Below are 576,716 nucleotides of genomic sequence, written 5' to 3'. Positions count from 1 at the left end.
CCAGGACCTTGGAACTGACTCTGTGGCCAAGAAAGGAAAAAGAGTCTATATAGACAATAAGTATTAACAGAGTTAATTACTGGAAGGATGGAAAATTGGGTCATACCAGCATGTAGCATTTTAAAGGCCTAATTGAAGAGAGTTCTATACAAAACTTATTCTTTTTTTTCAAACTTTTTTACTGAAGTATAGTTGATTTACAATGCTGTGTTAATTTCTGCTGTACAGCAAAGTGATTCAGTTGTACATGTATATATATATTCTTCTTTATATTCTTTTCCATTATGGTTTATCACAGGATACAAAACTTATTCTTATAGTGTTGAAAACATACTTACTGGATGAAATAAAGCATTCACAACCTACAAGTGGGTGGATTTACATCAGTTTTCAAACTCAGGCCTTACACAGGCACAAAGACTATATTTTCCTTTACAAGGAAAATATTTTCTGCTTACAACAGAATCAGAATACACCTGACTCAAGAATTTTGTACAGCTTTGTGATGGAATAGGCAGTACAGCAAATGTTATTTGGATGCTTAAGACATCTCAGCGGTTTTTGAAACTGCAAGGAGAAATTGGGACAGTTCTTGAAAGTCTGGGGTATACAATCTCTATAACCATGGAAATTACAAAGTTAGAGGTCAAGGTAAGGAGAAGGAAAAAGAAAAAAAGGAAATGAGTCAGACAAACTGCCTAGGAAAATGATATTATTTTAAATAGAAAGCTTTGGAACATCAAGATTCAGGTATAGAAAGTCTTCTAATATACTGAAAATCTGTGGCCATGTGAAAATTACAATTAGCCAAATCAATTAGCAAAATATCACATGTACCACGAATGGGCAGGGGGATTTTTATGAAGCATTTGCCTAGTTAGGCAAATTCACTAAAGTAAGGCTGTGTCATCTAGAGAAGAAAAGAAAATGGCTAATGACAGAAAATGTAAATTAGCTAAAACAAGGCATAAAATGGAATTAGCACATGCCCAAACCAACACACCTTCTCCCCCTGCTTTTCTTCCCTGCAAAAAAATAAACAAATAGAGAAATAAATGCTTTAAGAAAGGTGCCTTAGCAGGCTTGCCTGTGTGTGTGAGCAGCCTGAGAGCTATTGGCCATCAATGTCATTTCAGTCATGCTGCCAATATATGTTTTTTCAAACCTCTCACTGATTGGAAGTGTTTTCTAATTTCAGTCGCCAGTTAGTCTGCTCATTCAGGCATCCTCCTTCCATACGTGAATTCTTCCTTATTACAAGGTCACTTTCACCTTACAGCTCTGCCTTCTATTTGGCTGTGAAATATCCAGGTGTTCTGGATTATTAAAACACACATAGCTTACCCTGCTTGAGAAAGATTATATTCATTTTTCATAGGGTTTTACATCTCATAATAAGCTACTTGTGTGATGATCCATTTTCATTTTTAATTAGGATGTCCTCTGAATTCCCTTTTGGCTCCTCCAGACCAAAAAAAAAAAAAAAAAAAAAAAAATTAATCAAGAAATATCTCTGTGAACTCAGAAACAAAATGCAATTCTTGCAGAGGCGTTACCGAATCAAGAAAATCTGGAATGAGTTGTTTGGTGTTATCATAATCAAAGCCAAACTCTCACTCTACATGTAAAACATGCCTGATAAGCCTTATTACATAAAGTTAAAATAGTGCTTTTAAGAACGAAAATGGATCCTGAATCTGGTTATGGGTATCTAGTATCATCTTCACAGGGAGTCTTTTATCAACGAGTGATTATGATAAGTGCTGTCTTGGAAGGGAGCAAATCCTGAGAAGTAATTGGATTTGCTAAATCCAGACTGGCTTTGGCTTTGGTTCTGGCACCTGCAACAAAAAAGGACAGCTGTTCTGGACACCCACCAAGTAAATACTATTAAGCTCATTAACACAAACCTTTTGGCTATTATCAAGGGAAGTATCAGTTTAATCCATTATACCTCTTCTGTCAAGGGACTCACTCGGTCTTGCCCTGCTACTTAGAGAGGTTGTAGGGTGCGATTTGGCAAGCCAACAAAATCTTTTCCATCTTTAACAGCTATGAGTTTTATTTATGATCCAAATGAAATGGCATGATAATGATAATAATAATAATACCTCAGATGGGTAAACACCTCAATCCTAAGGAGCTCAGAGAGCTCTACTGATACTTATCTAATTAATCCTCACCACATGCTTGGTGAGCAAGCATGTGGCATTATCTCTGGTTTACAAATGAAGAAAATGGGACAAAAGTGACTAGCCTAGTATCACTAAGTAAGCTTAGTGGAGAAAATAGTATAACCAAGACCTTATTTCCAATGCAATCCTATGATTAAAATAGCAATTGTTATAATTCTAAGACTTCTGGTAAGAAGTATATATGTAACTGTGAAATATTACTACCTGGTAATTGCATGAGATTGCTCAGGGAGCATTAATCAATTAGAGTCAACTAATAGACAAGATAATGGGGAATGTGGAAGTATTATATCCTCAGATGACCTATAAATTCATTTTCATCCACAGAGGTTGAACACTATTTCTAGACCAACTTCCAACTGAATTCAAAGGGAGAATTGGGGCAATCTTTTGAACATTATTCCAAAAGAAGTGAAGAAAATATGGAATGAATAGAAAATAGACATACTTCTGTAACAGAAAATGTAGTATCTAGCATAGGGCTAGCAGCTGATTCATCCTTTAGAAGAGTAGTTTTAGTTTTGGTACTCAGAATTCCTGGAGTCCCTGGACCATCCATTTCAGGTACATTTCAATCATAGAATAAGACTCTTAATAAGATAATTATTAGTTAAATGTTGATCATTTTTGTATGCTATCACCATGCAAATACTGTTTGGGATGCTACCTGAATGTCACTTCTGAGCCCCTAACAATTATTAAGTGGGGGACAAGTGACATGCAATTTCATAAAGACATAACTAAGTCCCAAAAAGGAGTTCAATTAATACCTTACTTCCTATCTCCTCTATTCCTTTTAAAAACTGAAATTTTGCACAAATGAATGTGATCTTAGGAGAACAAAGATGATGACATTTATCCCCAGATAAATGATGACATGTATCTTCCTCTACGGCCATTAGAGCATCAGTGAAGCTCCTCATGCCTTCTCCTGTCCCAAGTAAGTGTCCAGAAAATGTAACTGCTTTCTACATCTGACCTCCAGAGGAGGCTGGTAAACTGGATAACTATTTTTTAAAAGTCACTACAATGAATGCATAGAAAAGCACCACAGACATAGGAAGGAGAAAGAACACCTGAGAAAGTGAATGAGGGATGTTTGTGTTTTGTTTTGTTTCAAATCACTATTAATGGACAACTCTTTCAGAAATGGTCTTTGAAAAACCAAAGGCAAAAATGTTTGAATGGCAGGCAATGAGAGCTCCATACCTAAACTCAATGCAGAATGTTCAAGCTGTGGTATGCATACTTATTTTATCAATATGCCATATGCAAGCAATTCCAAATGCAAACTTCAAAACATTTGCGTTTTACTAATGAAGTACTTGAAAAATACACAATTTTCACATTTATATTGAACTTAAAAATATGAACTGTTTTCATGAAAGAATGTTCAACATCATTAATCATTAGAAAAATGCATATCAAAACTGCAATAAGATATCATCTCACACTGGTCAGAATGACCATCATCAAAAAATCTAGAAACAATAAATGCTGGAGAGGGTGTGGAGAAAAAGGAACATTCTTGCACTGTTGGTGGGAATGTAAATGGATACAGCCACTATGGAGAACAGTGTGGAGGTTCCTTAAAAAACTAAAAATAGAACTACCATATGACCCAGCAATCCCACTACTGGGCATATACCCTGAGAAAACCATGATTCAAAAATAGTCATGTGCCAAAATTTCATTGCAGCTCTATTTACAATAGCCAGCACATGGAAGCAACCAAAGTGTCCATCAACAGATGAATGGATAAAGAAGATATGGCACATATATACAATGGAATATTACTCAACCATAAAAAGAAACAAAATTGAGTTATTTGTAGTGAGGTGGATGGACCTAGAGTCTGTCACACAGAGTGAAGTAAGTCAGAAAGAGAAAAACAAATACCGTATGCTAACACATATATATGGAATCTAAAAAAAAAAATTAAGAAGTCATGAAGAACCTAGGGGCAAGACGGGAATAAAGACACAGATGTACTAGAGAATGGACTTGAGGATACGGGGAGGGGGAAGGGTAAGCTGTGACAAAGTGAGAGAGTGGCATGGACATATATACACTAGCAAACGTAAAATAGATAGCTAGTGGGAAGCAGCCACATAGCACAGGGAGATCAGCTCGGGGCTGTGTGACCACCTAGAGGGGTGGGATAGGGAGGGTGCAAGGTAGGGAGATGCAAGAGGGAAGAGATATGGGGACATATGTATATGTATAACTGATTCACTTTGTTATATAGCAGAAACTAACACACCATTGTAAAGCAGTTACACTCCAATAAAGATGTTTATAAAGAATATGAACTGTTTTTAACTAGAAATAGATGGTCAGCTTTTACATAGTTATAGAACTATTATATAGAACCACTAAATATTATCATTATAATTTAAATAGAAATATTAACAACTGAACACATGTCTGCAGAAGTTTGATGTGTAAATAATGAGTGACTGAACACAGAATTTGTTCAACTGTTAATATTCCTGTGTAAATTATAATAATACATGTGAAGCCCTCAAGTATAAGAGGTAGAAGAGGATTCAATTTTAATAGACTCCTGAGTGTTGACAATGTACCCAAGAGAAATATCAGAACCAAACCATTATAAGCCTTTTTTAATGTGACATTGATGTGGATTTTTGTCCTGTGCATTTTTTAAACATTATGTAGATAGTATCCTAACAAAATACCATAGACAAGGTGACCCAAACAAAAGAAATATATCTTCTCATAGTTTAGAGGCTGGACATCCAAGATTCGGGTGCTAGCAGGGTCAGTTTCTGGTGAAAGCTCTCTTCCTGGCTTGTAGATTTTTTGCCCTCTCACTGTGTCCTAATGTGGTGAGGAGAGAGTGAGAAAGGTTTCTGGTGTCTCTTCCTATAAAGGCTTCATCTAAAACTAATTATGTTCCAAAGGCCCCATCTCCAAAACCATCACATTGGGGGATAGGGCTTCAATGTATGAATTTAGGGGGAAAACAATCCAGTCCATAGCAGAGACCTGAATGATATCAGTAAGTGAAGATCAGGTAGAGGAGATATATTTCAGGTGGAGAGCATCGTAAGCATAAATGCTCTGGAACAAGAACCAGTTTGGACTGTTTGAGGAACAGGAAAGTCAGTATAACTAAAACAGAATGAGCAAATGAGAGATGGTAGAAATGAAGTTAGAGAGACAGACAGGAGCCAGATCATATGAGACATCACAAGAGCCATGAGGAATTTAGAGATTATTCTGAATATAATGTAAAGACATAGAAAAGTTTCGAGGAAGAAAATTATTTGATCTAATATATGTTTAGAAGAAAATCACTCCTGCTGCTACATGGAGGACTGAGTGAAGTGACGAAAATGAAAGCATCCTAGACTGGAGGCTCTTTGAAAAGTCTAAGTGGAAACTAATGGTGTTAGTTTAATAGTGGTGGAAATGGTAAGAGGTGGTGGGACTCTTGAAGGTAGAACCAGCAGGACTAGCTGATAGATTGGATGTCTAAAGTAAAAAGAAAAAGAGAAAGAGAGAAAGATTGGGGAACGAAGACTTACTCCAAAGTTTTGGCCTCATCAAGTACATGAATAATATACTGAGATTGATTAGACAAGGAGAGGAGAAGTGATGCAGTGAAAATTAAGAGTTCATTTTCACATGTAAAGCTTGAGATGCCTACTAGACATCCAGGTTAAGGCTGGATGTAGGAAAGACCAAAGAAAAAGTTCAGAATGGACATATGATTTGGAAGTCATCAGGAGAGATGTGGTATTTAAAGCCATGGAACTGAATGACATCACCTAGTAGAGAGTCTGGAGAAAGAAGAGACCGATAGCTGAACTCTGGCATTGCACGTTTATAGACTAGCAGCAGAACGAATAGACACCGAGGAGACTGAGGAAAGGCTGGCAGAGTTGTAGAAAGAAAACCCAGGAGAGTGCAGCTCTGTGTATTCAATAGAAGAAAGGTACTCGACCATGTCACACTCGGCTGAGACTTTAAGTAGCACAAGGACAGAAAATGGATCACTGACTTGACCAGATGGAGGTTGACTATTATATCCATTTTTAGTGGAGTTTCAGTAGAGACAAAAGACTAGTTAGAGTGGGTTAAAGAGAGAATTGGAGATGAAAAAATGAAGAAAGCAAGTAGAGATAATTCTTTCAGAGTTCTGCTTTAAAAGAGATCAGAGAAGTGTGGTAGCAGTTGAAGAAGGACAATGCATCAAGGGAGGATTTCCTTAATGCAAGATAATCGCAAGTTTGTGCTGATAAGAATTATTCAGGAGAGGAAAAACTGATTAAGGCAGGAGAGAGGGGGAGAATACCGGAGCAGAGACCGTTGAGTAGGCAGGAGCTGATGAAATGCTGTGCCTAGGCAGAGAGGTTGCCCACATGCAATAGAAGATATAATTCCTTGACCCCAGCATGAGGAAAGTCAAGGTATGTGTTCATATCCAGGTATGTTTTGGAAATTTGTTGGAGGAGATATGGGTTAGTTCTCTTCTGAGTAAAAGAAGAGGAGATGGAATTCGAGGTTTGAAGAGAGAGCGAGTGTGAGGTCATTATCACAGTGAATGAGAGTAAAATTTTATTTTATGATATAATAAAAGTGCATTTCTCTTATTTAATTCCCATTTGCAACATTGTATGGGTAATTATTTCAAATACTGTCATTTGTAATAAAGCCCACATTTCCAGGAAATACAACCTTGGGGTTATTCAAATAAGTGGAGTATTCCCTTCTCACAAAACTAATAATACTACACTAATGAAATTTTGCTAACAAAGTCCACCAAGTTGCTCATTATCTCCTACTGAGAGACATTATTATACCTAATACCCTCATTTTTTTATTAAGTAACTAAAACTAAAACCCTATTAAATCATATTTAGTTTCTATTTTGAGTTAAGAAAGTTCTAATTTTTCAAGCAAAAAACAATTCTTTCATAGAAAATAAGTTGGCAATAAAAAATCTCAATACGGTGAAAAACAACTTCTCACTCTGTCCTAATACAGCAAGGAGGGGGAGAGAAAGCAAGTTCCCTTTTGTCTCTTCTTGTCACTGTATTTTCTGGAAAACACATTCAACATGAATGTCAGGGAAAAAAATACCCAGGGCAGAATTCCCTGAAAGTGTTAATAAAAGATTCAGATATACACATGAAAAGTTTAATTTACGTTTTAAAAGTTACTACTTTATTATTATAATACTAGAACTTTATAAACACAAACCAAAATAAATTCAACACAGAATATTTCATAGATGTAGTTATTCTGTATAAAATACTATATTATAATCTCATTTATTTAGAAACTGTCATCTGTGGTTCTACTTTGAGTCATCTCATATACATATTAGTGTTTGTCCTCTTCCTACAATCACCATGGAAGTATTTCAACTGGGAAATATCTGTTCAACTCTCTAGATTACATGCACACCCAGAATGTGCAAAATCTAGGTTAATCCACACATTCAATTAGGACTCTTAAGCATAGATAGTTGCAATTGTTCAGGTTTCCTGGGGAGTAGACTCTGAGACAGGGTTTGCTAGGGAGTGCCCTAGATATTAACATCTGCAGGGGAAGGAAAGGAAGAGGGAGAGGTTAGGCTGCAGTACATTCTCAACAAGGGCCTCAGCTGAAACCATGAGAGTTCTGAAGCTAAGATGTCCCTTGGAAGTTGCCCCCAGCTGGGGAGAGGGATGAGGACTTAGCTCCCCTAAAATAACCAGATGTTGGGTATAAGTGTCCCTGTGAAGGGGCATCATTTGAACAGGGCAGCTCTCTTTAGCGGAGGACCATTCCCAGCAGAGATCTATCAGAGAGCAGAACTCCCAGAAGCTGGAGGAAAAATCCTTCAGTCCTGAAGGGGGATCAGGGTACACTATATGGTCCCCTACAAGATCAAAGATAATCTTTGTAAAACTGAGAAACTATAGTTATAAATGACCATTTCAAGGATTCCTTTTGAAAGCAGAGAGTAAAAAAAAAAAAAATTAATTCTCCCTACAGCTATAATATGCTTCTCTGGGATGGGTGTTAGCAGAGGATTTCTTCAGCCTGAATATGTGCTGACCTCAAAGAGTCCAGAGAGGTCCTGATCAGCGGCTCAGAGCTGAGAAGTCTCATATGCACAAGATTCCCTATGATCATGTGAAAGAACTTGGAAAGAACATAACAGGCACGACCTTTTATCTTTGAGGACTGGCATCCAACTGGCAACTATTAGACTGCAGGCTAATAGTTCTGCTGGACTCAGCAAGATTCAATAACCTGGTGTTTCCCCTCCCCCTAGGAATAGGGAGCAATGAGGATTATAGGGTAGAACTCCTCTGTTGAGGGTCTGGAGAATGTAGAGAATAGTAATAGTGATGGTCACAGTAACAACAGTTGTAGCAGTAGAGGTAGTAAAACCACTTATCAAGTAACAAATACTTTCTATGTTCCAGGCATCGTATTAGGGACCCTAACTGAATTACAAAAAATGAAATAATTTCCAAGACTCTCTGCTAATAAAGAACCGAACCATGATTTGGATATCTGTCCATATAACTCCAAATATTCTTTTTACTACACAAATTAAGGTCTAGAGAAAAAAAAGTTTACAATCTCAAGTGCTTACGGAAGTCACAGAAATAATAATGGGTGAAGTAGACTGCACATAACTGGCAATGTGTATATTGTATGAGTAACGGAAGCTTTGGTGAATCAGAGAAAGGGGACAATTAATACTCAGTTCTGGTCAAATGTTACCACGTGGGAATGTGAGCCCAATGTCGTCAAATGTACAAACTTTTTAAGAAAAACAAAAAATCTATAGTGTTATGTGAATTTACTTAATGTCTTTAGTGTTGGCTTAATTTTTTAAATAAATAAATAATACCTTTAAGTCAAACAAAACATATCTGAAATAAGATTCAGCTACTTCTGAATTAGAAAGAGCTTGTTCTTCGAGGTGTCAATCTATTCTTGATTGGCTTGGTAGAATTATAATCCTAAAGCAAGAACCTTGCATATCTACTTGTATCCACACGATGGAAGGAGGAAAAGGAAAAAAGGGCAAACAGAGAGCTTCAAAGGAAAACCTGGAGTAAAAGCAAAACCACTGATGAGATCTCAGTGGGTAGCCAACTTTACTAGTCAAGAAGCATTGACATGAATGAAGTTCACATTTAGCAGAAAATACCAGTTCACCGGCAGTGAGATTGAAGCATAATTAATACTGGCTGCAATATGGGGTGTTGGAAGATTTTTTTAATCTATCATAAAAGGATATTGCCCATGAAAAAGAAGAGAGCTTCAAGAGTAGTAGATCAGTCCACGTGAGGATATGGCTGATTTGGATATAGTCCTAGAAATTGGTAGTAAGAACTGACAACTGATTGTTGCCCTCCGAATTAAAACAATCAATCAGGCTGAGAAGATCCTGGAGCAGCTGTCACTTGGAAAGTTCATTGAACGACGTGACGTGGGGCAAATCCTGGGCTTTGAACCCAGATGAATACGAGCTGGTCATAGTCAACTTGCAGGGTAGCTAGACATGGGAAACTAATGGGTGAAAAGCTCCTTGAATGGAGCCTGAACACTGGCTAGCGCTCGGCCAGAATTCATAAGTAGTGAAAAATGGGGTACATGTGGGAAAGAATGGAGCTACAAAAAAAATAAAAAATTTTTAAAAATAAAAGTAACCTGGGAGAGGGGGAAGATGGTGGAAGAGTAAGACGCGGAGATCACCTTCCTCCCCACAGATACATCAGAAATACATCTACACGTGGAACAACTCCTACAGAACACCCACTGAACTCTGGCAGAAGACCTCAGACCTCCCAAAAGGCAAGAAACTCCCCATGTACCTGGGTAGGGCAAAAGAAAAAAGAATAAACAGAGACAAATGAATAGGGACGGGACCTGCACCAGTGGGAGGGAGCCGTGAAGGAGGAAAGGTTCCCACACACTAGAAGCCCCTTCACCGGCGGCGACTGCGGGTGGCGGGGGGAAGCTTCAGGGCCACGTTAGAGAGTGCAGCAACAGGGGTGCGGAGGGCAAAGCAGAGAGATTCACACACAGAGGATTGGTGCCAAACAGCACTCACCAGCCCGAGAGGCTTGTCTGCTCAACAGCTGGGACGGGCGGGGACTGGGAGCTGAGGCTGGGGCTTCGGTTGGATTGCAGGGAGAGGACTGGCGGCATGAACACAGCCTGAAGGGGACTACTGCGCCACAGCTAGCCGGGAGGGAGTCCGGGAAAAAGTCTGGACCTGCCGAAGAGGCAAGAGACTTTTTCTTTCCTCTTTGTTTCCTGGTGCGGGAGGAGAGAGGATTAAGAGGCTGCTTAAAGGAGCTCCAGAGACGGCCACGATCCGCGGCTATCAGCACGGACACCAGAGACGGGCATGAGACACTAAGGCCGCTGCTGCAGCCACCAAAAAGCCTGTGAGCAAGCACAGGTCACTATCCACACCTCCCCTCCCGGGAGCCTGTGCAGCCCACCACTGCCAGGGTCCCGGGATCCAGGGACAACTTCCCCAGGAGAGCGCATGGAACGCCTCAGGCAGGTGCAACGTCACGCCAGCCTCTGCCGCAGCAGGCTTGCCCAGCACTCCCTACCCCTCCCTCCACGTGGCCTGAGTGAGCCAGAGCCCCTGAATCAGCTGCTTCTTTAACCCCGTCCTGTCTGAGCGAAGAGCAGACACCCTCCAGTGACCTACACACAGAGGCGGGGCCAAATCCAAAGCTGAACCCCGGGAGCTGTGCAAACAAAGAAGAGAAAGGGAAATTTCTCCCAGCAGCCTCAGAAGCAGCGGATTAAAGCTCCACAATCAACATGATGTACCTATATCTGTGGAATACCTGAATAGACAACAAATCATCCCAAATTGAGGAGGTGGACTTTGGAAACAAGATATATTATTTTTTCCCCTTTTCCTCTTTTTATGAGTGTGTATGTGTATGCTTCTGTGTGAGATTTTCTCTGTATACCTTTGCTTTCACCATTTCTCCTAGGGTTCTGTCCATCTGTTTTTTTGTTTAACTTAAAAATAATTTTTTTCTTAATAATTATTTTATATTTTCATAATTTTATTTTCTTTTATCTTACCTTATTTTATTTTCTTTTATACTCTTTCTTTCTTTCTACTTTTTCTCCCTTTTATTCTGAGCCATGTGGATGAAAGGCTCTTGGTGCTGCAGCCAGGAGTCAGTGCTGTGCCTCTGACGTGGGAGAACCAACTTCAGGACACAGGTCCACAAGAGACCTCCCAGCTCCACATAATATCAAACAGTGAAAATCTCCCAGAGAACTCCATCTCAACACCAAGACCCAGCTTCACTCAACGACAAGCAAGCTACAGTGCTGGACACCATATGCCAAACAACTAGCAAGACAGGAACACAACCCCACCCATAAGCAGAGAGGCTACCTAAAATAATAATGCCACAGACACCCCAAAACACACCACCAGACGTGGACCTGCCCACCAGTAAGACAAGATCCTGCCTCATCCACCAGAACACAGGCACTAGTCCCTGCAACCAGGAAGCCTACACAACCCACTGAACCAACTCCAGCCACTGGGGACAGACATGAAAAGCAATGGGAACTATGAACATGCAGCCTGCAAAAAGGAGACCCCAAACACAGTAAGATAAGCAAAATGAGAAGACAGAAAAACACATAGCAGATGAAGGAGCAAGGTAAAAACCCACCAGACCTAACAAATGAAGAGGAAATAGGCAGTCTACCTGAAAAAGAATTCAGAAAAATGATAGTAAAGATGATCCAAAATCTTGGAAATACAATAGAGAAAATGCAAGAAACATTTAACAAGGACCTAGAAAAACTAAAGAGGAAACAAGCAACGATGAGCAACACAATAAATGAACTTAAAAATATTCTAGAAGGGATCAATAGCAGAATAACTGAGGCAGAAGAATGGATAAGTGATCTGGAAGATAAAATAGTGGAAATAACTACTACAGAGCAGAAGAAAGAAAAAAGAATGAAAAGAACTGAGGACACTCTCAGAGACCTCTGGGACAACATTAAATGCACCAACATTCGAATTATAGGGGTTCAAGAAGAAGAAGAGAAAAAGAAAGCGTCTGAGAAAATATTTGAAGTGATTATAGTTGAAAACTTCCCTAATATGGGAAAGGAAATAGTTAATCAAGTCCAGGAAGCACAGAGAATCGCATACAGGATAAACCCAAGGATGAACACACCAAGACACATAATAATCAAACTGTCAAAAATTAAATAAAAAGAAAACATATTAAAAGCAGCAAGGGAAAAACAACAAATAACACACAAGGGAATCCCCATAAGGTTAACATCCGATCATTCAGCAGAAACTCTGCAAGCCAGAAAGGAGTGGCAGGACATATTTAAAGTGATGAAGGAGAAAAACCTACAACCACGATTACTCTACCCAGTAAGGATCTCATTCACATTTGATGTAGAAATTAAAACCTTTACAGACAAGCAAAAGCTGAGAGAGTTCAGCACCACCAAACCAGCTTTACAACAAATGCTAAAGGAACTTCACTAGGCAAGAAACACAAGAGAAGGAAAAGACCTACAATAACAAAGCCAAAACAATTAAGAAAATGGGAATAGGAACATACATATTGATAATTACCTTAAATGTAAATGGATTAAATGCTCCCACCAAAAGACACAGACTGGCTGAATGGATACAAAAACAAGACCCATATATATGCTGTCTACAAGAGACCCACTTCAGACCTGGGGACACATACAGACTGAAAGTGAGGGGATGGAAAAAGATATTCCATGCAAATGGAAATCAGAAGAAAGCTGGAGTAGCAATTCTCATATCAGACAAAATAGACTTTAAAATAAAGACTATTACAAGAGACAAAGAAGAACACTACATAATGATCAAGGGATAGATCCATGAAGAAGATATAACAATTGTAAATATTTATGCACCCAACATAGGACCACCTCAATACATAAGGCAAATACTAACAGCCATAAAAGGAGAAATCAACAGTAATACATTCATAGTAGGTGACTTTAACACCCCACTTTCACCAATGGACACATCATCCAAAATGAAAATAAATAAGGAAACTCAAGCTTTAAATGATACATTAAACAAGATGGACTTAATTGATATTTATAGGACATTCCATCCAAAACCAGCAGAATAAACATTTTTCTCAAGTGCTCATGGAACATTCTCCAGGATACATCATATGTTGGGTCACAAATCAAGCCTTGGTAAATTTAAGAAAATTGAAATTGTATCAAGTATCTTTTCCAACCGCAATGCTATCAGACTAGATATCAATTACAGGAAAATATCTGTAAAACATACAAATACATGGAGGCTAAATAATACACTACTTAATGAAGTGATCACTGAAGAAATCAAGGAGGAAATCAAAAAAATACCTAAAAAAAACTGAAAATGGAGACATGACAACACAAAACCTATCTGATGCAGCAAAAGCAGTTCTAAGAGGGAAGTTTAGAGCAATATAATCGTACCTTAAGAAACAGGAATCTCAAATAAACAACCTATCCTTGCACCTAAAGCAATTAGAGAAAGAAAAACAAAAACCCCCAAAGTTAGCAGAAGGAAAGATATCATAAAGATTAGATCAGAAATAAATGAAAAAGAAATGAAGGAAACAATAGCAAAGATCAATAAAACTAAAAGCTTGTTCTTTGAGAAGATAAACAAAATTAATAAACCATTAGCCAGATTCATCAAGAAAAAAAGGAAGAAGACTCAAATCAACAGAATTAGAAATGAAAAAGGAGACGTAGCAACTGACACTGCAGAAATACAAAAGATTATTAGAACTTACTCCAAGCAACTCTATACCAATAAAATGGACAACTTGGAAGAAATGGACAAATTCTTAGAAATGCACAATCTGCCAAGACTGAACCAGGAAGAAATAGAAAATATAAACAGACCAATCACAAGCACTGAAATTGATACCTGTGATAAAAATCTTCCAACAAACAAAAGCCCAGGACCAGATGGCTTCACAGGCGATTTCTGTCAAACATTTAGAGGAGAGCTAACACCTATCCTTCTCAAACTCTTCCAAAATATGGCAGAGGGAGGAACACTCCCAAACTCATTCTATGAGGCCACCATCACCTTGATACCAAAACCAGAAAAAGATGTCACAAAGAAAGAAAACTACAGGCCAATATCACTGATGAACATAGATGCAAAAATCCTCAACAAAATACTAGCAAACAGAATCCAACAGCACATTAAAAGGATCATACACCATGAGCAAGTGGGGTTTACTTCAGGAATGCAAGAATTCTTCAATATACGCAAATCAATCAATGTGATACACCATATTAACAAATTGAAGGAGAAAAAGCATATGATCATCTCAATAGACTCAGAGAAAGCTTTTGACAAAATCAACAACCATTTATGATAAAATCCCTGCAGAAAGTAGGCATAGAGGGAACTTTCCTCAACATAATAAAGTCAGTATATGACAAACTCACAGCCAACATAGTTCTCAATGGTGAAAAACTCAAACCATTTCCACTAAGATTAGGAACAAGACAAGGTTGCCCACTTTCACCATTCTTATTCAACCTAGTTTTGGAAGTTTTAGCCACAGCAATCAGAGAAGAAAAATAAATAAAATGAATCCAAATCAGAAAAGAAGTAAGGCTGTCAATGTTTGCAGATGACATGATACTATACAGAGAGAATCCTAAGATGCTACCAGAAAACTACTAGAGCTAATCAATGAATTTGGTAAAGTAGCAGGACACAAAATTAATGCACAGAAATCTCTGGCATTCCTATACACTAATGATGAAAAATCTGAAAATGAAATTAAGAAAACACTCTCATTTACCACTGCAACAAAAAGAATAAAATATCTAGGAATAAACCTACCTAAGGAGACAAAAGACCTGTATGAAGAAAATTATAGGACACTGATGAAAGAAATTAAAGATGATACAAATAGATAGAGAGTTATAGCATGTTCTTGGATTGGAAGAATCCACATTGTGAAAATGACTCTACTACCCAAAGCAATCTACAGATTCAATGCAATCCCTATCAAATTACCACTGGCATTTTTCACAGAACTAGAACAAAGAATGTCACAATTTGTATGGAAACACAAAAGACCCCGAATAGCCAAAGCAATCTTGAGAACGAGAAATGGAGCTGGAGGAATTAGGCTCCCTGACTTCAGACTCTACTACAAGGCTACAGTAATCAAGACAATATGGTACTGGCACAAAAACAGAAATATAGATCAATGGAACAGGATAGAGAGCCCAGAGATAAACCCACACACATATGGTCACCTTATCTTTGATAAAGGAGGTAAGAATATACACTGTGAAAAGACAGTCTATTCAATAAGTGGTGCTGGGAAAACTGGACAGGTAATTGTAAAAGTATGATATTAGAACACTCCCTAACACCATACACAAAAATAAACTCAAAATGGATTAAAGACCTAAATGTAAGGCCAGAAACTATCATACTCTTAGAGGAAAGCAGAGGCAGAACACTCTATGATGTAAATCACAGCAAGATCCTTTTTGATCCACCTTCTAGAGAAATGGAAATAAAAACAAAAATAAACAAATGGGATCTAATGAAGCTTAAAAGCTTTTGCATAGCAAAGGAAACCATAAACAAGAGGAAAAGACAACCACCAGAATGGGAGAATATCTTTGCAAATGAAGCAACTGACAAAGGATTAATCTCCAAAATTTACAAGCAGCTCATGCAGCTCAATAACAAATAAACAAACAACCCAATCCAAAAATGGGCAGAAGACCTAAATAGACCTTTCTCCAAAGAAGATATACAGATTGCCAACAAACACATGAAAGAATGCTCAACATCATTAATCATTAGAGAAATGCATATCAAAACTACAATGAGATATCATCTCACACTGGTCAGAATGGCCATCATCAAAAAATCTACAAACAATAAATGCTGGAGAGGGTGTGGAGAAAAGGGAACACTCTTGCACTGCTGGTGGGAATGTAAATTGATACAGCCACTATGGAGAACAGTGTGGAGGTTCCTTTAAAAACTACAAATAGAACTACCATATGACCCAGCAATCCCACTACTGGGCATATACATTGAGAAAACCGTAATTCAAAAAGCATCATGTACCAAAATGTTCATTGCAGCTCTATTTACAATAGCCAGGACATGGAAACAACCTAAGTGTCCATCAACAGATGAATGGATAAAGAAGATGTGGCACATATATACAATGGAATATTACTTAGCCATAAAAAGAAACAAAATTGAGTTATTTGTAGTGAGGTGGATGGACCTAGAGTCTGTCCTACAGAGTGAAGGAAGTCAGAAAGAGAAAAACAAATACCGTATGGTAACACATATATATGGGATCTAAGAAAAAAAAAAAAAAAGCTCATGAAGAACCTAGGGATAAGACAGGACTAAAGACACAAACATACTACAGAATGGACTTGAGGATATGCGTAGGGGGAAGGGTAAGCTGTGACAAAGTGAGAGAGTGGCATGGACATATATACACTACCAAATGTAAAATAGATAGCTAGTGGGAAGCAGCCACATGGAACAGGGAGATCAGCTCGGTGCTTTGTGACCACCTAGAGGGGTGGGATAGGGAGGGTGGGATGGAGGGAGACGCAAGAGGTCAGAGATATGGGAACATATGTATATGTATAACTGATTCACTTAGTTATAAAGCAGAAACTAACACACCATTGTAAAGCAATTATACTCCAAAAAATGTTAAAAAAAATATCTAATCCAGTTTACAGCAAATAGAAGAACAAGTTAAATAACACCAGGAGGAAACCACCAGCCAAATCCAGAATGTAGGATATTCTACTGGATCAATGACTCATTTCTCTCCCTTCTCAGGGAATGGCATAAAAAAACGGGGAAGGGGGAAAAACCATTACAGAATAAAAGAGATTTAAGAGTTCTTTCAATATAAATAAATAAATGTAACCTGAAGAGATTTTTTTTTTTTTTTTTTTTTTTTTTTTGCGGTATGCGGGCCTCTCACTGTTGTGGCCTCTCCCGTTGCGGAGCACAGGCTCCGGACGCACAGGCTCAGCGGCCATGGCTCACGGGCTTAGTTGCTCCGCGGCATGTGGGATCTTCCCGGACCAGGGCACGAACCCGTGTCTCCTGCATCGGCAGGCGGATTCTCAACCACTGCGCCACCAGGGAAGCCCAACCTGAAGAGATTTTTTAAAAATAATAATTATTATCTGTTAACCACCCTCTGCTACATCTGTTGGACACTTCCAGAAAAAATGAGACAAGAAACAGATACATTTTAGGTCCACACGATGGTCAAGAGTTAGGGTTTTTGCCCCAGCAGTAGGAGGCCATAACCATTCTGGTTACATTATTGAGACACGAGGAATTTGGGCTTAGTGAGGTTGAAAAATTGAAAGAACTGAAAACACAGATGACCAGCTTCACATATTGATAATATTGTCTAGGGACAGTACAAATCAAACAATCCCCTCCAATAGCCCTACTCCGTAGATCAAAAAGTACATTTATCACTAGGAACATTTCATCATTTTTAAGAAGCTCTACCTCTAAAAGATATACTGACATATACTGGAGATATTCAACCCTAGACTGAATATGAGGACACCTGGATTCTAGACCTAGTGATCACTCATTAGTCATGCGACCTTGAGCAACTAACTTAATTGCTTGATTCTTAGCATCTTTTTCTGTAAAACTGAAGATACTTACACCTCCTTATCTTTCTCACACAGTTTCTTGTTTTGTTTTGTTTTGTTTCGGTATGCGGGCCTCTCACTGTTGTGGCCTCTCGCGTTGCGGAGCACAGGCTCCGGACGCGCTGGCTCAGCGGCCATGGCTCACGGGCCCAGCCGCTCCGCGGCATTTGGGATCTTCCCGGACCGGGGCACGAACCCATGTCCCCGGCGTCGGCAGGGGGATTCTCAACCACTGCACCACCAGGGAAGCCCATCTTACACAGTTTTTAATGAGGATTTTGTTAAACGATAAATTCAAATACCTCAGGAAACTATAAAATTCTGTTACCAGTATGTCATTCTAACAGTTACATTCCAATAAAATCAATTTTTTGATACTGTCACTCATACTCCATACCTTCAAGGACTGTCTATTGTCTAGAGAAAAAAAGCATCTTGAACAGACCTATTCACAGTTTTGGCTCCAACAATTCACTTCTGAATTCTCCATGCTAGCAAACAAATCCTATATTGTTCTGACCTAGTGCTTTTACTTGATCTATACTCTTGACTCCAGAAAAAAATATATATATATATCTTTCAAGAAACACTCAATTCCGGTTTGACTGCCTTCTTAGATGAACCTAGTTCATAATGATCTCCCTTCATGTGAACTCCAGCATTCCTTACTATTGATAACATTAATTTGGTAATTAATAGTTTTCTAGTTTTTTATTGTTTTTCTAGTACTGTTGTGCACTTTTATCTCATATGTAATTAAGATCTTCCCCTTCTTGTGTTTATCTTCCCAAGTAGACTACCCATAAATAGAAGATACAGAGAGTATGCCTTTGACATATTTGCATTTCCTTTATCTCAGGGTGAGAGAAGGCTCTCTTAAACAGGTGTATCAATTTCACTGCTGCTGCTGCAATCACGACACTGCTGTAAATCTGCCCTGAGTTGCAAGGACTCCCAGCTTCACAGTCACCACCGTCTCCTGCTGAGCTTGGCCTCCCAAGGGCAAAAATCAGTCTCAGTAACATTCTCACTTGGGTTTATTCCAGGACTGATTTCACTCATGGTGGCTCTGCTTGGGTGGTAGCCCTCTGCACACAGTTAAGTTTACAGGATTACACGTGATCATTGAACTTGCTCGCATCACTATGCCCCTGCTTCCACCCTCCAGGGAGGCGCTCTCAAGGCAGGAAGTCTGCCCTGAGCCACAAATATTGCCATAAAATTCAACTTTTCTTGCCACCTCTTCCAATCTGGTTGACCCAGATGGTTGTCAGGAAGCAATCACTTATTGCCCTCTTTTTTCGGCTCCATGACTAGGAAGAGTAGAGCAGAGACAAGTGGGCAGCTAAGGTTTTTAATAAGACTAAGCAGGTGAAGACTCCAGCCCGTGTGCTCTGGACACTTACTTCCTTATATCCAGTCTTTCTAGCCGTGTGATATCCAGTACCATCACCCACTAGCCAAGTGTTGCCATTAAACACTTGAAATGTGGCTAGTGCAACCAAAAGACTGAACTTTCCATTTTATTTAATTTTAATTCATTTATATTTATAAACTGAAGCAGGGTAAAATAGGTTTTAGTTAAACACAACTTTATTGGTTTGCCAGGACTACTCTTTACATTATCTGTTGAAAATTTAGCACTGAAATCAAAGTATGTCGTAAGTATACAACACACACTGGATTGAAGACAGTAATGAGGGGAAAAATGTAAAATAGCTCTTTGACTATACGTTGAAATGATATTTCGACATGGTGGAATATGTAAAATATATTATTAAAATTAATTTCCTCTTTTTAACTTTTTTAATGTAGCTACTGGAAAATTTTAAATTAGATATGTGGCTTGCATTATACTCCTATTGGACAGAGCTGTTCTAGCTCATCACCTAGTATATTGTAAAGTGTTAAATAATAGCTAAGAATATCATATACATTATTTCATTTCATGTTCACCACAGATTCTTGAAGTATTATCCATTTTATAGCTGATGAAACTGAGGTATAGCAGGATTAAATGACTTGCCCAGTATCCACAGCTCATAAGTGATAGAGCTGGGATTCATCCTTAGATCTGACTCCCACCGGAGCCCATGTTGAATAACAGATTGATTGGGATATTTACCTCCCTTGAATTATAAAAGTATTGATTAAATATGCTCAAAAGTTTATTTTTTGAATATGGCCTAAATCACCTAGCCAATTACAAACATTGGGAAAATTCAGACAGAAGTTGGGTAAATTCAGTCTCAGTTGTTTCCAAAACAGAATCCAAATTGGACCAGCCAAGAATATGTTAATGGCAAAACAATGAGAAACAACTGACAGGGTCACAGCAATCAAAACTCAAATTAGGCGTAAGTTTAAATATTTCCCAAAGCACTGTGTCACAAACATGTACCAAAACAATGAGTAAAAATGATTCATTTCTCACAGTTTCCTCATTTCATTCCTGAAGGAATTTTTCCAAGCAATTCAACCTTGGCCAATTGGCCTTCATCAAAATAACAGAGAGAATACTGGGATATTTGTTGAAGGTGAAGAATTGCTCCACAAGAGGCTAATTATTTGAAACTTGAATTTATACTCACTGCACATTAATTTCTGCACCTTACCAGGCTCTCAACTGTCTTTAGAAAATAATAGTGATGAGACTAGCTGTAGAGTTTAGTGTCACTGGAGGTGCTGATTCTCCAGGTTTGTTTCCTGAGTAAATAATATAATAGTGTCCAAAACTCTTTATCTGAGCTCTGTGAGTTATTGGTCAGCACTAACAAGCTCAAAGAAACCCCTCTGAACTTAACTCTTTCCCAGCTACAAATACACACACACACACACACACACACACACACACACACACACACACATTTGTGTGTATACCATTACATATATATGTTCCTTTGCTTGAATGTGTTGTACTTTATATTAGGATCAAAATATTTCCATGGAATGAATCAAATGTACCTTTTGAAATCAGGTTTAATGTCACTTTATAAGGTGAGACCGGAATCTTTTTGTCAGTGCTAGCGCTCTCCAGAATTGTAAAATAGAAGGAAGGAGGGCTCCTAACTTGTTAGAATGCATTAAAATCGATTTTTCTCCTGAAATCTGGAGTATAGAAACCCACATATATATCTATCTGGTCTGTGCCTTTTCCAAAAAGGCCATGTGTTTAACTAGTTGTCAATTAAAGTATAAGTCAAACATATAATAGTTAAGATGCATTCCTTCACAAGAGTTATTTACATTTTGATAAGAAGCTCTTCAAGCCTGAAAAGATTCATGACACTTGGGAATGAATATGTAACAATATAAATTTCACAGACAGGTATTGGGGAAAAAATAAGGAAACAGATCTACTTCCTCAAATGTTGCCATTTTGCCTGCTACCTACTTACAATACCAGTCTTGCTCTTATGTGTACCACTTAGTTGGAAATTATCATGTACATTTTACCCTGCAACCAATTTTCCCTCCCATTTTTCCTTCTTTCCTTCCTTTGACAAATATTTATGGAGAATGCCAAATATTTATTACCTATACCAGACCCAGCTAAGTACACACCTTTCAGACATGGGTTTAGGTGGTGTGTATCAGCATAAAGGAGTAGACAGAGATGGCTAAGTTTAAGCCCTTTGAAAATAATGGCAGAGATAGAAAAATAGACACCCAAAGCTCTCCTCTCTGAGAGTTTCCCAAATACCACTGACCTAAAGCTGAAAACTTTCAGCTCTCTTTGAAGGCACTGCTGCTTGTTTTGCTCCTGCAGCTTTCTCCAGCTGCTGTCACATCTGTCTGAGATCACAGTAGGCTTGGCTGCTTTAATACCTTGGTATCTGTTAACTCCTGCTGGAATGGGGCACCTCATCTCCTCTATCAGCCCTGATCATCATCATTGCCATCCAGGTTGACCTCGGTCCCAGCCAGTGGCTCTTATGTGGACTCCCTGTTAGAGGCACACCTCAGGCAGCAGACAGTCACATACTACTCCCCACCGCTTGTGGGAAGGGGTGATGAGCCACTAAGCTCAGTCATATTTTATCAAAGCCTTTGATCTCCGGTTTGATCTTTGCCAAGATCTATGACACAAACAGGTCTCTGCTCACATGGCAACTGGTGCTTACTAAATTCCCCTTTTTACTTTGAGCATCCTGACGCCTATATATTAATATGTATAATAATATATCTAACAAAATCAAAGATCAGAGTAAAAATAGGCACTCTGTAATCAATAACATTTTTTCATTCACCTTATTGGCTCGTTCCAGAGCCAATAATTCCAATAATGCCACACTTTTGCAAGGCTTTCCTTATACCTGCCTGAAGGGCATAATTAGATCATTTTCTGTCAGTGCCTCTTTGGCTTGGAATAGGTACATTTTAGAGGAACTACGAGGTAAAATAACTATGTGTGTTGCATATTAACTTTATTAGATAAACATTTAATATGCTGAACTTGTATCATGAGTAATTGAAATATACTTCAGCAAGAAATGACAAAAAATAGTCTTGTTTTTCTTGTATTTTGAATGGCCCTTAACAAGACTGGCTCTGCATAAAGGAGAATTTGAAATGATTATGAGGAAGAGAATTCTGAAAGCTTGGAAAAAGTGAAAGAAACCAGACATGTTGGATGGGATGAGAAAAACAAACTCACTCAGAGCTTGACCACCGGACGTGGGCAAGGATTGTGAACTTGACTCTTGTGGGAATGGGAAGCCCATGTAAGATTTAAGAGTAAGAATGGAAATGCCAGAACTGCAAAAAGGATCAATTTGAACAGAGGCAGTAGGCAGAAATTGAACAGGTGGACTGCTTATGGGCAAAGTGTTTCAGTGATGAGAATCATTCAGGTAAAGGCAAGAGCAGCAGTGGAGGGAGACAAAAAAAGCTGCAAATATAAAGTGAAGCAGCAAGATTTGGCAATAGATTCAACAAGTAAAGGGCAGAGATATATAAAGCTCTCCCTGAGGTTTCGGGTTTGATGTCAGAGAGAAAGACTGAAACGTGAAGCTGCTGCCTCCTGTGAAGTACCATTAAGGAGATAATTACAGTGGGAAGGGCATGTGCAAGAGGAAAAATAATAACATCTTACCCTGGTTCCAAACATCAGCCAGCTTGACCATCACCAGGACTTAATAGACCAGAGGCACTAAATTCAAGAAATCTACAGTTTGAAATACACGAGAAAAACGTGACCAAAGTATGATTAAAACAAATCAAACAGGCATATCAGGCAATGGCACCAGGCAAGAAATTAAGATAAAGATTTGGCCAATGTTTGACCCAGATTTTCACTTTTTATTCTGCAGTAACATATGAGCCATAAACAGAAACAGGAAGGCATGCAGCATGCCCTTATAAATAGGACTCCTCTACAAGTTGGGTAACCTGGGATTTAGTGTCACTTGAGGACCTCCTGGCTTCTTTGACATCACCTCACCTGTTTGTTTTTTTATTTCTTTTTTTCTAAAGGCTGTTGCTTCTCAACCTTTTTTCCTAACTCTTCCCTGTGCTCAAAATCTTAATTTTGCAGATCCTTGGAATTTAGACTTCAGCCCTCTTCTCTCTCTGTTCTCCCTCCACAAGAGATCTTATCCTGTCCCATGGCTTCAAATACCATCAGTATGCAGATAATTCCCAATTTCTTCTATCTCTAGTGCTGACCTCCCCATTCAACTCCAGTTTCGTAATCCAACAGCCCAATAGCCCACCAGACATTTCTATGAAGATAGCCTACAGGCACCTCATAGTTCATGTGTCCAGAACAGAATTCTTGATTTCTCCTGCAATCCATCTAGTCTTTCCCCTGTGTATCCATCTCAGTTTACCAGCATTGCCATCAACCTAGAACACTGATCAAATAACGAAGAAGCAATCTTGATTCCTTTGCTTCATCCTTGATATTCAAAATAAATCCTATAACCATACTCTTCTCTCAGACTCACATCTACTACTATAGCTCACAATGTCATTACCTTTCACATAACTAAAATAGCCTCCTAAAGTGACCCTCCTTCTGTCGGAATGATCTTTCAAAAATATACATCAGATATTATCAGTCTCATGTCATGTACACATATATGCTATGTATAGTAGGCAATAATTATAAGTATAAATATAAATATATTTCCACAGAACTTAGAATAAAAACCAAACTCCTCACCAAGACCTGAAAGCCTTCTGTGATCTAGCCCCTCCCATCTCTTCAGCTTCATCTAGTTTACTCCCTTCACTCCAGAGACTGTTGGAGGAGTTCATCAAGAGGATGTGATGGCTTCTGGTTGACGGTTGACCCTCAAGCTGGACCTGGGAAATCAGAGGCTCCTTGCCACCCCGACCCCGTCCTTGCAATGTATGTTCTGCCCACCATTCCCACAGTGGGAGCTGTTCCAAGGACGCAGCTTGAAGGGAATAATGTGTAGTTGTAACCATCTGGACAATATACATAGCTGAACCCAATTAAGGGCTCTATATAAACCTTTGAGACTCTGGCGGATGTGGAAATCTACTGGTCTTGCTGCGACCCAAGTTCCCTGCTTATTAAACCTGCCCCCTACCAGTCGGGAACATTCTGCCTCTTTCTTTGGTCTCTCCTTGCCCTCCATGTACAGGGGTCTGTTTGCAAACTAAGTGACACAGGCCTTCATTCTGTGTTTCCTGCATGCCAAACCTGTCTTTACACTTGTTGCTCTGCTTAAAAAGTCTGCCTCATATCTTTGTAAGCCTGGCTTCTCCTTTACATTCAGGTCACAGTTGAATGTCACCTTGTCAAATAGAGTTTCTTAAACACCAACTTTAAAGTGGCCAATCCTCAATCACAATCTGTCACATCCCACTGTTTCCTCATCTTCTTGGCTCTCATCACTACTGAAAGCATCTTGTTTCCTTAGTTATTTATTTTCTCTCTCTTTACTCTTGAATGTGCACTCCCCGAGAGGAGAGTGCTCACGCTTTATATATCCTCAGCACCTAGAAGAATGTTTGGCACATGGGAAATACCTAAAAAACATCTGTTACTTAATCAGTCTGGGCCTCAGTTTCCTCATTTGGAAAAAAAAAGGCATTATTTATTTATGACCCTCAAATTTCATTCCAGCTGTATCATTTATTTTAAATAAAGTTGAGTACCTAATGGGAAAAGTTTAATAGATGAACCCCCAGGTTAACACAGGAGACATTTAATAAGTGTTTGCTAAATAAATAAAATTATTTCCAAGCTGCTCCTTTGTATGTATGCAAATAGGCACTAGGGCCTCTGACATACTGCTCCTCCGTGTGCAAAAGGGAGGCTTGATTTGTCTCCCATTAATCTAATCTCTTCTAATTCTCCAGAGTAAATATTCCCTCAGGCAAAATCTCACAAACACCAGTGAGAGCTGACATCCAGCTGTTAGTTACCAGTAGTACCGTATTTGTTGGTTACAGGCAGCATCTTTTCCGACTGGTTGATCTCCATGCCATATGGTTGTTAAATATTTTGACGTTCACACATCTCACTGTTCTCCAACCCAAGGCTTTATTTAAGCATGTAAATTCCCAGTACATTTAAATAAGGGTCTCAGTGAAGGACTTTCAGTTAATGCTGTATTTGGCAACAATGGACACTAAGCCAATTTACTATTCTAAACCAAGGACTAGAAAGAATGCATGCAGAGTATTGGCCATATTTGTTTATAGGATACATGTGACCTAATAAAATCAGTAAGTAGTCTCTCCTAAAAGTTGTTGTTTGATTCCTCATTGATTGAAGTTTGAGGGCTTTCTTTTTCCTTCTGTTTTGTATTTCTCTAAATTGAATTTTGATGAGCCTGTTCTGCATCCTAGAAATACTTTCCCCTGTTATTACACACTCAGTGATATAACGTGTATTTGTAGGAGTCACAGATGAGAGGCATTTGAGAAAGTGATTTAAAGATGTTATTGCTCCCATTTGTTTATGAGTTTACTGAAGAAAGCCTGGCATCATATGGATTTCTGCCATATCAAGAATTACTTTGTTTTTAAAAAGTTCAAATGATGTAGCTGCATAATAGACCTTTTTTGTGATCTTTCCTCAGTCCCTTTGAAAAATATTGGAAATAAATAAAATCTAATTAGAACAAAAAGACCGAGCAATACTTAGGCTCAGCTTTTCAGTACAGCAATGTCAGCTTTATAATTATTTTAAAGTATCAGAACAATTTGTCTTCAGGTCATTACAATAACTTAACCATTAACTAGTGTTCATCGGCCACTTTCCACCTCTCTAAAATCTCATCATATGGAAAGATTCTGTTTTATAATGAAATTTCTACTTAAATATCAGGATTCATTAAAATAAAACAGAAAATGGATATATAATAAAATAATAGAATCTGGCCAATTTTTTAATGAAGCTAATGTTTTAAGTTCTCAATACTCTCTTTTTATTCAAGCCCAGAAAAATATTAAAAAATATTATCAAAACGACTTACAAATCCTGGTTTCTTTTTGATGTTATTTCCTGGTGAACAACAGAAATGTAAGGTATCACCTTCCACTGTAATTATCTGTCAGTATTTTATCACACATGGTAGATGATGAGTTTTTCAAGAAAAGGGCTTGTGCTCTATGTCCCCAGGGGTTCACAGTAACTTGCACATGACAGGCACTCAATTTGAATGGACACATGAATTTCACAGTACACTTCTTTTGCTTGGGCAAGCAAAAATCAATGAGGTTGCTTTAATTTTTTTTTCCCACCTACGACATTCAAGAAACATTGACCATAGAAACTCACTTCCCTAATGGGTATTCCTATTCATATTTCTGGAATAGTTGCTGTTATAGGCAGCAATAATTTTAGAAATGTCAAAAACAAATTACAGCAGGCCAAACACTGGGATACAGGTGAGATCCATCAGTTCACAGTTTAGTTTGAAAAACTTTCCCGAGTTTAAAAAAAAAGTGACCTATTAGGAAGCCCCAAATTGACCAATTTTCCTAGTATTTTTGTAGTTTAAGTTAGCATCAAAGTAGTCTTCTCACAACCTCTTCAAACAAGTGTCAACTCCCTAGCTCCATTACAGACCCAAGGGGGTTCCACAATCGTGAAACATCAACAGAAGCTATCCGAAATGCTCATTTTATAATGTTAAGTGAATAAAACAGTATACATTCTAAATAGAATATACAGGGACTCCCCTAGTGGCACAGTGGTTAAGAATCCTTCTGCTAATGCAGGGGACACAGGTTCGAGCCCTGGTCTGGGAAGATCCCACATGCCATGGAGCATCTAAGTCCATGAGCCACAACTACTGAGCCTACGTGCCACAACTACTGAAGCCTATGCATCTAGAGCCCGTGCTCTGCAACAAGAGAAGCCACTGCAATGAGAAGCCTACGCACCACAACAAAGAGTAGGCCCTGCTCGCTGCAACTAGAAAAAGCCCACGCGTAGCAACGAAGACCCAATGCAGCCAAAAATAAATAAATAAATTTTTAATAAATAAATAAATAGATTATATAATATGAATGCAGTTTGTAAAACAAAACTGTCATGCATTTATACATATAGAAGACAGATGGGAGACACATACACATATATTAATAATTGTTATCTCTAGGTGGAAAAAATATCAGTAATTTTCATTTTCTTCTTTACTTTTTATTTTTTCAACAAATATATTTGTAAATTTTGTAAATTTTTAGATTATTTATAAATAAACATATATTCCTTTTGTAAAACTTTAAATGCATGCACAAATCATCAATAATATGATATCCAGGTTTTTTTAGATGTATATACATGTGTGTATTTGCATAGTATATACAATAAATGTGAAGAAAATTATCCAAAAAAAGTCAATGTTCTAGACTCTTTTCTAAGCACTTTAACATAAATCTCAGCCACACAATAACATACATATATCCAGTCTACATCATAAATTTATCACTATTTTTAACCTTTTTACAGATGAGAAAACTGATGACCTTGCCCAAGTTCATACCACAGGGTAATGACAAAATCCAACTGGAACTCTCTCAAAATCCTTCCCTGCCTTCTTTCTAGTATCTCATTCCCCTACATTGTTGGATGCCTATCAATAGGATAAAATGAAGACCCAAAGTTAGAATCAAAGAGAAGCTTCACCTGGCATTTTACCTACTGCTTATTTTAACAGTTTGCTAGAGGCTCTCCCTCAAGGATTTTGACCTTTCTGATTTACTACTTACTACTTTACTCCTCCCCCCAAATTTGAACTGCATCATAATCCATACAGTCAAGTAGTTATAGGGTATTAATTTATTTAGTAAAAGTAAGTTTAAATGAAAGTAACTTATTTAATAAAATCTTGAATTCATTGAGTCACTAACTTGAATTCCTTATAAGTTAACAAATAACGCCTACCCAATTCTACTACTGGTTGCCTCTTTCTTCTACTTCCACCTCTAAGAAATCTTTCATTAAATGTTTATTTAATCTCTGTGAAATTATAATTCTTCCCTTCCGTCTGAGCCACAAGTTTATCCCTATCTTGACATCAAAACTCTACACTTCACAACCTCTCAAATTCTATCTCATTATTTCCCTGAATGTTTCCCAATAAATGTCTTGGTTTTGAATCTCCCTTTGCCATTATAAGAAAGAGAAACATTCAAGAGAGATTCTGTTCTTTCTCATACTTTCTCTATTAAGTATCATGTTATCCTTCTTTTAAGGTACTTTCTGGTTCTTCTAAATATTTCTAGTACTATTTCTCTAAATTAGTTTTTATTTTCTTTTTATCATTAACTTCGTTCTCCTTCCCCATGCACAGTCTAAAATTTGTAATCTCTAGGATGATGTCACTCTTTACCATTTCTCTGCCCACCAGCACACACCCACCCACATTCCCACAGCAGTTTGCTTGCACCAGTTACTAAAGGCTACTGCTCTGATTCTCATGGAATGGGCTGGCTCTCAGAATAACTTGGGGACAATTTCAAAACTGCAGAACCATCCATCTACCATCATTTCTCAAATATCATCTAATATTAACTTCAGTTCATAAAAAAGTGAAAAAAAAATCCCATAAACATAATAAGGGATAAACTAAGCACTATTTTAAAGAACTATTCTCAGCGTATTAGTACTCTTTCTTTACGTTTCTGATATCTATGTCAATTTAAGTTACCCTGCATTTTCTTTAGGATTCCAAGAGTAGTGAATCAGATTCACCAACTAATTTAGGCCAAACTGGCTTAGAAATGCTTTTTTTTTTAATTGTAGAAAATCAAAGACAAGAAGTAACTACTTTCACTTCACAAATGTTAAAGAGAAATGTGAAAACAAACAAACACAAGAAGATAGAACCAAAAACCCATCTTGGGAAGCAGGAATAAAGAAGGAATGAATAAAAAGTATAGCATTGTCTCCTAAAGTCTTAAGGATTACAGTGAGGGTAGGGGGCAGAGAAAGGAGAAAAAAAATTTTTTAAGGAATGAAGTAATATATTCCAAAGGGTAAGGAAATGAGCAGACTATAAGAAATATTAAGAGGGCTTAAAATTTAAAAAGCTGAGGGAATTTCCAAAGGCTTTTAAATAACTTAGAGAAGGAAATATGCTTTAAATTACATCTTCAATGCAAACTTTGAAGAAAAGATGTTTTTTATAGCAACTCTCCATAAATTTAGGACACAAATATATATCTACATCTGTAAAAATACAGTGGATTAAAAATTAAATAGCACATGGAACTATCATTATAGAGTGGATTTTAAAGTTTTATTTGGTTTAATCAAGGAAATTTGAATTTAAAACTACAATGAGGTACCACTAGACACCTATGTGAAAAGTTAAAATTCAAAAGACAAATAATACCAAAGGTTGGCAAAGATGTAGAGTAACTAGAATTCTCATACAACACTAGAGAGAATTCAAAATAGTACACCCACTTGGAAAACAGTTTGGCAGTTTCTTATAAAGTTACCATAAAGCCCAATAATCCCACTCCTAGAAATAAAAACTTATGTCCACACAAAGACTTGTATATGAATATTCATAGCAGTTTTATTCATAATATTTATTTCATTTCTGCCCCAAGTGGATACCCAAAGTTAGAATTAGACTCCAGAGGTTTTAAAGGTTTAGTGCTCCACAAGACTGCCCTCACTTCAGACACAAGATGCAAGTTTGGGGGCTTATAACAAGCTGGCTGTAAATTCAGAGGTTCCCATGACCTCCTCAGGTGCTCTAATTCATGAGAACAGCTCATGGAATCCATGGAAAGTGCTTTGCTTATGAGTCAGTTTTATTATAAAGGATACAATTTAGGAATATTTAAACATAAGAGATACTTATGGCAAGGTCTAGGAGGGTTCAGGACAGGGAGCTTCCATGCCTCCTGCCTGTGGAGTCAGGGGCCATCACTGTCCCAGCACATCAATGTGTTCACCAAATAGGAAGCTATACCAAACCTCATGGCCAGAGTTTTATCAAAATTTCATTATGTTGGCATGACTGATTAAATATTGGCCACAAGACTGAACTCAATCTCTGGCTCCCCTTCCATCCTTGAAGGATAGGAGCTAAAACATCCAACCCACTGATCACGTGCTAGTCCTTTCTGGTGACCAGTCCCCACCCTGATGCTATCCTGGGTCCCCCCCAACATGAGTTGCCTCATTAACGTAACAAAGACATTCTTATCACATAAGAAATTCCAGGATTTTTAAATCTCTGTTCCAGAAGCTGTGGACAAAGGCCATATATATTCCATCATACCACAATACCTAAAACACTAAATCAATCAGGGAATTGCCCATCAATCAGGGAATGGATGAACTAAATCATGGTATATCCACATGATACAGTATTTCTGAGCAATAAAGAAAAAACTACTGATAAATGCAACAATAGGATGAACCTCAAAAGCGATAATGTTAAGATGAAACCTAGACATAGACTATATACCCTATGATTCTATTAATATAAAATTCTAGAAAATAAAGAACTGTAGAACTATAGTGATGGGCGTATGTGTGTGGAGGGGGCAGGGTTGGAAAGGTATGGGATTTAGTGTAAAAAAGAAGGATGTAATTTTGCAGAGAGATAGAAATATTCTTATCTAGATTGTAGTTGTATTATATTTGTCAAGACTCATCAAACTCTACACTTGTTATGAGCAAATTTATTGGGTATAAATTTTACCTAAATAAAGCTGATATTCATTTTTTTAATTTATTGATTTAGAAGATGCTATCCAGCCTCATAGACTAGAAAATAAACATTTTTGATCCTCTTTTCTGAAAAGAAGTAAAAGCCTAAATTTTACTAACCTAAATCAACATCAATAAAGATGAGAATTTACTTGTTTTTAAGTATAAATAGATTAGAAAATATGAACAGCACAGTATTGATTATGCACAAAGAAAAGTGTACTTTGCACAACATACCCAAGCAACACATAATGACTCAGTAGTTAAATATGGCAAAGTAGCAAAATAAAATTAGACTTTATTTAAATGCATTAATTACCATATGTCATGATAAGATTTACATGAATAGAAATAAGCAATAAAAATCAGTGAAAATAAAAACATATGTCTCATAGGAAAAAAACTTGACATGGGTCTTGGCAATGATTTTTTGGATATGACACCTAAAGCACAAGCAACAAAGTCAAAAATAAACAAGGAGGACTACATCAAACTAAAAAGCTTCTGCATAGCAAAAGAAATGATTAACAAAATGAAAAGACGAGCCATGGAATAGGAAAAACTATTTTCAAGGCATACATCTGATAAGGGCTTAATATCCAAAATATATAAAGAAGTCATACAACTCAATAATGAAAGAACAAATAGTCCAATTAAAAAATTGGCAAAGGACCTGAACAGACATTTTCTGAAGATGACATACAAATGACCAATAGGTACATGAAAAGGTGTTCAACATACCTAATAATTAGGGAAATACAAATCAAAACCACAAGGAGATATCACTTCATGCCTATTAGAATGGCTATCATAAAAAAGACAAGAGATAACAAATGCTGGCAAGGATGCGGGGAAAGGGAACCCTTGTTCACTTGGTAGGATTGTAAGTTGGTGAAACCACTAAGGAAAACAATATGGATGTTCCTCAAAAAATTAAAAATAGAACTACCATATGATCCAGCAATTCTACTTCTGGGTGTATATCTAAAGGAAATGAAAACACTATGATGAAGAGATACCTGTACCACCATGTTCATAGCATCATTATTTACAATAGTCAAGACATGGAAACAACCTAACTGTGCATCAATAAATGAATGGATAAAGAAGTTGTGGTGTATATATACAATGCAATGTTATTCAGCCATTTAAAAAAACAAGGATATCTTACCATTTGTGACTACATGGATGGATCTTGAGGGCACTATGTTAAGTGAAATGTCAGACAAAGACAAATATTGTATCATCCCACAATATGTGGGATCTTAAAAAAAAAAAACTCATAGAAAAAGAGATAGATTTGTGATTATCAGAGGTAGAAGAATTGGGGCGGAGGGGAAACTGGATGAAGGTGGTCAAAAGGTACAAACTTCCTGTTATAAGATAAGTAAGTACTAGTGATAGATAATATACAACATGACAGCTATAATTAACACTGCTATTAGTATATATGAAATTTGTTGAGAGTGGATCCTAAGAGTTATCATTAAAAGGAAAAAAAATGATTTTTGTATCTGTATGAGATGATGAATGTTAACTAAACTTACTGTGATAATTATTTCACAATATTTGTAAGTCGGATCATTATGTTGTACAACTTAAATTTATACATTCTGTGTGTCAATTATATCTCAATAAAACTGGAAAATTTTAAATTAAAAGAACATACTAGCACTTGTGTTTGTTTTTGTTTAATTTGTGGACAAAGACTTCTAGATAGGTGCAAAAATAAATCCTCTTTTGCAACACAGAACTCATTATTCAGTATGAGTTTTGATACAGATAAAAAGGAACATGATACCTAAAAGAGAATCAAGTGATGGAGGTGTATTGATAAACATAAAGACTGCTTCCAGGACTATAGAGCTGATAATTTCATTCATATTTTAAGCTTTTAAATTATCAGCTGTATTGATTTAGTACTCTAATTTTAGTGTTGACATGAAACAAAGATGGCTTCTTTTTTTAGGCTTTTATCTTGAACACAGTGTCTGGATTTTAAAAAGGATGTCAAATTCAGAACTAGGCAGATCCATCTCCTAACCCTAAACATGTCTTAAGGTAAATCGCTTGAGGAAATTGGATCCCAAAGATTACAGGCGGGGAGTTTTGAAGTGTGTCCATATTCCGCTGGGGATCAAAGAAGCCTAACCAAAAGAATTGTGTTTATTACATTACAGGTTGCCTGGTTACTAAGGGAGGGGAAGCTGCCTTCAGAATCTTACATGAGCATCTCTGAAGATGGAACCTTACCTTTATATTTGTTATACAGGTCTGACTCACATGACAACTTCTTTTTGAAAGGGCTATTTTATCTTGAAGATTATTAGTTTGGAGGAGCTAAGGTGACTGGCAGTAGAAAGAATCAGAACATGTGAAATTCCTCAAAAATTTATTGACAAATAATTTTGCCTATGTTACACATAATAAAAAAAAACATATATCTCTGATGATGATGAAGTGTTTGTTTTGTTTTGTTTACTAGTTTTGTTATTGCTTTGTGATATAAAATTTATTTGGAGCAAGTGAAGAAATACTTTATTATCACTGATCAGTTTTGTTAAGCCCAGCAGTCACATAGGCATCTCTAAAGCACATAAAAATAAATCTTTGGTCTACTCATATTTAAATGTTATTAAGGTGAGAGTGATGGGAGATTGCTAATTGCCCCCAACAAGAAGAGCTGTGAACACTCTTTGTTCAATTTCAAGCACCTCATTACTAGATATTTGCAGACTTCTAATAAAAAGCAGTCAGAAGGGCTAAAGGCTAAAGTGATTCATTCATATGAAAAGGTCAAAAGAACATCAAGGAAGGCACACAATTAATCCTCATTAATCTGGTCTCAGGTTATTTGAAATCAGGGTTTTGTGGAAGTCAGGGAAAACCTGGACTTTGACATAGTCTATGCATGAATGAGTTTGCATTAATGATGATCAAGGGTTACTGAGTATCGTAACCCTTGGATATGGAAAAACAACAAGCAAAAAACAAGATGGATAGTTTTTAAAAGGCATGATAGTCCATTCTGGATAATTTGGGGACAGAATAATAAATTAGTTGTGTCTTGTTATGTTTATTCCTCAATTTTATACATACCAAAAAAAAAAAAAAAACCCTGTATTTTAATCACTTCACTCAGGGATGATTTTATGTCTAAAACACTGGTTAATGCTAAACACATTCAAAATCAGCTAATGTATAAAGCAGAATGCTAAGATTTACATTTACAGTAAGAAGATTTGCAAAATAATTGAAATATATCTCATAAATGTTTGAGAAACTATCTGATAAGGGGTTAATATCCAAAATATATACAGAACTCATACAACTCAACAGCAAAAAAACAAATAATCCAATACAAACATGGGCAAAGGACCTGAATAAACCTTTCACCAAAGACAGGCAAATGGCCAGCAGGTACTTGAAAAGGTGCTCAAAGTTACTAATCATTATGAAAATGCAAATCAAAACCACAGTGAGATACAACCTCACACCTTTTAGGATAACTAGTACCTAAAAAACAAAGGAAAGCAAGCACTGGCCAGAATGTGAAGAAAAGGAAACCCTTGTATACTGTTGGCGCAAATATAAACTGACGTAGCTACTATGAAAAACAATATGCATGTCCCCCAAAAAAATTAAAAATAGAATTACCATTTGATCCAGTAATCCTACTTCTGGGTATATATCCTGAATTGAAATCAGTATCTGTACTCCCATGTTCGTTGAAGAATTATTCAAAACAGTGAAGACGTGAAAAAAAAACAAAAGGTCCATCAACAGACACATGAACAAAGAAAATCTGAAGTATACCTATAATGAAATATTATTCATTCTTAAAAAAGAAGGACATTCTGCCATTTGCAATAACTTGTATGGATGTAAGGGATATTATGCTAAGTGAAATAAGCCAGACACAAAAAGATACATACTGTATGATCTCACTTGTAGGTGGAACCTAAAATAGTCAAACACATAGAAGCAGAGAGTAGAATGGTGGTGCCAACAACTGGGAGGAGTGGGAAATGAGGAGAGGTTGATCAAAGTGTACAAAGTTTCAGTTATGCAAAATAAGTTCTGAAGTTTTACTGGACAACATAGGGCCTATGACTAATAATATTGTATTGTATACGTAGAATTTGCTAGAAGGGTAGATCTTATGTTAACTGCTCTTACTACAAAAGGAAAAAAAAAAGGGGGGACAGGAAGACACTCTGGAGGTGATGGATAAGTTTATGGCATTGATAGTGATGATGATTTCAAGGGTATATACTTATCTCCAAACACATCGAGTTGTATACATTCAATATCTACAGTTTTTTGTATGTCAATTATACCTCAGTAGGGCTTCCCTGGTGGCGCAGTGGTTGAGAGTCCTCCTGCCGATGCAGGGGACATGGGTTCGTGCCCCGGTCCGGGAAGATCCCACATGCCGCGGAGCGGCTGGGCCCGTGAGCCATGGCCGCTGGGCCTGCGTGTCCGGAGCCTGTGCTCCGCAGCAGGAGAGGCCACAGCGGTGAGAGGCCCGCGTACCGCAAAAAAAAAAAAAATTATACCTCAATAAAGTAGTTAAAACTAAAATAAATTAAATAAGAAGAAGAAAACTGAATTCATAATCAGATGACTGCTTGGTGAAGATACACTTAGAACAAAGGTAGGATTGTATTTCATTAAAGTCAGGAAAATTTGACCCAAATTTTAAAGAGAGGTTACAATTAGTTCCCTTCATTAAGCACTGATTCTTATTACCTTTACCTTTAGTTACAGTCACTTTCTCACCTTCACCCTAGATATCGATCGAGATGCATAATTAACTTGCAGGTCACATCACCACCTATTCAAATTATATATTGAGGATAAAGAAAATATGGTGTATATATATATATATATATATATACACACAATATATATTGTATATATATACAATGGACTATTTCTCAGCCATAAAAAAGAACGAAATAATGCCCTTTGTAGCAACATGGAAGGACCTAGAGATTGCCATACTGAGTGAAGTAAGTTAGACAAAGAAAAATACCATATGATATCGCTTATATGTGGAATCTAAAAAAAAAAAATGGTAAAAACGAACCAATTTACAAAACAGAAATAGAGTTACAGATGTAGAAAACACTTATAGTTACCAAGGGGGAAGGGTGGGGAGGGATAAATAGGGAGATTGGGATTGACATACACACACTACTATATATAAAATAAATAACTAATAAGAACCTACTGCAGGAGACCTTCAAGGTGGTGGAAGAGGAAGACATGGAGATCACCTTCCTCCACACAAATACATCAGAAATACACCTACATGTGAAAATGCTCCTATAGAACACCCAGTGAACACTGGCAGAAGACCTCAGACTTCCCAAAAGGCAAGAAACTCCCTACGTACCTGGGTAGGGCAAAAGAAAAACAGATACCAAAGAATAGGGATGGGACCTGCACGTCCCATCACAGGGAGCTGTGAAGGAGGAAAGGTTCCCACACACTAGGAAGCCCCTTCACTGGTGGAGACTGCAGGGGGCGGAGGGGGAAGCTTCGGAGCCGCGGAGGAGAGTGCAGCAACAGGGGTGTGGAGGGCAAAGCGGAGAGATTCCGCACAGAGGATCGGTGCCGACCAGCACTCACCAGCCTGAGAGGCTTGTCTGCTCACCCGCCAGGACGGTCGAGGGCTGGGAGCTGAGGCTCGGGCTTCGGAGGTCGGATGCAGGGAGAGCACTGGTTGCGTGAACACAACCTGAAGGGGGCTAGTGCACCACAGCTAGCCGGGAGGGAGTCCGGGAAACGGTCTGGAGCTGCCGAAGAGACAAGAGACTTTTTCTTTCCTCTTTGTTTCCTCGTGCGCAAGGAGAGGGGATTCAGAGCGCTGCTTAAAGGAGCTCCAGAGACCGGCGCAAGCTGCGTCTATCAGTGCAGACACCAGAGATGGGCGTGAGATGCTAAGGCTGCTGCTGCAGCCACCAAGAAGCCTGTGTGCAAGCACAGGTCACTATCCACACCTCCCCTCCCAGGAGCCTGTGCAGCCCGCCACTACCAGGGTCCCGTGATCCAGGGACAACTTCCCCAGAAGAACACACCGCGCACCTCAGGCTGGTGCAACCTCACACTGGCCTCTGCTGCCACAGGCTCGCCTAGCATCCGTACCCCTCCCTTCCCTCGGCCTGAGTGAGCCAGAGCCCCCGAATCAGCTGCTCTTTTAACCCCTCCTGTCTGGGCGAAGAACAGATGCCCTGAGGCTACTTACACGCAGAGGCTGAGCCAAATCCAAAGCTGAACCCCAGGAGCTGTGCGAACAAAGAAGAGAAAGGGAAATCTCTCCCAGCAGCTTCAGGAACAGCGGATTAAACCTCCACAATCGACTTGATGTACCCTGCATCTGTGGAATACCTGAATAGACAACGAATCATCCCAAAATTGAGGGGGTGGACTTTGGGAGCAACGATATACATATTTTTTTCCTTTTTCTCTTTTTCTGGGTGTGTATGTGTATGCTTCTTTCTGTGATTTTGTCTGTATAGCTTTGCTTTTACCATTTGTCCTAGGGTTCTGTCTGTCCATTTCTTTTTTTTTTTTTTAGCCTTTTTTTAAAATATAATTTTTAGTGCTTGGTATCACTGGTGGATTTCTTTTTGGTTTGATTGCTCTCTTCCGTTTTTCTTTTTTTTTCTTATTTTCTTATTTTAATAAATAATTTTATATTTTATTTTAATAACTTTATTTTATTTTATTTTTCTTTCTTTCTTTTGTCTAAATTTTCTTCTGAGCGGTGTGGCTGACAGGGTCTTGGTGCTCCGGACAGGGTTCAGGCTTGTGCCTCTGACGTGGGAGAACCATGTTCAGGACATTGGTCCAACAGAGAGCTCCTAGCTCCGTGTAATATCAAATGGCAAAAGTTCTCCCAGAGATCTCCATTGCAATGCAAAGACCCAGCTCCCCTCAATGACCAGCAAATTACAGTGCTAGACAAACTATCCAAACAACTAGAAAGACGGGAACACAACCCCACCCATTAGCAGAGAGGCTGCCTAAAATCAAAATAAGGTCACAGACACCCCAAAACACAGAACTGGACACGGTCCTGCTCACTAGAAAGACAATATCCAGCTTTATCCACCAGAACACAGGCAGTAGTCCCCTCCACCAGGAAGCCTACACAACCCACTGAACCAACCTTAGCCAATGGGGGCAGACACCAAAAACAGCAGGAACTAAGAACCTGTAGACTGCGAAAAGGAGACCCCAAACAGAGTAAGTTAAGCAAAATGAAGGATAAAGCAGATGAAGGATCAAGGTAAAAACCCACCAGACCAAACAAATGAAGAGGAAGTAGGCAGTATACCTGGAAAAGAATTCAGAGTAATGATAGTAAAGATGATACAAAATCTTGGAAATAGAATGGAGAAAATACAAGAAATGTTTAACAAGGACCTAGAAGAACTAAAGAGCAAACAAACAATGATGAACAACACAGTAAATGAAATTTAAAATTCTCTAGGGCTTCCATCGTGGTGCAGTGGTTGAGAGTCTGCCTGCAGATGCAGGGGACAACATGGATTCGTGCCCCAGGCAGGGAGGATCCCACACGCCGTGGAGCGGCTAGGCCCGTGAGCCATGGCCGTTGAGCCTGCGCGTCCGGAGCCTGTGCTCCACAACGGGAGAGGCCACAGCAGCGAGAGGCCCACATACTGCAAAAAAAAAAAAAAATTCTCTAGAAGGAATCAATAGCAGAATAACTGAGGCAGAAAAAGAGACAAATGATCTGGAAGATAAAATAGTGGAAATAACTACTGAAGAGCAGAATAAAGAAAAAAGAATGAAAAGAATTGAGGACAGTCTCAGAGACTTCTGGGACAACATTAAGTGCACCAACATTCGAATGATAGAAGTCCCAGAAGAAGAAGAGAACAAGAAAGGGACTGAGAAAATATTTGAAGAGATTATAGTTGAAAACTTCTCTAATATGGGAAGGGAAATAGTTAATCAAGTCCAGGAAGCACAGAGAGTCTCATACAGGATAAATCCAAGGGGAAACATGCCACAAAACATATTAATCAAACTATCAAAAATTAAATACAAAGAAAAAAAATTAAAGGCAGCAAGGGGAAAACAATAAATAACATGCAAGGGAATCTCCAGAAGGTTAACAGCTGATCTATCAGCAGAAACTCTACAAGCCAGAAAGGAGGGGCAGGACATATTTAAAGTGATGAAAAGGAAAAAGCTACAGCCAAGATTGCTCTACCCAGATTCTACCCTCAGATTCGAGAGAGAAATTAAAACATTTACAGACAATCAAGAGCTAAGAGAATTCAGCACCACCAAACCAACTTTACAACAAATGCTAAAGAAACTTGTCTAGGCAGGAAACACAAGAGAAGGAAAAGACCTACAATAACAAATCCAAAACAATTAAGAAAATGGTAATCGGAACATACATATTGATAATTACCTTAAATATAAATGGATTAAATGCTCCAACCAAAAGACACAGACTGGCTGAATGGATACAAAAACAAGACCCATATATAAGCTGTCTACAAGAGACCCACTTCAGACTTAGGGACATAAACAGACTGGAAGTGAGGGGATGGAAGAAGATATTCCATGCAAATGGAAATCAAAAGAAAGCTGGTGGGCTTCCCTGGTAGCACAGTAGTTGAGAGTCTGCCTGCCTATGCATGGGACATGGGTTTATGCCCCAGTCCAGGAAGATCCCACATGCCACGGAGCAACTGGGCCCATGAGCCATGGCTGCTGGGCCTGCATGTCTGGAGCCTGTGCTCTGCAGCAGGAGAAGCCACAGCGGTGAGAGGCCCGCGTACTTCAAAAAAAAAAAAAAAAAAGAAAGCTGGAGCAGCAATTCTCATATTAGACAAAATAGACTTTAAAATAAAGACATGATGAACAACACAATAAATGAAATTAAAAATTCTCTAGGGCTTCCATGGTGGTGCAGTGGTTGAGAGTCTGCCTGCGGATGCAGGGGACAACATGGGTTCGTGCCCCAATCAAGGAGGATCCCACACACCGTGGAGTGGCTAGGCCCGTGAGCCATGGCTGTTGAGACAAAGAAGGACACGATATAATGATCAAGGGATCAATACAAGAAGAAGATAATAACAATTGTAAATATGTATGCACCCAACACAGGAGCACCTCAATACATAAGACAAATGCTAACAGCCATAAAAGGGGAAATTGAAACAAACACAATCATAGTAGGGGACTTTAACACCCCACTTTAACCAACAGACAGATCATCCAAAATGAAAATAAATAGGGAAACACAAGTTTTAAATGATACATTAAATAAGATAGACTTAATTGATATTTATAGGACATTCCATCCAAAAACAACAGAATACACATTTTTCTCAAGTGCTCATGGAACATTCTCCAGGATAGATAATATCTTGGTTCACAAATCAAGCCTTGGTAAATTTAAGAAAACTGAAATCGTACCAAGTGTCTTTTCCAACCACAATGCTATGAGACTAGATATCAATAACAGGAAAAAAATTGAAAAAAATACAAACATATGGAGGCTAAATAATACACTACTTAATAACCAAGAGGTCACTGAGGAAATCAAAGAAGAAATAAAAAAAAATACCTAGAAACAAATGACAATAAAACCACGATGACCCAAAACCTATGGGATGCAGCAATAGGAGTTGTAAGAGGGAACTTTATGGCAATACAATCCTACCTCAAGAAACAAGAAACATCTCAAATAAACAACCTAACCTTACACCTAAAGCAATTACAGAAAGCAGAACAAAAAAACCCGAAAGTTAGCAAAGGAAAGAAATCATAAATATCAGCTCAGAAATAAATGAAAGAGAAATGAAGGAAACAATAGCAAAGATCCATAAAACTAAAATCTGGTTCTTTGAGAAGATAAACAGAACTGATACACCATTAGGCAGACTCATCAAGAAAAAAAGGGAGAAGACTCAAATCAATAGAATTACAAATGAAAAAGGAGAAGTAACAATTGACACTGCAGAAATACAACGGACCACAAGAGATAACTAAAAGCAACTATATGCCAATAAAATGGACAACCTGGAAGAAATGGACAAATTTTTAGAAAGCACAAGCTTCTGAGACTGAACCAGGAAGAAATAGAAAATATAAACAGAACAATCACAAGCACTGATATTGAGACTGTGATTTAAAATCTTCCAACAAAAAAAAGTCCAGGACCAGATGACTTCACAGGCGAATTCTATCAAACATTTAGAGAAGAGTTAACACACATCCTTCTCCAAATCCTCCAAAATATACCAGAGGGAGGTACACTCCCAAAATCATTCTACGAGGCCACCATCATCCTGATACTGAAACGAGACAAAGATGTTACAAAGAAAGAAAACTACAGGTCAATATCACTGATGAACATAGATGCAAAAATCCTCAACAAAATACTAGCAAACAGAATCCAACAGCACATTAAAAGGATCATACACCATGATCAAGTGGGGTTTATCCCAGGAATTCAAGGATTCTTCAATATACGCAAATCAATCAATGTGATAAACCATATTCACAAATTGAAAGAGAAAAACCATACGATCATCTCAATAGATACAATAGATACAGAAAAAGATTTCAACAAAATTCAACATTTTTATGGTAAAAACCCTCCAGAATGTAGGCATAGAGGGAACTTACCTCAACATAATAAAGGCTATATATGACAAGCCCAGAGCCAACATCATTCTCAATGGTGAAAAACTGAAACCATTTCCACTAAGATAAGGAACAAGACAAGGTTGCCCACTATCACCACTATTATTCAGCTTAGTTTTGGAAGTTTTAGCCACAGCAATCAGAAAAGAAAAAGAAATAAAAGGAATCTAAATCAGAAAAGAAGAAATAAAGCTGTCACTGTTTGCAGATGACATGATACAGAGAGAATCCTAAAGATGCTACCAGAAAACTACTAGAGCTAATCAATGAATTTGGTAAAGTAGCATGATACATAATTAATGCACAGAAACCTCTTGCATTCCTATACACTAATGATGAAAAATCTGAAAGAGAAATTAAGGAAACACTCCCATTTACCACTGCAACAAAAAAACTAAAATACCTAGGAATAAACCTACCTAAGGAGACAAAAGACCTGTATGCAGAAAATTATAAGACACTGATGAAAGAAATTAAACATGATACAAAGAGATGGAGAGATATGCCATATTCTTAGATTGGAAGAATCAACATTGTGAAAAAGACTATACTACCCAAGGCAATCTGATTCAGTGCAATCCCTACCAAATTACCACTGGCATTTTTCATAGAACTAGAGCAAAAAAATGTCACAATTTGTATGGAAACACAAACGACCCCAAATAGCCAAAGAATTCTTGGGAAAGAAAAATGGACCTGGAGGAATGAGGCTCCCTGGCTTCAGACTATACTACAAAGCTACAGTAATCAAGACAGTATGGTACTGGCACAAAAACAGAAACATAGATCAATGGAACAGGATAGAAAGCCCAGCAATAAGTCCATGCACATATGGTCACCTTATTTTTGATAAAGGAAGCAAGAATATACAATGCGTAAAAGACAGCCTCTTCAATAATTGCTGCTGGGAAAACTGAACAGCTACATGTAAAAGAATGAAATTAGAAATCTCTCTAAGGCCAAATGCAAAAATAAACTTCAAATAGATTAAAGACCTAAATGTAAGGCTAGACACCATAAAACTCTCAGAGGAAAACAAGCAGAACACTCTACGACATGAATCACAGCAAGATTCTTTTTGACCCACCTCCTAGAGAAATGGAAATAAAAACAAAAATAAACAAATGGGATCTAATGAATCTTAAAAGGTTTTGCACAGCAAAGGAAACCATAAACAAGAGGAAAAGACAACCCCCAGAATGGGAGAAAATATTTGCAAATGAAGCAACTGACAAAGGATTAATCTCCAAAATATACAAGTAGCTCATGCAGCTCAATATGAAAAAAACAAACAACCCAGTCCAAAAATGGGCAGAAGACTTAAATAGACATTTCTCCAAAGAAGATATACAGATTGCCAGCAAACAAATGAAAGAATGCTCAACATCACTAATCATTAGAGAAATGCAAATCAAAACTACAATGAGGTATCACCTCACACCAGTCAGAATGGCCATCATCAAAAAATCTACAAACAATAAATGCTGGAGAGGGTGTGGAGAAAAGGGAACCCTCTTGCACCTTTGGTGGCCACTATGGAGAACAGTATGGAGGTTCCTTAAAAAACTAAAAATAGAACTACCATACAACCCAGCAATCCCACTACTGGGCATATACCCTCAGAAAACCATAATTCAAAAACAGTCATGTACCACAATGTTCATTGCAGTTCTATTTACAATAGCCAGGACATGGAAGCCACCTAAGTGTCCATCGACAGATGAATGGATAAAGAAGATGTGGCACATATATACAATGGAATATTACTCAGCCATAAAAAGAAATGAAACCGAGTTATTTGTAATGAGGTGGATAGACCTGGAGTCTGTCATACAGAGTGAAGTAAGTCAGAAGGAGAAAAACAAATACCATATGCTAACACATATATATGGAATCTAAGAAAAACAAATGTCATGAAGAGATTAGTGGTAGGACGGGAATAAAACACAGACCTACTAGAGCATGGACTTGAGGATATGGGGAGGGGGAAGGGTAAGCAGTGACGATGTGAGAGAGTGGCAGGGACATATACACACTACCAAATGTAAATTAGATAGCTAGTGGGAAGCTGCCGCATAGCACAGGGAGTTCATCTCTGTGCTTTGTGACCACCTAGAGGGGTGGGATACGGAGGGTGGGAGGGAGGGTGATGCAAGAGGGAAGAGATATGGGAACATATGTATATGTATAACTGATTCATTTTGTTGTAAAGGAGAAACTAACACACTATTGTAAAACAGTTATACTCAAATAAAGATGTTAAAAAAAAGAAAAGAAAAGTGCCATAAAAAGATATGCCAGTATCACTCATGAACTTAGATGCAAAAAAAACCACCTAAATAAAATTTTAGCAAATCAAATTCAACAATACATGAAAAATATACCTCATGACCAAGTTTTATCCCAGGAAAGCAAAGTTGGTTTAATATTCAAATATCAAGTAATTAATAAACAAAAAAAGAAAACTATGATTGTCTCAAGAAATGCAGGAAAAAAAACTGATAAAATCCAACATGTATTCCTGATTGAAATAACAGATTTTTCAGCAAACTAGGAATAAAAAAAGAACTTCTTCAACCAGAGAATTCAAACCCCTACAGCTAGTATCACACTTAATGGTGAAAGATTGAAAGCTTTCTGAGATAAAAAAAGACAAGAATGTTTACTTTCACCACTTTCTTTCAACATTGTACTGGAGGTTCTAGCTAGTGTAGTAAGTCAAGAAAAAGAAAGAAAAGGTGCATACAGTTAGAAATGAAGTAAAACTGTCTTCAGAAATGACATATTTACATAGAAAATCCAAAGGAATCTCTACAAAAATGCTAATAAAGCTAGTAAATGCAAGGTTGCAGGATATAAGATGAAAAAAGTCTATTGTATTCCAATATATTAGTTATAAAAAATAAAAAATGCCACTTACAATAGCTATCCAAATATATGAATCTGACAAAATTATAAAAGCCCTGTATATTAAAAACTTCAAAATATTCCTGAGAGAATTAAAGAAGACAGACTTACATGTCAAAATATATCATGTTCATGGGTCAGAAGACTCAGTATCGTAAGACATCAATTTTATCTGTAGATTCAGCACAAACCCAATCAAATTCCAACAGGTTTTGTAGAAAAAAATTGCAGAAAAAAACTGATTCTACAATTAACATAGAAAAGCAAAGGACCCAGAATGGCCAAAACAATTTTGAAAATGAAGAATAAAGTTGAAGGACTTAGTGCTATCTGATTTCAAGAGTTATTACGAGCCTCAGTCATCATGACAGTGGGTACTAGCATCAAGATAGATGACTAGATCAAGGAAAAGAATAGAGAAATCAGAAACAGACCCACATATAACAGGCACAACATATTTTTGGAAAAGTTGTAAAGGAAATTTACCAGAAAAAGGGTAGCCTGAAATTCTCGTACATTGTTGGTGGGGATATAAAATGGCGCAAATACTTGGAAAATGTCTTGCAGTTTCTTAAAAAAAAATAAATATACACTTACATATGACCCAGTCATTCCACTCCTAGTTATTTACTCAAGAGAAATGACAACATATGTCCATACAAAGTCTTACACACAGATGTTCACAGCAATTTTATTTGTGACAGCCTCAAACTGGAAATAACCCAAATGTCCACCAATAGGTGAACAAATTGAGCTACATCCATAGTGTGTCAGCAATTTAAAAAAATGAGCCATTAACATGTCCAACAATATGGACATACCTAATGCGTGACAGAAACCAGACAAAACAGTTTATGCTTTCTGATTTCATTTACGTAACGTTCTAAAAAATGCAAACTAATCTATAGTGACAGGAAGCAGATCAGTGTTTGCCTGGGGATTGGGATGAGGGTAGTGCAGGACAGAAGGATTTATAAACAGACAGGAAGAAACTTTTTGAGGTGATAAATATGTTCATTATCTTGATGGTTGTAATGGTTTCATGAATATATAGAGATGTCAAAACTAATCAAATACTTAAATATGTATATGTTAATTTTATGTCAATTACACTTCAATAAAGGTGTTAAAGTGGAAAAAAAAAAAAAAAGAAAAAAAAACTAAAAATAAAACTACCATACAACCCAGCCATCCCACTACTGGGCATATACCCTGAGAAAACCATAATTCAAAAACAGTCATGTACCACAATGTTCATTGCAGTTCTATTTACAATAGCCAGGACATGGAAGCAACCTAAGTGTCCATCGACAGATGAATGGATAAAGAAGGTGTGGCACATATATACAATGGAATATTACTCAGCCATAAAAAGAAATGAAACTGAGTTATTTGTAGTTAGGTGGATGGACCTAGAGTCTGTCATACAGAGTGAAGTAAGTCAGAAAGAGAAAAACAAATACCATATGCTAACACATATATATGGAATCTAAAAAAATGTATATGGTTCTGAAGAATGTAGGGGCAGGACAGGAATAAAGACACAGATGTAGAGAATGGACCTGAGGACATGGGGAGGGAGAAGGGTGAGCTGGGATGAAGTGAGAGAGCAGCATGGACTGATAAATACTACCAAATGTAAAATAGATAGCTAGTGGGAAGCAGCCGCATAGCACAGGGAGATCACCTCAGTGCTTTTGACCACCTAAAAGGGTGGGATAGGGAGGGTGGGAAGGAGACCCAAGAGGGAGAAGATATGGGGATATATGTATACATATAGCTGATGCACTTTGTTATACAGCAGAAACTAACACAACACTGTAAAGCAAGTATACTCCAATAAAGATGCTAAAAAAAAAAAGAACCTACTGTACAGCACAGGGAACTCTACTCAATATTCTATAATGACCTATATGGGAATAGAATCTAAAAAAGTGTGAATATATGTATAACTAATTCACTTTGCTGTACAGTAGACATGAACACAACATTGTAAATCAACTATACTGCAATAAAAATTAATTTTAAAAAATTATACACTGAGTAATAGTATGCTTTAAGTAATAAAGTGTTCCTAGTTAAAACATGATCACCAATGATTTGATGGTATTATGCACTGTGTTCTATTGTGTCGCTACATAGAGACTCAATTGAGACTTTAAAGTAGTAATCACTTAATTTCTAAGAAGGAATAATAAGACCGGATATATTTTGTTTTTTATGAGACAATATTCCTGTTTTACTTTTGTATTGAGGAATTAAGTAATTTAGTCTTTCAACTCTACTACATGTAAAATACTATGCTAGACACTGGGGATTTTATAGTAAACATGAAGAAGTAGTCCTTGCCTGCGCAGAGCACTCTGCACCTAACAGTGTGCTGAGATAAGCTGCATTTTTTTTCCAAGTATCTCTATGAGGTTCATCTAACGAGTGGATTTCTCTAAATACCTGGTTTAAATCATGTGGTCAGTTAGACATGTAAGTCTCATAAAGTCAGTGAGAATTCCCAAGGAAACTGGAATTGTATAATGTGATGTTTTACGTGAGTGTTTAAAGAACATATAAATTAATAATCCACTTGATTATTTTCTTGCTATATGGGAGAATAATTGCCCATTGATTGTGTAATGCCAGTAGCAGAGAATTATTTGAAATGGATATTAGTTCTTTACCGTGACTTGAACCCAAATATTTTGATGAGAATACTACTATGAAATTATAATAAAAGTCAATAGGGAAATAAAAATTCATATTTAATTCTACTTTGCAAATCTCTCAAATACATAGCTAATATAAGAAACACATTACAAATATAGTCAATGATTTTTTTTATAAAAGGAAAGAGAAAGAAAAGCAAAAATTTAAATTATATAATGGAAGAGAAAAGAAAAGACTAACATGATTATAAATAGCTAGGGCAAAGAAATGTGATTTTAATTCACTTTCACTAACATTTACTGAGATCCCCAAGGTGCAAGGCACTGTGCTAGGTTGGCAAATAATATCAACATAAAAAATAGCTGTGCTCCCACGATTGCACGATTTTGTGGGGATTTATTTTCTTCTCATTCTAATTTCTCTAACTCAGGATGCATATCTGAGTACCTGATTCTAAATGAGTATTTGGCCCTCCTCACATATTACTGGATTGTTTGAGAGTTAATGAGAGGTTTAAGAGGAGAAATTAAAACATTCACAAGAGTCCTCCTTGGGTCGGACCCCCTTGCATAGTGATTGAGATTTTTTGTTGCATTTTCATGGCAGTAATTCTCAGGGCTGTTTGTGAATTTGTTTCATCAAGTAAGAAGAATCTCATTGTACCACCCACCAAGTTCGCACTTGCTAATCACTGTTAATTGCCGAAAACTGAGATCAGCAGACTGTTCACTGAGTACTGCGATGGGTACTTAACTTATTGGCACTGAGGTTTCCTGTGTGCCCATTTCCACTAATGGACCATTTGTCCTGAAAATTGGAAATCCCAGCATCAATCACATAAATCACACTCAGTAGGCAGACGTGTTTACCTTCCTCTTCACCTTCAAAAGGAGGACAATAAGGACAGGGGCTTACATCTGGCCAGAAAGCAGGCAGCCTATGTGGAGAGCCAAAGTCCTTCACTCCACCAGTAAAGCTCAAGAAAAAGAAACTCCCAGAGCAGCAAACCTTTCTGAAACAGGATGATAAGAGGCAGAATCTGTCACCGCCATCATTTTGCTTTCAGGCTCCCTGTCAAGATGCCACAGCAGTACAGGAAAAATCAAAGGATGCCTCCAGAGATTACTCAAGTGGCAGGACTTCTTCATATCCGCCTCAAAAGCTGCTTCCTTTTAAGAAGCTACTAGCATTGTGAATCTGGAGACAAAAATCATGGTGATTAGAGACTAACAATTGATAGCAAATGGTCCTGATGCACAAGGAGTAAGGAAACTATGCATTCCATCACCAATCACGGTGCCATACATCTTCCTTCAGAGGTCAGAAAGGGTACAACTGAACCTGTGTTTCATGTGATGTACGTTTCCCTACAGTTGTGGTATATGTGTCTAACACTGACACATCTTAAAGAGGGGAATCTCCCTGGGGTTTGTTAGATCTCTTGCATATAGTGAACAGTAAACCTTACCCCCTAAAATCCCAAGCCACCCTACTTTCATCTCCCATGATTACTATTCATCATTAAAACTTCTTATTTCAAGATGTTAAAGAAAAATTATTCTATTTTTGTAAACCCAAACTCAAGCCAATCTGAGTGGGGCTTCTTTTCTTTCTGGCTGGCTGATTGCTAAAGAGAAAATTATTGTGACATGTTAAAACCATAAGGAAGACTTTATTCAAGACTATCTGTGATTGATGTCAAGACTATCACAACAGGGAAAGAGACTGTGCTCAACTCTGAATTCAACAGAGAGAGAGAGCTGGGGATTTATAGCCAATGAGCAGAATGAGGGGTGTCAGTGGATGGAAAATTACCAGGAGGAGACATCAAAGGTAGGGAGATTCTTGCTAAAGGGAGGCCGGGATAATCATGTATCAAGGGTAGGGGGATTCTCACTAAACTGACTTAATAGGATTGTTGCAAAAACTGGACTCAGCAGACTGAAGAGAGGGCCCAATGGCAGGCCCTGGTCCAAAAGTGGGCTCAGAGTAATCTGCCTAAAGTTTGGTCAAAAAGAGAGTCTTTGTCAAGAGGAGGCAGTGACCCTATAACAGGTCACCATGTGTCTAGATGTTATAAAGTGTAAAAGCATATTCCTTAGATGTAATTCCATTATTGGAGTTTCCTACATCAATAAGCCAGCCAGAAAGAAAAGAAGCCCCACTCAGACTGTCTTGAGTTTGGGTTTATAAAAATAGATTATCTGTTTTTATAGGGTATATTTTTATATGGCTTTTCCTTTCCCTCCCTAATTCACCCCCTTTTTTTTTTTTTTTTTTTTTTTTTTTTTTTGCGGTATGCGGGCCTCTCACTGTTGTGGCCTCTCCCGCTGCGGAGCACAGGCTCCGGACGCACAGGCTCAGCGGCCATGGCTCACGGGCTTAGTCGCTCCGCGGCATGTGGGATCTTCCCGGACCAGGGCACGAACCCGCGTCTCCTGCATCGGCAGGCGGACTCTCAACCACTGCGCCACCAGGGAAGCCCCCCCCTTTGATCTATGCAGATATTTCTCTCTCCCTCCAACTCTTGCAACTACCCCATCCATAATTCAGCCAGTCCCTGTTCCTAGCTTCCCGGATTTTTGGTGCCTTTATTTCATCACCTAAACATCTCCATCTGCATCTATCTTGCCCCAGTCATTCAGGTTTGATTTAATATCAATTTTTAAAGGTTCCCGGATCCAAAAATTTATTGTAATTTGGCCCTGGAATATTATTGTCCCTTCTTGAATTTTGTTCCTTGCTCTTATTCTACCTAATGTAGATGTTTTCTAAACTCTCAATCTACATATCCCTTCTCCAAGGTAAACGCCACCGAAATCATCTCTAGGGTGTAGTTATTCTATTTCCTTGATTCAAGACAGCCATGAGCTTTGAAACTATGGGTACCCTAGCCTGGTCACAGGGTTATAGAAAAGAAAAAAGATTTCTTTGTGAGGGTCTAGAATCTACAAAATTCTTACAGAGAATAGACCCTGTAAGAGTTTTTGCATTCTCTTTTTTAGGCCTCAGATTTATAAATTATCAGTTTGTGGCATATTATCTTCAATAATTAATTAATTTCCTTATATTTTTTAATAATTTCATCTCCACAACCCCAATATCCCACCCTATTCTTTTTCCCACTCTAAGTACCTGAATTTGAGTATTAAATTTACCCAAGTGGTATTGTACTATATATCTAACTCTGCTCACTTTTTCCACAAAATATTATGCACAATGTATCAATCCATACTGATATCTGTACATCTTGTTCATCCTTTTTAACTGATATGTTATTCTATGTTTTGCATATATAACAACATTGTCTAATTGAACATTAATTGGACATTTCCATTATTTCGAAGTCTTTACTATTACAAATAGCGCTTTGATATACACCCTTATCTAGGCTTATTTGGGTACCTTGCCGAGAGTTTCTCTAAGACACATAACCAAGAAGCAGTACTGCTGGGTAGTAGATTACGCATACTTGATTCCATTAAATACTCAACTTGGTCTCCTGAGTGGTTGCTCCAATATTCTTCTTTCTAATAGTGAATGAGTGTTTCTATATCTTCATATCCTCACTAGCACTGGACACTGTCTGAATTTTTAAGTTTTACTCTTCTGATGAGTACACAAAATCATGTCTCATTTTAATTTTTAATTCTATGATTACTAAAAAAATATATAAGCACTTCTCCATATAATTATTAGCCATTCAAGGTTTCTCCCTGTGAATTGTCCATTCATACCCTTTATTCACTTCTACACTGGGTCGCCTGACAATTTCTTCCTGATTTGCAGGGATTCTTTACACTTTTAAGTTTTAATCCTCATTTATTTACATATTTTAAAAACATACTCTTCCAGTTTCTTTTTAATGTTTATATATGGTACCATTGTTAAACAGAAGTCTTTAATGCTACTGTAATCAAATCTATTAATTTTCTTCTATTTGTGATAAATCCATTTGTTGCTTGTTTAAGAAATCTCCAGATTCAAGGTCGAATGATATTCTTCTGAATTTTGTTCTAATAGTTGTATAACATCTCCTTTAATGTTTTGGTCTTTAACCAATTTTGATTTTCATTTTTTTATAGGTGCAAGAATGAAGTCCATTTCTCAATAGCATTTATTAAATAATTCTTTTCCACTTAGAAGCCACGACTACTGTGCATGTGTGAATATATACATATATATAAACATTTCATATATACTCACATCTGATTATTTGATTGTCTAGTAAAACAATACCTTATTATCTGGTAAGATAAGTCCCCTCTCTTTACTTTTACCCTTGTCTTAGCTATTCATTGACATTTAGTCCTCCATAAATTTTAGTATTACTTTGTTCATATCTCAAAAATATCACATTGGAATTTTGAATAGAATTTCATTATGTTTATAGATTAATTTGGGAAGAACTGACATCTTTACAATGTTAAGCTTTCTTGTTCAAGAACGTGTAACTTCCTTTTTCTCCAAATAGAGATAAGAAATAATGCTCTACTTCCACCTCCAAAACTCCTTGGATAATGACAAAATGGTCTAGTTAGCTTTTACATAGGTGCTGGATACTTGAATAAAGATTTATGTGGAGGATATTAAGACCTATCTCAGTTTGTTTTCTCTTTTATAGATCAATGATAGTTAAAATAGATGGTGTGACACTGGGATATAAAGAACTTGTACCAAAAAGTTCTTACTTCATCAAAAAAGACTTCTAGAGGAAAAAAAATCAGCATGATCATTGGAGATGATTTCTAGACTCTCCTTTAACACTAAATATGATAATTTGATTGAAGTTTTCTAATTTTATAAAAATTTGAAATGTCAGAAGTTTTGCTATAATTTACATAATCTTTAGTGCATAAAAGCTGTTCCTATTAATTTTTAAAATTTCTTAAAGTGCTTTGATTCTTTATGGGTTATTATTTTAAACAATGTTTTTCCTGTTTCACATATCAATATTTTCATTAAGTAAGTCATCTTTATGGAAGGGGAAAGCAGAGAAAAGACATACGTTAGAGTTGAGAAAGTACTTTATCATTTCTGTGTCCCAATGGCACAGGGAAGCCAGTTGGAAAAATACTAGATTGGCTGATAAATTGTAGAACCCAGAAAATCAGCAAGCTCCATTTTATGTAATTAAGCACATCATTCTAATAAGCATTTCCTGGAGAAACACTTTAAAGGGAAAGGAAGTTTATCTTCAAGATATCTTCTTCATCTATAACCTTCTGAATTCCTTTTTCCTTCCTTTTTTTCTTTTTTTTAAATTAAAACTTCAGTTTTAATATGAGTATTTCATGAGCAATAACAACAAAAAGTTAAAGTTTTCAGGACATTTCAAATAAAGGCAAACATTTCAACAAACTAGTGTTTGGACAACACTTCCCATATTCCCAAGAAATGGTACAACTGACAGAGTAAATCAAGACCTTTCACAAAAAGTTAAACTTTTCAGGACATTTCAAATAAAGGCAAACATTTCAACAAACTAGTCTTTGGACAACACTTCCCATATTCCCAAGAAATGGTACAACTGACAGAGTAAATCAAGACCTTTTTCCTTCCTCTTAAACAGTTTGAGTAGTTGATATTTTTCTTCTCAATCCAAACTTCTTTGTTTAGATGTCTGTTCCATTATAGTCTTCTATTGGGGACAATTGGAGTCAACACATGACACGATGTTTACCACCAAAGTAAGTGAGGGAAGAAAAACCAATAAAACAGTTAATGGTGTATGTATTTCAAAACTGTGTAAGAGTAAAGAAAGTGCAAGACGTTCTTTAAATGCTCCTTAGTACGCTTCTCGAGCCAACTCTGATTGCCTGTAAATTTACCTATGGAACTTTTTCAACTATAAAAATAATTCTATAAAAATCATGTATAGAATTATTCTTGTTAAACAATATGGCTGGAGTGAAACTATGGAGTTTTAAAACTCCGTAGATGATAGTGACATGAAACTGCTAATCATGGTTTGTGAAGGGATCTTATGTGCCATTCTCCATGCAGCCCAACTACACATCCAATTCTTGAATTAATCAATAACACCCTATCAAGGTGTCCAGCAAATTATCAATCCCCCTTAATGACAGTGAACATGATTCCAGAGCAACCTATTCCAACTTTAGACAGTTCAGCATACAAGAAATTCCTCCAAAATCAGTCTCATGACGATTTCCAGAAATTGGTCCCACATGAAGCTATTTAAAACAAGTCCAATTCACTACACACAAGATACTTTTTCAAAGTTTTCAGGTAGATTCTCTCCTGAAACACCCTTCCCCAGGCCCAAAACCTTCATCTCTTCAACGTTTTCCTGTGTGGAAACGTTTCCAATCCCTCTCTCCAGTTCTGTTCTTGCCCTCTGACCATGTTGCAATTAGTCTATATCTGCTCTTAAAAGGTATCCCTAGAACAGATGAATTCTTTCATGTGAAATCGTCTCAGAACCCAGGAGATCAAAACTAGTTTTCTCTCAATATAGATACTATGCTTTAATGGATGTATTTTAATATTTAATTTGTACTATTCTTTGTGGCCTCCATATCACACAAACAGTTCATGTTTAACTTGAGTAAACTAAAATTCTTAAATTGATAATCCACTTTCCAGAGGTTTATACTTGCAGCCAACTTTTTGCCAAAGAGAAGGACATTCCATTTATCACTAGAAATATCTATCCTTTTAGACTTTATTATTACCACATCACCATTTTGGACTTTGCTTCCTTTGTCATTTGTAGTCACTCTTCCTCTCTGCTTCTGCACAGTCTCTGTGTGCATTCACCTCACCGAGGAAAGTACTCAAGAGGACCAAGACAAGGATTGGACTCTCATAACAACAGGAACTGTTCTCCAGGCTGACGTGGGTTCATTGGTTGAGCAGTGCTGATTGGTATCCTTTGAGTATATTTCTTCCACTAGCAGTTAATTTCTTTAGTTGTACTAGATTCCAGTGCATATGTCTCCATTAGTTTCAAATGGATATAACAAGAATTTCTCTCCAGACATTTCAGTCCATTCTAAGCCCACTATACTATCCTAATAATCCTTTCTGTGTTGTAGAAAAAACAAATGAGGCCAGTGAGGTCTAACCTGGCCCCATTAACCTACAATGGGCTCTGGTAAATGCTGTTTCCCACTCACAGTGTAACAAACCATCCCTTTAATAATCTCTTCTAAAATCATGCTCAAATTTGATGATACAAATCTACCCCTGTCTACATCAGGCATACCAAGGCTCACCCCATGCTTTTTGTAGAGTTCACTATATTTGATTATAATTATTCATATGTCTGCCACTGAAGGCAAGAGCTATATCTAAGGATGGTGCCTGGCATGTGGCATATGAAGTATTGGTTGAATAATAAGTGAAAGCCTTTGCTTATTTTAATAAATTAAAATTAGAGGCACTGAAAAGATTTTAGACAATGGGTGTGGTGGACAGACTCTAAGGTGGTCCTCATGATTTCTGCCTTCTGATATATACACCTATGATTATTCTCCTTCTCCAAAGTGTGAGCAGGACCTGTGCCTTGCTTCTATCCAATTGAATACAGAAAAGGCGACAGGATGTATTTGTTTACAAGTACACAAATACATTACATAAAATTGTAATGCCCATCTTGTGGGGAGACTCTTTCTTCCTTGATGGTTGTGAGGAAGTAAGAAGCCAGGTGGAGAAGACCCACATGGCAAGGAACTGAGGGCAGATCCAGACCAATAGTCAGAAAGAAACTGAGGTCCCCAGTCCAACAACCACAAAGAGCTAAATGCTGCCAACACCACGTGAGCTTGGAGGCAAATCACTCCCCAGTCAAGCCTCAAATGAGGTCAAACCAGTTGACCCCTTGATGTAAGTGTCAGAGATGACTCAGCTAGCCATGCCTGGACTTCTGACACCCAGAAACTATATATCCGAATCATTCAGGAAGTTTTATAAATATAGACATATTCCAACCTCAAACTTCAGAATATTTTGAAAAGACCTCCCAGGTGATTCTGATGTTTATCCCTGGTTGCAAACCTTTGACCTAAATGAGCAATAAATTTTAATATAAAAATTAAAAATAAAATTTTGTAAGAGTAGATTTTTTCTTCTTGTCACAGAACTAATCATTGGCAGAGTCAGGAGTTACTTTACCCCTTTCACACTAATACTTTTATCCATACCCTAAACAAGGGTTTCTCCCATGTCCTCAGATATGCAAAGGGTCTCATGCCTAAAAAGAAAGTGACTTTTCCACATCCTCCCTTTATTTCTATTCTATTCATCTTTTTCAAATTAAACATAGTCCTGTCTCTGCCATTTTACCACTTACTTACTCTCATGCATAATGACTTTAAACCTCACTAAATCCAATCACTAGATACCCATAACCTCATATAATCCACAAGATAGCATGCCCACCCTACTCTTTTCCCTATTATGGAGGCACAGCCCTAAGTAGGGACTTAGGATAATAAAGTAAGGACAGAGGCAAAGATAAGGAACAAAGATGACTGCCCTATACCTACGTTGGCTTTGGCTAGTTCAGACCTTCTCAATTCAACTAATAGGATGCCACTGAAGGAGGCAGAAATGTCCATCAATCCCTGTATTTACTTAATAGATGACTTCACAACCTAAGCCCCTTGCCTTCCAGTGAGTAGAGAAGATTTTGTTTTACCTTCTTAGACTTACCAAAGAATAAGTGGGCCAGTGGCTATCTGGGTGTCATTCATCCAGTCCTAAGAAACTATAAATACTATAAAAGAAAGTCTGGTGGGAGACTCTGGGCCAGGGACAAGTAATCTGGAAATCTCTTTCCCAACAGGCCAGGCCTCTTACTTTCCTGTCTAGAAGCATTCCTGTGGTCTGAGGCCTGTAGCAATGAGAGGTGAGGGATGGTTCAGACACACCTGGCCATCCACTGAACCCATGCAATGATAGAAAATTGGTACATTTTCTTCCTTTGGCTAAAAAAGTAATAAACCTCTTCTTATAAGTGACAAGTGGTATATATTGTTAATTTTGGTTTTGGTAATACCACATGAATTAGAAGGAAAGAAGTAAATCAAATATAAGATTATAATCCGATCTCTCCACAGCCAGGCAGAAGCCAGGAGAGAAAACACTGCCTAGTGAATACGATGCTCTAAATGAATAGAAAGGGCAGAAGAGGAACTTATTCCAGCGATGTCCAAGGAGAGTGTTCAAGGTATGATTCATTTCCAACCAATTGTGCATTCAGGTTTTGCTTTTCCCCAAAGACTCTGTGAGTTGTGTTTAAGCATGCTTACCAGTATTCCACTAACAGACACGTCTCCAAGTTTTTGCTATTTTGCTCACATTTATCCTAAGAATCTCGGTCTCCTAGGGTCATCTGTGACCTCTTGGTGTTGATTCCAGAACCACCTTTCGTATTTGAGATTATACATTTTGAGTGTATCTAGGTCATCCCTGCTTATTGTATAATATACTTGCCTCTGGCATGCACCCTCCTTTCTTGTAAAACAATCTTTTCTGTACCTTCTCTTAGGTCCCTTTTGCATGCTCCCCATTTTTAAACACATTTATGCCTCACATGTTAACTCCTTCTCACCACCTCGACTCATACCTTTCAATGAGCACTCTGTGAAAGTCGCTTTCTCATGCTGAAGTAAGAGGCTCAGAAGTGAGAGAGTGTAATGGACATATATACACTACCAAATGTAAAATAGATAGCTAGTGGGAAGCAGCCGCATAGCCCAGGGAGATCAGCTCGGTGGTTTGTAACCACCTAGAGGGGTGGGATAGGGAGGGTGGGAGGGAGGGAGACGCAAGAGGGAAGAGATACGGGAACATATGTATATGTATAACTGATTCACTTTGTTGTAAAGCAGAAACTAACACACCATCGTAAAACAGTTATACTCCAATAAAGATGATAAAAAAAAAATAAGAAGTCACACTGAGAAAAGTTTCTGTTGTATCAGCGTCTGTGGCTACAGTGATGCGTTCTTCACCTAATCCATCTATTACCTGTTCTCTCAGCTACCCCGAAAGTGATAAGCTGTTCTATTAACAAACAGGGCAGCCTACGTCCTCCTGGCTATTTTCAAACTGAACTATATTCCCATTAATTAAATTGTGCTCCTTTGATTGGAGAACCAGAGCTTGAACTTGCGGCTACCTTCTAAACTTCTAATCAATCTTTCCCTTTAAATCCAGCTGATCTCAAAAAAAGTTTTCCCCTCAGGCCTCTGGATTCTTTCTCTCCCAAATCCATTTTGGTTGCTCTCTTTGTCTCAAGGCTTATATGTACCCCAAAGTTTTGATGGGACCCAAGTGTGTCTCTAAAAGAATCCTTGCAATGCAATATCATCTTTTCCCAGATATTTCTGATTTTTTCCTTCATATAGTCATTTGGAAAGATTTCTAACTCTTCTATCTCTCCATTTTTACTGAGAAGGGAAAACTGCTGCTGGCAGCTTAAAAATTAATAATTTCATATTAAAAACAGTCATATATAACCATATGCAATATATTTTAGAACAGTTTACCAGATTAAATATATAAAAATAATCTCCCAATAGGTAAAAGTAAATAATATAAGATTTCTATTTTAAATTAGGTTACTTAACAAGTCAAAGCTTTCTGGTCCAAGACCATAGTGATGAACACTTGATCTTCTAGCCTGTCCATTTACCCAGATTCTGCTGACAAAACAGGCATGCAGTGAGAATAAGAGGGAACAAGAGAGTTTGCACCCCCTGGTTCTCCTTCTCTATCCTTCAGGTAATCCCAAGAGTCACATCATTGATAGTACTTCCATCTCAGTAAGGCTGTTCCTGCTCCGTGAACATGGCATACACAGAAAAAGTTAGAGATCTGCACCTAAGAGCAAAACAGATCCAATTATGTACCAGCGAGTTTAATGTCTTTCCACTAAACTTCAGACTGTAAAGATCCAGGGAATGCGTTTATTTATTTATACCATGCCTCCCTCCAAATAGGATTTGAGGCAGCTCATTGAGCATATTAATAATGCTTATCCTCCAGAACCTATTTACTGTGTTGTGCTGCAGTAGATATCATTAAACCTGCTTGTTCTCTGAAAATCTGACATTTTGTAAGGTTGTTCATGGAAATTTCTGAAATTCAGAAGGGATTGAGGTCTGACTTCCCATACTCCCACAGGATTTTGAGTGTGGGAGGGAAAGAACTCAGATGTTGGTGTGGATCCACCATGGGAGGAGAAGGTAAGGCTAACACTTAAGGATTCTAGGATCTCAGACAAGTGTTGATGCAGAGAGATCAGTGCCCACAGGAGGTCCCCATCTGTGAATGGGACTTTGGGAATTTTTGAAGGCTCCCATTCCTGACACAAGAGGATGGTGTTTGTTCATCAGGTTATTAAAATTTTTTCTTGATATTTGAGATTAGGGCACTATGGAGTTGAAAATCTTCTGCTGTTTAGAAATTAATGTTTCTCATGTTTCTGGATGGAACTCAGGTCAAGAGAGAAAAAGCATTGACTGACAGTTCACTCAGTATCTGGTAATGTGCTAGGCATTTTACATATAACATTTCAACTGATCACTGTAAGAAATCTGCTAGATTGGTGCTATTGTTTCCCCTTTTGTGATGAGAAAATTGATAGTGAGAGAGGGAGCTGTTTTGTCCAAGGAGAGGCAGCTGGTAAGTGGACGATGCCAGAAGTGGAGCTTGGATCTATTTATGACCTGCAGATGTCTAACCTTTATGCTAGGGGACTGATACCCACACTTAGCATACAGAGCTAAGCATAGCATATAGTAGACACAAGGCTAATGTCTGCTTGCAAGAATGACACAAATAGAAAACAATTCGTTCAGCAGTGCCTACTATGTGCCAGATACTATGAATCAACACAGGATAAATTCTACATTAAAACTGCAATTCAAATGTAAATCAGCTTTAATCTATGAAAATGAAATTAGGCCAGCAGGGAGGCCATAAATGAGCCTATTAGAACACATCCCATAAGAGGAAGAGCAGACAGGAAAAATGAGGCAAGGAGACACTGAGATAATGTAATTTCAAAATTGGCTCTTGTTCTCCTGAAATACTTTTAAGATTTTACTGCAAAATTACACAGTCATCAGGATTATGCCATTTTTAAGACTTTCTCACTTGGGTCAGTGAATAAATAATAACACACATTTAAAAATGTATGACTATTCATTAAACCATTGACCACTTCCAGCCTATTGAGTACATAAGTATTTTTAAAATTACTTTAATACCTATTTACCCAAAAGATCAGAAAAGTTCCTTTGGTACATGATGTGCATTTTAAGAGCTGCCTGCATAAGGAGTTATCTTATCTGAATCAGAGTTTGCTGCCAACTACATAACATGCATTTTAAAGAACAACCTAATTATGTGCTTACCCAAGAGAACAAAGTTAATACTGAGGGTTAATAATTATTACCTTCCTTTACTACCTTTTCTTCTTTTCTGTCAAATAAAATGAAGGGAAAAATGTTTATATCTGCCCTCTTGTCTATCTTATCTCAACAACTGGTATCTCAGTACCTTTCTCATCCCCACTTCAAAGAGACTGAGATGGAGAGAGAGTGAGAAAAGGTGGGAAGAGAGGGAGAAGAAAAAAGTTAAAAAAAGAAAACTATATATAATTAAAATTAAATGCCTAGTTTATAGCAAATGTGGAATATCAAAAATCCATTCTCTAATGTATATTTTCTCTCTTTCTGTCTAATAACAATTTAATCTAGGCACTCCTTAATTCCAATATTTTCTGGTCTCCTCTGTTTACTTTACTTGTATAAAAATATGATTACCTTGCCCCTTTCTTCTTGACCACACATAATGATATAGGTCTCTTTCTCCACTCACACGAAAACATAAAGGTCCTCTGTTACCTAATCACTGAGTCTGTTTCCACAAGCATGATGTAGGGATATCGCAGCAGAAAACCCATTCCCGTTCACACAAACACAAACCAAAGAGCTATATTTCAACAGACAAACTAATTCATTCAATTCTCCACTCACTGTCCTCATTTTGCCACACTGTCAGCAGTGATATCACCCCACCTGTGAGGGGTACCTGAGAGACCAAGAGAACAGCCTTGACACCTTCTCCAGAGGCAGCTTTCTCCCTTAATTTCTGGTGTTGTACAACTACCCAGTTAGTTCTAAAGAACACACCCAAAATGGAAACATCACTTCATATTTAAATATTAGATGTCAGCTGGTTTGTCGAGGGTGGGTTGTACGTCTGTGAGCACAGATGGCTGCTGTATACACTCCTCCTAAATTGTTATTCCCATCACTCCCAACTGCGATAGCAGACTTACTGTGGGATTTATTTTATTTTTAAAAATACATTTTATGTTTTTTAACATATTTATTGGTGTATAATTGCTTTACAGTGTTGTGTTAGTTTCTTCTGTGAATCAGCTATACATATACATATATCCCCATATCTCCTCCTTCTTGTGTCTCCATCCCACCCTCCCTATCCCACCCCTCTAGGTGGTCACAAAGCACAGAGGTGATCTCCCTGTGCCATGAGGCTGCTTCCCACTAGCTATCTATTTTACATTTGGTAGTGTATATATGTCCATGCCACTCTCTCACTTCGTCCCAGCTTACCCTTCCCCCTCCTCGTGTCCTTAAGTCCATTCTCTACATCTATGTCTTTATTCCTGCCCTGCCCTTAGGTTCTTCAGACACCCTTTTTTTTTTTTTTTTTAGATTCCATATATATGTGTTAGCATACGGTATTTGTTTTTCTCTTCCTGACTTACTTCACTCTGTATGACAGACTCTAGGTCCATCCATCTCACTACAAATAACTCAATTTCATTTCTTTTTATGTCTGAGTAATATTCCATTGTATATATGTGCCACATCTCCTTTATCCATTCATCTGTCGGTGGACACTTTGCTTCCTGTTTACCACTACTCCCCCACTGATAAATCAATTATATCCATCTACAAAAAGAAACTACAGAAACCTTTCACAGCTTCTATTTGAGTACTAAGAATTATCTGCCTTCTATTCTAGTTATATTTATTTCATTCAGTCTAAAGAAATGAATTCAGGTTTGTTAAGGATAGCTAAAATGACCAAAGTCAAGTTGTTGTTTTTTAAATCCATTGCAATAATTGATCATTTATTCTTTCTTTTTGTTTTTTAATCATTATCTCATACCTGAAGAATACCTCAGAGATTTAAAAGTTAGTGGGAATTTCTTAAATACACTTGGTAATTTTATAGAGAAGGAAAGAAGTTTTAAAAGAGGGTAAGTGGACTATAATGAAAGCAAAGTTTATTTCATATCAGCACAGTAATTAAAATATAACTAATATTTAAAGAAATGATTCTAATACCAAAAAGGTATATCTAAACACCCAGGAAATTATACTAAGTACTGAATGATTCAACTTAGTGTACTATACTTCTTACTCTCCAGTTGACAAGATTAATACATATAATTGGAAATAATTTGTAAACATTAAATCATTATTTTTTTGTGGGTATGGATACAGATATAAAGCAAAGAACTAAATAAAATTTTAAAATAAGGGCAACCATCATAAATCTAAACCAATAATGTTCTGACTCAACCACCTCTTGTGATACAGATTGGTTTGTTTTAGACACATCACTCTCTATAAGTAATAAACTCTACTTGAGTGTCAGGTTCATTTTCTCATTTTATAACAGTTCTAAGATACAGACTAAATGTTAGAACAAACTAGAAGGAGACAAAGTCTCCAGGCTGTTTGATGTGTTTATTATTTTTATAAGCCTCTGAGAAATATACCAATACCTGTTGGTTCACGAGCATGCTCTCCTTTTGTTCTAATAATTTTTAAAATAAATTTTGCATTTTTACCAAATTTACCAAAGGTTGGTCACAATTAGATTCAGTTTGACAAAACAAAACACACCTAAATCTAATTGAGTGAATTTTCTCTCGGTCCCCAATTGGTATTGGGGAAATCTGTCTTTTAATTCTCTTTAAACATATTTTTCCACATTCTTTTCTTTGACAGTTTTCTTCTTAAAGTTGTGCTACCTGCAGTACAACCAGATCCATCCCTCAGGCATGATAAGATGTTCTGTCTTTGCAGAACTGAAAAAGGATGGCTCAAAAGGGTAACCAGACTTGTTAGAAAAGGTAAGGCTCCACCAAACTTTGTTTCTAAACTGTGTGTGTATGTGTGGTGTGTGTATAAAGAAAGAGAGGAAGGAGAGAGAACATGGATGTTCACGATTGTCTGTAGGAACTGCCCCCCTTTTTTTTACTCCAAGTTGGGTTGCCAGATTCAGCAAATAAAACTATAGCACTACCAGTTAAATTTAAATTTCAGATAAACAATAAATATTCTTTGTAAGTATGTCCCATGCAGTATTTGGCATACACTTTATACTAAAAAACATTCTTTTTTGTTTATCTAAACTTGAAATATAACTGACCCTCTTATATTTTATCTGGCAACTCAACCACCAGGGTTCTCCTTAATGTAATATTAAACTGATTTTATTATAAAAAGTATCTTGGGGTGACCTCAAGCTATATACTCCCCTAAAATTGGCCCAGGTTTATCAAGTTTTTTTCCCTTTAACTGAAAAAAATTTTTAAACAATGAAGGCAACCTTGAGATGCAAGATTGATGTCAGATGCAGAAACAGAACCACAGTGAGTGTTTAAAGCACAAAGTGTCCTTCATCCAGTTTCCCTCTCCTTTTCTAGCAGATTGATCCAAAAGAAAGGCCTTTAAGCCTCTCTCTTTCTTGCTTTCCTGGAATCCTACATTTTGATTTACCTATAGTGTTTTTGAGTGAATCTATTACATTATACACATGAAACTCATCATTATCAGGGTCAGCTTTACCTCTTAAATCCCTCCACCCTACCCTAGTTACAATATAATTGTCTTGGGCATTCCCTCTGCATACTTTCAGAACCACATCAGACAATGTTATGATTTTTGCTTCAATTGTCAATCACAATTTAGAAAACTCAAGAAGAGAAAACTGACCATATTTACCCATATTTTTTGCTCTTTGCATTTTTCTTTTTTCCTTCCTAATATTTTGGTATTCCATTTTTTATCACTTCCTTTCCTTTCCAAAGTTCCTTTATTCAAACTTTATTTCAAACTTCCTTCAGCCATTCTTCTAGGGTAGGTCTGCTGGTGGCAAATTTTTTTGTTTTCCTTCATCTGAGAATATCTTGATTTCCCCTTCAGTGCTGAAGGATATAGAATACTGGGTTGACAGTTCTTTGCTTTGAAATATGTGCTACGTACTCCTGGCCTCCATGGTTTCTGATGAGAAATCCACTGTCATTCAAATTATTTTTCCCTAGAGGTAAGGTATCATCATTTCTCTCTCACTGCTTTCAAGATTTTTCCTTTGTCTTTAGTTTTCAGGAATTTGTTTATGATGATTTTGACCTGTATTTCTTTGGGTTTATTTTGTCTGGGATTTGCTCAGCTTCTGAAATCTGTAGGTTTATTGCCAAATGTGGGAAATTTTCAGCCATTATTTTTTCGAATAACTTTTCAGCCCCATATCATTCTCTTCTCCTTCTAAAACTCCAATGACACAAATGTTCAATCCTTTGCTATAGTTCCCCAGGTCCCCGAGGCTCTGTGCATTTTTTCTCTGATATTCAGATTGGATCATTTCTATTTTTCTATCTTCAAGTTCACTGAGTATCATTACCACCCCCCAAAGGAATGAAAGTCCCAGCCCCCTTCAGCCTTCTCTGACACCACTCTGGTAGAGAGGAGGGGCACCCATTACAATCCAGCAAAAATGAAAGTCTGGCATCTACACTCAGCCTTTGCTTAGTGGCAGGGTGGGACCAGTTATTCTGTGGTGTTTAGCTGAAATAGTGCCATTGTTATCCAAAAGTTTCCTGCCTTGCTAGGCTGGTCTTTGAGCAGGAGAGCACAGGATTTGGGGTCAATCCTGCTTTTGCTTGTTTGCCCCCACAGGTGTTTCTGGGCTTCTGGCTTCTTCAAGTCCAAGTTTTGAATCTGTAAGGCTAAAAGAAAATCCAGGGGACTCACCATTCTGTTGTTCCTCAGATGCTGAGATCCTAGCCAGTCTGCCTTCTTCTGTGCATCTTTCAGAGTTTCCTTGTTTGAGAGAGAGAAAGAAAAAAATCTAGAATTAACTGTATTTAACAGGAGGAATAGGGAAATGTACATTGCATCTAGTCCATCTTGTGTCAAAACCAAGAGCCAGTCAGTCATTACTAATTAAACAGCATTTTAATTCCTAGTTCTTTCCTTTCTCTACTCTAAATGGCAGCTTTCCCAAACTTTAGCATTCTCATTAAACCCTTCTTGCCACCCAATAACTCATTATTTTCTCAGAGGGTATACTATCTTCTATTTAACTAAGGGAATTAAGAGAATGAGACATGAACTCATTCAATTTCTCATTCTCCATCTACAAATTATCTATATTTACACCCATCTTTACCTACTTACCTTCAGTCTTAGAAGTATCTCTCTTTCTATGTGTGCTTTAGCTCTCATCCCAGCCCATCTTTTGAAACCATGTTCTATCAAATGTCCCTCATTTTCTTAAACTGTTAAACTCCCACTTTTTTGTCTCTATTATCCTGCATACAAACATCCCCCTAGCAAAAACAAAAAAAGATCCTACCTCTCCTCTAGCTGTATCCTTACTAATCACCATCTTTTTTTTACAGCCAAGAGTAGTCAACAGTATTGACTCCCCTTCTTCTTCCATGACTCTTTGCTAAGCATAGACTCAGAGAGGTAGTGGAGAGCCCATGCACCCTTCGTGGGCCAAAATAACATTCCTAAATTTCAATGTAATGTTACAATATAAACACCAATCAAAGCATTGTATTTTGTCAGAAACAAGATAGAACTTCCAAAAGATATGAAATTTACTATATGAAATTATAAATTTTATTTCATATTCTATTTATTTTGCAACTGGAAAACCACACATTATTTTCATCTAGACAAAATAAAAAAGAAAGACTTCCATAACCATCTAATGTAAAGACCTATAATTATTACATCTACCTTTTGTGAGCTTCATCTTGTAAACTTCTTTATCATGCCTGTCTATTCTTCAATCCACTCCATTCTCACATCAGCCCGCACCACCTCCACTGAAACTACTCTCAGTTATGGTCATCGTCTCTTCTTCTTCCTACATGAAAGGAACACCTTCCAGCTCTTAGCTTATACTCACTGAAGTCACATGACTGAACATTGTATTTCCCCATTCATTAAATCCTCTTCTCCACTGGAATATTACAAAGATACTCCTTCCTGTTCATTCTCCTACCGATTCAACACCTCTTCTCAGTCATGAATGCCCACTCTCTAAATATGTGTTCGTCTTCACATTCTGTATATTTCCCTGGACAAGGCCCTCAATACTATGGTTTCAACTGCCACTTACAAGCTGACAACTTCCAAGTGTTTATCTCCAATCCAAAACTCACTCTTGAGTTCCTTCCACCTGTATGTTCCCTAGATTCAAACAAATCAAAAAGCAAGTTCATCCTCTTTAAATCTGCTCTTCCCCCTTTATTTTGTCTTTCAGAAATGACATCTACTTAGTCACTAAAGTCAGGAACACTCAGCAGTGTGCCATAATAGATTAAGGACGTCTTGCTTATAATGATATTTGTCTTATTATAATTTGTGTGCTAATTTTTATTTCTCACATGATATAGTGAGTTTATTGTTGATTTCCTAAAAATGGCATCCAATAAAGTTTTGGTGAGTTAATAAAGAAAATTTGAATTTATCTAGGAAAACCCTGGTAACCACAAAAGTCTTCCTTTGAGATTAAGTAGATTATGCTCACTCTGCAGGGATTTCTATCTATGTATCCACTGCTGCATGCCAGCATCTGAAACTACTTGGCACATGACAGGTGCTTGATAAACATTTGTTGAATGAAAGAATAAAAGAGTTTTTTGATAGAGACTATATTTTCCACATTTTTCATAAGTCTAAGGCTACAATATTGTCCTAATTACATTAGGTATTCATTATCTATTACTACATAATAGATAATGAATCTATTATGTAGTAATTTGGGCTAATCTATTATTAGCCCAAAAACTTAGTGACTCAAAACAACATTTGTTATCTCACAGATTCTGTGGTTCAGGAATCTGAGTGATGGTTAGCTGGGTTCTCTGGCTCTGGGTACCACACAAGGCTGCATCTTAAGGCTCAACAAACAACCTTTTCACCCACCTTCAGAGGAAGCAAGTGAGAAAGCAGGAGAGAGTGCCAGCAAGATGAAGGTCACAGTCTGTAGTAGTTTAATAACAAGTGACAGCCATCACTTTTGCCACATTCTATTCAAGAAGAGAGTCACTAGGTCCAACCACATTCAAGGGGGAGGGGAGTTCATGACGACATGAACACCAGGGAGGGAGGGTAGGGGAGTGTACATTGGCAGCTATGTCACGAGCTGCCTACCACATCATTCATAAATACTCTCCTGGGTAACAAGAAGCCATTGTGGGCAGAACACTGGGGCTTATGGCCACAACTAAAACTACACTTATTAAAATATCCCAGCCATGTGAGGAAACAGACACCTCCTTCCACCATTATTAGTAAGCAAACATAATTTTTCCCTAGGGACATAGAAGAAGCCTTTCTTCTTTCTTATCTACACTCAAAAATGTCTTCAAAATGAGATTAGATTAAGTTGCAAGCATATTTTAAAACCCTGTAGTTCACATCCAGACTTTCCCCTTCTCTCCTCTATACAGACCGATCACCTACATAAAATGCAATGGAATGCTAGACTCCCTTGTCAATTTGGTCAGTCTGAGTTTGAGCCGGATTCAAAGCTGAGGACCAGAAGTAAATGCAAAGGTCAATATCTGTCTGGCACAACTTTCCTCACACAAATGACCTATTGACTAACTCATAGGTAAATTGCCATCAATAGTTTCAAATTCCACCTCAAAGGACATTAAATCTATTCATTTCTGTCTTGCTTAGTATCCACAGTAGATGAAAAAGGATTTAGAAACTTGATTAGATGAATGGTTATTGGTTGTAGGAATCAATTCTATTATTTGTTTGGTAGAATTTGGACAACACATTAAGTTTAGAAATTAATAGAATCATGTGTGGGAATTTGGAGTGTTCAGAGGATTCTTTTGGTTATGGATGGTTAAAACTGCTTGGTTAAAAGATTTCATAGGCTCCCATATATAGCTTCTAAAGCAAAAGCTGATTCTCTGTACAGTTAGCACCAACTGTTCATTGTTTTCCATTCATACTCCAAAATCAAAACCTTGCCAGAAAATGAGAACAAAAAAGATTTTGAGCTCTTATTGGAAGACAGTGAATTTGAGATGGCTGATTGTGAGTTAATTGCCTCTGAACATTTCTGAAAATGCTGCTTGTGCAATTTCTTACTGCTAAAAGGATCCCTAATACTGACAACAGGAATTGTTTCAAGCAAGATCATGCAATTTAGATTTGCATCCTTTTCTCTAGACCTGTAAGTAAATAATTCTCTTTTGCATAGTTCTTGGGGTAAAATTTATGTATTAGTGGCCTTGAATTTGAGGACCCACAAAATGGTGGAAGGGACTGGGAACTAAAGGGCAATGATTCTTATATCAAAGAAACCCTGAAGGAAGTGAGGAAAGACAGGTACATGCCTCAAACTCCAAAACTGGGAAAAAGGGCAAGTACATTAAGACTGAAAGGCTATGACTTGACAACAACCTAGTATGGTAGCCTTGTAATGGGAAGGACTCTGGTCTGTGAATTGTAATCCTACCTCTACCTCCATCCTGTTGTGTGATCTTGGGGCTAAGCTTTATAATCTGTAAAATGAGAGTATTGAAATGCTTGATCTTTAAGGGCCAAATTCTAGCTGTGAATTTCTCTACTGTGACCCAGAGAGGAGATGCAACCAAATCGTCAAGTAGATAAATTTCTGGCCTACAACTCCCTATCAAATTACATTTCCTTCCTCTTGCACATTTCCCCCAAAATTCTTTCCAACCTCCAGATCTTATCCTGGGTGAACATTTTTACTCCTCAGGCAGTCAAACCGTCTGGTAATTAATGCTACATAGTTGACTAGTAATAAAGATGTTAGCTGATACTGGCTGAATGAATGTCCCTTCCCACAAGTAATAGCACTTTAAACATAAATGGATTCTCAAAGACTAAAACATCATGACCCAAAAGGTTGAAATTATACTGATGAACTGAGGAGTAAAGTTATTTTTTGAGCATATGTAATCATCTACCCTTCTTACTCATAAAGCTGTCCTAACTGATTTATCTAGAGTGAGAAGTTAAAGGTAGAAAGGATTGGAAAAAGTGCCGTATTAGCACAACTTTGAAAGCAGACAAACTTAGAGTTAAATCCCTGCTTTCCTTTTTGCTAGCTGTTTGACTTTGAGAAACCTACTAATCCATCTGATACTAGGTTTTCTCATCTGTAAAACTGGATTAATAATGCTTACGTCCAGGAATTATTTTAAAGAATGAAGAAGACAACATATCTGGCATATAGTACCTGTGTAACAACTGCTAACTATCATGATTATTTCCTTGTCTCTGAGAACGTAGTGATGAACTCCATTTTAAAAAGCAAATGGTATTATTTTCACTTCCATATGGAAACCCACAAAAAGCTTTGTTGTTTTATAAAATGAATATACCTTATAAGATCTCTGACTATAAAATAATGACACTGGCTCAGCATAAGTAAATCAGTATGATTATTTTATATTTACTTTTAAATAATGGATTGTTTGAATACTGCTTTACCTTGTGAAATCAAACCTTTCTACCTTCAATGAATAATCTGTAGTCCCTCATTAATGATGGATAATTTCCCTAAGTCTTCGAAATTATCTGTCCTGTTTGGATAATCTTTAAATGATGGAAATCAATTTAATTGAAATGGAAAAAGACTGACCCCATGCTATGAATCAAATAAGTATAAATGAGAAACTCATCCAAAACAGAAGCTCCCTGGATCTGCACACTTCATTAGCCCTTGGACACTGGCTACTCAATATTACTATTGTATCATCACCATTTAAATCCCTTTAGGTTTTATTATCTATAGCTTTTGCCTTTAAAGACAAAGTATTGAGGAACTATGGGGCAATGAGCTGGGGGAGAGTTCTCCCCACTAACAGGGGCCAAGAGGAAGCCTCACACAGTGAGACCTGCATATTCAAAGTAAAATTGTCCTCTTTCCCTCTCCAGCTTTTCATCTGCAGAGTTCAGAGGGATTCCCAAGTGCTAGAAATAAGCCCATCCCATGGTCCTTTACACCCTCCTTGCCTGGTGTCAGGTGAAAATGCCAAAACTTTGCAACTCCAGGTAAGACTGCCATCCTTTTATCTTGCCTCAACACTGATGGTCCAGGCTAGCCTTGGGACCATCAGGACTAATTTCATAATGCCTTTTATTACTGTGCATGTCTTCATCACAGGAAACCCAGGACACCCTGCTCATCCTTCTTCCCTGAACTTTTGTCTTATTTTCCCTGAGAAAAATAAAACAATCAGATGACTTTGACAAGTTTTACTACTATAAATACAAGTAGTTACTACTACTATTTACTACTATACCCACCCCACTATGCAACTCTTCTTTCTCTGTCATTCCTCTGAATTAACTGCCCTCCTTCCTAGCTAAGGTTAACTCCTCTACTTTGCAATAGACAACATTAACTCTTGCCTGCTTCAATACTGGTCCAGCTGGATTCTTCTCTCTCTTGCATATTAAGTTAATTTTTCCCGTGCCTCTCTTCCATCATCACACAGGCCTGGTATTATTTCTCCCATAAAAAATGAACAACAACTGTCTTTTGATTTCACCTCCCCTGCCAACTACAGACCACTTTCCCTCCCTCACATTAGAGTAAACACCTAGAAAGAAGTCCCTGTGTCTCCAATTTTTCTCTATTTTCTTTTAAATTCATTCCAATAAGATTTTTGCCTCCATGACTCCACGAAAAGTCCTCTTACTCTTATCTTTGTCAACAATGACTTCATCATCATTAAATCCAAGAGTCAATTTTCAGCCCTCATCCTACTTAACGTATCGGGAGCATTCGACACATTTGAGCATTTGCTCCTCCTAGACATGGTTTCTAAAACTTCACACTCCCCTTTCTCATGACTCACCAGCTACTTCTTACAGTGTGTGTGCTAGTTACCCACAGCTCACCAACCTCAATAATGGAGTAACACAGGACTTGGTCCCTGAGCCTCATCTATTTTCCTGCTATACCCATTCCTTGGTGATTTCATCCAAGGCTTTAAATACTGTCTCTAGGCTGATGCCTCCCAAATTTAATCTCTAGCCAGGGCCTTACCTCTCAACTTCAAACTACCACTCAACATCTCCACATGCATGTCTAATAGGCATCTCAAGGGTAGAATGAGCCAACTGAACTCCCAGGTTGGCCTTTCTTCCCAAACCTCTACCACAGTCTTTCTTAGTGAAGAAGAGCTTCATTTTTCCAAGTTGCTCAGGCCAAAAACCTCAGAGTCTGTCTTGATTCTTCTCTCTTTTACACATGTACACACTTACATGCCATCCCTTCCAGCACCAAATACTACCAACTCTATCTTCAAAATTCCAGAGTCCAACCATGTTTCACCACCTCCACCACTACTATTCTGGCCCAGGCCACCATTACCTCCTGCCTAGATTATTGCAATGGCCTCTGAAGGGGTCTCTCTGCTTCTTCTGTGAATTCTCAACACTGTAGCCACAGGAATTCTAGGAAAATTTATAAGTCAGATCATATTACCCTTCTGCTCAAAAGTCTCTAATAGCTCAGATCAAGAGCCAATGTTTTCACAATGGCCTTCAAGGTCCTGTAAAGTGTAGCTCTTTGCTAACTCTCATCTCCTATAATCTGACTCCCCTTTGTTCCTACCCTGATGGGCATCTTGTTCCTCCTCAGACTTTTCCAGGTGCACTTTCACATCGGGGTGTTTGCATTTGCTTCCCTCATGGCCAGCATGCTCTTCCCCCATATACCCACGTGACTCACTCCTTCATCTCTTTATGTATAGTCTTTGTTCAGGTGTGCTGTTCTCAAAAAGGTTTCACCTGATCATCATATTTAAAAATAGAAACCCCAACTCTGACCCTCTGTCTTCATTCACTGCTTTGTTCTTTTCTTTTGCACTTTCACCATATAACATGCTATGTATTTTACTTATATTTTACTTATATTTTACTTATATCCTTTCTTAACTGTCCATCCCTACTAGGATGAAAGCTGCATAAGAGCAAGTACTTTTAGTTTCATTTTATTCTCTGCTATCTCAGGTGCCTAAAGCAAAACAATTTTAAAAATTGAGAAATTCATAGATGTTCAGGAAATAAAAAATGTAGTCAATTAAAGTACTGTTATAATAATAATAATAATAATAATAATAGCAAACAGGTGTAATGCTTACTATAGGTCTTTACATATGTCTGTCCATTCATATAATTAACTCGTTTCACTTCCAAAACAAATCTATGAATGGATAATATTTTTGTCCACATATAGAGATGAAGAAATTGAGGCCCAAAGAGGTGAAGAAGCTCCCTCAAGATTATACCAAGAACATGTGGGGAATCCGAATTTGAACCTGGAATTTATACTTTTCTAAGTTCTGCTTCCTCTGTTAAAATTGGGAAAATTAGGTCTTCCTTTCAGGGTTGTTGTGAGAATTATAAATAATATATACAAAGTATAAACACAATAGCACAGTGTCTAACTCTGGCATGTCAGTACATGGAAGCAATAATCATGCAGCCATTGCTGAACATACAGAATAAAATTTGGTACAAGGAATCTGAAAATGCCTTTCTAAATGGAAGTGCTATGTTATTCAATCTCTCAATTTGTGTTTTGATTTGCAGTGCCATATTTAAAAGAGTCTTTCAAAATCACACACATGAAAATTAGTCTTTCCTGTCTGTGGAAAAAAAAATGGGGGTTTTGTTTTTGTTTTGTTATTTTAGCTTAGCAGCTGTATTATGCAAGCCTGCATCAATGTACACACAGTCTGACAATGCAGGCATATTTGTTTTTCAAGTCAAAAAGGAAGAGTTTATAAACCATTCCGTATTCATTTTATTTGTCCAAGACTCTAATCTGCTCTTGATTTAAGCTTGCAGAGCTGCAGTAGGAAGAAATCTTTAAACCCCAGACCTGCTGATTGGCATGAGCTCTATTCTGGCACCACAGAGGAGCCAGAAACAAGGCTCCATACAGGGATTCTGACATGAAGTGGGTAGATTGATATTCCTATTTGTGTTCCAATGCCCCCCAAATACCTTCACAGCATGTGCAACAGAATGGGGGCTCTACTGAATTTGTATTCTGGAAAACAAACTAAAAGGTCAACATGCATGTACATTTATAATTGAATTGGCATTTGCTAATCAATGAGGGCAGGTGTTTCTTCCTTTGTAGCAACTTCTCAAACTTTTCTGGGGAGAACGTGCAGTCAGTCTTAGAAAGTTCTTTATACTTCAATATTTTCAGTACACTTAGGACAAAAAGTGGTCAAACTAATAGTATATTGACTTTTAATTTCAATACCAAGACTAAATGCAGTATCAAAGTAGTACATTCTTTTTTCATATTCATCAAAGGGGAAAAAATATACTATGGTATAATTAAAGTAGAAAGTATCAAAAAAAAAAAGATTTGTTTGAAAACTACATTACAGCATACATTTCTCAGATTGGCAAATATTCTTTACTTGGAAACTATGGGCAGAGCATGTCAATTTCCCAAGGAACAAGAATTGTCAACTACCTTTATCAAAATAGAGATAGTACCTTTATATGAGTCTTCTTCTAGTGAGAATAGGTAAAGTGGTCCTCCCTTCCTAACTTCCAATCCTAGAGACTTGAAATTTAATGGCATTTTGTCCTAGGTTAATTGGTTTTTAAAATATTTGTTTGCATGACTCAGAGATATCTAGAAAAATACATTAATAATGAAAGCATCATTTTTGGAATATAAAATCAGAATTTCTTAATATACCTCCATTTGGTTTATCAGGGTATGTTGTCTGATAGGACCTTTCTCCAGAATTCATATCCTTCATATAAGGTGACTCCTGCACAGACAGAGTGGTGGAAATGCTGGACCAGAAGCTTCTCTGCCTCATTTAGCTCCACTGTATTTGCTGTGGTCATTACACCTTCTGTCTTCTCACCCACTCTCTTAACCCTTTACAATTTCACCTCTAGAGATTATTTTGCATAGGTTATACTTCTAATTTTCTGAGTCCTAACAACATAGAATTCCTTAACGTCATTAATCACATAATCCAACCCACACTCCTACTTCTAGGAACATCTGATCATCTCTATGATTTATGGCTTCTTGCAAAGCTTAATCACTGAAGCCAGCAGTTCCTCACCTGACCTCAGCCCCCTGCTCATTTGTTTATTCTTCCTCAGATAGTACCTGGTTTCTACTACTTCACATATGGAACTCAATAAATATCAGTTGGATTAAATTGGGTTTATCCTTTTCCTTATTATTATTTCAGTAACTTTGGATTGTAAATGAGCTTCTGGGTTTTAGGTGGATTTTAGTTTCAGATATGAGTGGCTTGGGAATTAGTTGATGGAGTAAATTAGCAGCAAATTTGAGTTAGTGGGGAAAAAACTAGAATAGGTGAATAGGAGGTAAAGATTAAAAGGTGAGAGGAAAATCACCCCATTAAGACAAAGCTGAGACCGAGGTGAGTCTGCGAAAAGATTTATAACTCATGCAAGTAAAATAATAATAAACTTAAAAGTTTAGCTTGCACATATGTGTAAAATGTGAACTACAGTCGATAAAGGTGTTGAGCAGGGCGATGTGAAGAGACTGTGGGCAAAAGATCAGTTGAAAAAGGGGATTGTTGAGGTAATCGCTGCAGTTAGCATATGTTATCCAGGCATGATTACACACTGTCATTAAGGAGAAATGAGAAGTTAAAAAATTTCTTACCCAATAGAACGTCTTTGTTTATTGACAAAATTGGTTTGTTGTTTCAAATGAGGAGTTAATATTCAGAGCATTATAGCTGATATTTTTATATGATAATGTATCAATAGATATTGATTGTCTTCATCCTATATTTGTACTGATTTGTTTTGGAAAATGGAAAAACTAGTCATGCCATCTCTTAGATTGACCCAAAAAATTCAAGACAACAACAAAAAATCTTCCTGGGAATTTGTGCAAAGAAAATTTAAATGGAAGTTAGAGAATTATTTGCGTACCTTATTTTGACAATCCCATTGACAGGCAGGTTTGTACAGCTTATTAAAACACAGGCTTTGGTGTCAAACTAACCTGGATCCCAACCAGTGCTCACTATTCCCTAGCTGTGCACCTTTGGGAGAGTCATAGCACCTCTCTGGGCCTCAACTTTCTCATCTGTAAATAACCCCTATGCCACAGGATTGTTTTGGAAATTAATTGATGTGGTAAATGTAAGATAGCTGCTACATAAATTGAATTATTTATGACAACGACAGTGATGGCAACAATATCATATTTTAAGAATATATGAATTTTAAGTCTGTATAACCAGCAGGCCGCAGACTTTGTCTTCTAGGCAGTGCAAATGGAAATTCCCCAAAATGAGGGCAGTGCAGGGTTTGGTATATAAGCATTCGAGTAGTGCCCTACTCAAAGGCACCACCTCCCCTATATCTTAGACTTCTGTTAATTTAAATGAGTGTGTGAGAGCAGAAGTAGAGATCGTGAGTTTTCCAGACAGGTCTGGGGAAGTGGAATAGAAGCTTTCATCCATAAACACTAGCCCTTAAAACTGTGCACACTTGAGATCTCACACATATACACCTACACATACACATGTGTGTGTGAATTTGTGCATGCATACACATATAAACATGCACATGGCTGAGCCCTGGCTAGCCCTCACCTGCTCTGAGGTCTCAGAACCCAATTTTTAACCTCCAAAGGGGGCCTGGGAAGGGGATCAAGAATGTGTGCAGTGTTAGTGGCACGTACCCCAACGTCACAGGGGTGTGAGTGGACACGAGAGCAGTGTGTGCACAGCCGGCATTGCTGCCACATAAGGCCTCCTCAGGTTGTACAATCATAGAAAGAAATTTGACTTAAGCAAGTTAATCTCTTCTAATTCAACAAAGGTATTAAAAGGGCAAGTGGTGGCCCTAGTCCCGAGGCCAGACCTGGAAATATGACACAACACAAAAAGAAAGAATCAGGAGAACGTACGACCAGAGATGCAGGCAAATCAGGCACCAGCTCGCAAAATGGTCTCAGACCAGCAGGACTATGGAAAGCAGAAAGCGAAGAGCAGGGAAGGGATCCTTGGGTACCTCTGAAGAAGGTCATATCCTGCTGCCACTTTCCCTGGCTGCCTCTGTTCAAATCCCTGTTCAGCCACTTACTACATGGTGACTATAAACAAGTTATTTCAACAGCACGTGCTTCCATTTTCTCATCTGCAAAATGGAGATCAAGAGTCTACATTTGTCATAAGGTTTGCATATGTGTGATATGTGTGTGTTAAATTAATACATGCAAAGCAGCACATAGAAATAATCATTCAGTAAAGGCTATTATCATCAGTATCATTTGTATTATTATTCATAAACTTGTTGGCAAATTCTCAGAACCAAGGATTGCTTTGCACCAAAGCCAGTCCTCCTCCCTGGCCATATCCATGCCATGAGAAATTTGTAAAAGCACCACCACATCCCTCCCAAATCTGTATGTTCCAGAGGATCTTCAAGCAGGACCAGAGAGCAGTGGAGAGGAACAGAGCCTGACACAATGGCCCCCACCAAAAAAACTTCCTGATCTTTTTCATCTCCTCCATTTTCCAAGTCAGCAGGCAGAGGACAGTATCCAAAACCATGAAGCTGCTCATCTAGGACCTTGGCCAGGTGCACAAAAGTGAGCACACAGTGTGCAATTAATCATGGAGAGTTATGCAGAGTTGAACACAGTACTATGAACTGTCAATTATGTGTTAATATCAGAACATATTGAGGAAATTGTCCAGAGAACCTAATGTTTTCATTAAAACACGATGCAAAACAGTCTCTAAATTCTGCTTCTGGAGCAAAATAGTTTCCTGTAGTATCATGATAAAAAATGGTTAAAAAGAAGTAAAGGCTTTATTAAGATGCAAATCAGGGAGCATAAATGCATCCCAAACTAAACATTGTTTCTTATTTAGGTGATCTGGATCAACCATAAATAACACATGAAGCTTCTAGAACTCCTCCAGGTCATAATGAACCTAATGTAGAAGCACAAGATTATGATGCATAAACAAGCTTACCAGGACAAATGTGATGCACATCATAGCCAAGCCCCCATGGCATCAAAAATAATGATGAATCACCACATATGTGAACAGGGCATTGCAGCGGCTGTCAGAGCAGCATGGTGTATAGATACAAGCCACAGAGTAATTCTGTTTAAGTACAGTCACTGGGCCCACTGTGCACCTAGGAATTGTGGCAGGCACCTCAGATAACATCTTTAATGACTATTCATATGAAGATAGGATGATTAATGATATCTTTTCTCATTTTTTAAAGTACAAAATATGAAGCCAGTCCTACATAAATTCCCCTACCTTGCAGACTGAGCAACAATCTCTCACTATAATATATTCCTATAAATCATGCAGGATTGCATGGGAGAAACAGCATAGCTCTGCCTTTAATTCTGTTTCTCTCTCTGTGTGTGTATGTGTGTGTGACAGAGAGAGAGAGAGAGAGAAAGAGAAAGAGAGAGGGAAATGGAGTACCATCTACCTTAAAAAGTCCTTTTAACTAAAAGTGACTGGTGCCATGTATTCAATGATATATTTTGTTTCTTTAGAAATAAATGGAGTATTCATAGGCTAGCACAATGTCCAACACAGAGTACTTGTTCAATAAACATTTGTAGAAGAAAAGGAGAAAGAGAATTAAAGGACAAAGAAGAATAAAGTACGAAAGAAGAAATGGGAAAGAAAAATGATCAGAAATGTTTTCAAATCACTCTGACCCGCAGAAATGCCAACTCCATGTATGTTTTACATGGAGCAAAAGTACAAAGAGTATTGATGGAAAGGCTGTAGCTATTACCACACAGTTCCCTGGTGAGATATATGAAGTGCTAGTAGGTCTGCTAACTGGGCTGTGGCAGAGCTAGAACTGAATTCCAGGTACCCTAGCTCCTAAATACTTAGGTGAAAATTTATATGTTATACGCTATCCAACCCTTTTTCAAGAGCCTCTCACCAGGTTGATGTGGTTTCAGAAGGCAAGACACCAAATATCAATGCTAATTGTTTCCATTAGGCAGTCACATTGAGTTGGTTTCAAATCTAAAAAACAACTGAACAATTTCTGCCTCTTCAATTGATTTCCACAGTCTTTTCTCTTGTAATTTTGGTAACTTTCTGAATTCACAGACTTCAGTCTCTTGGGTAGTTCCATACTTCTGTTAGATACTTTACTAATCTACTACTCAGCCTTACATCCTTCTCAGCTTCATTGTTCACTGCTAGCCATAATGTTATCCCCAGTCAGAAAGTCTTTTTAATATGTTGAAATTTTAGGGTGACTGATATGGGTTATAGAGTTGTGGACTAAAGTGGATATAGAAAAAAATTAATGTCACAAGTCATTTGCATCCATTATTCTAATGGATTTTAAAACAATGAAGTTATTTTTTATCAAGGCGTATTGAAAATGCATACAGTTTAGAAGCCATTTGATTTCCACATACTCTACGTTTTAACATTTAACAATGTGACAGTCTCAAAATGGCACATTGTCACAGTTGAAGATCACTTTAGAAATTCTGAACTACTAAATTAAATGTGGGGTAGGCCACATACAATTATCTTCGGAATTGTAGGGCAGTGCTGGTTCTCAAGGACTTAGATGACAGTATCATGATCATATGACCCATAAAACTGTTCTTTACGCATATTACTTTTCTTAAAGTCTAAACTTCTCATGAAATGTATTTTCAAACCAAAAGGCTTACCTCTGAGGCTAGACTGATTTAAAAGAATTTTTTCGAATTCCTTAGTATTTAGCCATCTTCATGATTCAATTTCTTTATTTTCATATGTCTGTATATCCCCTGAAAGTGAGATTAGGCAGAATACTTCATTCTTCATGGGTTCGTGAAAGGGAATTTCTCCAGGGTCATTGAAAAGGGGAGAAAATAAGTTCTTCTAGGAAGCAGGACTAAGTGATACTAGGAAACTCAATAAAGGAAAGATCAAAATAGAGAATAATCGAGAAAAATAAAGGTAGGAATAAAAATGACCAAAGTAAAAGATTGAATTTGAAAATAATAAAGTTAAAATGAGTGAGTGTTAGTATGTTTTAAAATATATATGCAGATGTGAATTCGAAATACAGAGTACAAATAAATATATGGAAAAGATTATGAGAACAAAACACTGCTGAGCTATCAGTTGTATAATTACTGTGAGCCACATTGAAAATGTCCCACCCAACCCCTATGCATTACAACATTTGCAGTGGATCTGTCCCTCCCTTGAAGCTACTGATACCAACGTCGCGCACAAATTTGAGAAGCCAGGATATTTGATCTTTGGCAAACTGATGACTAGTTGATTCTCTCACATATAATTCCTATATTTCTAAGCCAACTTTCTAAAATAAGGCCTTCCATCTACTTATATTCCCCATGCACCATTCTAAATCTGACAGGCACTTATTATCTATAATGCACTCTTTCACTACTCCTTTTCAATCCCATCTACTGTGTACCCTGGAACTTGCATTCCATGATTAACAAACTTTCCAAAATCTTTCACCTTTTTAGTAAAATTTCCTTTTATGACATGTTTTAATTTAAATTTTTGTACACCACTTGAAGTAGGCATTATTAATGCTCATCAACATTGCTTTTTTTAAATTGAAGTTTAGTTGATTTACAGCATTGTGTTAGTTTCAGTTATACAGCAAAGTGATTCAGTGATTTTCAGATTCTTTTTCCTTATAGGTTATTACAAGATATTGGATAGAGTTCCCTGTGCTGTACAGTAGGTCCTTGCTTGTTATCTATTTTATATATAGTAGTGTGTGGATGCTAATCCCAGACTCCTAATTTATCCCTCCCTCCCACAACCTTTGCTCTTTGGTAACCATAAGTTTGTTTTCTATGTCTGTGGGTCTATTTCTGTATTATATGTAAGTTCATTTGTATCACTTTATTAGATTCCACATATAAATGATATCATATATTTGTCTTTCTCTGTCTGACTTACTTCACTTAGTATGATAATCTCTAGGTCCATCCACATTACTGTATATGGCACTATTTCATTCTTTTTTATGGCTGAGTAATATTCCACTGTACATATATACCACATCTTCTTTATCCCTTTCTCCGTAGATGGACATTTAGATTGCTTCCATGTCTTGACTCTTGTAAATAGTGCTGCAACGAACATTGGGGTGCATGTATCCTTTCCAACCATGTTTTTCCCTAGATACATGCCCAGGAGTGGGATTGCTGGATCATATGGTAACTCTATTTTTAGTTTTTTAAGGAACCTCCATACTGTTCTCCATAGTGGCTGTACCAATTTACATTCCCACCAACAGTGTAGGAGGGTTCCATTTTTTCCACACCCTCTCCAGCATTTATTGTTTGTAGATCTTTTGATCATAGCCATTCTGACTGGTATGAGGTGATATCTTCTAGTTTTGATTTGCATTTCTCTAGTAATTAGCAAAGCTGAGCATCTTTCCATCTGCCTTTTGGCCATCTGTATCTCTTTTTTGGAGAAATGTCTGTTTAGATCTTCTGTCCATTTTTTGACTGGGTGGTTTGGGTTATTTTTATATTGAACTGTTGAGCCGTTTGTACATTTTGGAGATTAATCCCTTGTCAGTCACATGATTTGCAAATATCTTCTCCCATTCTATAGGTTGTCTTTTTGTTTGTTTATGCTTTCCTTTGCTGTGCAAACACTTTTGTTTAATTATGTCCCATTTGTTATTTTTGTTTTTCTTTCCATTACTTTAGGAAATGGATCCAAAAAGATATTTATGCTATTTATGTCAAAGAGTGTTCTGCTTATGTTTTCCTATAGGTGTTTTATGGCATCTTATTTTATATTTAGGTCTTTAATCCATTTTGAGTTTATTTTTGTGTATGGTATTAGAAAAAGTGCTAATTTCATTCTTTTACATGTAGCTGTCCAGTTTTCCCAGAACCACTTATAAGATATACTGTGCTCTTTGATTCAAAGAATCAATATTGTCAAAATGACTATATTACCCAAGGCAATCTACAGATTCAACACAATCCCTATCAAATTACCAATGAAGTAGAACAAATTTTTTTTTTAATTTGTATGGGAACACAAAAGATCCCAAATAGCCAAAGCAATCTTAAGAAAGAAAAACAGAGCCAGAAGAATCAGCTCCCTGAATTCAGACTATACTACAATGTTACAGTAATCAAAACACTATGGTATTGGCACAAAAACAGAAATATAGTTCAATGGAATAGGATAGAAAGCCCAGAAATAAACCCACACACCTATGGTCAATTAATCTACAACAAAGGAGATCAAATTATACAATGGAGAACATTTCTTATTTTCTTTGTCTTCCTGAATTTAAATGTCTTGCTACCCCCTTGAAGTTAGGTATGACCATATAACTTTCATGGCCCAATGAAATATGAGTGGGAGGGACATTGCATCATTTTGGAGAAGTATTTAAAAGCCAGTATGTGATTTTCTATGCTATTTTCATTTACTTGTGGAAAACTTACCTTGCTATGCAGGTGACATAATATGAAATATGCAGGAATACTGAGCCACCCCATAAAGGAAAGCTGTCCTAGAGAGTCTCTCCACCCTACAGTGACGTTTATGTAATAAAAATTTGTTATGTAAACCCCTGGGAACTAGATGCTGTTTATTTCAGCAGCAAATGCTAGCCTATTCTGACTAATATACTCCTGATTAGTAACATCTCTTATTGAGTGCTCTCATGAGTAACATGTTTATTTATTCATTCATATATGCCTCAGAATCTGGATCCCAGGTCTATCTTCTTCTCTCCTCTCCTCATAGATCATTACTCATTTAAGGAGCATGGCATTTGATGATACAACCACTTGAACTTCATCTTCTCTTACAGGGCCTACAATCAACCTGAATGCTTTTCATGTTCATTCATATGATCAGTTCACCAACCTATCAAATCAGTTATTTCACTAACTCACTTCAGTGATCTCAACACCACTTCACCCCACATTTCATAAGCATACATGCATATTTTCATCATCTGACTCAGTTTCTCCTCTGAAATAATGGATTCATTCATCTCACTTTCTGAAAACAGCCTCCTATCCTCCAAGTTGATTCATTTAATCATGCCCTGCTATACCAACCTCATCAGAACCCCGAGGATACAGTCCCTTTTATTTTAATCTAATTTTATCCTAATTATTATTGATCCCATTGTTTTGATCCTTAGTAATCCTAATCCTAATGATTTTGCCCCTTTGGTCATTATTCTCAGTCCTTTCTTCATTTTCCTATCCTTTCCTAAATCAAACAAAACCTTACTTTGAATAATCAGAAATGTCTGCCTTCTCTGCCTCTTCACCTTATAAATACCTACAACTAGTTAGACTGATCCAACTACAAATTTGTGCTCGCCAAGACCAACTGGATCTTCCTACACTCCCTGGAAATACTAAGAGTTCTTCTCAATTCTCTCTCTCATTTTCACAAAAGTCCCCCTTTGTCCCGAAATCTCAATTTGAGTCATTCATGACTTTTCATCATAAAAATAAAAAGGGAACCCCTTTGAATTCCCAACCTTAAGACCTACAAAACTATGTGCATTAATAATCATCCTTTTTGGGGAGGACATTCAAGATGGCAGAGGAATAAAACATGGAGATCACCTTCCTCCCCACAAATACATCAAAAATACATCTGCATGTGGAACAACTCCTACAGAACACCTACTGAATGCTGGCAGAAGATTTCAGACTTCCCAAAAGGCAAGAAACTCCCCATGTACTTGGGTAGGGCAAAACAAGAAACAGAGACAAAAGAATAGGGACAGGACCTGCACCTTTGGGAGAGAGCTGTGAAGGAGGAAATGTTTCCACACACTAGGAAGCCCCTTCACTGGCGGAGACTGGGGGTGGAGAGGGGGAAGCATCGGAGCCACAAAGCAGAGCACAGCAACAGTGGTACAGAGGGCAAAGTGGAGAGATTCCTGCACAAAGGATTGGTGCCGACCAGCACTTACCAGCCCGAGAGGCTTATCTGCTCATCCACTGAGGCAGGTGGGGGATGGGAGCTGAGGCTCAGGCTTTGGAGCTCAGATCCCAGGGAGAGGATTGGGGTTGGCTGTGTGAACATAGCCTGAAGGGGGCAAGTGTGCCACAGCTAGCCAGGAGGGAGTCCAGGAAAAAGTCTAGAACTGTCAAAGAGGCAAGAGATCATTGTTTCGGGGGTGCACAAAGAGATGGGATTCAGAGCACGGCCTAAACAAGCTCCAGAGACAGACGTGAGCCACAGCTATCAGCGCGGACACAAGAGACGGACATGAAATGTTAAGGCTGCTGCTGCAGCCACCAAGAAGCATGTGTGCAAGCACAGGTCACTATCCACACCTCCCTTCCCAGGAGCCTGTGCAGTCTGCCACTGCCAGGGTCCCATGATCCAGGGACAACTTCCCCGAGAGAACGCACAGCTTGTCTCAGGCTGGTGCAACATCACACCGGCCTCTGCTGCTGCAGGCTCTCCCCGCATCCATACCCCTCCCTCCCCCCGGCCTCAGTGAACCAGAGCCCCCGAATCAGCTGCTCTTTTAACCCCTCCTGTCTGGGTGAAGAACAGACGCGCTGAGGTGACCTACATGCAGAGGTGGGGCCAAATCCAAAGCTGAACCCCAGGAGCTGTGTGAACAAGGAAGAGAAAGGGAAATTTCTCCCAGCACCTCAGGAGCAGCAGATTTGATTTCCATAATCAACTTGATGTACCCTGCATCTGTGGAATACCTGAATAGAGAACAAATGATCCCAAAATTGAGGCAGTGGATCTTGGGAGCAATTGTAGACATGGGATATGCTTTCTGGTTTTATGATTATCTTACTTTAGTATTTAGAGCTTATTATCATGCATAGATTGGTTTATTGATTTAGTTGTTCTCTTCCTTTATATATATATATTTGTTCCTTTTTCTCTTTTTCTGAGCGTGTATAGGTATGCTTCATTGTGTGATTTTTGTTTGTATAGCTTTGCTTTTAACATTTGTCCTAGGGTTCTGCCTGTCCTTTTGTTTTTTTGTGAGTGTGCTTTTAAAAAATTTTTTTAACATCTTTATTGGAGTATAACTGTTTTACAATGGTGTGTTAGTTTCTGCTTTACAACAAAGCGAATCAGTTATACATATACATATGTTACCATATCTCTTCCCTCTTGTATCTCCCTCCCTCCCAGTCCTTTTGTTTTTTTGTATAGTTTTTAGCACTTGTTATCATTGATAGATTTGTTTATTGGTTTGGTTGCTCTCTTCTTTCTTTCTTTTTTTTTAAATTAATTTTTATTTTTTAATTTTTCATTTTAATAACTTTATTTACATTATTTTATTTTTTTCTTTCTTTTTGTTTTTCCTCACTTTTCTTCCTCATTGTGTGGCTTACAGGGTTTTGGTGCTCCAGCCCCATGTCAGGCCTGAGCCTCTTAGGTGGGAGAGACGAATTCAGGACATTTGGACAACCAGAAACCTCCTGGCTCCATGTAACATTAAACAGCAAAAGCTCTCCTAGAGATCTCCATCTCAACATTAAGACCCAGCTCCACTCAACAACCAAAAAACTACAGTGCTGGACACCCCATAGCAAACAACAAGCAAGACAAGAACACAACCCCACCCATTATCAGAGAGGCTGCCTAAAATCATAATAAGTTAAAAGACAGTCTAAAACACAACACCAGACACAGTCCTGGCCAACAGAAAGCCAAGATCCAGCCTCCTCCACCAGAACACAGGCACCAGTCCCCTCCACCAGGAAGCATACACAAGCCACTGAGCCAACCTAACCCACTGAGGGCAGACACCAAAAACAACAGGAACTATGAACCTGCAGCCTGTGAAAAGAAAACCCCAAACAGAGTAAGTTAAGCAAAATGAGAAGACAAAGAAATACGCAGTAGATGAAGGAGCAAGGTAAAAACACACCAGACCAAACACTTTCAGAGGAAATAAGCAGTCTACCAGAAAAAGAACTCAGAGTAATCCTAATGAAGATGATCCAAAATATTGGAAATAGAATGGAGAAAATACAAGAAACGTTTGACAAGGATCTAGAAGAACTAAAGAGCAAACAGACAATGATAACACAAAAACTGTAATTAAAAATTCTCTAGAAGGAATCAATAGCAGAATAACTGAGGCAGAAGAATGGATAAGTGACCTAGAAGATAAAATAGTGGAAATAAATGCCCCAGAACAGAATAAAGAAAAAAGAATCAAAAGACTTGAGGACAGTCTCAGAGACCTTGGGGACATTAAATGCATGAACATTAAAATTATAGGGGTCCCAGAGAAGAAGAGAAAAAGAAAGGAATTGAGAAAATATTTGAAGAGATTAAACTTGAAAACTTCCCTAATATGGGAAAGGAAATAGTTAATCAAATCCAGTAAGTACAGAGTCCCATAAATGATAAATCCAAGGAGAAACACACCAAGACACAAAACAATCAAACTATCAAAAATTAAATACAAAGAAAAAAAATTAAAAGAAGCAAGGGAAAAACAACAAACAACTTACAAGGGAATCCCCATAAGGTTAACAGCTGATTTCTCAGCAGAAACTCAGCAAGCCAGAAGGGAGTGGCAGGACATATTTAAAGTGATGAAAGGGAAAAAACTACAACAAAGATTACTCTACCTGGCAAGGATCTCATGCAATTTGACGGAGAAATTAAAATCATGACAGACAAGCAAGAGCTAAGAGAATTCAGCACCACCAAACCACATTTACAACAAATGCTAGAGAAACTTCTCTAGGCAGGAAACACAGGAGAAGGAAAAGACCTACAATAACAAACACAAAACAATTAAGAAAATGGAAATAGGAACATACGTATCAATAATCACCTTAAATGTAAATGGATTAAATACTCTGACAAAAAGAAATAGACTGGCTGAATGCATACAAAAACAAGATCCATATATATGCTGTCTACAAGAGACCCACTTCAGATCTAGGGACACACACAGACTGAAAGTGAGGGAATGGAAAAAGGTATTCCATGAAAATGGAAATCAGAAGAAAGCTGGAGTAGCAATCTCATAACAGACAAAATAGACTTCAAAGTAAAGACTATTACAAGAGACAAATAAGGACACTACATGATGATCAAGGGATCGATCCATGAAGAAGATATAACAATTGTAAATATTTATGCACCCAACATAGGACCACCTCAATACATAAGGCAAATGCTAACAGCCATAAAAGGGGAAATCGATAGTAACACAATCATAGTAGGAGACTTTAACCACACTTTCACCAATGCACAGATCATCCAAAATGAAAATAAATAAGGAAACACAAGCTTTAAGTGATACATTAAACAAGATAGACTTAATTGATATTTATAGGATATTCCATCAAGAAACAACAGAATACACTTTCTTCTCAAGTTCTTATGGAACATTCTCCAGTATAGATCATATCTTGGGTCACAAATCAAATCTTGGTAAATTTAAGAAAATTGAAATTATATCAAGTATATTTTCCAAAAACAAAGTTATGAGATTAGATATCAATCATATGAAAAAATCTGTAAAAATAATACAAACACATGGAGTCTAAAAAATACACTACTAAAAAAACAAGAGATCACTGAAAAAAATCAAAGAGGAAATCAAAAACTACCTACAAACAAATAACAATGAAAACCCAATGACCCAAAATCTATGTGATGCAGCAAAAGCAGTTCTAAGAGGGAAGTTTATAGCAGTATAATCCTACCTCAAGAAACAAGAAACAATTCAAATGAACAGGCTAACATTACATCTAAATTACAGAAGGAAGAACAAAAAAATCCCAAAGTTAGCAGAAGGAAAGATATCATAAAGATCAGATCAGAAACAAATGAAAAAGAAATGAAGTAAACGATAACAAAGATCCATAAAACTAGAAGCTGGTTCATTCAGAAGAAAAACAAAATTGATAAACCATTAGCCAAACTCATCCAAAAAAAATGGAGAAGACTCAAATCAATAGAAATAGAAATGAAAAAGGAGAAGTAACAACTGACACTGCAGAAATACAAAGGATCATGAGAGATTACTACAAGCAACTCTATGCCAATAAAATGGACAACCTGGAAGAAATGGACAAATTCTTAGAAAAGCACAACCTTCTGAGACTGAACCAGGAAGAGACAGAAATTATAAACAGACCAATTACAAGCACTGAAATTGAGACTGTGATTAAAAACCTTCCAACAAACAAAAGCCCAGGACCAGATGGCTTCACAGGCAAATTCTATCAAACATTTAGAGAAGAGCTAACACCTATCCTTCTCAAACTCTTCCAAAATATGGCAGAGGGAGGAACACTCCCAAACTCTTTCTACAAGGCCACCATCGCCCTGATACCAAAACCAAACAAAGATGACACAAAGAAATAAAACTATAGGGCAATATCACTGATGAACATAGATGCCAAAATCCTCAACAAAATACTAGCAAAGAGAATCCAACAGCACATTAAAGGGATCCATACACCATGTTCAAGTGGGGTTGATCCCAGGAATGCAAGGATTCTTCAATATATGCAAATCAGTCAATGTGATCAAACAATCACAAACTGAAGGAGAAAAACCATATGATCATCTCAGTAGATGCAGAAACAGCATTTGACAAAATTCAACATGGATTTATGTTAAAAAAAATCCTCCAGAAAGTAGGCATACAGGGAACTTACCTCAACATAATAAAGGCCATATATGACAAACCTACAACCAACATCATTCTCAATGGTGGGAAACTGAAACCATTTCCACTAAGATAAGGAACAAGACAAGGTTGTCCACTCTCACCACTATTTTTCAACATAGTTTTGGAAGTTTTAGCCACAGCAATCAGAAAAGAAAAAGAAATAAAAAGGAATCTAAATCAGAAAAGAAGAAGTAAAACTGTCACTGTTTGCAGATGACATGATACTATACATAGAGAATCCTAAAGATGCTACCAGAAAACTACTAGAGCTAATCAATGAATTTGGTAAAGTAGCACGATACAAAATTAATGCACAGAAACCTCTTGCATTCCTATTCACTAATGATGAAAAATCTGAAAGAGAAATTAAGGAAACACTCCCATTTACCATTGCAACAAAGGAAAAAAATACCTAGGAATAAACCTACCTAAGAAGACAAAAGACCTGTATGCAGAAAACTATAAGACACTGATGAAAGAAATTAAAAGTGATACAAACAGATGGAGAGATATACCATGTTCTTGGATTGGAAGAATGAACATTGTGAAAAGGACTATACTACCCAAAGCAGTCCTCAGTTTCAATGCAATCCCTATCAAACTACCAATGGCATTTCTCACAGAACTAGAACAAAAAATTTCACAATTTGTATGGAAACACAAAAAGTCCCGAATAGCCAAAGCATTCTTGGAAAAGAAAAACAGAGCCGGAGGACTCAGGTTCCCTGACCTCAGACTATATTACAAAGCTACAGTAATCAAGACAGTATGGTACTGGCACAAAAACAGAAATATAGATCAATGAAACAGGATAGAAAGCCCAGAGATAAACCCAGACACATATGGTCACCTAATCTTTGATAAAGTAGGCAAGAATATACAGTGGAGAAAAGACAGCCTCTTCAATAAGTGGTGCTGTGAAAACTGGACAGCTACAAGTAAAAGAATGATATTAGAACACTCCCTAAAATAATACACAAAAATAAACTCAAAATGGATTAAAGACTTTAATGGAAGGCCAGACACTTTAAAACTCTTTGAAGAAAACATAGGTAGAACACTCTATGACATACATCACAGCAAGATCCTTTTTGACCCATCTCCTAGAGAAATGGAAATTAAAACAAAAATAAACAAATGGGACCTAATGAAACTTAAAATCTTTTGCACAGCAAAGGAAACCATAAACAAGATGAAAATCCAACCCTCAGAATGGGAGAAAATGTTTGCAAATGAAGCAATTGACAAAGGATTAATCTCCAAAATATACAAGCAGCTCATGCAGCTCAATATCACAAAAACAAACAACCCAGTCCAAAAATGGGCAGAAGACCTAAATAGACATTTCTCCAAAGAAGATATACAGATTGCCAACAAACACATGAAAGATTGCTCACCATCACTAATCATTAGAGAAATGCACATCAAAACTACAATGAGATATCACCTCACACAAGTCAGAATGGCCATCACCAACAAATCTACAAACAGTAAATCATGGAGAGGGTGTGGAGAAAATGGAACCCCCCTGCACTGTTGGTGGTAATGTAAATTGATACAGCTACTATGGAGAATAGCATGGAGGTTCCTTAGAAAACTAAATTAGGACTACCATACAACCCAGCGATCCCACTACTAGGCATATACCCTGAGAAAACCATAATTCAAAAAGAGTCATGTACTATGATGTTCACTGCAGATCTATTTACTATAGCCAGGACATGGAAGCAACCTAAGTGTCCATCGATAGGTGAATGGATACAGAAGGTGTGGCACATATATACAATGGAGTATTACTTAGCCATAAAGAGAAATGAAATTGAGTTATTTGTAGTGAGGTGAATGGACCTAGAGTCTGTCATACAGAGTGAAGTAAGTCAGAAAGAGAAACACAAATACCATATGCTAACACATATATATGGAATTTTTTTTAAAAAAGGGTTCTGAATAACCTAGGGGTAAGATAAGAATAAAGACACAGACGTACAGAATGGACTTGAGGACACAGGGAGGGTGAAGGGTAAGCTGGGACAAAGTGATAGAGTGGCATGGACATATATGCACTACCAAATGTAAAATAGATAGCTAGTGGGAAGTAGCTGCATAGCCCAGGGAGATCAGCTTGGTGCTTTGTGACCACCTAGAGGGGTGGGATAGGGAGGGTGGGAGGGAGACACAAGAGGAAAGCGGTATGGGGATATATGTACACATATAGCTGATTCACTTTTTATACAGCAGAAACTAACACACCATTGTAAATCAATTATACTCCAATAAAGATGTTTTAAAAAAATCATCCTTTTCTTTATCATGTACTCTGTTGATTTTCTCTACTCCTCCCTCTGTCTCCCAACACTTCCTTTTCTAACTCCTTCTTATTAGTATTTTACTATGACCATGATTCTTTCCAATTTTATAATTACTCAACCACTAAAATTATCCCTCTTAATTCTACCTGAAATACTTTCATCAATTACTTACATGCTGCTAAATAAATGCAACAAACCTCATAATATAACCATATTTTTATACAGGTGGGTATTTTCTTCTTTTTTAAAAAAATTTTATTGGAGTATAGTTGATTTACAATGTTGTGTTAGTTTCTGCTCTACAGCAAAGTGAATCAGTTATATATATACATATATTCACTCTTTTTTAGATTCTATTCCCATATAGGCCATTACAGAGTACTGAGTAGAGTTTCCTGTGCTATACAGAAGGTTCTTATTAGTAAACTATTTTTTATATAGTAGTGTGTATATGTCAATCCCAATCTCCCAATTTATCCCTCCCCCCCTTATCCCCTGGTAACCATAAGTTTGTTGTCTACATCTGTGACTCTACTTCTGTTTTGTAAATAAGTTCATTTGTACTAGTTTTTTTTTTTTTTAGATTCCACATATAAGTGATGTCATATGATACTTGTGTTTCTGTGTACTTCATTCAGTACAACAATCTCTCAGTCCATCCATGTTGCTGCAAATGGCATTATTTTGTTCTTTTTTAGGCCTAAGTAGTATTCCATTTTATATATATACTGAGTAGTATTCCACATCTTCTTTATCCATTCCTCTGTTGATGGACACTTAGGTTGCTTCCATGTCTTGGTTGTTTTAAATGTGCTGCAATGAATATTGGGGTGCATGTGTCTTTTTGAGTTATGGTTTTCTCTGGGTATATGCCCAGGAGTGACACTGGGTTGTATGTTGGCTTCAGTTGCCCCCATGCTTTCTTGATTTTCCCTTAATATTCCTATCTGGTTATCTCAGTCTAATTTACAGAATCTTCTTCTACCTCCAGGTCCTTGTCCATATACATTTAGGTTTCATCCTCAGTGTGAAATCTCTTAATCCCTACTCTTCTTAATCCTGGGTGATCACATATACATTTATTACCTCTACTATCTACAAAGATTATATATTAATGATTTACAGATATTTATCTAGAGAACAAACCTCTAAGTTCCTTTTGTTTACTACATGTCTCAATGTAGTTGTCTCATAAGAATCTCATACAATCTAAACAAACTAAAATTTTGGAATAAACCAAAGTGACCCAAGAAACAGGAAATAGAGCACATAGGCACAAGGAATTTCCTGGTTAATGGTTATGGAAGCACACAGGGTGAATCAATGCAACAGACATAGAGGTCAAGTATTCCCAATTGAAATGTGAGGATAGAGGCCCAGGAAAGATGTCTCCAAGATGAGAAGCTGGCAAAATATCTACTATGTTTAGAGAAATTTAAAAGAGGTCTCTGTAAATAGAGTGGAGATTAACTAGCAATAGATATATAGAAAATGAAACAAATTAAAACATTAGATATTAATTCCATTAGACCTTAGATATTAACATTAACTCCAAGAAAAGCAAAAAATTAGCAAAAAAAAAGAAACATAATCATAGAACACTTCTTGAGTCACTCGTGAACAATCAAATAATGTGATATAACAATACTGAAAAAATAAGAAGAGGTATAAAGTTGAATTGAAAAAATAAGGAATAGCAATATAAACAAAGGTATTTATCAGAATAGTCAATTTAAAAGATATGAACCTGTTCATCTCAAGACAGTAGAAGTCAGGAGAGGAGAGAATGAGGCAGATGGCTGCTATTATATTAAATATTGCCTACTAGAACCAACAAAGACCTACTGTACAGCACAGAGAACTCTGTTCAATATTCTGTCATGACCGAAATGGGAAAAGAATTTGAAAAAGAATAGATAGATATATATGTATAACTGAATCACTTTTCTGTACACCTGAAACTAACACATTGTTAAACTATACTCCAATATAAGATAAAAGTTTAAAAAAATATATTAGCCTATGAGTATTATTTTATTTTTTAAATGATGTACATGTACTATTTGATAAAAATTTAAAACATTAAAAGTTTTATAATATATGTCTTGCTTTTGTCTAAATGCAGGAGGTTTGAGGTACAAATTATCGTCTAGGTAGAAAAAGTAAATAAAATACCACAAAAAGAGTAGATGAGTTGATAAATAGAAGATGTAGCACATTGGTGCATGTAAAATGAGAGAGTATTTGGTTGGTTAGTTGGGTAGTCAGGGAAACTAGGAGACAAGAAACAGAATAAAGTCTACATAGGAAGTGGTTGCTAAGCTCCTTGAAAGTGAGTAACATGTATAATTTGCTTTATATACAGTATGTAGTTTAAATTATTATGGAAAGAAATACTTCAGCAAAATACATGAAAAGTAGATGAAAGCACATTTAGAGCAAACTTTAATAATGGTGCTGAAACCCCTGTGATGGTAAATGAAAAGTTATTTTCTGAATATGTTTTAAAAATGTTGGGGTGGAGAATAACCTAGGGATGACATATAAAATACAGAATGCCCAGTTACATTTTATTTTCAGATAAACAACAGATTTTATGGGTTCCCCAATACTGCATGAAACGTATAATTAAAAAATTTTTCATTGTTTATCTAAAATTCAAATTTAACTGAGCATCCTATATTTTTATTTGCTAATTCTGGCAACCCAAGGATAACCAATTGTTAAAGACTTAAAAGGTAAATAATACAAATACAGACATTCTGGTTAAAAGTAGAAAATTATAATAGCTAAACTTTTAAAACTAATTTAAGAACCTGAAAATGAAGAGCAGGGTAAGGAGTGTTCTGAAAGGAAAACCCTGACATAAGAGATCCCCTTACCCTTGGTGAATACCAAAAAAGTGTGTTTTTGTATAATTATGATGTTAGCTTTTCTAACTGTATGAACATCATCATAAGGCTACTCTCCTGTTCCATATTCAAAGGAATCAATCATCTTCCTGATGGACACATCTAAATTTCTAGCCAAGAGCAACTAAAACAGGGAGATATTCATGAGTTCCAGGCAAATTAAACTCTAAAGCAGGTTGTCAAACTATGGCCCACTGACCTGTTCTTGTAAATAAAGTTTTATTAGAACACAGCCATGCCCATTCGTTTACACATTGTCCATGGCTGCTTTTACACTACAAAGGCAGAGCTGAGTAGGTGTCACAAAGACCTTAAGACCCACAAAGCTAAAAAAAATTTACTATCTGATACTTTACAGAAAAAATTTGCCAACTGTTACTCTAAAGGCTACCTTGACCAGCAAGGAAACAGCAGAATCAGGCAAAGAGAAGCTCTGAACAGGCCTACAACCTACAACCAAACCTTCCCTTCGATAGCAAAAATTTCAATGAGGTCTAGTTGGATTGAGGAGACATCAGAGTTAGACGGAGTTAAGCAGTGAATATTAAAAATATTTATAGATTTTATTATTTTATTTTAAGTCACCTTTATTTTTTAAATTTTTATTGAAATATAGTTGATTTACAGTGTTGTCTTAGTTTCGGGTGTACAGCAAAGTGATTCAGTTATACAAATAAATACATTCTTTTTTTACATTCTCTTCCATTATAGCTTATTACAAGATATTGAGTAGAGTCCCCTGTGTTATACAGTAGGTCCTTGTTGGTTATCTATTTTATATATAGTAGTGTATATATTTTAATCCCAAACTCCTAATTTATTTTTGATCATCTTTCTACAAAAGAGATTTTCTCTTATTTTTAGTATCTACTTAACATCTAATTTTAAATTATTAGATTTTATTAAAAGTGTAATCAACTAGGTCATATGCATTCTCTTCAGATCTTTAATTGGGCTTGTTTGGCAAAGAACCTCCTTGTTGAGTTTATACTCAAGATACTTTCACCTGGCAGTAGTGGCTGACACAGAGATATAGGTACAGTAAGTCTCCTACATACAAACAAGTTCCATTTAGAGAGTGCGTTCGTAAGTCCAATTTGTACTTAAGTTCAACAAAGTTAGCCTAGATACCCAACTAACACAATCAGCTATATAGTACTGTACTGTAATAGGTTTATAATACTTTTCACACAAATAATACATAAAAAACAAACGAAAAATAAAGAAAACACTATTAATCTTACAGTACAGTACCTTGAAAAGTACAGTAGTACAGTATGATAGCTGATGCTTCTTAACAGTACCAGCTACATCATCGCTGCTTTTATGCTTCCTTCCAGACATCCTGGACTTGAAATAAAGATATTGTACTACTGTACTCTATACAATACTGTACAGTAAAGTACACAAAAGCACAGCCACTTGTAGAGGATGCATGCACATGACAATGTACATCAGACACGTGAACTAACTTATGTGATTAGACATGTGAATGCACGTTTGCATCTTTGAAAGTTCGCAACTAGAGACTTTCCACAGTGGGTAAGACTCTGCGCTCCCAATGCAGGGGACCCAGGTTTGATCTCTGGTCGGGGAACTAGATCCCACATGCATGCTGCAACCGAGTCCACATGCCGCAACAAAGATCTCGTGTGCCATAACTAAGATCCGGGGCAGCCAAAATAAATAAATATTTTGAAAAAAAGAAAGTTCGCAACTTGAAAGTTCATATGCAGGAGACTTACTGTATTTGGTCTTAGAATGAAAATAAGAGATAAAGTTTATTGGCATTAACTTTGTAAGTTCAATGTATTTCAATAACAGTGTCATTTTATACCAGAATTATAATTTATATTTTGTTTTTAACTTTTTAGTCAATTTGAGGTACTGTAAAAATGTAACCTTAGAAGTGAAAATTATAAAACTGCTTATAGGATGAAAGTTACTCATTTTCTCAAAAACAAGAAGTTGAAGAAAGTCTGTTCACTGAAATGTCATAAGTAACAAAATCTGTTTTCTACCAAGTCACACAGATGTAGATGCTTTTTAAAAAAATAATTCTATACAATAAAAATAGACTTGTTTTTCTTCCATACATTTACCATGACTTATTCTCTCATTAAAATATGAAATATACCAAAGGAGAGAACCTGTTAGGTTTTAAATTAACTTCTTTAAGATAAATAGTTTAATCGCTTAAAATTATTTTATGGAAACAAAAATTGTTTTGAAAGAAAATATGGCTTTGTCTTTTCCCCTTGAGGTAAGATAAATATAATTATCAAAAAGCACACTGATACGAAAAGTTTAAGTGTTTCACATAAATTCTTTTTTTAAATGCTAACAATTTTTACTTGTTTGAAAAGTTTTCTTGAGATATAATTAACAAACACATAATTCATCCATTTAAAGTTTTTAATTCAGTGTTTTTTACTATAGTCACAGCATCATACAACCATCATCACAACCTAATTTTATAACATTTTTGTCCCTCCTGAAAAAAAAAAAAAAAAGCCTATCATATCCTCATTCATTTCCACCCACTCCACCCCCAAGCTTAAGCAACCACGAATCTAATCTCAACCTCCATAGATTTGCATATTCTGGATATTTCATAGGAATGGGGTCATACAATATGTGGTATTTTGTGACTGTCTTTTTTTACTTAGCATGTTTTCAGGTTTCATCCATTTTGCAGCATGTATCAGTACTTGATTTCTCTTTATTGCTGAATAATATTCCAGTGTATGGTTATATCACATTTTATTTTTCCTTTCATCAGTGAATGAATGGACATCTGCATTGTTTCTACTTTTTGGCTACTATGGATAATACTGCTCTGAAATTCATGTACAGGTTTTTTATGTGAACATATGTTTTCATTTATTTTGGGTCCATAATTTTTAAAAAAAAAAGAATTGCTAGGTCATACAGGAACCCTGTGCTTAATTTTTTTTCTCTCTCAGTAAGTCTTTTTTTTAACATCTTTATTGGAGTATAATTGCTTTACAATGGTGTGTTAGTTTCTGCTTTATAACAAAGTGAATCAGCTATACATATACATATATCCCCATAACTCCTCCCTCTTGCATCTCCCTCCCACCCTCCCTATCCCACCCCTCTAGGTGGTCACAAAGCACCAAGCTGATCTCCCTGGGCTATGCAGCTACTTCCCACTAGCTATCTATTTTACATTTGGTAGTGCATATATGTCCATGCCACTCTCTCACTTCATCTCAGCTTACCCTTCCCCCTCCCTGTGTCCACAAGTCCATTCACTACTTCTGCGTCTTTATTCCTGTCCTGCCCCTAGGTTCTTCAGAAACAATTTTTATTTTTTAGATTCCATATATATGTGTTAGCATATGGTATTTGCTTTTCTCTTTCTGACTTACTTCACTCTGTATAACAGACTCTAGGTCCATCCACCTCACTACGAATAACTGAATTTCATTTCTTTTTATGGCTGAGTAATATTTCATTGTATATATGTGCCACATCTTCTTTATCCATTCATCTGTCGATGGACACTTAGGTTGTGTCCATGTCCTGGCTATTGTAAATGGAGCTGCAATGGATATTGTGGTACATGACTCTTTTTGAATTACGGTTTTCTCAGGCTATATGCCTAGTAGTGGGATTGCTGGGTGGTATGGTAGCTCTATTTTTAGTTTTTTAAGGAACCTCCATGCTGTTCTCCATAGAGGCTCTATCATTTTACATTCCCATCAACAGTGCAAGAGGGTTCCCTTTTCTCCACACCCTCTCCAGCATGTGCTTAATATTTTGAGGAAATGCCAGACTTTTCCAAAGAGCTACACCATTTTATATTTCCACTACCAACACATGAGGGTTCTGGTTTCTCCACATTCTCACCAATACTTGCAGCTGTCCTTTTTATTATAGTCATCTATTAATTATGATGTCTCCTCTCATTGGAGTTTTAATTTGCGTTTCTCTAGTGACTAATGTTACTGAGCATCCCTTCAAGTGTTACTGGCCATGAATCTTGTTTGCAGAAATGACTATTCAGATCCTATATCCATTTTTTAATTGGGTTACTGAGTCTTTTTACTATTGAATTATGAGAGTTCTATATATACTGGATACAAGTCCCTTATCACATACATGACTTGCAGAAATTTTCTCTCATTCCATAGATTATCTTTCCACTCTCTTGATGGCATTATTTTCAGCACAAAAGTTTTAAATTTTGATGTAGTCCAGCTTACCTGTTTTTTCCTTTGTCATTTGTGCTTTTAGTGTTATATTTAAGAAACCATTGCCTAACCCAAGGTCATGAAGATTTACTTCTTCAATTTATTCTAAGAGTTTTATAGTTCTAATTTGTACATTTAGGTCTACAATCCATTTTGTGTTATTTTTGTGTATGGTATGAAACAGCGGTCCAACTTCATTCCTCTGCATGTGGAAACCCAGTTTCCCAGAACTATTTGCTGAAAATTATTCTTCCTATGATTGAATTGTAGTAGCAACCTTGCCAAAAATCAGTTGACTATAAATCTAAGAGTTTATTTCTGGACTCCCAATTCTATTCCATTGATCCATATCTCTAACCATATCCCAGTACCACATTGTCTTGATTATTGTAGTTTTGTAGTAAGTTTTAAAATCATGAAGTATTAATGCTCTAGTACTCCTTTACAAAATTGTTTTGGCTGTTTGGGCTTTCTTGCATTTTCATAAGAATATCAGGATCAGGTTAGAGTAGATCTCCTCCCTTGGAGCAGCAGCTAGGTGGACAAAGGGAGAACCAGTCATCTCCATGTGCCTACAACTGGAGTCGTGAGGGATGAGAAATGGCAGCCTGTCTCTCCACGGGTGAAACTTTAGCCCAAGCTGGGAGTTGGAGGGAAAGGGATCCCTGGTCTTTCTGACTGTGCACAGCTGGGATACAGCTTCTCAACACAGGGCTGGGGTGTAGGTGGGCAGCAGTGTCAGGGAACAAGACATGGCTTCAATGCCACAACTCTGTTCTTACTGAAAGGTAGTAGATTTTTTTGAATGAATTTTTTCCAGTCTCTGTATGCCTTAAACAAACCTTAAATGTTTCATTTTTTATCATGTTCATCAGTTAAATTGTTGTTTGCTAAGGAAAGAGACTACCAAGCTCTTCACTTTGCCATTCCAGAAGTCCCTGCACTCTGTGCGTAAACTTTAAAAATTCTACCTGATGATTATAACATCACTTTGAGTTGAGGAGTAGCAGATATTATTTCCATTTTTCAAATAAGGTAAAAGAGTTTAAATGTAGAAATGAAAACTGTACACCAGGAAATAAAACATATGTGTCACAACCAACTGGTTTCATCAGTCCAAGCTGCCTCTGTGGTGGAATAAGTCTGGAGAAAAAGTTCAATGAATTTAATTTACCTTCTAGAATACCTTTGATACTGTGATCCCATGTTTTTATTCTATTATGACAATGTTCAAGAACTTTGCAAAGACAGCCAGAGTTAGCCAGGTAGCAATTTTGTCAAATGTTGGCAAGGTATACTACTTCACTATATTTAGTAGGACTCCTCCTTAACAGAAAACATGACAAAACAAAATAGACTAAATTGAAAATGTAGTTAAATTTTCCAATGTTTTTTTTCTTTTGGTTACATGTTAAACAGTTTAAAGAAAGCAACAATATATTTAGTGAAAGTGCTATAAATGAGTGAATGCTTAATAAATGCTATGGTTACTTGTGAAAAAAAGAAAAGAAAGCAACAACATAAAACCACAGATGTATATAGACAGCTAAACTCATAGGGCAAACGGCTACTTGGACAAAAACTATAGGGTCAGTCCAAGATAAAATTGTGATCTAGGAATTTTTTTTCTTCAGTGCCCTTTTCCCTCTGCACTGGTAACAATTTCATTTTCCCAACCACAAGTGTCTGACAGATTTGCATTCTTCTCCACCATCTTAAAACCCACTTCATGGCCATTTGATCTTACCATGGTATCCATTCAAGTTGTCTGCCTCTTTACTTAGGCTTGAGTGAAAGATTACAGTTTTACCCGTGTAATTTTGGGAATCCTCAAGAGAAACAGAAAGAGATTTTGGCATGCACTGAGACTGTCTTCCTTCACACCGTGGAACCACTCACATATGTGTAGTTTTCCACTCTACTCACACATAAGGATTGCTTTACAAGAAAGATACCATTTCTGCTTGTATAACTGAATCATTGGCCTGAACTTACAGCTTCAATCCCTCTTATCAGTCATTGTGACAGCACTTCACAGCAATACAACAGGAGAGATTGAAGAGAAAGACAACTGGTCTGCCTACCAGTCAGATGTGATTACAGCTCTGAACATCATTGTTTAGACTACAAGGCAGTGTGTATCATCTCTATCACAATGTAAGATCAGATGAGCTATTTGCCGTTCTTCATTATCTGGGGGAAAGCCCAGAAGAGAACACATAGTGCCAGCCATATTATGTGTCACCTCCCCTCCACTGAAAAGTAAAATTGGAGGATAGAATGAAAATTAACCAGCTCAGGGTTTCAGAACTCCACTTTATTCTGCAACTAAACATCAAAGACCTATCACATTTCTATTTTAATTTCTGTTTTAGCTCTGTGAATATAAGATCCATCTAAGAATACAGGGGAAAGGACACTAACAATACCTTTAAATTTGTTTCCATCTTCAGCCAAGTTCAGTATTAGATTGGAAATTTTGACATAAATAAGAAGCTGTCTTCTCTTAGTTTGAATCTTCCAGAGAGAGAATAAAGAAATGCTAACAGGATCCTGTTTGAAACCTACCTGCCTGATTATGTAAAAGTCCCAGAAAGGAGAAGATAGAGCTAGTGATAGACACAGAGACGACATCATCTGAGTCAACCCTATTACCCATCTACCCAGGAGTCTACACTCTTTCACCAACAGAGGTGTTATAAGAAAGCATGGTGGTCTTTTAGAGCTCAAAAAGTCTTTTTATCATTAAAATTCTAAATATATATTTTAATGTCATGCGGGATAATTAGTTGACCATACAATGTACATCTACCTGGCTTATAAAATTATATTGACAATAGAAAATAATCCATCCATTAAAAAAGAGGGAAATCTGTAATTTGCAACCCTTGAGGGCATTATGCTAAAATAAGCCTGACAAAGAAGGACAAATATCATATGATCTCACTTATATGTGGAACAAAAAAGAAAAAGAAGAACAAGTTCATACATACACAGAACAGATTGGTGGTTTAGCAGAGGTGGTGGATGGAGGGTGGGTGAAATGCATGGTGAAGGGACTCAAAAGGCAGAAACTTCCAGTTATAAATAAGTCTAGGGATATAATGTACATATAATGTATGGCATGACAACTATAGTTAATAATACTCTATTGCATATTTGAAAGTTGCTAAGAGAGTAAATCTTTTATTTTTTTAATGAAGTATAGTATCCATGGTAGTTTGTATCTCTTAATCCCATATCCCTATCTTGCCCCTCTTCCTTTCTCTCTCCCCACCAGTAACCACTAGTTTGTTCTCTATCTGTCAGTTTGTTTCGGTTTTGTTATACACACTCATTTATTTATTTTTTGGATTCCACATATAAGTGATAACATACAGTATTTTTCTTTCTCTGTCTGACTTATTTCACTAAGCATGATACTCTCCAGGTCCATCCACATTGCTGCAAATGGATTTCATTCTTTTTATGGCTGAGTAATATTCCATAATTTCTAATATCCATAATTTCTTTATTAATTCATCTGTTCATGGACACTTACATTACTGCCATTTCTTAGTTACTGCAAATAATACTGCTGTGAACATTGAAGTGCATGTATCTTTTCAAATTAGTGTTACCATTGTGTCTGTATATACACCCAGGAGTGGAATTGCCTGATTATATGGTAGTTCTATTTTTAGTTGTTTTGAGAAACCTCCATACTGTTTTCCATAATGATGGCACCAATTTACATTCCTACAAATAGTGTACAAGGGTTCCCTTTTCTCCATATCCTTGCCAGAATTTGTTATTTGCAGACTTTTTGATAATAGGCATTCTGACAAGTGTGAGGTGATATTTCACTGTGTTTTTGATTTGCACTTCTCTAATGATTTGTGATGTTGAGCATCCTTTCATGTGCCTGTTAACCATATGTATGTCTTTGGAAAAATGTCTAGTGATGTCTTCTGCCCATTTTTTGTTTGGGCTGTTTGTTTTCTGATATTGAGTTGTACAAATTGTTTATATATGTTAGATATTAACCCCATGCCAGTAATATCATTTGCAAATATTTTCTCCCATTCAGTAGGTTACCTTTTCATTTTGTCCATATTTTCCTTTGCTTTGCAAAAGGTTTTAAGTCCCATTTGTTTATTTTTGGTTTTATTTCTTTTGCCTCAGGAGACTGATCCAAGAAGATATTGCTACAAGTTATGTCAAAGGGTATTGTTCCTATGTTCTCTTCTATGAGTCTTATGGTTTTAGGTCTTACATTTAGGTCTTTAAACCATTTTGAGTTCATTTTTATATATGGTGTAAAGAAATGTTCTAATCTCATTCTTTTATATGTAGCTGTCCGGTTTTCCAAGCACTACTTATTTAAGACACTATCATTTCCTGCCACTTTTGTCATAGATTAATTAGCCATAGGTATGTGGTGTTTTTTCTGGGCTCTCTATCCTATTCCATTGATTTATGTGTCTGTTTTAGTGTTAGTACCATACTGTTTTGATTAGTGTAGCTTTGTAGTATAGTCTGAAGTCAGGGAGTGTGATACCTCCAGCTTTGTTCTTTTTTCTCAAGATTTCTTGGGCAATTTTGTGTCATTTGTGTTTCCATACAAACTTTAAAATTATTTGTGCTGGGACTTCCCTGGTTAAGACTCCACACTTTCACCGCAGGGGTTACAGGTTCAGTCCCTGAGGGAACTAAGATCCTGCATGCCGCATGGTGCAGCCAAAAAAATAATTATAATAAATAAATAAATTTTAAAATTTTTTTGTCTTATTCTGTGAAAAATGTCCTGAATATTTTGATAGGGAGTGCATTAAATCTGTAGATTGCTTTAGGTAATATGGACATTTTAACAATATCAGTTCTACTAAGAACACAGGATACCTTTCCATTTCTTTGTATCATCTTTACTTTCCTTCATCAACATTTTATAGTTTTCAGAGTATAGGACTTTAACCTCCTTGGTTAAGTTTATTTTTAGGTATTTCATTCTCTTTATGCACTTGTGAACAGGATTGTTTTCCTGTCTTCTCTAACAGTTCATTATTCAAGTATAGAAAAGCAACAGATTTCTGTATTCTTCAACTTTACATCTGATCAATTAGCTAACATAATCCAACTTAAATTTTTTTAATGTTTTAATTTTTTTTTAGAAAAGCTATCCAAATCTAACAATTATATCATTAAATCTTTTGCTTAGTAATCAATAAAATATTGACTAGAAAGTGTGGATATTCATCTTAATCTTACATCAGAAAATTAGGCATTTTGAATATATCTTTATCACACATTAGATATTTGAGCAACTATTCTGAAGTACAATGGGAAGCAGAGGGAAATGATTACCTTTTAACTATTAAATAGAAGTTTCTTAAAGTGTACTTCATGTTATGTGTGAATTAAAATGTTTAACATATATTATGATTTTGCACATGCTCAGTTTTTAATCTATGGATTTTCTGTCAAAACAGTAAACCCTCTTTCTGTATATTTCTAAAATGCTTCCTAATTATTATAGTTCTGCCCCCATTCTGACTACTGTTTTAAAATTAAAGTGGTTACAGCTCAAAAGTTAAACTTTTAAAACTTTAAGTATATAGTATCTCTTGGAGAGAAGAACTGTAATTATAGAGCTGATAGGATTTGGGAAAATTTAGTGATACTCAGTCCAGCTTAAAAATAAAGTTGCTGGGGAGGAGAGAAGATGGTGGAAGAGTAAGAGGTGGAGATCACCTTCCTCCCCACAGATACATCAGAAATACATCTACACATGGAACTGCTCCTATAGAACACCCACTGAATGCTGGCAGAAGACCTCAGACCTCCCAAAAGGCAAAAAACTCCCCACATACTTGGGTAGGGCAAAAGAAAAAAGAATAAACAGAGACAAAAGAATAGGGACAGGACCTGCACCAGTGAGAGGGAGCTGTGAAGGAGGAAAGGTTCCCACACACTAGAAGCCCCTTCATGGGCGGAGACTGCGGGTGGCAGAGGGCGAAGCTTCAGAGCCACGGAGGAGAGCACAGCAACAGGGGTGCGGAGGGCAAAGCGGAGAAATTCCTGCACAGAGTATCGGTGCCGACCAGCACTCATCAGCCCGAGAGGCTTGTTTCCTCACCAGCCGGGACCGGTGGGAGCTGGGAGCTGAGGCTCTGGTTTCAGAGGTCGGATCTCAAGGAGAGAACTGGGGTTGGCTGCGGGAACACAGCCTGAAGGGGCTAGTGCACCACAGCTGGCTGGGATGGAGTCCAGGAAAGTCTGGACCTGCCTAAGAGGCAAGAGACTTTTTCTTCCCTCTTTGCTTCCTGGTGCGAAAGGAGAGGGGATTAAGCACGTTGCTTAAAGGAGCTCCAGAGATGGGCGCAGAGCTGCCAAAGAGACAAGAGACTTTTTCTTGCCTCTTTGTTTCCTGGTGCGCAAGGAGAGGGGAGTAAGCGCGCCACTTAATGGAGCTCCAGAAACAGGCATGAGCCGTGACTATCAGCTCGGACTCCAGAGATGAGTATGAGACGTTAAGGCTGCTGCTGCTGCGACCAAGAATCCTGTGTGCGAGCACAGGTCACTCTCCACACCTCCCCTCCCAGGAGCCTGTGCAGCGCCCCAATGCCAACGTCCCGGGATCCAGGGACAACTTCCCCGGGAGAACGCATGGCGCGCCTCAAGCTGGTGCAACTTCACACAGGCGTCTGCCGCCACAGGCTTGCCCTGCACTCCGTGCCCCTCCCTCCCCCCCCGGCCTGAGGGAGCCAGAGCCTCCGAATCAGCTGCCCCTTTAACCCCATCCTGTCTGAGCGAAGAGCAGTCGCCCTCAGGCGACCTACACGCACAGGCGGGGCCAAATCCAAAACTGAACTCCAGGAGCTGTGCAAACAGAGAAGAGAAAGGGAAATCTATCCCAGCAGCCTCAGAAGCAGTGGATTAAAGGCCCACAATCAACTTGCTGTACCCTGCATCTGTGGAATACCTGAACAGACAATGAATCATCCCAAATTGAAGAGGTGGACTTTGGGAGCAAGATATATTATTTTTTTCCCCTTTTTCTTTTTTTGTGAGTGTGTATGTGTATGCTTCTGTGTGAGATTCTGTCTGTATAGATTTGTTTTCACCATTTATCCTAGGGTTCTGACTGTCCCTGTTTTTCTTTTTTATTTACCTTTAAAAATTTTTCTTCTTAATAATTATTTTTAATAACTTTATTTTATTTTATCCTACTTGATTTTATCCTCTTTCTTTTCCTTGCTTCCTTCCTTCCTTCCTTCCTTCCTTCCTTCCTTCCTTCCTTCCATTTTATCTCCCTTTTATTCTGAGCCATGTGGATTAAAGGATCTTGGTGCTCCAGCCAGGTGACAGGGCTGTGTCTCTGAGGTGGGAGAACCAACCTCAGGACACTGCTCCACAAGAGACCTCCCAGCTCCATGTAATATCACATGGCAAAAATCTCCCAGAGATCTCCATCTCAACACCAAGACCCAGCATCACTCAAGGACAAGCAAGCTACAGTGCTGGACACCCTATGCCAAACAACTAGCAAGACAGGACCATAGCCCCATCCATTAGCAGAGAGGCTGCCTAAAATCAAGGCAACAGACACCCCAAAACACACCACCTGACGTGGACCTACCCACAAGAAAGACAAGATCCAGGCTCATCCACCAGAACACAGGCATTAGTCCCTGCAACCAGGAAGCCTACACAACCCACTGAACCAAATTAGCCACTGGGGACAGACACCAAAAACAGAGGGAACTATGAACATGCAGCCTGCAAAACAGAGACCCTAAACACAGTAAGATAAGCAAAATGAGAAGACAGAAAAACACACAGCAGATGAAGGAGCAAGGTAAAACCCCACCAGACCTAACAAATGAAGAGGAAATAGGCAGTCTACCTGAAAAAGAATTCAGAATTATGATACTAAAGATAATCCAAAATCTTGGAAATAGAATAGACAAAATGCAAGAAACATTTAACAAGGACCTAGAAGAACTAAAGAGAAAGCAAGCAACGATGAGCGACACAATAAATGAAATGAAAAATACTCTAGATGGGATCAATAGCAGAATAACTAAGGCAGAAGAATGAATTAGTGACCTGGATGATAAAATAGTGGAAATAACTACTGCAGAGCAGAATAAAGAAAAAAGAATGAAAATAACTGAGGACAGTCTCAGACACCTCTGGGACAACATTAAATGCACCAACATTTGAATTATAGGGGTCCCAGAAGAAGAAGAGAAAAAGAAAGGGTCTGAGAAAATATTTGAAGTGATTATAGTTGAAAACTTCCCTAATATGGGAAAGGAAATAGTTAATCAAGTCCAGGAAGCACAGAGAGTCCCATACAGGATAAATCCAAGGAGAAACACGCCAAGACACATATTAATCAAATTATCAAAAACTAAATCCAAAGAAAACATATTAAAAACAGCAAGGGCAAAACAACAAATAACACACAAGGGAATCCCGATAAGCTTAACAGCTGATCTTTCAGCAGAAACTCTGCAAGCCAGAAGGGAGTGGAAGGACATATTTAAAGTGATGAAGGAGAAAAACCTACAACCAAGATTACTCTACCCAGCAAGGATCTCTTTCAGATTTGATGGAGAAATTAAAACCTTTAAAGACAAGCAAAAGCTGAGAGAGTTCAGCACCACCAAACTAGCTTTACAACAAATGCTAAAGGAATTTCTCTACGCAAGAAACACAAGAGAAGGAAAAGACCTACAAGAACAAACTTAACAATTAAGTAAATGGTAATAGGAACATACATATCGATAATTACCTTAAGTGTAAATGGATTAAATGCTCCCACCAAAAGACACAGACTGGCTGAATGGATACAAAAACAACACCCATATATGCTGTCTACAAGAGACCCACTTCAGACCTAGGGACACATACATACTGAAAGTGAGGGGATGGAAAAAGATATTCCATTCAAATGGAAATCAGAAGAAAGCTGGAGTAGCAATTCTCATATCAGACAAAATAGACTTTAAAATAAAAACTATTACAAGAGACAAAGAAGGACACCACATAATGATCAAGGGATCGATCGATAAAGAAGATATAACAATTGTAAGTATTTATGCACCCAACATAGGAGCACCTCAATACATAAGGCAAATACTAACAGCCATAAAAGGGGAAATCGACAGCAACACAATCATAGTAGGGGACTTTAACACCCCACTGTCACCAATGGACAGATCATCCAAAATGAAAATAAATAAGGAAACACAAGCTTTAAATGATACATTACACAAGATGGACATAACTGATATTTACAGGACATTCAATCCCAAAACAACAGAATACACATTTTTCTCAAGTGCTCATGGAACATTCTCCAGGATAGATCATACCTTGGGTCACAAATCTAGCCATGGTATATTTAAGAAAACTGAAATCGTATCAAGTATCTTTTCTGACCACAACACAATGAGACTAGATACCAATTACAGGAAAAGATCTGTAAAAAATACAAACACATGGAGGCTAAACAGTACACTACTTAATAACGAAGTGATCACTGAAGAAATCAAAAAGGAAACCAAAAAGTACTTAGAAACAAATGACAATGGAGACACGATGAACCAAAACCTATGGGATGCAACAAAAGCAGTTCTAAGAGGGAAGTGTATACCAGTACAATCCTACCTTAAGAAACAGGAAACGTCTCAAATAAACAACCTAACTTGGCACCTAAAGCAATTAGAGAAAGAAGAACAAAAACAACTAAATTTAGCAGAAGGAAAGAAATCATAAAGATAAGATCAGAAATAAATGAAAAAGAAATTAAGGAAATGATAACAAAAATCAATAAAACTAAAAGCTGGTTCTTTGAGAAGATAAACAAAATTGATAAACCATTAGCCAGACTCAGCAAAAAAAAAAGGGCAAAGACTCAAATCAACAGAATTAGAAATGAAAAGGGAGAGGTAACAACTGACACTGCAGAAATACAAAGGATCATGAGAGATTACTACAAGCAACTCTATGCCAATAAAATGGACAACCTGGAAGAAATGGACAAATTCTTAGAAATACACACCTGCCGAGACTGAAGCAGGAGGAAATAGAAAATATGAACAGACCAATCACAAGCACTGAAATTGAAACTGTGATTAAAAATCTTGCAACAAACAAAAGCCCAGGACCAGATGGCTTCACAGGCGAATTCTATCAAACATTTAGAGAAGAGCTAACACCTATCCTTCTCAAACTCTTCCAAAGACAGCAGAGGGAGGAACACTGCCAAACTCATTCTATGAGGCCACCATCATCCTGATACCAAAACTAGACAAAGACGGCACAAAGAAAGAAAACTATAGACCAATATCACTGATGAACATACAAGCAAAAATCCTCAACAAAATACTAGCAAATCCGACAGCACATTAAGAGGATCATACACAATGATCAAGTGGGGTTTATTCCAGGAATGGAAGGATTCTTCAATATATGCAAATCAATCAATGTGATACACCATATCAACAAACTGAAGGAGAAAAACCATATGATCATCTCCATAGATGCATAAAAAGCTTTTGACAAAATCAACAATCATTTATGATAAAATCCCTGCAGAAAGTAGGCATAGAGGGAACTTTCCTCAACATAATAAAGGCCATATATGACAAAACCTACAGCCAGCATCATTCTCAATGGTGAAAAACTGAAACCATTTCCACTAAAATCAGGAACAAGACAAGGTTGCTCACTCTCACCACTCTTATTCAACATAGTTTTGGAAGTTCTAGCCACAGCAATCAGAGAAGAAAAAGAAATAAAAGGAATCCGAATCATAAAAGAAGAAGTAAAGCTGTCACTGATTGCAGATGACATGATACTATACATACAGAATACTAAGGATTCTACCAGAAAACTACTAGAGCTAATCAATGAACTTGGTAAAGCAGCAAGATACAAAATTAATGCACAGAAAACTCTGGCATTCTTCTACACTAATGATGAAAAATCTGAGAGTGAAAGTAAGAAAACACTCCCATTTACCATTGCAACAAAAAGAATAAAATATCTAGGAATGAACCTACCTAAGGAGGCAAAAGACCTGTATACAGAAAATTATAAGACTCTGATGAAAGAAATTAAAGATGATACAAATAGATGGAGACATATACCATGTTCTTGGATTGGAAGAATCGACATTGTGAAAATGACTATACTACCCAAAGCAATCTACAGATTCAATGCAATCCCTATCAAATTACCACTGGCATTTTTCACAGAACTAGAACAAAATATTTCACAATTTGTATGGAAACACAAAAGACCCCAAAGAGCCAAAGCAATCTTGAGAATGAAAAATGGAGCTGGAGGAATGAGGCTCCCCGACTTCAGACTATACTACAAAGCTCCAGTAATCAAGACAGTATGGTACTGGCACAAAAACAGAAATATACATCAGTGGAACAGGATAGAAAGCCCAGAGATAAACCCACACACATATGGTCACCTTATCTTTGATAAAGGAGGCAAGAATATACAGTGGAGAAAAGACAGCCTCTTCAATAAGTGGTGCTGGGAAAACTGGAGAGGTACATGTAAAAGTGTGAAATTAGAACACTCCCTAACACCATACACAAAAATAAACACAAAATGGGTTAATGACCTACATGTAAGGCCAGACACTATCAAACTCTTAGAGGAAAATATAGGCAGAACACTCTATGACATAAATCACAGCAAGATTCTTTTTGACCCATATCCTAGAGAAATGGAAATAAAAACAAAAATAAACAAATGGGACCTAATGAAACTAAAAGCTTTTGCATAGCAAAGGAAACCATAAACAAGAGCAAAAGACAACCCTCAGAATGGAAGAAAATAGTTGCAAATGAAGCAACTGACAAAGGATTAATCTCCAAAATTTATAAGCAAATCATGCAGCTCAATAACAAAAAAACAAACAACCCAATCCAAAAATGGGCAGAAGACCTAAATAGACATTTCTCCAAAGAAGATATACAGATTGCCAACAAACACATGAAAGAATTCTCAACATCATTAATCATTAGAGAAATGCAAATCAAAACTACGAGATATCATCTCACACTGGTCAGAATGGCCATTATCAAAAAATCTAGAAACAATAAATGCTGGAGAGGGTGTGGAGAAAAGGGAACACTCTTGCCCTGCTGGTGGGAATGTAAATTGATACAGCCACTATGGAGAAAAGTATGGAGGTTCCTTAAAAAACTACAAATAGAACTACCATGTGACCCAGCAATCCCATTACTGTGCATATACCCTGAGAAAACCATAATTCAAAAGGAGTCATGTGGCTTCCCTGGTGGCACAGTGGTTAAGAGTCCACCTGCCAGTACAGGGGACACAGGTTCATGCCCCGGTCCAGGAAGATCCCACATGCCGTGGAGTGGCTAGGCCCGTGAGCCACAGCTACTGAGCCTGCACGTCTGGAGCCTGCTCTCCGCTACAGGAGAGGCCACGACAGTGAGCGGCCTGCGCACTGCGATGAAGAGTTGCCCCCGCTCGCCACAACTGGAGAAAGCCCACGCACAGAAACAAAGACCCAATGCAGCCAAAAATAAATAAATAAATAAAAATTTAAAAAAAAAAAAAAAAAAAAAAAAAGGAGTCATGTACCAAAATGTTCATTGCAGCTCTATTTACAATAGCCAGGACACGGAAGCAACCTAAGTGTCCATCAACAGATGAATGGATAAAGAAGATGTGGCTCATATATACAATGGAATATTACTCAGCCATAAAAAGAAACGAAATTGACTTATTTGTAGTGAGACTGTTGGACCCTGAGTATGTCATACAGAGTGAAGTAAGTCAGAAGGAGAAAAACAAATACCATATGCTAACACATATATATGGAGTCTAAGGAAAAAAATGTCATGAGGAGCCTCGGGGTAGGACAGGAATAAAACACAGACCTACTAGAGCATCGACTTGAGGATATGGGGAGGGGGAAGTGTAAGCTGTGACGAAGTGAGAGAGAGGCATGGACATATATACACTACCAAACGTAGGGTGAATAGCTAGTGGGAAGCAGCCACATGGCACAAGGAGATCAGCTTGGTGGTTTGTGACCACCTAGAGGGGTGGAATAGGGAGGGTGGGAGGGAGGCAGATGCAAGAGGGAAGAGATATGGGAACATATGTATATGTATAACTGATTCACTTTGTTGTAAAGCAGAAACTAACACACCATCATAAAGCAATTATACTCCAATAAAGATGTTAAAAAAATTAAAAAATTAAAAAATAAAGTTGCTGTCCTGTCCTTCATTACAGCTTACATCGCTGACAGCACACATAATTAAAGCTATAGAGAGCAAAATCACCAGCTGTTCTCAATCAGTGAAACTTGACAAGCACAAAGATAATGCTAAGATTTCTTTTTTATTCCCAAGGACTGACTCTACCTACAGTCCCCTTTATTTCTGTGTCACTCTTAACAGCAGATATAAATATAGAACAAACATGAATCAATAGAAGAGACTGGGGAGAGATAGAACAATTTAGGAAATTTTTTGATGTGTTATGGTTCACACACATGCAATCATCCAACAAGCATGGTGTCCTCCATGGCTCTGAGCTGCTGGCACTTGTTTCAGTCTTCTAGTTGTCCCCATGGTTTCTCTGTCTCATTTCCCTCCCATAATCTGAATGTCAGTTCAGATGCCAGAAAGGGTAGGGTTAAGAATTCAACATCTGTTTCCTACTAAATTGATTTCACAGAAATCTTTTGTCGGGCTTCCCTGGGTCCAGTTGTTGAGAGTCCACCTGCCGATTCAGGAGACGCAGGTTCATGCCCCGGTCTGGGAAGATCCCACATGCCACGGAGCGGCTGGGCCCGTGAGCCACGGCCGCTGAGCCTGCGCGTCCGGAGCCTGTGCTCCGCAACAGGAGAGGCTACAGCAGTGAGAGGCCCGTGTATCGCAAAAAAATAAAAAATAAAAAAATATCTTTTGTCAGTTGCCTACTCTCTGGCCTTGCTAGTAAAAGGTGGATACAAGGGAGAAGATTGGTACAATAGGAAGAAGCTATTTTCAATTTCTGTCATCATTGTTAAATAAGCTTTTTCCCAGAATGTCCTAGAGGGTCATTTGAACCAAATCCTCTTCTGCTGGCATGTTTCTGACTCACTAGCTTTACCTCCCGTATGCCAGGGATATGCCATCTTTAAGGGAATTAAAAAGAGTTATCACCATGAATTCAGACTGTATTGTTACTATTCAACTTATATAATATGTATGTTTGAAACCACTATGAATATTGTAATTTTTCTGAGACTGGTTTCAGCTGGCTGTATGATGCCTTCGCAGTCCCTTGGAAGCAAGGCAGAAATCACCAGGGTGATTCTGCTGCCAGCTCTTAAGCTCAGAAGTGGGCAATTGGCTAGTGCTTACTTTAGAAAGCCTGGCAGGTCCACTGGGTTTACTCACCACTGTGTACCTCTTATGAGTCTCACACTAGTGAGCTAGATTATTATTAAAAGCCCTAAATATAATTAATTCACATCATGCCACCTTGCACCTTTTGGACTAACCATTCCTTCTAAATACACACTACAGAAACCCTGAATACACCATGATATTGCAATCAGACTTATGATAGGAACTGAAATTATGCCAATTTTTTTCATTTTTTAGAAATATGCAAGGTTAAAGACATTTTTCCTGATTAGTAGATGATACAAATCCAAACCTTTCCCTCTACGTATCAATTCCAAGAATGAATTTTTTGGTTCACTTTGGTTTATTTTATTGTGTTTTTGTTTTTGGTGGATAAAAGGAGTGAAGATTGGACTTTTAGACTTGGGTCTTTCACTTCCTTATGTAACCCTGCATTAGTTACTGATTGTATTTTCATTTTTTTTCTGTAAGATGGAAATAACAATCTCTGTCCTACCTATCACATAGAAAATAAAATTGTAAGTGAGAGATAAATGTAAGTTATTTGCATTGAATTAAAATATATGTGAATGAACATGTGTTTATAAAATATGCATTTTTATTGATTCATGCTCCAAATTTCCAATGCCAGGTGGTTTGGGAAATAGTGCAGGTAGAAATCACGAACCTCCCTGTGATGATTAATTTTATGTGTCAACTTGGCTGGACCATGGTGTCCAGATATTTCATCAAACATTATTTCTGTGAAAGTATTTTTTGGATGAGATTAACATTTATATCAGTGGACTCTGAGTAAAGAAATTGCTCTTTATAGTGTGGGTGGGCTCCATCTAATCAACTAAAGTCCTGAAGAGAACAAAGACTGACCTCCCTGAAAAAGGAAGGAATTCTACCAGTAGATGGCTTTCAGACTTCAACTGCAGCATCAGCTGTTCCCTGGGTGTCCTGCCTGTTGGCCTACCCTGCAGATTTTGGAGTTGCCAGCCTCCATAATCATGGAGCCAATTTCTTACAATAACACACACACATACACGCACGCACACACACACACACATCCTGTTGGTTCTGTTTCTCTGGAGAACCCTATCTGATACACCCCCTCAAATCTATATAGGGTCATATGACTAACCCTAGCCAATTGGACATAAAGAAAGTGAAGTGTGTCACTTACGCAAAGAGGTATTTAATTATCTGGTGTGCTTCCTCCACTTTCTCGTCTCCTGTGACAAATTTGGAAGCCACATGTGGAAGCTGGCCACATATGGTACACAAGATGGATGAAGCCTGAAGAATCTCCAACAAGGAATGTCTATATTGGATTTTGTGTGCATGAGAAACAATTACTGTGTTAGTCAACTGAGATTTGGGGATTGTTTGCTACAGCAGCTGGAACTTGTTATCCTGACTAATAGAGGTATATTTTATTGCATTCAAATTGGACAAAAAGGGGCAAGTTCTGCATTATTTGTAGCACGAAAGAAAAAAGCAGCTCCTGACACCTGGAAATTCTCGTGAACACTTTTTCACTGAAAACTCAACATTAGACAGAGCTCTCGCTGGCCATGATATCAAGAAGAAACAAGACTACTGCATAATCAGGTCTGAGCACAGAGAAAAATGTAAACATTGTCCAAATCAGAAAAATCATCAAACATCTCCCTGTCTTGAGTAAATGCTGCTATAGCTTAACCCTCATTCTAATCTTCCTTCCTTCCAGATAAGATTTACTAATATACCTAATCATAGAATTTTCCGGTTTCCTGACAGCATCCAATCCAGAATGAAGCTTCAGAACAAAGATTTATGATTCCTGAAATCTTCCCCCAAATCACCTGACACCAAAATTCTATTTTAAATTCTATTCTATTTAACTGATACCAAAATTCTATTTTCCAGTTTTGCTCTGAACCACATAGTGAGACTCTATAATCTCAGCAACAATATTATATCTGGATTAAATCATTATCTTAAAAAAATTGTTCTTCTGAATTTTTGGCTTGGAACCTGTCCAGATATTTATCAAAAGTTTGTAACTTTAATATTCAATCTTCATTTATTGAAAAGTCTGTAACAGGATATGTAGAAAATTAGGGTTTGTATTTTGACAAGCCAATTTTTAAATTTATTTTTCTTTAAGAAGACTGAGACAGTACTACTCTCCAGGAAACTGAATTGTCAAACTTGGAATTAGAAGTTATGGGGGGATGTTAAAAAGATCTGAAAAATATTGAATTTGGGCTCTAGTTAAACTTACACTAATGCTTATCTCAAAATCATTGTTCTTAACGTTTTTGAGGTTTTGTATGCAAATTTATTTTCAACATCTGGAAAGTGTGTATGTGTGTGTGTGTATATATCTATATATCTGGAACGAGTATATATGTATATTTCATTTTTCTTCTAAAAAAGACTTTATTCTTATAAACTGTATCCTCAAACTCTAGTGTGACTAGAAACTACCTGGCAAGCTTTTAAATAATTGGCTTCAGGAAAACTGGAAATCTTTTTGGTTAAAGATAAAATTGGATCTGCAGCTCAACATGAAGCACCAGGATAAACTTCAAAAAGATCACATATTTAAAGTAAAAAAAAATTAAATTTTATATGAACTAGAAGAGGACATGGATGAATGCATTTTCAACCTGTAATCAGAGAAAACTTCCTATCTCAAAATCCAGTAGCAATTCAAGAAAAAAAATGAACAATTGATTAATAATTTAGAAGTATTCTGCACAGCAGAAACACTGTAAACAAAGTACAAATGTACATTAAAACTTGGAGAAATTATTTATAACTGATATCACAGGGGGGAAAGATCAGCATAATGGATATTAAAAAGAGCTCCTAAAATTCCCAGATAAAAAGACCAAAAACCCAGTGCATGTATGGGCAAAGGATATGAACAGGTAGTTCACAGAACAAGAACTTAAAATGACCCTTAAAGATAAGAAAAAATGGCCAACCTCACTTAATAAGAGAAATTCAAACTAAAACTCACCTATCAGACTGGCAAAATCTAAAAGTTTGAAAATAAAATCTATTAGGGAAAATGTTAAGAATAGGAACTTTCATAAATTTTTATGGGAATGCAAATGAGAACAACCATTAAGGTAACAGTTTGTCAATATATAGAAAAAATGTGGAATTAATAAGTGAAAACAACAAGGTTGCAGGATAAAAGGTTAATATACAAAAGTCAATCACTTTTGTATATAGCAACAATAAACAAGTTGAACATGAAATTAAAAACAATATCATTTACATTAGCATCCCAAAAATGAAATACTTAGCTATAAATCTAACAAAATATGTACAAGATCTATATGAGGAAAACTACAAAACTCTGATGAATGAAATCAAAGAAGAATTAAATAAATGGAGACATATGTCATGTTCATGGATAGGAAGACTCAATATTATCAAAATGTCACTTCTTCTCACCTTGATCTATATATTCAGTACAATCCCAATCAAAATCCCAGGAAGTAGGGCCTCCCTGGTGGCGCAGTGGTTGAGAGTCCGCCTGCCGATGCAGGGGACACAGGTTCATGCCCTGGTCCAGGAGGATCCCACATGCTGCGGAGCAGCTAGGGCCATGAGCCATGGTCACTGAGCCTGTGTCCAGAGCCTGTGCTCCGCAATGGGAGAGGCCACAACAGTGAGAGGCCCGTGTACCCCACACACACACACACACACACACAAATCCCAGGAAGCTATTTTGTAGATATCAACAAATGTATTCTTAAGTTTAAATGGAGAGGAAAACAGCTCAAAATAGCCAACACAATATTGAAGGAGAACAAAGTTGGAGGACTGACACTACCCAACTTCAAGATTACAATAAAGCTACAGTAATCAAGACAGTATTGTATTGGTGAAAGAACAGACAAATACACCAGTGGAATAGGATAGAGAGCCTAGAAATAGACCCACATAAATACAATCAGATTATATTTGACAAAGGAGCAAAGGCATCCAATGAAGAAGATAGTCTTTTCAACAAATAGTGCTAGAACAACTGGACATGCACATGCCAAAACTAAAAATAGAATCTAGACACAGAATTTACACTCTTACAAAAATTAACTCAAAAAGGATCACAGAGCTAAATGTAAAATGCAAAACTACAAAGTTCCTAAAAGACAACATAAGAGGAAATCTAGATGACCCTGCGTTTGATAATGACTTTTAGATGTAATATCAAAGGCTTGATCCATGAAGGAAATAATTGATAAGCTGGACTTTATTAAAATTAAAGGCTTTCTGCTCTGCAAAATATACTGTCAAGAGAATAGAAAAACAAGCCAGAGATTGAGAGCAAATGTTTGCAAAAGACACATCTGATAAAAGACTGCTACCCCAAATATGCAAAGAACACTTAAAACTCAAAAATAAGAAAACAACACAATTTTAAAATAGGCCTAAGACCTTAACAACACCTCACCAAAGAAGCAAATGAACACATGAAAAGATGCTCCACATAATATATCATTAGGGAAATACAAATTTAAAAAACCATGAGATATCACAGCACACCTATTAGAATGACCAAAATCCAGAATACTGACAACACCAAATGCTGGGAAAATGAGAAGCAGCCGTAACTTTCATTCATTGCTGATGGCAATGCAAAGTGCTACAGCCACTTTGGAAGACAGTTTGGCAGTTTCTTACAAAATAAACATACTCATACCATCCAGAAATCTCACGCTTTGGTATTTACTCAAAGGATTTGGAAGATTATGTGCAGACAAAAATCTGCATACAAATATTTATAGCACCTTTATTTATAATTGCCAAATTTGGAAGCAACCAAGATATTCTTCAGCATGTGAATGAATAAATAAATTGTGATATGTAGCCAGATGGTAGAATATTATTCAGCACTAAAAATTGGGATGTTAAGCCATGAAACAACATGGAGGAAATTTAAATGTGTATCACTAGATGAAAGAAGCCAATCTGAAATGTATGGACTCTGTATGATTCCAATCAAATAACATTCTGGAAAAGGCAAAACTATAGATACAGCAAAAAGTTCAGTGGTTGACAGGGGGTGGTGGGTGGGGGATGAATAGGCAGAGCACAGAAGATTATTAGGGCAGTGAAAACACTCTGTATGATACTATAGTAATGGCTACATGTCCTTAAACATTTGTCCAAACCCACAGAATGTACAACACCAAGATTGAACCTTAACATAAACTATGGGCTTTGAGTAATAATAATGTGTCAATATAGGTTCATAAATAATAACAAATGTACCACTCTGGTAGGGGATGTTGATAATGGTGTAGGGTATAGATGTGTGGGGGCAGGGAGTATATGGGAAATCTCTGTATCTTCTGCTCAACATTGCTGTGAACCTAAAACTACTCAAAAACTAAATTTTATTAAATAGTTACCTCAAAAATGCTTTGCCACTTCGTGTTTCTACCTCCAGGAATTTATTTCAAATAAACACTGGGAAAAGTATGAAATATTTATGAACAACATTATTTATCAATAGTATGCTCTGCAATAAAAACAAGAATCAAATAGATTCTTGCATATGTATATGACATCTCCAAGATACAGTAAGTGAAGAAAGCAGAGTATGTATATTATGATTCCTCTTATGTGAGTATGTTTATATACTTTATTTATAAAAATAAAACAAAAAATTTAAATTAAAATATGGTTACACATTGAGATAGAGAGGGAACAGAAAAGAGGGCCTAGGATTTTTCTGAATATACCTCATCAAAAAGTTTTGATTTTAGGTGATGTAATTGTTTTATATGTTCCAAATAAGATAAAAATTTATTACTAAGAATTGAAAACAAGCTGAAGTAAATGAACCTAACCATATATCACACTGGTGACATCACCACAAGAGAAAACAACTCGTTTCAAGTGACTTTACAATACAATATTTTGATTTTAAATTCTTATATGGATTATATTTTAAGAGAAAAAAGAGCAAAAAATATAATTAAACTTGATTCAATAGTCTTAATGCTAGTAGAAATATTAGTACTATCATTCTGAGAATATTTCACATGCATTGTAGGATATAGCAAGTAATAATTCTATAAAATTTGATGGAGAACATGGGTATAAAGTTTCAGTTTTACAAGATAAAAAATGTTCTGGAGATGGATAATGGTGACGGTAGCAGTTGTGAATATATTTGACACCACTGAACTGTATAGTTAAAAATTGTTAAAATGGTAAATTTTATGTTTATCTTACCACAATAAAAAATGGGAGGAAAAGGTAAAAAAAAATTTTGATGGGAAACATAATTTTCAGCAAAAGAGAAAAGAAATTCAAGTATAAAATAAAATACAGTGAAGAAATTTCTTGTAATTTTACAATTAAACTGGTAATATCTATATAAAAAGTAACATTTTCCTTTTAAAAATAAATCTTTTCCAGCTTTTTCTCCTGAAAAGTCTTGGGAGCATGACATCCCAATCAAATGAGAACCTCTAGTGTCAAACTGTAGTATCTAAATACCATTTCCACTAAAAAGAACCAGAGTTCCTTGGAAGAAAGGCTGAATCCAGATTTGAAACATGATATATTCAAGATTAACTTGGAATATATTATTGTTCCAGAAAGCAAAAAATCTATCAAAGAGTAATGGAGTCTTATCAAAAGAACCCAGAATTCAGACAAAAAGAGCTTCCACTATCCAAAGATGGGACAATTTGAGCATCAATAAGACATTACAAAAAGTAATCACTGTAATCCACTGAAGCACATTTGACATATTTTTAAAAGCACGACTTCATGCATATACATTTCTATTCATATAAAGTTCAAAACTAATCTGTGGTATATGGAGATGGGGTTGATAGGAGAACTGAAGACACATAACAAATAAAGATAATGTGTGGCCCTTTTTTTATCTTAATTTTAACAAACCAGCAAAAAACATATTTTTTAGACTAAGGAAAATTTTGATATAGATGGGCTATTAAATGAATTATTAATTTTGTTAGATATAATAACATCATGGGTTACGTAAAAGGATGACCATTTTTTCAGGAATTCATATTGATGTATGTCATGATAAAATGACATCATTCCTGGCATTTTTTTTTTAATAGATCTTTATTGGAGTATAATTGCTTCACAATACTGTGTTAGTTTCTGTTGTACAACAAAGCAAATCAGCCATATGCATACACATGTCCCCATATCCCCTCCCTCTTGAGCCTCCCTCCCATCCTCCCTAAATTTTTTCAGCAATAACAAAGAGATACAGATAAAGCTAGAGTAGCAAAATATTGCTCATCCTGAGTCTTAATGGCATATATGAAGGTCCATTATAATACTCTCTCTACTTTAGTATATGTTTAAAATGTTCCTAATGTAAAACTTTTTTAAAATTTAAATGAAGATGGCATAAGAGACTCAATAATACTGCTAGCCAGGGGGATTCCCTGGTGGCGCAGTGGTTGAGACTCCGCCTGCCGATGCAGGGGACACAGGTTCATGCCCCGGTCCGGGAAGATCCCACATGCCGCGGAGCGGCTGGGCCCGTGAGCCATGGTGCTGAGCCTGCGCTCTGTAACTGGAGAGGCCACAACCGTGAGAGGCCCGCGTACCGGAAAAAAAAAAAAAAAAAAAAAAGAAAGAAAGAAAAATATTCCTAGCCAAAAGGGAGGGAGGAAGAATGAAAGAGAAAGGAACGGGGGAGAGAGAGAGGGAGAAAGGCATTGCCTGCAGGGAGTTTGAGATTCTGGTACAATAGGTCAGAGATCAGGCAGGAGTGTTCACCTTTTTTAATAAACACTCCCAGGTGCTTCTGATACAGGTGGTCCTATTCATAGTTTCATATATTTATCATATTTTGAGAAACACTAACCTAGATTTAGGCTTAGTGTGGACTGAATGAATTGTCAGTGGTGCAATGGGAAGAAGGCAGAATTTAGTCAAGAGGCTTTAAAACTCAAATCTAAGCTCAGTCACTTACTGGCTTTATATATTGGCCAATGCATTTCACCTTTATCCATAAAATGGAGATAACAATACATACCATGCCAGATTACTGTGAGGATTAAATGAGATAAGTATATAGACCTTTTCTAACCTAGAAAGAGTTACCCAAAAAATGAGTTGATTAAATCCTTTAGAATCTCCATTAATGGGTGTAAGCATACACATGAATACATTCATGGACCCAGGTGCAAAATTAAATCAATTTGTAAACTGAGGATAATGGTGGCCAATAACAGAGAAATTCTTTATTCAGATATACATAAACAAAATTAATTAGGGACAAAACACCTCTCTATCAGTGTCAAATTCCAAATTAGAGCTTTTGTTATTGTTGTTTTATTTTGGTTTATGTTCTTTTAGTTAAGCTTAGAATTCCACCTGATGAAATAAATTACAGTACAAGAGACTTCCCTTTGTAAACCTTACCATATACATTATACTAATATTCAGTAAGTTTGTACAAAACTAAGCCATACCTGTACAATACCTGTACGCAGAACTCAGAATGGAATCTTGGGAGCCATGAATGAGGCCAGAATGGCCCAAATTCTACAGAGTATGGAGATAAAGATGATCCAAAGGCAATGTCCAGGGGATAAAACAAAGCCAAAGTAGGCCACGAAACTGGGTCATTCATCTCAAGAGGTTAGGCAAAGAAGCAGAATCTATGCAAGAAAGAGCAAAAGGCAAGGCCAGGAACACAAAACAGAACAAAGTGTTTAAAATAAAAAGAGAGCAACAGAGTCTGGAGTTGCGTACATGCACGAAGCCTGCAATTCTGGTTATGATTGGGGAAGAATCTCTCGAGAGTGTGGCTAAAATGGCTCAGAAAAATCAAGAAAAAGAAAAATGTATTTTTACTTCAACAGAATATTCAGTATTCAAATTAGCTAGTTCTTTATCCGAGGACAGAATTAAGCCTATATCTGAACATCCAGTTTGGTTTTGTTGTTGTTTTTTAATGAGTTCCTACTACTTCCATTATATAGTTTTAGTGACTGAGGCTAAATAAACTAGTCCAAGGACAACCCCCATCTGAGAAAAACTGCAGTCTCATTCAGGAGATGATCAATTAATAAAACCAAGGATAATGGTGTGCATATAAGGTGAGTGTAAGGCTAGCACTCCACAAAGGATCAGGTGTGAGAAGTGTCATAGTACTTCACTTTTTCTCAGTTACATAAATCTACTCTGAGCCCACAAGTGCCTGTATGATAGGACATGAAAATATCATTAATGTGGGGAGGAACCATCTCTTCTCATAATCACACAAAAATTGAGAGTCTTCTACAACCCAAGATATTTCAAGAAAGGGTCCTTAGGTCTGCAGCCCACACTGGTCACCACTGACATGTGCAATGAACAATCCTGAAAGAGGCCTTATTCATGTGCCATCATGGGTTCTGGGTAAAACTTGTACAAGGAGACCGTTCTGCTTCCCTGGGTATAGAGCACAAACATTTGCTACTGAGCTCCAGTTTATGCTCCATGGAGCCCCATAGGAGAAAAAACTACTCACTATTGAAGGAACCTGAAAGTTTCCTTCTAAGTCATGGCTAAAACTCTAAAAGTCTCTCTTCTCTCCAACTTCATTCACTTCTGCCTCTCTTGATATTTGGACCCAATTCTCCTTTGACCCAGTCCTGCTTCAGAGGCTCCATGCTTTTGACAACCTAAGTGAAGGTATCTTCTGGGGACCTGACAAATTTTCCTTCCAAACCTGAAACACCGTTGCTACTAGCAGAACCCTAAGTCAAAGAATTTAAAGGCCTGCCTACATCCTTGGGATAAAGAAGGCACAATATCTACAGCAAGAAGCATGAAGCCCAAATCAGTACCTCGATGCACATAATTTAACTAAATGACACAGCACTGAATGCATCCTGAGAAAGCAACACTGTATAAGTGGCAAGATCACCACCGAGTGTGAAATTTTCACACACAGATTTGGATCCCAGCTCAGCATTTTGACCTAGAGCAAATCACTCATTCTTTCTTACCCTTGGCCTTTTCCACTGTGAAGTGGGAATGATGATACTTGTTTTCACCACATCATGGAGTAGTTTTGAGGATCCAATAAGAGAAGGTATGTGAGGATATTCTGTCAACTGGAAAGCATGTAAGCAAATGTAGAGGTTTGGACACTATAGAAATAAAATGAAATAAAAATTCAGTGTGTGCTAAACTTGCCACAGAAAACTTCATGGAGGAAATGGAGCTAAGTTCAATGTTTTCAGAGTGATAGAATTTAGACAGAAAAAAAAGAAAATATTTGGGGAAGAAATGCAAAGGCAACATTGACCAAAATCTGACTCAAGGGCAGGCCAATCACCAACCTATAAAGGGCCTTTTTACCTACCACCACTAACTGGCCTAAACAGGAAAGTTTCTGTCTGCAGAGGGATGCAGGTGTGAACCATAAGCCTCCAGGGAATGGGGGATCTGGGCAGCCCAGTGTAGCACCTACCCGCAGCACACATCTAGTGAGAGACATTTTTGAACCTAGAACTCTGGTATCCTGAACGCTAAGAAATGCTCTGTTTTCAGGTGTGTGTGTGTATGTGTACGCGTGCACACATGCATGTTTTAAGGCATTGACTCAGCATCAGTAATCAGTAACTAAGAACACTTTTTTCCTCCATTAGGAAAAGAATGAAAAAAAAAAGAAATTTCATTTTACCAAAACAATACATAAGCATTCTTTAAATTTCTATTACCTATATATTCTTTACCAATAATAAAAAGTAATAGAAATAATATCAATAATATAAAAACAGAAGAAAACAATTTTGACAGTACTAGTATAACAGTAAGTGAAGAGAGGAAATGTGTGATTTCTTTCCTTCTCTCAGGATTTTCATAAATCCAGAGAGGTGAAGGTTGGCATCAGCTTGCTGTCTGATTGCCATAAGAGAGTAAGAGGCATGAAAGATTTTTGCTGTTGTTTTCACAGCCTGTTCTCTAACTTGCTACTTATTTGCTTTACACGAAAGCATCAACAGCTTATGCATCAACTTAAGACTACTGTTTGTTCCATTTTAATAAAAAATAAATATCATCCAGCAGTCTGACTCTCTTTGCCAAGACAGATAAAGCCCAGAAATCAGCTTTCATCAGGAAAATGTTACTCAAATCTTCTTCACGTTGGCTCATTCATTAGGCATCTGTCATGATGTGTTCCTGGCATGTTCCTCTGTCTTATAAAACTAAAAGGATGACTGGTGGTCACTTAAGCAGTTGGGGGATGGGGGATATGTCATTGGGTAAAGGCCACACTAAAATTTTAGGGAAGAAACTATTGTCGAAGTTACCACTTCAACATTTGTGAAGATATCTTTAGTTAACAGAATATGAGCAGCAGATTTGCATTAAGGCATAACTGTATTTACTCTCTGTGGGGCTGCCTTATTTGAGATGGTTTAGTAAGTGAAAAAGTAAGCCAATAGTCTAAGAAGAAAGCTCTGAATTGTGGGAATAGAACACTGGAACATTCTCACTGATTAGCTAAAAAATCCCACAGATATTACCTATCATTGTTTTCCACTATATAAAATATCTGAGGCCTTATTTTAGTCTAGACGTACATCACAATTAATACACACTAAATTTTGCTCTACTATATTATGTAAGCCTCAATTCCGATAAGCCTCCACATACGCTACCTGTTAGTCCCTTCTAAAAAATGATCTTTCTTGAATCTGGGGCAGAAGAAAGGAATTCAAGTAAATAAGCAAAGGGAGTAAAATGGTGTGTTGACAATTTTCAGGACATTTTTCATTCTGAAGATATTTTTAACTCAGCAATTTGACAGCTGGCACCTATACACACCTATGCACATATACATATGAATATACTTATATGTACATGCAACTTGCATCTCCTCCCTTTTGAGTTAATAGCAAAGCAAACTTGCTCCATAGAGTAAGGAAATCAGCAAGCAACTTAAGCTTCATGTATTGAGATTCTTAATAGGAAATCAAGAAGAGCAGGCATCAATAAATGATTTGGGGAGACCATTAGTACTTAAAATCAAGAAACTGCACTAGAAAGTTTATTGTAGATTGTCTTTTACAAGTCATCATTTTACAGATGCAGAAATGAGACCAAATGGAATTGTGACTTGTCTTGGGCCATTTGCCTATTTAATTGCTACAGCAGAACAAGAACCCAGGTTTTCTGACTCCCCATCACACTAAAACCATCCGCCCATGGGTTAGGTAGGCAGTGGTTCTAACACCCTGGCTCCACTCCAGACTAGAAGCTGTTTATCCTTCCAGCCCCTCCTAATAGGAAAGTCCTTGCTGAGTCCCTAAATTTAAGTAGGCCAAGTATTTAGATGGTTACAGAGCACTAGCTCTAGAAAATGATATCTTTTACGTGACTATGGAAAACAATATACCTACAAATGATAAGATACTTCCTACCTCTAATCACAATATTACTGTCACAACATATATCAAAATATATTTAGATATTTTAAGGTATCTGATATTTAAAGATTACCTCATTACAAGAAGATTAATAAAATATGATCTCTACATAGTGCTTCACAATTTACAAGTTATTTCACATACATTATCTTATGAAAATATCCAATGTGGAATTTCACTCCTATTCATCCTTTAGTTATTAGTTTAGAAGCTGCTGCATCTGGGTAGCCCTCCCTAATCTCTATAGACCAAATCAGGCGGCTCTGCCATGTGATTCTCTAGCAGTTAGCTTCCGTGTCTAACTATGTCATCTCCATCTGAGTTCTCTGGGGACAGAAACTGTTTCTATCTCACTCACCAGTGTACACTCAAAACCTAGGAGAGTGCCTGGCATACATTAAATCCTAAATAACTATTTCTTAATGAAGAGAATAAATGAACAAAAGAAATATTCTGACAATTGTGGAGTGAAGGAAAAAAAGAAATTTGAAATGTCAGTTTACTAGAGAAGCAGCTATATAGGCTGAGGGTCAGGTCCTCTATGTAGGTCTGTCTTTCCTCCATTTCTGCACCAACACATTTTCTAAAACCTCCATACATTACCATAATGCCTTCTGTGCTACAACTCTAACAGGGCAATGAGAACGGAGCAGGAATGTTGATGTCTTTTTTTCACATCTGGTCTACCTAAAAAATATGTTTAAGTCAGAAACTGCCTGAAAGCTTTCTTTCTTGCTAGGTACTGTTGCTATTCAATAGGAACACAGTTTGTTTTGGGAACCTTTCATATAATAGCCATATACATTAGCTCTCCTTATCAAGCACACAGAATACACTAGAAGAAAGATGGTAGAGATTATCTCCTTCGCACGACTTTGTAAACTTCCCATAAGGGCTTGAAGGTCTGGAAAGTGACAGATAGGGGATTTTATCTTTCACAAAATAATCACAAACGTAGTTAAATCAACTGCACTCTGGAGGTCCATACTAATTTGTAATGGGAAGTAAAAGTCACATGGCTCTGGTCAGAATGCAGCTTTTTCAGTCCCAGGATAGCTGATCAATAAAATAATTTTGGCACCACTTAGGCTGGAATAAAATGGCTAACAGAAATGTGCACAATAACTAACATCCAAATTTCTACATCAAATAAATGACACTATTTTCTCCACTTCTCTCCCTCTTCCACTTCATCCCTCTCCCTATTTAAGCCCCCCTAGGAATCGTTTGTCATCCCTGAAAAGCCCACATGGCTGACTTTAAAAATATATGTTTATAAAATACTCATACAACGCTCTGCCTCTTAGACTCCCTTGAAATAAAGCAGCCATAATCTCTGTGAGAGTTGCCACCATTAAGGCTGATCATAAAAGCTGGTAAAGAGGGAGAGATGCTGATTTACCATTCATTACTATGCTCATATATCCTCTTTCTAATAAAATTCAGGAAAATTATTACTTTCTGAAAGCTTAGCACTTCAACATTTGTATTTTGAACCTCCTCTACTGTAAGATTTCAATGTTCCCTCATGCTATATTTTTCTTCCTAAAGAACTGCCAATGTAAGTGTGCCACACTTGAGCTTCATGGCATATTGAGTTGAAAGAGCAGACATCCTACATCTATTGTGGAAAATTTGGTGCTTAGGGAGCAATGAAGTGAGCTATAACTCAGACTTAGAGATAAATGCTGTTTGAGACTCTAGTTCCATTTATGGATATAATATAATTTGAAAAGCTTAGATATCTTTCCCATAAGAATTTTTACTCCCGAGATTTAGTTAAAATAGTGGTGCCACAATGTTTGATATGAATAATACCCTATTTGTAATTTTTCCTTTAAGCTTTATCTAACACATTAATATAAATGAAGTCAAATAGCACTAAAAGTACACAGCAATAAGGTGTAGCAAATGCTGAAATGATTGGCATATATATATATCTGAATAAGATGTAGGACTCCAAGAATATATGGTATGAATTTGATTTAGCTTGATGCTTTATATGTTACTATGACTTAACTCAAAATTATATTATAGAAACACTGAGTTTTTAAATGAGCTTTTGAACTAGCCATATTACCAATAGTGAAACTGTATCCCCTCCAGAAAACCAGAGAGTTTTTCAATATAAAGTGATCACTCCCTCCACACACACACATTGAATCATGCATACACACTCCCACCTTAAACATTAAAAAAATTAAAAAAGGCAAAGGTCCAAACTAGGACATTGGTTCATACTACTTCAATACAATCATACCCCTCCAAAAACTACAAAGTCATAGTGTCAATTCCACAATGTTTATTTTTTCCCTGAATAAATGCATATTGAGTACTTATTAGGTAGAAGTCACTTTGCTAGACGTTACAGATAAAATGAAGAATGAAACTGAAACAGTGTATTTTATTTCTAAGCATAGAAATTTAGATGAGAGAGTAAAAAGCAAAGTACTTGAGATTGTGTTAAGTGTCAGAGAGAAAAATATAGTATTATAAGATAGAGTGCATTGTCATACTCAGAGGTATGTAGTCTAACTTTATATAAATATTGCTTGTGCCATTTGTCTCCCCAATAAATTCACCACCACTGTTCCTTCCTAGAGATTGAAACAGTTAGTATTAAGTTATTCTAGTAAATGTTTACACTCAACTCTGCCTAAAATACTTGGGGAAGGGAACTGGAAAGGAAAATTAAAGAGTTACGAAACAAGAATCAGAAGCCAAGATTGTGAGCTCTTTGTGGGAAATGGGAGTGAGTCTTGAGTTTTGTCAGACACATAGCAGATAAGCTGGATGCATGGGTGGGTGGATGGATGTACAGACAGATGGAAAGATGGAGAAGTAACTCAGAAAAGTCAAGAAAGGGTCCTTAATTTCAACACTAACAACAAATATTTAATGAGTGCCCATGGTGATACAGGTACAGATTTAGAGCTTAAGGACACATAATACTATTGGTAATGATTAACATTTATTGAGCACTTACTAAGTGCCGAGCACTGTGATGAGAATTTTATATACATTACCTTGCTTAATGTTCACAAAAAATTAATGTGGTAGTTATTGTTATTATTATTCTCACTTTGCAGATGAGCAATTATAAAGAATTTTTTAAATTTCCTTGCCCAAGGTCACAGTTAACAATTAAGTGTTCTAGGATTAATGTCTGGGCATTCTCACTCCATTCTCCTACATCTGATTTTGATAGATTGTCCTATTTAGATAGATCAGCTAACAATCTATTGAGGGAGAGGTTTCTAGATAAATACGTTGGTAAAATAAACATCATGAGACATTATAAATGAAGTATATGTTGTCTCAAAGTAAATATCACATCTAATAAAAATCTGTAGCCCAAAGACTCAACAACCACACTCAGCAACACATTCCAGGGCCTGCAAAGCACTTCCTTTGAAACAATTTACTCTGCTAATTTCTATTACTATTTCAACTGAACTGCTTTATTCCTTTCTTCTTCATTGAAAATCCAGAGTTAATTCTTCCTTTCTCTGTTTTTGGAGTACTTTAAACATATTTTAAATTATTATTATTTATTTAGAGATCTACTTCCCCCAATGAAAACAATTCCCTGCAGGTAAGGACTCTCCATACTTGGTCCCTAACCTCAATGCCTAGAATTGGTGTGTAGCAAATAGCCAATAAATGTTCATTCAGTAAACTATAAGATATCTAGTTGGCCACACAGATGTAACACAACAGTATGACCTCAATTTAAATGCAGTAATTGTAACTCAATTCTAGATTAAATGACTTCTTAATGCATGAAGACTTTAGAAATGACAGGCTTTCCGGCATTATTTTACTGCAGTTTCAGATGGATGACTTCTGTACCATAATAAGTGAAGAGAATGCTAGAGCAGATAAAACCACTAATATTTGCTCAAACATTACGCATCTATGTGTAAGGAGCCAGACTAAAAACAACAAATACATGCCACATGTGCCACACACTCCTCGTCTACCCTTCAGGAGACACTGCTAATCCATCGCGACATTTATTTCTTCTGAGCCTGGGCTGAATGGTAGCATCCTCTTCAGCATGACATTTAGCAGAGTCACTGCCAACTGACAAGAGCTTCGCTATACTTAACACTCACTTGTCATGCTTGACCTGACCAAGTCACATAGTTTTCCCGTCTAACATTTTGTCATTTAGTACCTTCTTCTTTCAGTGAGGAAGGAAAGCATATGTGCATCTCAGGGAAATACTAGATAATCAAGGTTCCAGATTTTATTTGAGCCAGCTGGGCCCCAAGAGCCAGTTTATAGACTACTGTTGATCTGCAATTGATTTTTCACCACTTCGTGAGAGAGCAAAAGAAAAGAAGAGAAGAGAAAAATAGTCCACATACTAATCTGACTGGCTGCATTAGAATCACCTAGGGAGCTTTTTGAGTATATAGATCACAAGTCTTAAATCAACATTTCTAGGGATTAAGTCTAGAAACTGTGTGAATATATACATGTATATTATAAGGTACACTCAGGTTCAGGTACTGCTGAATGTGTCTGTAGGTATATTTTCAGCTGAATATTTTTGGAACAGGATACTTTATTCTAAAACTATGTCATTTTTATCATTCTTGAGTTTTTTGTCTTTCATTTATGAAATAATGGAAATAGTAAATAGTAGTAGCAAGGGTTTTTTGTGTTACTTTATTTAATGCTGTACTAGGCAAAATAGAGTTGGAACTCCTATAGAAGGCTCCATTTTCTGAAATTTTGTTTATCTTTTAAACCCAAGACTCTGAAAGCCATAGGCCTAGTGGTACCCACCTTTCAGATTAGACAAGTCTGCACATTCAGGGTAAAATGGTGAGTGGAATAAGACTGCCAGAAATCTATTTTTATTCAGAACTGAAAAAACTCCTGAGAGATAACTCAGCCCAAAAGGGAAAAAAATGACAAGAGGACAAGCTTGGCTAAGCAGCAAATCCTTCCAGAAAATGGAGGGGGATGCTTGCAAGTGTTTGTCATACGTCTGGCCCTGGCACAGGTCTTTAAGTCTAGGTGCTGTGCAGTGGCGCTATGAGAGCAAAGGAAAAGGGGGCGGGTTATAACATAAGAAACAAGGGGCTTCCCTGGTGGCGCAGTGGTTGAGAGTCTGCCTGCCAGTGCAGGGGACACGGGTTCGAGCCCTGGTCTGGGAGGATCCCACATGCCGCCGTGCAACTGGGCCCGCGAGCCCCAACTACTGAGCCTTTGCGTCTGGAGCCTGTGCTCCGCAACAAGAGAGGCCGCGATACTGAGAGGCCCGCGCACCGCAACGAAGAGTGGCTCCCGCTCGCCGCCACTGGAGAGAGCCCTTGCGCAGAAACGAAGACCCAACTCAGACAAAAATTAATTAATTATTTTTTTTAAAAAAAGAAATAAGAACCAAGCTCTTCGTTGAAACCCCCCAAAAAGGGCTTTCCTGGTGGTGCAGTGGTTGAGAGTCCGCCTGCCGATGCAGGGGACATGGGTTCGTGCCCAGGTCCGGGAAGATCCCACATGCCGCGGAGCGGCTGGGCCCATGAGCCATGGCCACTGAGCCTGCGCGTCCGGAGCCTGCACTCCGCAACGGGAGAGGCCACAGCAGTGAGAGGCCTGCGACCGCAAAAACAAAAACAAAAAACCCCCGAAAGATATTGAGGTTTGGAAACACCTTTAAGAATGTAGCACATAAAGGCGGCAGAGGCATTCCCGGCACTATTCCATGTGCCACTGGGTAGCTTGGGTGTCTCAGAGCCTTCAGCATACCTGCGGCAGTGGCAGCTTGATGGGAAGCAGAGAAGAAGCTGCCATGAGCAAGGAGTAACCACAGAGCTTGGCCAAATAGGGGAGCAGAGCCCAGAGTGGAGATCAGCAGTGTTTGAGAGGCATCAGTCTGAGGCATGGCAGCAGTGCCCAGCAGCAGCAGTGACCCCTCGCAAACAGTGTGGCACCCAGCAGTCAAATCCACCGTGAAGCGGTGCTCGGGGCACACCATATGGTTCTCTGCGAGCACTTATGAGAGACCTTTGTATGGGGGCTCAGGGTCAGCATTAGTAGGCTCTGACAAGAGCCCAAGAGGTTTTGACACATAATATGACTGCTACCCTATTTCAAGTCCCAGTATAGCCTGGATCACCCCATTTCAAGTCCCACTGTAGTCTAGTCCACAGAGCTAGCAGCCTCTGAAATAAGAATGCAAGACACATTAGCACTCCCTCACAATCCTCTAGGTTCTGAATTTCTCTTTTGGCCACATACACAAAGGGTCAAACTGTTCAGGGAAATGAGAAATGACCCTAGCACAGAACACATCAAAACTAATTCAAGCCATCACCCAAATGGCTTGAGGGAAGATTTTTTTCACAACTACTAAATTTACACTAGAAATAAATAGGGGTGGCTGCCCATCCCACAGTAATTCTCCATCCCACAGTAATTCTCCAACCAGCATATGTGTATTATCCCAATTAGTCTACCAGAAAGAGACCTCACTCCCCTGGCCAAAGCAATGGGCTGATCTAACCTCCTCCCTTGGCTGTAGCAATTGGTGCAAGAATCAAATTAGCATCCTTTCCGAGTTATTTTTCAAACAGAAGCTAAGAGAGATTACTCTGTTTTTACTGTTTTGTTTTTTCCTGATTGAGTACCCATGCCACCAGAAAAAAGTTCATCTGCAGTAGAAATAAGTGAGGTTTATACAGAAAGAAGCAGAGCAGAGGGATGGAGAGGGAAGTGTACAATGGTATTCAAGGCCCTAGTTTCCATCTCTGAGGTCCTTAGAACTACTGTGGCTCTTGTAGCAAGTCATTTGACTGCATTAACTATTCTTAGTGCGTGAATAAATTCATAGTTTGAGTTGGGTTTCTGTCAGTTGAAAACAAAAGAATCCAGTACCTGTGAAGATGTTTTCAGCTGCAAGTAAGAAAAATTTACTAATAATATCCTAAGCTTTAAGAATATTGATAATTTATAAGTCTAGAAGTGGTTCCATTTTCAAAAATGCCATCGACAAAGACAAAGTCTCTTTTTCTCCCACTCTGTCCCTCCCAGAGTATAAAATTTGCCTTGGCCTTGTAGCCTCATGGTCATAAGATGGCTGCCACACCACCAGACATCATATCCTCATGTCTCAACATCCAAAGCAGGAAAAGAGAGAAGGGTACGAATGAGCCCTGTTACTTAAGGAGGAAAATATTTACCTCAGCAAATTTCCTCTTACATCTCATTGGCTAGAAATGCTAGCACTATTACCAGCTTACACCTCACAATTTGTCCCCATGACTGGGTACTTTGCTAACAGCATTCTGTTAGCAAGAAAGAAAGGGAAAATTAATGTTGGAGTGAGCAACAAATAGAGTCTTTCCCAAATCTACAGGGATTTGAGGTTCAGGGAGTATAATTGTGGTCATATTTCAGCTTGGATTCTTGAGTGATTATTGTGAAGAAGGAGAAGGAGAAGAAGAAGAAGGGGGAGGGGGAGGAGGAAAAAAGAAGAAAGAAGAAGATGACTTTTAACTCTGAACCAGGCCTTATTCTAAAAAATGTACATAATTCTTAGTTCTCTGCAACCTTACAGCATTCAATGAGATAGATGTTATTACTACCATCATATTAGACATGAGGAAAGAGGCATCTAGGAACTAAGTAACTCACACAAAGCTGCATAGCTAGAAAGTATGGTGTCAAGAATTGAACTCAAAAGTCAAACCCTGGAGATGAAGATCTGTTATACTATATTGCACCAGACTGGCTCTCTTCAAAATCAAATGAGATAACAGTAATGAGAAAATATGCAGTTTTGTGCACATGAAAAATATTTTTGTTAAAGTATTATTTCTCCTTAGACTGACCTTGAACTTATAGATGCTGTATTTCCAAAAAGATTACATTAATTCCAAAATGTAAATCATTCCCACTAACCTCCTTTCTGGTCCTTTCTATGCACACAAATGACAGGGTATAGAGTTAGAAAATCCTTTGTAAGGGGAAATACAAAACAATTCAATTAATAATTTCAATTTCATTTGGCATTAAAGGTGTTTCAAAAATAGATATCTTTATCTCAATGAAAGCAAGACTATTTAATGAAAAGAAATCCCTCGGAAGACTGAGAACTCAATGGCACTAAATTAGTCAATGGATTTAAAATTACAAAGACTTAAAGCCCAGAGAAGATTTTTATAGTGTCTTTTATCCAGTGACTTTGGATAGTTTGCCTTGGGAGAAAGACAAAATTCATTCTAAAGAAGTGTGAGAAGCTAAAACTCAAAAAAAAGTACTCTCACAACTGTAAAAAGACAGATGACATTGAACAGTGTAATATCATTTTCCAAGCAGACTGCATTAAAAACAGAGGGGAACAAAGTAAATTTATATTAAACCAGTTTAAAAGTTCAGTAAACTAAATTTATTAAAATTTAGGAACCTAACTTTCTGTTCTTATTCTTAATGATTTCAACTGTTAGTCATACAGGCAAACTTTTTAAAAAAAACAAGTATAATTCTTGTCTCAACAGTTTCCCTTTAATTAACTCTCTGGTCTAATGTCAGCCAATTGTTTTCAAACGGTGATTAACTTCTGCTCCACTGTGTGAACAGTGACCAAGCTGTGTCTCTATAGCAGCTGCCATTTCATACCTGAAGAGGCAAAGGAGATGACTGCCTGCTGGAGTGGTATAATAACTGGGGAACACAGAAATGAAAATGCCCTTGAAATCTTCAATAGATAACGTTAATAGCTACTACTCAGCCACATAGATGACTTGTTCCCTTTATCTCTAGTAGAAAAGAGAACAGGATTATCAATATAATCCTATAAATAATATAAATTAAATTAATTGGAAACCTAGTATTAAACAACCAAGGTTACTCAAGCCACTCACTTTATACAACAAATAATTCAGCTCAGTTCAGTTTTTTCAGAATTAGGCAGAGAAAAGAAGTTTGCTTTAAGTATCAATTTATTCATTCATATTAAACACCTTCATTCATCTAAGCACTGAACTAGGACCAGTGATAGAAATGAGGTAGTCCTAGACCTTGACATCAAATTAGCCATAGAATCCGCCACAGCTCAAGAAACTAGAAATTTACCTCTCCCCTAAAAATGATACAAAATTTTGCCCTGCATTCAAGAATTTGAGCATTCCATTGATCATGCATATGATTTTTTTCTCAGTTTTTCTTGGGTATAAAAAAATGACATTTTCATACACCCATAAGATTTCAGAAAAGTTTTTAAATCACTGAAATCATCTCCCTAACATTGTTAGCAGAAAACCCCAAAACAACATATCTTCACTGATTCTTCTAATACCTTGGTTCTACTCAACACTAAAATATACAGATGTTGAATTCATCCACCAATGAATCACCTGGTTGTCAATGTGACATTATTATCTGGTAGCCAAATGCTTGGCATCCAATCACCAAAGTATTTGAATGACTGATCTACTCCTAATTGTCATCTCAAAATTTTAAAGTAGAAACTGAATATCAAGAAATTCTTTTAACTCAAATCTCTTATGCTTTAACTTCATCACCTTCTTTCTTCTTGTTTTGTTGTGATGCAGAGAGAATAATGCTTATAATTTTCCATGTCCCGGTCTTGAGAAAAAAACAGTGGTTCTATTGATTAACACTGGTAATGTTTGGAAATTTATGCTAGATAATAACTCTACCATTATTGAGATCAATTATATTTATTCAACAATTATTCAATAGCTATATGGACCAGATACTATATTACATACATGGGATGAAATGATGAGACACAGCCTTACTCTCTTGAAACTTCTAGTCTTCTAGGAGAGACAGAAACATAATCATGCAGACATATGTAGAACTGTGACAAATGATTTTACATAGGAAGTACCCACTGTTGTAAAAGCCTAAGGTAATTTTGAAGGCAATAAGAGAAGGCTTTCTTAGGTAAATGAACCTCAAGCTGAGAAAGAAAGAGGAATTGGTAGAAGAGAAAAAGTGTCCTAATCAGAGGTAAGAGCATATGCAAAGGCCCTGTGGCAAGAGAAAGCATGGATATAAGGCAGCAGTTCTCAGTGTGGTCAGAAACCTCTATGAAAATACTCAAAGGTATCTTCATAATAATATAAGATGTTACTTTCATTTTCCACTACAGTTCTCTCATGGATGTGCTGTGAAGTTTTCCAGTGGCAACATGATGTGTGATATTGCAACAGATTTAATGCAGGAGCAGATAAGAATCTAGTAGTCTTGGGGCTTCCCTGGTGGCGCAGTGGTTGAGAATCCGCCTGCCGATGCAGGGGACATGGGTTCGTGCCCTGGTCTGGGAAGATCCCACATGCCGTGGAGTGGCTGGGCCCGTGAGCCACGGCCGCTGAGCCTGCGTGTCCGGAGCCTGTGCTCCGCAACGGAGAGGCCACAACAGTGAGAGGACCACGTACCACAAAAAAAAAAAAAAAAAAAAGAAGAATCTAGTAGTCTTTTTAAGCCAGATACTAAAGAATTCTGCAGAAATGGAAAACAAAGCTACTTTTCATACTAGTTTTTTAAAATCTGGAACAATATAGTTAATTTTTATTAAACAACAATTAACATGAAATAGCCCATTAATGTTTATTTTTAATGAACTAATAAGTTACCACTCTTAACATTTTTTAGTTTTTATTTCTAATTATGGTAAACATCAATAAATACAACACACACAAAAAAAAACCTCATTGTCATCCTCAATAAATTTAAGATAATAAAGGGAAGGGGTCCTGAGGCCAAAAACGTTTGAAACCTGCTTATATGAAGAATGGATGGTGTGGCTGAAGCAGAGAGAATGAGAAAGAAGATACCAGAGTACTGCTTCCTCTTTTTCTGACACCCCCTCCTCAACAATATCCCACTTATTTCCTTTCAATTTAGGGAAAATAACTAACCTTGTCTGTCAAAATTACACAGATATGCATATACACACATGTGCATGAATGTGTGTGTGCATGTCTATGTATGAAATGAGGAAGACTAACAGTAGTTGTTTGGTTCCTGGAATCAGGGCTGGCCATATACTTTGCAGAGCCCAGTGCAAACTGAAAATGTGGAGCCCCTTATTCAGAAAGCAGAAAAGAAGTGCTGTTAAAGGTACTAAAATATTTTATTTTCCTTTCTTCAGTGATGTCTCTGTCACACACACACACACATCTGGTGTTTGTTATTTGCTATGTAATGTTATTCTAAGAAAAATTAAAATTTTAAATCATTAAAATGAATTTTACTGTGCATTTTTATACTGTGCAGTGTTGGTTTGAAATGCACACATAATATGTGGAGTCACCAAAATGACACAACGTATTTCACAGCTCATACATGCATTAGTTTTCCTTTCCACCTGAATAGCAGAAATGTCACCACTATTTTTATTTCAATTCTTGATACACACACATTCTACCAATACTCTTAATTTTAGTTTATTGATGAGTAAGGAAAGACTGAAAGTGAAACTGTAGGGTACCCTCTTTCCCTTTTCTTCTGTGGCATCACTTAGAGCACAAGTATTTAGCTAATACAGGGAAATACCACGAGTAAGAAATGATAAGCTGTTTGGCCATCTGTGTTTCTTAGAAACTCTGCTGGCTTTTTTCTGTGTTTGAAGCAAATTCTGGTTCAAATGGAAAGTGTGGTATCTTCACTTAGTGTGGTACACTACGTAATGACACCCCCCACCCACAAAGATGTCCACCTCCTAATCACCAAACCTGTGAATATGTTACTGCACATGGCAAAAGGGACTTTGTAGATGTGATTTAATTAAGGATCTTGTGATGGCGAGATTATCCAGGTAAACCCAAGGTAATCCTTAAAAGAGGAAGAAAGAAGGACCAGAGAGTCAGGTAAAGCAATGTGACAATGAGAGCAGAGAAAAACACTGGAAAATGCTATCTTTCCAGTATTTCCATGGGATGCAGCCATGAGGCAAAGAATGCAGGCAGTCTCTAGAAGCTAGAAAAAAGTCTTTGACTTTAGCCTCAGACTTCTGACTTTCATATCTGTAAGAAAATTTGTATTGTTCAAGCCACTAAGTTGGTGGTATTCTATTACAGCAGCAATAGGAAATTAACATTCTAAATTGCTGAGAGACTCACTCTGTCTTTCAAAATCCCACATATGGTGGTCCACCAGAATTCTATGCTCATCACAAAAGCAAAATGCAAACGGGGCTGTAAGGAATGGCAGACAGGCATATTGTGTGTATCTCCTCTGCTCATGCACATCCTGTGGTCCCACTGGACTTCACTTACAAAACACAGGTTCAAATATAAAATTAAGAATTTTAAGACAGTGACAAGAGAAAATGAAACCAAGCATGGTGCCCTTTGAGCACAAGGTCCAGTGCAAATGCACAGGTTGCTCACCTGCCAGTGTTGCTTAGAAGGAATAATCTCCAAAAGTAAAACCAGTTGGTGGGAGTTGAGAAAAATACAGTGTTAATTGCAGTAATTGCCAGTACTCAAATCTGTTGTTGTTTTTTTAAATTCAAATTTTAGATTCTTCTTAGAATAAAATAGACTCTACTCCACTTACAATGTTATTTCTGAGTTGCAGAAATTCTCTCTCCATGTTTCTCTCTGTTTTATCAATTTTTTCTCCTGCATTTCCCCCATTCAATCTTGGCTGACAAAATCAGACAGACAGAAAGCACTAGGATGCTTTTTTCTTACATCTGGAGCACAAACCTTAGCAGCAGATAGTACTGCTCAAGGTCTGTCAAATCAAATTGGGTTTTTATAATACAGCTTTCCAAGCCCTGCTCCATTATTCTTTCAAACACGTACATACATGCACAGAATTTCCAGGTCTGAAGTCCAGAAAAATGTACTTTTTAAAGCTCTGTAATTGATCCTGACTGTTGTTGATGTTGAGAAACACTGAGAAACTCCATCATTTCAATGTTTCAGATAACCAAGATTTGGAAGTAGGAAAGAGGTCAAGATCAGTAGCTTTCAGAAGCCACCAACAGCCACCCAAATAGACAGTGAAGCCAACATAAGCCACATACAAGGTGGCTGCGAAGGTCTCAGTATTTTTTCTTCATAAGAAATTGAATGTTCTGAACCTATGGATGTCAGCAGGGAAGAGTTGGGGGGAGGGATAGATTGGGAGTTTGGGACTGACATGTTCACACTGCTATATTTAAAATAGATAACCAACAAGGACCTACAGTCTAGCACAGGGAATGCTGCTCAGTATTCTGTAATAAACTAAATGGGAAAAGAATTTGGAAAAGAATAGATATGTGTATATGTATAATTGAATCACTTTGCTGTACACCTGAAACTAACACATCATTGTTAATCAACTGTGCTCTAATATAAAATAAAAATTTAAAAAAAAAAGAAACTAAATGTTCAGGTGCAAAGGGATGAAGGTGGTTTTTAAAAATTAACAAAATCTAAGGAAAAGGGTAAAATATCTTTGAAGACTCAGAGTGAACAAAACCCTAAACCTTGTTTAGTTGAAGAACCAAAAGAAAAGTTTCAGAAAACTTTGTGTCATCTTTAGTATAATGCAATAAAACGTGGCCAACAAGCCCAGGGAATCAAAGGAAAAATATACAATAAAGTGAAAGGACAGCTAAATGAGGAGACACAAAGAAAACAAAATAAGATGTAAATGGAGATAAATAAAATCAAAAGATGTTTCAAAGAAACCAAAATTATAATAGCCAAACCAAAAAATCTGCATAATACTTTTTAAAGTGCTTAAATAACAATGAAGAAATAAAATGAAAATGATGTGAGGAAACATTTGATGTAGAGATAAAGAATTAGAATCAAACCAACAATTATGAGTATTTTCAAGAAACAAGAATATAGGTAATCAAAGAAAAAACAAGACAATTGAAAAAATAAGGCAAACCAAGAAAAAATAAAAAGACACCATTTTTTAGAACTATTCAGACAATTTTTTTAAAGTAGCACAATCAAGGAAAAACCTCTATGAAAAGGCAGAGAAAACGAAAATGATTAACCACTAAGGAATAAAAACCAGGACTCTGACATCTCTAAAATTACATAACAGAAAAATAAAGAAGCAATATATATATATAATTTTCAGACAAATCGAACTGTAACCTAATAATTAGGCCTAAAAATGTCATTTATTTTTTAAAACATCAGAGAGACTCTCAGATGTACAAGAACTCATAAACAAAACTTCTCCCCTTCTTGAAAATTTCCTAAAGATATTAAAACTGAGTTAAAGAGAGATCTTCAAGATGGTGGAGGAGTAAGACATGGAGATCACCTTCCTCCCCACAAATATATCAGAAATACAACTACATGTGGAACAACTTCTTCAGAACACCTACTGAATGCTGGCAGAAGACCTCAGACTCCCCAAAAGGCAAGAAACTCCCCATGTACCTTGGTAGGGCAAAAGAAAAAAGAAAACCAGAGACAAAACAGTAGGGATGGGACCTGCACCTCTGGGAGAGAGCTGTGAAGGAGGAAAGGTTTCCACACACTAGGAAGCCTCTTCACTGGTGAAGACGAAGGGAGGCGAGGGCAGAGGGGAAGCTTCAGAGCCACGGAGGAGAGCACAGCAACAGGGGTGCAGAGGGCAAAGCAGAGAGATTCCCGCACAGAGGATTGGTGCCAACCAGCACTCACCAGCCTGAGAAGCTTGTCTGCTCACCCGCCGGGATGGGCGGGGACTGGGAGCTGAGGCTTGGGCTTTGGTTGGATACCACAGAGAGGACTGGGGTTGGCTGCGTGAACACAGCCTGAAGGGGCTAGTGCACCACAGCTAGCCAGGAGGGAGTTTGGAAAAATGTCTGGACCTGCCTAAGAGGCAAGATACCACTATTGCAAGGTGCGCAAGTAGAGGGGATTCAGAGCACCACCTAAATGAGCTCCAGAGATGGGCACAAGCCACAGCTATCAGAGACAGGCATGAAACACTACGACTGCTGCTGCAGCCAACAAGAAGCCTGTGTGTGAGCACAGGTCACTCTCCACACCTTCCATCCTAGGAGGCTGTGCAGCCCGCCACTGCCAGGGTCCCATGATCCAGGGACAACTTTCCCGGGAGAACGCATGGCGTGTCTCAGGCTGGTGCAATGTCACACTGGCCTCTGATGCCACAGGCTCACCCCCCATCTGTACCCCTCCCACCCCTGGCCTGAGTGAGCCAGAGCACCTGAATCAGCTGCTCCTTTAACCCCGTCCTGTCTGAGCTAAGAACAGACGCCCTCAGGTGACCTACACACAGAGGCGGGGCCAAATCCAAAGCTGAACCCCAGGAGCTGTGCGAACAAAGAAGAGAAAGGGAAATCTCTCCCAGCAGCCTCAGGAGCAGTGGATTAAATCTCCAAAATCAACCTGATGCACCCTGCATCTCTGGAATACCTGAATAGACAACAAATCATCCCAAAATAGAGGCGGTGGATTTGGGGAGCAACTGTAGTCTTGGAGTTTGCTTTCTACATCTAATTTGTTTCTGATCTTATGTTTATCTTAGTTTAGTAGAGTTTAGAGTTTATTATCATTGGTAGATTTGTTTATTGATTTGGTTGTTCTGTTGCTTTCTTTCTTATATATATATATATATATATATATATATATATATATATATATATATATATACATTTTTTCCTTTTTCTCTTTTTGTGAGTGTGTTTCTGTATGCTTCTTTCTGTGATTTTCTCTGTATAACTGTGTTTTACAATTTGTCCTCGGGTTCTGTCTCTCCCCCTTTTTTTTTTTTTGTATAGGTTTTAGCGTGTATTATCACTGGTGGATTTGTACTTCAGTTTGGCTGCTCTCTTCCTTCTTTCCTTCTTTTTTTGTTACTTTTTAATTTTTTTATTTTTATTTTTAATAACTTTATTTTATTTTTTCTTTCATTCTTTCTTTTTTTCTCCCTTTTCTTCTAAGCCGTGCGGCTCACAGGGTCTTTGGGCTCCAGCCAGGTGTCAGTCCTGGGCCTCTGAGGTGGGAGAGGTGAGTTCAGGACATGGGTCCACCAGAGAGCTCCCAGCTCCATGTAATATCAAATGACGAAAGCTCTCCCAGATATCTCCATCTCAATGCTAAGACTAAGCTCCACTCAACGACCAGCAAGCTACTGTGCTGGACAACCTATGTCAAAAATTAGCAAGACAGGAACACAACCCCACCCATTAGCAGAGAGGCTGCCTAAAATCATAATAAGGTCACAGACATCCAAAAATACACCACCAGATCTGGTCCTGCCCAACAGAAATACAAGATCCAACCTCATCCACAAGAACACAGGCACCAGTCCCCTCCACCAGAAGGCCTACACAACCCACTGAACCAACGTTAGCCACTGCGGGAAGACACCAAAAACAACGGGAACTACAAACCTGCAGCCTGCAAAAAGGAGACCCTAAACACAGTAAGTTAAGCGAAATGAGAAGACAGAGAAACACACAGCAGATGGAGGAGCAAGGTAAAAACCCACCAGACCTAACAAATGAAGAGGAAACAGGCAGTCTCCCTGAAAAAGAATTAAGACAGGCAGGACATATTTAAAGTGAGGAAAGGGAAGAACCTACAATCAAGATTACTCTACCCAGCTAGGATCTCATTCTGATTTGATGGAGAAACTAAAATCTTTACAGACAAGCAAGAGTCAAGAGAATTCAACACCACCAAACCAGTTTTACAACCAATGCTAAAGGAACTTCTCTAGGCAGGAAATACAAAGAAGGAAAAGACCTACAATAATCAAACCCAAAACAATTAAGAAAATGGTAATAGCAACATACATATCAATAACTACCTTAAATGTAAATGGATTAAATGCTCCAAATAAAAGACATAGACTGGCTAAATGTAAACAAAAACAAGACCTGTATATGCTGTCTACAAAAGACCCACTTCAGACCTAGGGGCACATACAGACTAAAAGTGAGGGGATGGAAAAAGATATTCCATGGAAATGGAAATCAAAATAAAGCTGGAGTAGCAACTCTCACATCAGACAAAAGAGACTTTAAAATAAGGACTATTACAAGAGAAAAAGAAGGACACACATAATGATCAAGGGATCAATCCAAAAATAAGATAATAACAATTTAAAATATTTATGCACCCAACATAGGAGCACCTCAATACATAAGGCAAATGCTAACAGCCATAAAAGGCGAAATCGTCAGTAACACAATCAAAGTAGGGGACTTTAACACCCCACTTTCACCAATGGACATATCATCCAAAATGAAAATAAATAAGGAAACACAAGCTTTAAATGATACATTAAACAAGATGGATTTAATTGATATTTATAGGACATTCAACCAAAAATAACAGAATACAGTTTCTTCTCAAGTGCTCATGGAACATTCTCCAGGATAGATCATATATTGAGTCACAAATCAAGCCTTGTTAAATTTAGGAAAATTGAAATTGTGTCAGTGTCTTTTCCAACCACAATGCTATGAGACTAGATATCAATTAAAGAAAACAAATATGTAAAAAATACAAATACATGGAGGCTAAACAATACATTACTAAATAACCAAGAGATCACTGAAGAAATCAAAGAGGACATTAAAAAAATACCTAGAAACAAATGACAATGAAAACATGATGACCCAAAACCTATGGGATGCAGCAAAAGCAGTTCTAAGAGGGAAGTTTAGAGCAATACAATCCTACCTCAAGAAACAAGAAACATCTCAAATAAACAACCTAACCTTACACCTGGAGCAATTAGAGAAAGAAGAAAAAACTCCCAAAGTGAGCAAAAGGTAGGAAATCATAAAGATCAGATTATAAATAAATGAAAAACAAATGAAGGAAACAACAGAAAAGATCCATAAAACTAAAATGATGTTTTTCGAGAAGATAAACAAAATTGATACACCATTAGCCAGACTCATCAAGAAAAAAAGGGAGAAGACTCAAATCAATAGAATTAGAAATGAAAAAGGAGAAGTAAAAACTGACACTGCAGAAATATAAAGGATCATGAGATCACTACAAGCAACTCTATGCCAATGAAATGGAAAACCTGGAAAAAATGGCAGATTCTTAGAAAAGCACAACCTTCTGAGACTGAACCAGGAAGAAATAGAAAATATGAACAGACCAATCACAAGCACTCAAATTGAGACTGTGATTAAAAATCTTCCAACAAACAAAAGCCCAGGACCAGGTGGCTTCACAGGTGAATTGTTTCAAACATTTAGAGAACAGCTAACACCTATCCTTCTCAAACTCTTCCAAAGTATAGCAGAGGGAGGAACACTCCCCAATGCATTAACGAGGCCACCATCACCTTGATACCAACACCAGACAAAGATGTCACAGAGAAAGAAAACTACAGGCCAATATCACTTATGAACATAGATGCAAAAATTCTCAGCAAAACACTAGCAAACAGCATCGAACAGCACATTTAAAGGATCATATACCATGATCAAGTGGGGTTTATCCCAGGAATGCAGGATTCCTCTATATACGCAAATCAATCAATGTGATAAAACATATTAACAAATTGAAGGAGAAAAACCATATGAACATCTCAATAGATGCAGAAAAAGCTTCTGACAAATTTCAACATCCATTTATGATAAAAACCCTCCATAAAGTAGTCATAGAGGGAACTTTCCTCAACATAATAAAGGCCATATATGAAAAACCCACAGCCAACATCATCCTCAATGGTGAAAAACTGAAACCATTTCCACTAAAATCAGGAACAAGACAAGGTTGCCCACTCTCACCGCTATTATTCAACATAGTTTTGCCACTAAAATCAGGAACAAGACAAGGTTGCCCACTCTCAGCCTATATTATTCAACATAGTTTTGGAAGTTTTAGCCATGGCAATCAGAGAAGAAAAAGAAATAAAAGGAATCCAAATCGGAAAAGAAGAAATAAAGCTGTCACTGTTTGCAAATGACATGATACTATACATAGAGAATCCTAAAGATGCTACCAGAAAACTACTAGAGCTAATCAATGAATTTGGTAAAGTAGCAGAATACAAAATTAATGCACAGAAAGTTCTTGCATTCCTATACACTAATGATGAAAAATCTGAAAGTGAAATTAAGAAAACACTCCCATTTACCATTGTAACAAAAAGAATAAAATATCTAGGAATAAACCTACCTAAGGAGACAAAAGACCTGTATGCAGAAAATTATAAGCCACTGATGAAAGAAATTACAGATGATACAAATAGATGGAGAGATATACCATGTTCTTGGATTGGAAGAATCAACATTGTGAAAATGACTCTACTATCCAAAGCAATCTACAGATTCAATGTAATCCTTATCAAACTACCACTGGCATTTTTTACAGAACTAGAACAAAAAATTTCACAATTTGTATGGAAACAAAAATGACCCCAAAGAGCCAAAGCAATCTTGAGAAAGAAAAACGGAGCTGGAGGAATGAGGCTCCCTGACTTCAGACTATACTACAAAGCTCCAGTAATCAAGACAGCATGGTACTGGCACAAAAACAGAAATATATATCATGGAACAGGATAGAAAGCCCAGTGATAAACCCACACACATATGGTCACCTTATCTTTGATAAAGGAGGCAAGAATTTGCAGTGGAGAAAAGACAGTCTCTTCAATAAGTGATGCTGGGAAAACTGGACAGCTACATGTAAAAGAATGACATTAGAACACTCCCTAATACAATACACAAAAATAAACTCCAAATGGATTAAAGACCTAAATGGAAGGCCAGACACTATCAAACTCTTAGAGGAATATATAGGCAGAACACTCTATGACACACATCACAGCAAGATCCTTTTTGACCCACCTCCTAGAGAAATGGAAATAAAAACAAAAATAAACAAATGGGACCTAATGAAACTTAAAAGCTTTTGCACAGCAAAAGAAAACATAAACAAGACCAAAAGACAACCCTCAGAATTGGAGAAAATATTTGCAAATGAAGCAACTGACAAAGGATTGATCTCCAAAATTTACAAGCAGCTCATGCAGCTCAATATCAGAAAAACAAACAACCCAATCCAAAAATGGGCAGAAGACCTAAATAGACATTTCTCCAAAGAAGATATACATTTTGCCAACAAACACATGAAAGAATGCTCAACATCATTAATCATTAGAGAAATGCAAATCAAAACTACAATGAGATATCATCTCACAGTGGTCAGAATGGCCATCATCAAAAAATCTACAATCAATAAATGTTGGAGAGGGTGTGGAGAAAAGGCAACCCTCTTGCATTGTTGGTGGGAATGTAGATTGATACAGCCACTATGGAGAACAGTATGGAGTGTCCTTAAAAAACTAAAAATAGAACTACCATATTACCCAGCAATCCAACTACTGGGCATATACCCTGAGAAAACCATAATTCAAAAAGAGTCATGTGCCAAAATGTTCATTGCAGTTCTATTGACAATAGCCAGGACATGGAAGCAACCTAAGTGTCCATCAACAGATGAATGGAAAAAGAAGATGTGGCACATATATACAATGGAATATTACTCAGCCATTAAAAGGAACGAAATTTAGTTATACCGTATGCTAGCACACATATATGGAATTTTTTTAAAAAAGAAAAAAAGTTCTGAAGAACCTAGGGGTAAGACAGGAATAAAGACACAGACCTACTAGAGAATGTACTTGAGGATACAGAGAGGGGGAAGGGTAAGCTGTGACAAAGTAAGAGAGTGGCATGGACATATATACACTACCAAATGTAAAATAGATAGCTAGTAGGAAGCAGCCACATAGCCCAGGGAGATCAGCTCAGTGCTTTGCGACCACCTAGAGGGGTGGGAGGGAGATGCAAGAGGGAGGAGATATGGGGATATATGTATATGTATAGGTGATTCACTTTGTTATACAGCAGAAACTAACACACCATTGTAAAGCAATTATACTCCAATAAAGATGTTTAAAAAAAAAGAAGGTATAACTGAGATTTATAACTTCCTTCCTCAACTACATATTCTATTTTCCCTCTGCCCTCAAGCAGATCTTAGCTAGTATTTGTTTTATACCTTGTGAGGATGTGCAAACCTTCAATCTTGAGGGGTCTTAGCCATGAATAGTCTTGCCAGTACTGGGTTGCAACAATCTTTCATTAACTCTTCTATTTGGCAGCAGAGCATTGGAGACACTGCTGAGGATGCCCTGGGTTCCACACGTATTTCTTCTTGCCTTCACAGTGTAGCAAAACTCATGGTGGGCAGGATCAGTCACCAAGCTAACACAGCAGCCTTTTTTTTTTTTTTTTTTTTGCCTGTTGGTTCAGTGGCATGAGAGTCCAAAATGGCCAGGAGACCGTCTCTACCTTCAGATTCAATTGACCCATTTTTTTGTGTTCCTTAGTGGAAGCATGCATCCATACTAAGACCTCTAAACCATCAGAGTTCAAGGTTTCTAGGACATTTACTCAGTGCAAAATGCCCAGGCATTTTGGCTTTGGTCAGATACAATCTGTTTCAAGATGTGAATCTCAAATCACAGGGTGACTTGTCTCTCATGATCTGGCATTCAGTCTCCATAAAGGCCAAGTATTAAGCCAGGAACTGCTTTGCAGAAGGAAGACAGTTATTTGCAAGACAAAAAAAGGGGGAGTGTGATAATTAGTTTGGCTAACTTGGGGAGTAACAGAGTCCAGTTATTCAATCAAACACTAGGCTTTGCTGTGTAGGTATTTTGTAGATGTGGTTAACCTCCACAATCAGTGGACTTTAAAAAGATTATCCTTGATAATGTGGGTGGGCCTCATACAATCGGTCAAAAACCCTTTAGAGCAAAACTGAGGTTTCCTTCCATGAAGTTTTCTTCAGGATTGCAGCATTAGCTCCTATCTGAGAGTTTCCAGACTCAGTTTTCCTACAAACTTCAGACTTTCCAGCTCCAACAATCAATTAAGCCAACTCCTTGAATTAAATCTATCTATCTGTATCTATCCATCCATTCTACTGGTTCTGTTTCAGCCGGGAGGAAGGGAGAACCCTGGCTCATACAAAAGCCATGACTGTCTTCAAAATCCTGGGGGACTGCAATAAACTCTCTACACAGAATCCTCTTCTGCAATTTAGGACCCTTGGATTCATAAATCCCAAGGTTAAGTAAAAGGGATCTTGGGAGAACTGATTGCATTATAGCCTACAACAACTGAGGAACTCTTCTTGCTTTGGACCACACTCAAAACTGGCAATCTAGTGGGATTATTGGGTCATAGCAGAGGACCAAAATATGGTATATATTGCCTCTAAAATCTAAGAAAAGCCTATCAAGCATTTTGTGTGTGTGTGTGCATGTGTGTGTGCATGTGTGTTTTAGGAATTACAAAATCTATCAACTTGGCTTTAGCTTTAAATGGGGTATCTTGACTTGCCCCATACCACTGGATTCCCAAAAGCTTCACTCAAGTGGCAGACCCCTAAATGTACATGGAGTTTATCTTCCATCCTCTGGCAAACCTAAGTCTTATAAAGGTATGTAGGGTGATACTAATCAAAGTGTGGTCCACATATCTGTGCTGGTCTGTAACCTGTTACTGGTCCACAATGAGTACAGAAATTGAGAGTAGGTACTTAGAAATATTTATGGAAATTTTATAGAATGTAATAAAATAATTGGATTTGTATTTTCACACCTTTTTAATTTAATTTTTCTAGTAATATATTTTTATTGTATTTTATAAAAGTATTCATCTGAATGGATTGGAAATAATTTTTAAAATGGTCCATCATCCTTAATTATTTGATAAACACTGATCTAGGACACCGGCTACTTTCTCCTCATCAGATTCTATCAGTTCAATGTTATCCATATGGTAGACCAATATGATAAAACTATCAAATGCCCTATGGAGTAGATTGTGACAGAGAGTGGGAGAGATGACCTAGCCCTGAAATTAGAAGTATATACAACTCTGTTCTTGTCAGGTTAAGAGCAAACAGTTTCTGATGCCTCTTGTTTGGGGAGAAAGGGAGAAAAAGTATTCAGCATAATTACAGCTTCATGCCAACGACTGTGTTGATTTGCTATAGCACAGAAACTAATTAGAATCACCACTTGATTAAAATAATTGGGTTTTACTCTCTAAAACCAATCCATATCCATTCTATCTCTGGTGGTAGCACCAATCTCTGTGATTCTCTCCCTTAGTTATAGAGTACTGCTTTTGATTTACTACTTTGAAAAGTAGGGGCAGGTCCAATAGTCTTTACCTGGCTTTTAATACCAAAAGAGCCCTTATTCATTTTATCACCTGATCCTCAATAAGACCTATTTTAACCTGAGGACCATAGTGTTTCCTAGATCTCGGGATTATCAATATTTTAGAGTCACTAATCAATAATCCTTAAAATAACTAGTTTTTTTCTCCACTGTTCAAGTGTCAGGAAAATGGCAAATCACTTGGGAAAAGCTAGGAAAAAGATTTATTGAACATACTAACAAAAGCATTGCAAGGACTTTTTCAAAAGGAACCATGAGTCAAGAAGTTGTAGGTGGGAGAACTCTCTCCATTCTGAGATTTGAATAGGGGTCCTTGTCTCTACATCATGTCAACTCAAGCCAGTTTTCATTCACCAGAAGTAAAGGCTTTATTTTAGTTGTGTTAGTTATAAAAATAAACAGGACCCTAACAGCTTGCCCATTTGATTTAATGTGGAAACCTTGATCAGTTAGTCCCCACAAAGCTCCCAGCCAGTCAAACCATTCCGATAATTATCCTTACTCTGCTTCATATTGAATTGGCTGAATTGTGCCCACCTCCCCAAAATGTTTATGTTGAAGCCCTAACTCCAAGTACCTCAGAATGTGACTGTACTTGGAGATAGGGCCTTTAAGAGGTTATTAAGTTAAAATGAGGCCATTAAGTTGGGCCCTAAACAATCTGACTGGTGTTCTTAAAAGAAGAGGAAATTTGGATACACACAGAGACACCAGGGATACACATTAACAATTCTGCATCCAATTCCAATGTGTGGGGTTTTCCCCCAGCACCACCAAGCAATTCTCCAACACCAGATGGGTGCCCAAAATTCAACTGAGTTATGACACTATCTACCCAGAGATAGCAATGGATTCTACAGTTTAAGTGCTTGGTTCTCCAAGACTGCCCCTCCTCACACACACACACACACACACACACACACACACACACACACACACACAAACTTCAGACACTGTTCAGAAGTTTAGGTTGTCACCTGTGTTCTGACTAACCAGCTATATAGATCAGAGGTTCCAACAACCCCCTGCTAGGGTTCAATTAATTTACTAGATTGACTCACAGAATTCAAAAACATTTTACTTACTAGCTTACCAGTTTAGTATAAAAGGATATAATTCAGGAATAGCCAGTTGGAAGAGATGAATAGGGCAAGGTAAGTGGGAGGGTCACAGAGATTCCACACTCTGTGAGCACAGCACTCTCCCAAGCCTCCACACATTCAACAGCTTAGAAGCTCTCCAAACTCCATTCTTTGGGGTTTTTATGGAGACTTTAATACATAGGCATTAAATCATTGGCCATTGACAATTAATTCAACCTCTAGCTATTCTCCTTCTCCGGGAGGTTGGGGGTGTTGGACTAAAAGTTCCAACCCTCCAATCAACCAACCCTCCAAACAACCCTCCGGTTGTTTCCCCCGGCAGCCAGTCTCCATCCTTAGATGCTTTCCAAAATTCGCTGCATTATCATAAACTCAGGTGTGGCTGAAAGTGATTTTTTATGAATATCAAGATACATTTATCACTCTTATCACTTAGGAAATTCCAAGGGTTTTAGGAATGAAGACCAAATATATATTTCTTATTATCAATCACAGTATTACACATATGCACAAAGGAAAGGCCCTGTGAGGACACAGTGAGAAGGTGGTCATTTGCAAGCTGAGGAGAGAGGCCTCAGGAGAAATAAAACAAGCTGACACCTTGATCTTAGACTTTCAGCCTCCAGAACTTTGAGAAAGTAAATTTCTGTTGTTTAAACCTCCTAGTTTGAAGTATCTTATCACAGCTCTAGCAAACTAATGCATCCTCTACTGCACTTTTTAAGAATGCTGCTGCTTCCTTCACTAATGTATTTCTCAAAGCCTTTGTGAAGGAAACTTCCTCTGAGTTCTTTCAGAAGACACAGGAGGAAGAAATGAGTAACATATGATAAAATATACAGTTGACCCTTGAACAACACAGGTATTAGGGGTGCCAACCCCCCAAACAGTCAAAAATCTGAGTATAACTTATAATCACCCTTCCATATCTGCGGTTCTCCCATATGCACGGATTCAACCAGCTATGGATCATGTAGTACTGTGGTATTTACTATTGAAAAAATCCTTGCATAAGTGGACCCACACAGTTCAAAAGCATGTTGTTCAAGGGTAGACTGTATTTCAGCACTCTCATCACCCGAAGTCTTTGCATTCCTTTCTCCACAGAATATTTGGCAAGTTAACTTTATTTGATGTTGACTGGCACTGAGTTCAGGTTTTAGCCAATCAACCAAGTAAAAGATAAATGTTAACTTGTTCGAGGTTAAGTCCATGCAGCAGAATGGCCTCCTATAAAGTATCACAGAAAACATCCATGGTCAAGCACAGAAGGCTATCAATACTAAGTTGGCACTTAAGACCATTGCCTTACCCCATCATAATGTTGCAGTTGTGAGGCTTGAACCCCAATGGCTTGATCACATCATCAGAGAAGCTAGTGATCCTCTACACCTGAATGCTCAAGTAGCAGGTGATGGCCACTCAAATTGTTAAAACAATTCCTATCTCCTTGAGCTGGCATACTGAATACAGAACCTCTTATAAGTCTACCCATATCCTTAAATTTAGCCCAATATAAAGATCTATTTTCTCCTCTCTGGTCTAGCACAGTTAGAATCCATGCTTATACAGGTTCTCCAGGTTTCTGCTGACAGTCAACCATTTTTTTCACGTATAAGCCTTTTCCTCTGGATCAGATGTTGTAATGCTCCTGAGATATGCTGAAATTGACTGATGTCAAGGTGATGAGAGATGGTAGGGATGCTGTATGGGGAGAGTTGACATGGCTTTTCAAGGTAATTGCCTCATGAGAGATCGTTAGTTGTCCATTGAATACAGGACCAGTCCCAGAGGTAGGAAGGACAGGCTGCAACTGCATCTTATGGTAAAAGGGAGACTCAGAGGAGTTTGGGTGCTCAGACTACTCGGATTCATTCAAGCCCACTCAAATATCCCCCATCCCAATTCTTAATGTCCCAGTCTGCCCCAATCATCATCCAAAGACTGACCCCAAAAAAAGAAGGCTTGGTAAGGCTGTGAATTCAACTTTTGCTATAATTAAGCAACTCATAAGATCAGATTGCAGTTTTATCGGCCTGCAACTTTACGAAATTTTTCTAGAGTCACAGAAAGTTCCCGATCACAGCCCTACCACCCCACAGCCTTTGCATTTCTTATTCCTATTATAGGAGTCTCTAGTGGAAGCCCCTCAGTCTTCCAGAGCCTATATTCCATGGGCATTTTATCCCTGGGGGCCCAAGGTGAGAAATTCAGTAACTCTTGCCACTGTATGCTACTTACTATCAGGATCCAATTATCTGGTAATACCATAAATATCACTGCCTTTAAATCCAACCAAGTCAGATAACCAACCCAAACTCCCATCAGTCAAAATTTGGTCCAAGAAACAGACTTAGTATTTTTAACAGATTGGAACTTAATATAGGGGATCAGCTGTTTACAAAGCTCTAATAAAAGTTGGCATATCAGGAGTCAGGGTGACACCACTGGAAATTTGGACGTTAGGAACACAGTGCTGAAGCTCCAACCAAGAGTCAAGAAATTGCCACCACCACTTCCAAAACTTTCTCTTGACATCCACAAAGCTATGACTAGACTCTGAAACACTGATCCAGGGACTGTAGCTGCCTTCCTACACTCGCATCTGCATGACCTTGCTTGCCAGCTAAATCGGCACCAGGAATATGACCTCTGCCTGACTTCCACCTTCCAAATCTCTCGAGTACATGCTACTATCAGAACATAATTTTATTCCATCACCACAGCTGCAATAGATTCTTGGAAATGTATTTTTAACTTTCCAACCTGTGTAATATAGGAAGGCACATAAGAGCATGAGACCTGAGTCTCAATTGACTAAATCCAGCAAAAATTCAACCACTTAATTCTCCTGGTCATCTAGAAGTTCTCTTCAATATAGCAGGAAATTTGCTGCCTTCTCCAGAGCATCAGCTTATCCAGATCTACCCCTACAAGTACAACAGTCTCAGATCTGAGGGTTTCTTATAAGTTAAGCGGTCACTGTTTTGGGCTTTTAAAATTGTTTCTCAGGTTTTCAAACATCTCTTTCCCAGCCTACTTACAAGAGCCTCTTTTGAAAAAAAAGAGTACAGTCAACCCTTCACTGGCTCACAAAGTTACTTTGTATGCTAGGTTGCAAGCCTGGACTTGAGTACTAGTACATACTCTGTGTATTATAGAAAAAAAAAAAAAGAATTAGAAAGAGGCTGTATTCCTTTCCTAGGGCTGCCACAACTAAGTACCACAAAATGCATGCCTTAAAACAACAGAAATGTATTCTCTCTCAGTTCTGGAAGTCCAAAAAATCTGGATGCCAGCGGTGTCATGCTAATCTCTGAGACACTGAGTGGAATCAGTCTTTGCCTTTTGCTAGCTTCTGGTGGCCACCACTCCTTGGCATCCATTGGCTCAAAGCTTCATCACTCCAATCTCTGCTTCTGTCATCGCATGACACTCTCCCCCATAAGCCAGCGATTCTCCTCTTCTCGTAAGAGCCTACCCTAATCAGTATGAGCTCATCTTAAATTAATTACACCTTCAAAGACCCTATTTTCAAATAAGGTCACATCCACAGGTGTCAAGGGTTAGCAGACACAGTTCAACACATACAGAGACAAAATGTAAGTCTCACAAAAAGTCAGAATAATCAGCAGCATGACTGTTCCCTGAGAATTTCGAGAAAAATGGCAGGTGACGGTATGTCATACCTTCAAGTATGATCATGGGCTTCAGTAGTCTACATTAATATATGCAATTAAACAAATAAAAAACACAGGTGTAAAAGATGCCAAAATTGTAAATTGAATTAAAGAGAGATCAGTCCTAAGGAAAAAAAAAAAATCCTTACCTCAATGATATAACCCTTCTCCCAGCACTAATTTTATCCAAAATAAATATAAAAATTCCTCTAAAAAGAGACTGATTAATTGTGTAAATATGGACATCTGAAACTTTTTTAATTGTTAAATTTTTGTACACATATTTTTTATAATTTCCTATCTTCCCAATCTAACTTTCATTTTGACCTACTTACAAAGGTACAAAGTCTGTGATTCCATGTATTCACTCAACAAATATTTATTGACCACCTACTATGTGACAAGTGTTGGATGCTGGGGATACAAGTTTAAGTAAAGCATGGTCTCTTCTCTCAAGATACCTTGTGGCAGTCTAGGAAGAAGAATAACTGAGTCAATACACAATTAGAGGGTCATATTATAGATGTAGATGTTAAGTACAGGGTGATATCAGATCAAGAGAATAGCTAAATAACCCAAGCTGGAGGTGAGGTAGTCAGGAAAATCTTTGCACCCAGAGGAAGCAATTCTAGAACTAAATTATAAAGAGTGCAAAAGAGTCGGCAAAGGAAACAGTATATGCAGATACAAATTGTGAGCGACAACTCAGCACATTCTGTGAACTGCAAGAAGCTCAGTATGACCAGATTTAAATGAGAAGTGTGGATGGCAGGGGGTAGAGGGAGGGCAGAGTAGTTATTGCTAAAACAAGGTCTAAATTATGAAAAACCTCCATGACTAGGGCAATGAAGAATGTGGTAAACTTAACCAGTGTTCACCAATATTCATTCTCCTCTCCTCTGAGCACATGAAAGAACATACTTCCACACCTTGGAGTTAAAGGGAAGGAGGAGGTGCCTATATGAATAGCTCTTACCAATGGGCTGTGACAGAGTGATTTATGTCACTTCTGGCACAAAGCACAGAAAAGCAGCCTGGCACTTTATATGCTCTCTACTCTTGCTGCAGTGACCAGCAGCATCTAGATGGCTGGGGCTGGGTTAGCCTGGATCCTTGAGCAACTGTAAAGCAGAGCATCGATCCTATCCTCCTGAACCATAGGGGACATGCAGAATGAAGACTTAAACCTTTGCTTTGTAAAGCCATTGAGATCTGCAGTTAATTTGCTGCCACAGCATAACCTAGCATTAACCTAAGTGAGGATGCAACTGCAAGAAAATTTCATCAGGAAAATCACTTAATAAGACTTGTATTTTAGAAAGATCACGTTGGCTATGAGGTAAAATTTAGACTAGTGGGGCCAAGATTGGATACAGGGAGACAAATTAAAGACTATTCCAATAATTCAGAGTTAATGGATACTGTCTCCCACGTTAGCCTAATTTACCTCTTTCCAACTAAACCTTAGGACACCAAGCATTGGGTAATCCCAGGCCACAGCATGATAGATAAGGCTTCCATGGGCTCAGCCCTCCTCCAGCTTCACTGCATGTAGAGATTCCCTGCCAAACTCTTGTACTCAGGCAGAGTCTAAGATTAGTAAAAGAGCCTGGTTATGATAACAAAACCTGTGCTAGTAGAAACAATGCATATGACAACTTGCCCTAAATTACTCTGAAAATCCCTTCTTTTGTGCAGCACTTACTCTGAACATGCAGCATTCTGAAATTCAGAACAGAAGAACCAGAGGGAAGAAAGCCCTCAGGTACCATTCACTGTCTGCCTATCCATAAATTGTTCAAAAATCTGGCCAAGATCTCCCTGAGCAACACATGAAACATAAAGAAGTTACTAAGATGAAGGTTCCGTAGAAGCCAATATAAATGATCAATATGTTTGGGTGTTTGGTGTTAACAAATAATAATAGTGCACCATGGTGACACCCCACACAGTTACTGAACCAGCTGGAAACAGCCATATATGGAGATAACTCTAGTCTGGGATTTAGTCCTCCAGGCTACTAGGCTAGTCTGATGGTGAGACCCTTAGTAACCTTGAGCAAGCCACCCACCTTCAATGTGTCATTTCCTTTTGCTAGCATAACAATGAGATTACTTTTCCCCTCGAGAGCTCACCTGAGAGGTTGTAATTTATTAAGAATTTCAAATCTCTTTCATACACAAAGCCTGAAGTTCAAAGCAGTTTTGTATATGCCTAGACAGGGAGCCATAAATGCATTTGGTCTATACCAAGGGATTACTATGCCATGTGTTACTGTTGAGAAATGAAGGACTTGTATTAAAAAATGCATAATTTAATCAAGAGAAAACCACTAATCAGTAGGAAATATGCAACCTTGATGTTATGGGATTTTTTTTAATGTTCATGTTATTAGAGATGCCACAATTTCTTACGAATCTATTGCAATGAAAATTAATGGAAGGGAGAAGTTTTGAAAGATAAAATGTGATCAAACCATGAGGTCCTCAGGAGAGTCTGACCCTCCTCAGAGGCAAATGCAGAGAAGTAAAGGCAGCATGACAGCCACCAAGGCTGATTTTTCAGTTTCTTTTTCCAGTTGAAAATGACAGATTTGCAAGCTAAGTTGTGCACTCCTTCAGAGTTCAATAAACAATGTGGTAATTCTACTGAACCAGGTATACACAGCAGCAGATTATAAAGGCCATCTATAATACAGCCTCGGCTTGTCATGCACTCTCTGACTCATGTGTTGAGCTGGCAAAATCCCTGAAAATTCTAAGTGATCTTCTCAGGCCTTCCCATCGGTCAATAATTAGGTACAATCTTCCAAACAAGACTTTATGAGATGCAGCAGGGAGTCCTGTTTGAATCTTAGTCATGAACAAGCACATTTGACAATTTCATTAGAATTTCACTGGCGGGAAAATTGTTTAGACGTTTAGGGCTGGGGCAAGTGGGTGTGTTTGGGGGGTGGGGGCTTTCTCTTTTTATCGTGTTTTGCTGAGAGAAAATGCAGAATAATGGAAAAGGCAGAAAATAGGAAGAACAAAGTGGTGTCTCACTAGTTCTCAGCTGGAACCGTCCAGGCAGCCACTGCGATTTGGAGCCCAGGGAAGTGGGATTGGAGGAATATGACATTGGCAGCTCTCAGGCAGGTTTGATTTGAGGAGAGGGGAGCACAGTTCAGATCATAGCAACTCTATTTTTGAAGAACATAATTTTAAAGCTGTAAATTTGAAAAGCCTACTTACCACAATAACTCTATTAAAGTGTTTTTGTGGGCAGCAGTGGTGACAATAGTTGTGTGACCTTTCATTAGCTGCATGTGCAGAGCTCCTCTAACTTCTAACTCATTGCCGATTTAGTCTCCCCAAGGGAGGATCAGGATCACTGGCTCTGGAACATTTAGTTTTCCTTTATGTGACTCAATAAGCGCTTATTGAGCACCTGCAGTGTGTAAGTTCCAGGCACTTAGAAAACAGCTAAGAACGAGCTGCAACACAACCCTTCAAACTCAGAAGCTATTCTTCATCACTAAAGCTTTTAAAAAAGAAAACCTGTCTGGGAGAATGAAAAAGAGTGATGGGAGTAGATGGGCAAAAGAAGTTATGAGGAATCTAAAAAAAAAAAAAACAACTGAACTTATTTACAAAATAGAAATAGACCACAGATATAAAAAGCAGACTTATGGTTACCAAAGGGGAAAGGGAAGAGGAAGAATAACTTAGGAATTTGGGAGTAACATATGCATTTGGGAGTACTGTATATAAAATAGATAAACAACAAGGACCTACTGTACAGCACAGGGAACTATATTCAATATTTTGTAACAACATATATGGGAAAAGAATCTGAAAAACATTATATCTGTACATGTAACTGAATCACTTTGCTATACCCCTGAAACCAACACAACACTAAATCAACTATACTTCAATAAAAATTTTTAATTTTTAAAAATAAAAATAAATTAAGTGTATGCACCCTGCCAGGAGGGATGAAAAAAAGAGAGGATAACAGGTGGGTGCTTGATAGAAAAGTGGGGGTCTTAAGTGGAAAAAATGACTCATTTTCACAGTTCGCTATTTGCTAATCCCAATATTAAACAATTCATCTTAAATGTTGTTATCAATCCTTGCTTTAAAAAGTGGTGAAAATAATATATAGGGTACCTTACTTTTTAAAAAATCTCTGAGCTACCAAGGTTAAAGTAGAGCCGGGCATCTCAGTGGTCAAGTGGGTCTTCCGTGCATTGGTTCACAGGGCCATACTCTTCGTAAAGCTACCAAGGGACTTCATAGGTGTGGCTCATACATTTTGCCTTCTACCTTTCTACTATGGATACTTATGAAGGAGATTTTAGTTAACTGTGCAGGTTTGTTGGCAGAAGCAGAAATTATTCTAAGAAGCATGATTCTATTGTCACTTGATAATATTTCTAACTCCAAGGCACAAGTTCCTAGAATTATATTGTCTCTGTGGTCTCAGCGCATTCCAACTCTTCTGACAGAGGTAGGACTGTATATCTCAGGCCTAGATTCCAGAATTAGGAAAACAATTGACTTTCTCCACCTAAGTGCATGGTAAATGAGACAATGCTAATGACTATTTAATGATTTCGTTAATGTATTACACTGGCAATGTATAACTCTGGAAGAAACTGTTATAATGTTTTTGCCTATTCTGCAATTTTCAAACTGGTAATAGAAAAAAAATTATCTTATCATATTCCAGATAACAAATTTTCATACTTCCTTTTCATTTTAAATCTTTGTGTATTTATGTTTTATTTTCCCAATATTAAGGTCATGGAGCGTAGGAGTAAAGACTCATAGCGCAGAACTATGCACATACTAGCTGCATCAAAACATGATTTACTCTTGGCTAATCAAAGAAAACATAACTTATATTGTTTAAACCTAACATAGAACATGGTAATCTTTTTTCAATTTAAGAAGTAGGTCAGTATCTGTTGCAATTTATTCTTTGTTTTTAAAATACTTTTTCAATTCCCACCAAGGCTATTTTATCATTTCTCATGGTATTTTATGCTTTATGAAGAACTTTCCCACAGTAATTCTAGGGAGCAGAAATTAGTCCTATTTTATAGATGAATTTCCTAGGACCTAGAAATGATAAATACCATGTCTGAGATAACACAACAATGAAGTAGTAGAAATGGACCTGAATCCAATGTAACTAAATCCTAAAACGTTTGTCCTGAACTCCCTTCCTCCTCCCCCTCCTTCCTTCCTTCCTCCCACTCTTTCTTTCTTCCCTACTATTGCTTAGGATGGAACACATTTATAAGATGTAAGGACTTAACCTCATTTTTCCTTTAATATCTTATCAGAAAATTAGAAGGAAAGAACATAAAAAATAAAGGAGGGGAGGGGAGAAGAGAGGATGACAGGGAAGGAAACTCTGGCTACTGTCCTTCTCTTTACAGTAAAATTCCTTGAAACAGTTCTCTGTACTATTTTCAATCCTTTCCTTCCTTTCTCTCCTCTTCTCTATCACCAAGTATCTCCCCCATCATGCCACTGATACTGCTCTCAGTAAAGCCAGAAAGATGCTCCACATGAACAGTTCTCAGACCTCTCAGCAGCACTGAACACTGTTGCTCATCCTCTCTGCTTTAAAACACTTTCCTCACTCCACTTCTAAGCCACCAGCTTTCCCTGGTTTCCCTCTTTCTTCTAGGGATGCTTTCCCTCAATTCTCTTCAGTACTTTCTCATCATTTCCCCAACTTTCAAATTTTGAATTTCCAGAAAAACCATGGTTCTGGGTATTGGTTCAAGATGGTGGAGTAAAGGAACTCACTCCCATTTGAGAGAGCACTGGAATCACAATTAACTGCTGAACAATCATTGACAGGAAGACACTGGAACTCACCAAACAAGATACCCCACATCCAAAGACAAAGGAGAAGCCACAATGAGATGGTAGGAGGGGCACAATCACAATAAAATCAAATCCCTTAACCACTGGGTGGGTGACTCACAAACAGGAGAACAATTATATCACAGAAGTCCACCCATTGGAGTGAAGGTCCTGAGCCACACGACAGGCTTCCCCACCTGGCGGTCCAGCAAGGGGAGGAGGAATTCCCAGAGAATCACACTTTGAAGGCTAGAAGGATTTGATTGCAAGACTTCAACAGGACTGGGGGAAACAGAGACTCCACTCGTGGAGGGCACACACAAAGTAGTGTGTGTATGAGGACCCAGGGGAAGGAGCAGTGACCCCCTAGGAGACTGAACCAGACCAACCGCTAATGTTGGAGAGTCTCCTGCAGAGGTGGGGAGGTGGCTGTGGCTCACTGCAGGATTGGGGGGTGGGGGTGGGAAGGACACTGGTAACAGAAGTTCTGGGAAGTACTCCTTGACATGAGCCCTCCTAGAGTCCACCATTAGCCCCACCAAAGAGCTTGTAGGCACCAGTGCTGGATCACCTCAGGCCAAACAACCAACACAGAGGGAACTCATCCCCACCCACCCACAGACAAGCACATTAAAGTTTTACTGAGCTCTGCCCACCAGAGCAACACCCAGCTCAACCCACCACCAGTCCCTCCCATCAGAAAGCTTACATAAGTCTCTTATATAGCCTTATCCACCAGAGCAGACAGCAGAGCAAGAAGAACTACAATCCTGCAGCCTGTGGCACAAAAACCACATTCACAGAAAGATAGACAAAATGAAAACACAGAGGACTATATACCAGAAGATTGAACAAGATAAAACCTCAGAAAAACAACTAAATGAAGTGGAGAGAGCAACTTTCCAGAAAAAGAATTCAGAATAATGATGGTGAAGATGATCCAGGACCTAGGGAAAAAAATGGAGGCAACGATCAAGAAGATGCAAGAAATGATTAACAAAGAACTAGAAGAATTAAAGAACAAACAAAAAGAAATGAACAATACAATAACTGAAATGAAAAATACACTAGAAGGAATCAATAGAAGAATAACTGAGGCAGAAGAACAGATAAGTGACCTGGAAGACAGAATGGTGGAATTCACAGAATTGCAGAAAACAGAAAAATGAACAGAACAGAAAAAAGAACAGGAAAAAGAAGAACAGAACAGAAAAAAATGAATGAAAAGAAATGAGGACACCCTAAGACACCTCTGGGACAACACTAAACAGACCAACATTCGCATTCTAGACGTCCCAGAAGGAGAAGAAAGAGAGAAACAACCTGAGAAAACATTTGAAGAGATTATAGTCAAAAACTTCCCTAACAAGGAAAAGGAAATAGCCACCAAAGTCCAGGAAGTGCAGAGAGTCCCAGGCAGGACAAACCCAAGGAGAAACACACCGAGACACATAGTAATCAAATTAACAAAAATTAAAGGCAAAAAAATATTATTAAAAGCAACAAGGGGGGCTTCCCTGGTGGCGCAGTGGTTGAGAATCCGCCTGCCGATGCAGGAGACACGGGTTCGTGCCCTGGTCCGGGAAGATCCCACATGCCGCGGAGCAACTAAGCCCGTGAGCCATGGCCGCTGAGCCTGTGCGTCCGGAGCCTGTGCTCCGCAACGGGAGAGGCCACAACAGTGAGAGGCCCGCATACCGCAAAAAAAAAAAAAAAAAAAAGCAACAAGGGGAAAATGACAAATAACATACAAGGGAGCTCCCATGAGGTTAAAAACTGATTTCTAAGCAGAAACTCTACAAATCAGAAGAGTGGCATGACATATTTAAAGTGACGAAAGGGGAGAATGTACAACCTAGATTACTCTACTCTACAAGGATCTCATTCAGAGTCAATAGAGAAATCCAAAGCTTTACAGAAAAGCAAAAGCTAAGAGAATTCAGCACCACCAACACCAAACCAGTTCTACAACAAATGCTAAAGGAACTTCTCTAAGTGGGAAACACAAGAGAAGAAAAGGACCTACAAAATCAAATGCAAAACAATTAAGAAAATAGTAATAGGAACATACATATTGATAATTACCTTAAATGTGAATGGATTAAATGCTCCAACCAAAAGACACAGGCTCACAGAATGGATACAAAAACAAGAGCAATATATATGCTGTCTACAAGAGACCCATTTCAGACCTAGGGACACATACAGACTGAAAGGGAGGGAATGCAAGAAGATATTCCATGCAAATGGAAATCAAAAGAAAGCTGGAGTAGCAATACTCATATCAGATAAAAGAGACTTTAAAATAAAGAATATTACAAGAGACAAGGAAGGACACTATATAAAAATCAAGGGATCAATCCAAGAAGATATAACAATTATAAATCTATATGCACCCAAAATAGGAGCACCTCAATACATAAGGCAAATGCTAACAGCTATAAAAGAGGAAATCGACAGTAACACAATAATAGTGGGGGACTTTAAAACCTCACTTACACCAATGGACAGATCAACCAGACAGAAAATTAATATGGAAACACAAGCTTTAAATGACACAACAGATCAGACAGATTTAATTGATATTTATAGGACAGTCCATCCAAAAACAACAGATTACACTTTCTTCTCAAGTGCACATTGAAGATTCTCCAGGATAGATCATATCTTGGGTCACAAATCAAGTCTTGGTAAATTTAAGAAAATTGAAATCATATCAAGCATCTTTTCCAACCACAACGCTATGACATTAGAAATCAATTATGGGGAAGAAAAATGTAAAAAACACAAACACAAGGAGGCTAAACAATGTATTACTAAATAACTAAGAGATTACTGAAGAAATCAAAGGGAAATCAAAAAATACCTAGGGACAGATGACAACGAAAACATGACAATCCAAAACCTATGGGATGCAGCAAAAGCTGTTCTAAGAGGGAAGTTTATAGCAATAAAATCCTACCTCAAGAAACAACAAACAACTCAAATAAACAATCTAACCTTACACCTAAAGGAACTAGAGAAAGAAGAACAAACAAAACCCAAAGTTAGTAGAAGGAAAGAAATCATAAAGATCAGAACAGAAATAAATGAAATAGAAACAAAGAAAAAATAGCAAAGATCAATAAAACTAAAAGCTGGTTCTTTGAGAAGATAAACAAAATTGATAAACCATTAGCCAGACTCATCAAGAAAAAGAGGGAGAGGACTCAAATCAATAAAATTAGAAATGAAAAAGGAGAGGTGACAGCTGACACTGCAGAAATACAAAGCATCATAAGACACTACTACAAGCAACTCTATGCCAATTAAATGGACAAACTGACTGGAAGAAATGGACAAATTCTTAGAAAGGTATAAACTTCCAAGCCTGAACCAGGAAGAAATAGAAAATATGAACAAACCAATAACAAGTAATGAAATTGAAACTGTGATTAAAAATCTTCCAACAAACAAAATTCCAGGACCAGATGGCTTCACAGGTGAATTCTATCAAATATTGAGAGAAGAGCTAACACCCATCCCTCTCAAACTCTTCTAAAAAACTGCAGAGGAAGGAACACTCCCAAACTCATTCTACAATGCCACCATCACCCCGATACCAAAACCAGACAAATACTACAAAAAAAGAAAATTACAGACCACTATCACTGGTGAATATAGATGTAAAAGTCCTCAACAAAATACTATCAAACAGAATCAGACAACATATTAAAAGGATCATACACCATGCATGATCAAGTGGGATTTATCCCAGGGTTGCAAAGATTCTTCAATATATGGAAATCAACCAATGTGATACACCATACTAACAAACTGAAGAATTAAAAAACATATGATCATCTCAATAGATTCAGAAAAAGCTTTTGACAAAATTAAACACCCATTTATGATTAAAAAAAAAAAAACAACTCTCCAGAAAGTGGGCATACAGGGAAACTTCCTCAATATAGTAAAGACCATATATGACAAACCCACAGCAAACATTGTTCTCCATGGTGAAAACTGAAAACATTTCCTCTAAGATCAGGAACAAGACAAGGATGTCCACTCTGGCCACTATTATTCAACAAAGTTTTGGAAGTTCTAGCCACTGCAATCAGAGAAGAAAAAGAAATAAAATGAATACAAATTGGAAAAGAAGAAGTAAAAGAGTCACTGTTTGCAGATGACATGATACTATACATAGAAAATACTAAAGATGCTACCAGAAAACTACTAGACTTAATCAATGAATTTAGTAAAGTTTCAGGATACAAAAGTAAGGCACAGAAATCTCTTGCATTCCTATACACTAAAAATGAAAGATCAGAAAGAGAAATGAAGGAAACAATCCCATTCACCATTGCAACAAAATAATAAAATACCTAGGAATAAACCTACCTAAGGAGGTAAAAGACCTGTACTCAGAAAACTATAAGACACTGATGAAAGAAATCTAAGATGACATAAACAGATGGAGAGAAATACCATGTTCTTGGATTGGAAGAATCAATATTGTGAAAATGACTATACTACCCAAAGCAATCTACAGATTCAATGCAATACCTATCAAACTATCAATGGCATTTTTTACAGAACTAGAATAAAAAATCTTAAAATTTGTATGGAGACACAAAAGACCCTGAATGGCCAAAACAGTCTTGAGGAAAAAAATGGAGCTGGAGGAACCAGACTCCCTGACTTCAGACTATACTACAAAGCCACAGTAATCAAGACAATATGGTACTAGCATAAAAACAGAAATATAGATCAATGGAACGGGATAGAAAGCCCAGTGATAAACCCATGCACCTATGGTCAACTAATCTACGACAAAGGAGGTAAGGATACACAATGGAGAAAAGACAGTTTCTTCAATAAGTGGTGCTGGGAAAAATGGACAGCTACATGTAAAACAATGAAATTAGAACACTCCCTAACACCATACACAAAAATAAACTCAAAATGGATTAAAGACCTAAATGTAAGACCGGACACCATAAAACTCTTAGAGGAAAACATGGGAAGAACACTTTTTGACATAAATCACAGCAAGATCTTTTTTGACCCACCTTCTAGGATAATTGAAATAAAACCAATAATAAACAAATGAGACCTAATGAAACTTAAAAGCTTTTGCACAGCAAAGTAAACTATAAACAAGACGAAGAAAAAACCCTCAGAATGGGAGAAAATATTTGCAAATGTATCAACAGACAAAGGGTTAATCTCCAAAATATACAAACAGCTCATGTAACTCAATATTAAGAAAACAAACAACCCAATCAAAATATGGGCAGAAGACCTAAATAGACATTTCTCCAAAGAAGACGTACAGATTGCCAACAAACACATGAAAGAATGCTCAACATCATTAATCATTAGAGAAATTCAAATCAAAACTACAATGAGGGGCTTCCCTGGTGGCGCAGTGGTTGAGAATCCATCTGCCGATGCAGGGCATGCGGGTTCGTGCCCGGGTCTGGGAAGATCCCACATTCTGTGGAGCAGCTGGGTCCGTGAGCCGTGGCCGTTGAGCCTGTGCGTCCGGAGCCTGTGCTCCACAACGGGAGAGGCCACAACAGTGAGAGACCCATGTACCACAAAAAAAAAAAAAAAAGAAAGAAAGAAAAAAAAACTAAAATGAGGTATCACCTCACACCGGTTAGAATGGGCATCATCAGACAATCTACAAACAACATATGTTGAAGAGGGTGGGGAGAGAAGGGAACCCTCTTGCACTGTTGGTGGAAATGTAAATTGATACAGCCACTATGGAGAACAGAACGGATGTTCCTTAAAAAACTAAAAATAGAATTACCGTATGACCCAGCAATTCCACCTGTGCTTATACCCAGAGAAAACCATAATTCAAAGAGACACATGCACCCCAATGTTCATTGCAGTACTATTTACAATAGCCAAGACATGGAAGCAACCTAAGTGTCCATCGACAGATGAATGGATAAAGATGTGGCACATATATACAATGGAATATTACTCAGCCATAAAAAGGAACAAAATTGGGTCATTTTTAGAGACGTGGATGGACCTAGAGACTGTCATAAGGAGTGACGTAAGTCAGAAAGAGAAAAATTAATATCGTATATTAACACATATATGTGGAACCTAGAAAAATGGTACAGATGAACTGGTTTGCAGGGCAGAAATAGAGACACAGATGTAGAGAACAAATGTATGGACACCAAGGGGGGAAAGCAGTGGGGGGGGTGCTGAACTGGGAGATTGAGATTGACATGTATACACTAATATGTATAAAAGAGATAATAAAACCTGCTGTATAAAAAATAAAGTTCAAAAACTAAATTTGGAATTTCCAGTGGCTTAGTTTTTGCTTTTCTATCTTATAATTTCATCTGATCTCATGTCTTTTAATGCCATCTATGTGCTAGTAACTACCAAATCTCAGTCTCCATCCAGGACTTCTCCTCCCCTGAACACTAGTCTAGTGTACCCAAATGCCTATTTGGTATCTCCACTTGGATGTCTAACAGACATCTCAAAGTTAACATGCCCCAAACTAAACTTTTACTATTTCCAACCAAAATCTGCTCACCCCACAATTTTCCCCATCTCAATATCAGTACAAAAGCCTTGGAGTCATCCTTGACTTCTCTCTTCCTCTCACACCACACACAAAATCCACTAGCAAACCTTGCTAGCTCTATTTTCAAAATAGATCCAGAATCCAAATAATTCTTAAAACCACCTCTGCTGCCATGCTGGTCCATGCCACCATCACATCTTGCTTAGATGGTTGACACAGCCTCCTAACTAGAATTCCTGCTATTGCCCTTGCCCCTCTTCCATCTACTGTCAAAACAGCAGCCAAAGGGATCATTTAAAATATGTCAGTTCATGTCACTCATCTGCTCAAAACCCTCAAGCAACTTCCCATCTCACTTAGAGGAAAGTCTAAAGTCCTTACACAGACTTCAAGGCCACACACAACCCAGCCCCCCAGCCCTTCTCTGGCCTCATCTGCCTACATTCCACCTTCCTTACACTGGACTATTTTTTCCTATCCCTCAAAGAAACCAGGCACTTTCCTACCTCAGGGTATTTGCCCTTGCTGGTCACTCTTCCTAAAATGATCTTCCCACAGAAATCTGCATAACTTGCTTCCTCACCTAATCAGATTTTTCCTCAAATGCCATCTTCTTACTGAGGGCTTCCTGAGCACTCTCTCTGAAATTTACAACCATACACACGTGCGTCCTCCTCCAGTTTCGTTTTCTCCATAATGCTTGTCACTATCTAACATACTATATATGTTCAACTTATCTTGTTTAAGATCTCTCCGTTTCAAATATTTCAAATGCAGAGATTTTTGTCTGTTTTGCTCACTGCTATATATCTAGCAGTAAAAGTAATAGCAGACACCTAGTAAATACTATAGAAGTAGACAGTAAGGGAAGAGGAACATAAGGAGGGAAGGAAGGAAGGAAGAAACAAAGGGCAGAAAAGATTGCAAGGATCACTAAAGCACAAGTTCCCCTCTCAGAGTGAAAACAGCAACTAGCTCCTTCTTCACATTTAAATCATGGGTGACTTAAGCCCACCCCAGGAACTTCCTGGTGGTCCAGTAGTTAAGACTCCGCATTTCCAATGCAGGCGGCTGGGGTTCAATCCCTGGTCTGGGAACTAGATCCTGCATGCTGCAACTAAGAACGGGAGCAGCCAAATAAATAAATATTTTTTTTAAAAAGCCTACCCCATTGCTTCCCAAGTAGATCTAGATAAATAGAAACCATTGACCTCTAAAGAACAAGTGGCATCCTCTTAACTAAATGCACATTTTAAATGCCCATATGAACCAATTAAAATATGAAGTGGTTCCAAAAACTTTTATCTTAGACAACAAACTAGGAACAGAAGCCAATGCCCAAGCTGCCCCTTGACCTCACGCCGTGTTAAGCTCGATGCTGGCTCTAGATAAATGTTAAATTGCAGCTATACCTCTTTTATTTCCCCAAACTAGGTTTTGATTTATCTTACTGCAGGTCTTGAGCATCTGGAATTTTCCCAAATGAACTGAAATTCCTCCATCAGTAAAACTACTGCTGCTCATTACCTGTGTTAATTTCATCTCTTTCACTGCATTAGATAACCTCATCTGTTGCAATTCCAGCTGTGAGGAGGGAGAAGAACAACAGCCTGAGCAGACCTAACACAGAGACACTGGGTTAGCAATAGTTCCCTCATAGGGAAAAAGGAAACGTGTAACTAGAAGTGGATATGGCTAGACTCACCTAGCCGGAAAAACGTTGTCTTAGTGTTAATCACTCAGATTTTAAATGTTCAGAGTTCATTATTTTAAAAGTTCATTTTTATACAATATCATAATGTCCAGTATAATTTACTGATAAATTCATTTTTATAAATATATTTATTATATAATACCATATCTTATAAAAGCAGATGCTGCATCCAACTGCCTATGACCTAATTCCCAAAAGAAAGGTGCCAGACTCACGCACAAATTTTCAAATATGGGTTCGCAGAACTTTAAGGAAGTGGCAGGCATAATATGTCAAATGGCAGGTGCTCAAGAAATGTTAGTTGCCTATCTGCCCTTCAAGGGAACAGCCAAGCCTGGTCGAGCTCATTTGTACTCCCTCGACAAAGTTTCTCAGCAATTGCCTTGTTAAGAGAAGCCACACCTGGTGTTACAGCCCTGCCCCCTGCTGCCTTCTGACGGCCTTCCTGAGGCTCTGGGGAGCTGCTAAAGCATTTTCTTGCTCTTAGAATAGAATGATAAACCAGGTTGTAGTGATTCAGAATGATACTTCAGCAAGCTCAATTAACATCTGGTAGGCAAGAATATGGTTTCTTTCCAATTTGCCCTTCTCTAAAGGGGAGGGCTGGGCATGGAAAGGAAGTAAAGGCTCTTGCAAGCTTTGCCCCTTCTCTTAGAACAGAATCTCTTTCTCTTTCTCTCTTTCTTTTTCTCTTTCTCTCCCTCCCCTCCCCTACCGCCCTCTCTCTGTATCTCCCTCCTTTGGCACCAAGGAGCAAAGCAGACCCTAATGATGTTTAAAAATGATCAATTCTTTACCACTAATATTTTCATAAGTGAGGCCACAAAGACACTCAGACAAAAACAAGAAGTATGCTAATGTGTCTTCAGTATGGGGTTGCCAGATAACATACAGGATGCCCAGATGAGTTTGAATTTAAATAAATAACACATCTTTTTTAGTATGTGTCCCAAATATTGCATGGTACATATTTATACCCCCAAAAGTATTCATTTTTATGAAATTCACATTTAACCTGGCATCTTCTACTTTGATATGCTAAATCTGGCAATCATACTTCCTTTCCTCCTCTTCCCTCATCCCCCCAGCTTCTTCCCCTGAAAACTGGTTTGGGGTGGGGGGACCACCCATTCCAGCCAGCTGGGGATAGCAGTCCAGGAAGGCTTCCCAGAGGAGATGAGACCAAAGGAAGTCAGGAAGAATAAGCATTATACCAAAAAAAGCTGTGAAAGGGAAAGGGGAGGAAAGGAGATTTCCAAGAAAAGGGAGTGGTATGACCAAAGGCACAGAAGCATAAAACTCCATGCATGTTATAGACATTACAAACTGCAATGTTACTGGAGTATGAAATACAGGACGGAGAGTAATGGTGATGAGAATTACAGAATAAGTATGAGTAGATCATGGCCAGTGTGCCAAGATCAAGGGCCTGTTGTTACAGAGCTCTTGAAATGTTTTAAGCAGGAGATTGATGTGATCCAATTTGCTTTTTAAATAAATTCCTTTTGACATCATGTGAAAACTACTTGTGAGGAGGATAGAACTGAAGGCAGAATTACTTCTCAAGTAACTATGATAGGCTGGAGATGATGAGAGACTGAACTGGAGTTGTGTGAGAGGGATGGACAGTTGGGAGACACTTGGTAAAGATTGATGAGGAAAAAAAACAATAGAGGATCTGATGACTGATTGAATATGATGGTTGAGGAAGAGGAGAGATCCAGGACCACCATATGGGTTCTCCTTGGATAACAAGACTGGTAGTCAAATTCCAAACATAATGGGGGCAGGTTAGGAAGGGAAGTGGAGAATCAGTTACGAGTTCAGTTGGAAAAAGATAACGTTGAAGCGTTTATGGGACATCAATAAGAAAATATCCAGTAATTATTTCAACACATAAATCTGAGATTCAGGATGGCAAGGTTAGGGAAAAAGATGTGGTTCACATTAGAACAAAAGTTTATATTTATCAGTTAAGGTTATGTTTGCCCAGATATAATGTAGTTTTAACAGAATAAAAATCAGTTTGTCTAGATCCAGAGGTGTGGCGTCCAGGGCTGATATAAGCTGTCTCAGGTCTCAAGAGGCTCCCAGTGTTCTGCATCACCATCCTCAGTGCATGGCTTCCATCCTCAAGGTCATGACCTCGTCCAGTGAGACTCCGCAAGCTCTGTCCACCATGCCTGCATGATCGAAGGCAGGGAGGGCAGGAGAGGGCATTTTCCAGCACCGTTTAGGAGCCTCCCCTGGAATCTCACACACCACTTCTGTCTGCGACTCCTTAGCTAGATATCAGACACATGGCCCCACCTAGGTGTGATAGAAGTTAGGAAATGTAATCTTTTAGCTGAGTCCATTAACCCTCTGTATAAAATCAGGGTTCTGAGACCAAGGAAGAAGGATGAGTGGATGCTGATTCAATAAAGAGTAATCTCTGTCACATGGCAAGAATGACTAAGATTAAGGAAGAAAAAGAGTAAAAATATAGTAGGTCAAGAAAGACCCCGGGGGAATGACTTAAAGGACAGGCAAAGGAAAGAGACTGAGATAGGAAAATAGAGGGCGGGGAAGAACGCAGGTTAGGAAGTACCTTTCCCACAGTTTTCCAAATAACAACTATTAACCCTTCTACAGTAGAATCCGTACTGCATCTACAAGATTTAAACTGATGTTTCTGAGGGGTTTTTTTAATTGATTATTCACATTCCCAGGAACAGTTTTATATTACAAATTTGCTTATGCCTGATGTCTATGGTCATTTAGCTTCTTCTAAATAGGCACCTTTGGAAACCACATTAGCTCCTTCAAGCCAGCAGAATACACTGAGTAGCATGCTTCCTTGATCTTCACTTTCAAATGCTGAAAAACTTTAACTCTATGACTCATCCAAAAGTGTCGGTTTAATGAGAACAGTAACAGTAACAAACAGTAGATGTCAAGTTGGAATGCTTAGCACAGACCAGAAACAGTTTTACTGATATCTCTCAATAAAACTGTTCATTATTGAAAGTTGTCTTTAAAGCAAAATTCTGATATTGAAACCATATATTTCTCATTCCCTTGTGATTCCTATGGAAAAAATCAGCCCCAGACGTATAAAACAGAACAGTCTGGCTTCCCTGGTGGCGCAGTGGTCGAGAGTCCACCTGCCGATGCAGGAGACGCGGGTCCATAACCCGGTCCGGGAGGATCCCACATGCCACAGAGCGGCTGGGCCCGTGAGCCATGGCCGCTGAGCCTGCGCGTCCGGAGCCTGTGCTCCGCAACGCGAGAGGCCACAACAGTGAGAGGCCCGCGTACAGTCAAAAATAAATAAATAAATAAAATAAAAATAATTCCATCCCACAAGACTGCCTCCCTCCCCCAATCACAAGTCCAGGTTGTCACCTGTGCTTCTGACCAATGTGTTATATACATCAGACATTCCCACAAGCTCCACCTTGGCTTCAATTAATTTGCTAGAGTGGCTCACAAAACTCAGGAAAGCAGATTACTCGCTCTTTACCAGTTTATTATAAAGGGATATGATAATGGATATAGATAAACACCCAAATGGAAGAGATGTGTAGAGCAAATTATATGGGAGTTCCCTTGCCCTCTCCAGGCACACCACCCTCCCAGAACCTCCACCTGTTCACCAACTTGGAAGCTCGCCAAACCTTTTGAGATTTTTATGGAGGCTTCAGCATGTAGGCATGATCAATTGTTAACTCCATTTCCAGTCCCTTCCCCCTCTCTGGAGAATAGAAGACAGGGGCTGAAAATTCCAGGCTTCTCCTAATGGCTTGGACTTTATGGTGATGACTCGGGAAATTCCAAAGGATTTAGGAACTCTGTATCAGGAACCAGAGTCAAAGACCAAATATTAGAACAAAAGTTGCTCCTAGTGTTCTTATAACATACGGAATTAAAAGGGCTTTTAGGGACTCTGTGTCAGGAACAGGGGGCACAGGCCAATATATATATTTTTCCATTATCTCACAAGGTGTATGCAAAAGCATTAATAAATAAAGTGCTGATTAAGACTGTCTCAGGTAACAGAGAGCCCATTATTCTTTAGTTTTCACATTTAGGTATTGTTATGCAATTAGGGATCTCAGAAAACTAGCTCTAGAAACTTATATCATCCAAAGTTTTTTCTGAAATTACGTACATGATGGATTTTAACTTTAATTTATCCTCTTAGATAAAAATATACAACATGGTTCTTTCCTTTTCCCTTCCGTTCCCCATTAGATTGTCTTTTGGTGTTTGATTACAACACTGTTGCACAAACCACCCCTCCAGGTGATTTACCAACCTGATTTTTTATTCAGAGGCAGATTAGAAATATAATAGTAACAAGTACAATATTCTCCAAACTGACCTTATCTCTAATTTCAGGACTAATAAGACCATTCACGCACATTAGATTACTTTCAGACATCTTGCCTTTATGATGATTCCAAAGTTATAGGTTTAATACCTGTGCCATAGTCATTGTTATAATCCATGGTAAGTATAAGTTTCCTATTGCTGCTGTAACAGATTACCACAAACTTAATAGCTTAAAACAACTGTATTTTAAAGTTCTACGGTCAGAGCTTGAAGTAATAGGTTTAGTGGATATCTTAGTCCACTTGAGCTGCTATAACAAAATACCACAGATAGGGTAGTTTACCAATGAAGAAAATTTATTTCTCACAGTTCTGGAGATTGGAAGCCAAAGTCTGGGGCCCTCTTCTGGGTTGCAGACTTCTCATTGTATCCTCACATGGTGAAGGGTCTAGGGAGCTCTGTGGGGTCTCTTTGATAAGGCACTAACCCCATTCATAAGGGCTTCATTCTCATGACCTAATCATCTCCGAAAGGTCCTACCTCTTGTTACCATCATATTGGGCATCAGGATTTCAACATATGAATTCTGTGGGGACACAAACATTCAGACCACAGAAGTAGGCTCAAATCAAGAGGTCAGCAAGGCTACATTCTTTTTGAAAGCTATAGGGGAAAATCCATTTCCTTGGCTTTTCCAGCTTCTAGAGGTTGCCTCCATTCCTTAGTTCATGGCCATCTTATTTATCTTCAAATCCAGAGGTGTAGCATCTTCAAATCTCTCTCTAACTCTAACCCTCACTCTCCTGCCTCTTTATTTCACTTGTGATTGTACTCTTATGATTATTTGGGCCAACCTAGATCACCCAGGATAATCTCTCCATCTCAAAATCCTTAACTTAATCACATCAGCACAATTCCTTTCACCACATAAACTAACATATCCACAGTTCTGGGGACTGAAATATGACTTATTTTGGAGATCATCATTCTACCGATCACAATAACAAGGAAAATTGGTGAGACAATCTTAGCAGATCATCTACACTATTTAAGAAAGAAATCAGACTACTTTGGGCAAGTTTGTATCATTATGTTCTTTAGAAATGGTAATGCTTCCTATATTCCCAGTCACTTCAAATAGTTAACCATCTTCTACAAAAGTCTTAACTTATTCCCAAAGCAATAACATGAAACATAGAGAGAACATGTCTTTACATGGTTCTTAAAATGTACGGCCTTAACCCAGCACACCTTAACTTCTGTTTTTCAAAAGTCAAAGGCATGACTAAAATCATTGCTCTGCCATATAATCAAAGGTCTTAGGACAGAAACTAAAGTCTTTTATTGTGATTCTATGCATTGTCCACAGAACTGGGAAGTAACCTCTACATAAGAAAAGTATCAGAGTTACAAAGAACAAAGATTATCTGCTTTACTTCCCACACTCAGGCAGGTAAGAGAATCTATTCTGGCCTTAAAGTTCCCCAGAGGTTTCTAATCTTTCTGAAATGAACACTAAGGGAGTGTGTGTGTGTGTGTGTGTGTGTGTGTGTGTGTGTGTGTGTAGTTAGTTTGTTTAAAAGATCTCCAGAGGAGAAAAAATAATTTACCTCAGTAACCTTTCAAATAGGAAATTGTTTTGATTTTCCTTACGCTGACTAATCTCTATGTGGCTGTCAGAGGATACTATTTAAGCAGAAGGCAAGAAAAAGAGGTCAGAAACCCATTTTGCTCTTGCTCAGAATAGCAATAGAAAAAGAGGAGAAAATACTAGGACAGTTTTTACCAGTCTCTTCTTCCTGATACAGAAAATTTCAGCTTAAGGCAGAATGAATTTTAGTCCTTTTACCAATTTCATTCATGCCCAAAAGTATTTTAACAAAATCTTGAAAAATGTACACATATGTTCAATGAAGTAGACATAGACATAAGTATAACTCTTATTCTTAATGGCATAGACATAACTCTTACCCTAAATGTCTATATTCTTAGAATCAGAGATAAGGTGTATGTATGGCTGAGATTGGGACACTGGACTCCTAAAACAGGTTTCATTACCTACTATCTATATGACCTTGGGCAAAGGACTTGACCTTTCTTGACTTTGTTTCCTCGTATGTAAAACATAGATAATAACAGTACCTATCTCACAGGGTTGTTGTGAAGTGCTTAGTGCAATGCCCGGTACCTACTAATAGCACAATAAATGTTAGCCATTATCATAATCTAAAAGTTATGCCAGAATTGGAAAGAGATATATCCCAAATAAACATCCATCTGAACCCCCAAACTCAGTCTTAGGATATGAAAAAAGTTAAGGACATGCATATGAATCAGTGGGTAATTAGTCAAATTTTTGTTCAAGTCTTATTTTGGCATTGCTGGGCCACCTCTCTTCAATTTATTCTTCTCATTGAGAAATCTGCTGAGAAGAACTTTTATCAAATATTTCATTGCTTTTATGCCATGAGTAGAAGAAATTCATAAGGCATAAAATAACTGAGAGCTGCTTTGTTTTTCCTAAGGAATTAACCCTTAAACATCTTAGGATTGCAAAACAACCACCAACCCCTGGGCATTGTTTGATTCCAGAAAATCAAGCAAAAACAGCATTTTATTGACTTACACTCTGGTGTGGTCTCAGAACAAAATTAATTTCCAAATGCAACAAAATTGTAGGAAAGAGGTCAGGCATATGGAAGATCAATAAATATTCCTGAAGGACAGAAAAGAGGCAGAGAGAGAGGAAGGTACAGGGAGAGAGAGAGAAGGAGGGAGGAAGGAAGGAAAGGAGAGTTGACTCCTGTTCTCTAGAGACAGAGGATGACTCATGGCCAATCATGGCCCTTCTTGCTCATTCACACTCCACCTTTTCCAGCCTCGCCCTTCCCACTCACACACACACACACACACACACACACACACAATCCAATCCAGAGTCTAGTCTTAAATTCATGGGTTCCTCCAGAAATTAATCTTGGATGTATGACTCATGCCCACACAAGCCATTCAAGTTTCTACGTTTGAACTTGAATTGCTCTGCCAAAATTAACTTCCTCTGTAACAAAGATCTAAATCTATCTCTCCAGCAAGCAGTCCCTGACTTAGCAATGGCCCATTCACACAAATGGCTGTCATCACTCTTGTCCTATGCTCTATTTTACTGGAACATAAAAAGCAGTCCAGAAAACACTTATGTGCTCATAGAGAACCTATTGGTTTGGAAGAAAGCGTGGAAAGAAGTTATAAAAAGGTAGAGGCAGTTTTAGTGACTCTCACCCTGGGAACAAACAGATTCCCAAGTAAAATTAATCTGGCCTAGCCAGTCCTCTTCTGCCTGATATCATTATTAAACCTGCCTGCATATGCATCATCTCACCTTGTTCTTTTGCCTAAAAGTCTATAAATTAGATATTAATTTGGGTTATTAAGCATTCTCCTTAGCAATGCAAATGCTTCCCAAAAAGTTAATAAGCTTTCAACCGTGAACATACTCATTTTGAATTAACTCAATCAGATTGAATTCCTCCTATTTCCTGGAAAGCATTTAAATTAAAGAGTTTTGCAAAGACACCAATTCAAAAAGATACATGTGTCCCAATATTCAGAGCAGCATTACTTACAATTGTCAAGCTATGGAAGCAAACTAAGTGTCCATCAACAAATGAATGAATAAAGAAGATGTGGTGTGTGTGTGTGTGTGTGTGTGTGTGTGTGTGTGTATACACACACACATACACACAATGGAACATTATTCAGCCATAATAACAGAATGAGATTTTGCCACTTGCAACATCATGGATGGACCTGGGGGGTATTTTGCTAAGTGAAATAAGTCGGACAGAGAAAGACAATTACTCTATGTTATCACTTATATGTGAAATATAAAATATAAAACAAATATAACAAAACAGACACACATATAGAGAACAAACTAGTGGTTACCAGTGGGGAAAGGGAAAGGGGGAGGGCAAGATAGGGGTAGAGTATTAGGAGGTACAAACTACTATGTATAAAATGGATAAGCTACAAAGATATATTGTACAGCACAGGAAAAATGGCTAATATTTTATAGTAACTTTACATGGAGTATAATCTATAAAAATATTGAATCACTGTGTCACATACCTGAAACTAATCTACAATTGTAAATCAACTATACTTCAATAAAAAGATTTTTTTTAGAAAAAAGTTTTGATTCTGGAGAAAATCTGAAGGTAATTCAGGGGTACTGAGAATATATTTTCATTTATTTATCTGTTTATTCATTCATTCAGACGTACTGAATGCTTCCAGGCACTAGGCCCTGTTCCAGGCACTGGAGCCCTTAGTGGCTAAGGGTGGCCATGCTGGTGGGGGGTGGGTGGCGTTGGTGTGCCACAATGCAGGGCTTCAGACAGAATGAGGACAACAGAGTCTGTAATGGGAACTCCTGAGAGGTCAAAAAAAATGTTAAATTGAGGTAAGGGACGGAAATGGAAGGGTGACCAACAAATTTTATCTATTTGAAAAGTTTGTCTCACCATGGAAAGAGAGAAAAATACTTTGTCCTTTCTTCCTTGAATAACCCAGTTTCCAGGACACAAAACATAACAGAAATTGTGTAAGATTTAGCCATCTTCTGGTCTTATGATAAAAATTCCTTCTGAGTGGGAAAGAGACTTACTATTAACTTTAAACCCTTTTAAGGTGTTTTAAGACTTGACCTACTTCCATTGAAAACAACCGTACAGTTACACTACTCCAGAACGATGATGATGATCATGAGTTCCTTTCTGATACCAGTATTGATGATAACCTCAGAAATTACTAAAGAATACAAGGCTGAATCTTGAATGCTAAACACTGGAGGGTCCTATTTGTGTTGCATTACACTTGCTGTTAAGTTGTTTTCCTTATTGATTCATTCTCATGTATCATTTGTGCCCTCCACGCACCTGTCTCTAGCTTGCTTCCTACCCTAATTTGCTGCTCTACTCCAGACAGTCTAACCTCTGTGAATTGTGTATGAAACAGGAATAAATGGGAAGTCTGAGAAATTCTCCTGCAAGAAAAGTACATGAGTTTTAATGAATGAACTTTGTGACATTTATTTTAATGTTCAAATATTTTCTTACATCATTTCTCTTTGTTCTGGGCAACTGAGGATGTCAGATAAATGACCTCCAGTTAGAAAGTACCATGTTGCAATTTACCATCATGAAATCCAAAGGGAAGCTCATAGTGGAAGAACTGATTCATTTGAGCAGTGATCAAGATATATTTTGTGTTATTAAAAAAAAAATTCTTACCTGCCTTTGCTGTATTCAACTGCTTTCGCTGTATTCCCATTCTCCCATTAATAAGTGACAACTGATCGTTAGGAACAGGCAACATCAGTGAAGTCAAAGGACAAAAGCCAGTCTTCGACTCATAGGTTAAAAAAAGGCCAATACACAACTCATATTATCTTTGAGGTGTACAGAGAGAGTTTCTCTTTCCAAAATATATTTCTTATCTAATTGCCAATTCTTTGTGTGTTTTCTTTGTTGGTTTTTTTTTGAACTCTTCGAAGATTTTTTTTTTTAACATCTTTATTTGAGTATAACTGTTTTACAATAGTGTGTTAGTTTCTCCTTTACAACAAAGTGAATCAGTTATACATATACATATGTTCCCATATCTCTTCCCTCTTGTGTCACCCTCCCTATCCCACCCCTCTAGGTGGTCACAAAGCACAGAGGTGATCTCCCTGTGCTAAGCGGCAGCTTCCCACTAGCTATCTAATTTACATTTGGTAGTGTGTATATGTCCCTGCCACTCTCTCACTTCATCACAGCTTACCCTTTCCCCTCCCCATATCCTCAAGTCGATGCTCTAGTAGGTCTGTGTTTTATTCCCATCCTACCACTAATCTCTTCATGACATTTTTTTTTTTTTAGATTCCATATATATGTGTTAGCATATGGTATTTGTTTTTCTCCTTCTGACTTACTTCACTCTGTATGACAGACTCCAGGTCTATCCACCTCATTACAAATAACTCAGTTTCATTTCTTTTTATGGCTGAGTAATATTCCATTGTATATATGTGCCACATCTTCTTTATCCATTCATCTGTTGATGGACACTTAGGTTGCTTCCATGTCCTGGCTATCGTATATAGAGCTGCAATAAACATTTTGGTACATGACTCTTTTTGAATTATGGTTTCCTCAGGGTATATGCCCAGTAGTGGGATTGCTGGGTCATATGGTAGTTCTATTTGTAGTTTTTTAAGGAACCTCCATACTGTTCTCCATAGTGGCTGTATCATTTTACATTCCTACCAGCAGTGCAAGAGTGTTCCCTTTTCTCCACACCCTCTCCAGCATTTATTGTTTCTAGAGTTTTTGATGATGGCCAATCTGACCGGTGTGAGATGATATCTCATTGTAGTTTTGATTTGCGTTTCTCTAATGATTAATGATGTTGAGCATTCTTTCATGTGTTTGTTGGCAATCTGTATATCTTCTTTGGAGAAATGTCTATTTAGTTCTTCTGCCCATTTTTGGATTGGGTTGTTTGTTTTTTTGTTATTGAGCTGCATGAGTTGCTTATAAATTTTGGAGATTAATCCTTTGTCAGTTGCTTCATTTGCAAATATTTTCTCCCAATTTGAGGGTTGTCTTTTGGTCTTGTTTATGGTATCCTTTGCTGTGTAAAAGCTTTTAAGTTTCATTAGATCCCATTTGTTTATTTTTGTTTTTATTTCCATTTCTCTAGGAGATGGGTCAAAAAGGATCTTGCTGTGATTTATGTCATAGAGTGTTCTGCCTATGTTTTCCTCTAAGAGTTTGATAGTGTCTGGCCTTACATTTAGGTCTTTAACCCATTTTGAGTTTATTTTTGTGTGTGGTGTTAGGGAGTGTTCTAATTTCATACTTCTACAGGTAGCTGTCCAGTTTTCCCAGCACCACTTATTGAAGAGGCTGTCTTTTCTCCACTGTGTATCCTTCCCTCCTTTATCAAACATAAGGTGACCATATGTGTGTGGGTTTATCTCTGGGCTTTCTATCCTGTTCCACTGATGTATATTTCTGTTTTTGTGCCAGTACCATACTGTCTTGATTACTGTGGCCTTGTAGTATAGTCTGAAGTGAGGGAGCCTGATTCCTCCAGCTCCATTTTTCATTCTCAAAATTGCTTTGGCTATTCGGGGTCTTTTGTGTTTCCATACAAATTGTGACATTCTTTGTTCTAGTTCTGTAAAAAATGCCAGTGGTAATTTGATAGGGATTGCATTGAATCTGTAGATTGCTTTGGGTCATAGAGTCATTTTCACAATGTTGATTCTTCCAATCCAAGAACATGGTATATTTCTCCACCTATTTGTATCATCTTTAATTTCTTTCATCAGTGTCTTATAGTTTTCTGCATACAAGTCTTTTGTCTCCTTAGGTAGGTTTATTCCTAGATATTTTATTCTTTTTGTTGCAATGGTAAATGGGAGTGTTTTCTTAATTTCACTTTCAGATTTTTCATCATTAGTGTATAAGAATGCCAGAGATTTCTGTGCATTCATTTTGTATCCTGCTACTTTACCAAATTCATTGATTAGTTCTAGTAGTTTTCTGGTAGCATCCTTAGTATTCTCTATGTATACTATCATGTCATCTGCAAACAGTGACAGCTTTACTTCTTCTTTTCCTATTTGGATTCTTTTATTTCTTTATTTTCTCTGATTGCTGTGGCTAGAACTTCCAAAACTATGTTGAATAAGAGTGGTGATAGTGGGCAACCTTGTCTTGTTCCTGATCTTAGTGGAAATGGTTTCAGTTTTTCACCATTGAGAACAATGCTGGCTGTGGGTCTGTCATATATGGCCTTTATTATATTGAGGAAAGTTCCCTCTATGCCTGCTTTCTGCAGGGTTTTTATCATAAATGGGTATTGAATTTTGTCAAAAGCTTTCTCTGCATCTATTGAGATGATCATATGCTTTTTCTCCTTCAGTTTGTTGATATGGTGTATCACGTTGATTGATTTGCGTATAGTGAAGAATCCTTGCATTCCTGTAATAAACCCCACTTGATCATGGTGTATGATCCTTTTAATGTGCTGTTGGATTCTGTTTGCTATTTTGTCGATTCTTTGTTAAAGCTCTGTCTGTCTTAAAGTTTCTTACTTCTTGTTATTAGGCAAATGTTCCTGGGATCCTTTTGTTTTCCATATTAAAAAGTACAATAATCCCCCTTAGCAGTTTCCTTAGCAATGCAAATGCTTCCCTAAAGGCAATGGGCTTTCAGTCTCGAACAGATTCATTTTGAATTAGCTCAATCAGATTGCTTTCCTCCTAACTCCTGGAAAGCACTTGAATTAAAAAGATATTTGAGGGCTTCCCTGGTGGCACAGTGGTTGAGAATCCGCCTACCGATGCAGGGGACATGGGTTCATGCTCCGGTCTGGAAAGATCCCACATGCCGCGGAGCAGCTAGGCCCGTGAGCCATGGCTGCTGAGCCTGCTCGTCCGGAGCCTGTGCTCCACAACGGGAGAGGCCACAACGGTGAGAGACCCGCGTACCACAAAAAAAAAAAAAAAAAAAAAAAAAAGAGAGATATTTGAATCTGGAAGATATATATATTTCAATTTATACATGAACCCTCCCTCCTGTGTGGAAAGACTGTAAACTATCTCTCCAAATCCTTCTCCCCTTCTTACACAGAAATAAAATTGTAGCAACCATGTGACTGGCTAGATAGACTATATTTCCTACTTCCCTTGCAGTTAGGTGTGACAGCAGGAAACAGAGGGCAGAAGTGATATGTTTCTTCCTGGCCAGTGTCTTCAGACAGCCGGAAGACCTTCTCCACACTCTCCCCTTCCTTCCGAAAGCAAACAGGACACGGTGGAGACCCAGCATGCACAAGACGATGCCCTGGGAGATGAAGTTCACAAGATCAAAGAAACTTGGATCCTGAGTGTCCTTGTGAAGCAAAGCTGCCTAGCAAACTAGCTGCTCTCAAGTGTTCCATGGGAATGAAACAAATGATTATTTTGTTTGAGCTATTGTATTTGAAGGTCTTTTTGTTGGAGCAGTTTAGTTTTATTCTAACAAATACATCTAGAAGCAGCTACATTGTTTAATTCTCCCTCTCCTATTGCTTCAACTTTACCCTGACTCCTTCCCCCCTCCCAGGATTTATAGTGTAAAGCATTTTTACATGCTAAGAATACTTAATATTAAAAAAATAACCATCTCTCAACTCTATATCCTCTAACATCTCCCACTCTATCTTTCTTCTTTCTGTCTTTGCCAGACCTCTTCAAAATATTGTTTAAACTGTCTTGTCTTCCTCCATTTTTATTGAAGCATATTATCTGACTCTGACTCTACCACCATCTTCAGGCTAAATCTTTATTATGTCATTTGTATGGCCATCCCTACCTCTTCAACTCACTTAGAGCTCACATTCTGTGACATTCATTACCCTCATTCCTCTGCTTTCCTGGCTACTTCTTCCCAGGCTCCTGGTAGATTCTGATCCCCCTCCCTCTCCTTACATGTTAGGATAACTCACTCAGGATTGTGTCCCAGGCCCTCCTCTTTTGCCATTCTTCACTTCATACTCCCCCTACTTGATTTCCCCCCTCTGGTAGCTCTCAAATGGGTAGCACCAGTCCAGATTGCTCTCCTGAACTTCTAGCCCTTCAGGCAATTGTCAACCAACCTCTGAATGTCCCAATGGTCCTTCAATTCCAGTATGTCTGAACTCAAACTCCTTATCTCCCTGTCCCAGTGAATCACCACAAGTTGAATCTCCCAATTATTTTTTGACTGTTTACTTCTCTCCATCTCTAATAAGACTATCTTAGTTCAGACAGTACATTAGAGTGATTTAAAAGACCGTCTGAGTTCAAATCTCAGTTACACTACTAACTAACTAAGTAACTGTGTGACACTGGGAATATTTCTAAACCTCTCTGTACCTCAGTTTCCTCTTGTGTAGTATGGGGACAAAAATAGTATCTGCCATATGATCCTAGGATTAAATGAGTTATTATATATATATAAAGTACTTAGAACAGTGTCTATCACATGTAACTGCTACTTAAGTGTTAGCTATCATTATCTCTTATTATAATAACCTCCTAATTTCATCTTTCTCAACAATTTTTTCTCCCACTCCAACACTAACTTTAAGATCCAATTTCTGAGAATTTCCTGGTGGTCTAGCTGTTAGGATTCGGTGCTTTCATTGCCGTGGGCTGGGTTCAATCCTTGATTAGGGAACTGAGATCCGACAAGCTGCATGGCGTGGCCAAAAAAAAAGATTCAATTTCTTCTTAATCTTTGACTGACTTCCCATTGCCTTAGGATAAGATCCTAAGGGTAATTCCTTAGGGTAATTCCTTGACATGACTTAAAAGGCCCCTCATAATCTGACCCTACTGGCCTCTCTAGCTTCCCCCATCCTGTCCTACCCCCACACTCTGTGCTGTTACCATTTTGGCCCCATTCAGGTTCCTACAACCCCTGGTACTTTCCAAGGCATGACAATTAACACTAAGTGCAGTCCACTTGTCTTCTCTCTGTTCCTCATCTCATTTAACCAGGAATTGAATGCAGATCTGAATTGTTTAATTAAGAAATGCCTCTGCTTGTGCCCTGTTGTATTTTGTATTTAACAGAATTGATTCCCAACAGCTACCCTATTGGTCCTTTTGTGTATATGTGCCACGTAGAATCCTTGCCCTCTGCATTTAGAAATTTTTCTTATGCTGTGATATTCTCTAAGGATATCACTTGCATTTTGAGTGCTGGATCTTGGATGCTTGGCTCTTATATTCTGCATTTCAAACAAAAGATCACTTCCTATTTTACATTTAGAAACAATTCCAAGGATACAGTACCCTTGCTTTAGCAGGCTCTGGGATAACCATTATCCTACCCTGATTGGTCTTAGGATATTGTGTGTATATGTGGCAGGTGGAAGAGATATTTGAGCCACGAAGCCCAAATGATTATCCCCCTCTCTCAGCTCCAAAGTATATAGAAAACTCTGGGGTCAAATTTCTAAGAGTAAATGCCCTCTTCAGTCTTTCCTCATCCCTGAGCTGCCTGGGAATGGGTTTGGTCAGGCTGTTTAAGAGCCACATTCTCCTTCCCTCTTCCACACTGTAGGCTACTCATCATGCCTTTGTGGAGTCACCTGCTCTTTGGTGTCTGTGTTCCCTTGTAATCCCCTTCTCTGCCACTGACTGCGCCTAATACTTTGAGTTTCGGTTCCAAAGATACAACATTTCCATAACGTTCATTTGAAGTAATATTTGTATGCAGCTTTAAAGTTTTCAGATAAAGCTCTTCCATATGCTTTATCTCATTTAATATAAAAGGCTGCATGGCATTGCAGCATGCTGTGGAACCCTGAGTTCATAATCCCTGCTCAGCCATTTACTGGCTGTGTGACCTTGGCTGAACCCAGGCTAGGTTGAAAGCAGTAGCTAAACCCTCTATTTCAGTTCATACCCCATAACTAAGACAGCCTTGGCTTCATATCAGAGTTTGTAGAAGAGATTAGGTTCAAGAATCCTAATACTTGAAAGGCTCAAAATCAGAAGTTATCTATGACTCTCCCCTCTCCCCACCTTCCCATACCAATTACGAAGTCTGAGTGACTCTTCTATTTTTATGCTGCTTTTATCTCCCCTTCACAAGTCTCCCTATGTCTCCCATTCCGTCTTCCCAATTCAACTTCTCACCGCCAAGAGAGTGAGGGTTATGAAAAAGTATGAGACACCTTGCAGTCTTGTAATTCATTTGAGAAGATGGCGTTGTGCATTCATGGGAAAACAAACTGTGTGAGGCAATAAATATAAACAAGAAGGGCAATGGAAAATCAGAGGAGAGAAATCACATCCAGCTCAGGCTGTCAGGGAATATGTAAGGGAGGACATGATTGATCTGAGCCCTGCTTTCATTCATTCATTCATTCATAAATGTTGATCCAACAAATGCTTATTGAGCACCCACTTTGGTACTAGGAATACATCTTCACTTTTCAATGCAAATCAAATACAATACTTCATGTATGCAGTAAGTTTTTAAGATCCTTGAGACTGAAAATTTCATTACAAATAAAAGTCACTACCTATATTAAGGACACCAGTAAAATTGTTAAACAACCACAGTATTATTTACAAATCTAAAACTAGTAAGCATGATGTAAGAGAAAGAAAACTGCCACAGAGGCCAAAGGTGGCCAGTGCAGCTGACCTTGAGACTAAGGCCAGGGAGGATGTACCCCATTATTTAGGTCATTATATTTGCTTCAGTCTCATTTGTTAATTAAAGAGTCACTCCTCATTTCCCTCCTCAACTTATTTTATAACCAAGAAATCAAAGCTGAATGGAGGCTGACTGACATCAGCAGCTCCCTCTGGTTCATTAGTCCTGGGTGTCCACAGTCTGTTCTTATTGGCTGGTTTCAGGGCCATATCAGCTATTAAATATTTTGCAGATCACACTTGTATAGAGACATGAGTTAAAATACTAAGACATACTAAGACAGTGAATATCAAAAGAACATTCTGGCCTTCACCAAAACTGGGAATTTGTCTCCTGTTCTCCATGCCAGATGGGCCTCCTCACTGTTCCTTCTCTTGCTCTGTAAAATCAAGTTCTCTGCTCCTCTCCCTCCCCCCACCAAAGACAGTCACAGACAAAATTCTGAAGCTCAGTCAGATAAGGATAAACACTTGGTAACAATTAATGTCTCACAACTTCCAGGTGTCCTGTGTTTTAGGCAGGGAAAGAGCTCTCCCAAAACAATAGCTATAGTAAACTATTTATTGAATAAATGCTTACTGAATGAAGAGATCTACTGAAAGAACAATAAATCAACATCCTATAGGAGAATCTTCCGGGCAAGTAGCAGGTCTTTCCAGTGTCTGAAAATTATACACATAAGAGCTGCCTATTCAATCTACATTAAAAGCCAATTTTAACCAAAATCCCTTCTCATAGACTCTGGGAGGATGTGCCAAAATGAAATAATAATAATAATAATAATGTAGGGCCAATTTCCTTCACATATTCTCTAGCTGTGAAACTACACTTGTAAAACATAGCATAAAAGGAAGGTTTCACCTCTCTGACTCTCCAGAATAGCCATGGATTTGTTTCCTGTATTCTTTGTTGTTCCAGGTTCTAAATCCAATTCAAATACTGTTTGAGCCTCGTCTGCCAGAAATGAATTTAATGGCAGTCTCTTCAGTTTGACTCACAAACAAGAACAAAACGAGGCCAGTGCAGCTAATGTTGCATCAGGAACATAAGCTGTAGCAGGAACCCCATGAGCTCACTTCAGGGTGGGGCAGAAGGAGAGGGGAGGCTGATCGTGGAGGCCATGGACTGGGATCTTGGCTTGAATCTTGGCTGGTACAAACGGAATGGGCCACGGCGGTGACAGAGACTCCAATTTCCTATTTGCAAGGGCAGACTGCTCTCCAGAGGAAAGCTTAAGCAATTTTGCAGCTCCTTGGGCTCCTTCTGAAGTCCCATAGTGGTACCCAAGACACCCACCCATTGTAAAATGTCACCCCACCCCTGCCATCATTCTTAATCTCCCAGCCCTGCTTAACATTTCTTGGTGAGTACTCCTCATCTCTTATCTGTTCATTGTCTACCTCCTCCCATCAAAGTGTAAACTCCATAAGAACAGAAAACATTTAGTTCACTGCTGTAGAGCCAATGCTTGAAACATAGTAGATACTTTGATAAGTGTTTTTTAGTTGAGATGAACAGGAAGCACATTACCTATGGCACTGATACAGTGCCTTGTATTCTTGGGTAAGATCTCTCTTTTCATCAAAAATAAAGCAATCTCTTTTCCACTACCACCAAAGAATTTGACTTTGCTTAGCTAGCCCACTACTACTTTTTTAAAATTTTTATTGAAGTATAGTTGGTCTACAATGTTGTGTTAATTTCAGGTGCACAGCAAAGTGATTCAAATGTGTAAATATATATATATATATATATATATATATATATATACACATGGATGTATATATAGATATATAGAGAGATGTATATATAGATAGATACACACACACACATTCTTTTTTAGATCCTTTTCCATTACAGGTTACCACAAGATACTGAATATAGTTCCCTGTGCTATACAGTAGGCCCTTGTTGGTTATCTACTTTATATATAGTAGTGTGTATCTGTTAATCCCAAACTCTTTATACACTTCTTGGGAAAAGCTTTGAAGAAGGAGACTTTGCTCAGGAGCCTATCTTTACTCATTAGGCCACCTCCCCACTTACCTGTACCCTGGAATCAGATTTTCTCTTTGCTTTTTATACATATTTTGTTTCTTTCCCCACATTCATCTCCTTTCAAGACTACAGAGCAAAAGAAAAGGTAGAGGAAAGAGGGTAACTTAAATCAGAAATGGTGCTACTTGACTCTACCCATCAAGCCTGCCCTGTTAACCTCTGTGGTACCAAGATGGTGTGATTTTGTGACAGAATCAGACACCATCCATTCCATTCTCCATTATCACACCTAGATTGAATTAATTAAATTGTTACAGGGAAAGATGTCTCCAGAAGTTTGGATGTCTGATCTCTGGACTTATTTCAGATGTCCTCAAAGAGCTTTGATTTCTTTACCTCTAAAATGAAAGCATTGTTCTACCAGTAGTTCTCGGAGGGGCCATCCAGCTCTAACATATATGAGGGTTACCTGTATGGAAGTGGCACCGGAAAGTCAAAAACCAGCCTCAACGGAGTGGTGGGAGGCTTAATACTATGTTCGGGATGTCATAATGGGATCTGTTTGAAAATAATCTATCAGATTTTCAGTTTAAACTCACACTCTCTACCTAAGTCAATGTCATCCTAGAGCTAATTGGTGAACCTTGATAAAGTCTGGGCAGTAAGATCTTCAAAAATATTATTTCAATGGAATCATTTTATATGGTAACTTTGAAAATGTCAACAGCAGGGGCCAAATGGAGGTGCTCAGGAGGTCCACACATTTGCCATTTCAAAGGCTTAGCTGTCAGTGGAGGGGTGGGGGGCAGCCTGCTGCGCTCCACAATCTGTACAAATGTTTCCAGAAATATTTAGCAAATAATAGGGCTCCCCCTGGGGCCGTGTGTTCAAAGGCACCACATTGAGCCACCGACCATGAAAGATGAGGATGCCAATGCTGAGAGTGCTCTGGATTTCAGATTGGGTACCTGCTTCCTCTATAGGACTTCTAAACACACAGAGGCAGGGGAAACTGCAGAAGCCCGTCTTAAAGGGAAAGTGCTTCATGCTTGTCAGAAGAAAATAACGTCATGGTCAATGTCTGAGTAATATTCAATAGCCTTCCACCATGTAGCACATCTGTGAAACAGTCTGACAATTTGAGAATTAAGGGCCAGAATTCACTGCTTGCCAGACTAACACCCATCAATTTGAAAAGCTCTGAAATCCTTCTTGACTTTACGCAAGAAAACTGGTTATGGTTAAAGTGACAGTGGTCTTTATTCTCCTGCATTTTATATCTAAAGACATTAGCTTTTCACTCTGAATTTGACCAGAAATTCAAAAGCAAACAGATAAAATTAAGACATAATAATTTCAATTAATTTTATGAGAGGAGAGATAGCATATGGTGTTTATCCACCTTAAATTCTCTAAAGAGTTAAACACATGGGGTTTCCCTGGTGGCACAGTGGTTGAGAGTCCGCCTGCCAATGCAGGGGACACAGGTTCGTGCCCCGGTCCGGGAAGATCCCACATGCCGCGGAGCAGCTGGGCCCATGAGCCATGGTCGCTAAGCCTGCCCGTCCCGAGCCTTTGCTCCACAACGGGAGAGGCCACAGCAGTGAGAGGCCCCACGTACCACAAAAAAACCCAAAACAAACAAACAAAAAAAAAAGAGTGAAACACATAAAAATACTATTGAACTTTATAAGTAATAATAATGAAAACATGCATTAATTCATACATGTTCCACGTACTTTTTGGTAACATACAATGTTCTAGTCAAGCAATGTCCAAGTTTTGAGGACTAAATGTCTGAGATCAAATTTCCTGTCATCAAGAAGCTTGTAAACTAGTGCAGGAGAAAGGCATGTACCCAAAAAGTAGTAAACAATGCAGTAAATACCATAGAGGTAAAAAAAACAAGTGTATGGTTGGAGCCAGAGGAAGGAGTCGCCTTCCAACACTGCAGGAAGACAGTGGAGGTGTGCGATAGCTTCACTACACCTGTTGAAACCCACACCTAAAAGATCAGTGAAGGTAAATATTCCTGTTCAACCTTAGACAGCAACAGCGAAAGAAAGGATTTTTGTTGTGAAAACTCTTCAAACGTTTTTGTTTTCAGTTCCATATTTTTGGAGGTGAAGTTCCTTATTTTGCTCCCCTCTCCGAGGAAACCTTGTATACCACTTTTTAGTCATCTTTTAAAAGAAAGCCTTTCGAAATACGAGTGTTTTATCTGAAAAAGTCTCTCATGCGCTTTTGCTTTTTACTGACCTCTAGTGGGCATGTGTTGCTATGGCATTGAAAACAAAAACAATTATACCTAGGATCATAATCCTCCGAATGGTGTTCAATGAATTCCATCACCTATCTTCCCCTCTTCTGCCTGCATACTTACTTTTTCCACTCCCTTTTTATGTAACTGTCAGCACAAACTTGGATCCAGTGCAAGGTTGTGATGTACAAAATACCCCTCCACACATGGAAGTACATATAAGAAACCTTTTCCACATAGTGCTGATTTCAAAATTATCTTACACGAGACAGTGGACCTTAATGGCAATTACAGAGCAGGGAGTCCCATGGGTTTTCAGCCAGAAACTGTAAAAAAATTCTTTCTTTTGATACATCTTCCTTCCCAAACAACTAATTTGCCTACCCATCCTTATCTTGCCCGAAAGAAAATTACATTCAATCCAAGTTTCAGCTCAAGAGTTTATTGCCAAACAGAAAAAAATGCTCCTTGTGATTTGTGAGGCAATAGAAAGGGGAAAACTCCCTCATCTATACCAACCAGACAGCAACCCCTTTGTTCCTCTGTACCATTTCTCCTGAACTGCTTTCCATAAAGAAGAAATAAACTTGATCTAGTAAGGCGTTAATAGATTTGATTAGATTTGTATGGCAAATGGCTGGGTCATTGTGTCAGCTAGGGTATTCTAAATGTTAATGCACAGGCTGCTCGCCACTCAACAGATTGGAAACTGAGACAAGACTATGATAAACACTTCAGTCTCACAACTTCGCACCATAATACTTGGAACCTGAAAATAGATAGGACCCTTAAAATAATGGTAATTAATACAATACTTTTTTAAACTGGAGGGAAAAAAAAAAAGGAGTATACGTAGGAATCACAGGACTCAGGTCAACCAAAGGGTAGAATAATAAATCTACGGTGATAAGACTGGGACCACTTCCTGTAGGACCAATGGGTTCCAGGTAACATCAAGCCCCCTAGTTCATATCTGCCATGTGAAAGAAGGCTCTAATTTTGAAATAGCATGTATCAAATTCTGTAAGTCTCTCTCTCTCTCTCTCTCTCTCTCTCTCTCTCTCTCTCTCTCTCACTCCCTCTCTGCATGTGTATATACATATGACCTTCCTCCTGTTTGGCTGGTACTTTAAGCATAGTTTAGTCTAGCCTATTGGGTAATCCCAAAGTGGTCCCAGCCTAGAATGTAGTTTCCCCTCAGCAGTCTAATTACAACTGAATAAGTCCTTAACATAGCAAAGAAGGGCTGCATTGTGGGTACATAAGAAATTAAATCAAAATTTAGGAGAGTTTTGCCCCGGGGATTTTGCCATTCAACAAAACAGCTGACAGCAAACTTTTGTCCATCTGAGGTCAAGCATAGTTCTGTTCCCGCCTTTGGAGATGTAACAACAGATAAATATAAAGTACAGATAAATGTTCCCAAATAGATATCAGATAACCTTTATATGGGTATAACATTTTTAGTGCATTATTTAAAAATCCACTGTAGTTACAGCAATTTTGATCTGTGGTAGGAAGAATTGCATTTTAACTAAGGTTATTAGCAAATTAAACCGGAGAAAGCCTTTGTAAAGATGTTAGGTCCCAGAGATACTCACCCTTTGAAAGATCATTGAGTAATTATGGCTCATTATGTTGAAAGGAAGGCCATTTGGTGAATGGCTTAGAAGGAAAGAGACCCCTCTGGCTGATTTGGGGAGATCAGCTCCGTGCTTTGTGACCACCTAGAGGGGTGGGATAGGGAGGGTGGGAGATGCAAGAGGGAAGAGATATGGGGATATAGGTATATGTAGAGCTGATTCACTTTGTTATACAGCAGAAACTAATACACCATTGTAAAGCAATTATACTCCAATAAAGATGTTAAAAAAAATTATGTGAATCTAAAGTCCTTCAAAAGAGGTCAAGAGATTCTTAATCCATTTGCTTCTCTTTTGGCTTTGGAGGCGAAGAATATAGCGTATTCTCTTCAACCTCCAAAGACCCTCCTATTATATTTTGTTATATCAACATTTATGCTCAATGCAGATAACCCAAGTCTTCTCTCAGGGCCACTGTTGGATTACCCAATAGCTAAACTAGGAATAGGCTTAAAGTCCAAGCAAAGCAAGAGCACCAATGGGAGACAGAGAGAGAGATTTTTATGAATTCACATAGAATATGTGATATTTCAAAATAAGGACCAAGAGAGTTATCATGGGGAAAAAACAGAACTTTGTTGAACATCCTTACACATCATCATTATTATCATTATTATTATTATTATTATGAGCAGCAGCAGTACAGCATAATAGTTAAGAGCATGAACTCTAGAGTCAGTCTACCTAGGATTGTGTCCCAGCTCTACCATGAACTATAGAATGGGCATAAAAATAGTGCCTACATCATAGTTTTGCTATGAGAAGTGAATGAATTAATGTATGAAGAGCACTTAGCAGAGTGTTTGACTCTCAATAAATGCTGTGCAAGTTTGCTATTACTATTATTCTGCAGTTCGTATATTGTTTTTTAATTTCAGTACAAAAGGGTGGGGAGGGGGCATAGCCTCAAAACCTTGCTTTGCTCAGAGCTTCTAAAGTCAGACACTGCCTTGCCCAGGGTAATGACAGATTCTGACCCTACATATAGTGAACATTTCCATGAAATCCATTGAGATTAAAGGAAAAATTCTTAAAATCACAAAGATTTTTCAGCTCTAATGTGTCTAACCTGACCCAAGGGGAAAGTCATACACTTTAATAGGACAATAATTAATATTTATAGTACAAAAACAGAGCAGCTTCACCCTGAACCTTATTTAGGGGTATCTGCTGGAATCTCTATCAAAAACTGTGTTTCTGGTACTTAACAGTGGACAAATCATAGGCCACCTAAGGACAGTGAAATGGCTCCCTCTTATGAACAGACTTTTTAAATCCTGTGCCCAAGGGGCTATTTCCACTGCTTCTTGCTATGGAATTATTTAGGAGAAAGAAACCTGGCCCCTGGGGAACTATTTCCTCTTGGGTAATTAACCAATACAGAGATGATTGGAGACCATCAGGTGTGGATTTACTCTTGGCCTATGGCCAGACCAGGTGAAATTTAAAGTGAGCCTCTCCACAGTTCCCTTGTTGGTGTTGAACACAAATGGAATTGGGGATATCAAAGCCAGCACTGCCTTCCGAGACTTGACATCAATAATTTAAGGCTAGAAATTCACTCTTGCTTTGTGATAACAGTGAGCAGAACAACTGTTCTGCCCAACGATGCCCCAAAAAGCCCTTAAAGACCTTTTTTCCTCTGTCTCAGCTACCCCTGCTTGAGAATAAATCTATCCTTCCATCAGTTTTATCCAATTTCTGCCCTGAAGACTCATTCAAAACAAGCCTATTCCCTCTTTCCTCTTCAAATAAAGATACCTATCCTTAGAGAGACACCCCTAATCCTTTTGGCCATTTCTGACATAGCTTGTGGTTGAGTCCTTCAGTCAGCTCTGGCTCACTCTCTTTGGAACAAGTTCTAATGTGTCTGTGTTTTTCTAAAAGTATGATCCTGTGATCAGAAGGTGACACTCTAAGGATAAGTAAAGGGAAACACTCTACTCTCATTATATGTCATAGATTTCTAAAAACCCCGACCTTCCTTGAATTGACATTTTTTAAACCATTTACATGTAAAGTTTAACTGTTGATTAAAATTCCAAGATCCTTTTAGAAATTCCGATGCTCCTGTCCTCAATGCTGATGTTTTCAGTAATTATGGGGATTTCTTTAATCCAGTTTCTGAAAGCCCAAATTCTAGAAACCAGTTTTGAAAACCCAGATTACTTCCATGACATTCTGAACCTCAGTTTCATCTTAAAGTAGGATTATACTCTCTCCTTTCAGAGGTGTATTAATTTGTTAGGGCTGCCATAACAAAGTACCACAGACTGGATGGCTTAAACAACAGAAACTAATTTTCTCACAGTTCTGAAGACCAGAAGTCCAAGATCAAGGTGCTGACAGTGTTGGTTTCTTTTGAGGCCTCTCTCCGTGGCTTGTAGATAGTCATCGTCTCCCTGTGTCTTCACATGGTCATCCCTCTGAGTATGTCTGTGTCCTTATCTCCTCTTCTCATAAGGACACCAGTTACATTGGATTAGATCCCACTCTAATGGCCTCATTTAACCTTAATTACTTCTTTAAAGACCTTATCTCCAAATACAGTCACATTCTGAGAAACTCGGCATTAGAACGTCAACATATAAATTTGAGGTGGGGGAGAGACAACTCAGCCAATGACAAAGGTGATTGTGTAATGAAAGGAAATAGGGCTGGAGTCGCATGGAGTGAGTCCTCCATAAATGCTTGTCAACTGCCTGAATCAGATGATGGACCTCCTTCCCCTTCCCTTGATAACTCTTCCCTAAGTTGTTTTGTTTCTTGTTGTTGTTGTTTTAGGGTAGGGGTCAAATCCGAATTATTCTTAAATCCCCACAAAGAAGTTCCACAGACTCATACAAATAGTTGATCAAGAAGTCCCTCATAAATGGAACTGAAATAAATTTAATTGCATCAACTAAATGTTCTCCTTGCCAAAGGAAACTAAGAGCCATTACAAAGACCCCATTCCTATCCATATTCCAATTCTTTTTTGCTTCCATTACATTTATTTTCCATTTTTTCCTCTTTCACTGCCCCTACTGCTGTTCCTCCTTGTCATGTCCTACAACAGAGCAAACTTATCAAACATCTCCCCATTTTCTAATCTCTTTGTAGCTGTTGCTTTTCTCCTTCCCCATGCACTTTCCAGGATGTTGAGTTGCTCTGTGTTGATGATCAGTGGCTAATCATTTTTATCAGAAATAAAGGAACCCATAATTGCCTCTTATAATATCACTGGCATAATCCTGACACTAACACATCACAATGAACAGGAGGCCCATTAATAAACATGCAGTGCTGTGAAGAATTTCACTGATCTCTCTCCAGGTCATTAAATCTATACATGTTTGATGGGTAATAAAGGAGAAATGTGGAATGATAATGGCAGCTGTAGGAGGTTGCAGCTCTCCTATTCTGCCTTAACCACAAGAAAAGACAGGAAATGATCCATGTATTTTTTTAAAACATGTATATATTCTACTCATTATTACTAATTTCGAATGCTTATGCATATTTCACAGGTAACTGGTTCATAAATAAAACTCAGGCTGAGATTTCAGCATTAAATTCTTTCAACCTGAAGTAGGAACATGGAATCCAGGTTGATTAAACAAGAAGGAGTGCTGTGCTCTAACGAAAAGTTTTTGTGTTGGGGCGACTTGTAGGGCAGGTACTAATCAAAACCCATTTAGGTTTGTCACTTTTTATGGTATAAATAAAGGATGTTGCCCTACGTTGATAAGCAAAGTCAGATCCTAATTCCAGAACAAATCATCAAGCCAATAAAGATAAAACAGCCTTACATGTTTATTCTTTAAAGCTACAAATCAAAGGAATAATTCATATCATATAAGACAGGTCAAAATTACTTTAGACATTCTATTTCTATTTTTTAATCTCACAGATAAAGTCAAACGTAGACCATATATCATAAAAGAGAATGTTTAAAATACCTAATATTAAAAATCAGCAAATTCTATCATATCCTACAGTGGGGGCTAGCATTGAACCAAGACAGACAAAAACACTGCAGTAAACCTTTGGCCAATTGAACAGTCAATGTTTGTGATTCATATACCCTTCAGCAATCACAGAATTACATGATTTACAGTAATTTTTAGTTTTGCTGAGCCTGAATTTGAATCACATCTCTCCCCACCCTTCCCCTACCACAAGTCTAATAGGATGAAATAAATCACAGAACTGGTAAATTTACCTGGCCACTTGACATTTTTCAGCACTGATGTTCTTTTTCTCTTCTCCCACTTATAGCAACTCTCACAAAATAATTCTTTTCAAAACGATGACGACTTGTTGGGAGATAGGGGAGTGTGGCTTATATCAGATCTGACCCTGAAGAGAAAACCAAATGATAAGGGTAACAATGGAGTGTTGAGAAAAATGTAACGCTTGCCAGTAAATTGCAATTTTGATGGACTACGCTTAATCTGAGTAAAGTCTGAATTTGGTTGAAGATTGACATGAATGTGCTCACGCTGACCTTTATTTCAAATCCAAAAAGATGAAACCTGAAACTATTTGAGTGAAAGCTTGAGTGGGAACAAAGGTGATTTACCCAAGTTAGAGAGAACAGTGGCGGTTTCCTCTGAAGCCAGATCTCCTGGATTTGTTCCAAGATCCATTACTTTTTTATTGAGAGGGCTATCATAATACTGTGAGCACAGCTCCTGTGCCTCTGCCTGTGGCTTTCTCTGGCCATCAGAGCATTCTCAGCCAAAAAATGCCAGAGAGGTAACATGCTCAGGAGCAACTGTCACCTAATGAAGGACAGAATATCATGGGTAACTATACTAGCTGCTTTCCCCTCAGTGGGACGATTCTAGGTGTGCTCCAGTTTCCTAAAAAGTTCCCTGCAGGACTAAAACCTGGTTGTGCCCAAAATAGTAACCTGCTCATGAATACAATCTTGTTTGGCTTTCCTCCTTTCCCTGTCTCATTTCTCTGGTCCCTCACCATATTTCCTAAGATCTCCCCCAAAATAAAATACATACTCCCAGATCCTTGTCTTGGGATCTGCTTTTGGAGCAAATCTAAACTGAAGTACATAAGTTTCCCAGCTTTGGGAAATCCCATATTCTCTTTCTCCCCCACAGCACAATACTTGCAGTGAAAGGCTCTTGGTCAATCCCAAGGTTCTATTTTTCTCAGAGGCTGAACTTTACATTCACTCTCATCTATGTGGCTAAATCACAAGTCCATACCTCTAGTTCAAAGGTATCTTTTCAGGGAGTCTAAACAGAACCTAACCAAAGGTTGGCATACAATTTAGTTTTTATTGCCTCCTCTTCAAAAATTAGGCATCTACAAATGGTTATCAAAAAGCCCCATCCTTTCTCTTTCTATGTCTTATCAGTAGAATAATGATGGATGTGAATTGGGGTAACATAATAAATGGGTGTTTGGCCACTGTGTATGTATTTTTAAGGTAAGCACTGGTCCTAATGGTTTATCTCTCTAAACCTAAAAACAATGTTTGTGTCTCTAAAACAGGGGTACTAGCAGTACCCACCTGAAAGAATTGATCTGAGGGTTGAAGAACTGATGTGGTCATTTATGGTTGATATTGGCAATGTCTATCAAATTGAAGGCTCTCAAAAGATGCTATGTCATTAATATTATTATAAGGGAGAAATCAGGTTTGAGAGGATTGTTAAACCACTTCAGTTATTTTTATTACATTTTTTGTTAAGAATTGCCACACTACTGATTCTACATATTTCTGTAGTTATCAGTTGTAATATTTCTCTTCCACTTCTAATTTTATTTGAGTATTATTTTTCTTAGCCTAGCTAAAGGTTTGTCAGCTTTATCTTTTTGGACAACTAGCCCTTAGTTTTATTGATTCTTTCTACTGGTATTCCGGTCTCTATTTCATTTATTCCTGCTCCTATTTTTATTATTTCCTTCCTTCTGCTAACTTTGGGCTTAGTTTGTTCTTATTTTTTTACATCCTTGAGGTGTAAACTTAGGTTGTTTATTTGAGATCTTTCTAATTTCTTAGTATATATGTTCATTCCTAAAAACTTTCCTCTCAGAACAGCTTTCGCTGCATCCCACAATATTTGATGTGTTGTATTTTCATTTGTTTTGAAATAATTTATTTCCCTTCTGATTTCTTCTTTGACCCAATGATTGTTTAGAAGTGTGTTGTTTAGTTTTTATGTATTTGTAGACTTTCTCACTTTCCTCTTGTTGATTTCTAGTTTCATAGCATTGTGGTGAGAAAAGATAGTTGGTATGATTTCAATCTTCTTAAATTTGCTAAGATTTGCTTTTTGGCCTATCATAGGATCTATGCTGGAGAGTATTCCATGTGCACTTGAAAAGAATGTGTATTCTGTGGATGTTGACTGGAATATGTCCATTAAGTCTATTTGTCCTAAAGTGTGGTTCAATTGCAATGCTTCCTTGTTGATTTTCTGTCTAGACGATCTATCCATTGCTGACAGTGGAGTACTGAAGTCCCCTAAACTTACTGTACTGTTGTCTATTTATCTTTTAGAATCTTTTATTAATTGTTTACTATATCTTGGTGCTTGGGTATTGAAAGCATACATATTTATGATTGTTATATCTTCTTGATGTATTGACCCCTTTATCATTATATAATAACCTTTTGGGTCTCTTATTACCCTGCTTGGCTTGAAGTCTATTTTGTCTAATATAAGTATGGCTATGCCCTCCCTCTTTTTGTTTTCATTTGGTTGGAATATCATCTTCCATCCCTTCACTTTGAGCCTACGTCTATCTTTAGACCTGAAATGAGTCTTCTATGGGAGACATATAGTTGGGTCTTGTTTTCTTAATCTATCCAGCCACTCTGCAACTTTTGATTGGTGAGTTCAATTCATTAACATTTAGCATGATTATTGATACATAAGATTTACTACTGCCATTTTATCTTTTGTCTTACTTTGCCTTCCATTGTTTTGTTTTCCTTCTGTTTCTGTCATCCTTTGTAAGTTGGTGGTTTTCCATAGTGATTTGCTCAGTGTTTCCTTTTTTTATGTTTTGTGTCACTGCTCTAGGTTTTTGCTTTGTAGTTACCATGAGGTTTACATAAAACATCTTGTGAATGAAAAGTGTTGCCTGCCATATCAGTAAACAAATGATGTTGCTGCCATCAAGGCACTACAGCCGCCCCTGTTGTTAGCCCTGACAGCACTCAGGATGGAGACAGACAGGCTGCCCACTGCCAAGGCCTCAGCCACTGCAGCTGCCTCCAGCGTTGCACCCTGAGGGGACTCAGGATGGGAAAGAACAGGAAACTGGCTCTAGACAGCTAAGGTGCATATTGAAGGAATGATTTCAATGAGCCCAGACTCCTGCATCTTCCCATACACAGAAAAGCACTAAATTCCTTAACTTGAGATGTCCAGCTTTCTTTAATTAACAGTAATCTTTTGATGTTCTGACTACCTAGTTTTTGTTGCAAAACTCCTATATTTCCTGGATCCTCTCTTACCTTTTTGGAGCAGTCCCTCACAGCTACCTGAGAGGCTGCCTCCTGCACTTGAAGTTCTCAGAAAGTCCACCAAATAAAACATAATCCTCAACTTTTAGGTTGTGCATTTTTTTTCAGCTGAAAATCTCATAGATAAAATAGACCTTTTTCTGCTTTTAGCAATTTCTCTTCATTCACCTATAAAGGTTCCATCCTTTTACTCTTCCCCTTTTATATTTCTGATGTCACAAATTATCTTTTTATGCTGTAATTTTGTTACCAAGTTGTGGTAGCTACTGTTATTTTTAATGCTCTTTTCCCTTAACTTTTTTTGCTATATTAAGAGTTTAATATACTCTTCATAAAAAGTTACAGTATTCTGACTGATGACTTATTACCTTAATTAGAGTTTTGTGTACTTTCATCTTTTCATTTCAGCTTGAAGAACTCCTTTCAACGTTTCTTGTAAGCAAGACTAGTGGTGGTAAACTCCCTCAGCTTTTGTTTGTCTGGGAAAGCTTTATTTCTCCTTCATCTCTCCTTCATATCTTCATATCATATCTGAAGGATAACTTGGCTGGATATAGTATTCTTAGCTGGCAGTTTTTATCTTTCAATATTTTAAACATGTCATTCCACTTTTTCCTGGCTTGTAGAGTTTTTGCTGAGGAATCTGCTGATAGACTTTGTAGATTACTGCCTTTTTTCCCCTGGAAGTCTTTAAAATTCTTTATTATTGACCTTCAGTAGTTTTAATATAATGTGTGTTGGAGAAGGTCTTTTTGCATTGAGATAATAAGTCATTCTATTAGCTTTGTGGACTTGTATATACAGTTTCCTTCCCCAGGTTTAGAAAGTTCTCAGCTATTATTTCTCTAAATATGCTCTCTACTCCCTTCTAACCCTCTTCTCCTTCTGGGATACCCATTATTCTTATGTTGACTTTTCTACTGGAGTCAGATTCTTCTCATAGGGTTTCTTCATATTTAAAAAAATCTTAGTTCTCTTATTCCACCTGAATCATTTCTATATTTCAAGTTCACGAATTCTCTCTTCCATATGATCTGCTCTGTTTCCAGTGCATTCTAATGTATTCTTCATCTCATTTATTGAGTTCTTCAGCTTCAGAATTTCTGTTTGGTTCTTTCTTAGAATTTTAATCTCTTTGGTAGAGTAATCCTCCTGTTCATTAATTTTATTCCTGAGATCATTGTATTTCCGTTCTGAGTTTTCTTGTAGCTCATTGGATTTCTTCATAACAGCTGTTTTAAATTCTTAATCAGTTAGATCACAATACTCCATGTCTTTGGGTTTGGTTGCTGGAAAACGGTCATTTTCTTTTAGTGATACTGTATTACCATGATTTTTTATAGTGTTTGATAAAAAGTGCCTCTACTGCTGCAGTTGAAGTAGCAAACACCTCTCTTATTTAGGCAAAGATTTGTTTACTTTGATTCTAACAATTCAACCAGTTGGTACTTAGGAGACTTCCTTCTGTTTTTCAGAAGGTGGTGCTATAATCAAGTATTTGGTTCTTCTAGGAAAGGTGACTTACTGCTAAGGTTGGGAGCATGCACATAAAAAAAGTGTAGCAGCAGAGCAGGGGTAGGTGTGTACTTAGCACTTGGGGCTTCGGTTATGCCCATGGCATAGTAGGGGTCTCCTCAAGTTGGAGGATCCCGAAGGTCCGTGGATGGTCCTCTTACCTCCAGAGGCAAACAGCAAGAGACATTTATCTTCAGTTCTCCTTGTCTGCCTATTTCCCTTTTTTTTTTCCCCTCCCACAGTCAGTGAGGTCTCTCCTCAGAGAGAGCAACTGGTCCCTCCATCTGCAGCACACATGGCCAGGCAGACCCCCACTCACCACCTTCACCCTCCAACTCCTCTGCCAGGAAAGTCCTGCTGCTTCACTGCCACACCAGCCATAGCTTTCTCTGTCATCACCGCCTCTGCCGCACTAATTCCCCTGACACTTTCCTGGCTCTGCCACCACCTCCACAGTCCAATCCATCCACTTTCAGGTGCACAGATGGATGAATCTCTAGGATGTCTTGATATGCTGTGCAGAGGCACTGTTTTTTTTTTTTTTTTCAGTTATGGATGCATAATCAGTTGTAATCAAAGGGGAGAGAAAAAATACTCACACCAACATAATGCTGACATCACTCTTCAAGACAGGTTCCTTCACACTGCAATGTTTCTAAAATCTGGATAGAATCATATATATAATGTGTATAATTTATATGTTTAAATGTCTTTTGTTTTCCTGAAAATCTTGTTTTAAATTGATGGTGCATCTGATTATCAATAGCATCTTAAAACTGAGCATTAAAAATATTTTAATGTAAAAAATACCCTCAAAATGAGTATTATAGTACATGCTATTAGTGCTGTTGACCAGGGAGCCCAAGAAAGTTTTGCAATATATCACTGACAAATATGAAGTTTCTACTATTCTTGAGGTATGATTGTGTCACTGACATCACAGCTCCATGTGTGCTGACTGATGTTTTAAACCAAAAAATTCACACTTCTAGAAACAGACATGATGCGGAATATTAGCCTGTATCTACACATAAATTTCAATAACTGCATTATTTTATAACCCATTTGTGGGAAGATGTTTATTTGGCATGTAAGCAGAAGCTCATGTTTCAGTGAATCTAGTGTCTGCAATCTCCCTGTCAATAGCATATAATAAGGTTAAGATTTTTTCCTTTAATATGTTGAAAATTTTTTATAAGCTATCACTGTTTACACCTGATTTATTTGTTAACTGGTGAGGGCCTTGGGTAAATTAAATTACTTAAAAAACAAAGTACATGTGTAATCAGCTAGACTGACAAAACTGAAGGATCTATACTTACTTTGGAAAACATTAAAGAAGGATAATACTTCATCATGTAATCACACCCACATATTCTCAAAAATAAACAATGTGTGAACAGTTGTTCTATTCCAAATGTGCCTATAGATCAACAAACCTCCTATTGTTTATTAAAAGTTGTTTCCATTTCTTCCATGTGTTTAAACTATGTTTTTTAAAAGTTGTTTCTATTTGTCTTATGTGTTTAAACTATGTTTACAGTTGGAAGAATTGTCCCTAAAAAAAAAAGACTGAACAAGACAACTAACTCTTTGTAGCTCTCAGCTTCCTTGACTTTGAATATAAAGTTCTTTACAGTGCATAAGTCTTATGAACAGGTAGTAAGGAAAAGTGGTGAGTTCCTTGGGGAAAGGAAAACAGTTAGATATGGAAAGTGCTAGAAATAGGGTAAGAATGGTCTAACTGAACAAACTCCAGTCATAGGAAAATCAAGGGAAGTATCACTACCTTATTACAAGGAGAGTTTCTAAGAAAACTCAGAAGGATCACTAAGGAAATTGACCAAATTCTGCTTCTGCAATTATGGTTAATCTCTAAAAATGAGCAGTCAAACTGATGTGACAACTTTTGACCTTTCTCCATCCAAATACACGCTAATAGCTTTTAACACCAAAGTAAAATCAGAACCAAATTGCCTGAGTTTGAATTCTGACTATGCCACTTTCTAGCTGTGTGACCTTAGGAGACTTACTCTGCTTTTCTCTGCCTCAGTTTCTTTATTTGTAAAATTGATACAAGTATATTATATATCTCATAAGGTTGAAATTGATTAAATAAATCAACATATATTAATGCTTTCACTGGTGCTTGACACATTCAAAGCAATTAGGTTTTCTATTGTTCAATGTATAGATGTTTTATTCATATATATATATATATATATATATATATATATATATAGCATGGTCATATCTTGTAGTATCAATCTAATTGTATTTTGGGCATTTCCGTACCCCTTTCTTTTCTTACCTGAAGCCAAGGGGCTGCTTTTCCTCATCAAACACACTAAAGAGATTCAAGAAAGCACTTAGTACAAGTGCCAGAGGAGAATTCTATATCGCATATAAAGTACCTCCAAAGGACTAGCTAAGACTGGGCAGTAGAGAAAAGGAGGAGAGTGTTTCAAAGAGGAAATGAAGGAGAGACCAGAGGGATGAAAAGTCCAAAGTAGGAAGAAGACCAAGAACCTTCATCACAGATCAACAAACAGCAAAGAGGGACAGCCTCTGAAAACAGGCTGTTTTCCATCATGGACAACCCCTTTATTGTTCCATGAGGTCCCTATCATGGACCCCACACTTTAGAGGACCCCTCTCTGGCTCTCTTTCAGCTGTGCATCCCTCAGCAAGGAAGGCAACTATGAACACAATGGGAAAAAGCCCACATGGAGCCTGGACACCTTCCCTTTTTTATAACATGTTCCAGAGACCTCATTGTCCCTAAGCTGCTTGCAGGACCTATACCCACATCTTCCTTGGGTACTGCCACTGGTATGGTCAGTCCTAGACAAAAGGGGTGGCCACAGGGAAGGTGCTGGAATGGATATGCTCAGAGCCTGGATTTGTGGGCTAAGGTGTCAATAGAAGTGTACATGAAGCTCCTCACAATGCAGGATGGAGCTGGGAGTGGGGAGAGAACGTGAGGTCAGCTGCAGACCAAGGCTTGGGGATATATCTTCTCAGGCTGCACAGTATTCTGGTGTGGAACTCCAGTATGTGGGAATTCTAAATTAGAATCTGGCCTTCCAAGTCATGTTGAAGGTATATTTGTCAAGGTAATATGGTAGATGAATGGATAAAGAATATATATATATAATATATATATATAATAGTTGCAGACTCCTTTTTTAAGGAGTCTTAAACTCATTTCTTAAAAAAGAAAGAAGAGGAGACTACCTTCAACATGGTGGAGAGTAACATGTGGAGATCACCTTCCTCCCCACAAATATCAGAAATACACCTACATGTGCAACAACTCCTACAGAACACCTACTGGATGCTGGCAGAAGATCTCAGATCTCCCAAAAGGCAAGAAACTTCCCATGTACCTGGGTAGCTCAAAAGAAAAAAGACAAAACAGAGACAAAAGAATGGGGATGGGACCTGCACCACTGGTAGGGAGCTGTGAAGGAGGAAAAAATTCCACACACTAGAAGTCCCTACAGTGGCGGAGATGGGGGGTGGTGGGGTGGAAGCTTCAGAGCCACGGAGGAGAGCACAGCAACAGGGGTGCGGAGGGCAAAGCGGAGAAATTCCCGCACAGAGTATCGGTGCCGACCAGCACTCATCAGCCCGAGAGGCTTGTTTCCTCACCAGCCGGGACCGGTGGGAGCTGGGAGCTGAGGCTCTGGTTTTGGAGGTCGGATCTCAAGGAGAGAACTGGGGTTGGCTGCGGGAACACAGCCTGAAGGGGCTAGTGCACCACAGCTGGCTGGGAGGGAGTCCAGGAAAGTCTGGACCTGCCTAAGAGGCAAGAGACCATTGGTTCCAGTGTGCAAGGAGAGAGGATTCAGAGAGCTGCCTAAACAAGCTCCAAAGAAGGGCACGAGCTGTGGCTATCAGAGACAGGCGTGAAACACTAAGACTGTTGCTGCAGCCACCAAGAAGTCTGTGTGCAAGCACAGGTCACTATCCACACCTCCCCACTGGAAGCCTGTGCAGCCCACCACTGCCAGGATCCCGTGATCCAGGGACAATTTCCCCAGGAGAACACATGGTGCACCACAGGCTGTTGCAACATCATGCTGGCCTCTGCCACCACAGGCTTGCCTCGCATTCCGTACCCCTCCCTCTCCCCAGCCTGAATGAGCCAGAGCCCCCTAATCAGCTGCTACTTTAACCCCGTACTGTCTGGGAGGGAAAAGAAGCCCTCAGGTGACCTACACACAGAGGCGGGGCCAAATCCAAAGCTGAACCCCAAGAGCTGTGCAAACAAAGAAGAGAAAGGGAAATTTCTCCATGTAGCCTCAGGATCAGCGGATTAAAACCCCACAATCAACCTGATGTACCCTGCATCTCTGGAATACCTGAATACACAACAAATCATCCCAAAACTGAGGCGGTGAACTTTGGGAGCAACGATATATATATTTTTTCCTTTTTCTCTTTTTGTGAGTGTGTACACTCACAAAAAGAGTGTATGCTTCTTTGTGTGATTTTGTCTATAAACTTTGCTTTTACCATTTGTCCTAGGGTTCTATTTATCTGTTTTTTTGGTTTTTGGGCTTTGGGTTTTTTAGTATAGATTTCAGCACTTGTTATCATTGGTGGATTTGTGTTCTGGTTTGGTTGCTCTCTTCTTTCTTTTTTTCTCTTTTTTTATTACTTTTTTATTTTTAATAATTCTTTTAATTTTTATTTTAATAACTTCATTTTCTTGCTTGCTTGCTTGCTTTTTTTCTTTTCTCCCATTTCTTCTGATCCGTGGCTGACAGAATCTTGGTGCTCTGGCCAGTGTCAGGCCTGTGCCTCTCAGGTGGGAGAGCGGAGATCAGGACATTGGTCCACCAGAGACCTCCCAGTTCCACATAATATCAAACAGTGAAAGCTCTCCCAGAGATCCCCTTCTCAATGCTAAGACCCAGCTCCACTCAACGACCAGCAAGCTACAGTGCTGGACACCCTATACCAAACAACTAGCAAGACAGGAACACAACCCCACCCATTAGCAGAGAGGCTGCCTAAAATCATAATAAGTTCACAGACACCCCAAAACACACCACTGGACGTGGTCCTGCCCACCAAAAAGACAAGATCCAGCTTTATCCACCACAACACAGGGACCAGTCCCCTCCACTAGGAAGCATACACAACCCACTGAACCAACCCTAGCCACTGGGCGCACACGCCAAAAACAACAGGAACTATGAACCTGCAGCCTGCAAAAAGGAGACCCCAAACACAGTAAGTTAAGCAAAATGAGAAGACAGTGAAACACACAGTAGATGAAGGAGCAAGGTTAAAAACCTATTAGACCAAACAAATGAAGAAGAAATAGACAGTCTAGCTGAAAAAGGATTCAGAGTAATGATAGTAAAGATGATCCAAAATCTTGGAAATAGAACAGAGAAAATAAAAGAAACGTTTAACAAGGACCTAGAAAAACTAAAGAGCAAACAAACAATGATGAGCAAAACAATAAATGAAATTTAAAATTCTCTAGAAGGAATCAGTAGCAGAATAACTGAGGCAGAAGAATGGATAAGTGACCTGGAAGATAAAATAGTGGAAATAACTGCTGAAGAGCAGAATAAAGAGAAAAGAATGAAAATAATTGAGGACAGTTTCAGGGACCTCTGGGACAACATTAAATGTAGCAACATTCGAATTATAGGGGTCCCAGAAAAAGAAGAGAAAAAGAAAGGGACTGAGAAAATATTTGAAGAGATTACAGTTGAAAACTTCCCTAATATGGGAAAGGAAATAGTTAATCAAGTCCAGGAAGCACAGAGAGTCTCAAACAGAATAAATCCAAGGAGAAACACGCCAAGGCACATATTAATCAAACTATCAAAAATTAAATACAAAGAAAAAATATTAAAAGCAGCAAGGGGAAAACAACAAACAACATACAAGGGAATCTCCCTAAGGTTAACAGCTGATCTATCAGCAGAAACTCTGCAAGCCAGAAGGAAGTGGCAGGACATATTTAAAATGATGAAAGGGAAAAAGCTACAGCCAAGATTACTCTACCCAGCAAGAATCTCATTCAGATTTGACAGAGAAACTAAAACCTTTACAGACAAGCAAAAGCTAAGAGAATTCAGCACCACCACACCAGCTTTACAACAAATGCTAAAAGAACTTGCCTAGGCAGGAAACACAAGAGAAGGAAAAGACCTACAATAATAAACCCAAAACAATTAAGAAAATGGTAATAGCAACACACATATCGATAACTACCTTAAAAGTAAATGGATTAAATGCTCCAACCAAAAGACATAGACTGGCTGAGGGGATACAAAAACAACACCTGTATATACGCTGTCTACAAGAGACCCACTTCAGACCTAGGGACACATACAGAATGAAACTGAGGAGATGGAAAAAGATATTCCATGCAAATGGAAATCAAAAGAAAACTGGAGTAGCAATTCTCATAACAGACAAAACAGACTTTAAAATAAAGACTACAGCTTCCCTGGTGGCGCAGTGGTTGAGAGTCTGCCTGCCAATGCAGGGGACACGGGTTCATGCCCCGGTCCCGGGAGATCTCACATGCCGTGGAGCGGTGGGGCCCGTGAACCATGGCCGCTGAGCCTGCGCGTCCAGAGCCTGTGCAACACAATGGGAAAGGCCACAGCAGTGAGAGGCCCGTGTACCGCAAAATAAATAAATAAATAAATAAAGACTATTACAAGAGACAAAGAAGGACACTACAGAATGAGGAAGGGATCAATCCAAGAAGATATAACAATTATAAATATTTATGCACCCAACATAGGAGCACCTCAATACATAAGGCAAATGATAACAGCCATAAAAGGGGAAAACAACAGTAACACAATAATAGTAGCAGACTTTAACACGCCACTTTCACCAATGGACAGATCATCCAAAATGAAAACAAATAAGGAAGCAAAAGCTTTAAATGATACATTAAACAAGATGGACTTAATTGATATTTATAGGACATTCCATCCCCAAACAACAGAATACACTTTCTTCTCAAGTGCTCATGGAATATACTCCAGGACAGATCATATCTTGGGTCACAAATTAAGCCTTGGTAAATTTAAGAAAACTTAAATCATATCAAGTATCTTTTCCAACCACAACGCTATGAAAATAGATATCAATTACACGAAAAAATCTGTAAAAAATACAAACACATGGAGGCTTAACAATACACAACTTAATAACCAAGAGATCACTGAAGAAATCAAACAGGAAATCAAAAGATACCTATAAACAAATGACAATGAAAACACAACACCCAAAACCTATGGGTTGCAGCAAAAGCAGTTCCAAGATGGAAGTTTACAGTAATACACTCCTACCTCAGGAAACAAGAAACATCTCAAATAAACAACCTAACCTTATATCTAAAGCAATTAGAGAAAGAAGAACAAAAAAACCCCAAAGTTAGCAGAAGGAAAGAAATAATAAATATCAGATCAGAAATAAATGAAAAACAAATGAAGGCAAAGATCCATAAAGCTAAAAGCTGGTTCCTTGAGAAGATAAATAAAATTGATAAACCATTAGCCAGACTCAGCAAAAAAAAAGGGCGAAGACTCAAATCAACAGAATTAGAAATGAAAAAGGAGAGGTAACAACTGACACTGCAGAAATACAAAGGATCATGAGAGATTACTACAAGCAACTCTATGCCAATAAAATGGACAACCTGGAAAAAATGGACAAATTCTTAGAAATGCACAAGCTGCCGAGACTGAACCAGGAAGAAATAGAAAATATGAACAGACCAATCACAAGCACTGAAATTGAAACTGTGATTAAAAATCTTCCAACAAATAAAAGCCCAGGACCAGATGGCTTCACAGGCGAATTCTATCAAACATTTAGAGAAGAGCTAATACCTAACCTTCTCAAACTCTTCCAAAATATAGCAGAGGGAGGAACACTCCCAAACTCATTCTATGAGGCCACCATCACCCTGATACCAAAACCAGACAAAGACATCACAAAGAAAGAAAACTACAGGCCAATATCACTGATGAACATAGATGCAAAAATCTTCAACAAAATACTAGCAAACAGAATTCAACAGCACATTAAAAGGATCATACACCATGATCAAGTGGGGTTTGTTCCAGGAATGCAAGGATTCTTCAATATACGCAAATCAATCAATGTGATACACCATATCAACAAACTGAAGGAGAAAAAGCATATGATCATCTCAATAGATGCAGAGAAAGCTTTTGACAAAATTCAACACCGATTTATGATAAAAACCCTCCAGAAAGTAGGCATAGAGGGAACTTTCCTCAACATAATAAAGGCCATATATGACAAACCCACAGCCAGCATTGTTCTGAACGGTGAAAAACTGAAACCATTTCCACTAAGATCAGGAACAAGACAAGGTTGCCCACTATCACCACTCTTATTCAACCTAGTTTTGGAAGTACTAGCCACAGCAATCAGAGAAAAAAAAGAAATAAAAGGAATCCAAATCGTAAAAGAAGAAGTAAAGCTGTCATTGTTTGCAGATGACATGATACTATACATAGAGAATCCTAAGGAGGCTACCAGAAAACTACTAGAGCTAATCAATGAATTTGGTAAAGTAGCAGGGTACAAAATGAATGCACAGAAACATCTGGCATTCTTATACACTAATGATGAAAAATCTGAAAGTGAAATTAAGAAAACACTCCCATTTACCATTGCAACAAAAAGAATAAAATATCTAGGAAAAAAACCTACCTAAGGAGACAAAAGACTTGTATGCAGAAAACTATAAGACACTGATGAAAGAAATTAAAGATGATACAGATAGGTGGAGAAATATACCATGTTCTTGGATTGGAAGAATCAACATTGTGAAAATGACTGTACTACCCAAAGCAATCTACAGATTCAATGCAATCCCTATCAAATTACCACTGGCATTTTTTACAGAACTAGAACAAAAAATTTCACAATTTCTGTGGAAACACAAAAGACCCCGAATAGCCAAAGCAATCTTGAGAACGAAAAACGGAGGTAGAGGAATCAGGCTCCCCGACTACAGACTATAATACAAGTCTACAGTAATCAAGACAGTATGGTACTGGCACAAAAACAGAAATATAGATCAATGGAACAGGAGAGAAAGCCCAGAGATAAACCCACACACATATGGTCACCTTATCTTTGATAAAGGAGGGAAGGATACACAGTGGAGAAAAGACAGCCTCTTCAATAAGTGGTGCTGGGAAAACTGGACAGCTACCTGTAGAAGTACGAAATTAGAACACTCCCTAACACCACACACAAAAATAAACTCAAAATGGGTTAAAGACCTAAATGTAAGGCCAGACACTATCAAACTCTTAGAGGAAAACATAGGCAGAACACTCTATGACATAAATCACAGCAAGATCCTTTTTGACCCATCTCCTAGAGAAATGGAAGTAAAAACAAAAATAAATGGGATCTAATGAAACTTAAAAGCTTTTGCACAGTAAAGGATACCATAAACAAGACCAAAAGACAACCCTCAGAATGGGAGAAAATATTTGCAAATGAAGCAACTGACAAAGGATTAATATCCAAAATTTATAAGCAACTCATGCAGCTCAATAACAAAAAACAAACAACCCAATCCAAAAATGGGCAGAAGAACTAAATAGACATTTCTCCAAAGAAGATATACAGATTGCCAACAAACACATGAAAGAATGCTCAACATCATTAATCATTAGAGAAATGCAAATCAAAACTACAATAAGATATCATCTCACACCAGTCAGATTGGCCATCATCAAAAACTCTAGAAACAATAAATGCTGGAGAGGGGGTGGAGAAAAGGGATCACTCTTGCACTGCTGGTGGGAATGTAAATTGATACAGCCACTATGGAGAACAGTATGGAGGTTCCTTAAAAAACTAACAATAGAACTACCATACGACCCTGCTATCCCACTTCTAGGCATATACCCTGAGAAAACCATAATTCAAAAAGTCATGTACCAAAATGTTTATTGCAGCTCTATTTATGATAGCCAGGACATGGAAGCAACCTAAGTGTCCATCAACAGATGAATGGATAAAGAAGATGTGGCACATATATACAATGGAATATTACTCGCCATAAAAAGAAATGAAACTGAGTTATTTGTAATGAGGTGGATAGACCTGGAGTCTGTCATACAGAGTGAAGTAAGTCAGAAGGAGAAAAACAAATACCGTATGCTAACACATATATATGGAATCGAAGAAAAAAAAATGTCATGAAGAGATTAGTGGTAGGATGGGAATAAAACACAGACCTACTAGAGCATGGACTTGAGGATATGGGGAGGGGGAAGGGTGGGCTGTGATGAAATGAGAGAGTGGCAGGGACATATACACACTACCAAATGTAAATTAGATAGCTAGTGGGAAGCTGCTGCATAGCACAGGGAGATCACCTCTGTGCTTTGTGACCACCTAGAGGGGTGGGATAGGGAGGGTGGGAGGGAGGGTGACAAAAGAGGGAAGAGTTATGGGAACATATGTATATGTATAACTGATTCACTTTGTTGTAAAGGAGAAACTAACACACTATCGTAAAACAGTTATACTCAAATAAAGATGTTAAAAAAAAAAAAATTCAACACCCATTTATGACAAAAACTCTCCAGAAAGTAGGCATAGAGGGAACTTACCTCAACATAATAAAGGCCATATATGACAAACCCACAGCCATAATCATTCTCAGTGGTGTAAAACTCAAACCATTTCCACTAAGATCAGGAACAAGACAAGTTTTCCCACTCTCACCACTATTATTCAACATCGTTTTGGAAGTTTTAGCCATAGCAATTGGAGAAGAAAAAGAAATAAAAGGAATCCAAATCGTAAAAGAAGAAGTAAAGCTATCACTGTTCGCAGATGACATGATACTATACATAGAGGATCCTAAAGATGCTACCAGAAAACTGCTGGAGCTAATCAATGAATTTGGTAAAGTAGCAGGATACAAAATTAATGCACAGAAATCTCTGGCATTCCTATATGCTAATGATGAAAACTCTGAAATAGAAATAAAGGAAACACTCCAACAAAAAGAATAAAATACCTAGGAATAAACCTACCTAAGGGACAAAAGACCTGTATGCAGAAAACTATAAGACACTGATGAAAGAAATTAAAGATGATACAAACAGTTGGAGAGATATACCATGTTCTTGGATTGGAAGAATCAACATTGTGAAAATGACTGTACTACCCAAAGCAATCTACAGATTCAATGCAATCCCTATCAAATTACCACTGGCATTTTTTACAGAACTAGAACAAAAAATTTCACAATTTCTGTGGAAACACAAAAGACCCCGAATAGCCAAAGCAATCTTAAGAAAGAAAAACGGAGCTGGAGGAATTAGGCTCCCTGACTTCAGACTATACTACAAAGCTACAGTAATCAAGACAGTATATTACTGGCACAAAAACAGAAATATAGATCAGTGGAACAGGACTGAAAGCTCAGAGATAAACCCATGGACATATGGTCACCTTATTTTTGATAAAGGAGGCAAGAATATACAGTGGAGAAAAGACAGCCTCTTCAATAAGTGGTGCTGGGAAAACTGGACAGCTATGTGTAAAAGAATGAAATTAGAACACTCCCTAACACCATACACAAAAATAAACTCAAAATGGATTACAGACCTAAATGTAAGGCCAGACACTATAAAACTCTTAGAGGAAAACTTAGGCAGAAAACATAGGCAGAATATATGACATAAATCACAGCAAGATCCTTTTTCACCCACCTCTTAGAGAAATGGAAAAACAAAAATAAACAAATGGATGTCATAAAACTTAAAAGTTTTTGCACAGAAAAGGAAACGATAAACAAGACAAAAAGACAACCCTCAGAATGGGAGAAAACATTTGCAAATGAAGCAACTTACAAAGGATTAATCCCCCAAAATTACAAGCAGCTCATGGAGCTCAATATCAAAAAAAAAAAACAACCCAATGTAAAAATGGGCAGAAGACCTAAATAGACATTTCTCCAAAGAAGATATACATTTTGCCAACAAACACATGAAAGAATGTTCAACATCACTAATCATTAGAGAAATGCAAATCAAAACTACAATGAGATATCACCTCACACCGGTCAGAATGGCCATCATCAAAAAATCTACAATCAACAAATGCTGGAGAGGGTGTGGAGAAAAGGGAACACTCTTGCATTTTTGGTGGGAATGTAAATTGATACAGTCACTATGGAGAACAGTATGGAGGGTCCTTAAAAAACTAAAAATAGATCTACCATACTACCCAGCAATCCCACTACTGGGCATATACCCTGCAAAAACTATAATTCAAAAAGAGCCATGTACCACAATGTTCATTGCAGCTCTATTTAAAATAGCCAGGACGTTGAAGCAACCTAAGTGTCTATCAACAGATGAATGGATAAAGAAGATGTGGCACATATATACAGTGGAATATTACTCAGCCATACAAAGAAACGAAATTGAGTTATTTGTAGTGAGGTGGATGGACCTAGAGTCTGTTGTACAGAGTGAAGTAACTCAGAAAGAGAAAAAAAAATATCATATGCTAACACATATATATGGAATCTAAAAAAAAATGGTTATGAAAACCTAGGGGCAGGACAGGAATAAAGACACAGACATTGAGAATGGACTTGAGGACATGGGGAGGGGGAATGGTAAGCTGGGACGAAGTGAGAGAGTGGCTTGACTTATATATACTACCAAATGTAAAATAAATAGCTAGTGGGAAGTAGCTGCATAGCACAGGGACATCAACTTGATGCTTTATGACCCCCTATAGGGGTGGGGTAGGAAGGGTGGGAGGCAGACACAAGACGGAGGAGATATGGGGATATATGTATAGCTGATTCAATTTGTTATAAAGTAGAAACTAGCACACCACTGTAAAGCAATTATACTCCAATAAAGATGTTAAAAAAAAAAAAAGACACACCCCCAGATGGAAAATGAAGTTAATTCAGGTCCTGATATGGGGAACAGGAAGCAATGTTATGGACCATATATAATAATAGAGCTACAAAAGAAGACGGATAGCAGTGACTTGGATGATGAGAGCCCTCAGCTCTTTAGAGGGTCACGGAATGAACCCAGGTGCTTCTGGAGACCTTCTCGGCTCTGTGGTTAAATCTGAAAGCAACAATAGTAATTCACCCTTAAGCACTGGTTACATGCCTGGCAGTACTAAGAATTTTCTTGCACAGCTTGTTTAATCCCCAGAATTACCTACCCTAATAAAGTTATTATCCTCACTTTGCAGATGAGGAAACTGCTTAGAGGTTATAGAATGGGTGGGTCAGAAATGGTAAGTGTCTGGGCTGGGCAAAGAAGACAGGTCTGGTTTGCACTAAAGTGCCTACTCTCAACCATTCCTAACACAGAAGGACATGTGCCCATGAAAACATCAACTTTGGCAACAGCCTTCTGAGTCATCTTTCCCTGTGTTCCCACTGGACAGATAAGAACACTGAATTCCACAACTAGAGCATGACTTGGCCAGGTGTACAGTGATGGCGGCCCATCCCGCACTATTTCCATCACCCCACAACAAGGTCAGCAGGTCAGAGGGAGTGTAAAACCCACTCATGAGTTCCCATTGCACTTAGGGTAAAATCAGACCTCAGAACTGAAAGCTACATAATTCCCTGTCCCTGTAATAAAAAATACTAAGTCTGGGCAGACTTTCCTGTCCATGTTTAAGCAATACTGAGCTTCAATCAGCAAAGATAACTTAGCTACTTGTTCTAAAAAAGACCCACTACTGGAAGAGAAATCTGAACCGATTGAAACAGACTAGGTATGAAGATGGACAGCATGACTCACTTTAGGACCCTCTCTTTACTGTGTTCACAAATCTGAGGCACAAACAATTCCATGTCGTAGACCCTGCTTAATCCCAACTAATTCTCTGCCTGGTAAAACCAGCCTTAAAATCAGCAAGCCCAGACCCTAAAATTCTATAAATAGTCTCCCCTGACCTTCATCTTCTGAGACATCGTTAAAACTCTGTCAAGGTTGTGTTCTCGTTTATTGCAGTAGATCTAGTAAACTTAGCTTTGCTTGAAAAAAAAAGAAAGAAAACTTGCCATTTGTGACAACATGGATGAAACTTGAGGGCATTATTCTAAGTGAAATAAACCAGACTCAGAAAGGCAAATACTGTAGGATCTCACCTGCATGTGGAATCTAAAAAAGCCAAATTCTTAGAAGCAGAGAGTAGATTGGTGCTTGCCAGGGGCTGGGGTAGCAGAAATGGGGAGATGTTAGTCAAAGGGTACAAACTTCCAGTTATGAGAGGATTAAGCTCTGGGAATCTAATGCACAGCATGGTGACTATAGTCAACAATATTGTATCGTATACTTGAAAGTTACTATGAGAGTAGATCTTAAATATTCTCATCATAAGAACAACAAAATGGTAATTATGTGAGTTGAAGAATGTGTTAACTATATTATTGTAGTAAATATTTCACAATATATACATGTATCAAATCACATTGTACACCTTAAATTTACACAATATGTCAATAAAGCTGGAAAAAAGATAATATGATAGAATATATTTTATTTATCCTTTTGCCAAGTAATTTAAAACTTTTAAATATTTAGACTTATAGTATATGGGCCTCCATGTGTATTGTTGCTCTGGATCCCAAAAATTTAATTAGGGTCATGCCTCATGAGTAGGGGGGAGATGGCCATGCCATTGTCACATGCACATTTACAATTAACTATAGGATTTCTGCAACCTAATCAAAGGGGTCATATCACTAGACTTGAAGCCCCAAAAGGCAAATATCATATCTGTTTTACTCATTGCTATATACCAAGGGTTAGCAAAATATATCTCACAGGCCAAATCCAGCCTGCTGCCTGTTTTTGTACAGTCCATGAGCTAAAAGGTTTTTACATTTTTAAATGGTTGGGAAAAAAATCAAAAGGATAATATTTCATGGCAACTAGAAATGACATGAAATTCAATTTTTAGTGTCCATAAATAAAGTTTATAAGCCACGCTGATTTATTTATGTATCATGCATGGCTGCTATCATGGTATAATGCCAGAGTTGAGCAATTATAACCAGAGATCTTATGACTCACTGCCTAATATTTGTTCCCTGGCCCTTCACAGACAAAGTTGCAGACTCCTACTACATACCCAGTACTTTTTAGAATATCTGGTACATAAGGTGTTCAATAAATGTTTGTTAAAAGAATAAATTAAAGGATGAATGAATGTCATCTAGTAACAATTCATCTGAATCACTGTCAGATGTCATAACTGTAGCCCCTTCTCAGAGGGAAGGGCTGCAATTCACACAGAGTAGAATTAAATGTCATAACCACATGTTATAAGCAATATAGATTTTGAAATAAAAATTTGATTGAAAAAGTTGTTTGGTGTACTTGGAAATACAGAAAGTGTCTCCAAGATGCCTCACAGTGTAGTAAAACTTTGATAAGTTTACCAAGGTCCGGTGCTCAGTGACTTCATGAAGGCTGAGGTTCAAACTTGGTTGATCCTAAACGGAACCAGAGAGAACCATCTGTCTCAGGAACAGGATCCAGGGGGCAGGAGTCACATTTGTTAATTTATCTCATAAAATACAACTGTGATTGCCGCCAGAATCCTATCATATTCTCCCTCTAAGGAAGACCTACCTGGAAGAACAAATTATGAACGTGGTATTAGCTGGTTCGATGGATTAGTGGTATCAGACTGGACTGCCTGTTGTACTTGTCTCCACAGAGTTGGAGGTGATTCCACATGACCCAAGCCTCCTTTTCTGTGGTCAATGCTCAGGTGAAGATCACCAGCCCTTGCTGATGGATATTCCCCTTGTCTATGCTTCCACAGCTGACCTACTTCCCCTTATGTGTGGCACGTTCTTCATTACATACATGCGCTCATTCCATCACACTGCAATCAATTCTAGGAGGGCTGGGACTCATTTTGACTTAAGTTGACTTTGCTTATTTCTACTATAATTTATTATATATGTGTTGGTTTTATAAATTAACATGAGGTAGGAAATATTATTTTCCAAGTTCCAAAAGAGGAATGAGAGACAGAAAAATCTCTCTACACTATACTGTCAAGTAGGTATGTAACACACACACACAGTAAGTGTGTATTTTCTACATATGACACATTTACCACATGTATACACATAGAACAAAAACTTGCTAATTTTAATTGCTCTAATATACACCTAAAAGAATATTCGTTGCATTTGGCACTGAGGTTCTCAAATGATTTACACTGGATTTATATAAAGTTGCAACAACTAACTTTCAAAAGGAAAACATATTGAAGCTACCATAAATGGTGTGCTAACAATTATAAAAAGGCATAAATGGTTTTATAAGTAGCAAATTGCAATTAGAACACTAAATGATGATAAACTCATTGTGGGAGAAGACAAGGCATTTAAGCAATTACTTAAGTGCAGTGATGAGCTAAGTGTAGCTCCATATTTAAAAGCAGCCCACATGAAAAATAATTTTAAATAACTTCAGCTAAAATTCTCCCAGTGCTTTCTACGTGCCACACAAATTATGTGCATTGCCTTTTATTTAATTTCACAGCTCTATGATATAACTACCATTTTCTTTATTTTTCCTGGTAAGAAAACTGAGGCAGTATTGTGAAAAGATTATACTTCAAGTGCTTGATTCAGACTATTTCAGTTTAAATTATGGCTCTACCACTTATAACTGTATCATCTTAAGTAAGTTATTATCCTCTCTGTACTCTAAGTTTCTCATTGGTAAAATGAGATAATATTTGTAGCTGGCTCAGAATGTTGTCGTTAAAGATAAAATTAGATAAAAAGATAAAATGGAGAAATAGTTAGTAGAACATCTGGCACATAACACCTCCATGAGAGATGCTTGATATTATTAGAAAAGTTAGATAACATCATGAGATCACAAAACCTGCAAGTTAGAGGAATAAGACTAGGACCTGGGTCCATTTCATTCAAAACCCATGCTCTTAACCTCTTAACTCTAAGGCATTTGTTTACTTAACAACTAATCAGGTTACATTAAATGATTCTAAGACCCCTGAAAGTCTATTCCTCTTCTTCAAAGATCTCAAGATGGTTTTCAGGTTTTTTCCCCACCTCCTCCTCCCGCCAATAAATGTCTGTTAGAGAGGAAGGAAAGTGACAAGGACATTCGTTTTCTATGGGTAGAGCAGACACTGCAAAAGGTAACCCGGCTTGAGGTGCCTGACTGCATCCTGCCCTAGAGAGTGATTGGCCTTGCAGCTAAGGGGGTCTTCCCAACAGGCGATTATCAGAGGGTACCAATGCAGGTAGAGCCAGAGCTGAAGGGGAGCTGCCACAGCGACAATCAGGAGTCAAGAGGGGACCACAACACAGCACTGGTTGATTGAAAAATATTTTGCCCCTTTTCTGTAATTTTTCTCCCCACCTCCACACCAACCCCCAGTACTCTCCCAACCCCACACACCACCGAAGGGGCAAAGTGACAGACTGAGCTGGGGGAGGGGGCAGTGGCAGGAAGCAAAACAGATCATGCTCCCTGCCTCAACGCACATACCACCAGAGGTCAGGCCAGGGCTGGGAGAGGGAAAGGGTGAGTCAGACGAGAGAGTGGATTTCTAACTTAGTCTGGCTGGCTACTTTTATACCTTAGAGTAGCTGGAAAGTTATGGAGCGGGAAAGGGAGAATCAACCATCCAGAGGAAGGCACTAACTAAAGAAAAACAAAACTGTTTCTTGCTTGTACCCCACCAAATTCAGGCAGTTTCATTAACTGATGGGATAATTATATAGTTTTATAAAATTATCAGTGTGTTTATTTGCTTAACGTTCATATCTCTCACTAGACTACAAGTTCTACAGGGGCAGGGGTTAGTCCCCCAGTAGCAGCCCAGCACTGACACACAGTACGCCTCTCATCAATACTTTTTGAAGAAATAAATGAATCTACAGACGTTAACTCAACTGAATTTTCATTTTAAAATTCTTGATAACTCAGAATAACCCCCCAAAATGTGCTTTGTTGCATTCACATACAAAAGATACCCTAATGATCAGATTAATCACTTAAAAAATTAGACTTTGAGGCATGAAAAAATTTTTGAAAAAAAAAAGAGAGAAAAAGGAGAGAGAACCTTCTGCCGGAAGATTCCTTTCCTCTGGGAATGTTATTTTAAGTATAAGTTTGCTATTCCTTGGAAGAAGAGGACTGTGGAAAAATAGCATAGGATCAATCTGATAGGGAAGAAAAGCCTCCAAAAAGTAGCTCTTGCTTGTTCCAGAGAAAAGGCAGATGGGGTGGGAGGTGGAGGAAGTTACTTTTTCCTGTACTTTCCTCTTCTCATTATAATGTCTCTCAAGGTGACTTCATCCCAGAGTGATCAAAGTCCCTGAAATTTCAAGAACAGGCAGGCCTTCTTTTACAAGCAACAGTAAAAAATTTTGAGCAGCTAAGCATGTTACTAGGGAATTAATGATAAATCTGTACAGATTGATATTCCCATGAGATAAAAGGAAAGAGAAAATATTAAAAAACCGATGCTTTCGGCGAATGAAAAACTAATGGAGTGTTTATCTCTCCCAGGAGGGAGGAACGCAGCACTTGCTTTTATTCCCAAGACTGAAGTCTGCCACGTGGGCTAAAGGACAGGGTGCTGGTCTCCAGCATGTGATGCTAGGAGAGCAGTAACACTGACCTAACCAAAAAGCACGTGCCGAGGAAAGAGGCCAACAGGCTTAGGTTAGAATGACAGTTAAACCACTCATTAGCTGTGTGACCTCAGTCAAGTAACTTAGTGTCGTTGAGCCTTAGTCTTTGCAAGAGAAAATGGGGATAATAATACCTACTTCCTTATGTGAGGAGAACAAAACAGGAGCTTCTGCATACTGGCTAGGATCTAGTAAGTACTCAGGAAATTCTTAATTCTTTTCCCATGATGTACATTTTTCTACTTAATTTAATTTTCATCCAAATGAGCCTCTTTACTCCACACAAACTACCTACTAACTCACATACCACTCTATTTTAATAACAATTCAAGGTCTATAACCTCAGGATATCTTCCTTATCCAAGTTTATCATATCAGGTTCGATAGACCTCAGTTCCTTAAAAGTGTTGATCATGATTCTTTAGATTTCATCTCCTTCTACCAACCCTCAATCCCCACTGCCATTAGTCACCAGTAGATTATAAGAGCTGTGAAGCCTATATTTCTATATTTTTCTCACCATTGTACCCCACTATCCAACACAGAATTGAATACTTTGTAGGTACTCAGTAGATATCTGTTACCTGAATGAATGGATGTAAGATATATTCATCAAGACAAGCTAACTGTGGTATCAAACACCCTCAACATCCCAGTCTCTTAGGCCAATAAATGTGTATCTTTCATATATCCACAGTTGAATGTGGGTCAGCATGGTACTGTGCTCTGAAGATACTGGGATCTTTTCATCTAGCATTTTTACTTCCTCCAGGGCCTCTAAATCCACCTCTGAATATTCTATATCCAACCAGTAATTAAAGAAAGAGGAGTCCAATAAGAATTTCCAAGAAGATTACAGGGACCAGGTCAAGGAGTGATATTCATCATGTCCCTTCACATTCTGTTGGCCAGAACTCAGGCATATGGGCCCATCTCCCTGTAGAGAAAGCTAGAAAATGTAATAAAACTGTGTTCCCAGAAGGAAGAGGGGGACTCTAGCCAGTCTCTCTCACTTAACAAGTCAGTCCATATCTGTTGAGTGACTAAGTGACCAGCATTAAGAACTGGGAAGACAGTTGTCATCCAGCAATAACAGCCAAGGTTTGGGAACAAGATTCTAAGAGGGAGAGAAGCTGGGGAGGAAAGGAAACAAACAGGGTAGAAGAAACCAAAATCCAAAATAAGGCACCAGAACTAAAAATCAAGGCAAAAGTTCTACAACTCCAAAGACAACGGCCGACATCATAGCTTAATATATAAAATATCAACATCAAACCAATGGCAGCAAAGGTAGCTGTCCAAGTTATACCTGCTTCAAGTCCATCATATTCCAGAAACTGAAATAATATTGCAGGCTAGGTTTCATGTGAGATCAGTGTGCCTCAGTGTGCAGAATTAGGAATTTAGAAGCAGGGACTGTCAGTAATACAAACAACCAAAGCCATAAAAGCTGCTATTGACTGTCTACAAGCCTATTCACTAGCTATGACTGGGAAATATGGATCCTCCAGAAGCTTAAGTTCCTGGATTCCTTATTCCCTGCAGACCAAGGGACAGGTTCCAGAAAGATCATGCTTTTCTGGAAGGAAAAGGCCTTATCTTAATCAGTTTGAGTTGCTATAACAAGATACCATAGACTATGTGGCTTAAACAACAAACATCTCTTTCTCACAGTTCTGGAGGCTGGAAGTGTGAGATCAGCATGGCAGCATGTCTGGGTTCTGGTGCAAACACTCTTCCTTGTTACAGAAGGCCATTTTCTTGCTGTGTCCTCCCTCACATGGTGGAGAACAGAGAGAGAAGCAAGCTCTCTCATGTCTCTTCCTATAAAGGCACTAATCCCAACAGCAGGGCTCCACCCTCATATTACCTCCCACAGCCCCACCTCCAAATAACATCACATTGAGGGTTAGGCTTCAATACATGAATTCTGAGGGGCACACAAACATTCAGCCCATAGCAGGCCTTACCCTGGAGGACGGGTGACAGATGCCCTGCATTTACCCAGGAGGCAGAGGCCTGCATCTCCAGCTGTCACCTTGATGAGGCCCCCTTGTCTGAACAAGAACAGGTCCAGCACTTCCTATGCAATTGCCCTGCAGCCCTGCCCTTGACAGGACAATGAGAAGATCATTCTCCTTTCTCACTTTCAGGTTTCCCTTTTCAGCACATTTCCTCCCTGCCAAGCACAGTAATTAGCGGGCTTAATTGTAACTTTGTTTTGATTATTAGCCTCAAAGCTGACTTGACAGTTATTGAGACAGTGGAGAGGGTTCTGGATTTATTTAGTGTTCAGATCCCTCCACTCTCTGGGATTCCTCTCTCTGTCAGAAGCAAAACTTCAAGTTCGAAACTGTCTATGTTAAAAAATGCTTTATGTGTCTAATTAACTATTTGTCACTTTGAGGTAAGTACAAAGATAAAATCTTACCATCTTGTGTTAAGGGGATGGATGTGTATCTTTATAGTACCATGGACCAGGAAACTCAAGAATCAATTTCTAGAATCGGGAACAATGACAAAATTATCTAATATATTAATTTGTGCTGTGACACATTACTCATGATTTAACCTTCCAAATGGTTTTTCAAAATCTTACAGCAGCCCCAATGAAGTTTTCTTAGGTCTCTACCTCCAGAAATCAATGTGAAAACAGATGCTGGTAGTATTTAGCCCAGCAGAGCAGAGTGGAGAGTCACAAGAAGATTTGTGGGAAGAGAGTCCAACCAAAAGATTGAAAACCTGAATTCGGATCTTATTCTTGCCACTAACTGGCTGATTAGGACTCTCAGACATCCAACTGAAATGAGCTTAAGTGAAATAGGGAATACTAGCTCCTATAACTGAAAAGTCCACGGATTGGTCCTTAGACCCAGCTAAATCAAGGAGGTCGAATCATGTTGCCAAAGCTCTGTGTCTCTTCTGTACTTAGCCTCTCTTTACTTTCTATAGTGGCTCTATTCTGCAGACAATGTGTTTGAGGTAGCTAAGGAGACAGCCAATGGCAGCTCCACGTGGACCAAGCCCTACAATTCTCAGTCCCATTAGAAGAGTGTGCTTCTCTCTTTGAACATCCATTAGCAAATCTTTACATTAGTCTCTATCTCATTTGGGTCATGGGCCCACCCCTGTACCAATCACTGTAGCAAAGGGATAAAATAATCAGAGTCCTGCTTAATGTACAAAAACAGAATGTACAAAAACAGAATTCCTCATGTTGGAGATATTCACTCTTGTGATAAGTATTTCATTTGGTTACTAAGATTTGTTTGCTAATATTATATATAGATATTATATTTAGAGGTCTTAGCATCTTATTCATCATTATGATTGTCCTTCCATTAGTTTCTTTTTTGGAGCTCTGCCTGTCTGATTTTATTTTCAGGTTATACCAGTCTCATAAAATAAATTGGGAAGCTTTCCATATTTCTATGTGAAAAAGTTTATGTAACATGGGGATTGCTTGATCTGTGAAGTTTTGGTGAAATGCATCTATAAAAAGTGTTTGTTCCTGATGCCTTTTCAGATGTAGATATTTTATTACTTCTAAAAATTTTTCTAGGATAAATTTTCTATTCAGCTTTTCCATTTCTTGAATTAAGCTTGTAGGTTTAAATTTTCCTAAAAAATAATCCATTTCATCCAGGTTTTCAGAGTATTAACCAAGTTTTATGGAAATTTTCTTGTAAATCACTTCTCATTTGTAGTCATTTTCTTATTTCTAACATAATGTCTTTTTTCTTTTTTGCTTATAATTGTCTTTTTTTGTTCAAATTTATTGTTGTGTCTTTTTAAGGGATCAGCTTTTAGTTTTATTGATAAAGTATGTTTTATTTGTGGTTTATTCCATCATTACTTTTTGTTTTTAATCTTTTTTTTTTTTTTTTTTTTTGGTACGCGGGCCTCTCACTGTTGTGACCTCTCCCGTTGCGGAGCACAGGCTCCAAATGCACAGGTTCAGCGGCCATGGCTCACGGGCCCAGCCGCTCCGCAGCATGTGGGATCTTCCCGGAGTGGGGCACGAACCCTTGTCTCCTGCATCGGCAGGCGGACTCTCAACCACTGTGCCACCAGGGAAGCCCTCATCTTAATTAAGTTCTAAGTTACATTTTCTTTGGGGTTACTTTGATTTTTTATAACTTTAATCTTTTAAAATTTTGTTTTATTATTTACTTTAATTTTTATTTCTAAATATATGCATTAGGATAATAACTATTCCCCTAAAAAAACTGCTTTGTATTCTACCATTTTTTTTTTTTTTCATTAAACAGTCCTGCAGGCTGTGTCTTATACCCCTTCCTATGGTAAGACAGAGGGAGGATCAAAACACAGTGATAGAATTTTCATAACCACATGCAATAGGGAAATGTGGTCCAAGAAATGAAAGATCAGATGCTATTATCAGATACAAAGGGAGGATAGGATTCACAGACAAAAACACCATTAATTTGCACCATCACTTATTTAAACCAATAACTTATTCTATCTGAAAAATAGGCATAAGAATGTCTCTATTCACTTGACATGGAAGTGTAAAGATAAAGCAGCAAAAAATGGCGCAAAAAAAGAACTTTAGGGCTTCCCTGGTGGAGCCGTGGTTGAGAGTCCGCCTGCCGATGCAGGGGACGTGGGTTCGTGCCCCGGTCCGGGAAGATCCCACATGCCGCGGAGCGGCTGGGCCCGTGAGCCATGGCTGCTGAGCCTGCGCGTCCGGGGCCTGTGCTCTGCAACGGGAGAGGCCACAGTGGTGAGAGGCTCGTGTACCCCCCACCACCCCACAAAAAAAAGAAAAAAGAACTTTAGGGAGAAAATATTTGTTAGATGCTTTAAGAAAATAAATTACACCACTGGTACACTTTTATTGATAGTATAAATTTGCACCAACGCTTTGGAAAACAATTTGGCATTGTCTTGTAAAACTGAGTATTCATAAACCCTACAACCCAGGAATTGCACTTCTAAGTGGCAGAGACAGAGGTGATCACAAACATTCCATCTGCTCCCCTGTGGTTCTCACCCTTCCTCTCTAGCATTAGGTTTGGTCATATGGCTACTTCAGGTAAAGGAAATGTGTCCACTGTATCCCTCTTCCCCTCCTAGGAGGTGATGGAGTCTCAAGTTCTCGAAGACACAGCTAATGATGCTGTAGCCTCAGTTAGCTTCGGTCCCTGAGACTCCCCCACCAAGAAATCAACCTGTGTTGTATGAAGTCATCTATGTCTAGGGGTTAATTTGTTATCACAGCATAATCTGCTTATCCTGTCTGATGCAATCTTCAAAAGAAACATTCGCACATGTACAGGATGATCATAGCAGTTACAGTTCATAACAGTAAAAATGTTTATGTAACTCAAATGCCTGCTGACAAATATGATGGATTAAAAAAACAGTGTATTTACACAATAAAATATTACACAGCAGTAAAACACATCGCTACAAGCAACACTGTGCATAAATTTTAACAACATAATGTTAAGTGAAAAAAGCAACTCCTAGGAGACTACGTATTCAGTTTGGTGCCCTCTCATTTGAGTTTAAAAATAAGCAAAGAAAAATATATTATCTAGGCATATAGATAATTGTTTTTAAGCAAGAATATGATCACAAAAATCAGCATGGTGCTTACTTGGGGAGGCGAGTCAGGAGATGGAAGAGGGAAGACCACACAGGTAAATATGGTTATTGGTAACTGCAATGGACTGAATATTTGTGTCCCCCCCAAAATTCATATTGCTTTGGTTTGCTTGGACTCTAGGAGGATGAAGATGGTATCTGAAGAATGAGACTCAGAGCCACAGAATCTTGTCAAGGGAACTAATTCCTCCAACCTTCAGTTTGCAAACTTGACTCCTCTCTATAGAAGGGGCAGCCATTGGCAAGATTGGGAAGCTGTTGGAATCTGTCTTTGGCTAATCCATCTCCTAAACTTATGCCCTTTTCCCTTATACTGACCCTCTCAACCTCTTACTTTAAGATGCCCTTCATCTTCATATTCTCCCCAGTCTCTCATCTGCCAAAACACGGTTTTAATAAGCCTGAACTCTTTTTATCTGTAATGTATTCCACTCCTCTCCACTCTCTAAACACTCTCCCAGGGCAATCTCAACAAAAATAGCTTCAACAGCCCCTATACGCTGATATATTCCAAATTTACACAATTCTCTCCTGAACAACAGAATGGTAACTTGGCTCATTTGTCATCTCCATTTGGTGTCTGAAAGACACCTTTAAGTCAAAATATACAATATTCATCTTTAACTTTCCCCCCAAATGTTTTCATCCTTCTCCTCTTTAGTTAATGCTACCACTAGTTACCCAGTTTCCAGAATCATGGATCTGAGGTTAATCCTAGACAATTTCCTATCTTTAGATGCCTCAGACAATGTTGTTACCTTTCTCATGGGACACCAGCAGCAGTGGCCAGGGCAAAAATGAATGTCTAGAGAAGACATGTGGATTTCAAGACTATTCTTAAAGACATGTGAATCACCACCAGGAGTCCCCACAAATAGCCAGGAGGGATTTTAAGGAGACCAGGCTCTACATTATCAGGGAGAGCTATGAACCAGAGAAATTTAAGTTACTTAATTTTACCCATAGGCTGGTAAGCCCTAGAAATATTCAAATTACATCATTTGATGTCTGTTTCTTCCACTACATTGTAAATCTCTAGAAATTATGGATTGTGTTTTATTAATCTTAAATTTTTCAGTGCCTTTCATGGTATGCAAAATATTGTAGATACTTGACACTATTTACTATTTAAATGAATAAATCAGTATAACCTGTAACTTTGTCAGAGCTATTTACATTTGTGTGACTGAGGAAATGTGGTGGCATGATGAGCCTTCCTCTGTGTCTCAGATCACAGAAGGAGCCCATACATCAGAACCATCCCAATGAGAGCAGCTTTCAGAGCAGGGCTTCCTGATTGCATGTCAGCAAGTCAGCCTGCCTTATACTTAACCTGTTTTCTAGCTCCACAAAAATAAGAAAAAATCAGCAGATAAAGGAAGGGGAGAGGTGAGAGTTCAGGAACAAATCACTCACTACATTTTGGAAACATTTGCCTCAGAGCATTTGGCAGTGTGATTCATAACAATTTTGTCTTTTTTTTTTTTTTAAAGCATCAACAAATACTATCATAAAAAGAAGCACAATACTTTCACAGAATGTAAATGAAGTGAAATAAACAGGATGTTATTTCTGCTAGCATCAATATTCACTGGTCTGGTTAAACTTTATAGAAATCATGATGAATGGATGCCTGCTTATGGTCAGGGGAGAGTGGTGTATTTTTTGTAAGCTATCCATTGGAAACTGATTATTTTCCCTCTTCTATAATTTTAGTGTTGTTTTTTAAAGCATGTTCATTTATTTACCTTGTGGGATTCCACAATTTTGTCAGGTCATTTCCTTTGTTATAAGAACCAATGTCAGATGTTCATTGTGGTGACACTTGTAAAGCCACCCAGTGGAACACAATGAGGCCTGCAGTCAATAAATAAATAATGTTGACCTGAAAAGAATACTGAAAGCACAACTTCTCCCCACGAGTCACTACTGACTGTTAACAGCTCTACAAATGCCATGAAAAGAACACTGTGCCCATGGCAACCCAGCAGTTGAACTCGGATGGTAAGGTGTCTTTTATTTTTCGATCTTGGAAGAGGGGCGCATGTGGGTTCACACGCCTCCCATAGTTCATAATAACTTCTAAATCTGGCATTTCCTGATAATGCAACAAGCTTATAAAACAGCTTTCATCCAAGACCTTAAAAAGGCCTAAAATCAAGCAAGTATTGTCAGCATTTGAAAGATAAGAAAACCCCCAAAGAGTATGCAATTTGCCCAAGGTCAGACAGAAACTTACTAAAGCAAAAATACAGCTCAAGGTAACCAACTCCCTGTCTGTTGTTCTAATTAGACAATCCTCTCCTGGGTTGGGCTTGAAGCTCTGCCTTAGGTTCTCAAAAACCTCCCATGGATCACTAAGTCCAGGGAATGTTCCCCAAGAGCAGCTGTGGTTAATTGAACATCTTGCAACTTGCAAGTTTGTTATTAGTCTCATTAATTAGTTTAAAGCATTTCTCACAAAACAAATTCTCAAAACACATGAAAATTAAGGAGTCCCCTCCCCTTGTTTTATAATCTCATTAAGACGTTAAAAAAATAATTGAAATGAGTGTATGACATCTTTACATACAACTCAATAGAAGATAAAGCCACCGGTTGTATTGAGTTAGGGTAACTGCAAAGAGGCTATCCACAAATACTCCCTTCATGATGCAGAGTGTTCTGAACTAAGTAGCACAAAGTTAATAGGAGTAAATTGCTTAAAACAGGCAAAGCACTCAAAAATACTAAGTGATAATGTCTAAGACATTTTTCCTTTCATCTCTGTGCTGCTGCATTTGGTATTCCCTAAATCGTGACCATCTTTCTCATCTCTCCGTCAACATGTTAACTCCCAAAAGACACAACTTACATATCACCTCTTTCCTGAATGCTTGTCTGCCCTCTCCATATTCTGTCTCATGCCTCCAGACTAAAATATAGCTCTCCTCTCTGCTCCCATGACCCTCTTGGCTTCTCTTCCTGTGCTTAAATGACCTGTCTTGTGCACTAGACTGAGCTCCAAGAAAGCAGGAAAAGTGTTTCCATTAGTAAAGATGGGAGAGAAGCCAGGGATTATTTCTCATCTCCTGTGATCTAGCTTGAGACCCAGAAAAGTTTAGGAAAATTGTCCAAAACTGGAAAAAGGGATTTCAGCTTCAACGTATAAAGAGCTTAGAAGTTGTCATTCTTATTACCCTTACAACAAGGAAAAAGCTAAACAAACTGAAAATCAATGACTTTTCTTGAACCCATCTGAGAGCTGAGGTTGCAGGGAAAACTGCCAATCCAGAGTCTGGAGAGACAGGTCAATCCAGAGAGTACAGCTAAAATCTGCTTACCTGGAGTAGAAGCCGCCAGAGCCATAAGCTGGAGGGAACAGTTAAAGGGCAATTTTGATGAATTGTTGGAGGCTGAGTGTGGACTAGTGTGGTTGTGATAAACTCCTGGGAGCTGCAGTCTTAAAGGACCCTCACACTTCTGTGGGTTTTATCTCTGGGAACCTGCCAGGTTCTCATGGTGAAGAGCCAAGAAAAGACCCTCTTTGGCTTTAGCAGGGACAAGAGGAAAGTAACTGGAACCGTTGTGAAATACCCAGAGCATTCTCTATAACAAAGACCTAATTTCTAGGGAAAAGGACTTTTCCAGAGCCTATCCCACCTGGGGATGGGCTTTTCCCTGACTCCAACCCCCTCCAGCCTTATATCACATAAGGAGTAAAAGTAAAACTGAAAAACACTTCTGACAATGATAGCCAAGTCCCATGAAAAGACTAAAATTTAACTTTAAGATTGTAAAACACTTTCCTTGCCTGTACCTTACCACCCCACCGACAGAGCGTCAGGAAAATGGCAATGGATTACAGCTGTAAAGGCTGTGAGGTGAAAACTCTGTGTAAGGAGTTCTTAGGGAAGACCAAAGACAACAGGAGATGGTAAAACAAGGATTCAAGGAATCTGAACCTCCCCCAGGCAATCTATGATCTGCTTTCTTTTTTGTTAAAGATTCAATTTTATTTATTTTTGGGTCTTCGTTGCTGCACACAGTCTTTCTCTAGTTGTGGCGAGCAGGGGCTACTCTTCGTTGTGGTGTGCAGCCTTCTCATTACAGTGGCTTCTCTTGTTGCAGAGCACGGGCTCTAGGCACGCTGGCTTCAGTAGTTATGGCACACCGGCTCTAGAGCTCAGGCTCAGTAGTCATGACTTAGTTACTCCGCTGCATGTGGAATCTTCCTGGACCAGGGATTGAACCCGTGTCCCCTGCATTGGCAGGTGGATTCTTATCCACTGCACCACCAGGGAAGTCCCTGTGATCTGCCTTCAATCACTATAGATTAGTTTGCTTTTTCTGTAACGTCATGTAAATGGATTCATATAGCATATTCTTTTATGCCTGGCTTCTTTCACTCAGCATAATTATTTTGAGAATTATCCACATTGTAGTATGTATCAACAGTTGATTCCTCTTTATTGTGATCATGGATTCCATTTGTGGATATTCCACAATTTGTTTATCTATTAACCTATTATTTGGCTATTTGGGTTGTTTCCAGCTTAGAGCTATTAAGAATAAAGCAGCTGTGAACATTCATGTAAAAGTCTTTTTGAACGTATACATTTTCATTTCTCTTATTTAAATTCTTAGTAGTAAAATAGATGGATTATACTACACATGTGTTTATTTAAGAAACTGAAACTGTTTTACAAATTATTTATACCACTTTTCATTTTTGTAAGCAACGTATGAAAGTTGATTTCATCCACATCCTCAGCAACATTTGGTTTTGTCAGTGTTTTTAATTTTAGCCATTTTAATAGGTGTATAGTGGTACCTCATGGTTTTAATTTGCATTTCCCTAATGACTAATAATGTTAAGCATCTTTTCTTGTGCTTTATTTACCACCATATATCTTCCTTACTCATGTATCTGTTCAACTCCTTTGCCTGTTTTACAAATGATATTTTTGTTTTCTAATTGCTTTCTAAGAGAGTTCTTTACATATTCTTGATACAAGTCCTTTATCAGACATATGATTTGCAAATATTTTCTCTCAGTCTGTGGCTTGTCTTTCATTATTTTAAAAGTGTCTTTCAAAGAGAAGTTTTAACTTTGATAAAGTCCAGTTGAGCAGTTTTGCCTTTTCTGAACCATGCTTTTGGTGTCATATTTAAGAAATTTTTGCCCAACTCAAGGTCATGAAAGTTTTCTCCTAGGAAAACTTTATAGTTGTAGATTTTGCATTTGGTTTTATGATCCATTTTAAGTTAATTTTTGTATATTATGATACAAGGTATGGTTTGAAGTTCTTTTTTGGGGTTTTTTTTGGTTTTGGGGGGACACATCCCTACCCTGTTATGCCAGCACCGCTTGTTGAAAAGGCTATCCTTTCTCTACTAAATTGTCTTTACACCTTTGTCAAAAATCAATTGTCCATATATGTGTGCCATATGTGTGCAGGTTTGTTTCTGGACTTGCTATTCTATTCCACTGATCTATTTGTCTGTCTTTGTGCCAGTACCATACTCTCTTGATTACTTAGCTTTACAGAATGTCCTGAAAACAGGTAATGTTAGTCCTTCAACTTTGTTTTCCTTACTTTTTTTTTTTAATTAATTAATTTATTTTTGGCTGCGTTTGGGTCTTCGTTGCTGCACGCCGGCTTTCTCTAGTTGCGGCGAGCGGGGGCTACTCTTCGTTGTGGTGAACAGGCTTTTCACTGCAGTGGCTTCTCTTGTTGCAGAGCACAGGCTCTAGGCGCATGGGCTTCAGTAGTTGTGGCACGTGGGCTCAGTAGTTGTGGCTCACAGGCTCTAGAGCACAGGCTCAGTAGTTGTGGCGCACGGGCTTAGTTGCTCCGTGGCATGTGGGATCTTCCCGGACCAGGGCTTGAACCTGTGTCCCCTGCACTGGCAGGTAGATTCTTAACCACTGCACCACCAGGGAAGCCCTGTTTTCCTTTTTAAAGTTTGATATACAACTTTGGCTATTCTAGGTCCTTTTCCTTTCTATATGAATTTAAAAATCAGATCATCAATGTCTATCAAAAAAAAATAAAATCTTGCTGAACTTTTATTGGGATTTCATTAAATCTGTAGATCAATTTTGGAAAAATTTATATCCTAACAATAGTGAGTCTTTCAACCCATAAAAATAATATATTTATTTAGGTCTTTAATTTGCAGATCTCAGTGTACAGATATCACATATCTTTTAACATATTTATTCCTAGGTATCTTATATTTTTGATGGTATTATAAATAGTATTGCTTACTTAATTTTAATTTCTAATTGTGGTCAAAGTATATAGGAATACAACTGATATTTCACCTTGCATATGAGGTAAAGTTACCTAATACTTCTACATTTGGGGGTTTTTTAGCTTTCATTAAATTTTTTACTCTCAGAAAAAATGAGAGTTTTACTTCCTTTTTGCCATTAGGATGCTTTTCTCCCCCTTGCTTTATTGCATTGGCTAGAACCTCTACTATAATGTTGAACAGAAGTGATGAGAGCACATTCCTTGTCTTTTTGCTGATCTTGCAGGGAAAAAATTCACTGTTATGTTTGATGTTAGATCTAAGTTTTTTGGTAGTGCCCTTTATCAGATTAAGGAAATTTTATTTATTCCTGTTTTAGTGAGTTAGCAGATATGTTAAATTTTATCAAATATTTTTTCTGCATCTATTGAGATAACCATATAGATTTACTTTTCAAATTTACTAGGTAATTTAATTGATTGATTCGGGGATGTTAAACCAACTTTGCATACTAGGATAAACTCACTTGATCATGCATATGCTTATGCTACATTTTTTGGATTTAACTTGTTTTGTTTAGAATTTTTGCATCTATGTTAATGAGGGATATTAGCCTATAGTTTTCTTTTCTTGTAATGTCCTTATCTTGTTTTGGTACCTAGTTATGATGACCTCATAGAATGAGTTAGGAAGTACTATCTTCTTTCCAATTTTCTGCATGAGCTTGTGTAAAATTAGTACTATTTCTTCCTTAGATGTTTTGTAGAATGCATCCATAGAAAAGTAGACAAATAAAAATAAAAATTACTCCAACTCTGTCACCCAGAGACAATCACTGTGCCTATGCCTGTGTAATATTTTGAGATTACACACTATACTATGTTAAAATAATGGAAAATTATAAGTTATCTAAATGTGCAACCATATAGAAATGATTCCATGAATGTGGTTCATCTATACAATGGAATATTATGCAGTCAATAAAAATATTGTTTAAAGTATTTTCAATTATATCTAAGTTTAGTTAATGGGATGGCATGGTGGGCTTTCGATTGTTGTTTTAGGGGACTTGTTTTTGTTTTGCTATTGTTGCTTTGTTTTTGTTTAATGAAACCATAACGATACAATCTAGTAAAATAGCCTTTTAATATACAACAGTGTTCTGCCTCCCCAGGATTGAGAATTCAATTTACCTTTGGATTAAATTTGGGGTTTTTTATGTTGAACATGACCTTTAGTTTCATAAATGTAAAGAAAGTATTCACTGAATAGCCTTGAAGAAAATTGTGACACTGTGACATTACCTGCATTCAGCTGTTTTTTACTTAGAATAATTTTTTTTTTTTGGTGGCTATGATTGAACCACAGCTGTCTCTATCTTTTTATTGTGTTTATACAAGGAGGAAAGGAAAAAGATTTATCTCTATATAGCTTCGGCTTATCTCTCTCTATGTATAACTCAGGTGTTGCAAATTGCTAGCTGTTTTTGTCAGGATGTGTACTGAACAGTTTCTTATGAGTGTTGTAGGATAAGAACCACAGGACTGCAGAAAAGACATATATGAATAATATTTTGTTTGTTTGTTTGTTTGCAGTACGCGAGCCTCTCACTGTTGTGGCCTCTCCCGTTGCAGAGTGCAGGCTCCAGACGCGCAGGCTCAGCGGCCATGGCTCACGGGCCCAGCCACTCCGCGGCATGTGGGATCTTCCCGGACCGGGGCACGAACCCGTATACCCTGCATCGGCAGGTGGATTCTCAACCACTGCGCCACCAGGGAAGCCCTATGAATAATATTTGATGCAACAAAAGCAGAAAGTAAAACTAAACTGGACTTTGGATGTCCTTTATGTAGTATTACTTAAGATTAAATCACCCCAGATTAGCTGATGTTTGATATTCTGTTCTAATGTAATTTTCCTACAGTAGTTTTCACACTGTTGTGGATGGGAATAGAGTCTCCTCTGGATGAAGTAGATATTCCCTCTCCAGTCATGCTGGGGAAATGCCACTTATGATGGAAAGTAAGAATTAGGAACTTAGCTCAGACTGAGACAAGTACCTGAACTTGAAGACACAGACGTTCTCAAAGTTGATGCCTGTCCAATGGAACACAGAGTGGGAGGCAGGGAGCAAGCCTCCTGCAGGACCTGAGGGTACACAAGCTTCCAGAGTAGCCTTAGTCAGCAGCCATTGTACATTAGCCCCTGTGTTAGACTAATTATTCCATGATATTATTATTAATTCATGATATTCAGCAAAATCTTGCTCCAGGAAGCAGCTGGGTTTACACTGTGAGAAAGGAAGGGAAAGGCCTGGGAGTGAAAAACAAAAGGAAGAGTGGTGCCTGCCTCCTAGAGGCCTGAGCTGAGGGAGCATCAGCAGAAACTAACAGAAGAAAGGAGTGCCCAGAAGAGCACAGAGGCCGTGACATGCTGGGTACAGGTTACTGGAGGGGAAGATGAGGAGCCTGTTACCAAACGTATGTGGGAAAGTAATGGGTAAATCCTTAGAGTGTTGGTGGCTTGAAGAGAAAGAAACAAAGTGTGAGATCTTTTGTGGGGGAGAACAGAAAAGAGAATTTAGTTGGGTAACATAGTTGTGTTTAAATCCTGGCTCTGCCACATACTAGCTGAGTGACCTAGGGCAAGTAGTTTAGCCTCTCTGTCCCTTAGTTTCCTCATCTGTAAAATGGGTATAGTAGTAACACTACCATAAATGGATTGTTCTGAGGAGGACGTGAATTAACACACATAAAGGGCTCACCGTAGCATTTATCTATGGAAATACATTCATGATATATTCAATGAAAAATGTCACAAAATACTATGTTTATTTTAATTACATTGTCAATATATGTAGATATGTAAAGAGAAATTATAGAAAAATATACTCCAATATCTCTGGATTAGGAGATTACAGGCCCTTTTAATTTTTTCCTTTTCACATCTCTACTTCTGAAATTAGCTATAGTTAACTTTTATAATTAAAAAAATTTTAATACATAATAAAAGAGCAGTATAAAAATTCTGGAAAGTTGACTGATAAAAATCAGATTCTTCAATATGCCCCAAGAAATTAACTTTAAGTGTAAAATGCCCTAAGAACTCACAGAGGAGGAGTCTCCATTTGCTTGTTTACCAGTATGATGTTTAAAAGTTATAGTGCCTGCTGTTACCCAGCTATCCCTTTTAAAATGATTTCATCCTTGTCAGCAAAGGAGTCTGTGCTAAAATCACTCTCAGTGAATAGGCAGGGAATGGACAGGCCTTTAAAGATGGTCACCTGGTGACACAAAAGCAGATGTATGTTAACCTCACCTTGAAACACTGGATAACACGGACCACTTAGTATTGGACAAAAAATAGAGGTACTCTTTATACACTAACTGCCTAAATTTTCACAACAATCATATGGAAGGTACTACTATTGCCAAAATGTTCAGTAGGGCCCAGGAAGGTTAAATAACTTGCCTAAATCACACAGCCAGGAAAGGATCAAACCAGTATCCAAACAAAAGCCTGGGTATATGGAAGCAGGCACCCCAGCTGCTCTCAGACTTTCACCTATAGGAACTCAGAAGCACGTGTGCACACAGACTCAACACAGGAACTGAAAGAATCCTCAGCACACATTATAACCCATTATTCCCAAGGTTTTTCCAGCACTGACCTGCAGACTTCAGAATTCTATATTAGCTTACAATTTTGAAGCTAAATGGCAGAAGAAATACTGTCAATAAAAACAATGAAACACAAGAACAACAATCACCTTCCAATGCAAAACATCTAAAACCATATATTATGAGTTTAGGAGCTAAGTATTACAGCATACCTATTTTTCTTGTCCTTAAAAACAAGACAACAGGCCCAAAATGGAGTCACTTCTGCTAGGCCCCATGTCACCAGACCAAGACTTAATTTCATATTTGGCCTTCCCAGAAACAGAATCTTAAACTAGTCAGTCAAGAATCACATAATCAGGACTTCCCTGGTGGTGCAGTGGTTGAGAGTCCACCTGCCGATGCAGGAGACGCGGGTTCGTGCCCCGGTCCGGGAGGATCCCACATGTCGCAGAGCGGCTGGGCCCGTGAGCCATAGCAGCTGGGCCTGCGTGTCCAGAGCCTGTGCTCCGCAGTGGCAGAGGCCACCGCAGTGAGAGGCCCGCGTACCGAGAAAAAAAAAAAAAAAAAAAAAAGAATCACATAATCAGCACCAGTAGGTAATCTGCCTGATAAACCCCTACCATCCCCTAAAGGAAAGTGACTTTGCCATAACCAACCTTCTTTTTTGTTTAGTGTAACTTCCTCATTCCCACTCACTTCTGACTATAAAAGTCCGTCATTTTGTACAGCTCCTGGAAGCTCCTTTCTCTCTGCTAGATGGGATACTGCCCGATTCATGAATCATTACATAAAGCCAATAAGATCTTAAAAACGTACTCAGTTGAATTTTGTTTTTTAGCATTGTCATTATAGAATGTAGATGCCATTCATTCATTTGCTTATTTATTCCACAAATATTTCCAGTATGTCGTTATATTCCAGACACTGTGTGGTAAGCATTGAGAGTAGTCTCAATGGTTCACCTGGAAGTGACTTATTTAGTATTTCAAACTCCTCGGATCACCACCCACTGAGATTCGGCATTAACAGAAAGAGAACCACACCTGCATACACAAGCATCCTTCTGCAGGTATGTTAACATAGGCACGGGTTCTCTCATGTGCCCTAAACAAGGTATGGATTCTGTAGTTTATCTTGTTAACATTCATTAAAAGTTTATATCCATCTCTAGGAATTATGATGAAAGCAATTACACATATATTGATAGGGTTCTGGACATGTTACCCCCAAAATATGGCACCTTGGCATATTGAATATTTTAAGTGGAAGGAGTTTCAGAAAACAGCAGAAGCAAGAAGGTCACGTTGGCCTTCCCCCCACAGCCTTCTCTCCTGAAACAGGTCATATAACCCTCATGTGGGAGGTGCCATCCCTATACTCAGAGGAAAGGAGCATCCTTATCTCCAAAGACAAAGGGACACCAAGAAGAAATCGAACAAACAGACCTTGCCAAGTTTCCCCCAGTTCGCTGCACTTGCCCCATACTCTGACCCATTGCATGTCTACACGAGGGCCTGCTTTTCATCAAACCTTGCATAAATACTCAGGTGTGTTTCTTAGGGTCTTCATTTACTTAACAAAGGCTTCCAAGCCACATAAAACTTATATAAATCTGTACACTTTTCTCCTATTAATGTCTTTGTTGGTTTAATTTTCAGACCCAGCAAGGGAGCCTAAGAAGATCCAGAAAAAATTTTTCCTCCCCTACTATATACAAATGAAGGGGATTGCATGGAAAGACACTGATATCCAGCTGGTATCTGTGTAACTGAGGGCCTATTTATCTCCAATAATTTTTTTTAAAAAGGTCTGTGAAAATTACCATGCTCCGTGAATGGTAAATCCAAGTCCGATTTTACACATTGAGGGCACTTTGTTTTGAGGGTGATGGTGCCTTTCTCTGTCTTCAAATGCAGGGGAAACTCCCTTTGAGCACAGCCTGCATCCTTTATTGTGGAGGGCCCACTTTGTAATGGTGTCATTATCTTGCTGAGTCCCAAGAGAAAGTGTTCCTTCTTTCCTGCATTAAAGTGCCTGCTCCTTGACTCAGTTATTAAAATGAGGGAGCAAATAGCTCCTAGTTCTAATTTTCCTTATCAGCCTCCACAGAGCCCATCTCAGGCTGTCTGTGAAGTGTTAGAATGCAATTGTGTGCTTGAATAAAAAGGAGAAACTGAATTAGAGCCTCTTAAGACCATTATATTGTCTTATTTAGTGACACTGTTTGCCTCGCCATTACTAAGCAATGAGCTAAATGTTCTTTCTGAGTAATAATAATGATACCACATTTAAATAGCAATTTCCTCTTTGCAAAGCACTTTCACATGTTATCTCTTTTGATCCATGCAACAACGCTGGAGCAGATCAGGCTGGTGTTCTAATCATCAATGTACAAAGGAGGGGACTGAATTGGGGTTAAGTTATAGCAGTTGAGCCCAGAATTAGAGCAGAGCTCGTCTCTCCTTTGTTGGGTGCCACAGATGGCCTCCCCAGCTCATCAGAAACTCAACACTGAGCCTCCCTGACACCTCTGGGTAGAAGCCCCCGGCCCTAACTTAAATGATTAGTCCTTGAGAGGACAGAACGAGGCAAATCAGAAGCACTTCATATCAGTGGGCAAAACATATTTGTTATTAATCCATACATTATGGAGGACAAGCCATTTTTAAGGGGCTTAAGTTTTTTGGGTTTTTGCGGTACTCAGGCCTCTCACTGCCGTGGCCTCTCCCGTTGCGGAGCACAGGCTCCGGATGCGCAGGCTCAGCGGCCATGGCTCACGGGCCCAGCCGCTCCACGCCATGTGGGATCCTCCCGGACCGGGGCATGAACCCGTGTCCCCTGAATCGGCAGGCGGACTCTCAACCACTGCACCACCAGGGAAGCCCGGTGTTTAAATTTTTGAACAGCTACTTTAACTATGTGTATTTATGTGAATATTTTCATAATCTGTTTAGATATTCTGTCATATATCAAGAAAGGTCCACATTTTATAGAACATTTCAATGTTGTCACAAGTGATCTTTGATTGCAAATGGCTCTAGCAGGTACATACGTTTCTTTTAGAAATAAACATGATCCTGGAAATATTTGTGCAAACCAATTTTATGACAAACTAAACTTTATGAGGAGTTTTTCTTATTTTACACAGTTCCTCTAAGATGTTATTTTATGACACAAATAATTTCTACTTGGGCTTCCCTGGTGGCGCAGTGGTCGAGAATCTGCCTGCTAATGCAGGGGACACGGTTTGAGCCCTGGTCTGGGAGTCCCACATGCTGCGGAGCAACTGGGCCCATGAGCCACAACTACTGAGCCTGCGCGTCTGGAGCCGCAACAAGAGAGGCCGTGATAGTGAGAGGCCCATGCACTGCGATGAAGAGTGGCCCCCACTTGCCACAACTAGAGAAAGCCTTCGCACAGAAACTAAGACCCAACACAGCAAAAATAAATAAATTAATTAATTCCTACCCCCAACATCTTCTAAAAAAAAAACAAAACAAAACAAAACCCTTAACTTAATCATACCTCCAAAGTCCCTTTAAAAAATTAATAAATAATAATAATAATTTCTACTTGACTAACTTCACAGATCAATTTGCATTGTAAGTATAAGGTTATTTTCAAGCAGAATGCACATATATGACATTTAGATATTTCAGCTGTTTCATTTAAATTAGCTATAGCATGTGCTGAGCGCCTCCTGTGTGCCAGGACTCTCTAGAGATTGGGAATTCAAAGACAAAAATACAAATCCTTATGCTCAGGCTGCCCACAACCCTAGGTGGGAAAGAAACTAACTAGGAAGATGTTCTTATTCCCCATTTGATGGTTTGCAAATCCCCAGCAATTTCTAAAAATATTTGTGTCATTACCAAAAATGGGTCACGTCATTATATAAGGATAGCATCTTATCTAGAAAGAGAAGCTTTGGCAAAGATCGAGATGGTAATATTTCGGTTGGGGGTTGAAAGGCCAAGGCAGAGAGTAAGAGGGGAAGGGAAGGGAAGCAAGGGAAGATGTGATATGATTGATCACGCACCACCATGTGGCTCTCCCTTCACAGGGAGCCAGCAAGTTGTCCAACAGGTGTTAAGAGATCAACTGAAGCATATTTATGATTTTAAGAGTTTAAAGTTTTAAGAGTTTATCTGAGCAAAAATTGACTCAAATTGGGCAGCACCAAACTGGAAGTGGTTAGGAGTGTCCCATTGATAAGAGCTAGAGGAAAGACTTTTACAGAGAAGAAGTGGAAGGAAAACAAGGAAATTATTTCCTTGGCTATGTCACAAGCAGTTGTATTATTTGGGAAAATTTAGTTGGTTGTTTGTGATTGGTTGTCTTTAGGTTTTGATTTCTTAACCTGGAGGCATTGCAGGCTAAGGTTCTGGGTTGCTTACATGGGCTGCTAAGGTATCAGTCTAATGGCCTCCTTGTTCAATTAATTTAACACAAGCATGTACTCTATATGGGAACTTCTCTAGAAAGGCTATAAGAAGGAGCTAATCCACAGAGTGGTTCCTGGAAGAGAGAAAGGAAAGAGAGTTTATGTGCCAGGTTCCCATTTTTTAATTGATCAAGGTTCACCCCCATGGAAATCTAGATTGTGCAAATCAGTCCCTTTTGTTCACTAAGGAAACCAGTTACCACTCCCAGGGGCTCATATTGCATTCACTTTCAAGCATGGAGGGAACCTGGTGAGGTGAGGGTGAGGGAGCCACCGAAAGAAGGGGGGGGAAGGGAAGGAGGAAGAAAGGAAGGAAGGAAAGGAGAGACTTTGAGAATCATATTTACCTTTGATCCCAATTTAGCATCCCTTCTCATTTCTATGTTTCAGACTCAATACATAAAATAATTACATGAATTTCCCCGCAGAACATGCTAGTTGGAGATTATAGGTGAGACTGCTTTTTTATATGGTCTTAAAGAATCATGTTTCTCTCCTCAGAACACTTTCCAGTTTATGGTCATTAGCATTATTTATTAATATCTGTAGCTTCCACTAAATAGTAAATTTTTATAACAAGGATCATATCTGACTTTTATTTCCATTATACCTCCAGTAGCTGGCACTTAGTAGGAGCTCAGCAAATGAATGAATAAGTGAATGGAAGTGAATGGATGAGATGAGTGCTCCAGATTTAATCACTGAGTTGTAGGTACTCAGATACACCTTGGCTAGCTTCTCTGGTGATACTGTTATACAGGTGTGAAATGTATCTATTCTTTGTCATATTTTTTGAATAGTCTGTTTCAATAGTGTATAAACATTAAATGGTCTTGCTTTTTTCCCTTTGTGTGTTAAGTCCTCCTCTCCTTCTTTTCTGTTTCTAGCTCTTGGCATTTTCTAACGAGGGAAGGAACTCAAGGAAAATGGTGTCTTTTTATCTGGGGCTGCTGCTGTGGTCTCTGTAAGACATGAATGCCCTCTGGTGGCAGCTGTCTCAATGCTGGCTCTCGTGGGAAGTGAATGTGTGCGTGCTTTTTTATTTATTTTTGGTCAGTTGGGTGTGGGGGTTGTTCTTACTCTGCAGAGTTCCCTGAGTGGGAGGTCTGCTCCAGCTTAACTTCCCCACCTCCCATTTTGCTCCCACTTCTGGTGGTCCGCCCCTCAGGCTCTTGCTGCTACAGTCCCCTCTCCCGGCAACCAGACCTTTAGGCGGGCGAGGGGAAAGTATTGGCAAGACGGCTCAGGCCAAGCTACCTCTAGTGTATCCACTTGTCAAGGAGGATTTCTTCACACCGTTATGGTGGTGTGGGCGTCAGGGATTCCTCTCCACGACAAGAAAGGGAAGGGAAGGAAGAGAAGAGGGAGAAGAAGAGAGAGAGGGGACGGGAGGGGAGGGGAGGAGAGGGCAGGAGAGGAGAGAAGAGGAGAGGAAAGGAGAGGACAGAAGGTAAGAGAAGGTATAAAACTGGATAAATATCAAAAGCAACCATTTCAGGGAACTAGACATCCTCACTCGAAGCTATCAGTCTTTCCTAATCCTCTCCTCCATCTGATTTTCTGGCCTTTGTCCTTTGCATTCAAATCACTGCCAGGTGATTAGATGCCTAAAGCTAATCTAATTCCTGTGGTGGCGGTATTGATAAGTACGGATGGTATAATGGTTTAGGCTATCCAGATAACACATTTGCAATTTACTGGGTTCTTCAAAGCCTTGTCTGTAAGGAAGAGGGGAAAATGATCATTTTGAGCACTATTGCAAATCATTGAGGGAGATATTTTAGATGAGAACGGAAATGATTCTTTCAGTTCTTCCTAAATTGTATCATTTATCTAAGCTGCTGCCTCCTCTCCCTAAAAGCCTTGCAATCTGTATTTGTAAAGTTAACGAGATTTTTAATAATTTTATAAGATTTTTATGACACATTTTGAAGTAATTGCAGACCTCCTGATGTCCCATAAAACCAGGGGTTGACATTCTCTGCACTAAATAATCAGATAGTTTGTGGAAAGCTTATACATTAAGGTACTTCCAAAATGAGACCAAATACCAAAATTCTTCCTCCAGAGCCTTGGTTCTAAACCTTAAATTATTCTGATCTGCTTTCACAGGAGCTACACGTGGTGACAACTGAGTATAATCGCTAGAAATACTATAAATTAGTTGGTGTGTTATATCTTTTTCTTTGCTAAAGTTAAACTTTCATCGTTAGTTGGAAACTGAGTTGTTTAGGTTGCAGGTTCAGAGCGCCACCTGCTGGTATAATATGTAAACTCATGCACCTTTCCTTGATAGCTAATACAGGTCTCCCTCGTATTTTGATAGTTTGCTTTTCAGAAAAGACAAATATCATATATCACTTGTATGTGGAATCTTAAAAATTGATACAAATGAACTTATTTACAAAACATAAATAGACTCACAGACATAGAAAACAAACTTATGGGTACCAAAGGGGAAGGGGGAGAGGGATAAATTGGGAACTTGGGATTAACAGATACTACTATAGATATAATACATAAACAACAAGGACATGCTGTATAGCAGAAAGAACTATATTCAATATGTTGTAATAACATAATGGAAAAGAAGCTGAAAAGAATATAGATATATATGTATAACTGAATCACTTTGCTGTACACCTGAAACATTGTAAGTCAACTATACTTCAATTTTTTTAAATATCCCAAAAAAAGGAAAAAAGGAAGTTTGCTTTATACCACTCCGCCTTTATGAAAGACCTCCATTAGTACCTGTTGTTATTGGAAAGAAATCTGAAGAGGATTTTCACTTTCACGAAAGAAGGTAAAAAGCAAAAAAAGCGTTCAGTGTTTGTTTTGCAGTGAGCACTTACAGAGTCATCTCACACCCCTAGCTGGGAGAGCGGCACCTCCAAGTTCCCTCCTGGGAACTACACGCAGCAGCCCAGCATCAAGCCACCATAGCTTTGAACTGTATCTGTGAGCCTCTACGCTTTATCTGGGCTTATTTTGTGTGTCCGTTAGCAAGATGTGTGCTAACGTAACTGCTGCTTCACTTTATGCCATTTCACCTTAGAAAGATTTCACAGGAATGCTCTACTTTTCAATAGCAGGGAAACCTGTCCTCTGGTCAGATTTCTATTACCAAAAATCAAAACAATAAAATTTAATTTCAGAACGAAAGTAATTAACATACATAAAAATGTGTTCATCCTTTTCCTGAGATTATTCAAAATCTTCTAAGGAAAACAAAAATCACTGTACTCAAGAGCTAGAAAACATTGCTCTACCAACTTCTAGCCAGGGGACCATGTATGAGTTTTTAACGTCACTGAGCCTCCGGTTTCTAATCCATAAAATTTGGGTTACAAAAACTGCTTTGGATGAATTCCTCCTCCCGTTGCCAGACCCCCAGGTTGGGAAGCATGATGTGGGGCTAGAAGCCTTCACTGCAGTGAGTGGACTTCTGTGGTATGAGTGTTCTCCAGTTTGTGAGTCACCCACCCAGCAGTTATGGGATTTGATTTTGTTGTGATTGAGCCGCTCCTACCGTCTCATTAAGGCTTCTCCTTTGTCTTTGGATGTGGGGTATCTTTTTTGATGGAGAAACTGAAGCACAAAGAAATTAAGTAATCTGCTCAGGGTCACATAGCTAGAGATCTACAGAGCCAGATATCAAACCCAGGCAGGCTGACTGCAAAGCTGTTGCTTTTAACCACGACACAAGCTGCATCTGCTCTGGGAGGCTGAGGAAATGGAACTCAGAAGGAAGGAGGAATGCAAGAACCAGTGCTATCTCTTCTATAGACACTTACCCTGAAGATGCCTCACCTGGTGATTTCTATAATCCATGGTGCGAAGCTCCCAGCAGCCTGATGACATGATGGGCAGGAAGACACTCAATCAGGGCCAGGAGGCTTCCAGCCTAGAAGGGCACTTTGCCAGAATATATATACCTGGACCGAGAAAGGAAAACTGCATCTCACCTGGGAATTGGTCGTCTCTTCTTCCTCAGCAAGGTCAAGGAGTTAAGGAGCCAAAGGTGGAAAAGAAAGGAGCCCTGAGACAAGCCTGCCTTGCAGCTCCCAGAGTGGCCAGCTGGGACAACTGTTCAGCCTTGCCTGAACCATTCCCTCAACCAGCCTGCCCTACGCTGCCTTCTCTTCTCCACACTACAGAACTGTTCACCATCTCAGGCCACGCAGCATGGCTTGCAGGATTTTAGTTCCCCAACCAGAGATTGAACTTGAGCCCTCGATGGTGAAAGCGCAGAGTCCTAACCACTGGACCACCAGGGAATTCCCGATTGCAGTCTTAAAAGCCAGAGGATCCAGTGAAGCGATGCCCAGATTCCTGACCCACAGAAATTGCGACAAAATAAATGTTTGTTGTTTTAAGCCACTAAGTTCTGAAGTAATTTGCTATGCAGCAGCAGATAACAGATACAATCAAGAGGGTTCCTGAGTGGGGCAACATGGAGCTGAGGCCCCAGCCTGTCCAGCCTGGGCAGGTATTATGGGACAGATTCTTAGAAATGGAATTGCTCATTTAAATGGTATGAAAGGGACTTCCCTGGTGGCGCAGTGGTTAAGAATCTGCCTGCCAGTGCAGGAGACATGGGTTCGATCCCTGGTCCGGGAAGATCCCACATGCCATGAAGCAACTAAGCCTGTGCGCCATGATGACTGAGCCTGAGCTCTAGAGCCCACGTGCCACAACTACTGAAGCCTGTGCGTCTAGAGCCCGTGCTCTGCAACAAGAGAAGCCACCACAATGAGAAGCCCGTGCACCACAACGAAGAGTAGCTCCCGCTCACCTCAACTAGAGAAAGCCCGCATGCAGCAACAAATAAATAAATTTATTTTTTTAAAAAAACTGTTCTGGATAAAATAAGATACCACAGCATGCTGCGGAAGGAAGAAAACATGCTGAGAGTTGAGTGAATGCAGAATGAGGAATTTACTCACATTGATCCCAAGTCCTACAAGATGAGATTTGCAGTTTAGTGGAAAAATAAAAGAAGAAGGTACTGGTAAGAGAATAAAAGACATCATACAATGGATATACCCTGATGGGAAAAAAAACCTAAAACCTAGACTTGGGGAAAAAATGAAAAGGCAAGAAACTAGAGATCATAATGAAGTGAGAGACAAGGTAAACTGTAAATAGGGAAGTGAGAGGTCTTGAAGGATAGATGATGGTTAGTGATTCATCCCAGAGCATTCCAGAGGATGACAATGTCACAAATGTGAATAGAAGTAACTGTCACAAGATTACAGGTACCACAAGGCTGGGTGTTGGCTATATTGTCCAATGGATGTTGATGGCAGCAAGAAGACAAGATCATCAGCAGGAGTCAAAGTGCTTACAAAATAAAAGGGTGAGACCAATACAAGAAGGAGGAATAGAAAATAATATAGGCAGATTACATCAGTGCCAAAGCAGGTGGGATTTTTGCTTGAGAATGGCAATTTCCACAATCACTCTCACTCCATGTCTCTCTCTCTCAGTCTCTTTCCATATATATATATATATACACACACACACTCACATATATATATACTGTCAAAAAGTCTTCCTGTAGTTTTAAGCTTTAATAATTCCAAAATTATAAATACTAACAACTTCCAAAACACATCATTTGAGGGTTTAACTATTTAAATTTTATTCACTCTTATTAAGTTTTATGGCTTTTAAATATAAATTTCTCATTTTAATTTGCAGTTTCAGTCAACATTTGCCAGCTTCAATCAGAGGGACTGAATATATTTATTCAGCCAAGTTGATTAAGACCATCCGACCTACTAAGATTCACAAATGCCCCCAATAATGGCAGGGGCGACTTTGATTCCTACTTCATTGAAAAAATATTTGATACAGGAAGGCTGAGTCTTCTTTCCTTCTCAGTACGACTGAGTTCATTCAGCAACACATATTCACACTTTCACACATATACAAGTATGTACAGAGGCCAATTCAAGAGCCTTGACTGAACATGGGAAAGCTTCCAAGTTTGTTCCTGGAGGTGCACAAAACAGCTGGTCAACAATTAAGATGCAGCACCATTTCAATTTCAAAATATAAGGTTGTACTTCTGGGAAAATATTGTTAAATGTCCCAGGTAATAGCTTGGATTCCCTGGCTTTTAATTTGTCCTTTCTCCCTTGTAAAAAGAAGTCAATTATGTTAAAAACATATTTTAAGAAAATTATAGTCAATTTTACTATATATATGGTTTATGTTATATATTAGATTGTGTCAGTATATTGTTTATTATGTATTATGCTATGTATGAAACAAATTTTCTTATAGAAGTACAAAAACTGAGGCTATGCTATTTTTAGCTTCTGTTCAGGGGTGGGAGAGTAGAATAGCTAAAAGCAAGGACTCTGGACTCAGATTACCTGTGTTCAAAATGTGATTCTAGGGCTTCCCTGCTGGCGCAGTGGTTGAGAATCCGCCTGCCGATGCAGGGGACACGGGTTCGTGCCCCGGTCCGGGAAGATCCCACATTCCGCAGAGCAGCTGGGCCCGTGAGCCATGGCCGCTGAGCCTGTGCGTCCGGAGCCTGTGCTTTGCAACGGGGGAGGCCACAACAGTGAGAGGCCGTGTACCGAAAAAATGTGATTCTACTACTTATTAACGAGGTAATCTTTGGCTAGTTAACCACTTTGAGCCTCAGTTTCTTCTACTATAAAATGAGGATGGTAATAACACTCCTCATCTCATAGGTTCATGGGATGGATTTAAAGAGATAACTAACATAAAGAAAGTCATAGCAATACATCAGAATGTTGTCTTTTATTGTATAATTAGCTCAACATTCTTTCCATCACCCCTCCCTGCTTCCATCCTCCTTCTCCAGTAAGCCTAATAACCTGGCTTGGCTAAACAATCATTTGAAGTGGGAAGTAAACCTAACTTACTCTTGAATCTTCTTTTTCCAAATTCACTCAAGGAAAGGGTATTCCCTTTTCCCTAATCTCCTCTCCCTATATATGAATTTGGGGCCGGAATGTAAGACAATTAACTTCATTTGAATTTCAGGGAGATCTTAGCATATTTGAGCTCTGCGTCTACTCACTGTAATCGACTTTAAATGTTAGATTCTAACACCCTAACGTCAGATTCTTTTTAAACCAAAAAGAAATGTGGATTTATTCTTGGCAAGCCAAATCCTCATTCCTTGGTGCTCCCTGAACACAAATGAAATGGAGACTTTTTTAAAGGTTAAAATATTTTTGGAAACCGTACTATCATGCCTCCCTTTAACTAATTAACCCTTCCATTGAATTAATGACAGGGTTAATTAGCTCAAACGGTGATATCATTTAGTTTGGATAAAGAAAAAAGCTTCAGTGATTAGAATCATTCTTTTGCCATCTAGTGGTTTCATTCTCACACTGCAATGTGTTAAATAGATCTCTATAAAAGCTAGATGCATTGTTCATCTATATAATTACTGTATCTCCGCATGGTATTTAAAGCTGCCATTTAAAACTACTGGATGATTGATTGCATTTGGTCCTTTTTCTCAGCATGCAAGATACTCAAATGTTAAGACTCGATATCCTTCTGAAGGGGAGAATGTTTTCGTATACAGTTGGTAATAAATGAGACAAGGTGATGTGAGGAACAGCCGAGTTCACAAAGGATGGCTGAAACATACACAGTTCTATGGCCTTCTTACTAATAAGCTACATTCTCTGCAAGTGCATCATTCCTAGTTTTTATCAGGACAACTAAGGATATCCTTGAAAGACACAATCAACACAAATTAGACTAATTTGCAAAGTATTGTTGTTGTGTTATTGCTGTTGTTGTTGTTAACTTTCCATTCTCACATCGGGATGGCCACTTCCTTCACCTCCCTCACTTCATTCTACCTGCTGACAAGGTGAGAGCCTGGAATTTACCCTCCTCTGCAAAGAACTCTGCATTAACTAGGAAGACAAAGCCTCAGGGTATCAGTGGAAGGTCAAGAAAAACATTAAGTTCTCTAATTCCTGGTTCACTTTTATTACCACCACAGGCTTAAAACATCATCTTATTTACATAGCACATATAAAACAAAATTCTCCTGTTTCTAAGACTCCAGAGATAAGCTTTGAAGCTAAAATAGAGCCCACAGCTAAAACTAGCAAGTCTATAATTTCCAACTAAAACTCAAAATGAACATTGGACTACAGGCACATCCATCCTTAAATAATGCCTTGCTTTGACTCAGTGATAACATTATAAATGAATTCACTAGAAAAGACTTCCTAACCTGGATTAGTTAGCTACTAAACTAAATGGTTAGCTGAGTAATCTGTGTAAATTAGCTGCATAACAAACCACTCCAAAAGTGGCTCAAAACAAGAATTCTGCAGGTCAATAATTTGGGTCAGGCTCAGCTGGGTGATTTTTCTGGTCTTCATGGGTTCACATATGCATATGTGGTCATTTGCTGGGTTGGCTAGAAGGTGGCTGGTCCAGAATGGCCTAAGCTGGGACACTTTGTCTCTACTACCCATGATCTCTTGCCCTCCAGCAGGCTAGCCCAGGCTTATTCTCATGTGTTTGGGCAGGCTTCCAAGGCCTGTTAAGGCCGAAAATTGGAACTCACCTGCGAAGCATGTGAGGACTCTTGAGACCTAGGCTCAGATTTGGTGCAATGTCATTTCTGCTTCATTCTGTTGGCCAAAGCAAGTCACAAGGCCAGCAGACTCACATTGCAAAGGACATATAAACAAGAAGGCAAGGAGGATTTTGGTGGGGTTTTTTTTGCAATCTGCCATTTTTATACCCAGTATATATAATTACACCACCCTTATTTGAATACTTTCATATTTGTTCCCATCCAATTTAGAACCATGATGTAATGTATCAGATTCCCAATGTTACCAAGACACTAATAATATTTCTGTGGAAACTATTAAAGTCATCTTTACAAATTTTGTACACAATACCTATTTTAACCTGACCATATTGTATATTAACTCCATAAGTTGTAACTGGGAATTGATAATTAACTTCAATGCCACACATAAAATGTTAATGTGTTTCAGTGGGAAAAGTAGGGAACTAGGAATCGAATAAAATAGTTGTGTTTTGGTTCCACCTATGAACCCCTAAGATTGTGTCTCATGACAAAACCTAAGGACCGTGTTATTATCTGAATTCATAAACTCCACTAAATCAAAATTTAAAAAACTAATGAAGAGAGGAGAGGTAGAGATGGTGATGGAGAGGAAGAAGGCAAATGATTTTCTTGAAATATTCTTATTGGGAGGTAGCATGATAGAACAGAAAGAGCACTGGCTAGAGAAATAGAAAAGCTGGGTGCTGTTACCAGCTCTACCACTTATTTGTTGGTGACCTAGGGAAAGAATTTAATATCTGCAGGGCAGTGTTTGCTCATTTCTGTAAATTAAGGCAATGGATCTCAAAAATCCCTGCCAGCTGTTTCAAAAAACAGGAAAAAAAAAATGTGTGCTGACTGTGGAGGGTCCTGAGTTCATTATATAATTACTATGCCTAATTCCCATTTTTCCCCACCCTCCTACTCTCTCCACTTCCCACACATCCTGGAAAAAAATTTCCAAAAATATGTATGTATAAGAATGGCTTCAGGGCTTCCCTGGTGGCGCAGTGGTTGAGAGTCCGCCTGCCGATGCAGGGGACACGTGTTCAAGCCCTGGTCCGGAAAGATCCCACATGCTGCGTAGAGGCTAGGCCCGTGAGCCATGGCCGCTGAGCCTGCGCGTCCGGAGCCTGTGCTCCGCAACGCGAGAGGCCACAACAGTGAGAGGCCGGCGTACCGCAAAAAAAATGAAAAAAGAATGGCTTCAATCCAGTTGGGCTAAGAGTCGTTGCAATGTAAATGGGAGAATTCAATATGTTAACATTGGTAGTGAGTGAAACTTGTTTACAGTCAGATTACAGAGCAGATGAGTCAAGGCTGCCAACAGCAACAGTGTGACTGGGGGTGGAGAATGACGGTGACATGAAGGAAATAGAGGGTCTTCTCAGAAAATAGATGATCCAACAGAGAGTAAAAAACAAAGAAGGTGGATAAGACTTCTAGATAAACTCCTTGAATAGCTAGATAACCTCCTTGAATAGGGATTGGTGATTAGAAAACTTTTGAAAGCCAATTGCCAGAATAGGAAAACAGAGTATATCTCCAGGGAGCTGAACAGGGCTGTGTGCCAGAAAAGAGGTGATTCAGAGAGATTTCTAGGAATGAAGTTCCAGGAAAGAACCAATACTCAATTCAACTCAATAAATTCAACAAGGGTGTGTTAAGAGCCTACTTTATGCCAAGCAATATTCTTGCAGTAAAAGAAAATTTTAAACACGTATCCTTATCCTCATGGAGCATTTAGTAAGGACAGACCATAAGAAATACAAATTTAGGGCTTCCCTGGTGGCGCAGTGGTTGAGAGTCCGCCTGCCGATGCAGGAGACACGGGTTCGTGCCCTGGTCCGGGAAGATCCCACATGCCGCGGAGCAGCTAAGTCCGTGAGCCATGGCCGCTAGGCCTGCGCGTCCGGAGCCTGTGCTCCGCAACGGGAGAGGCCACAACAGTGAGAGGCCCGCATACCGCAAAAAAAAAAAAAAAAAAAGAAATACAAATTTAAAAATATACACATGAATTAGAAAAGTGCTAAGTGCTATGGGGATAAATAAAGCAGGAAAAGGCTTCTAGGGTGGGATTGAGTAGGTTGCAATTTTAAACAGGACAGTTAGGACTGGAAGGTTTCAAGAAGAAGGTGGCATTTGAACAAAGACTAGAGGGGGTTGGGGGTTCCTATGGGTGAACATCTAGGGAAAGGTGTTCAAAGTGAAAGAGGGGTGACGCGCGTGGTGTGGCCGGGCGCTGGGATCCGAGTCGTGCTGGCTGCGCGGCGGCAGCCGGAAAAACTACTCTGGCTCACTGTCTTATATCTAGCAATGGCATCATCTCCAGTCGCCTGGCAGGCAAGTTAAGGAACATGGACAGCAGACAGGATGAACAGGTCCGAGGGATCACTATGAAATCCAGTGCTATTTCACTACATTATGCAAAAGGTGAGAAGGAGTACCTGATTAATCTGATAGATTCTCCAGGACATGTGGATTTCTCCTCAGAAGTATCGACGGCTGTTCACATTTGTGACGGGTGCATCATTGTAGTGGATGCTGTGGAAGGGGTCTGTCCGCAGGCAGTGGATTGTAACATGGAAATATCTAACTGGTTAAAGAAGGTGGGAGAGAGGAGGAACTGAATGCCGATGACTCTGTGCCACTTGGGACATTTCACTGACCAACAGAAAGCTGGTTTTACATTTCACATTCGGTAGTGTTCTGGTCTATGATGGAGTTAAATCCCCCAAGTTTTGAAGGGATAGTAGAGAGAATGACTTTAAGGTGCCTTGACGTGTCTGTCATGTGCTCTTGGCGAGGGACTCAGCAAAAATGGGGGGGGATCTGGTTTGTCAGTCTACCCCACTCCCACCTACACATGCTGTATCTCTGCCTTCCTCCTCCCCTCTCTTACTCTTCCAGATCCTTAACCTAGATTTTCTTATCTTTCCCACCAAAGTTCAAAAAGTTCAGCCCTAAGGCCAGAGTGAACATATAACTCCAGTCGACATGAAACTCAGACTGGCTTTCTAAATTCAGTTTTAAAAATAATTTTTCTTTTGAAACCTTATGTGTTATCTTTAAAAATGTTGTCACCTTTGTTGTCACTACTTCTTAAGTGCCCTTATTTGTTTTAATGTTTTTTAAAAAGAGTAAAAAAAGGTTTAAATTGCAGGCGTACCTCTGAGATATTGCAGTTTTGGTTCTGAGCCACTGCAGTAAAATGAGTATCACAGTAAAGCGAGTCACATGAATATTTTTTGGTTTCCCAGTGCATATAAGTTATGTTTACAGTATACTGAAGTCTCTTAAGTATGCAATAGCATTACGTCTAAAAGACAAATGTACGTACCTTAATTTAAAAAATACTCTATTGCTAAAAAAAAAAAAAAAAAAGTGAAAGAGGAGGGAAGGGGGCAGGGCATAACCTTTGAAAGAATGACATAGCCCAAGGACAAAAACGGATTAGAGCCAAATGGGTCCAAGATGGCAGACAAGTCAACTTCCACTAGAACTTGAGCCTCTGTATACACTCATTATAACACATCAGCAAGCTAAATGACACACCCACAGGCACCATGACAGTTCCAAGGCCAACCATAAGGATCAAAAAGTGGGCACTGGCTCAATTCCTGGAAATCCCCACCCCTCCCCAAAATAGCTGGAATACTCCTCCCACTCATTAGCCTATGAAATTACCCACTCCAATAAAAACTGACAACCCCATACCCTGGTGCCTTTCTCACCTTCTGAGATGGCCCACACTCTGTCTGTGGAGTGTGTTTCTCTCTAGATAAATCCACTTCTTACCTATCACTTTGTCTCTCACTGAATTCTTTCTGTGATGAGACATCAAGAACCTGAGTTTCATTAAGTCCCGAAACCAGGTGTGTGATCTCAGTTGGAAGACCATGAGTTTTGGCCAGGTTCAAGTCCCGGCTGCGTGGGTTCGAGTCCCAGCCACGTGGGTTCAAATCCCATTCAAGGTTCTGGCCAGGTTCGAGTCCTGGCCCTGTGGGTTCAAGTCCCAATCTGGGTTTAGGCTGGGTTCAAGTCCCAACACTTGGGTTCAAGTCCCAATCTGATGTGCACGGTTTCAAAAGCAGACATGCCCCATGTATTCTAGGTCCTACAAAGAGGCCAGAGTAGCTGGAATGGGGTGAGCAGAGGGGAGAGATATAGGAGATAAAGCAAAGAGCTGGTGTGGGGCAATGTTGGAAGGTCACTGCAAGGACTTAAAGTTTAAGGAGCACCTGGGCATGGTTTGAGCAGAAGTTTGACTTGATTGCCATAGGGCTTTGGGCTCTGTATGGCCTGGTTGGTTACATAAACATATTTGTATATAAGAAGGGCAAACATAAAACAGAACTGAGATCTCCAAATCAGTTCATTCTTCATTCAATTAACGAATAACTATTGACTGATCAAACATAAGTTTAAACTCTAGGGATACAACTGTGAGTATAATGCAGACCTACTATAAGAACTAAGATTTAGTGGGAGAGAGAAATAAGAAAAGAGTCACACCTCAGATGTAACTTTCTTTATCCTTCTGTAAGTAAACCTAACTTGCTCATGGGCCTCCATTTCCATGCAACAGGAAAAAAATAAGTTACTTTTTCACTTGTACATTAAAAAACAAAAAACAGTTTTTCAATTTAGTTCAGTCTCTTCGGTTCTCCTTGGTTTGGGATCTTCCCCTCTCAGTGGGGTAAGCTTAAGTAACAGGAGAGAGGCAGCTCTTCTCATGTTGATCTGTTGTGTCCCAGAACCTCACCTTGGTCCTGCCTGTGAGCATCTCTCTTTCAGCCTTTTTTAGCTGCAGTGTCTGAGTGCTGGCTGTTCTCTCATCCCTGTCAAGATCAGTGGTACCCCCACCACTGATGACTTGGTTTTGCCCTGGCCCTCATGAATGGTGCTGGTTGTCTGTGACTTTCCCATGACCTCCAACTGGACCCCAGCTTTGGACTATTTACCTGCAAGCAAGTTAGTCCCAAACTTTCAGCCACATTCCACATATCCATAAAGGACATACAAACACATCTGCATTTACTTCATTCTATTCACAGGCTTCAGGGAATCAAAGAAGGTACACTTGAACAACCACTTCATATTGGAGAGAAGCTCTGCAAGACATCTCCACCCAGCCACTCTGTGGAAAGCCAAGCACAAAGTCACTCTGCTCTGCAATCCTCCAAACCTTCTGGCTTATCTATTTTACCAAACCAAGGTGCATACCCTAAGGTGGGGCAGGGAGTAGGCCCTACACCTGTTTCCATTCTTCAACCCTCCTCTCTCTCCCCAGCCCAGACTGCCACCCCAGCTGAAATAAGGGCACTTATCTCCCTCTGTGAGATCAATGCCCTGATATAGTCTGCATTCTCTCTACTCAATACCTTGGTCTCAGTATCCCTTTACACTTTTAAAAAAACTGAGGTCCCCAAAGAGTTTTACATGGGTTGTATCTATTAATATTTGATGTATTATAAATTAAAACAATTTTAAAATATTCATTTCCATAGGCAAAACATTCTCTGACATAAATTGTAGCAATATTTTCTTAGATCAGTCTCCCAAGGCAAAAGAAATAAAAGGATAATAACAAATTGGACCTAATCAAACTTAAAAGCTTTTGCACAGCAAAGGAAACCATTAGCAAAACAAAAAGACAACCTACAGAATGGGAGAAAATATTTGCAAACAATGCACCGACAAGGGCTTAATTTCCAAAATATGCAAACAGCTCATACAGCTCAATATCAAAAAAACAGACAATCCAATCAAAAAATGGGCAGAAGACCTAAACAGATATTTCTCCAAAGAAGACATACAGATGGCCAACAGGCACATGAAAAGATGCTCAACATCGATAGCTATTAGAGAAATGCAAATCAAAATCACAATGAGGTATCACCTCACACTGGTCAGAATGGCCATCATCAAAAAGTCTACAAATAATGAATGCTGGAGAGGGTGTGGAGAGAAAGGAACCCTCCTACACTGTTGGTGGGAATATAAATTGGTGTAGCCACTATGGAGAACAATATGGAGGTTTCTTAATAAATTTAAAAAAGAGTTACCACATGATCCAGTAATTCCACTCCTGGGCATACCTCTGGAAAAGACAAAAACTCTAATGTGAAAACATACATGTACCACAAGATTCACAGAAGCAGTACTTACAATAGCCAAGACATGGAAACAACCTAAGTGTCCATCAACAGATGAATGTACAAAGATGTGGTATATATATACAATGGAATATTACTCAGCCATTGAAATTTTGCCATCTGGAACAACATGGATAGACCTAGAGATTGTCATACTAAGTGAAGTAAGTCAGACAAAGAAAGACAATATTATATGATATCACTTCCTTAGGAGTACGGGATTAACAGATATGCACTACCATACATAAAATAGATAAGAAACAAGGATTTACTGTATAACACAGGGAACAATATTCAATATAATGGAAAATAATCTGAAAAAATATATATAAGTGAATCACTTTGTTGTACACCTGAAACTAACACAATATTGTAAATCAACTATATTTCAATTTAAAGAAAGACAATAAATAAAAATGTTTATTTCCAAATTATTTTTAAAGTAACAATAAACCCATTACACATTAACATAACATACATAACATATTTCATAAAGAAAAAAAACCTAAATGGACAAATTCTTAGAAATGCACAACCTTCCGAAAATGAACCAGGAAGAAATAGAAAATATGAACAGACCAATCATAAGCACTGAAATTGAAACTGTGATTAAAAATCTTCCAACAAACAAAAGCCCAGGACCAGATGACTTCACAGGCGAATTCTACCAAACATTTAGAGAACAGCTAACACACATCCTTCTCAAACTCTTCCAAAATAGAGTAGAGGGAGGAACACTCCCCAACTCATTCTACAAGGCCACCATCACACTGATACCAAAACCAGACAAAGATGTCACAAAGAAAGAAAACTACAGACCAATATCACTGATGAACATAGATGCAAAAATCCTCAACAAAATACTAGCAAACAGAATCCAACAGCACATTAAAAGGATCATACACCATGATCAAGTGGGGTTTACCCCAGGAATGCAAGGATTCTTCAATATATGCAAATCAAACAATGTGATACACCATATTAACAAATTGAAGGAGAAAAACCATATGATCATCTCAGCAGATGCAGAGAAATCTTTCGACAAATTTCAACACCGATTTAAGATAAAAACCCTCCAGAAAGTAGGCATAGAGGGAACTTTCCTCAACATAATAAAGCCCATATATGACAAACCCACAGCCAACATCATTCTCAACAGTGAAAAACTGAAACCATTTCCACGAAGATCAGGCACAAGACAAGGTTGCCAACTTTCACCATTATTATTCAACATAGTTTTGGAAGTCCTAGCCACAGCAATCAGAGAAGAAAAATAGATAAAAGGAATCCAAATAGGAAAAGAAGAAGTAAAACTGTCACTGTTTGCAGATGACATGATACATACATAGAGAATCCTAAACATGCTACCAGAAAACTACTAGAGCTAATCAATGAATTTGGTAAAGTAGCAGGATACAAAATTAATGCACAGAAATCTCTGGCATTCCTATACACTAATGATGAAAAATCTGCAAGTGAAATTAAGAAAATACTCCCATTTACCATTGCAACAAAAAGAATAAAATATCTAGCAATAAACCTACCTAAGGATACAAAAGACCTGTATGCAGAAAATTATAAGACACTGATGAAAGAATTAATGATACAAAAAGATGGAGAGATATACCATGTTCTTGGACTGGAAGAATCAACATTGTGAAAATGACTCTATTACCCAAAGCAATCTACAGATTCAGTGCAATCCCTATCAAACTACCAATGGCATTTTTCATAGAACTAGAACAAAACATTTCACAATTTGTATGGAAACACAAAAGACCTGAATAGCCAAAGCCATCTTGAGAAGGAAAAACGGAGCTGGAGGAATCAGGCTCCCTGACTTCAGACTATACTACAAAGCTACAGTAATCAAGACAGTATGGTACTGGCACAAAAACAGAAATATAGATCGATGGAACAGGATAGAAAGCCCAGTGATAAACCCATGCACATATGGACATATGGTTACCTTATCTTTGATAAAGGAGGCAAGAATATACAGTGGAGAAAAGACAACCTTTTCAATAAGTGGTGCTGGGAAAAGTGGACAGCTACATGTAAAAGAATGAAATTAGAACACTCCCTAACACCATACACAAAAGTAAACTCAAAATGTATCAAAGACCTAAATGTAAGGCCAGACACTACCAAACTCTTAGAGGAAAACATAGGCAGAACACTCTATGACATGAATCACAGCAAGATCCTTTTTGACCCACCTCCTAGAGAAATGGAAATGAAAACAAAAATAAACAAATGGGACCTAATGAAACTTAAAAGCTTTTGCACAGCAAAGGAAACCATAAACAAGACCAAAAGACAACCCTCAGAATGGGAGAAAATATTTGCAAATGAAGCAACTGACAAAGGATTAATCTCCAAAATATACAAGCAGCTCATGCAGCTCAATATCACAAAAACAAACAACCCAGTCCAAAAATGAGCAGAAGACCTAAATAGACATTTCTCCAAAGAAGATATACAGATTGCCGACAAACACATGAAAGAATGCTCAACATCACTAATCATTAGAGAAATGCAAATCAAAACTACAGTGAGGGGCTTCCCTGGTGGCGCAGTGGTTGAGAATCCGCCTGCTGATGCAGGGGACACGGGTTCGTGCCCTGGCCCGGGAAGATCCCACATGCCGCGGAGCCGCTGGGCCCGTGAGCCATGGCCGCTGAGCCTGAGCGTCCGGAGCCTGTGCTCCACAACGGGAGAGGCCACAACAGTGAGGCCCGCATACCACATAAAAAAAAAAAAAAAAAAAAAAAAAAAAAAAAAAAACTACAGTGAGATATCATCTCACACCGGTCAGAATGGCCATCATCAAAAAATCTACAAACAATAAATGCTGGAGACGGTGTGGAGAAAAGGCAACTCTCTTGCACTGTTGGTGGGAATGTAAATTGATACAGCCTCTATAGAGAACAGTATGGAGGTTCCTTAAAAAATTAAAAATAGAACTACCATATGACCCAGCAATCCCACTAATGGGCATATACCCTGCGAAAACCATAATTCAAAAAGAGTCATGTACCAAAATGTTCATTGCAGCTCTATGTACAATAGCCAGGACATGGAAGCAACCTAAGTGTCCACTGACAGATGAATGGATAAAGAAGATGTGGCACATATATACAATGGAATATTACTCAGCGATAAAAAGAAACAAAACTGAGTTATTTGTAGTGAGCTGGATGTACCTAGAGACTGTCATACAGAGTGAAGTAAGTCAGAAAGAGAAAAACAGATACCGTATGCTAACACATATATATGGAATCTAAAAAAAAAAAAAAAAAAAAGGTCCTGAAGAACGTAGGGGCAAGATGGGAATAAAGACACAGACCTACTAGAGAATGGACTTGAGGATACAGAGAGGGGGAAGGGTAAGCTGGGACGAAGTGAGAGAGTGGCATGGACATATATACACTACCAAACGTAAAATAGATAGCTAGTGGGAAGCAGCTGCACAGCACAGGGAGATCAGTTCAGTGCTTTGTGACCACCTAGAAGGGTGGGATAAGGAGTGTGCGGGGAGGGATACACAGAGTGAAAAGATATGGGAACATATGTATATGTATAACTGATTCACTTAGTTATAAAGCAGAAACTAACACACCATTGTAAAGCAAACATACTCCAATAAAGATGTTAAAAAAAAAAACCTAAATTTTTCAAAACAAAAAAATATTGGTAAAAAGAGTGGCATTGTTTCACATTTTTGCAAATCTCTTTCATGTCTCCTGAATAGATTTTTTAGTTCAGGCTGCTATAACAAAAATATTATAGAAAGGATGACTTACACCAGAAAGTTATTCCTCACAGTACTGGAAGCTGGGACGTCCAAGATTAAGGCACCAGTAAATTTGGGGTCGAGTGACCTAGTGTTGGTTTACAGATGGATGCCTGCCTGTTGTGTCCTCACATGGTAGGTGGCAGAAGAGAGAGAGAGAGAGAGACACTCCTGTCCCTTCTTTTAAGGGCACTAATCTCACTGTGAGGGCTCCACCTTCATAACTTAATTACCTCCCCAAAACTCCATCTTTGGGTTTAGAGTTTCAACATATGAATTTGCAGGGGACACGGCATGCAGTACCTCAGTGTGACTCCATTTGGCGATAGAGTCTTTAAAAAGGTAGTTAAGTTAAAATGAAGTCACTAAGGTAAGCTCTAATCCAATATAACTGGTATCCTCATAAAAAGAAAAAATTTGGACACAGACACACACAGAGTAAAGACCACATGAAGACACAAGGAGAAGACAGTCATCTACAAGCCAAGAAATCAACCCTGCCAACACATTGATCTTGGGCTTTTAGCCTCCAGAACCATGAGAAAATAAATTTATCTTGTTTAGGTCACCCAGTCTTGGTACTTGGTTACGACAGCCCTAGCAAACTAATACATTTATCATTCACTTCTTGTACATCACAGTGAAATCTAATCATATTCAGAATTTTCCCTTTCCTTTTTGTTTTTTATAAATCTGTTTTTACATTTGTTTTTATTTTTGGCTGCGTTGGGTCTTCGTTGCTGCGTGCAGGCTTTCTCTGATTGCCATGAGCAGGGGCTACTCTTTGTTGCAGTGTGCGGGCTTCTTATTGTGGTGGCTTCTCTTTGTTGCAGATCATGGGCTCTAGGTGCGTGGGCTTCAGTAATTGTGGCATGTGGGCTCAATAGTTTTAGCTTGTGGGCTCTAGAGCGCAGGCTCAGTAGTTGTGGTGCACAGGCTTAGTTGCTCCACGGCATGTGGGATCTTCCCAGACCAGGGATCAAACCCGTGTCCCCTGCACTGGCAGGTGGATTCTTAACCACTGTGCCATCAGGGAAGTCCTCTTTTTCCTTAAGATCAAGAAGAAGCGCATCATTGTCCACCAACTACTTTCTGTGAATAAGCATTGTGTGGATTATAATGTAAACACAATCTGCATATACAGCTGGTACTTCATTGAGCCCAATTTCATTTCCAAATCAAAGGGAAATTTTCTGTAAAGAAAAATCTAAACCTCTGCCTTTCAGGATACAAAACACTAGCTTTGACTATTTTTTCCCCCTCAGTCTTTGTTCACTAAGATTAAAAAAATTCTTAGGTCTAATATCATGCAAGGTCACCCTATTACATTACTTTGGGGGTTCAGAGAAAGGAGAGTTCACATCTGGCCAGGAATGGGGAGTTTTAGGCATGGCATTCAAATCAGGCCCCTAAAGGTGAGAAAGACAGGCAGAAATTAACAGGCAGTGTACTCTAGCTCAAAATATAAGATTAAGAAAATCAATGAAGGGACTTCCCTGGTGGAGCAGTGGTGAAGAATCCACCTCTCAAGGTAGAGGACATGGGTTCCATCCCTGGTCCGGGAGGATCCCACATGCCATGGAGCAGCTAGCCCGTGCACCACAACGGCTGAGCCTGCACTCTAGAGGCCCCGAGCCACAACTACTGAGCCCGCGTGCCTAGAGCCTGTGCTCCACAACCAGAGAAGCCACCGCATTCAGAAGCCGGCACACCGCAGTGAAGAGTAGCCCCTGTTCTCCACAACTAGAGAAAGCCCACATGTAGCAACAAAGATCCAACACAGCCAAAAATAAATAAATTAAATAAATAATTTTTTTTTTTTTAATCAATGAAATCTGGAAAGTTTAGTGTCTAAACCAATGAACGTGGGATTATCTCATTTCATTAAAGCATGTATATGTGTAGGGAGGTGGTGAGTAAAGGCTTAATAAAAAGTATTCTAGAAACCAGTCACTGAAGATTATTATAGACCTAAAGAATTTGGATATTAGCCCAAAAGGCAAGTACATTTCCAAAACCCACTTGGGTCATTTGTTAAAAATAGTTTCCTGAGCCCTATTCACAAATAAATAAATCAGAATCTCTGCCAAATAAGCCTCCAGAATGCACACTTGCAGCTAGCTCCCCATGTATTGTTTGCCACACTAAAATTTGAGAACCACTGCATAAGTGGTTGGAAACTATTAAACGGTCCTGAAAATTTTTGAGCAAGGGAATCACCAAATTATGTCTATACTTTAGGATGACTAATCTAATGACAAAACATGGTATACATATAATAAAGGAAATATTATAGACAAGGCAGAGAAGATAGGTTTAGGAGTCTGATGCAAGGAACAATGAAGACTGGGATAAGGGTAGATATAAAAGGCTCTATCTTGTCATATAAAACATAGGACAAAAGTAGAAATCTAGGATTTTATAACAATAATATCTAAGAGGATGAAAGAAAGGACGCATCTAGGAAGACTAAGGTTGTAAGCCTAAGTAGCTTAGGTACTTAGAGGTAAGGTAGTCATAAGGAAAATCTTGCTGGGCATTTAACCAGAAGTACATGATGGATTCAGACTGGGACATGTTGAATTTGAGATTCTGGTAGGACACCCAGAGCAAGATATCCAACGGTTGGTCTGAACTATAGACTGGAGTCCAAGAGTGAAGTAAGAGCTCAAAACACAGATTCAATATTTTTCTGGATAGAGATGATGGTTGAAGCAATGTGGGTGGGTAACACTTGGCTGTTGTCTAGCCAACACAGGCCCTAGGGGAAAGTCACACAGAATCAGTGAACTTAATGAGAATATAGAGGTTAGAAATTGAAATTGTATTACTAATGATATAGTTTCTTGCATTGTTAAGTTTATGATAGTTTATATTATGATCTGTAACTAAAATTACACCTCTGGGCCTTTTATATAGATTTATTTTAAAACTAAAACAGCCTTTAAAATGTAATTGTAATGAATACTATAATTTTCAGTGTAGAATCAAGTAGCATAACAGCCAAAGAAATGTGTGACTTTAGGCATATTGATCCTTACTATCTCCAGTATCTTCTGTGTTCATCTTTGCAATTTTTTTTCAGGAGTAGATTCTCAGTTTTCTTCATATGATGTCCATTGCTCATAAACTTTTTGAGTGTTTTCATCTTGACAGTCTATCTTACCTTCACTTGTTTGTGTGGCTGGTAGATTTTAAGTTCAAAAATCCTTTCATCTCAGACTTGGAAGGAATTCCCTTTGTCTTACACTTCCCAATATTGCTGATGAACTGTCTGAACCTGATTCTTGTTCTTTTGTAAGGATCTGTTTTTATTTCTCTCTGAAAGCTTTTAGGATTTCCTTTTTATCCTTAACAGTTCAGAAAGTGTTATCAAAATGTTCCTAGATGTTATTCAAAATTTCTTTCTCCTTAGCTCTTAGAGGATTCTTTCAATCTGAAGACTCTTCAGCTCAAGAAAATTGTCTTTATTGTTGTTTTTCTCCTTTCCACTGTCTGTTCCTTCCTTACGGAATTTCTATTAATGCTGTACTTTTTGAATCTATCTACTATGTCCCTTAACTTGTCAATCATACTTCTCATCTCCTTATTTTATTATTTATCTCTATCTTTCAAATTGCCAATTGCTTTTTCAACCATGTCCTTTCTAGGATTTATCACACCTACTGAATGTTTAAATTTCTAGTAACTGTCTTATCCTCTGATTCCTTTTTTTTTTTTTCACTGATAGCCATGCTTTGGTTTTATGGATCAAATTTCTTCTTTTGTGCTTCTAAAGAAACTAACTGGATTTTTTTTTTTTTTTACTTTTTAAAATATTTTCTTCTCTTATTTGAATTGTTTCTGTCTCTTCCAGGATGGTTGTTGTGTCAGTTCATCCTGATCTATCTTTTTCAGGCTATATATTTTTCCTCCTTGTATGAGTTTCTTCTGCAATTTGGTTCTTCTATCTCCCTAAAAATCCTTTCATTTGAAGAGGAGGGTGGGTTTCACATAAGGGCATGGCATTTGTCAATAGGCAGGCTTCTCTGTAGGGTGGATACCCTGGGAACCAACCCAGGCAGACAGCGCTGCCATTTGACAAAATAAGGACATAAAGTATTCTAGCATTTTATACCCATGGATGCAGCTGCCTGTCCTTTAAACTTTCCTCTGTATCTATATTTGAGGACCCGAGCTCTGTTCTACTTCTTTCTCAGGGTACAATACCCGAACCAGGAACCTGTTCAAGAATTTGCTCCATAATATTGATATACTGTACCTGGCATTTAATAGAAACAATGAAATTACCTTGCTGATTATTATTACTATTATTATTACCATGACAATTTTTAGAGTAGTTTTAGATTTACAGAAAAATGAAGTGGAAAATACAGAGAATTCCCATATGCCCCCTCCCCTCCTAATACCCAGCATTTCCTCTATTATTAACATCTTGCATTAGTGTGGTATTTTTGTTACCATTGATGAACCATTACCTTGCTTTCCTTTCTTTTTTATAAATTTATTTTATTTATTTATTTATTTTTGGCTGTGTTGAGTCTTCGCTGCTGCACACGGGCTTTCTCTAGTTGTGGTGAGCGGGGACTACTCTGTTGCAGTGCGTGGGCTTCTCATTGCGGTGGCTTCTCATTGCGGAGCATGGGCTCTAGGCATGTGGGCTTCAGTAGTTGCGGCATGCGGGCTCAGTAGTTGTAGTTCATGGGCTCTAGAGCACAGGCTCAGTAGTTGTTGCACATGGGCTTAGTTGCTCTGCAGAATGTAGGATCTTCCTGGACCAGGGATCAAACCCGTGTCCCCTGCATTGGCAGGCGGATTCTCAACCACTGCACCACCAGGGAAGCCCCAACCTTGCATTTTTTTATTGAGGTATAATTGACATATAACAATAATTAGTTTCAGGTGTACAATATAATGATTTGATATTTGTATATATTGCAAAATGATCTCCACGATAAGACTGGTAAACATCTCTGTCACCATACATAGTTACAATTTTCTTTTCTTGTGTTGAGAACTTTAAGATTTACTCTCTTAGAAACTTTCAAATGTGCAATACAGTATTATTAACTATAGTCACAATTCTGCACATTAGCTCCCCAGAACTTATTTATTTTATAACTGGAAGTTTTTACCTTTTGACCCCCTTCACCCATTTCACCCACCCCCACACCCCCCACCTCTGGCAACTACCAATCTATTCTCTGTATCTATGGGCTTTGTTTTTGTTTTAGATTTTTTTACATTTGTTTTTGATTCCACATATTAATTATTCCCTGCTTTGCATATAGGCATCATGTCTTCCCTGATTCAGACCTTTCAATACATAATGATTATATATATTATAATATATACATAGAGATTATATCTATATTATAATATATATTATGTATATTAGATTATATATTATATACATACATTCTTTAAAAATAATAGATAATATACTGAATTTATTTTGCTTTATTATAAATATAAATTTAGCATAAAATAATATTGATATTATAACAGTAATTAATAATGTGTCCTTGAGATTACACATTCTACTATCCTGTCTGCTCACAATAAAAGTCAGTAAATCATTAAGTCCTTTGGATCCAGGGGTCTGATAAGTGCCAACTTAAGCCAAGATAATGGGTCTAATAGGTCAATTTAAAGATAATTGTACTGAGAAAGTAGCTGTTGTGCACTTACTAGATGCCTAGGCATAAGATGGACATTATTGGAAGATACAAAGAATTGTAAAGAATCATCCTTATGTTGGCACATGTATGGGTTATTTTCCTAATCAAATGTAAGCTTCTTATAGGAGGTTACTGGGTCTTATATATCATTTGTATTTCACAGTTCTAAGCATTAGGCAATAAACCACTAAGCACCTGTTTGTACACAGTTTTCCATTAGAAATGGTATATTCTACCAGTCCTTAGAATGGCTTTCCTTAGTTGTGAATCAACTGCAAATAATCACAAAACATTTGAAGTTTAAACTAATTAGAACTACTAATTAGGAAAGAAAGTAAACTGAAAGAACATTTGGATTGCAATTTATAATGTGCAAAATTCAAATCAAAGTAAGTAGAAAAAAAGAATCTGTTACTTTTTTGACATTGTCTTGGCAATGACTTCTTGGATATGACACCAAAAGCATACATAATAAAAGCAAAAATAAACAAGTGGGACTACCTCAAACTAAAAATCTTCTGCATAGCAAAGAAAACAATCAACAGAATGAAAAGATAATCTACAGAATGGGAGAAAATATTTTCAAACCATATGCCTGATAAGAGGTTAAGATTCAAAATATATAAAGAACTCATACAACTTAATAGCAAAAAAGAACGGGGCGGGGGGCAAAGGACTTGAGAAGACAAATGGCCAACAAGTATATGAAGATGCTCAATGTCACTAATCATCAGGAAAATACAAATCAAAATCACAATGAACTATCACCTCTCACCTCTTAGAATGGCTGTTATCAAAAAACAAAAGACAACAAGTGTTGACAACAACGTGGAGAAATTGGAACCCTTGTACACTATTGGTAGGAATGTAAGATGGTGCAGCTGCTATGGAAAACGATATAAAGATTCCTCAAAAAATCAAAAATAGAACTACCATATGATCCAGCAATCCCACTTCTGTGTATATATCCTAAGGAAATGAGAGTAGGATCTTGAAGAAGAGATATCTGCACTCCTATGTTTCTTGAAGAATTATTTACAATAGTCAAGATATGGAAACAACTTAAAGGGCCACCAATGGATGAATGGATAAAGAAGTTATAGTATTCAGCCTTTTTTTTTTTAAGATTTAATTTTGCTTATTTTTGGCTGCATTGGGTCTTTGTTGCTGCACGCAGTCTTTCTCTAGTTGTGGTGAGCAGAGGCTACTCTTTGTTGTGGTGCGCAGGTTCCTCCTTGCAGTGGCTTCTCTTGTTGCAGAGCATAGGTTCTAGGAGCACAGCCTTCAGTAGTTGTGGCACGCGGGCTCTAGAGCATAGGTTCAGTAGCTGTGGTGCACGGGCTTAGTTGCTCCACGGCATGTAGAATCTTCCCAGAGCAGGGCTCGAACCTGTGTCCCCTGCATTGGCAAGCGGATTCTTAACCACTGTGCCACCAGGGAAGTCCCTATTCAGCCTTTAAAAAGAAGGAAATCCTGCCATATGCAACAACGCGAATGAACCTGGAAGACATTATGCTAAGTGAAATAGGCCAGTCACAAAAGGAAAAATACTGCATGATTCCACTCATATGAGGCATCTAAAATAATCAGGTTTATAGATTCAAAGAATGGGATGGTGGCTGCCAAGGTCTTAGGGGTGAGGGAAACAGGGAGTTGCTGTTCAATGGATATAAAGTTATGCAAGATAAACGTGTTCTAGAGATATAGTGCACAACATAATGTCTATAATTAACAATACTATATTATGCACTTAAAATTCTGTTAAGAGGGTAGATATCATCTTAAATGTTCTTACCACAAAAAAAAAAAAATGGGCATAGGAAACTTTTCGAGATGATGGATATTTTTATTATCTTAATTGTTGTGATGAATTAATGGGTATGCATGTATGTCCAAACTCATCAAACTGTATACATTGAATATGTGTAGTTTTTTGTATATCAATTACACCTCAATAAAGCTATTTAAAAAGTGAAAAAGAATTTGTTATTTTAAGAAACAAACTCTCCTTTTATCCAAATTAACCTGGAGGGTCCTATCAACCTATGGTGGTTTAAACTTAAGAGGCAAGGCACTGCAACACCTGATAAGTCATAGGTATTTTAAAGAGGCTCAGATTAATGAATTTATCTAATCTATTGTTATGTGGCAGAAAAAAATGCTGAGGAAAAAGAAAATAATAAATGTAAAAGGCTGTAAAGGATATAAAAGACAGAGCCAAAGGAGAATATATTTCGCATGGGTTGCCAATAGTAAAAGCAACATTAAGACAAAGGGGTTGAGAAAATAAAGTGAAAAATAAGGGTAAGTTGTTTTTACATTGCGAACTGTCCTAGAGAATGGTTTTATAAAACAGCAGTTGGCAGTTTTACAAAGTAAGCATAGTTATACCATACAACCCAGGCATCACATTCCTAGGTATTTGACCAACTGAGTTGAAAACTTATGTTCACACAAAACCTGCACACAAACGTTTATAGTAGCTTTATTCATAATTGCCAAAAATTGGCAGCATCCAAATGTCCTTCAGTATGTGAATGGATAAACAAACATGGATGCATCCATACAATGGAGTTTTGTTTACAAGTAAAAAAAATGTATCTATCAAGCCACAAAAAGGCATGTAGGAATCTTAAATGCCTATTGCTAAGTGAAATGAGCCAGTCTAAAAAGGTTACATACTATATGATTCCAACTACATGACATTCTGAAAAAAGGAAAACTATAGAGAACATAAAAATATCATTTTTTGCCAGGGGTTCAGGCAAAGGAGGAGGTGGTTAAACAGGTAAAACACAGGGAATTTTTAGGAAAGTGAGGCTATTCTGTATGATACTGTAATGGTAGGTACATGACACTACGCATTTATAAAAACCTATAGGAATTTATGGTACAAATAGTTAAATTGTACATATGCAAATTTTTACAGAATTATTTAGGTCAGAGTATCTCCGGATAGAATGCAGAATGTGACAAAACAATCTAACTATATTAGAAATGCATCAAACAACCTCGCTGAAGGGGGTGAGAAAGATATGGGTGCTGACCCAAGAATGAGTGGAGTCTATAAAACTAAAGGCGAAAGAAACGGTATATAAGCAGTGTACTCTAGCTGATTGTTTCCTATGAGGATATAAATTAACAACTCTGAAAATGCTATACGTGTTTACTGGAACTGAACAATTGGTGAGCACCAGGTTCCTCATTGTCCTAATGAGAGCTAATAGATAAGCAAAGGGAGAAGGCTAGAATGATCCATGTGGTAATGGTTTAGAGTTGGAGACATCAGTATGAACTCATCTTTAGCTTAATACAATACAAATGGTTATGTATAGAAATATTTGTAGACATGTGTATGTACACAGGTTAGTATACATACATATATTATACTGCTCTATAAGCTGAGAGGGCTTATAAGGAACAACATCTGGTAGTAATGAGTACATCTAGCACCCAGATTTTGTCTTCTACTACCATTCTCTAATAAGAGGAACCAGGGTTCCTTGGAGAAATGGCTAATACCAGGACTAGGACAATACAAGATGAGCCTGGAGCATCTTACAGTGCCAGAAAGTAATAAAGTGCTAAAAACAAACCAACAACAAAAAACCCCATAAAACAAAACTCACAAAGATGTCAAAGGGACACAGGAACAACCTGAAGGATCTCCAAGAGCTGAAGCTAGAGTAATTTGAGCAATGAAATAAAGTAGTATTTGGTTATAACCTAAAGTATAAAATAAATATCCATTGAGTCCATACAGATATATTTGAATAAATGAATAAACATGAGAGAAGGGACAAATCTCCCATGCAGAGGAATTCCAAGTAATTCATGTAGGTATTCCACCCTCAAGGAGGGGAGCATTAACTCCCCAGTTCTTAAGGAATTCCAAGTAATTTATGTAGGTATTCCACCCTCAAGGAGGAGAGCATTAACTCCCCACTTCTTAAGTATGGGCAGCCTAGTTACATCATTCCAGAGACTACAGTATGGAAAGGGAAAAAGGGAACTTAATCTCAGAGAAACATGACATATGCTACCTCAGCCTGGTGATTAGGTCAACATCAACAGTGGTAAGTCATGTTGATAGTATGACTTGAAATGATATGATGAAAATAGCATTTTACCTCTGTGTTCTTCCTCCCCCAAACCCATAACTTCAGTAAAACCATGAGAAAAATATCAGACAAACCTCAAGAGGCATTCTACAAAATGTCTTACTAGTACTCCTCAAAACTGTCAGGTTCATCAAAAACAAGGAAAGTCTGAGAAACTATCACTGTCATGAGGAGCTTTAAGAAAATCTTACAACTAAATGTAATGTGATACCCTAGAAGGGACCTTTGAAAACAAAAAGGACATTAGGTTAAAATTAAGGAAATCTGAATAAAATTTAGATATTCGTTAATAATAATGTATCAACATTGTTTTATTAATTGTTAACAAATACACCAAAATAATAAAGGAAACTCAGTGTGAAATAAGCACAGAGAACTCTCTGTACTATCTTCATAACTTTCCTGTAAACTGAAAACTTCTAAAATTTTAAAAGTTTATTGAAAAACAGTTAATAAGACTATTTCAAATTCCACTGGGCTGTAATACAAAGGGCTCACATTCTTCTCACATGGAAGTTTGATTCCTTACACTAAACAAAGAACTCTCAACTTTTGAGACACTGAAGGCAAAGGGAATATGGAATGGCTACTGTAAGAGGAAAGTAAAAAAATATCAGTCATATCCTAATCTCCAGTTGCAGAATCAAGGACAGAATATTTCTTCCTTAATGTATCATTCATGAATTTCATATTAACTGTCATCCCCTCTCTCTGCACTCTTTACCTTCAAAGAACATATATTTGATGCCCTGTTGGTAATTAACATAACCACTTAATCCTTGAATTGCAGAATATTAAGATAGGGTCATTTATAGCACTGAAGGAAGAATTGAGATCACCTAATTAGACTGTGTTCCTTTGGAGAGGAAGAGTGTACTTATATTATGAACAATTACATTGATTGGAATAATTGTGGAAGTTTACATCTAGGACGATGGATACACTTGCCTATTAGGCAGCCAAAAATTAGGTTGTAGTGCACATATATTTGAGTTTTAGCTATTTCCTTGATTTCCAAAAGCCCAAATAATTGTGGTCTCTCTGCCACTGGGTGTGGTCTTGGCAGTTTTGAGGATTCAATGGAAGCTTATGAGAGAGTTGAAGGTAAGATGGATGGAGTAGCAGCAATGGTGGCAGTGGTGGTGGGAGCAGTAGAAGCATCAATAGTGGAAGAGATTTTATTTAGCTCCATGCTTAGTCCAGGTATTATCCTTTATTGACCCTAGTTCACCAACTCTCTATTATTTCCAAGCACTATCATCTACCTACCCTTCTAATCAACTCCTCCTCTTCTTTATGAGTTTCCATTTCTTTTTTAATTATTTTTTATTTTTATTATTATTTTTTTGCCTGCGTTGGATCTTAGTTATGGCATGCGGGCTCTTCGTTGCCGCACACAGGCTTCTCTCTAGTTGTGGCACACAGGCTTCTCTCTAGTGTGGCACGTGGGTTTCCTCTTCTCTAGTTGTGGCGCATGGGCTCCAGAGCGCATGGGCTCTGTAGTTTGCGGCACACGGGCTTTCTAGTTGAGGTGCATGAGCTCAGTAGTTGTGGTGCACAGGCTAAGATGCCCTGTGGCATGCGGGATCTTAGTTCCCCCACCAGGGGTCAAACCTGTGACCCCTGCATTGGAAGGTGGATTCTTTACCACTAGACCACCAGCAAAGTCCCTCCATCTCTTTTAACAAAAAATATATTTTCTATGTTGTTGTAAAATAAATAAAGATGAATGATATATATATATGTATATTATATATACATCATATACACATGTATGAATATATATGGAAAAAAAGAATGCACAAGAAACATCAAGGAAAGTTATTTAGCTGCAATATGAGTTTCACATGTGAGTATATTGCATTTTTTTCTAAATCCTAAATACATGTGCTTGTTATATAGCAGATTCTTCTTCTTTTTCCCTTTATCCATCCAGTATCACTTGTCTGTCTGGATTGTGTGCCAGTGTTCCACAGCCCATCCGTGCCAGAAAGGCATTTGCAGAGATATAAGTTGTCAGCTCTGGGTGCCTCTAAGTATGTGCCTTTCCTCTAAAAATTCTATTTTCAGTTGATGGTATAGCACTTTCATCTTGTTTCCTTTCTGAATTAAAGGGGAAAAGAAGACCTCGATAATCTCAGTTGACGTAACCTGTGCTGCTTAACAAAGTAGTTCTCAGGAAAATTAATGATGCATCCAGCCATAGGCAAGCTATTTGGATTCCTCCTTTTCCTACAGTGATAAAATAAATGAACAATGGATGTTTTCTAAGCAGTAGCTGACAAATTTATTTGTTTGCAGAACACAGACTTTAAAACACTTACTCATGAGGTCCCATTTCCAACATTAGTATCCATATCAACATAGGTTGGCAAGGTTCAACTAAGTTTAATATTCAGAGGAGAAGGTTCATTCACACATCCATGATAGCTGTTAACACCAAGGAACTAGTTACAATCTTATGTCTAAAACTAGCATAATGTTCTCTCAAGTAAAGCACTGGTGGTAATGTCTTTCACAGACTGATCCAATAAAAATAGAAGAAAAAAAAGAAGTTAAAATCAAGAATCAGAATTCTTTTCTAATATTTCTTTCCTTTTCTTTCTCCTTTATGTTATAGTTAAGGTACTGCATTTTAAAATTATGTATATTATAGACTATATTATAAATTTTGTTTCAAGGTACTAAAGGAGCAAAACAAAATATTTGTTACGGAAAGGGGGCTTTCGGTCTTATACAGTTTTTTTTTCAGATTTACTGAGGTATAACTGACAAATAAAAATTGTATACATTTAAAATATACAATTTGATGTTTTGATAGACAATACATTGTGAAATGATCTCTGTAATTAACTAATAAACTCATCTATCATCTCATATAGTTACCATTATCTTTTTTGTGAGAACACTTAAAATCTACCAGCAAATTTCCAGTATATAATACAGTATTGTTAACTATAGTCACCATACTGTACATTATCTCTTTAGAAGGAAGGAGGAGGGATGGAGAGAGGCTGGGGGAGGGGAGGAGAAGTGACAGAGACTGTGTGTGCCTCACAAAGCCTAAAATATTTACCATCTGACCCTTTACAGAAAAAGTCTGCCTACACTGTCCTTGTTATAAAGTTTCTGATTTCCTTCAATAAAGCTGTTTCTAGACTACTTCCTTTACTCCTACTCAGCAGTTTCAATTTACAATCCTGGAATTTCTTGAAGCTATTTATTTTCATTAATTTGGTTCATATCATAAAAATTATGAGTAAGAATTGATAGAACACACTCTAACATCAGAGAGGTGATACTTTTACTAATGTAAAATTCTCTTAAAGAGAAGAAAAAGCTAAATGTTGATGAGATAAAGAACAGAACACATGTAAAAAATAACATCATTACCAGTCGCTCAAAAAAATGAAATGCTTACATGAAAATCTAACACAACACGTACAAGACTTGTATGCTGAACATACACAATGTTAATGAAATAAATTAAAAACATCTAAATAGATGGAGATACAGTGTTCATGGATTGAAAGACTCAACATAGTAAAGATGTCGTATTTCCCCCAAACGATGTAAGGTTTAACACAATTCTTATCAAAATCTCAGAAAAATTATTTGTTAATATAGACAAGTTTATTCTAAATATATATATTAAAAGGCAAAGGAACTAGAATAGCTAAAATCATTCTGAGAAAGAAGAACAAAATGGGAAGGGCCATTTTATCTGATTTCAAGACTTATTATGTAGATATATTAACAAAGACCATGTGGTAGTAACAGAGGGGTAGATACAATGGATCAATGACACAGAATAGAGAACCCAGATCCATACAAATATGCTGAACTGATCTTTGACAAAGGTGCAAAAGCAATCCAATGGAAGAAAGATAGCCCTTTCAAAAATGGTGCTGGAGCAACTGGATATCTATAGTCAAAAAAATGAATTTTGACCTAAACCTTAAATGTAAAATGTAAAACTAAAAAACTTTTAGAAGATAACATAGGAGAAAATCTTTTGGAGCTAAGGACTGGTCAAGAGTTTGCATGAGGAGTGACATTAGCATACAGTGTGATAAAATGGGAAGTTCCCACTCATAGTCCCTCTCAGCAACAATGTTTTGGCAGCCATCCATAGGAAAAAATAAGTGGCTTTGTAGGAGCTTTGAGATCTGGGTAGGAGATTATGAAACCCCAATGGAATCCAAGACCAAAGACGGCTGTCTTGCGAAGTCACACCCAGGTCCAGGTGATCGACTTGCTCACCATGGTCCTGGCTATAGGCAAAACTGCCCTGCCCCCTGAAGACCCAGCTACAGCCCTGTCTGGACTTGTTCCTGACACCAACCCATGCCCACCATAAAAGGCCCACCAATCTTGGTCCCAGCTGTGGACCCTGAAGCAAGTGGACACTGAAACAGTCAGTGACCACACTCCAGCACCTCTTAGCCACAATCCTGCCTATGGACCAAGTGGGAGACAAGAGTATCAATGCCCCAAGGCAGGCCCTCCAACACTGGTTCAAATGAAAATCCTGAAACAGCCCTGTAACCCAGCTCCAGCCTTTCTCAGCCACAGGATAAAAGAAATTGAGGAAGACACAAATAAATGGAAAGATATCCCTTGTTCATGGATTGGAAGAATGAATATTGTTAAGATGTCCATACTACCCAAAACTATCTACAGATTCAATGAAATCCCTCTCAAAATTTCAATGGCATTTTTCACAGAAATAGAAAAAAACGCTAAAATTCATATGAAACCATGAAAGTCCCCAAGTACCCAAAACAATCTGGAAAACGATGATCAAATCTGGAGGCATCATACTTCCTGATTTTAAACTGTCTTACAAAGCTATACTAATCAGAACAATACGGTATTGGCATAAAATAGACACATAATCCAATACAACAGAATAGAGAGCCATGCATATACACTAAACTAATCTTTAACAAGGACCCCAAAAATGCACAATGGGAAAAACATAGTCTGTTCAATAAAGGGTGTTGGGAAAGCTGGATATCCATATGCAGAAGAATGAAGTTGGAAGCTTATCTTACACTATATACAAACATTAACTCAAAATGAATTAAAGACAAGTGTAAGACCTAAAACTCTAAACTTTTAGAAGAAACATAGGGCAAAAGCTCCTTGAGATTGGTTTTAGTAATGATTTTTTTGGATTTGACAGCAAAAGCACAGGAAAAAAGAAAAAATAATTAAGCATGATTACACCAACCTAAAAAGCTTCTGGTGCTTCCCTGGTGGCGCAGTGGTTGAGAGTCCGCCTGCCGACGCAGGGGACACGGGTTCGTGCCCCGGTCCGGGAGGATCCCACATGCCACGGAGCGGGTAGTCCCGTGACCCATGGCTGCTGAGCCTGCGCATCCGGAGCCTGTGCTCCACAACAGGAGAGGCCACAACAGTGAGAGGCCCATGTACTGCAAAATAAATAAATAAATAAATAAAACCTTCTGTACCATAGAGGAAAAATTCAACAAAATAAAAAGGTAACCTATGGAAAGGGAAAAAATAAGTCTTATACTTGAAAAGAGATTTACATCCAAAATATATAAAGCACTCATACAATTCAATAGCAAAACAAAAAGGAAGAAAAGAAAATTTAAATTAAAAAATAACCCAATTAAAAATGAGCAAAGCACCACTATGGACATCTTTCCAAAGAAGACATACAAATGGCCAACAGATATATGAAAATGTTTTCAACATCACTAATCATTTGGAAAATGCAAATCAAAACCACAATGAGTTATTACCTCACATCTGTTAGGAGAGCTATTATCAAAATGATAAAAGATAACAAGTGTTGGCAAGGGTGTGGAGAAAAGGCAATCCTTGTGCACCATTGGCGGGAATGTGAAGAGGTACGGCCTTTATGGAAAGCAGAATGGAGAGTTCAAAAAATTAAAAATAGAACTACCATATGATCCAGTCATCCCTCCTCTGAGTATATATCCAAAGAAAATGAAATCAGGATCTCAAAGTGAAATCTGCACTCCAATGGTCATTGCAGCATATTTCCCAATAATCAAGATAAGAACCTAAGGATCCTTGCTGGATTAATGGACAAAAAAATTATAAATTGAGAAATAAATATATTTATGCATGTGTGTGTATGTGTGTGTGTATAATATATATACAGTGGAATATTATTCATTCATAAAAAAGAAGAAAATCCTGCTATCTGCAACAACATGAATGAACCTGGGGGATATTATGCTAAGAGAAATAAACCAGACACAGAAAGACAAATACTGTATGATCTCAGTTACATGTTGAATCTTTAAAAAAGAAAAAGTTAAATTCATAGAACTATAGAATGGTGGTTGCCAGGAGCTGGGGGTGGGGTAAAGAGGGAGATGATGGTCAAAGTGTTACAAACTGTCAATGAGTAAATTCTGGGGATCTAATGTATAGCATGGTGATTATAGCTAATCATATGGTATTGTATACTTGAAATTTGCTAAGAGAGTAGATCTTAAGTGTTCTCACCACATACACGCAAAATATTAACTGTGAGGTAATGGATGTGTTAATTAACTTAATTGTGGTAATTATTTCACAATGTATGCTTACATTAAATTAACATGTTGTATACCTTAAAAAATAAAATAGTTTGCTTGACACTGAAAGCATGATCTATAAAGAAAAAAATCCATAAATCAGACTTTATCAAGATTTAAAACTGTGCTCTTCAAAAGGCCCTGTTAAGATGATGAAAAAGCATGCCACAGATTAGGAGAAAATATTTGCAAACCATATATCCAGAAATGATTCATATCCAAAATATATTTTTTATTCTTTTCCAGTTTTATTGAGATATAATTGACATATAACATTGTGTTAGTTTTAGGTGGATATATTTTTTAAATAGTCAAAATTCAACATTAAAAAAAATCCAAATAGAAAATGGTCAAAAGAAGAGACATTTCACTGAAAAGGATACATGGGTGGCAAATAAGCATATGAAAAGATTTTCAACATCACTAGTAAAATGCAAAAAAGATTATGATGAGATATCCCTATTTATCTTTTAGAATAGCTGAAAAAAACTGACAATAGCAAATGCTGGTAAGGATGCAAAGAAATGGATATTTCATATGTTGATTGTGGGAACGTAAAACAGTACAAACCAATCTAGAGAACAGTTTAGCAGACTGACATGGTAGAAATACCATATGTATTTCTGTGCATTTACCCCAGAGAAATGAAAACCTACACTTACAGAACAACCTATACCCAATGTTCATATTATCTTTATTTGTGGTATATCCATACCAAGGAATACTACTAAGCAATAAAAAGAAATGAGCTAATGATATACACAACTTGAATGGATTTCAAGGGCATTATGCTGAGTAAGAAAAAGCCAAAGGGCATATACTATATGATTCCATTGATATAACAGTCTCTAAGTGACAAAATTGTAGAGATGGAGAATAAAGTAGTGGTTGCAGGAGGTTAAGATTAGGGGAGTGAAGGGAAGGGGAATCTATGTGATTATAAAGAGGCAGCATGCAGGAAAGCTTTGTGGTGATAGTTCTATATCTTGACTGCAGTGGTATTTACACAAATTTACACATGATAAAATGACATGCAACCACACACAAACACATTATACCCAGGCAAATTTCCTATTTTGGGCATTGTACTATAGTTACATAATATGTAACCATTGAGGGAAACTGGATGAAAGGTACACCCATTCATCAAGTAAATGGATAAAACTTGGAATACTACTTGACAATTAAAATGAACTATTACAAGCATCATGAAACTTCTGTGGGTGATTGCCATGATGGATGTCTATGGAATTTGCTCTCCCTCCCCAACTATAAACTAGCAAAATATAAAAAGGAACTATGTGCAGGGCTTGGAGAACACTGCAGGGCTGTGATTCTTGAAAGGCATAAGGTTAGCTCCAAAGTCACCTAGTTTTATGCGCTTTTCAAAACTGGATACAGGATAGAGTTCAAACAGAGCAGAAGTCTCACTGGGCAGAAAAAACAGATTATAATTTGGGGCTGTTGAGACAGCTGGAATTGTGGAGCAGGATATCAGAGAAGAGAAAACTGTATTGAAAACAGAGCTCCAGAAATACGCATGGGGTACCCAAGAGCAATGCTGTGCAACACAACTTTCTGCAATGATGGAAATATATATATCTGTGCTGTCCACTATGGTAGCCACCAGCACTGTGTGGCTATTGAACCATTGTAATGTGGCAAATGCAACTAAGGAACTAAATATTTTATTTTGTTTAAATTTAAATGTCTACAGCATGTGGTTTCTGGCTATTAGCTATCACAGACCCAGAATTTGGATGAGTAACTGGCTGCAAATGTGCAGAGAAAAATTCTGTGAGGCCTTTCTGTGCCTGGCTTATTTTACTTAGCATAATATAGTCCAGGTTCACCTATATTATCACAAATGGTAGGATCTTCTTTTTAAAGACTGAGTAATATTCTATTGTATATATTGTATAGGACATCTCTTTGTCAGAAGAGATCTGATTAATATGTCCATTCATTAAAAAATCTTTTCTAAATATTAGAGTCATTAATCAAAATAATTCAACAGAGAACTATGGTAAAAGGTACATCTATATTACTTTCCTTGGGCTATGGTAACAAAATAGTACAAACTAAGTGGCTTAAAACAAGAAAAATGTATTGTCTCACAATTCTGGAGGCTAACAGTCTGCAGTCAAAGTGTAGGCAGGGCCATTCCCTCTCTGAAACTTGTAGGTTTCACAGTAATGCTTCTGCTTATAACCCATCATTCTTAAAAGGAGAGTCAGTGTGAAAGATAATTAGAGAATAACTAAGGCCTTCTTCTTAATGTTACCAGATGCACTAAAAATATGTAGAAAACTAAGAGTTTCATGGGGGAAATAGTTAAATGTCAGAAACAAACTGCTAGCAGCTATTCCTAAAGTTATTTAAAATATCCTCATATGAACCAGAAAATCTTTATTCCATTTGTCAGAATTATAATTCAACAGCATGCTTTAAATTTTGTTCTTATTTTAAAAATCAATGCAAATGTATTACTTTTCATGTGAAACTTGCTAGGCCATTTTCCACTATATTCCTCAATGTCTCCAAAAGAAGTTACAGAGCTTGGTATATGAATAAATTTTTTTAATCATTAGAGAAACTGGTATACTTACTTTACCAAGTTAAGAGTTATATGACTGGATGTATTTCTATCTTTACTTAGACTGGCCAGAATTTTGCTCAGTCATCTGCAATGGCTTTTTTTTAAGTGAAGCATTTATTTTATTGATATAATTTACAGTCAAATGCATAAGTACAGTTCAATGAGTTTTTGACAAGTACATGTTACACCTAAGTAACCCACAAAATTTTTGCCACTCCTATTCTGTTCAAGTCTTTTCCTGTCAACCACACTTCCATCTCTTGGGCCACTATTCTATTTATCACTGTAGATAGGTTTTATTTGTTCTAGAACTTTATACATATGGACTCATAAAATCTTTCACTCAGCACAATGGCTAATATCCATGCACCATGATATGTCTATCAGTTGTTCATTCATGTTTTATTGCTGAATGGTATTCCATATGAACATATCACTTTATTTTCCTCTGGATGGACATTTGGGTTGTTTTCTGTTTTGAGCTATTATGAATAGCTGCTATGAATATTCTTGTCAAGTTTATACATGGACACATGCTTTTGTTTCTCTTGGGTTGATACCTATGATGGAATTTCTAGGTTAAAGTATATGGTTATTGTTATGATAAACTGCCAAACACTTTTCCAAGGTCATTTTATCATTTTACACTCCCACCAGCAAATTATGTGAATTGCATTTGCTTCACACCCTTGTTGACATTTGGTGTTGTCAGTTTTTAATTTTAGCCATTCCAAGTAGGTATGAAACATCTGTTTATGAAGATAAGCTTTATTTTATGGTTTGCTTATGTTTTATGTTATATGATCCATCTCGAATTAGTTTCTTTTGTATAGTGTCAAGTTGGGGTCAAGATCAATTTTTATCCTATATGGACATCCAATTGTCTTTATTAAAAGGACTCTGTGAGTCTTCTAATTTTGTTCAAGATTTTCAAGACTGTTTTGCCAATTGTATCGTAGGTTCTTTGAATTTGCATATAAATTTTAGAATTAGCTTCTCAATATCTACTATATAAATAGCCTGCTGGGATGTTGATTGGGATTGCATTGATCTTTAGGTCAATTTGGGAATTCTCATCTAAACCAGCATTATGTACACTTCAGTGAACATGATATATCTCTTCATTTATTTAGGTCTTATATTTTTCTTGGTCTTATAATTTCAAAATAGAGATGTTGTTCATCTTTTGTTAAATTTATTGGTAAGCACTGCATGGTTTTTGATGCTATGGTAAATTATATTATTTCTCTAATTTCTTTTTTTTTTTTTTTTTTTGTGGTATGCGGGCCTCTCACTGCTGTGGCCTCTCCCGTTGCGGAGCACAGGCTCCGGACGCACAGGCCTAGCAGCCATGGCTCACGGGCTTAGTTGCTCCGCGGCATGTGGGATCTTCCCGGACCAGGGCACGAACCCGTGACCCCTGCATCGGCAGGCGGATTCTCAACCACTGCGCCACCAGGGAAGCCCTCTAATTTCATTTTTTAAGGTATTTTTTTGCTGATATCTAGAAGTACAAGTGATTTTCATATATTTAACTTTTATGCTATGACCTTGCTAAATTCACTAGTTATCACTTTAAGATTGCTTAAGATTTTCTATGAATGTATTCTATATATACACCATCACACCTGTGAATACAGACATTTCGACTTTTCCTTTCAATCTTTATGCTTTATATTTCTTTTTCTTGACTTATTGTACTGTCTAGGACATAAAGCAAAGTATTGAATAGAAACAGTGAGAATAGCCATCCTGCTTTGTGGCCAATGTTAATGGCATTCATTTCCCCTTAAAGTACAATGTTGGCTGTAAACTTTTAAAAAATTCCTTTATTAGACTGAGGAAGTTCTTTGCATTTCTAGTTTGCTGAATTCTCTTTTTAAAATCAAGAATCTATTTATCTGTGTCTATTAAAATGATCATATGGTTTTCTCATTTATAATTCACCACTTGGTGAAGTACATTTTTTTCAAATTTTGATCTCCCTTGCATTTCTGGAATAAAGCCCATTTTGTCATGATGTACTATTCTATTTATATATTGCTGTATTCAATCTCTTGATATTTTAAGGATTTTTTGTGTATCTAGGTCCCTGAGGGAATATTTATCTGTGGTTTTCTTTTTTTATTACAACATTGTCAAGTGGTGGTATCAAGGTATACAGGTCTTATAAAATGAGTTAGAAACTATCCATTCTTTTGGTAATCTCTGGAAGAGTTTATAAAAGATTCATAGTATTTCCTTCTCAAACTGTAGAAAGACATACCAGTAACATCATCCAGGCCTGGAGTTTGCTTTATGGGAAGACTTTAAATTATGGTTTTAACTTCTTTAATAAGTATCATTCAGATTTCTTATCTCTTTAGTTTTGATAAATTTAGTTTTGAATTTGCCTATATTTAAATGTTCAACTTGATTTGCATTAAGTTTATAATATTTTCTCCTTCAACAATTTTGAGATTTGACATAAAACATGCTTAATACAAAAATGCTTAGTATAGTATCTGGAGCACAAATTATGCTATATAATTATTTTTCTTTTTTTCTTGTTCATTCTTGCTTTTATTAGTTTTGTTGTTCTTTCAAAATGATTAACTTTTGGTTTCACTTATTTTTCTCTATTTTCTTTTTCTTTCTAATATTTCACTGAATTTTGATCTGGTCTTTATAATTTACTTTGTGTTATTTGCATACTTTGGTGTTATTTGCTCTTCTTTAACTAGCTTCTTAAGCTGGATGCTTATTGTAAAATTTCTTCCTTTCTAATTCAACCATTTAAAGCTGCACCTTAATAAGTCATTTTTGTTTTTGCTTAATTTAAGCCATTTTCTAATGTCTTAAATTAAATAACCCATTGGTTATTTTGAAGTGTCTCATAAACTCCAACTATTTGAGAGTTCCCCAAATTTGTTTCTCTGTGTTGATTACTAATTCAGAGATTTGCTAAGTTTTTCCACAATTTTAGCCTTTGACAGCCATGTGGTTTCTACTGCAACTTCTCAGTTCTGCTGTTGAAACATGAAAGCAGCCATAGACAATAGGTAAAGGAATAAGTGTGGTTATGTTTCAATAAAACTTGATATACAAAATGCAGTGAGCTGGATTCAGCCTATAGGTGTTATTTGCCATCCCCTGACGTGGACACTTTGTACACTTCAATATTTTAACATTTATCTAGATTGTTTGATAATCCACAGTATGATCTTGGAGAATGTTCCATGTGTATTAGAAACAAATATGTTGTCTGTTGTTGGGTAGAATGTTCTGTATCTATTAGAAAGAGTTGATTGACTGTATTGTTTAAGTCTTCTATATTCTTACTGATATTCTGTGTAGTTTTTCTTTCCATTATTGACAGAAATATTGATAACTCATTCTGTTGAATATCTATTTCTTTTTTAAATTTGCCAATTTTGACTTCATGTATTTTGAGACTGTATTGTTAGGTTCATATTCATTTATTGTTGTTATATTTTATTGCTGTATTGACCCTTTTATCATTATGAAATATCACTTTGTAATATTTTCATATTAATGTCTATTTCTCTGATATTACTATAGCCACTTAAGCTGTCTTTTATTTACTGATTGTCTGGTACAGGCATACCTCAGAGATATGGTAGGTTCAGTTCCAGACCACCACAATGAAGTAAATTTACAATAAAGTGAGAATGTAAGTCACATGAATTTTTTGGTTTCCCAGTGCATATAAAAGTCATGTTTTCACCATACTATAGTATATTAAGTGTGCAATAGCATTATGTTTTTTAAAAACGTACATACCTTAGTTTAAAAACAACCCTGTTGGGAAAATAATGCTGATAGACTTACTCAACAAAAGATTGTCACGAATCTTCAATCTGTTAAAAAATGTAACATGCAAAGCACAGTAAAGTGAAGTGCAATAAAAAATGGTACACCAGTAGATCTTTTTCTGTCATGTTACATTCAACCTATTGTGTCTTTGAATTAAAAATGGCTCTTATACATACTTGGATCTTGAATTTTAAAAATCCAGTCTAACAATCTTTGCCTTTTGATTGGAGTGTTTAATCCATTCACATTTAATGTAAATATTGGTAAGACTGGATTCATATCTCCCATTTTCCTTTTTGTTTTCTATATATCTCATGGGGTTTTGTTGTTATTCCTTTATTCTTCTCTGCCTTATTTTGGGTTAGACAATCTTTTTAGTGTACCATTTTAAATATTCTGAATTTGTATCCTTTTTTTTTTCCTGTTACATCATTTTTTTAATTTTAAGAAATATTCCCAAAAAAATTATAATAAATAAATAATAAATAATAGGTCTATTCCAAGATTTCTTAATATCTTTTGTGACATCCCACTCAGAAGGCAGAAAACCACAAAGTTCTTCACTAAGAAATGGTGCAAAAGGCATGTAATATTGCATTACTGCACTGTCTAGAATACAAACTGAAGACAAGGAAACTCAATTCTTTCATTCCTCCCCAGATCACTTTTGCTGAAGAACTGCTCACTTAACATCCTAGGTGTTCTTGTGTTGAGATCTGCTCCTATTATCTTGGAGCAATGAGCCTTCTCAGGGAGCAAAATGAACATGCCATGCCTAGACCTGTCCTGTGGGAGAGCTGAAAGGACAAGCCCTGAGCATCACACATCAGTCCACTAGAGAAATCATGCACAAAACTATTTTTCTGCAAGATTCTCCAACTTAACAATTTTTAAAACAGCTACAATATAATTGAGATCACATGGGCACCGCACCTAGTAGAGCTATACACAAACATTCCCTGTTCACACACATTCAGCTTCAGAGCAACAACACCCTGGACAGTCAAAGGCACAATCACATTTTTAAAAATTAAGAATGAGAAGCACAACAGGCATATGCACAATGGCAGATAATCCTGTTCTTGGTAGGATACTTGAAGGAACCATAGCTATCCCAACAATCTGACATTTTACATTAGTAGTTTCCCATACAAAAGTTAAAAAAAAAAAAAACCCTACCAAAAAACAATCCAAACATTATTTCTTTTTTCTTTAATTAACCATAGTACTCTAAGTTTGGTTGGTGATATCATGAGACTTTCTAGCTAATGTCCTTGAGAAATTTTTCTAGTTGCAAGATGCCCCACTATGGAGTCATTAATTAGTAAGCTCAAAGCAAACCCTGAAATGGATATAGAAATTTGTGAAACAATCATATAGTTCCCAAAAATTGAAAAACAGGAGATTTAAGGCAGATGGTAACAGCAAAGAGAGCCAGTCAAGTATTAAAAGGCACTCTGGAAACGGTTCATAGTAAAACCTAATTTTCTATTGGTTTTCATCATATGGGTGAAACTATTCGTCAGTAGGCAATAGATGGGGTACAGCATGATTAGGCCTCACCAAGGCAATTCCCCTCTGATGTGGCCACAGAAGGAAAATGACTTCTAGTGCCACGTGGCTTGTACTCATCCACAGCAAGACAGACTAGTCCCTCAAACCGCTTGTGTACCTGGGAAAAGATAGTAACAGTACTTCCATAAAAGCTAAAGACTAACAGGAACCTACAAGCTCACTCTGGAAAGATGGGAAAATGTAATGGAAAAGGAGCACCATATGCTGATTTTTACTGGAGGAATTTATTAGTCATGTACACACTATAGGAAAATTACACTACCCCTAAGGTAATGCAGAAAAATTAAATTCATAAATATACATTTGAACTAGGCAAAAATATGGTACATTTTAAAAACAGAAAATACAAAAATAATTTCACTATGAAATATGCTTTGATTTGCATGTGACTGTACTTATTTCACATTAACCAGGTCCAACTGGTCTAATAAATCTCTATTACACATATTTTAGAATACCTATTTTTAAAAATATCAAAACATAAAATTTACATTTGTGCATCCATATATGTTATCCTCCTTAGTATCCTCACAGATCCAAGATGCTAAAAGATTAATAACATAATTAAAAAAAAAAAAAATCTCAAGCCACAGATTAACAAATATACTTCAAGTTTTCTGGATTACACTACTAAAAGCAACTTGTATTAATGTATACTGGATTTTCAGATATAAATACCAGTCAATGGTTGGTTGGTCATTACATGACAAGTATAATTATTCTTAGAACTGGGTCATAGTATACAGAATGCCTTAACTTTTCTTAGTTCAAACCCTGTAATTTGACCCTAAAATTCATAAGCATAACCCTTTCTGTGCTTTAAGCTGACACACTGACTTTGTAGTCTACACTTTGTAAGAGAGCAGGTAACTCTAGCACAGAAGAAACTATATAATGTGGCCTGGGGGATGATTTCAATGGCTCCATTCCATTTTTATCTTTCCAGACTGTTGCCTTCAGCCCTGCATTGAGGCCTTCTTGAATATCAGTTTCACCAACCATCACCCAGTCCCCAGGCTGTACTCCGAGATCACAGGAGTAATAAAATATGGAAGGTGCTGGTTTCTCCAATTTCTGCTCTCCATCTACAATAGCATCAAAATAGGACAGATAGGCACAAGCCTCAATCTCCCTCTGGGTCTTTCTCCATTTGTTAATAAAAGTAGGCAGACATCCTTTTTAAGTTCAGTAAACATGGCTTTGACATCTGCTAGTGTCATATGCTGTAAATATGTAGATTTCCACAGAAAATAACATCCTTCAGTCAGTTTCCTATTGGCTGCACCACCTTTGGTTTCCTGGATTGCTTCCTCCCAGTGTAAAGTCCTGAGGTCAGTAATGCATGTATTAGAAGGATGAAAACATTCCTTGCTGAGTTTAATTTGAACTTCATCACAGATGACTTCAGCCTCTTCTTTGAAATGGTATTTTGATTGTAAGAGCTTTATCACCTCCAACATGCCCTTCCAACTCACCCTGGGCATGTTGATGAGTATGTTGTCCAGGTCGAAGAAGACAGCCCACATCTGGCTCAGCCCCATGCCACTGCTGCCTGCATGGTGCACCAACTCCTGATTTTGTATCTTTTGAGTTATTACTTTAATGGCTGCTGTAGATATTTCTATATTCATGTTAAATTTATCCTAGTCTCTGTCAGGTCACTGCTAACTTCATTTTGGTAAAAATATAGCAACTTTGCATCTATGTAGCTTCATTTCTTTTCCCCTTTTAATCTGTACTATCATTGTTGTGTAGATTATAATATGCATATATTTGATTGTGTATTTATATATCCCAACAAGTTGGTATTACAATTATTGCTTTGAATTATCTTCTTTTCAATTAAGAGAAAACATATAACCAATCTTTTATATTTAATACTTTTGGTACTCTTCATTCCACCCTGGTGTATCTAACTTATCATCAGGTGTGTTTCTTTTCAGCCTTAAGAACTTCAGTATTTCTTACAGGTTAGGTCTATTAGCAACAAATTCTCTCAATTTTTTTTATACCTGAGAATATTTTCATTTTGACTTCATTTCTGAATGAATGTTCCACCTGATATACAATTCTGGGTTTAGTTTCTTTTGTTCCAGCACTTTGACTGTGTCATTCCATTATCTTCTATCCTCCATCATTTCTAATAAGAAGTCCATTGTTATATTATTTTTCCCTTCTATGTGATGAGTCATTTTCTCTGGCTCCTTTGAGTTGTCTTTTATCATTTTGACTATGTTGTTTCTAGTTATGGTGCTCTTTTTACCCTACTAGTGATTTGGTGATCTATTTGCATCTAAATGTTAATGTTTTTCATCAACTTTGGGAAGTTTGGAGCTATTGTTCAAAAATCTTGTCTCCTCTTTCTCTCCTCTCCTTCGCCAACTCCCTTTATACATGTTGGAATGCTTGTCATTGTATCACAGGTCTTTAGGGTTCTTCTGTTCAGTTTTTCAATCTTTTAAAATTCTTTGTATACTTTCTATTGATATATCTTCAAATAAATGATCTCTGCTACCTCAAATTTGCTGTTGAGTCCATCTAATAACTTTTAATTCAGTCATGCTTTTTAACTCTAGAATTCAAATTTGGTTTTTTATAGTCTATATTTCTCTATAGATTATATATATAATTTATATAAATTTTTTGTTGACTCATTTTTACCTTTAATTCTTTGAGCTTGTTTAATTCCTGATTGAAGTCTTTGGTAATCTAACATCTAGGCCCATACAGACTCAGTTTCCATTAGCTGCTGATTTTTTTCCCTCAGTACGTTTCACGCTTTTCTATTTCTTTGCATGTCTAATAAATTTTGGCTGTAAACTGGACATTTTGGGGAGCAACTCTAGACTGTGCTTTACATCTAAGGAGTGTTTTTTATTTTATCATCTTGCCCATACTCAAACTGTGGAATCTATTGGCCTGTGATGTGGAGCTACTGACTGTCTCTGCTCATTTTTTCAAATTCTTTATTTCAATTTTTATCCTGGCTCCCCAAGGGTAGCCTCTGTCTCTGAATAGCTAAATAGTCAGCTAATGATTTGGACAGACGTTAACATCACACACTTTAAGTCTATAAGCCTTCTACCCTCTGCTAACTGTTCTCTGTATATTCAACATTGCAGCCAGTTCTCAAGTCCCCCTTGGCTTTCACTTTTTGCCATGCTCTCTCAAGTCCACCCTGTGCATACATCATTTCTGAGTTAGACTGGGATGCCTGATGTACAGCATGTTTTGATATACTTAGTGAAATGATTACTACAGTCAAGCTAATTAGCATACCCATCTCCTCACACAGTTTTCCGTGTGTGTGTTGTATGTGGTGCAAGCACTTGAAATCTACTCTTAGCAAATTTCCATTATACAATAATTAACTATAGTCATCATGTTGTACATTAGGACTCTAGAACTTACTCATCCTACATAACTACAACTTTCTATCCTCTGAGCAACCATCTCCCCATTTCCTCCACCTCCTCGCCCCTGGTAACCACTGCTCTATTCTCTGCTTCTATGAATGTGATTTTAGACTTCATATATAACTGATATCATTTTCCAAAAAAGACATACAAAGGGCCAGCAGGTAAATGAAGATGCTCATCATCACTAATCATCAGGGAAATGCAAATCAAAACCACAATGGCTTATCACCTCAAATCTGTTAGAAAGGCTAGTATCAAAAGGGTAAAAGATAACTAGTGCTATAGAAGATGTGAAGAAATGGAAACTCTTTTACGCTGCTGGTGGAAATATAAAGTGGTACAGCCTTAATGGAAAACAGTATGGAAGTTCCTCAAATAATTAAAAATAGAACTACCGTATAATTCAGTAATCCCTCTTTTGCATATATATCCAAAGGAAATGAAATGAGTACCTAGAAGAGATATCTGCACTCCTATGTTCATTACAGCATAACTCACAAGAGCCAAGATAAGGAAAAATTCTTGAAGGAAATTAAAAGTGAACATATGAATGATAAGAAAGTGAAAGAGACTTATTGACATGGAAAAAGTTTTAGTGTTCTGGACGGACGATCACACCAGCCACAGCATCCTCCTAAGACAAAGCCTAGACCAGAGCAAGGCTCTAACACTCTTCAATTCTATGAAGGCTGAGAGAGGTAAGGAAGCTGCAGAAGTCTGAAGCCAGCAGAGGTTGATTCATGAAGTTTAAGGAAAGAAACTGCCACCATAACATAAAAGTGCAAGGTGAAGCAAGTACTGATGTAGAAGCTGCAGCAAGTTATCCAGAAGATCTAGCTAAGATAATTCATGAAGGTGGCTTCACTAAGCCAACAGGTTTTCAGTGCAGACAAAGGAGGCTTATATTGGGAAAAATGCCATCTAAGACTCATAGCTAGAGAGAAGTCAATGTCTAGCTTTAGTTTCAGAGGACAGGCTGACTCTCTTTAGGGGGAAAGACAGCTGGTGACTCTAAGTTGAAGCCAATGCTCATCTACCATTCCAAAAATCCTAGGGCCCTTAAGAATTATGCTAAATTTACTCTGCTTGTACTCTATATATAAATGGAACACAAAGCCTGGATGACAGCACATCTCTTTACAACATGGTTTTCTGAGTATTTTAAGCCCACTGTTGAGAACTACTGCTCAGAAAAAAATGATTCCTTTCAAAATATCACAGCTCACTGACAACGCACCTGGTCACCCAAGAGCTCTACTGGACATGCACAATGAGATTAATGTTGTTTTCATGCCTCCTAACACAAAATCCATTCTGAAGCCCATGGATCAAGGAGTAATTTTGACTTTCAAGTCTATTAGTTAAGAAATATAGTTCAGGAGGCTATAGTTGTCATAGATAGTGATTCCTCTGATGGATCTGAGGAAACTAATTCAAAAACCTTCTGGAAAGGATTCAACATTCTAGATGCCATTAAAAACATTCATGATTCGTGGGAAGAGGTCAAAATATCGACATGAACACAGGAGTCTAGAAGAAGTTGATTATAACCCTAACGGATGACTTTGAGTGGTTCAAGACTACAGTGGAGGAAGGAACTTAAGATGTGGTGGAAATAATAAGAGAACTAGAATCAGAAGTGGAGTCTGAAGATGTGACAATTGCTACAATACCCTAATAAAATTTTAACAGATCAGGTGTTGCTTCTTAAGGATGAACAAAGAAAGCTGTTTCTTGAAATGGAATTTATACCAGGTGAAAATGTTGGAATGACTGTAGAAATGACAAGACTGTTGAAACGATGACAAAAGATTTAGAATTTTATAGTTGATAAAGCAGCAGCAGGGTTTGAGAGGGCTGACTCCAATTTTGAAAGAAGTTCTATTGTACTTAAAATGCTATCAAACAGCACTGCATGCTACAGAGAAATCATTTGTGAAAGGAAGTCAATAGATGCAGCAACTGATCATTGTTGTTTTTTTTAACGGTGGCAGTATGGTTTATTAAGCTGTGCCTTAGTATAGGTGCTAGGGCTTGCCCATGGTGCTCTTAATGTACAAAGGCTGTACGTTCTGCCAATTTTTCTTGAGCAATAACACCAGGAAGTTAACAGCTAAGTGGATGTTGTACACAAGCTCATCATCTGTCATCTTCACATGGGCAACAGCCTCTGTCTGATACAGCACCTCCTTCATCTGGAACTTGATCATGGACTTCACCTCATCAACTTTGGCCACCATGTTCTCATTGGGGGTCAGCAAGGGAACTTGCCAGCTTTATTCAGGCCTGGGCCCAGGATTCATGGGATCGGCTTGAACACAGACTCTGGAGCCAAAAAGGCATCATACTTCTTGGCCATCTTCTTGACAAGTTTCTTATTCTTGTTGAGTTTCTTCAACACCTCAATGCCCATGTGGGAGATTATCCACAGCCTTGGCCTCATCACAATGATGCTGGTCCCCCAAAACACATATGGAGAACTTGGGGCAGAGTGGACTTAAGCCTGACGGTGCTGAGAGGGTTTGTCCTTCTGAGGTCATAGTTCTTCAGGCTGATCTTTAGCTCTACCATCTCCAAAACCTTCCGGCGCTTGCATTGGTTCCCGTGTAGGACTTTCCGCACTGCCTTGTACAGGGTGTTGCGAGAGATTTTGCTGCTCATGGTGCCTCACACCGCAATAACCAGAAAAAATCTATTGTCTTATTTTTTTTAATTGCCATAGCCATCCCAACCTTCGGCAACTTCCACCCTGATCAGTCAGCAGCCATCAACCTCAAGGCAAGACCCTCCACCAGCAAAAAGATTATGACTCACTGAAGATATCAATGATGGTTAGCATTTTTTAGCAATAAAGTATTTCTTAAATGAAGCCATATGCATTAATTTTTAGACATAAAGCTACTGCACACCTAACAGATGACAGTATAGTGTAAACGTAACTTTTATATGCACTGGGAAATCAAAAAATTCGTGACTCACTTATTGTAATATTCACTTTATTGTGGTGGTCTGGAATCAAACCCACAACCTCTCCAAGGTATGCCTGTATATCACTGGGAGCAGAGATTTTGGTGTTCCTTTCATGTTATTAAAATACTATGAATATGGGTATCACTACAGGCTACATGTATATTCATGGAAAAATTAGAAGATACATATGGAAGTTTGAAATGTTTATTGAAACAAGTATACAACACTGAATATTTTAAAACATTACAAATAATTACAACATCTCAACTACACAATGTGTTTTATATGTATGTATGTAAATATATATATATATACACACATCTTTAAACTTTGCTTCATCTTTCAACTTTTTATCTGTGTAAAAAGAAGAACACTTTCCTCATTCAGGAGATTTTTGATGTTGTAATAATTACCTAGAAATAAAGTGATAAGAAAATTAAAAATTATTTCCATAGGAATCATTTTTTGATTAAATATTTAGTCATCACTAAGACCTATTACAGTATACAGTGTCAAATTTTTTAAAAAATCAACTAACGTCAAATAACTCTTATTTAATTCCATAAACTGAAAAATTCAAGGACGATCTGTGATCCAGATAAAGCTTAAAACAATGTAAATTTCGCATCATTTTGATAATGAATGCAAAAACAAATTAGACAAGGGTGCAGATAGGAAAAAAAATCTCCCTCTGAACCCAATCATGTTTTGGGGTGTTTTTTTGTTTTTTATATTGAAGTATAGGTGATTTACAATGTTATATTAGTTTCAGGTATACAACAGTGATTCAATTATTTTTATAGATTATACTCCAATTAAAGTTATTATAAAATATTTTCTGTATTCCCTGTGCTATACATTACATCCTTGTATCTTATTTATTTTATACATTGTAGTTTGTACCTCTATTCCTCTTCCCCTATCTTGCCCCTTCCCCCTACCCTTCTCCCCACTGGTAACCACTAGTTTGCTCTCTGTATCTATGAGTCTGATTCTGTTTTGTTATATTCATTTGTTTGTGTTCACAACAGTGTTGGCACATACAAAGGACATATAAATATAGCTATTATTATTGTCTCCTTTCATTAGAATGTAAGCTCCATGAGGGCAGGGATTTTCTTATGTATCCCACACTCTTAGAGCAATGCTTGGTAGACCCTCAATCACATTTGTTGAATGAATGAATGAACGAACAAATTAAAATTCCTATCTCCAAAGACTTGTGCTCCAATAGCTGATGAAGCACACTATTCTGTATGTTTAAAATAACCAACTAAAAATTGTTTGACTACATAATGTCTTTGAGATAACATAGGGGAATAATTTTCTTTCTACTCTGGATACAACGTATCTTTGTTTTTATATTCAGCAATTAGCAACTCATTCAATTTTCATGTACCGAAACACTGATATACTTATCTAATAAAAAAATTAAAAGAAAATATGCACCAAACTTCTTTGGCATCAGTCACATCATGCTTCATTTTGACCACTGTGGCTTCCATTTTCATGGCGCTCATGAGCAACTATATAAGTATTCAACTATGCGAAAGAAAAGGTTTTTAATTATTCTTACCTGAAGGAACATAGAATGAATCCCCAGTTGTTATTACATAAGGTGTTTCGTGTAAGGTACATAAAAGGTCACCAAAATTAACATAAAAAATCTGTAAAATTAAAAATTAAAATTTCATTTCAAATTGTTAACACCACAACTACACTCCAAAGAAACTTAAAAGTAAATGTGGTAGGCAGAATAACGGCCCTCCAGAGATATCCATGCTCTAATCTCCAGAATTTGTTACGTCACATGGCAAAGGAGACCTCGAGATGGTGAGATTATCCTGGATTACCTAAATGGGCCCAATCTAATTACATAAACCTTACTTGAAAGTGGACAATTTTCCTACTGGAAGCAGACGAGAGATGAAGCAGAGAAGTCAGAGAAACTTGAAGCATGAAAAGGGCTTTCACTGTTGCTGGCACTGAAGATAAGAGAGCCATAAGCCAAGGAGTATAGACTATTTCTAGACACCCCAGCCAACAGCCAGTGAGGAAACAGAAACCTCAGCCCTACAACCACGTGAAAATGAATTCTGCCAACAACCTGAATGAATTTGAAACAGATTCATTCTAAAAGCCTTCAGAGAGGAATACAGATCTCACACCTTGATTCCAGCCTAGTGATACTCTAAACAGAGTACTCAGCCAAGTCCACCTGATTTCTAACCTACATAACTGTGAGATAATAAATGAGAGTTGTTTAAATTTGTGGTAATTTGTTAAAGCAGTAATAGAAAAGTAGTACAGGAAAACATTTCTTTTGTTCTTCCTTATTATTTACCAGTTTATGAAAATTCAGAACCATTGTAAAGAATATCACTTAGCTATACTAGAAAAATAGCTAGGTTTTATGTACACCTCTTTAAAGGTTATATGCTTGGTATATGTAACTTAATCTGACTGATGAATCAGAGAGAACAAAAAGCAAAAAAAAAAGTACATTTAAACAAGCATCAACATTAAGAAAGTAAGAGGATAAATATAATGCTCAGTCACACAGGCTTCCCTATTCAAACACATTAAATTTTACATTTTATATATAGACAGCACCTGGCAATGACCTATTTTTTTTTACAAATAAATACAAAATATAGGGCCTTCAAACTCTGAGATTCAAATTCTGAGATTCAGCCATCAAGAATATTTTGCCTCTGAGAATTATGCCTTCTCCTCCTTTTTTTCTTACCACTTTTGTAAAATGAGCCTAAAATACCAGAAAAACGAGAGCAGCTAGCACTTATCCAGCACTTACCCCATGCCAGCCACTGTTCTAAACACTTCATTTTTACTCATTTAATGTATGCATCTCACCAATGAGACGGTACTATTTTAATAGCTTTTCACAGATGAAGAAAATGAGGCACAGAGAAGTGTAACTTTCCAAGGTCACAATGTAAATGGAAGAGCTGGAATTTGAACTCAGGTACTTTGATTCCAGAATCCATGTTCTTAGCCACTATAATATACTCTCTCAATGGAAAAAAAGTTCTTAAAGTGGTTCTAAAGGTATTTTTATAATTTAATAAAAGAAATATATTTATTACATCCAAAAAAATTTGCCTAAAAAAAGGAACACACACACTACCCAGAAAGTCAAGCATGTATTTCTAGATGTTTTTTCCTTATCTATTCAGTTTGGCTCTCTATATACACCTCTCCCCATTTCTGAAAACATTTTACTAAGAATGCTTTTGAAATACACAAAAACAGAGTGATGAACTCCCACAAATAAATATTGAACCCTGATACCCTGCTCTTTTCAAAGTCTGATTCCCCAACTCCATATTATTTTGAAATAAATGCCCAGCATCATAAACCATCTGTAAATATTTCAATGTGTACTGCAAGACCAAAGTCCTTTTTTAAGACAGGACAACACTGTTGTCACACATAAAAGTAAATGAATATTTAGTGTTAAACGTCCAGTCAATATTCATATTTCCAGTTGTCTCTTCAATGTCTTACTTTTAAGGGTTTGTTTGAATTGGGATCCAAATAAGAGTCACATATGGTCAGTGCTTGATCTATCTTCTAAAGCACTCAATCTATTGAGTGGTTATCAATTTGGGGATGATTTTGTCCCTCAGGGGACAATTGGCAATATCTGGGAACATTTTTAATTCTCACAACTAGAGGGGTACTACTGGAATCTAGTGCGTAGAGGCCAGGGTTGCTTCTAAACCTCTTACAATGCACAGGCTAGCCTCCCTACAAGAATTATTGAGTCCAGAATGTCAATAGTGCCACGGTTGAGGACCCTGATCTCTATACATTCCACGTGGTTGTCTTTTTTATTCTTTGCACCTTATTTATTAAGGAAATCAAGCAGCAAAATTTGTTTTAAAAATCTTTACACAGCTGGGTTTTGCTTATTACAACGCCAGGCTGTCATCTGAAAAGTCTGCTATTCTTTATTTCCTGTAAATTGGTAGTTAGATCTAAGGACTTAACTTCAGGTGGTTGTGTGTGGGTTTGGTTTTGTTTCGTTTTAAAGAAGGTGGGGAAGGCAAGACTACTTCATAGACAGTGTTGTATTCTTCTATCAGGAGGCATATAATGTCTGGTTGTGTTCTTTTTAGATGTTAGTAGACAATGATGCTAGAACCAATAGTTTATTGGGTGTTGTAAAATGGTAATAGTCCATTCTAACATTCATTCTTCATTTATTAATTGGACTATTTAACTTCCCCTCATCTATTATTTGATTACCTAGTAGTACAGTTTATATGAGAAGAACAGAATAAATGTTTAATTATTTTCCTTTACTTACCATATTTGTCAAAGTGAGTTGGCTTCCTAGAATTCTCCGACAGTGATGAATTAAGTTTTTCTTTTTGTAGTAGCCTTACAAATTCATGGATTTAGATATAATTGATGTATAACAATCCAATGAAGTTATTCTTATTGATACTCAAGTTTTCACATCTTTGTCCAGAGAGAGCATCTTTAAGTTGGATCCTGAGACCTTATGACCCAATCCTAATGGTCTTTGATAGTCTGCTATCAGGTATGATAAATATTCCAAGCTCAGTCCCAGGCCTGGAATCAGACATTTCTCTAAGGAACTTTGGTTACTTTAAGTGTGTTGCTATCACTTTTTTGATTTTTTACCTCTGGAACAATTACTGTCTAGTTTTTCATATATTTCTACCTTTTGATCTATTTGGGTTTTTTCTCTCTTCTGGTTTTTGACTGGTCTTCCACATCACTTAACTTCAATATTTTCCATTTCTTTTTTTAAAATTAATTAATGAATTTATTTATTTATTTGGCTGCATCGGGTCTTAGTTGCAGCATGTGGGATCCTTCACTGCAGTGCGCAGGCTCTTAGTTGCAATGCGCGGGGCTTCTCTCTAGCTGTGGCACATGGGCTTAGTTGCCCCGCAGCACGTGGGATCTTAGTTCCCAACCAGTGATTGAACCTGCATCTGCTGCATTGGAATGCAGATTCTTAACCACTGGACCACCAGAGAAGTCCCAATATTTCCCATTTCTTAATACCCTTTTGTTTTCTAGGAGAGCTCCACAACAAAGTCCCATAGTTAATTTGTTCATTTTTCTGTGGTTTGAATTTAACAAATCTACCACCGCTACTTTCTCTCTTACTCATTATCTAGACCTGAGTTTGAAAGAAAGAGTTAATGGCTTATGCTGGTTCTCCATCTTGCCCTTTTGTTTCTCAAAAGCATATATTTAAAAGTGTGCTTTATTTTTTAAAAATGTAAAAATATTCCCCTTGTTATTAAAAAAACTTTTAAGTCTAGTTTTCACCATAAAAACTTAAAGGCAATATTTAGAAGAAACAAAATCAAACTATGATCACCTACTGACATGTCATTTTCTATAGTTCCTTCAAGGTTCTGTCATTTTCATTTTTAATTTCTACTCAGAAAAAAAAATAAAAAGAATTTTCTACTTTGCAGTTTCCTTAAATACTTATCCTAAAGGTATTCCTATATGGCTATTCTGCAAAGTAATATACTTAAATTAATATAAAAATGTTTAGTATAGCACCTGGAACATGTAAGTGCTATATAACTGATTATCATATATAATGGTTTATCTCATTACTAAGTCAAAATATAAATATAACCATTTTTTTCCTGCAGCACACATTTCAGTGGTTTCCAATTTTTGCAATTAATGTCTATGTTAAAATAAAGAGCTACATATGTTCATACACTTCCAAACATTTACTATTCAACATTCCTTTTTTAAAGGAATAAAGGCATTATAGCTTAATGGGTAACTACTGTTAGTTCAATGATGACATTTCATAATGCTTATTTTCATTATTAATTATTCCTTAATGATTACACAGGGATTATCTATTATTTTAGCTAGTTTAATATGTTATATTTACTCTTTTAATACCACCTGGAGATCTATGACATTTTAAGATTGGATTAAAGAATATTTTTAAATACTTTAGATCTGGATTCTACATACTATACTGATGTAGCAATAAATTATTCTTTTACTCTTATGTGTGTCTTTTCCTTTCCCTGCCTTGATTTGCCCTTCTTAGTTAATATAAACTGAAGGGTCCTGATGCTCTTTCTGTTTCTCCTTTTTTGGCTTACTTTCGTTTTATCAGTAAAAAGAACTGTTTTGAATCATGATTTCACAGGTTCCTGAAATGTTACTTACTGAAAGATGTACCTCAGATGTAACATTTTTTAAATGCTGGTATAATATTAAATATTCTTTAAATCTGGTGATTTTCAAAATCTTTCATTTTCAAATTCAAAATGCAAAAATCATCTGATATGAATACAATGTTATAGGGGTGTGTGTCTCCAATGAGAGACAGAGAGACAGACTCAGAGAAGAGAGACTCACCTTGAGTCTCATTATAACTTCAGCCAATAGTACTGCTATATACAGTAATATATTCTTTAATACTTATTGAAGCAACTAGCTCCCAGTCCTCAATCTGCTGTTACACTTAATCTCAATAATCCCCCCCCAGCTCTAAAATTCTAATGATTTGTTTGCAAACCTAGTTTCAAGGATTCTTTTAAGTAAAGACCATTGCCTAAACTTCTGAATCTCAAGCCTACACTGCTATGCACAGAACAAGTACTTTTAAACAGCCATTGGTTGACTGACTTTAAACAGATGAAAGAAACTAAAAAATTATCTGTGCACTATAGTAATCATATATCATTTCTGAGGAAATAGCATTTTTAACACTTCATCAAGTCTAACAAATCAGAGTTGTGCCAAGAGCAAAACATAAACATAAGGAAAAATACACTCACCAATGTGTCTAGGCCTACATGCTGCTTTCCCTTTTCTTGATGTGGTCCTAATATCAATTTTCCAGTAGAAAAAAACGGTGTGTCCAATGTTTTATATACTTTCAACTCACCATGTTCAACACAAAATTGGTATGTATCTCGTGGCCTTACAAGATCTAAGGGAAAAAAATTAATATAAGTACAAGGTAATAGCAATGACATTTCTCTGATACAGCATATACACACATATATAGACATAAACCTGCCTTAGAAAGATAGCTGTGATTAATATCACTGACTCTGGAGCTAGAATGCCACAGGTCAGATCCTATCTCTGTCTTACAAGCTGTGTGAACTTAGCCAAGTTGCTTATCCTCTCTATTTGTGCCTACATTTTCTTTTCTATAAAATGGGATAATAATACTTCATCTATGTGAGAGTTGTGAATATCAAATGACTTAAAGTGTGTAAAGTATTTAAAACACTGGCACAAAGTAAGCATTAGGTAAGTCTTGGCTATTAATAATAACAATGGTATTATTACTATTTTTCCCATAATAGCTCAGACAGAAAACAAAATCAGCTAAAAGAAAGGATTCCTATCTTTAAAAAGTTTAACATTGCCACAATACAAATGTATCATCATCATGTCAATAAATTCCTTTGTGCTTGCTTGACTGATTATTAAATAACAAGATTTTTATTTATTTATCAGGTAAAGCCTCTAAGTAAGTGGAGTTCTAATTGTAGCTCACAAATTACTATATCACTTTTAAATTTCCCTTTTACTTACAATGTTTTCCAGACCTATAATTAATACATTTTTCTATCATCAGCTTCTGACTGTACTCCCACAGACTACAGGATATAGAAAATACATAGGCTCAAGAAACAAAAAGTGATGAATTCTTGATAACACTCACTTTTTTAACCTGATACAGTATAGCAATGTTCTTAGTTAAGACACTTCACTAAACAAAATTCTCTGTGCTTCTACCTCTGTTTCCAAATAAATAATCTGGAATATAGAAATAACTTTGCTACTTAAGATATCAAATGGAACCTATGCCACAGTCAAAATTTTAAGTGTAAAAACTGCCTCTCTGGTTTTAGATGCCTGTCCTCTGACTTGGGATAAAGAGTCCCAAGTACTCACTGGTACAGTCATAACAGTTGTTAAAACATTTAAATATTTCCTGTATGTATACATTCCCTGGTTGGTAAATAGATGAGTGTCCCCTACTTAACCCCACCACTCTATAGCCCATCCCTTGGGACCTCCCATGTTGTCCTAGACACTAAATGTTTAATGCCTAGTAAGTATAGGAGGAGGCTTCTAGGACCCTGTACCAGCCTTAAGGTTCAGCGTGGCATCTGTTTGGTTGACTGATGCCCTTGTTAGTCATCTCCAGAAAGGTTTTATGCCCCGGATACAAATATTGGCATTTCACAGCACCAAAGACTGTCTAAATCCTGCCACAATCCCCATCTGGTCTCACAGTAAGAGTGTATCTGGGAGTCTGCCAGTTAACTTACTACAGTTCCCCATGAACAGCCCCTGTCCGCTTGTGTCCTCCTGGTCAAAGAAGGCCTGGACCCTATTGGTGGAGGCAACACTCCTGATGGTAGCACTTGTATCACAGAGGACAAATGCATGGTACTATATGTACCCTGGAGGTTGTCTGCCGTCAATTCCCCTAGTGTAGTCCTCATACAGGCTGCTTATTTGAATTAGACTCTCTACTAGACTTTGGCTCTGAAAGATCTGGGGAGAGAAAGGGAAAGCAGACAAGCCAGACTTCAAACAGTTTGTCCTTACTAGTTTTTAAATTAAGTATTCTCAATATCAACCCTGATCTTACCCATAAGAATAATCTCTCGTGATTCTGGGTCCTTTACCCTCGTTGGCTGCAAAGGATCTCCCAGAGGTACATTCAGATTTACCACGAATTTATTCTCTGCAAAAGAAATATCACTGAAATACTAACTACTTACTTCTTTTCCATCAAAAAAAATCTAGTATGAAATAGAGCTATGGACAAGTTGTAAAGCAAAATTGCCAGAGGCATATCTTTTTCCTGTTTATCAATGACCACTTTGATAAACAAAAATTCAAAAATCACAGTGATTGGGCTTCCCTGGTGGCGCAGTGGTTGAGAGTCTGCCTGCCGACGCAGGGGACACGGGTTCGTGCCCCGGTCCGGGAAGATCCCACATGCCGCGGAGCGGCTGAGCCCTGAGCCATGGCCGCTAGCCTGCGCGTCCGGAGCCTGTGCTCCGCAACGGGAGAGGCCACAGCAGTGAGGGGCCCGCGTACCACAAAAAAATAAATAAATTTAAAAAAAAAAAAAAAAATCACAGTGATTTACCACAGAAGGAAACATCCTAAACTTTATATTTTCTGACAACTTTTGAACTTTTGCATCATGAGGAAGTTAAATGGTGTTCTGCATATTCTCAAAGAGAGCTGAAGTATAAAATACACTTAAAAAAATTCTTTAAAATGTTTATTTTAACCATAATTTGAGCATAGAAAAGATAAGCTTCATTTGACAGGGCAATTTACTCAGGTGGAAATGTTTTACACTCTGCTATTAATGATTTTTTTTAAAGAATAAAATTAGTTAACTTTCAAAATCTGAAAAAAAAGTGGACATTAAAAAGATAATTTACCCTGAAGTAGTAGTATATCTGAAGCTTTTAGAGATATATTTCAAAATTTGCAAAGAGCTACTTCTCAAAACACTGTTATTTAAAATAAGGAATAAGTTCATACTTCTTTCATCATTATCAAGACAGATCCTTTTCCTATTAACTACTGTATTGACTCTTCCCAAGTTTCCTTTTGCTTTCCTTTTAGATGATACTTTGTCTGGGGACAGTATTCCACCAACCACAAATCCTCCTGAAATTTAACCAAAAAAAAAAAAAAAGGTAAATTATCATACCTGGCAAAGTGAAAATAATGAAACAAAACTCATTAAATTAATACAGCACATTTCCTTTCAAAGTACACATTAGTTTTACCACACTCTACAGTTAAAAATTCAAACAAAACAAATAGCAACCAATTTCACTTGTCTCTAACTATCCTAAATCTAGAAGCACTGATGGAACATGACTGAATGATCTCTGTTTCTTGAAATCAAGTCATCAGTGGAAGTGTAAAAAACAAAGAACACAAAGATCAGCAATGAACTATTTATAGTAATCCACATGTCAGTTTAGTCCTTTGACTCAGAAATATACATCAAAAGAAAGGAAATAACTTTAAGATAACACTCACTATACTTTCTTTCCAACCCTCTACAATTTTTGTAGAAAAATATAAGAAAATGGAATGAGAATAATGGGGAATACTTAATCTTTGATAGTTATAATTTTCTCATGTTCTGATCTAATGCTTCATTTTATACAATTAAAAACCTTGCTAAGTAGTATAAAAATAATAACACTCTATCAAGCCACATGCTCACCTCAAATTGCTACCAAAAAGAAAACAAATCAGCATCTCTACAGTAATCACAGAAATCTGGACTTGAATCTATTCGTCACATTTTTGGAGGATGATGATTAAATGAGGTAATGCATGTAAATACATAAGACAGTACTTGGCACGTAATGTACCTAAATAAATTGTAACAATTATCATTATTATTATTTTGAGACACCAAAGCATAAATTTTACCAGATGGCCTTCCTTGATAATCTATTCGCTCCCCTCGCCAGTATTCCAAAGGTTTTGATCGTGTTCTCATGGTCCTGCGAACATTTGGTGTGTTGGAGGGCAATACTGTAAAAAGACATCAGACAAAAAATGCACATATATGTTTAGTTGGATGATACTCTGCAGTGAAAAGATTGATATTACTTTCTAGAACACAAGTGCTTCCAGACAAAACACTAGAAAAACAAATTTTAAGACATATTTGTGCTATTAAAGAAATGCCAAGCTACTAGATTGGAAAAAATTTAAAAACATTTCACAGCTCATGATGTTAAAGGTACACCAGAATTCTCATATATTGTAGGTGGAAATGTAAACTGACTGATGACAATTTGACAATACCTATAATTGCAATACTGTTTAATGTAGAAATTTCATTTTTTAGAAAATGAGTTTGCAAAATATTCACAAAAATGAGCAAAGATATAGGTGTTAAGAACATTCATGGTAGTACTGTTCATAATAGAAACAGAAAAGAAAAAGCAAATTGAACACCACCTAAATGCTCCACATTAGGAAATTTATAAATCAGGGGTGGTTATGTATAAATGTGTTTGTGTGTATACACACATACCTACTCATTTTATCTGAACAATGCAAAGTTCTACATACTAAGTTTGTTGGCTACATAATCAACTTCCTATGTTCTTACTTACTTCTGATGTGCTGGCGTTGTCTAATTCTGAAAGTGGTTTAACAAAATCTCCCAGTCTAACTGTATTGTTTAAATTAAAATCTCCTTGCTTTTTCTTAGTTTTTTTCCTTTACACATTTTAGTTGCTAGGTTGTTTGGTACATAATAGTTTATGATTTTTCTATCTTCTTCATAAATTGCTAATTTTATAATTACAAGTCCTTCATCCTGTTCAGCACTTTTAACCTTAAATTTCAATTCACGTAATATTAAAAATAAACTTTCTTTCTGTTTATATTAGCCTACTTCTTTGATGATCTTCTATTTTAAAACCTGTTTTAAGTGTTTCTTATAAACACATAGGTAAGTTTGTTTTGTTTAACCAAATCTGATAGTCTCTATCTTACTAGAGGAATTCAATCCATTCACACTTATTTAGCATAACAAGTAATACACATCTATTTATTTCTTCCATTTTACTTTATATTTACAGGTTATTTTACATCAGTGATTCTTTTCTTTCCCTCATTCTCACTGGTTTGGTCAGAATACCATTTCTTCCCCCATACCCCAAACCTTGGTCATTTCAAAGTTTACTGTGCTTTTTCACTCTAATATTGGTTACCTTCCCATTCCTGACACTCAACAGTCATACTCATTTCTCCATCGTTATATTAAAAACTATATCCCCGGGCTTCCCTGGTGGCGCAGTGGTTGAGAGTCTGCCTGCCAATGCAGGGGACATGGGTTCGAGCCCTGGTCTGGGAAGACCCCCACATGCAGCGGAGCAACTAGGCCCGTGAACCACAACTACTGAGCCTGCACGTCTGGAGCCTGTGCTCCACAACAAGAGAGGCTGCGACAGTGAGAGGCCTGCGCACAGCGATGAAGAGTGGCCTCCACTTGCCGCAACTAGAAGGAAGCCCACACACAGAAACGAAGACCCAACACAGCCAAAAATAAATAAATAAATAAAATTTTAAAAAACTATATCCCCTACCAAGATGCTATCTTCTCCTTTTTCTCATTTAGCAAAATGAAACTTTTAGACTACTTTTATTACCCCTCTTCCACTCCTACTCTCCTCCCCACCACATCAAGTTTTGTTAAGACACTGTGGATTTCAAGCTATCACTGCAAAAATCCTTACTTAGTACTTATAAATCCCCAATCATATTAGCATTAAGTAGTAGACACATCCTAAAGTGTGAGCAATGAGACACACCTTTATATAAACCCCCTCCCTAGGATACATGTGGAACCTATGACACACTCAACAGAATATGGCAAAAGCAATAGAAGTCATTTCTGTGATTACATCATGATCATACATATAAGACACTATGTAGCAGGAGAGAAAAAATTCTTCCTTGCTCACTTTGGAGAAGCAAGCTGCCATACTGTGAAGGGTCTATGAAAAGGGTCATGCGACAAGGAACTGCAGGTGACCCCTAGAAGTCAAGAGTACTGGCCCATGGCTCACAGCCACCAAGGAAACATGTACCTCAGTCCTACAGTTCCAAGGAACTGAATTCTGCTAACAACTACATGAGCTTGTGGTGGTTAACAAGACCTCGAGCCTCAGTTAAGACCATGGCCCAGACTGAGACTTTGGATTGCAGCCTGTGAAACCCTTGAACAGAGGACCCAGCTAATTTGTGCCTGAGCTCCTGACCCACGGAAACCAAGGGATAATAATGTATGTTCTCTAAACAACTAAATTTGTAGTAATTTGGTACACAACAACAGAAAACAAATATACATTGTTTAAATTTAACCACATATATTGAGAATTATTACTCAGCACTGTTCCCTCTCTTTGAACTCATTTCTGACTTATACAATACTTGGTTAGATTACCTTACATGGGTATTTTACCTAGAGGATGCTAAACTTAATCTTGCATTATCTGCAAAATAAATTCAGTTATCAGAAAGAAAGATATCTTGGTTAGTTAAAACAAAGGATTATAATACATTTCATTTTTTTTACCATCTTTATTGGAGTATAATTGCTTTACAATGTTGTGTTAGTACCTAGTGTATAACAAGGTGAATAAGCTATATGTATACATATATTCCCATATCCACTCCCTCTTGCACCTCCCTCCCACACTCCCTATCCCACCCATCAAGGTGGTCAAAAGCACTGAGCTGATCTCCCTGTGCTATGCAGCTGCTTCCCACTAGCTATCTATTTTACATTTTGTAGTGTATATATGTCAATGTTCCTCTCTCACTTTGTCCCAGCATACCCTTCTCCCTCCCCATGACCTCAAGTCCATTCTATACATCTGCATCATTATTCCTGTCCTGCCCCAAGGTTCATCAGAATCTCTTTTTTTTTAGATTCCTTATATGTGTTAGCATACGGTATTTTTTTTTCTCTTTCTGACTTACTTCACTCTGTATGACAGACTCTAAGTCCATCCACCTCACTACAAATAACTCCATTTCTTTTTATGGCTGAGTAATAGTCCACTGTGTGTGTGTGTGTGTGTGTGTGTGTGTGTGTGTGTGTGTGTGTGTGTGTGTGTATGCCACATCTTCTTTATCCATTCACCTCTTGATGGACACTTAGGTTGCTTCCATGTCCTGGCTATTGTAAATAGTGCAGCAATGAACACTGTGGCACATGACTCTTTCTGAATTGTTGTTTTCTCAGGTGTTTTTTAAGGAACCTCCATTCTGTTCTTCATAGTAGCTGTATCAATTTACATTCCCACCAACAGTGCAAGAGGGTTCCCTTTTCTCCACACCCTCTCTGGCATTTACTGTTTGTAGATTTTGTGATGATGGCCATTCTGACTGGTGTGAAGTGATACCTCATTGTAGTTTTGAGTTGCATTTCTCTAATGATTAGTGATGTTGGGCATATTTCCATGTGTTCGTTGGCAATCTGTATATCTTCTTTGGAGAAATATCCATTTAGGTTTTCTGCCCATTTTTGGACTGGGTTTTTTGTTGATATTGAGCTGCATGAGCTGCTTGTATATTCTGGAGGTTAATCCTTTGTCAGTTGCTTTGTTTGCACATATTTTCTCACATTCTTAGGATTGTCTTTTCATCTGGTTTATGGTTTCCTTTGCTGTGCAAAAGCTTTTAAGTTTCATTAGGTCCAATTGTTTATTTTTGTTTTCATTCCCTTTACTCTAGGAGGTGGGTCAAAAAGGATCTTGCTGTGATTTATGTCATGGAGTGTTCCACCCATGTTTTCTTCTAAGAGTTTTACAGTGTCTGGCCTTACATTTAAGCCTTTAATCCATTTTGAGTTTATTTTTTGGTATGGTGTTAGGGAGTGTTCTAATGTCATTCTTTTACATGTAGCTGTCCAGTTTTCCCAGCACCACTTATTGAAGAGGCTGTCTTTTCTCCATTGTATATTCTTGCCTCCTTTATCAAAGATAAGGTAACCATATGTGCATGGCTTTATCTCTGGGCTTTCTATCCTGTTCCATTGATCTGTATTTCTGGTTTTTTGCCAGTACCATACTGCCTTGATTATTTGTAGCTTTGTAATACAGTCTGAAGTCCGGGAGCCTGATTCCTCCAGCTCTGTTTTTCTTTCTCAAGATTGCTTTGGCTATTCGGGGTCTTTTGTGTTTCCATACAAATTGTGAAATATTTTGTTCTGGTTCTGCGAAAAATGCTATTGGTAGTTTCACAGGGATTGTATTGAATCTGTAGATTGCTTTGGGTAGTATAGTCATTTTCACAATGTTGATTCTTCCAACCCAAGAACATGATATATCTCTCTATCCGTTTGTATCATCTTTAATTTCTTTCATTAGTGTCTAATATTTTTCTGCATACAGGTCTTTTGCATCCTTAGGTAGGTTTACTCCTAGGTATTTTATTCTTCTTGTTGCAATGGTAAATTGGAGTGTTTCCTTACCTTCTCTTTCAGATTTTTCATCATTAGTGTTTAGGAATACAGGAGATTTCTGTGCATTAATTTTGTATCTTGCTAATCTACCAAATTCATTGATTAGCTTTAGTAGTTTTCTGGTAGCATCTTTACGATTCTCTATGTATAGTATCATATCATCTGCAGTGACAGTTTTATTACTTCTTTTCCACTCTGGATTCCTTTTATTACTGTTTCTTCTCTGATGGCTGTGGCTAAAGCTTCCAAAACTATGTTGAGTAACAGTGGTAAGAGTGGGCAACCTTGTCTTGTTCCTGATCTTAGAGGACATGGTTTCAGTTTTTCACCATTGAGAACGATGTTGGCTGTGGATTTGTCATATATAGCTTTTATTATGTTGAGGTAGGTTCCCTCTATGCCTACTTTCTGGAGAGTTTTTGCATAAATGGGTGTTGAATTTTGTCAAAAGCTTTTTCTGCATCTATTGAGATTATCATGTGGTTTTTAATCCCTCAATTTGTTAATATGGTGTATCATATTAATTAATTTGCATATACTGAAGAATCCTTGCATTACTGGGGTAAACCCCACTTGATCATGGTGTATGATCCTTTTAATGTGTTGTTGGATTTTGTTTGCTAGTATTGTTGAGAATTTTTGCATCTATGTTCATCAGGGATATTGGCCTGTAGTTTTCTTTTTTTGTGACATCCTTGTCTTGTTTTGGCATCAGGGTGATGGTAGCTTCATAGAATGAGTTTGGGAGTATTCCTCCTTCTGCTATATTCTGGAAGAGTTTGAGAAGGATGGGTGTTAGCTCTTATCTAAATGTTTGATAGAATTTGCCTGTGAATCTATCTGGTCCTGGGCTGCTTATTGGAAGACAGTTAATCACAGTTTCAATTTCAGTGCTTGTGATTGGTCTGTTTATATTTTCTATTTCTTCCTGGTTCAGTCTCGGAAGGTTGTACTTTTCTATGAATGTGTCCATTTCTTCCACGTTGTCCATTTTATTGGAAAAGAGTTGCTTGTAGTAATCTCTCATGATCCTTTGTATTTCTGCACTGTCAGTTGTTACTTCTCCATTTTCATTCCTAATTCTATTGATTTGAGTCTTCTCCCTTTTCTCTTCATAAGTCTGGCTAATGGTTTATCAATTTTGTTTATCTTCTCAAAGAACCAGCTTTTAGTTTTATCGGTCTTTGCTACTGTTTCATTCATTTCTTTTTCACTTATTTCTGATCTGAACTTTATGAATTCTTTCCTTCTGCTAACTTTGGGTTTTCTTGTCCTTCTTTCTCTAATTGCTTTAGCTGTAAGGTTAGGTTGTTTACTCGAGATTTTTCTTGTTTCTTGAGGTAGGATTGTATTGCTATAAACATTCCTCATAGAACTGCTTTTACTGCATCCCACAGGTTTTGGGTCGTCGTGTTTCCATTGTCATTTGTTTCTAGGTATTTTTTTTATTTCCTCTTTGATTTCTTCAGTGACCTCTTAGTTATTTAGTACCATATTGTTTAGCCTCCAGGTGTTTGTATATTTTACAGTTTTTTTCCTGTAAATGATATCTAGTCTCATAGCGTTGTGATCAGAAAAGATACCTGATAGAATTTCAATTTTCTTAAATTTACCAAGGCTTGATTTGTGACCCAACATATGGTCTATCCTGCAGAATGTTTCATGAGCACTTGAAAAGAAAGTATATTCTGTTGTTTTTGGATGGAATGTCCAATAAATATCAGTTAAGTCTATCTTGTTTGATATGTCATTTAAAGCTTGTGTTTCCTTATTTATTTTCATTTTGGATGATCTGTGCATTGCTGAAAGTGGGGTGTTAAAGTGCCCTAGTATAACTGTGTTACTGTCAATTTCCCATTTTATGGCTGTTAGCATTTGCCTTATGTATTGAGGAGCTCCTATGCTGGGTGCATATATTGTTACCATTGTTGTATCTTCTTCTTGGATTGATTCCTTGATCATTCTGTAGTGTCCTTCTTTGTCTCCTGTAATAGTCTTTATTTTGAAGTCTATTTTGTCTGATATGAGAATTGTTACGCCAGCTTTCTTTTGATTTTCATTTGCATGGAATATCTTTTTCCATCCCCTTACTTTCAGTCTGTATGTGTCCCTAGGTCTGAAGTGGGTCTCTTGTAGACAGCATATATACAGGTCTTGTTTTTATATCCATTCAGCCAGTCTGTGTCTTTTGGTGGGAACATTTAATCCATTTACATTTATGATAATTATCTATCTATAATTATGTTTATGTTCCTATCACCATTTTCTTAATTGTTGTGGGTTTGTTTTTGTAGGTCTCTTCCTTCTCTTGCGTTTCATGCCTAGAGAAGTTCCTTTAGCATTTGTTGTAAAGCTGGTTTGGTGGTGCTGAATTCTCTTAACTTTTGCTTATCTGTAAAGGTTTTAATTTCTCCATCGAATCTGAATTAGATCCTTGCTGGGTAATCTTGGTTGTAGGTTCTTCCCTTTCATCACTTTAAATATGTCCTGTCACTCCCTTCTGGCTTGCAGAGTTTCAGCTGAAAGATCAGCTGTTAACTTTATGGGTATTCCCTTGTATGTTATTTGTTGCTTTTCCCTTGCTGCTTTTAATGCTTTTTCTTTGTATTTAATTTTTGATAGTTTGATTAATATGTCTTGGCGTGTTTATCTTTGGGTTTATCCTGTATGGGACTCTCTGTGCTTCCTGGACTTGACTATTTCCTTTCCCATGTTAGGGAAGTTTTTGACTATAATCTCTTCAAATATTTTCTCAGACCCTTTTTCTTTCTCTTCTTCTTCTGGGACCCCTATAATTTGAATGTTGGTGCGTTTAATTCTGTCCCAGAGGTCTCTGAGACTGTCCTCAATTCTTTTCATTCTTTTTTCTTTTATTTGCTCCCTGACAGTTATTTCCACCATTTTATCTTCTAGCTCACTTGTCTGTTCTTCTGCCTCAGTTATTCTGCTATTGATTCCTTCTACAGTATTTTTAACTTCAGTTATTGTTGTTCATCACTGTTTGTTTGCACTTTAGTTTTTCTAGATCCTTGTTAAATGTTTCTTGTATTTTCTCCATTCTGTTTCCAAGATTTTGGATCATCTTTACTATCATTACTCTGATTTGTTTTTCAGGTAGACTACCTATTTCCTCTTCATTTGTTTGGTTTGGTGGGTTTTCACCTTGCTCCTTCATCTGTAACATATTTTTTTGTCCTTTTATTTTTTGATTGGTGGTGCTGTATTCCTGTCTTACTTGTTGTTTGGTCTGAAACATCAGACCAAACTCCAGTGCTGGAGTTTGCAGGCAGTTGGATAGAGCTGGGTCTTGGTGCTGAGATGAGGACCTCTGGAAGGCTTCACTCTGATTGATGTTCCATGGGGGTGGAGGTTCTCTGTTAGTCCAGCGATTTGGACTCGCAGCTCCCACCACAGGAGCTCAGGCACGACCTCTGGCCTGATGACCAAGATCCCACAAGCTTCATGGCAGTACAGTATCAAAGAATAAAAAACAAAATAAAATTAGAAAGATAAAAAATATATCAGGAAAAAAAAAAGTATAATCGAAACAAGCAGTTGCTAGGGGTTCGTTCTGTCCCCTTAGGTGTCCATGGTACCCCACTGCTGCCTGGTAGGTGCCCTAGTTGTGAGGAGACATGAATTCCACATGCTCCTAGTATGCCATCTTGACCATGCCCGCCTCTGTAATACATTTCTGAAAGTAGGCTATATATATTATTTTATTCTTCCAGAGTTACATACATGAGTTGTGGTAGTCAGGTTTTGTTTTGTTTTGTTTCTCCTTTATATGTAAGTTTTCTGTCTGGAAGCTTTCCTCTATCCTTGAAATTCAGGAATTTTATTCACTTATGTCTAGAGATGTATATTTTTCATTAATTCTCTCTGGCAGTTGGTAAACTTTCTCAAATTGCAGATCCAGCCTATCTTTACTCCAGGGAAGTTTTAACTAGTAGTTTCTTTAACTGTTTTCATTCCTCCATCTTTCTTTTTTCTGGAAATCCTGTTATTTGCATGTTTTATCTGCTGTCTTCATGTTATTTCCACTGCATAATTTTTTCTTCATTTCCATCTTTTTTTATATTTCTGTTCTGATGAATTTCTTCAATGTCAATACCAGCTACTAATTCAGCTCTCAACAGGAAGCATCTTTACTTTCAGTTCATGTACTGACTTTTTAAACTGAAGAATTATGCTTTAGCAACTAGAAAGCCTTCTATGATATAACTAGATCTCTGACAGTACTCATACTTCCTTCATTATTAAAATTGTTATCCATCTACTACAATGGTTCTAGCACACCAGAAGTTGCCTACTGTTGCTAGGCATAGTTCTTGATTTTCCTCTCCTGGGTTGCTGGAGCCCCTGCTCAGGGACATTTTTATTCCTCTTTGCCTACTCTGACTCTAGGCACATTCCACTCCAAGACAAGCATTAAGCACCAAGAAGTATAGCAGTCTCTCTTCACATGGGCCTACAAAATACTAACTGACAAGATGTGAGGTTCTGGTTGAAGCAATTAGAAAAAGCTTCATTCCTACAGGTTCTCTTCAGGTACAAGTGCAGAAGCCTCAAGTATAGGAAGAGAAATAAAAAGCCACTCCAGTTCCACAAAGGTGAGAGGTCCCATGAATCTTGACCAGCAAATATCTTTTTGAAAACCAAAGTTTTAATCCTCATGTGAGCCTCTCCATGGGTTCCTTAGCTCCCACCTTACTTATCCTAGTTACTGCTTTGTTTAGGTGTGAACTGGAAAAAATGGGAGAAGTTGTCAGGGATGCCATCTACCTAGCAGTTACATTTTATAGAATTCTCCACCCTAGCTTCTTAGCTTATCAGCTCCCTACTATAGAGCAATGAGTGAGAGGATTACAGGCTTCATAAATGGACAATAAAGAAACTCAGTGGCCTGTGATGATTTACCATGAAATTCATGAAAACTAAATATAAGTTTTACTTTCTCTGACAATTAATCCAAATATTTTACCCCTGCCTGAGAAAAAAATTGTTATATTTAGAAATAAAGGCTTTATAGTATGAAAATATTAAGAGAAAAGTAATCTTACCTAATTTGTGATGCACCTTGTTCTCTGGTGTTGAGTTAGACCTTTTTACTCTTGAATCATCTGCAAATTGCAGAAGCAATATCATGAGCAATGCCCGCTAATTTCATGTTGAGTTAAAGGGTGTTACTCGGTCAACTTCAGTATAAATATTTTAAAATAATATTCAACCTGAAAATACATTTTTTTTCTTAGAAAATAAGTTCTTTACTTGGATGCTTACTCTTTTTTTTAATAACATCTTTATTGGAGTATAATTGTTTTACAATGTTGTGTTAGTTTCTGGTATATAACAAAGTGAAACAGCTATATGCATACATATATCCCCATATCCCCTCCCACTTGTGTCTGCCTCCCACCCTCCTAATCCCACCCATCTAGGTGGTCGCAAAGCACTGAGCTGATCTCCCTGTGCTATGCATCTGCTTCCCACTCGCTATCTATTTTACATTTTGTAGTGTATAGATGTCCCTGCCACTCTCTCACTTCATCCCAGCTTACCCTTCTCCCTCCCTGTGTCCGCAAGTCCATTCTCTACGTCTGTGTTTTTATTCCTGTCCTGCCCCTAGGTTTATCAGAACCATTTTTTTTTTTCAGATTCCATGTATATATGTTAGCATACAGTATTTATTTCTCTCTTTCTGGCTTACTTCACTATGTATGACAGACTCTAGGTCCATCTACCTCATTATGAATAACTCAATTTCGTTTCTTTTTATGGCTGAGTAATATTCCATTGTAAACATGTGCCACATCTTCTTTATCCATTCATCTGTCAACTTGACAATACATTTTATTACTCCCTTTGCTTTTCACTGCTGAGAAATGAAGGCTAGTGAAAAACAGTATAATATGTCTCTAGATTTTGCTACAGTGAATATATCTTAAGATGATAACAGTTACAAGTAACAAAAACAGGTTTTCTATTGCTTGTGCACTTTAAGTGAAATAAGCCACTGGGTGGATAAAAATGCAAGGTGTGATAATGAATAATTACTGTGTTAATAAAATAATCTATGATTCTTAAAGTTGTAAATAGTGAAACCGTACTGAATTTACTTAGCAGTGTGACAATTAGGTCAAGAGTTCTAAACTTTAGTGTGATAAATAGCATCTAAACATAGCAACCATCAATTCTTTCCCTTCCTATGCACAAACGCTGTTCTTTATCAAGAGGCAAAGTTTAATTGCCTTCTCCTTTAATCACCACTGGCCTTAGTGAGTTGCTTGACTAATGGAATGTGCAGAAATGACATTCTGGGACTCTGAAAGCTAATTCCTCAGAAGACATGCAGGTGCCACCTGGATCTCTTGGAACTTCAGTCTGAGGAAAGACAGCAATCATTATGAATACTGATTACCCCAAGACTGTCATGCTCTGAGGAAACCCAAGATAACTAAGTGGAAAGGCCACGTGGAGGAAAAGAGATGCTTGGCCAGCCCCCAATTATTTCAGCCACCCTGGCAGGGTACCAAATATGTAAGTAGATAAGTCACCGTGGATTTCTAGTCCAGCTGATATTTCAAATGACTCCAGCCCCAGCAGCTTGCATCTAACTACAAATGCTTGAGAGAGCCAAAATAAGAATTGCCCAGCTAATAAGCTAAGTCAACCCACAGAACCATAAGAGATAAATTGACTGTTGTATTAAGCCACTAAGTTAGGGATGGTAAGTTATGCGCAAAATGAAACTAGAACACTTAATATCCATGAACCATCTTAGATTTCTGATACAATTTTGTGTGTAATATACATTTCCTGAAAAGCAGGTCTAAGTTTTCATTACATTCTCAGCTAAAGAGTAGAAGATTTCTTTTTGGGGATCACGAAAGTGTTCTAAAATTTACTGTGGTGATAATTATAAACTACTGAATTATATACTATAAATGGGTTAGTTGTATGGTATGTGAAGTACATCCCAAAAAAGATACTCCAAAAGAAAAATACAATTTCCCTTGTACTTTCCACTATAACAAGTAGAGGGCTAGTTGTTCTTGGAAATTTTCCTATAGCATTGGACTCTGGAGGCAACTCTTAGAGCCAAGAGAAGGAACAAAGCAAATGAGTAAATATACTGAGGATAATAGGAGCCAGCCTTCTCACTATCCTTGAGAAAGGGTTTATTAAAATGGAAAAGGGACAGTCGAACATGTTGGACTGGAGCCGGAGGTACCGATGTGAACTCATGGTTTCTAAATACAGACATACCTCAGAGATATTAAGAGTTTGGTTCCAGACCACTGCAATAAAACAAATTTGGCAATAAAGCGAGTAGCATGAATATTTTTGTTTCCCAATACATACAAAAGTTACGTTTACACTAGAATGTAGTCTATTAAGTGTGCAAAAGCATTATGCCTAAAAATCAATGTATCTTAAATACTTTATTGCTAAAAAATGCTACATATCATCCTGTGCCTTCTGCAAGTCATAATTTTTTCTTACAATAGTAACAAAGATCACTGGTCACAGATTACCATAATATAATAATAATGAAATATTATGTGAATTACCAAAATGTGATATAGAGATACTAAGTGAGCAAATGCCATTGGAAAATGGTGCCAATTGACTTGTTTGATCAGGGCTGCCTGCTACAAAACTTCAATTTGTAAAAAATGCAAAATCTGTGACACACATTAAAGCAAAGAGCAATAAAGCAAGGGATGCCTGAATAAATACAGAAAGAAAATACAGATGCTTGTATATGTACAGTGCACATATATATGTATGTGTGTGTTTATGTATTTCCTACCTCAGTCCACTGAGAGAACCTAAAAGCAGTGATATCCCAGTAACAATGAGTACACCAAGCACTCAAATCTAAGTTTCTAAATGTCATCCCTCCACTAGGTTCCTTTGGAGAAATAACTGATTCTAGAGTAGAGGCAGGGGAAGGAGCCTGGAACATCTTCTGCCAAAAAATAAGATAGTATTCAAAAAATGACAGAAACATGACAAAAGGTCTCAGGAACCAGTTGAAAGATGTCTCCTCCCAGCCAAATCTGGCACAATTTGAGTACCAGAATAAATGATAAAGATTATAACCCGCTGAATAAAATAGGAACCCAGTAGTAGTCCATAATAATATAAATAAGTGAATAATGAATAAATAAATGGGGAAGGAGTAAGTAAAACTATTTCTTATAGAATGCCAACTAATTAACAGAGAAGAAATTAGGGAAATAGAAAATAGTAATTTGGTACCACCATTAGTGGATTCAGGTGGGAATATTCAAAAGATGCTAATATTGGTGCAGAGGTTTGAAAAGGAACAAGTTACTAAAATAGGATATCATTCCACAAAATACTTATCAATTACCAAAGAGAAAAACCCTCAGTGGAGGAGAAACCTGGCAGACAATAACTTGAACAGGTGATGAAGATTAAAATCATGAATAGAGGGGCTTCCCTGGTGACGCAGTGGTTAAGAATCCACCTGCCAATGCAGGAGACACCGGTTCGAGCCCTGGTCTGGGAAGATCCAATATGCCGTGGGGCGACTAAGCCCGTGTGCCACAACTACTGAAGCCCACACACCTAGAGCCCGTGTTCTGCAAGAGAAGTCACCACAATGAGAAGCCTGCACACCACAATGAAGAGTAGCTTCCACTCGCTGTAACTAGAGAAAGCTAGCACGCAGCAATGAAGACCCAACACAGCCAAAAATAAATAAATAAAATAAATTTATTTGAAAATTAAATAAATAAATAAATAAAATCACTAGTAGAAAATGAGTCAGCACTGTGTGCCTCCTAATGTGATGCACAAAGAACACAGCATCATTTCTGTAGTATTTCTGTCAAATATGTATGGCTCACATCTGATCATGAGGAAATATTAGAGACACCCAGGTTGAAGGTCATTCTAAAGAATGAAAAGCGTGTACACTTTAAAAAAGTGTCAAGGTCAGGAAAATTAGAAGAAGACTAAAGAACTATTCCTTATTAAAGGAAACTGAAGGGACATGAGACCCAAACACAGTCCATGATCCTAGATTGGATCCTGAACCAGAGAGAAAAAGGAACATTGATGGAACTGCTGGTGAAATCTGCATGGAGTCAGTGAAGGAAGACTAGTGTTATATTAATGCTGATTTCCTGATGTGGATGGATGAAGAGTGATTATGTTTTTGTCTTGCATCATGTCTGCATATACTCACACATAATAATATGTATGTGACTTGTACTTGAACAGCCCAACAAAAAGACTAATAAACATGTATAAACATTTGTGTAGAGATGGCAGGGAGGAAAATGAAACAAATATTGTAAAATGTTGGCAATTATGGAAACTGGATGAAGGGGTTATGGTATTTGAGTAAATTTAAAATTATTTCCCAGAAGAGTAGAAAACAAAACAAAGCAAAACACAGAGACAACTCCAGAATTTCAAAGACTAGCAAAGCCTAATAAGCATGAAAATGGAAGAAACAGGTTATTTACAAAGGAAAAAAGAAGTAAGGCTGGCTTACAATATCTACTCATAAGCATTAGCTATCATGAGATAAAAGAGCAATAGCTAAATAGTTTCAAGGACAAAAAGATTGTGACTCAAAAGACTTCTATTATTTGACTAGTTGATCACTGTGATAAAAAAGAAAGTTCCTGAGTCCTTGCTAGCATATGTGAGACTATCTACCAACTTTACAAAGAAGTAACAAAGCATATTTGTTAAACATTTATTAAAGGAAAAAAATACTGACTGAGAAAGTCAAATATAAAAATTCAATCATGCTGTTTGAAGCACTCTACTTTAGTTTGGTAAAAAAAAAAAAAAAAAGGTTAAGTAAAAGGAAGAAAAAAAACAAAACAAAAGAAAGCAGGGAGTCACAATGTTAATATTAGACAAAAAAAGACTACAAAGTAAAAGCCTTGTAACTGGTCAAGAAGGTAAATTTGACCCAAACAGGTACATTCCATATACAAACTTACATGCTCAGTAAGAGCACTGAAATGTACATAGTAAAGACTGCAGGAAATAGGAGAGACAGACCACTGCAAAGCAAACACTTTACTTCAATTCTGGCAGTCCTTAACAGACCTCACAAATGATAAGGATACAAAGGATAAGAATAATATGAAACACTGAATGTACAAATCTAAGATCCTGTTCTTTTCCCTCAAATCTGCCCTTCTGTAGTAGTCTCCAAATCAAGAAATGACAATGCCATTCTTCCAGGTGCTCAGGCCAAAAACTTTAAAGTCCATTATCCTTGACACCTCACTTTCTTTTACACCTTACATCCCATCCATCAGGAAATCATGTTGACTCTACCATCAAAACCACCTAAAATCCTACTACTGCTCTCCACCTTCCGCTGCTAACCCCCTAGTCCAAGCTATCACCTCACAAAGGGATTACTAATGTCTCGCCAACTGGTCTCCCTGCTTCCAACCTTACAGCTGCCCCCTTAAAACTTATCAGTCCACCCCTAATGTGTATTCTACAGCAGCCGCAATGATTCTGTTGAAAGGTTAGTCATGTCTCTCCTCTGCTCAAAATTATCCAATGGCTTCCCATCTCTCTCAGTAAAGCCCGAAAGCCTTTAACATCCTATATGATCTTTCATTCTTGTTAGCTCTGTGACATCTCTCCTACTACCCTCTCCCTCTCTTCCTTAACTCCAGCCTTCCCAGCCTCCTTGGTGTTTCTTGATCAAAACCTTTGCCCTTATCTTCCCTCTGCATGAGGCACTATTTCCCCATACAGCTGCACAATTTGATTTCTCACCTTTTTCATATCTTCACTCTAATTATCACTTCTTCAGTAAGACCTTTTCTGCCCATCTACCTAAAAATGTAATTCCCATTTCCCACCCTAAAAATCCCTGCTTGGGCTTCCCTGGTGGCGCAGTGGTTGAGAGTCTGCCTGCCAATGCAGGGGACACGGGTTTGTGCCCCAGTCCGGGAAGATCCCACATGCCGTGGAGCGGCTAGGCCTGTGAGACATGGCCACTGAGCCTGCGCGTCCGGAGCCTGTGTTCCGCAATGGGAGAGGCCACAACAGTGAGAGGCCCATGTACCGCAAAAAAACAAAAACAAACAAACAAACAAAAATCCCTGCTTTAATTTTCTACTCTCAACATCCAACAAATCACAAGTTTTGACATCTTTTTCCCTTAGAAGAATGCATAGTAAGTATTCCATAATATTCCATAAATATTTAAGAATTTTGTAAATATTCAAAGTATACTAAAAATATATATTCACTTACATTAACAAAATGAGTGTATATATATTTTTAATCCGTATCTGTATAAAAAAAGTAATATTCTCTTCTTCAAGCATCCATGGAAGAATTATAAAATTCTTCCATGAATTTTATGTGTTCTAACCATACTCTAGAACACAAAGAAAATTCAAAGAATTAATAAGACAGGGCAAAGTTATCAAGAACAATGAAATGAAACTATAAATTATTATTATTATTATTTTTTTTTTTTTGGTATGCGGGCCTCTCACTGTTGTGGCCTCCAGACGCACAGGCTCAGCAGCCATGGCTCACGGGCCCAGCCGCTCTGCGGCATGTGGGATCTTCCCGGACCGAGGCACAAACCCGTGTCCCCTGCATCGACAGGTGGATTCTCAACCACTGCACCACCAGGGAAGCCCGAAACTATAAACTATCAACAAAAGAACAAAACAAAACGCAACTTCTTAGGATAACAGCCAACATTGCATAACTAACATATACCAGGTATTAAAACTAAGCAAAGAATGTGTATTCATCTTTGTATCAATCTATGAGATTAGAATTGATATCGCCAGTGTACAAATAAGGAAGTTGAAGCTAAGAACACTGAAATTTCTTACTCAAGACAGCATAGCTAATAAGTGGTAAAGCTAGATTCAATCCCAGGTTCCTGACTCTGGAGACCAAACACTTGACTAATGCACTCTTTTAAATAACACCTGGGTCAAAGAAAAATCACTATAATTCAGAGTGTACAACAATAAGAACACTCTATTGACAAAAAAAAAGCCTTTAATTTTAAACTAAAACTATACTCCAGAAAATTCAGCTTTTTCTTTACCAAATAAAAAGCAGAAAAATAAATATAAAAAGTATTCCACTTAGAGGAGAAAAATAATAAAGTAAATCTAAACACAAGGGGAAGAAACAATTTAAATGGAAAAAGAATTAATGAATTAGGAAAGAAAAAAACAGTATAAGAGATTATATTTCAAGCACATTCTTCAGGGACATAAAAAATTATAAAACTCTATTAAGAGGCATTTTTAAAACTTCAACACTTAGCTTCAGTAATCATCAATATATGTCTGATCTTGCTTCATTTATACCCTTATCAGCTTTAAAATACTGCAGTATGTGTCTTAAGTGCCAATTATATTATGTCCTATTCAAAGAAAGGACTGTCATTCATCTCTCTCATTCTTTCTCCCTCTCTCTCTTCTCCCTCCCTCCTTCCCTCACGTAGGTATAAGTTCTTAGAAATCTCTAACAATAAAGTAAGGCTCTTAAGGATAGGTATTCAATACATATTTGCCACAAAAATGTTACTGGTGATAATTTAAATAAAACATAGCACACCTTATTCCACATGCATAACACTATAAAAATCAAGACAGTAGAAAATAAATCATAACTTACTCGAACTTTCCTGAACTTCATTATCATCCACATCTGAATTATTCATTCCAGAAGTTAAATAATTCTTGAGCCTAGAAGGTCCACTTAAGAAAAAAAGGTAAACCACAAAATTTGTGCATTTATATCTATCTAATATATCTACCTTAATGGTCATTTTTATCCTAAAACTGCCAAAGGTTTTTTTCTTATAAAAATATTAATAGTATACTTATTTGCTGCATAAAACAAAAAGTCTACAATTTAATCCTACATTTGACTTGTCAAACATGGTAATACTGAATTTTATAACCTTTTAAACTAACTCATGACTCAAGTTACAAATTTAAGTCAACTAACACTGATAAAAATCAAATCATAAGAAATAAAATTAGAAATAAATCAGCTTATCTTAATTTTTTTTAAACTACAGGCAAAAACAAGCAATTTAAAATATAGTTCAGAAATTGTTCAGAGATGATTCAGTTTATCCCAGTCCTAGATCCTCTTCCTCCTATTATGAGCCCAAGACAGGCCTAGTGGTCACAGGCTCCCAAAGAGTAAAGCAATCTTAGCCGTCCCTTCAAACTCTGAGAATCTGCTATAATTTACCATTCCTTCATTTTGAAAAAGGGTGTATGACTTCAGATATTAGGAGACTAGGTTAATTTGGTTTGCTCACTGAATATGCTCTTTTTAAAACTTATATCCACAAATTCTTAGATGATGCCCCTTTCAAAAGGTTCAGCCTAATTCTAACTCCCCTCTTCTGAGTGTGATATAGACTTTAGAAGACTTCAAAGACTAGGTCATCAAAAGACACTATGGCCTCCATCATAGTCACACTTTCTCTTGGATCACCTGCTTTGTGGGAAGCCAGCTAGCTACCATACTGAATACCCCTATGGAGAGAACCACATGACAAGAAACTGTGGCCTCCAGCTACCTTTTAAGTGCAAACCAGATAGATATCTTGACTGCTATACCTCATGAGATTCCCTGAGCCATAACTAGCCAGCTAATTCTCTCCCAGATTTCTACCCACACAAACTGTGAAATAATGTTTGCAAGGCACTAACAAAATTAATATTAAGCTTTGTGAGTAATTTGTTACACAGCAGTTGGTAACAAATACAGTGAGTAAATCCTATTATCCTTAGAATGCATGCATACCTTCTTTCCAAAAGTGAAGTCCCAGGCTCTCTAGAATCCACATTTGACTCTGCTGGTGTCTTGCATGTATATCCACTGATCTGAGACTTTTGATGAACATTTTGTGCAGCCATACTATCTTGATCCTTTGAGCTTCCTGTACCTCTATGAAAATGAAGTTTGTAACTGTTTACATTTCTTCAAAAAATATTTCTTCTAGAAACATTACACAAGGTGGGTAGACAATATAACATTGGCTATTACAAATATCAGATAACCTTGTTCAGGTCCTAAAACTTACAACTAGTCCAGGAAGGAAATTTGACTTTAGAACCTACCAAGAGTTCTAATTTGAAAAATTCTGATAAAAGAAATGGTACAGACCTGGCCTAGCCTAACTAAGATAGACATGATGATAGGAGGGCACTGGGAGACATTACCTACAGGCAGCTTATGATGTATACTACACAGTTAAATCTATCACAGTTTTTGCTGAAATTGTTTTATGTGGTACCTCTACTCAGCCTACTAAGGAAGAGCACAGTGCTCAGAGGGAATCTAAGCTCATCTCTTTGGTAGCTGCCAGCTAACTAGCTTACCCCAAATATATGCAAACAAGATACATTATTCCTAGACTGCATAATTCTCTCTCCACTCTCACATCTTACAAGTCCTATGTTTTAATTTGTTTCTTGACTCAGTCCACCAGCCTATTCTTATCATTTGTGAAAAAAAAATCTTTAGTTATGTTTGCAACAAAACTAAAGAGCATCCAAACTTCTGAGTATTCTTTGATAGTTTATTTCTGGAGTTTCTAGTCTCCCTCTAAGTCCTACCATCAGAGTCAAAAGAAAAAAAAAAAAAGGATTATTAGAGAATACTATAAACAACTGTATGCTAACAAATTAGATAACCTAGATGGAAAGGACAAATTCCTAGAAACACACAAATTACCAAAACTGATTCAAGAGAAAAATAAACAATTTCAGAAGACTTATAACAAAAGAATAAATCAGTAATCAAAAAACTACCCAGAAAGAAAAGCCCAGGCCCAGATGGTTTCACCACTGAATTCTACCATCATTCAAAGACTTAATACAAATTCTTCACAACTCTTCCAAAAAAGAAAAGAGCACTTCCCAACTCATTTTATGAAGTCAGTGTTACCCTGAAAACAAAACCAGACAAAGACATCACAAGAAAACTACAGCCACCCCCAAAAAAACCAAAACAAAACAAAAGACCCTCAAAAAAAACTAGCAACATTTTATCAACTAAAAAAATTTATCACATGATCACCTCAGTAGATGCAAAAAAAAAAAAAAAGCATTTGACAAAATGCATGTTTTCACTACAAAAACACTCAACAGAGGGAAGGATATACAGTGGAGAAAAGACAGCCTCTTCAATAAGTGGTGCTGGGAAAACTGGACAGCTACATGTGAAAGTATGAAATTAGAACACTCCCTAACACCACACACAAAAATAAACTCAAAATGGGTTAAAGACCTAAATGTAAGGCCAGACACTATCAAACTCTTAGAGGAAAACATAGGCAGAACACTCTATGACATAAATCACAGCAAGATCCTTTTTGACCCATCTCCTAGAGAAATGGAAATAAAAACAAAAATAAACAAATGGGACCTAATGAAACTTAAAAGCTTTTGCACAGCAAAGGATACCATAAACAAGACCAAAAGACAACCCTCAGAATGGGAGAAAATATTTGCAAATGAAGCAACTGACAAAGGATTAATCTCCAAAATTTATAAGCAACTCAGGCAGCTCAATAACAAAAAAACAAACAACCCAATCCAAAAATGGGCAGAAGAACTAAATAGACATTTCTCCAAAGAAGATATACAGATTGCTAACAAACACATGAAAGAATGCTCAACATCATTAATCATTAGAGAAATGCAAATCAAAACTACAATGAGATATCATTTCACACCGGTCAGACTGGCCATCATCAAAAACTCTAGAAACAATAAATGCTGGAGAGGGTGTGGAGAAAAGGGAACCCTCTTGCACTGCTGGTGGGAATGTAAATTGATACAGCCACTATGGAGAACAGTATGGAGGTTCCTTAAAAAACTACAAATAGAACTACCATACGACCCAGCAATCCCACTACTGGGCATATACCCTGTGAAAACCATACTTCAAAAAGAGTCATGTACCAAAATGTTCATTGCAGCTCTATGTACAATAGCCAGGACATGGAAGCAACCTAAGTGTCCATCAACAGATGAATGGATAAAGAAGATGTGGCACATATATACAATGGAATATTACTCAGCCATAAAAAGAAATGAAACTGAGTTATTTATAATGAGGTGGATGGACCTGGAGTCTGTCATACAGAGTGAAGTAAGTCAGAAGGAGAAAAACAAATACCGTATGCTAACACATATATATGGACTCTAAGGAAAAAAAATGTCATGAAGAGATTAGTGGTAGGACGGGAATAAAACACAGACTTACTAGAGCATGGACTTGAGGATATGGGGAGGGGGAAGGGTAAGCTGTGACGAAGTGAGAGAGTGGCAGGGACATATATACACTATCAAATGTAAATTAGATAGCTAGTGGGAAGCTGCCGCATAGCACAGGGAGATCACCTCTGTGCTCTGTGACCACATAGAGGGGTGGGATAGAGAAGGTGGGAGAGAGGGTGATGCAAGAGGGAAGAGATATGGGAACATATGTATATGTGTAACTGATTCACTTTGTTGTAAAGAAAAAACTAACACACTATTGTAAAACAGTTATACTCCAATAAAGATGTTTAAAAAAAAAAAAAAAACACTCAACAAACTAGGAATAAAAAGGAACTTCCTCAACCTGATAAAAGAACATCTATGAAAAACCCACAGCTAATAACATATTGAATGGTGAAAGACTCGATGCTTTCCCCCTAAAATTAAGAACAAGACAAGGAAGTCTGCTACTGTCACTTCTACTTAGCATAGTACTAAAGATTTCAGCCAGGACAAGAATGCAAGAAAAAGCATCCAGATTGGAAAGGGAAAAATAAAACTATCACTATTCACAAATGACATGATCTTGTACTTAGAAAGTCCTACAGAATCTACTAAAAAGCTCTCAGAACTAATACATCAGTTCAACAAGATGGCAGGATAAAGATCAAAATACAAAGATCAATTGTATGTCTATACATTTGCAATGATCAATCCAAAAATAAAATTTAAAAAGCAATTCCATTCACAACAGCATCAAAAGGGATACTTAGGAATGAACTTAACAAAAGAAGTGTAAAACATATTCTGAAAATACTGTTGAGAGAAATTAAAGATCTAAATAATAGGACAAACACTCCTGTTCATGGATCAGTAGACACTGTTAAGATGGAAATATTCCTCAAACCAATAGATTCAACACAATCCACTTCAGAATTCTAACTGACATCTTTGCAGAAATTGACATACTGATTCTAAAACTTATATGGAATTCCAAGGGACTTAGAATAGACAAATTACTCCTGAAAAAGAAAAATCACACTTCCTGACTTCAAAACTTACCTCTAAGCAATAGTAATCAAGACAGTGTGGTTCTAGAATAACAACTAATATATAGACAACAGAATAAAACTGAGAATCCAGAAATAAGCCTATACATCTATGGTCAGCTGATTTTCAAAAATGGTGCTAAGACCATTCGACAAACAGTTATGGGAAAACTGGATGGATAGTCACATGCAAAAGAATGAAGCTGGACTTTTCACAGCATATACAAAAATTAACTCAAAATGGATCAAAGAATTAAATTTAAGTGCTAAAACTACAAAACTCTTAGGAAAAAAACATGGGAGTAAATCTTCATGAACTTGGACTGGGCAAAGGATTCTTAGATATGACACCAAAAGTACAAGCAACAATGGATAAAACAGATCAATGGAACTTTATCAAAATTAAAAACTTTTGTGCTTCAAAGGACACCATCAAGAAAGTGAGACAGTCCAAAGAATGAGAGAGAAGATTATCAAATATCATTTATTTGATGACACTTGTATCTAGAATATATTAAAACCTCATACAATTCAATTAAAACAAAAGACAATCCCCAAAAAATCAGGCAAAGGATCTGAGTAAATCTTTCTGTAAAGATTGGCAAATGGCCAATAAGCACATGAAAAGATGCTCAACATCGTTAGTCTTCACAGAAATGAAAATCAAAACCGCAATGAGATGCCATTTCTTACCAACTAGGATGGCTAGAATCAAAAAATCAGATAATAACAAATGTTGGCAAGGATGTGGAGACACTGGAAGCCTTAAACACTGCTGGTAGGAATATAAAATGGTGCAGATGCTTTGGAAAACAGTCTTGCAGCTCCTCAAAGGATTAATGTAAAGTTACCATATGACTCAGCAATTCCATTGTACACAAATGTTTATACCAGCAATATTCATAATAGCCAAAAGGTAGAAACAACCCAAATGTCCAGCAATGGATGAATGATAAACAAAACATAATGTAACAAAATGAAATAGCCCTCAATCATAAAAAGGGATGAATTACTGATACATGGTACAACATGGATAAAACTTAAAAATACACAAACTGAAAGAAGTCAATGCAAAAAACCTCATACTATATGATTTCACTCATATGAAAGTCCAGGATAGAGAAATGTGTAGACAGAAAGTAGGTTAGTGGTTCCTTAGAGTTGCTGGGGAGGGGAACAGGGAGGTGATAGCTAAAGGACCCTAATGATGAAAATGTTCTAAAATTGACTATTTTGACAGTTTGCACCATCAGTGAATACAATAAAAACCAATGAATTCTACACGTCACGAGTGAACTATATATGAGTTATACCTCAATAAAGCTGTTAAAAAATCTAATGTAGTAAACTTCTCTTCCAAATGGCTTATAAGACATAATATAAAAATTAAGTGCTTATACAAATTTAAAATGAGAGAAATTCAAAGATTTCTAGAGGGTAATTGCTTCTTATACTTTAAAAGCACTAGCTCTTTAAGATTTTTTTTTTTCTAAACACTTTAAGAAGAAAATAAGGGTGTTAGCTTGTAGTTTAATTAATGACCATGGTTACTAAGTTTTAAGAAGCAAAAAATATCACTTTAGACAAGTTAAAATTTTAGTATGTTACTTGTATAAAGGAGAAGTTCAAATAATATTTTTTTCCATGTAATATTTCTGATCAGGAAGACTCCTTAGACAAATTAGACATATTCATATTTTAATGTAATAATGCCTCTTTTTTTTGCCTTTCCTAAATACAGAACAATAATACTGTTAACATGCTTTTTAAATCTAAATTATCTTTGAGTTTTCCATGAGAGCCACTGAGTAACCACAAAGACTTATCTTCCCACCTTATGGCAAGTAGAATACCAAAATAATTACATATTTGATCTTTCATTTATAGTAAGTAGCTTAATGACTATACAGGTTAACTAAACAAATGTCTCAAAGATCTTCCTTTCTATGAATCCAGATACCAAACAGGCTTTCTTAAGCAGATACTGTAGCAACTATCAACTCTGGATATTTCTCATTAGACTAACTCCTTCTCACTGTGCATAAGATAAGAGTTGTTTTAGGGGTACTAGCTCAAATTCAGAAACTCAACATAAAAACTCAATTTTTATACCTTAGTATTTCTCTCAACCCATAGCTAAGGCTTATCTGCTTTGTTTAATAAAACAGTGATTTATTATTATTAATACATTCAAGTAAAAACAGTTGGACTAATAAAAGACCTACATATCCAATGACACACTATTTATTTTATCTAAGTGTACCTTCCTCATATGTAAAGAGAACTAACACCTGTCCTATCAACCTCTTAAGAGTCTTGATGAAAATCAAATGATATTAAGGAACAAGCTAATATAAATATGGAAGTCTGATATAAAACAGAGAAGGCATTACAAATCAGTGGGGGGAAATTCACTACTCAATGAACTGTTTAGATAGTATGCACTATAATGACATACACTAATGTATTTTAGAGCACTCTATCATTTATTTCAACACATCCCCACCACCTGCAGCTTCTCACACATAATATGTATTATTTTTTTAATGAATGAATGAGTGAATGCGCTATCAAAATGCAAAAGTGCATAAAAACAATACTTACCTCAGTAGGTTGTCAGGACTGATGAGAATTCATTGAAAGCATCTAGTGAATACTTGATACATAGTAAGCACTAAAATATGTTAACTATTATTATCTTATGGGGAAAAGAATTAAGATGTATTCCTGATTATTGTAATTACATTAACTTCATTTAAAAGAAAACTCAAATGATACACTTAAATGTGATTAAGATGATAAATTTTATGTTATATGTTTTTATCACAATTTTTAAAAAGGGATTGTTAGGTGACAATAATGCTTATCTTATTAAATTTATCACTCACACCCCATGTGCTATATATTATTCCCCATTTTAATATGAGGAAACATTCAGAGTACTATTTTGCCCGAGGTGTCACCCAGCTAATAGCAGAGCATGGATTTACTAGCAGGTCTGTCAGATTGCAGACTCCTTTATGCTAACATCGCCTCTATATAAATGATTAAATAACATAGACAAATTATTAAATGCCAAACAAAAATAACTGCACTGTACACATAAGAGACATTATTACCCAGAAGGATTAAGGTTTTTCTTCTCAGCTGGGTCTGCCTCACTGCTTTCCAATGACTCATTCTGGGAACAACCGGAATCTTTAGCATTTAAAACCTTCTGTGTTCTTGAGCTGCCTTCATTAGTTCTCTTCTGCCTTTTAAATGGAATAGTTTTTTTCCCAGTATTCTTAGATGATTGGTTTGTTTTTTCAGCAGGTTTTTGTTTGCTGTTACGATACAATGACAATTCACTTCTTACTGAAGAATTGCTAGAAAAAGGACCTAAAGGATTAAATGATAATCTAAAGTTAGTATAATGTTTGATTATTCAGCTCACTAAAATACCAACATAATTTATATTTTACATGTAAACACATACACACAGCAATCTCATAGGCTATATTTGTTTTCTTTTCTTTTAAGATTTTTTTAATGTGGACCATGTTTAAAGTCTTTATTGAATTTGTTACAATATTGCTTCTGTTTTATGTTTTGGTTTTTTCGGCCCCAAGGCATGTGGGATCTTAGCTCCCCAACCAGGGATCGAACCCGCACCCCCTAAGCTGGAAGGCAAAGTCTCAACCACTGGACTGCCAGGAAAGTCCCTCACAGGCTGTATTTGTTTTCAAGTTAAATTCATAAACTATGCAGTTCTTCAATTTATAGATACATGTACCAAACCTTTTAAATTTATCACGAGTTTCCAAAACCATCCTCTCTGGCTCTGCCCACTACTCTTCTAGTCATCCTTAAGATCCTGGTATTTCCCCAGGTACCAGCTTCATCTTCTCAGTCTATGTACCTTCTCTGAGGGACCTATCAACCCATAACTTTAATTACTATCTACATGCTGATATCTATAATATTCACCTACCACTCTCCCCCAAATCTGCCACTCTGGTTTTATTTCCTATCTTAATGAAAAGTATAACTAACTACCCAGATGCCTAAATCAGAAATCTGAGTCATCCAAGACTCCTTTCCCTTTCCACAAGCAATCCCTAAATCCTGTCATTTTACTTTTTTTAAATGTCTTTCAAATCCTCTTCTTTTAAGCTCTGCTGCCTGTCATTAGCAGGGACTTTTATCATTTCTTATCTGGGCCATTAAAACAGCCTCTTAACTCATCTCCTTTCTCAAGCCTTGCCATTCTTCAATCCATCCTTCACACTGCTTCAAGAATCATCCTTGGAAAACACAAACTGCATCACTACAATCCTGGTTAAAATCTTTTCATGATTACCTATAGCTTAAGGATCAAGTCTAAATATTTTCAATTCTAATTTATTACTACATCTAGAGAGCTTATTTCATTAATCGTAACTCTCAACAGTCTCCTCCAAACAGACAAATCAAAAACAAGGCAGCAGTACTGAACTATTTGCATTTCTCCAAAGCAATGATCTTAAATAGTCCCTAGACCAGCAGATCAGCATCACTTGGGAATTTGTTTGAAATGAAAATTCTCAGGCCTTACCTCAGACCTACTAACCCACAACTTTCAGAGTAGGGTCCTATAATTTGTGTTTTAACAACTCCTCCAGATAATTCTAATGAAACAAAAGATCAAGCTCTCAGCTCCAGATCTCTACACATGCTACTTCTGCTTGAAACATTCCATCCTTTTTCCTCACCACACCCAATCACTTAGCTGACTCCTAATCCAATCTTCAGGAAGGCTTCTCTAATTCCCAAGGCTAAATTAGGTAGCTTTCTCTCAGTCCTTTGACAATGTTTATCATACATCTGATTGTTTACTTATCACTCTCTTCCAGCAGACTGGCAATCCTTAAGACCAAGACTGATGTTTTACCTATCTTTATATTCCTCATGCCTAACAGCAAGGGCAGGATTATGGTGAAGCAAGAGTAGCCTAGGGTAGAAAAAATTTTTTTCCCAGTTTTACTGGGAAAAAATTGACATATTAACACTGTACAAGTTTAAGGTACAGAATATAATAATTAATATATGTATATATCGCAAAATGATTATGAGAGTATATCTTAAAAGTTCTCATAAGGAAAAAATAAAAATTCTAACTAGGGTGGAAAATTTAAAAAGGTGTTTACTCCAAGTCACTCACACAACCCTAAGACCAAGCGTCTCCTTAAATTTCCCATTCTAGGTTGCTCATCTGCCTCATCTAGACCTGGCCCAGCCTAACACCATTCCTGCCTCACAGTAGAAACTCAATAAATGTTTCTCGACATATATGAAAAAGCAGGAGGGTCACGTGTACACTACAGGCAGTAGATCAAGAGTCAAGAAATCTGGGTTCCATTATTTTCCAAATCTAGCACAAAGGTCTATAACCTTAGGGGGAACTTATGTTGCTTTCCTATGCTTCAGACTTAGTTTCTTCTTCCATCAGATGAAGGAGTTTGGTGATCTGTAAGCATTCCTCCACTTTTGTGACTCTCTACTTGATCAGCAACCCAACATGTCTCAGGACTGATACATTTCAGGTCTTTTTTGGTAAATTTTGGAGTTCCAGCATGCTTATCCAAGCTCTAAGATTCTTATTAATCCATACATTTACACGTTCGCTGACCATAGTAGTTTCCAGCAACGTGGGGCAAAAAGATGAGTTCTCCATAGGAGTAACAGTAGTAGTTAACATGTTAATACTAAGTATATGCCATTTAATACTTATAACAACTTAATGAGGTGGAAATATTGGTAATCACATTTTACAGAGTGAGAAACTTAAAAAAGTAATCTCCTCAAAGAGGAGGAATCATAATTTGAACTCAGATCTAACTCAAAAATCCAATAAGATCTGCAACAGAATAAACATTTCTTACTGGATTGCAAGCTGTGCGGAGTGCAGCTGCGAATGCCTCTGGATCATCAACCACCTGATCCCGCCTTTACACCCAAAATAAACTTCATAATTGTACTTTATGGAGTTGCCTGGTTTTGCAGTCTCAAAGTTCCTTCTCAGTTCAGAGGATATCATTCAATGTCTCCACTGCCCAACATTTACCTTCGCACCATCAACTCTACCAACCTATTTCTAAGTGTCACCATATACCCCTCCTTTCCTCTTTTATATGATATACTGTCCTTGCTCCTGTCTAGAGCTAACCCTTTTACTATGGACTGGACCACACCCTACTCCTTGCCTACACAAGGACTGTGATCCTTTAATTATCCTCTACCTTTCTACAAGGTCGTTTTAATGAGCAGATAAGCTGATGTAGTATCTTGCATATTAAAAGAGAGAGAGACACCTTCCCTTGACCCCATATCTGCTATGTCCCTTTATCTTACTGTCTTTCCTACCTCACTTCCTACACTCCCTTGAACCCCACCTCCAATCAGGCTTTTGGTCTCATCATTCTACAGAAACAATTTTTATCAAGGTGACCAACAACCTCCATGTTGCCAAAACCATATTGTCAGTTCTTAGCTCTCATCTAATTCAGGCCATGAGCAGTATTTAAAATAGTTCATCACCCAATACTTAAAATGCTTTCATTACTTCACTTCCATAACACTAAGTTCTCCTCATTTTCCTTTAATCTCACTAACTGCTCCTTTTCAGTCCTTTTGATGGATCTTCCTTTCTCTTCCCTACTCCTAACATTGGAGTCTACCAGGACTCAATTATTAGCTTTCTTTCTTCTCCAAGTATAGTCTATTACTAGATGATTTCAAGTAGTCCTGAAGTTTTAACGATCACCTCTATATTGATAACTCCCTTATTATATGTCCTCCCAGATCTTTCCCCCCAACTTTAGACTCATTTTATCAAGCTATCTTCTCAATATATCTACTTCGATATCTAATTAACATATCACAACCTAAAAACTTGAGATTCTTCCCAAATCTGCTTCTTTCATATCTTTCCTCATCTCAGTAAACTTTTCCTCACCTCAGCAAACAGTAGATCCATTTTTCTGCTTGTCCAGGCATCTGAATCATCCTTGAAGCCAGCTCTCACTCCAATTCATAAGTACTTGCTGTGATTTACCTTCAAAAATATCCTGAATCCAACCATTTCCATTCTATTCCCTCCAACCACCTCCTAACTACTCTCCATGCTTCCATTTTTGCCCAGTCCTAGTTCCCTCCGTACATTGCAGTAAAAATAATCCTTTTAAAAGATAAGTCAATCAGGTCACTTTATTGCTTAAAATTGTCCAGTAGCTTCCCAATACACTTTGTCTAAACTCATTATCACAGCCTGCTTCTCTGACTTCATCTGCCCTGGCTTACTCTCTTCTTCAGCCATACTGACTTTTTGACATTCCTCAAGCTTTTCCAGCATGGTCCATCACGCTGGAATAAAGTTGGAATAAACATCATCCAATAAAGTATTATATTAATACTGTTCCCTTGGTCTGGAATGCTCCACACCAAATTACTTACATGGCTCCCTCCTTCACTTTATTCATATATGTGCTCTGAAAGATCCTAATCAACTCTTACTGACCTTTTACAAAAACAATATTCTGCTCCATTCTCCTATCTACTCCCAGCTCTGCTATTTACTTCCCAACTCTAATCTTTATGTGCCTTGTTTTTCTCAATTACCCATCAATGAATGAATTATATATCTATATTGCTGATCTTCCTCCAATAGAATGTAAGTCCTATAAGAGCAGCAATTTTTCATTTTTGGTTTTATTCTTCCACAGCTGTATCCATATATCTAGAATACTGTATATGATAAAGCCTCCTGAATATCTTTATAATTAATTGATTTAATATTCTATTAATGATCCAATTTAAATTTTTCCTTATGAGATTTTTCTTTGAATAAATCAAACATAGAGGCTCTTATAGAGTGAACATAATTTAAATAAAAATACTTACTCTGCACTGATTTTACCACCCACCAATTAGATGGATGTCTGGAAATTCTTCGACTTCTTGTGACAGTTGAAGTCAATTCTTCAGGTACAATTTTGTTCTTCTTGGACCCATCTGAAAAACGCTTCTTTTTGCATTCCTTATCTTTTTTCTGATTCTCTGCATGAGGAACACTGGTGCTACCTTTCTTGCTTCCTAAAATAAAGAGTAAAAACAATTCAAAATCTACTGCACCAAAAAATATTCAGAAAACCAGAGCAGATTATAAAAAAAAAAAACCTCTCAATTATAGGAACTTCTTAAATTTATTCTGTGGGCTTCTTTTCGTCTCTATTTTTTAAAAGTCACATGTTCTCAATAAAATCTACAACTTCCTGTCAGTTAAATGCAAACTTTTCACATTGCTTGATAACTAACATATACTCCTGAATCAAAAAAAACTATACTCTGAAAAGAAAAATGAAATATATGACTCCTTTCACTACTAAAGTCCCATGTAAAAAAAAGGTTAACTACTGCTTTTCTTTTTTAAAATAATTCATGATTTTTGTCAATCTAATTTATGGAAGAGAATATTTTAAGGAAGTTTTCAATAAAGAGATTTTTCCTATATGAAGGAAAAAAGATTGTTTCTTTAAACAGAATTTAAAGAGGAAAAAGAATTTTTAAAACAATGAATATGGCAAGCAACAAAAAGCTAATGAAAAGGTTTGGCGTCAATAGTAACTTCATTTTACTACAAAAGCAGGTAGATAAAAAAGATCTAAGAAAAGGGACAGATAAATTCTAGTTTTGTTTTTAAGACTGACAACCAGGAGGAAGGGGAAATCAGAGAAACAGAAGCTATTTTAATACAAATACTGCATCTAAAAGATGTACAACCACCAAAATGAGTTTAAAAATGGAAATTTTCTTTTTTTCAGAAGATGTAAAACATTAGATGTTAGGAGATGTAATGAAAAATTTTCTTGACCAATGAGTAAATCAAGAAACCAGCATTTTTAAGTTTCTGACACAAAGATTTCTGTGAGATCCAAAGGAGTTAAAATCATATCAAGTAGGAAACTCATAGAGTAAATGAACTGCATAAAAGTATATAAGACCAGGGGCAGTGGCCATGATGGTAGAGTAGTAAGACCCTGAGCTCACCTCCTCCAACAGGCACACTAAAATTAGAACTATTTACAGAGCAGCTATTTATGAGAACAATGTGAAGGCTAGCAGAAAATACCTTCCACAAAAAAAGATATAAAAAAGGAACCATAATAAGACATGTAGAGAAAGATAATGCAAAGTCAAGACCCATGGTGGGCAACCTACAAACAGGAGGATAATTACAATTGCATGGTTCCTTCCAGGCAGACACAGGTCTGAGCCCCACACTGGGCTCCCCTGACTAGGGTTCCTGTACCAGGAAGACAAGCCCCCCCAAATGTTTGGCTTTGAAGGCCAGTGAGGCTTACTTTCACAAGAAGCTGAGGGCTACAGGAAGTACATACTCCACTCTTAACAGGCAAAGGCACTGTAATTAAAGTGGCAGAATCTCAAATACTCCAAGACCCAGGGCAGAAGCAGTAATTTGAAAGAAGCCTGTGTCAGAACCACCCGCTGATCTTGGAGACCCTCCCAGAGAGGCAGGAGGCAACTGGAGCTCACCCTGGGGACACAGACGCTGGCTGCAGTCATTTTGGGGAGCTTGTTCTATCACAAGGACACTGCTGTCGGCAAGCACAATTTTGGAATCCTCTCTCTAGCTTATTAGTGCCAGAACCCATATCCTTCCACCAGCTGGTTGGTGCCAGTCCTGGGATGCCCGAGGCTAAGAAGCTAGCCTAGTGGGGACCCAGCCCTACTCACCAGTGAGCCAGCACTATCCCCTGGACCCCTGGGACCCCAGAGCCAACCACCAGGATTCAGCCCTACCCACCATCAGGCTGACACCAGTTCCAGGAATCCCAGGGCTCTACAGCCAAAAATCCCAGGACCTAGCTCTGCTCACCAGTGAATATACACCAGCTCTAGGACACCCTGGGCCTCACAGCCACCCATGTCAGGAACAGGTCCTGCCCACCAGCAGACAACATCAACCCCAGGAACCACCTCCCCAGGACACAGTCCTGCACACCAGCAGGAAAAAACTAACTCCAAGATCGCCAGCACCACACCCAGCCACCCAGGACCTGGCTCCGCCCACCAGCAGCCAGCAGCCTCCACATTATGGAGGGCCAGAAAACCAACCAGATGGGGGCAAGTCTGCCTACCAGTGCACCCACAGTAATCAACCTGCCACAAATGAAGGGCCAACTCAGCCCACACAGGGCACCCCTACAACATATAGCTTTGATGACCAGAGGGCAGGTCACTGCTGGGCACCCAACGGACATCTCATAAGGAAGGCCACTTCCCCAAGATTGGAACTGTAACCAACCTACTAAACACATCGAAATAAAAAGAGAATTAGGCAAAATGAGGTGACAGAAGAATATGTTCCAAACAAAGTAACAAGATAAAGCCCTAGAAGAACTAAATGAAATGAAGTTAACCCACTTATCCAATAAAAAGTTCAAGATAATGATCTTAATAAAGATGCTCAAAGAACTAGGGAGAATGGATGAACACAGTGAGAAATTAGAAGTTTCTAACAAAGACTTAGAAATTATAAAGAAGAACCAAACAGAGCTGAAGAAATACAATAACTAAAACTAAAAATACACTGGAAGGAATCAACAGCAGATTAGATGCTACAGAGGTATAGATCAATGAACTGGAAGACAGAGTAGTGGAAATCATTCAAGCTGAAGAGAAAAAATTAAAAATAAAAAGAAAGGACAGTTTAAGAGATATGTGGGACAACAACATCAAGTGTACTACCATTCACATTATAAAGGTCTCAGAAAAAAGAGAGAGAAAAGGGGCGGAGAACATATTTGAAGACATAATAACTGAAAAGTTCCCTAATGAGGTAAAAGAAACAAACGGTCAGGTTCAGGAAGCACAGAGTCCCAAACAAGATCAACCCAAAGAGGACCACAGTAACCCACAATGAAATTAAAATGGCATATGACCCAGCAATCCCACTCCTAGGCATAAACCCAAACAATTAGTTTAATTAGAAAAGATACATGAACCCCTATGTTCACAGCAGCACTATTTACAATAGCCAAAGCATGGGAACAACCTAAATGTTCATTGAAAGATGAATGGATAAAGAAGATGTTTTATATATATATATATATATATATATATATATATATATATATATATAGAATAGAATATTAGTCATAAAAAAGAATGAAATATAATGCCATCTGCAGCAACATGGATGGACCTAGAGATCATCATACTAAGTGAAGTCAGAAAGAGAAAGACAAATACCATATGGTATCACTTCTATGTGAATCTAAAATACAACACAAATGAACATATCTATGAAACAGAAATAGACTCACAGACATAGAGAACAGACTTGTGGCTGCCAAGAGGGAGGGGGAGTGGGGAGGGAAGGACTGGGAGCTTGGGATTAGCAGATGCAAACTATTACATATAGGATGGATAAACAAGGTCCTACTGTATAGCACAGGGAACTATATTCAATATCCTGTGATAAACCATAATAGAAAAGAATATGAAAAGAATGTATATAAGTATAACTGAGTCACTTTGCTGTACAGCAGAAATTAACACAACACTGTAAATCAACTATATGTCAATAAATTTTTTTAAAAAAATAAGTTAAAATGGCCAAAAAACCCAAAAAGATTAAAAAGAGAATATTAAGAGCAGCAAGGGAAAAGCAACTAGTTACATACAAGGGCACTTCCATAAGGCTACTAGCTGACTTTTCAGCAGAAATTCTGCAGGCCAGAAGGGAGTAGCACAATATATTTAAAGTGACAAAAGGGAAAAAACCTATAAACAAGACTATCCGGCAAGGCTATCATTCAGATTTGAAAGAGAGATCAAAAGTTTTATAGACAAGCAAAATCTAAAGGAGTTCAGCACCATGAACCAGGTTTATAAAAAGAGTTAAAGGGACTGTAAGTAGAAAAGCCCACAACTAGGAATATAAAAATCATGAAAGGAAAAATCTCATTGGTAAAGGCAAATATACAGCAAAGGTAGTAGATCAACCACTGATAAACTTAGTAGAAAGGTTAAAGGACAAAAGTAGTAAGTCGTCTATATCCATAACAAGTAGTTAAGGGATAAATAAAACATGATGTATATACGATGTCAAAATTTTTAAGCAAGGTAAATACGGGGTAAAATGCAGGGTTGTTAAAATGCGTTCAAACTTAAGAGATCAGCAACTTAAAACAATCATGTAATACATATATGGATTGCTATATATAAACTCCATGTTAACCACAAGCCAAAAAGCCATAACAGACATATATACAAAAAGGAAAAAAGAATCCAAACATAACACTAAAGGTAGACATCAAATCACAAGGGAAAAGAGCAAAAGGAACAAAAATTAACTACAAAACTATTAACAAAATGGCAATAAATATCAACTAAATGCTCCAATCAAAGGAAATAAGAGTGACTGAAAAATAAGACCCATATAGATGCTACCTACAACAGACTCACTTCAGATCTAAAGACACACACAGCCTGAAAGTGAGGGAACAGAAAAAGGTATTCCATGCAAATCAAAAGGAAGCTGGGGTAGCATACTTATTTCAGACAAAACAGACTTTAAAACAAAAACTCTAAAAAGAAACAAAGAAGAACATTATATAATGATTAAGGGATCAATCCAAGGAGAAGATATAACAATCGTAAATATATATGCATCCAACATTGGAGCACTTAAATATATAAAGCAAATACTAACAGATATAAAGGGAGAAACTGACATTAAAAATAATAGTAGGGAACTGTAAACCCCACTTACATCAATGGACAGATCATCCAGACAGAAAATCAACAAGGAAACACTGGCCTTAAACGACATATTAAATCAGATGGAATTTAAAGATATATACAGAACATTCCATCCAAATTTTGCATGCCCGTGGAACATTCTGCAGGATGGATCACACGGTAGGCCACAAAACAAGTCTCAGTAAATGTAAGAAGACTGCAATCATATTAAGCAACATTTCTGACCACAGTGCTATGAGACTAGAAAACAAGTATAAAAACACAAACATGTGAAGGGGATATGGAAGAAAAGAAGTAGGGGAGGGAATTTAAGAGGTACAAAGTTCCAGCTGCAAATAAATGAGTCATGGGTATGAAACACATGGTGTTGGAATATAATCAATAACTATGTAACATCTTTGTATGGTGACAGATCTTAACTAGATGTGTCATGGCAATCAGCTTGAAATGTATAGAAATACTGAATCACTATGTTGTGTGACAAGAACTAACACAGTATTGTAGTCACTTATACTTCAAACACAATCTCATAGAAAAATAGATCAGATCTGTGGTTATCAGAGGTTGCAGGGGTGGAAGGAGAATTGTATGAAGGCAATCAAAAGGTACAAACTTCCAATTATTAACAGAAATAATTACTAGGAATGTAATGTACAATATGATAAATATAATTAATACTGCTATACATTATGTATGACAGTTGTTAAGAGAGTAAATCCAAAGAGTTCTCATCACAAGGAAAATAATTTTTTTCTACTTCCTTAATTCTGTATCTGTATGAAATGATAGATGTTCACTAAACTTAGTGTGGTAATCATTTCATGATGTATGTAAGTGAAATCATTATGCTGTATACTTTAAACTTATATAGTGTTGTATGTCAATGATATCTCAATAAAACTGGAAGAAAAAACAAAAAACAAACAGAAAATAGTATATAAGGCCAACAGAGCAGGCATTATATATAACCACATAATTAAGTTTTAAATTATACAGAATAAAAAGAAGAAAGCACAGCATAATAGGGGTTGAAATCTGGACATACAAGACTAGAGCTATCACTAAGAAGGTAAATTTAGGGAACTAATTCAGACAGAGTTAATATCTAATGCAAAGAAAAAAATGTTCTCAAGGTATGAATGTAAAGGAAGAACAGAAGGAAAACAGTTAAACTTGGGAAATATAGAGACAGTCATCAAAATTTATAGATGAAATGAGAAAAAGTAATCAATAAAAAGACACAGAAGGAAATCAAACAAAGAACATGGAGAATCAGAATATTACAGCTGGTGCTTAATTAGGCTAGAATGAAAACTACACCTTAGTCATCTTTATTAGCTATAACATATAACATTATGTTTGGTACACAGGCTCTCAATAAATAGGTGTCAAAATAATGAATTCAGGTTGAAGCCTATATTTCACTAGGCAGTGATACTGGCAAAACTGCTACCCAGCATGAGCTATTTTAGATACTAACTAAATTTTGATATTCAAAATGTGGTTCACAAACCAGCTATACCAGCATCACCTGGAATAGACTATTTAGAAATACAGAATCTTGGGTCCAACCCCAGACCTACTAAATCAGTTTATTAATCAGTATTTTAACAAGACCCTCAGTGAATTCAAATGCACATGCAAATATGAAAAGCACTGTTCTAGGTGCTTTAGTCATTCTCTCAGTTAAATTTGATTGGGGAGTAGAGGGATAAAGGATAAAATAAGCCAAATTCTGTCATGAACCCTTACAACAGTATCACTCTCTGATTCTACTTTAAGAATAAGTTACAGGATTTGGCAATACTTTAAATTTGGGATTAAATGCTGATAAAAGAGAACTGATTCATGCTTATAAGGTATATTCACCTTAATTATACTGAACCAGGCACAAAAATTTTAATTAAAAGAAAATAATCTATTTTACCAATATTATGCTTAATAGTATCAACCAATACTTTCGAAGTGATGAGAACGGAAGACATTAGAAGAGTTACCACAAAGTAAACTTTCTTAGTAAATAAGATCTTTTAGGGAGTAGATATAGAAAATAATAAAGAGTCAATTTACAAAACACTAAAGCAAGAATGAGAACTTTCAACATGGTTGACAGTGATTCGTAGTTTAAGGAATTATTTGTACAACAGCAAGAATCCTCACTGAGCATCATTTTCCAGCCCCTCTCCAATCTCATCACTCTTTTCCAACTTCTTTTCTTCTATTTCTTCCCTTCTTGTTCTTCCCTTACGCTTCTCAAAAATATTCTCAGGAACTGCTCTAACAAATGAGAGGTGCTTATGATGACAGAGATTATTGTCCATGTTCATGAATTGACTCAAACAAACACTAATGTGAATAATGATTTAAACCAAAAGAATGTGAGGGGGAAAATGCTATCATCAAAAATTTATTCAGACAGTGATACAGGAAAAAAAAAATCATACAAAGTAAAAAACAAACCCATTAAGAACATCATTTCAGAATCCAGTTCCAGATCAGGAAAGGTTAAAAACTGAATGACAACAAATTTAGAAAACTAATAAAAAAGGAACATATATAGAAAATAAAGCTGATATATGAAACAGCTGATAATGTGAAGAGAGGTGACTTAGAACTGAGGAGACATAAGCAGGGAAACAACCAGAAGAGGTGACTACTGTAGAAAATTTTGCATATTTACATGTACAGGAATAGGATTCTGAAGGTGGGCCTTTTAAAATAAACACTGCAAAAGTATTCATTCAAAATAGAGTAATACTTCTGTCAATGTTGAGAATATATTCCAGTGACCCATAGAAATACTAAGGCTAAGATATAGGGGCTTTTTTAGGAATAGGACAGATATAGTCCCTGTTCTCATGGAGCTTTCAGTCCAGACTCTAGAGTACAAGACAAATTCAGCAAGTAATTATATGTCTGAAAATGAAGAGTGCTATTAGAGCAAATATAGGAACATACCAGGTTGAGGGATAATTATCAAGGAAAGTGATATTTAAACTGAGTACAAAGCTTGGTAAGGAACCCAGAGTATATTTAGGAAAAATTTTCTAAGTAAAAGGAAGAGGGCTTCCCTGGTGGCGCAGTGGTTAAGAATCCGCCTGCCAATGCAGGGGACACAGGTTCCAGCCCTGGTCCGGGAAGACCCCACATGTCACAGAGCAACTAAGCCTGTGCGCCACAACTACTGAGCCTGAGCTCTAGACCCCACGAGCCACAACTACTGAAGCCCATGCACCTAGAGCCCGTGCTCCACAACAAGAAGCCATAGCAGTGAGAAGCCCATACACCGCAACGAAGAGTAGCCCCCACTCACTGCAACTAGAGAAAGTGCATGCGCAGCAACGAAGACCCAGTGCAGCCAAAAATCAATTAATTAATTAATTTTTTTTTTAAAAAAAGGAAGAGCATATTTAAAGGCCCACAGTTGTGAAAGTGGTCTGTTCATGGAACTGGAAAAATTTCATTATAAAGCAACCCAGGAAATGAATCTGGCAAGGAAGAGAAAAGTGAGAGGGTATATGCATAAACTGCTACAATACTCTAAGAAATAAATTACTCTAGTTTCAGTAAGGGGAGTAGCAGGAGGAATGGAGAGAAATAACAGATTTGAAAGCTACTTAGGAAGAAGTCAAAAGACTTACTGACTTTATATGGTTTGCTAGGTAAAGAAAACAGTAGCTAAAGATGAATCAGACTTCTTTCTTGAGCTAAAAGATTTATTACGGCTCCATTTATGAAGATACTGAAAACAAGAGGAGGAAGAAGTTTGGAGGAATTTAGTTCCCAGCATGTTCAGCTTGAGAAGCCTGTGAGACAACAAAAGTAGAAAAGTTAATTTGCTCAATCCAGGTCATTAGTTTAGACATTAAGAGAGTATGTCAAGTGCTTGTGAACTAAAGGAAAATTATCTTCAGAGTAAAATATCTTTGGAATTAAATTATCTCAATATTTTTAGTCTTTGAAAACTGATGCGGTTGGCACAATAATAGCCTCCTAAAGATGCACCCACCCTAATCACAAAATCTGTGAAAATATTATCTTACGTGGCAAGAGACTTTAGAGATATGATTAAAGTTATAAACCTTAAAATAGTGAGATTATCCTGGATTATCCAGGTTGGCCCAATCTAATGACATGTGTCCCTAAAAGCTGTGGTAAGAGGGAGAGAGACGGGATGATGGAAGAGAGGCAAGAGAAATATGTAACAATAAAAAGGCTGGCATTGCGGGTTTTGAGGATGTAAAAGGGGAGCCATGATTTAAGGAACACAGGTGATTTCAAGAAGGTAGAAAAAGCAAGGAAACAGATCCTCTCCTAGAACCACCAAAAAGAAACAAAAAACCTTGTCAACACCTGTATTTTGCCCCAGTAAAATCCATTTCGGACTCCTGACTCACAGAATGGTAAGATAATAAATGTGTGTTGTTTTAAGGCACTGAGTATGTAGTAAGTTGTTATGAGAGCAAAAGAAAATTAATACAGAATGCTATATTCACTAATGAACTTAGACAAGAAAAATTTAATATACATGAAAATAAGTGTACAATATATAGCAGGTACTCAGTAAGTCTTTAACATTTATAATTTCAGAGAGTATCTTGCAAGTACACTTTCTTGATGTAATGTTTTTTCCTAAGAAATTATATATAAATCAAAATTTTGTACCTTCAAATTTTGTGAATTCATATTCAGCTTAAAGAACTAGTAAGAAAAATGCTTTCTTGTAGTGTTAACTATCACCTTCAGTTTAGTCAGATTCTCCATGTTGTATTTCCTTAAAATGAACAACTGCTAAGAAACTGAAATAAGCAAAAAAAATAAAGAATAATTCCAATAAAAAAGATGTGGTACACATCTGACATTTATAAGAGGGACACAAAATAGGTCACTTTTCCTTCTATTCTAAGCAGAATTTTTCAAATATGCAAAGGCACATACAGGCAAAATTGAAGTCTGACAACTATTATTTCAGGTGATATAAAGTCTATGTTATAGACTATACAAAAAGAAAGCTAAAATAACTGAGTGGTAACTATATTAAAGTGGAATTTTTTAAATTAAAAACTAGTTTAAATATTGTGCTTTAATATACTCTCTCTTCCCTCTATATCCACAATATAGTATATTTAGAACCTTCAGGTGCAAAAACATTTTTGGTCAAGAAAATTTCCCCATTAAATAACAGTTTTTCCATTTGAACATCAAAAACGTTTTCACTTATTTCAAAACTTCTTGATACAGCTGAGAAAATATGGGCTCTATGTTGGGACAGATCCTGGACCAATATTTAACTTCTTTTGAGTGTTATCTCCTACCATATAGGAATGTCGAGAAGGATTAAATTATATTATGCACACATGAAGTGCAATTACATTTAGTAAGTGTTTACTATTCCACTAACTATTCTGGAGAAAATTCTTTCTGTAAGAAATACCTTTTCTCTTTATTACTTAAAAAGTGATATACTTCAACACACATTTATGATAAAAACTCTCCAGAAAGTGGGCATAGAGGGAACATTCCTCAACATAACAAAGGCCATATATGACAAACCCACAGCCAACATCATACTCAACAGTGAAAAGCTGAAAGCACTTCCTCTAAAATCAGGAACGAGACAAGAATGTCAATTCTCACCACTTTCATTCAACATAGTTTTAGAAGTCTTAACCACAGCAATCAGGAAACAAAAAGAAATAAAAGGAATACAAATTGGAAAAAAAGAAAGAAAACTGTCACTGTCTGCAGATGACATGATACTATATATAGAAAATCCTAAAGATGCTACCAGAAAACTACTAGAGCTCATCAATGAATTCAGTAAAGTTGCAGGATACAAAATTAAAACACAAATCTGTTGCATTTCTATACATTAACAACAAAAGATCAGAAAGAGAAATTAAGGAAACTATCCCATTTACCACTGCATCAAAAAGAATAAAATACCTAGGAATAAACCGCCTAAGGAGGCAGAAGACCTGTACTCCAAAAACTATAAGACGCTGGTGAAAGAAATCAAAGATGACACAAACAGATGCAAAGATATACCATGTTCTTGCATTGGAAGAATCAGTATTGTCAAAATGATTATCCTACCCAAGGCAATCTACAGAGTCAATGCAATCCCTTACCAATGGCATTTTTCACAGAACCAGAACAAAAAATTTTACAACTTGTATGGAAACACAGAAGACCCCAAATAGCCAAAGCAACCTTGAGAAAGAAAAACAGAGCTTGAGGAATCAGGCTCCCTGACTTCAGACTATACTACAAAGCTACAGTAATCAAAACAGTATGGTACTGGAACAAAAACAGACATACAGATCAATGGAACAAGACAAAAATCCCAGAAATAAACCCTTGTACCTATGGTCAATTAATTTTACAAAGGAGGCAAGAATATACAATTGAGAAAAGACAATCTCTTCAATAAGTGGTGTTGGGAAAACTCATCAGCCACAAATAGAGAATGTTCTAATTTCATTCTTTTAACACTATACACAAAAATAAATTCAAAACGGATTACAGACCTAAATGTAAGACTGGATACTATGAAACTCCTAGAGGAAAACATAGGCAGGACACTCTTTGACATAAATCACAGCAATATCTTTTTGGATCCACCTCCTACAGTAATGAAAATAAAAACAAAAGTAAACAAATAGAACCTAATTAAACTTAAAAGCTTTTGCACAGTAAAGGAAACCATAAACAAAACAAAAAGACCACCCAAAGAATGGGAGAAAATATTTCCCCATTGGAAATATTTGGTTGGAAACAAAGCAACCAACAAGATATTAATCTCCAAAATATACAAACACTTCATGAAGCTCAGTATCAAAAAAACAAACAACTTCAATCAAAAAATGGGCAGAAGATCTAAACAGACGTTTCACCAAGGAAGACATACGAATGGCCAAGAGGCACATGAAAAGATGTTCAACACTGTTAATTATTAGAGACATGCAAATCAAAACTACAATGAGGTATCACCTCACACCAGTCTGAATGGCCATCATCAAAAAGTCTACAAATAGCAAATGCTGGAGATGGTGTAGAGGAAAAGGAACTCTCCTGCCCTGTTGGTGAGAATGTAAATTGGTGCAGCCACTGTGGAGTACAGTATGGAAGTTCCTTAAAAAACTAAAGACAGCAATTATACTCCAATAAAGATGTTAAAAAAAGAAAAACTAAAGATAGCGTTACCATATGATCTGCAATCCCACTCTTGGGCATATATCCAGAGAAAACTGTAATTGGAAAAGATACATGCACCCCAGTGTTCACTGCAGCACTATTTACTATAGCCAAGACATGGAAGCAACATAAATGTCCATCCACAGATGAATGGATAAAGAAGGTGTGATGTATATGTGTGTGTGTGTGTGTGTGTGTATGTGTGTGTGTGTGTACACACACACACACATACACACACACACACACACACACACACACTATGGAATATTACTCAGCCATAAAAAAAGAATGAAATAATGCCATTTGCAGCAACATGGATGGACCTAGAGATGATCATACTAAGCGAAGTAAGCCAAAGACAAATATCATATAACGTCCCTTATATGTGCATCTACAAAAAAAAAAAAAGATACAAATTAACTTATTTTCAAAACAGAAATAGACTCACAGACATACAAAACAAACTTATGGTTACCAAAGGGGAAAGGTGGGGGGAAGGGCAGATAAACTAGGAGTTTGGAATTAACATGTATACACTACTATATATGAAATAGATAACCAACAAGTACCTATTATATAGCACAGGGAACTATACTCAATATTTTGTAATAACCTATAAGGGAAAAGAACATGAAAAAAAAAAGAATATGTGTGTGTGTGTGTGTGTGTGTGTGTGTGTGTGTGTGTGTGTGTGTGTGCATGTATAACTGATTCACTTTGCTGTACACCTGAAAAACTATACTTGAATAAAAAAAGTGATACAGGGCTTCCCGGGTGGCGCAGTGGTTGAGAGTCCGCCTGCCAATGGAGGGGACACAGGTTCGTGACCCGGTCCAGGAGAATCCCACATGCCACGGAGTGGCTAGGCCCGTGAACCATGGCCACTGAGCCTGCGTGTCCGGAGCCTGCGCTCCGCAACAGGAGAGGTCACAACAGTGAGAGGCCCGCGTACCGCAAAAAAAAAAAAAAAAAGTGATACAAAAAGCACAAATTGATCTTTTCATGATAGTGTCACCATCTCAATCACTATACAGTGATGACATAAGGAGAGTGGCCATATTTCAGGTTTGACAGGACAATCCCAGTTTATGCTTACTGTCCTGACATCCTCTCCCATTCTCAAATGTCCCAGTTTGGATAATAAATAAATAATGAGTAAATAATGGAATAGAAGCGTATTAATTTTTATCTACAAGAACTAGCCCCACTAGCTTAATTTTTTCCCAATTTATATTTTAATAAGCCTCAAGAATATATGATGCTGTCTTATTTGTGTTCTGGTAACTACCTGGTTTACTAAGCCTTTACCTTTTACTTTTCCCTTTATATATGCTGCCATTTTAGAAGCTAAACAAAAGTCAAGTGACCTGGAGTTGAATTATATATAAAATAAAGAGATTCTAGAAAAGAGTCTGTAGGCTTTTGAGGCTCTGTATAGTTTAAGTTTACTTTGCCTACTTCCCAAAGCTAAATAGGAGTATCACAAAAACACAAAATGGTAGAATAATATTCTACCACTTTACATTACATATAAATACTCACATTATAAGTACTTATACATATAAATTAAATATAAATATTTACCCAGAGGTAGCAACTGTTTTTTGGAAGTGTGAACACTTATCTCTTCACCCTTGTCCATATTTCGGTCTGAATTTCTTTGTAACCTGTCTTGGGCAATATGTGATATATTTATATTTTTACCTTTAGATTGTTCCATGTAAACTTGTTCTTCAACTACACTGGCCTTAAATTTTGTTCCCCGTTTTTGTTTTATAGTCCTTTTGTTTCCAGATGAATTTTTTGCATTCTCAGAATACATTTCATGTTTTGAAGATTTACAATTATTTTCCATTTCGTCTGTCAAAGCACAACTACCACCCAGTATTTTTTGTTCAGAGGACGGAGATTTCTCTACTGGGTGAGCTTTGCCAGGATGGTTGTCACTTTTCAAACTTGCAGATGATACACTGTCATGTTTTTCTCTTGACTTCGTCCTTTGAAGGAGTACAGTGTTCTCAGCAGGAGATACTGTGCACTGTTTCAGAGGCCCAGTCTTTCTTGGTATAGTAATCCATGGTTGATTGGCAAAACTTTTATCTGATTCATCAATTATAAATTCATCTTCTAATAACTTCATATTATTTGCAGGAGATAAATGAGGTGGAGCAGTTGCTATATGCCTAACAACAGAACTAAAACAGAATGTTACAATAAATAATAGCTCAAAAAGTAAAGCTTTTACCTTTGCTTTAAAGAGCAGTTCACATGTCTCCTCAATTTTTCCTTCCCCATTAAAATCCTTCCTGGGACTTCCCTGGTGGTCCAGTGGTTAAGGATCCGCCTTTCAATGCAGGGGATGTGGGTTAGATCCCTGGTCGGGAAACTAAGATCTCACATGCCATGGGGCAACTAAGCCTGCACTCCACAACTACTGAGCCCATGTGCTGCAACTACTGAGCCCGCGTGCCACAACTAGAGAGAAGCCCACGGACCACAATGAGGAGCCCGCGCGCCACAATGAAAGATCCTGTGTGCCGCAACTAAGACAAATATAAATATTTTTTTAAAAAACCCTTCCCTCCTTTTACATTTCTATAATATCTGAGCATACTCATTTATTACACTATCATAGAAATTTAGAGATGGAAGGAATCTCTACTGCATCAACTAATCTGACATTCCCCCATTCATTACATACATTAAACAGATAAAACCCAGAGATGTATAAATATAGCCCAGATACATTGACTTACAGTACAAAAATGCATGCCATTATTATATATAATGTTATATTAAATTTTGCTTATATAGATGTCTCTTAGGGCCTGAATCCCTTAACATTCAAAACAAGATTATTTCTGAGATATACCTTCTAGTCTAATAGTCTAAGAAAACAGTACAAAATTACAGACTAAATTATATTATGTAAAAATTCACTCCAAGTTGGATAATTCACACATTTTCATACGTGTTTTAATACTGTAATCAGAGTATAGAAATAAATGAAGTGTATCTAGAAAGGTAAGCACACTGGGATTACACAGCATCTCTTCCAATTAGTTGGAAAAGTTTTCTAAAGAAGGATGGAATTATTCAAAAGATGGTAATCTGATGGAGTCATTCTGCATTTCCCTCCTTTTTATGACAACAGCCTTAAGCAAACCACATATTGGAGTGAATATGCAAAAATAAACACCTAGGGTAAACATCCAAAATTCCAAAGCCAGCATATACACTCCTGTTCCTGCCTTTTTCACTTGAGTAAGGATGCTTAACTATTTTTATACACAGTTGAAGAAAAGGAAGAATGGAAGAACTGGATTATCATGTCTAGTTTTTTTTCTCATTTTTAAGATATAAAAAAAGATTATAAAATGAAAATGCCTTCTCTACTTCTCTAATCTCAAACCCCTGATAAATCTTATAATGTAAAAAAGTTATACACATATATGCTAAGAAATATACTGTCTTCTAATAGGTAGACTCTTACTAGTTTATATAATTAAAAAACTCTAGAAAATCTAATTTAAAAAGCAGTCAATATAAATAGACAACATAATATATAAATAGAAGACTATGTTTAAACAGAAATATTATTTTTCAGCACTTAAAGAAAAAGCCAATCTGATATAAATATGTTTAATTTGCTTTACTGTATGTTATCTGTAATATCTATTAACTCTATATATTAAAGAAGTAATGCTAAGTATTTAAAAATAAAGCCTTCCCAAACCAGCCAATAAGAACTCTCTAAATCTACTCCTCTATTCAAGAGACTTCCATAACGTCAAGGTTATTCAAACCAAAGATATCTTTAGGAAACAACTTTGACACTTACTATAGGTCAAATTTTATATCCTTCAAAAATTCATAAATTGAAACCTAATCCCCAATGTGACAGCATTTGAGGGTGGGGACTTTAGGAAGTGATTAGGTCATTAGGGTGGAATGGCTCATGAATGAGTCAGTATCTTTATAAAAGAGACCCCAGAAAGTCCCCTCACTACCTTCTACCATTTGAGGTTATAGCAATAAGATAGACATCCATGAACCAGGAAGCAAGCCTCACCAGACACTGAATCTACCTCAGCCTTGATCTTGGACTTCCCAGCCTCCAGCACTGTGAAATGTAAGTTTCTGTTGTTTGTAAGCCACCCAGACTGTGATGGTCTGTTTAGCCGCCCAAATGGACTAAGACAACACTATTAAAATTGAGAACAGAGAAAGATGACTTCTGGCTAGGTGGAAAAAAATCAAGAAAACTCTGTGGCATTTGAGTTGGATGTTGAAGAATGGATATGATTTGGTCATGAGGAAATACAAGAAAGACAATCATAAGGAAGAGCATAAGCACAGAAAAGGAGCAGGAAAGCACAAGTAATAGTGAGTAGTTACATCTGGCTACAGCACTTAAACATACACTTTACTCACTAGTTTATCAAAAATAAACCCATCACATTAAAAAATACTTAATTACTTTTTTGGACATAGATATAATTAGCCCCTAAGTGTAACATATTTCTATCAGATTATGGGGACAACATCCATACAAGGGATAAAAGATGACACAGGGCTTCCCTGGTGGCACAGTGGTTGAGAGTCCGCCTGCAGATGCGGGGGACGCGGGTTCGTGACCCGGTCTGGGAAGATCCCACATGCCGCGTAGCGGCTGGGTCCGTGAGCCATGACCGCTGAGCCTGCGCGTCCGGAGCCTGTGCTCCGCGACGGGAGAGGCCACAGCAGTGAGAGGCCCGCGTACCGCAAAAAAAAAAAAAAAAAAAAAAGACACAGATATATATATGTATATATATACTGTATATATATATATATATATATACACACACACACAGAGAAAGGCGGGGGGAGAGGGAGGAAGACTGGAGGGGTAGGAGGAGGGAGGAGTCAACTATGGAACACAGACTGAACCAAAGAGGAATTTCATTAATTCAATATGTTTTTTACAAAACCTTCCTAATATATTCACTAGCATTCTGATAGATCTCACAGAAAATACAAAAGAAACTAAACTCCTGGAAAGAAGGGCTTATGTCTTAACCTACTAAGATATATAAAATAGCTAAACTATAATACAAGGCAAGAAACTGTTTTAAAAAACACTGGAGTGGGACTTGGAGAAAATCAGAAGCCTACCATGGAGCTTAAAAGAAAATATAAATTGGCATACGACAAGGGGAAAAGGTGTGCCAAAGCCAGGACAACTGCAAATATGTATGACAAGTTGGTACAATCAGTTCACTAGTGACAGTGAAGGCCTTAAATACCAGCTGACAAATCTCAAGTTTATTCTATAGGCCAGTGGTTCTCAACCCTAGCTGCTATTAATTCTAGTTAACTCTAATGTGCAGCCAGTTAAGAACCACTGTATGGATATTGTAGAACCACTGAAGGTTTTTAAGTAGGCAAAAACAGATTAAAACTTATTTTAGGACTATCCTTTTACTAACACAATCAAAAGAAATAGAAAATATATTTAAAACACTTAACAGTGAAATACAGGCATCCTGACATAATTTTATTTCTAAATACTGTCTTTACTCTTTGATCTCATACATACTAGAAAGTGCTGATGAACAGAAGAAATGAAAGCTGAATAAACTTTTCTTTCACATCTAATTTAATATCCCTTAAATGATGGCTTTGGGATTAATTTACTGGTAAGAAACTACTCTCTCCTTATGGGTTAGACATAATTTCGATTAAAAATTGTGTCAATTAAGATTAACTTCTAGTTAAATAACACTAAGAATCCTTAGATACTGTTCAAAGAATGTGAAAGAAAAACATGTACCATTTCTTAATAACTCACCTGGATTCACTTTTTCTTTTTACAGTTTCTAAAAACAATGTTGAAAAACTCTTTCTGACTTGTGGTTGATCTTCACATTCTGAATCTTGTATTCTTTTTTGAGATGTTCCTAACCGTTTCCTCTCTTGTGGTCCTTCTGATACTTTATCCTCTATTTCTGATACTTTATTCATTACTTCTACCTTCTTCAAATCATGTTTATCTTCAAAGTTTAACCTAAAAGGTTAAAAGGAAGACATGATGAATGTTCCCACCTTTTGTTGAGTTATAAGTATTCCTGAACTCCCTTATAGTGACAATACAACCGCTTACAAAATCTTCCAGTGGGCCTGTTTTTTGGTTGCTTTGGGTCTTCGTTGATGCGCACAGGCTTTCTCTCTAGTTACGGTGAGTGGGGGCTACTCTTCGTTGTGGTGCGCAGGCTTCTCATTGCGGTGGCTTCTCTTGTTGCGGAGCAGGGCTCTAGGTGTGCAGCCTTCAGTAGTTGCTGCACACGGGCTTCAGTAGTTGTGGAGCACGGGCTCGAGAGCACAGGCTCAGCAGTTGTGGCGCACGGGCTTTGCTGCTCCGCGGCATGTGGGATCTTCCCGGACCACGGATCGAACCCATATCTCCTGCATTGGCAGGGAGATTCTTAACCACTGCACCACCAGGGAAGTCCCTCCAGTGGGCCTTTATTTAAAATTTATAAATGCTGATGTGTTTCTCTTGCACAAAATACACAAGGCAAAACTGCTCAGAAAAATTAAATTTTGTATTTGTTGACAGAAAAAAATGTGAGAAAAAGAATGGCTAAATCATATAACAAGGAAATGTGTAGCTTTGAACACTAGTTCTCAAACATTTAATACGAATTTGAATCATCTGGAGAATCTTATTAAAATGTAGATTCTGATTCAGTAGTTCTAGCATAGGGTTTGAGATTCTATATTTCTAACAGGCTTCCAGATAATGCCACTGCTCTCGATCCTGAGCTGCAGATCACACTGTGAATAGCAAAATCTTAGAATGTACTTAACTCCTCAGCTCCAAGAATCACACAAGACCCTAGAAAGATATTACACTCGTGGCAGAGGTTCCCAATAGCAAAGGACCTTGAACTATCTATTTTGCTTCTTAAAGGCCAAAGGGAAAGCCCCAAGAAATGGATGTGGGTTTACCACAACTCATCCTCAACAAAACTTACTCTTTGCTACCCTCAGATGACTTGATATATACCTACCCTTATAATTAGAAATAACATAGAGAAAATACAAATTGCTTCTCTTAGGAAGTTATAGAAAACTTATTATAAGGAAAAAATACACATCCTGTGATAAACCATAAAGGAAAAAAATATGAAAAATAATGTATATATATATATGTATAACTGAGTCACTATGCTGTACAGCAGTAATTAACACAACACTGTAATTCAACTATACTTCAATTAAAAAAAAATTTTTTTAAAGAGAAAGATCTGGGGGGCTTCCCTGGTGGCACACTGGTTGAGAGTCCGCCTGCCAATGCATGGGACGTGGGTTTGTGCCCCGGTCCAGGAGGATCCCACATGCCGTGGAGCGGCTGGGCCCATGAGCCATGGCTGCTGAGCCTGTGCGTCCAGAGCCTGTGCTCCGCAATGGGAGAGGCCACAACAGTGAGAGGCCCGCATACCGCAAAAAAATTTAAAAATAAATAAATAAACAAAAGAGAAAGATCTGAATATAACAAAATATTCACATATGTCAAATCTGAATATGTGAGTGCCTATTGTGTTATCTTCTGTATGTCTACAGTATTTTAAAATAAAAATCTTAAAGAAAAGAAAAAAACATTCTTTTCCATAGACCATTGAAAAGTTTACCCCCAAACTTCTCTGAAGAACACTTTAAGGCCTTTCATATCAAATATAAACTGAATATATACTGAATGTATGTTATGTTTTTCTCAAAACATGTTAATATTCCTCAGTACTTATTATAAAATACCTAAAAGACTAAATTACCCACTTTTTAACATAAAAGATAAAATAATTATAGTAAGATTAATATCTTTTAAATAAACAAAAATTCACCTTTTTTTGGTTTTATGAGAAATCTCTGTACTTGAAGGCAGCATATTTACTGAATTTTCAGAAGTATAGGTCTCTCTCTTTTGGGCAACAGATGGAATAGTCTTTTGCAATAAAGGTGCTTTTGCATCCAGAAGATCAGAAGGTAAGCCAATAGATAAGTAAAATTCCTCATCAGCTTCATTGTGATGATCTTTTAGTTTTTTACTTGTCATTTTTCTCAAGTCAGATGTATTGTTAGAATGAACATCAGTTGCCAAAATTTCCTGATGAACCTCATGGGCCTGAACTAGAAGAAAATTACATGAAGATATTAAAAACTCTTTAAATAATAATATTAGAACGAAATGTGTTTTTTAAAATACAGCAACAATTTAATTAGAAAGTTTCCAGAAGACTCACAGGTCATTAAGTTTATAATCAAAGATCTAGGATTAAAATACACAAGTACTTTAAGAGTTCTAATTTATGAAATTAATAAACTGAAAGGTGTATTTGGTCCATGCTCCACAGTTCTAAAATGAATAAAATCCTCAAACAGAGAAAATTCACAGTTTTATTGATATAGTAAATTTATTCAAGATTTGAATATAGTCAAACTCAGAGAAGGAGAGATTTGAATAATGGTTGCCAGGGACTGGGAGAAGGGAGAAATTCAGAGTTGTTAATTAACAGGTGTAAAGTTTCAGTTATACAAGATAAATAAGTTTTAGAGATCTAGAGTACAACATTGTACCTATACATAATACTCTATTGTACACTTAAAAATCTGTTGAGGGGAAAGAGCTCATGTAAAAATGTTCTTACTGGGACTTCCCAGGTGCTGCAGTGGTTAAGAGTCCACCTGCCAATGCAGGGGACACGGGTTCAAGCCCTGGGCTAGGAAGATCCCACATGCCGCAGAGCAACTAAGCCCATGAGCCACAACTACTGAACCTGCACTCTAGAGCCCACAAGCCACAACTACTGAGACCGTGTGCCACAACTCCTGAGCCCACGTGCCGCAACTACTGAAGCCCGTGCGCTCTAGGGCCCATGCACCACAACTATTGAACCGACGTGCTGCAACTACTGAAGCCCGTGTGCCTAGAGCCCATGCCCTGCAACAAGAGAAGCCACTGCAATGAGCACACTGCAATGAAGAGTAGCCCCCACCTGCCGCAACTAGAGAAAGCCCGTGCGCAGCAACAAAGACCCAATGCAGCCAAAAATAAATAAAATTTTAAAAAATAAATAAAATAAAATGTTCTTATCATAATAAAATAAAAATTCATTTAAAGATTTAAATAAATCTTTGCATAGCTAAAATAAGTAACAGGTAATCCTAGAGAAATTATGAGATTCAATCTTTAGGTTAAGAGTTGGGTAAACTAGGGCAGCTAGATGAGCACACTTTTATACATATATGTACACATATACATATAGAACAGATACATATATAGATATACAAAATATATGTATATATAGGGAGAATATTTATATACACATACATCTTTATATCTATAGAAAGAGAATATATATTATACACCTATATCTTTACATCTATATAAAGAGAAATATATATTCTCTTAACCCTTAACCTTCAAATATCAAAGAAAAAGTAGAATGGCTGGGTAGTACTCATACTGATTCATACTCTCAAAAAGAAAAGATTAAAAATTTAAAAGAAGCCAAATGGGCTTTTGGCTCTGGAACAAAATTACATAGACTCACTGTTTCCTGCTTCTCCCTTTAAGTACAACTTAAACAAACAATAATAACAGAACTCTGAAAGCTGGAAGAAGGTATATTTGCTAGGAACCTCAAGCCTTAAGCAACAACGGATAATGTGGTGAATCCACTGTAGCATCAGAAAATGAAACAAACCAAAATACCACTGACAGAACTCTAAACACTTAAATGTCATTGGAAATAAACTCCACAAAAATAGGCAAGAGCCTTCACATTAAACCAAAACAGGGCAACTCTAACAAAAGACTGAAATACAATGAAGAGTCAGTCCCTTAACATAATAACCAAAATGTTGAGGATACAATCAAAATGATTCATCATAATAAAAATTTTTAAAAAAGAAAAAACACAATCTGAAGAAGAAAATACGATCAATGCATGCAAATGGACAAGATGAAACAGATGCTGGAATTATTTAACAATTTATTTAAAGCAACCACCATAAAAAAGTCTTAATGTTCAATTATAAATTCTCTTGAAACAAATGAAAAGACAGAAACTCTCAAAGAAATAGGAGTTACAAAAGAGACCCAGCTTTTGGATCTTAGCCATTATAATTGTGTAGTGGTATGTAACTGTTGTTTTAATTTAAAATTCCCTAATGACGATAATGATGAACAAATCAAAACCACAATGATACTACTTCACACCCATTAGGATGGGAAGGGAAGGAGGGAGGGAGAAAATAACAAGTTAACAAGTGTTGGTGAGGATACAGAAAAACTGGAACCCTTGCGCACAACTGGTGGGAATGTAAAATGATGCAGCCACTATGGAAGACAGCTTGGTCGTTCCTCAAGAAATTAAAAATGCAATTACCATATGATCTAGTAATTCCTTTTTTGCCTACATATCCAAAAAGATTGAAAGCGGGGGCTGCAAGAGGTACTTGTACATCTGTGCTCACAGCAACGTTATTCACAAAAGACAAAAGGTAGAAACCACCTAAATGTCCATCAATGGATAAATGAACAAAACAAAATATGGTATACATACGGTGAAATATTATTCAGCTTTATAAAGGAAGGAAATCCTGACGCACGCTACAACCTGGCTGACACTTGAGGACATTATGCTAAGTGAAATACGCCAGTTGCAAAAAACTGCACAATTCCACTCATATGAGGTATTTAGAGTCGTCAAATTCAAAAGCAGAATGTAGAAGCGTGGTTACCAGAGGCTAGGGGGTAGAGGGAGATTGTTTAATGGGTTCAGTTTTGCAAGAAAAATAAGTTCTGTGGATGGATGGTGGTGACAATTGGACAACCTGACTGTCCTTAATACCAAAGAACTGCACACTTAAAAATGTTTAAAATGGTAAATTTTGTTATATTATTTTACCGTAATTTTTTAAATCATTTTTTAAAAAGGAATACAGAGCACAAACAGTGATGTATGTGTAAATATAAACACTGACTGATTAAAACAAAAATAAAGTCTTATAGAGATAAAAGATATCAAAATACATAGCAGAATTAAAATAGAGGATACCAGGAATAAAATATATGACAACAGTATGTCAGTTGGGAATTAGGGAGTTGTTCTAGTTACTCTGTCGGCATAATAAGTAACTCCATGCCTTGGCTGCATAAAACAACCATTATGTTCACGAATTCTGCAAGGCCGGAATTTGGCAGGGCACAGCAGGGATGACTTGTCTCTACTCCATGGAGTCTGGGGCCTGGAATGATTGAAAGCTTGCTTACTCACATGTTTAACATCTGAGGCTGGCTGCAGGCCAAAGGAATATTGCTGTCTATGTATGTCTGCAAGTAGGCTAGTTTGGGCTTCCTCACAGCATGTCTGGGTTATAAGGTAGAGTGTATCCTAAGAGGGAAATAAGGAGAAAGGGAGGGAGCCAAGCAGAAGACTTTTATGTCCTAATCTTGGAAGTCACACAGTATTACATATACCACATTCTATGATATATCATATGATATAATATATGATGTGCTATGATATGATATGATACGATATATGATATGACACGTACAAACAAGTTCACTTACGGGGGTGAGGAAAAATGCTGACCTAAGTAAGGTTAGAAATGAATGGAGTCTGTAAAACTAAAAGCTAAAGAAATTGTACATGACATTGTCATACTAAGTGAAGTAAGTCAGACAGACAAAGACAAATATTATATCACTTATATGTGAAATCTGAAAAATAAAACAAAACAGAAACAGACTCACAGACACAGAAAACCAACTTATGGTTACCAAAGAGGAAGGAGGGAGAGGGATAAATTAGGAGTACGGGATTAACAGATACACATTACCATATATAAAACAGATAAACAACAAGAATTTATTGTGTAGCACAGGGACTATATTCAATACCTTATAATAACCTATAATGGAAAAGAATCAAGAAAAAAGTATACGTATGTGTATATATATACATATATATAACCAAATCACTTTCTGTACACCTAAAACTAACACAATATTGTAAATTAAGTACAATAAAGATATTGTACATAAGCACTGTACTCCAGTAGATAAAATTGTTTTCCATGGGTTTAAGTCAACAATTCTGATACTGTTATACATGTATATAGGAATAAAAAGTTAAGTAGGTGGATGGTGAATGGTAAGTGCCAAGTTTCTTACACACAGAGTGGATGTTTACAGATAAGCAAGGCAAAGAAGGAAGAATAATCCATGTAGTAATAAATTACAGTTGGAAACATCAATATGAATTCATGTTTAACTTAATACGGATACAGTTACACAGAAAAATATTTATAGATATGTGTATATATAACAGTTACCATACACACATATATTTCCTTGCTCTGTCAGTTGAGACAGTCTTGAAGCATTAACACCCCAGGAGTAACAGCACACCTAGCACCCAGATCTTGGTTCCTAATACCATTCTCCAGTAAAAGGAACCACTGGCTCCTTGGAGAAATGGCTGATTCTAGGGAAAGTTGAGCCTGGAGCATCCTGTAGTTCCAGAAGGTAAGGAAGTGTTCAAAAACAACAGCAATAACAACAAAAATGGGGTCCATCAAAGGAGCATAGGAGCCAGTGAAAGAGCTTTCTAATGGCCAAAGCTGGAAGAGTGAGTAACAAATTTAATAAAATAGTACTGGATTATAAACCAAAGTATAAAATAAAGTTTCTACCTCAAAAACTAAAAAAAAGAGCAAAATAAACCCAAACCAAGGACAACAATGGAAAAAATAAGAGCAGAAATCAATGAAACTAAAAACAGGAAAACACCAAAACTTACTGAAACAAGAAGCTAGCTCTTTTAAAACAGTGAATAAAAATGATAATCCTGTAACAAAATTAACAAAGACAAAAAGACAAGACACAAATCAACAATATCCAGAATAAAACTGTATATCACAACAGATCCTGCAGCCATTAAAAGGATAACAGAGTAATACTATGTACAACTTTATGCTGATAAACTCAACAACTTAGAAGAAATGGACCAATTCTTCAAAAACCATAAACTATCAAAAATGTGCCAAGATAAAATAAATAACCTAAATAGTCCTATAACTATTAAAGAATTGAATTTGTAACTTAAAAGCTCTTGAAAAAGAAATGCCACAGACCAGATGATATCACTGGAGAATATTATACCAAAAAATCAGAGAATTAAAATCAATTTTACATAATCCCTTCTAGGAATTAGAAGGGGGAATAATTTCCAACTCATTTTATAAGGTTGGTGAGCATTACCTTGATAGCAAAACCACACAAATACAGCATAAAAAAGAAAACTACAGACCACTATCTCTCATTAACTTAGATGCAAAAAATTCTCAAAACTTTAGCAAACTGCATCAAACAATGTATAAAAATTAGTAATACAACATAATTGACATTTATGGTCAACTGCACTCAACAACGGAATACTTGTTTTTCAAGTGCCCATGAAGCATTCATAATGGCAGATAATACCGGGTCACAAAACAAATAAAACAAATCTTCACAAATTTAAAAGAACTAAAATGACACAGTGTATATACGCTATGCCATAAAGAAATCAAGACAAGAAATCACTAAGGGAAAGACAAGAGGAAAGTCCAGAAGTATATTCATTTAGCATAATGTTTCTAAGGTTCTTCCATGTTGTAGCATGTGTCAGAACTTCATTCCTTTTTATGGTTGAATAATATTCCACTCTACATATGTACCACATGTTGTTTGTCCATTCACTCGTTCATGGGACATTTTGGTTGTTTCCACCTTTTGGGTATTAGGAATCATACTGTTATGAACATTGGGGTATAAGTATCTGTTTGAGTCCCTGTTTTCAATTCTTTTGAATATAAACCTAGGAGTAGAAATGCTACTTAATACCTAATTTTTTGAGGAACCACCAAACTGTTTTCCACTGGCTGCATAATGCATGTGGGTTTCTATAAATTCCACATCCTCAACTTTTTAATTTTATTTTAAAAATAATAATATACATCCTAATATGTATAAAGTGGTATCTCTGTGGGGTTTTGATTTGCATTTCTCTAATGACTAACAATGTTTAACAACTTTTCATGCAGTTGTTATCAGCTTGCCAGATACATAGCAAGCCAAAACGCTGAGACAACAAGGTTTGCAGCAAAGAGAGGGTATATTTGCAAGGCAGCCAAGCAAGATGATCTGAGGCATGGGGAGCTTGGGGAAAGGTGACTGAAAAAAAGTTGCAATAATCATCACTCTGCACAGCCCTCTGCACGGTCAAAAGGTTACTGGAGTGGACCCTTAAGCATAACCAGTTGAAGGGTGGTCCTAGTCAGTCTTAACCAGCTCAGCACAAACTAGATGCAGCTGACTTGAAGTTCCCAGAAAACAACTCAGGCAAATATCTTGTTCAGGTTACATGCCACTTGAAGGACATGCAAGTCTGAAAGCAAACTGAATTAGTGAAGGCAGGTAAAACACATTCATTGGCCAACTGGACAAATGTCTATTCAAGTCCTCTGCTCTTTTCAGTTGGGATGTTTATTTTTGTTGCTGTTGAGTTACAGGTAGTCTTTATGTATTTTGGATATAAATCCCTTATTACAGGGGTCCCCAACCCCCGGGCCATGGACCAGTAGCAGTCCATGGCCTGTTAGGAACCAGACCACACAGAAGGAGGTGAACAGTAGGTGAGTGAGCAAAGCTTCACCTGTATTTACAGCCGCTCCCCATTGCTCACACCACCTCAGCCCCACCTCCTGTCAGATCATCGGTGGCATTAGATTCTCATAGAAGCACGAACCCTACTGTGAACTGCACATGCAAAGGATCTAGTTTGCATGCTCCTTATGAGAATCTAATGTGAGATAGAACAGAAGTGGTGACTCTAGCTCTAGGGAGCAGATGCAAATACAGATTATCATTAGCAGAGAGGTCTGACTGCACAGAGACCACAATCAATCAATTGCTTGTAGACTCATATCAAAACCCTATCAGTGACTGGCAAGTGAAAACAAGCTCAGGGCTCCCACTGATGCTGCATTATGGTGAGCTGTATAATTATTTCATTAGATCTTACAATATAATAATAGAAATAAAGTGCACAATAAATGTAATGTGCTTGAATCATACCAAAACCACCCACCCCCCACCCCCAGTCCATGGAAAAATTGTCTTCCACAAAACCGTTCCATGGTGCCAAAAAGGTTGGAGACCACTGCCTTATGAGAGACACTATATGCAATCATTTTCCCCCATTTTGTGGGTTATCCTTTCATGCTATTGATAGTACCCTTCACACACTTCTGAAGGACATAAATATATGACATGTTTGTTCTTAAGTAGAAAACCTAAATGATGCAAAAATATGAATTTTCACAAAATTACTATACAAATTAAATGCAACTTTAGTTAAAATCACAACAAAATTTTATTGGAAACTGAATAAACAAAATTCATAGAAATTAAAAAGATCTAAGAATAGCAGAATAGTGGCATGTATCAGAACTAGATATATAAATAGATACCTTTATATCAGCATATGCTATAAAACTACAATTAGTAAAACAGTATTGTTGACATTAAGAATAAACAGAGACCAAAATTCAAAAGTATATTGAATGATATATGAGATTTAATACATGATAAAAGTAGCCCATTCATATGAGAATGGATTATGTAATTAATAAAAGGAACGGAACTAGTACAACTGATCATAAGGAAGAAAATAAAACTATAACATTATGCCACAGTATACACCAAAGCTCATTCCAAATGGATTAAAAATTTAAATTAAAAAGAAAAAAAGATGTTAAGATGAAAATCTAAGATATTACATATACCATTAGGATAAAACAGACCTTTTAACCAAAACAGGAAATTCAAAAGCTACTGAAAAAAAACAAAAAACAAACACACATTTGACAATTAAAATAAAAAATGTTGGGCTTCCCTGGTGGCACAGTGGTTGAGAATCTGCCTGCCGATGCAGGGGACACAGGTTCATGCCCCGGTCTGGGAAGATCCCAGATGCCGTGGAGCGGCTGCGCCCGTGAGCCATGGCCACTGCGCCTGCACGTCTGGAGCCTGTGCTCTGCAACGGGACAGGCCACAACAGTGAGAGGCCCGTGTATCGCCAAAAAAATAAATAAATAAATAAAAAATAAAAAATGTTATCCATCATATAAGATATTATAACCAAAATCTGTAATAGTCTAGGGATCATTTGGAAAAATATCTGATAAATGACAGATAAATTACACAAATTACAAATAAACAGTTACAGATACTCAACTTAAAGATCTCTCATAAACTAGAAAAAACAAAATGGGCAAAGGATATGAAAAGATAAAAAAGGTATTTCAAATGGCCAGTAAACTTATGACAAGGTGTTCAAACTCAGTGGTAATCACTAAAGTAACACTGAGATCATTTAATACTGATCAAATTGGCAAAAAGTTCAATAGAATAGTAAATATTCTATCAGGTGAAAGGTACTTTCTTACATTGCTGGTATAAAAGGAAATTGTAAAAGCCTCTTCTGAAAGCATGCATGCACACACACACACGTTTATACACGTGTTCGTTCAGGAGCACCAATGAAGATATGGAAGGATTCAAGGCTACCTCAGCAGGATGAGGGGAGTAATGATTAGCAGCTTTTTCTTTTAAATCTTTGACTCCCCTCAAATGAAGGACTTTTCTAATTTGAAAAATGCAAATAAAACTTTAAAAACTGGCAGCACATATAATGACTGAAGGAAATACAACAAAATGCAACAGAGAGAAAAAGAACATTGACCACATATATTCAAATATCAAATCATTATGTTGTATTCCTGAAATATTATGTAAATTATACCTTAGTTTAAAAAAAAATGCTCAAGGAGTCCATGGAGAGGCCCACATGGGAGGAAATTAAGGCTTCCTGACAGCAACCAGACCCACATGAGTGTCATCTTGGAAATACATCCTTAGCCCCAGTCAAGCCTTCAGATGACTGCAACCCTGGCCATCATCTTGACTACCACCTCATGAGATTACAAGCCAGCACCACCTAACTAAGCTGCTTCTGAATTCCTGACCCACAGAAACTGTATGAGCTAATAAATATTTTTTTTAAAAAAGAAGAAGTAAAGAAAAGAAAAATCTATTTGAAAACTCTTAAAGCTACGGTCTCTATAATAATTCTTAGTTAATGTCTCTTACCACATCCTATTAACAATGCTCCTACCACTAAAACAAAAAACCACATAAGAATCAGATAAAACTTATTATTCCACAAATCAAAACAACAATGAGGTACCACTTCACATCGGTCGGAATGGCCATCATTTAGAAGTCTACAAATAATAAATGCTGGAGAGGGTGTGGAGAAAAGGGAACCCTCTTACACTGTTGGTAGGAATGTAAATTGGTGCAGCCACTATAGAAAACAGTATGAAGGTTCCTCAAAAAACTAAAAATAGAGTTGCCCAATGATCCAGCAATCCCACTCCTGGTCATATACCCAGACAAAACGATAATTCGAAAAGATACATGCACCCCTATGTTCATAGCAGCACTATTTACAATAGCCGAGACATGGAAACAACCTAAATTACCACTGTCGGATGAATAGATAAAGATGTGGCACATATATACAATGGAATATTACTCAGCCATTAAAAAGAAAGAAGTAATGCCACTTGCAGCAACATGGATAGACCTAGAGATTATCAGACTAAGTGAAGTAAGTCAGAAAGACAAATACCATCCATCATTTATATGTGGAATTTAAAATACAACACAAATGAACATATCTATGAAACAAAAATGAACTCACAGATATAAAGAACACACTTGTGGTTGCCAAGGGGGAGTGGGGAGGGAAGGATTGGGAGCTTGGGATTAGCAGATGCAAACTATTATATATAGGATGGATAAACAACAAGGTCCTATTACATAGCACAGGGAACTATATATTCAATATCCTATGATAAACCATAATGGAAAAGAATATATATGTATAACTGAGTCACTCTGCTGTGCAGCAGAAATTAAACACAACATTGTAAATCAAATATATTTCAATAAAATTTTTTTAAAAAACTTATTCATGCTTTTTTTTTTTTTAAAGAAAAATACACTGACAGTGGACTTGAGAAGGACTCAAAAACAACTTCATCCATTTCACAATTCTGCCTAGGCTGACCCTGACCTTGTCACTCAAGCCAACATACGTGCTACCTTCAGCATTTCTAACTCTCTAAATATATCTAGGCAAATATCACCTATAGGGATGCTACCAACCTGATTTGTTGACAGCTTCACTTGGTTCCACAATTAACTGCAGAGGGGCTTCTTTCTTCCTTGAAGAAACGCCACCTGACTTTGGATGTGATTTCTGGCACTGAGTCTAAAAGAGATACAACATTAGATCTATTCTATTAAATTACCAATTTTGATTAAACACATTTGTTTTTAAATTGAAAAAAAAAAAGTATTTTTAAAAACAATAAACCAGTTGGTAAAGTTGCATACTTAACTCCTTAGAAACCAATTTCATATTATCTAGTAAAGCTGAAATTTCATATAACCTATCACAGAAACAATGTTGCTCTGAACAGCTTTTAAAAACCTATTCTGCCAGATTGGATAAATTACCGTACAGTCATATATCACAATATCACAAATACAACAGTGAAAGGAATAAACTACAGCATACATGAATGATTATGTTAAACAAAAAAAGCAAGTCACACAAATATACAATCTCATTATGTTAAGTTCAGAATAGATGCAAAAATGTGAAACACTAAATATATATAGTATTTAGAGATTCACTTAGGCAGGAAAGAGTTAAAGCACCAGGCCTGATCACTTAAAAACCTGCTTACAGGACTAGCCCTTGGCTGGCACACAGAGTCTTGGCTTTCAGAATGTTTCCTCCATTACCAACTGGAACCTGTTATGCCAGCCTGCCTAGACTGTTTGTATAAACAATGTGATTTATGGTGAACACCTTCCTTCTTTCCTTCAGAGAATACAGAATTTTGGGCAGAGGGTACCAATATAACCAGCTCCCAATAAAAACAGGCTAAATCTCAAAAGGCTTCCCAGGGCAGAAAGACTGTACATGTTTTATAGCATTGTACTGTTGGATGCAAAGAGTGCACTCGGTGTGGCCCCTTTGGAGAGCCTGACATGGATTCCACCATACTCTGCCTAATGAGTACTTTTCTCTTACTGATCTAGCTGTGTATCCTGACTATATGCGTATAACAAATCTCAGTCACGAGTACAACTAACTACAAGTGGAGTCTCATGAGTCCTATCTAGTGAAGCACCCAACATGTGAATGGTAGTAGGACCTATGTCTTAAGTAGTGAAAGAAATATTGACACAAATGACAACACACACCCACGTGTGGTAAAGCTATAAAGCAATAGATGGGAACTATGAACATGAAATTCAACACAGTGGTTACCTCTGTACAGGGAGGAGAGGCAAAAGAATAAGATCACAAAGGGGCACATAGGTGCTTCAAAGGTACTGGTATTTCTGACATTGAGAAATGGGCACATGGGTGTTCATTTATGTTATTTTTAATACCTTATGTACATAACATGCTTTCTTTTGAAAATTTGAAATATATCAAATCGTAAATTTTTTAATTCTAGAAAAGAGAAATCTCATTCACACATTACAGGTGGGAAAGTAAACTAATAGACCATTCTGAAGAAAAAATTGACAATACTTAACAATTTCGTTTCAAAGTATGACCTAGAGAAATTCAATTTACAAATGCAAACAAGGAGGCATAAACAAATGTGTTCACTACATCATTATTATAATGAATAGAGGGAAAACAATCTAAAAATCTACCCATAGGGAAATATGTAAATAATGGAGCCACAACATTGCTAGTTCAGCAGATACACTATGGAACTCAATTACATAAAGTAACAAAAGCAAGTTTTCATTATATTCTACTCCCTTTTGAAACCTCACCAAGGATCTTTTTAATACACTTTAAAAAAAATTTATTTTATTTATTTATTTATTTTTGTCTGCATTGGGTCTTTGTTGCTGTGCACAGGCTTTCTCTAGTTGTGGCGAGTGGGGGCTACTCTTCATTGCAGTGTGCAGGGTACTCATTGAAGTGGTTCTGTTGCAGAGCACGGGCTCTAGCTGCACAAGCTTCAGTAGTTGTGGACCATGGACTCAGTAGTTGTGGCTCACAGGATCTAGAGTGCACATTTAGTAGCTGTGGCACACAGGCTTAGCTGTGCCACAGCATGTGGGATCTTCCCAGACTAGGGATCAAACTCGTGTCCCCTGCATTGGCAGGCAGATTCTTAAGCAATACATCACCAGGGAAGTCCCACTAAGGATTGTTTTTAATGTATAAACCCAAAAGGATGAAGAGAAAGAGAAGGGAGTAGATGAGAGACATCAATAAACTTTTTTAGGTTGGAAAACAGATCAGTAGCAACTAAGCAGCCCAGAAAGACCAGAAACATGCTAACAATGAAGTAAGCCCAGAAGCAGTCAGATTTATGTTTAAGGAGAAACCTGTAAGTTCAGTTTTTCAAGGTACAATGCATCTCTAAAGGAGGGGCTCCAGGTAGGGCCTGCAAACAGAAGAGTTGTTAAAGGATGTATGGGGGGAGCAGAGTCAAGATGGCAGAGTAGGAGGGCATGGAATTTGTGTCTCCACACAGCTAGAGCACCTACCAGGCACTAGTGGGGGACCTCAGACACCTATGGGGACAGGAGGAAGCCCCAAGTGACCCGGTAGGATATGTGGGGAGGAAAAATAGAGGCTAGACAGGACCAGTGCCCCTGAGGGGTGGCTGGGGGAGGGGAGGAGTTCCCATGCTCAGGAGAGGCCCACCCATGGTGAGGAGACTGGCGGGACAGGGAGAGACCTTCAGGGGATTGGGGAATCAGAGGGGAACGTGGCCAGAGTTTCCCTCAACCTCTCGGCCCCCAGCTAGTCTGCTGGGGTCCCAGGCCAAAACCCCTGCACTCAAGGTCCCCTCAGGACTTTTCCAGCCGCATGGGTCTTGAACCTAGGTCCTGCCAACCCACAGCAAAGGCCTTCTCTGGTTTGCTGATTTTTTTCTTTTTCCTGTTCTGGTTCTGTTTTACCTTGTTGTTTCATTTATATGTATTTTTTCTAATAAATTTTTAACTTTTCTAATTTTATTTTATTTTTTACTCTGTTATACTTTTGCCTTTTTTTTTTTTTTTTCTGCCACACCGTGCAGCTTGCAGGATCTTGGCTCCCAAGCTGGGGGTCAGCTATGAGCTCCTGTAGTGGGAACGCCGAGTCCAAACTGCTAGACTAACAGAGAACCTCATACCCTACGGAATATTAATCAGACTAAGTTTCCCAGAGGTCCTCATCTTGGCACCAAGACCAGTTCCACCCAACTGCTTGCAGGCTCCAGTGCTGGACGCCTCAGGCCAAACAACCTGTAAGACAGGAACACAGCCCCACCCACCAAAAAAATAAAAAGATGAGACAACAAAAAAATATGTTACAGATGAAGAAGCAAGGTAAAAACCTACAAGACCAAATAAATGAAGAATATGCAACCAACCTGAAAAAGAATTCAGAGTAATGATGGTAAAGATGTTCTCAAATCTCAGAAATAGAATGGAGGCATGGATCGAGAAAATACAAGAAATATATAACAAAGACCTAGAAGAACTAAAAAACAAACAGTGATGAACAACACAATAACTAGAATGAAAAATACTCTAGAAGGAATCAATAGCAGAATAGCTGAGGCGGAAGAACAAATAAGTGAGCTGAAAGAGAGAACGGTGGAAATAACTGTGGAAGAACAGATTAAAGAAAAAAGAAACAAGAATTGAGAAGAGTCTCAGAGACCTCTGGAACAACATTAAATGCACCAGCATCTGAATTATAGGGGTCCCAGAAGAAGAAAACAAAGAGAAAGGGTCAGAAAAAATACTTGAAGAGATTATAGTTAAAAACTTCCCTAACATGGGAAAGGAAATAGCCACCCAAGTCCAGGAAGCACAGAATCCTATACAGGATAGACCCTAGGAGAAACACACCAAGACACATATTAATCAAACTAACAAAATTTAAATTCAAGGAAAAAATACTAAAAGCAGCAAGCGTAAAGCAACAAATAACATACAAAGGAATCCCCATACAGTTATCAGCTTATTTTTCAGCAGAAACTGCAGGCCAGAAGAGAGTGGCAGGATATATTTCAAGTGATAAAAGGGAAAAACCTACAACCAAGATTACTCTACCCAGCAAGGATCTCATTCAGATTTGAGGGATAAATCAAAATGTTTACAGATAAGCAAAAGTTAAAGAGAATTCAGCACCACCAAACCAGCTTTATGACAAATGTGAAAGGAACTTCCCTAGGTGGAAAAGAAAAAGACCTACAAAAACAAACCAAGACAATTAAGAAAATGGTGATAGGAACACAGGTATCAATAATTACCTTAAAAGCAAAATGCTCCGGCCAAAAGACACAGACTGGCTGAATGGATACAAAAACAAGACCCGTATATATGCTGTCTACAAGAGACCCACTTCAGACCTAGCGACACATACAGACTGAAAGTGAGGGAATGGAAAAAGATATTTCATGCAAATGGAAATCAAAAGAAAGCTGGAGTAGCAATACTCATATCAGATACAATAGACTTTAAAATAAAGACTATTACAAGAAACAACGAAGGACACTACATAATGATCCAGGGATCGATCCAAGAAGATATAACAATTGTAAATATTTATGCACCCAACATAGGAGCACCTCAATACATAAGGCAAATACTAACAGCCATAAAAGGTGAAATCGACAGTAACACATTCATAATAGGGGACTTTAACACCCCACTTTCCCCAATGGACGGATCATCCAAAATGAAAATAAATAAGGAAACATAAGCTTTAAATGATACATTAAACAAGATGGACTTAATTGATATTTATAGGACATTCTATCCAAAAACAACAAAATACACATTTTTCTCAAGTGCTCATGGAACATTCTACAGGATAGATTACATCTTGGGTCACAAATCAAGCCTCGGATTATTTAAGAAAATTGAAATCATATCAAGCATCTTTTCCGACCACAACGCTATGTGATTAGAAATCAATTACAGGAAAAAAGCTGTTAAAAAAAAAAAAAAAAAAAAAAAAGGAAGCTAAACAGTGTGCTGCTAAATAACCAAGAGGTCACTGAAGAAAGCAAAGAGAAAATAAAAAATACACAGAAACAAATGACAATGAAAACACAACGGCCCCAAACCTATGGGACGCAGCAAAAGCAGTTCCAAGAGGGAAGTTTATACCAATTCAATATCATCTCAAGAAACAAAAACACTCTCAAATGATCTAATCTTACACCTAAAGCAACAAGAGAAAGAAGAACAAAGAAAACCCAAAATTAGTAGAAGGAAAGAAGTCATAAAGATCAGACCAGAAATAAATTAATAGAAATGAAGAAAATAATAGCAAAGATCAATAATACTAAAAGTTGGTTCTTGGAGAAGATAAACAAAATTGATAAACCTTTAGGCAGGATCATCAAGAAAAAAAGGGAGAGAACTCAAATCAATAAAATTAGAAATGAGGGACTTCCCTGGTGGCACAGTGGTTAAGAATCATGCCTGCCAATGCAGGGGACACAGGTACAAGCCCTGGTCCAAGAAGATCCCACATGCCGCAGAGCAACTAAGCCCATGCACCACAACTACTAAGCCTGCACTCCAGAATCCATGAGCCACAATTACTGCGCCCATGAATCGCAACTACTGAAGCCACTCACTCTAGGGCCTGTGCTTCACAACAAAAGAAGCTATCGCAATGAGAAGCATGCGCAGCACAACAAAGAGTAGCCCCTGCTCACCAAAACTAGAGAAAACCCACGTGCAGCAACAAAGACCCAACGCAGACAAAAATAAATTTAAAAAATAAATTGGTAAAAAAAAAAATAGAAATAAAAAGGGAGCAACTACAACTGACATCACAGAAATACAAAGAACCATAAGACACTTCTACAAGCAACTATATGCCAATAAAATGGAAAACCCAGAAGAAATGGACAAATTCTTGGAAAGGTGCAAACTTCCAAGACTGAACCAGGAAGAAATAGAAAATATAAACAGACCAATCACAAGTAATGAAATCGAAAGTGTAATTAAAAATCTTCCAAAAAAAAAGTCCAGGACCAGATGGCTTCACAGGTGAATTCTACCAAGCATTTAGAGAAGAGTTAACACCTATCATTCTCAATCTCTTCCAAAAAATTGCAGAGATGAACACTCCCAAACTCATTGTGAGGCCACCATCACCCTGATACCAAAACCAGACAAAGATATCACAAAAAAAGAAAATTACAGGCCAATATCACTGCTGAACATAGACGCAAAAATCCTCAACAAAATACTAGCAAACAGAATCCAACAACACATTAAAAGGATCATATACCATGAGCAAGTGGGATTTATCCCAGGGATGCAAGGATTCTTCAATATATGCAAATCAATCAATGTGATACACCACATTAACAAATTGAAGAATAAAAACCATATGGTCATCTCAATAGATGAAGAAAAAGCTTCTGACAAAATTCAACACCCATTTATGATAAAAAAAACTCTCCAGAAAGTGGGCTTAGAGGGAACCTACCTCAACATAATAAAAGTCATATATGACAAACCCACAGCAAACATCATTCTCAGTGGTGAAAAACTGAAAGCATTTCCTCTAAGATCAGAAACAAGACAAGGATGTCCACTCTCACCACTATTAATCAACATAGTTTTGGAAGTCCTAGCCACAGCAATCAGAGAAGAAAAATAAAATGAATCCAAATTGAAAAAGAAGAAGTAAAACTGCCACTGTTTGCAGATGACATGATACTATACACAGAGAATCCTAAAGATGCCACCAGAAAACTACTAGAGCTCATCAATGAATATGGTAAAGTTGCAGGATACAAAATTAATGCACAGAAATCTCTTGCATTCCTATACACTAACAATGAAACACCAGGAAGAGAAATTAAGGAAATAATCCCATTCAGCATTGCAACAAAAAAAAATAAAACACCTAGGAATAAACCTCCCTAAGGAGGCAAAAGACCTGTACACAGAAAACTGTAAAACACTGATGCAAGAAATCAAAGATGACACAAACAGATAGAGAGATATACCATGTTCTTGGATGCGAAGAATCAACACTGTGAAAATGACTATACTACAAAAAGCAATCTACAGATTCAATGCAATCCCTATCATTTTACCAATGGCATTTTTCACAGAACTAGAACAAAAAATTTTTAAATTTATATGGAAGCACAAATGACCCCAAATAGCCAAAGCAATCCTGAGAAAGAAAGATGGAAATGGAGGAATCAGGCTCCCTGACTTCAGACTGTACTACAAAGCTAGAGTCATCAAGACAGTATGGTACTGGCACAAAAACAGAAATATAGATCAGTGGAACAGGACTGAAAACCCAGAGATAAACCCATGCACTTATGGTCAACTAATTTATAACAAAGGAGGCAAAAATATACAAAGGAGAAAAGACAGCCTTTTCAATAAGTGGTGTTGGGAAAACTGGACAGCTACATATAAAAGAATGAAATTAGAACACTCCCTAACACCACAGAAAAATAAACTCAAAATGGATTACAAACCTAAATGTAAAGCCAGACACTATAAAACTCTTAGAGGAAAACATAGGAAGAACACTCTATGACATAAATCACAGCAAGGTCCTTTTTGACCCACCTCCTAGAGTAATGAAAATAAAAACAAAAATAAACAAATGGGACCTAACAAAACTTAAAAACTTTTACACAGCAAAGGAAACCATAAACAAGATGAAAAGACAACCCTCAGAATGGGAGAAAATATTTGCAAACGGAACAACAGACAAAGTATTAATCTCCAAAATATACAAACAGCTCAGGCAGCTCAATATCAAAAAAAAAAAAACAACCCAACCAAAAAATGAGCATAAGACCTAAATAGACATTTCTCCAAAGAAGATATACAGATTGCCAACAAACACATGAAAGGATGCAACATCACTAATCATTAAAGAAATGCAAATCAAAACTACAATGAGATATCATCTCACACTGGTCAGAATGGCCATCATCAAAAAGTCTACAAACAATAAATGCTAGAGAGGGTGTGGAGAAAAGGGAATCCTCTTGCACTCTTGGTGCGAATGTAAATTGATACAGCCACTATGGAGAACAGTATGGAGGTTCCTTAAAAAAACTAAAAATAGAATTACCATATGACCCAGCAATCCCACTACTGGGCATATACCCTGAGAAACCATAATTCAACAGACACATGTACCCCAATGTTCACTGCAGCACTATTTACAATAGCCAGGTCATGGAAACAACATAAATGTCCACTGACAGATGAATGGATAAAAGAAGATTCCACACACAATGGAATATTACTCAGCCATAAAAAAGGAATGAAATTGGGTCATTTGTGGAAATGTGGGTGGACCCAGAGTTTGTCATACAGAGTGAAGTAAGTCAGAAAGAGAAAAACAAATTTCATATATTAATGCATATATGTGGAATCTAGAAAAATAATACAGATGAACCTATTTCTAGGGCAGGAATAGAGACACAGATGTAGAGGATGGATGTGTGAACATAGAAGGGAAGGGGAGGGTGGGATGAATTGGGAGATTAAGTTTGATATAAAAACACTACCACTAGATAGACTAGTGGGAACACTAGATAGCTAGTGGGAACCTGCAGTATAGCACAGAGAGGACAGCTTGGTGCTCTGTGATGACCTAGAAGGGTGGGATGGTGGGGGATGCAAGGGAGGTCCAAGAGGCAGGGGATATATGTATACATATAGCTGATTCACTTTGTTGTACAGCAGAAACTAACACAACATTATAAAGCAATTATACTCCAATAGGATCCTGCCTGGTGGCGCTGTGGTTAAGAATCCGCCTGCCAATGCAGGGGACACGGGTTCGAGACCTGGTCCGGGAAAATCCCACATGCTGCAGAGCAACTAAGCCCGTGCACCACAACTACTGAGCCTGAGCTCTAGAGCCCACGAGCCGCAACTACTGAAGCCCACGTGCCTAGAGCCCATGCTCTACAACAAGAAAAGTCACCACAATGAGAAGCCTGCACACTGCAACAAAGAGTAGCCCCAGCTCGCCACAACTAGAGAATGCTCATGTGCAGCAACGAAGACCCAATGCAGCCAAAAATAAAAATAATAAAATAAAATAAAAATTAAAAAAATTATACTCCAAAAAAAAATTTTCTATAATAAAAATTTTTTTAAATGTAAGTATAGGAAGCAGTCAGTCACTGAGTCCCTCCTCTTCCTACCCAAACAGATTAAATATTTACTCCCTTGAGTTTTGAATCAGAGAGACTGTGAGCTCAAAGACATGAAATATAACTGAAGGTAAGAGTAACACATTGAAAACAGAAATACTAAGTGAAAGTATTCAAATTGCACCTTTCCCCTTGCCCACCTGGCTGAGAACACTCACAGTTAGAATCAGACCCCTAAGCAGGAAAGAAGAATTCTTTGTCAGAAAAACTTATCAGGTCAAGAGAAAAAAACCTGCAGATAGTAACAACTGGACATGCACAATGATGTGGCCCAGGCAAATCATACCATGGTGAAATCTACCAATGTACAACTCTAGCTCTGCAAATACAGCTTGCAATCACCATTTTAGTTTTTCATCCTTAAAAGTGAGACTGATAAGGATCACTGGACCACTGGACATTTGACAAAAAGCGCTAGTGTAAAAGGTAATGAGCAAAGTAAGCAAAAAAGGTAGAGACAGAAACTCTAAGAAGAAATCTTAATTAAAAGGATTAGAAGAACCTAACATGAGGAATATCATGAAATTTCAAATCAATAAAGACAGATGACAAGATTCTAAAAGCTTGCAAACATGAAAAAATAGTGGCTCACAAACGATCAAGGAATCAGAGCAATATTCTCAACAACACAAGAAGCTTTAAAAAAAAAAGAGAGAATGTCTTTAGAAGTCTGAAAGAGAATCATTTCCAGCCTAGAATTCTATACACATAATTACCCATCATGAGGGTAAAGTCATGGTATTTTCAAACATTTAAGGTCTTAAATTCTCAGGAAGCTACTAAAGGATGAGCCCCACCAAAAAAAAAAAAAAGAAAGGGCAAGAAATATGAGCTACAGAACAGGACAAAAGAGAAGGGACTTCCCTGGACGATAAAGGGAAATCACATTGGCAACACTTACGTGACAGGCCTAAAGGTGGACAGAAACAAAAAATAGAGAAGAGAGATCTAGGAAGGATAGCTCCAGAAAAAAATTGAAAATGATAAATTACTTGATGTGTCTACATACACTGAAAAAACATTTATAACTCTGTTACAAAAGCTGGTGATAAATTAGTCAGAGGTGCAAAGAATATAAACAAATTTAAAAACCAAGACAACTAAATCGAGAGAAAACTAAGAGATAAGCAAATGGCTAAGCAAACTGTGGTATATCCATACCATGAAATACCACTCAGCAATAAAAAGAAACAAATTATTGATACACACAAAAACCTGGATGATCGCCAGAGAATTCTGAGTGAAAAAGACAATTCCAAACAGTTATATACTATATGACTCCATTTAAACAACATTCTTGAAATGACAAAACTAAAAATGAAGAACAGATCAGGGGTTTCAGGAGTTGAGGGAGTAAGGGTGAGAGAGAAGTAACTTGTTATAAAAGGATAAGAGGGATCCTATAGTGATGGAAATTTTCTGTATCAATGTCAATATACTGGTTGTAATGGTGTACTATAGTTTTGCAAGATGTTACCTTTAGAGGAAAGTAGGTAAATCATACACAGTCCTGAACTCTACTATTTGTTACAGCTGCTATAAATCTATGATTATCTCAAAACAAAAGTCTTGATTTTTTTTTAAAAAAAGTAGAAGCTCCAGTAATATCTCTCTATAGAGAAGGTTCTCCTTTTCTCCTTTTAAACAGATTGGATTGAAATGATTAGATTCTCACTCTCAAGGACTGAGCTGGGTCTGATATGCCATTTTACTAAGACTCAGTCCACTCGTAACCTGCCCTGTTCTTCAGAATGCCCTCTCCTGGGTTACTGAGAGCCTAGTGAGCCAATTTAGCCCTTAAAGATTGTGAGATATTCAGTACAGCCCTTTAGAGGTTTTTGCTCAACTTTTTAGCCTCTGGCTCCAAACTTTTCAAAATGTGTCAAATGCCTATTTGTGGTGGGCCACTTTCATGCTGTAGGACTTTACCTTCTTAGTACAGCAAGACTACATGTTTCACTCCACCATTCTGGACTAAGGTTCTTCACTACCTCAGAACTTACAAATGTTCTCTAAGGAAAAGTGGCTATCCATTTGAGGCACCTCCAGAATTTCATTTGTCATCCCATCCCTGCACAAGTGACAAAATCTCTGCTTTCCATCAGTGGACTCACACTGTCTGGACCAACCTAAAATCCTCAGCTTTTGCCCAAAATTAACAGATACTCTCAGGGAAGAAAATGACCAACAGTCATCAACTCATATTCTAAGAATTCCACTCTCTTTGAAAATTTAGTTCATCTAGTCCTTGTTGCTTCCACAGCTCCACATGTCTCTAAAAACATGATTTGTTTGCATTTTATTATTATTTTTTAACCAGCTCTTCAGCAGGAGTATTGACTTACTGCAATCTGTTACATCCTTCCTAAAAGTGGAACCTCTACCATAACCTTGATACCAAAGCCCAACAAAAACATTTTGAGAAAAGAAAAAAAAAAAGACAATATTATTGTTCATGAACACAGAAGCAAACATCTTAAATACTGGCAAACCAAATCAAAACAGGTTAATACTTTATGACCAAGTCAAGAATATCCCAGGAAATTTAGTTGATTTAACTTTCAAAAATCAATATAATTTAATCACATTAAAGAAGGTCTCTCAATTCTGACAGAAATGGATGTCTTCATTTCTTGGAACCAAAAGGCCATATGTGTTTATTTGTTTATACAAGTTTCTAGTGAATGTTATTTCTATAGCTACAGGTATTCCTCAGATATTGCAGGGTCAGTTCCAGACCACCCCAATAAAGCGACTACTGCAATAAAGCAAGTCACATGAATTTTTTGATTTCCCAGTGCATATAAAAGTTATGTTTACACTATACTGTAGTATATTAAGTGTGCAATAGCATTATGTCTAAAAAAAAAGTACATACCTTAAGTAAAAAATATTTAATGTTAACCATCATCTGAGCCTTCTGGAAGTCATAATTTTTTTGCAATGGTAACATCAAAGGTCTCTGATCACAGATCATCATGACAAATACAATTATAATGAAAATGTCTGAAATATTGTAAGAATTACCAAAATATGACATAGAGACATGAAGTGAGCAAATGCTGTCAGAATAATGGCGCTGACAGACTTGCCTGACACAGGGTTGCCACAGACCTTCAATTTGTAAAAAATGCACTATCTGTGAAGGGCACTAAAGCAAAGCACAAAAAAACAAGGTATGTCTATATACAATTCTTCTCTCTAATTAGTATTGTGCTTTTGAATAATTTGTCTTTAATCATTAGCTTCAAAAACTCTATTCCAAAGTCTGCTATTTTGTAGAGTTAGGTCAACCTATCCTCTTAAGATATATAATCAATAAAAGATTGATTCCCCTGTTTGGCAAATTGCCTTCAGTTTTCAGAAAATAACCAAACTTGCCAACCTGGATTAGGAACTTCAGTAGTTGCCCACTTTCCTAAAAACCTAATTTAGGCATCATTTAAGTAAGAGTGAAAAATAATTGTGTTAAAATTTGATAATTCTAATTCCCAGACCTCCAATTTTAAACACAGGAAATGTCAGGCCAAAATTTTCACAAAATACCTCTAAATTTTATATAAACTCAATGGGAATATAGGGTTCCTTTTTAAGAATAAGACTTACAAACAACTAAAATGTATCTAATATATTGTGTATTGTTCACTCACTAAACTATTAAATTTGTAGCAGTTCTCCTTTTTGACTTACCTCTTTACTTGGTGACTGAACACAAATGTCTTTTATTTTAGGTGTTGAATAAAGCACTGATTTTGTGGAATTTGTGCTAAAATCATTGGCAAGACCTAAAGAAAGTTAAAACAAAACATGTATAAAATATTTTGGTTACAATTAAAAGAAGCCCTACATGATACGTGAAGAAGTCTTTTGACTCTTTTAAGAGCAATTAGTTTAACTTAAGTACAGACATAAATTCAATATTCAAATGTTCCCAGAAGGCATCAGGACTGAAAAAGACAAACAAGATTCCTGAAGAAATATATGCCAGTTCTTCTTTCAGAACTTGTAAAGAAAAGATACTTTTCCACTATCTGTGTTTTTCTTTGGTTGGCCTATTCTTTTATTCCAATACCTTCTGACACCGACCAGCACTAGGAAGTTTTTGCCATTATACTCTTTTCTTTAAAAGGGGTGCAAATCACCAAACATTATCTCAAGCTCTCCAGTGATCCCAAGAATTCTGCACATTTATTTCCATTAGTGAATTCCAGACTATAGGAATCTACTGTGAACTAAAGGGAATAATAAATTATTCTCATTTTTGCCAGTATTACCTTCAGTATACCGGAAGGTACATGAAGGACTGCACATGTACTCAAAATTCCTGGGAAAATATTTTATATATTGAAATGCTAGCACATATTTGCTGAATTTGGTATTAATGGACAAATTTACATTTTCATCCATCCCAACCCTTAAAGTCCATCTATAAATGAAACCTTACTTTTTTCTTCAAAACAGTCTAGTAAGATTTCCAGTATATTCTGGCCTTGCTCCGTATTAATGTCAGGTGCCCTAATAAGAAGGAAAGAAGGGAAAATGCTAACATATCATCTCCAAAAGATATCTGCTACTTATTAACATCTACCTTGAAAATTCCATATCTCCTTATTATAAAGTCTTAACTTTTACTTAATGGGAAAAATATCACCTTTACTATCTGAGGATAAAACAAGTATTTGACAGTCCAAGAGTTCCCAGAAAAGTATGTGAAGTAGTATGTCATTGTTTACATTAACAATTATATACCCTAACTGAATAGCCACGTCTAAAGCTGTTTTAGACTACTGCTCTATCTAAACAAGAACATAAACTTTTTTGAACATATTCTATCAATCCTGAAATGCTTCTTTAATAAAGACTCTATGGTCACAAGTCCTATCAGTTCCAAGTAACACAGTCTTCCCTACAAGGTCTCAAATGCACTTCTGATTCAATACCTTTAATCTTAAGGAGCTAATGAATCAGTATAAATTTTTTAATTAAAATTTGTATTGAGATAATTGTAGATTCACATGCAGTTGTAAGAAATAATATAGAAGAGACCCCTTGTTCACTTTATCCAGTTTACTGCAATGGTAACATTTCACAAAGCCATATAGTATACTGTCACAACCAGGATACTGATGTTGACAGAATCCACCAATCTTATTCAGATTTCTCCAGTTCTACATATACTCATTTGCGTGTTTATGTTTGTGTATATAGTTAGTTCTATACACATTATTACATTTGAAGGTTCAGATATGACCACCATAGTCAAAATACTGAACAGTTCCATCACCACAAAGATCCTTCTACTGCCCTTTTAGAACCACACCCACCTTTTCTTTTAGCCCCATGGAATAAACTGCATCTTTCTATTATTTCCATTCAATCCACTCTAGAGTGCTTTCCTCACAGCTGTCATTTAGTCAGAATTGAAACTGCCTCTTCCTGGTCCATCATTTATCAGGCGAATTTCTTTTCTTACCTCCATTAAGTCATTGAACTGCCTGCATTAATATTTCTCTGTTAATATAAAATAACTAAGATGACTATACTTAACCAGTGGGTACATAAATCATTATTTTAGTCAGAGGTAATAGTTCTTCCTTTCTTCATTTAAAAATTCCACTTTCCAAAGATGCCAATAAAAATCATCTTAAAAGTTGAAGTACATAAATCACCTGGAAGGTCGGCAAAATCTTCTTCTATAGTCATTTTTGAGATGATCCTGAAAGAAAAGTAAATCATCAATTTGGTGAAAGTTTAAGTTCTTTATTCACTCATTCAGCAAGTATTTGCTGATTGCCTATTATAATACTATAAAGAGGCATATCTTCTGGATCAAGTGAAAAAGAACTTGTCTCACATCCACTGTTTCCAAATGTTTGTTTATACTATTTCCTTACTCTAGATTTATTCCATCTTCTTCCTCTTCTTCTCCCTCTTCTTCCTCCTCCTCCACCTCCCCCCATACCTATTCCATCATCAAAATCATACTATCTGGGCTTCCAATAATTCAAGTTGGTTGACCAACAATATCTATTTATCTCCTTTTCCTGCAAGGAGATCCCTCTGAAGTAATAGTAAAGGACTAAACTGGCATAAAACGACAATGAAAAAAGAGAATGGAAGAAAGGGCCATCTGTGGACAAACAAATATAACAGATTTCTGGAAGATGGAAAACAAATGAAACATGATAATTGATGAAACAGAAGAAAAGCAGCAGCCTAAAGTAAGCTGAGAGGATATTGTCCTGGATAAGGAGTGAATGGCCAGCATAAGATAAATACCTAGGAAGTTAAGAATGAAATATCAGAAAAGCTGAGGATAAAAAGATGCTAGAATGTTTCCAGAAAGAGAAAACAGGTAATCCCAACAAAGAAGCAGCCCCAATAAATGGAAGCAACAGGAAAAATAAAACACACAGACATGCTGAAATTGGAGGTGGAGAGCATATTTGTGATACTTTGGGTCCTATCTTTTAATTGTAAAATCTATAAAGTTAAATTTTCTAGTTGAAAAGTTGGTGGTAATAGGAAGAACAGTATGCTTTTAAAAATAAATAAATTACTACCAATACAAAATGTTTAGTAAGCTGCACTCTTCCTTGGCCCAATGGGATATAAATGACCCCACCCCATGTGAACACTCTCTTTACCCCACTCATGCTCTGATATCCTGAGCTGAGCCTCGCTCCTGACTCTACTAAGGCTCCTACACACAACTTTGGACCACTGCAGTTTCCCACCCACGGGGACTGCTGCCACCTTGCTTCATTTTTGGACTGAATTATTCAGAAAGATGAAGACCTCTATTAGATTTTAAGAAACTTGAAAGCAGAAACTTTGTTTTAAGCTAGCTTACATTCTTCCCAGAGCCTTGCCTAGTGCGTTGTATACCACACAAACACCATTTTTTATCATCTTTTTGACATGCCAAATAAATAAGACCAAAAATTTATTAGATACAAGTGTCTTTCTTTAAAGAAGGTGAGAGTGTTTCACATAGCCTGTTATCTTCAGGAGGTACCTAAGGAGCAAAAGATTAAATCTATCTTATAGATAGCAAACTAAGGAACAAAGACATCTAACAAATCTGCATTTTATCACAAGTCATTTGATGGAAAATTAACTCAAGCACTTAGGTCTCTCATCAGTACTCAGCATTCTGAAACACTTAAGTAAACCCTTGAGAATGTTAGTTAACTCCCTTCCAAGGCCTCATTTAAGGTCACTCTTCTCCTAATTTAATACAATAAAATGGTAGAGTCATCATATTTGCACACTAAATGTTTTTGAACATTAAATAACACCTGTAAAGTACTCTGTTCCTCTTTTAAATAGAAAAAGTTTAAGACTAAGGCAGTTCTTTCCTTCAGCAAATATGAAATTGAGCACCTACTACAAGGCCAAATGCTATTTGGGCACACTAGAAAACAAGTGGTGAATAAGACAAAAGAGATCTCAATTCTAAATTAAAAGTTAGAACACAAAATTTTTTGATTTTCAAAATAAAAACACATTCAAAAACTTGCAATTTCAAATCATTTTTAACTCAATTTCAATTTTAGTTTCTTCCATTTACTGTGAGATTATTTTTCTCAAAGAAAATAATATACAGTACAGCAGGGTTTCTCAACCCTAGCACTAATGACATTTTGAGCTGACTCTCTTTGTTGTGAGGGCCTGTCCTGTGCATTGGGAGGCCCCACCCCAGGGGTTCTCATTCCCCAGCTTTGGAGGGGAGCCTCAGGATTTCCATTTCTAACAGGTGAGGGCTGATGCGTCTGGTCCAGGAAAGAATCAGTGCTTCCCAGGGACCCAGGGAGAGAAGCAGAACTTTGAGAACCAGGCTCAAGGCCCATAATAGCCTGAGTTTTCCCAGTGGTAGATTAGGAAGAGTGGCTCCTGGCTTAAGGAGCACTGGTCTAGAACAGGGCTCCTCCAATTTCCATGCCCACAGCGGAGCACCTTGTTAAAAATCAGATGGGGTAGTTTCCCACAAGGAACTCTGGTCTGAAGTGTTGGGTAAGAGGCCTCTGCACAAAACACCCTATGAGCAAGTGGAACTAGATGAATCACAAAAGAAAAGGAAAAGAAATCTATGAAATGGAGCCTCACAGACCTATTTCACTGCTGCTACATCTAAAGATGTCTTTTCCCTCTACCTAGTGTGAAAACAGAACTAATTGTGAAGAGCCGTGTGGCTGACAGGGTCTTGGTGTTCCAGCTGGGTATCAGGCCTGAGCCTCTGAGGTGGAAGAGCTGAGTTCAGGACATTGATCCACCAGAGACCTCCCGGCCCCATGTAATATCAATCAGCGAGCGCTCTCCCAGAGATCTCCACCTCAACGCTAAGACCCAGCTCCACTCAATGACCAGCAAGCTACAGTGCTGGACACCCTATGCCAAACAACTAGCAAGACAGGAATACAACACCACCCATTAGCAGAGAGGCTGCCTAAAATCATAATAAGTCCACATACACCCCAAAACACACCACAGGATGCGGTCCTGCCCACCAGAAAGACAAGATCCAGCCTCATCCACCAGAACACAGGCACCGGTCCCCTCCACCAGGAAGCCTTCACAACCCACAGAACGAACCTTACCCACTGGGGGCAGACAGCAAAACAACAGGAACTACAAATCTGCAGCCCGCAAAAAGGAGACCCCAAACACAGTAAGTTAAGCAAAGTGAGAAGAGAGAGAAATACACAGCACATGAAGAAGCAAAGTAAAAACCCACCAGACCAAACAAATGAAGAAGAATCCCTGGCCTCCACCTAGATGCCCTTACCACCCCCTCATCCATGCTTTCTCAGGACAACCAGAAATTTTTTCAGACAACACCAAACGTCTCCTACAGGGCAAAATCACACCCAGTTAGAAACCACTTAAGTACAGGAATGACTGAGGATAATCTTTCAACTCCTTTCTCCCCTTGTCTTTTAAATGAGTTATGACGCAAAGTCAGATGTTAGAACTAAAAGGCTCAAAACAATTCTAAGGTTATGATAGGTGTTTTAAAAGTGAACTGTGGGAATTTGCTCCTAGCCATGTCTTCTCACCAGACAGACTTTAAGGATCAAGTGATTCCTAGCCAAGGAACAAAAGCAGAATCGTCCCATTCCCCAATGGATCTGAATGAAAACTGGTAATAAAATCAGGTAGAACTCCAAGAGAAAACACCGGAGAAGAACCAAGCTGGGTCTATAAGGAGCCCTGCACATGAGGTGGCACACACATTTACGCTGTGTCAAGGGCACTTGCATCTTACCATATCACTCTGAAGAATCACTACTATCTGAACAGCTGGATGTGTTTTATCGGGAAAATGATTTTTCTCTTTGTGTCAGTGTGTCTGCACTAGTGCTCTGGCGAGACCTTTTGTTGCAAAATAAAAGTGAACTGTGGTCAAAAGAATGAGAACACAGCAGAGTGGACCAGCAGCTGCTCTTCCCGCTTCAGTTTTGTCTACCTCTCTCCTCCTCAGTCTGAGAAACCAAGTGCAATACCCCGGGAGAAGGAAACAGAACTTTGAAATAAGGGGACACAAGGGCAATGATTACAGAAGGTTGACTGGAGGCATGAAAAGCAGGAAAAGCAGTCAGTGTGAGAACTAAGACAAGCTTCAACCAGTCTAAGCTAAGCTTCCCATATACTGAAGGGCATCACCTTAAAGATAGGAAAAATTCATTAACAGAAAGGCAGAGATCACAGTGAGAAAATAAGTTGTTTATTAATAATATCATTAATATTATTATTAATCATAGATTTTAAACACACACCAACACTGATACAAATAAAACACAGATCATGGTTTGAAAAAAAAGAGAAAGATAAAGAATGAGAAGACAAGCCACAGACCAGGAGAAGATAGTTGCAAAAGGCATCTGATATGGACTGTTATCCAAAATATAAAAGAACACTTAAAACTCAACAAAAAGAAAAGCCAATTAAAAAATAAATGGTTCAAAGACCTTAACAGACACCTCACTTAAGAAGATATACAATAACTGATTCACTTTGTTGTAAAGCAGAAACTAACACACCACTGTAAAAGTTATACTCCAATAAAGATGTTTTTTAAAAAAAGAAGATATACAGATGACAAATAAGCATAAGAAAAGATGCTCCACATCATATGTCAAGTAGTAATGCAAGTTAAAACCAGATACCACTACCCATCTGGTTGTGTGACCAAACTCTGGAACAATGACAACTCTAAATGTGGAACAACGGGAACTCTCATTTTGGAAGGCAAAACAGTACAGCCACTTTGGAGGGCAGCTTGGTGGCTTCTTACAAAAGTAAACATACTCTTACCATATGACCCAGCAATCATGCATTTTTCTTTAGTCAACAGTATGAAAGGGTGGTATACGAGTACTTTTTACTGTGAGCACCTGCATTGTTTACATTATATATCTGTCAACTGAAAAAAAAATGGGCAACTTAAAATTTGCGAGTTAAGTTTTATTCGGGGACCTTACTGAGGACTACAGCCCAGTAGAAAGGCTCTCAGCGAGCTCTGAGGAACTGCTCCAAAGAGGTAAGGGGGGGACCAGGATATATAGGAGTTTGGGCTGGGAAAAAAAAGGTAGTCAAACATCAAAATCAGACACCTCAAGTTAATGATTTTTAGTGCTTCTCTATAAATGGGAAGATGCAAGAATCTGGGCTCACTGAAGTTATTCCTTATATAAGTCTCATAACTATCTAGGGCCAGTGTCCTGTTTTTCTCCATCCTGAATTCCCCTTAGGCACACTCTGCAGGCAGCTGCAGTTGCTGGTGGCTTGAAGGTGGGTAACATTCGTTGTTTACTGAAATGGCAGGTAACAGTTTTTCTCCACAGTACATCTTTTTATGCATACAAGCATACATATATAACTTTATTATAAATGGGAAGAACTTATTCATCCATGCTTAAGATCTTAAAAGGGGAGATAAAGTAGAAAACACAAGTTTAGGATAGGGGTTGCTATGGGTTGTATAAGATACAGTAACCATAAGCAAAGTCTGAAATATAGAACAGTGAATACCAAGGGAGTACAGAAATAGCCCCCCCCCAAAAAAAAATAAGTTCCCGCGCCCTTCAGCCATTCACTGCTTGCACTTTTAACCAGTAGCTGCCTCTCAGAAAACTGTCAATAACAGACGCCTCTCTACACTAGCAACTCTGAAGCAAAGGCACACTTTCAAGGCGTTTCAATACTTCTAAGGACAAAAAATTATTTGGAGGACTAGGAACTGGAGTTAGGCTAAAAAGTAGAAATCGCAAGATTCTCTGAAGAAAAAGTCGCCGTCACGCCCGGGATTACAAAAAGCCTTGAGGAAACACAAGTAAATTAACTCCAGCTATCGGCACCCGATCACTCCCGAGCTCAAAAAACTCGCGCGGCTTCCCAACTGAAACCCCCCAGAAGCCACAACACCGGCCCAACGCTTCACTCTCCCCGCCTCGTGGGGTCCGCGGCCTGCACTTACCAGCCCCCACGCGGCCATGTTCCGGCCCGGCACAGCCCGCGCAGGGGTTGGGGGCGGAAGTCCACACGGGCCGCTGCTCCAGGCAGCCCAGCGAGGACCGAGTCACCCGAAGAGCAGCCAGGCGGAAACCCAGTAGCACCTTAAGCGAAAGACGGCGGGAACTGGCGGGAACTAAGGAGCCGCGACCCAGCGAGCGCGCCCGGGAGCGCGCCCAGTCGCGCGCCTCCACCTACGCAATTTAAAACGGGCTGCACATGCGCAAAATGGGCCCTTCGACTCCAAAAGGAAGAAAGCCGTTAGGGGCCCGCCCCGCCCCCTCACTGGTACTCTCCCACAGTCCGGCCTCCTCCCAAGAGCCCCGCCCCATCACGTTGTAGCCCTTCCCCCGTCTCACGTATACCCTAGTCCTTTACTCCCACAGCTTCACAGTCTCTCTCCCTCCCTCCCTCCTTCCCTCTCTCCCTCCGTCCCTCCTTCCCTCTCTCCCTCCGTCCCTCTCTCGCGCTCGCTCTGTCTCTCTCTCTCCCTCTCCCTCCCCCCGTCTCTCTCTCTGTCCCTTCCTCCCACAGCTTCATTCTTTCCCACTCCCTCCCTCTCTTTCTTCCTCCCTCCCACAGCTTCATTCTTTCCCTCGCCCTCTCTCTCTCTCACTCTCCCTCTTTCTCTCTCTCTCCCCCCACCCTGTCTCTCTCTCTCCCTCCCTCCCACAGCTTCAATCTTTCCCTCTCCCTCTCTCTCCCTCCCTCTCTCTCTCCTCTCCCTCTCCTCCCTCTCTCTCTCCCTGTCTCTCTCTCCCTCCCTCCCACAGCTTCATTCTTTCCCTCTCCCTCTCTCTCTCACTCCCTCTCTCTCTCTCTCTCTCCCTCTCTCCTCTCTTCCTCTCTCTCTCTCCTCTCTTCCTCTCTCTCTCTCCCTGCCTCTCTCCTTCCCACGCAGAGAAGGTGTAAAACTTCCTGACAGTTCTCTTATAAAGTAAAAAGTAATACTTGGAAGGATAAGAGGCAGAAATTGCAGAAGACGTTTGAAGAGTAATGTTTTACTGTATAGGCTCGTCACTCACACCCCAGCCCGTTTATGCATCATCTCTGAAAGCAATAATGGTGTAGTAAAAATGATGATGGATGATGTATTCTTTTTTCCAAATATGTGGGTAATGTGGGTAATATTTTTGTGAGGCATTGCCAACAAAATGATCTGTGTAAGTATGTATCATTTAAGTATGATGTCCTGAAAGGAGTCCTAAATCAGGAGGCTTGAAACCTGCTCAGTGGGCTAGCTATGTCATGTAGGACTAGCTCTGGCACCGTTCTGGCAGTTTCCTTAATTACATAATAGGAAAGTTAAGTTAGATGCTCTGAAGACTAGACCTGACCATTTTGTCTCCTCAGGCAAGGGAGACAAAAGCAAAAATAAATAAATGGGACCACATCAAGGTAAAAACTTTTGCACAGCTAAGGAAATTATAAACTAAATGAAAAGGCCATCTACTGATTGGGAGAAGATATTTACAAGTGATATATGCAATAAGGGGTAAATATCCAAAATGTACAAAGAACTCATACAACTCAACATCAAAGAAACAACCCAATTTAAAAATGAGCAGAGGAATTGAATGCACATTTTTCCAAAGAAGCCATACAGATGGCTAATAGGCACATTAAAAGATGCTCAACATCACTAATCATCAGGGAAGTGCATATCAAAACTGTAAGGAGATACCACTTCAAGATATCACTTGCAGACAAACTGCATGCACATGTCAGAATGGCTATTATCAAAAAGAACAAAAATCATGTGTTGGCAAAGATGTGGAGAAAAGGGAACTCTTGTGCACTGTTGGTGGGACTGTAAATTGGTACAGCCACTATGGAAAATGGAATGGATATTCCTCAAAAAATTAAAAATAGAACTGTCATATGATCCAGCAATTCCACTCCTGGGTATTTAATCCAAGGAAAACAAAAACACTAATTCAAAAAGATTTATGCATCTCAATATTCATAGCAGCATTGTTTACAATAGCCAAGATATGGAAGCTGCCTAAGTGCCCATCGACAGATGAATGAATGAAGAAGGCATATATATACGTTTATATATATTTATATACATATATAAATAATGGAATACTACTGGGCCATAAAAAGGAATGAAATTTTACCATTTCCAACAACAGGGATGGACCTAGAGGGTATTATGCTATATGAAATAAGTCAGACAAGAGAAAGACAAATGCTGTATGATTTCACTTATATGTGGAATTTAAGAAACAAAACAAATGAGCAAACTTAAGACATAAAAAGTTATAGATACAGAGAACAAAGAGGTGGTTGCCAGAGGGGAGGGGTGTGGGAGGAGGAGAGAAATAGGTGATGAAGATTAAGAGGTAGACTTCCAGTTGCAAAGTAAATGTCACAGGTATGAAATGTACAGTGTAGGGAATATAGTCAATAACTATGTAATAAAAATGCATTACTTATTGAATAAATTCATTAACCAAAAGTTGAGCAAATAAATTTTTTAAAACTTGTAATGCTTTAACAAATGTTATCACCTGCTAAGACCTTTTTTTCTTTTTTCTTTTTTCTTTTGGTAGGAAAGAGGGATCAAGAATTAACTCTGAAATCAGACAAGCCTGAGTTCCACATTCCACTAATTCTGCCATAATGGGCAAGTTAATTAAACTATAAGTTTCTCAACTCTCTTGTCTGTAAAATGGGAACAGTGTTAAAGTTGTTGAGATATGGATTAATTCCTTTTAAGATCTAGTTGAAATGCGTAGAACATAGTGAGAATTCAGTAAATAATGCTATTGGTGTTATCAATATTATGGAGATTTTCAGACTTGGTCTAGGAGAAGTTTTGCCAACCAGACTACATTATTTAATTTGGTCTCACATTTGGAATAGTTAATAATATACACTATCGTTTATTGAGTGCATACTGTATGGCAAGTTCTGTCATAAATGCTCTCCATGAAGTAACTTATTTAATTCTGAGAACATTCCTGTGAGAAAAGACGACTAATATCCACATTTTACAGACAACAGAACTGGGACAGTCTTTAAGTAACTTGCCCAAGATCACACTACCATTAAACAGCAGAGCTGGGGATGAACCCCAGCATTCTTACTCCAGAACTGAGCACTTGATCACTATACTCTCAGTGAGAAATTTTAGCAAGCACAATCATAGATGCAAAGTTCCACATGTAAAATTATATCCCCCAGCTTCCATTGGAAACAGTAACTCTCAGAGGTATTTTGAGAAACTTGAAATGAAATAACATACTGGTATAGAATGCAGGGGGGTGTAGGTAATGAACTGGTCTGTTCTAGAGAGAAATTGGAGCTGCACCCTTATGAAAACAAAAAGTTATGCAGACTCCACAGTTCCCAAACTTTTCAGTTCCCTCTGCATCTGTCCTAGTATTTACTAGCCCCTCCATAATTTTAGCATCCTAAAACAGTGTTGCTAGTTGAAGTAATGTTTATAAAACCCAGATTTGTCATTACAGGCCCCTCCCCTCCAAAAAAAAAAAAAAGATCAATCCCTATGAATTGCCATGACAGCTGACTAAAATCTTGAAGTTTTCCATCACAACTACTTATCTATGTAAGGGGTGTGTGTGTGTGTGTGTGTGTTTATGTATCCATGGAACTATGTGTATTAGATGTGTATATGGAGAAAAAGGTATACAGAAATTTAGCTTGAAAGAGAAGTAGAAACTTTTAGTTATGATTTATGTTGCAGATAATTTCAAATTTGTAATTGTTAAAATTATCTTAAAGAATAGACCTTAGGGCTTCCCTGGTGGCACAGTGGTTGAGAGTCCACCTGCCGATGCAGGGGACACGGGTTCGTGCCCCGGTCCGGGAAGATCCCACGTGCCGTGGAGCGGCTGGGCGCGTGAGCCATGGCCGCTGAGCCTGCACGTCCGGAGCCTGTGCTCCACAATAGGAGAGGCCACAGCAGTGAGAGGGCCCCCGTACCGCAAAAAAAAAAAAAAAAAAAAAAACAAGAATAGACCTTAAAAATCAATTTGTTCTAGAAATTATAACATAGTTGCAATACAACTTAAAATTTTCTTTATTCATAATGGACCCAAACTGGCAACGTGCCCATCAACTGGTGAATGAATAAATAAATTGCGATGCATCCATACTGTGGAATACTCCTCAGCAGTAAAAACAAACTACTGAGGCGCACAACAACACAGATGAATCTCAGTACATACTGAGAGACTTCCTTGGTGGTCCAGTGGTTAAGACTGTGAGCTCCCAATGATAAAGAAGATGTGGTACATATATACAAATGGAATATTACTCAGCCATAAAAAGGAATGAAATTGGGTCATTTGTAGAGACGTGGCTGGATATAGAGACTGTCATACAGAGTGAAGTAAGTCAGAAGGAGAAAAACAAATATCGTATATTAACGCACGTATGTGGAACCTAGAAAAATGGTACAGATGAACCAGTTTGCAGGGCAGAAATAGAGACACAGATGTAGAGAACAAACGTATGGACACCAAGGGGGGAAAGTGGCGGGTGGGGTGTGTGTGTGATGAATTGGGAGATTGGGATTGACATGTATACACTGATGTGTATAAAATTGATAACTAATAAGAACCTGCTGTATAAAAAAATAAATAAAATTTAAAAATTTAAAAAAAAAAAAAAAGGCTGCACTCCTAATGCAGGGGGCCCGAGTTTGATCCCTGGTCAGGAAACTAGATCCCGCATGCCACAACCAAGAGCACGCATGCCACAACTGAGACCCAGCACAGCCAAATAAATAAATATTTTTTTAAAAATCATGCTAAGTGAAAGAAGCCAGACATCAATGGCCATCTGCTGTATGAGTCTATGTACATGACTATATAAAACTATATGAATAGAAATGAGATCACTGGTTACCAGAGGATGATGTCATGGCGGAAGAAGACCCTGACTGCAAAGAGCCGGGAGGGAGCTTTCTGCAGTGGTGGAAATAATTTATGTCTTGATTATGGTGGTGGTTACCTGACTATATGTGTTTGTCAAAACTCTTAGAACTGTGCTCCTCAAAAAATGGTAACTTTTGCTGTAAATTATACCTCAATTAACTTGACTTGAAAAATTAAGAACATGAGAGAGAGACAGAAAAACATAGCAACCAAATGCAATGTGTGAGTTTTGATCAGAGTGTGGTTCAGATCAAAGAAGCTATACAGAGCTTTAAGCAACAGTGGAAAACTAAAATATTGATTATCGCATGACAGGGAATTGTAAATTTTCTTAGATATTATAATGCTATTGTTGATGTAAGAGAATGTCCTTACTCTTCATGTTCTTACTCCATCTGTTAAGTACAATCACTTTAGTAGCCCTTTCTGACAAAATTATTCTCGGATTCAAAGGTTCTACTGGACTGTAATTGCCAAGTTAATAAAGTATGCTTGCAATATGCAGATAGGTGACAGCAACGTTCACAAAAAAACAAAAACAAACAAAACAAAAAACAATGTTATGCACAGGGTCTTAAAGGTCTGCATTGAGTTGGTAATTTTAAAGTGCTGTATAAACTGACCAGCGTTAAGTTTCCTAAGTTACTTTGGCACCAACCATTTGATTCTTAGTTGCAATTATACTTATTATATATACATTGTTTTTCTTAACAGGAACACGGGGGACAACAAATATCTATTCTTTAGGTCTCCATTCTGTAGCCTCTAGTTTACTTCTAGTCAATGTAATTCTTATCTCATAAAAAGGAGCTTTTGTAATTTAAAACATACTTACATTTTCAAAAGTTTAATATAGTTCTGCATTATAATTTTAACCTAGCAAAGACTTAAATTACTCTGATAGTACTGGGCAAAAATTTAAATAATGTACCTTCATACTTATTGACCTGGAAATGTGCTCTGGATACATTATTTGAAAAATGCAGTTTATCAAGTATCATTACAGTATTTACTTGATTACATAAATATATACAAATAGAGAAAAAGTGACAAAAAAGTGATTGGTACCCATCCAAACAGTGCTAATGGTATGGATGGTGAAATAGCATGTGATTTTCATTGTTTCTCTATTTTGTCTGAGACATATATAAGTTTTCCACTTATAATTAGAAAAAAATAAGAAATTATTTTAAGCTAAGTATGCATAGGAAATGATATATAAGATATTTGTAAATTCAAGTGCTTATAGAAATTTGTAAACAATAAAATGCCAAAACTGTAGCTTGCTGGCCATACCTAACAGAAAAAGATTTACAAGATGAAAGAAATAGGAAGACAAACTGCAAGCAAAGATGTGAGGCAAAAATGATGTCCTGTTGACACAGAGAAAATTTGTGAGATATTGAAAAGGTGCTTATGTTTGCAAAATGGAACTAGATTATGGAGCACCTCCAATAAAAAAAGTTAGGATGACTTTTCACCTCTCCCTATAGACATTGGAAAACTGTATTGATCTGGGGTAAGTTACATAAATTCATGGTAGCTAATTTAGGCATTTACCTGCTTACATAATTGTTGGGAGGGATGGAGAAATAATGTATTTGGGGCTTTCAGGAATGATTCCCAAAGATACACTGCAGAACTGACCCACCAAGAGCCAGCTGCATGAAGCAAACTGAAAACTGGGAAGTTGGTCCTAATGCTGGAGTCTGCAGAACCATATTGACACGGCATAATCAGAAAGCCACCGTAATGACAAAACTGCCATGTTAAGAAAGCCACCACAGATAAGAAGCCTCCTTATTGCTTCTGACTTCAGAAGCACACTGTACTTCACACTGATCATTATCAGAAAACCAGTGTTCCATGCCTTGACTATCAACACCCATGAAACTAGTGATCAGACACTGGGACTTCTTATAACATTGCCACAGAAAAATCAGATGCCTACAGACCGTGATCGCCTATAGAAAAACCAAAGGCTGGGAAAGAATGAATTCTGTCTCACCTCCGCCTTGCCAACATTGAATGCATGCCCTCTCTAGCTGCAAAGAAGTCTGGAAAATGTAGTTTTTAGCTTTTCAGTCTTTGCGGTAAAGAATGGCACACTAGAAGGGGTTGGAATGGAGGTAAGGCACCAACCTACAGTTAATAAGATTAGCGAGTTAAACCACTCTGACAGCTACTCATGTCACTTCAATAACAGTGATTCTTTACTGGTTTTTTTGTCCCAAAAAACCTAGCAGAAACATTTTGAGTAATAATGACTCACTATGGCACAAAGTTTTCACATAATCATTAAAATTAAAGCTGTGTTTTCACTTATGGATTATAAACATAAATGTATACAGTTCACGTATCTTCAAAATTTACTGCAATGAATTGTGATGCAAATGACAATAAATCATCAATAAACATTAAGTAAAACAAAGGTCAGAAATATAGAAGTACTGGAAAGGGAGTGGAGGCTCCTATTCATGTTTACTGATTGACTCAAATGGATAGTAAAGTATTTTAGAGACCCTTAAATATTATAAAAAATAAAATATAAAAAATAAAATATAAATAAAATAAAAAATAAAATATAAAAACATATTGCATTCATTCACTTATTGTATTATAACATAGATGGCTCAAAAGAGCACTGAGATTTTGATTTTATATGAGTTAATCCATTATACTTCACTCAAAGTTTTCAGTTATATTTTTCATATATCCTGATGTATAGCAAATTCCTGTGACACAGATGCTGATGATAGCTATAATAGTTGGATTTTGGTGTATTTTCAAGAAATTGATAATAACATGATTGTTATACATGGCAACAAAAGAATCATATGTCAACCAATGTTCACACATATCAGAAAAAAGAAACCCCTGTCACAGTGGAGGCTAAGAACTCTCCAAATTAGAATCATAAAACTTTTCAGCTGGAAGTTATTCATTTAATAAATGGTTACTGCAATCTACTTCTTATCAACCTTGACTTCAACACAACCCCTGTATTTGAAAAACTCCGTTTCCTATTGATGCAGAGGCTATACCAATAACTAAAATACAATGGGGCAAACACTGTAATAAAAATGCATAAAATGCTATGGGAATGCAGGGTAAGAGTGATAAACATTCCTCTTGGGAATGGGGAAGGCTTCAGGAAATCTTCATAGACAAGGATATATTCAATCTGGGTCTTCAAGGATAAGTAGGGAGTTGTATTAACAAGAAGGAAGGGCACTGAAGAAAGGTGTACAGTGATTGGAAAGGTATGAGGTGATGGGAAAGACCATGAGGTATCAAGACAACTGGGAGTAACCAAATTTACTAGAGAGAGAGTTTGGGTTTTGGTTTTGGGGGTTTTTTGCGGTACACGGGCCTCTCACTGTTGTGGCCTCTCCCGTTGCGGAGCACAGGCTCCGGACGCGCAGGCTCAGCAGCCATGGCTCATGGGCCCAGCCGCTCTGAGGCATGTGGGATCTTCCCGGACCGGGGCACGAACCCGTGTCCCCTGCATCGGCAGGCGGACTCTCAACCACTGCACCACCAGGGAAGCCCACAGAGAGTATTTTTAAGGAGTCTCGATTTAAAAGGGCCCTATTACAAATGACCTTGTGATGCTTGAGCACATTGTTAGTGCTCAATAAATATTTAGTGCTGATGAAAAAATAAAAGAATGAATCTGAAAGCACTGAGAATTCATTAAAATGTTTAAAACCGGGGAATAACTTAATTACACTACATTTTAAATGAATCAGAGAGAAAAAGAGTGGAAAGTAAGAGGCTACTTGGAAAGAAGCCTATTGCAGCTCTTCAGACAAGAAGTGAAGAAGCTGTTGTCCCGGAGAAGTTAACTGGTTTGTTCAAGGTCTAGAGCTGGTTACTAGCAAAATTGGCTTCTCTCTTTCTGCTACATTTTCTTACCTATAAATTCATTATTCACCACCTAAAACTTGAGATCTCTATAAGAGAATTTCTATTGTAATGGTGCAGTGGTACAATGATGTTGGAAGTTGTGGACAGGTCTAACTGGATAATAATATTTCAGCAGGATTTTTGCCATTTTGTAGGTTTGGGGCTGGGGGGAGACATAATTTGAACATTGGTATATTAAGGATTGATTGACTTGCAAATTGACAAACCAAAGCAACTTACAGTGGCTGTTGAACTGGTTTTCCGTTAATTTGGTTTATGTATTTGTATTTTTATTTATTTTTTATATTTTGGCCATGCCACATGGCTTACCGGATCCTAGTTCCCTGACCAGGGATTGAGTGCATGCCCTCAGCAGTGAAAGCATGGAGTCCTAACCATTGGACCGCCAGGGAATTCCCTAATTTGATTTATTTTTTTTAAAGGTAAGAAAGACATAATTATCTATATGATCATTTCTCAAAAATATTCCTATCTTTACATTTTTCTAGAGACATTCTTTTCTCCCATGAAACTCTGTGGCCATAAAGCCAGTGACTACTTTTTTCCTATTCCAACCACTGATGATTCACAGCATCCCGACTCCTGCCCCCCTTCTTTTCATTTCTCAGTTCTCATCCCTCCTTTCACTTTCACTTTCCCCCTGTGTTATGCCAGCTACCAGCTGCCAAGCAGGTGGATTAGGCCATTTATCAAATCAGGAGGTTTTCCTTTTTAATTCAAATCACTTTCTTAGTACACTGAGACTAGGAATTAATTAAGGTTTTGTCTCAAAAAATTAACTTGGACTTATATTTTATCATTTAAAGTTTGGGATAGCAGGGAACAGGTCTCAATATAAAGTCAAGGCAGTAATTCTGAATCTTCTTCTCCCAATTTCAGTTTCAAACTGTTTTTATTTTGATAATGCACCTGAAAACTCTTCTCTAGTTTACTAATCATCAGTCTGTATTGTTCCATGAGCAGAATTTACTTGAAATTCTATGCAATTGCAGTGAGGTTCTCTATAGGACCACTACATGTCACAATGATTAATCCTCAGACATTTCCACTAGGTTCTTAGTCACCTGAGAAGACCTTGTGGCCAGAAGGAACAAATGTCCCTTGCTCTTTTTTTAAAAAAATAAATTTATTTATTTATTTTTGGCTGTGTTGGGTCTTCATTGCTGTGACGGGCTTTCTCTAGTTGCAGCAAGCAGGGGCGGTGTGCGGGCTTCTTGTTGCAGGGCATGGGCTCTAGGTGAGTGGCCTTCAGTAGTTGTAGCATGTGGGCTTCAGTAGTTGTGTCTCGTAGGCTCTAGAGCACAGGCTCAGTAGTTGTGGCACACAGGCTTAGTAGCTCTACGGCATGTGGAATCTTCCCAGACCAGGGATCGAACCCGTGTTCCCTGCGTTGGCAGGTGGATTCTTAACCACTGCGCCACCAGGGAAGTCCCTCCCTTGTTCTTTAGAGCTGAATAATTCAGTCTCTCATTTCCCTAGCAAAAGTTTCATTCAGACCATATATCAACTTGTTTTTTGGTTTTTGTTTTTTTCCAACTTAAGACGAATTTAACAAAAACCCAACCACTTATGTTTCCCTGGGCCTCCTGCCCAGATTCCCATAGGTCCTTGCCTAGGAAATGCACCAGTGCCCCTTAAGACTCCAAGTCTTAAGTAAAGCCATCTCAAATAAAATTTTTAGGCTCATCACTTAAAAGCAATGAGATCCAGATATCAGGAGAACTCACTGGAACACCTGAGGAGTACCGAGAAGCCAGTGGGGCTCGATGGGCTCATACTAGTGCAGAGTGCTGGTCAGGGAAGAATTCAGGTGTCCTCTAGTGGGTTATCTCTTATATCTTGCCAATTACACCTGAATGTGGATGAAAAAAATTAACCAACAGTCTATCTAAGAAAGAAATGGAAAATTTTATTTGAGCCAACCTGAGGATAATAACCTGGGAGACAGTCTTTCAGAAAGTTCTGAGGACTGTTCTGCCTAATAGAGATCAAAGCACAGTTATATACGTTTTTGAGACAAAGATTTTTAGGTCAAATAACATTGACAGTTTACACAAGCCAGATCTGAATGCACAAAGCTAGTAGTGGGTCATCATGTCCCCTTACAAGATTAAGAAGGAAGGTTATCTCCTAAGGAGGTCTTGTTAATGCAGATGCACAATACACACTAAAGAGGAGGGAAGAGGCCCAAATGGGCAGAGAAAATTTTTATGTTTAAATTTTTCTTGTCTTGCTATAAAATATGAATTTTATTCATCATACCTCACTTTGTAGACAATTTGATTCCTCACATCTACAGCTGCAGATCCAATAGAACCAAACTGGTGGGGAAAACCACATGGTCTTTCCATTAAGAAAGGAGGATCAGACTGGAGATTCATGGCTTGCTTTGACTGATGAGAATATGCTAGTCTAACAGGGGAGAATGCTCAGGCCTGGGTCATAGACCTAGAGTAATTCTGAAATCTTAAGGGTTAAAATACTAAATGGTGGAACCTCTCAGGACCCCTGCAGAACAAATCAGAATTCCTTCCAATGTTCCCTTCCCCCATCATTCTTTGCACAGTGCTGCACCAAATCCAGTCTCTCAAGGACCATTTCCCACATACAACTATTGAATGCATTTTGGCCCCAGTGTATTTGTATAAATCTCACTAGATAGCTGTACCCCATCTATGCATCATAGCTTCAGTGATCCACTGCTTAGAAAGCATAAAAGAACAAAATAAAAGCTTGAAAATTTACAGCTTTCTCTGCCAGACATATTTTGCCAAATACACAGTGGTAAACTACCAACTCAAAATACTGACAAAAAAGTTAAAAAATCGCATGTTCCCATAACTATAGTTTACATTTAGTGAACCATCAAAATGGGCATGGAATAAATTTCCCATTTTTCTTTTTTAAAATTTATTTATTTATTTATCTGGCTGCACCTGGTCTTAGTTGCAGCACGTAGGATCTTCATTGCTGCATGCAGGATCTTTCAGTTGCAGCATGTGGGGATCTAGTTCCCTGACCAGGGATCGAACCCAGGCCCCTTACATTGGGAGCTCTTAACCACTGGACCACCAGGGAAGTCCCAATAGATCCATTTTTCTAAAAAATTTAAACAAAGCTCAATTCTGATATACAGTTGTCCCTTGCTATTAGCAGAGGATCAGTTCCAGGGACCCCACAGATACCAAAATCCTTGAATGCTCAACTTTCTTAGATAAAAAGACATAGCATTTGCATATAACATACAAAATCCTCCTGTATACTTTAAATCATCTCTAGATTATTTATTACACCTAATACAATGTAGATGCTATGAAAATCATTTTCAGCACATGGAAAATCCAAGTTTTGCTTTTTGGAACTTTTTGAATTTTTTTTTCTAATATTTTCTATGTATAGTTGGCTGAACCACAGATGTGGAATCTGTCGATATAGAGGGCCAACAGTATTTAAAACAGAAATAGTATTGATAAGATTACCCTATGAAGTAATTTTTAATGAAGTGGAGTTAATTCAGGTCATGTCTTCTGGGGATAAAAATGGACAGCAACAAACAAAAAAAGGTGGAAGACAAGAAATGTGACCTTGATGTCTCCTCAAATGTCCATAATCTCCACAGCTGTTCCTTTCATCCTCTGGTGACATTAATCTTGTTTATTTTGCTGTTGTAATTCTAAACACACATTGTTTCCTCAGAGCTTACCCTCTCTAAGTTGGTCTATGCCTGTTCTTTCTTACCTCAGAAAAAATAAAGAAAAAAAAGTGTGTGTGTGTGTTGTGTCCTGTTGGTGGTTTAAAATCAAGTTGGTACTTCCTCTTTGAACAGTTGCCTTTTCCTCTCACACAAAGGAGATCTCATTTTGTCTGAGACTAGATTAAGATGAAACAAACCACACACCAACCAGGGGGTATAATGGCTAAGAATCCCCCAAAACCAGCCCCTCACAGGATCTTCCAAGAAAGGTCAAAGATTACTGCTCTACCCTTATACTTTGAAGGTTTTTTATTAGTCAAGTGGTCAGAATACCAGGTAAGTCCACAGATGATAATGTTAAACTAGAAACTTCTGTCTTAATATAAAATTTATTTTATGGTGATATGATGTGACAAGGGCCTTCTTGTCTCTGCTGGGACTGAACCCTCACCCCTGAGGTCAGAAATATGATTCCAATTTGCATAATTTAAATACAATGTATGGCTTAAACACATATATGTATATATATAAGCTTCTAACGTTGAATCACTAATGTAAAAAAATTCGTAAATTTCTAAAGAATTTATTTAAACATCACAGAAGAGTTTAGCTTAGAAGATAAAATGTTTCCTATATATTTTCTCTGCAATTTACTATGATGACAAGTACTATTAAGATGAAATGATACTATGATTGAAATTAAACATTCTGCTCCCATTTGCAGTTGAATGAAGCTTACAAATAATGATCAAATTATTTTTTATGAGAAACTTTTGAAAAAAATTGTGAAAATGATAAAACTGATACTGTCTAACATTGTGTATAGTTAGTTATATGTTCTAAGACACTGTTCAAGATAGTGATTTTAAAAGATACTACTTAGGGTGCTCTATGGTTAGATGTACATTAAGCTACATAAATACATTCACTCTAAGAAAATTCACAAAGCTTTCTTTATTTTTTAAACATAAAAATGAAAACTTATAATTAGTTAAAATCAGTGCTTTTAAATACTAATTGTGGATAATTTGAAATGAATGAGAGAAATAAACTTGGAAGTGTCTGTTACTAAAGAAAAAAGAAATCATTAACTTAGGTCAAATTTTATGAAATGTTAATATTAATTGAAACTAGAAAAAAATAGTGTTTTGAGAAATGCCTTAAGAAATGCTTAATAATAATTATAAAAATATTTTTTCTGAGGATTTATTAATGCTTATAGAAAATGTGTGTATGTAAAAATATCTGTAATAGCACATTCCTATTTCTTGCATATATAATCGGATCATTTACTATTAGAGAGTAAAGACATGGTAATTTGTATTCTGTTACGGGTGTTAAACATGTATTAGTAATATCTGTCTGTTACATTGTAACATTTTTTAGATGATCCTATACACTTTTAAAATGAATTCAATCTTATTACTATGGGTTAGTACATAATCTGGGCTTCCCTGGTGGCGCAGTGCTTGAGAACCCACCTGCCGATGCAGGGGACATCGGTTCGTGCCCCAGTCCGGGAAGATCCCACATGCAGCGGAGCGGCTGGGCCCATAAGCCATGGCCGCTGAGCCTGCGCGTCCGGAGCCTGTGCTCCACAACGGGAGAGGCCACAACAGTGAGAGGCCCGCCTAGCACAAAAAAATAAATAAATAAAACCAAAACAATTAAGAAAATGGGAATAGGAACATACATATCGATAATTACCTTAAACGTGAATGGATTAAATGCTCCAACCAAAAGATACAGGCTCTCTGATTGGATACATAAACAAGATCCATAAATATGCTGTTTACAAGAGACCCACTTCAGACCTAGGGACACATACAGACTGAAAGTGAGGGGCTGGAAAAATATTCCATGGAAATTGAAATCAAAAGAAAGCTGGAGTAGCAATATTCATATCAGATAAAATAGACTTTAAAATAAAGAATGTTACAAGAGACAAGGAAGGACACTACATAATGGTCAAGGAATCAATCCAAGAAGAAGATATAACAATTATAAATATATATGCACCCAACATAGAAGCACCTCAATACATAAGGCAACTGCTAACAGCTATAAGAGAGGAAATCAACAGTAACACAATAGTAGTGGGGGATTTTAACACCTCACTTACACCACTGGGCCAATCATCCAAACAGAAAATTAATAAAGAAACACAAGCTTTAAATGACACAATAGACCAGATAGATTTAATTGATATTTATAGGACATTCCATTCAAAAAGAGCAGATTACACTTTCTTCTCAAGTGAGCACAGAACATTCTCCAGGATAGATCACATCTTGGATCACAAGTCAAGCCTCAGTAAATTTAAGAAAATGAAATCATATCAAGCATCTTTTCTGACCACAACGCTCTTCTCAAACTCTTCCAAAAAACTGCAGAGGAAGGAACACTCCTAAACTCATTCTATGAGGCCACCATCACCCTGATACCAAAACCAGAAAAAGATTAATACAAAAAAAGAAAATTACAGACCAATATCACCAATGAATATAGATTCAAAAATCCTCAACAAAATACTAGCAAACAGAATCCAACAACACATTAAAAGGATCATATACCATGAGCAAGTGGGATTCATCCCAGGGATGCAAGGATTCTTCAATATATGCAAATCAATCAATGTGATACACCATACTAACAAACTGAAGAAGAAAAACCATATGATCATCTCAGTAGACGTAGAAAAAGCTTTTGACAAAATTCAACACCCATTTATGATAAAAACTCTCCAGAAAGTGGGCATAGAGGGAATCTACCTCAACATAATAAAAGTCATATATGACAAACCCACAGCAAACATCATTCTCAATTGTGAAGAACTGAAAGCATTTCCTCTAAGATCAGGAACAAGACAAGGATGTCCACTCTCACCACTATTCAAAATAGTTTTGGAAGTCCTAGCCACGGCAATCAGAGAAGAAAAATAAATAAAAGGAATCCAAATTGAAAAAGAAGAAGTAAAACTGTTACTGTTTGCAGATGACATGATACTATACATAGAGAATCCTAAAGATGCCACCAGAAAACTACTAGAGCTAATCAATGAATTTGGTAAAGTAGCAGGATACAAAATTAATGCACAGAAATCTCTTGCATTCCTATACACTAATAATAAAAAATCTGAAAGAAAAATTTAGGAAACACCCCTATTTACCATTGCAACAAAAAGAATAAAATACCTAGGAATAAACCTACCTAGGGGGACAAAAGCCCTGTATGCAGAAAACTATAAGACACTGAAGAAAGAAATTAAAGATGATACTAACAGATGGAGAGATATACCATGTTCTTGGATTGGAAGAATCAATATTGTGAAAATGACAATACCACACAAAGCAATCTACAGATTCAATGCCCTCCCTATGAAACTACCAATGGCATTTTTCACAGAACGAGAAGAAAAAATTTCACAATTTGTATGGAGACACAAATGATCCCAAATAGCCAAAGCAGTCTTGAGGGAAAAAAGTGGAGCTGGAAGAGTCAGACTACAAAGCTACAGTAATCAAGACAATATGGTACTGGCACAAAAACAGAAATATAAAACAATGGAACAGGATAGAAAGCCCAGAGATGAACCCACGCACCTATGGTCAACTAATCTATGACAAAGGAGGCAAGGATATACAATGGAGAAAAGACAGTCTCTTCAATAAGAGGTGCCTGGAGAACTGGACAGCTACATGTAAACGAATGACATTAGAACACTCCCTAACACCATACACAAAAATAAACTCAAAATGGATTAGAGACCTAAATGTAAGACCAGAAACTATAAAACTCTTAGAGGAAAACATAGGAAGAACACTCTTTGACATAAATCACAGCAAGATCTTTTTGGATCCACCTCCTAGAGTAATGGAAATAAAAACAAAAATAAACAAATGGGACCTAATGAAACTTAAAAGCTTTTTCACAGCAAAGGAAACTACAAACAAGACTAAAAGACAACGCTCAGAATGGGAGAACTATTTGCAAATGAACCAACAGACAAAGGATTAATCTCCCAAATATAAAAACAGCTCATGCAGCTCAATATTAAAAAAACAAACAACCCAATCCAAAATTGGGCAGAAGACCTAAGTAGACATTTCTCCAAAGAAGACGACATACAGATGGCTAAGAAGCACATGAAAAGCTGCTCAACATCACTAATTATTAGAGAAATGCAAGTCAAAACTACAATGAGGTATCACCTCACACCAGTTTGAATGGACATCATCAGAAAATCTACAAACAACAAATGCTGGAGAGGGTGTGGAAAAAAGGGAACCCTATTTCACTGTTGGTAGGAATGTAAATTGATACAGCCACTATGGAGAACAGTATGGAGGTTCCTTAAAAAACTAAAAATAGAATTACCATATGACCCAGCAATCCCACTACTGGGCATATACCCAGAGAAATCCATAATTCAAAAAGAGTCATGTACCCCAATGTTCACTGCAGCACTATTTATAATAGCCAGGAGATGGAAGCAACCAAAATGCCCATCAACAGACAAATGCGTAAAGAAGATTTGGTACATATATACAGAGGAATATTACTCAGCCATAAAAGGGAATGAAATTGGGTCATTTGTAGAGACGTAGATGGATCTAGAGACTTCATACAGAGTGAAGTAAGTCAGAAAAAGAAAACAAATATCGTATATTAACGCATATATATGGAATCTGTAAAAATGGTACAGATGAACCGGTTTGCAGGGCAGAAATTGAGTCACAGATGTAGAGAACAAATGTACGGACACCAAGGGGGCAAAAGTGGGGGGGGGGGATGGTGGTGTGATGAATTGGGAGATGAGGATTGACATGTATACACTAATATGTATAAAATGGATAACTAATAAGAACCTGCTGTATAAAAAAATAAATAAAATTCGAAAAGTACAACATAAAAAGAAAGTAAATGACAGCCTAAATTGCCAACTGTAAGGGGTTATTTGACTTCATTTCTTCAAGGCCTCTGACAATTTTTGGCCTCGTCTCCTGCCATTTCCCACTTGAGCATAATGCTACTTTTACCCATTCCTCTATTACATCAGACTCTTGCCTGAAGATGGACTTCCCATTTGCTTTTCTTTAGGCCTGGAAGGCTCTCCTCTCTTCAATACCATCTTCTGAGAGAGGGCTTCCCTTTTTACCCACTGTAAGTTAGGTTTCTGCAACCCTTTCTTACCAGTTACTATCTCTCTGTCTATTCTGTCATGCTTTGGGAAAATTACCTTCTGATATTTTTGCTCAATTCAGCATTAATATTTTTTTGCTTTATCCCCACTCTACTAAAATAATAACCTAATCTGGGCTCTCTACCCTCAATCTTTCTTATGTTTAATTCATCTTATAGCTATAATGCACTGATCCCAACACCTTGTTTGGCCATTTCATTCCCCCATTCTCCTACCAAAATATGCCACCCCAATATTTGATAAACACCTCATGCCTAGAGGATAAAAGTCCTTAGCCTTTTGTTCAAGGTCACCCTGTACAGCCTCTACCTACAGCCCTAAACCATAACTTCTACTACTCCTTTAGAAGGAATGCTCTGCCTCATGGAATAAAAAATCATGTTTACATACATTCCTGCCTGTTCAGTTCAGTTTCACATCATTTCTCTTGCCTGTTTCATTCTCTCATTCACCCTTCTACATTTCTAAATCTTTGTTCTTTATTTCAGGCCTATGTCAAGTTCTAGCACTTCAGTGAATGAACACTTCCCCAACTGCTACAGAATTTAATGACCATTCCCTTTTTCTTCATACTTACTCAGATCTAAGCAAAAAGAGTTTTATGTTCCTGACTATGAATTTAAAATAGTCTTACAAATTGTTGTACGAAAGAAATGTCTTACAAGTGCTATACTGTTTATGTTTGATATAATAAAGTTGTAAAATAAAAAGCCAGAAAAAAAATGATCATCTTTCACCAGATCTCTGGGTAAATAAGATTATATAAAGGTGTTTTCAAATACTATAAAATAAATTTTAACATAATTAACTTCTCTGTTGTGTCTCCAACTTCCCACGGATGTCAGTGAAAATATAAAAGACCTTGGCCTAAGCCTTGTATAATACACATATGTGGGGCTTCTCTGGTGATGCAGTGGTTGAGAATCTGCCTGCTAATGCAGGGGACACGGGTTCAAGCCCTGGTCTGGGAAGATGCCACATGCCACGGAGCAACTAGGCCCGTGAGCCACAACTACTGAGCCTGTATGTCTGGAGCCTGTGCTCCGCAACAAGAGAGTGAGGGGCCCGCGCACTGGGATGACGAGTGGCCCCTGCTTGCATCAACTAGAGAAAGCCCTCGCACAGAAATGAAGACCCAAGACAGCCAAAAATAAATAAATAAATTTTTTTAAAGTAACAAATGTTCAAGTACAATTGGTGTCTTTAAAAAAAATACACATATGTGAGAGAGTTAACAGTTACTATTCACCTACTACATGGCAAGGGAGGTACAACGTAGCAATTGGGAGCCTGGTCCTTAGGTAGACTACCTGGATTTTTGTCCTGGCCCTGCCGCTGTTCACTGTGCCATTTTGCGATCTTGGGCTATTTACCTAACCTCTCTGTGTCTCAGTGTATCAGTTAGGGTACTGGTAGGAAACAGACGACCTATCAAATTAGGCAATTTGAAGACAGTTTAATGAAGATACTATATTCAAAGCAGTGGACAGGATGTAGGAAAACTACAACGGATAGTTCAGAACCCTGAGGCTTTGTAACAGTGCCCCATTACCATACCTAGGAGTAAAGGAAGGAGAGTGAGAATAGTGGGAGAGCTGTGTGAAGATGACTGCCTTGAAAAGAGTATGATCTTTGACAGAGGAAGCAATTGCATAGAGTAATAAATACCTGACCTCACTCTCCTCGCTCTTCTGATCTCCTGCCAGTGTTCACCAGCGGTCCAAACCAACAGAAGTCAGAGATTAAGGAAGCCCTTTATGTTGTCCATATAGTTCTCCCTCCTGGTGCACAGTGTTGGATGGTGAAGGGATAAAAGTGAATCTAGAGGAGCAAATATCAATAAAAGATCTCCAACACAATCAGTTTCAAATAAAAATTATGATGAAAACAGTAGCCCATCTCATAAACTTATCAAAAAGATTAAATGCAATAATAAGTAAAAGGACTTAAGATTGAGTCTAAAGACTTGAGAGCAGCTGGCACGTAGTAAGCATTTTACACGTATTATCTCATTTAATTCTCACAACATCCCTGCAGAGTGGGTACTATTTTAATGCCTACTTTATAGATGAGAATAGTCAAGTTTAAGATTAAAAAATTGTACAGGATCAGAAAGCTAATGAAAGGGGTACAATCCAGATCTTGTTCCTGAGCCAGTATTTTTGTGTGTGTGTGGTACACGGGCCTCTCACTGTTGTGGCCTCTCCTGGTTGCGGAGCACAGGCTCCGGACGCGCAGGCTCAGCGGCCATGGCTCACGGGCCCAGCCACTCCGCGTCATGTGGGATCTTCCCGGACCGGGGCACGAACCCATGTCCCCTGCATCGGCAGGCAGATTCTCAACCACTGCGCCACCAGGGAAGCCCTGAGCCACCCTTCTTAACCACTATATCATGAAGAGACCGTTATAACAAAATACTGTGGAATTGCCCATCTACAAATTTTGTTGAAAGAGGATGCAGACTTTGGGGGAATTTTTTTCGTGATAGTCTTAGGAGAAAGCACAGGGATGGAACAAGCAACAACTGTAGATACTTAGCCTATAAGTAGGGAAGAATTTAAAGCTGCCTTTAAACATTTGAAAGGCTGTCAGGAGGTCACGTGAAAGAGTCACTGAATTTGTTTAGTGTTATTCCAAGGGAAGGGGACTAAGACCATGGATGGAAAGTACCTGGAGAAAAACTGTAGCTTTAAGACAAGAGAGATCTTGCCACAGGCACAGCTGTATAGGATGTATCAGTTCCATGTTGTTCGAGCTGTTCCAGCATAGGCTGGATGACTGCATGGAGGAATACCCCAGGGGAGATTCAAGCATCAGAGGGAAGCTAGATTAGGCAGATGACCTTTAAGGCTCTTTCAATACTACAATTAAAACCAAAAAGATATGACTTCCTTTCTTCTAATCAACAGATCAGCTCACACACAGCACTCTAATTCCACCATTCCTTCCTCTGTTGCTTCCTCCTTTAGCTTGATCTAGACAAGTTATCAAAAAAAGATTCATGTGTAATTTAAAATTTTGTCCTCCTTCCCTTATACTTCCCCTTCCATTTTTAATTGCTCTTTGTTCATTGAAAATAAATAGGTCAACCCAAACTTACCCTCAACGCTGTCAATATAAGAATAGCTCTGGGAAAAAAAAGTGCTATTTTTATGCCTTACCTTATTCATAAAACCAGAATAATCATACTTATAAGAATATAGTAAAATAAGTTGTATTGGGCATAACAGAGAGAGGAAAATAAAAGGAGATTAAAAAGAAGTCAACAATGAGGCTGATTTAGCAAAAAATTATACCATTAAAAACCCTGCTATTGGGCTTCCCCAGTGGCGCAGTGGTTGGGAGTCTGCCTGCCCATGCAGGGTACACGGGTTCGTGCCCCAGTCCGGGAAGATCCCATTTGCCGCGGAGCGGCTGGGCCCGTGAGCCATGGCCACTGAGCCTGAGCGTCCGGAGCCTGGGCTCCGCAACGGGAGGGGCCGCAGCGGTGAGAGCCCCGCGTACCGCAAAACAAACAAACGAAAACTCTACTATACTTAGAGTTGGTCCTAATCTTCCTAATAATGCAGAACAAGTCTGATCAGTTGTATGCAGATCAGTTCATATAGACCAAATGCTCAGAAGAAATATTTTTATTATACTGGAATAAGCTAGAAATTTCCTAATAGGATCCTCATAACCAGTAGCATGTGGTACATGTTGAACAATGACTTTCTGGAAAAAAATTATGTATGTATATATATATTATATATATATTATATATATATATATATTACAAATATTACTGATATAAAGAATGTGTAGTACACAGTTAAAAAAATAAAATACACAATACTCTTTACTGTAACTTCCATAAAGGCAATTGATTCTCATAGAATACTTTCACTGATTTTTCTGAACCTGTCTGTAGCCAACTATGATTTGACAAATGGAGCTGTTTTCCAATCTGCTGTTTCCCTAATAACTTTATTGACATTAAATATCATATTTGACATGAATGTTGGCCAATGTTTTATTTACATTAAAGAGGAAAGTAAAGCAACAATTATGTATGTTGGAATGTCACGCATTTGTCAATGCCGTGAACAACTTCTGTGTTAAATGAGATAATGATTTTTGAATTATGAAAGAATATTTTGTCATTTTTTGTTCTGTTTACGATGAAAAAGTTTCAGACACAGCAAACTTTAAAATTTCACCTGCATTGCCGCATAACACAGGGAGATCAGCTTAATGCTTTGTGACCACCTAGAGAGGTGGGGTAGGGAGGGTGGGAGGGAGGCACAAGAGGGAGGGGATATGGGGATATATGTATACATATATCTGATTCACTTTGTTATACAGCAGAAACTAACACACCATTGTAAAGCAATTATACTCCAATAAAGATGTTAAAAAAAATTTCACCTGCATTATTGACATTTTCCCCTTCACTTTCTGAAGTCTAGACCAGAGGCCAGCAAACTGTGGCTCTTGAGCCAAATTTAGCCTGTGGCCTGATTTTGTACAGTATAAGAGCTAAGAATATTTTTTACATTTTTAAAGTGTTGTTAAAAACAAACAAGCAAGAATTTGCAACAAAGACTGTATGTGGTCCACAAAGCCTAAAACATTTACTATCTAGCCTTTGTAGAAGTTCGATGACCCCTTAGATAATTAACAAAACAATAAATCAACTTGTAATTTATAAGATTTGCCAATTTCCATGATGTAAAAACTCCCAGAGACGGCTTAAAGATGGCGGAAGAGTAAGACGCGGAGATCTCCTTCCTCCTCACAGAGACGCCAGAAATACATCTACACGTGGAGCTTCTCCTGTAGAGCACCCACCGAACGCTGGCAGAGGACCTCGGACCTCCAAAAAGGCAAGAAACTCCCCACATATCTGGGTAGGGCAAAAGAAAAAAGAATAAACAGGGACAAAAGAATAGGGACGGGACCTACGCCAGTGGGAGGGAGCCGAGAAGGAGGAAAGACTCCCACACACTAGAGGCCCCTTCGCGGGCGGAGACTGCGGGCGCCGGAGGGGGAAGCTCCGGAGCCGCGGAGGACAGCTCAGCCACAGGGGTGCGGAGGGCAAAGCGGAGAGATTCCCGCAGAGGATCGGTGCCGACCGGCGCTCACCAGCCCGAGAGGCTTGTCTGCTCGCCCGCCGGGGCGGGCGGGGCCGGGAGCTGAGGCTCGGGCTTCAGTCGGATCCCGGGGAAAGGGCTGGAGTTGGCAGAGTGAAGACAGCTTGAAGGGGGCTAGTGCGCCACGGCTGGCCGGGAGGGAGTTCGGGAGAAGTCTGGAGTTGCCGAAGAGGCAAGAGACCTTTTCCTCCCTCTTTGCTGCCTGGGCGCGAGGAGAGGGGATTAAGTGCGCCGCTTAAAGGAGCCCCAGAAGCGGGCGCGGAGCTGCCGAAGAGACAAGAGACTTTTTCTTGCCTCTTTGCTTCCTCGGGTGTGAGGTGAGGGGATTAAGAGCACCGCGTAGAGGAGCTCCAGAAACGGGCGCGAGCCGCGGCTGTCGGCACGGACAGTAGAGACGGGTGTCGGACGCTAAGGTTGCTGCTGCCACCACCAAGAGGCCTGTGTGTGAGCACAGGTCACTCTCCACACCGGCCCTCCCGGGAGCCCGTGCAGTCCGCCACTGCCGGGGTCCCGGGATCCAGGGACAGCTTCCCCGGGAGAACACACGGCGCGCCTTGGGCCTGTGCAGCGTCACGTCGGCTTCTGACGTCGCGGACTCGCCCCGCCCCCGTGCCACTCCCTCCCCCCAGCCTGAGTGAGCTGGAGCCCCCGAATCAACTGCTCCTTTAACATCGTCCTGTCTGAGCGAAGGGCAGTCGCCCTCGGACAACCTACACGCAGAGGCGGGACCAAGTCCAAAGCTGAAACCCAGGAGCTGTGCGAACAGAGAGGAGAGGGGGAGATCTCTCCCAACAGCCTCAGAAGCGGCGGATTAAAGCTCCACAATCAACTTGAAGTGCCCTGCATCTGTTGAAAACCTGAATAGACAACGAATCATCCCAAGTTGAGGAGGTGGACTTTGGGAGCAAGATATACTATTATTTTCCCCTTTTTTTTTATTTTTGTGAGTCTGTATGTGTGTGCTGCTGTGTGAGATTTTGTCTGTATAGCTTTGCTTGCACCATTTGTCCTAGGGTTAGACCGACCCATTTTTCTGTTTTTTTTTTGTTTGTTTGTTTGTTTTGGGTTTTTTTTTGTTTTTTTTTGTTTGTTTTTTAAAAGGAAATTTTTCTTCTTAATAATTACTTTTTATTTTAATAACTATACTTTATACTACTCTGTCTTCTCCCTTTCTTTCTTCCTTTCTTCCCTCCTTCCCTCCTTTCTTCCCTCCTTCCCCCTTCTTTCCTCCCTTCCTCTCTTCCTTCCTCCCTTTCTTCCTCTGCACCTTCCGTCCTTGCTTTCTTGCTTCCTTCCTTCATTTCTTCCTTCCTTTCTTCCTTCCTTCCCTCCCTCCCTCCTTCCTTCCTTTTCTTTCCTCTCTATTTATTCTACCTTTTATTTTGAGCCGTGTGGATTAAAGGTTCTTGGCGCCCCAGCCAGGCACCAGGGCGGTGTCCCTGAGGTGGGAGAACCAACCTCAAGACACTAGTCCACAAGAGACCTCCGAGCTCCACGTAATATCAGACGGCGAAAATCTCCCAGAGACCTCCATCTCAACACCAAGACCCAGCTTCACTCAAGGACCAGCAAAGAACAGTGCTGGACACCCTATCCCCAACAAAGAGCAAGACAGGTCTACAGCCCCATCCATTAGCAGAGAGACTGCCTAAAATCATAATAAGGTTACCAACATCCCCAAACACACCACCAGACGAGGACCTGCCCACCAGAAGGACAAGATCCAGCCTCATCCACCAGAACAGAGGCACTAGTCCCCCCAACCAGGGAATCTACTCAACCCACTGAACCAACCTTAGCCACTGGGGACAGCCACCAAAAACAACAGGAACTACGAACCTGCAGCGTGCAAAAAGGAGACCTCAAACACAGTAAGATAAGCGAAATGAGAAGACAGAAAAACACACAACAGATGAAGGAGCAAGATAAAAACACACCAGACCTAACAGATGAAGAGGTAATAGCCAATCTACCTGAAAGAGAATTTAGAATAATGATGGTGAAGATGATGCAAAATCTTGGAAATAGAATAGACAATTTGCAAGAAACAGTTAACAGGGACCTAGAAGAAATAAAGAGGAAGCAAGCAACGATGAGCAACACAATAAATGAAATTAAAAATACTCTAGATGGGATCAATAGCAGAATAACTGAGGCAGAAGGACGGATAAGTGACCTGGAAGATAAAATAGTGGAAATAACTACTGCAGAGCAGAAGAAAGAAAAAAGAATGAAAAGAACTGAGGACAGTCTCAGAGACCTCTGGGACAACATTAAACGCACCAACATTCGAATTATAGGGGTCCCAGAAGAAGAAGAGAAAAAGAAAGGGACTGAGAAAATATTTGAAGAGATTATAGTTGAAAACTTCCCTAATATAGGAAAGGAAATAGTCAATCAAGTCCAGGAAGCACAGAGAGTTCCATACAGGATAAACCCAAAGAGAAACACGCCACGACACATAATAATCAAACTGTCAAAAATTAAATACAAAGAAAACATATTAAAAGCAGCAAGGGAAAAACAACAAATAACACACAAGGGAATCCCCATAAGATTAACATCTGATCTTTCAGCAGAAACTCTACAAGCCAGAAGGGAGTGGCAGGACATATTTAAAGTGATGAAGGAAAAAAACCTACAACCAAGATTACTCTACCCAGCAAGGATCTCATTCAGATTTGATGGAGAAATTAAAACCTTTACAGACAAGCAAAAACTGAGAGAGTTCAGCACCACCAAACCAGCTCTACAACAAATCCTAAAGGAACTTCTCTAGGCAAGAAACACAAGAGAAGGAAAAGACCTACAAGAACAACCCGAAACAAGTAAATGGTAATAGGAACATACATATCGATAATCACCTTAAATGTAAATGGATTAAATGCTCCCACCAAAAGACACAGACTGGCTGAATGGATACAAAAACAAGACCCATATATATGCTGTCTACAAGAGACCCACTTCAGACCTAGGGACACATACAGACTGAAAGTAAGGGGATGGAAAAAGATATTCCATGCAAATGGAAATCAGAAGAAAGCTGGAGTAGCAATTCTCATATCAGACAAAATAGACTTTAAAATAAAGACTATTATTACAAGAGACAAAGAAGGACACTACATAATGATCAAGGGATCGATCCATGAAGAAGATATAACAATTGTAAATATTTATGCACCCAACATAGGAGCACCTCAATACATAAGGCAAATACTAACAGCCTTAAAAGGGGAAATCGACAGCAACACAATTATAATGGGGGACTTTAACACCCCACTTTCACCAATGGACAGATCATCCAAAATGAAAATAAATAAGGAAACACAAGCTTTAAATGATACATTACACAAGATGGACTTAATTGATATTTATAGGACATTCCATCCAAAAACAACAGAATACACATTTTTCTCAAGTGCTCATGGAACATTCTCCAGGATTGATCATATATTGGGTCACAAATCTAGCCTTGGCAAATTTAAGAAAATTGAAATCGTATCAAGTATCTTTTCCGACCACAACGCTATGAGACTAGATATCAATTATAGGAAAAGATCTGTAAAAAATACAAACACATGGAGGCTAAACAATACACTACTTAATAACGAAGTGATCACTGAAGAAATCAAAGAGGAAATCAAAAAATACTTAGAAACAAATGACAATGGAGACACAACGACCCAAAACCTATGGGATACAGCAAAAGCAGTTCTAAGAGGCAAGTTTATAGCAATACAATCATACCTTAAGAAACAGGAAACATCTCGAATAAACAACCTAACTTTGCACTTAAAGCAATTAGAGAAAGAAGAACAAAAAACCCCCAAATTTAGCAGAAGGAAAGAAATCATAAAGATCAGGTCAGAAATAAATGAAAAAGAAGTGAAGGAAACAATAGCAAAGATCAATAAAAGTAAAAGCTGGTTCTTTGAGAAGATAAATAAAATTGATAAACCATTAGCCAGACTCATCAAGAATAAAAGGGAGAAGACTCAAATCAATAGAATTAGAAATGAAAAAGGAGATGTAACAACTGACACTGCAGAAATACAAAAGATTATTAGAGATTACTACAAGCAACTGTATGCCAATAAAATGGACAACCTGGAAGAAATGGACAAATTCTTAGAAATGCACAACCTGCCGAGACTGAACCAGGAAGAAATAGAAAATTTGAACAGACCAATCACAAGCACTGAAATTGAAACTGTGATTAAAAATCTTCCAGCAAACAAAAGCCCAGGACCAGATGGCTTCACAGGCGAATTCTATCAAACATTTAGAGAAGAGCTAACACCTATCCTTCTCAAACTCTTCCAACAGATAGCAGAGTGAGGAACACTCCCAAACTCATTCTATGAGGCCAACATCACCCTGATACCAAAACCAGACAAAGACGTCACAAAGAAAGAAAACTACAGGCCAATATCACTGATGAACATAGATGCAAAAATCCTCAACAAAATATTAGCAAACAGAATCCAACAGCACATTAAAAGGATCATACACCATGATCAAGTGGGGTTTATCCCAGGAATGCAAGGATTCTTCAATATACGCAAATCAATCAACGTGATACACCATATCAACAAACTGAAGGAGAAAAACCATATGATCATCTCAATAGATGCAGAGAAAGCTTTTGACAAAATTCAACACCCATTTATGATAAAAACCTTGCAGAAAGTAGGCATACAGGGAACTTTCCTCAACATAATAAAGGCCATATATGACAAACCCACAGCTAGCATCGTTCTCAATGGTGAAAAACTGAAACCATTTCCACTAAGATCAGGAACAAGACAAGGTTGCCCACTCTCACCACTCTTATTCAACATAGTTTTGGAAGTTCTAGCCACAGCAATCAGAGAAGAAAAAGAAATAAAAGGAATCCAAATAGGAAAAGAAGAAGTAAAGCTGTCACTGTTTGCAGATGACATGATACTATACATAGAGAATCCTAAGGATGCTACCAGAAAACTACTAGAGCTAATCAATGAATTTGGTAATGTAGCAGGATACAAAATTAATGCACAGAAATCTCTGGCATTCTTATACACTAATGATGAAAAATCTGAAAGGGAATTTAAGAAAACACTCCCATTTACCATTGCAACAAAAAGAATAAAATATCTAGGAATAAACCTACCTAAGGAGACGAAAGACTTGTATGCAGAAAACTATAAGACACTTATGAAAGAAATTAAAGATGATACAAATAGGTGGAGAAATATACCATGTTCTTGGATTGGAAGAATCAACATTGTGAAAATGACTATACTACCCAAAGCAATCTACCGATTCAATGCAATCCCTATCAAATTACCACTGGCATTTTTTACAGAACTAGAACAAAAAATTTCACAATTTGTATGGAAACACAAAAGACCCCGAATAGCCAAAGCAATCTTGAGAACGAGAAATGGAGCTGGAGGAATTAGGCTCCCTGACTTCAGACTCTATTACAAGGCTACAGTAATCAAGACAATATGGTACTGGCACAAAAACAGAAATATAGCTCAATGGAACAGGATAGAGAGCCCAGAGATAAACCCACACACATATGGTCACCTTATCTTTGATAAAGGAGGGAAGGATATACAGTGGAGAAAAGACAGCTTCTTCAATAAGTGGTGCTGGGAAAACTGGACAGCTACATGTAAAAGTATGAAATTAGAACACTCCCTAACACCACACACAAAAATAAACTCAAAATGGGTTAAAGACCTAAATGTAAGGCCAGACACTATCAAACTCTTAGAGGAAAACATAGGCAGAACACTATACGACATAAATCACAGCAAGATCCTTTTTGACCCATCTCCTAGAGAAATGGAAATAAAAACACAAATAAACAAATGGGACCTAATGAAACTTAAAAGCTTTTGCACAGCAAAGGATACCATAAACAAGACCAAAAGACAACCCTCAGAATGGGAGAAAATATTCGCAAATGAAGCAACTGACAAAGGATTAATTTCCAAAATTTATAAGCAACTCATGCAGCTCAATAACAAAAAAACAAACAACCCAATCCAAAAATGGGCAGAAGAACTAAATAGACATTTCTCCAAAGAAGATATACAGATTGCTAACAAACACATGAAAGAATGCTCAACCTCATTAATCATTAGAGAAATGCAAATCAAAACTACAATGAGATATCATCTCACACCGGTCAGATTGGCCATCATCAAAAACTCTAGAAACAATAAATGCTGGAGAGGGTGTGGAGAAAAGGGAACCCTCTTGCACTGCTGGTGGGAATGTAAATTGATACAGCCGCTATGGAGAACAGTATGGAGGTTCCTTAAAAAACTACAAATAGAACTACCATACGACCCAGCAATCCCACTACTGGGCATATACCCTGAGAAAACCATAATTCAGAAAGACTCATGTACCAAAATGTTCATTGCAGCTCTATTTACAATAGCCAGGACATGGAAGCAACCTAAGTGTCCATCAACAGATGAATGGATAAAGAAGATGTGGCACATATATACAATGGAATATTACTCAGCCATAAAAAGAAATGAAACTGAGTTATTTATAATGAGGTGGATGGACCTGGAGTCTGTCATACAGAGTGAAGTAAGTCAGCAGGAGAAAAACAAATACCGTATGCTAACACATATATATGGACTCTAAGGGGAAAAAATGTCATGAAGAGATTAGTGGTAGGACAGGAATAAAACACAGACTTACTCGAGCATGGACTTGAGGATATGGGGAGGGGGAAGGGTGGGCTGAGACGAAGTGAGAGAGTGGCAGGGACATATACACACTATCAAATGTAAATTAGATAGCTAGTGGGAAGCTGCTGCATAGCACAGGGAGATCACCTCTGTACTTTGTGACCACCTAGAGGGGTGGGATAGGGAGGGTGGGAGAGAGGGTGATGCAAGAGGGAAGAGATATGGGAACATATGTATATGTATAACTGATTCACTTTGTTGTAAAGGAAAAACTAACACACTATTGTAAAACAATTATACTCCAATAAAGATGTTAAAAAAAAAAAAAATAAAGACACCTTTGTTTACTTTTTATACCATAAACATGTAAAAAAAAAAAAAAAAAAAAAAAAAACTCCCACCATGACCAATTTCAACCTATCAGTGTTACCTCACTGTACATGGAGTTGGAAAGAAAGGAACAGCAGCACATCATCACAATATATATATATAGCATTTTCACCATACAGAAATAAAGATGTAAATAAACACGAGAGCATAATGAATGCTATGTGGTAATATAACCAGGAAATGATGTTTTGAATTTTAATTCCCTTTGTTGTTAATATAATTTATTTAATTGTATGTTCATATAATTTAATTTTTAATAATGGCTATGTTTAACAAGTGGCTTGCAAAATTCCTGAAAATTTCTCAATTGACTTTTGCAAAGTATGAGCCAGTCAAGCCCACCACCACGTAATACATTTCCCAGTGCCCTCTGGGTTGGGAAGGGGTGCCATGTCCACCTGAAAACCAGAATATCATGCCAAGTCCAAATAAGTTGAAAGGAAGATATTATGTATTTCCCTTCCTGCTAGAACTAATATATATTACCCATGAAATAATTTAATGAGATTTTCCTTTATCTTTTCAGTATGTTGACAAGTTAGACATAATAGACCTCACACACCTTACTGACCAGAATTCAACTGAAAAGAATTGTGCAAAATTCACCCTTGTTTTGCCAAAAGAGGAAGTGCAATTGAAGGTAAGTGAAGAGAAGAAATTAGTCTGAAACTAGTCATGGTTATAAATAACGTTCACCTCTTCAAAGCCTAGTGGCTGAGGTAAAGAGGAATTATAAGAGGAGTGCCAAGTCTTATATTTTGTTAATATTTCTTGCCTTTTGCCAAGAGCCATGGTTTTCTAAACAGGGATTTAAAAGGGCACGTTCACTGTTTAGTATCCAAGCACATTGAAACCGTATACTTCTGTCCACTGACAAAGTCAGAGATCCAACCCACCTGGTGTTTTTAGAAAGTCGTTTTTGAATTGCATCCAAGAATTTGGCATTCACTGAGTTCCCAGATGATTCTGAGACATGTCCAACATGATATATGTTTGGAACCACTGAATTAGACAAACTCATGTTTCACAAATTGAGAGACATTCTGTAAAGCAATTGGCCTATGCTCATCAAAAACACCAGTGTAAGAAAAGACAAAGAAAGACTGGACACCTGTTCCCATTTATGAAAACTATGGAGTCAAGACAACTAAATGCAATGTGTGATCCTGGATTGAATACTGGATCAGAAAACAAAACAAAACAAAAGCTTTAAAGAACAATTAGAAAATTTGAATAAGAATTGTGTATTAGATATACACAATTTGGGAAATATGGAATTAATCTCAAAAACCGATAAATTCCACACAGGCAGAGATCTGTTTGTTAAACTCACCACTGTGTACCCAACACCTATATAGGAAAAGATTATTTTCTTGAATTGGCATTGAAAGTGAGCCAAGGAAATTCAACCAACAATTATAACATAAAGAGAATAACTTGCAGCTGAATAAGATGTAGTTGGATTTAACCTTGAAAGCAGTGGTCATAAAGCTTTAGTGTACTAGGAATCACTTGTATGTAGGAAATATAAGGCCCCATCCCCAAACCTGGGCCTCTGAATCTGCATTTTAAGCAAGCTCCCTAGATGATTCTGATGTGGTGATTTAGAGCACAGGATTGGAATCAAATGCCTAGATTTGAACTCTGGCTGTTTTATCTGTTAGTGTGTAATTGTAGACAACTTACTTAACCTCTTTATTGCCTTGGTTTCTTCATCCAGAAGTAAGTCTTTATTCAGATGTAACCCTCTTACTGAGGCCTACCTGGACCACTTTATTAAAATTGCAACTCTTTTCCCCTCCCCAAACCCTTAATGGCATTCCCAATCTCTATTAACCCTGCTCTACATTTTCTCATTTATTTCCATCTGACACTATAACATTTACTCACTATTATGTTTATTATTTATTGCCCCTTGCTAGACCCTAAACCCTATGAGAATAAGATTTTTTTTTTATTCTCTGATGTAAACCAGTACATAGAATAGTGCCCAGAACTTAAAGACACTCAATGAGTATCTGCTAAATGAATAAATCTATAAAATGAAATTTTAAAAAGAGTACTTTTTGCAAAATTGTCATGATTAAACCAGCTAATATATGTGAAGCACTTAGAACAGTGCCACTTGTAAGCACTTAATAAATGTTGGCTGTATTAGTAATATTTAGAGCTAAGAATTGGAAGTTTTTAAGGTAACTTACTAACTACTAAGGTAATGGGAAGTAACTACATTGGTCCTACCTGGTTGCCTCAAACTTAAAGCCAGTTAGTGTTAAATACCAATGGGGGGAGTAACCATGAATTGACATACTAAAGAAATAAGTGTGCTAACATTTAAATTTTTTTGAGCTAAGTAAATATCTAAAATTTTACTTGTTTAATAAGCAAACAGATTAAAGCTATGTACTTCCTACAAAAGAAAATATTATTGAAATATTTCATAACAAATACACATTAATAATTCTAAGCATAAAGAAAAATGAATTATTTCTTCCTTTTTTTTTTTTTTTTGCGGTACGCGGGCCTCTCACTGTTGTGGCCCCTCCCGTTGCGGAGGCTCCGCACGCGCAGGCCCAGCGGCCATGGCTCACGGGCTTAGTTGCTCCGCGGCATGTGGGATCTTCCCGGACCAGGGCACGAACCCGTGTCTCCTGCATCGGCAGGCGGACTCTCAACCACTGCGCCACCAGGGAGGCCCTTATTTCTTCCTTTTAACTGATTGTAAGTGGTTTAAAAAATACAATTGACTTTTTAAAACAATGTGCTTCAATAGAAGAATATGCATTTTGTCAATCTTGCCGGGTTTTGATGGCTTACACTATTTCGAGACTTATAAAACTATCATATGAAATTCTAAAGTTATTTGAAGTGAATAAAAGTATTAATGTTCATAGTCATTCACGTCTTTTCTTTTTTTGTCTTTATCTGTTTTTGTCTACGTCTTTAGACAGAGAGCACAGAAAGTGGGGAAAAATGGAGAGGCTTCATTCTCACAGAAACAGAGGTAGGAAGGACATTATTTTTTATTGATTCACTCATTCAACAAATATTTACTGCCTGAACACTTACTATGAACCATGCTGAGTGAAGGGGGTTGAAGTTATAGCAGTTGAAAAGGACAGATATAAACCCTTATACTTACTCATGAAATTTATATTTTTATTGGGTGAATGAAAAGGAGAAAGAAAATAAACAAGAAAACAAATAAGATAATTTAAAATTGTGATAATTGTGTTGAAGAAAATCAACAGGGTAATGATTCTAGCTAGTCAATAACAGGTGGTCAGGGAGACTTACTTTTTGGTTTCATCCTTTAGACACAGTGGTCTTTTGTGTATTCTGATATTTGTAGCTTACAGAGCATCTTCTAAAATACTTTCCAGTTCCTTTTTTATTCATTTAGTACATATTTATAAAATGCTGAGATGGATTTTATGGATAACATAGGCAATATAACAAGAAGAGACCATCAAAATAAAAAGTCAGCTTTCAACATTTGTTTAGTGAGTCTTAAGACAAAGGGATGCTTATCTGTTCAACTCCATGGCATCTTATCTGAGACAAATAGTAAGATCTACTTACTAACAGTTATAGTTAACTGTTGCAGCAAGATAACTACCATTATTTTAAATAAAACTACTGTAGCAACTGACTAATAAACATGAAGTACTTTGATAACCAGCTCCCTAAGAAGCACCATGTTTTCTAATACTCTTAAGAGGACATGAAAACTTCCTATGTTTGTTAGGGTCAGTTAAATACAGACTATCCAAAGCTAGTTTCTAAGTAAAGGCATTGCATTCACGTGAAATAAGGACTGCACTTTACCAAGATGATGGATGCTGGTTCTTTCTCTCAGCCAAAAACAAATAAAAGTTGGAGGGTCAACTACCACTAGGAAAGTCATAGGAAGGTAGAAGAGTGGGCCCGTTAGATATGTGAAACGCATATTGACTTAAGGGGAGGAAGAAACGCATTCCTTCCCTCTGTTGTGGAAAGGCATTGTTGTGTGTTTGGCCTGGCACTTCTTACACTGGGATACAGATATAGCAAGTGTATGTGATTAGGTGGCAAGGAATACACTAAGACCACCGGACAAAACTTGGGGTGCACCTTCCTAGAACACTAATTATACTTGACATTTTGGCCAAAAAGATTTGTTCTTAGTTTTTTCCTTGAGGTAAGGATAAAAAGCATTATTTTTTAAATTAAAATGTACATAAATATGGTACAGAATTAAAATAAAATTCATGTGAATTACCAAAAGATAACAATTTGCCTCTAATGTTGTGCTCTATAAATATTGTATTTTACTATGTTCCCAGATCACTCTGCATATACATTCATACCATGTTGTTGTTAGGGCAACTTTAGTAGAAGTTTGAGAAACACAGACTATAGTTCAAAGTGCAGAGACATTGCTTTTGAATTAATTAAACTGGAGTTTGAGTCCTGGTTCCACAACTTTCTAGCTATGTGACTCTGGACTAGTTATTTAATCTTTCTGAGCCTGTTTTTTAAATTTGTAAAGTAGGGATAACAATACCTATCTTGTAGCATTGCTGTGAGGATTTGCAATAGCATAATGCTTGGGACATAACAAGTAACTAATAAGGAACAGCTGCTTCATTAGTTTTTCCTCATTCTGTTATTTTTTTCAGGACTGGTATATAAGGGAAATAGACTTACTGATTATTAGTTAGTTATGCAGAAGGATAGTCTCAAATTTCATATATATACACACATGTGATAAAATATAAACAATAATAGGAATTAATAAGATAATGTGTAAATAGAAAATGAAGTTCTAGTGTTTCCTTCCCAGATTCCAAAGGAGTTTCTTATACACCCCCTGGAAAGTGTGCACCCACTCTGGAGATCAAGATGCTATTCAGACACAGCTGCCCCAAAATATAGGCTAGGTTGTGTCACATGAAGAAAAATATTCTACCATTTAGATTATAACTTCTAAGAGTACATAGCTGGTCATAATGAAGTCTAAATTAGGGGTATGAATATAGATCAGGAGAATATAGGTGACAATCCAAACACATTTCTAGAAAAGATTTTTAAAAATTTAATAGATAGAGCAGTATCATAATCCTAATGTGTGAGTGAAAATTCAAAACACAAACACACGAAAATATAGACCTCTCATTGCTGATTCTCAGTCATCTAACGAATAGTTCCATCTTAACCCCATGTTGCCATATGGTTGGTGGAGCTTATTCTAGGTTATCTGTGGGATAGCTGGGCAACTTGCAGGCGCTCTAGGACTTCCCTGGCAGTGAGATCCAGCGAGCTCAGAATAAAAAATGAGAGGTTTTGATGTTACTTGAATCAGCTTGTGGTGCCAGGTGTGTATACTTAGCTTTGGACCAGATCAAAAGGAATGTTTCTTGGAAGAAAGCCAGGCGTCCTGTGCAGGTTCTAGCTGGTTTAGAGGCAGTTCTAAAACACCAAGATCCTCTATTCATGATACTATCCATCCATCTCTGTCAGGTAACAGAAGCTCCTTAGGACCAGAACAGGCTTATCTTTTCTAAAACCAGTTACTCTGTTGTCTTTCTTGTTTGCCTACGGCTTTAATTGGTTTCAGCTGTCAATTCCCCTACATGTGTCACTCCTTCCTGGGCAAATAATTAGACTTGCATGAAGTCCCAGAGAGAGAAAAGAAAAGGAGGATTGAGACAGAGCGGACACCGAGTTCATTTCCGGAAAAAGGGAAGGAACCAGTTGAAGATTATGTGGATGTATTGAACCCTGTGCCAGCGAAAGTGCACCATGAACTTCAGTTTACTTATTAGATTGTTAAAATTAATTTCTAACTATCAAGGAGAGTTAGTCACTGGACTCGTTAAACCGGGGACAATAAGTTGTCTTGTGGATATACAGTATATCTATGAGTATATGTCACATTTCCTCTTCTATGTCATATGACAAAATGTAAAATGCAGATTTGAACCAAGCCTCTTACCACACAGGAAATCTCCCTCCACCCACACCTTTAGACTAAATAGATTTTTTTCCAAAGAACAAACCTAAATAAAACTGCTATGTAGAAGGAAGGAAAGAGGTTTTTTCACCATGCAACTCTATGATTGACTGAGTTTCTACCAGGAAATTATACCAAAGATTTAAAATACCTGAATGCTTTATTCAATTGATCAATCAATGATTAGTCTTGGGCTCGTACTTTGAGGAAGACATGTGTAAAGTGGTAAGGCGTTGTTGGAAATGAAGAGGCACAGAACATCCTGAAGTCAGCAACAGCCTACATTTGTTTTTTAACTCTTATATTGTTGAAAAATGTGACTAAGACTGTGAACCCTGGAATCTTCATCTTCTTGTCAATGTACCATCTTTGACATCAGGTTCTGATGTGTATTCTTTCTGTACTATAATCACTGAAACCTGCTAGCCATAACTCAGCTGAAACCAGGGACAACTGATGGACTGATAGGTTAAAAGGCACCTAGACTGCTTCTTTTTCTTTCTTTCTTTTTTTTTTTTTTTTTTTTTTTGCTCAATTAAAAAGTAATGCAGGGCTTCCCTGGTGGCGCAGTGGTTGAGAGTCCGCCTGCCGATGCGGGAGACACGGGTTCGTGCCCTGGTCCGGGAGGATCCCACATGCCGCAGAGCGGCTGAGCCCGTGAGCCGTGGCCGCTGGGCCTGCGCGTCCGGGGCCTGTGCTCCGCAGCGGGAGAGGCCGCAGCAGTGAGAGGCCCGCATACCGAAAAAAAAAAAAAAAAAAAAAAAAAAGTAATGCATATTTATTACAGATAAATGAAAGAAAATTAAAATCATTCCTTGTCCCACCACTCAGATATTCTCTTTCAACATCTTGGTGTACTGTATATACTGTCAAATTTTTTTCTGCTGAAAAAATAGACTTTTCATTGACTATAATATTTACTATAAAATAAGTGCAAAAAAAATGAGAAGTGCTTTCTTAAAAATTTTACACATAAAAATGCCACCAATGCCGTTAGAAAGCCATATTATACCAAAAGGAGTGAATTCAGACATACCCTTAAATATGTTATTTAAAACAGAGATCATACAAGAGAAGCATATATATATATATATATATACATACATATATATGTATGTGTGTGTGTTTATATATATATATATATATATATATATATATATATATATATATATATATATATAATCCCTGAAAAGAAACCACCAACAAATATTATTAATCCAAGAGCCTATTATAAACTGAGACTGGGATATATTGTAAATTCTTGTCTTAGATTTTCAAGTGGTAATGGTAAATATATACTGATCAGTAGATAACTTTTTTTCAGGTCTCCACTGTTTAAAAAGAAAGAGGCTTTGGAGGAATGAGGGAAGGAGGGCCTTAAGTATAAGCATACTCATAGAGGCACAGGCTTGTAATAATAAAGTAATTATAATTATATCACATTAACTGTAATAATAAAGCTGGAAATTTTAAGAAAACTTAATAACTGTAGCTGTAGGAGTTATTTTAGTGGCAATTTTTCCAGTAATGATCTTCATCAGTTAAAAAAAAGTTCTGTTTTTTATCTCACCTCTGTAGATGTTTTTATACAGTGTCCCGGAAAGAAGCAACAGAGATGCTTGAGAAGAACCCTTCCTTGGGAAATATGATCCTGAGGCCTGGTAGTCACAGCCGAAACTATTCTATCACCATCCGGCAGGAAACAGCGTATGTTTAACTTAAAAATGTATGGAATTGTTAAAAGCATGATATCACTTTAGAAAGCAAAGTCACACAAATTCCGATTAGCGTCTGCTATTTGTTTCATTGGGGATAAAAATGTGAACACAAGAATAGGGAGGGAATGTTATATAAACAATGCTAAAGACAGCCAAAGCTAACACTTGTAGTAGGGAAGAAGAATGAGCAGATTACTTGGTCCTGGATATAGTTCTATTATTCATTCACTCATTCATTTCAACAAATATTTATTGAGCAGCTATGAGCTCAAGTAATACTCTAGGTACTGAGGATACAGCAATGAACAAAACAACATCCCTGTTTTAAGGCATCTACATTCTAGTAAGGTCACATATACTATAAATACATAACTAACAATATCATGTATATGATGATAAGGTCTATGGAAGTAATAAAGCAGGGTGACAGAGATGGAAACTCTCAGAGGTGAAACAGAGAAATTTTTTCTGACTGCTGTTGTTATTTGTTTAATATAGAGTGGTCAAGGAAATCCTCTTTTGTTAACTGACATTTAAGCAGAGACCTGAAGGAAGTGAGGGAACAAACCATACCAATATGTAGGACAAGAGCATTCCAGGCAGCCAGTGCATAAGGCTAGAGGTAGGAGAAGGCTTGGGTTGTTCAAAAACAAGAGGCCAGGGGCTTCCCTGGTGGCACAGTGGTTAAGAACCCGCCTGCCAATGCAGGGGACACGGTTTTGAGCCCTGATCCCGGAGGATCCCACATGCCGCGGAGCAACTAAGCCCGTGTGCCACAACTACTGAGACTGCGCTCTGAGAAGCCCACACACCACAACGAAGAGTAGCACCCGCGCTCTGCAACTAGAGAAAGCCCACACGCAGCAATGAAGACCCAACACAGCCAATAAATAAATCAATAAATAATTTTCAAAAAATAAGAAAAAAACCCCACTTGTTAAAAACAAAAACAAAAACAAGAGGCCACTGGGACTACAGTGAAGTGAGCAAGGAGAAAGGGTTAGGAGATGAGATTCCAGAGGTGGGGGTAGGGCTGACAGCTCTAAGCCCTACAGGTCATTGTAGGGAAAAGGGTTATACTGTGAATGATAATGAGAGGCCATTGGCCTCTGATGAATAAAGAAGTGACATAATCTGACTTTTCTATAAAAAGAATCACTTAGGAGCCTCTTGTTAAGGTTAATAATTTCTTTCTAGTGAATTGGTTTACCTTTGATAAAGTCAGTAACATTTACACGCAAAAGTTGATTTTTCTGTGTAGAGATGGTGGTTGTATCTTTTAAAGTCTGAGTAGACTCCTTCCCTCAGAGTCTATAAAAACTTGCATTTCAATAGGGACTCTAGCTTAGTTAACATTTTTACAACTGATAATATAATTGAAATATAGCGATTTTTGTCCTAAATGAAAATATCCAGTACATGATTATCTTTCTTATAAAAGCTTAAACAGAACTTTGATTTTTGAATTTGACATTCTTTCTGTGGATTTTTTTTTTAGCTATAACACATCTATCTAGGAATCTAGCTACTGATCCATATATAAATATCAATAATTCTAAATAGATTAAACATGAAGACACTGGCAAGTGAATAAAGGCAGTAAAAAGAGAATAGTCACTTACAGGACAAAATTAAACTTATGGCATGTGGCTGCAATGCTAGTATGAGCTACAACCCAAGAAGCTTCATTCACTTGCCAATTACTTCATATATACAGAGACTTGTCTTTATACACTAGCCATGTGGCAAGAATGTTAGATGGTAAATCAGATCCTGAGTCTGTGTGTGAAGTAAGAAAATCTGTGTGTGTGTGTGTGTGTGTGTGTGTGTGTATTTTTCCACAATGAATATCTATGTCAGCTTAATCATCTTGTGGTTTCATTATTTTTTATGTTTATTATAGGCTAACATTTGGAATTAAGGGATTTTCAACTAATATGATAGAATATCATAGATTACTCATGATAATTTACTTGATTTATAATTTAATTGGCTACCTTGAAACAAATCCAAAATAAATAAAAGTTATGACTGGCAGTAAATATCAGTGAGCTTATAAGAACTCCTGGGAGAAAAGTGAAATTTTCTATTTAGTATATCCTGGTCAAGGAGTCTGTCCTTTTTTGGGTTTAGGAAATTGAATATCACATAAAATACAGAATGTCTTTAACTGTTTACTTCCACTTTAAAAAATAAGAGTATACAAAACGTGAATTCAAATTCATTCCTCATACCATCCCATTTTACAAAATGAGAAAATGAAGCCTGTGGAGGACAGCAGCGTGCCCAATGTCACACAGCTGAACCCAGGTCTACGTCGAGGTGGCTCCTGGGCCCGCCTCTTACCTGCGGAGCATCTGATGAGGGCAGTGACTGGATGGAGCGGGTCTCAGCCTGGAGCTGGCTCGAGGGCGCCGGTAGGGGTCGGGGTGGGAGGCAGGTACCCTGAGCCTCTGACCCTTCTCCATCAGCAGTCCACGAACTTGGCATAGAGCCTAGAGGAATTGTTAGCGTCAGATCTGAAGCTGAGACTGCCGTGTTTCAAATCCTCCCTGAGACAAACCAAACACTCCATATCTGCCGGCCTCCCGCCAAACGCATTCCCCACCCCCAACCACTGTCCTGGGAAGGTACACACTTTGGGTTACTTTCTCCTTTTTCTACATATGTTTGTCCCACAGTTATTGTATAGCATTGTTTTATGTTTTTAAGTTTTATGGAAGTGATATATTGTACTCACAAACCCACAACTTCATGTTTACCCTGAGGTAAACATGCTTTTGGATTAGTCCATATTGTTACCTGGAGCTCTTGTCCTCTTGTGTGTCAATATTTAACTCTTCTTTAATGCCCTTCAATAACGTTTTACATATTTTTAATAAAGTACTGCATATCTTTTGGTTTTTATTCTGAGGTTTTGTAAATGAAATTTTAAAAAATTTAATAAAATAATTCTAAATTAGCAAAAAAATTTATCTCACAGATTTTTTTTAAAGATCTTTATTGGAGTATAATTGTTTTACAATGGTGTGTTATCACTATACATATACATATATCCCCATATCTCCTCCCTCTTGTGTCTCCCTCCCACCCTCCCTATCCCACCCCTCTAGGTGGTCACAAAGCACCAAGCTGATCTCCCCGTGCTATGCAACTCTCACAGATTTTTTTAAAAAGAAATTTAATCTAACTGATTGAAAGTTAAATTAGGTCACATAAGGAAGTGACTTTTTTCTTTCATACTTTTCTCTTCTTGGTTGGATTGAGTGTTTGATCCATTTGTATGTAAAACCTGTGCTACTGTTCTGAATGAAATGAACACAATCCTGAGATCTAATGGCTCTTTAGACTGTATATTTCCTGCACAATAGCAGCAAGATCTCTTTTAAGGTGGTCTAAATTAGTCCAACTTTTGATTTGCATTTTCCGAACGAGTGAGCTACGAGAAATAACAGCGTTTTCTGTTTTAAATACGGGTTGTGACCAAATGTAATGAGTTTCTATACTTAGGATATAGATCTAATGTCAGTTTTTATTCATATTGTATTTAAGTTATACTTAACTTCATTAGAAAGAGTCTGGCAAAGGAGTTCATATCAAAATTACATAAGTCTATTTTTAGTAAACATACTTCCAGTTTAAATTCACATAGACATTCATGCTTGTACAGCTAATGGTCATAAAAGTTTATGAAATTTCATAAAACTGATCATTCCTCCACTCTAAGAAAAGTTTATATTTATTTATTTATTTATTTAGTGATACGCAGGCCTCTCACTGTTGTGGCCTCTCCCGTTGCGGAGCACAGGCTCCGGACGCGCAGGCTCATTGGCCATGGCTCACGGGCCTAGCTGCTCCGCGGCATGTGGGATCTTCCCGGACCGGGGCACGAACCCGTGTCCCCTGCATCAGCAGGAGGATTCTCAACCACTGTGCCACCAGGGAAGCCCAAGAAAAGTTTATATTTAGAAAGCAAGGAGTGAGGTAGAGTGGTCAAACTAGAGCATTCTAACACTGGAGTCAGTATGTGCATATTTAGGCTTTGGGGAATAGTTTATATCTTAAAGTGGCTAGGAAAAAATTTAACTGTTTTTGCACAAATATTCCTTATGAGCCAGATATATCTATGATGTTAAGGATTATCATATGTGTTCTTTAATGCCTCAAAATAGGTCTTTTGGAATGCCTGGATTTATTATATTCTGTTTAACAGGTCACAATTTTAAAGAATAGCAATTGTAGAGAGTAGTAGAAGTTTAGCTGGTTAGACCGTATTGCAGCAGTCAGTAAAGACTTTGGCAGAAATCTAGACTATTAGGAAGCACCTGTATTACCCACAAAACCAATTCACTCTCTTACAGGTTGTAGGAGAAATGCTCAGCCATGCAAGTTTAGACCAGTGTGCCTAGTAAAACTCTAGCTAAAAAGGACAAGTTGGTTTACAAAGCAGTACTTGAAAGTAAAATTATCTCCATCTGTCAACAAATCAACTGTGGCAGGAAAGTTTTTAGTTCTCAGGAAGAAGCAAAAGTCCTTCAATGGCAAATTATCAGGTGACTCCTCTCTTGATGCAAAATATCATCCACTTTTACCCAGCCCAGTGGTCTGTGAATTCATAAGACATAAAGCTATTCTTAAAACAAACTTCATAATTTGGTTTTGCTTCCTTAAAATTGTTATGAGTATGTGGCAAGCTAGAAGTATAAACACTTTGGAAAGCCACTAGCCAAGAAAGCAACAGAAAATATTTACCCAAAATTCATTCCTCTGCAAAAATTGGGGTCAGGAGCTAAGAACAGTATTTATAACTCTATTTAAGGCCACATATATATTTTTTAAGACAGGTTACTTCTTTTTTGAGGTTGTAATCAGGAAACCTCAATATAGCAAATTTTATCAATCTAGTTTTTACCCCCCCTCTCTTTATTCCTTTGGGAAAAAAATATGAAAGAAAAACACAGGTCTGAAATGAGAGTCAAAACCTAAGTGACTTCAATGGAATTTTTTTTCTACCTTATTTTCTGCCTTAGCACTTAGTCCTGTTAGTCAAAAGTTCCAAGAGACTGTTAACTATTGCTGCTTTTCCTCCCACAGCTTTGCCATGGATGATGATGATGATGATGATGATATGATGGCTATTATTTTTATTTTTTTTGCGGTACGCGGGCCTCTAACTGCTGTGGCCTCTCCCGTTGCGGAGCATAGGCTCCAGACGTGCAGGCTCAGTGGCCATGGCTCACGGGCCCAGCGGCTCCGCGGCATGTGGGATCTTCCCGGACCAGGGCACGAACCCGTGTCCCCTGCCTTGGCAGGTGGATTCTCAACCACTGCACCACCAGGGAAGCCCGATGGCTATTATTAACAACAATCACTGTCCCCACTTATGGGGTACATTTGTGGGTGCTCTGTTAAGTGCTTGACAAATATTTCCTTCAGGCACAATAAAAACTGAGACAGACAGTATTTTCCATGTTTTACAAGTGAAGAAACTGAGAATTATAGAAACTAAGTTTAAAAATGGATTTAAAAAGTAGTAAAAAATAGCTATAATTTACTGTCTACATGTGAAAGATATTGTACAATACTAAGGATTTTTCACACATTAATTCACAACAGCACTGTGAAACAGGCATCACCATTTCCATTTTATAGGTGAAGAAATGAGGCTCAGAGAGTTCATACAACAGAACCAGAATTTGAACCTAGATCTTTCTGGTTATAAAGGCCATGCCTTTCAAGCGTTCTATCAGTCTTCCAAAGAATAATCACTTATGTCATAGGAATAAAAGAATTCTAATAGGAATTGGTGAGAGTTTTCAAGAGTATGATTATAGAGGTCTTTTCATGTAGGGACAAAGACAAGGCCAGAGCCAGCCATCCCAAAAGAGGATACTTGTAGGATTTCCTCCATCCAAAGTTTTCCTTCACCAGCCTGTGACTGATTCCTGAAGGTTCAGCACTAGGAAATAATTTTTGGTTCTTCTTAGGAGGGAACAGGGTTGGTTAGGTTTTAACCCATGTTTTGAGAATAAAGCTCTAAAGTGATTGGAAAAAATTATTAGCTGTTTTCCAATGTGATATCCAATTAAGAGAAGATTTGGATATTACAGTAGATGATGAGAGAGTCCCTTAAGTAGAATTGTAGTTCAGTCCCAGAGGAATGTGACCTGGAAATGGAGAGAGGAGTGATGAAAAAGAACATGGGAGGCCTTGTAGGCAAACTTAACCTGATAAACGATTTTGCTTAGGCAGCTTCTGTAAACTGAACCAATGTTGAATTCGTTTGTCTTTCAAGCAATGGAGGCATAATAAATGCTATTAACTTTTCAACATTAGAAAAAGTCTTGGTCCTGACACTACTGCCATATGAATCAAGGCAAACATACTGACTTCTGCTCTCAATATAAATTAGTTATAGCAAACAGCACTATTAGATGGGTTCCTAGTATTTTTTTAAAAAAATAAAGTTATTTATTTATTTATTTAGGCTGTGTTGGGTCTTTGTTGCTGCACACGGGCTTTCTCTAGTTGTGGCGAGTGGGGGCTACTCTTAATTGCAGTGTGTAGGCTTCTCATTATGGTGGCTTCTCTTGTTGCAGAGCGTGGGTTCTAGGCGTGTGAGCTTCAGTAGTTGTGGCGTGTGGGTTTCAGTAGTTGTGGCTCACGGGCTCTAGAACACAGGCTCAGTAGTTGTGGCGCACGGGCTTAGTTGCTCTGCAGCATGTGGGATCTTCCCAGACCAGGGCTTGAACCCGTGTACCCTGCATTGGCAGGTGGATCCTTAACCACTGCGCCACCAGTGAAGTCCCCGAAATATTTTTTAAAATTCAGTTTTATAAATATTTACTGTGTGCCTAACGCTGGAGTACAAAAGTGAATTGAATGTGCTCCTTATTCTTAAGCAGTTCTAGTCAAAAAATACCATATATCTAGGGGGGTAATAATTTAGTGCTGTGTCACTACAGAAGAGGAAGACATTAGGATTCATCTACTATACTTAACATTCTCACCTACATGTTCATATAATACTTAACACCTACCATTTTCCATATCTCTAAGTCAGCCCTGAAGTTGGCAGATTATCCACGGTGGTATATGGCTAGCAGGAAGAACAGCTATTGAAGGCATTCTTATAGGAATAGTGATGAAGAAAGTAATTTGCTTTCAGTAATTCTTTCTACTTCCCTTCTAATATAGATTTGACATGTATATGCCTACACAGGATTTTTATAATATTGTCTACTTTATAAATTACTGGCATTTAAAAAAGTTTCTGCCTGAAAGATTTTCAGTTCTTGATTCCTTTTTTCATCTCAGTTATTCTTTCTCATTCATCCACTCAATGACCCAGGTTTCCTATATGCCTGGTGTATAAACCCCTAAAAAGAGACATAGAAAAATAGAGTAATGGGAACATAGTTTTACTGTACAGGTGATATTTTATACACACTTTAGTTTGATTTGACCCAATAGTATACTTAAATGAAGATGAACATTTTTGTTTTTTAGCCTGCCAAGAATCAAGCACTACAAAGTGATGAGTGTAGGAAAAAACTACTATTGAATTGGAAAAACCTGTAAGTAACTATTTCCTTTTTGTTGATTAATTTTCTCCTGCTTCCTCCCAAACCTACCTTATAGAATTCAAAGTAAGGTGGGAAAGCAGACTCCTTGCCTAGGAACATAGTGCTGGCAAAAAACAGCCATGTTAACGGGTCCTGAAGGTAGCAGACATCCAGGGTGAGAAATGAGATGCAAGAGCAGGTGGGGGAGGCAGAGTAGAAGATCATCTGCTATCAATTCTTTCCACTTCTTTCTTTCTCTGAAGATCTTTATCAATATGGTTGTCTCAGGGAGAGAAAAATGTATTTGTTAAGCATCTATTTTACATACTCCAATTAGAAGTATATAAGTATTCCAATGTGCTTATTTATTTATAAATTTATTTATTTAATTTATTTATTTTTGGCTGCGTTGAGTCTTCGTTGTTGTGCGCGGGCTTTCTCTATTTGCAGAGAGCAGGGGCTACTCTTCGTTGCGGTGCACAGGCTTCTCATTGCGGTGGCTTCTCTTGTTGCAGAGCACGGGCTCTAGGAGTGCAGGCTTCAGTAGTTGTGGCTCGCAGGCTCTAGAGCGCAGGCTCTAGAGCACAGGCTCAGTAGTTGTGGAGCACGGGTTTAATTGCTCCGTGGCATGTGGGATCTTCCCGGACCAGGGCTCAAACCTGTGTTCCCTGCATTGGCAGGCGGATTCCTAACCACTGTACCACCAGGGAAGCCCCCAATGTGTTTATTTCTAATGGGAAAAAAAAATCTTTAAATGCCTGGTCCTTTAATACCCACCATGCAGAAGTTCAGAAATTCCCCTCTTAATAGTAACAAGTAGTGAAGAAAGGATTTCTTCCTTGTCTTCAACCCCTCTCCTACCCCAACTGACTTGTAGTCATAACCATTCGATACTATGTTAAGCACAGAGCCAAATACTTCACACATGCCATCTAATTTAATCTTTATCATTACCCTGAGGTAACACCTATTATACAGTTGGAAAAACTGGTATTTACACTGGTTTCAGCCAATGACAATGAAGTAATGTGGCCTGTGGTCCAGGATGCTGGGGAAAGGAAGCATCTGTAATCTCAGGCTGCAGCGGTGGGAAGACTGGGTCAGGAAAGTGCTATCACTTAAATGGATTCGATGGGTCTTGAAGATGTTTATGGTATCTTCTCTAAAATTGAGCTCCTAGTTCCTCTGCCTCTCCAGACCCACTGTATTGATCAGAGAAAGGGAGTGTAGTGTTGAATTTCTTATGTTCTGGCCATACCCTTAGAGTGCAGACCTTTACCAAGAGCAAGACAGCTGATGCTTCATATAACCCACTTACATCTTTGCCATAAATGCCTCCCAGAGATTGTCAGTTCTCATGTCCACGCCTGACTGGGCTTTTTCAGAAATTCTGATGAAGGAAACAGAGAATTAGATTGCTGAAGGATAATCCAAATATCCAAGTGACTGGAAGCAATGGCTGGGGAGGAAGAATGTGCCTCTGCAACAGGTGAACTGGGGCTCATTTATCTGTCATTAGCCCCAACATTCCCCAGTGCATGTGAAGTGAACAGCCTGGATTATTCTTTCACCTTTCATACTCCCCAGTCCTACCCTTCAATCAGGTTGTCATTTTGTGAATTCTTTTCCCTCTTTAAGGTTGCCAGGGATGTTCAGGTTTAACCTGGCTTTACTTGCCAAAAAACATTGGCTTAGCGGGTAGCAAGACATTTTAGTTACTCCTAGCCAAGTAAATTAGCCTGTTACAATGAGATATTAAAACGGTAAGTTCTCTGGCTTTAAAGGGGTCTTTAGTTTCAAGCAGAAGAAAGCAATTATGGCTAACAAGCAAAAAAAAAAAAAAAAGAATTTAAGAACATAGGAAGCCCATAGAATGACTGGAAGGCTAGAAAACCTTCAGGGACTAGGAAGCAGTTACTTGTACTAAGCATCATCTGATCAGTAATCTGCTTTCTTGATCCTCTATTCAAGTTCAAATTTCAGGAAGGGAGCTTTTTTGGGCCTAACTTGAATCACATTCTCATACAGTAACTGGGAAAGAGCAGAGTAACTAATTATTGTCCACCAAACCATATACAATAGGAAAAGGGTAATTTCTTTATAGGGAATTAGATACGGTTATAAAGGAGACAAAATGCATGGGTAGGTAAAACCTTAGCCATTCAGTAAGCTATTGAAGTGAGGAATTGACAGGATTTTCTGGAGGATAGGAAATACACAGTAATCTCCATTAAATTTCATTTGAGCTTTCTCTTACTCTATCTTTACACAGGTGACACTGAGCCTTCTCTCATTCTCTGAATACAGGTAACACTCCCAAATCTTTTCAGCGTCATTGATTATTTCGTGAAGGAGACTCGAGGAAATTTACGACCATTTATATATTCAACTGATGAGACCCTTGGTATGTTCTTCACTTCATTGCTATATTAAGAAAAGGAAAACAAAACAACAACAAAAAAACCTACATATGATTTGTAATACCAGGTATTACAGGTAGGATTATATAGTTCAGCCTTTAAATTTATCCATTTGGAAATCATTTTGTCACTGACCCTGTGAAAATAAGGGAAGTACCAATAAATCCTGGTGGATAGAGTTTAGGCCCACTCTAGAGAAAAAAGTCCTGAGGCATGTATTGTGACTATTAACTTCATTCCATCATTCTACTCAACTTTATCAAACAAACTTGATAAGAAAGCCATACAGAGTCACAGAAACCAAACAGGGAATTTAAAGGTATGGTCTGTCAACAATGTCAGATGCTTGAGACATGAAAATGGATGAGGATTAAGGGGACACTATGGGGATTGGCCATTAGGCAATAGATGACTTGAGAGCGTGGTCTTATTCCACTGTAAAGGCAGAAGGCAGAGTTGCAAGATAACTAGTGGGTGAGTAGTGAGGAACTACAGATGAAGATCGTAGTTAGGATTGGCTGTGGAGCCCCTTGTTCATAAATTATTAAGAATTTCAAAACAGTGGTAGCAGGCCATTAAACCAAGCATGAGACCCAGTGCAAGTACACAGTTCACATGACCACAAAGCTGGCCCTGTTTGTAGTCCAGTTTTTGGCAAAGCAGGGCAGGCTGGATGTGACAGTTTCTTTCCATCCTTTGAAATAATCCCTGGTGCACATGGTCACTTGACAAGCTGTAAGCAGGAGAGAAAAAATATCTACAGATTATGAGGCAAAACAACTTGGTTTGGTTACCGCATCAGGGCATATCTGGAAAGCCTCACTAATTAAAAGGACGGCAAGCTTTAAAGGTCCAAGTTTTAAAACATGGGTACGACTCTTGTGATGCCAAATAATTTTAATAAACTCAGAGTCTGAAGGAACTTTAGAAAATTATCCAGTATAGTGTCTCATTCTGTATAGGAATCACCTGCACACTCAATTCAGAAAGCATCTCTAAGATGTGACCAGTCTGTAAATTCTTAATGACAGCCACCTCACTGATTTTTGATGCAGCATAGTTCACTTTTGGTCAGCTCTTATTTTAGATAATTATTTCTACTATTGAGTCTGAAACATTCTTCCTTTAACTTATACATATTAATCCAACTTTTGGCCTTAAAACAACACATGGTTTTAAAAAGCCCATCAAATATTTTAAAACTGCCACCATGCCCCCCTTAGTCTCACTTTATCAACTACAGATTATTGGTCCCATCAGCTCTCTCCCTCTCATCTTTGACCTTCTCTATCTTAAAATATAACAACAAAGGATAAACATGTTATTATAGATATGTCAGCATAATACACTGCCTGGGCTTTATGCAGGCAAATACCACCTCATAGAAATCTCTGGGAATGTGCTATTAATGTGCTTTTCTTTTTTTCCCCCCAGAGATCAAAGGATTTTCTGTAACATCTCTAAAATAATTTAAAAAAAAAACAGGGGTGAGGGATCCAATATAATTTGCCTCCTCTATGGATGCTATTGTGTCAGTTATCTAATGCTGTGTAACAAACCGCCCCTAAAGCATGGTGGTTAAATCAACAGCCGTTTTATTTGCTCACGACTCTGCACATCAGCAGTTTGGATTGGATTCAGTTGGGCAGTTCTTCTGCTAGTCTCACTTGGTGTCATTCACAGGACTATAATCAGGTGGTGGCTTGACTGGAGCTGCATGGTCCAAGTTGGGCTCATTCGCACATCTGGTGCTGGTGGTCAGCTGGGGCTGGCTGAACCACTCTCTTCATGTGGTCTCTAATCCTGGAGGAGGTTAGCCCATGTTCTCTCACATGAGAACTCGGAGTAGTTAAGGAGGTAAAGGGTAGCTGCATGTACTTGGCCTAGAAATTCTTAGTGTTGAGAACAAAGTATGGCCCTTTTGGAGCTTTTCATATAGAAGCTGTGAACTGAATAATTCCAAGTGTGATATATCTTATGTACAGGGGTTAATTTTCTTCCTTTCTTTAAAAAAATTACCTAATTTGTATAAATAAAATTCTCTTTTTGGTGTATAGTTCTATGAGTTTTGACAACTATCACCACAATCAAGACTCAGAAAGTTGCATCATCTCAAAAAAAACCCTAATGTTCTTCCTTTTTAGTCAACCCTTCTTCTCACACACAATCCCTGGCAACCACTGATCTGTGTCCACTCCCATAGTTTAGCATTTTTCCAGAATGTCATATAAATGAAATCACAGTATGGAACCTTCCCTGATTCTTTCACTCGTTGTAATGTATAGATTCACACAAGTGTTGTGTATTAGAGCTCACTCTTTTATTTATGAATAGTATTTTTCTGTAGGGAGGTACCAGTTTGTTTATCCATTCACCAATTTAAATATACTAGGGTTGTTTCCAGTTTCGTGAAATTATTGAACTATATATTCATATGCAGATTTTTGTGTGAAAATAAGTCTTCATTTCACTTTGGTAAAATATCTAGGAATGAGATTACTGGGTCATAGGATAAGTATATGTCTAACTTTTTATAAGAAACTGTAAAACTCTTCTCACCGGTGGTCCCACCTTTTTACATCTCTACCATCAATGTCTGAGAGCTCTGGTTGCATCCTTGCCAGCACTTCGTATTATCTTTTAAAAAGTTATTCTAGATGCAGACATAGAGAATGGACTTAAGGACATGGGGAGGGGGAAGGGTAAGCTGGGATGGAGTGAGAGAGTGGCATGTACATATATACACTACCAAATGTAAGACAGCTAGTGGGAAGCAGCCGCGTAGCACAGGGAGATCAGCTCAGTGCTTTGTGACCACCTAGAGGGTGGGATGGGGGAGGAGGGAGGCGCAAGAGGGAAGGGATATGGGTATATATGTATACATATAGCTGAGTCACTTTGTTATACAGCAGAAACTAACACACCACTTTAAAGCAATTATACTCCAATAAAGATGTTTAAAAAAAAAGTTATTCTATTAAGTTTGTAGTGGTTATCTCTGTAGTTTTAATATGCATTTCCCTGACAATTAAGGATGCTGAACATCTTTTCATGTGCTATTTGCCATTCATATGTCTAATTTGGCAAAATATAGGCCTAAATATCTTGCCCATGTTTTTATTGGGTTGTTTTCTTATGGTGGAATTTTGACAGTTCTATTCATAGTCTGAATACAAGTCCTTTGTCAGATATGTGATTAACAAATTTTTTTTCATTCTTTTAACAGCATCTTTTGTAAAGCAGAGTCTTAAATTTTGATGAAGTACAATTTATCAATTTTTGCTTCTATGGACTGAACTTTTGGTGTTGTATCTGAGAATTCTTTGCCTAACCCAAGATCATGACGACTCTTTTCTTATGTTTTCTTTTAGAAGTGTTACAGTTTTATTTATTTTTGGCCATAGTATGCAGCTTGCGGGATCTTAGTTCCCCGACCAGGGATCGAACCCAGGCCCTGGCAGTGAAAGTGCTGAGTCCTAACCACTGGATCGCCAGGGAATTCCTAGTTTTATGTTTTAATTTAGGTCTATGATCCATTTGGAATTTTTGTTTAAGTTGTGAGGGATGAGTCAAGGTTCATTTGCATTTAGATATGTCATTATTCTAGGACCATTTGTTTATAAAGATCACCCTTTCTTCATTAAATAGCCTCTACACCTTCATAAAAAATCGATTCAACATATTTTTTGTGAATCAGTTTCCAATGATTATGTTCCTACCTTTTTGCCAACAGCACACTATCTTGATTACTGTAGCTTTACAGTAATTCTTGAAATCAAGAGGTATAAGTCAAACTTTATTCTTCTTAAAATCGTTTGGACCAGTCGAGTTTCTTTGCCTTTTAGTATAAGTTTTAGAATCAGCTTGTTGTTATCTATAGAAAAATTCTCCTGGGTTTTGATTTGGATTTTGTTGAATCTATAAATCAATTCAGGGAGAAGTGACATCTTGAGAATACTGAGTCTTCCAATCGAGAAAGAAGTATATCCCTCCATTTATTTATGTTGTCTTTTACAATGCTTTTGTAGTTTTCAGCATACACAACCTGCACATATTTCATTAGATTAATAGCTAATTATTTAATTTTTTGGTGTTACTCTAAATGGTACTGTTTGAAAAATTCTGAACTCCAATTGTTCGTTGGTATTATATAGAAATATAATTTTTATATATTGATCTTGTATTCCAAGATTTTGCTAATATCGCTTATTCATTTCTAAAAGTCTTTTTTTTGGTTGTTGATTCCTTGGAATTTTATATGTAGAAATCATGTTATCTGTGACTAGAGACAGTTTCAGTTCATGTTGTCCAATCTGGATACCTTTTATTTATTTTTCTTGTATTATTGTACTTACTGGGTGGACTGTCTAGAACAATGATGAATTGAAATGGTAAGAGTGGACATTCTTGTCTTGCTCCCAGTTTTAAAGGAATAACATTCCACCTTTCACTAATAAGTATGATGTTGGCTATAGTTTTTTTTATTATTATTATTTTTAAAATGCCCTTTATCAAACTAAGGAAGTTTCCTTCAATTCCTGGTTTGCTGAAGTAGTTTTATTTTTGTTTTTGAAACTTGAAAGGATGCTGAATTTTGTCAAATGATTTTTCTGTACCTATTGAGATGATCATGAGTTTTCCTTTTATTTGATTAATATGATGAATTGATAGATTTTCCATTTTTGGACCAGCCTTGCATATACCCACTTGATCATATGTATTATCTGTTTTTCAAAACAATTTTGTCTAGTTTTGGTATTAATGCAATGCTGGCATCAAAAAATGAGCTGAGAAGTATTCTCTTTTCTTCTATAGTCTGGAAAATGTGTGTAGAATTGGTATTATTTCTTCTTTAAATATTTGGTAGAATTCACCCTATAGGCCTGAAGATTTCTTTGCTGGAAGGTTTTAAACTATGAATTCAGTTTGTTTAATTTAATTTAGATGTAGGACAATTCAGGTTATTTACTTTTTTCTTGAGAGTATTTTGGTAGTGTCTTTCAAGGAATTGGTTCATTTTTTCTGAGTCTTCAATAAATAGTCTTCTGACCCAGGGCTTGGTACAGAGTGGAAACTGATGGATGTTGGTGGAATAAATGGATGGCTGAATGCCTAAGCATAGCATTGGGGAAGGAGGAAGCAATATTCTCTGTTTCCCAGAGGAAAGTTGTCACTCTCAGAAACACAAAAGGACCATCACAATTAACTGTACATGTACTACATTCCAGGCTCTATGTGAAGAGCCAGGATTACATGAATCATCTCATCTTATTGCTCCCAAGAATCTTATGAGGAACGTATACTATCTCCATTTTATAATCAAGAAAAGCAACACTTTAGTTTTCACATACATTTAAAGAATTCACACACAAAGCTAGTAAGTGAAGCTTATATCCAAATCCATGTTCATTTCTGAAACCTCTTTAAAAAAACTTCTTAGTGGTTCTGCAGCTCCAGTGATAAATATTTGTGTATATTCATATTCTCTCTCCCCTAACTCCATCCTTTCCTGTGTCTGTGGGTTAGGAGTCTGGACCTGGCTTAGCTGGGGCTTTTGCAAAGTTGCGATCAAGGTGTTGGCTAGGACTGGGTTTTCATCTGAGACTTGACCTGGAAGGATCCACTTTCAAATCAGGTTGTTTGGAGAATTCACTTCTTGCAGCTCTAGGGTTCATAGCAGCCAGCTTCTTCAAAAATACCAATGGAGGTGGAGGTTAGGGAGAAGGAAGGAGTGACTATTGAGCAAATCTACTAGCAAGGTGGAGTCTTATGCAATGTAACATAACTATGGTATTGACATCACATCACCTTTGCCATATTCTATTGGTTACCACAATTCCCATTTCCTGGTATTCACACACTGTGTAAACCCTGTATCTTGAGGGTGGGTTGCAACTGTAACTTGTTTGTAACCAATAGTGACTTGCAACCATATAGGTCCCTTTACTCTCCCCTCCATGTTATAGTTGTCATATATATTACATCTACCTAACATTGAAAACCCCAACAAGCATTATAATTTTTGTTTCAATTGTTATAAACATATTAAAGAATGTGAGAAAAGCAGTCTATTATTACCTAGGTAACTCCCACCTATTGCTCTTTTTCCTGTGGTATCATTTATCTTCAACTTGAAGAACTTCTACTGAATCTATCCAGTGGATCTTTTTAATTTCAGATTTTTTATTTTGAAAATTTCTGCTTGGTATAATTTTCTTTCTTTGTAGAGAACATCTATCCTACTGTTGGTTTCAAGAATATTTATCACCACTTCATGGAGCATAGCTCTTCAAAATCTTTAATTTCAATATCTTGGTTATTTTAGTGTTGGCATCTGTTGTCTTTTCCCTTAAGAAGTGGTCTCGTTTTTTTGCCTCTTTGTTTACCAAGTAATTTTGAATTGTATCTTGGATATTTTAATTTGAATATTATGTCATGAGCCTCTGGGTCCTATTAAAATCCTCCGGAGATTTTTTTAAAAGCAGGCAATCATCCTGATTAGATTGAACTAATTTTGCCTTACTTTCTCTGGGAAGTGTTCCAATATCAGTTCAGTTTCAAAACCTTTGGTATGTTGCTTTGAGGCTCTCTTACGCATGTGTATCTCAGGAATTAGCCTGGGACTTAGGCAGTGGTTTCTTTAGTTTAGTTCTCTGCTATTACTATTATTCTGGTGGCTGAACTGGTTCAGTTTGCTTTGTGATCAGGAACAAATTATCAATTTCCCTGCATTTTAGATTCCCTTGTTATAGGAGTAGGGAATGACAGATGAACAGAGTTAGAAGGAAACATGAAGAGAAACTTCAGATAGTCACACTGTCTTCTGTAGAGTAATATATTTTCTTTCAAAAGCAGAATGATGATGGAAGAGTAAACTGGAAGAGTAAATGAGAGCGGAAATAGGACTTTCTAAGAAAAACTACAAAAAAGGAGAAAATTCATTTTGACACATACTGCTGAAGCTTTCAAGTACAAGCAGGAAAATTGTTCATGTTGAAAATAAAGAACTATCCTCTTCAACATTGGTTCAATCAAGCTTTCCCACCCACAATTTCTAGGCCAAGAACCCACCACAGAAGGGAGAAGAGAGAGGTTGAAGAAAAATCTACATATTGCATAAAATAAAATGATAAAACTATTATACTTTCATGTATCTTGGTAATTTATTCTTTTCAAAAGGAAGATATTACCTTTAAAGAAAATTATCTCTGTCTTCCTGACCCTGATTACAAAGTCACTTACTTGGATGCCAGAATTAAACACTGCAGCATACAATTTCATTATCTTATCAGAATGAAAAAATTCACTAGAAAACCATAGTATATGGCTGTGAGGGTAACTCAAAGATATATGCATTCCCATGCACTGATATAAGTTGAAAACATATGGTCCTTTCTAAATGGAGTTTTTAATTCCCAGGGCTTCAGTTTAATACATTTACCTGTATACAATCTCCACAGCAGATTCTCTAGTTCTCATAAACTCTAGCAATTCCAAAAAAGCCTCACAAGACTTTGTTAAAATCTGATTTGACCAATTTATGAAATGTAAGCTATTTTAATTACACAGCTAAAACCCAGAGACATGAAAAGTACTAGGAGAAGTCCTTTCCCAGCAGAAATACTCTATGCCACACTTTTTGGTTATTGGAAATAAGTGAAATTTATCATTTTCTATGTTTCCCCTCAAGTTGTCTCTTCGCTGGCTCAAAGTCAACCCATAACCTCCTTTTGTAAAAAACATTAATTTATAAGGATGGTAAAAGGCTACATAATCACCATTTCACAAATACAACACAGTATGAGACTAATCACTTAGAATTCCTTAAAAATACTAATTCTTCAGCCCCACACAAGATCTACTGAACCAAAATCTCAGGGACATTTTTTCATAAACTTTTTTTTCTTGAGAAACAGGCTTCTAAATTGATGGTTATTCAAATTGGGAATCAACTAAGAATCTAACGGCTTATATTCTACTCCTGGTTCTAATTACTTCAATGTTTGGCTTCTTTGGTTTCTTCATCTGAAAAAATGAAGGGGTTAGCAATGGATTCTTAAGGTCCTCTTAGCTCCAACGCCTTATAAAGATGTATCTTTATAAGAAGAGGAGAGTAGATCACAAACACACACAGAAGAAAGACTACGTGAGACAGGGAGAAGATGACCATCAACAAAGCCAACAAGAAAGGCCTGAGAAGAAATCAACTCTACTGACACATCAATCTTGGACTTTTAGCCTCTGCAACTGAAGAAATATATTTCTGTTGTTTAAACCACTCAGTCTGTGGTATTTGTTATGGCAGCCCTAACAAACTCATTCAATGAGTTATCAAGGATGCCTAAAAATATGCAGACTCCTAAGCTGCCCTCAGACTGAGTGAATTAATTTCTGGGGGTTGGTCCAGAAATCTGTTCTTTTAAAACACATCACAATAAAGTTTACTACACACAATAAAGTTTGTGAAATACTTCTCTGAAATCTACTGTAATATCATAGATATTACATAGATGCATAGATTACAAAAGATCGACCTATCTATCTCTTATTCTCAAGGGCCTCACAATTAAGTTAGTCCAAATATAGATAAGCAACAAGAGACTCAAGAGCTCCAATCTGTTACCATCTCAAATGTTAAGAATGAGGGCTTCCCTGGTGGCGCAGTGGTTGAGAGTCCGCCTGCCGATGCAGGGGACGCGGGTTCGTGCCCCGGTCTGGGAAGATCCCACATGCTGTGGAGCGGCTGGGCCCGTGAGCCATGGCCGCTGAGCCTGCGTGACCGGAGCCTGTGCTCCGCAACGGGAGAGGCCACAACAGTGAGAGGCCCGCGTAACGCAAAAAAAAAAAAAAAAAAAAAAAAAAAAATGTTAAGAATGAATTCTTGCAATCTAAAAGAAATGCAGTTCTTAATATAGGACGCTTAAAAAAATGGACTCTTGAAGATAGTGAGGCAAAGTGGTTGACTGCAATAAAGTGAAAGGAATGGACAAGGAGAAAGAAATCAAAGCCCAGGGCCTGACCAAGGTGGAGAGTCTAATAGAAGGCCACCAACACACTGAGCTCGGAGAAACAACAGGAAAAGAGCCACAAAAACTGCAGAAATTGAAATTGACAAAACCATAAAATCCCCTCATAGTTTAAATAGATGTTAGACAATATCTGCAGAGGATGGGAAACTATAAAAAGTGTTCCAGCAGTTTTAAAAAAGAGAACCAAATAGAACTTCTAGGACTGAAAAATACAACCAAAATTAAAAACAAAATGGATGGATTTAATAGTAAGTATGTACGAAACAGATGAAGAGAAGTAAAGTAGAATATGTGTCAGAAATTATACAGTATAAATCCTCACAAGACAAAAACCATTGGAAAATACAGAAGAGAGGGTGATAAATATGGAAGGCAGAGTAAGTCTGCCACGTGTAATGAGAATCCTCATATAAGAAAAGAGAAAGGGGGTACAGGCAATATGTAAAGGAGTAATACACTAACAAAAGGCACAAATCTAGATTCAAAGAGCTGAACAAATCCTTAACAGGATTAACAAAAGAAATCCATACCCAGACACATAATTATACCACATACAATGAAAGCAGATATTTGTTTTAAAGATGCAATATTTAGCTTGACAGTTGACTCAAGAGCCAAAGAGGAAGTTGTAAGAGAGTAGAAAAATATTTCCAACATGTTGAAAGATAATAAAGGCCAAATTAGAATTTTACATTCAGCAAACATACCTCTGCAGAATGAGAGCAAAATAAGGATATTTTCAGACAAAGAAATCATGAGCAAGTATGCTACCAGTGGACCTTCACAAAATGAAATTCTAGAGGAAATATTTCAGGTAGAAATAAATTGATCCCAGATGGTAAGCCTGAGGCACAAAGGAGAACAAAGAGTAAAGAAAGTGATATATATGTGTGTGTATAAATATAAACATTGACTATATAATAAAACAATAAAGTCTATAGAATTAAAAGACGTTGAAGTACTTGACAATGGAATTAAAATACAAAAATAAAATACATGACCATAGTATGCAAGCTGCTAGTTAGATAGTTGTTCTAGTTATTATGTCTCGGTAACAAATAATCCCCAAACTAAGTTGCATGAACAATCCATGTTCACAAATTCTGTGGGGCAGGAATTCAGCTGGGCACAGCAGGGATAGCTTATCTCTGCTCCATGAAGTCTGGGGCCTGGAATCACTTGAAAACTTGCTTACTCATGTCTGACACCTGATGCTGACTGTAGGTTAGGGGTCTCAGTTTCTCTCCTGGGGGCTAGTTTAGGCTTCCTCACAACATGGTGTCTTGATTACAAGGGTGAGCTTTCCAAGAGGGAAAGAGCAAGCAAAGGAGATTGAGAGCCAGCCATGCAGATGCCATATAATTTTTTATGATCTAACCTTGAAGTTGTACAATTACATATGCTGCATTCTGTTGTATTAGTTAAGGTAGTCATAAATTCTTGTTTCAAAGTAAGTGGAAACATTCTGTTGCTTGATGGTAGTTGGGGGGTGGCAAGCTTCTAGAAAAGCATGTGAGACTACAAATATCACGGTGGCTATCTTTGGAAATTATAATCTCCCAAAATGTAAAGATAATGATTAACTTTAGTCTGACTTAATCTGAATATGCATGTTGTAATATAGGGTAATCACCAAAAGATAAAAGCCACTAAAGTAGTAAAGAAAAAAATGTGTATAGTTCAGGAAAAGAGAAACCATATTATTTATATTAAGAAAGAACTTAACATAAGGAATTGGTTAAACAGGTTTTGTGAGAAGTCAAAATGTCGGCAAGGGACACAACTATTAAAGGGAAGAAAGTAGGATTATTAGAACCTGGAAACCTAGAACAGACACCCTGCAGAGAGCCAGAAAAAAGGTAGAGCCTGGGAACCAACCACAGCTACTGGGAGAAAAGCCATTGCTGAGGTGATGCTGGTGATCAGGAAGCAAATGGCAACTGTCAAAGTCTCTTCTCCTGTTCTCCAGCTTTCCAGTCTCCTTCTAGTGCCCCCTATTTGTGGAACCTAAAGGAAGCTAGATGGTGAAGGAGAAACATAGTTTGCAAAGTTCCAGAATACAGAAGGGTGTCTAGAATTAAGAGAGTTAATAATTGGCATAAATGGAATTAAAAAACAAAAGTAAATACATATTTTAAAAGGCAAGAAAATAGAGAAAAAGAATCATAGAACAAGCTAGACAAAAAACAAACCCCCATAAAATAAAATGGCAGACATAAATCTATTAGTCATTATATTAAATATAAATGGCTTTACTGTTCCAGTTAAAAGACAAAGAATATCAAATTGGATTAAAAAAAAAACCCAAATCCAAACTCTATGTCGGTAATGAAGGAACACTCTCCTAAAAAGCCCAAGAGTTGAAGACAACAACCCCTAATGAAAAATGGAAAATAAAGGCTGAAAATGAATGAGGTAATAAGCATCTACCACAAGAAATTAGAAATAAGAACAATAAAAAACTCCAAACAAAATAGAAAAAATAAGTAATATTGATAAAAGCAGAAATTAATGAAACAGAAAACAAACATAGAGAGAGGATTAATAAAACCAAAATTTGATCTTAGAAAAAACAAATCACTGTCCCTATTTAAAGATTATGTAGACTATCCAAAAGAATTAGCAAATAACTTACAAGCATCATTAGAGTTTAGTAAGTTTCCAGATACAGAAGCAATACAAATATATCAATTACACTGTACACATAATCAACAGGAAATAAAGTGGGCTGAGTAATTTGGATTCAACATTCTCACTTGAGAATATTTAGAAATATTTCAAATATATTGGAAAAAGTATTGAATGATATTAGAAAGCTAAGTTAGTGAATAATTATCAAGTTAATATGAGAGAAAACAGAAATTCATAAAGGAAATGAATTCTTCATTTGTGACTACTTGTACCCTGGGAGATTTTGCAGATTTTTAAGAGGCTACTGAGAAGCTGAGCAGAGCTAAGGGACTTGGGATTCAAAGGTAGAATGTAGTGCCAGCCAAGAGGTGGGGGCAGTAGCTCTGGTACCCAAAGCCACACTTAGTAAGCCTGAAGAGTTTTTGAAGTAAGGATTAACAGGAAGTAAGGGCACTAGTACAGTTAGCTCAGCTCTGAGTCAGTCACATGGATCACTCAGAAAATCTCAGTTTCTGAAATTGAGTCAAAATGTTCCTGAATTACTAGTGCCCAAGTGCCTAGTAGAGCATATAAAAAAACTCTGTGGAGGATGAAAATATCTTATTGGGCATCAAATTGCAGTTGATCTTTGAACAACATGGGAATTAGGGCACCGACCCTCTGAACAGTTGAAAATCTGCTTATGACTTTACAGTCAGTCCTCCATAACCGAAGTTCCATTTCCACAAATCATATAATACTGTAGTATGTAGTATTTAGTGAAAAAAAATCCACACATAAGTGGACCCAGGCAGTTCAAATTTGTGTTGTTCAAGGGTCAACTATATTTCTACAAGCAAGCTTTCAAATACAATATTGGCATACAATTAAAGATAACCACACATACAAGGATACAAGATAAATAAGAATTAGCAGAAACAAAAATATAAGAAGAGACCCTAGGAGAGCTTCAGATTTGGGAATTATTAAACACAGAGTATAAAATAATCATGCTTTTCATGTCCAGGTAGATAAAAGATATAAAATTTCAGCAGGACAATTAGAAACTGCAAAGTGATAGATCTGCATGTTTGAAATTAGAAATCTGAGAACTGAAAATACAAAGGGCTAAAAATAACCAAGACACTTTTACAGAACAATAAGTTGGGAGGACTTGTTCTGCCAAATATCAAAAACAATATATCAGCTATCTTGATGAAGAACTATACCATCGCAGGGATAGAAAAGAAGGAACAAGAAATCCAGCGAGATGTATACATATACGGATATGACATATGACTTTGGTGGCACTGCAGAAAAGAACAGACTTCAGTAAATGGTGGTGAGACACTTTCTAGCATACACAAAATTAATTCCTCTTGAATTAAAAACTTAAAATGGGAAAGTCAAAATTAAAGCTTTAGAAGGCAATATAGAGGAGTATCTTCATGACTTTGTGGCTCTAGAGAACAATTTTTTTTAAAATCTAGCCTTAAAACAAAAAATTGACACTTCTCAGTACCTGACCATTAACAAATTTTTTTTAATCAAAGAGCATCATAAAGAGAGGGAAAGGCAAGCCAGAGTGGTAAAAAAAAATATTTGCAATTATATAGCCAACTAAGAACAGTATTTATAAAGAACTTTTATGAATCAAGGAGGAAAAAAATCTTCCAACACAACCAAAAAAATGGACAAAAGAATTGAAAAGTCACTTCACAAAAAAGAAAGAGTGGCCAACAAACATATAAAAAGGTGCTTAGGGCTTCCCTGGTGGCGCAGTGGTTGGGGGTCCGCCTGCCGATGCGGGGGGTGCGGGTTCGTGCCCCGGTCCGGGGGGATCCCACGTGCCGCAGAGCGGCTGGGGCCGTGAGCCATGGCCGCTGAGCCTGCGTGTCCGGAGCCTCCGCGGCGGGAGAGGCCACAACAGTGAGAGGCCCGCGTACCGCAAAAAAAAAAAAAAAAAAAAAAAAAAAAAAAAGGTGCTTAATTTCAAGAGTAATTAGGGAAATGCAGAGTAAAACTTCAACAAGATATAACAGCACATCCAACAGATTGGCAAAATTAAAAAAAAAAAATCTGTTAACACCAGAGATGAGCAAAGTGGGAAAACACAACATCTCTATTGCTCAGGAAAAACTTTGTTATTATCTAATAAAATTTAAGACATGAATATCCTATGACCAAGGAATTCCATTCTTAGGCACATATACCTTAGTTACACTAGGTAATACATAAAATAATGTTCATTGTGGAACTGTGATTACCCACCCCCCAAAACATCCCAATTGTCCACAGTCAATAGAATGAATGAATAAACAGTTGTATATTAACACAAAGGTAAAATTATACATCAATGATGATGAATGAAGTATTGTTACAAGCAACCACATGGATGAATCCCACGTTGAATGAAAGCAGCCACAAATGAATGTATTGATTCTATTTACATAAAGTTCAAAAACAACAAAAGTAAACTGTATATATTGTTTAGGTACATACATAGGTGGTAACACTATAAATAAAAACAAAGACACAGTAATCACAAAAGGTAGAAAAGTGCTAACTGCTAGAGGGTATGTGTGGGGAAGCTGGTTGTGATTGGGAAGGGACCGCAAGGGGAGTTTCTGGGCTGCTGTCAATGTTCTATTGATTTGAGAGCTGGTTATACAAGTAGTTACTTTAAAATTATTCCTTAAACTGTGTATTTGTATTTTATATACTGTTTTGAATATATATATATACACACACACATACATATATATATGAATATATATTTCTTAAATAAAAGACAAGGCAAGACAAAAATGAACAAATTACCTACTGATTACTTCCTGTGACCCCCAAGATTGCAACTTCCTGATTTATGTTTTGAATTTGTTAAAAGTAAAATAGTTAAGCCCATACCTAACGATTGTATACTAAATGGTTATATATTTACAATCACAATGAGTTTTTGATAATATTCATTGCAGTTGAAAGGATTATTAGATCAAGAGAATATTTTCCCTCAAGATCTCAAGAGAATAATTTTCTTTCTGTCTTCATTTTACTAATTATAAAATAGTGGACTCTAAACACTGCTGACATTTTTATGTCTTGTCACTGGCACCACCAGGGAGTGCCATGATACATAAAAAATGAAAATAAAGATACACATCTACATCCAAGTTCTTTGGGACAATTTAGAGGAACTTATAGATGTGTAACACACTGCTCTGAACTCTAAAAAGGAATGGACTTTGGAAATCCCCAACCAACAGTCTGGGATTTACCAGATCTTCTAGGTTTTACAATTTCTCAATTGTTTTAAAAGAATTTCCAGGAGATAAAAGCACTTTGAAGTAATGTCTCTCCACATCCAGTGAGTGTTCTATCTCCGTGATTGCAAAACTTGAAAACGAGGAAACACCAAAGCAACATTACTCACAAAATTAATAATAAAATTGGAATCTCTGGAGTCAACTATGGAACAGAATTTACAAAGATATTGTCAAATTTCTTAATTTACTTTTAATAAGTAAAAAATCACTCAGTGGTACCATATAAAATCAAATCATTAATTTTTGCACCTGGTATTTCAATCACCAGCACTGATCTCATGGTACAGAAATAAAACAGATAATGAAAAAAAACTGTCATTAAATTCACGCTGGCTTTCCAGCCTAGTATAACTATACAGAAGAAACTAATGGCAATAACCGTTACAGAAAAAAAAAGCAATGGCAAAATGGTTTCAGATTTAATCACAAAATGAACTTAATCCTTACTGATTTTATTTATATCTGGTAAAGCACTGATCTCTATAAATAAGAATTGATAGCATGGTTCTGCTCTAAATTTACTTCTGAAGAGATGTGGAGATTTAGAGCAAATATAAGCAAGCTACTAGATCATAGTTGAGAATTACTGAATGGCTACCTGGAAAATATCAGTTATTGTCATAGAGCACACACAAAAAAGTGGGAACAGACTTCTTATAGGAAAGTGCTTTTACTGCCGCTAGCCTCTAAAGTTTCAAGCCATAGAGCTTTGATATTCCTGGATTCAATTTTAAGTAATATTAATTTTAAGCATATTTGCAATATACATGATGGGAGAGGGCAGGATATGATGAACCAAAATTAATTGCTTATTTCAAAGGTAGCCATTTCCTTTAAACTCATCCTGTCCACTTATCCTCACCTCCAACGCAGACTACCCTTTAATCATACAAATTCACCCTCCACTCCTAAATATATTTTCCCAATTGGATGATACTTTTACAAAAGAATGAAACAATACAGCTGGTTGACTAAGTAATTTAAACTATTTGTAAGTGGAATAAAAGGAAAGTTAAGTAGATAATATAAAAAGAAACCAAACTGGAGTAATACTGATGTGAATCTAGTTTTTAATTTATCAAAGTACCTTAATGGTTTGAATAGAAAAGCAGAAGAAAAGCAGCCAATTGCTTTAGAATGATAGCCCTGGAAATAAAAGAAACACTTGATGTTTTCACTGAGTTTACAGTGTTGAGTACACTTTATGTTATTTTAATGAAAGCATTTCTATGAACATATGCAATAGCTCATATCAGAAAACAGAAAGTTTCTATCAATAAAGACCTAAAAAAATAAATTTTTATCTTTGTCAACTCCCTTTCTGGGAATGTAGAATTAAATAAAACATTTCCCTTTAAAATAAAATATTAATTTATTATTATTTTTTCTGTCCATTAGGCTGCTGGAAGAAAAAAAATCAAGACTCAACTAGTGATAATTTTTTAATTTCTACTTTTCATCTACTTCTAAGGACACTCCCTTTACAAAACCTTTTAGTCTTATATACTATGACAATCAGGTTTAGAGTTCCAAATAAATAAAATAGCCACACTAGAAGGCATACTAAATAATCAAATGACTAGCCCAGCCATATTTATCTGTTCACATTCATGGATTCTCTAAGCGGGTTGTCAGAGTCCATATGCTATTGTTAACATTTAGTCCCAGCTAACACCTGTCATCTGATGTGCTCATGACTTACAACACTGATGCTATCAGCAAAAGATCCTGATTTGGGGGAGACAGTGATATAACAAACTCTCTGGTTAAATCAGCAGAGGTAACATGTCAGTAAACTGTAACTTTTGAAGTTTTAAGAGTAACTACTCTTCATCCACTGCTACCATCCCTCCTCCATTGGTGTTAAATTCAAAGCCTCATCATGAGAGGTGGAGGGAGCCAAACACTGTTTGTATAGAAAAATGGGCCTCAAATACTAAACAAAAAGAAATTCATAAAATGGGATTAAACTTTTTGGATAGTTGCATTTGTTATTTTCAATTTCTTGATCTTTTATTTCTTCTGGTCTTAGATACATATTTTTTTCCTTCTTTTCATCCATAGAGGTTACTACACAATTTTTTGGTAAGCATTATAAAACAGCATTCCAGTTCGAAGTTGCTTGTGAGCACATCCACATATGAAGCACTACACATGTGTATACTATGCTTCAAAATGCTTTACAATTCTTCACTGTAGTTTTTTTTTACTGATGTTTCCCTTAAATTAAGGCTTCATCAAAGAGAAATCCATAGTATTATGAGCTGACTTTTTAAGCTCCTGAATAAGTGCATTCTTTCCAAAATCAAGTAGTCCTAAATTTAAGACAACTTCTGTTAATCAGTGTCATGACTAAAGTAGTATCTTACTGGAGGTCCAGGTAAATCTTCATCTCCATCAGTATCTGGAGCAAATGACACAGTAAGATCCACATATTTCTTTTCAGTAGAAGGTTTCACAAGTTTATGCATTCTAAGGAAAAATAAGCAAGGAAAAATAATTTGGTAAATTCTGTAAAATGAAAGAGTGATTTGGTGATAATGTTGTCCAAAGAATCTGGGCTTGTTTAAATTTATTTTTAAATCTAATAATTCACCTGCTTCCATATAATTATTTTCTTTACTAAAAGCTCTAAAATCAAGACATTCTTTTACCTAACAGTTAATCAATTTTTACCTTTGCTGGTAATGATAAGGAATACAGACCACTTATTTAAAAACAAAAACCAAAAACTCCACAGAAAAAAACCTAAAATGTGAGAAATGCTTTTAAAAAATGAATATATCAAATATAGATCCCTGCCCTTGTGAATGAAGCTTATATTGGTGGGAGAGGAGAGACAATAAATAATACAGTAACTGTTAGACAGTGATAAATGCTATGAGAAAGAGGAAAAGTAGAGCAGCGTAAAAGGGATTAGGTATGCTAGGCTGGGGTACCAGACAGGATGCAGAATTAAATAGGGTTCAGAGAGGCCTCTTCAGGAAGTGCAAAGACCAGAGGTGAGAGTTAGTCAGATGGCCATCTCAGAAAGAGTTGCAAGCAGAGGGAAAAACTAGAGCAAAGGTCGCATGTTGGAGACTGGAATGTTCAAGGAAAAGTAAGGAGGCCAGTATAACTGGAATATTGTGAGCAAGGAGAGAGAAGTATGAAAGGAACTTGGAAGGGTAAGTGGGAACTAGATAATTTAGGGCCTTGCAGACCACTGTAAACACTGGCTGTTTTCCTCCCTCTCTTCCTTTAAGTCTCTGCTCAAATGTCAGCCTTTCACATCAGAATATGACAGGCAGGGACCTCCCTAGTGGTGCAGTGGTTAAGAATCTGCCTGCCAATGCAGGGGAGACGGGTTCGAGCCCTGGTCCGGGAAGATCCCACATGCCTCGGAGCAACTAAGCCTGTGCGCCACAACTACTGAGCCTGCACTCTAGAGCCCACGAGCCACAACTACTGAGCCCGTGAGCCATAACTACTGAAGCCCGCATGCCTAGAGCCCATGCTCTGCAAGAGAAGCCACTGTAATGAGAAGCACGCCCAGCGCAATGAAGAGTAGCCTCCTCTCGCCACAACTAGAGAAAGCCTGCCATGCAGCAACAAAGACCCAACGTAGCCAAAAATAAGTATAAAATAAATAAATAAATCTTTAACAACAACAACAACAAAAGAATATGACAGGCAGAGGGAATACCTAGATTGCCCAATATACTGTAGCAACTTAACACCCCCTTATTCTGCTTTATTTTTCCACAGCACTTATCACCATCTGACATACATATTTAATTGTTATGGAAACTCCTCAAACATGGCAGGGACTCTGCTTTGCTCACTGCTATATCCCTAATGTTTACAAAAGTACCTGGTACATAGCAGGCATTCTTTAAAAAAATCTGTTGAATAAATGAAAATAACAATTCAGCTTTTTTTTTTTTTTTTTTTTTTTTGTGGTACACGGGCTTCTCACTGCTGTGGCCTCTCCTGTTGTGGAGCACAGGCTCCGGATGCACAGGCTCAGCGGCCATGGCCCACAGGCTCAGCCGCTCCACGGCATGTGGGATCCCCCCAGACCGGGGCACAAACTTGTGTCCTCTGCATCGGCAGGCGGACTCTCAACCACTGCGCCACCAGGGAAGGCCAACAATTTGGCATTAAAAAAAAATACTTCAGTCTCACAAGCCGAGTCCTTATGTGTTTGCATATAAGAGGTGGATCTACTTTTACTTGGTATATTGACCAAATCAGGTTTCTAAGCCTATTAGCTTATAAGCTGACCCTAAACAATAATAAACTCACAAGGGTATTATAATCTTATAAATCTCACTTGATAGGTAGCCTGTGGAGCTTGGCAGATTCACTGTCTTTATTACTGCCATTAGATAGGAGTAAATCATATATTTTTATCTGAACTTCAATAATCTCTATATTTAATTTTCTAGTGTGCATCCAACTTATATTTCAACTTTTGAGAATCTCTTGCATATAATGTTCAATACTTACGTTAACTTCAATCTTTTTGCATGACCAGGCATTACAGGAACATAAAGCATTTTGACTCCCTGTACCACCATTGTTGGCTCAATTCCATACTTCTCCTAAAAGTGAATACCCAAAAGAAACAATCAAAGCTCCACCCAAATATAAAATGCTGGATGACAATGTTTTACAACCAGTAAAAAGAGAGAAAACTCCTGCTAAATAATATTTATAAAAACCTCTAATGAAATTATGTATAAAACTAATAGACTCGAAGCAACTAATGAATAATTGTCTCACTTTGACTGCATTTATGAAATCCAAGAGGGTGAACTCTTCTTTTCCATGTATAATCCATCTGTCCCAAATTGTAAATGATATTCCATTTCTGTTATAGAAAAATATTCAGAACAAAAACATTTAAATTTTCTTCCCTTTAGCAATAATAAAAAATCCCAGAAGTCCACTATTTGTGATTTAGCTAGATATTAATGTAGGAATAAAAAAGAAAAATATAACAAAATATTCCATAATTCCATCTTACTTCCCCATCACAACACACAGGTAACCACTTTTATCAGTACCTTGTTTATCTTTCCAGTGTCTTATTATAAATCAGTATATCTTAGCAAGAGAGTTCCGTTTCTCTCTTTAAACAGTTGCATGAGTTTCACTGTGTGGATGTTCCAGTCTCCTATTACTAGACATTTAGGTTGTTCCAATCTTTGGCTATGATAAAAAATGCCAAAATGAGTATCTTGTACATATATCATTTGAGATGAGTGCAAATGTATCTGCAAGTTTGAAATATAGTGCTATATTTGCCTTAATATGGGTTATATTATTTTATACTCTCACCAGTAATGTATGAGAGTGCTTTCTCACACTCTTGCCAAGATAATAGTTTTCAAATTTTTGGTTGTTACCAATTTAAAAACTGAAAAATGGATTTGCTTTGTCATACAACTTTTGGAACTAGATTCTTAATCTCATTATCCATTAGTCAGACACTAGAATGGCTTCTAATTCATCTGAATTAGGCAGACATAGATGAAACCATAGAAAGTACAATGATAAACAGTGTGGCATATTATGTGTTGTGAGAGTTCTATGGCTGGTTTAGTCAGCAATGCTTCATGCTACATGCAAAAGAATGAAACTGGACTCCTATCTTACACCACACATACAAATTACCTCAGAATAGATTGAAGACTTGAATGTAACACCTGAAACCATAAAACTCCTAGAAGAAAACTTAGGTGGTAAGCTCCTTGACACTGGTTTTGGTGATGATTTTTTAGATTTGACACCAAAAGCAAAGGCAACAAATGCAAAAATAAACAAGTGGGACTACATCAAACTAAAAATCTTCTTCACAGCAAAGAAAGCCACTAACAAACTGAAAAGGCAACGTACCAACTGGGAAAAAATATTTGAAAATCATATATCTGGGTAAGGGGTTAATATCCAAAATATATAACGAACACATACAACTCTACAGCAAAAACCCCAAACAATCCAATAATAAAATAGGCAGAGGACCTGAACAGACATTTTTCCAAAGCAGGCATACAGATGGTCAACAGGTACATGAAAAGATGCTTAATTATCACTAATTATCAAGGAAATACAAATCAAAACCACAATGAGATATCACTGCACACTTGTTAGGATGGCTATCATCAAAAAACAGAAGATAACATGTGTTGGCAAGGATGTGAAGGAATTGGAACTCTTGTACATTCTAGGTGGGAATGTAAAAATGATACAGCCACTATGGAAAGCAGTATGTAGGTTCTTTAAAAAATTAAAAACAGAACTACCATATGATCTAGCAATTCCACTCCTGGGTATTTATCCAAAGAAAATGCAAACACTAACTTGAAAAGATATCTGTACTCCCATGTTCACTGCAGCATTACCTGTAATACCTAAGACATGGAATCAATCTAAGTGTCCATTGATGAATGGATAAAGAAAGGGTGGTACTATATATAATGAAGTATTATTCAGCCATAAAAGGAATGAAATCCTGCCATTTGTGACAACATGGATGGACCTTGAAGACGTTATGCTAAGTGAAATAAGTCAGACAGAGAAAGACAGATACCTTATCATCTCATGTATATGTGGAATCTAAAACAAACAAATCCTACAAAAAACTCAACTAATCAACCAGACAAAACCCCAAAAAAATCCCAAGCTCATAGATATACAGAACACTGATAGTGCCAGAAACAGGTGGTGAGGGTGGGCAAATGGATAAAGGGAGTCAAAAGGTACAAACTTCTGGTTGTAAGATGAGTAAATCATGGATATATAATGTGAAGCATGATGACTATAGTTAATAATACTCTACTGCATATTTGAAAGTTGCTGAGTGAGTAAATCTTAAATGTTCTCATCATCAGAAAAAAAACATTCTATAACTATGTATGATAATGGATGGTGACTGGGCTTTTTGTGGTAATCATTTCACAGCATACACCAGTGTTGAATCATTGTGTTGTACACTTGAAACTAATTTAATGCTGTATGTCAATTATATAATAAAAAAAGAAAAAAAAGAAATGCTACATGAAGATGGGGTTTTGACCTCATCATGAAGTGATGGAAGAGTTTATAAATATAGGAGAAAAGGAGAGATAAAGCTATTATTTTTCCCTTTTAAAAGGTAAAAAAATTATTTCATTCTCATTATGCAAGAGAAACACACCTTCATGCATACCTGATTTCAGTTTTTCTTACTTCAGATGTCTCCGTAAACACTATAATTGGAATGGCTAAGTTAAAGAAACAATTTTTGTAAGCTTCAAATGGATAGTCACCAGCTACTTTGATCATCTCCAATGCAACCTAGATAAAAGAAGGTGATCTGATTATATAAATAGCCTAAAACTATTCATAACTTTAATTGCATCTATATAATTTTCCTGAATTCTTCTCAAGCATTTCTGTGTAGAGAATAAAAGCAGCTATTGGACTGAAGTAATATAAATTTCTTATAAGCCTCTAACTAATGTGACTATGTAATCTTCCTACTTTGAAAGCAGATATCAGAAGTCAAGCAATACAGCAGTCTAAAATCATTTAATAATAGGAACAATAATTACATAGCTTCTAAGAATAACACTACAGTATGGTATAATAACTAGGGCCATCCTAAAGATTCTAAATCATTAAGGAAAAGACTAAATTTAAAGAAATCCAAATCACTAACAGAAATTACATTTATTTTAAGACAAAGAACAAAAATCCAATATAATCAAAGAGCAAAGATGAGGGTAGTTCATTTTATTCAAGAAAAATAGAGCATTTGGATTGAATAGAGGATACAAAGATGATGAGGATTACTGCCTGTGAGAAAAGTTATACTGTATCTTGACAGAGCTTTTTTTTTACATTAAAATGTCTATGTTATCTGTAAAAGTTCAAAATACAGATTACTGTATTTTCAGAAATATCTTACAATTTTAAATTATAAGATCAATATGTATCCCTCCTTCTCTAAGATCTCTGAGTGAATGGTTTGGGGTGGTGTAATAGGGAAGATAGAAAAGAAGCAATGAATAACAAGCATTTTCAAAGAATCATAATCTCACCAAGCCAGAAACTGCAGCAGTAGATGTTGCTATAGCAGGTATAATTCTACCTGCTATGCGTTTTGTTTTCAAACGGTCAGCTGGTTCAATGCTATACATTTTGGCACGAAGATTTGATGCAGCTGTGATGAAATCTATGTGTCCATTACGATCATCATCTTTTTCAAATGAAAGCGCTACCATCTGAAGGTCACCTGATGACAACAACCAGAAAAACAAAGTTTCCTAGTAAGTGATAAAGGCTTTACTAGGTAAAAAGCAAGGCAGTGTGGATTTACTACTGTTAAAGACTCCTTTTTGTTTAGGTTTGCAAATGACTGAAAAATACAACGACAACAACATCCAGGGAACTGAAATTACTGAAGGATATGAAAATGATGGCTTTAAAACCACTAAATTAGAAGTTTTAATATTAAAAAAAAAACCTTTCAAAAAAAACATAAAAATTAAAAAGCCATGTACATCTACTATTAAGTGGCTTACAATAAAAAAGTCAACACTGGGTACTGTTCAAAAATTGATTTCATAAATACTACTCTGAAACATTTTACCTCTGATAACTAAGAATAGGGTATACTGGTCAAATAAAAATAAGTGTCTTTATGAAAGATTTCTAGATTAGTGGTTCCTCAAATCATTCTGTAGACAGGTGTAGTTTAATCTGTGATGAAATGAGGAAGTAAGAAATGATAACATGTTTTTTCTAGAATTACAATTACTAACTTAGGATATAAACCTTTTACTTGCAAAATAAATAGTTGGCTAATCTAGGCTTTTCTCCTGAATTTTACTGGTCTTTGTGTAAAATCCCAAAAGTTTGGAAACTGCTGATTTATGTAGTAGAAAAGTGCTGAGCAGGTCTGAAAACATGAGCTAATACAGATCTGTTTTTAAGGAATTAAAAGTTCAGTTTCTGGGCTTCCCTGGTGGTGCAGTGGTTGAGAATCCGCCTGCCAATGCAGGCGACACGGGTTCGTGCCCGGGTCCGGGAAGATCCCACATGCCGCGGAGCGGCTGGGCTCATAAGCCATGGCCGCTGAGCCTGCGCGTCGGGAGCCTGTGTTCCGCAACAGGATAGGCCACAACAGTGAGAGGTCCGCGTACCACAAAACAACAACAACAACAAAAAAAAACACACAAAAGTTCAGTTTCCCTATATTTAAGACCATTTAGCAAGGGTGTACATAGGTCAGGTTTGTATTCCCTGTGTGTAATTATGGAGACTAAGAAGCCAAGAAGAAATCTGTCTATGATTTTTTTTTTCCTAAAGTGATTTTACTGGATCTCAGGATTAGTCTCCAAAGGACTCCATGTTTTCTTTTTTTTTTTTTTTTTTTTAGTTTGGATATTACTTTATTATAAAAGAAACACGGGAATTATTTACATGATGAAAGATTTCAGAATCTTTCAGAACTTCAGCGGCAGCTTCACATGATGCCATTGGGGGAATGGGCAGCTTCACATGATGCCATTTCAATATGACTTATTTTAGTCAACATATTTTCCAAGAATGTCACCATCTCTAAATAAGAAATAATCCTTGTCATCTAGAACTACTTTGGTGCCTCCATATTCTGGGAGAAGAACTTTATCTCCAACTTTCACACTAACTGGTTGAATCTCTCCACCCTTTCCTTTAGAGCCTGATCCAACAGCTACTACCGTTGCTTGCAATACTTTCCCTTGTGATTTTTCTGGAAGCATAATGCCTCCTTTGGTTACAACTTCGGCTGCACTTCTTTCAACTAATACTCGGTCAAAGAGGGGAAGGAACTTTCTAAATGCCTGTCCTGCCATGACTCGGGTTGCAGCACTACGTACTCTAGCTCTCTGGCTGCCGCCGCCGCCAAGAAGAAATCCGCAGTCGGACCCCCCTGCCACGTGAACTCGAGAAAAGCCATGTTTTCTTCATTATGCTAGCCATAAGTTAAAAAGTAATCACACAAGGGCTTCCCTGGTGGCGCAGTGGTTGAGAGTCCGCCTGCCAATGCAGGGGACACGGGTTCGTGACCCGGTCGGGGAAGATCCCACATGCGGCGGAGCCGCTGGGCCCGTGAGCCGTGGCCGCTGAGCCTGCGCGTCCGGAGCCTGTGCTCCGCAACGGGAGAGGCCACAACAGTGAGAGGCCCGCGTACTGGGAAAAAAAAAAAAAAGGAATCACACAATAGAATCTCAAGAACTAAAACAATCAAAACAGCAAAAACAAAGCAGACTTACATTTCAGCCTTCTACGGTAGGGAAATGGTAGAGAAAGTTACAAATTTAGTCACAGTTAAAGATGAACAGTGACTTTCATATGATCATGGAATCAAGCAATATCATTATTACTGTTATGATTTAATCCCACAAACTTCTGAGTGTACAGCTTAGTGAAAATAAAAATCCTTTTAGTTCAAAACATTTTTATAAAGATTTCCTCTTACTTGTGGTAGCTTCACTAGATGAAATAGCCTTTTCCAGTTGGAAAACAGCATTCCTCTCATCTTCACTGCTAACAGGAACGTGGTCTGGTTTCCTTGCAGTTTCATCTGTTTGAACAACCTTTAAATATATGTATGTATATGCATTAATGATGTCACATCCTACACCTAAATTTGACTAACAAATCTGTTTTTATCAAATAAGTCACAAAGAGAACACATTCTATTAGTTTAATTAGAGTATTAATCATTATGGTCCAATGTATTTTACACATTCTATTGTTAAGTAGTATTATGCTATTTACATATTTATTATCTACTGCCTCACACTGACATGTAAACTATGAGAATAGGGATCTTTATCTTGTTCACTGAGATAACCTCAATATATCTAAAATAAACTTGCTCATAGTGGGTGTTAAAAATACTTACTGAATAGTTTATAAGATCTAAGTTCATACAACTCTCTCTTAAAATTCCACACTAAAATAAAGTTAATGTTAATCAACAGTTTGTGATTCTGACAAATCAACTTCAAACCAAATTACATACCTCTAACTAGTGCAGAGCTGTTTTCTGTCTCCAAAGAAATTGAAGAAATCCACAAAATACATAATATGGGCATCTTTTAAATATTTATTGACTGCTGAAAAGAAGTTCTATCCCAAAGAATGTCTTCCTTCATATAGTTGCATGCTTAGGGCAGCACATATAAGTAATTTATCTTTAAGAAATCAGGTACCAAAATGTTCATTGCAGCTCTATTTACAATAGCCAGGAGATGGAGGCAACCTAAGTGTCCATCATCGGATGAATGGATAAAGAAGATGTGGCACATATATACAATGGAATATTACTCAGCCATAAAAAGAAATGAAATTGAGTTATCTGTAGTGAGGTGGATGGACCTAGAGTCTGTCATACAAAGTGAAGTAAGTCAGAAAGAGAAAGACAAATACCGTATGCTAACACATATATATGGAATCTAAGAAGAAAAAATGCCATGAAGAACCTAGGGGTAAGACGGGAATAAAGACACAGACCTACTAGAGAAGGGACTTGAGGATATGGGGAGGGGGAAGGGTAAGCTGTGACAAAGTGAGAGAGTCGTATGGACATGTATACACTACCAAACATAGGGTGGATAGCTAGAGGGAAGCAGCTGCATAGCACAGGGAGATCAGCTCGGTGGTTTGTGACCACCTAGAGGGGTGGGACAGGGAGGGTGGGAGGGAGAGAGATGCAAGAGGAAGAGATATGGGAACATATGTATATATATAACTGATTCACTTTGTTATAAAGCAGAAACTAACACACCATTGTAAAGCAATTATACCCCAATAAAGATGTTAAAAAAAAAAGATAGATAACCAAGAAGAACCTACTGTATAGCACAGGGAACTCTACTCAATATTCTGTAATAACCTATATGAGAAAAGACTCTGAAAAAGAATGAATATATGTATAACTGAATCACTTTGCCGTATACCTGAAACTAACACAACATTGTATATCAATATACTCCAATAAAATTTTTAAAAATAAAAAATAAAAGGAAAATAAATAAATAAATAACTTATTAAACACAAGGGCAGTGAAGTTAATATTCTCAAACCAAGAAAATAGCCACACATCATCATTAAAATACTATCTTATTAAAAAAAATCCAATGCACATTTTTACATATTAAATATGATTATAAATATTTGAGAAATACTAAGGAGTCAGGGAAGCGGTAAGTTTTATTTGCCAGAATGTATAGTCGATAATTTTTGGCTGTGGCATCTTTTAACTAGGAGTGCCAGATGCTGAAGCTTCAGTGGGAGCTGCTTCAAGGAGTGGTAAAAAGCTCACAAGTCATGTTAAAATTGCTCAGGGTAATTTATGACGCCAAAACTTTGACACAGAAAGAAGCAATTCAAGCTAGAAAACATATTGAAGAGCAGGAGAGACCTGTAAAGTTATTGATGCATACTTCCTTGGCTTCTGTCTAGCAGTTTTGCCCATTAGAAACGTGGGCTAGGAAGCTTCTTTATATAGGAAATTTGTTTTTCCTTTCTGTACTTTTGTTCTTGATAAAGTACAAGTCATGAACACTTCATTCAGAAAACCTATTTACTTGCACAAACTGAACTGCCTACAAGTTTTCCTTGTCCCTAAAATAAAAATGCAGAGTGGGAGACTGCACACACCACTTCCTACTTGAATTTTGCTGGGAGGCACCCATTATTCCACATTTTCCAGTATAGCTAAAGGTAAACGGAACAGAAGGTTGTTCTGTGGTTTATTTCTTTTTAGAGTGCATACGAAAAGGCACATAATGAACATGTGAAAAAGAAAAATATTTAGTATTTTCAAACTTTTTAATTTACCCTGCCTAAATTTCATGTTCCATCTTTATTAATACTCCCTTTCTCCTTCCAACATATTTGCCTGACAAAATCCCAACCCTTGTTACAATCCAATTTACCAGCTATCCTACAGTAGCACCCAAGCAGCTTTTCTCCAGCCACATGTAGTGGAATACATTAAGTGGAATTAACATTAAGTGGATCTTAAATATTGTCTCGAAATTCTACAACATCTTCTAATTCCCTACTTTTCCCACTCCCCTAGGCAATTATTTCACATCTTTTTTTCTCTGCTCAAACTTCCTCTATCTTCTCCCTGTTACTTGGAGCGATTAAGCTTGCTTCTTTTTTTCAACTAAGAAAATAATCTTTTTTTCTTGCACACTCAAACCAATTCCTTACAAATCCTGTCAGGGCTACTGCAAAATGTGTACAGAATCCAACCTCTTACCACAACTTCCCTGTTACCCACTACCCCTGTTTGATGGTTCATTCAAACCACCATCATTTCTTGCCTATAACCTCCTAATAGCTATTTCTGCTTCCTCTCTCATGTCCTAATCATTCTTAACACAATCGCCAGGGTCATCCTTTTAAATGTCAGGTTGTGTCCTCTGCTTAAAATCTTCCACTGGCTTCATCTCATAATAAAACATGAAGTACTTATAACCCTCACTACCTCTCCCATCTCGCTATCTACCACTCTCCTCTTGCGTATTCTCCTCAAGAAAAATTCTGGCCTTCAAAGTCTTTCAAGGTCTTTCTCTGAACTTGTTCCTGCTGTCTGTACTGCTCTTTCACCAGATAACAGTATGGCTCACTCCCTTACTTCCTTCAGGCTTCTACTCAAATGTTACCATATCAGAGAAGCTTTCCCCTTTTATCTCGTATGAGATGACACCAGCTCCATCACCCTTTGTTTTCCCTGTTTTATTTTTTCGTATTAGCACTTATGCCCATATGCAATACTACATAATTATTGGCACTTTTTTTTATAGTCTGCCCCTGGCCCAACTCCCACAAGAACAAGAATTTTGTTTTGTTCCTATGGGCTTCTCCAGGTTTAGAATGAGACTTGACACAAGTAGAAGTTCAATAACTATTTGCTAAATGAATGAACTTGTACACATACCTTGTTGGAAGGTTTGAATTCCTGAATCTTTACTTCGGAAAGAATATTCAACAGGGTATCTGCTGATAAGTCCTGGTTTTTAAAACAGTAATTTTATCAACATATTCTTAAAATTCTGAATTCCAAACCTAAAAAACAACCTAAAAAAGGTCCTTTATCATACTAAATATTTGAATAATTTATGATATAACTGTTTAGACCACATCTGTTTGTGACATTTACTTTTATTTCTATAGAAATACCATCCACAAAGGCTGGGAAGTGGGGGTGGTGTGTGTAAAAAAGTACTTGTTAGTCAACAAACCTGAAATCTTAGTTCTTTCCACAAATTTTTTATTTTTTTTGGCTGTGCCATGCAGCAGGTGGGATCTTTCCCGACCAGGGATCAAAGCCATGCCCCCTGCACTGAGAGCATGGAGTCTTAACCACTGGACTGCCAGGGAAGTCCATCCACAAATTTTTAAAAAGGTAGTTTTAGGACTGGTTGTATCAGACAGAGTGCCTTGAGATCAGGAACTATCTCTTCATTGTTTTACAAAGTTCCCTGCGGAAAGTTATACTCAATATACATTGACTCACAGTAAATGGAATTCATACCTTTGGAAGCAGGAAAATATTTAAATGGTTCAGGATAAACTTAGATGAATTTAAGGCTATATACATGTTTATTATTAAGAATCTACTTAGGAAAAACTGAGACACAGTGCTTTTGAGGTCACCTACAACTCATCACAAAATTATCACTCTTTTCACAAAAAGAATACCCAACTGAATGCCACTATTTTTACCAGACATTTATGGCATATTTTACTGTGTGTTAATTCCAAAAGGGATTAATGTACAACAGGCATTTTTAATCTAGATCCAAAATAGCCAATTCTAGTTATGGATCTGGCTCATATTTCCCATTCAGCCTAGTACCTAAAAGTATAGCAATTTATTTACCTCTATTATGCATTTGAGAAGGAAAATTCACTAATGCAGACCTGCCTTTCAAATAAAACTGTATTAGATCCCTTTACATATGAGTCAATGAAGACGATGTCTAAGAGAAAAGGTATAAATGATAAAAGTTAAGAAATGTCAATGTAGGGTAGTGTTTTCAAATCTCCTGAAAAGCATATGTTAATTTCACAAAAATAAGCCAAACAAATGATAATAAACAGAATCACTAAGAAATATTTAAAAATTGTTATGAAATAGGTCACTTCGGGTTTTCAGAGTAAGTACAATAGTTAAAGTTAGTAGGTTATAAATGTTTTAAAAATAAAGTAAGACTGCTTTTACAAATATTTGTTTTGCTACTTAAGTTCAGAAAAAAAAGTGACTTTCTTCTACTTAGTGATGCTGCAATGAGATTTTAGCTTCTGCTTTATTAGAATGGGCAACACTACAACAAAATGAAAAGTTTATATCGAAGAACAATTCTGATAACATAAAACACACTTTGGGGCTTCCCTGGTGGCGCAGTGGTTGAGAGTCCGCCTGCCGATGCAGGGGACACGGGTTCGTGCCCTGGTCTGGGAGGATCCCACATGCCGTGGAGCGGCTGTGCCTATGAGCCATGGCTGCTGAGCCTGTGCTCCGCAACGGGAGAGGCCACAACAGTGAGAGGCCCGCGTACCTCAAAAAAACAAAACAAAACAAAACAAAACAAAACACATTTTGATGATGCAATTAGCTAAGTCATCTAATTCTAACCTTTTCTATCACTTGTTAGGGCTTGAAGAATATCTTACCTCTTCTGTATATGGAATGCAATAGACTGTAGCATATAATTTTGCAGCATTCAGAAGGAAACTGAAGTGCCTTTTGAAATTAAAAAATAAAGTGTGAATGCACAGTTTCAAAGACGTTTACCAGAAACTATAGCCTTTAAAATGCTGAAGATAAGTAATTACAGAATTTTTGTTACAGGATTATTATTTTTTTTAAGTTAGGCAATGAAATTCTGGTCTAGACCAAGGCATTGTAGAAGTTATAAAAGAGAAAACATCACATGTTTATCCTCATAAGCACTAGTATTCAGGTAGTGATCAAGACTACTTTGGGGAGAGGCCAGAAGTAGAAAAATTATTGAAAGAAAATTCATTTTAATTCATAAGAAAATATTACAAACTTGGTTTTAAAGAGTGTACAATAAGTCCAAACTAAGCAAATGAGTTTGTTTAAAAACAAAAAAGGTAGTTTTATAGAAGAAGCAATCAGGGATTCCCTGGTGGCACAGTGGTTAAGAATCCACCTGCCAGGGGCTTCCCTGGTGGCGCAGTGGTTGAGAATCCGCCTGCCGATGCAGGGGACACGGGTTTGTGCCCCGGTCCGGGAAGATACCACATGCCGCGAAGCAGCTGGACCTGTGAGCCATGGCCACTAAGCCTGCGCGTCCGGAACCTGTGCTCCGCAACAGGAGAGGCCACAATAGTGAGAGGCCCGCATACCACAAAAAAAAAAAAAAAAAAAAAAAAAAAAAAAAAAAAAAAAAAAAAAAAGAATCCACCTGCCAGTGCAGGGGACATGGGTTCGAGCCCTGGTCCAGGAAGATCCCACATGCCATGGAGTAACTAAGCCCTGGCGCCACAACTACTGAGCCTGTGCTCTAGAGCCACAACTACTGAAGCCCGTGCATCTAGAGCCCATGCTCTGCAACAAGAGAAGCCACCGCAATGAGAAGCCCGTGCACTGCAACGAAGAGTAGCCCCCTCTCGCCACAACTAGAGAAAGCCTGAGCGCAGCAACGAAGCCCCAATGCAGCCAAAAATAAATAAATAAATAAATTTATTTTAAAAAAAGAAGCAGCAATCAGGATAAGGTGACTAGAATAAGCACCAGAGGGAAAAACTAAGCACAGAATTACTTGTTGAAAGGATGGTTAACAAGCTAAGTGTTTAATTAAAATATATACATATAAGTGTGTTTGTGTATAAAATGCATATCTAATATAGATAGGATATATAGGTATTTACTCAAAGATCAACTCATTTGAAAATTAACCTGAGATTATTTAGGGAGTTATTTAGTAGTGATCATTTTCCCCCATGTAACTAAAGTTTCTTATATACTGACTTCATTAAATAGGAAAACATCTGTCTTCATTTTACTTTTTTAATGAATAAAGTCAAAGAGATGACACTTTGGGTGTACTTTAGAGAAGACAAAAATAATAAGATTATTTACCATGTAAATAAATAGATTCACCTACATGTGGGGAGAAGAATTGTGGCTGGCTTTGTTGGCCAAAATGCTATGCTAACTCTTAGATCAACAGGAATGCAATTATTTAACATTAAAGAGCCTGCAGTTTTCACCCTGCAATGTAAACCTATACAGTTAAGAAGTTTACAATGAAGGATGTATATAAAACTGGATATATATACTTACAAAGGTTCATTTAGATCAAATTTTAATGGAGAGGGGGGCCTTTTTGGTGACTGCCAAAACAAACCTAACAAAATATAAAATATTATTTTCAGTGTCAGCAGTCAGTAATAAATTGCATTAAACTTTCTTCTCAACATTGATAAATACTTACTGCCATCTTTTAATCGTGTGTCCAGAGGGAAACAGTGAAGAAGCTGAAGAGCCTAAAGAAAAAATTGAATTAAAAAAAAAAATCACTACTTAATATTAACTGAAGTAAAAAAAAAAAAAAAAACAAAAAACAACATACATAAAAAGATATACATTGAAGTCTTCCAGTCACCGTGTACTTAGTCTGTCCATTCTCCTGTCACTGCCCCCCCACCCCAACTTGGAATAACCTCTATTGCTATTTTTTATCAACACTTATATAGATTTTTTTTCTTTTTTTTTTTACATCTATGGCAAACGTGGATATAGATTATTTTATCCCTTTTACACAAACAGTGGCATATTTTACATATCATTCTGCTCCTTTCAAAGAGCTAATCCTTAAAACAAGCAAAAAAAAAACCAGGGGCTTCCCTGGTGGCACAGTGGTTGAGAGTCTGCCTGCCGATGCAGGGAACATGGGTTTGTGCCCCGGTCCGGGAATATCCCACATGCCGCGGAGTGGCTGGGCCCATGAGCCAATGGCCACTGAGCCTGCGCATCCGGAGCCTGTCCTCCGCAACGGGAGAGGCCACAACAGTGAGAGGCCCATGTACAGCAAAAAAAACAAAACAATAAAAATACATAGTATTTTATATTTTGAAATGATATGCTGCTTGAGATTTGCTTCAAAACCATCTAGGGGGAGGGTATATTAGGTGGGATTATAGATGAAATAAGATTTTCTATGAGCTGGTAATTGTAAACCTGGGTGACAAATATATGAGGAATACATGGAGATTAATTATATGCTATTTTCTCTATTTTTCTGTGGTCGAATTTTTCCACAATAAAAAAAAAAAAGTTAAAAAACCCATAGAAGATAAGGACAAAAAAGAGTTCTGTAGATTTTGAAACATGAGATCACTGATAGTCATGGTAAGAATAATTTCAATAGTCGTGGGGAAAGAAGACACATTTACTGGATGAAGACATGGCAACAGTTAGTATAGACCACTTTTCTAAGAAGCAGAGCAAAAAAGGAAGTGAAAAACAGGAATAAGTATAATTTAAAGACTTTAAAAAGGTGAGCTTATTTTATATTCCAATAGGTAAGAGCCTAAAGAGAGGGAGAGACTAAACAGAGTGCAGGACACATTCAAGCTTCTGTATGTAACTGGAGTAAGAATAACAGCTAATACTTCACTAAATATTTATGGGATGAACCAGGTTCTATGCTAAAGACTTTGCATGTATTAACTCATTTGATCCTCACCACTATGCTAATGAGTCAGGCACCAACTTATTACTCCCATTTTACAATGAGGAAACAGACAAAATGTGATTATTAGATACATATGGGGAAGGCAAAATTCCAACAAAATTTCTGATGGAATCTCTATTCTCTCAGTCTCTTGCTCTACTCTGAACAACAAACTTCTTTATGATTACTGATTTAATGTATTCCTTCTTCTCTAGAAGGAACCCCTATTTTATTAAAACCCATTTTGTACACAGAAAGACAAGGATTAGTTAAATGTATAACTGACAAGCCAATGGGTGGAGTTTAAATGCATTCTTTTTTTTTTTTTTTTTTTTTTTTTGCGGTATGCGGGCCTCTCACTGTTGTGGCCTCTCCAGTTGCGGAGCACAGGCTCCGGACACGCAGGCCTAGCGGCCATGGCTCACGGGCTTATTAGTTGCTCCGCGGCATGTGGGATCTTCCCGGACCAGGGCACGAACCCGTGTCTCCTGCATCGGCAGGCGGATTCTCAACCACTGCGCCACCAGGGAAGCCCTAAATGCATTCTTTAATCAGTAACATTCAGAGAGAAATTAGTTGCGTGCCTGTCACTTGTTCTCAGTTAACTTACTAATTTCTGAAAAGCTTCCTGAAAGAAAGAGTACACATTTTCAGGTCAATGAAATTAATTTCATAGTAATTAAATGAGCCAAGTTTAGACTTTTTCTTAATGTTTTATAATGTATACTTACCTTATGGTTAAAATATTTTTCAAACTTTAATCTTGCTAATTCTACACAGTGGGACCAATTTCTAGGTCTTCTGCTAAGTAACTTAATAACTTGAAAAGAGCCTTCTAAACTGTGTCCACTTTGTATCTTCTAGAATGAGAGGAAAAAAGAAAACAAAGCAAATACATGTCCAATTAATCACACAAACACACACGCACATATTCCCAGGAAATGTCAGCCAAAGTTTGAAATGCCAGCTCATGTGTCTTATGATTTTATTATTTTCACCTCAAGCTCCCTGTCCCCATCTTCCTACGTTCCCTCTTTCTTTTCTTTTCTGGAGGGGAAATGGGAAAAGATAGCATGTAAAATGTTAACTTTAAAGTTTCTTATCTCCCAAGTTATCCTCATGTCTTTCTAGTGGTAAATCAGTACTATATACGTACTTACTATACGAAGTGCTATGAATAAAATTTTACACTAAAAAGTTGGCCTTTTTAGTGTAGGATTAAAGGAAAGTGAAAAAACAGCTCTGAAGTTGCCCTCACCATGAGACTAATAAATCTGAGACTGAGACCATTCTTACTCCTGAAATTTTCACTAAAACTTACCTCAGTTTTTTCCAAAGAGCTTAACAATCTGTTTTATTATTTGTAGCTCTCTTATCATTTATCAAATCCTTATTAGGTTGAACCATATGAATTGCTGTTCTGTGAGTCAAACATGGTAAAATATCTGTAACTCCATATAGTTTGACCAAATTAAAAATGAAGGGTTATTTGTGACCCGCTAACTTCGAGATTCCTCATATACTTACTATAATATACAATATTAATGTACAATCTCTGTTTAAGGAGGTAAACTATTTATAGGCAACTTGAAAATAAGATTACACTGACATAAAGTGTTGGGATTAGCAGATGCAAACTATTATATACAGAATGGATAAACGACAAGGTTCTACTGTATAAGACAAGGAGCTAAATTCAAAGTCCTGTGATAAACCATAATGGAAAAGAATATGAAAAAGAATGTACATATATATAACTGAATCATTTTGCTGTACAGCAGAAATTACCACAACATTCTAAATCAACTATACTTCAATTTAAAAAAAAGTGTATTGATTTTTACCTTTAAGACTTCTTCTGCAGATGGATAGGTTTGCCAAAATTTGTTAAACAACGAAGGCTTGTAGGAAAAGGAACTTTCAAACTATAAGGGAAAAGAGGAAAACACATTACAAATAAAAGTATGTTTAAAAGTTGGAAATATCTGATGAATTGGGCAATTGGGATTGACATGTATACACTGATGTGTATAAAATTGATGACTAATAAGAACCTGCTGTATAAAAAAATAAAATTCAAAAATTAAAAAAGTTGGAAATATCATCTTTTCTACTTCAAAGAAAAATTCTTAAAAAATATCTTTATTACCTTATCTCTTGCCCATTGTATAGTGTGTTCAATAGCAGCTGGAAAGGATTTTAGGGTACAAAATGGTATTTCCTCTTCTGGGGGATCCCGCTATTTTATAAAATATGACAACAGTTAAGAGAAGTAATGACAACTTTTTACGGAATGAATTTACTTGAGTGTTTTAAGACCATTAAAAAATAAAATTCAAAAATAAAATAAATCCAACATTTTTTATCTTCTTTCTCCTACACATTAAGAGGAAAAGTTTATTCTTTTGACACTTAACCCACGTGTTTATATTATCTGTGCACTCCTTTGGTACCATGTAGTACTCATATAGCAGACTATCATATATAATTACCTTTTTTTTCCCTCCAAGTATCAAGGTGACATTTAACACTTTAAATATTCCGCATTTTGAAAAATAATTCAAGAATTCCCAATATAGTGCCCACATACCGTGAGTTTCTTTCTCCAGGGAGAAAAAAATATTTGTAAGCAGGAATCGTATGTTCTTAATGCTTGGTATAGTTTCTTGCAGAAATCGTGTATTAAATAAATGGCAAATGTCTATGTTGTGTCGTGTGAAAAAGTACCATTGAAGAAATCCATATTCTCTTAAAGGGTACATTTGGTACATTTAGTCTTATTGGCTTGGCTTACCCAATTTAAAACAACTCACTTTGTCTCTTTTTACTTAGAGATTTTACTTTAGTGTGTTGATATATAAAATACCACAGAATATTTTATAAACCAAAAAGGAAAGCCAGATGGAGTATTCAATTCTAGTTTTTCTAAGTATGAAGTTAAAGAATATATGTATAGGAGAAGGGAAAGATGTGGTAGAATGAGAGAATCAATGGAACTTTCAGAATTTTGTAACATCCCCTACTTTGAAAATCTTCTAGTATGATCCCAGCATATCATGATTTTTTCCACCTAATTTCCTTCAAATCAAACTTATCAATTTTGTCTATTAGTGTTTTCACCATATAAACTTCCGATTGCATGAGAGTAAAGGGGAAAACAAATTTTATTAAAATTTAAAAAATTTTCTAAACCAAACATATCCATTAAATAAAGGGATATTTATGCTTGTAAAATAACATTCTTCTTTCAATTTTACAACTTGGGGTGACCTTTTTTTTTTAAATCCCCAAGCCTACATTTCTTAGACCAGTGATTTTCAAATCTGGCAGTATCTTAAAATCACTTGTGGAGGTTAAAAAAAAGTTACACCTATATCATTTGTATAACATATATGGTTATAAATGGCTTGGTCCCTCATATGGAGAATCTGATTCTTCAGTAAGATTTTGGGTGGGTCACCAGTTCAAAGGTTGCTAAAAACTAAGCAAGCAGCTCTGAGAAACAAACAGAAAACACAAGAATAATATTCCACAAAGACTGGAAACAAAATTTTGATGATTAAAAAAATAAGTTCAGCTACATTTAAAAAAATGTCTATACACATATGCACAGACATCATTGGCAGATCAAAAACAGAAGGGATTAGGAATGCTAAACCAAATTTGCTGACTAATGAAGAGAAATAAACCATGAGATATAAAAATGATGATATAAAGAAGAGACATTTACTTTAAAAAACTGGTTCACTTACATGACTATTATAGGATTCAGTTAAATGAGGTACAATAACTTCAGTGTGTCCCTTAGTGCCCATTGTTCCAGAATCTAAGAGGGGTCGTAGATTTGCTAAGCAACGGCTATGTGAAAAGAAAATAGGTAACAAACATAAAAGTGAGCAGTAACAATGTAAGCAGAGGACAACTTACCAATTTCTACTGACCATTTCACATGTTGATCACTTCTTGGATATAACACGGTAGGAAACAGATACATGACCACCAAACAACCCATTTATTATCACCATCCCCTTCCTCCCACAAACTTTTTTGCTCACCCTAGCAATTTTTGTCTCTACCTTCCATTCCCAAAGTTTGGTAGTTTTAGAACAAGACACATTACGTTTATCTTGTTCTAAAACTCCTACACACTATGGATAAACAACAAGGTCCTAATGTGTAGCACAGAGAACTATATTCAATATCCTGTGATAAACCATAATGGAAAAGAATATAAAAAAAGAATGTCTCTATGTGTATAACTGAGTCACTGCTGTACAGCAGAGATTGCCACAACATTGTAAATCAACTATACTTCCATAAGAAAAAAGAAAAAACAAAAAAAACTCCTATCAAATTTTGGGCTTCAACTTTTTTTCCTCTGGGTTAACTCTTAATTAATGCGTTACCCTTTCTTTTCTTGTTTTCTATTTCTTCTTTGGTTTATTTTCTGACTATAAGTTCTACCTCACTATATCTTTTCAACATTTTCTTCATCCCACACCTTCTTTCTCAATACTTATGATACCTATATTCACCACACTTTAATTTCTTAAAGTTTCTTTTTTGCCTTTCTCTGCTCAAGTTTACAAACTTTCCACTGTACTCTCAACTGGTAAATTTTCCTGCTAATAAATCTGCTCTAGCACCCTAACATTAGAGAGTCATACAAAGATATAAGAAAGATTATGTAAGGTGTATACATCATAGTCATTTATTCATCTACTTATTTAACAAATATTTACTGAATGACACCATGTATTGGGTGCTGAGGATAGAGTGATGGGAAAATAAATAATAATTGAATAAATGATTTAGTGAGGAAACAAATATTAAATAAATGTGCATGTCAATAAAAACTAAGTGCTATAAAGGAAAAATGAGTGCTGTGAAAGATTATCTTAGGAGGATCTAATTTAGAATTCAGGGGTTCAAGAAAGTCTATTTGAATAAAGACATTCAGGCTGAAACTGAAAGGATGAGAGAAAAAACTAAAGGAAGTGAAGAGTAAGTAGGCAGATTTGGGGTCAGGAGTTTTAGAACAAGATAAGCATAATCTCCTGAGGTTGAAGGAGATCATGTACAAGTTCCTGAGGTGAAAAGTGTTAGATGGCCCCACTGTAAGAACTGAAAGAATGTGTGGCTAGAATAAGGGGAGCCAGGGAGAAACAGTAAATTTTAAGCTGGAGTGGTGGACAGGTGGCAGATATTCTATGAAAAACATTTCGGCCATTTTAAAGATTTTTAATTTTATCCTGTCTCTAATGGGAAATCATCAACAGGCTTGGGTTCGAGGAGAACTATAATAGGAACATAAAGAATAATCAGAAAATTCAGCAACTTTTCAATAAATAGGTATGAGAAATGAAGCGAAAACAAAGAAAGACAATTTCTATGAACCTGAATTTCAAGAACATACCTGTCTACATATCTCCTGGCTTCCACATTATCTAATGCTGTAATAATTATATCCTGCTTAGTATAGAACTCATCATTGTAAATCACCTCGGTGGCTGGACATACTTTGTTCAAGTGTGCATCTATCTTTAATTGAGGATTTATTTTCAGGGTTGCATCAGCAGCAGTATAGCTTTTAGGTTTCTAAACAAATAACATATAAAAACAGAAGAAATAAACGGTAAACAGGAAAAATAGATCATGACTGAACTTAAAACATTTTTTATATGAAGAATAATGTAATGAGACCAGTTTTCATTTTTAATTTGTGGAAATTACATTCATTGTGGTCATGCTGCATTTAGTAATGCACATTAGAATTAATAATTCACACATTATTAATAAAAATGTAAACAACCTCTATTTTATAGCTAAGTGCTTTGTAATTCTTAAAATATTAGTTAAAAGTCTAATTAAAAGTACATTTTTCCCTAGTAATGAGGTTTGAATCGAGTAAGTGTCTAGAAAAAAAATGAGAACACATTCAGTAAAATATTAGAAATCCAAGTTCTACAGAATATGAACTCTCAGAAGAATGGTAACTTAATATCAATATTTTGGTACTAAAATGTTAAAAAAATTTTACCATTTCTGGATGGAAATATTTTAAAAATTATTTTATATGTTTCAGTTTTATAAAAAGAGTACTCTTTCTTTTCTTTTAGAGTTAGTGATCATTTTTAAATCACTGGTGTCATTTCAGGTGCTATCATAGTTTATTTGGGAGTACTGGCTCTGACACTAAGATCATTCAGCTTGAACGAATGCATCTAGTTTTAATGGTATCTGTCTCTTCTCATATTGATAGACGGACATGTTTTTACTTCTCAGTGCTATTAGCATTCATACATACAAACTGTAAACTTTGTTAGAAGTGTAAAACAAACAGGCTTTAATAGTTCTTTTATAAGTAAAATGCACAAAGGTCAGTGAATGAATCTTATCACATAAATTTTAGTTCATGAGAGACCCTGTTACTTAGTTCTTTTTATTTGGATAGGTGAGGTCATCTGGTTAACTATGCAACTATATAACTATATAAAAGTATGCTTTAATTACTTTTCTGTTCATGACATTCTTAGTTTACTAAGATTCTCAATGAGTTGTAGAACAACAAAGTGAAAAAAATTTCTAAAGAGCTAATTTGCTTGACTGACTAAATTGTTTCTTTTACTGACTTAAATATTTTGACCTCCATAAAAAAGAAGACTGAAAATAAGCATTATATAATAAAAATGGATGTTAAATAATCAAGCAAGATCAAAAGAGCAAAAAAACTCTCAAACTTTACTTGTTCTGTAATAAAGGTTAATAAAAACGACAGTGCCAAATTTGTCATCTATAAAAACTTCAAATTAGGGAACCTGTTTTTATATCCTAAGATGTTTCTAAAATTAAATACATTAATACATCTTGATTATAAAATGAAAAAAATACTGCCCATCATTCACAACTCAGATTTTAACACCCCAAATCAATGCAAAAACTAATATTTATATTAAAAAATAATTATATATTTTCTCTATTGTCATTCCCATTATTTGATAATTTGAGAGATTCTAATAAAATACACTATGCTTGTTCAAGCACCATTTTCTATTTATAAAAAGCAAACTCTCTTCTTTTTTGTATAACATAATAGATGATTCAAATTTGAAACAGTATAACAACACACCTGTATGTGATGAGGACGAAATAGGAACTGTCTATTCAAGTTGGATTTTTCTATCAAGTCAGGATCTGTTACTGTAACCTAATACCAAGGGAAAAAATGGCTGAAATTACATAAGAGATAAATTTAAATCTACCTTGCTTTTCTCTGAATGACTAAAACAACTCCCACAAGTTATTCTAAATTGTTTTGGCTGGTGAAAGTTATAAGAATACAAATACTCCAAAACTGGTTACCAACACTACTGTTTTTATGCTTATATTTAGTGATAATGTTTAGCATAGGAACGTGTCAAACAAAACAGCTGAAACCAATTGCAACTCCTACTCAAAACTTTTTTTTAACTATTCATAATGAAATAAAGGCTTAACATCACTATCACATTTTAGAAACGTAATGGATTAGCCATAGAGGAGTTAGTTCTTCTTTCTATACATATTTATGCTCAATCTCAACTGATTGGGAAAGAAAGCCTGCATGTTTCAATTTGAAAGCTCTTGCTAAAGCAGAGGTCTACAAACTACAGTGCAGGCAGGTGCCTGTTTTTGTAAATAAATTTTACTGAACACTGTCACCCACTTTATGGCTGTTTTCTTACTGCAATGGCAGAGCTCAGCAGCTGTGACAGAGCCTTAAGATCCACAAGCCTAGAACAGTTACCATCTGGTTAAGAAAAAGTTTGCAGACCGCATTCTAAAGGATGCAAGATTAAAGTAAACAGATCCAAGATAATCTAAAAAGTACTCATAATGCATTTGCCACTTAAGCTAGTATTTGTAAAAGATTTCACTAGAAGCAGTACTTATCAGTGTGTTCCAGCTGCTACATGTTGATTTGTATTCACAAACACATTCACTTTCTTTTAGCTGGCATTTCCGATATATATGTACATATATATGTATATAGATATGTGTGTGTGTGTATATATATATATATATATATATATATATATATATATAGGTTTGTTTGTTTTGTTTTCAACAGTTCCTTGTAATTACGTGTTAGAGGATATCTCTTTGAAATGGGGAAAAAAAAAGCACAGAAAATGTCCTTTAAGAAAAAGCTTAGGGCTTCCCTGGTGGCGCAGTGGTTGAGAATCTGCCTGCTAATGCAGGGGACACGGGTTCGAGCCCTGGTCTGGGAAGATCCCACATGCCGCGGAGCAACTGGGCCCGTGAGCCACAACTACTGAGCCTGCGCGTCTGGAGCCTGTGCTCCGCAACAAGAGAGGCTGAGACAGTGAGAGGCCCGCGCACCGCGATGAAGAGTGGTCCACGCTTGCCACAACTAGAGAAAGCCCTTGCACAGAAACGAAGACCCAACACAGCCAGAAGTAAAGTAAAATAAATAAATAAATAAAAGAAATGCATTTCCATTAAAAAAAAAAAAGAAAAAGCTTAATCAACATATACTTATTGTGATTACTGATTAAAAAGCTTTTTCTTTTACTTCCCCCAACCCTACTTTTTATCCACTTTTTTTTCTTTTTTTTTGCTGGTCTTCTACTGGATTGATCAAGTATTCTTGATTCTAATCCTCCCTCAATGCCCCTGTCAACCCCTCACTGAACTGATTTGGAAGTTAAATCTCTATTTTTATGTGGTGATATTCAAAATTTTAACATGTACATGTGACTTAAGATCTAAAATTAAAATCTCCATCTTCCTCCTGAACAATTGGAGGATATTTGAACTCTCCCTTCTATTTTCCATGATATCAATGAACATTTTACTTATTCTTAACCAGCCCACCCCCAAACTGGTCAATATTTTAATTAAAGGTTTTAAAAATCAATGCTTATTTAAATCTAAGAATGTTGATAAATGCCCCTACTTACCCTTGCTTCACACATTGCCTATATTAATCCATAGTTCTTTCAGTGAGAATAAGCAGTAATCTTTCATCATTTTACTAGTCAATTATCTTTTTTTTTTTTTTTCTCTTAACAGATAATTTAGCTGGGTATAGAAATCTAGGTTGATAATCCCTTGCACTATGAAGATATGCTTCTCTATCTTCAGGTGTGCATTTATTGCTGATGAGAAGTCTACTAAGTAATCTCTCTTTTTATCTTTGCTTTTGATTTGTTTGGGATTAGTTTACCTTTTCAATTTGAACACACTTATCTCTTCAACTCTGGAAACCTGTCATTATCCTTGGAATATATTACTTCTTCTCCTTTATCTTTACTCTCTCTGGAAATTCTACTATACTTATGTTGGACCATGCAAATGTATCCTCTTTCATTTAAAAAAAAGAATCTTTCTATACTATATTTTGGGTATTTATCCTCTTTTCATCAATCCTCACTTCAGCTATATTTGAATTTTAAGTTCACTGATTATACAAAAATTCTTCCTTGGCTTTTTGTGAAAATTTCAGTGCCTTTTCCCCTCATGTTTCCATTCCTCTTTCTATGTCTTTGGTCATTTTTAACTTTACAGTTTGTTTGTTCTATTATCTGTAGCACTCCTATTATCTATAGTTCTTAGAGAGTTAATTCTTCTATTTTCACTGGCTGATTCTTCCAGGTGGTACCTTTTTCTAGTAGACTGTCATTTTTCATTGTGAATTGTCTCGAATGGATGTTGATTTCTCTGCATAGTCCTATGTACTCTCAGTGTGTGTAAGTATCACCATGATGTGGTTTTGCATTTGTTTTAATCACAGTTCTAGAGGTTTCAACAGCCCTAAATTTGTTATATTCATTTCTCTTCTTGAAGTTTTTATATGATATAATTTTGGACCCCATACACCAGTGTGGTGCAGCTCTGAGTTATGATTTCTCACAAATGACTTTCTTTCTAGTTAATGTTTTGGACATCTATTCAAGACAGAAACACTTGTGAGTCACCACAGCTTTTAGCTCAGGAATTAATTTCCCTCTTGGTTCCTGGAACCTGGGGATTTCTCTTTCCTTTCTTCTAGTTAGTTTGGCTACATATGTAAACACTTTAAAAAAGAATAATTTATACAGCAAGACTGTGCATTTGCAGTAGGCTAGAAATCTGTCCACATTAACTTACCTTGTTTTGTTACCTGAAATTAAGTAGGTTTATTTATTATACTTCTTTTTCTGACTTTTATATGCTGATATGTATTATGAATTTCCAAGGAGTAAAGTAGGTGATATCCAAACTTGTGTAACCAAGGATTTTTTTTTAAAGAAATACTTTAAAAACTACCAGAACTAATAGTCATTTGTGGAACACAATTTAGGAAATGCTGAGCAGGAATAATATAACTGTAGGACATCTGCCTGTAACTGTGAGAGTAAGTTTAATAAACTATAAAATGTGAACTATTAAATTTTAGTCACTTAATTATTATTAGTCACCATGATAAGTCAGTCTATGACATCACCACTGTAGTGTACACCTTAAAGGCAAACAGCATCAATGAAATACATTTTTATTTAAATATATAACATGGCTTTCCAGTTAACTGACATTTATCATCTTAAGAATTTATATTGTATACCAAAGTTTACACTACTCACTCTTCTTTTGATACTCACCAATTAAAACAATATGAGTACTCTGCAACTTTCTAATGTTACCTTCTCCCATCTTAAATATTTAATAGTTAGTATCTAATAGAAATAACAGTATTAATGTGCTTTATTGTTTGAAAAGCCCTTTCACATTTGATCTTCATAATTACATTATGAGGCAGGTAGTACAGATAACAGTTTCATAATACTAAAGAAAGAAACTGAGGAGCAGAGAACTCAAGTTATTTGTCACAAGGTCACATAAATTTTGAAAAATGGTCAGGGTAGAATCAGAATCTTCCAATTTCTAGCCTAGTGGCCCTATCCTCAAAAATCAATACTTCAGATCCATGTAGTCAAATACGATTCAAAACTGGGCAGCAAAAGAAATATAAACTTTTAACTGTCAAGGATTTATATCTTACCGTTCCCTTCTCTTTGCCTGTGCCAACACCTAGCAAAGCAAAATTTTTTAACATTTCACAGCCTATGGCTCCACATCCTACCTATGGAGAATAAAAATAAAATGTATCAGATTAAATAAAATTAAAACATCTACTTACTAAAGAGCAATTTCATCTTAATTTTCTTCAAATGCTAAGTTACAATAAACAAAAACTTTTAAAAATAATTTGAACTTTTAAAGTAACTTAAAAATCATTTTACTTTAAAATATTTAATGGTTCATGATATCATTATAAGTGTCTCAATTAAAAAATGTATAAATCATAGAAGGAAAAGCATAATATTTATAATTCCTTTAAAAAGAAGATATTTTAATATTCCACACAAAAGCCAAAGTTTGAACTCATTTTTTATATATGATGGAAACAAACAGCACTAAACAGTGCAACATTATAATTAAAAAGATTACTTGTTTATAGACAATTTTCTAAACTCATTTGATGAATATAACTATTCTAAGACTTTAAAGTAAAAACTAATAGGAGATTCTAAATGCAGGTAAAAGCTCAGTAATACTGCTGATTTTCAAAATATTATTTAAAAAATGAATAATAAAAATCAATAGGGCTTCCCTGGTGGCGCAGTGGTTGAGAATCCGCCTGCCGATGTAGGAGATACGGGTTCGTGCCCTGGTCCGGGAAGATCCCACATGCCGCGGAGCAACTAAGCCCGTGAGCCATGGCCGCTAGGCCTGCGCGCCCGGAGCCTGTGCTCCGCAACGGGAGAGGCCACAACAGTGAGAGGCCCGCGTACCGCAAAAAAAAAAAAAAAAAAAAAAAAAAAAAAAAAAAAAAGAATCAATAGTACTTTTAGGACTGATTATAATAATTTAAAAAAATAAGTGGCAGGAGAAGTCATCTTATGCTATTGGGGAGAGCTTCCCTGCCAATGCACTAAGACATTTAAGAAAGACAGATCCATCTACATATTCCTACATTTGGTAAGCAAAAAACAAAAAAAAACCCCAAACCCACAATTTTTAATGTATTTCTAGAAAATCATTTAATGTTCAAAACTATTATACTAATATTTTAACTTTACACGTACTAATTCTCTAGACAATGGGTTGGCAAACATCCTCTATAAAGGGCCAGACAGTGAATGTTTTCAGCTTTGTAAGCGATATGGTCTTTTTCATAACTACTCAGCTTCACTATTATAGTATGAAAGAAGCCACAGACAGTATTTGAATAAATGGGCTTGGCTGTGTTCTCGTGAAACTTTATTTATAAAAACAGGCAGCAGGATGGATTTGGTCTGCAGGTACACTTTACAAATTCCTGTTTTAAACATTTCCTGAATGTCTACTATGTTAGAAACTGTACTCAAATTTCCTTTAATAAATTGATATACAATAGCAGTTTGACTGTACTATTTATTCTTATTATTATTCCAACTTACTAAAAAGACATTCAAATTTTGTAGCTTCCGACACAAAGTGTCTCCAATGCAGGTTCGTAAGGCATCATATCTATCTCCTCTGTAGAAAACAATATAAACCAAGAAAATAGAATGACATAAAAAAAATTATTAAGATTAGTTTCATTGCTGCTAGTACCAATTTAATGAGTTTCTTCCAAACTAACAGATAAATTATCTTATTTGAAAGAGAAGAAACTTCATAAGGAAATCAGTTGTTTCTTTTTTCCATTTGACTTAATATTCTAAGTCCAAATGACTTAAGTGAAGGTCACTTTAGTTAATCTGGAAAAAAATTTTTAAGGCAGGGATTTTTAATAAAGGTTTGTAGAGAAGACTATGGTTGGGCTTTGAAGTTGTTAACCCACTTAAGTTGAAGGCAGAACTTTGGGTTATGTGTATTTTTGGGAGAATGAATTCATAAGCTTTTATCAGATTCTCAAAGAGATATGTGACCCAAAAGGTAAAGAATGACTGATACAAATAAAAGCTGCAGGTAGCAATTGTTTTCATCTAAAATCAGAATGGTGTTTTGAAACCTAACCATTCTCATGATATAAATTTAACACTTTATATTCATTATTTATAAAGTGGTAAAGAGATACTGCATTATTATGACACAATCTCTAACTAGAGAAGAAATGACTGCACAAGTGAGCTAGGAGAAAAGACATCTAAAACAAATGCATGTTTGCACAAAAACTCTTTTAATCTAGTTTTTTCTTATAAACATACAACTAAGAAAAAAGCAACAAAAAGGTCAGTATTACCGTGGGAGAAATTCTTCACGTTCAGGTTTGCCTAGGGATTCGACAATATCTGCTGCTTCAATATATAACTTAAAGTAGAAGATAAAAACATAACTTACTATGTAGAAAACTAAATTGCTAGAAAAAGTAATTATCTTCTGTAGTTATTTAATGATCATTAAAGAAAACAATGATAAACATGCTGCTTCAGAGTAAAATAATGGATTAAAAAATATAATTGCTTCTTATGCAATAAACATTCCTTACATTCTTTCATAGAAACAATGGTTAAATCTGGAGGAACTGTAAAAAGATATAATTTGATTCATGTCATTTAGCCATATTACAGATGATATATTCTAATATTAACAAACAAATGGAAATTTCACCTCCAAATCTATTTTTATAACTACATAAAAACTCCTGGAAGCTTCATTCAATTTCAGCTACATTTGAATAATTTGTTTACTTTTGATAGAAAAGTACCTAGTCCATATTTAGTTTCCAACTTGGAAACTATGTCGTCTGTAATTATTACATACACTACAGAGGAAATGGTCTAGGAAGCCACAATTTCAGGATTTAAAAATAATATCAAACAGAATTAGTTCAGGTTAATGAAAAAAAAACGCTGAGTCTCATTCTCATTTTCATTTTAAGTAACTTATATGGCTAAACAATGTGAACATGACCATGAACATGAATAAATGGTTATTTATTTAATTATAACATAGAATCATTATTAATAACATAATTTATATTCCGCATGCTGTTAATAGTTATATCTAAACCAGACTTTTACAATTGAACTTGTACACTGTGTTAAAATAAACCAAATAATCCAGCAGCAAAATAACATTAATAGCATCTATAATAAATTTACAAATTTTAATTACTAAGTTAAACTTTTTAAAATATAAAAAACAAGATCAATGTTTTATTCAAATGTTTAAAATTAAAAAAAATATAAAGGGCCTGAAGAGTATCCTTTGATACACTTTGCCAATTATTCCTTCTGGTAATAGAAATCAGGGTTTTTCCATCTTGTGATGTTTTTACCCTATATAGTTCTCAAACTTTTACCATTCCTATGCTTTCTACCTTTGGAAGTTTATACCTAGAAACTAGGGAATCTGAAGATTCATGATGCCAAAAGACTCCATGGAACAGTTCAGGAGTCCTGAAAGCATATGACTGCTAAACTAACAGTAGTGGTAACTAAACATAAGGATACGAAAATTTATTCTTCACTCTCACAAACGAGAGAAATACATCCTAGAATGCAGCTTTGGGTTACATGCCAATAGCCTCAACAAATTATCTTGTCAGTTTCCATTACAGAATTAAGTGTTGGTGGCACATCACATCTGACTCATGCATCAAAAAATATTTTAAGGTTGCTTTTATAATATATTAATTCATATTATATTATGATTCATAGCAGACATTCATTATATAGGTGAATAATTCAACCTTAAGTACAAAAAAATATTAAAATAGAGAACTAACCCACTGGCACAAAGGAGAAAACTTTCCTGTCACAGCTTTCAATACTTCTTGGCTGGCAACACCTCCTACTGCTGCAGCAAGTGGGGGTAAAAAGCCTTGGGCAGTCCAAGAGAGCCAACGCACAATGTCATAATTTACTTCAGGCTGAAACACAAGCCACGAAAGAAAATAATCTTAAAAGTATTCATATGTATACTCAAAATTTCAATAATTATACCTTAACTTCTAAAAGAACTACTCAATTTCCCTAATAGTTTTTAAGTTCTAAAAAAAAGTCCCAATCTCATAATAAAAGATCCAATTCCATGTCAGTTACCTTAAGCAGTATATTTCATTACCAGTACCTACCCAATTTTGCTTTTTGACTCTTTATGTTACACTAGGGAACAATTTAGAATTAACTGGATTATCTACCGTGACGTCAGAAAAACAACCAGAATTTTAAAAAACATGTTTTAATGAAAACTATGGAAAAGCCTTGCATCTACATAAATGAAAAAAAAATGACCCATAAAAAATGATGAGCTATCATTTTTGCTTGAAGTGGCAAATAAAAAGTAAAACTGTAAAAAAATGAGGCAATACATCGTTAGAAAAGGCAGTTTAGGAAAAAAATTGAGAGTAATGGCACTTTTGTGTACAAATCTAAGAGCCAATCATCACAGAGTTCTCATTACCATACTTAAACTGAAATGATGTTTCTCAAAATAAAATTTATTAGTATTTTTAAGGAAAAAATGGAGAACTGGATTTTGGAGCTATTGTTTTAGCACAATTTCTGATCTGTCACAAAGATCTCTTCATGAGCTGTGGCTTCTCTTTCTCTTCCTGTTTTTTCAACATCAGTAACTAGAATCTTAACCTAGGATTCAAGGGCTCAATTAATCTCTTGAAATTCTATGTAAAATAACAGTACTTGTACATTTAGGGGAAGAAGGAAGGCTTTTATTACATTATCAAATATATCTATGATAAAAAAAGAGGTTATTATCTACTCACATTACACCTACTCCATTTCAATTCTCTATATCTCACTATTTTACATCTATTTAGCACTAAACTCAACTCAGATTACAATTTCATTTAAGATATGGCATTTCTGAATGCAGAGATATTGGTGGTACTGATAATATTAAAAACAATGACAAGAATGCTAATAGAAGCAGGTAATTTGATTGAGCATCTATTCTGAGTTGTATATTAAGTCCACATGTAATCTTCAAAATAATCCTAGGAAATATAATTTCTATCATACAAATTAGAAAACTGAGACTTTGAAAGATTAAGTAATTTACTCAAGATTTTACTGCTAGTAAGTGGTGAAACCAGGATCTGAACCCAAAGAGTCTAACTCTCCAGCTCTATTCTTACCATTAGGTAAGAAGCTTTAGGTAAGAATCTTTCAAGATTTTATATTTTTTAATAAACATCCAGATCTGGGGAGTTTTTCATCACCCTAGGATAATGACTAAGGCCTATATCTGAATTTCTCCACACGGTCTCCAAAAGATGATACATATCCACAAGAAGAGAAATAAACCAGTGGTAGGGCTTCAGCATTACTAAGAAACAGAAATTATGAACTTCAAATTGCCTGTAAATAGAAAAACAAACACCAAACCCCAAATGAACTATTTCTGGACTTCATACTGCTGCAAGCCTGAACAGGGAGCAGGAAGTGTGCAACCACAGAAAAGAGAATGAAAGGCTTAATGTGACAAAGCACAGTCAAAATCATCCTGAGAAAACAGAAGGCCCATACTAAGTGCAAAAAATACTGAACATGTATGAAGTCTGGCAGATCTCAGCAGTGGCTACGGTGAAAGAACTTGCCTGGGGAGAATGATGTAACTAGAAAGGGGGAGATATCCCTTGACAGAGAAGGCTAAAAAGGAAGTAAAAGGGCTTCCCTGGTGGCGCAGTGGTTGAGAGCCTGCCTGCCGATGCAGGGGACACAGGTTCGTGCCCCAGTCTGGGAGGATTCCACATGCTGCGGAGTGGCTGGGCCCGTAAGCCATGGCCACTGAGCCTGCGCGTCCAGAGCCTGTGCTCCGCAACGGGAGAGGCCACAACAGTGAGAGGCCCGCGTACCACAAAAAAAAAAAAAAAAGGAAGTAAGAGAGGAAGTTAAGTAGGATTTGGCAGAAATCAAAGAGATCCACAAGATATATCAACACATATCCACCAAAAATTTTTTTTAATTAAAAAAAAAATCACCTATTAAAGAAACTTCTTTTAAGGAAGAGAAGAGGAAGAGGGGCTCTAGAAATAGAAATCTGAAAAAGCACCAAAACCTTTACCCTGTCCAAAAGCATATACAGAAAAATCGGTTTACCAAACAAAGCAGATCTAAAAAGGAGACAGAAAATTAGAATCAGAACATTTCAGTACTGAAAATTTCTCCCCCAAACTAATTACAAGGCAGAGTAAATATGACTGAGTGAATTATATATCAACAAACACTTGGAGATGTGGAAAACAAACATAAAAAACCCCACCATGAATCAGAAATTTAATAACTAAGAACCAAAATGATCCATTCCACCTCCCCCAAAGGGGAAAAATAAATAAATAAAAGAAAATATGAATCAAAATGGGCTCATGGTATACCTGGAAAAATTGACTGAATGATCAATCTTGAGTTATAACCTGGTAAAACTATTAGATTTCACAGATGAAAAAATACACAGAAGAAAAAAATATACAGGGCCCCAAGGCAAAAAGACCAGATTATTTATAAAAAGAAAAGTAAGCTGACATTGTATTTCTCAACTATAAGATACAAAGCAAGATATCAAGGAAGAAAGTTAACAGCCTTGAATTTTTCTTTCAGCCAGGCTCCTTTCAAGCATAAAGGTTACAGAAAAAATTTGAAATGTGTAAGAACTCAGGGAATATGGTTAATTCTAAGCTCCTTCTGAGAAATGCACCAGAGACTAAACCTAATTTCAAGTCTTACTATAAAGCTACAGCAATCAAAATAGGATGGTACTAGCAAAAGGATAGAAACAACCAATGGAAGATAATATTGAGTTCAGAAAGAGCCCTACACAAATGTGGTCAATAAATTTCTGACAAAGATGCCAAAAAAAACTGAATAAAGAAAAAACTGTCTTTTCAATAAATGGGCTAGAATTACTGGATATTCATACACAAAAAAATTAACCTTGATCTATACCTGGCAAGATAGAAAAAATCAACTTAATAAAAGTACAAAACTGTACACAATGAGTTCAAAATGTATAGACTTGTACATGATCTATACTTTGTATGGTATAGAAAAATAAACTCACAAAACAATAAACCTTCTAGAAGAAAATACAGGGGAAAAGCTTTGTGATTTTGAGTTAAAAAAGGGCACAAACCATAAAAAAGAAAAACTGATAAACTAAACTTTATCAAAATTAAAAACCTGTGCTCCTCAAGACACTGTATTGATAGTAAAATGAAAAGACAACCCATAGACTGGAAGAAAATATCTGTAAAATGTGTGTCTGATAAAGGACTAATTTCCAGATTATATAAAGAATGCTCTCAATTAATAAGAAGAAAACAACCTAATTAAAAAACAGGCAAAGATTTGAAAAACTGAAGTAGAATAATGTCAAGTAACTTGCTTACTGTCACAGAGTCAGTAAGTAGCAAAACTGGAATTTGCAGGATAAGAGAACAGCAATATATAGAAGATTTATATGTTACATAATCTTTGATGGCCATAACTTTGAACATTCACCTGCTCTTCCAAGGTTTCACTTATAGATGTTGCTAGTTTCAACAGCTCTTCTGAATCTTGCTGGCATCTAGGATTCAAAATAAAACACACCAATTTCAATGTTCTCAATTGCTATAAACAGTAGGTCATATTCAAAACTGAAATTTAAGAAATATGTTGAAAAACTATGGATTACAAAGTGCTTACTGACTTTAAGGTAATATATATAAAATACTTCAAAATTACTTCAAAATCATGCTCACCTAAGAACAGTATATAAATAATGTTTAGTTTTAAATATACATGGCAAAAACTTTTTGCAACAATACCAGGAGGTAAAGTCTAAAGCGGATTCATAATTTAATAATTCTCAGATTTTTTATTTTAAAACGTTATAGCTTTTGAAGACTTCAAAATGGGAAAATTCTTATTTAGTATAACTCCATATTTATAAATTGATCTCTCCACTCCTACCAGAAAAAAGACCACTTCAGAAGTGTTTATACAGTTTGGTGTATCTAGTGGTATTACAATAAAAAAAAAAGTTATTTCAAACAAAGAGCATTACCCAGTATTTGGCTTGCGACTATAGTTCTCCTGAAACTGGTCCAAGGCAAGCATGGCTGAGTGAATCTCTAAAGGTGCCTATTTAGAACATTAAAAATTGGTCAATATTTATTGAGTGTGTAATATGTGTCAGGCACTGTGCTAATGCTTTTAAGACATTATTTAATTTAATCATTATAATAAATGTATTAGCTTATTACTATTATTATCTTTATATAACAGATAAGGAAACTGAGCTTGATTTCAAGGTCATAAAGCTATATTTCAACAAAGATCTAAGTTTTAATCCCAGGCTCTATGACTAGTTTTTATTAGGTTATCCATATGAAACAAAGTATTACCAACTGAACAAAGGAAACAAAATGTCTGTACAAGAGCACCGAATTCCTTTTCTTTATCAACATTTACAAATTTGGAAACTGTTAATATTGAATATAATTCTTTACTTATCACAAATACATTCACTGCTACAAAACTGATCCAGTAATTTTAAAAAAACAGAATAAATGCTTCCAAGGTTTTTATGGAAGAACTATGTATTACATAACACTCTACATGGTTCAGAAAATCTTTTAATATGATCACCTTTGCATAAATTAATGAAACCACCTTTACACTATCAAACCTGGTATATCATTATAAAAGTAAACCTTTTTCCTATTATTCCAACATTTCCATTATATAAATTCCTATTTTTAATCCTTGGGCATCAGCTCTAGATACATAAATATAACTTTTATTTTTAAAAAATCCGACAGTCTGACAGAAATCTTCATAATCTCTTACCAAGCCCCATCTGCCTTTCTCAAACCTGCAAAGCATTTATTTACCTCAGGTTTGCTAAAATCCGCAATAAGGCACTTTGGATGTTTTATCTGCTTCTCTAATGGTTCCTAACAGAAAAAAACAAACAACAGAAAAAAATCCACTATTACTTCGGAGCAAGCACATGACTACTTGACAAACTACACAGAGCACTAAAAGCAATGGCTCCCTCCCCAAGGTCTGAAATAAATAAGGTTGGGCTAATATGTTTTAAATGAAATATAAAATAGCTACCATTCACTGGTTACCCCTTTTCGTATTATCACACTTTATTTTTTTAATGTTACATGCAACTAGATAACCTGCTCCAAATAGTAAATTTGAGAAGACTAGGTACAAACATTTGTATACTCGAAAAAATCTATAATCTTAGTCAAAGAGCTACCATATTTTTTTGATACCAAGTTATCAGGACTCGTTATGCCTGACATAACTTGAATAAATACCCAGTTAAAATTTTCTGTGTGGAGCAAAGAACACACCAAGGCCAAAAAACCCAACCACCAACCAACATTCCACCACCACCTCTGTCCCCGCAAAAAAACAAACTCAATCTGAAATTTACTTGAGGCATAATTAAAAACTGGGGTAAATGGCAAGAGGAAGTAATGCACAAAGCTTCCTACAGCAGATTTGACTAGCTGTAGCATTTTAATCTGTTTAGCTCTAACTTTGGCTTGAACAAAACCTTGTAGAGGACTTTAGTTAATAATTGTTCTGGAAAAGAAAAGGCAGTCAAGTTCAAACCTTGAGAACTTGCAAGAAAAAACAGAGACGTATTAGACAGCTTATACTGAGAAGTGGCCTAAGGATTTAAGCAGCAAGAGGCTCCTTGGTTCCTTAATACAAGTAGCCTCTACATTCTCTCTATACAGATACTTACCTTTCCTTTCAATGCCAGTTTATGGGAATTATTTAACATTTCCAACATATTACACTATTTCTTGAAATCCAAAAAATTAAAAATTAAAAAACCTGGATTAATAAATATGATAAATAAAAGAAAAATTCCTTTCACTTCAAAAATGTAAATAACTGAATAATAAAACAGAACATATACTGAATCAATGCTTATTAAATCTTTCAAATATATATTAGTTACATCTTTTGTCTTAGGAACTAATTATAAGAAGTATAATCAACTCTTTGATGATTCACAAAGGAGTAGTTCCTTTGAGGTGACTTATATACCTCAACTATATGAATGGGTAATTGTAGCTGTAAATGTTTTTTGCTGCTATCAGTTTATTCCCATAGATTGATTCTATTTTCCTGAAAGTGGGTACAAATTAAAAAACAAAATCTGTTCAGCCTTTGAATTACTTTTATTGCTTTTTTCTCCCTGCCATTCTTCTGTAAAGAAACATTGTTTTAATTAGAAAAAAAATACTTACAAAGCAGAATGTTTTAGGAGTCTTAACTTGAACAGCTATCCCTCCATGTAAATAAGGTTCCAGTTCTCTAGTATCACCAATGCTAAAAGAAAATGGTGATACCACTAAAAGGAGGAAAAAAGAAAACCATTATATACTGATATAAGTATTTAAATTTGAAGGTTTATCATCATAAAGATGTTAATTTTTCATAGTTCACAAAATTAAGAAGATCTCAGTATAAATCATTTTATTTGGTGGTGGGTGGAAGTGTGGGGAGCTAGATTATTTTTCCCATACAAATATTAAGGACTTAAGCAAAAATGGCCAAGAAAAAACTTGGAAGGAAAAAAAGGGAATGAGAGGTGCTTATTATTAGATATTAAAATACTTTATAAAGTCTCAATAATTAATATACTGATATTTTATATATATATATTTCATAATAATTAAAATAGTATGATACTGGCTCATGAATAGACAGGCAGACAAACAGATTATTCAGTAACAGACCCACAAGGGACACAATTAAGATGGTACCTCAAACCAGCAAAGAAAAGATACTCAATAAATCTTTTGGAAAAAAAGTCATCTGGGAAAGTATTCCAAATGGATAAAAGTTTTAAATATCAAAAAAGATGACAAAAAATTATTAGATAAGAGCATAGGAGAAAAATTTCTTTAAAACTTTGCAGTAAGGAAGGCTTTTCTAATTATGACTCAAAAGAAAAAAGTGAAAGCTTTGACATCATATACACATAGAGCCATCACAAGCAAAGTCAAATGCTAAACTAGAAAAATATTTTTGCGACTCATATTAAAAAAAAAACTCAGCAAATATGCCCTACATATTAGAAGTTCTGGGGAAAAATAATCAACAACTCAATGAGAAAGTGGGCAAAGGACAGATAACTCACATTAAAGGAAAAAGAAATAGCTCTAAAAGTTAAGAAAAGACACTTAATCTCATTCATAAAATGTAAAATGCAAACCAAAATTAAACTATACCATTTTCAATCATACAGGAGACTATTCTACAATTACTGATGTGAAAAGACCATCTAGATGTTTAGTTTAATGAAAAGGCAAAGGGTAGCTCTAGTCATAATATGTTACCTTGCATGTAAAAATGCATAAGGAAACCTGGAAGGGCACACAATAAACTAAGAATAGTGGACAGGTAAGAATGAGTGGGAGCCATAGGTGGGCAATAAAGTTTTCACTATAAACATCTGCCTTCTATTTTTTTTAAAAAAATTATTTTATTTATTTATTTTTGGCCGCACTGGGTCTTTGTTGTGCACGGGCTTTCTCTAATTGCCGTGAGTGGATCTACTCTTCATTGCGGTGCATGGGCTTCTCATTGTGGTGGCTTGTCTTGTTGCAGAGCACGGGCTCTAGGTGTGCAGGCTTCACTAGTTGTGGCATGTGGGCTCAGTAGTTGTGGTGCACAGGCTTAGTTGCTCTGTGGCATGTGGTATCCTCCCGGATAAGGAATCGAACCCGTGTCCCCTGCATTGGCAGGCGGATCCTTAATCACTGTGCCATTAGGGAAGTTCCCCTTCTATTGCTTTTGAACGATTTGCTTATTCACAAAATTAAATTAAATAAACAAGGTTTATATATTAAGTAGACAGAAAAGGTCAGCAGAGTAAACATCAAACTTAGCTGCTGTTACTTCTGGAGTAGAGGGGAGGTCTGAACTAGTACTCATTTTTAACTCTACCTAAACATACATACATATATATATCTAGAATAAGTATATATTATTTTAGCTATTTAAAAACATTTTTCAAATAACAAAATTACTTTAGAGCAGTAAGTATAAACTAATAAACGTTAAGAAAAAAAAAGTTTCATAAACTGCTACTCTATTCAAATATTCTCTCTCTGCTCAAAGAATTTTTGGTACAAAATGTGGGTTTTCTTTATTTTCATTCCTTGATATCCAGTGGCTTCTCCTGTTAATATATACATATAGCCTCAAGATTCGGATCCAGCACCACAATCCACCACTGCATGGCCCCCAACACAACAAAGGACAGTCAATTTATGCAAAAACAGATAAAAATTCTTTAGTATCAGTGATCTGAGTCTGTATTTTACATATTTAGATATAGTCTGAGAAACATAATCTAACAGTTTTGTTACCAAAGATTTTTTTAAAAATATGTATATATATATTTATTTATTTGGTTGCGCCGGGTCTTAGTTGCAGCAGGTGGGCTCCTTAGTTGTGGCTCGTGGGCTCCTTAGTTGCAGCTTATGGGCTCCCTAGTTGTGGCATGCAAACTTTTAGTTGCGGCATGCATGTAGTATCTAGTTCCCTGACCAGGGATCAAACCCTGGCCCCCTGCACTGGGAGCAGAGTCTCAACCATTGTGCCACCAGGGAAGTCCCCAAAGATTCTTAAATATAGATCCAAAGTTGTTTTATTTTTTTTTTTTTTTTTTTTTTTTTTTTTTTTTTTTTTTTTTTTTTTTTTTTGTGGTACGCGGGCCTCTCACTGTTGTGGCCTCTCCCGTTGCGGAGCACAGGCTCCGGACGCGCAGGCTCAGCGGCCATGGCTCACGGGCCCAGCTGCTCTACGGCATGTGGGATCTTTCCAGACCGGGGCACGAACCCGTGTCCCCTGCATCGGCAGGCGGATTCTCAACCACTGCGCCACCAGGGAAGCCCCAAAGTTGTTTTAGTATAAAGATTTTGTAACAGGGACTGATTTTTTTTTTTTCTCTCCTAAGGACCCATCTTGTAGTCATTAAAAGAAAAATAAAAGTAATCCATTTACTAGTCTATACACTAATCACATAATTATACTTTCAGATGCCCTAAAGATAAAACTGAATCACTCTCAGATGAACAGGTGTAAACATGCTGTCTCTGAGTTACAAGATATCTAGCAATGTCTTTAACTCTTTTAAACATGGCTGGAGGAAAATCACAAACTAAGCAGACTAACGCTGCTATAAATTCATTATTTTCAACTTCAAATGGGCCCTAAATGAAGCCTGATGACTTTTCGATTTTTTAAAATGTTTACTCTCCTCAAATCTCTGGCCTTACCACCTTACCTCTCCTTTGGGTCATGATTTCATCTCAGTCCACTGACAAAACAGATACCTGCAGCTTCTTGCCAATAAATCCACAAATCTGCCTGCAGTAACATCCATTCATCCCTTTATCCAAGCCACTGAACAAAAACATATATCTTCACTTGAATACTTCACTGTCACCTCACCCAAAAAGCCTAGACTGTACTCATTATCTCTCTCCAAAACCTGCTCCTCTTATTGCACTCCCTAATGTGTAAATAAATAAGGTGCCAGAATCTTCACTCACCTACCATAAAGTTTCCTCTTAAATGTCTTAAGACTCTTGCTATCTCAACTCCCACTGTCACCCCTGCTATACTACATCTTTAAGTTCCTTGAATTCTATCTCTATCTTGTTTCTTACTGTTTGTCTCTGCACAGAATATTCTTTTAATCATCTTCGTAAGCCAACGCAATCAATTTTAATCAAGACACCCTGTCCCCACTGCTGCTGTACCAAAAGTGAGTAGGTTTCCTTGCTAAGGTTAGAGTTCCCAGAATGCCTTTTCTATCTTTATATCATCACTGCTGAATGTTAGTATCCCCTCACTTGGATTAAACGTCTTGAGGCCAAGAATTGGATCATGTCTTTCTGACTGCTGGTGTGTTCTCGACACTGAGTATAGTGTCTGAACTGTAAACATGCTGAATAATGGATAAGTATAAATGAATTAATAAAACACATAAACTTACCAGTTATTTGTTGTGTAGATCCATTTAAGCCTGTCATTCCATTAATTTCTCGAAATGTTAGGAATTGTCCTGTTTCAAGTTTGTGAGGATGATTTTCAAGGCAAGTGACAATGCCAGGATTAGCCTAGAAATAAGAGTAATATACTAAAAAACAAGTCCATGTATTCTTTTTTTGTACAAATTCCAAATCTCACACAAAAAGGAACATGTTATCATAAAATTCTTAAAATAACCAAAATTCCAAGCCATTCTTCTCCTTCCATATTAAAAGCAATGCTTTAAAGAACTGTCACAAAATAAGTGACTTATCATTTTATTATGTAATTTTGAAACTTATTTTATTATGAATGTTTAAAATATAATTTCTATGTTTGGGTGAAACACCAGGAAATTTCCTAACAGTATATAATCCATCACATTGCTTGAATAATGTGATAATAATTTAATTTACATAAAACCTAATGGAATTATAATTCTCTTTCATAAGTGTGTAGATTCTAAAAATTCTCTTGCTGTTTAAGGGTTTGAGAAATACAATTATGATCACAAACATGTAGATAAAATTAATGTAATGTGGGTTTACTAATATCTCAACAGAATAGAATTCATAAGGAGTTTAAGAAGGAGAAATAATTTACAGATAAGTTAAATGGGAACGTTTATGATATTTTTCTAATTTTTTATGGATAACCTCCATATTTCCTGCACTATTCAATAAAGACAATACCAGTGCAATACAAGATCCCTTGGAGCTTATTCTAACTCTATAATATTCTTAGGAACAAACTAACAATAACTAGAGAAGATAAAAGGCTGAACAATAACCATTCTGTAAGCAAAGAGATATACAAAATGATTTTTCAATGAATTTTTTCTTAAAAAGGGGTGAGAAAGGCAACATTACACTGGGTTTAAAAAGAAAGCATAAAGATAGAAGCACAAGTACTATTCGGTCAAAGTATTTTATCATTTCTTTATGTTTGGTTTCTTTTGAGCTTTAATGTAAATTGATCATTAACAGTGCAAATAAAGTTAATGATTTAGGCTAACTACAGAAAGAGTAGTAAGAATGGATCATAATCATTTCTCCAATTCTTTCAGGGAATAAAAAATTAAGCTTGCATGATATTAAGAGAACATGGTTAGAAAACTCAGAGTTTTTGATTTGAAGGTTAATTAATTCTTAAACTTTTCTCATCCTCCAAATAATGTTTTAGATATATAACAAATTAGAAAAGCTTTTGTTTATGATGACTTAAGTGTCCATCTTCCTGGAGTCAGAGTGTTGGGCCAAGTGACTTATGACAGATATAGTACATCTATGATCTGACACAGTCAACAGTTCAGTAAACACTGACTCACAATTCATGTCCCATAGGAACATGACAGAGAACAAAATTAAAATTAATGAACATAAGCAAATGTTCATCAATTGTTTAAAAATGTTAGATGGAATCCAGAACACCCTCTCTTAATATTCTAACTTCAATTTTAAACAAATAAAAAATACTGCATATTACAATATTTTACTAATATCACCTTTAAAAAAGTTGTCATATCAACTTAAAAAAATCAATCATATATATATACAATAATAATATACGTATATAATCATACTTGTGTTATATTTGAAATGAAAATCTCTTTTGGTTCTTCTCCTGTTGTATCTAAAACTTCAAATTCATCACCGAAATCACAAAACAACCGTGACCAAATTCCATGTATATCTGCGCTGATGAACTGTGAAATGAAGAAACAAGTTCAAGCTTATACATTTATACAAAGAAAAAAAACCCCTCAACTATCTTAGGCCTTTTGGTGACAATTTTATTTATAATTAAGCATATTATTTGAGGTATAAAGTGACCACAAATACGATAATTTGTTTGTAAATTGGTTTTGGAATCAAGGATTTTGGTATTTCGGACTGGATATCTAGTGTTAACAAAATTAGAAGCAACATCAGCACACCATCATTGTACATTCTATAATTTTTAAATAACAAAAATTCATGCCTTGCCCTAAAAATCAAGCACAGAATATAAGAAAGATAGCTTGGTTTGACAGTCTAGCAGTGAATTCTTACCTTTCTATTTTAGAAAAGAAGAATGGAGTGTCCATTCACCAAAAGCGGTAGAGTTGAAGGAAAATAAAACAGCTAAAAACTGAGAGTGGCATCAACAGGAAAGGGGCTGAGGAACTAACAGTGCACATCGAAATTATGAAAGGTAAGAATCAGATTCTTAAACACAATCATAAATGTTTTATTGAAAGTGATTTTTATAACATATACACATTCTCCAGTCTAAGAAAATGTAAAGAAATTATTTTTGTGCTCAGTTATTTTTAGACACACTGATAATAAAGAAAAAGTCTTAATCTGTAACATATGATCCTGTATAACGTGATATTTTTCTAACAAAAACTAAAGTCTATTCATATTTGGGCATAAAATAGCTAACAGAAGACTACCTCCTACTTAATCATGAACTGCCTTTACTATCAAAATAGGTACCTACAGCATTTTTTATGAGACATAAAACTGAGAAGAAATTTATAAGCTTTTTTTTTTAAGTTTAAAAGCTGCAAACTCAAGGATGATTTCTTTGTTTGCAAAACAACCTTAAAGTATGAATACATGCATCAATCACATAAAGATTTTAGTTTACAACCTTGTGTAATTATTTTGTAAAACTTTTGTGTTCTGTTCTAAGTTTACTGACTACTCTGTCTTATTCATCTACTTAATCTGTGAAACAGAACACAAATGTTCTACAGAGTATAAATATGCTATGTAAGTACCACAATCCAAAGATTTTCAGCACATCTATTTTATACAGTATGATGATAGTTTAGTGCCTATCTCAAAGGAACAAATAGCATTTTCCTTTTGCCAAAGGAACAAAGGACACCACGAAGGAGGTGGAGTTAGTAATACGTATGCAGTTGTAGGGGATGAATTATGATTTTTCCCATCTAGACCTCTTTCCAGTTTTCTCAATGTCATCACTACTTAACAATACCTAATTACTCTGGACAAAAATCCAGGAGTCATTCTTTATCATTCTTTTCCTTCACATCTCTTATTCATCCATTCTCAATCCCATTAGTCTGTTTTTACAAAAGATACCTCAAATTTAATGACTTCTCACACTCTATATTCCCATCAAGGCACAAGTATCTCTCACTTGGACTACTTACTGCATTAGCCCCTAACTGATCTAGCCACCTGTACTCCACTGTTACAATTCAACAGTTCTCTTTCTTTTTGGTTTCACAATCCCTTCATATTTTTAAAAATTATTGATGACCCAATTAGCTTTTGTTTATGTGGGTTATACCTACTGATATTTACTATGTTAGAAAGTAAAACCAAGAAACACTTAAAACGCAAGAACACACACACACATCATTCAATTAGCTGTCAGAGCAATGATATCACCACATATCAAGTAGACTTTGTAAACTCTACTACACCCCATAAGAGAATCAGTGATAATATTATAATAGTTTGACTTTGCAGACCCTATGAAAGGGTCTCAGGGACCCTCAGTGTCCTTGGACCACACTTCGAAAACCAAAATTAAAAAGTATTATTGTGATTGTCCTCACGTAAAAAGTTTCTTATATAACTCACTAAAAAGCTATAAATTCTAATACTGAAAGTGCTTTTCCTTTGGTAAACTATGTGTCATTATTAAGTGATACTATTACCTTTATTGGAGGGCACCGAGAACGGCAAAAGTCATTGATCTTCTTCTGCAATGATAGTTTGATCTCAGTCAATACTACACACTGTTGAGAAGAATACAAGAATTAAAGATTAAAAAATAAATAATTATTTTGGTAACGTACAACTTCTAAATCAGAAGCATTTCAGTTTGCACTATGCTAAAAATACCTTGTTTTCTTTGTAAAAAATACTATCGTATTGTACTCCATTTTAAGGTTAATACCTCCAGAGGTACAGAATAGCAAAAGTAAAAGTAACATATACAGCCATCTCTAGGTACCCTGCAGAGGATTGGTTCTAGAACTCCCTGTGGATACCAAAATCTGCAGATACTCAAGTCCGTTACATAAAATGTCATAGTATATATAGGACAAAACCTGTCTACACTAAATTCAATTATCATCACAATTAGAAGCAAACCTTAATATCCTATGCGGCATTTACACAACCCAAATGGTTGGAGATTTTGTTTTACCTGTTACTGCCATGGAAATGCTTAGTCATTAAGTAAATGCTAGCTTAAAACAATAACATTTTCAAAGAGAAACATTAGTTGGCTAGCTTTCTTTTACTTTTACTTCAGAGATTCAACAGATTCACAATATTACAACTTTTATTTATGACAGTGCCACCAAGTTCTGTTATTTAAGATAGCAAATTATAATTTTCAATGCTTACTTTATTTTTTTATCATCACCCTGTGAGATAAGTAGAGAAGGTTTTATAATTAGATTTTATCATAGCTAACTTAAACTCATAAAGGTCAAATATTTTCTTAGGATCATTCATCTATCAAGTTGCAAAAGCAGGTTGACACACTCAGTCCAGAGCTTTCCTTGCTGCTGGTTTCCATGAAATGGATAACTCAGTTTTACTACAAATCACCAGGTATGGATTTAGTTTTATCTAGCTTAAAATAGGGTGTGATTCCTACAGAGCGGTAATCCTCCAAGGATCTCTTACTGTTTATGTATCTCTCACTGGGTATGCCATGAATGCAAGGCTCTGACCATTCTTTACATGGGCTGTTTCTCAGGGTTGTATTTGCCTTGTGCAAACTTGAGAAATGAGGTACTGTCTCCCTCTGGGACAAAGAGCAAGCTTGTTCACTGCTTGCTATAAAACAGCAAGTTCCCCAAGCTCAATGTTCCTTTCCTCTAAAGGAACCCACTACATGTGCAGGCATCCACTGAGCCCTCCGCACTGCAGAGATGGGATTTGGAAGAATGCAGGAGGAAACAAGGCAAATATCATGCTCACACATTTACCATGCTCTGAGTAATAAAGTCCTCAGTCTCTGATCCAGGAATCTCATGTTTTCTGCCAGCATTCATGAAACTGTAACAGGCTAACTTATTAGCTTGCAATTAGGGTAAAATCAAATCCTATTAGACCCAGTACATACTGAGTCTAATTTGTGTTTCACCAATGCTAGAAAATTCTCAACCATAATTTATTTGAATATGTCTTTTCCTATAAGTCCAATCTCATGAATTAGACCTTTTTATTCAAGCTCTCATTTCTTTTAATTCCTCTTTAGTATATTCTCTTATTACTGTGTGCTATAGTTTTTAATCTTTAGATTTAATTCTATTTATGTATTTATTTATTTATTTTGGCTGTGTTGGGTCTTTGTTGCTGCGCGTGGGCTTTCTCTAGCTGTGACAAGCAGAAGTTGCTCTTCGTTGCTGTGCGCGGGCTTCTCATTGCGGTGGCTTCTCTTCTTGCAGAGCACAGGCTCTAGGTGTGGGAGCTTAGGTAGTTGCAGCACGCAGGCTCAGCAGTTGTGGCACATGGGCTCTAGAGCACAGGCTCGGTAACCGTGGTGCACGGGCTTAGCTGCTCTGCAGCATGTGGGATCTTCCCGGACCAGGGCTCGAACCCCTGTCCCCTGCACTGGCAGGTGGATTCTTATCCACTGCACCACCAGGGAAGTCCCTGTAGTTTCACTAATCTCCTCAGCTCTATCTTTCGATTTATTAATTCTTATTCCAGTTGTATCTATCCACTGTTTAATCTATTCATTGTTTTAATTTTTAGGACTATATTTTTCATTTCTAAAAGTTCTATTTGGTTATATCTGCCTGATTGCTTTCAATAGTGTCTTATTTTCCTGTGGTATATTTAATCCCTTCTTGTAAGATTTAGTCTGTTTGAACATCTATATTTTATAGTCCCTATCCAATAATTCTATTATCTGAAATTCTTGGAGGTTTAATTCTATTGTTTGTTATATCCACTGACTCTTGATCATGCTGAACAGCTTTTTCCTGTCTTATTGTTTTGTATTATGAACATAACTTCATAGGAGCTTTATATATTAGAATATACTGTGGCCTGGTTGAGGGTATATTCCTCTAGATCTTGTTTCTGTCTGGCATTTCAGCATATCACCAGCTTAGTACTACACTTTGTGTGTGTGTGTCAAGATACTTATTGTGTACAAGATAGTTTACTGTCTTTTTCAAATTCTAAGCCCTGTATAATTCATTCACTCATTAGGCTAAAAGAGGCCTTAAAAAGTTATTCAATATAATCTCCTGAATCCAGGCAAGTCTACATGATAATGTGCATAGAAGTTAAACCAAGACTTAAAATCACAAGGCAATTTCACAGCTTTCTCAAGCACCCTTGTTTCAAGACATAATCATCTCAAATAGGTTATACACAAAAAATTATTGATCAGACATTAACAAAATATGCTTTGAATGAAAATAACATAGCAACAATTCACTCAGAGACACCTATATGGCAAAAACGATACCATGATACAAATCAGAAATAAGAGTTTAGGGTGAAAATTTGAAAAAGGTACAAATTTAAGGGCTGATAACCTAACTTCTCTTAAACTTACTGCTCTCTGTCTCCAAAGTTGTGCTGTATCAATGACAGTCTTCCACAGTGCCTCTTCTCTATAAAGGTGAGTATATGAAAACCAGTCCAACTGGGTAGTCATAGATTGTAACTAATGCAAGTCAGTTCTATAAGGTATATTTGATATTCCATCTACATAACCAGGAACTGTCTTAAATAATAACCACCCTATATTTAACCACAACCATAAATCTCATTCTGAATCAATTGAAGAAAATGCCCCCAAATTCAGATTTAATTCAATTTGAAAACAAATTCATTTCCATATAAACCATTTTTTTAAAAAGCTGGAATAACATTCTGAATTATTCATAATCCTGGGAAATCATTAATTTGGGCAGTGGTTGGAAACAGCATAAAAGAAATTATCAACCAAATTTTCTCACCTCTTATGTAAGAAAGAAATGTTACTTTAATTGTTAACAAGGCAATGAGTTGGCTGACAAGGGCCCATGATCTATGGATGAATCTAGAGATGGGATTAGGGAATGGGACATCAACTTGTGTTGAGATATAGAATCTTTAATATTTACCAAATCTTTTCCAGAGGTAATATCTTTGCTGGCTTGTCTTTCTTTTTTCTCTCTGGTGAAACTATAAATTCTGAACTACCAATGCTCAATTTCTGTGACATTTCCACCACTGACACTGGAAAAAGCTTTGTTTTACAAAAAAATACACAAAGTACATTTTTCTGAGAAGCAGATGAACAGTTGGGGCATTCTGTGGATTTTTTTTTACCATAGCTGCTATCGGCCATTTGCTTAACTCTGCAACAAAAGCAACTTGAAAGAAAGATGTTTCCACAGTTTGAGGAAAAGAACCAGACCAAAAAGGATAAGGGAAGCTCATGGAGAAAACTGTAACTTCCAAATGGTGAGGTCCTTAGGTTAATGACACACTAGACTTACAGTCACACATTAGAGTTCACTCAGTATGACACACTGTAGGTCCATCCACCTCACTACAAATAACTCAATTTCGTTTCTTTTTATGGCTGAGTAGTATTCCATTGTATATATGTGCCACATCTTCTTTATCCATTCATCTGTTGAGGGACACATAGGGTGCTTCCATGTCCTGGCTAGTGTAAACAGAGCTGCAATGAACATTGTGGTATATGACTCTTTTTGAACTATGGTCTTCGCAGGGTATATGCCCAGTAGTGTGATTGCTGGGTCATATGGTAGTTCTATTTTTAGTTTTTTAAGCAACTTCCATACTGTTCTCCATAGTGGCTGTATCAATTTACATTCCCACAAACAGTGCAGGAGGGTTCCCTTTTCTCCATACCCTCTCTAGCATTTAATGTCTGTAGATTTTTTTGATGATGGCCTTTCTGACCGGTGTGAGGTGATACCTCATTGTAGTTTTGATTTGCTTTTCTCTAATGATTAATGATGTTGAGCATCCTTTCATGTGTTTGTTGGCAATCTGTATATCTTCTTTGGAGAAATGTCTATTTAGGTCTTCTGCCCATTTTGGGATAGGGCTGTTTTTTTGCTATTGAGCTGCATGAGCTGCTTGTATATTTTTGAGATTAATTCTTTGTCAGTTGCTTTATTTGCAAATATTTTCTCCCATTCTGAGAGTTGTCCTTTCGTCTTATGTTTTCCTTTCCTGTGCAAAAGCTTTTAAGTTCCATTAGGTCCCATTTGTTTATTTTTATTTCCATTTCTCAAAGAGGTGGGGTCAAAAAGGATCTTGCTGTGACTTACGTCATAGAGTGTTCTGCCTATGTTTTCCTCTAAGAATTTTATAGTGTCTGGCCTTACATTTAGGTCTTTAATCCATTTTGAGCTTATTTTTGTGTATAGTGTTAGGAAGGGTTCTAATTTCATTCTTTTACATGTAGTTGTCCAGTATTCCCAGTACCACTTATTGAGAGGCTGTCTTTTATCCATTGTATATTCTTGCCTCCTTTATCAAAGATAAGGTGACCATATGTGCATAGGTTTACCTCTGGGCTTTCTATCTTGTTCCATTGATCTATATTTCTGTTTTTTGGCTATAACCATACTGCCTTGATTACTATAGCTTTGTAGTATAGTCTGAGGTCAGGGAGCCTGATTCCTCCAGCTCCGTTTTTCTTTCTCTAGATTGCTTTGGCTATTCCGAGTCTTTTGTGTTTCCATACAAAGTGTGAAATTTTTTGTTCTAGTTCTGTGAAAAATGCCAGGGGTAGTTTGATAGGGATTGCATTGAATCTGTAGATTGCTTTGGGTAGTAGAGTCATTTTCACAATGTTGATTCTTCCAATCCAAGAACATGGTATATCTATCTGTTTGTATCATTTTTCATTTCTTTCATCAGTGTCTTACAGTTTTCTGCATACAGGGCTTTTGTCTCCTTAGGTAGGTTTATTCCTAGGTATTTTATTCTTTTTGTTGCAATGGTAAATGAGAGTGTTTCCTTAATTTCTCTTTCAGATTTTTCATCATTAAAGTATAGGAATGCAAGAGATTTCTGTGCATTAATTTTGTATCCTGCTACTTTACCAAATTCATTGATTAGCTCTAGTAGTTTTCTGGTAGCATCTTTAGGATTCTTTATGTATACTATCATGTCATCTGCAAACAGTGACAGTTTTACTTCTTTTCTGATTTGGATTCCTTTTATTCCTTTTTCTTCTCTGACTGCTGTGGCTAAAACTTTGAAAACTATGTTGAATAACAGTGGTAAGAGTGGGCAACCTTTTCTTGTTCCTGGCGTTAGTGGAAACGTTTTCAGTTTTTCACCACTGAGAACAATGTTGGCTGTGGGTTTATCCCACATGGCCTTTATTATGTTGAGGTAGGTTCCCTCTATGCCCACTTTGTGGAGAGATTTTATCATAACTGCATGTTGAACTTTGTTGAAAGCTTTTTCTCCATCTATTGAGATGATCATATGGTTTTTCTCCTTCAATTTGTTAACATGGTTTATCACATTGATTGATCTGTGTATACTGAAGAATCCTTGCATTCCTGGGTTAAACCCCACTTGATCATGATGTATGATCCTTTTAATGTGCTGCTGGATTCTGTTTGCTAGTATTTTGTTGAGGATTTTTGCATCTATGTTCATCAGTGATAATGGCCTAGTTTTCTTCTCTTGTGACATCTTTGTCTGGCTTGGTATCAGGGTGACGGTAGCCTCGGAGAATGAGTTTGAGAGTGTTCCTCCCTCTATTATATTTTGGAAGAGTTTGAGAAAGATAGGTATTAGCTCTTCTCTAAATGTTTGATAGAATTCGCCTGTGAAGCCATCTGGTAATGGGCTTTTGTTTGTTGGAATATTTATAATCACAGTCTCAATTTCAGTGCTTGGGATTGGTCTGTTTATAGTTTCTATTTCTTCCTGGTTCAGTCTTGGAAGGCTGTGCTTTTCTAAGAATTTGTCCATTTCTTCCAGGTTGTCCATTTTATTGGCATAGAGTTGCTTGTAGTAATCTCTCATGATCCTTTGTATTTCTGCAGTGTCAGTTGTTCTCCTTTTCATTTCTAACTCTATTGATTTGAGTCTTCTCCCTTTTTAGTCTGGCTAACGTTTTATCAATTTTGTTTTCTCAAATAACCAGCTCTTTGTTTTACTGATCTTTGCTATTGTTTTCATTTCTTTTTCATTTATTTTTTGATCTGATCTTTATGATTTCTTTCCTTCTGTTAACTTTGGGGTTTTTTCTTCTTCCTCTAATTGCTTTAGGTGTAAGGTTAGGCTGTTTATTTGAGATTTTTCTTGTTTCTTGAGGTAGGACTGTATTGCTATAAACTTCCCTCTTAGAACTGCTTTTGTTCCATGCCATAGGTTTTGGGTCATCGTCACTTGGTTATTTAGTAGCATATTGTTTAGCCTCCACATGTTTGTATTTTTTACAGTTTTTTTTCTTGTAATTGATATCTAGACTCATGCCATTGTGGTCTGAAAAGATATGTGATATAATTTCAATCTTCTTAAATTTACCAAGGCTTGATTTGTGACCCAAGATATGGTCTATCCTCGAGAATGTTCCATGAGAACTTGAGTAGAAAGTGTATTCTGTTGTTTTTGGATGGAATGTCCTATAAATATTAGGTCCATCTTGTTTAATGTATCATTTAAAGCTTGTGTTTCCTTATTTATTTTCATTTTGGATGATCTGTCCATTTGTGAAAGTGGGGTATAAATATCCCCTACTATGATTGTGTTACTGTAGATTTCCCCTTTTACGGCTGTTAGCATTTGGCTTATGTATTGAGGTGCTCCTATGTTGGGTGCATAAATATTTACAATTCTTATATCTTCTTCTTGGATTGATCCCTTTATCATTATGTAGTGTTCTTCTTTGTCTCTTGTAATAGACTTTATTTTCAAGTCTATTTTGTGGATATGAGAATTGCTACTCCAGCTTTCTTTTGATTTTCATTTGCAAGGAATATCTTTTTCCATCCCCTCACTTTCAGTCTGTATGTATCCCACAGTCTGAGGTGGGTCTCTTGTAGTCAGCATATTGTTTTTGTATCCATTCAGCCAGTCTATATCTTTTGGTTGGAGCACTTCATCCATTTACATTTAAGGTAGTTATGAATATGTATGTTCCTACTCCTTCATCTGTAACATATTTTTTTGTCGTTTGTGTTTTTTTTGATGGGTGGGGCTGTATTCCTGTCTTACTGGTTGTTTGGCCTGAGGCGTCCAGCACTGGAGTTTGCAGGCAGTTGGATAGAGCCGGGTCTTGGTGCTGAGATTAGGACTTCTGGGAGGCCTCACTCCAATTAATATACTCTGGGGTCTGAGGTGTTCTGTTAGCCCAGTGGTTTGGACTCAGAGCTCCCACCACAGGAGCTCAGGCAGAACCTCTGGCCTAGGAACCAAGATCCTGCAAGCTGCAGGGCGCAGCAAAAGGAAAAAAAAAGGAAAGAAAAAAAAAGATTAAAAAGGAGTACAATATTCAAGAATAAAAAACAAAATAGGGCTTCCCTGGTGGTGCAGTGGTTGAGAGTCTGCCTGACGATGCAGGGGACACTGTTTCGTGCCCCGGTCCGGGAGAATTCTACATGCCGTGGAGTGGCATGTGAGCCATGGCCATTGAGCCAGTGCGTCCAGAGCCTGTGCTCCGCAACGGGAGAGGCCACAACAGTGAGAGGCCCGCGTACCGCAATAATACAAAAGAAAAACAAAAGAAATAACAAAATAAATTTAGAAAGATAAAAAATATATTAGGATAAATAAAAATATATTGAAATCACTGCCAGAAGGTAAAATAAAACCGTAACAGAAAAAAGAAAAAACAAAGGGGCGGGGTGGGGGGCTGGGCGAACAAGCCAAAAGAAGAGAACAATAACAAGTATAAAGAATAAAATAAAATTAGAAAAACAAAAGATTAGGAAAAATAAAATAGAAGTGAATGAACAACAATGAATCAACTAGGTAGAATAGAACTCCAATCTAAAAGAGGAAAAAAGAAGGGAGGAAAAAAAAGAAGAAAAAAAAAAAAGCCTTGGCTATGGGTTCAGCATTTAGGCAGGGGTGGAACTTAGGCAGGCGTGGGGTTAGGGTGGGGCGGGACCCAGGCAGGTAGGGGTGTGACGTTTGAGCATGGGGCCGGGCCTAGGCTCAGGACCCACAGAGCTGGAAAAGGCCTTGGGGGCAGGGCTTAGGCAGGGCAATGTTCAAGTGTGGGGCAGGGCCTCTGCTTAGGGCTCAGTCTGTGGGGGTTCCTCCCATCCTTGTAGATGTCTGTGGTCCACCACTGGTGCTTGGTAGGTGCCCTAGCTGTGCAGAGACATGAATTCTGCGGCCTCCTAGTCCACCATCTTGATTCCGCCCTCTGCCGAGTACCTTCTTGCTTCAGTTTCTGATATATCCATTGCCTCGGGACGTCGGGCAGGCTGGCTCCTGACTGGTGCGCACACTCGCGCTGGTGGTCACCAAGCCCAGAATTCTGCACCTGGAGACACTTTTTGGCCGGCCGGGCAGCCACAGGGAGGTAGACGGGGGCAGTACTATGTTTTATGTTAAGTTCTCAGCTTGCAAAATTTTAGAATACAATGGATTATAAAGTTTACTCCAAACTTATGTAAGGCCAGGCCTATTGTTATGAACTCCCAGAAAAGATCTTTTTTTTAAATTCAGAGCTCAAGAGAAAACAGACAAGCTTCTTGTTCTGATGGGCATAGATTGTTCTCCTACACCCTTTCATTAAGCATGAAGCTTTCTGAGGTTCCAGAGAGCTACAAAAGGTGGTATGTCTTTTCTATCACATACAGACAAATTTTTATCATTTTTGTGGTTACTGAGACCAGCAAACCCCTCCCTGAAAATGACCACAGCCAACAGTTAACTGGTCTTCTGTTAGCTACCTATTCATTTTTGGTCTCTGAGCACCTTCCTTACATATTTTGACCTCATGTAATCATTGAAAAGGAAGTCTATTAAGCAATTCTATTGTAGACAGTCTATGAAGCATATTTGTAGCAGGATGGATTTCAAGCTATCCAGTGAAGAATGGAAGTCTACACTGATTTTTAAGTGGGTGTGATATTGTGATTATAGTAAGAAATATATATTTTGGTCTTCATCCAAGGTTCCTGCCACATAGCTCCTACCACACTTGTAATTTCCTATATAAGAGCTATAGGTGCATCTTTTGTTATAATATTTAGTTTTGTCCTATTTCCTGAAATAGCTTCAGAGTGATAAAGATGAAGTGAATGTCTTGTTATTCATAACAAGCCCTTTCAGCCACACCTGAGTTTATGTTAATGAGGAGGCTTTTGGAAAGCCCCTAAGGATGGGGGCTGGTTGTTAGAGGAACCAACCTTAGGATGTGAGGTTCAGAACTTTCAGCCCTATCTCCCAGACCTCTGGGGCTGGAGACTGACTTAATCACCAATGGCCAATGTGTTACTCATTCATGCTTACATAATGAAGCCTCCACAAAAATCCCTGAACCAGGAGCTTAAGAGAGCTTCCAAGTTTGTGAACCTGGCATACCTGGAGAGGGCATGGGAACTCGGCAACCCTTTCCCCACACCTTGACCTATGCAACTTTTCTATCTGGCTGTTCCTGAGTTATAGCCTTTTACAAAAAACTGGTGATCTAGTAAGTAAACTCTTTTCCTGAGTCTGTGCACTGCTCTGGCAAATTAACTGAACCTGAGGAAGGGGATGTGGAAACCTCTGATTTATAGCCAGTCCTCAGAAGCACAGGTAACAACCTGGACTTGAAACTGGCGTCAGAAAGGGGTTGGGGGGTGTGGGTTCTTGTGGGACTGAGCCCTTAACCTGTGGAATCTAACACTATTTCTCCAGGCAGAGAGTATCAGAACTAGATTAAACTGTAGGACATCAAGCTAGGTGTCCAGAGAGTTGGAGAATTGTTTGGTTTGGGGGGTAAACCTATATGCATATAGTCACACAAGTGCCAGAAGAATTGAGATCTTAAAGAAACACAGGAGTGCTTTTCCCTAGACAATGGATAACACCATAATTTAATCACAGGGAAAATCAGGGTCAATCTAGAACTTCAATTTTAGAACTTTCAAGGTGCTGAGAAATTTTGTTTTTATTCGTTACCTGACTTACTTACACTGAATTGTTGGTCCACATTATTTACTTCCTTGTTCCTGAGTTATACATTACTCTCTGCCCATGGCCTTAGGAAGAGTACAGTGTGCTTTCCTGCTCCTTCACTTTGGGTTTGACCGTGTGACCTGCTTTGGTCAACAGACTACTAATGGAAGCAACACAAACAGAGGCTTAAAACGTGCTTGAATTGTAGCACTCGCTCCTTTGCATTTCTGCTATTACTATGAGACCATGTCTCAGGTAGCCTCCTGGTCCCAGAAGAGAGGTACATAGACCAGAACCCAGACTGTGGAGTTCAAGTTTAGCCTAGAACAGCAGAACTCAAACTGACATGCAGATGCATGAGAAATACATACATGTTGCTATAAACCACTAAATTTGGGTAGTTTTTCAGGTACATTACTGTGAAAATAGCTGACCAATATATTTATTTTGTGAGTAGTTCTTAGGCCCTTTCCCTAAAACAAAGCACTTGAAATGTATTAGTCTAAGTCTTTTAACCTGAAATTTTTTGATCTGCTCAACAGACTAGGTTAAATTAGTTATACTATATTAATACATAGTGATTTGCCTAGGAGTCTGTCAATAACATCTAATATAAAATGGAGTACCAACCTGGTATTTATCTAAGAAGGAAAGATCGGTAGTTTCATTTAAAGGAATAGAAGATGATGTGACATGAACATATGGATTTAATTCTGCAATACGTTGAAGTACAGCTTCAGCCCTAAAAAAAGAAAAGAAAAGAAAAATTAAAATGAAAAAGACTTTTACTATTCTTTTGTTCAATAAATATACTCAATCTTTCAAACTTGGACACTGATGACATCAGAAGAACCTGCATGTTACAGACTTTCATGGGAATTTAAACTGGAGAGGAATAAAAGAAGTTAAAACTTATTTTTACTATACAATCTTGAGATGTAGCATACTGTCATATTCCATAGTAAGTCATATAATCTCAAAGTGTACCCTTATAGGTCAATGCTCCTTTAGGCTCTTAATAATTCAGCAATAATAAAGACCGACTTAAACAATCTTAAAGAAATGCATTTCTAGGTAGCAATGTGAATGTATTAATTTTTTGACAAATATAAATAATTAAATGTCAAAACTTACTTATCTACAGTAGAGTGAATTTATGGTGATGAGTTAAACAACTATGATTGAACTGGTCTTCTGGATACAGAAAATATTCTAAGTAACTACAACAGTAAAAAAAAAAAAAAGAAAAGAAAAATCCTATGATAATACATCAAAATATCTTATCTTTACCTGTTTTTCATACTAACAACATCATCTTCACAGAGAAAGAAGTTGGTTCCTAGATCCCATGCTTGGCATTCTTCTGTATCATGAATTGTAAGTGCCTTCAAAAAAGAGAAAAATATCTGTTAAAGTCAGGAGTAAAACAAGGATGCTCACTATTTCCAATACTATTTACACTGACTTGGAAGAATTATCTAATTAGACAATAGAAAGTAATTAAAGTCCTAGTAATTGGAAAGGTTATAAAGTTAGATCCATTCACAGATGATATGACTATATACATCTGGAAACCCAGAAAAGTTCATGGAAAAACTACTTCATTATTTTTTTTATAATGCAAAATAATTTTTTAATGCTAGTATATGATTTTTTGGGCAGAGATTACTGTTACATTAACTTGAATATAGCTTCATTATTCAACTGTGAAGGGAGATAAGACAAATGTTAAAAGCAGGGTTTTGATTACTTAACACAGTAAAATTGTAATTCCAAGTTACAGAGACATTCATGTAACAATATTCTTAAGCTACTGGCTAATAGCTGTATACTGATGACAATAAGAATAATACTTTCCACTTATGACATTTATCAATAACAATTCTCAATTAAGTAAAAAATAATTAACATGATGGTCATATTGTAATTCCAAATAAATATACTATATGCTTGCTGTAGGTGTGTGTATATGTACTTTATTTTTCAGATAGTACTGAACCCTAGTTGACTTTAAAAAATGAATAAATTAGGCATATTACCATGCACTTACATCACCAGGGTGCCTTTATGCTATGTGAAAAACTACTTTAAAAAAAAGTACGAGAATTTAAGTTTAGAAAAGTAGCACATTATACAGATCAACATACATACAAAGATTTTAAAAATTCACATAAACTAACATTTCCAAATGGTCATGTCCTAAGTAAGAAAGAAAACTGACTAACTGGAAAATATATTTTTAACTTATATTTCAAGCCACAAATCTTATAGAAAAAGGGGCAAGGTATATGAACGCAGAGTATACTGAAAAAGAAATACATAGGGCCCTTTAAAATATTTAAGCATGCTCAACCTTGCTCAAGAATGAAACACCTTTTCTCACTCATCAGAATGGCATAAATCCAAATTGGTTAGAGTGAAGTAAATCAGGCATTTTCATACATTACTGGTGGGAATATGAAGTAGCACAAAACCTCAAAGGAAAAAAAATTGGCATTCTTTAGCAAAATGACAAGTACATTTCTCCTTTGACACAGCAATCCCACTTTTAACAATCTATCACAAAGACACACTGGAAATAATACAAAAATACATATGTACAAGACTCTTAGCTGCAGCACTATGTGTAATAGCAACAGACTGGAAATAATCAAAATGTCCACCAATGAGGAACTGGGTATAATTACGTATGATACATCAACACAACATACATCGATGCAGCTATGAAGAAAATAAGTGAAAAAATATATTTATCACTATGGAGTAATACCAGGATATGCTAGTATGTGATAAAACGCAAGGTAGAAGTATGGCACTTTACCTAAGAAAGGCAGGTGGGGATAAATATGTACACACACACGTACAGATTTGCATGTCTATATGTATGTATTTGCTTATATTTAAAAACAGATTAAAAAAAGAAGGCAATCTAATAAGGGAAGGAGGAAATAGGATAGAGAGATGCTAGACCTACCTGAATATACTTTGCTTTATAAATTTGACTTTGAATTATATGTCTCATATAATAATAAAACTAAATCAAATTTAAAAAGCAATCCCTAAAAATCCAAAGTAAAATGAATAAATGGACAAAACTATCTATTTGAATTTGCTGCATAATTATACAAAGGAATTATTTAAAGTGACTTAAGAAAGCAGTTAATTTGTCTGCCAAATCCAGATGGTATACTAAGGATAAAAAAATTTACCTTAAACTGTTTTCAATAATCATAGTTATTAATAATGCTGGAACTATTATTCCAAAACTATGTCATAGATATAATAGGATATAATATAGGATAAAGCAAATAAGTAATCAGGTTCATGTCATTAAGACCCAAAACCTTATAGTAAGAGAAGAGATACAAATATAAAATCTAAGAAGTAAATAAGTAAATACTCTGTAATCCTAAACTTGAAACTCAGAAATATCAGTGTTCATTCACAATGAATGTTCTAGCTCTGTCCACTGGTAAGACTTTACAGGCAGTGACAACTAAAGAATACTGGGGTAGTGTCAAAAGGACTCAAGGACTTCAAGAAGATCCCCCAGGGCTTCCCTGGTGGCGCAGTGGTTGAGAGTCCACCTGCCGATGCAGGGGACACGGGTTCGTGCCCTGGTCCGGGAATATCCCACATGCCACAGAGCGGCTAGGCCCGTGAGCCATGGCCGCTGAGCCTGTGCGTCTGGCGCCTGTGTTCCGCAATGGGAGAGACCACAAAAAAAAGAATATCCCCCAAAGCAAAGATGAAACAATCTGAGCATCAATGAAAATAACAAGCACAATGGCTCAAAACACATCAAATACATTTAAATCCATCATGATGTTCACATACACACATACCACCCAAATTTCACCTGTCACTGTTGAGGGATCAGAGAAAACCAGTGATTTTGAAAAGTAGTAAATAAAGGGGGAAAATCAAGTATTTATCTTGCCTTTTACACATGTACTAACTATATGTAGCGAAACCAAACAAGTGATGAATGGAAACTTTTCTTTCTAAAATATTATTCCCATTAATAAATGAAATAGAAATGACAGAATATCACAGCCCCAATAACATAATGATCTAGGTAGTGATCATTAATAGGTAGTAATAATCACAAAAAAAAGATAACAGAATATTATTTCCTCCTGATGGGAGAACACAATATCACTTGTGAAGCAGTAGTGCCAAAAGAATCAAATCTGAATCTGATACTCTGGATATAATGACCAGTTTATAAGAAATACAGAGATGGAGGTACACGTGACAAATGACCTGATTTCTTTAACAAGTAAATTGAAAGGAAGAAAAAGAATCAGTGAAGGGAAATCTATTGATTCAAAGAAACCAAGTTCAGTATATGGACTTTACTTGGATCCTGATTAGAAAAAAACAAATTAAAGAAAAATTCTTTCTTTAGACAATTGGGAAAATATGGGCTCTAACTAGATACGTGATGATTGTGGTAGGCAGGCTTCAAAGATACCCCAATGATTCCCACTTCCTGATATTCAGGCCTTTGTGCAATCCCATCTCCTCCTAGTGACTTGCTTTTAAGGACTACAGCATAGGTGATGGAATGTCACTTCTGAGATTAGGTTACAAAAGACTGCAATTTATCTTGCTAGCACATTCCCTTTCTTGTCTTTTGCTTGCTTACTCCGATGAAACAAGCTGCCATATTGTGAGCTGCACTATGAAGAGGGCCACATGGCAAGGAACTGAGGGTGACCTCCGACTAATAGCCAGCAAGGGACTGAGGTGGGAATGCTGAACGACACAACCTTGCCACTGAATCCTATCAATAACTACATGGGCAGGTTTGGGAAGCAGATCCTTTCCCTAGCCTCAAGATGACTGCAGGCCCTGCCAATATCGGTGACTAGAGCTTTGTGAGAGATCCTCAGAGGAATCTGCTAAGTTGCACCTGATTCCTGCCCCAACGAAACTGAGGTAAATGCTGTTGTTTAAGTTGCTAAGTTTTGTTTAAAGATAACAATGATCTTAAAAAAAACTGTTAACGTTTTTAGGTGTGGAAGTGATACTGTGGTTATGTTCTCAAAAGGCACCCTTATCTTTTAGAGCTATATAGTAAAATATTTAAGAATGATATAATAGGATGTCTGAGATTGATATTAAAATAATTTAGCAGTTGGGGGCAGTGTGGAATGGGAAGAAGATACATGAAACAAATTTGTCTATGAGCTAATAACTGCAGGTGCATGATGGATATGTGCGGTTTTGCTAACACTATTCTCTTTTTTGGGATAATTTTGAAATTTTCTGTAATAAGTTTTTTAAAAGGAGGAAAATAGAGAATTATGACAATTTTGCTACTAAATGAAGAAGCAATAATTAGGCCAAAGTGTAAATAATATTACCACTACGGATGAGGGGAAAAAAAAAAAGAGTTCATAACAAACAATTCTTCTTACCAAGGACATTTACTCACCTTAATCCCTGCAAGAACAAGATTCTTTGCTATAAAGGGGGAAGAAAAAAAAAGGAATAGCTTAATATTAGGAATTGTATATTAGATATGTCTTCATGGAGTTTGGTTATATCTCTGACTGAATAATTTTAACTTTTTACTACCTAAGAAATATAGGTTCCTTAGAAAATATGAATGAACAAAAAGAAAAAAATAAAATTTTTCATAATCAAACCACACTGAGATAATCATTCTTAAAATTTCAGTGTATGCTTCCAGCCATGCTGTTATGAATGTGTGTATGTGTGCTCTACCATAATGAATTAATGGATACAGAGAAAGATCATTAATACCTATCAACATCACAAAAAGAGAAGCAGGAGAGTCATAACTGGTTCCTTGTGGAAGAATGTAACAGTATGAAATACTCTTGCCCCAGCTGCCCCCCTACCCAAAATCAAAACTGAATCTGATCAAGGTTTTGGATCTAATTTCCTTTATAGAAAATAATACAAGAGAAAGGAATTAAATTCTTTAAATTATGCTGCTCAAAAGCATCACATAAAATTATGAATAAAAATACTGCTTACCAATTTCCAAACCAAGACCACCCATACCACTTAAGAAAACATGGGACTTTGCCATCTTCTGCATTGCTGTGTCTCCAAGAACGTACCTCTGTCGACTACATGTGAAACACAATGAAAAATTATTTTACCAAAATTGTATATCCTTTTAAAATCATTTGCAAACTAATAACCTGGCAGCTAGATCCTGCCCACAGACTTGTTTTGGATCACTTGCATAGTGCTTAAAAGTTCTGAATTAATGCCAAATATATGACATATTTTGAAAAATTAGAAGATTTGGCACCACAGTCCACATTCCCTCATGGATACAGAGTTGAGTAGGAGTTGCCCTGTTCAGAGAGGGAGGACTATGTGATCTAGATTTGCCACAGTTCCCATCCTTCTCCTCTCATATACTACCTTGGTGGCCACCACAGGCATCTGAGTTCGCCACTTCCACTTAAAGCCTTTCACTGTGAAAAGGATTTCTCAGGCAAAAAAATGGTTTCCTTCTTGGAGTTTAGATGGCTTAAAGTTAAGTAGTTTTCAAACATGATTTTAAATATAAAAGCTGATAAATTATATAAAGGACCTTGTTAAGTCATCCATCCTAACAGTCACAAGGCAGTATCAGGATGGGAATTTCAAAAAATACATGCAATTAAAAAAAGTTAGATATAGTAATAAAGTCAATAGTAAGAGTTTATTTGAAAGAACACTGATTAACTTGATGCTATACTAATTTTTGAAGATAGGGGCATTCCAATGGCTTCTCACCAGAATTATTTTGAAAGATGAGTTCAATATAAATAAATAATTCCAGAGCCCCTTAGGTTGCAAGTATTTCTTTTGGAATTGACACACATGCACATTTACAGATGCTGGTTTAATGTATGTTTGTTTAATATATAGATGTTTATTTAATTTCCATACTTCACCTATTGATATTCAATATAAAAGCCTGAAAAGGGGTCTCTTGTTTAGTAAGAATAAACTTTATAAACACAAGCTATCTTTACTATTTCCATCCTTATTCCCTACAATATACAGTAAAAGCTAGACTTTTCTTCTTTGTTTTTTTAAAAATTTATTTTATTGAAGTATAGTTAACTTACAATGTTGTTAGTTTCTGCTATACAGCAAAGTGATTCAGTTATACATATATATATTCTTTTTTTATATTCTTTTCTATCATGGCTTATTACAGGATATTGAATATAGTTCCCCATGCTATACAGTAGGACCTTGTTGTTTAATCATTCTATATATATTAGTTTGAGTCTGCTAATCCCAAACTTCCAATCCAATCCTTCCCCACAGCAACCACAAGTCTGTTCTCTATTAGACTTTTTTTTTTACTTGGTATTCACCATTTCTGCTTCAGAGATAAAATCGATTTATTTATTTATGAAATATTTATTGAACATCTACTATGGTATGTATGGAACAGTGTATTATATAGTCTTACAACCCTTATTTGTGTATTCCTAAACAATATATTTAAGTTTTGTCTGTTTTGGAACTTTATATAAACAGGATCATTTGAATACTTTTATGAGTTATTCATATCAATGTAGCTGTTCACTAATTTTCATTTCATGTTGTATTCTATTATACTGTACTATTCTATTGTGATAATATACCATAATTTAGCTATTCTAAGGTTTTGGACAGTTACCAATAATGAGACTATGAGTATTCTTATATATGTGTCATGGTACAAGTGTAGTAGTTTCTATAGCACATATTATCTAGGAGAGGAAATGCAGGGTTAACTATCAGATAATGCCAAACTGTTTTCCAAAGTGGATGTACCAATTTACTCTCCTCCTGGCAGTGTATCAAAGCCCCCATAGTTTCAAATCCTTAATGTGCTGGAAAAAGTTAACATTAGCAGGCCTGATCTTTAGCCTGCTTATGGGGGCTAGCCCTTGGCCACTACCTGGGAGCTTGGCTTTTGAAATATTTTCTATGCTAATAATTCTACTTTTCTATTTTTCTTCCCTGAGTTTCCTGAAATAAAAACTCCTTAATTTTTAGGTTTTCTATTCTAAAATACACATACAGAACTTTAACTGATCTTAAACAGCATCCCAAATTTTGATCCATAGTATGTTAAATTACTATTCTCCAATTTTAATCATGATTCTTTTTTTGACTTATGAGTTCATCTGAAGTGTATTTTTAAATTTCTAATTTTATGAGAAATTTTACAATTATCTTTTGTGTTGACTTCTAGCTTAAATGTATTGTGAATAGACATCACAATCTATATAATTTTCACTCTTTAATATTTGAGAATTTCTTTGGTCAATTTTACAAATGTTCCATGGGTTCTTGAAAAGAATGTGTACTCTACAGTTGTTAGATACAACATTCCTTATATGTCCATTAGATTAATCTTAATAATCATGTTGATGAAATCTATACCTGTTCTGACTTTTTTGTTCACTTGTTCTCTTGATTACTAAAAGCAACATTTAAAAAATACCCCACTATGATTGTAAATTTGTCTATCCTCCTTATATATCAGTACCTGAATAATGCTGACATGTAAGAATAACAGGTAAAACTCAGTGTTTATTACCCACCAAGCACTGTTTTAGTGTTTTATTTGTATTAACTCATTTAATCCTCACAAAAGTTCTATAAGTTCTATTATTATTCCCATTTTTACAGAGAGGAAAACTTAATCATAGAGAAATTAAGCAATTTATAAATAGTGGAGGCAAGATTCAACACAGGCAGTACAGTCTGGTCTTAGCATCCATATTCTTAACGACTATACTACACTGCACATAGATTAAGAAAGTTAAATCATTCTACAAGGCTTACAGGAAGAAAAAAAATCAGTTCCTGACCTAACTCTTCCCTACCCTGATTCCCAAGTCCTAAGAACAACCACCCTCAATTCCTTTAGTTATTTCTTCTAATATTTACCCCCTTCTTTATCAATAACATGTTTGTACTTTTTCTTGATTTTTCAGCTTTACATATTACCTATTAACTTCCAACTAAGAAAGACAGAATGACTTTTCTGAATACAAATCTGGTCAAATCATTTTCCTGCTTTAAAAACTCCAGTGGTTACCTATTTCCCTTATGATAAAGTCTAGACTCTAATATTAGTCACAAAGCTGTTCATAATCTAGTCCCTGCTTGGCTCTCCAGTCTCATTTTTGTCACTCTACCATCAAACTCCATGTTCCAGATGTACTAAAGGTTTTCAGTTCTCCAAACATATTTTCTCTTTGGCTGTTAGACGTTTTTCTGGAATATTCCTCTCCCCCACTATTTTATGCCTGAATAACTACTACTTGTCCTCAGATCTCAAATTATATATTATTTTCCCCCATGATACTTCCCGATACCCCTAAACTTTCTTAAAACAGTGTTAGATCATCTTTTGTGTGCATCCATAACACCCTACATTCAATCTATTATAACAATTAACACAGTGTATTTTCACTATTTGTCTATTTTTCCTAGGAGATGTAGACTCCTTAAGACAGGGCCTGCCTTATTTACTACTGTATCCTCAGTGACTAACAGGGCCTGGCGCATAACAGACACACAAAACCGATTTGCTAAATTAATGAAAGAAATGAATTGGCACACAAGAACAACACTTTTATGCTCTACTAAGCAGAGGGCTTGGATTCTTTTTTCTACGTTCACAGTCACAAAAACTACATTAGAAAAATATGTTTTTCATCTGACACTTGTCTTCATCAATTATTTTTAAGATTACTTAGGTAAATAATGAATAGCCATGACACAAACGTGGTTATAAATAACAAAGAACATCCAGACAAAAGAATAAAATTAAGATATATGAGCCAAGGTTTTCAAAGAATCATATAATCTCAGACAAATTCTCAACAGTTGATTAAATTACCTGCCTTTTCAATGTTGGCCACCAAGGGGAAGGGTACTAAGTAAGTGCCTACTTTGTGCTAGGCAATGGCAGGTACTCTGCAATTGACCCTTAAATCTTATCAGATGGGATTTAAAGAGCTGACAGTGTAACTTCAAGCCCAGAATTGATACATTACAGTTGACTGTATTAAATGGACATGCAACATATCAGTGAATGTACCCAGTAAAAGAGAAATTTCCAAGGCTAACTACTCTTTTTGTGGCCTCTCCTGTTGCAGAGCACCGGCTCCGGACGCGCGGGCTCAGTGGCCATGGCTCATGGGCCTAGCCACTCTGCGGCATGTGGGATCTTCCCGGACCAGGGCACGAACCCATGTCCCCTGCATCGGCAGGCGGACTCTCAACCACTGTGCCACCATGTAAGCCCTAACTACCCTACTTTTAAAGAGCCCTATTTATTAAAGATTCTCCCTTTAATGAAGGTACAATATCTCCCTGTAGTTTTCACCACTAGTCCTAATTTTACCTCCTTGGGGCCATAGGGAACTTGTCTAACCCCTCTTCGATGTGACAGCCCTCCAAACATTTGAAGATGGTATTCAGTTTCCTCCAGGTTTCTCCAGGCTAAACATCTCCAGTTCCTTAAACAATTCCAAACATGGCATCATTTAGAGTCCCCCTCAACACTCTAATCACTGTCTTCTGGATGTACTTCAATTATCTTCAGGCATTCATAAATTTATTAAAATATCTATTTCAAGGTGGGCACTGGCACTGTGTGGGGATCAAGATAGCAACAACCTCATGAGATACTGTGAGGATTAAATTATTTAAAATAAAATATATAAAATACCTAGGAGGATGCCTGTGACATGTTATTGGGGGGGATAAATAATCAAATAATCCATTATTAAGTACTATACACATAAGTACCAGAAACTAAGGGAACCTGAAATACAGAAGAGAAAGTGATTATCTCTATCAGTGGAGGTCATGGAAAGCTTCACAAATGAGGTTCATCCAAGTTGAAATTTGAAGACTTAAGAGGAGTTAAATTAATCAAAGAAGGAAAAGCATTCTATACTAGGAAAAAGAAAAGCATGAAAAAGAGTGGCAGGTAAGAGATACATAGTATGTACCTAAGACTTCCACTTCTGGCCTTGGTTAAGTTACAGGGACCAGATTTATCCTCTTTCTGCCTTAAACAATTGAAAACTGGACAATATAAATGAAACAACAGATTTGAGACACTGGAAAACAGGTAACTGAGGACAGTAATCTCAGAGAAGAAAAATAAATGAGGTGAGTTTTATGATTGCCTAGCCACTGCCTGGAGAGTTTCCAGGAGACAGAGCAGGAAGGGAAACCCAAGAAGAGCCTGGTGGTCTCCTTGTTGAATTGAAGAGACAGAGCTGTGAATTCAAGGCTAGAATTTGTGAGCAGAAAGATGCACAGAGAGAACACCAGACATCTGTAGAGGGTTCTCCTTGAGTCTTCAGCTAAGTTAAGATGAGGAAACAACCTCAAGCTGGCGAAAGAACCAGGTGACAAGTGCAAATGAAACAATCACTGTTTTTAAACAGGGTCAGAAAGAGTTTGTGTTCCTCTCCAGTCAAATGGAAAACCTTATAATACAGAGGGCACTGGATAGAATACTCCCAAGAATATTACATCAATACTGGGGGAAAAGCAGCCTCAGAATTGAGTCTCCTCTCATCTCACCTAACAAAGCTTAAAAGTAAGTAAGCCCTGAGAAAATAAAATTGTTTTCAAGTAATTTAACTGTGTCCTGAAAAAGCTCAAGAATATTTAAAGGAATTCAAGATTATCCAGCGACCAAAAAAGTAAAATTCATAATGTCTGACATGCACTAAAAAATTAGATATGCAAAAGAGCAAGAAAATACAACTTACAGTGAACAGAAAAATCAACAATAGAACACATTAAAATAATTAAAAATATAATTCATATGCTCAAGAAGCAGCAAAACTTTTAGAGATGAAAACTATAAAATCTAACATGAAAAATATGCTGAATGGAATTAACAACAGATTCGACACTGCAGAAGTGAACCTGAAGACATGGCAACAGACTTTACAAAATGAAACAGAGATGAAAAAAAAAAAGACTGGAAAAAAAACCCAAACAAACCCCAAAACCCAGAGCTTAAATGAGCTGTGGGACAACTTCACTTGGTCTAATATATGTGAAACTGATGTCCCTGAAAGAGACTAGAGAAAGGGGGAGAGAAAAACATAACTGAAGAACTAAACAGTTAAAATTTTTCCAGGAACACAATAAACTCACAGACCATGATGCAAACAAAGAACAAGATATATAAAGAAAACTATACCAAAGCATATCATAATTGTTTAAAACTGGGGATGATGAGGAAATATTTAAAAAATCAGAGAAAACAGATCACTCAGAGGAAAGGTACAAATGACAACTTTCTCCCAGGAAAGCAATACCAATCAGGTGGCAGTGGCACAACATTTTTATAACACTGAAAGGAAGACACTGTCAACCTAAAATTCTATACTCAATTTCAAAAAAAAAGAAGTAAAGACTTCATTGGACATACAAAAGGTGAAAGAATTCATTGCTGGCAGACTTTCACTATAAGAAATGTTATAGCAAATCCTTAGGCAGAGGGAAAATGATACCAGATGGAAATCTTAATTTACACAAAGGAATAGAAAATATCAGAAATGACAAATCTATGGATAAATACAAAACCCCCTTTTCTTTATTTTAAAAATCTCTTTTAATGATAATTGACTGCTTAAGCCAAAAACAATAATGTACTGTGAGTTTATATCATATGTAGAAGTAAAATGTTAAGACAACAAAAACTCAAATCCTGGAACAGGAAAAACAGACGTACACTGTTGTAACCTTCTTATGTCATACACGAAGTGACAGAATAAGATTTGAACATTGTGACACATTAAAGATGTACACTATAAACCATAAAGTAATCGCTAAAAAAGGCAAAAGAAAGAAGTACAGTTGACTCTTGAACAACACAGGTTTGAACTGTGTGGGTCCACTTATATGTGGACTTTTTTCAATAAATATATAGTCAGCCCTCCATATTCACATCTGAGAATATGGAGGGCCAACTGCATTCACTGTACTACATCACTTGATGTAAGAGGCTTGAGCATCCATGGAATTTGGTGTACATGGAGGCTCCTGGAACCAATCCCCCACGGATAGTGAGGGACACCTGTAGAGTAACATGCCAATTAAAGGAGATAAAATATAATTAAAATACTCAATTATTCAACAAAAGAAAAGGAGAGAGAGAAAAAAAAGGAACACCAGTAACAGATTAGGCAATTAGAAAACAAACAGCAAAAACAGTATCAACATTCCACATTAAATATAAATGGTGTAAACACTCCATTAAAAGACAAACTGTCAGGGACTTCCCTGGTGGTCCAGTGGTGAAGAAAACGCCTTTCAATGCAGGGGATGCGGGTTTGATCCCTGGTCAGGGAACTAAGATCCTACAAGTTGTGGGGCAATTAAACCCTCGTGCCACAACTACTGAGCCTTCGCGCTCTGGAGCCCATGTGCCACAACTAGAAAGAAGCCTGTGCGCCACAACTAAAGAAGCCCGCATGCTGCAATGAAGAGCCTGCGCCACAACTAAGACCCAATGCGGTCTAATTAATTAATTTAAAAAAAAGACTGTCAGATTGAATAAAAAGAAAAATCTGACTATGTTCTATCTATAAGGAGCCCAATTTAAATATACAAATGAAAGTCAAAGGGTGGAAAAAGATATCATGCTACCAATAATCAAGAGAAAAGCAGACTTTTAATATCAGATAAACAGATTTCAGAGCAAAGAAATTCACCAGGATACAGAGGGCCATTTCATAATGACAAAATGGTCAATACATCAAGAGGACATAACAATTCTAAATGTTTATGCACTAATAACAGAGCTTCAACCTATGTGAAGCAAAGACTGGTAGAACTGAAATAAGAAATATACAAACAGGAAATTATGGACAACACCGCTCTCTCAGTAACTGATATAAAGAATGACAGAAAATCAGTAATGATACAGAAGAGCTGAACAACACTATTAATCGATTTGACCTAATTGACATTGATAGGACAATCCAATAAATAACAGAATACACCTTCTTTCCAAATGCACACAGAACATTGACCAAGATAGACCACATTCTGCACTAAAAAACTTAAAAAAAAATGTAAGTCACACAAATTATGCCCACTGGTAACAGTGAAATTATTAGAGGAAAGATATATCTGGAAAAATTCCTCAATATTTGGAAAACAAATAACACACTTCTACATGATGCATGGGTCAAAGAAATCAATCAAAAGAAAATTACAAGTTTTCTGAACTGAATGAAAATGAACACATACCTGTTAAATACAAACAAAGCAGTGCTCAAAAGAAAAATTTGAGCATGAAATGGATATATTAACAAAGAAGGGTCTCAAAAATCAATGATCTCAACTTCTACCTTAAGAAATTAGAAAAAGAGCAAATTAAACTAAAAATAAGCAGGAAAAAACCCTCAAAAGAACAGACATCACTTAAATACAAAACAGAAGAAGTATTAAAAAATCAATTAAACTAAAAGCGGGTTCTCTGAGAAGACAATAAAATTGATAAACCTCTAGCCAGAATGATCAGGAAAAAAAGAGAAGACAGAAAAATTACCATTATCAGGAATGAGCAAGGGAACATCATTCAGATCTTACAGACATTGAAAAGGATATTCTGGGAATATTACAAACAACTTTATGCCACTAATTTCAACCACTAAGATAAAGGAACATAAAGTTCACTCAAGAAAAAATATATTACCTGAATATCCCTTTATCTATTAGCTGTTTAATATGTAGTTAAAAACATTCCCACAAAGAAAACTCCAAAGACAGCTTCGTTGTGAATTCTACCAAAAATTTAACAAAAAATACCAATTCTACACAAAATTTCTAGAAATTTGAAGAAGAAATACCTCTCAGCTTATTCTGTGAGGTCAGCATCACCCTGATACCAAAACCAGACAAAATCATTCAAGTTAAAAATACTCAACACCAGCATCCCTCACATTCATAGTTGTAAAACTTCTTAACAGATTTTTAATATATACATGTAAGAATACATCACGATCAAGTGAGCTTTATCCTAGAAACAGAATGCAAGGGTACTATAATACTCTAAAAGACACGATTGTAATTCACAATATTAAAAGACTAAAGAAGAAAAACCATATAATCACTTCCATGAATGCAGAAAGTGTTTGACAAACAATACCCATTTCTGATTTTAAAAAAACAACAAAACAAAACAAAACTCTAAGCAAACCAGTAATAGAAGGGCACTTCCTCAACCTAATAGGGTATCTATGAAACACCTGTAGCAAACATCATACTCCTTATGGAGGAATGAATGTTTTCCACCAAAGATCAGGAAGAAAGAGAGGTTGCCTGCCTTTACCTCTTCCATTCAACACTGTATTGAAGGTTCTAGCCACTGTAACAAAGCAAGACAAAGAAACAAAAGGCACCCAAACTGAAAAAGAGGAAGTAAAATTTATTTATTTTCAAACAACACGACTGTCTAGAAAATGCTATGGAATTTACAGAAAATTTTACTGGAACTAATAAGTGAGATTAGCAAGATTGCAAGATAAGAAGTAAATATGCAAAAATCAATTGTGCTCCAATTTAAGAGTAATTAATAACTAGAAACTGAAATTCAAAAATTACCATTTACTTTACAATAGTATAAAAAATACAAATACTTAGGGATTAATTTGATAAAAATTATGCAAGATCTTTGCACTGGTAACTAATGTTACTAAAGAGAGTACAGAAATGAACTGACAGACGTACCATATTAAAGATTCTTAAAGTACGCTCCCAATTGAAGGAGACTAAACAGGCTTGACAAGTAAATGTAATGTGTGATCTGGGATTTTCATTTCTGTAAAAGATATTTTTAGGACAACTGATGAAATGTGAATAAGCCTGAAAAATTAGCTAACAGTCCTGTATTGATGTTAATTTCCTGATTTTCATCATTATGCTGTGTTTATATAAGAGAATGTTCTTGTTTTTAGGAAATACACACTGAAGTATTTAGCGGTAAAAAAAAAAATTCTTAAAGTTCAACAGTTAAAACATCAATGTTCTCAGAATTGAACTACAGACTCAACACAATCTCAAACAAAATTCTGGGATTTTTTTTTTTTTTTTTTAAAGAATTGACAAGCTGTAGAAATTCAGAGAACCTAACAGAGCCCAACAAACTTTGCAAAAGAAATCTAAGTTGGAGAAATTTTACTCCCAGATTCCACAATTTATGATAAACCCATAGTAATCAAGACAGTGTGGTACTGGCATGAAGAGAGACACATATATCACTGAAATAGAAGATTCCAGAAATAAAGCCAAAGATATTTAATTTATTGAATTGTGCCAAAGATATGCAGGGAATTCAATTAGAATGGAAAAATCTTCAACATATGGTGCTGAGACATTGGAAAGCTACATGGAAAAAAAAAAAAAACTTGATCCCCACTTCACACCATGTACAAAATTTAACTTAAGGGCTTCCCTGGTGGCGCAGTGGTTGAGAATCCACCTGCCGATGCAGGAGACACGGGTTCGTGCCCTGGTCCGGGAGGATCCCACATGCCGCGGAGCAACTAAGCCCGTGAGCCATGGCCGCTAGGCCTGCGCGTCCGGAGCCTGTGCTCCGCAATGGGAGAGGCCACAACAGTGAGAGGCCCGCATACCGCAAAAAAAAAAAAAAAAAAAAAAAAAAAAAAAAAAAAAAAAAAAAATTTAACTTAAAATGGATCATATACCTAAATTTAACAATTAATTCCTCAAAACTTCAAGATAACACTGAAGAAAGTCTTAGTGTCCTTGAGTTTTGCAAACATATTTTATTTTTTAATTAAATTAATTTGTTTATTTATTTTGGCTGAGCTGCATAGCTTGCAGGATTTCAGTTCCCTGACCAGGGACTGAACCCGGGCCAAAGCACTGAAAGCCTGGAATCCTAACCACTAGGCCATGAGGAAACTCCCACAAACATATTTTAAGTAGGACAACAAAAAGCAGGCAGTATATACTAAAAAGTTGTATCTCACTACAATTAAAAATGTTGCTCTGCAAGACATTGTTATAAAAAAAAAGACAAGTCACAAACTAGGAGAAAATATCTGCAATCATATAGATAACAAAGGACACTCTCATAGATATCCTCATAGAGATGTCCTCATAGAGAACATACACTATAAAGAACTCACTAAGACAAACTACCTAACAAAAAAAAGAGGCAGAAGATTTAGAGACAATTCACCAAAGTAGATAGATGGCAAATAGGATCACGAAAAAATGCTTAAAATCATTAGTCATTAATGCAAATTAAACCACAGCATAATACTACTATATACACCCTAGAATGCCAAAATTAAACAGACTGACCATAGCAGATGCTCAGTGAACATGTGGGGCAATTCCAACTCTCATACACTACTGATGAGAATGTAAAGTGGTACAATCATTTGAAAAACATTTTGGCATTTCTTCCTTTTTTTTACATCTTTATTGTTGCTCTTTTTTTTTTTTTTTTTTTTTTTTTGCAGTACGCTGGCCTCTCACTGTTGTGGCCTACCCGTTGCGGAGCACAGGCTCCAGACGTGCAGGCTCAGCGGCCATGGCTCACGGGCCCAGCCACTCCGCGGCATGTGGGATCTTCCCGGACCGGGGTACGAACCCGTGTCCCCTGCATTGGCAGGCAGACTCTCAACCACTGTGCCACCAGGGAAGCCCTAACATCTTTATTGGAGTATAATTACTTTACATTGTTGTGTTAGTTGATGCTGTATAACAAAGTGAATCAGCTATATGTATACATATATCCCCATATCCCCTCCCTCTTGCGTCTCCCTCCGACCATCCCTATCCCACCTCTCTAGGTGGACACAAAGCACCCAGCAGATCTCCCTGTGCTATGTGGCTTCTTCCCACAAGCTATCTATTTTACATTTGGTAATATATATATGTCAGTGCCATGCTCTCATTTCGTCTCAGCTTACCCTTCCCCCTCCCCATGTCCTCAAGTGCATATTCTAGTAGGTCTGCATCTTTATTCCTGTCCTGCCCCTAGGTTCTTCATAACCATTTTAAATATTCCATACATATGTGTTAGCATACGGTATTTGTTTTCCTCTTTATGACTTACTTCACTCTGTACGACAGACTCTAGGTCCATCCACCTCACTACAAATAACTCAATTTCATTCCTTTTTATGGCTGAGGAATATTCCACTGTATATATGTGCCACAACTTCTTTATCTATTCATCTGTCGATGGACACTTAGGTTGCTTCCATGTCCTCCTGCCTATTGTAAATAGAGCTGCAATGCACATTGTGGTACATGACTCTTTTTGAATTATGGTTTCCTCAGGGGATATGCCCAGTAGCAGGATTACTGGGTCATATGGAAGTTCTATTTTTTAGTTTTTTAAGGAACCTCCTCCATACTGTTCTCCATAGTGGCTGCATCAATTTACATTCCTACCAACAGTGCAAGAGGGTTCCCTTTTCTCCACACCCTCTCCAGCATGTATTGTTGGTAAATTTTTTGAGGATGGCCATTCTGACTGGTGTGAGGTGATACTTCACTGTAGTTATGACTTGCATTTCACTAATGATTAGAGATGTTGAGCAAACTTTCACATATTTGTTAGCAATCTGTATATCTTCTTTGAAGAAAAATCTATTTAGTTCTTCTGCCCATTTCTGGATTGGGTTGTTTGTTTTTTTGATACTGAGCTGCCTGTAAATTTTGGAGATTAAAACTTTGTCAGTTGCTGCATCTGCAAATATATTCTCTCATTCTGAGGGTTGTCTTTTCGTCTTGTTTATGGTTTCCATTACTGTGCAAAAGCTTTTAAGTTTCATTAGGTCCCATTTGTTTATTTTTGTTTTTATTTCCATTTCTCTAGGAAGTGAGTCAAAAAGAATCTTGCTGTGATTTATGTCATAGAGTGTTCTGCCTGTTTTTCTCTAAGAGTTTTACAGTCTCTGTCCTTACATTTAGGTCTTTAATCCATTTGGAGTTTATTTTTGTGTATGGTGTTAGGGAGTGTTTTAATTTCATTCTTTTACATATAGCTGTACAGTATTCCCATTACCACTTATTGAAGAGGCTGTCTTTTCTCCACTGTATATTCTTGCCTCCTTTATCAAAGATACGGTGACCATATGTGCGTGGGTTTATCTCTGGGCTTTCTATCCTGTTCCATTGATATATATTTCTGTTTTCATGCCAGTACCATACTGTCTTGATTACTGTAGCTTTGTAGTATAGACTGAAGTCAGGGAGCCCGATTCCTCCAGCTCCGTCTTTGTTTCTCAAGATTGCTTTGGCTATTCAGGTCTTTTGTGTTTCCATACAAATTGTGAAATTTTTTGTTCTAGTTCTGTGAAAAATGCCATTGGTAGTTTGATAGGGATTGCATTGAATCTGTAGATTGCTTGGTGTAGTATAGTCATTTTCACAATGCTGAATCTTCCAATCTAAGAACATGGTATATCTCTCCATCTGTCTGTATCATCTTTAATTTCTTTCATCAGTGTCTTACAGTTTTCTGCATTCAGGTTTTTTGCCTCCTTAGGTAGGTTTATTCCTAGGTATTTTATTCTCTTTGTTGCAATGGTAAATGGGAGTGCTTGCTTAATTTCTTTCAGATTTTTCATCACTAGTGTATAGGAATGCAAGACATTTCTGTGCATTAATTCTTATCCTACTACTTTACAAATTCATTGATTAGCTCTAGTAGTTTACAGGTAGCATCTTTAGGATTCCCTATGTACAGTATCATGTCATCTGAAAACAGTGACAGCTTTACTTACTTCTTCTTTTCCAATATGGATTCCTTTTATTCCTTTTTCTTCTCTGATTGCTGTGGCTAAAACATCCAAAACATTGTTGAATAATAGTGGTGAGAGTGGACAACCTTGTCTTGTTCCTGATCTTAGCGGAAATGGTTTCAGTTTTTCACCATTGAGAACAATGCTGGCTGTGGGTTTGTCATATACGGCCTTTATTATGTTGAGGAAAGTTCCCTCTATGCCTACTTTCTGCAGGGTTTTTATCATAAATGGGTGTTAAATTTTGTTGAAAGCTTTTTCTGCATCTATTGAGATGATCATATGGTTTTAATTCTTCAAATTGTTAATATGGTGTATCACATTGATTGATTTGTGTATATTGAAGAATCCTTGCATTCCCGGGATAAACCTCACTTGATCGTGGTGTATGATCCTTATGATGTGCTGCTGGATTCCGTTTCCCAGTATTTTGTTAAGAATTTTTGCACCTATGTTCACCAGTGATATTGGCCTGTAATTTTCTTTCTTTATGACATCTTCATCTGGTTTTGGTATTAGGGTGATGGTGGCCATGTAGAGTGACTTTGGGAGTGTTCCTCCCTCTGCTATATTTTGGAAGAGTTTGAGAAGGATAGGTGTTGGCTCTTCTCTAAATGTTTCATAGAATTCTCCTGTGAAGCCATCTGGTCCTGGGCTTTGGTTTGTTGGAAGCTTTTTTTTTTTTTCTGCAATACGCGGGCCCCTCACTGCTGTGGCCTCACCCGTTGTGGAGCACAGGCTCCGGACGCGCAGGCTTAGCGGCCATGCCTCACAGGCCTAGCTGCTCCGCAGCATGTGGGATCTTCCCGGACCGGGGCACGAACCCGCATCCCCTGCATTGGCAGGTGGACTCTCAACCACTGTGCCACCGGGGAAGTCCTGTTGGAAGATTTTTTATTTATTTATTTTTTGCGGTACGCGGGCCTCTCACTGCTCTGGCCTTTCCCGTTGCTGAGCACAGGCTCCAGATGCGCAGGCTCAGCAGCCATGGCTCACGGGCCCAGCCGCTCCACGGCATGTGGGATTTTCCCAGACCGGGGCACAAACTGACGTCCCCTGCATCGGCAGGAGGACTCTCAACCACTGTACCACCAGGGAAGCCCTGTTGGAAGATTTTTAATCACAGTTTCAAGTTCAGTGCTTGTGATCGGTCTGTTCGTATTTCCTATTTCCTCCTGGTTCAGTCTCAGAAGGTTGTGCTTTTCTAAGAATTTCTCCATTTCTTCCAGGTTGTCCATTTTATTGGCATAGAGTTGCTTGTAGTAATCTCTCATGATCCTTTGTATTTCTGCAGTATCAGTTGTTACTTCTCCTTTTTCATTCCTAATTCTGTTGATTTGAGTCTTCTCCCTTATTTCCTTGATGAGTCTGGCTAATGGATTATCAATTTTGTTTATCTTCTCAAAGAACCAGCTTTTAGTTTTACTGATCTTTGCTATCGTTTCCTTCATTTCTTTCTGATCTGACCTTTATCATTTTTTTCCTTCTGCTAACTTTGGGGTCTTTTTGTTCTTCTTTCTCTATTGCTTCAGATGCAAGGTTAGGTTGTTTATTGGAGATTTTTCCTGCTTTTTGAGGTAGGATTGTATTGCTATAAACTTCCCTCTTAGAACTGCTTTTGCTGCATCCCATAGGTTTTGGGCCTTTGTGTTTTCATCATCATTTGTTTCTAGTTATTTTTTGATTTCCTCTTTCATTTCTTCAGTGATCTCTTGGTTACTTAGCAGCATATTGTTTAGCCTTCATGTGTTTGTATTTTTTTACAGTTTTTTTCCTGTAATTGATATCTAGTCTCATACCGCTGTGATGAGAAAAGACACTTTACAGGATTTCAATTTTCTTAAATTTACCAAGGTTTGATTTTTAACCCAAGATATGATCTCTCCTGGAGAATTTTCCATGAGCACTTGAGAAAAAAGTATATTTTGTTGTTTTTGGATGGAATGTCCTATAAATATCAATTAAGTCCATCTTGTTTAATGTATCATTTAAGGCTTGTGTTTTCTTATTTAGTTTCATTTAGTTTGTTCTGTCCATGGTGAAAGTGGAGTGTTAAGGTACCCTAGTATTATTGTGTTAATGTCGATTTCTCCTCTTATGGCTGTTAGCATTTGGCTTATATATTGAGGTGCTCCTATGTTGGGTGCATAAATATTTAAAAATGTTATCTCTTCTTCTTGGATTGATCCCTTGATCATTATATAGTGTCCTTCTTTATCCCTTGTAGTCGTCTTTATTTTAAAGTGTATTTTGTCTGATATGAGAATTGCTACTCCAGCTTTCTTTTTATTCCATCTGCATGGAATATCTTTTTCCCTCCCTCACTTTAAGTCTTCATGTGTTTCTGGGTCTGAAGTGGGTCTCCTGTAGACAGCATATATATGGGTTTTGTTTTCGTATCCATTTAGCCAGTCTATGTCTTTTGGTTGGAGCATTTAATCCATTTACATTTAAGGTAATTATTGATATGCATGTTCCTATTACCATTTTCTTAATTGTTTTGGGTTTGTTATTGTAGGTCTTTTCCTTCTCTTGTGTTTCCTGCCTAGAGAAGTTTCTTTAGTATTTGTTGTAAAGCTGGTTTGGTGGTGCTGAGTTCTCTTAGCTTTTGCTCCTCTGTAAAGGTTTAAATTTCTCCATCAAATCTGAATAAAATACTGGTTGGGTAGAGTAATCTTGGTTGTATGTTTTTCCCTTTAATCACTTTAAATATGTCCTGCCACTCCGTTCTGGCTTGCAGAGTTTCTGCTGAAAGATCAGCTGTTAACCTTATAGGGATCCCCTTGTATGTTAATTGTTTATTACATTGTTGCTTTTAATATTTTTTCTTTGTATTTAATTTTTGATACTTTCATTCATATGTGTCTTGGTATGTTTCTCTTTGGATTCGTCCTATATGGGACTCTGTGCACTTCCTGGGCTTGACTATTTCCTTTTCCATATTAGGGAAGTTTCAACTATAATCTCTTCAAATATTTTCTCAGTCCCTTTCTTTTTCTCTTCTTCTTCTGGGACCCCTATAATTGGCATGTTGGTACGTTTAATGTTGTCCCAGAGGTCACTGAGACTGCCTTCAATTATTTTCATTCTTCTCTGTGGTAGTTATTTCCACTCTTTTATCTTCCAGGTCACTTATTTGTTCTTCTGCCTCAGTTATTCTGTTATTGATATCTTCTAGAGAATTTTAAATTTCATTTATTGTGTTGTTCATCATTGTTTGCTCTTTAGTTCTTCTGGATACTTCTTAAATGTTTCTTGTATTTTCTCCATTCTATTTCCAAGATTTTACATCATCTTTACTATAATTACTCTGAATTGTTTTTCAAGTAGAGTACCTATTTCCTCTTTATTTGTTTGGTCTGGTGGGTTTTTACCTTGCTCCTTCATTTGCTGCATATTTCTCTGTTTTCTCATTTTGCTTAACTTACTGTGTTTGGGGGTCTCCTTTTCGCAGGCTTTTAGTCCTTCTCGTAGTTCCTGCTGTTCAGTGGGTTGTGTAGGCTTCCTGGTGGAGGGGACTGGTGCCTGTGTTCTGGTGGATGAGGCTGCATCTTGTCTTTCTGGTGGGCAGGACCATGTCCAGTGGTGTGTTTTGGGGTGTTTGTGACCTTATTATGATTTTAGGCAGCCTCTCTGCTAAATGGGTGGGGTTGTGTTCCTGTCTTGCTAGTTGTTTGTCATGGGCAAGCACTGAAGCTTGCTCGTCATTGAGTGGAGCTGGATCTTAGCATGAGACAGAGATCTCTGGGAGAGCTCTCACCGACTGATATTACGTGGGACTGGGAGGACTCTGGTGATCCAATGTCCTGAATTTGGCTCTCCCACCTCAGAGGCTCAGGCCTGACACGCCACCAGACCACCAGGACCCTGTCAGCCACATGGCTGTTTGGAAGTCTGAGGTCTTTTGCCAATGTTCATAGGTGTTCTGTAGGAGTTGTTCCATATATAGATGTATTTTTGATGTATTTGTGGGGAGGAAGGTGATCTCCACGTCTCAATCCTCCAGCATCTTGAAGGTCTCCTCCTAGGCAAACTTCTTAAATCCAGCATTTCTTAAAAAGTTAAGAAATACACCTACCATACAACTCAGCATTCATTTCTAGGTATTTATCTAAGAATAGATGAAAGCATATGTCTACCCTAAAGCTTGTATATAAATTCTCATGGAAGCCTTATCTGTAATAGCCAAAACCTGGAAACAACCCAAATGCCCATCAAGAATTATTAAGCGGTTAAATAAATTGCACTATATCCACACAACAGAATATAACTCAGCAATAAAAAGGAACAGATTACTGATACGACATCATATATGAGTCTCAAAATCATTAGGCTAAGTGAAAGAAGCCAGACCTCCCAAAGGTGTACATACTGTATGATTCCAGTTATATAAAATTCTAGAAAATGAAAACTATTCTACAGTACAAAAAGCAGATGAGTGGTTGCCTGGGGCAAATGGTAGCTGGAGAGAGAAGAGAAGAAGGGATTACAATGGAGCAGAAGGAAAATGTTTAGCTTTGATCAATGTTATCTAGGTTGTGGTGATGATTTCATGAGTATATACACATGTCAAAACACATCAAATTGTATACTTTAAATATGTAAAGTTTACTGTATACTAATTTATACCTCAATAAAACTGTGGAAAAATACGTATTTATGTTGGGAGACACTCCTTCATGGGTCTTTCAACTCCTAGATGTCTCTCTAGGTATGCCTAGTGGGCAATGTCCTGACTGCTCTTCACTTGGCCTTTTCTTAGGGTTGTATTTAACTTTGAGGTATAAGGTAAATCTCTCTCCAAAACAAAGAGCAGGCCTGATTACTGTTTTGGGCGGGTCCCCCAAATTCAGTGTCCCTCAGCAGTGATATATGTACCAAGCATCCATCTGGGCCCATGGCATCACTCCCATGGGACTTGAGAGCAAGCAGAACCAATACCAGGCTGATACCCATGCTGTTTGCTATAAGTAATGAAATCCTCTGTCTCTGACCCAGATGTTTGTTTCACACCTTAAGTTAGCATCCACTAAACAATAATCGGTTAGCTTTTAGCTTGTAAATAGGGCAAAATCAGACCCTGACAATATATACATAAATTTTGAACAAGGCTAAAGAATAGGATGTCAGATTGTAAAGTACTGAGAAGTGACATGGAGGCTAAAAAGATATGGCCATAACTCATGGTGAATTAGAAGCTACTGAATTCATAGGTACAGTACTATTCTTCATAATTTATTTGCAATTTGTGCACATTTTCTCATTAAATATGTAATGAAGAAATGAAAGAAACGATTGGACTTAAAGGTTAAGTAACCTAAGATCATATACTAATAAACGATGGAGAATGATTCAAATTCAGATCTAATACCTAAGTTCAAACTGTCAGTCACTGTTATGCTGTATCCATAAAAAAGCTTAAATGTATATTGTACAGTTTGGCCTCATCAACGCAGATTATAGGGAATCATTTAAGGATTTTAAGCCAAGAAGCCATGGACTCCAAGGTAAGTGCCAAAACTACAACTTTGAATAACTTATGAAAGATGGATTAGAGACAAGAATAGTTCTAAAGAGAACACATAAGAGAATATTATAATAGTTCAATTGAGAGATTCCAAATGCAGGGAGAGAAAATGAAAGAACTGGAATTAAGAGTTGTTTAAAAAGAACTGAAAGGATTTAAAAAATTTAATTTGGAAGATGACAAATAGGGAATAACCTAAGATGACACCAAGGTTTCTAGCTTCGGTTACTGAGTGGGTGTGGCACCATTTAATTAAGCTTGGGAATGGGAAGAGGTAAGGAAAAGGATTCCAATGGTGTTGAGTGCTACTTAATGCTGAAAATTTTATATTAAGTTTTTGTGTGAACACTTTAAGACTTAGATATTATTCTTGAGATATTATTATTCTTATTTACACATGAGAAGTGTGAGAATCAGAAAGAATAACTAGTTTTGGTTCATATAAATGTCAGGATTGGATGTGAACATTCTCCTCTAAATCCAGAGACCACGTTCATTTCACTGCACCATAGTGTTTCTCTAAGAAGTAGATATTCTAACATAACATTGTAAATAAACTATATGTCAATTAAAAAAAAAAGGTAGTTATTTGCTGAACATCTGCCTGGTTTACCTTTAAAGCACCTTGTGGGACTTCCCTGGTGGTCCAGTGGTAAAGAATCCGCCTTCCAATGCAGGGGATGGGGGTTCAATCCCTGGTCAGGGAACTAAGATCCCACATGCCACGGGGTAACTAAGCCCACGTGCCACAACTATTGAGCTTGCTCACCTCGACAAGAGAGGCCTTGTTCTACAATCTACAGAGCCCATGTGCCCTGGAGCCTGTGTGCCACAACTAGAGAGAGAAAACCTGCACATCACAACTAGAGACAAACCTGAGCAGACTGCGTGCCGTGTGCCTCAACTAAGACCCAACACAGCCAAAACAAACAAACAAAAAAACAGCACCCTGTGTGCATTTAAAAACAAAGGTCTTGAGCTTGGAAGAAGAAAGCTGAAGAAAGGGACTCAAATATAGACAGAAAGCTAAAATCATGGAAATGGATGTGAACTAGAGTATGAACTGAGAGAAAAATCTTCAAGTTGGAACCTGGCATTTATGGTGCAGGCAAAGCAAGAGCAGACTAAGAAAAGTCTGAGAAAGAAGTCAAGAGGAGTAGAAGCAAATCCAGAAAAACAGTTATCTTAAAAGCCAGAGAAGTTTCCTCTACTATTACACTATAATACACACAGTTTTGATACTATTATGACTGTATTAATCCAGAAAGCTAAGAATGCCCTGATGCTGCTCTGATATTCATGCCTTGTTCATATAGTGATCTCTACACAGGAACCTATATGCAAGGAACATAAAAAAAGAGACAACAAAGTATCATTTTATCACTATCTGAGTTAGTTTTAATTACCTCCAACAGAGAGTTCTTTGGTAAAAGTAGAGTTAGAAAACCAAGGCTTGAGCCCTAAATTAGGACTCATTCATTTCTTTAGATAAATCTTGGGATTAGCAGGCTCAGGCATATCTTCAGAGGAGAAAAAATGGGCAGATCTACAGAACTGGCTCAAGTCTAACTAGCTGTCTAACTCACCCAACAATTTGCTGGCAATAAAGATGCAAAATTAAATACAGATGGGGCCCAGAATGCTGTTATAAGTGCTCCCCCACCCCAAAAAAGAAATCTTTAGATTCTGAGAATAATTTCAGGTTTAGCTGATCAGTAACTACGAGGTAATTTAAGATTGAGTAATAAGAAAAAAGTGAAATATATTTAGCAAGCCACTTTGTTAAAGTAGGTATTAAAACTGCCCTAAAAGTATTTCCTACCTAAATATATGTACAAATATCAGACTTAGTTAACATTCAAGATTTGTAGATTTTATAGAGTTTCAGTTTTGTAGGAAAGCCTAAATGTTTACAATAATTATAACCTGAGATTCAGTTATTCATATCTGGGAAAAACTTGTATACCTAGTAAATATTAAACAAATTTCAATGACAGTATTTAGGAATAAATAAATAGTATTTAAAGTATTGACCTTGCGGACTTCCCTGGTGGTGCAGTGGTTGGGAATCTGCCTGCCAATGTAGGGGCACGGGTTCGAGCCCTGGTCCAGGAAGATCCCACATGCTGTGGAGCAACTGGGCCCATGCGCCACAACTACTGAAGCCTGCATGCCTAGAGCCCGTGCTCCACAACAAGAGAAGTCACCGCAATAAGAAGCCCATGCACTGCAATGAAGAGTAGCTCCCCACCATTGCAACTAGAGAAAGCTCTCGTACAGCAATGAAGACCTAACCCAGCCAAAAATAAACTAAAAAGAAAAAAGAAAAGACAACAGGTATAAACGCATAAACTATGGTAAGAAGTAGTCTAGTATGGGCAGTATACTCAGAGGAAAAGGTAGGTTTGGACTAACAAATAGCATTGGGAAACTTGGATTTCCAAAACAAAAGATGAAAAGATTAGAATTTAGACCTCTACCATACACCATCCACAAAATCAACTCAAAATGGATTAAAAACTTAGACAAAAGACCTGAAACTATAAAACTTCTAGAAGAAAACATAGGAGGGAAACTTCTCAGCATTGGTTTTGGCAAGGATTTCCTGGATATGACACCAAAAGCACAGCAATAAAAGCAAAAACAGACAAGTGAGACTACCGCAGACTCAAAATCTTCTGCATAGTGAAGCAAACAATCAGCAAAATGAAAATGCAAACTATGGAATGGGAGAAAATATTTGCAAACCAGGTATCTGATAAGGGGTTTAATGTCTAAAATATATAAGAAACTACAACTCAATAGCAACCCCCCCGACCCTGCCTATAACCTGATTAAAAAATGGGCAAGGACTAGACTAGACATTTCTCCAACAACAACACACAAATGGCGAACAGGAATATGAAAAGGTGCTCAACATCACAAACCATCAGGGAAATGCAAAAACACAACGAGATAGCACCTCACACCTGTAAGGATGGCTATAATAAAACAAAAATAAAACCCAAGAAAATAACAAGTGTTGGTGAGAATGTGGAGAAACTGGAATTCTTGTGCACTGTTGGTGGGAATGTAAAATGGTCCAGCTGCAATGGAAAACAGTATGGAGGTTCCTTAAAAAATTAAAAATAGAACTACCTTATGATCCAGCAATACCTGATCATATATGAACAGCTATATGATACCTAAATTGCTATATTCTATTACTTTCAGTTCAGCAAACTGACTACAAATGAACTGTAAGCCTACTTACCTAGCTTTGCAAATGGAAAATTTAATCTCTGGTTTACTGAAAATTATGTTCATTAATCAGCCATTATAGGATTGGAGGGATATAAAAATGTTTCACAAGACCGTAACAAATAATGAAAACAATTAGCCAATGCTATCTCAAGGAGCCGCCATTTGTTATCCCAAGAATATGATCAGAAGGACATTAAGAACATCATAATTACAGATGAAGAGTCCAAATTTAAGATGACTTCTGAAGTATAATCATAGTCAGGAGACCACATGGTAAAACAGTTTTCACGTAAGCAAAATCAAGTTAGTCTTTATCTCTTCTTCCAAGGTATAGCACAAAATGTGACTTGAAATCAACATACCAGGTGGTATACATCAGCTCCTCCTAAACTGCTCAAAATTGACTCTGCATCCCACATTAAAAAATATAGAAAGAAATCCAAAATACATCATGAGCCTATTGTTCCAAATTCTATCTACATAAAATTTATTTTTTTATGATTACTTATAGAGGAAATCTAAAAACTTTTAAACTGAGAGTATACTATCTTCCATGCAAACATCTCAAAGTATCTACTAGAAATGACAGCAATTTGTATTTTTAATTTTTCTTTAATTTTGAAAAAAGTATTTTTATTTCATGAAAAACTATGGTAAAAAAAGTCCCACTAAATTCCATTCAAATCACAGGTCTTCAATCACAAAATACTTCTCCACTGTCTATACAGTGCAAACATGCAATATTGTTAATGAGATTACACTGAAGTTAACATGGTCTCTAGATGCTACTGTATAACTAACTAAAGTGAAATGAATTGTCTTTCATGAGACTCCTGCACTATCAAGAACATAAATATGTACTACTGTCCAGAAACAAGAGGTATATTTTGTAGTGGATAGCAAAATCATTCTTAGTCATATCACCTAAACCTAACACAACCAAGATTTAAATATTATTCAAGCTTTCAGCCTACAGTAAAAAAAAAAAAGAAAAAAGAAACCGGAATTTTTAACTTGAGTGGAACTCTTAGAATATATATTATAAAATTCTGCATAGGCCTAATGATGTCTTTGAATAAAACTACTCCATTACTGGAGAACAATGAATGGGGAAAATGTTTCAGTTTCCATAAGGTTCTTACCTGTATAATGCATCATCAATCTCCACAGATTCTATTGGCATATTGGGCAAATTTGTATTCACACTGAAAAAAGAAAACATAACTTATAAGGGCCAGTATGGCTATTCAATATTCATATTCTGTAATGTAAAATTCAATTATACATGGGATCAGATTCACTAGTTACTAAAGCAGGTTTTACAAACCAGATATATATTTTATTATTTACCACTTTATTTAGATTTTAAAAATAGATCAAGATTAAATTCACTGACTGCCTACCCTGTGTGTATTATAAAATTAGAGCCCATGGTTGTTTTATTCTCAGGTGTTGTTTATCATTGCTACATATATTCTGATGGATCTATATTTTAGCAATTTTATTTGAGTGCCCCATAAACCTTCTATAATATACACACTCGGAATTTACCATATAATGATATCTAAGCTTATTTCTACATGTTTGACCTCTCCTCTGCCCTCCAGATTTTATGCATCTGCCAGAACAATATCTCTATTCTGATGTCTAACTGGTATCACAAACATAACAAGCCTCTAACAGAATTCAATTTCCCTTGCTTAATCTATTCTTCCCCAGTCTTTCTCAACTCACTTGGGACCACCAAGCAAATGATGCCACCACTTACTCACATGCTCAGGCCAAAAATCTAAGGATCTTCTTAACTTGTTCCTTATTTTCTCTATCTGTGAGTGCTGTTAGTTCTACCTTCAAAAGGAATCTCAAATCTGATCACTTCTCACTATTTCAGTCAATACAGTCTCAGGCCAAACCAACATCATATCTCATCTGAACTACTTCAAAGGCCTCCTAACTATTCTATTTCTATTGCCTTTCCCTTTAATTTATTTTCCATCTAACAGCTTAAAACTCTTAGAATGTAGTCAGACATTACTTCCTAACTTAGAATTATCCTTCAGTAAGTTTTCTTTACCCTTAGAACAAAATTCAAACACCTTAGCATACAAAATAGGGCCTTTATGTATGTCTCCCAGTTACCTGTCCAATCTCAATGCCCACACCTCTCCCTCTTGCTCACTATCTTCAGTTACACTGGCCTACTTGATGGTCCTCAAAAAGCCAGGCTTGCTATCACTTCAGTGTTTTTATACTTGCTATTCCCTTTGCTTCAAATGTTCTTCCTTCAGATCTCTGAATAACTGACTCTTAACATTTAAGCCTCTATTAAAATATTGCTTCACAAATATCACATAGACCATTCGGGATCACCCTACTGAAACTGAGCAGGACCCTGTGGGGCCTTTCCTGGGACAGATTTCCCCTCCCTGCTTGTTTGTACAAAAGTTTTAGCCTCCTAAGCTTCCCCCGAGTTCCAAAGAGCAAATTTAATCAGAGAGGTGAGAAAATGTAGAAACAAAGGAAAGCAGTCAAGCAAGGCAAAGTAATAATAGTTTAGCCATAAAACAAAGTCAAGGACCTTTGTTCTCTTGCAGATGCTAAACTCCCACCAGGTGGACGAAGTTATCTGTGTGCTGAACTGCTGATCAGTTGGAACCAGAAGGCTGATGATTGCGGTTCCCAAAACATTACCCTGTACCTCACCATCAAGCAATCAGAGAACTGAGCATGGATCACACACCCCACGACCATCTGCTTAGACTGTCTTTAAAAACCCTTCCCTGGGGCTTCCCTGGTGGCGCAGTGGTTGAGAGTCCGCCTGCAGATGTGGGGGACGCGGGTTCATGCCCCGGTCCGGGAGGATCCCACATGCCGCGGTGCGGCTGGGCCCGTGAGCCATGGCCGCTGGGCCTGCGCGTCCGGAGCCTGTGCTCCGCAACCGGAGAGGCCAAAACAGTGAGAGGCCCCCGTAAGGCAAAAAAAACCCAAAAAACAAAAAACCCTTCCCTGAAAGCCAATGGGGAGCTTCTGTCTTCTGAGCATAAGCTGCCCATTCTCTTTGCTTGGCCCTGCAATAAACTGTACTTTTCTTCACCATTACTTCGGGTCAGGAGATTGGCTTTGGTGTGCATTGGGAAAGCAGACCAAGTTTGGTTCGGTAACACAATCAAACAAAGTGGCTCCTTAAGTTGTTAACCTGCTGTATTTTCTTCAAATCATTAACTATGTATTTTTTTCATTATCATTAACTATCATCTGCCTTCCCCTATAGAATATATGATCCATTAGGAATTCACTACTGTATTCCAAATCCCTAAAACAGTATCTGGCATTTAATAACAAGAACAAACGTGTCACACACTGCTTTAAGCACTTTAGATGTACTAACTCAGTTAACCCTTTCAACAACTTTATGAGATAGACACTATTACTATCTCCATTGAACAGAGGAAAAAACCTGAGACTGACAGAGATTAACTTAAATAATATGCCCATGGTCACAGAGCAGGTAAATGGCAGAGCCCTGAATCTAATCAGTCCAGCTCCTGACAACCACATTATACTGCCTACTGCCTCTCACAGTAGGCATGAAGAAAGCGCTAAAAAAAAAGTCTGTTAAATGAATTTTTAAAATTAAAAAAAGGTTAAACATACAAGTGCAACAAGACACAAAGTGATGTATCATTTACTGCAGTTCACTCCAATTTTTTCATAGCATGGCACAGAAAGAAAAATGATAATAGGTAAACACTGGGAAACAGAAATAGTTCCTGGACAGAGGGAACCAGCTGGGACATTTGGGCCTGAGCCACGGTAACAGCTAAGATCAATATTATCTTGGCAAAAGTGTGATCCATTCTAGGTTTTGGGAAGCTCTAATTATCAATTACAGGATTCTAAAAACAACATGATAGCACAAAAATTCAGTTTTGGAAACTTATTTTGAAGGCTTGGTGTTGCTATGCAAGCCAAAGGATTTGAAAATATAATATCAAAATGTGACTATTTCTGTTATCAAATATTGATTAGATGATCAAGTGATATCAGCTTCTAGCTAATAAAAACACACAAATACACAATATACCCTGGCACTGTAACAAAAATTTTTATTACAGCTTTCTTACCCCTGGTATACTTTCACTAGCTATCTTCCTTGCATGGAGGGCAATAGTCTAGTGGGTAAATCTCTTAAGTAAACATGACAAGAGCTACATTCTAACCAGTTCTGTCACTTAATGATACGACTGGCACCTACTTTTCAGAAAGTTCTGCCTTACTGGAATATTTCAAAAATCATTCTTATGATAAAGTCTACATGGCGATCAAAAATGCTTTAAATAAGGGGAGGTTTTGTTTGTATTACATAATATCTCCCAAGTAAATCTGGCAATGCTGGCAATGGCAGGCAATACCATGGTATCAAAAGCATCCCTTCAGTCTGAAGCTGGTGAAAATGCTACAGGTTTGTGAACATTCACATTAGCTCAAAATCAAATATGCGCCAATTTTATCTTTGGCATATTGTATTCTGGTAGTGGGCAGAATGTAACTATCCGCTTTATTAATTATTGAAACAGGAACTACACACACATTTCCCCTCTATTTTTGCCGGAATGGAAAAGACGTGAACTTCAACACCAACTGGGAAATAAGAATGGGTAATTCGTGGGTTTTTTCATGGATTTCTTTTTCTTTCTTTCTTTCTTCCTTCTTAAAGTGCAGTCAAGAGAGGCCTCAGAGTGTCCTGACTACCACTGCTTCATTATTACCAAGTTCCCTCTGGTAATAGTTTTCAATGGAGGATCTCAGCGGAGGGGCTGCACACAGCACAGCTTAGCTTTCACTTTATCTAAGGCAGGGAAGGTGTCCGGCACCAGGTCTGGGAAGCTCACAACGAGCGACTCGGACCAGAACTCTCCGCCAGAGCCCCTCCCATCCCTCCATGTCCGGTGACTGGGAGGAAGGAGGATGGCAGACCCCAACCAGAAATGAGAAAGCGCTGAAAGGGGCGATAAGTGGGCTTTTTCCTCAGCGAAGCCGGCAGTCGCAGAGGCCGGAGCCCACGCCGCCACACCCACACCGCGCGCTCCCCTAGCCGCCCAGGGCCGGCTCTGGCCAGCCCCGCGGCCTGTCGCACGCTCCCTGCCCGCCTTAGGGGGAGAAGCAGAAAGCCGGACCCTGGGTCCTGCCCGCCATGCCTTGCTTCTTCGCGCCCACACACGTCCTCTCACCTGCTGGCCCCCCAAGAGGAGCAGGACGCCTCTTCCCCCTGACGTGCGGCCACCGGCTGGGAGCCCTCCATCGCCTCCTGAGACACTGCCGCTGCTGGATACTGGGAGGCAGGGAAGGGGGCAGGACTGCGAGGTCAAGGGGCGGGCGGTGACGTCACCGGAGGGGGCGGGCCTGAGGGAACGCGCAGCCAGGCGGCGCCTTCCCGTCAAGCCCAGAGGCATCCTGGCTTCCGGTTTGGGTGTGGTCGTCGAGTGGGCTTTGCTGCAGGTGATTGCAGGGAGTGGACTATTGCGACTGGGGTCTAGAAGATGTAAACCGAACCAAAACACTGAAGGTACGAGTCACCTACAGAGGATTCCAGTGGCCAGCGAAGTGATGGGATTGCGTAGCAAAATCCTAAGAGTTTTATAGCAGGAAGAAGAAACCCCTTCATTTTATACTTTTAAAAAACCCGAAGGCTAGTAATAAGTAGCTCCGGATTTCCAGTCTGGGATTCCATTTTAAGACGTTACACGTTTAACAGATAATTTTGGACGTCTACTACGTGTCAAGCACTGTCACAAATTTGATAGAATCGTGATTTTATGAGCTGTGAATGGCATATGGCATCCAGGTTGCCCCTTTCACTTTGTGAGGGACAGAAATTTACGGTGTGACTTGGTGTGACTTGCCAGATTACGTACCTGAACATATGTGTAAGGACCTCTCATCTAATTCCCTTTCCATTGACTCCCCTTTCACTTTTCTTGGAAAACAACAAGAATTAGCGTGACTCAATAATATTATGATTTCTCTTTCATTCTAAATAAGTGTATGTATAAATGTCTAGGATTTTTAAAACTGACAAATACTTTGACTCTATATATTTATATCATCTGTAATGTATGATATTTTTACTTAGAATTTCTTCCCATTCTGGTGTGGAGAGAGGGTCCAGGCAAAAGGGCATTATCCTTTGTGCCTCTATTCTCTTCAACTTGCACATCTCCAAATACCTGGAAACTTCATATTGCTCACCTATGCCATCATTCAGATTTCTCAATCAAGTTGTGTACATTTTCTACATAATCATTAAAATGAACTTGGTCTGTGTCCCATTCTTTCAAAGTTCTGCTCTAGGACTGGACTTACCCCTGTCTTCCCTCTTTATTCTAAAATTAATAGATATAAATATCTTTGAAAGGTTTGCTCCACAAATAACACCAGTTTCTCTCCTAATTTCTTTTCCCTGTTTCTTTCCTCCTTAAATATTTATTGAATGCCTGTTAAACATTAGGACCTAATGACTAGATGATGATTAGGTGATAGAGATACAGTGATCCCTGATTTCATCCGTCTCATTGTGGGAAGGCAAAAAGGGGAAAATAAATGAAAAATAGCATTAGAAAGTAAATACGATGAAGAAAACTTTATAAGGTGAAAGAGACTTGGGGAGGAGGAGAGAGACAATTTTAGACAGTAGTCAAAGGTGGCCTCTTTGAAGAAGTGACATTTGAGCTAAAAACCTTAAGTGATGTGAGTCCTGTGAATATCTAGCAGAAGAGCATTCTAGACTGAGGGAAAATCCAGTGTACATTTTAAAATTTTTCTTTTTTGAGATTTGTCACCTTCTGGTGTATGTTTGTTTATTTGTAAATTGCCTCTCTACCTTTAAAAGAGACTGGTCTTTTCCTGGAGGAGATTCAGAGTGTGAGGAGGAATTTGATGGGAGGGAAAATCTCCATTGCTGGCTTCGAAAAGGGAAGGGGGCACAAAGAAAGGAATGGGAATGACCTCAAGGGGCTTACAGTGGCCTTCAGCTTCCAGCCAATAAGGAGAAGGTGACCTTGGCCTACAGCTGCAAGGAACTAAATTTGGTCAACACCTACATGACCTTGGAAGAAAACCCCAAGTTCCAGGTCACAACAGGTCTGCTAGTACCTTGATTTCAACTTTGTGAGGCCATGGGCAGAGAACTCAGCTGTGATGGGCCCACAATTATGACCTTAGAACTATGAGCTAATAAATTTGTGTTGTTTTAAGCCACTATGTTTACGGTAAGTTGTTATACAGCAATAGAAAATGAATATACTGAATATTATCTAAGACTGACATTTTTCCACATTTTAACTTCCTTGAAATTGCAATGTATTTTTTTCTTTCTTATCAGTACAGAAAATAATGGTGTTCTTAAAAGGTCATGATAGATTTGGTGAAGTATAGTGTGAATTATTTCAAACAAACAATATAACAGATACCCAGATTTAACAGATTTTAGTGTATTCTTACATTTGCAAAATGGGGAAGAAAATTGGAATATCACTAGACTTTTCACAGTGAAACTTTTTCCAGAACAAAGTGGAACAACATATTTTGGGTACTCAAGGGACAAAGCACGCACTAAGGATTTTATATCCAGCAAAACTAACTCTCATGTACAAATGGTATAAACTATTATTGACACTTGATATGATATCAATATTTGATGAGACTATCATTTTCATGAGCCTTTCCTGGAGAATTACTAGAGAATGAGCATCAGACAACGAAAATGATGAGAAAAACATTGACCTAAGGATTGGTTCAGGTTCTTTATGGAAAATCATAATCTGTTGTGTGTAATTAATTCTTTATTACTAATTCTCCTGAGTTCTGTCAGGTTAACTTCTGAGTTTTTCTGTTTTCTTCCCAGCTTTATCAAGATATAATTGACAAAATTGTAAGATATTTAAAGTGTGCAATGTGACGATCTGATATACGTATACAGTGTGAAAGGATTCCCTCCGTAGAATTAATTGTGTTTTTCTAATTCTGAATCATGTTCTTTCATACCTTGTATCATTTTCTTAATGTCATTTAGCTAGTTTAAAAATAGTAACTTTCGGTTTTGATCTATTTTGTGACACATCTTTGAGGCATGCTTTCATTATCTGTAATGATGATGTTATACTCCTTATTCTCTCTTTTTTGATAATAATTTTGTATAGTATTTGAACTTGATACTTTTTGGCAGCTCAGTTTTATGTGAAATTACTGTTCTTTAACTTTTAGTATGAGGCAGGCTTCCTAGTCCAATAAGACTACATCCATCAGAAACAAAACTGTATTCCAAGAATGTCAGGTTTCTGGCTCATTTTAAGGAGGGAGGCCACATTCCATGGAGCTCACCATGGGATACCTCATCAAACAAAGGAAAAGGTAGGTTTATTATAGGAATTTGGGGAAGTGTAGAATTTAGGAGAAATTAAAATGAAGTAGTATTTTGATAGACTCAAAAGGAAGGATGTATGTAAAGGGGTCTACCTTAGGTCTGGACTGTAACATGGACCCTGTATTTTTGGAAGCTACAGAGTCAAAGTAGGTGAGGAATGTGTCCACAAACCCTTTCTGAAGTTCTGGAAGTAGAGGCTGTTTCTCTATGACATAACTCAGATCATCTAGCCAAGAATGGGATATTTCAATCTTAATGAAAGATTTCAAAGAGCAAGTTTTTTGACAATCTATGATTTTAGAGAAAAGAGTTCTCTGTGAGTAAAAAAAGCAGCAGTTACTCATAGTGGGTTTTTTTGGTGACACTACAGCATGTTCTTGGGAGAAATATTATTTTCTGTTAACTTTACATCTGGCTTTATCTGTGTTTATTATCTATACCTGATGAATGGCAAAGCAGATTTTTACTTTCTTAGTCCAAGCTCATTTTTCCTTTCTCACGGGTTTCAGGAAATCTTTTCTAACACCGGAGAGCTCTTTTTTTGTTGCTTTGGTGTAGTGCTGAAAAATATGGTGGCTTGATTTCTGAGATTTCCTTCATTTCTGTTGTCCCTGTGCTGCATGTGTTTATATGTGTGTATGTATGTATGAATGCATAGTTACATTCTCAAGGCATAGTACAATAATTTTATTTTAAAATCTTTATTTTGGGTAATTTTAGATTTACAGAAAGTTTGCAAAGGTAAAACAATTTCTGTATATACTTCACTCAGCTTCCTCTAATGATAACATCTTACATAACCGTGGTCCATTTGTCAAAACTAAGAAATTAATACTGGTACAATACTATTAACTAGCTACATACTTTATCTGGATTTCACCAGTTTTTCACTAATGTCCTTTTTTCTGTATGGATCCAATCCAGGATACCACAATACATTTAGAATTGCCCCGTCTTGATCATCATGTAAGTGTACATTGTAATGAATATCTTCCTGAAATTTTATGTACAAATTGGATTTCTGCAAATTAAATAGTTCACATCATAAATTATAAAGGTAATAAACAACATCTATATTCTGTTTTATAATTACAGAGGCTATTTACATGCATTTTTCACTTCATTCTCCTAAGTTATTGACTATTAGCACAGAAAGGATATTTAGCAGTCACCTTAGTATACAACCCCATTGCTTTACAGAGGATGAATCAAAGAGGTAAAGAGTTTAAATGTCTTAGATAAATTCACATCATTACAGGTACAGAGCCACGACTAGCTTCATCCCTTGTTGAGTATTTCTCTAGTATATTATACCCAGATCCCAACAATTGGAATACCTGTTCCGTGACTATCATAAAGAATAGGAAGTACTAGATCCTGAGGTCAGGCCTTCATGAACATGGTTGGAAAGCAGCCAACCTCCTGAGTTTTGAAGCAGGCTTCTTTGTTCAAAGATGTTGCGGTAACATTTGAACTGGCTTGAAGCTGATTATTAGAGACTATTTAGAAGAACCTAGAGGGAATTCCTTTGCGAAGGAAATAAACCTTTTCAAAATGTGAATAATTATCATCATAAGTGGTCTATGAATTAGGATATATGCATATCACATTTTCCTGAAATATTTTTTTTAAATTGCCCATAGAGCAATAAAAAGACAAGTCATTGTAGATTAACGATTGAAATATATTTTTCAAGACACTTTATTGTTTGATTTAACTGCTTATGCAACAGTGACTAGAGATAAAATATAATAAATCATGCTTCTAAGTTTAACCTTCTTCTAATATTGGTAGAAAACAGATGACAAACCTGAAAATCCCTAAGTGGGACTTCATGTTTTTGTGTCTTTCTAGGCAATATGCTGTAAATGCATCTGGATGTGCCCTAATTGGATGATAAAGGCACCTCAACCCCTTTATGAAAGAGGATGCTCAGAGCCCTACTCCAAAGATCCAAATTCAACCAGTCACTGTTCACCATAGACTCAAACTATACTATCCAATTTCACATCTTTTTTCTTGACTGAAACAATGTTCAGGTCATCTCCCTTCTCATCTTTGGCTTGTTTTCTCATCTTTAGTTTGGCAGCCAGCACTTCTAGCCTGGAGGTATCAAACTTCAGCACACACTAGAATCTCCTGGCCTGCCTATTAAAGCAGATTGTTGGACCCCCATTAGCATTTATGCTTCAGTATGCTTGGGTTGGGGCTGAGAATTTGCCTTTCTGACAAGTTCCCTGGTGATCTGTGCGCTGCTAGACCTAGGACCAAATTTTGCGCTGCTCTAACTCGCTTCCTCTAACTCATTCTTTGGGCTACCTCTAAACCTCCTTTCAGTACGACTTTCCTTATTACGTTCTGGACTGCACCAATCTTTGTGTTAGTCTTTTGTTTCTGTTGCTTAGTTTATTTGCGGTCCCATTCCTCTTGGCTCTGATGTCATTTTATACTCTGGATCCTTCTTTTAGACATGCCTTATATTTACCATTGCAAGGTAATAGAAAAAGAATTAGTAATTTCTGCTACAGAAAAGGTTTGTGATTGGTTTTTCTAGCAAAGATAACTGGGATATATGTGGACAGAGGGAGGTAAATATGGAGATAGAGAAAAAGTTAGTATGGAATTCTGTCACATAAATGTGCAAGGCATCATAAAATCTGAGGGAAGCAGTGATGGAGAATACAATCCTGTTGATAATGTGGTTAAGGTTATTGTATACTGAGTGCTTGTAATTAAGGTTTCTCCACAAATATAGGTAGTCCCATTATCTCATATAAAAGCACAATCATAATACTCCAGAGTAGATGAAGTTGAAGACTTCAGATACAGCTGAGAAAAACTAGGAAGCTGGGTAAATGGAGAACTGTTCCTATAATCAACTATCAGCAGGAATGAGAAATAGAAACTGGCTTTACAACCAACCAGCAGAAATCCAAGAAAGCCTGAACCTACACTCAGGTCAGCTAGCTTCTGAATCCTGTCCAACACTAGGTCACTGATTTCCTTTTCAATGGTGTAGTGCCTAGAGGCACAGCTATTTGCAACATCTTCTTTGTCAGTGATGGCATTCTAGAGAGACCTTCATCACTTACAATTTGTTGTAGGTCTGTAAACATTCTTGTGGGGACATACTAGTCAACACTATTCTTACTGAAGAAGGTATTGAAAGAGTCATCTCTCACAATCCTCTTATTACTGGGCTTTGAGTGGGACACTGGATTTTTTTTCTTTTTTCTTTTTTTTTTAACATCTTTATTGGAGTATAACTGTTTTACAATGGTGTGTTAGTTTTTGCTTTACAACAAAGTGAATCAGTTATACATATACATATGTTCCCATATCTCTTCCCTCTTGTGTCTCCCTCCCTCCCACCCTCCCTATCCCACCAACACTGGATTTTATATTCCAGGAAATAGAGCTCCCAGCAGCTATTTCTATTCTGGACACTAACCTCACCAATGTGATTAGGGATGCTTTAATGCAGGGTGGTAGAAACAGGAAGCAAAGGTGAGGGAATAGATACTGAGTCCAGGTTATCATCTCCAATAAGGTAGGAAGAGAGATATCTGATTTAATAATTAGTAAAATGACAAGTTTAGAATAAACATACTCTAAAGATTCTTTATTATCAATTAAGATAATATTAAGTAACAATGGCAACAACAAATTACCTGCATGAATCCTCAGCCCTCTGCTGGTGAGATTTCATGTTTAGTTGGGCAATTCTGCATGAAAGGAATAGGCAAGAAATAGATTTGCCTACCATCAAGTTTCGTGGATAGATCTGGTGATTGCTTCAAAATGGGAGATGCTCCCATCACTTTTAATACTTCTATGAACAGAAATGATGGTCATTGATGACATCTAATCACAGCTTCTCTTTAGTCATTCAAATTGCTGAAAGATGGGTTGACAGACATCATACTCCTTCTTTCCTGGTAAGAGATCTCTCTTCTTTCTTGTTAACAGAATATCAATTTTGTTCAGAAATAAGGCTGCCATTAGCTTCACGGGAGGCTAGATTTCTCCCTAACCGTAGATACTGAGTTATGATTGATCTAAAATAGTCAAAATCCCAATGTCCTTAGAATTGACTGGTTTAGGCATTGGCATGTTAGGCGGTTCAGGATAATAAGTGAGAGGTAATCATATGGATGGGTTTCTGAAGAAGATTCTCCCTGTTGATAAGAATAGACACATCATGGAAATATTCCCTTTTGTGTCTTTGGACTTACTCTGCGAGGACATGACTCCTGCAGCTGTTTCAGGTTTTTCCTGGCCAAAATGGACAAACCTGGACAAATGGAGATCAAAAAACTGATATAGTGCATATGCCAAAATCCTAAATTTCCTGGAACTCTGAGTCAGCTAAGCTCTGGAATGCTTGTTATGTGAAATAGTTTCTTTTTGTTTAAGCTATTTTTAATTGGGTTTCTCATCCTTCTAGCTTAAAGCATCCTATCCTAATTGATAAAGGTAGTATTTCCATTACTGAATAGAAACATTAAGGCAGCAAACTTGTATTACATCTGCACTCTGAAATATCACAAAGAATTTTACAGACTTTTACATATTTCATTTCTCTTAGCATATACATGTAAATATATATACAAAATTATAAATATATAAAATATATATTATACACACATATATTTCCTTGAACCACAGTGTTGGTCTTGCTGTGTCACTCTTTAGGGACAATGATGATATTATACTAATTCCATCCTTTTACTGAAGAAGGAAAAAAGTTAACATTGGCAATGTCCCACAGCCTCTCAGCCTGAAGTCAGAATTGATCATTTAGAGTTGCTCAAGAACACCAAGATAAGAAATTTGGATTTTGTTTTAAGTGGGATGTGGAGTCATTAGAGAGTAAGCAGAGGAGTGACATTTTAATTATATTTAAAACGAGCATTCTGGCTGCATTATGGAGACTGGATTATAGCAGAGCAAGAGGAATTTGGTGAGGAGTTCATGACTCTAATCAGGTTGAGAGAGATGATGCTGGATTAGACTAGGTCAATGACAATAGAAAGAGAGAAATAGACAGATTTGGAAAATATTTTCAAGACTGAACTTATTGATGGATATAAGATACTATGGAGAGATAAATTAAGACTAAATCCTGGATTTTGGCTTGAACAAGTTAGGCATATTTTGGTGCCAGCATTGAGATGGAAAGAATAAATGAGAAAGTGATTTAGGGAAGAAATAAAGCATTCATTATAACATAATAAAGATATATTGAGTTTAAGATGTGCATGTAGAGGAATCAAGTATAAATTTGGATCTATTAACTTGTAGCTTAGAGAAGTCTGAGCTAAATATATAAATTTAATAATATATAAATATGTGTGTACATGTGCATGTGTTTGTATATGTGTGTATATATACATATACATATATATATATATATATATATATATATAGAGAGAGAGAGAGAGAGAGAGAGAGAGAGACACACACACACACAGAGGACTGGGTGATATCCCCAAGGGGGAGAGGGTAGACAGATAAACCAAGAATCCCTAGATATGAGCCCATATAAATATTAGGTAGAATAGAAGAAGGAAAAAATGAAACTGAGAAAGAACTCCTAGTGAGATAGGAGAAAAACTGGGAGGGGATGGTTTCACAGAGCTAAGAGGAGTGTCTCAAGTGGGAAGCAAATTGATATAGCAATTCATCACTGTCCAGTTCCACTCAAGTATTGATGCTGGGCTTTGTTCTTAATTTGTTAAGGAATTACCACCCGCTCTTTTCAGTGGAATTAAAAATATACTAGACTGATGAAAATTGGATTTCTACCCAGAATAGTTATTCAGATGGGGGCTCAGCCTTGTTTTAGGATGATGACTGTTTTCATGAATGGCCAAGGGATATTGTGCTGATATCTGAAAATGGAAGGCCATTCACCAGATAGTGATAAGAAAAACAGCAATGGGGCTTCTCTGTGACGGCAATATTATTTACTCACTTGAAGAGGGAGGGATGGCCTTCAGACATCAGTTAAGCTTCCATGTAGCTCCCTGGTGCTTGACAGTTTCCCAACCCACCTCTTTGTCTTGTGGTCTCTCCCAAATTAAGCTTTCTCTTTCAACTCCTGCCACTCCAGTGTTCTCCAAGATATGGCCCAGTCCTCCTTCAGCTGAGCTCCTTACAGAGAAAATGAACAATTGTTTGAATGTTGATGAAGATTACAGTAAGTCAAGAACAGAGAAATCACCATTAGTTTTCATAGTAGGGTGATCTTTGGTGACCTTTACTAGAGTTTCACTGGAGTAGTAAGGACAGACTACAAGGTGACAGATGTTGAGAATTAAAAGGGAAGTAAGGAAGAGGACTTATCAGGTGTGGACAACTCTTGAGAAGTTTTCTGGGAGGGAGAGTAGAGAAATGGATTGTGGGAGGTGAAGCTGAAATTGAATATATGGCTAAGGAGGATATTTTTTTTTAAGATGCAAGATAAAAAGCATTTGCATACAGCAGTGGGAATGATTTAGTAGAAAGGGGGAGATTGATGGTGTAGGACGACAAGGGGATATCTGAAGAAGTGATGTCCTTGAAAGGTGAGAGAGAATGGTATCCACAACACAAGGGGAGGAATTGGCTTTTAAGAGGAGCAGGGACAAGTCTTCCATTGTAATAGGAGAACACAGAGAACAGGATATAGTTTAGGAAGGTTTAATTGTGGGAAGTTGAGAGAGCGCTCCTCTGATAAATCTTTGTCAGCTTCTGCATTTCTGTTTCTTTGGGATCTGTTTTCTATTGAATTTGACAGTGCTATTCTGATAGTGGTTGCATTTTGTCAAATAACTTGTCATGGGATTGTTATCTGCAATGGACTTGGAGACCTTGTGAAGGTATTCCTGGGAACTACATCTATTGGGGCAAGTAATTGTTGTAGAGGAACCAGCTATCAGTGAATATGGTAAGTGCATCATAGAAAGTAGAACACATTCAGCATGTTTAGTGATAGATAATTACTAGTTCCAGAGATCAACTACTAATAGAGAAAACAGTGGATGAGAGTGTAGCAAGATACATCCTATCAGGTGGGTGGAGCATAGTAATTAAAAATCTGTAAAAGTAGGGAGTATTAGAGATTTTGGTACACAGACCAGTATATAGTTTGCAGCAGAGATGCCTGAAATAAAATAGCATGTTCTCCTTAGTTAAAGTTGGTTTAGGAGCAGACTTCAGTCCCATTCTAATGGAGAGGAGGCATTAGAATGGTAAGAATAAGGCAGGACCCCATTCTAGCAAGTCTAGCTTTCTGAAGAGATCACTGGGATAGTGAATTTGGCAAGAAAATAAGATTTGAATCCTTTTACCAGAACTAGTGTATAAGTTTGGGAAGTGGGAAGTGGTCTTAGAAATAATGCAGGGGCTTAGTTCCTATCAGAAGGATTCATGTTTTCTGGGGCCTGAAGTTTTTACAAACATCACAAAATCTAAAAAAAAAAAAAAACCAAAAGGTAATAATTTTAAGCATTAACTGCTTGACATAACTCTAAAGTACTTTTTCCCCTAAATTATTTTGGCTGCATACTCCCTAATTATGTCTTAGTATAACAATGTTTTATAATATAATGTTTTATATAGTGATAGTTTTAAATTTTTTCTTTCAACTTCAAAATTCTTTGTAAATAATGACATCCTAACATTTAATCGCATACATTGAGATGCATGAAACAGATGTACTCAATGGCTTTAGTACTGCTACAATTTTGTACCCTACAAACACAGGAATTCTGATAAATTTTACATTTCCAGTCAAAAAGAAAAAATAATGTAGGCATTTATAATTGTATATGCTGCATTGTTGAGTATATTTCTGAAAGGAGAGAATTTCTATTTTAACTAGGATTTGATGAGGACCCAATCTTTTTCTTACAATTTTACATGCTAAGTATAGTAGTTTTCCATTGCTGCATAATAAATTACCACAAGCATAGTGATTTGAAACGACACACATTTATCTCACAGTTTCTGTGGGTGTGGAGTCCAGGCATGAGACTGGGTCTTCTGTTTTGGGTGTCAGCAGGCTGTAATCAAGATGTTGGCCAGGCTGTGCTCTTCTCCGTAGGCTTGACTAAGGACAAGTCCACTTGCAGGCTATCAGGTTGTTGGCAGAATTCGTTTCCTTGCATCTGTATGACTGAGGGTCCCAGCTTCTCATTGGCTGTCCACTAGAGGCTACCCTCAGGTCCTAGAGGCTGCCCACAATTCCCTGCCACGTACTCTCTGCAAAAGTAGCTCACAGTGTGGCTGTTTGCTTCTTCAGGGGCAGCAGGAGAATTTTGGGCTCAGTCAGCTAAGATAATCATATATAATGTAACAAGAGTCATGGGAGGAACATCCTATCATCTTTACCTTATAGCTTAATCAAAGAAATGATATCCCATTACCTTTTCCTTAGGTAAAGCATGGTTGGAAGCACGAGTAGCTTATACAGGGGTGTGATTTTTGGGGAATCACTTTAGGGTGGACATGCTAAAGAATGAAATAATTTCTGTAGACCAGTTTCTGTACGTTTTATACCCTACTTTTCCTCCACTACTCAAATAGTTCTGGTGCCATACTCTAGACATCTCCATATCATGATATGACCTCTGGCCCTACCCTTTCCTGTCACTATGCCAGGTAAGTCAGTATGGGGGTAACAATATTTTATCTAGTACTATGCCTAGATGCTTACTGTGATGGTTAGCAGTGACTTAACTACACATGAAAGTGACCAAGAACCACAAAATATCCCTCTAGATTCAATGTAAATATATACCTGATTCAAGTTCCCCTTGGCTGGATCCCAAAGCTATCCATGGCCATTCCAACACCACCTCATCTGAGGGATGAGTGTGACAGAGGGGAAGTAAAAGTGAAAAGGGATAGTCTTAATTATTGCAATTATATCTTATTTTTATGAATTTTATAAAAACATGTACCCATGGGAAGACTTCTTTTCCAGGGCTCATGAGGGGGCTAAATGAGGAGCTTTAAAATTAAGTTTCGGGCTTCCCTGGTGGCGCAGTGGTTGAGAATCCGCCTGCCGATGCAGGGGACACGGGTTCGTGCCCTGGTCCGGGAGGATCCCACATGCCGCGGAGCGGCTGGGCCCGTGAGCCATGGCCGCTGAGCCTGCGCATCCGGAGTCTGTGCTCCGCAACGGGAGAGGCCACAACAGTGAGAGGCCCGCGTACCACAAAAAAAAAAAAAAAAATTAAGTTTCATTAGCTTCGTGGGAAATCCACTTCAGGTTGCCACATTTTTTTTTTTAGTTTTAATTTTTTTAATTTTAATCACATTTTAAATAATTTATTTGACAATTATTCTCTTGATCTGAAGTGATAGTTAGAATTTTTAAAACTTATGCAAATTTCTTATCCAATGGACTAGTTATAAAAGAAAGTCAATAATTGGGTGGAAGTTACCCTCTATGCATCAGATGAAGATTCCAACCACAGGAGTTTAAATGTTTGGATTTAGATTGTGAAAAACAATAAAGTTTGTTCTTTTCCCTTAGGGCTACATTTATTGTGTAATTACAATGTACCAAGACTATATTTAGCCTGTATTCTTTGTGTTTAAATTGTGTGCTATTTAAATTCTGTGATATACATAGTCCTGATTTTATTTTGAGAAGGTAATTGGTGATTGTAGCAGGTACTTGATCCCCCAAACATTCCCCTCTTGCTCTCACAAAAAAAGAAAAAAAAAAAGAGAGAGGAAAAAAAGAACTAAATATTTTTTTAAAGTTATCAGGTGACTAAATGTTCAGGGAAATTGAGTGCTGCTCTCCATAAGATAAAACATACCCTTAAGGTGTTTAGGGTAATCCCTTTCTCCTTTGCTAGTGATAGTTTAGAGGTGGTCATGTGCTCCAGTTCTAGCCAATCTAAGAGGAAGTGCTGAGGGTTCTTGGAAAGAGAGATGTATAGTGAGAAGCCACCCTTCCGTTGTGCCTTTGAGACTTCTAGTTGGTGACAAGTAGTTTCTGATCACTAAAGCCTAGAGGATGCAGAGAAAATGACTCAAAGCTCTGAACTAACCAACTCTGCATGCTTTCTTCTGGACTTCCTGTAACGTGAAATGAAAACATGCCACGTCTAGTCTGACATTTCTATTGCTTACAGCAGAAAGCACTCTAACAGAAACAGCACAAAAGTCATACAAACACACATAATATTTATTGTACCTTTTTCTCATTAGAAAAGCAATATATGTTCATTCTGGAAATTTGGGATACAGGTTTTCACAAGAAATTTTAAAAATCATTCAGAGATAACTATATCAACACTTTTTGCACATATTCTATTTTTGCTATGCATGCACTTTGTATATTATATAATTTTTAAAATTAGACTTATTGTTTTATACCTAATTTTTAAACTTAATAATCAAAAGAATTAAATTGAAGATTTAAATCAATTAATCTTAGAAATTAAATTGAATCTTATTCTACTTAGTCTCCTATGGACACAATTTATAGTAATTAGGCAACAAGAATTGGTTCGACATTTGAAACTAGGCTAAAGGTAAAACAGATGAAATTCAAATGTATTTTAACTGCTCATAAATATTATCTCTTTGTGACTACCAAGTAAGTTCTGAGATCAGGGCACTTAAAATTTTTTTCTAACTCATTTACACTTATTTATGCTGCTGGGAAGATTATGTTTGTAGTACTCCAACATTTTTGGTTTGTTTGTTTTAAGCTATGATATCTCTGTTTTGTAGGCTGAAATTGAATTTGCACAATCTTTTAATTCATTGTTGTTTGTTCATGTCATGTATTACTAAATTGAATTTAGCAAGAGGAAATCCATTTTTTAACCAGTTTTATATGCCAAATAGAAGAGGAGATATCCAAGATAAAATCTTAATTATCTGATATATTGGATTAACTCTACAGAACATATCCTTTTTTACAAGGAATCCTCATCTTTTATTATGACTGAAAATAGAGTAAATGACTGTAATACCAAATATGAAATACTCTATGTTGAGTGATGTATCTTTAACTTAAAAGCCACATTTACCTTTTGCGCTATTAATTTTGGTATAAATCCATATCCACATTATAATTTACAGACCGCAATATTTATATAATATACTTATTTCTGCCAAGTTTTTCATTACATGTTGAGCCCTAAGAGAGTTTTTAAGGTTGAAAATGGTGAGTGATCAAATTGAAACAATCTGGTACAGTTTCAATATTAACATTATTATGAATATATGTATAAATGTATCAGGTGAATACATTCTGATACATTTTTATTGTAATAAACTTCTTTATGAATATACAGAATCAGTTGTGAATTCCTAACCTTTTTTGTGACATTGGCTCCTTTGGCAGTCTGGTATGGCCAAAAACCCTGCTCAGGATAATGTTTTTAAATGCATAAAATAATACAAATAGGAATAAAAGTAAAGCAGTTGCATTGTAATACAGTTTTGTGCATGGCCCACTGTTTAAAAACACCTGTATCAAGATTTTGAATAGCCCTTTAGTTAATGTATTAAAAAATGCCTGAGAACGTATCTAAGTAGAACAGTTTCTTGAATGTGTAAAAGCCAAACTGACATATGTTCAATAAACACATATCTAACAAAGCCCTTAGACTGTATCTTGTATATTTTTGCCTTTAAATCCATATTTAAGAATTGTTATCAGTTTGGGAATAAGAATATGTATGATAAAGAGATGGTAGAGAAGAATGGTTTTGTTATGAATTATCTATATTCCTGTGTCATCTAGTGGAACTTTAAATTCTTGGTATCAGTATACACACCTTTAAAGTTAACTTTGAGCATTTTAGCACACTACAAATTTGAGTCCAGCCCAATTCAGCTGTAGGGTTGGGGCATTGATTGGCTAATTAAAGGTATGAGTTTAGTAAAAAAGAGATATGAATGAAAGAGTAGAAGGAAGGAGTTCAATAGTGACAGAAATAGGACCAATGGAGACAGAATTGGAAAATAACCTAGAATGTGGAAAAATAACTACTACACACTAGAACACTAAAAGACAAAGTATGAGAAGAGAAAAATAAGGAAAGGAAAGACCTACCATTAGTTTAATTAGTAGTTTACTTACCACAGTTCCACAAGGCCTGGAATGTGTGGAAACGACATTTCATCTTTTGTGTGGCACTACATACCTCATGTGAATATAATAATATTTTACCTATTTCTTTTAAAAAATAAGTTAAAGAGTGGTTGAATTTCTTTTAATTCCCTGATACAGTTTTCTTATTTAATGGATATTATAGAACCCTTTCATCCTATCCCCTTTTTCATGGAATGGGTGGAAACAGGCCTGAATTTAAAAAGGTATTGTGCTGACATATTTTGGAAACCATACCACTCAATGTGAACATCAGCAGGTATTAGTTATACATTTACAGAGAGTTTTTCTTTTCCCTTTTCGAATACCCTTCTGTCTCCTTTGACCTATATATAGTGAAACTGAGGTTTTCAGAGTTAATTTTACATATCAAATAACATTTTGCTTGTGCATTTGCTTGATTTCTTATTTTTTTTTAGTGATTTGTGGATTATGGATTTAGAAAGATCAGAAGATAGAAAAAAATCCTTGATATTAAAAGAGAAGGTATGTTATTTATAAAACATAATCAGTATATATCTTTTCATGCTTGTATTTTAAAACAGTGTTATTATTACCACACTTAATTACCACAAACTCCATAGACTACACAGCCCAAGAGGAATGTTCTAACCCCCTGTCCAAATCTGAGCCCCTCTGAAACTCCCTTTTATATGGAGGCACTTCACAACCTGTACCAAGTGAAGAATGGGATGAAAGATAACTATTTATAAGTCTTGTCAGGTTGGAGCAGTGGACGGTGGGTTGGTTGCTGAATACTCCAAACATCAGAATGCTTTTGAAGCCAAGGAAAAAATTTGATTCATTGCATTTTGTTTTTTTAAACCATAGAAGGGGAAACTGATCACATGGGCAGCGGAAATACTACCTCTGTGCTCTATGTATTTATTGTTTTAGCATAAGATTGTAATTGCTGCTAAGCCCCTTTGGAGAAAAACTCTCCAAGGCATGCTGAGGTTAGGATTGTGTTTCTCAGCATTACTTTTTGGCATCTGTTTGCCTTAGGCCATGGCTATTTCAGATATTTATATATTATTATACAAGAAGAAAGTGATTTAAAAACCCATATAATGTGTTATAGGAGCTCAGAAAGTGAAGAGATTAATTTAGAAGCTAATGGTTAAGAGGAAATATTTAATTATTTTTCCTGAAAAAAATTTTCCTAGTAATTGAGTTTCTGACAATGAGATTTCCAAAGGAATAAGTATAATACCATAATCTGAAACTCTGCTTTGTTTGTATATAAATGTGCTGGAATATGCTTTGTGTGGAATATGCTTCATTCCCAAAAGGGGAAATTCATTACCTTGTCCTACATAGTTTACGTGTATGTTTTCGTGACTTCCTATGTAGTCTAACATTTACAGAGAGAAATATCCATATATAAGTGGATCAAAGCATGGATTTAAAAAAGCAAAGAGAAAGAAGAAGTGATTTACTGGATCTGACACCCTGTTTACCATTTCAGGATCAAACCAATACCAAATTCCAAGGACATAGTAGGGAGTCCAGCAGACAGTAAATGAAGTGGCAAATGCAACCGTCATCTTTAGGGTCCTCAGTCGAGCTTGTGGTATATTATTCTTGGATTGATTCAGTTGTAGTTCTTTTAGATAGAGAAAAGAGAAGGTATTTAACAACCAGTTTTATTACAAAACCAAAGTAGACAAAAAGGAAGAGAGAATCATAATTCAACCTGATGAGTATAATGGAAGCAAATTTCTAATATTTTTAATAATGACAATTTGTTTGAAAACTTGTTTATATTTCAAGTTTTCCACTGTTACATAATAAATAGAAAATATTAAAGATAGTAGTGCTCTTAAAATAAATTTTCCATCACACTAATATGGATTTGAAATAAGGGGCTACTCAAATTCTTAAAATATAAATTTAAGAGAGCAGACTGAGGTTGAGCTGAGTTGAATTCCCTACCTTTTTGTTGTCATGCCAACATAACCATGTTTACTTTATAAATTTATAAATTCCCCCTTTCCCGACTGGCCATGCAGGAGGTGCCATCACCATTGTGGGAGGCGATGTAAGCTTGGCACATGGAAGAAACACATGCATTGGAACTGGTGTCAGAATCCTAGTTGGCATTAATGACATTGAAGGACCAGGACAAGATGGTGGAGTAGAAGAACGTGAGCTCACCTCTTCTTACAGAAACATCAAAATCACAACTAACTGCTGAACGAAATATGCTAGAACCTACCCCAAAAGATACCCTACATCCAAAGACAAAGAAGACTCAATGAGACGGTAGGAGGGGCTCAGTCGTGATAAAAACAAATCCCATACATGCTGGGTTGGCAGCCCACAAATTGGAAAGTAATTATACCACAGAAGTTCTCCCATAGGAGTGAAAGTTTTGAGCCCCATGTGTGGCTCCCCAGCCTGGGGGTCAGGCAATGGAAAGAGGAGCTCCCAGAGGGTCTGGCTTTGAAGGCCAGGGGTTTGATCACAGGAATTCCACAGGCCAGGGGGAAACAGAAACTCCACTGTTGGAGGGTGCACACAGGGTCTTGTGCATACCAGGACTCAGGAAAAAAAACAGTGACCTCATAAGAGACTGAGCCAGAATTACCTGCTAGTAGGGGAGGGTCTCTTGTGGAGATACGTGGTAGCTGTGGCTCACTGTGGGAGCAAGGACACTGGCGGTGGTAGTTCTGGGGAGTACTCATTGGCATGAGCCCTCATGGAGGCTGCTATTTTCTCACCAAGACCTGGCCCCACCCAACAGCCTGTAGGCTCCAGTGCTGGGATGCCTCAGGCCAAACAACCAGTAGAGCAGGGACACAGTTCCACCCAACAACAGACAGGCTGCTTAAAGTCTTCTCGAGCACACTGCTGCCTGCTAAACACACCCCGTGACACAGCCCTGCCCACCAGAAGGACAAGACCCAGCTCCACCCACCAGCAGACAGGTACCAGTCCCTCCCACCAGGCAGCCTGCACAAGCCTCTTAAGACAGCTTCATCCACCAGGGGACAGACAGCAGAAGCAAGAAGAACTACAATCCTGCAGCCTGTGGAACAGAAACCGCAATCACAGAAAGTTAGACAAAATGAGATGGCAGAGGAATTTGTCCCAGATGAATGATCAAGATGGAACCTCAGAATAACAATTAAGTGAAGTGAAGATAGGGAATCTACCTGAAAAAGAATTCAGAGTAATGGTAGTAAAGATGATCCAAGATCTTGGAAAAAGAATAGAGGCACAGATCAAGACGATACAAAAAATGTTTAACAAAGACCTAAAGAACTAAAGAACAGTGAAACAGAGATGAACAATACAATAACTAAAAAGAAAGCTACTCTAGAAGGAATCAATAGCAGAATAAGGCAGAAGAATGGATAAGTGAGCTGGAAGACACAATGGTGGAAATCACTGCCACAGATCAGAATAAAGAAAAAAGAATGAAAAGAAATGAGGACAGTCTAAGAGACCTCTGGGACAACATTAAATGCACCAACATTCAAATTAGGAGAGGAGAGAGAGAGAGAAAGGACCTGAGAAAGATTTGAAGAGGAAATAGCTGAAAACTTCCCTAACATGGGAAAGGAAACAGTCACCCAAGTCCAGGAAGCATAGAGTTGCAGGATAAGCCCAAGAAAAGAATAAGCCAATACACATAGTAATCAAATTGACAAAAAATTAAAGACAGAGTAAATATTAAAAGCAACAAATATCATACAAGGGAATCCACATAAGGTTATCAGCTGGTTTTTCAGCAGAAACTGCAAGCCAGAGAAGAGTGGCATGATATATTTAAAGTGATGAAAGGGAAGAACCTATAACCAATATTACTCTATCCAGCAAGGCTCTCATTCAGATTCAACAGAGAAATCAAAAGCTTCACAGGGCTTCCCTGGTGGCGCAGTGGTTGAGAATCCGCCTGCCGATGCAGGGGACATGGGTTCGTGCCCTGGTCCGGGAAGATCCCACATGCCGCGGAGCAACTAAGCCCGTGAGCCATGGCCGCTAGGCCTGTGCTTCCGGAGCCTGTGCTCCGCAACGGGAGAGGCCACAACAGTGAGAGGCCCGCGTACCGAAAAAAAAAAAAAAAAAAAAAAAGCTTCACAGACAAGCAAAAGCTAAGAGAATTCATCACCGCTAGACTGGATTTGCAACAATGCTAAAAGAACTTCTCTAGGCAGAAAAGAAAAGGCCACAAGTAGAATCAAGAAAATTATGAATGGAAAAGCTCACCAGTAAAGGCATACATACAGTAAAGGTAGGAAATCATCTGCACACGAATATGAAATCAAACACAGCAATTGTGAGGAGAGCACGAATGCAGGATATTGGAAGTGCATTTGAAATTAAAAGACCAGCAACTTAAAACAAAAAAACACATGATCCAGCAATCCTACTCCTGGGTATACATCCAGAGAAAAACATGGTTCAAAAGGATACATGCACCCCGATATTCATTGCAGCACTGTTTACAATAGCCAAGACAGGGAAGCTACCTAAATGTGCATCAACAGATGAATGGATAAAGAAGATGTGGTACATATGTACAATGGAATATTAGCCATTAAAAAAATAAAATAATGCCATTTGCAGCAACATGGATGGACCTGGAGATTACCATACTAAGTGAAGGAAGTCAGACAGAGAAAGACAAATATCATATGATATCGCTTATATGTGGATTCTAAAAAAAACCTGAAACAATTGAAGTCATTTACAAAACAGAAACAGACTCACAAACTTAGAGAACAACCTTATGGTTATCATAGTGGAAGGGTAGGGGGAAGGGATAGATTGGGAGTTTGGGATTGACATGTACACACTGCTATATTTAAAATAGATATTCCCTAACACCATACACAAAAATAAACTCAAAATGGATTAAAGACCTAAATGTGACTGGACAATATAAAACTCTTGGAGGAAAATTAGGAAGAACACTCTTTGACATAAATTACAGCAAGATCTTTTTTGGCCCACCTCCTAGAGTAATGAAAATAAAAACAAAAATATACAAATGGGGCCTAATGAAACTTAAAAGCTTTTGCCCAGCAAAGGAAACCATAGACAAGACCAAAAGACAACCCTCAGAATGGGAGAAAATATTTGCAAATGAAGCAACTGACAAGGGATTCATCTCCAAAATATACAAACAGCTCATGCAGCTCAGTATCAAAAAACAAACAACCCAATCAAAAAATGAGAGGAAGACCCAAACAGACATTTCTCCAAAGAAGACATACAGATGACCAAGAGGCACATGAAAAAGATGCTCAATATCACTAATTATTAGAGAAATGCTAATCAAAACTACAATGAGGTATCACCTCACATTGGTCAGAATTGCCATCATCAAAAAAATCTACAAACAATAAGTGCTGGAGAGGGTGTGGAGAAAAGGGAACCCCCTTGCACTATTGGTGGGAATGTAAATTGATAGAGCCACTATGGAGAACAGTGGAGGTTGCTTAAAAACTAAAAATAGAACTACCATGTGACCCAGCAATCCCACTACTGGGCATATACCCTGAGAAAGCCATAATTTAAAAAGACACAAGCACCCCAATGTTTATTGCAGCACTATTTATAATAGCCAGGACATGAAAGCAACCTATATGTCCATCGATAGATGAATGGATAAAGACGATGTAGTAGATAGATAGATAGATAGATACAATGGAATATTACTCAACCATAAAAGGAATGAAATTGGGTCATTTGCAGAGACGTGGATGGACCTAGAGACTGTCATACAGAATGAAGTAAGTCTGAAAAAGAAAAACAAATATTGTATATTAATGCATATATGTGGAATCTAGAAAGATGGTGCAGATGAACCTATTTGCAAAGCAGAAATAGAGACCCAGCTGTACAGAAGAAATGTATGGACACCAGGGTGAAATGAATTGGGAGACTGGGATTGACATACATACACTAATATGTATAAAATAGATAACTAATGAGAACCTGCTGTGTAGCACAGGGAACTCTACTCAATGCTCTGTGGTATCCTAAATGGGAAGGAAATCCAAAAAAGAGACGATATATGTATACATATCGCTGATTCACTTCACTGTATAGCAGAAATTAACACAACATTCTAAAGCAACTATACCCCAATTTAAAAAAAAAAAAGATAACCAACAAGGACCTGCTATATAGCACAGGGAACTGTGCTCAATACTCTGTAATAACCTAAATGGGAAATGAATTTGAAAAAGAATAGATATATGTATATGTATAACTGAATCACTTTGCTGTACATCTGAAACTAACACAGCATTGTTAATCAACTATACTACAATATAAAATTTTAAAAATTCATAAATTTTAGTATTTGAGAATGTACCAGATTTTTAAAGCAAAAAGGCACAACCACATCTGTGAAGTTAAAGATGAAATAGTCAATTACACGTTCAAGTTCGCATACTCAACACACACACAACACACAAATGTGCATAGTGTGTGGATACATTTTGTGGGTACAGGAGATTTGAATGTGATACAGAAAAGCTTAACTTTAACAAGTTTATTGGCTACCATTTAACGAGTTGTACTTTGCTGCATTCTAGACATTAGGTGTTTGATAGGGCTTTGTGATGGACCAGCAGGAACAAGTTGCCAATGCTTCTATTGGGTAATTGGAGTAACTGTCCTTTCATTTTTAATTTCATGCTGTAAGTTTATAATATTGGGAGTATTAAATTACCTCATCTCTAAATTGGGGATAATAAAAGTATTGCCTCATGGGTTGATTCTGAATAGTAAAAGAGTTTATCTAGCACATAGTAAGTGCCACTCTGCTTCTGTGCTTTGAGTATTGCTGTTAAAAGCTGTCTACCCCCAATTAACACCAAATCTAAGGAATACGTACTGTGGGGATCCTGATGAAGGACGCTTGTCAGGGTGAGGATGATTTTTGCATTGCAGATCAGCATGATGAGAAGAGGGATGATGAAGAGGCAGGCGAAGGTGAAAAAGTTATAAAAGGCTTGATGCCACCATTGTGGAAAACTGCAGTGTGTTACACATTGAGAGAAACCTTCTGTCTGTCCAGAGTCATCTGCTAAATGGATCATCCTGAAGATGTATAACTGTATGAGAAAATTTTTTAAAAAGTGATGTTGCTTATTTTCAAACAATATTTGCAAATTTTCTTGAAAATTTTCTCTTCTGTATTCTGCTAACCTTCTAACATGTTGTTGCCCAAAGCAACTGCTAAGCATCTTGATATTCTTTTGGCATTTCTATAAAAAGTTATAAGTGGATTTTTACTTAAAACATGTTTGGGTAATGTGAATGGATCTGTAGGATTTTGGATTTCTTTTGCAATTATTTCAACCTTGCAGCACAATCATCAACCAAAAATTTAAACCTTGTTTGTATTTGAATTTCAGATGCTATTATGCTGAGTAAACTTTTTGCAAGTGATTTTGCAAGTGATTTTATTGTTATATCCTCAGCACATAAAACTTTGTCTGGTATTTAGAATACACCCTCAAAATACAAATTTAAATTTTATTTTTGAGACACAAAATCTCATTAAAATGGTCATAAAACATGAACAGACAGTTCACAGAAAAGATAACAGTGGCCCTTAAGCATATGAAAAGACATTCAACCTCACTTATGAGAGCATTGCCAACCAATTAAGGCTACAGTGATATGCCATCTTCTACTATCAAGATTGGCAAAATTAAAAAAAAATAGTAGCACACTTTCACGGCAAGGCTGTAGGGAAACAGGGACTCATACATTGCTAATGGGCATGCAAATTGGTACAACCATTAAGGAGGGGAATTTGGCAATAACTAGCATAACTACATATGCATTTACCTTTGACTCAGCAATCCGACATTCAGGAATTTACCCTGAAGATACACCCCTACTTCCATTATATGAAAATACATAGGCACAAGATTATCCATTGATGCATTGCTTATAATTGAAAAACATTGAAAATAATCTAAATAACAATTCATTGAATAGTAACTGAATAAACTACAGTTGGCCACACAATGGGGTGCTGTACAATTGTAAAAAAAGAGTAAGGGTAATTTATGTGTGTGTGTGTGTGTGTGTGTGTGTGTGTGTGTGCGTGTGCGTGTGTACACATAAATACATTTATTCCAGCTCTGCCTGTGGAGAGAGCCTAGGAATAATGACATCTGAATAGCAATGAGCACACCCAGCACTCCAGCATCCAGATCTTGTTTTCTAAGTATCATTCTCTACCAAAAGGAACCAGACCTAACTGGAGAAATGGGTAATCCTAAGACTGGGGAAAGAAAAATACAATATGTCCTTGTAACATCTTGTTGTGCTGAAAAGTCAGGAAATGTCCAGAGAATGATGGAGCATGTGAAAAATGTTCAGGCACCAGCTTGAAAGAGCTTCAGTTGGCCAAATCTGGGATAGTTTAAGCATGAAAACAAACACTGATAGAAAAGAATGATAAACTATCGAATAAAGAAAGAAACCATGACTCCATGCTGATATAAATTACAAATCAACAGTGACAAATAGATGGGGAGAGGAAAAAGCTCTTTACTATAGAAAGTCAATTAATAAATTTAAATGTATAGTGGAAGTAGTGATTACCATTTTGTAATCAGTATAATAATAATTGATTCAGGCAAGAATCACCAATGGATGGTAAAAACATGGGTGTAAGTTTGAGGAGAGTAGTTTATTTATATCATCTCAAAGTATCTACCTGCAGGATACATGTCATTATAACATTATTATAAAATATTATTATAAAATAATAACTTTACTAGTCGAGAAATAACCAAACAATTAACATTGCCAATAATTGGACCAATCGACAGCTTCTGCTTCCTTCTAGAAGGTGCTGCGAAGAAAGTGTGGATGAAGAATGTCACCTTCCATATCAGTAAACAAAGGATGTTGTGGCCATCAAGCCATAGCCCCTACAACCACCCCCGACTGTGCACACTGAGGGGATTCAGGATGGAAAAAGGCAGGATACTGGCTCTAGATAGTTAAGGTGCATTTCAAAGGAATGATTTCAATAAGTCTGGACTCTTGCACCTTCCCATACTTAGAAAAGCACTAAATTCATTAACTTGAAATGTATCATTTTTCTTTAATTAACAATAATCTTTTGATGTTCCAACTACCTGGTTTTTGTTGCAAAAAACCCTATACATCCTGGCTCCTCCCTTGCTTCTTGGGAACAGTCCCTCAGAGTTATCTGAGAGGCTGTGTTCCGGGGCTTATGTCCTCAGAAAATCTACTGAATAAAACATAATTCTCAACTTTTAGGCTGTACTTTTTTTTTCAGTCGACAAGTGCATAACCTGAATCTACCCACGAGCAAACATCAGACAAACTCAAATTGAGGGGCATTCTACAAAATAATTGGCCTGCACTCTTCAAAAATGTCAGCATCATGAAATTCAAAGGAAGACCAAGGAATGGTTCCAGTTTAAAGGAGACTAAAAAGACATGGCAACTGAATCCCTCGCATAATCTTGCTTTTGCTAACAGGGATATTATTGAGACAGCGAGTGAGATATGGATAAGGTATATAGATAAAAAATAGCACTGTATTAATGGTAATTTCCTGATTTTGATAATTAATACTGTGGTTATGTGCTAGAAAAAACACAATGAAGTATTGAAAGGGACATCATGTCTGAACTTACTTTTAAACAATCCAGAAAAAAAATTTATACGAGAGAGAATAAGGCAAATAAACAAATGTAGTAAAATGTTAATATTTGAGGAATCCAAGGGAAAGGTATCCTAGAAATCTTTGTATGATTCTTGCAACCTTTCTCTAAGTGTGAAATTATGTTAAAAAAAGAACAAGTTGAGTTAACTATTAAGGAAACATTGCAAGTGGTTTTCAAAAACAGGTTCTAGTGGACATTTATTTATCCTTTCCCCATCCGTCAAGCACATTTCTTACTTCGTCATTTCCAAGATTTTCTACTGAAAAACTTCATTTTACCATGAAACATTATTAAAATGAAAAGAGTGCCCAAGCACTTTAAAACTGATAACAAGTTAATTCAAGCAAAAATGTTACAGGATTTTTTCTTTTAAGCAAATGAGGGAGAGTATACATTTTCATTAGCTGTTGATTAAATTGATTAAATTAGTAAATTTAAATTATATTTAATTAACCTAATAGGCCCAGAATTTCTTTCCTTTTTGGGAGGGGTGGAGTGGGAGTAGATTATGCCTTAAAAAAAATACTGTTTTTCCTCTTTGCTTGTAGAGTAGAAAAATTTTATTAAATGTAAAATATAAATATAATAAAATATATACAAATGTAATAAAATGTAAGTAAGTATAATACAAAATATAAACCTATTTCTTTTATTTGTAGTTAAAATGTTGATTTTCAGTTTCAGATCTTTTCAGCGTCAAGGGCAAAAATGAATTTTAAAATCAATCCACTAGAGGGCGCCAATGATCATATTATCTATCTTAAAGTCGAAAAGACATACATTCAGCTAATTCTATTTTATGATCCAGACCAACTTTTTCCACATTACAAAGTGACCCTTTCAGTTTTTCCATACTTCTTTGCAAACTGACCTTATTTAAAGTTCAGTTTGAATTTGACTCAACAGGTGTTGTAAGTTGAAATCCCTGGAAGGGTTCCTTCGCATAGAATCTGAGAGCCCTATATTTCTTAAAAATATTTTCCTCTCTACCTCCCCAATCAGCCTTGGAACCAGATGACCCGAATTTGATTTTATGCTCTGCACTGGGTCACATTTTCACTTTAATATTTCATGTTTTTCATAACGATGAAACTTCCAATAAAATTGACTTTATAGTACTATGATTTGAATTTGGTTGTCATATTTATTTATGTAACAAATGCTAATTTTCAAAGCAACTCCTTGGTCAAAAAACTATACTAGGCACACTCTGTCGTAAAAGATGAACTACATATATCCTGCCACCAGGGAATTAAATTTTTGGTAGGGGAGATGTAGCATGTATATGACACCTGTAATACAAGATAGATTGTGATAAGTTCCAAAGGAGAAGTATAGTGTTATGAAAATTCGGAATCTTAGTTGCCCATAAATTAATTTGTTTTAGGCTTGGTTCTGTTTATTTTCAGCTCCAAGGCCATGTTCATTTGAATGATTAATATAAGGATCCACTTTACTTCCTGTGGTTCTTTTGTCCTTGGATCATATTTTTAAAATTTCTTTATGTTTCTTTACTCTCATGCCTGGCCCCAGTTCTCATCAGTGTTTGCTTTGTTTTGCCCTCAACAATAGCAATCTGTTTTCCATATTTACAGTCCTTGCAGATGCTATTCCTCATAGCATATTATTTTTAACCTTCACCTTACCCATACTAGTGACAACATGCCCTAATCTTTTCCAAAGGTGATTAACTTTAGATGATATGCTTCAGGTTCCTCTCATCTATAAAAGGGAGATATTAATAGTATCTGCCTCTAGGAGCTGTCATGACAATTAATAAGTGAATACTTGCACTTAGAGTAGTGCCTGGCACACAACACTATGTAAATTATAATCATTATTAAAATAAAAATTTAGAGGCACACAACTTATAAATATGTATCATATATATATGATATATATGTGTGTGTGTGTGTGTGTGTCTGTGTGTGTGTGTGTGTGTCTGTGTTTTTTTGGCCGTGCCATGGGGCATGCGAGATCTTAGTTCCCTGACCAGGGATTGAACCTGTGCCCCCTGCATTGGGAGCACAGAGTCTTCCCTGGACTGCCAGGGAAATCCCTCTGATATCTATCTCTCTCTTCTTTTTTTTTTTATAATTTGTAAGAGTCTTTTTAAAAATTAATTAAATAATATATTTTTGTCTGCTTTGGGTTTTCGTTGCTGCGCACAGGCTTTTCTCTAGCTGTGGCGAGTGGGGGCTACTCTCTGTTGTGGTGGCTTCTTTTGTTGCAGAGCATGGGCTCTAGGTGCACTGGTCTCAGTAGTTGTGGCACATAGGCTTAGTTGCTCCGTGGCATGTAGGATCTTCATGGACTAGGGTTCAGACCTTGTCCCCTGCATCGACAGGCGGGTTCTTAACCACTGCGCCACCAGGGAAGTCCGTCCTTCTGATATCTGATATCTCTTAACTATCTATTCTCACCTTAAGATTTTCCTGTCTTTTTCTTCTTCAGCCTCCTACAGGAAGAAAGAAAGTAGACAATATTGTATAGTATGATATATTGTAGTCATTAAAAACTCTGGGTATGGAGCTAGCTGGATGTACTGACACCTCCACTTACTAGATGGTAATCTTGGCCATGTTACATAGCATTCATAATCTTAGTTTATTCATTAATAAAATAAAGATAATAATTGTATCTAATTTATACGGTTATTGGGAGCCTTACATGAAGTAATGAACACAGAAGGGAGTTCCCTGGTGGCCTAGTGGTTAGGATTCTGTGCTTTCACTGCTGCGGCCTGGGTTCAATCCCTGCTCAGGGAGCTGAGACCCCTCAAGCTGTGCAGCATGGTTGAAAAAAACAAGACAAAACAAAAACACAATACAGAAGAGGGACTTTCCTGGTGGTCCAGTGGTTAAGACTCTGCACTCCCAATACAGGGAGCCCATGTTCGAACTAGATTCCGCATGCTGCAACTAAAAGATCCCTCATGCTGCATGCTGCAACTAAAGATCCCGCAGGTGGCAAAGAAGATCCCTCGTGCCTCAACTAAGACCTGGCGCAGCTAAATAAATAAATAAATAAATATTTTAAAACCCCCACAGAAGCATTTAGCACAATTCCTGGCACATATTTATGTACTGAATAACTATTATTTATCAAAATCATCATCATTATTGTTATTTTTGCTATATTGTACACGTGTAACGAGTATTTATTGAATTTAAACTGCTTGTCAAGTTCAGAAGTGCATTCTAACCCTGTAAATTCTGTGTGTAACAGGCAAGCCTCCACATTTATTCAGACCACATGTCTTCACACCAAAGAATAAAGGATTGCTCATATACAACAGACCCTCCAAATCGGTGGGGTCCACATCTGCAGATTCAACCAACTGCAGATGGAAAAATATTTGGAAAAAAAATTTCAGAAAGTTCCAAAAAAGCACAACTTGAATTTGCCAAGCTCCAGCAACTATTTACCTAACACTTACATTGTATTTACAATTATTTACCTAGCATTTACATTGTATTAGGTATTATAAGTAATCTAGATTTAAAGTATATGGGAGGATGTGCGGAGGTTACATGCAAATATTATGCCATTTTATATATGGGACTTGAGCATCTGGGAAATTTATTATCGGCAGCCACGGGGTGGGGTGGGGGGAGAGGGAGGGTATCCAGGAACCAATCCCCCAGGACACTGAGGGATGACCATATCTTCCCTGCAGGCCTGGGTTACCTATAGAATTAAAAAGCTGTCAACATGTAATTCACCCTAGTAACACAGGTAAACTAATGATGTGAACTCTATCTGCAAATAATTTGCTGCTCTGGAGTTCTTGTGGTCTTAGGTGACTGTCATTGGAAACCTTATTATTTTTAATTAGATATGGACACATCTAATTCAGGAAATATTTGCTTAACATGCACTTACTAGCCTAACCATAGCCGGTTTTAAAACAGATATCCTTTCAGGTTCTGTTTGTTGCCTTGCCTCCCCTCCACTCCCCTCCTCTCCCCTGCCCTTCCCTTCCCTTTCTTTTCCCTTCCTTTTCTTCCTCACCCTTCCTCCCTTTCTTCCTTTCTTATCCTGCTTTTAGATACAATACTTCCAAGACTTGAATCATTATGCTCTGGCATATAGAGCTTTCAGAGTGAGTAGGACAGCTTGGTGACTAGGGAGTATATTGGCCAAATTTACTTATCAGTCAGAATAAATGTCATAATTTGAGAAATATGAAGTAATCTTTATATAAGCGATTTTCTTTGCTGTTTCTTAAATAATTATTTAATTTTCATACTCATATTTCCCTATTATTTTTTTCTCCTGACTTCAGAAACCCTGTTATGAAGGAAGTAATGAAGATAGGAAAAGAGGAAGGAATGAACATTGAGTGTTTAAGTGTAAAGTCTTGTACTGGATGATTTTATATATCTTACTCGTTACAATTGAAAATTACAAAAGTATTCTAATTCTTTACAATTACCCTTTAAAACTTAGTTAACTAATTTACTCAGATAGCTGGTAAGAGACAGAATTGAGATCTGAAACCAGCTTTGTTTAAATCCAGTATCCATGCTATTTTGACTATCCCATTGCCTTTCAGACTTGCAACGGGATCTGAGGTCTCCAGAGACTATGACCAAGCAGAGGACTGGGGCTCCTTTATCCCTATTTGACCAGAGCAAGTCCACTTATATCTGTTTCATTTACTGAAGCTCCACATAGAATTCCATTTTAAAAGAAAATTCCATTACTAGCAAAAAATATGACATTTTGGCCACACTATGCTAAAGCTTCTGAAAATATATCCCCAAATCATCACAGAACTCTGAGGTTATTAGGAAGGTGGAAAAGCGAGGTGGTCAGTTTGAAATTTGGTCATTCTGAGCTCTAGCAAAATGTCATAAAGTCTTAGATTCCTGGCAATATGACAACTAGCTCGTTAGTTTATTTCTTTATTCAACTTAGGTGTGAATTACTCAAGTGATAGAATATCAATATATGCGCCAAAAGATGAAGATAAAAGTCATCCTTTCAATGTAAATTAGCCACGACAGGGTGCGCCTTTGTCAATGGGCTTCTCTGTGGATCGTGGTGAAGCGTGAGGTGTACTCATTGTGTATCCCATGGTCTGGAAATGAAAAGCCCTCCCTACCTCTTGTCTTCCCCATCAAATACACATAACATTAGTCACAGGGTTGAAACCTCTTTTATTCAGAGAGAGAGCAGAGAGCTATAATAAAAAGATAAACTGGACTTAGTGAAAAGACAGGAGTCCAACAGGCCAAGTGGCACTGGGCAAACAATGAATCCCTTTAAACCAGTGCTTTTCAAACTGCGGGTTGTACCCATCAGTTGGTTGTAATCAACATTAAAAAATGAAATGGAACAGAGTAGAATATTTATTTTATGAAAACTTTTCTCAATTATAAGTGTGTGAGAGAGACAAAGTCTTTATGTAGTATGTATATCTTTCTGTTACTGTCAAAAAAGTTTGAAGGACATTGCTTTCAAAGGTTCTCTTTGTATGTTCTCTTATATGTGAAATGGGGACAATAACACAGCTTTTATGTCCCTCACAGAGTCAATGTAAATACCAAATAAGATTATGACTGTGCGGTTTTTCAGGGAACTTCAGCAAAGTGCTTTATAAATTTAAAGTGTTGCTGAAATCAAAAATGGGTCATTTGTTTTACAAAATGAAAGAGTACTACCATTTTCTGTGGCCCACATTCACACAAATCTCTCAGGTAGAGTAATGTATTTGAGCTCAGGCTATTACATGAAATTCCTAAACAATTTGAATGAATTTCATATTTTCTTTTCATTACATCAAGACAGATAAGTATTTGGCATTTTCTTTCTGTTATTGCTGTGATAGACTTAGATGAAAATAATTGAATTAATACATCAATATTTATTTATAGTCTCTGGGAGAGTCCTTTAAAAGAAAGTGAAATTCTGGGTTTGTGTTTGTTATTATCACAAATTGACTTATTTAGACTTTTGTTTAGACTTCCAAATGCATCAATATCCCAAATTACCAAATGCTTTCCAAATAGCTCTTTTACTAGCCTGCCTTCTCTCCCCCTTCAAACAAATAGACAGGCAGACAAACAAACAAACCCTTCTGTTCCCAACCTACCTGTCTATTCCAATGGTTTTTAAACTCCTTGGCTAAAAATATTGGAACTTTATTTTACATTGGTCTATTACTAACCCCCCTAAATCCAATTTGTTGCCAAGCTTTGTTTTTTTGGTTGAAACATCCCTCATAAATACTATCAACCTCCTCTAACACCATCCTAGCCTCCAACCTAATCACCTCATCACCAAAGAAAAGACTTCTTTGCCTCTCTCCACTCTATTTGGTTTATGTAATTTTCTCAAAACATTTTTGTTAAAAATCATTTTATAATGTACAACATGATGGCTACAGTTAGCACTGATGTATGATGTATAGAAAAGTTGTTGAGAGTAAATCCTAAGCATTCTCATCACAAGGAGAAAAAATGTTTTTTTCTTTTCTTTTTACTGTATCAATATGAGATGCTGGATGTTAGCAGAACCTATTGTGGTAATCATTTCACAATATATGTAAATCAAACTATCATGCTGTTCCCCTTAAACTTATACAGTGATGTATATCAATTATTTCTCAATAAAACTGGAAATAAAATAAAACCAAAAATAAATTTTACTCCTTGCACAGGACCCATTAAGGCTATATGGCTTCTGCATTATTTTCAGAATTTCCCCTGAATATTGGTGCCTTCTGTTATATACATCCATTCCACCCCCAATGATTGATTCATTTATCCAAACTTTTTTTTTCTTTCTTTCTTTCTTTTTTTTTTTTTTCTTGTAAAAGGTGAAAGTTCTACTTGATCTGGAGAGAAATGGGAGTATCCAAACATTTAAAATTTCCATTTTTGTTGGGTATCTCATTGTGTACTGTGAATATTAAGTTGAACATAAGTCTTCACTGTTGTAAGAGCAAATACCATAATGGCAAAGACAAACAAATGCATAATCATAATGTTTTCTGACAAAGAAATAATGTGCCATGAGGTCAAAGGAAAGACAGCAGTCACCAGATCTAACTTCCTGCTACTCTCAACTCTCAGTCTTTCACTTCAGCCAAACAAGTCTCCTATGAAAATTAATCACTTCTCAACCTTTGCTGAGAAATATATGTGATCCTTGGCTTACTTTTCCATCCAAAAATCATTCATCTTTAAAAACTCAGTTCATCCTTCTTTTACCCTAAAACCTTCCTTTACCATTTCAACTCTTGTTCATCTCTCTCTCTCTTCTTTCACTTCTAGTATGTTTAAAAACTTTTTGGTACATAGTTATATTCATTTTATGTAAGTTTTGTCTCTACAACTGAATGACATTTTCTTTGAGGGCTGTTTCTTTGTTTCATCAGTACCGGGCTCAGTGTTAGGAACCTAACTTGTGTTTATCTTTAATAAGAAAACTGGACAATACACAGCACTCCTACTTTAAAGAAGTAAAATGGAAAATTTCAGAGCATAAGCCTTTGCTAAGCAACCTCATTTTAAGTGACATATTTGCTAAACTAATTCTTGTATATGCAGTCACTGTGAGAATAATTGTAATATGCTTTTTTCCAGGGAAATGAAAGCATTTTGGTTTTTCCCATTTCTTCTTCAATAAAACACACAATGATATACAAAAAAATGCTAAGTGAGGAATTGGTGGAAGAATTTAGATATCTAGCTTTCTAGCGCAAGAAAATGCACTAGATGGAAAGAAAAAAATGTTTTTAAGGGTTACAAATATTCAGATTTTATTATAAATAAAATACTATTTTTTTAAACATTAAAAAAATGCCATAGTGTTGCATTTTATTTACTACCCTGGAGATCAAGACTGTAGATTTTAAGGTAAACAGCTAAAGTGAAGGCACATGGAAAAGGGCCACAGTTGGAATTAAAAGGGAAAATTTCAGGGAATAGCTATATATGTTCCCTGTGGCACCCAGCATTCTGCCGCAGCCACCTTGTCAATTTTATTAATAAAATACAGATAACTACAACTATACAATAAAATAATGGCTATATTGCAGGAGTGTAATTAAGGTATATCTTATAAATAACTTATTTTAAAAATAAAATTCTGCTTATGTGTCCTGGCTATTGTAAATAGAGCTGCAATGAACATTGTGGCACATGACTATTTTTGAATTATGGCTTTCTCAGGGTATATGCTCAGTAGTCGGATTGCTGGGTCATATGGTAGTTCTATTTGTAGTTTTTTAAAGAACCTCCATACTGTTCTCCATAGTGGCTGTATCAATTTACATTCCCACCAACAGTGCAAGAGGGTTCCCTTTTCTCCACACCCTCTCCAGCATTTATTGTTTGTAGATTTTTGATGATGGCCATTCTGCCCGGTGTGAGGTGATATCTCATTGTAGTTTTGATTTGCATTTCTCTAATGATTAGTGATGTTAAGCATTCTTTCATGTGTTTGTTGGCAATCTGTATATCTTCTCTGAAGAAATGTCTGTTTAGGTCTTCTGCCCAAATTTGGATTGGGTTGTTTGTTTTATTGATATTGAGCTGCATGAGCTGCTCATAAAGTTTGGAGATTAATCCTTTGTCAGTTGCTTCATTTGCAAATATTTTATCCCATTCTGAGGGTTGTCTTTTCATCTTGTTTATGGTTTTCTTTGCTGTGCAAAAGCTTTTAAGTTTCATTAGGTCCCATTTGTTTATTATTGTTTTTATTTCCATTTCTCTAGTATATATGGACATATATACACTACCAAATATAAAATAGATAGCTAGTGGGAAGCGGCCGCATAGCACAGGGAGATCAGCTTGGTGTTTTGTGACCACCTAGAGGGGTGGGATAGGGAGGGTGGGAGGGAGGGAGACGCAAGAGGGAAGAGATATGGGGATATATGTATATGTATAACTGATTCACTTTGTTATAAAGCAGAAACTAACACACCATTGTAAAGCAATTATACTCCAATAAAAATGTTTAAAAAAACAAAAATAAAAATAAAATTCTGTTTAAAAATATACCACACAGATGGAAAAGGAGAAAAGAAACAACAACAACAACGAATCCCCAAAATTTCACTGTGGCCTAAGACTTACTGGAGTGAACCTTACCCATAGTCTAGATGGAAAACTACCTAAACAGTCTATCTTCAGTCCTTTTCCTGCAACCTTGACCAAAACATCTGTTAGGATGTGGCCACTTAACAAGAGGAACTAGCTAGGAAACACTGATATGAACACTTGGGAAGAAAGAGCCACGCTTGCTGTTATAAAAGAGGCCTGAGAGGAGGAACGGAGTGGAAGCTTAGGAGGATGCCAGGTCAAAACCCTGGTAAGTCAAATCTGGGATGCAAGGAGGAGATGGAAAGGGGAAGAACTAGGTTAGACCACCTCTCCCTCTCTGCCTTTCCGAAGCACAGTCCCTGATGCCCTACAAGTACTCAGTAATTATGCAGCCGCTCATCAAAATGATCCATCCAGCTCAAACAATTGCCAGAAGGTTTTAATGTCTTGCACTATTTAGTGAGTCTTGTGTGACAGTTTTTGTTTTTATGCCACCTGGCCAGTTTAGAATGTCTAGATAAATTTCCATTTGTAGTGACAAGGTTTTGGAGAATCACAGTAAACTCAAGCATAGAGACAACTTGTTCATCTGTTATTAAAGGATCTTTGCCATTTTCAGGAATGTGTCCTTTTCTTCAGAGATCTGACTATTGAAGAGGCAGATTCTGCCGGTCAATCAACCAGGTTGCCTCTGATGAAGACATTCTGGAGAGATACCTGCTTTCTATAGGAGAGGGCCTTGCCTGAACCAACAGTATTATAGTTTTGCTAACAGCCTGTTACAGTCTAGCTTACCTCCAGAAAAGCTCAAGTCAACCTCAGGGAAATGTTCAAATTTCCAAAAGTCTGAGATTTCCCACATTTCCTCTTTATTCAATCCCACATAGCTACAAACTGCAGAACAACAAACTAATCAAGGATAGTTCTCTCTAAGTTGCAATGACAGAAGACTCAAGAAGCCCCAAATAAAACAAGTTATACGTACTTTCTACCTATGCAAATTTCATTGTTCCTAAAGGTTCTCTCAATTTACAATGTCAACCTGAGTGAAAGGAAAAGTAGATGGAAGAATAGGATGGGGATGAGGTCAAATTTGAGAATAGCTACATTTTCAGAGAGCATTTACTAGGTACCAGAGATTATGATAGACACTTTAACACACTATTCATTTAATCATCACAAAAGGTGCATAAAGTAGGAATTACCTCCACTTTATAAATGAAGGAACTGAAACCCAGAGGGGTTAAGACATTTGCCCAAGGTAACAGAGCAGAGCCAGGATTAAATTCCACACTCTGACTTCCAGAACCCAAGCTCTTAGAGATAATACAATACTGCCTTTGACAAGACCCTCATTCAAATTTATATAGGAAATCTGTGATCTCCATGTCCTAAAAAGTTTATGATACTGGTTTACCTGTGGTCCAGCAAAGATGCTACTGAGGAGCCAGGCCAAGCCAATCATGAGCTGTCCGAGCTTGTTGTTGCTTTTCACAGCTAGGGGCCTCGTGATGGCCAGGGAGCGGTCCAGGCTGATCACCACCATCACGAAGGCGGGGGCGTACATGGAGAAAAGCTTCAGATAGCTGAGGACTTTGCAGAGGAGTTCTCCAGCATACCATTGCACAGTAATGTTCCACATTCCGTCCAGTGGCATCACAATCAGAGTCTCCAACAGGTTGGCTAAGGTCAAATGTTTTAAAAGCACTTTCATTCTTGAGAGTTTTTTCCCTTTCTCTTTCCTTTGAGTCCACTTCTGAAGTTTCAACAAGAAAGAAGCATTGAAAGTTGTGGAGAGTAGAAAAAGGAAGAAAGTAACTGTCACTCGAATCTTTCCAGATAAGGTCAGTGTGGGGAGGTTGCCCTGTGTCAGCGGGACGCTGCTGTTTATTGCTGAGCAGTGATTTTGATTCTGTTCAGGAGAGGCACTGTTTGCCATCCTTCACAGCTGATATAGCTTCAAAACTTGTGTTTCTGGCACTTCTGATGTTTTAATTGTAATTGCACTCCAAGTCCTGTTTTATTTCAGCCTTCTTTGAAGAGAAACATCACGGGTTTATATTTATGTCAAATTTTGTCCCTGAGATACTTTATATTTAAAGTGAAAGATCAAGGTGAACTTGTTTTGTGTGCTTATAATCCAAGAGAGTGCTAAAGCGAGCAAACACTTTCTGAGGGCCAAATGTAACTGTAGTATCTCAGCAGATGGCCTGGTTTCCACAACATTTTTCTTAAGTGAAGAAGGACGTTTGAAACTTAATTTTATATTTAAAATTCACTAATGATACTGTTCAAATAACTCTAATGAAGAGATTTTCTAAAAACTATTACATGTCAACAGATGCAAAATGAAAAAGAAGAAAAAAACTAAAAAACAAACTTGATCCAGTTAAAATTTGTTGTTTTAAGAAACTAATATATTTCTCAAAAACATTTGTTTTCTTTTCAATCACACACTGCTGAGCATTCAAACACTAGATAAATAGTTTTATTTAAAACCATCCTCCAGGAAACACCAAAGTAATACCTTAACAGTTAGAATCAATTTGATCTGATATAAATTGGGGTGCATTCAAATTTACCAGTCTTAACAGTCAGATTATCCACGCTTAAGTTAGAGTAAAATCATTAACTATTTTTTCTGTTATTGCCTTGATTTCGTAACTGTCTAAATATTGTACCTGCCATTATTGTACATATTGCATAAGGTGACTAGGTATTGGAGAGAATACTGAATAAATGCTGCAACCATATCTATGTATGTTTATATATAATATGAATATTTGTTTATATCCCTTTATATTCAATCTGATTGTTTCACATTAGGGTCACTTAGAAACTTTCTCTGCATTGTTGCTTTAACTTTCATGATGAGTGCTTGATGATGTTGTTTACTAATACTGGTATGACTTAGATTGGAATTTATTAATCACCAGCTTGATTTGTCTTATGTCAACTAGTTTGCTTCTGTGGCAGCCAAAGAAGGAATAATGTTAAGAATAAAGGTGGCTATTTTAATTTAAATGCTCCATTCTTGTTGGTTCATTTATTTGTTTCTGTCTTATATTCATTTATTTAATAAATAATTACTAAATACCTGCTATATATACTCTCTTGGCCTTAGCAGGTGATTAAAACGTGAATATGGAATCATCCAGGCCCTGAGGGAACCTATTTGGTAAAGATTAGACAAGAGTACTGGATTTACCTTATGTGCCTCCTCAGTTCCTGCTATGCTGGTTCCTGGGTCTTGAGCAGCTTAGACCGGTTGCTTACCTGCGTTCCCCTTTGGTTGTCATCACATGCCCAGAAATACTGGCTTTTCTCACTACTGCTAGACTTGGATGAAATATTATACTGCAGGACATGAAATCTGGCTTCTCAAGTGCCTTTCTGATGGATCTAGAAATATTTTCGAATGGATTATTTTGGTCCTAAATAAACTACTTTAGAAAAATTAGTGGGAGGAATAGATGAGTCAGAAATCAAGAGGCATGTGTTTTTTAGAAAAATGTAACAATGCATTTTTAAGCAGAAATATAGCATAAGTATACAGTTCATGCTACTCATTATTTGTGGTAATTCTGTTCTACAGAGTTGCCATGAATTCTGAGTTAGTGAATACTGAACCGTTGCTCCTAATGAAGATACAGGGTTAGGTTTCTCCAGGTCAAAAACATCATTTGCATCATACAGATTCATTTGCCAATGTCTTTGTAAAACAAGCCCAAACTCATCAGTGTTGAACACCTGCTCCTCCACATAACCCTTTTCCTGTATAACACAGAGCAGATATTTTTAAAATTCTGTAATATAATATTGAAAATCAACTATACTTCATTAAAAAAATTCTTCCCAAGATTCGATGCCTGATTTGCAGAAATTGCCTCACCTACAAGTGTGACATTTTTCACACTATATCACCGTTCATAATGAGCAAACCAGTTACCATAAGTTTCTTGGGCTTTCAGTCTCATTAACAGTGCTGTCCACTCTACTTTAAAAAATCAGCCCTCATCTCAAGAATCCACAAATTGGGCTTCCCTGGTGGTGCAGTGGTTGAGAATCCGCCTGCCGATGCAGGGGACACGGGTTCGTGCCCAGGTCCGGGAAGATCCCACATGCCGCGGAGCGTATGGGCTCATGAGCCATGGCCGCTGAGCCTGCACGTCCGGAGCCTGTGCTCCGCAACTGGAGAGGCCACAGCAGTGAGAGGCCCGTGTACCACACACACAAAAAAAATCCACAAATTTCACCACTTGTGCAGGTTTTCTGTGGTTTCATCACAAACTATAGATTTCACCTTAGCACTCTCTGAAGCAGCCTCATGTACAGATCAGAAAATTTCCTCTTCCTTTTTCTGGGTATATCATGGTTTTGAGTCATTGACATTGAACTCATGGGCAGAGCACTATAACTTTTGCCTGACAAGGTGCATATAACACATCCATTTTCTCCATAAGGCACATCACAGCCTTCTTGTGCTTAGGAACACTGGACAGGACTTCAGCACTATGCTTGGGGGGCCATTTTAACAGTGAAATCACCAACAAAAAGCACAAACACGGTACTATATATACCATGAAAAACGTGGTGCTAAATATACCATGAAAAGGATGCTAGCTTGGAATATGAGAGCTGAAACAAGGAGGCAGAGCATTGCCTTTTTCATCCTTGGCTGGGAAATTGCACCATGGGCAAGTCAAGTATTTCCCTATTCTGTGCATGTACATGCCTGTAAATAATCACAAAATCACTATGAATATGATTTTGGGGTTTGAAAGAAATTTTAGCAAATAGATATATTTGCAAATAATAAAGATCAACCGCAAATAAGAATTGATGTCAAATAGAATAAAGAAAAATTAAAATTCCCACTAGAGGGCTTCCCTGGTGGCTCAGTGGTTGGGAGTCCGTCTGCCGATGCAGGGGACGCGGGTTCGTGCCCTGGTCCGGGAGGATCCCACATGCCGCGGAGCGGCCCCGTGAGCCATGGGCGTTGGGCCAGCGCGTCCGGAGCCTGCGCTCCGCAGCGGGAGAGGCCACAACAGTGAGAGGCCCGCGTACCACACACACAAAAAATTCCCACTAGAACTTCCAAATAATTTAAACTGCATTACAAATGACATGTTCATAACATTTAAAATAATAGTGTTTTAATCTAGAAGTTCACAATACATTAAAATATATTTGTTGAATTTGCAGCTATTTTGATCTTATATAGAATATTGAAGAAAGGCTTTTTTTTTCACATCTGATACTTGTGAACATAAATTTTGTACCTACTGCATTAGCTATAGTAGGTTCCTTAAAATCAAACAGTCTTGATTATAACAGTTTATTATTCTGAAAAACTCAAAAGAGTTTGCATATATATCATGCCAGTTAATCTGATCAAGGCCATATGCTTGAGACAAAACAAAACAAGGTAACCATTGGATAGATTTTATAAATCTGAAAAGCTATTATATGTGGGTCAGCAACCTAAAGAATAAAGGAAAAAATGTTCATGGTAAAATCTGATTACACTGAGGTATATTTTGCCCTTGCCTTCTACATTTAGGGAAAGAAAAACTGATGTATAAAAGCTTCATTGTATCTTTCCTTTCTATTTCTTTCCCTTTCTCTTTCCAAGATTCAGCTTGGTTGAAACTTCTTCCAATATGTATTAGTCCATCAAAGTAAGAAAAATGAAGTAAAGGAAGATGACAAAAGAAAGAAAGGAAGAAAAGAGAAAGAGAAAGAAAAAAGAAAGGAAGAAAAAGAAATGAAGAAAGGAAAGAAAGGAGAAAGAAAGAGAAAGAGAACTTATGACAAAGGCAAAAAGGTGATTGGGGATGAAGTAGATGGATGGGGAGGGCATTCTCAGAAGCTGGAACAACATGCTCAAATACAACGTTAGGATATTCAATGTGGCTGGAAAAGGGAATCTGAGAACAGGAGTGGAAAAGATGAAGCAGCCATCAGATCAGGAAAATCTATATTACATACTAAGAAGTCTGGGCTTTACCTATGCACAGTGTCTTGAAGGATGGAGTAATACGGTATAGATATGGCCAGAAAGAAAAAGTGCACTTCAACAAACAGTACTTACTTGTAGTGTTATCTGTGTAATATTGAACTTACCTATTTAATAAACTTGGTAATAATTTATTTATATTCAGTGTATTGAGTTTTCACTATTATTTCGAAGTTCTCATCATGAACTCTTGCCAGATACTATTTATAGAAGAAATGCCTGAATCTGAAGACTCAGTAGTTAAGACACTGGTGCCAGATGGGGAGGCACCATTATCACTGACATTACCTACTGTTTTGTCTCTCTTGTAGAGAGGGAAAGAGAGTCTATGATCACATAGTATACTATCATGCAGATTAGTTCACTTAAACCATCCCTATTTGGAACTGGAATACTTCTTAAATGTGCTAACAAGGTAGCTGTTTTCATGTCAAATTATTTTTAAAACATAAATATTAAGTGTTTTGTACTTTTTTCCCCCCTCACAGGAACTTTATATACCTGCTATACACAAGGAAATTAGATAAAGAGGAGCACTATGCCTTAAAGTATTAGTCCATCTTGCTTTTTTCCAAGATATCAAGATATGCATGGTGTGACATTGTTTTATGGAAAATCTGATTAAGACAATAAACACACGAAAACATAGAATCTCTGTTGTGAAGTAATATGATTTTGAATAATATTATATCGATTCAGAAAATAGTATATTTTCCATTGGATAATAAACACCTTTTTTTTTTTTTTTTTTGGTCTATCAGCATTCTTTTTCTGGAAAAGCCCTTCCCTGACCTGAGAGGCTATCAGTAAAAGGCTCCACCTCTTCCACCATGAGTGGTTCCCTGGGCCAGTCATAGGCATCTCAGGCCTTTTTACTGTACTCAAGGCAATGGGTAGGAGGGCTGTATTTTTGAGGGACTGTTAGCCTACCACTAAGGAAAATCTAAGTCTAGAGCCAATAAGCCTGTCTTTACCACCTTAGTGGCTAGTATCTGGCCATGAATGAAGACAGAAGAAAGTTAAGATGTGGCTAGAGATCAAGACATTGTTTGAGCTCCTGGATCTAGCTTCAACTCTGCCATTTGTAGATCCTTATATTTTTAATTAGATGAGTCAATATATTTCTTCTTTTCACTTAAGCTACTGTTAATTGAGTTTCTTTCACTTGCAACCAAATAATTCTGGCCAAAATGCATACAGTTTTTTCTTTATTCTTAATTTCTAGACAATTAATTCTGATAAATTTATAACTCAAGATATATCAACATTTTAAAACCAATCAAATAAAAACCTACTATATTAACTCATCCCAAAATTTTATGACAAATATTTCATTTTATAATACTATGCTAGGCAGATACTTAGTTACAACCATAGCACATAACATAGCATAGTTGTTATAAGTGTGGGCTCTGGAATTCAGTTCTCTGATTTTGAATCCCAGCTCAGCTAATTATAAACTCTCTGATCTTGACTTCTCCTTACCTCAGTTTCCTTTTTTATAAAATTAAGTTTACAAGGGGACAATCCTCACAGGATTGTGGTGAGAGTTCAATGTAATAATACATGTAAAGTGTGCCTGGCACATAAGTGGTCTATGTGGTCTATGAATGTTAGCTACTATTGTTAATGCAATTATTCTTTGGGTCCTTGAAAAAAATTATATCATAATGAAGGCTATTAGTGGTAGTTGTAGGAATGTCAGTGATGAAAAGAGAAGGGAAAACTGCTATAGAGATACTGGTGGACTGCAGTCTCGGAAAGCACCCTGATGAAATAGTATTCCAGATAAAAGCCAACTGATCTGCTTATTTGGCAAGTTGGCATGAGGCATAACAGTGCATTTTATAGATATATATACCATCATCTAGAATCTTTCTGTATGGGCAAAAGGAAAGTAAAGTAGAAGCAACATTTTCATATTATTTATTCTGTTTGATAATTTGTATTGTTGAGGAATTTTAAGAGATTGGAGACATGTAATATGTTGTTATTGACATAGTGTATTTAAGTCTAATAATGAAATATAGCCCATGTGTCTGAGATTAATTTTACTATTGTATGTGTATATGTGAGAACTGTCTTCTACCTCACTTTCACATGAAAGAGAAATAGGGACAAACCAAGTCATCATACGTCAAGGGATCTATCAACAATTATCATGCTGTTGTGCATCACTCAAGGTGAGGAAGCCATAAATAGAGAAGGGATTAGCATTGGTACAAAGACTAGAAAGAAAACAGGTAGACAGATTTTCCTGAAAAATTTTTATAGTCAGTATTATTGCAACTCACTAGCCCAAAACCCACCAATATTGGGATCTTGTGGAGTCCATGTGATTCAGCAGGGGGTTGTTTATACACTCGGAAGGTAGTTTGTTGCTAACACCTAGTCTGTGATTTTTCAGGGGACCTGGATCTGCAAATCAATAGAGAACTCCTTAGTAAAGTGTAATCCACATTTACTCATACAATTCCCTTCAGTCTAGAAAGGGTAAAAGGGGAATTATATGGCCTGGTCCATCACTATCACTAAACCCTTGTCAAAGTCTAATACACAAAAATTTTTCATAATTCTAAAATTATATATGTTTAAATTTGTGACATTAAATGTACATAAAGAGAGGTGATTCCAAGTTAAATGTGGTTTGAAATTACAAACATATTTAATTACAAACATCAGAGTCACCCTAGAGAGAAAAAGGAAATATACGATTAATATAAAGATGAATACTGCTTATTTTTCTCTTCTGTAGTAAAGACAAGGAGAAACAGAAGGAAAAAAAACCCTAGATATTTCAATATTAAAATGATTCTAGGGCTTCCCTGGTGGCGCAGTGGTTGAGAGTCCGCCTGCCGATGCAGGGGACGCGGGTTCGTGCCCCGGTCTGGGAAGATCCCACGTGCCGCGGAGCGGCTGGGTCCGTGAGCCATGGCCACTGAGCCTGTGCTCCGCAACGGGAGAGGCCACAACAGTGAGAGGCCCGCGTACCGCAAAAAAAAAAAAAAAATGATTCTAGTCAAGAACACTTTTGTTTTGTTTTGTTTTGTTGCTGTGCCATGCAGCATATGGGATCTTAGTTCCCCGATCAGGGATTGAAACTGTGCCTCTTGCAGTGGAAGTGTGGAGTCAACCACTGGACCTCTAGGGAAGTCCCCAAGAATATTTTTGAATTCTATAATCATTTATTTAAATCAAAGACATCAGTCTTTGGATATAACAATATAATAATAAGAAATATGTCTGAAAAATTTCAACTCAATTATTACCCAAAAGAGATATTTAAGGTATTGTTGCTTATGGCATCATCAATATGCTGAGGAATTCTCTGATTATCTCCCCAAACTCTCCTATTTTCACTCAAATGTTGAAAAAAGAAGTAGTTTATATTTACTCACCACCAGCACTGGGCTACTGCTCTTCCAATCTTGTGGAAACATCGCTCCAGTTTTCAGAATTGTGTAATTTGGCTAAACTACCCTCTATACTCCTTATGGTTTTCATTTACTGATGTTTAGGCCATTCTTCCAGAATGATGGGACACCTTGGCATCTGGATTTTTCTTTGCTCTAATCTTTCCCATAATCCTCGATAACTTCAACACCCATTGGATGAAAGCACAGTCTTTTGGTTTCTTTGATTCTAATCATCTTCATATTTATTAAACATTTCTGTGTCACTCCTTGTCATCACCTGGATCAGCTCCACCTCTGAAATGCTACTACTAGCATTACAATTGCAGTGTTTTCACTTACTTTTTAACTCTACTTCTGCCCTTCAACCTCTCAACCATTAAGAATGCTAATTTTTGATTCCTCTGTTTTCTCCTATGTATTAACTTACCTCTTACTTTCCATCTTTCTTTATGTGATGATATTCCATAATTTATCCATACCACTACTCCAACAAGGTTCTTAGCTTCTTACCTTCCTCCCTACTGTAATCTGGGCCAACCATACACTGTGAAAGAAAACCATGTTACAAATTTACATCCTCAAACCAGCACCTCTCCCCAGTAGTTATATGTCCCTAGCCATATTCCTTTCTCATTTAAAAAAAATCATTATTTTTTAATTGTGTAAAATGCACATAACATAAAAATTACCATTTTAACCATTTTAAGTATGCAATTCAATGGCATTACATACATCGTATTGTGCGATCATCACCACCATCCAGCTTCAGAACTTTTTTCCATCTTGCCAAACTGAAACTCTATACCCATTGAACAATTATTCCTCATTGTCCCCTTCCCCCAGCTCCTGGCAAACACCATTCTACTTTTGGTCTCTATGAATCGAACTACTTTAAGTACCTCATATGAGTGGAGTTATACAGTATTTGTACTTTTGTGACTGGCTTATTTCACTTAGCATAATGTCTTCAAGTTCATCCATGTTGTAGCATGTCTCAGAATTTCCTCCTTTTTAAGGCTGAATAATATTTAATTTTATGCATATATCACATTTTGCTTATCCATTTACCCATCAATGGAAAGTTGTGTTGCTTCAATCTTTTGGCTATTATGAATAATGCTGCTATGAATATGGATGTAAAAATATCTGTGTCCCTGCTTTTAATTCTTCTGAGTAAATACCTAGAAGTGGAAATGCTGGATCATATGGTAATCTATTTTTAAATTTTTTGAAAAATTGCCATGCTGCTTTTTATATAGGCTCACCATGTTGTGCTCCCACCAGCAACATACAAGGCTCATTTCATAATTTTTAAATTTCTCACTCTGAACCTAGTGTCTTACTTCATTTTAAATTCATAGAATAAGTAGAGAGTAACAGGTAGCAATCTCTCCATTTCTTGCCCTTGCCCGTATTGATTTCCCAGCTCAACTACATCAGCCTACATCTGTATTTACTCTCCTTTTCAGACAAATGGTTGTATTTGGTTCTTTCCAAGGTTAATCTCCCCATCTGTTCTTTGAATCAAGGACCTTGTTCTATCAATAATTGTTTTGTGTATTTGTTTTTTCCTAATATGTCTTCATTTCCTCCACTGTCATTTCTCTCCAGGCATATACATTTTGTTTGTTTGTTTGTTTTTGGTCTTGCCTGCCTGAAAAATGACAAAATTTCTGGATTTTAAGACCTCCTCTATTGCCCTAATTATCTTTCTCTCATAGCTAAGTGACTTGAAGTAGTAGTCTATACTGAAGTTTCCAGTTTCTCATTCCATTCTCCACTTACTTCTTTTTTTATTTTAAAATTGAGTTATGATTAACATATAATAGTATATGTTTCAAGTGTATAACATAGTGATTTGATTTTTTATACATTATGAAATGATCACTACGGTAAGTCCAGGTACCATCTGTCACCATACAAAGTTGTTACAATAATACTGACTACATTTCCTATGTGTATGTTACAACCTTATTTATTTTATACTTGGAATTTTGTATCTCTTAATCCCCTTCACCTATTTCATCTGTCCCCCCACCCCCTCCCCTCTGGTAACCACCAGATTGTTCTCTGTTCCTATAAGTCTGCTTCTGTTTTGTTTTGTTTTTCAGATTCTACATATAAGTGAAATCATATGGTAATTGTTGTTCTGTCTGGCTTATTACACTTAGCACAATACCCTTCAGGTCCATCCATGTTGCTGCAAATGGCAAGATTTCATCCTTTTTTATGGCTGAATAATATTCCAGTG

The 576,716-nt window shown here is 37.2% G+C and overlaps 5 protein-coding genes, 1 non-coding gene and 3 pseudogenes across 16 annotated transcripts; 3 read left to right on the top strand and 6 right to left on the bottom strand.

Annotated features, from left to right (window-relative positions):
- Positions 1-32,777: 32,777 nt before the first annotated feature.
- Positions 32,778-32,904, top strand: LOC131759038 (small nucleolar RNA SNORA40). The gene has a single exon (XR_009336372.1). It is a non-coding gene; the product is annotated as a small nucleolar RNA SNORA40 (small nucleolar RNA).
- A 246,767-nt stretch (positions 32,905-279,671) lies between these two features.
- Positions 279,672-280,429, bottom strand: LOC131757965 (N-acylneuraminate-9-phosphatase pseudogene; annotated as a pseudogene).
- Positions 280,430-284,311: 3,882 nt separating this feature from the next.
- Positions 284,312-285,047, bottom strand: LOC131757966 (large ribosomal subunit protein uL1 pseudogene; annotated as a pseudogene).
- A 417-nt stretch (positions 285,048-285,464) lies between these two features.
- On the bottom strand, positions 285,465-377,129 carry CENPC (centromere protein C). 7 transcript variants are annotated; one of them, XM_059065739.2, is made up of 19 exons: positions 376,586-377,129; positions 370,776-370,822; positions 369,551-369,621; positions 368,797-368,891; positions 356,000-356,105; positions 345,555-345,840; positions 343,502-343,717; positions 339,376-339,866; positions 325,588-325,779; positions 320,787-321,048; positions 314,154-314,297; positions 313,005-313,087; positions 305,393-305,452; positions 295,772-295,876; positions 294,860-294,988; positions 293,946-294,041; positions 292,105-292,259; positions 286,854-286,944; positions 285,465-285,690 (listed from the first exon to the last, which is right to left on the bottom strand). In XM_059065739.2, exons 1-19 carry the CDS (start codon positions 376,601-376,603, stop codon positions 285,620-285,622), a joined length of 2,718 nt encoding a protein of 905 aa, XP_058921722.1. In that variant the 5' UTR covers positions 376,604-377,129; the 3' UTR covers positions 285,465-285,619. The 7 variants fall into 7 exon arrangements, with proteins under 7 accessions (XP_058921722.1, XP_066891819.1, XP_066891821.1 ...); XM_067035717.1 differs by having other exon boundaries at positions 285,468-285,690; positions 313,005-313,075; positions 376,586-376,903; XM_067035718.1 differs by lacking the exon at positions 305,393-305,452 and having other exon boundaries at positions 376,586-376,903.
- LOC131758783 (large ribosomal subunit protein eL39-like) lies at positions 371,289-374,313 on the top strand (annotated as a pseudogene).
- A 12,244-nt stretch (positions 377,130-389,373) lies between the features above and the next one.
- STAP1 (signal transducing adaptor family member 1) lies at positions 389,374-425,747 on the top strand. Its single transcript, XM_059066104.1, is given in 10 exon segments — positions 389,374-389,490; positions 407,107-407,220; positions 409,528-409,584; positions 412,180-412,227; positions 412,229-412,374; positions 414,154-414,282; positions 421,803-421,850; positions 421,852-421,870; positions 424,166-424,262; positions 425,713-425,747. Coding segments are annotated over 10 exon segments (810 nt in total).
- Positions 425,748-439,412: 13,665 nt separating this feature from the next.
- UBA6 (ubiquitin like modifier activating enzyme 6) lies at positions 439,413-531,096 on the bottom strand. Of its 4 annotated transcripts, XM_067035714.1 has the most exons (34): positions 530,968-531,096; positions 526,879-526,941; positions 503,159-503,253; positions 502,590-502,618; positions 498,437-498,531; positions 497,777-497,888; positions 486,721-486,801; positions 484,624-484,746; positions 483,007-483,130; positions 479,243-479,346; positions 477,854-477,916; positions 477,025-477,101; positions 476,478-476,544; positions 472,745-472,888; positions 471,257-471,324; positions 470,469-470,547; positions 469,028-469,108; positions 465,113-465,190; positions 463,400-463,581; positions 461,736-461,841; positions 460,133-460,222; positions 459,828-459,908; positions 458,715-458,843; positions 456,742-456,793; positions 456,591-456,654; positions 454,952-455,021; positions 453,213-453,284; positions 449,733-449,850; positions 447,310-447,503; positions 446,436-446,563; positions 444,008-444,095; positions 443,732-443,826; positions 441,610-441,712; positions 439,413-440,386 (listed from the first exon to the last, which is right to left on the bottom strand). In XM_067035714.1, the coding sequence occupies exons 1-34, from the start codon at positions 531,036-531,038 to the stop codon at positions 440,180-440,182; spliced, it is 3,333 nt and encodes a 1,110-aa protein (XP_066891815.1). In that variant the 5' UTR covers positions 531,039-531,096; the 3' UTR covers positions 439,413-440,179. The 4 variants fall into 4 exon arrangements, with proteins under 4 accessions (XP_066891815.1, XP_066891816.1, XP_058921716.1 ...); XM_059065733.2 differs by lacking the exon at positions 439,413-440,386 and having other exon boundaries at positions 440,669-441,712; XM_067035715.1 differs by lacking the exons at positions 502,590-502,618; positions 503,159-503,253 and having other exon boundaries at positions 440,092-440,386; positions 530,968-531,077.
- Positions 448,652-449,201, bottom strand: LOC131757967 (10 kDa heat shock protein, mitochondrial). Its single transcript, XM_059065743.2, has one exon. The coding sequence runs from the start codon at positions 449,104-449,106 to the stop codon at positions 448,798-448,800; it is 309 nt and encodes a 102-aa protein (XP_058921726.1). The 5' UTR covers positions 449,107-449,201; the 3' UTR covers positions 448,652-448,797.
- Positions 531,097-547,649: 16,553 nt separating the features above from the next.
- On the bottom strand, positions 547,650-566,969 carry GNRHR (gonadotropin releasing hormone receptor). 2 transcript variants are annotated; one of them, XM_059065741.2, is made up of 3 exons: positions 566,448-566,969; positions 553,145-553,364; positions 547,650-547,894 (listed from the first exon to the last, which is right to left on the bottom strand). In XM_059065741.2, the coding sequence occupies exons 1-3, from the start codon at positions 566,967-566,969 to the stop codon at positions 547,650-547,652; spliced, it is 987 nt and encodes a 328-aa protein (XP_058921724.1). The 2 variants fall into 2 exon arrangements, with proteins under 2 accessions (XP_058921724.1, XP_066893025.1); XM_067036924.1 differs by having other exon boundaries at positions 547,867-547,894; positions 553,145-553,236.
- Positions 566,970-576,716: the final 9,747 nt, after the last annotated feature.

This window comes from Kogia breviceps, chromosome 6 (assembly GCF_026419965.1).
Source record: "Kogia breviceps isolate mKogBre1 chromosome 6, mKogBre1 haplotype 1, whole genome shotgun sequence".
NCBI classification, from domain to species: Eukaryota; Metazoa; Chordata; class Mammalia; order Artiodactyla; family Physeteridae; genus Kogia; species Kogia breviceps.
This window is presented reverse-complemented; position numbering and strand designations above follow the sequence as displayed.

Bases quoted from the DNA above. Each gene is read 5' to 3' on its own strand.
- CENPC (XM_059065739.2), bottom strand. The intron at 325,780-339,375 runs GTAAAAATATAA...TCTTTATTTTAG, and splicing joins TTACATGGAACAATCTAAAG to GAAGCAAGAAAGGTAGCACC. The intron at 295,877-305,392 runs GTAAGATTACTT...GTCTTTTTACAG, and splicing joins CAAGGTGCATCACAAATTAG to TATTGCCCTCCAACACACCA.
- LOC131757967 (XM_059065743.2), bottom strand. From the start codon at position 449,106: ATGGCAGGACAGGCATTTAGAAAGTTCCTTCCCCTCTTTGACCGAGTA.
- UBA6 (XM_067035714.1), bottom strand. From the start codon at position 531,038: ATGGAGGGCTCCCAGCCGGTGGCCGCACGTCAGGGGGAAGAGGCGTCC. The intron at 463,582-465,112 runs GTGTGTTGTTAT...TTATTTGTTTAG, and splicing joins TTCGTCCTCATCACATACAG to AAACCTAAAAGCTATACTGC. The intron at 446,564-447,309 runs GTGAGATTATGA...TCTTTTATCTAG, and splicing joins CTGCTGCAGTTTCTGGCTTG to GTTGCATTGGAGATGATCAA.
- GNRHR (XM_059065741.2), bottom strand. From the start codon at position 566,969: ATGGCAAACAGTGCCTCTCCTGAACAGAATCAAAATCACTGCTCAGCA. The intron at 553,365-566,447 runs GTAAACCAGTAT...TTTCTCATACAG, and splicing joins GCATCTTTGCTGGACCACAG to TTATACATCTTCAGGATGAT. The intron at 547,895-553,144 runs GTACGTATTCCT...TCTATCTAAAAG, and splicing joins CCTTCATCAGGATCCCCACA to AACTACAACTGAATCAATCC.